Genomic DNA, 576,716 nt, shown 5'->3' on the forward strand with positions numbered 1-576,716 from the left:
TTTTTTGTCTTTTTTTTGTTTTTGTATTTATAAAAGTTTTTTTTTATCTAAAGACGTGATATATTAAAATAGAACCGAGCGAAGCTCGGTCGCCCAGATATTTATATATCATATATGGAGAGCTTTGGGATGGTTAATGATGGGACTGGATGTTCGCGGCTGTAATTCCGTTGTTTTTTTTCATACAATATTTTTTTAATATTTTGCGCCGTCCCATCTCAACCACACAGTACGGAGAGCTGGGGCTGCGGCGGAGAGTGCAGCCAAGTTGAAGCATTCCATGTACTCTGACTTGGAACCGGTGTATAACTGTCCCGGTTGCGGTGGAAACCGGTGGTCCCTGGTGTGCTGAGGCGAAAACTTTTATTAAAAGCCTGATGGGACTGCGGTTAAGAGAGAGAGAGAGAGGCAGCGTGGTAATGCAGCCAGTATTTTTGGGACTTTTGCACCGGGCACATGTTGTCTTGGGGATTAATGGGAGTGTGTAGGTATTGCTAGGGGTTTGGACAAAGCTTGTTGCGGATTTTGTCATGTACGAGTACACTTTGTCAAGCCTGTGGTGGATTATGACTGATGTAGTTTGGACGAAGTTGCGGATGCTATTTTGTACCTACGCGTTTGACGAAGCCTGCGTTGTGGATTTGGATGATGGTTTGTATGTTTTAGATATGAAATATGAACCAAATGTCACGAGAGATGGCGTTGTACCAAGAGATTCCCAATTTATTTCTTATTTTACCAGCATAAATATCTGTTTTCCAGCTATGTTCAAGAAACGCAATCTTGCGCTCTAAATTGAAAAACGGTTCCCAGAATGCATTTCAAGCAACCTATTTGCTAGCAATCTTAAGAACATTCCGAATCCGGAATCCCGCTTAATGGCTGCAGTCAGATCTTACCCGCAGGTGGCTACCGCTGCAAATTTGGCGCGGACGCTATCACTGGCGATTTCCTTAATATATTGTGCTTCTATCTTGGCCAAATTGCCTTACGATAAAGTAGGTTCAGAAAAAAAATCCTAGTCTTAGCACCTTACAGGTGAAATAAAAATTAGAAATCTTGAAGCATCTTTCGATGGGCTCTCTGGTATAGTCTAAAAAAATCGGAATTTACTGTCTTTATTTTTGAAATACACGAAAAGTTCAAATTGAAAAGCAGATTATAATATTAACACGTCCCCGGACAGTACGGCCACAGCTGTAGCGTAGTCATTTGTTTTCTTTGGCCTATGACGGCTATGACACATGATGACAGTTTGTGTCCGTGAATGTGTTAACTACGATCCCGAGGCCGCTCATCTATTTGCCTAACACTCAGTAATATAGGAACACGACTGCACCATAAGATGTTCAACCTGATATTGAATTTTTCGAGAAAATTTGTAGTAATACTTACTAGTAGGTATGTCGTTTTGCCGCAACGTTGCCATTGTTAGAATCGCAATCCGGATAACATAAAACTTGCTTATGGGTCAAAACCGTTCAGGAAAACAGCGTATTTCCTAAGGATAGAACCAACCCTGATGTTAGTGCTCATTAGAATTCTCCCTGTATGTTTTCTTATACGGCATGATTTTGAAATCGATAAAATCTAGATAAAATTCAACGAAATATGAAGTTTGATGTATTTTTTTTTACACAGCCAGATCATCTTATCCGGAAAATAGTTCCGGTTATAAAAATTGTATGACGACTAAAAACGAGTGAAATGCCGGAAATCCTTCAATAATCGAGTCCCAGTATTGTGCTCCGTTGAGATTATTTGACGGAAATCTAATTTGTCTTTATTCAACCTTTTCCTCTCTCATCATATCTGTCCAAATACAATTTCGTATTGTTTTCTTGAACGTTTAACCGAAGCTGAAAGCATCGATTGATGTTCCCTTGTAATCGTAATTAAATCATTCGTTTCATGTTCATATTTCTAAAGCAATATTGTCTTTCCATTATTTAGGTACCTTTGTTTTACCCCAAGCACCTACTATGAATTTTCGACATTTCTGAATAAGTACTCGATAACATGAACGAGACAGAAAATGAGGTCAACCGGGGTTTTTGCGTCTGGTGGGTTAAGACGATACAGGAGGGGTCAATTCTCCATACAAACGCTCTTGACTATTTCCTCCCTAGTTTTTGAAAATAGAGCAATAATTTTTTCAACACAGATTGCTATTATTTTTATCTGTGTCGGACCATTTGTATTTTTTTGATATTCTGCTTTTTAAAGATTCTAGAGCCAATCAAAAATTTCCAAAAATGCCTTTTTTATTGTGACGCAATAAAAGTTGTGATGCTCAAGATTGGTAACAATTAACCAAAAAAGCTAAACGGTCCGACATAGATTATTTCATAGTTATTCAGATTCTCAAATTTCGTTCCGATTGATTAAGTTTTGAAGGAGGAATAAGTCGAGAGCGGAACCTCGATTTTAAAGATTTTTTGAAATATCTTTTGACTGAGTTGTTCTTAATAGACAATTTTTTTTCCATAGATCAAGTTAATAACACTTGTATATTTAACTAAAATTCCCAAGGTGAAAGGGGGCTCTTTTTCATTTTAGCATTTTCGCTACCGTATCCTCTTAATTGCGTTTTTTGAAGATATATTCTAAACGGAAAATGTTAGAACTATTGCAAACCTAGACGTTCGAAAATGGTTACCAAACTTTTAATTTTTATATGGCTATCATATGTAGTTATTATAGAAGACCGGGCGGATGGTCTAGTGGTAAAGACGTTAGCCGCGTAAGCTGAAGACCCGGGTTTGATTCCCGGCTCGGCCACCAGTGGGCCTTGTCGTTTTTTCTTTCGTGTATGAGATCTATTTCAATTTATGGTTCCCAAATTGAAAGGGGGGCTCCTTTCCATTTTAGCATTTTCGCTCCTGTAGCTTCTTAAGGTCAAGTCAGACTAAGGGTCATTGACCTTAATGTATCCTTTGTGTCAGAATTGTCATTTGTTTCACTTGCGTCACATGTAAATGGCGCAGAATATTTGCTAATGACTCGTGTCATTTGCAAGACTATCTACCAAGTGCTTGCCTTGATAGTACGAGTTCTTAACCAGATTTACAGTCCGGTCTGGCAGAAAGCATGAAACTTGGCATGTATTGTATATAGCTTATAGGTTTATAAGAAAATATGGAAGTAGAAACACGCCGAGGTGTCAATGTTTCCCCTTTTCCCCCCACTTTTGTATCCCTGATTTCAGTTTTTTAATATTTCCATGAAAACCGGTAAAGCTACCATCACGATGTCTAGGAGAAATATTTTCTTCATAAAATTCTTTACAATATTGTCTTTGGAAGTATAAAGCTAGAACTTATAATTTTCATATTATGCTGATTTTCCCCTAACGATATTTCTCTTTGGTGACCTGAACGATAAGTAAGACTAGCGACTTTGCTCTTTTACCTGTGGCGATGTTGCTTCACAAAATTATTCCTTGGGTCAAACTGATCCGATTTAGCTCAATAGTCATGAAATCCCACGTCACTACCCCCCACAAAGACAAGGGGAAAGGGCCGGTTTCCTCGGTGAAATCTATGCATTACTTATTTTTGCTCTTAGTGACTAGGGCAAATCGTATATCATTTTCGTGTAATATAAGGACGTAGTCCGTACGTGGTATGCGTTGTGTGGCTCGAAATAAATCGCTGTTAAAAAAAATACCAATTCAAAATGTATACTGGACAACCAAAATTAGTCCCTACTTTGAAATGTGTGTAGGTACCAGCAGCGGCTGGTCCATACAAGCCGATTCCCACCGGCTTGCCTAAAATTAATTACTAGTAACGTACCTAATGTTAAGGTAGTTATCCTTTTCCTCAGTGTTGCCTAGCAGAAATTTTCAGCAGCCGCCACTGGCTAGGTACATAGGTACACTGAGAGAAATTTGCATTGTTAATTTAACAAGTTCGACTTGTTGCGGTTTATCCGTTTGAATCAGCCAAACGTATGTTTAAAACAATACGTGTCAGGTTGTTTTTATAAAATCGACTTGTTGATTCAAATATATTGCCGATTCAAATGACAAGTAGCTTGTTGTTTGAACCAAAGAGCACGTAGGCGCTATTTTAACCAAAAAACTTGTTGAACGAACATAAAAACTGGTTGTATTTTCTCTCAGTGTAGCCTAGCTAAAATAAGGTTAATACGGGTAAGTATGCCATACTGAGATAAATGTGTCTAGCCCAGCCATACTCAAAGTGTTTTCCGCGGATCCATAGGGCTCCGCAAAGCCTCTCTGGGGGCTTCGTGTGAATTTTGGTTGCCTGATATGCAACTTCAACTCTCTTCCATAAAACCAAATATTTACCAATTGTTAAAAAAACAGTTTCATGTAATACCTCACATTAGAATCTAATGATTAGAGTTTACTATTATGATTATTTATTAAAGATTGCAATAAACATTTTTTTTTATTTATTTAATTTAAGTGTGTGTTTTAGGGCTGTGCGAGCGTCACGACCCTCGCTCCTGTTGCAAAGGTTGTCCATCGCGTTTCAACGTGGCAACGCGGCGAGCGTGTTGGGCTCCTTTGCTTCGGGAGGGACTCGGAGTGGATTTAGTAAGTAGTTTTTAGGTTATTCCTAGTTTTTAACCCCCGACGCAAAAACGAAGGGGTGTTATAAGTTTGACATGTCTGTCTGTGTGTATGTCTGTCTGTCTATCTGTCTGTTTGTCTGTTTGTCTGTCTGTCTGTCTGTCTGTCTGTGTGTGTGTCTGTCTGTGGCATCGTAGCTTTCGAACGGATGAACCGATTTTGATTTCGTTTTTTTTTTTTGTCTGAAAGCTGAGTTAATCGGGAGTGTTCTTACCCATGTTTCATGAAAATCGGTCCACTAATAGGTCGCGGTCGGGGGTTTTTTCAAAATTTTAATTTTGTGGTTAGGTTATATTTGTAATTTTTTATTTATTTAGTTGGTAGAATTATGTGTAATTATTTAAGGGTTATATTTGTAATTTTTTATTTATTTAGTTGGTAGAATTATGTGTAATTATTTAAGGGTTCCATCAGATATTTAGCTTTCTAAAAGGGTTCCATGCTGGTCTAGCCTGTTATAATCATTTCGTTGTCACAGGTGTTTTTGCGAGTTGATACTTTTGCTACTTGCTAATCACGATTAGTGTTAAACGTATGAACTCTCAATAAACACTGTCAAAATCAAATCACTGTTTAAAAGGGCCAAATGTGAAGGCTTAGACACACTTCTCCGTGTGACATACCTACCTGTACGTTTATAGAACTTACGTTAACTTACTGTATAGCATAAGTTATTAAATAAGTTAGATTGTTAAGTTCTCTACACTGTACCCAAAGGAGACTTAGTGCTCTCAGTTAAACTGGGACAGAAGACTCTACTAATTGTTTAATTAAGTTACTAAGATTGTCTGTAAGACCTACAATGTCTAGTGCTAGTTGTGCAAGGATTCTGAAGCACTTATATGTACGGTGTAGCTAATCAATTTAAAACAACGACGATTTAATACGGGACTGACAAAGCCAATACAAATTAAAATTTAAAAAAAACCCCCGACCGCGACGTAGTAGACCGATTTACATGAAACATGGCCAAGAACACTCGGTTTCGGCTGTGCGTTGATATGTCAGTCAGTCAGTCAGTCAGTTTCTTCTTTTATTTTATATATTTAGATAGATAGTGACAGTAATAGTGATGATAGTATTAATGATAGAGTTTGTCTCTCACTGCCAAAAGTAAAATGCAAACTCACCATGGACAGACTTTTTAAAATTATGTATCATAAAATTTAAAATCAAATCCCGGTAAGGGCATTTATTTGTGTGATGAGCACAGATATTTGTTCCTGAGTCATGGATGTTTTCTATATATATAAGTATTTATATATATCGTTGTCTGAGTACCCACAACACAAGCCTTCTTGAGCTTACCGTGGGCCTCAGTCAATCTGTGTAAGAATATCCTATAATATTTATTTATTTATTTATTTTATTTATTTAAAAGAAAAATGAAAACTATCTCAATATTAATAAACTCACTGGCACGGGAAACGCTTTACCTATTAATGCAGAAAATATTTGTTCAGTTTTTGCGCAAGAACAAACCCACCAACTTTTTATTACCTTTTAAGAGGTGTTTTGAATGAAACTAATAAAAACTCAAATATGTTATATAGGTAGTATTTTATGCAACTGGTGGTTGAAAGAGGTCAAAAAAGGCGAGTGGCATGGGTAACAATTTGAGACAAAGCCGAAAATAGTTAAGAAAAACGCCACGGATGTTTTTAGAGTTCCGTAGTAAACTAGGAACCCTCATAGTTTCGCCATGTCTGTCCGTCCGTCCGCAGATAATCTCAGTGACCGTTAGCACTACAAAGCTGAAATTTGGCACCAATATGTAATATTGAATCACGCCGACAAAGTGATAAAATAAAAATAAACTTTTTAACAAAAAATAAAACCGCCTTCAAAAATGAGCGCGTTACAAAACACGGAGAAACTAAAAAGCAAAAAATAATAAACCTTTGAATTCAGATTTCTTATCGGATTGCAATAATCTAAACATCCAAATTATAAACAAATCAATTACTTTTGTAGTCGGTACCAGACCTGTTCATCGCCTTGCTATTCCTGTTTGCACCACCCAACCATACGCAGGCTGGTACCGACTCCAAAAATAATTGATTTGTTTATAATTTGGATGTTTAGATTATTGCAATCCGATAAGAAATCTGAATTCAAAGGTTTATTATTTTTTGCTTTTTAGTTTCTCCGTGTTTTGTAACGCGCTCATTTTTGAAGGCGGTTTTATTTTTTGTTAAAAAGTTTATTTATTTGTTGATTTTTAGTGGTTCCTATTGATATTTTATGTATCAGTCCGAATATATGTACGGTAGTGAAAGAATTATCCTTTAACTCCTAACCATTGAGGAGTTGACCTTCCATCATCAGCTCAGCCACATAAAGTTATCACCATCAGGCGTAAATACTGGTGTACCTTTGAAAAATACACTAGAAACATTACATGTGCCTATAACATTTGAGGAGTTCCCTCGATTTCTCCAAGATCCCATCATCAGACCCCGACTTGGTGCCAATGGGACCATCTCGGGGTTATACCTGATCGAATGAAAAAAAAAATTTGAAAATCGGTCCATGATTCTCGGAGATATCGAATAACATACATACAAAAAAAAAAAAAACATTCAGTCGAATTGAGAACCTCCTCCTTTTTTGAAGTCGGTTAAAAAGTGGAAAAAATGTTTTATTACCGCGTTTTATTACCGTTATGAATGTCATCAAAGGCTGCGTTTAATTAACTTTCCAACTGAATTAGAGTGCTGTGCCGATAGGTATTGTCAGGAACAGGGACATAAAAAAGTATTGGACCAGTTATATGAGGATATCGTAAATGCTCTTAAGACTGCGGCAACTGTAGGTCGAGGAGACAGGAAGCCGAGGACTAAGAAACGAATTGTAGGTTGGAACAAACATGTTAGTGCCGCTCACCGGGTGGCTAGACAAAGGTTTCATGATTGGATAGTGGCTGGGAAACCTGACAGTGGTACTCTTTTTGATGAGATGCATGAGAGTCGCAAGGTCTTTAAATCGCGATTAAAATGGTGCCAAAATCATGAAGACCAAATAAAGATGGACATCATTACTTCTCATCACTCAAAAAAGGATTTCCGCTCCTTCTGGAGAGCCACTAACAAATTGAAGCCTTTGGGTGGCCACCCGGCTAGCGTTGGAGGAGTTAATGATCCTAAAAGTATTGCCAACCTTTTTAAGGACCATTTTGTGATAAAGTCGCCACTAGGCCCAGCAAAGTTGGAGGGGCCCGATGGAGAGACCGGGATTGAGAGTGTTGGTCCTAGCCTTACTGCCAAGGACATTGCTAAAATTATAAAATCAATGTCTGGAGGTAAATCCCCAGGACACGATGGTCTATCCATTGAGCACCTTCAGCATGCTGGTCCTCACATATCGAGATTGTTGGCAATGTTTTATACTTTATGTATCAGGCATTCGTACCTGCCAGATAACCTAATGCGGACGATCGTTGTGCCCATTGTGAAAAATAAGACCGGAGATCTGGCAGATATGAATAACTACAGACCCATCTCATTGGCAACAGTCCTGGCAAAGGTATTTGATAGTGTGCTTAATTCACAGCTAAGTAGCCATGTTAAACTCCATGATAACCAACTAGGTTTTCGACCACAGTTATCTACAGAGTCTGCAATTCTGTGCCTTAAGCACACTGTCAAGTACTATGAAAAATGTAAAACCCCGGTGGTAGCCTGTTTCCTTGATCTGTCTAAAGCATTTGACCTGGTTTCCTATGACCTGTTGTGGAAGAAGCTGGAGAATACTAGTTTACCGCAGGAAACCATTCAAATGTTTAAATATTGGTATGGAAACCAGGTCAACAGCGTAAGATGGGCAAATGCGCTGTCTGATGAGTACAGGTTGGAGTGCGGAGTGAGACAGGGAGGATTGACCTCACCTACGCTATTTAACCTGTATATCAACGAATTAATCGAAGCGCTCAGTAGAACTCATGTCGGCTGTCATGTGGATGGAGTTTGTCTCAATAACCTGAGTTATGCAGACGATATGGTGCTGCTGAGCGCGTCGGTATGTGGGCTGCGCAAGCTGTTAAATATTTGCGAAACGTATGTAACAAATCACGGCCTTAAATATAATGTTGCCAAAAGCCAGTTCATGGTGTTTGAGTGCGGTAGCAAGAAGACAGTGGATGTTCCTACCATCTGCCTCAATGGTACCCCTATAGAGAGAGTGGACCATTTTAAGTACTTAGGCCATGTGATTGCATCCAACCTCAAAGACGACATGGACATGGAGCGAGAACGAAGGGCCCTGACTGTCCGGGCGAATATGATCGCCCGCAGATTTGCTAGGTGCTCTAAAGAGGTGAGGGTCACATTGTTTAGAGCGTTTTGCACTTCCCTCTATACCTGCAATTTGTGGGCGTCGTATACGCAACGGGCGTACAGGGCTCTTAAGGTCCAGTACAATAATGCGTTTCGGGTGTTGATGGGGCTGCCTCGTTTCTGTAGCGCATCGGGGATGTTCGCAGCGGCGCGCGTAGACTGTTTCTATACAACCATGCGTGCGCGTGCAGCATCCCTGGTGCGCAGGGTACGCGTCAGCCCCAACAGCATCCTACAAATGATAGCGGGCAGGGTTGACTGTCCCTATTTAGCGCACTGCGAGGATTGCATTCCCCAATGAGTGTTGTGTTGTTTTAAATTTAATATTGTATGCACTAACCCCTTAGTTTGTAAGTCCTACTAATAACATATGTGTCCATGGTTGCACGAAATAAAAATATTCATTCATTCATTCATTCATTAGGGTACCCCCTCCACACGTAAAGTGGGGAGTGATTTTTTTTCTCTTCCAATCCTAACGTGTAATATATTGTTGGATAGGTATTTAAAAATGAATAGGGGTTTCCAAAAAATATTTCTTGATATTGTTAATATTTTCGGAAATAATCGCTCCAAAAGTTTAAAAAAATGTGTCCCCCTCCCTCTAACTTTTGAACCATAAGCTTAAAAAATATGAAAAAAAAATCACAAAAGTAGAAGTTTATAAGAAATATTTAGGAAAATTGTTTTGAACTTGAAAGGTAGGTTGAATAGTTTTTGAGAAAAATCCGGGAAACTACGGAACCCTACACTGAGCGTGGCCCGACACGCTCTTGGCCGGTTTTTGACTTATTTAAACATCATTGGATACGTTTTCTACGACCCTGCACTTTATACATTTTTTAATAGTTTTCTAGTATAACTTTCGTAAAATTCACACTGTTTTCTGGATTGTGACGCAAAAGCCTCCCCTCTTTTCCTTCACTCAACCCCATCGCTTGCACTTTCCCAAGGGTTAAAAGTGATTCTTGACACAGCTTTATCTGATCCGTTTCATATTAAAGGCTAAATAATATTTGACGAATCTTATCTTATACTTTTAAACGAGCAATTCTTATATATTTATTTATTTATATTTACGGGCGATCTCGGAAACCGCTCTAACGACTTCGCTGAAATTGGTTATGTGGGGGTTTCCGGGGGTGAAAAATCGATCTCTTAGTCTTAGGTCCTTGGAAACGAGAATACGATAGAACCATTTTGCGTTTTTGAACCCCGAGCCACAGTATTATACACGGTGCTCGTGAGCATTGCGAGAGATTTCAACCACAAATCCTGAGGCTATAAGAAGTAATAAATGTTATATGAACTTAGGTCGAAACACGAGTTTTTTTTTTATAAATTTTCATATATAATAATTGCTAATGAAATATAAACGTGCCTTTAGGACGAGCTGGCAACGTCTGTTATTGCTATCTCTTTTTTACAAAAGACAATGTCATATGTTTTTTTTTCTTACAGCGTGCGCAGACAGAGAGCTGTCTGCGTTCTGTCAGAGTTCCGCGTTCTGGTGACCGTTGACCGCTCAAGAGCTCCAACGCACACAGGCGGCGTTCAAATTCTCGCGTTCTAGTTTCGTTTGGGTCTTTGTACATGCAACATGTCACAGGAAAGTTCGTTTTCCTATGAAGAATTATTGCTCAAAAATTCCATCCATTAAATTCTCCTTACAGATGAACAGCGATTAGATATTTTAATTCGCATGTCGATGAATAGTTTCATTAATTGAGAAAAATAAAGTCTGGCTGTATTTTTAGAACATTGTAATTATTTATTAAGGATAAAATAAACATAACAGCATTTCGTCGTGTACTATCCGTAGATTTGACCTCAGAAATTCTTCTTTTTCCTAACCAATTCATTATTTTTTCTGTGTTTGCAACCTCGAACATCCCCGCGTTCCGGAGTTCTCTGTCTCGGCGGGAAAAGAACGCTAGAACGCGGCGTTCCGCTTTGACCGCCGCGGGCAGACTGCCCGCTGTGTGCGTTGCTGCTACAGACTCGGTACATTCTAAAGAACGCAGAACGCTGAACGCGGAACGCAGAACTCTAGACCGCTCTCTGTCTGCGCACGCTCTTAGGGCATAGATTATTCAAATTATGATTTAGATTCTTCTTTTTCGAGTTAGCCGTACTACATTTAATGAAAGTAAAAGGTTGGTACACAAAATACAATGTGCACTTGTCAGAATCGACTATTAGACAACAGAGTATTAGGTATCGTTATCGGTACTTTTTAGAGTAGCTACGAAAGCAACAGGCCACTTGTAAATTTTCTACCTGGAGCCCGTTTCTCGAAAGGTACAAGCCTTGTATTACAAGTGCGTGAACTGTCAAATCGTATGGGTTGTCATGGAAATACGTACCACTTGGAAGGGAGTCTTGATAAGAGTTAATCTTTATTAAACTTTCTAACTATTGTAACAGTAACAGAAACATAATTAGTATTACATTTATTAGTCCAATAATTACGTCCACAATAGAATTTACTAGTAGTTTTCCCTACTCCCAGTCATTTTTCACGAGCTTTCTCAATATCCTCTGGAAAGCATGTGCAACAACAAACGTTGGGGAACAGTGCACAATCACTCTTTTTTGTTACTGTGTGTTGGGGCACCCTGGAATCAGTGAAAGCTTTTAATAAACACGTGAAATTTCATTCAAAAAATTCATTTGCAAAACGATCACCATTCTTAGCATCAGATGTATTTTTTTACTAATAATAACACGGCGATATTTCTGTTGATAAACACTCATAGTGACAGAACTGGATTTGACGTTTACAGTAAAATTAGATTGTTAAGTCTCGCAACGTTGCAATCATAAAGGTGTTTCAAACCCGAGCCGAATTTAGCCAAAGTTAATTAACATTTTTAGGGTTCCATAGTCAACTAGGAACCCTTATAGTTTCGCCATGTCTGTCTGTCCGTCCGTCCGTCCATCCGCGGATAATCTCTGTAGCCGTTAGCACTAGAAAGCTGAAATTTGGTACCAATATGTATATCAATCACGCCAACAAAGTGCAAAAATAAAAAAATGGAAAAAAATGTTTTATTAGGGTACCCCCCCTACATGTAAAGTGGGGGCTGATATTTTTTTTCATTCCAACCCCAACGTGTGATATATTGTTGGATAGGTATTTAAAAATGAATAAGGGTTTACTAAGATCGTTTTTTCATAATATTAATATTTTCGGAAATAATCGCTCCTAAAGGAAAAAAAGTGCGTCCCCCCCCCCCCTCTAACTTTTGAACCATATGTTTAAAAAATATGAAAAAAATCACAAAAGTAGAACTTTATAAAGACTTTCTAGGAAAATTATTTTGAACTTGATAGGTTTAATAGTTTTTGAGAAAATTACGGAAAACTACGGAACCCTACACTGAGCGTGGCCCGACACGCTCTTGGCCGGTTTTAACTTACAATATGGTCAGGAACATGGTGTTAAAATCTCTCGCAATGCTCACGAGCACCGTGTATAATAAAGAGTACTATTGTACAGTATGGCCACTCCCACTCTCCGCTGAAAGTGCCCCCCACCCCCTCTCGCGGTTACCTCACGCCGTCAGTTACCGCCTGTCAAAAACGCGACCAGTCGACCTGTCATATCTCACTCATACAAGCATAGCACGCGTTTACCTACACGAGCTGTGTGCTAGGAACGCGCCTCTTTCATATATTTGATCGCCAGTGTCCGAGGTGTGCCCGAGCGAAGCTCGGTCGCACAGGTACTGTATCTTAAAGTTCGATCGCATGGGAAATCATCAAAATGTCATATTAGTTACGTAACGCACCGGTTTTAAATAAATGCGAAGTCATTTTGTAAATCGTCTCCAAAAATAGCTCCTAGTTCTTTGTAGACTTTTTTGTGCTAGACTTTAGGAAGATTAACTGTCGCCAGTTTAAAAGTCTTCGCGGTCCATCGACTCCTAATTTTCATAAAGCTCTTATTACAGACCTGATGATTGATGGCTCGTCTTTAACTTTAGATATTCTTTTTTGGTAAAGAGGCGAACTTAGACAAACAAAAATCTCTAATGAATTTACACAGTATGGTGAAATGTGAAATGATGAAATCAACTTGAAGAAGAGTATTAGTTGGACATTTGCTACACAACCTGCTGTTTCTTATGAACATTGCAAAAGAAATGAGAGGAAGGCCTTAGGAGAAACTATTTTGACTAAATAAAAAAGGTTGATCGTGCCATACCAGAAGGATAAGGTGTTGGCAGTGGACGGGACGAGTTGGAGATTGCTCCACCGACAAGAGACATCTTAAGGTATGAAAAAAAAAAGATCGATCGTGCCATTCCAAAAGGACAAGGTGTTGGCAGAGGATAGGACGAGTAGGAGATTGCTTCGCCAACAAGAGCACAGCTCCTAAGTGTGCAGTTAGAAGAAGAATGCACACCTGTTCTATGCGTTTTAATCAATGATTGGTCACCTGCTCACCTGTCAAAGCGCCCCTTGTTTAACCAAAGTCTGTAATATGTAATTTTATCCGTGGCGAACAAACGGCAACTGGCTCTTTCCTACCAATAAGCAAGAGTGATGGAGAGATAACTAAGATCGATTTGGTCCTTATCTAAGCGCTCTAACAGATATAGGAAGGAAGGAAATCGGACGTGCCGGACGATTTGTAGGTATAGAATGCGCTTGCAAGTTCTTCAACCCACACATGTACTATAGTAGATGGCAAAAGTCCAAAATGAGCATCTAGTGTGCAGGCAGGTGTACAGGCTTGTACCTTTCGAGAAACGGGCCCCTGGGGCCCATTTCTCAAAACTGAAAGTTACAAGTTACAAGCGGAAGTCTCTTTCCAACTTGTCATATTAGACATTGACAACCACCCCATGGGCCCATTTCTTGAAGTTACAAGTTATAATTTACAAGTGGTAATCAATGTCTAATATGACAAGTTGGAAAGTGACTTCCGCTTGTAACTTTCAGTTTTGAGAAATGAGCCCCAGTGGGTCGTGTCATCATGCACGCACACGTCCGCCGGTGGCCTGTCCGCTCTTAAGCATTATAATATACCAGCTTTTGCCCGCAGCTTCGCACGCGTTAGAAAGAGACAAAAAGTAGCCTATGTCCCCATCCATCTCTTCAATTATCTCCACTTAAAAAATCACGTCAATTTGTCGCTCCGTTTTGCCGTGAAAGACTGACAAACAAATAGACACACACACTTTCCCATTTATAATATTAAGTATGGATATGGATGCTCTTAAAGTAACTGGGTATTGGTTTTTTGTAAAATTGTTTTTTTTTTTATGAACATAGTAAGTTAGGCAAATCCGTTCTCCCGTTTTAAGCCAGTTCGTTTAAGTATTTACAACTTTATTAAATGTGAATGAAATCCAAGGGGCATAAATAAAATTCGACCAAGTCCAGTGAGCCGGATTTGTGAGTCGCGAACGTTGAAAAATAAGGAAAATCCCGCTTTATTCCTTGTACCTATTTTAGTCCTGTATAATGATTGTTTTGTTTTTGTTAACTTATTTTTAGGTTAGATAATATCTACCGAATTTGGATAATGTCTTCGTGTTGTTTACGTACTATAATTTGTTTGGGAGGTATACCATATTATAATATCTGTTGTTGACAAGATCGGCCGATCAGAGTCTAATTAAATTTGTTAATTATTATACTGTTGGTAAACAATCATAGGTGAGAAAAATCAAAATAAAATAACGTTAATACAACCAGAATACATACCTATGTCTTTCATATATTGGTATTCACTACTCACACGGTTTCTAAATAACGTATTATAATGAATACCAGGCACTTTGTGGAAAATAAAGTTTACAAACCATGTTTCGTAACAAAAATATTTATACTAGTGAATACGCTGCTTAATATATTTTGTTTGGACAAGCTTCTTTGCCATCGACGTAGAATATTTAGAGAAAAGGTCTCCAAGCCTGCAAGGGATCAAACGGTCACAACACCCCAAACGAAATATGTTAGTATTAATATTTAGGAGATTTATATACTTGTACTCCGTTTAACTTGGTTACACACGCAATAAACACTTGAAAATTTAGGTAAAAGCGTAAAAGCATAGAGGAATCAGTAAGGGAAAAGTTGTAACCATACATAGTAAATGCGGGTTATTTGTATAGGCATAGTTAAGTGACATCTAGCGACAATCACGCGTCAAATAGCGTGAATTATCAGTACCACTACTCGATACTAGGTGGCAGCAGTGTCTCGTCTGCACAAAATTACAATAGTAGAACAGTTTACAACTTATATTACAAGCAGAAGGAATTGAAAACAGAATACTGATTAATACTATTGTAATATTAGCTAAAAATTGGTGAGCATTAGACTCTTCGTTCGTCGCGACATCTATTCACAAGTAGCAGTAACAAAACACGTGTTTCCGAGCTAGTGAGAGGAAATAGTTATTTGTTATACGTGGGGGCAAAGTTGTATTTTAACGCCGAGTGTGAAATTGAAAAACGAGCAAGTGAAAGGATTCTACAGTTGAACCACGAGCGAAGCGAGTGGTTCGAGAATAGAATCCTGAACTTGCGAGTTTTTTAACACACGAGAAGTAAAATACATTTGCGCCCGAGTGTAACACAAAACTTTTCCCCTCACTATAGCGAGGAAACTACAGCGCAAAAATGCGTTTATCACTGCTTTCAGTAGTTCCACAGGTGGTAAATCATCTTTATTACTAGATTCACCTACTTTTATCAATTTTAAGGCAGTTAATTTGACTTTATTCAAGGTCAAATTACTTTACCCACTAGTGGATAAAGTGCGTTTTTACCCGCTGCTATTAAAGGACAAAACTCGTGTTTCCGAGCTAGTGAGGGGAAAACGATATTTATCGGTTTGATAACTTTAGTGAACGTTTATGAATACGGGGGTTAATACCTTTTACTTGTAGATGTTCACTTTTTTTTCTTTCCATAGATAATTGTTGACATGCGTAAGATCTTTTATGTTACGTAGGTACCAGTTTGTTTATTTCTGTATCACGCTCTCAAATTATTGCCACAAGATGACAGAGAGATATATGAATTGTTCGCTACATCACAAACGATAGGCAATTTGGCTAGGCATCTTCGAGGCATGTTTTCCGCCCCTAAAACTGGGGCAATAAATTGATAAGAACACTTTGGCAGCACAAGTTTGACAGTTTCCAAAACCAAAATGTCGGAAGTCCATTCAAGCTTGATAGTCACATAATGCATTTTGGTTTTAAAGAGCATTTCACCGCGAACTGGCTGTTAGGAAAACTATAAACATTTTTCAACCCGTGTGCTCGTAAAGGATCTTGTTATAGCTTGTATTGTTAGCCTGAGGATTAAAGTGATATTCGTCCCGTCTCTTTGCAATGCCTAATATGTTATATCAAGAGCATAAATGCATGCTACCCGTAAAGTGAGGCTTTGAACCCCTTAGGTAGCGTCCCCACTTAGGCGTCGCCTGTCTCGGGGCGCGCAACGGACGACGGAGACGTTTTTTGAATTACATTCAGGCGGCGTGGCGGAGACGTCCGTTGCGCGCCCCGAGACATGCGTCTTATGAGTGTGGATGGTCCCTTATTTGCTAAATGTGGCACTGGAACTGGAGCAGGTTCATATGTTTTGCCTATCTCTTTTGGGAATATAAGATTGAGTTTATGTATTATGTGTTTGTTGTTTATGTGTGTATGTGTGTGAGTGTATGTGGTACCTATAGGTACATCGGCCGTATGTAAGAATTCATAGTGTTATAGCTCAAATAGTCAATACCACATTATACATTTTGAACGGGACTTGATTGCGTAGGCTACCTACTTTACCCTTTTTTAAAGTCTATTTTATATTTTCGCTAGCAAAATATCAAAATCTAGAAGAATAATATTCGCCAATATACTACTAAGCCTTGAGCAATGCGAGAAATTATAACAGCATATATTATATTATACTAAAATGACATATAAACTTTTCCGAAAATTGAAAAAAAAAAGAATTCTTATTGTTACTCGGTCCAAAAGGCTTTTTCGTTAAAAAGTTGCGTACGTTGCGTCGTTCTAAAGTACGTTAATGCCATTATGGAGATTAGTCTCACTATCCTCATTGATAAATGTCAAAAAGTGAGCAGTAAAACCTTTTAAAAAAGAGGTTTTTAGAAAAAAAAACGGTAAAACTCATTGTAAGTGCCAGTTTTATGAATGACATTTACTTTTTATGTGAAAACACATCAAAATATTGAAAAAAAATTAAAAAAAAATGATGCATGCAACTGCGTCGAAATATTGGGAACTTGGGGAAAATAACCGTGATCATTCAAAATACGCATTAAAAAAATATTTTTTGGCAAATTCCTCATTCTGTACTAAAAAAAATTTGGCTTAAGAAATGCGTGGTTAAAGTCTCTCGCAATGCTCACGAGCACCGTGTATAACGTACTGTCAAGCAATCAAGTAATTTATTTGCTTTTGTGTAGTACATTGGGTCTTATAAAATAAAAGTTTCATACACATGAGTCCATATACATTTTCCGTGACGCTGCGAGCAACGCATTCCAAAACGCCAAAACGCATAGGAAGGGTTCCGGTCACTCTAGTGAAAACAGTTTACATTTCCATGGCCCACAACTTCGATTTTCAATAGAAAATAGGAATGATCAGTGTGCGGATTTTAACAGATATTTACGTAGCCATCCGGAAACCGAACGGACCGATGGGAAGGATTAACAAACTAATGCACCAAAGTCTTCCCAAAACATTTGGGAAATGATTCGTGTTTACCTTCACGGATATATGTTTATAACAATAGAATATTTATAAATAGGTTACTTATATTAGGTAGGCTATCTACATGATAGGTGTACTTTCAACGATTATCAATTTATGACATATATATTTTAGCCAGTCTTCTCCGATACAACGGGAGCAACGCTATCCCCGAAACTTTTAAGTAAGTTTCATAATGTAACAATAGGCTACTAGACTCTTATCGAATTTGGCACAAAAAATGATTGTTTCCTGTAGTATTTGACATAAGAAACCAATTTTTATAGATTTTGGGTATTAAAAGTGTATGGTGGCTACGTATTTTCGATTAAAAATGTGTGTAATATTTTTTTAACTTTGGCCACCGAAAACGCTGTCAGACATGGAGTGACGTCATAGAACCTAACTTAACTTCATGTCAAAGACCTTTACAGGGGACAGCTCAATCACATTTTTTGCCATACGAAATTAAACCTTATTACTGAAACAGAAAGTCGATCGTATCAGACTAGCGAAAACGGTCCACATGAGAGGGCATTGTTTGGGCTGGTGTCCCTCTCGCACGTGTTGCCAGTGTTAATGAGGTTCCCATATTAGTAGTATTTTTATCTGTATATTACCTGACTTTATAACTTCTTATTTTATTTTAATGTTATATTCAAACTAGGGTTTCGATATATTTCAAAAAAATTGAAAATAATTATAATGTAATTATTTTGATGCCAGTAAATCAAAGATTTGTATAATTAAAAAATACTTTCAATTGGGTGTTAGTAGATTTAGTAGTAACTTTGAAAATTGACCGGTATCCATCGATCTAAACTACCTAGATGCACCATCACGGCTTAGAATGTGTCCGCAGCAAATTGTGCTTGAAAATGTTCTAAGCACAATTGGGCGGTCAGTAGCGCTTCATCCGCCGTGTCGGTAACATGCCTAAGTGCTCCGTAAAAAAGTGCAAAAATAACACCTTATATACGTTAAAAAAGGATGACGTATCGTATTTAAGGTAAGTAATTGTTAATAATTTTATAATGTTATGCATTTGTGGCCAAAATGGCTTCCTAACTTACTAAAAATATTTATTTTCTAGAATAATTGAAGTAAATTCCTTGATTTGGTCTTACGCAGTTTGTCTCTTTCTCTCGCGCTATACTAGTAATGAGCGGACGGCGACAAAAGATGGTTGAAGTGGAACATAGTTAAAAATGGAATGATGGAGTCGCTAATTTATATTTTTTGTAAAAGAAGCCTATTTCATATTAATAATGTATGTATTTATTTATTATTATTTTATTATGGACCAATAAGTCTGAAATAAATGATTTCAATTCAATAACATTAATACATATCTTATAAATTACTTTAATTATAAAAAGAAACAACCCGGGAATAGAAAATTCGTTTTTAAGTAATAAAAAAGGTTTTTATTCCAGATTCCCAAAACAAGACGTTGAAAGGGAAAAATGGCGCAAGATAATAGCTGAGGAGCGGAGAGAAGATTTACCCACACAAATCTTTGAAAGAAATTACGTAGAATAATAAATTAATGTCATCATTCAATTCTTCTTTGTTTTAATAGCTACTTAATTCATATTCTCCAAGTGCACCATCCCTCACACACACCACATACAATCCCTCAACTGTTTACCTTCACATAATCGCTACACATACACTCACTACACGCACACACACACACACACGTATATATATATATATATATATATATATATATATATATATATATTGTCCTCCTTTCGGCCGTTGTTGATCAGGCTAAAATCCGCATCAATTGTTGATCTGCCTTTACGGGCCTGTTACTAAGGAAGTTTTGATTTTATCGTGCTAATATTAGTATATATTAATTCTCCTCCTTGCGACGCTGTGCCTAAGTGTGCCACAAAGCCTCTAACTCGTCACGCACTGGCACGGCGGTTGTTGATCTTGTAACCGCCTTTTTTTTACACATAATAATACTTTGTTGATCAATGTAAACATTTCTTGATCAACATTTACTGCGGAATCTAGTATTTTTAAAACGGCGCGGCGCAACGGCAACGTCGCAAAAATGAAACGGAAGTATATTGAAGTGCGATGGGGCTACGTACGCAAGTTTACTGCGCTTTCTGACTTGGTCTGTCATTAGTCTATTTTCGTGCAGTGGATATGTTTTGCAGTTGGATTTGGGTTGGTTAGAAAAATGGAAGACACAACAAGTAAGTAAATTTAATTTGAATTAAAGTACTATACATATTTTATTGAATGTTAGCTTTATTTTTAACCGACTTCAAAAAAGGAGGAGGTTCTCAATTCGACTGAATGTTTTTATTTTTTATTTTTTTTGTATGTATGTTATTCGATATCTCCGAGAATCATGGACCGATTTTCAAAATTTATTTTTCATTCGATCAGGTATAACCCCGAGATGGTCCCATTGGCACCAAGTCGAGGTCTGATGATGGGATCTTGGAGAAATCGAGGGAACTCTTCAAATGTTATAGGCACATGTAATGTTTTTAGTGTATTTTTCAAAGGTACACCAGTATCTACGCCTGATGGTGATAACTTTATGTGGCTGAGCTGATGATGGAAGGTCAACTCCTCAATGGTTAGGAGTTAAAGGATAATTCTTTCACTACTGTACATATATTCGGACTGATACATAGAATATCAATAGGAACCACTAAAAATCAACAAATAAATAAACTTTTTAACAAAAAATAAAACCGCCTTCAAAAATAAGCGCGTTACAAAACACGGAGAAACTAAAAAGCAAAAAATAATAAACCTTTGAATTCCGATTTCTTATCGGATTGCAATAATCTAAACATCCAAATTATAAACAAATCAATTATTTTTGGAGTCGGTGCCAGCCTGCGTATGGTTGGGTGGTGCAAACAGGAAATAGCAAGGCGATGAACAGGTCTGGTACCGACTACAAAAATAATTGATTTGTTTATAATTTGGATGTTTAGATTATTGCAATCCGATAAGAAATCTGAATTCAAAGTTTATTATTTTTTGCTTTTTAGTTTCTCCGTGTTTTGTAACGCGCTTATTTTTGAAGGCGGTTTTATTTTTTGTTAAAAAGTTTATTTTCGTAATTTACGAATACAACTAATAAGTAATAACAAACATGCGTTACCGAGCGTGTGTCGGTGTTCGACGCACATCAAACGAGCCAAATAAGTAACTATTAAGTAAACAAATACGCATTAATATTGTATTGTATACCTATTTACTTATACAAGCTTTTTTTTATTTTCTCCTGTTCGTTATATGTCTGTCTGTAAGTAATCAAATCTTGCAATTTAAATTTGATACACTTCGAAATTTGACTGAACTTTGAAATTTTGTATGCATGTATAACTTGGATGACAATGCAATATTATTATGACAAAGAGCTGATCTGATTATGGAGCTGAAAGGTGACCATAGGAACTCTGTGATGAAACAACCAAACACCGTCGTGTTTGGGTTTTTTAGAATTGCCTCAATTATTATAAGTTGACCATGGGAAGGAAAGTACAGTCAGCCAAAAAGCTTGTGTCAAAAATGAAATTTCTGTTAAAAAGCTTACTTGTTGTATGAAATGTCTAATTTTTAACCCCCGACGCAAAAACAACGGTTTGTTATAAGTGTGACGTGTCTGACTGTCTGTCTGTCTGTTTGTCTGTCTGTCTGTCTGTGGCATCGTAGCTCCTGAACGGATGAACCGATTTAGATTTCGTTTTTTTTTTTGTTTGAAAGCTGAGTTAGTCGGGAGTATTCTTAGCCATGTTTCATGAAAATCGGTCCACTATGTCGCGGTCGGGGGTTTTTTCAAATTTTTAATTTTGTGGTTATAATCGCTGTTGCTTTATAATCCTCTTCACAGTCGATTCGAGGTTAAAGATAGGCTTAAATTTTTGCACCTTTATGTAATGGAATAAGATGAAAAAATGTAAACATTTATCTTTGATCAAAAATATGTAGGTAAGGTACCATGTACACTGCCTATTCGCAATTTCCGACTTATTAAACAGACTAAAACCATTCACTTTTTCTAGGTGCCTGTTCAAATACCAGGATTATGTCACCAATATTAGACCCTGATTCACTATCTGAAACATCTTCGATAGTGCCAATTGCGAAGGAAATTAAAATAAGTACCTAATATAGATATACTACGTGATTACGCAATGATTCGGGATTCTGAATCTGAAACTGATGTCGATATGCAGGTGGGTACTACCTATTTATGCTAAGTAACCTCTTAAAAGTAGGCACAATGCTATGTACAGTTAGTTTGAAGACTAACAATTTTAAAGTCAACAAAAATGCACGCGTTACTTATTAGACAACTGGCGATGGCGCCAAAAGTTTTGTATGGTGCCATTTGCCTACTTGGCTTGGACTAACAATTTTAAACCCGACTTAAATGCGCGCTACTTGGTTCGGGAGAATAGATCACAGGCACTGTAAAGCCTGGCAGGCCTATGCAGTTAGGCATCAGGGTCTGTGAAATGCGTAATGTTGGCGCGTGAGCGGCGGCGGTGCTGCGCTGCTTCTGTGATTGACTTCGTTTTTATGTTTTCAGTTACTTGTTGAGCTTATATTATTGTCATTATTGAGTGATTAGATAAATAAGTTAAATAAATGTTACAATTGAAGAATGACGTTTTTATTAACGGGGAAAGGGTACGTCAAAGTTGGTATTTTTACCAAAACCAACGCCTGACTTGACTTCCTGGATATTTCTTATATAATTAAGTCACACAAAATACAGTCTCAAAGATCGATGCACAAAACACATTCGTTGTACTTACAGTCTTCATCAGATATATCAGGCCCCGTAGCCAAATGGCATTTCTCCGACGCCAAACGAAAACGAAACGTAGTCCGGCTCTGTCTCGCCAATATGCAAGAGCGATAGGGATAGATATCTACTAGCGTTTCGTTTCGTGAGCGTTTCGTAAGCATTTGTGCCATTCGGCTACGCAACCAGAGATGCAAAGGCCCCCACAAGACTCTAAGGCAGCGTCCACGCTCATGAGACGCATGTCTTGCGACGCGGAACGGACGTCTCCGCCACGCCGCCCGAATGTAATTCAAAAAACCGGCCAAGAGCGTGTCGGGCCACGCTCAGTGTAGGGTTCCGTAGTTTTCCGTATTTTTCTCAAAAACTACTGAACCTATCAAGTTCAAAATAATTTTCCTAGAAAGTCTTTATAAAGTTCTATATTTGTGATTTTTTTCATATTTTTTAAACATATGGTTCAAAAGTTAGAGGGGGGGGGACGCACTTTTTTTTCCTTTAGGAGCGATTATTTCCGAAAATATTAATAATATCAAAAAACGATCTTAGAAAACCCTTATTCATTTTTAAATACCTATCCAACGATATATCACACGTTGGGGTTAGAATGAAAAAAAAATCAGCCCCCACTTTACATGTAGGGGGGGTACCCTAATAAAACACTTTTTTCCATTTTTTATTTTTGCACTTTGTTGGCGTGAATGATATACATATTGGTACCAAATTTCAGCTTTCTAGTGCTAACGGTTACTGAGATTATCCGCGGACGGACGGACGGACGGACGGACAGACAGACATGGCGAAACTATAAGGGTTCCTAGTTGACTACGGAACCCTAAAAACGTCTCCTCAGTACATTTTGTATAGGAAGGACGTAAGACGCGCCCCAGGCAGCGTGGCGGCGGCCTGGCGTGCGCCGCACCGCCGCAAGACTTGCGTTTCATGAGTGTGAATGGTCCCTAACGCCTTGGTAATAGAGGCGTGTTCAGATATTTGTGAGCGCCTTCACAGCTCTGATATATCTGATGGCGACTGTAGGTTATTCTCATACAATAAATTATATATATTATATACTGTTTTTAGTGTACATACACACACACACACACACACACACACACACAGACACACACACAGTCACACACACACGCACACTCCTTGTAATTTTATTTTTTGCAATTTATGTTTATGTCATGTTACTATAATGCAATCGTTTAGACATAGGCAAACTATTACTATTATTATTATTATTATTTTTTACATTTTTTTTTGTACAACGATCTGTTAGTGACCTGGGTTCTAGCAGAATTACCAGTTGCTTCGCCCGAAAGAGTGGAGCATATAACTGAGCCAGGACCCTTTTGTTTTTGCTGCAACGCACACAGCAAACCCACCCATATTTTAATGTATGCTATTGTTGTTTTTTCTGTAGTGTTAGTACTTTTTATTGTTTATTTTTGTTTTAATTGTTTAATTTTGGTGTGTATTGTAGCAAACAAATAAATGATTATCTTATCTTATCTTATCTTATATTGTTAGTGCTAGGCTTGTATTGTAGGTACATACATATTGTACTTGTAGCATACCTACTGTGTACTTTGTTAAACTAGCCAGTCCACACTAACACCGGTTGGTGCACATTACACATTATGAAGAGAAAAAATTAAGTAATTATAATGAATAACAAAACGATTTTTAGGGTTCTATACCTACCAAAGGGTTAAACGGGAATCTATTACTAACACTACGCAGTCCGTCCGTCTGTCACTAGGCTGTTGTATCTCATGATCCATGATAATTAGTCAGTTGAAATGTTCACAGATGATGTACTTTTATTGCTGCTAAAACAACAAGTACTAAACAGATAATAAAATCAATATTTAAGGGGGTTCCATAAAAAAACCATTTGTTTTTTTCGCTGTACTGAAAACATAAGAAAATTTATAATTAAAGGGTCTTCCATACAATAAACATAATTTTATTGCCGTTTTTGTAGATAATGGCGCGCAACTCTTCGTGCGCGAGTCCGACTCGCACTTGGCCGGTTTTATTTTTATTATTGTGGCTCAGAAATACGAAGCTATATCTTTAGGCTAGCCTTTTTAGGCAACCCTAGGCACGCCACGTAAATATTAACATAATGTTCGATTTCGGTTCGATTCGGATTCGAACTGAGGAGCTTCAGCTTCATAGGCAGCGTCACTACCCACTAAGCTAACCGGTCGTCTAACCCAATTGTTCTTTACTCGTTAATATACCGGACGCTCTCTCTGTCGGTTCATACTTAAAATCCAGCGGGAGAACAACAATTTTAATGTAGTTTCTTTTACAGACAAGTTCGCAAAATGAGAGCAACGTAAATATAATCTCTAATATAAAGATTTCAGGATTATCAATATTTCTAAATTTAGGCGAAGTTTCTGACAATGAAGTAGTCTCCATATCAGATTTAAATTCAATCGACCCTGTGCGCCTTGACCAGGTAAAAAATATTTTATTATTAGGTATTACCTATCCTAGACATAACATGGCATAGCAATAAAAAGTCTAGTAATTTAAAAGTGTACTAATACCTACATAGTAATAAATGGTGATTTTGATTTTCAGGGGACAGAGGATTATTCGGAATTATTAAACAAAGAGAAGAAACCAAGAAAAAAGCGAAGAAGGGCATGTCGCAACTTAACTTTAACCCAAAACCTCGATTCCGAAACTGATACACAAGATTTTTCTCCGTGATGGCTCAGATTTTGCCCCGGATTCAGCCAGTCGATTTAGTGATGACTCAATGCAATTTACTATTACTTAGCAATATGCATTTGTATGAGAACAACTCCTCGAACTGCTGCATGACACTTGCAGTCGAGGGTACCTTTCAAATGCATACTGTTGAGTGACACCGTCTGCCGTTCCCGCCTGCCGCTGCCATTGCTGTCTTATGTGTTTAAACGTGTTATGCTTAAGTCCATGTAACTACCACTATCCACCGCCCTACTCGGCTGTCAATGTTGGTATAATTAAGACCTCAGATTACGACAAAGTTTTTTTCAAGCATGTCACTCGGAATGCGTTAGCAGTGGACTAAAGCAAAACACTTCAACATCTACAATGGTAACGATATGGCGGTTAAAAACACTATTTTTACATTTTTCTGTGAAAAGGGTGTCTTATTCATCTACATAGTGAAATAATAAAAAGCACTTTTAAAATTGTGTCGCTAACTTCAAACTCGGGTAAATCCATTCTGCTTTAAGAGCGTTATAACATTTCGGCGTCGGGCGAAATTAGGTATTTTACCCGCCGCGCGAGCCCAATATGCCGACCCTTTCTAGCACGTCTTATCACTCGCTCGCACTACAATAATGGACAAAACAATCTTGATCCTTTCTATGGAATTTTGATAACAACCACAATCTACTATCTCGATATAAACTTTTGGTTTCTAATAAACATTATTTTGTACGAAAATACGAGAATATAGCGCGAAATAATATCAATTATGTTAAAATTAATTTAAAAAATTAAAGTAATAATTATAAAACTAGATCCCATCCCAAATATTTGCTTTTGTTATATGATAAGTATTAGAGTAAAGTATAATTATATTAATATGATGATAAAATAAGACAAATACAATTCTAATTACTTCAAGGTGGTGCTCAGGGTCTGATGATGGAGCCAGATGGTGGTCACCAATACCAATGAACAATATGACTATACAACTTCGTGGTTTACATGTCATTCTATCATTTTCACTTTCACATTTCAAGTGCATATACCACGAGTATAGGTTTTCGGGTGTGCTGATTTAAAAATTAATGACCGATTTGGAATCTGACATTGCTGACTGTCACTTTGACACAAAAGTCGTCATGGGTGTCGTCAAATAGGTTTTAGGGGGTGCTGATTTCAAAATTAATGGCCAATGTGGAATCTGACATTGCTGACTGTCACTTTGACACAAAAGTCGTCATGGGTGTCGTCAAATAGGTTTGCGGGGGTGCTGATTCCAAAATTAATGAACAATGTGGAATCTGACATTGCTGACTGTCACTTTGACACAAAAGTCGTCATGGGTGTCGTAAAATAGGTTTTAGGTGGTGCTGATTCCAAAATTAATGACCAATGTGGAATCTGACATTGCTGACTGTCACTTTGACACAAAAGTCATCATGGGTGTCGTCAAATAGGTTTGCGGGGGTGCTGATTCCAAAATTAATGAACAATGTGGAATCTGACATTGCTGACTGTCACTTTGACACAAAAGTCGTCATGGGTGTCGTAAAATTGGTTTTAGGGGGTGCTGATTCCAAAATTAATGACCAATGTGGAATCTAACATTGCTGACTGCCACTTTGACACAAAAGTCATCATGGGTGTCGTAAAATAGGTTTTAGGGGGTGCTGATTCCAAAAATAATGACTAATGTGGAATCTAACATTGCTGACTGTCACTTTGACACAAAAGTCGTCATGGGTGTCGTCAAATAGGTTTCCGGAGGTGCTGATTTGAAAATTAATGACCGATTTGGAATCTTGACATTGCTGACTGTCACTTTGACACAAAAGTCGTCATGGGTGTCTTCAAAAAGGTTTCGGGGGTGCTGATTCCAAAATTAACGACTATTTTGGAATCTCACAGTGCTAATTGTAATTTTGACACAAAAGGAATCATGGGTGTAGTCAAATAGTTTTTAGGGGGCACTGATTCCAAAATTAATGAAATGATTTAAAAAGTAATGACCGATTTGGAACCTGACATTGCACAGTACCCCTGGAAAGGAAACCTATTTGACGACACCCATAACGACTTTTATGTCAAAGTGACAGTCAGCAATGTCAGATTCCAAATTGATCATTAATATTGAGATCAGTACCCATGAAAACCTATTTGAAGACACCCATGATCACTTTTGTGTCAAAGTGACAGTCAACAGTGTCAGATTCCAAATTGGTCATTAGTTTTCAAACACCTCCGGATACCTATTTGACGACACCCATGACGACTTTTGTGTCAAAGTGACAGTCAGCAATGTCAGATTCCAAATTGGTCACTAATTTTGGAATCAGCACCCCCTAAAACCGATTTTACGACACCCATGACGACTTTTGTGTCAAAGTGACAGTCAGCAATGTCAGATTGAACATTGGTCATTAATTTTGGAATAAGCACCCCCTAAAACCTATTTTACGACACCCATGACGACTTTTGTGTCAGAGTGACAGTCAGCAATGTCAGATTGAACATTGGTCATTAATTTTGGAATCAGCACCCCCTAAAACCTATTTTACGACACCCATGACGACTTTTGTGTCAGAGTGACAGTCAGCAATGTCAGATTGAACATTGGTCATTAATTTTGGAATCAGCACCCCCTAAAACCTATTTTACGACACCCATGACGACTTTTGTGTCAAAGTGACAGTCAGCAATGTCAGATTCCACATTGGTCATTAATTTTGGAATCAGCACCCCCTAAAACCTATTTTACGACACCCATGACGACTTTTGTGTCAAAGTGACAGTCAGCAATGTCAGATTCCAAATTGGTCATTAATTTTGGAATCAGCACCCCTAAAACCTATTTTACGACACCCATGACGACTTTTGTGTCAGAGTGACAGTCAGCAATGTCAGATTGAACATTAGTCATTAATTTTGGAATCAGCACCTCCTAAAACCTATTTTACGACACCCATGACGACTTTTGTGTCAAAGTGACAGTCAGCAATGTCAGATTCCACATTGGTCATTAATTTTGGAATCAGCACCCCCTAAAACCTATTTTACGACACCCATGACGACTTTTGTGTCAAAGTGACAGTCAGCAATGTCAGATTCCAAATTGGTCATTCATTTTGGAATCAGCACCCCCTAAAACCTATTTTACGACACCCATGACGACTTTTGTGTCAGAGTGACAGTCAGCAATGTCAGATTGAACATTAGTCATTAATTTTGGAATCAGCACCTCCTAAAACCTATTTTAAGACACCCATGACGACTTTTGTGTCAAAGTGACAGTCAGCAATCTGAGGTACTACATATTCGTAATCTGAAAGTAATCAAGTCAATAATTTCAGTTATTTTGAATCGACTATGATTCCGAATTATTGGTAATAGTAATGATTGTATAGATGATTAGTGATTCCTTTACATGTAATGGTAATTTACCGTTTCACTTGATTACATTACAAGTAATCTGACACCCAGTAGTGTCAGATTACAAAGTAAAATCAAGTAATCGTGTAATCCGGAATCGATTACGATTTCCCCATCTCTGGGTTTAGTTATATGGTTCATTGGTACTGGTGACCACCATCTGGCTCCATCATCAGACCCTGAGTACCACCTCTTGTCAAAGGTCTTGTTGAGACGAACCCAACGAGCCTAAACACGAAGTCGTTTACTTACATGGTTCACTGGTACTGGTGACCACCTTCTGGCTCCATCATCAGATCCCGAGTACCATCTTGATGTGTCTTATCATCTTGACCGTATTGTAATTTTCACATTTTTATCATCACAACGTTGTAATACTTTAACATTTAAACATAACAAAGTATTACAAAAGCAAATATTTACGGATCTAGGATCAAATTCGTTGGTCGCTGTTTACACACACACAATGCGAGGATAGCCCGTGTAGAAACAAGGCGTCCGACCCACACAACAATAAATATTCTCGACGTTTGCGATGAAAACTCGGAGACCAAAGTGACATACGTCTTACCTCCTCGAGCTCCGGCGCGGCACTGAAATCGCAGGCGTCCGTCGCCGGTAAAATAGCGACAGGAAGGCTAGTTTTCAAAAAATTGGCAAAAAATCATGATAAAATATTATAACGACAAATGGATAACAGCAGTTTAAGCACATTGTGCAGATTATTTATATACTAAAATAACTTCGATAACATGTAGATTTTCGGAGAAATGATCACTTGTTTCGATGTATTTTCAAGACAAAATTGAGTTCGTTTTACTTTCAATTTCTCAATTTCAAAGGATTAAATGATAAATATTGTTTAATGGGCCTTAAGTACAAGATATTTGGAACTTAAATTTACCTCATTTATGAGAGTGATCTTATCAAATTGTACATAATAAGAGCTCCGAATTCTGTGCTTCACGCGGTTTTTCCTAAACGAGCATCAGAAAAACAATCATTACTAATTGAAAAAGCTTTTTTTTTCATATGTTTTTTATTTAACCGACAGTTAATAAGATGTTCTAACTGAAACAAGTACTTTCACTGTCTTTTAGTATGAGTAAAGTGTACAATTTTGTCGATAAATATTGTGCATTTTACAATATATCGCCTTTTTTTGTCATAGCGCTCTTAAGGTTGATTATGTATAAAAATATTTATATAGGTACCTAATCTGAAAAAGAATCAACCTTATTATAGCAGAATGGATTTACCAAAGTTTGAAGTTAAGCGACACAATTCTCATCCATTCCCTACTAGTAATAAATAAATACATCTCTGAATAAATATTGGGTTATACTTACGTTTGTAATCAATAAAATTGTCTCGGTTGAATTGAAATTCTAATAAATTAGTAAACAATGAGTAACAAAATTTGTTTTATTAACCAAGGGCCCATTTCTCGAAGCTACAAGTTACAATTTACAAACGGTTGTCAATGTCTAACATGACAAGTTGGAAAGAGATCCGACTTCCGCTTGTAAGCTTGTAACGTGTAACTTTCTGTTTTGAGAAATGGGCCCCAGTGGTCTTCATGTCTAGGTATCTTAACTGTAGACGTAGGGCCAGTCACTGATTAATGTTAAATATGGCGGGGTAGCTCTCACTCCTAAGAGAACAGTCAAAACCATCTATACGATGAATAATTACAATTACAGACGGTTTGATGCAACGTACCCTTAGGGTGAGTAGCTGGTGCTACGGGTCGGGTAAGGGGTAAACTTTTCATTCGTGTATGAGAAGTTTTTACAGTTTGGTAACTGTAAAAACTTCTCATACACGAATGAAAAGTTTTGACAGTTCTATACGGGATGTCAGCTGCCGCGGCATATTTGACATTGATCAGTGTGTTAAAGTGTGTTGGTATATACAACTCGCCCTTATTGAGTCATCGTTCGTCATTCCGCCGCCGATTTCGTTGCTCATTGTTGGGCTATCCATCGTTATAGCACAGAATATATAATAGTACAAGTACAGAAGGCCCACTGCTTTGATGTTCACGACATGCCGCCTTTTTAAATGCCTACAAAATTCTAACAAAGAAACGAGCCGCACGTGCGCGACGCCCGGCGATAGGGTTCCCTACGGATTAAAACGATTTAATACTCAGATAAAATGTTATACTATTATATTCAAGTCGTGGGTACTTTCTAGGTATAAATATATAGTATTTATAAATTTTTGTTTAAGTTCCAATATCACAAGCCTTATTGAATCTTTTCGGGGCCTTAATCAATAGTAGATCTGTGTAAACATGTCCCATGGTATTTATTTTATTCATGATATCTATTTAACTAAGCATTATTAGCCATTCCACACGCGGACATCGCATATGAACCTTAAAAAAAACTCGCGACGTAAAGTAACATTAGAAAGTGCGAACGTGCGTTCCGTGAGAACGCGCGCTACCCCTGATTAGGCCGCGAACTCGCGGCCGCCGGCATGTACTTGTAGCGCGGCGATAGAATCGCGGAGTGAGCCGCCCTTGGTTATAGCAGGCTCGGTGCTCGGCGAAGAGATCGGCCTTTTGCTGGGCTAGCTTGGAATGAGAATGCGCATAGTCGGTCGCCCTGTTGCCCGGGCGGGCGCGACGCAGGGCGGCGGTTGCTGAGTTTCCTGGGTGGGCTCGTTGAACAATTCAATGATTTTAGGGTTTCGTAGTGAGAATGGGCAAGAACGGAAACCTTATAGTTTTGTCATGTCCGTCCGTCTGTCCGTATTTCACAGCCGCTTTACTCAGTAACCATAAAGCCTACGTTGATCAATTTTTACACGAAGGTGTGTTTTGAGTGCCGCTACTAGGATTTGTAGATAAATAATGAAAAAAAATTAGGGGAGAGGGGGCACTTCATACATGTAACTAAGTAATTTTTTTTATTTAGCAAATATCCTAGTGTGGTAGGTACCTACTTTATTAAATAATCGCTCTTTTTATGCCAAAACTCAAATTACGATGACAATAATTTAGTTTATTTTTTCGTAATGATCACTCCTTCAACCTATAAAGGTTCAATGACCTCGCCGAGAAATATTAATCCTGTCAACAAATGTTGATCAGATGGGTTGTGACATCAGGTAATGGTTGATCCGTTGGCAACAGTTAATATGAACAGTTTTTGTTGATCTGATGTATGACTGACTCTGCATACAGATGATGCTCGATCAGATCTGATATCTGATCAACAATAGTTGTCCCTTCTGGTTAGGTTACGTTAAGTCCAAATAGGAGGAGGTAGGGCATAGCGAATGATATTCCGCTTTGTGTGGTAGGGCACAGCACAGCGGATATTGTCTCGCTCGAATCTAGAGCAGAGCCCAACTGGGGAAGTACCTCCGCCTTACAGAAGACCGCAGCCATATAGCACTAGACCCTACTCATAGTGTTGTGTTCCTGCCCCGGTGAGTAAGGTTGCCAGAGCTCAACGAGGGTGCGGGGTGCTGACGACGGGAGGACACTTACGGAACTAATTTGTTCCGTCTATTGTCCTTTGAGTCGTCGGCAACCCAAACCCTCCTTTGAACTTGTACACTCCTTTTTGCTGTGCACACACAGCAAAGGGGAGTGTACAAGTTTCTAATGGGGTGCGACACTCTTTGAGTTGCAGGCGTCCATAGGTTACGTTGACCGCTTTTTATCAGGCGGACCGTATGCTTGTTTGCCACCGACGTAGTATAGAAAAAAAAATAAGATTCACCTTTTTAACACGTATCACATGTCTTTTTATTTTAAAAATAGTATTTTTTACAGTTTAAAATCCTAGCTAAAAAGTTTTATTGTAAATATGACAAATAAGCCTGCGGCCTCACGTGCTTGGGAGCCTCTCAGAGACGCTCCAGGCCTTCGGCCCTATGCGGAGCTCGGCTTCCGGCCCTCGCTGGGTTTCGAAGCTCAGCGTTGGGCCTCCGGCCCGCCGCTTCGCTTTTCAGACACTTTTATTATTGTTGCGTGGGAGCACTTGTAGTTGTCCGTCCGGAGCTCGGCCTACGGCCTCGCGTGCTTGGGAGGCTTGATATATTGTTGGATAGGTATTTAAAAAGGAAAAGGGGTTTACCGAAATCATTTTTTGATATTGTTAATATTTTCGGAAATAATTGCTCCAAAAGTAAAAAAATGGGTGTCTGCCCGCTAAGACTTATATGTATTCTGTGGTTCCATTTATAATTTGCGGTTGTGTAGAATCTCTGCTACAACTATTGCTAGGGTTCCGTAAGCCAAGATGGCAAAAACGGAACCTTTATAGTTTCGCCATGTCTGTCTGTCTCTCTATCTGTTTGTCTGTCCGAGGGTAATTTCAGAGACCGTTTGCACTAGAAAGCTGTTATTTGGCATGAATATACAAATGTGAGTGTATTTTAGTAAAACGTCCCACTTTGCCGTTTACCATTAAGGCGAGATTTACTTGTATTTTAATATGAATAAACTGACCAAGCGGCTTTATAGCAATCGACAAAGAGGGACGTTTTGCTGTGCACACTCACAAATAATTATTAGTTATTAGGTATGTGACTAACATAATAAAGGGCATTAAAACTAGGCTTGTGCCGTTTCGTTCGTTGATCGGAGCGCTCCGATCTCTTTCAATCGCTCCCACGAACTAGTTCGCTCTTTTAGGTCTTTTGCTCATTTAGTTCAGCCAGACCAGCGACCATTGCGGTCGGAAAGATCAGAACGAATGGGACCGAATAGTGTCAAAATGATACTAACAGTCCACAGAGAGTAACATTCCGGGCCCAAAGGTTGTAAGTAACCGAACTTTAATATCAAAAATTTGACGTTTTTTTTGTTGCTCTGCTAAGTAGCTCTCGCTCTCAGTCGGCGCAGTCACACATTCGTTCTCGATCCAAACCGCTCGCGCTCGCCGATCCTATACTGAACTAAATGAGCAAAGACCGAATCTTGGAGCCTGGAAAGATTCAGTTCATTTCGGTCATTGATGGGATTTTATTCCTAACAGTTCATAGTTCGTGAACGACACAAGCCTAATTAAAACACGAGTGCGGTTTTATGAAACGAGCTGTATTAGGTGAGTTTCATAATAAGATCACACTATTGTTTTAAAACCTAATTATGTGCAATATACAATTGTATACATAACTTTATCCATATAAATAATATTATAATATCTAAAAATATATAGGCTACATTTATTTGTTTACGGTCTCTCAAAACAAATGACGCGCGCCTGTGCTGAGGCGCGCACGGCCTCCGGGTGATAATTAGGGTTCCGTACTTAAGGGTAAAACGGGACCCTATCACTAAGTCTTCGCTGTCCGTCTGTCTGTCACCAGGCTGTATCTCATGAACCGTGATAGTTAGACAATTGAATTCTTTACGGATAATGTATTTATGTTGTTATAACAACAAATACTAAAAACATAATAAAGTGAATATCAAAACGGATAATGGTACGGAACGCACTTGGCCGGTTTTATTACTGTACGATATCGGCACAGAATAAGTAATAATACTACATAATATGGGCATCGGTTGCTGACAGCGTGATAGTAGAGATTACATACCTAGGCCGTTTAAGTGGGAAATGTCTCGTATACCATGTAATGGTCGGCTGAGGCGAAGCCGAGGTGGACTAGCATGTGATTCGAAGCTTTCCCATTTACCGACCGAGGTTTGTATAGGTACTATTTTTCTGTAAATCCGCCAAACGATGCGGGCTGTAGAGAATACCTATTCGATCAGCTGATCGTAAAAACCGGCTCCATATTGGAGTGACAAGGCCTAGGCCGGGAAAGTTGTACGAAATTCCATTACAAGTCCTCTTCTATTGCCACGCTCTAAATGGGTACTTCCGAGCCTATTTTTAGGCACGTATGACATTTCTCTGCATACTTGAGAATAAGTTATTTTCCCCTCACTAGCTCGGAAACACATGTTTTGTCCTTTAATATCAGCGGGTAAAAACGCATTTTATCCACTAGTGGATAAAGTAATTTGACCTTGAATAGAGGCAAATTTTCTGCTTTAAAATTGATAAAAGTGGGTTAATCTAGTTATGAAGATGTTTTACCACCTGTGGAACTATTGGAAGCAGTGATAAACGCGTTTTTTGCGTTGTACTTTCCTCGCTATAGTGGAAAAAGTTTTTCCCCTGACTACCTTGGAAACACGTGTTTTGTCCTTTAATACCAGCGGGTAAAAACGCATTTTATCCTTTAGTGGGTAAAGTAATTTTGCATTGAATAAAGTCAAATTAACTGCTTTGAAATTGATAAAAGTAGGTGAATCTAGTAATAAAGATGATTTACCACCTGTGGAACTACTGGAAGCAGTGATAAACGCATTTTTTTGCGTTGTAGTTTCCTCGCTATAGTGAGGGGAAAAGTTTTGTGTTACACTCGGGTGCAAATGTATTTTACTTCTCGTGTTTTAAAAAACTCACAAGTTCAGGATTCTATTCAACTATAGAATCCTTTCACTTGCTCGTTTTTCAATTCCACACTCGGCGTTAAAATACAACTTTGCCCCCTTGTATAACAAATAACGTGTTACACACGAGTGCAATGTATTTTACTTCTCGTGTAAAATGTATTTTAATTCCACACTCGGCGTTAAAATACAACTTTGCACTCTTGTATAATAAATAACTATTTCACCACCCCAACTGGTAAAGGCTTTCTTTGCTATTCGAAAACAGATAGCAAAATTTCATTTAATCCACAAGAGTGCAAAGTAATTTCATACAAATTTTAACTTTATGCCTTAAGTGGGCTGGTAGATTTTACTTATAAATGATGATTTTGAATCATAAATATTGAATTATTCAATGGATTTGATTTAGTTTCATGTTTTATACTCAGTACTTTGTTCGTGTTGGTGTGGTGAAAAAGTTTGTGTTTCACTCGGTGGCAAAGTTTGTTTAACCTTCGTACCTTGAAATCCTCGCAACGCTCAAGATTCCACTTTTTGAATCTTTAATCTCTTAATATTGGAATCTTTCGCTTGCTAATATTGGCACGTGCGGTTTTTTTCATATGGTTTATTGTTATTTATCGTAAGTTTTAGTATTTAATTGTTAATAATTTTAAGCCTGTTTGGATGCAGATCAATACATCAGCCACTGGCAGTACGTCTACGTCGTTACAAGCGTTTCCTTGCGATCAGTGCGACAAATCGTTCTCTACAACTCGTGGTCTAAATATTCATATAGGAAAATGCCACAAAATTGTAAATCCGCCTATCATCGCCACATGTCCACTCATAATAGGACACCAACCCAGCCCTCTAACACCTGACATCGATGTAAATAACTTAATTCCTCCTCCACCTCAGCTATCTCAAAAATAATTTTCCTGTAATCAAAAGAATACCGCGTGGAGCAAGGATCACCGTAGCTAGTCGACTAACCGACGTTATCAATACCTGCGTAGAAAGCAACAGCACTGATTCTTGGAAACACTTACTAACCTTTTCCTTTTCCACTCTTCATGCGACTTCTGATAATAGATGACTGTCACTCACACAAAAAATAAAAAACAACTGTGCCCACCCCCTTAATCACAACCCTTCCGTTAATCAGAAAAACAGCTGTTCATCATACCGTTCTAGCAACAATTTAAAAAAGACTGTTGAGGGAAAAGTAAGCAATGGCGACCTTAAAGGAGCCGCACGCTTGCTTTTTTCAACCGACGTGCTGTCTGTGGACTCACCTGAGACTTTATCGGCTTTGCGCGACAAGCACTCGTCGTGCCCAGCAACTCCATACTTTTTAGATCCGAAAAGTAAACCCCCTCTTTGTACCCATTATTTATGGCCCAAATCTTATTACCCTTACGAAAAAAGATGGGGGTATATTAGGCCCATTGCCGTTGGTTCAACTTTTAGTCGTTTAACATCCAAAATTTCTGTTCGACATATACCTACTTACAAAATTACAGAAAGAATTCGAACCTGTACAACTCGGCTTTGGCACTAGGGGTGGGTGTGAAGCGGCAGTACACGCTCTCCGCACCTGCCTTATCAATGACCAGTGTGAGGTAGTGCTTAAACTGGATGTCAAAAATGCATTTAACTCGCTCAATAGGGACGCCCTGCTTGCAGAAGTCAATAACCACACTTCAGAACTCTACAACTATTTATTAAATTGCTACGCAAATCCCTCAAAATTGGTATACAAAACCCATGAACTCTCCTCTGAAGTAGGCTGCCAGCAGGGCGATCCTCTCGGACCAACCGTTTTTAGTCTAGCCATAAATCCTATTATTCAAAATCTAAATTCAAAATTTAACGTATGGTACTTAGATGACGGTACCCTAGGAGGTGATGCTAACACAGTATTAGCTGACCTATTGGAAATAAAAAATAAATTTCAACGAATTGGACTTGAATTAAATTCCGATAAATGCGAATTACCTATATCTCAACAGTTTTAATCCCGACACCATTCAAAAATTTCAAGCAATTACGCCTAACATTAAATTTGTCAACAAGGACTCATTAAACCTCCTAGGGTCACCTATCTTCGAAGAAGCCATTCCTAACGTCATTACAAACGCGACTTCCTAATTCAAAAACTGCGCTGATCGCTTACTCGAGATAAATTCTCATTCCGCTCTGACTATTTTAAAATTCTGCCTTTTTGTACCAAAATTTACTTATTTGCTTCGCTGCTGCCCTTTTTGGAAGCACCAAAATTTATTATCACCTATTGACGACCTCATTAGATCTTCTTTAGAGTCAATTTTAAACATTCAGCTCAGCGAGCGTTCCTGGAACCAGGCGTCCCTTCCCATCAGATTCGGCGGGTTGGGTACGCGCAAAATTTCTAGTGTTGCTTTGCCGTCGTTTCTATCACCTGTCCACGGCACGTCCGCCCTCGTAGGTAAAATATTAAGGGCCTGCCCTTTAAACTTCGAGACGGCGTGCCTGACGGACGCTAGAAACGCCTGGCTGACGGCTTGTCCGAGTCAAATTTTTCCTAAAAAATTACATATCCAACGTTGCTGGGACGACACTATTTGTACCTTCGACGAACTCCTTTCCAGTCCTGGTACCACTGCCACAATGCGGGCGCGGCTGTTAGCAGCCGCAGAAAAGGAATCCGGCCAGTGGCTGCACGCTTACCCTTCGCCTCCCAGTGGTCTAGAGCCTGATACCCTGCGCTCTAGCCGTGAGCCTCAGGCTCGGAGTAAAGGTCTGCACCCCTCATAGGTGCCCCTGCGGCACAACCGTCGACGAGCTTGGACACCATGGCCTTTCTTGTCAACTCAGCCCTATTTAGATTTATTTTAGTTTAGATTAGTTTTTAATTTAATTTTAAGTTGTTTTATTATTTTTTTAGAGTTAGCTTGTTATTTATTTGTTACTTAAGTTTTATTACCTTAATAAATCTCTGTAGTACATATTAGAAGGTTACTTAGTATGTACAATAGAAGGATATTGATTGCAGAGAACAGTGGCAACAGCGCACAATAGCAAACAACCAATCGTGGAGAAGGTGTTCCCTGATTGGTCCATTTGAATCAGATCAACAATTGACGGAGCGGATTTGTATAAAAAATGCTATGAATAGTTCGTAATTTTGCCGGCAGATGGACAGCAGTTGTTGATCCGATCGGAGCCACATTTGTATGCCGAGTCATAATACATTAGATCAACAAAAACTGTTGTGATCAACAATTGCCAACGGATCAACAATTAACTGATGCCAAAACCCGTCTGATCAACATTGACCGAGTGGAGATATCTATATATATATATATATATATATATATACAGGGTGTCCCACGGTGATGCCACATGGAGGGAAAGTACCTTAAATATCGTAGATAGCATATTTTGCTGAAAGGAGACTTTATTTTATTTTCAAAACTTAGTAAAAGTGCATTCAAATTTTTTTAATTTTTACTATGAGGCCTTATACAGGGTGTATTTTGATAGCGGGTCAGTAAAGCCGGTATGAGATCCCGTAGTCCTACATGAAAATAATCTAAGGGGACCATCCATCAATTTCAAATTGATGAAAAATGGCATTTACAGATTTTGGAAAAAATATACAGGGTGCGAGAAAAAAGGCATTTTAACAAACTTTTTTTTTGGTGCATTGTCTTGAGTTGACTCCTAAGCAATTATTAATACTGAATAGGAGTGGAATCGATTGGCATCATAAAAATACCATGTGGAAAAAAAAAATTCATACAAATTGTATGGGAAAAGTTTTTCGTGATTTGTGACTTTTCTAGCCAGACATTTTTTTTTGGTCCCATACAAGCTTTTGATACTGGATAGGAATGGGATCGATTGGCGTCAAAAAAAAAAGTTTGTCAAAAATGCCCTTTTTCTAGCACCCTGTATGTTTTTTCCAAAATCTGTAAATGCCATTTTTCATAAATTTGAAATTGATGGATGGTCCCCTTAGACTATTTTCATACCTTACTGACCCGCTATCAAAATGCACCCTGTATAAGTCCTCATAGTAAAAATTAAAAAAAATTGAATGCACTTTTACTAAGTTTTGAAAATAAAATGAAGTCTTTCAGCAAAATATGCTATCTACGATATTTAAGGTACTTTCCCTCTATGTGGCATCGCCGTGGGACACCCTGTATATACCTCAGTTGACTCTATTTAATAATGCAAACATTGCAAAACGTGGAGATATTGATCAGTTGCAATTTTCCCCCAGTCCAAATTGTCCCGCTGTACCTTATATATTTTTTTGTTTGAGATAATATCAATAAAAATATCATACAGTAAAAACTCATTTTTTTCGCTTAAAATACGCAAAATCTCGAAAAATGTTATACCAAACGTTTTGTTCCTTAAGAAATTTTTCATCTAATAGGATTTTTTATAACAGTTTTTCGCAAAAATACCGCAAATTTCCTCATTCTCGCCTTTCATCTCATAGCGCGACTCCCATGATGCCTCTGTCCATCCTCGTTCCCAATGTAAAAATGGCGTTTAGATTGTTGCAGCGCGAACGAAATTAAACTTATGTTGGTTGCAATAAGACGTAGATTTGTTTAAAAATATGCACACCTGCGATCTGCGGTAATAAAATTTTATGGCTTTCGCGATGATCACATTCATTAATGTCATAACCGCCAATTGCTTGCATTTGAAATTGAACTTTAAGTACTAAGAAATAACGTTGTTTTTGTAAAAAAATGAAAGTAGTTTTTACTACATTGCGAAGTTTTCGTTTGTCAACTAGACGCACACATTTGCAACTTAGCGATCGGACACTTTTGAGTGTCGAATTTGTAGGTGATAGTGTATCTAGGAAAGTTTAAATCGATGCTGGTATCCCCAATTTATGACAGTGATGACGTCACTGAATAATGTTGACATTGTCAGCAAGTGCGAGAGGGACACCAGCCCAAACAATTACCTCTCATGTGGACACACTTTTTGACCTAACTAAACAATCTAGTTTAATAATTCTAAATCTATGCTTCATGTCGAGTCAATCACTGACATGATGAACTTTATGCCTCATAACTTAAATGTCAGAAAATTTTGAGTTCAATTCGATTTACGTCATGCGCAGACAATCAATAGATTAAGATGGCTAATGATGTTTTTGCCTAATTAAGCCTAATTAAGTAAACTTTATAAATGTTTTTCTGTGGTTTTCAAGTCGTAATAAAATATGGTAGTATTTTTTTTCGGTTAATTGAACAGTAATAAATAATATAAAATAGACTTTAAAAAAGGGTAAAGTAGGTAGCCTACGCAATCAAGTCCCGTTCAAAATGTATAATGTGGTATTGACTATTTGAGCTATAACACTATGAATTCTTACATACGGCCGATGTACCTATAGGTACCACATACACTCACACACATACACACATAAACAACAAACACATAATACATAAACTCAATCTTATATTCCCAAAAGAGATAGGCAAAACATATGAACCTGCTCCAGTTCCAGTGCCACATTTAGCAAATAAGCATGTCTCGGGGCGCGCAACGGACGACGGAGACGTTTTTTGAATTACATTCAGGCGGCGTGGCGGAGACGTCCGTTGCGCGCCCCGAGACATGCGTCTTATGAGTGTGGATGGTCCCTTATTTGCTAAATGTGGCACTGGAACTGGAGCAGGTTCATATGTTTTGCCTATCTCTTTTGGGAATATAAGATTGAGTTTATGTATTATGTGTTTGTTGTTTATGTGTGTATGTGTGTGAGTGTATGTGGTACCTATAGGTACATCGGCCGTATGTAAGAATTCATAGTTTTATAGCTCAAATAGTCAATACCACATTATAATTTTGAACGGGACTTGATTGCGTAGGCTACTTTACCCTTTTTTAAAGTCTATTTTATATTATTTATTACTGTTCAATTAACCGAAAAAAAATACTACCATATTTTATTACGACTTGAAAACCACAGAAAAACATTTATAAAGTTTACTTTAACTTAATTAGGCAAAAACATCATTAGCCATCTTAATCTATAGATTGTCTGCGCATGACGTAAATCGAATTGAACTCAAAATTTTCTGACATTTAAGTTATGAGGCATAAAGTTCATCATGTCAGTGATTGACTCGACATGAAGCATAGATTTAGAATTATTAAACTAGATTGTTTAGTTAGGTCAAAAAGTGTGTCCACATGAGAGGTAATTGTTTGGGCTGGTGTCCCTCTCGCACTTGCTGACAATGTCAACATTATTCAGTGACGTCATCACTGTCATAAATTGGGGATACCAGTCAATTTTCAAATTTTTTGAAATATATCGAAACCCTAGTTTGAATATAACATTTAAATAAAATAAGAAGTTATAAAGTCAGGTAATATACAGATAAAAATACTACTAATATGGGAACCTCATTAACACTGGCAACACGTGCGAGAGGGACACCAGCCCAAACAATGCCCTCTCATGTGGACCGTTTTCGCTAGTCTGATACGATCGACTTTCTGTTTCAGTAATAAGGTTTAATTTCGTATGGCAAAAAATGTGATTGAGCTGTCCCCTGTAAAGGTCTTTGACATGAAGTTAAGTTAGGTTCTATGACGTCACTACATGTCTGACAGCGTTTTCGGTGGCCAAAGTTAAAAAAATATTACACACATTTTTAATCGAAAATACGTAGCCACCATACACTTTTAATACGCAAAATCTATAAAAATTTGTTTCTTATGTCAAATACTACAGGAACCAATCATTTCTTGTGCCAAATTCGATAAGAGTCTAGTAGCCTATTGTTACATTTTGAAACTTACTTACGGCCCAGCCACGACATTGGTCTAAGCGCGGCAGCGGCGAGCGGCAGCCATACGTGTGAATGAAAAGTCCCATCACTGTGTCTCGCTTCAATGTATGGCCGCCGCTCGCCGCTGTCGCGCTTAGACCAATGTCGTGGCTGAGCCGTTAAAAGTTTCGGGGATAGCGTTGCTCCCGTTGTATCGGAGAAGACTGGCTAAAATATACATGTCATAAATTGATAATCGTTGAAAGTACACCTATCTACATATACCTACCTAATAAAAGTAACCTATATATTCTATTGTTTTATACATATATCCGTGAAGGGAAACACGGATTTCCCAACTATGTTTTGGGAAGACTTTGGTGCATTAGTTCGTTAATCCTTCCCATCGGTCCGTTCGGTTTCCGGATGGCTACGTAAATATCTGTTAAAATCCGCACACTGATCATTCCTATTTTCTATTGAAAATCGAAGTTGTGGGCCATGGAAATGTAAACTGTTTTCACTAGAGTGACCGAAACCCCTCCTATGCGTTTTGGCGTTTTAGAATGCGTTGCTCGCAGCGTCACGGAAAATGTATATGGACTCATGTGTATGAAACTTTTATTTGGATGCTGATAAGCAACAATGTGTCAACCCACACGCCAACCATTTTGAGAAAATGGCGTCTAAAGATTTTTTCTCATTTTTTTGTGTTTCTCTTAAAAAAAATTGTTTTTATATAGATTGTTGTGTTTTTCAGCTATAATACGTTCAGTAGTAGTGATTATTGTAGCTTAATTTCAAAACAAACTTCAATTTGACGAAATAATGCCCTTTTCTTTTATTGCGAATTGTTCAACGACGTCAAACTTTTTCAAGACTGTGTTATGATACTTAACCCACTTTTGCTAATTGTTTAAAAATATCTATGAGTCTTAAATAAACATGTTAAAGCACATAAATTGTTGTTGTAAAATACTCTACCTATGCATATTTTTAACTTTATAAGTGTTAAGTAACATATCAGTCATGGTCACTTATGTTATTAGGTATGTAGGAATCAATACATTATTTATTAATCAAACCTTTTAATGATTTTTCTACTCCCGTACTGTTATTCGTCATTTACAGGATTGTGCGTATCGAAAAAACTGAAAACGCATTGTTTGGTTCTGTAATCATGGCAACGCATTGCATTAACGATACTGCGTGCGTGCGCGGGAAGGCTTTGGGCAGCTGAGCTGACAGTGCAAACCTTTGCAATAGAGGAAACAGTGTGAATTTCGCGAGAATTATTAAAAAAAAAACTATTAAAAACTAAGTGCATGGTCGTTGTAAAAATATTGTATGCAATGGTGTTTAACTGACTCCAAAATACTCGTGGAAAGTTCGCCACTCATATTTCTTGACCTCCTTTAAACGCCTGTTGAATAAAATACTACAAATTAACTATTAGAGTAGATCATTACTCTATTTCTAGACACATATTTAAATTATCTGTGCTTTTTCAACAAAAAATCGTTACAAAAACCAAATAATCATCTTTAAAAAAAATAAACTACTTATCTAAAATATACAACAAAATATTTTTTTACGCTAAGAAATAGACTAAGTCATTTAAATTATGAATAACTCATGACTTGTACAAGAACAAAACATAAAATATCTTTAACAAAATAATAAACTACCATTCAGTAAGTATTTAAAAATCAAACAATATTTTTATGCATACATTAACACGTCTTAATGTAATTAGTAATTATAAAAAAATAGTAGCTTATATTAGATTTTTATATAAACACGTACTTGTAAAAAATGTTTGCAAATTATAATAACGAATATGTATATTCATGACTTAAAATGTTCAATTTCGTACTGAATTTACCATTCATGTGCAAAATTATACTAATGGACTAAGTCATAACTTATTCAAACATAAATTAATATGAACAGTTATATTTTACAATATAGTGTCATGGTACTTACACCAAAAACGAACAATTTATGACCCGAATATAATTTAACAATAATGACTTATGTTTTATAACACGGGTCGTAGCATAAAACAACGAATAAAATATCATTTTGCAATAATCATTCAAGTCTCATAGTGGGTAACTATGTCATTTTTTGCGTTTTGCAAGAATGAGTCAAGTGTAAAAAAATCGTTGAGTCAACCCTCATAACACATTATTGTAATTTAAATATGTCTTTTGCCAATTACTATAATAAGTTAAGGTTCTTGACACATTAATGCAAAACAGGCAACACACGATAAAGGATTTGTGTTAACCTATTTTTTTACTTTTGGGATAGTGAAAATTTTCAAAATGAAAAGGTCATTTTTGCAAATAGAAGTTTAAAAATCCAGCTATAACATGGCATTAAAATCTCATTTATTTAGTTTTTGTGGGTTGACACATTATTGCTTATCACCATCCATTTTATAAGACCCAATGTACTACACGAAAGCAAATAAATTACTTGATTGCTTGACAGTACGTTATACACGGTGCTCGTGAGCATTGCGAGAGACTTTAACCACGCATTTCTTAAGCCAAAAGAATATTTTTTTTTTAGTACAGATGAGGAATTTGCCAAAAAAAAAATTTTTTAATGCGTATTTTGAATGATTCGCGGTTATTATTCCCAAGCTCCCAATATTTCGACGCAGTTGCATGCATCAATCATGCATTATTTTTTTTTACTATTTTTGATGTGTTTTCACATAAAAAGTAAATTTCATTCATAAAACTGGCACTTACAATGAGTTTTACCGTTTTTTTTTCTAAAAACCTCTTTTTTAAAAGGTTTTACTGCTCACTTTTTGACATTTATCAATGAGGATAGTGAGACTAATCTCCATAATGGCATTAACGTACTTTAGAACGACGCAACGTACGCAACTTTTTAACGAAAAAGCCTTTTGGACCGAGTAACAATAAGAATTCTTTTTTTTTTTTAATTTTCGGAAAAGTTTATATGTCATTTTAGTATAATATAATATATGCTGTTATAATTTCTCGCATTGCTCAAGGCTTAGTAGTATATTGGCGAATATTATTCTTCTAGATTTTGATATTTTTCTAGCGAAAATGTCACTTGCAGACTTGTGGTAAGGCTAAATGTTTCATCTGAATTATGAGCACAGTCGATTTTGCAATACCGTATGCGATATATTGGGACTGGAGATAAAACTATATTCGTCTAGACGGTAAGACGATGCATTGGAAGATATTGGATAGCAAACTTATTTCCTTTATTTAGATATAAAAACAAAAACGACACGAAACTATATACCTACATTTATTTCTGTGATAAGATAAGAAGTCTCGTTTAGTGACGTGACCAAATCTATATAGAAGAAATAGGTTAATCAATTTGTATAGGGACAGAGCGTGTCACAATTTGTAACTGACTTTTAATTAATTAATGATATGAAATATGTCTCTGGGCCTTTTCATAATTTTTGTGTTAACGCAATGAAATATCAGGAAACGGGGTATTTTTTATGGTTTTGTTAACTTCCACCAAAAAAAAAACAATATAGGTATGCATGTAATCTATCAGAGAAAAAGTCTTAAGCCATAGTAAAAATCAATATAATATGCAACCTATCAGGTCATAAGCCTTATGTAGTAAATTTTATTTTCAATATTTTTTTGTCTAGATTGTAGGCAATACCTATGTATAATATTATTATTTCAAATAAGTAATTTGAAATCGGGTACGCGGAATCAGTATTATAATATTTTATGTACTAATAATTTGAATTAATTGACGAACCAACCAAATTAATTATAAAATTGAATTTTAATACACACTACTCAATTTAAAGTTGTATAATCAAAAATATCCGCTCTTATTCAGAGACCGTCGAGAATTTTGTTAGTCGTAGTAGTTCGTAATTTAATAAAGTTCAACAAAGTTTTTCTTATAGTAATAGGAATGTTTTTACATGATAACTATCAACGAGATCATTTTGCTCGGCTCATGGGAGCCTGGGGTTCCCTTTAATAACATAATATCATTTATACACCGTGTTTTTATTGTTTTCCGTTAAATTCGACACGCAGTTAGGTTCATCATCAGGAACCACCCCGTATAACGCCTTTCGTTGAATTCGATTTTTTTTTCCTTTCCATACATAATAAATTAATTAATTAGTGTGAGAGGACCTTAAGAGGGCAGCGAAAATGCTAAAATGGAAAGGAGGCCCCCTTTCAACTTGGGAATTTTAGTTAAATATACAAGTGTTATTAACTAGATTTATCGAAAAAAAATTGTCCATTAAGAACAACTCAGTCAAAAGATATTTAAAAAAAATCTTTAAAATCGAGGTTCCGCTCTCGACTCTTTCCTCCTTCAAAACTTAATCAATCGGAACGAAATTTGAGAATCTGAATAACAATGAAATAATCTATGTCGGACCGTTTAGCTTTTTTGGTTAATTGTTACCAATCTTGAGTATAACACCTTTTTTTGTGCCACAATGAAAAAGATTAAAAGTAAAAAATAAAACCCACTGATTTTTTTTTTCAATATTAACTATCTGTTGATACAAAATCTTTATTAGGTATATAATATCAATAATGTATATAAAGACTGTATCGTTAAGTATGAAGACAACTTTGAGTAGCTGTATTTATTTGCTATTATTTTTTTTTCTTATAACAAGACATGGGCTTAATAAGGCACATAATAAGGTACACATTTTGTCCTAGAAACAGTAGAAACTCGACGTAAAGCATATGGTTTAGACAGTATTGACTTAATCCTCCCGAGTACCAATTACGATTCCGGACAAATGCTACTAGAAAATTCACAAAGTGCGTAAAAGACGATACGATTGTGAAAAAAAATTGTACGGTGCGAACCTCAACGACACATGATCCACAAAGCAGAATATCTGGACATAGTCTAGCCACTGTTATTTTAAAAATATAAAGTTCAGGATCTGTGTATGGCGGTCATTTAGAGAATGTGGCATGGTGCTTACTCTAACTCCGACTTTGATGTCGAATTTGACTATCATACACTGTTTATATCGATCTGGTTTAGGCACTGTTCAAACACCACGAATATCAATTAGACTTTGGCCTATGGCTAATTTTTTTATCTGTTTCTCTTATCCTGCTCTCATCAAAAATTTACGGCAATCCGGAACGTTGCTCAAAAATGCGTTTTTTTTAATTATATAAATTCACCGCATTCATTCTGCTAGTACCCAATTGAAAAACCACGAAGAGGACTCTTAAAGAATATATTTTAGCAGCATATTAACCTTTGTTTGTTGAAATCGTACAAAGAGTCATTGAAATATTCTCAAATTAAGCCAGACAGGGGTTGTCCGAAATTTATTTGCTAGACCTTAATGAAAGTACCATAAAGTCCCTAAAATAAAAAAAATATCAGACCTTCTTATATTAAATAGTGCTTACCAATACCTTCAGATCATACTCTCGGAACATAATAATACAAAATTATGCACATGTCAACATTTAGACGAGGTTTGTTTTGTCCTTATACTTAACGATACAGTCCTTACCTTCCGATATACATTCATGTTTGTATAATGTAATATCAGCTGCAAAAGTAGATGGCGAATTTATCAATGAATTCATTCATAATTTCTCCATGCACTTTTCCAGCTGATAGTACAATATTCGCATGTGATACGACGAGTAGAGGTACAAAGTCTTAATTAATTATTATATTTGCACTTAGGCAAGTAAAATACTACTTTGCTTACTAGGGCAGTAAAGTACCACCATATGGACCTACTTAAATAATACTTTCAAAACTAAAGGAGGAGTGGCCAGTTCCATTCACTTAAAAATAATGACCAACAATCTTGGAAGTTTAAATGAGTTTCTCCTTGTTAAGTTTTCTCTCTTTTGCATTTTTATTTTCATTCAGTAGTTTATGCACTACCTTCGAACTTATTTCCCATATTTTTTTCGATAAAATGTGGAACGCACAATTTTTTTTACAGAAAGCGTACGGTGAGTAAAGAGCTGGTGACTTCCTTGCACGTAGCACTACAGCGTGGAAATGTCGCTAGTATTCTTGGTTCTCGACTGAGGGATATGGGATCAATTGTGAAGTGGACGATGGGTTGGCAACATTTACTACAGTGTCACTATTTTTTTTTTTTTTTCAACCATAAAATTGCTAAATTTGGTAAAGGCACTTGATCAGTTTCCTGCGCTCTGCCTTTGGGAATACGTGAGTTTATGTTTGTGTGTGATGACTTTGTATCGGTGTTTGCGGATGACTCTGATGTATCAAAATCGGACGAAATTGTTAAAATTGAATCCGTGGATCTGAGGCCAGTTCACAATCCGTACGATCGGTACGATCCAGTCAAATGCCAACTCAACTTCGGCACCTGCCGGCCTAGCCAAAATGACAATCGTTGACGCTAGACGCCGATCGAAACGCAGCCTGGCTTTGTCGCGTCAATATGGACGAGCAAAAGAGATAGCTAGCTACGATAACGATATTATCGCCAGCGTCTGTGCATTTGCCTACGTAGCCTGCAGTAGTATGCAGTATTTCACCAGGCTCGGTAATCTAGTTAGCTTAGTTATCGAGTTGAAACCAATCGAGTTAGATTCACACTCTACTCACATTGCTCGTTAGATTGAGAGCCGATCGATAAGGGATATGACTAATTGATTCATTGTTAGCCATTGAATTCTGCGGATCAGAATCCGTCTTACGCCGTGTCTTGCGTGGGCGACGGTCTCGCGACCGTCGCCGTCGCGTCTCATACTTCCATATCGATAAGGTTTGATTTCGTATGCGTCGCATCGCCGTCGCGCGACCATCGCGCGACCGTCGCCCACGCAAGCCACGGCGTTAGATAACTTTGTCTGTTGTAATATATATATGTATGTATATATAGGTAAGGAGGTACTTCACATAGGTACTTTGACATTGCAAAGGGTATGCTACAAAGAGAGTAGACAAAAACTTATCAAAAGAAAAAAAACCGTAGGTATTCAGACAAGGCCCAGCGGTTTCTGGCATCTGCTGTGATTGCAAAGGACGCTGGTTCGCTTCCAATGCAGCTTTAGGTAATGGAAATAATGGAATAAACGCCTTGATCACATTTTCTTTAATATTATACTAGATACACAAGTATAAGTTTCCTTAGAATGGCACAGACATTTACTCGTAATTCGCGTTTTACAGATAATTTACCTAATTAGCGTCCTCTACAAATAAGTGATAATGATGATGATGTATTGCTGTTATCCCTCATTAGGCAGAAAGGGTTCTGAGTATGATCTTCCACTTTTGGTATTGATAATATTAATAGTTTCGGAAATAATCGCTCCTAAAGGAAAAAAAAGTGCGTCCCCCCCCCTCTAACTTTTGAACCATATGTTTAAAAAATATGAAAAAAATCATAAAAGTAGAACTTTATGAATACTTTCTAGGAAAATTGTTTTGAACTTGATAGGTTCAGTAGTTTTTGAGAAAAATACGGAAAACTACGGAACCCTACACTGAGCGTGGCCCGACACGCTCTTGGCCGGTTTTTTACGATCCTGGGTGACTAATTCAAGAATAGAATAGAATAGAATAGAACAGAAACACTTTATTGACAAACTGTGTACAAAAGATAACAGGTAGGTATGTATATGTAGGTATATGATATAGTCCCAACAGTTACCCGACATGGGCGTGCAATGCAAACTTATATTTACTTATTATCTATATTAACTTTTATTATGTAACATGCAAATTCAAGCTCCTTCTAGCCGAGTCCACTTGTGCCAGTCTCCTTCTCCACAGATCACCTCCGGGTGAATTGCAGAAAATATGTACCTTTTGGATTTAGTAACTAAACTGAGAAAAAACGAAACTGATAATTGCTGTAACGAAACTGATAACATAAGGCGTGGAATACATGGGAATAAAAATGTTCCCGGTTCTATATAAAACAGAATTATCAATGAAACATTATAATTCTAATCAACAATATTTATTATAAATTTTTGACATACATAATCGCAGTGAAAATAGTTTCGTTACGTAACGAAAAATAACGAAACTGAGAAAGATATATGAGAAATCATAAGCTCAAAAAATATTTATCGTCAAACATGTCACATATTGCTTTAAAATCTTGTAAATTTGTAGAAAACATTGTAAAAACAATCATTTATGAATAAAACTGTGTACGATAATCAAACTATTTACCTTGGAAACTCACCGTTAATCACCCTGAGATTTTATAGCAATAAACACCACGCGTCCATCCATGAGCCACTACGTTGAAAAACAAAATGGATGCCGCTGTGTTCAACAATTTGACAGTTGTTCCCTATGTGTAATAATAATAATGAGAAGTAATTCTACTAATATTTTTAAACTAATCTTTGGGATATTCCTCCGTAACTAACCCTGAGTAACGAAAGTTCTATAAGTTGGGACAATATGTAATATTACCAAAATAATATATTATTCCTAATTTAAGTAAATATTTTCGTACTGAACATAAAGAAGAACATGTAAAGACTGAATAATTTACAATTAAACTTTTAAGAAACTAATATGAGTCGTAACAACCTTCCTCGAGAGAAGTACGGTCAACATTGGGACATGATTATACTGCTGTGAAGTTACTGCATGCATCACCGAAAAAATAAAATAAAAAAAAGAAAAGCTACAATTGTCTTAAGATTAATTTTTAAATGAATCAAAAGATTCGCTTTTATTAAATTAACGTAACTCCGGTGTGCCTTATTTCTCAAAATATATTTTTAAACCCTCCTTGTTTTCACGGGACACTAAACCTCCACGTATAACTAGGTACTGAATATTATTTCAGTAGATAAGTAACCGTTAATACAATTCGTCTCTCAGCCTACAGCAGATGTGGAGGCACGCAGAGTAATTACGTTGCCTCCGATTGACGCCTCACTAATCCGGATATTTGTCGACGCAACTATACTTAGGAATTGTAATCAGGAGTATGTCAGGCGCGGAGACAGGATTTGATATTCAATTAGTTCTGCTATTTATGGAAATTGGTATTCACATTCCAGGAGTCATGTTTACTCGTCCTTTACCTACAACCTTCTGAAAATATTACCAGTGTCTCATAGCATCTTAATAAATAGGAATTAAAGGCATAAAGCAGTTAAGCGCATTAATAATATAAACCGGCCGAGTGCGAAGTTCCGTACAACTATTTAGGGCCCCACATCTAGACCCAACTGTATGGAAAAAAGACGCCGCGTCGGACAGTTGGCCGTACGCTACGCTCGCGAGACGCCCTGTGTATGGGGAAGCCCTTAAAAAAATGCGAAATAGTTATTTGTTATACAAGGGGGCAAAGTTGTATTTTAACGCCGAGTGTGGAATTGAAATCATCTTAATTACTAGATTCACCTACTTTTGTCAATTTTAAAGCAGTTAATTTGACTTTATTCAAGGTCAAATTACTTTACCCACTAGTGGATAAAATGCGTTTTTACCCCCTGGTATTAAAGTACAAAACACATGTTTCCGAGCTAGTGAGGGAAAAATTGTTTATTGTATGAATCTCTCTTAGGTATTGACTTATTGTGTTTGTTTTGCTGTAGCGACGAATAAATAAATTATCTGTGAAAGTTTCAAATGTCGTAGGCAAAAGCGTAAGGCCCGTTTTACCCTTTGCATGCATGCGTAAATTTAAAAACGTACGTAGCTCCAAACTTTGAGTTTTTATGTAGGTATACATAGTATGTCCAATAGTAAATATCTATCTCCTGTGTGTCGAAAATTCTACGATATTAAATTCTTTCTTGCATATTGAAGACGTATTTCAATTTGATTGGGCGTCATTCAGAATCAAAAGTAATACCGACGGGACTCTAAAATGGAAATAATTTATTGCGTAGTCAGTGCGTTGTAATAACAAGATAGTGTTATTACAGATGAGGACGGGCAGCGTCACGGTATGTAGGTATAACTATTCAAATGATAAACACGATTAGTAGGTAAATCGTGAACGTAATGAACTCCATTTATTGTATAAAGGTATGCCTATATATACATGTTTGGGTTGTCGCTGGCCAAGCAATATGCGTTATGTCGCAGTAAGCCATTGTGTTACTGTTAAACACGGAAAGTGGTTAATATGGGTATATTGCAGCGTTCCGTAAACAAGCCCCCAAATAATAAAGGCGCTCTTGATTTTTCAATTTTGTCTGTCAAATGGTGGCATAATTTGTTTAATCTGTCGCTTGCTCGTCAAGACTCCAATATTGGCCCGTGCGGTTAAACAAGAACTGTGTTCCATTATAAAATGAAAAAATAAAAGATATTTTACTGTAATTTTATATCTCATTTTTTAAAGTTCGATTTCGTTTTATAGTCTTTTCACAAAGGCGTCAGCGTATACGTGGTAATGAAAATATTATATTTTATTTGGTTTTAATCTCTATACACGGTGTAACATGAGGAAACCGAATAATTTAAACAGCGTATTCCTCATCATATTAGAAGGGTAAAATATCATTTAAACTTTTCTGGATTTCGCCTACTTTTAGAGTTATGAGCATTTAAAAACAATAACAATTACTTATTATTTCTCAACCCCTTATTTTCTCTTATTTTCTTATTTGCCAAGAGTGGCACTGAAGCTTTAGTAGTTTCATGTGTTCTGCCTACCCCTTTATGGGATACAGGCGTGATTGTATGTATGTATGTATTATTTCTCAGAACAAAATGCTGTTAGGACGACGATGATGCCATTATCGGACATAATCTAACTATCCTCTTTGATAGATACCAAAAATTACCTAGAGACTCATTGCAAAAAAGCATTTTTTTTTTTAATAAAAATTTTATTTTTTATTTTACGTGCCAGTTTTAGTTTTTATGTGAAAATACATTCAACGAAACAAAAAAAATAGAAAATTTTTTTTTGCCAAAATTTGCTTGACGTCATATAACATTTTATCTTTATTTTGTCCTCAGAAATGCGTAAGTTAAAATCTTTCGGTTTCCTTATGTTACACCGAGTATAAGCCCGAATTTATCTTCTGTAAATATGAATGTAATCAGCTTTACAAGCGGACCAGGATTCCAAAGCAAACTCTGACGGAAATAACTGAAATAAAACGTACGATATCTGCGCAAATTAATTTTAATTCCCACCATATTCAATAAGGGTACGCGCTCACAAGCGAAAAGTCGCTTATCGACTTTTTTGTCGCTCACATCCAGTTTATGGGGCTAGTATGAAAAAGCGTGATAAGGATCAGAAATAGCGTGATAAGAGGGAAGTGTGGAGTGGATGTAGATGTGGTGACAAAGATTGAGATGGGTATATGTTAAGGTGGTTCGGGCATGTAGAGAGGATGGATGAGAGGAGATTAACGAAGAAAGTACTTATATGAAAAAAGAGTGGAAGGGTCAGTTTGAAGTGGAAGACCTAAATAGGCGAACTTTTCTTGATCAAATCGGGGAAATATTGCAAAAAGGCCAGGTCAGAAGTCCTCGAAACTGACGAGCGTGTATGAGAAACGTTATGAAAGTGTGTGAAGCGAAAGTGGTTTGTCAGGATCGTAGTAAATGGAAATCCGTGATCTCTGCCTACCCCTCTGGGAAACAGGCGTGATGTATGTATGTATGAAAAAGCACACACCTACTTGTGTGCTATAAACCGAAGAACATACTAAATGTTATCCTTTTCACATGGAGTTTTTTCATCGATGCACTTTAGAATAATATAACCTAACCACAAAATTATAATTTTGAAAAAACCCCCGACCGCGACACAGTGGACCGATTTTCATGAAATATGGCTAAAACACTCCCGACTAATTCAGCTTTCAAACAAACTAAATCTAAAGAGGTTCATCCGTTCGGGACCTACGACGGCACAGACAGACACACACACAGACAGACAAACAGACAGACACGTCAAACTTATAACACCCCGTCGTTTTTGCGTCGGGAGTTAAAAGTACTCCCACCATATTCTTAAAGCTATACAATATGCACATTGCACATGCTATACCCCAGACACACGGTATCGTTATGCGGTCTGTATCCAACTTTGTTTACGATATCTGAATAACAAACGGGTGTTTATTTGTTTGAAACGGTTGCTGTTGTTACTGCTAGCACCTTTGTGAAATTGCGGTAAGAATAAACAAATTTAATATTAGATCTAGCCTCAAACAACAGCTTGTAATGAGGATACACTGTTGGCTATATTTATTTCTGTTAAAGATGTAGTGAGAAAATATTTTAATTCGTAATTTTCTGGAAACGTTCGTATTTGTCATGCTAGTTCAGAACTTCAGACAGTGACAGTACGTCTTGTACTGGGACTAACTGAAATAGCCATGACATATTCGTATTACGTTTCCGTAAAAAGACGAATGAAAAGCTTTTCGCACTAAATCTGTAAATCTTATGGAGTCAAATTGGTACCAACGGCTGCCGCTAGTATTAATGATGGACATGTCCATAATATTACATATATTTGTGGGCTACCTAATGATTCTCCGAGAAATTTTTAGCCGATTATTGATTCGCCGACAACGATTCGCCGAATTCCATTTCGCAGAATAATCAAACTATCGCTGTCACTTTTGGTCGACTAACGTTACGTAGAATCTTGGTTCGCATACAGTTCAGTTCGCTTCTGTGCAAATTATCCGAACTATTATTGGACAATTTTCATTTGGCCGAGTGATATTTTCGTTTAGGCCACGTTTAGTCGAATAACGTTTTACATTTTATACACCGTTAAAATATTTTCGAATAAAGTGACAGTTTTGTTGACTGTAGAAACATAAATAAATAAATATTTTAAGAATATCTTACACGGTACCACATTTTAAGGTACTTACAGGAAGACAATTGCGACGGCAATTTTCAACCGGTCCAAGTTTTTTCATATTATACACTATTATTTGACCTATAAGCTAGTATGTCCACAGAACAGCCAGTGGAAACTATTTAATAGTGCAAATAATGTAAAACTCGGAAATAAATCGAGTAAATTGTCCCCCAGTCGTAATTGCCCCGCTGAACCTTACCCATATTTAAAGTCACTTACGGATCGGACAGAACGGACATCAAGCATGCAGGCAGGAATTAGTTTTTCAGTGGTTTTTCACCTCACCCATGCGAAAAGGGTGCTGTGTTCACCTAAAAAAAATATCAAACGATCACTCGACCTATTGTGTTTCGGCCAATTTATTGTCGGCCAATTTTTACAATTACTAAATGATTATTCGACGAAAAGTAAATCGGCGTATAAATTTTCTGCTTACTGAATCAGTGTACGAATGAATATTATGCGTAATGAAATTCTTCCAATCGTTATTCGGCCAAAGAAGACGTCGGCGAATCGTTGTCGGCGTACCGAAAATCGGCGTATTTTATTTCGGAATATCAATCGGGCACCATATTTGTGAGAATCAGCGGCACATCAGGCACGATGACAATAAAAATACTTTTCTAGATATATTGGCAACGTGCGTAACAAAAGGGCGCTGATTGTCATAAAGAAATGTCATCTTATGAGCATGTCCAACATTCATTCTAGCGGCGGGGGTTGGGACTTATTTGACACCATAAATAATAGCGAAAGAAGGTTACCTATACTTACCTACTTAAACATAATATACATGACGCACTCGTAAACAAATATCTGTGTTCATCACAAATTTACCGCAAGCAGAATCCAGGACCTAGGATTTTAAATATCATAATAGGTATAATGCATCCGTATTATTTGTTATTGTATAGTCCATGTTATTCAACGTCATAATTTTGTATCTAATAAATGGGTTTAGTGAATCGCTGAAAACTAAATATTACTGAATTAATGATAATTTATTCAATACTAGTTAATGCTTGTAATACCGTGGCTACCCAGGACTATATTCAGAAATAGGATTCGGTGATACTATAAAAGCCAATTAGATTGGTAATAGATTCGATCGGTGAGTAGATCGGTGATACTATAAATGTCAAATCCTGTACTAAACAAGGATTCCGAAGAAACGGCAACTACACCCCAAGAACTAGGTATTATTTAAGCTAGGCTAGGAAGTATACGTTTTTCGAAGGAACTTACCTGATTTTTTTTAAATTATGAATGGGCTTACTCTTGACCACAGACTAGCCAAAGGCAAAGACTTGGCCTACGATGGAGTGAGCTCGCCCAGAAGATGCCTGTTCACAATTGATTTGAAGCTCGCCGATAAATGAGCTCGGAAATATAGCCGCCGGCAAGGAATTCCACTCCTTGGCAGTGCGCATAAGAAAAGAAGAAGCAAAGCGCTTCGTGCGAATTCGCGGAATATCTATATGGAAACCGGCCGTGCGTCTAAGAGTCCGATGGTAGAATGGGGACGGTGGAATAAGCTCGTATAGCTCTTGAAGTGACAGAGGCAACACTTTCGTGATTTTAGTATATTTTATGTTATCATTATCAGCACATATTTACAATAAATGCCAAATAGATTGGAATGAATATTTAATTTTGTAACTTTAGATTGACTGAGATCACTAGTACAACTCGACGTCTTCTTCTTCCATTCTTTATTTTTCGCCATCATCTCAGCACTCGCTTCCTTCTTTCTCAATAGCCTCTTTACACGTTCCATCCATCGTTGTTTGGCCCTCGTTCTTTTGTAATACAATACAATTAATTTATTCGTGATAAACATTAGAAATAATACAATACAAAAACATTTAATTATTACAGCACAATATAAAATTGTCGTTTGCTTATATGAGATTGACTGAGATCACTTAACAATAAAATTTGTGTATAGTTTAGAGACTGTACCGAATAAGGCACTGTAACAGGTATTATTTAGTATTGAATAAATTACCATTATTTTGTTTGCATTACGCAAAAGCTTATTTTGACTTACAATATATTAGCAGTGTGAAATCTATACATTTTAGCATACGTTTTAGCGGTGCTGTCAACGTCTTTGCCTTTGGCTAGTCTATCTGTGGTCAAGAGTAAGCCCATTCATTATAATAAAAAAAAGTTACCTTTATGCCTACGGAGTCCTAAATTATAACTCCAATTTCAGACTACAACAAGTAGCTGTTGTAGGGTGACGATACTGCCGACTGCATTACTGCCGCAAATTTCAAAATCGATGTTTTTGCCCAGAATTTTAACATGCAATTGGAATGAATGTCGCAGTAACAGTAATACTGGTAATGTCCAAATCTTTGGATCCAAATCGTCCGTCATCTTAACGCTGGAGCTGTAGGAATCAATCAGGTGACGATAATATTGACGACCGGTTTGGCCCAGTCGGTAGTGACCCTGCCTGCTACGCCGCGGTCCCGGGTTCAATCCCGGTAAGGGAATTTATTTGTGTGATGAACACAGATATTTGTATCTGAGTCATGGATGTTTTCTATGTATATAAGTATTTATATATATATATATCGTTGTCTGAGTACCTGCAACACAAGCCTTCTTGAGCTTACCGTGGGACTCAGTCAATCTGGGTAAAAATATTTATTTATTTATTTAATTAATATTGTCCACAACAGAGGATTACATAAGATATAGATAATTACATGGAGTCATGGAGAGCCAGGGGAGAGGCCTTTGCCCAGCAGTGGGACACTCAAATAGGCTAACAAAAAAAAAAATAGATAATTACTCATACTTAGTCGTGATGGAGCTCTGTAGAAAATAAACATACTCGTATATATGTAACACAGCAATAAATATCTGTAACAAATTCATGTACAAACCATTCCCAGCATCATAAAGATCGATTTTTGAATCATAGGTTTACTGACGATTCGCCAAAAAACGTTTCCCAAAGTTTCACATCCCAAACTATTATTCCCAAATTATCATTTCCCAAATAAACGTTTGGCAAAACAACTTATCGCAAATGGACATTTAGCAAAACTTTTATTGGCAAGTATTTGTTTCCCAAAATATTTACTTGGTCAAATTTCATTTTACCAAATATTATTTAGTCAAAGGTATTGTTAGGCAAAATTTCCATTTCCCAATATATTGTAATTAAATGGTGCACTGGAAATTTGTTTGTTGATTTTATACTATGTGTCCAAGATTTGTGTGAAATAATGTGTATGTCGTACCTACTTTTTTCCTCCGGCTGCAAATGTCAAGGATGACAATTTCACTTACATGTCCGGATACATTCTATTAATAAGAAACCTTATGTTTTCAAGACCATTATGTTCTATTAATTTTTAATTACTTTAAAACGCCATTTGCTCACTGTCAACCTAACACGCTCCTCCTCGCTTCGCTCGTCGTCGCACCTAAACTGACCCTGTCACACACGAGTTTTCTGTTACAATACTAATAAAATTATTACATTACATTTATGCCTTGTAATATTTATTGTCAAACGTGGTTTTGCATGGTGTAATTTGTAGAAACATTTTTTGACAAAAAAATAGTTGACAAAATAATTTTGTCCAGTAATATTAATTTGACAAAAATAAAGTTGAGCAAACTTTTCGTGTCCAACTGAAGCCTTGGGAATAAAACTGAAATTATCATTTGACAATTTTAAGTTAAAATTGGCAAAAAAATCTTCGGTAAATTAAATTAATCCCGTAGAAATGAAAATGCAAATGCCTAATTATTTTCGAAATTTGCGATGTGAAATTTTGACCAAAGATGTTTTTGGAATATAAGTTTTGCCATTAAAAACGTTTGCGAAATAAAGTTTTGACTAAATAAAATTTGACTAAGTAAAATTGTGCCAAATGATAATTTGACCAAACAAAATCATTGCGAAACATACCTTTGCCAAACAATACTTTGGGAAATGAAACTATTGCGAAATAATTATTGGGAAATGAAATTTGACGAAACGTTTTTTGGCGAAACGGCAGGACACCTGAATCATACCTAGTTTATGGGACAGAAAGACCGTGGCGTATATGATCGGATGCAATATGAATTTTGAGTGAATTCTCTGAATACCAATTGCAATAAAATTTCAATGACGTTGGCACTTTTCCAATATTTTGGAGCTACCTAGTTAATTTTTACTGTCGGTTGGTAAACTCATATAATGTGGCGCCATCTATGTGTGGTGTAGTGTATGCGCGTTCTTTGGCGGTCGAATTTTAATGTATGGGATGTTATGATCTTCTTATATTTAATCGATGCTTGTACCTAATATTAAGACGCTACAGGAGCGAAAATGCTAAAATGGAAAGGAGACCCCCTTTCAATTTGGGAATTCTAGTTTAATATACTAGTGTTATTAACTAGATTTATCGAAACAAAATGAAGAAGAACGACGTAAAAGATATTGCAAAAAAAATCTTTAAAATCGAGGTTCCACTCTCGACTGCTTCCTCCTCCTTCAAAACTTAATCAATCGTAACGAAATTTGAGAATCTGAATAAGAATGAAATAGTCTGTGTCGGACCGTTTAGTTTTTTTTTGGATAATTGTCACCAATTTTGAATATCACACCTTTTTTACGCTATAATCAATAAGGCCGTGTTTGGAAATTTTTGATGGGCTCTAGCGTCTTTAAAAATGAGAATATCAAAACGGTCCGACACAGATAAAAACAATAATAATCTGTGTTGATATAATCGTTTCTCTATCATCAAAAACCAGGGAGGAAATAGTCCAGAGCGTTTGTAATGTAGAATTGACCCCTCCTGTATCGTCTTAATAATGTGCTGTTCTGAATTAAGCCATGCTAGCGATAATTGTCGGGCGTCTTTAAGCTCACAGAGCCACTAGTTTAATCTTAATAATTTAGCGTCACAGCACCGTGATTTAACACAGATAAGGTACAGAACAGGCGCTTATTAAACTTTTTATTCTCGGGTAGATTTTAGTAAATAAGAACAACTAATAGGTCAATATTCTGCCCCTAAAAATAGTTGCCAAGTTACTAACTCTGACTTCAAGTAGACGGAGCAAAACTCTCATGCAAGTTCCGTTACATTGCGGTATTTGACCGAGAAGCTGAACCGTATGTAACCTCAAAACTGCACAATGTACGTAACTAAAATCGCTTGCGAGTTCGCACGTCTGAACAGACGACCCCAATGTCACAGTCAGTGCTCGGTTGCTGTGGTTTTCTGAAATTTCAAGCGAGCAAGAGTATTATAATAATATAAGAGCTTAAACTACATGCAAATGAGAGCAACGAACCTATACAGGCACAGTATAAGGACGACTCAGTAATAATTCTTCTAACAAATTTTGCGTCGCGCGGTCTATCCTTGAGTAGCGCTCTACACATACGGAACCGGATGATGCCAGTCGCGTCAGTACGCGCCGCGCTGCGTGCTGCGACTGCTGCGTGGCGCTGCCAAGGTCGCGCGGGGCGTGTGCGAAGCGACCGCGGGAGATTTTAACACTTTCGCTACCAAGAACCCGACTGTCGGGTACACCGCTCGTAGAAGCGTAGCCGATTACATGGGTTTCCCCGTATGTAGCGAAAATGTCGTAGCGCCGCGTAGAGCCCGGTTTCGAAAGTGTTAACTACTGAGTTGTCCTTATACTGCGATGTAGGCGTTTGGTAGCTGTTTGTTATGAGATGAGAAGGTCATATAGTGCAGAGGGCACTTGAAGGTCACTGTTTCAACATTTTATTTTTTAAAATTACTGGTCAAGTCAATTCAAGTCTATTATTTAAAAAGCTAAGCGCTTATCACACTAGCTGATGTCTTAGCTATCGCTCTTCCGTATCGACAGAGCTAGACCATAGATTAAAATTATAAGAAGATCATCATTCCATACATTAAAATGCGACCGCCTAAGAAGCGCATACACTACACTACACATAGATGGCGCCACAAAAAATGCCTTATTGCTATCGATTACTTATAGATTGGCGTTGTGTCACTTTCGAGCCTTAATCTATGTCAAAAGTGACACTTAACGCCATCTACAAGTATAATCGAAAGCTACAATACATTTTTTTGTGGCGCCATCTATGTGTGGTGTAGTATATGCGCGCTCTTAGGCGGTCGCATTTTAATGTATGGGATGATATGATCTTCTTATATTTAATCTATGGCCAGACTACGTTTCAATCAACTTCTAGCGTCAACGATTGTCATTTAGACTGAGAGGTGACATTTTACCAAATTTTCTAGATGTGGTTTCAAAGCAGACTTTTATAAAGCTGCTGATTCTGTAATGTAGGCCCTAATTAGTCTTATTACGAAAGTTGGGGAACCTAACGAAAATTAACGGGTCACGATCCCTGGCAAAATTTAAGACAAAATTATTTCGTAACTTTCATCAGTTTTATCTTATCAGTTTGTTAAAATCACTTTTGGTGTTGAAAAGTAGATTCAGGAAATTCATGTAACACCTAAGGAGAAAAACCATGGTATGTGTCATTCATAAAATAAATATTGTTTATTTTCTGTGTGTTTACAAATAAAACTAATTCTGTTCTATAATAGTTTAAATTACGACAGTGTTTCGAGTCATAATACATTATCACAATGAGCTCAAAACTTTTTTACGCGTTGTTAAAAACCTTTATTGTGTAGATAGAGTCTGTGATGTTTATTTACGGTTTTATTGTACGTATATCATGCAATCGATTTTTATTGCAATTAAATCCCTAGCCATACCACGATGGATTTCGGTTCTAAGTTGTTACAGCGATAACGTGCCAGGTCGACCCTGTCGTCTTTCTGATATCGCCCGACCAACTGAAACTTACCTTTCATTCGCACGAAGAGGTTTGCCTCTTCTTTCCTAATGCGAACTGCTAAGGAATGGAACATGCTCCCCTCATCTGTATTCCCGGGCGAATACAATCTGGGTGAATTCAAGTCAAGAGTGAATAGGCTATTACTGAACCAGTGAGCTACAACCTCGGCCTTGTCGTCACTTTCCATCAGGTGCGACTAAGGTCAATCACTGGCCAGTTTATAATACATAATAATAAAATAACAAAAAAAAACTACATAATGCTTATTAAATTAAAAGCTTTCCTGGCTTTCTTGTACATACATACATGTGTACGTTTACCGGTCAGTTGGAAGCAATATGGCCGGTGTAAATCCCTCGCGCTCGGATAGCGGGATTTATTCTCTTACTACCCTTTACTAGAACACTACAACCTCAATACAATATCTGTTATTCTCCTCTATTTTGCTGTCCATTGCTGCTTTGCTCTGTAAGAAAAAATCAATAGCACTCAGCTAAAACGCAATATATATGATACATAAAAAGCTTGTCGTTGCCCCGTTTAGCCATGGTTCAGTCACTACTGGGATGGCTGAAGTAAAAATTAATGAAATAACAATATTTTAAAAGTAACATTGATTATAAAATAGTATTACTCCAGTGCAGAATTATTATTTGAAGCGGAAAAATAACGATAGCGAAAAAGAAAGATACAGCAAACGAAAGCAAGCTAAAATGTTTATTAGTTATATTGAATTAATCTGTGATATGCTATGCATATACTTTTGATATAAGAGTTATCTGAGTATTGGAGTTTCTTCCAGAGTTCAGCGTTCTAGCAATCAAAAATGCAGTACATTGTGATTTAATTTCAAAGCACCTAATTAATCTAATCATTCATAGGTACTATAAGCATAACACCTAACTACTTATATGAAAAATTAAAAAAGATATAAACAAAAACAATGTCTTCGTCTGTTAATCCAAACTTTTCACTTGCCAAAGTTTAAAAAGGTTAACATTTAACTTGTCCGTGTGTCCTCTATAAACACCGCACTCAAGAGATTTGTAGCTAATCTTATAATGGCAAAGTCCGGAAGCCGAGCGGAAATAAGAGGACAATCCTAGATATTCGCACACACAATTGGAGGAGAAACTGACTGATTCAAACTTTATAAAGTGTCGAAAATTTGCTCTAGATACGATACGGATAGAATATATTTAGGCTAGACTTATATGGACTAGGATATATTTTATTTATTTTTTTATTTTCTTTATTGGGGAAAAAAAAACAGACATAGGAAGGTCATACAGATAAGAAGATATTGAAATACACAATAATAGGTACAACCTACAATACCTACATCCTGAGACAATTCCCACTAAGATTTATAGTACCAATATCTGAGTGGCATTGTCATAGGGCAATGGTATACAATGATAGATCTTAATAGGCACTAAACTATACTTCGTGATTACCTTTTCGACAAGAAATCAAGAAGGTAATCCTGCTTCCTGATAAAGCATAGGCCGTCCCTATCGCACTATTTGTAAGTGCCATTTTATTGTGAATTTTGATTATTTTCGTGGCGAATGAGTGAAAAAAGTCAAGGGAGTCAGTCCCCTGATTCCATTAACATTGACTGTGGCCAGCGAGACAACGAGATGCCGTCATGGGTGTCAACGAGATCCCATCGTAGAGCTGGGTTCATGGATTTAAGTGACCTAAGCCAAGCGGGCGATGATACTATGTCGGACGTACGACGATATCTGGAAAACTCATTGGCGGATGGCGGCCTTAGTGATGAAAGTTATACTTCAGATGCTAGTTTTATTACCGTCGGGAAGAAGCCGGGGGCCCGTACACGCGTAGCGGCAAGTGTTAAAGTAGATTCCAAGGAAAACTCAATATCTGACCAGATGTTCGAGGTATTCGTCGCTTCAAAAACGGGGCTCCCGAAACAATTTTCGCTAGCCAAAATGCTGCAACGTAATAATATTAAAGGTGTTATAAAGATCAAATATGTGGGTTCCTGTAAAGTACGTATTCAGCTAAATACGAGAGCGGAGGCTGAAAAGCTTATGGCTTTGAAAGACTTTAATAATGAGGACAAACGTACCTATTGGTCGAACGTAGCATGCTTCTCATATGGAGTTGTGAAACACGTGGAATTAGAAATCGAAGAGGAGGAATTCCTTAAATGCATTGAATGTCAGCAAGACATTTTGTCAGTTCATAGGCTGAACCGTCTGGACGACGGAGGTAAGTGGATCAAGTCTGAAGCTATCCGTCTGTGCTTCAAAGGAGCTTACTTACCACCCAGTTTTAAGGTGATGCCATATCATTTTCCAGTTAGTCAGTGTTCCAGATGCTGGAACTACGGCCACCTGAGCAAATCATGTAAATCCGGCAAAATTTTCTGTCCGAAATGTGGAGGAGAACACGCCAATTGCGAAAAAACTGAATATAAGTGCATCAATTGCAAAGGAACCCACATGGCCTTAAACAGATCATGTCCGATCTTTTTAAAGGAGAAGGAAATTCGAAGCATTATGGCTGCCGAAAACTGTATTTATAAAAGGGCATTGTTTCTCTATACACAGAAAAAGAAGAAACCGATCGCTGAAACCTGGATCCAGGAAGTGCCACCCATGCCCGAACCAGCCTGTTTCAAAAAGTCTTACAGAGACGCTGTCATCTCCCCAACAGTAAACAATGAGGGGTTCGTGAGCGAGCCTCAGGAGTCCAGCAACCACAAGAATTCAAACTTTACTCGAGAGAGGACACAGGCAAAGGGCGACAAAGAATATGTACAACCAAGTAGAGCATACATCAGCATTCCTGTTTCTGAAGAACGAACCCCGACCGAAAACAAGAGAAAGAAGGAAGGATCCGAGGGTGGTCTGAACCAATGTGAGCTCCAGGAGTCCAGCATCCACAAGAATTTTAAACAAGATACTCGAAAGAGGACAAAGTCAAAGGACAAGAAAGAATATGAACAACATAGTATTTCTGATTCCGAAGAACGAACCTCGACGGAAGACAAACGGAGCCGATCGGATTTTGTACGAGTTATTGATGAAGTGAAGAACATTGTTGTCTCTAGCGTTAACTGGTCAGATAAGCTAACCTTTATCTTCAAAATTCTAATGGAGGAATGTATCACGGTATTTAAGAGGTTTTTTAAGACAGCAAATTGCTTTAAATTACTTTTTGCTAATGTAAATGGCTAGGCAACTTAAAAAGTCCTCATTGAATATCATACAATGGAACTCGCTTTGCATCAGGCCAAAGCTTACTGAATTTGAGGCTTTTATGAACAGGGAAAAGGTTCATATCGCGTTGGTTAGTGAAACTTGGTTGGACAGTAGTTCTATACTTAAGATAAATTCGTATTCTATTTTTCGTAAAGACAGATCATATTCGTCGTACGGAGGTGTCGCGATCATTATTCATAACTCCATTAAAGCCCAATTTTTTCAGGTTGCATTGAATAATCCTGGTATTGAAATCTTATGTGTTAAAATTTTCAATTGTGCCACCTTAAATTATATTGTATCTTTGTACTGTCCATCATCAGTGCGGACGACTCAACATGACTGGGATTCTATCTTTACACACTTCTCAAGAAAATGTTTAGTAGCAGGTGACTTCAATGCACATCACACCCAGTGGTCATACAAATGTGACTCGAGAGGAAATCAGTTGTTTGATTCATCACTAGAATATGGTTTTGTGGCTCTTAATGATGGAAACGCGACAAGGGTTAAGTTGGTAAATGGGTCGCTCCAAGAAAGTTCTCCCGATATCACATTTTGTTCGTCTGATGTTGCAGTTGATTTTACTTGGCAAGTTACGAACGAAAACTTAGGCAGCGATCATCTCATTGTGAAATGTAGTTTGGAGTATAGAGATAACAGACATTTTGGACAAAGGTTGAATTTCAAGAATGCTGATTGGCCTGGCTATCGTGAGTATCTAATAGAATATTTTTCTTCACAAAACGATGTTCACAACAAAACAATTTCCACACAAAACGATGTTCAATGTATGTATGACGTTTTTGATACTGGTATCAGAAAGTCGTTGGCGCTTAATGTTCCAATAGTTAAAATATGTACTGACCCTACGCGTAATTTCAAACCTAAAAACTACTGGAATCCCTCCCCTATCCCTAGCTGTAGCCCAAAGGCGACTAGCATTAGTTAAATTTAGACGAAACCCGACTCCCGATAATCTATCTATATTGCAAAAAAAAGTTGCAGAGGCCCAGCGCCTAATTCGTAAGGCTAAGTTTTTGTGTTGGCAGGAATTTTGTGGAAGCATAAACGAAACTACTTCCGCATCGGACATGTGGCATCGTATGAGGTGGATGAAAGGCCATAAACGGTCCAGAGTCGTTGCACCTGAAGAGAGAAAGATCGATCTATTGCGCTCTCTTACGCCAGACTTCGTTCGACCCGAGACACCGTCACTTACCTCTGTCTACATCTAGAGGTGGAATTTTCGCTAGAAGAGTTAGAAAGATGTCTAAAAAATAGGAAGTCTGCACCAGGTTTAGATGGAATAACTTATGAGGTGTTACACAATCTGCCGTCTAATGCCGTACTATTCTTATTAAAAATATATAACTTGTAAGGGATGATAATCCGTAGAGGGGTGGGGCGTGCGCGAGAGCGTAGTGAAAGGCGGCGTGTAGCAGACTTAGGCGTTTATTTCCAGTCGGCACTATGCTAAGTACATAAACCAGGTATCAAAGGCCGTACAGCGTCCTTGAGGACAGCAGTCGAGCGCTAAGGGAGCGATGATAGATTTAGTCAAATGGTCCACCAAAGTCCCGATACGGTACATAAGGTGTGCACGAATTGACTCCTAACTATTTCTCAAATAAAACGTGGTTCAGTACATGAGGTCGTTATCCCAGGAAAAATCTTAATAGCGACAACTAACTTTGAAATGCGCCACAGCACAGCGACATCTATTGAGCTTTGTGTGTAACAGACAAGTTGATCTTAGTACCAACATTGGTGTTTGTTTTTTACATGTTTGACTACTTATTTACGATCTTTACATTTACTAGTTACTTCAGTAAAATATGCAAGTTACGGGAACCGTGTCCCATGATTTAAATATTTAAACACCGAAGTTCAATATCACAATATTGATACCCGTGGCGCCATCTGTTGACGTACGGCCAAACTAACAATTTGACGAATTTTATCTAAGAGTTACATATTGACATGGTTACTATAAAATTCTAGGTACCCGTTAACATATGTTGCACTAGGTTTTAGAATTTTAAGTCTACGGGAACACTTAAATATTTGCTAAGTTCACTCGGAAAACCAGTACCGGTGGCGCCATCTAGTAGCGGCCGGTTAAACTAAGCTTGTTTGCACTGAGTTTATACATTTTGGTAAATGTTCGCGTTACAGTCTCCCCCTCTGGAACTGCAGTCGACCCGGCGCAGTGACAGGAAAGTCGACGTTGAGTTGCGAGCGATAATTTTCACCTCAGGTGAGGTGCCCAGCCAGTGGCGAGACATTCAAGTAATACCTATCCCCAAGCAAGGTCACGCCAATGATGAGAATATCTCAAAGCTAAGACCTGTTTCGCTCATATCTTGTGTGTGTAAGATATTTCATTCAATGTTAGCAAGGCGCCTGGAATGGTTTATAGAGAAAAACCAGATTTTATCTCGTAATACCGTGGGCTTTAGGAAGGGCCAATCTTGCATGGACTGCTTGGCTCGTTTGGTGTCTTACATACAAGTCGGATTTGCAAAAAACATCTGCACTATAGCTTGCTTTTTAGATATTGAAGGCGCATATAACAATGTGTTGGTTGCAAAAGTGGTCAAAATCCTAGATAGTCTAGGAGTCGGGGCCAAGATTTGTAGATATTTATGGGCCTTTTTGAGCGAGAGACATCTCATTTTACAAGACCCAGATACCGGCCTTTCTATGGTGCGGTGGACCGACAAGGGCTTGGCACAAGGTGATCCACTATCACCTCTTTTATTTAACATTGCTACTCATCAAATTTGTAGAGACATAGTCAACGTTTCAATATCTCAATATGCAGACGACTTTGTGTTATATGTCAGACAAAAAAATCTAAATGATGGTGTTTGTTTGATGCAAGACAGCTTGAACAACATGCTAAATGTTTTGGACAGTTTAGGTTTAGAAGTCTCAGCTAGCAAGTCAAAACTTTGCATTTTTAGCAAAGGTGATAAAAAGTTTTCAATAAGTCTATCAGTTCGAGGACATGATCTATGCTTTGATAAGACTCTTAAGTATTTAGGTATATGGTTGGACCGGAACCTGTTATGGGGAAAACACATTAATTATATAGTCGAAAAAACTCAACGATTCCTCAGTATTCTGAAAACTTTAGCAGGTGCGGCTTGGGGAATACACCTAAGCACCTACGGAGATTGTACATCGCCTTGATTAGGAGCAGGTTGGATTATGCCAGTGCCCTCTTCCATAATAGCGCCAAGAAACACACATATAAATTAGAAACAGTTCAAAATCAAGCTATGAGGATAGTCGGAGGTTTTATTAGGTCCACACCTATCCACGTCATGGAATGTGAACTTTGCATTGTACCGTTGAATCTCCGCAGATGGTTCCTTGCCAATATATTTTGTCTGAAATCACTGTCATGGTCAAACAACGCCACTGTTGATGTAATTGAAGAGCTGGGAGTCTCGTGTCAACGGGGTTACTGGACCAAGACAAGAAAAAAACCATTGCTTGCTGAAGTGATTGGGGAGATTTCTGAGGAGCGTATCCACTCGTCAGTTATTCTGCCGATGTTTCAACTAGATGTTTGGGTGTCGAAAATTAAGTTAGACGAAGTGTTGTACAGCACTCTAGAATCTGTTGTTGATGCAAAGCGCACATATTTTACAAATGCTCTCTATATTGAAGTGACTCGGGAATTGAATGAAAAATACACTAATTATAATAGAATATTCACCGATGCATCGAAGTGCAATGATAAAATCGGCGCCGCCATTTTCGACCCATTGTGTGCCACAAAAATGCAATTCAAAATCTCGGCTGGAGTTTCTATAATGACCGCGGAACTTAGTGCGATTTATCAAGCCTTATTACATATCGAAAATCTAAATTATCCTAGAGTTGTTGTCCTCACAGACAGCAAAAGTTCCATCCAACATTTATCCCGGTGTGCCTCTGGCGACCATCAGGGTCTCCCGCTAGCTTACAAAATTTTGAAACAAATTATAATATTACAAAGTTCTAGAATATGTTTGAAAATACAGTGGATCCCGTCGCACATCGGGTTGAAGGGGAACGAGGAGGCTGACCGCTTGGCCGCGACGGCGGCTTCTGAGGGGACTAGGTTTGATATTGTCCCTGCCGCCTCAGAGGTAGTCGCCCGGTACAGGGGAAAAATGTATGATTACTGGAAGGAATATTTTAATGTAAAGTCCCAAGAGAAGGGCATCTGGTACAGGACCATACAGCGTGAGCCTCCTCGAATCCCCTGGTGGGAAGTTGGCTCATTGAAGCGACTAGATATTGTTCGGGCACACAGACTTCGGTCCGGACACATTCCAATGAATAAGTTTGCACATCTGATGAGGAAATCCGATTCGCCCAACTGTGAAGTTTGTGGAACTGTTGAGGATGTGCATCACTTCCTTATGGAGTGTGTCCGGACTCGAGCGAAGAGAATGCAGATCTTTGAGCTCCACGGATACACGATGACCGACATAGGGGTGTTCCAATCAATTCTCGCGGAACCCCTGTCAAAGACTGCTGAATTTGTATATAGTTTCTTTTATAGATAAATATACAAATTCGGTTGTTTTTTTTTTTTACCTACTTTTGTTTTGACTTATTTTTTATAATGAGTTTGTATATTTATTGTTGATAATATGAAGTGGCCTAACGGAGCCGACATAGTCCCATGGACCAAGGCTCCTAAATATATCTAAAAAAAAAAACAGATAAAAAAAAAAAAGTGCGATACGGACGGCCCGATATTTTATCGTTTATCGCGCGACCATGACTGCTTACCTGGTCAATAAGTCTAAAGAAACTAACCCAGAATCATTCAAAACGGATGTTCTATAAGGGTGAAGTGACATCTATCACTATCGAGCCTCATTTTAAGTATGAGAAATCGCTCGTTTGTATGAACATGTGTACGCCACGCTCCCTGATGATAAATATAAATATAAAATATAAATATAAATATAAATATTTGGGACACCTTACACAGACCAACTTAGCCCCAAACTAAGCAAAGCTTGTATTATGGGTGCTAAGCGACGATATACATACTTAGATAGATAAATACATACTTATATACATAGAAAACATCCATGACTCAGGAACAAATATCTTTGCTCATCACACAAATAAATGCCCTTACCGGGATTCGAACCCGGGACCGCGGCGCAGCAGGCAGGGTCACTACCGATTGCGCTAGATAAGCGTTTTCATATTAACGAGTGATTTCTCATATGTACATAAAATGGGGCTCAATGCTGATAAATGTCACGTCACCCTAAAAAACCTCACCTTTGACACTAAAGTCCTAGGTACTCATATTTTATTTACATAAATAATAAATAAATATTATAGGACAGTCTTACGCAGATTGACTGAGTCCCACGGTAAGCTCAAGATAGCTTGTGTTGCAGGTACTCAAACAACGATTAAATAATATACAAATACTTACATACATAGAAAACATCCATGACTCAAGACTCAGGAACAAATATCTGTGCTCACCACACAAATAGATGCCCTTACCGGGATTCGAACCCGGGACCGCGGCGTAGCAGGAAGGGTCACTACACGCTAGGCCAGACCGGTCGTCATAGTTGTCAAATAAATAATAGTAATGTTGATGTCGAATAATGTTCGAATAGGACCAAAAGATAAAGAACTTAAATCAACAGGAAAAGAGGATCATTCCACGATGAGTTAAATCTAATCTCTGCCCGTTAAAAGCTAGGTTGCAATTGTTTTTACTGGAAGTAAAATATTAATTTCTTCAATTCTTGCATTAACCACTTAACCCAGGGTTAGTGAGCTGTCATCTGTCAAATTCCATATAAAACGGGACGGGACGACGGCAAGCGCCCTGATGGGATGTCGTTGATTCCCTGGAGGATGGGCCGTGCGCTGGTGTGGGACGCTACCTGCACCGATACGCTGGCAGCGTCCTACATTTCAGCCACCACTAAAAATGCCGGGGCGGCGGCTGACGCCCGAGAGCGTTTTAAAAGAAATAAATATAGCTGTCTCGGCACCAATTACGAATTTGTAGCTTTTGGTGTCGAGACACTCGGTCCGTGGGGTGGCGGTGCGCGCGGGCTCTGCAGAGAACTGGGCAAGCGGTTGAGGGAGTCAACGGGGGACCCTCGCGCGGGCAGTTTTCTCGCGCAAAAGATTGCAATCGCAATACAGCGCGGGAATGCTGCCTGCGTGATGGGTACCTTGCCACGTGGGCAAGGTTTATTATTTTAGGTTTTATTTTTAGGTAGTTTTAGTTTATTATTTTAAGTTTAATTTTTAGGTAGTTTTAGTTTATTTCTTTAAGTTTTATTTTGTAAGTAGGTTATTTTCATAAACGATTGTTGTTTTTTTTTAAGTATTAATTAATTGAATAAAGATAGTTTATCCTTCATCATTTATGGAGATGAAATTTCTTACCGAGATAAATATTAAAATGAGAAATTAAAGACTTTCACAAACGGGTTTGGAGCCGAGGTTTCGGCATTTTGCTCAGAGAACATCAATATCTCAAATCAGTTGACCTCGTAAGTGTACCTTATCACAGTGCCCATAACTGTCATTAAATCAAAATAAATAATTATTTGACTTGACATTATTATTTTTCTAGTTTTTTTTTAGTTTTTGTTACCGTATAAGTGTATTTATTAGGGTGAAATAACAATACACAAAAATTACATTTCCAACATTATTTGACATATTCGATATATATAGCGTAAAGAAATAATGGTTAAAACTCACTTTTCTAAAAAAATCGTCCCAAAACGAATCAGTTAACGTGGAAAGCGACACAATAGATAATTAAAGCCGTCCGCTGTCACTTTGTGGCTGACACGTCCAAAATGCAGGTAAACAAAATTCGCAATCATCTGTCTGTACATTTCCATGCGATATTGTCCAAAATGTCATGCATTTTCGCTGAATATGACTCCATACTTTTGCAAAAGCTTTCAGAACATTGTTGTGTAACACAAAGTAACTTGATACCGACAGGCCAATTAACGGGAACTGATATACAGATGTAGTGCAAAAATGTTTTCTTGTTTGCATAGAAACTCACAAACGTGTCACGCTATAGTTATGTCAAAGTAAATACTTCGTGAACTGAGACTGATTGAAACAAAATAACACGACGTGTTCGTGAGTTTTGATGACAATACGAAGGAAAACCGTTTCGTACTCTGTACCTGATTTCAGAACGATATCTAAATCATGACTTGTTGAAGTATCGTGCGTTCCCCGTCTTTCTTATTGGCGTGAGTTTAACATGATAATAAAATTGTCTAACACAGGGATCTTGTTTGCATAGAAACTCACAAACGTGTCACGCTATAGTTATGTCAAAGTAAATACTTCGTGAACTGAGACTGATTGAAACAAAATAACACGACGTGTTCGTGAGTTTTGATGACAATACGAAGGAAAACCGTTTCGTACTCTGTACCTGATTTCAGAACGATATCTAAATCATGACTTGTTGAAGTATCGTGCGTTCCCCGTCTTTCTTATTGGCGTGAGTTTAACATGATAATAAAATTGTCTAACACAGGGATCTCCAAATAATTTTTGGGCACGCCTCCCTGCTGTCAAAACTGAAATGTCCTGGGCCACTAACTATTTGTTAGGTAATACAGAGTGGGGCCTGTAACAAAGGCGAAGAATTGAACTCTAGGCCATTCTCCTTATACTGATCAACATTTGTTCGGCGACTTTTAAAAATAACTTGTATTTTGATTTTTATCACCCTTGAAAGTTTTTTCTAAGAGGTAATGTATTGCGAATTCTGTTAAGTCTAAAGTGTGACAGACAACGTCAATGACAACAATAATGGCGTACAATCGTACATTGAAGCTAATATTTATTTTGTATGAAAAATTAAAAATTTAAAGACTTCATAATTTTTAAAAGTCACTGAACAAATGTTGATCAGTATAAGGAGAATAGCCTACAGTTCAATTCTTCGCCTTTGTTACAGGCCCCACTCTGTATACACTTGTCTCACGGTCCCGCGCGGCCCTTTTACAATGTTTAATAAAAACGTCTGACATGATTCAAATAGGTACCACTCTGATTTCAGTGTGGGTTTGAATCGCCTCGCAAGTAGCAATAACTGAGTAACTTCATTGTTGTTGCCTCGGAATTCCAAGCACGAAGTTACTTCGCCACAGTTGGAGAAACATCACACGTGCTTGACTTGACATACAGAAAGAATTCGTCCCGAAGAAGGTACTTAATATAAAGTTGAGAGTAACGAAATACTAAATAAATATACATAAACTATGTATGTATAAGGTGCCTAAGGTGGCTCGGTTCTTAAGCTTTCACACTTTCATAATTTTGTAATTATGAATGAGCTTAAATTATATTGTGTTCATGTCCTTTAGTACCATAAAGAAAACTGCATGTTTTTATTACACCCGAAAAATTGAAATAATGATTGCCAACTTTAGGTGCCTTATTAGAAGCATGATTTCTTGGTGACTCCAGAGACATTTTGAGTAACTCGAGAGACACTAAAAACGTTTGGTCATAAAGTTTGATCGGGTTTCAAGTTCACTGTGGTAAAATGGTCAACCAAAATATGTTTGGGAATGTACTAAAAATATAAGAACACGATCAAGGAGCGACGCAAAACGTGCTTCTGTGGGGAACGAAACTCAACTGTCACTGTCTCACAAATATTCAAAGATGATAAGTTGGCACACAGCATATCGCTATCGCAAGTTAGTGTTACATCGAAATGTTACAATCGCTTACGCTTTCGAAGCATTTCGTAGCTAACTTTCTTTTATCGTTCTTCTGAAGAGGCAAGATACAACTAGACTGCATTTTAGATCGCCACGTAGCGGCTAGACGACGACCGAAACGCAGTCTGGCTCAGTCGCGCCAATACGGAGAGCATTTAATTTTCTTTTTTTTGCCACTTTTATGAAGTGTGATATTTTTGAAAAAAAAAATATTTTTCTACTCAGAATTACTAGCTTTTTCAATCCAAGTGGTTAAAAGAATTGTCCCATACGATTTTTTCTTATTTTGTTACCATTTTCCGTACATGTTGTATGGGGTAACAAAAGAGGAAGGTAACAAAAATGTATGAAAATTCTGGGACACTTTTTGTCTCCCAGTGAGATTGAAAGTACTCGTGATTCTTAGTACAATGGACCTAAAATTCCCTAAAACAATTAAAAAAAATTATTGGCAAAAAAAAAGAAATGCTCAAGAGCGATAGAGACTAGCTGTCTCGATATTATCGTAAGCGTTTTTGGATTTGGCTACGTACCCTGATGTGTAATCAAATATTTAACTCGAGCACACGGCGCTGACACAGTAACACATATCTCATACCTGAATTTCCAAATGGCTAAAGTCGTAACTTTTCCCCTGGACGAATACATGAAACGTTGCAGTAGAGGAATTATGCGAGAAACCTTTTACAGTAACAGTTCATAATCAGCTGGTGAATGCAATAGCATAGAGAAGGATTGGAAGTTGGATGTATAAAATATGATGTAGTTACTTTATTTGGTTTGAAAATTGAACAAAATAATTATACTAAATGCAATATGTTCCAATTTATTATTCCTAACCACAAAATTAAAATTTTGAAGAAACCCCCGGCCGCGACATAGTAGACCGATTTTCATGAAACATGGCTAAGAAAAGCTTTCAGACAAAAAAAAACTTAATTTAAATCGGTTCATCCGTTCGGGATCTACGATGCCACAGACAGACACACACACACAGACAGCAAACAGACAGACAGACAGACAGACAGACAGACAGACAGACAGACAGACAGACAGACAGACAGACAGACAGACAGACAGACAGACAGACAGACAGACAGACAGACAGACAGACAGACAGACAGACAGACAGACAGACAGACAGACAGACAGACAGACAGACAGACGGACAGATGGACAGATGACAGATGGACAGACAGACAGACAGACAGACAGACAGAAAGACACGTCAAACTTATAACACCCCGTCGTTTTTGCGTCAGGGGTTAAAAATAAGTTAACTAGGTACTACAGGTAGAACCTAGGACTATAGGAGGATAGACCAAAATAATGTCAACAAACTGTGATACATTTGGATACATTGTCCAAACTTGACACGTCAGTAGCTGCAGTATTACTTACCTTAGACGGACTTTATGACTCTACTTAGTTAAACAATTTACTTGAAATGTACCGTAAAAGTGTTTATGTCAGGGAGTAGTGACAATGTCATTTTATGACGTCTGTCCTGCCACAAACACAAATACAAGGCTTTATTCGACATGCGAAAAGTGGCTTCTTGATTTTATGTTGATGTAGGTTTGATGCTGGGTATGACGTCATCATCGCACCAATTTTCCGTAAAAGATATGACAGCTGGCCATCAAACATCCGTATAATTTTCTTGAAATATTGGGGTGTTGGAGATAGAAAGCGGTAGGTACAGTCACCGGCAAAAATAAGTGATGATTTCTGTACCTTGTCACATTAACATCTTGCTTGAAATGTCATACGAAGTTGTCAATATTATATACATTATATACATATAGAAGCAAGTTCTTAATAGTCTTAGATATGGCGACCTGTACACTCTCATAAATATAAAACATACCTTTACCGTATACTGAAAGAAGCAGGTTAGTTAGTTAGTTTTGTTGGGCATTTTCCGCAAGTCGACAACTATTGTGGCTATTTTGCGTGAATTTGACGAGGTAGCACTACTCTAGCCACCCCAGCTCCTCTACAAATCCTAGCAGTGTTTTCAGGTTGCTAAATACCTCTTTTAGTGTGTTCGGCGTACCTAGGTGCTTGTTCCTATATACTTCTACCTGTTTACACTCCAGAATAAAGTGTTTGGTGGTCTCTTCCGCTTCCATGCACGCCCTGCACATGGGGCTATCGGTTATACCTATGTTATTGAAGTGTTCGTTCAGTGTATTGTGTCCTGTAATTAATCCTACTATTTTGCGCAGTTGTCGTCTGGGTGTTCTGAGTAGGATTTTTGTGAGCTTCGTATTAGGTTCAGCAAGAATTTCTTTGGTTTGTCTACATGTGTCTAATTCAACCCAGTATTTGTTGTGTAATTCTTTGTGGTGTTGAATAAGTTGGTTTTACTTTGAAGAAGCAGGTTATACTTTGATCTGTCAAAATTAGACATTAGCAATTACAGATAAGTGACAACCAAATCTTGATTATACCATGTTACTTAATATAAATAAAATTGTAATAACAAAACACAGTTCATATTTATAAACTGAAATAGATACATTAAAGAATAAATTATAATAAATTGTTAGCTGTAAAAAGCGATCAAGCCCACTGGTGGCGAAGCCAGGAATCAAACCCGGGTCTCCAGCTATCGCGGCTGACGTGCTAAACTGCTACACCACCCCGACCGCCCGATTCCCGACCGTCCGCGCGATTTGTGAATGATTTGATTTGTTCCCTACGTCGACAGTTGATATTTGTATAATTTTTTTTCAATTAATGCGTTTTGGTTCTACACTTGATCGATGGAATTACCCGAATGCTGCCGAATTTGACAGTTCTGCACATCGAATAAAGCCCCATGCAGGTAATAAAGAATTTTAGTTGTTAGAGACACGGAAATAAAAACGTGGACACTATTTTGAAACGACAATGAAAACGTTAGTGAGAAAACGAGGTAATAAAACGAATATATGATAGCATTTTGGCAGCTTAACAACTAAAACACGCTTTTTAAAACGCGACATTTTAAAGTCGGGTTTTAACCATTCGTACAAATATGACCCATTAAAGTGCAGTAGGTTCAGGAAAAGAATTAAAGATCCTAGCACTTTTTAATCACAATAGGTACTTGTGATTTATTTGAGGGGGTGTTTTGATTTGAATTTTGAGTTTTTGATTTTCCTTCCTAAAAAAATACGAACATTTTACTAAAATTTGGTAATTACATGCAGTGTAACAAATTGTGCAATTTGTGCATAAAAACTGAAAAAAAGTGCTTTGCAAACGCCAATCTTAAGAAAAATTGAGAATAGGTCTTTAAAAAGGTACAGTTTTCACGTAGTTGCACGAGATTAAGTGGTTTTCACCATATCATTAATACTTATCGTTACACTAGTCATATCTTTACTATAGTCGCAAACATAATAATTTAACTGTGTTCTAAAAGCCATGGTTTCTTTATCTGCCCCTTAAGCGAAGCGACGGACTGCGATTACTTAACCACCGACGCAAAAACGACGGGATGTTATGAGTTTGACGTGTCTGTCTGTGTGTGTGTCTGTCTGTCTGTCTGTTTGTCTGTTTGTCTGTCTGTCTGAGTGTGTGTCTGTCTGTGGCATCGTAGCTCCCGAACGGATGAACCGATTTCGATTTAGTTTTTTTTTGTTTGAATGCTGAGTTAGTCGGGGTGTTCTTAGCCATGTTTTATGAAAATCGGTCCACTATGTCGCGTTCGGGGGTATTTTCAAAATTTTAATTTTGTGGTAAGGTTATTGTCACTGATATTGCGATATGATTTTATGTTTAACTATTTATGGTACCTTCATCGATATTTTCACAAATAGAGAAACAACATCGACGCAAAAGATTAGATTGATCAGTCTAGAGATTGCTCGATGCGCCCGGTATCTCGCGATTTTCTTGCCATCGTACTCTAATCAATACAGTTAGCAAAGGACGGGTAGTTTATATTTTGCCTTGAGATTAAAGTCAACATGACGCTAAGCCGCCGCGCGTCAACAATAACAAACCAAAGCTTATGGAAGCACTGCCATATTGTATTATTCTCTGATTATTGTCAACAATATCTAAGGCACGAGAGCGTAAAGTGCGTGGCAAAATTGTGAAAAAGAATGGATACGAAGCCAAATTGCACAAACGCCGACAATAATAATATCGTTTTCACCATGCCAACTGATAAAGGCTTACTTTGCTATTAGAAAACAGATAGCAAAATTGCATCCGCAAGAGTGCAAAGTAATTTCATACAAATTTTAACTTGAAATCTTGAGCTGGCTGGTAGAAAATTTCTACAGCGCCCAGCGCGGAAGGGGCCACTTACACCCCAGCAGGGGTGTCGAAGGACATCACAGCAGCACAGCAGGGGGCAAAGTTGTTGTTTAACCGCACGTGCTAATATTGAAGCGCGTGCAAGCGAAAGGTTCCAATTATGAACCGCGAGCGTAGCGAGCGCTTCAAAAAGTGGAATCTTGAGCGATGCGAGGGTTTCAAGGCACGAAGGTTAAACAAACTTTGCCGCCGAGTGAAACACAAAATTTTTCACCACACCAACACGAACAAAATACTGACTATAAAACATCAAACTAGATCCAATCTATCAATTTATTCAATATTTATAATTCAAAATCATCATTTTATAGGTAATTTAATGTTCTATCGCTATTCCGAATTGGTTCCACATATCCAGACTGCGTTTTGATCGGCGTGTAGCGTCAACGATTGTCATTTCGATAAGGCCTGCAGCCGGTGTATCATCGGGGCGCGCCATCCATGTGGGGCGGTCTTTATCACTTATCCACGTGGATAAGACATCTGTCACTCTCGGGGCCGCACTGACATACTTGCTAAAGCGTGACGGATGCTTTATCCATGTGGATAAGTTTTGATAAAATCAACGATTGACATTTCGATAAGGCCGGCAGGATTTCTTCTTAGTTATATCTTTCATTGATATACACACATACAGATGTAGCGCGAAAAGGGTTTCCTTCGTATTTATTCGGAAACATTCGTGTTTGTCATGCTAGTTCAGTCAATGTCAGTACATTTTGTACTGAGACTGACTGAAATAGCATGACACGTTCGTACATTTCCGTAACAATACGAAGGCAAATCTTTTGGCACTACATCTGCACCGAAACTCACGCCTGTGTTGTGTGCGTAGCTGAATGCCCAAACGCTTCACGATTCCCTCACAATCAGTTCACGATTCACTCACGATTAGTTCACGATTCACTCACGATTAGTTCACGATTCGCTCACGATTAGTTCACGATTCACTCACGATTAGTTCACGATTCACTCACGATTAGTTCACGATTCGCTCACGATTAGTTCACGATTCGCTCACGATTAGTTCACGATTCGCTCACGAATCATGAGCGTTTCGTGAAGCGTTTTTGCATTCGGCTATGCACACTGTACTGTATCGTCTAACGTGATAGTAGGTATGTTGTAGGTAGAATTATAATTGTCATTTTAATCTAGATTTACACCAAGGTCACCAAGATACCTCTTATTTAGTTTAGTTTACGTCTACTATACTATGAGTATACAACCACAAAATGAAAAGTCAGATTTTATAAAATACTTTTAGTCCGCCTAAATATTCACTTTGAAACATTCCTGTGTATACTAGGTGCTCTCGAGACGAGACGTATAGGGAGGCATGTGGTGGGGTGGCATATATAACTTTGTGTATGCATATTTTTAGTGTTTACCTGTAGTTTCAACAGTTTTGAACACAAATAGGGATTTTACCTTTTTTATTGGTCTGCCTTTTCGAAAATGATGTCCGTGCTGTGGCCACAGGTTAATTGGTAAAAAATTGTATCAATATCTTGCACCGCGAGTTTTGCGAACTATACGAATTTTGTATAAGTATCTTGACTTGTACGCTAAAAACCAAACTCGACTCGAATTACATATACTTACTTTGACACGTTAAATGCGTGTAAATGTTGCGGAAAAAATACTTACCTATTATTCAATATTTTTTTATATATTTTTTACCAAACTCTTAGATGACTTTCCCTCCAGACAAGACGTTAAAAGGTTTTAATTAACTATTGCTTATTCTGAAGCACGTACTTACACAGAACAGAGTCACAGAGGTTCAAATCATTCATTACAAATGCTAATACTCTGTAGGATCTGTGGTTGTAGGCGCTTGCAAAGAACTTTCTTGTAAAGTCGAAATATATTTGTTTCGAGAAGTTGGTACATCGCGTTGACTTGTATTTTAGGCAGTCGTGCGTGTATGCTTTGAATTTACAACGCTCCAGGGAACAACTTTTACGTATAGGATTTTTTTCTATACGTATGTCTATGTTCCAAAGACTTATATATAACACATTAATAGAGAAATAAAGTCTAAGAAAATCACGAACTTACCTCGGAATTATAAAAAAGTAAAAAGAGACTAGGACAAAATATTTAGGCTTGTGTTGTGGGTTCAGACAACGATATATATAATATATAAATACTTAAAATGAAAACATCCATGACTGAACAAATATCTGTGCTCAACATTTCGGGACCGCGGCGCAGCAGGCAGGGTCACTACCGACTGCGCCAGACCGGTCGTCGAAATGATTGAACATTTCACAGTTGTCAATGACTCCCAGATAAGGCTGAGCCTGTATCGCATCGTGGAAGACAAGTCAGATTACGATATCAATGCGGAAAAGAAGGACACGAAAAATAGGTGCACTGAAGACATTTTTTTTCCCGATAGCCACAAATTTGTTTTATTCTCCGCTAGATGGTGCTAAATTAATTGTCAACATTAACACATGTGAAGTATGAAATTGTCAAAACAGAGGTGCAAATATTTTAATCCTGTGACAAGAAATGGCAGTCTATGCACTATAAACTGTCATTCTCCACATAGGTACTCGGTTCCCTTTGGTCTTAAAAACTTTACCAAATGATACGATGATTATAATTTTGAAGACACGCTCTGGTTTTAGTTTCAAATTTTAAATTAGTTTTGAATAACTTCAATCCCTTCATCCCTCAACTCAATACAGCCGCCATTTCTCAGATTAGTTATATTATACTAGTACTGAAAATATTTACTTAACAAATCAGTTTATGTTTTGATCCGAACCGTTTCGAAAGTTATGAAACATAATATATAATATAATTATATTGTAGACAATTGGAAAAGCGTTTTATAGTTTGACTAGTTTTTGTCCGCGGCTTTGCTCGCGTTAAATTCGAAAATGCGGAATGTTCTATCCAAACTTCCACCCTCCATTTATGTCATCTCCATCCCTTCAACTACCTCCACTTAAAAAATCACGTTAATTTGTCCTTCCGTTTTGCCGTGAAAGACGGACAAACAGACACCCACAGTTTCCCATTTATAATATCAGTATGGATTATACTTATGAGACATACTACATACATACATACATACATACAATCACGCCTGTATCCCATAAAGGGGTAGGCAGAACACATGAAACTACTAAAGCTTCAGTGCCACTCTTGGCAAATAAGGGGTTGAAAGAAAACGAAACTGTGGCATACTCTCTTTTATATTTATGAGAGTGATTTCATATTAATGTTTACCATATCGACAGAATACTCGATTAATGAAGAAGGGTACCTATGGAACTATGAAAGCATTAATTTACTCAACAACTAAGAAAAATTGAGCCATATCTCATACACCTTTCGAATAAACTTGAGCGCATATAAAATATTTGCATTCGGTTCATATTTGGGTTACACAAGTATGACCATGTTTCTCACTTTCGCACACAGCTCCTGGCTCCCTATTCGCTATCGTCGTAACCTTCATATCTTGTCTCTCTTGTGTTGCATTTTATTTCTTCCTACAACTCCCCAGTATCTCAAGGGGCGTTTTAGTTACCTTAATTCTGTAAGGTTGTCCCGCAGTCTACTTCTGTCTGCCTCATCTTCTTCTTCAAAATTTTACAACTCCTCTTTTACCTTCAAAGCTGCTCGACTCTGGAACTCTCTACCTCCGGGCGTTAGACGGGCTTAATCTCTCTCTGTTTTTATTAAAAAAATGCTTAAAGAACATTACTTATCTCTCCCTTAGTGGTCGTATTGCTATTTTTACTCTGTGGTTGGTATGATTGCTGTATATTTTTGGTTTGTTACTATATATCTGGCTTGTAGTATATACTATTGAAGTATGTTTATGTAAGTCTATTTATGTTCTCTTATAAATGTGTAAGTTTATTCAATTTGTGTGTTGAATATTAAAATAATTATGATTTTTTATTTCGAAGCACCTACTCTTTTTGATTCTTCTTCCTCCTACCCTTATCCCACGTTATGTGGGGTCGGTACAACATGTCTTCCTCTTCCATTCTCCCCTATCTTTCGTCATCTCAACACTCACATCTTTCTTTCTCATGTCCTCTTTCACACAATCCATCCATCGTTGTTTGGGTTTACCCCTCCCTCTCCATCCATCAACATTCATCTCCAACATTCTTTTGCCTATATGACACTCATCCCTCCTCATTACATGACCGTACCACGCCAACCTGCCACTAGAGATGGGTAGGGGTGAGTAAATACTGAGTATTTACCCGTAATTTACTCAAAGCACCGAGTAAATACTCGTATTTACTCATTTGGGTGAGTAGAAACTGTTACCTAAAAATAATTTATAAATGAGATTTAAGTAATTAGTCGTGTTTATTTTAACTGTGTGGACATGTTTAAATGATATTTATATTATTAGAAGCTTATGGGAGTCTTAGTTTGTCGAAAAAGAGGTAATCATTGTGAGAAAAAATAGTGATAATGTTTAGTTAGCAGTTTTGTTTTATAAAAGCAGGTATTTACAGTAAAAGTATGAGACTTAAATTAAATTGATGTTCTAGATAACGGCATGACGTTCGGAAGTGATTGTTAATGTGGCACTTACGACCTTTTATTAAGGGTTTTCTAAAGAAAACTCAAACATGGCTCAGCTGATGACGTTTAAAGTAAAAGTTTTGTGTTTTGTATTATATGGACAATAATTTGACGGTTTCTGGATATTTTTCGGACAACGAATTCGAAAGTTATAAAGGTATAAACATTATTTCGGCCTTAATTATCGTTTTATTCCAAAACTGTTCATATTATTAAAAAACTTTTTTAGAAACATTCAATTAATTTTTAAAGACCTATCAGATGATGTATACACACACTGGTAATTTCTGAATTTTATTTTTGTGAAAAATAGTTACATGTATGGAGAGCACGTCTTTAAAATAAAATTCATATAAATTTGATTACTTAACTTAGTAGCCGATAACAAAATACACCACTATTTCTAATTTGTATTTCCATTTCAGCACGCTAAATAGTTTATACCCACCAATTTGAGTAAAAACGAGTAAATACGGGTATTTTGAGTAAAAACTGAGTATTTACTCGATATTTACTCTTGAGTATTTACTCACTACCCATCTCTACCTGCCACTCCTCATCTTTTCCGTTATAGGCGCAACTTTCAAACTTCCCCTAATATACTCATTCCTGATCCGATCCATTCTGGTCACTCCACACATCCATCTCAACATTCTCATTTCCGCTACCTGCACTCTCCTTTCATCCTCCACCTTTGTCGCCCAGCATTCAGATCCATACAATACAACAGGCCTCACAATCGTCTTATAGATTTTCCCCTTAAGTTTAAGGGGCATCCGTCGATCGCATGTTGTCCCTGAGACCTGTCGCCATTTCATACATCCCGCATTTATTCTATTTTTCACGTCACGGTCGATGCTTCCGTCATTTTGGAATAATGACCCAAGGTACCGGAAGTCGGAGCAGACTGGTAGGTATACACCATCTAAGGCAATAGGGAAAAAACTGGATAGACCACCGAAATCGCAGAACATCTGTTCAGTTTTGGTTCTGCTGATTTTCAGTCCCACACTTTCCAGTCTTTCTTGCCATTTTCCCAGTCTGCTCTGGACCTCAAGTGCATTTTCCCCAACAAGAACAATGTCATCGGCAAACAGCATACACCAGGGTGCTTCCTCCTGTATGTCCGATGTCAGAGCATCCATAACCAGGAGGAACAAATACGGACTTAAAGCCGACCCCTGGTGTAGACCTACCGCCACATTGAATTTGTCGGTGACTCCAGCTTCAGACCTGACGTGAGTACTAGCTCTATCATACATCGCCTGAACAAGCCGCACATACTTCTCTGGCACTCCCTTCTCTCTCATACACCACCACAGAACCTTACGCGGAACTCTATCGTATGCCTTTTCCAGATCCACGAACACCATGTGCAAGTTCTTTTTGGCTTTTATTTTTGATTATGTTTTTTTATTTCCGCTACCCAAAGGTTGTCTGGCAGAGATCGCTCTTTAGCGATAAGACCGCCTGTTGTCTGCCTCTATTTAAAATCATTTGTTTTGTCTCCACTGTATATTTTTGTGTACATCTTTTGCTGAGGTGTGCCAATAAAGAGTATTCTATCTATCTATCTATCTACCTTTAAGTGGATATTTAATATCACTTAGGAAAACTTATGACATTATGTTATAAATGGTTTGTACTTCAAATTGTAATCCTCTTTATTGACTTGCAATAGTCCAGTTATTCCTAACATTAGATTATTGATAGGACAGATGAATGTGAACTTTACATGACTCACAATTCTTAATTAGTTGAGTTAGTGCTGTCGCTATGTTTGTTTCCATAGACTTTAATAATATTGATGTGGCTTTGCGTTTCGTATTTGATGATGGAAATAAAATATCTACATAATATTTACTACATACATAGGAATTCACGTCTGTATTCTCGTAAGGAGTAGGCAGAGCACATAAAAGTGCTCCTCTTGGCAATTAAGGGGTTGAGGGGTTATTGCCAGCCTTCGCCGCAATTGAACCAATATCCTACAGTCGACTTCTACGACACCCACAGGAAGAAATGGAATGGTAAAAATCTGGACCCCTCAACAATGTATTATTAGCTATTGGATATCTATTTTTTTTATCTTCATTTAATTTTTGAAAGTGGTTTTGATATAATAATAAAATAATAATGATAAATATTGGGGACACCTTACACAGATCAACTTAGCCCCAAACTAAGCAAAGCTTGTACTATGGGTGCTAAGCGATGATATACATACTTAGATAGATAAATACTATACTTATATATCAATAAACTTGCAGACATTCTCAAACCCGTTGACATTCCACAATGCTTGAAAACTCGCCTCTTTAATCAATGTGTCCTGCCCACCATGACCTACGGTGCCGAGACATGGACGCTCACTAAGAAGGCTGTGCATATGGTACGAGTAGCACAGAGAGCCATGGAGCGCGCTATGCTCGGTATCAAGATGCAAGATCGAGTGAGGAATACCGAGATCCGTCGTCGCACCAAGGTGCAAGACGTGGGTTTCGTTATTACCAAACTACTTAAAGTGGAGTTGGGACATGTTGCTAGGCAGAGTGATAGCAGGTGGACTAAAATGTTAACGGAGTGGTGGCCGCTTACAAATGGAAGGAATGCCCAGCATCCGTTGGCTCGTTGGGTCGATGACATCCGGAAGATAGCGGGTCACAACTGGATGAGACTAGGGAAGGACCGGGAAAAGTGGCGTACTAGAAGAGAGGCCTATGCTCAGCAGTGGGCGATAAAGGGCTGATATGATGATGATGATACTTATATATGTCATAGTAAAATTGTAAAAACCGTTAGTTTATAATTTCACTAGCGAGATTATGAACTAACGAAATATTGTGAACCGTAACTTACAGTTCACAATTTGACGGATCATTTTTACGTTAGATTGTAATCTAACGAAGCGAAACCGTCAAATTTTAAACTGTCATGGCGTCAGAACGAAGCTAGCGCTCTGATTGGTCAGTTTTATAGTAGATCGTTCGGTGGCCATAAGTAGAGTGACTGACACAAATAGACACTGCAATTACAGATGTCAATCAAAAACCTCATTAAACTTTTATCATCAACATTCGACATATTGTTTAAGGAAACGGTCAAAGTTGCCAGAGAAACAAAATTGTTAGTTACTTTGCTTGTTATGTGGCGGCTTAATTGGTATATTTCTTGTTGATTTAATATTCAGTTTTCGAAAAAAAAACCGTTAGTTTATAATCTTTCTAGTGAAATTATGGACTGACGAGTTATGGTAAAACTGTGCTCCTTCATATCCAATATTTGTTTGTCCAAATTTTTCTCTTTTTCGGATCGCCTGTTCTGTTCCTCGACCTATATCATCTATGAGGTTTGTGTGTCCCGTTAATAACTATTTTTCGTCGTTTTTTTTTATTAATTAAGTACTGTCCTTTTCACCACAGTACCCAACTCCATAGCACTTATGTGCTTGATTATTTTAACTCCGTAATATTGTAGCCGTAATGTAGCAATGACCCATCGATCATTTTGAAGCGGGTAAGCTATAAATCCAGGGTTCTATTGACAGAGCGTAGTTCCATCGATAACGTGAAGAAATGTAACGTTTTCTTCACTAATATCCGGGAATATAGGACAAATCTGTTAGCCAGAGGTATGATTTATTGGTTTTGGTGTAAGACGCTTTCGGACCTTGGTAGTTATTAGTTATTAGAGAATTTACACATTATCCAATCCGATACCAGATGTAGGAAGGATGTAAAATGTAAATTACATGTATTGAATAAATCATTTTTAATGTGTTACTAAAAAACGTCATGAACGCAAAAAAGGCGGACTTGATTCCAACGACACTTTTGTGTGTTTAATTTTGATAATAAATAAGCGCCTTCCTTTTTTGCAATTAAATAACCTCGTAAGGCCCAATGTACATTACAATGTACATAGTTGTTGCAATCTAATTTGAATCTTTCATGAACCGAACAAAGTACTTAGCATTTCTTTTGTTTCATTGGTTTTTGAAACAAACGAAATTTTTACCAATTTACTTTTTAACCCCCGACGCAAAAACGAAGGGGTGTTATAAGTTTGACGTATCTGTCTGTGTGTATGTCTGTCTGTCTGTCTGTCTGTTTGTCTGTCTGTCTGTCTGTCTGTGTGTGTGTCTGTCTGTGGCATCGTAGCTCTCGAACGGATGAACCGATTTTGATTTAATTTTTTTGTCTGAAAGCTGAGTTAGTCGGGAGTGTTCTTAGCCATGTTTCATGAAAATCGGTCCACTAGGTCGCGGTCGGGGGTTTTTCAAAATTTTAATTTTGTGGTTAGGTTATTAAACAGAGTTCAAATCAAAAGTAGGAAAACTAACTATGGTGGGCCTTACGAGATTATAATAGTTATGTTATATGCGCCTTTCAATATCCGATCATCCGAGCATACGATATTTTTTAGTGATTTAGGAACCCTTGCCGGCTGTCAGACTATAATAATAATGTATATACTGTGTTACTAAGTACTGCGGACCGCAGGGCGGTATGGGAGAGCAAGCAGCTACACGGGCGGTTCTACAAGGCCCTCACGGGACCCGATGTAGATCTGCTCGCATCGGTGAACTGGTTACGTTTCGGGGACCTCTTCGGAGAAACCGAGGGTTTTGCCTGTGCAATTGCCGACGAAGTTATGATGACAAACAACTACCGGAAATATATCCTGAAGGACGGTACGGTCGACATTTGTCGGGCATGCCGCCGTCCCGGAGAGTCACTCAGGCATATTATCTCCGGTTGTTCTCATCTAGCTAACGGTGAGTACTTGCACAGGCATAATCTCGTAGCCAGGATCATTCACCAGCAGCTTGCTCTTCAATACGGGCTTGTGGACCGCGATGTACCGTACTACAAGTACATATCTGCGCCAGTTCTCGAAAATGGTCGTGCCACGCTCTATTGGGATCGATCTATTATCACTGACAGGACTATTGTAGCCAATAAGCCTGACATTGTCATAATAGATCGATCGCAACGCCGGGCCGTGCTCGTCGACATCATCATCCCCCATGATGAGAATCTCGTGAAAGCCGAGAAGGACAAGTCCAGTAAGTACCTAGACTTGGCTTACGAGATAACCGCCATGTGGGATGTTGATTCGACGATCATTGTCCCGATAGTCGTTTCAGCGAACGGTCTCATAGCGAAAAGTCTCGACCAACATCTCGAGAGACTCTCGCTAGGTGGTTGGATCAAGGGTCAGATGCAGAAGGCGGTGATCTTGGACACGGCGCGGATAGTCCGACGGTTCCTCTCTCTGCAGCCCTAACCACCGGCAGCTTGGGCCCTGCCCCGCTGCTGGCGGCACCCTAGGTTAGGTTTTTTATAATGTGTTTATATGTTTTATATTGTTTTGTAAGTGTTTTATTTTATTTTACTTTTATACTCATATTGTAAAAAACCTAATCTAAGAAAAGAGATAAATAAAGGAGATAATAATGTATGTACAATATATTAGACCCCGAGCCACATACAGGTTTCCATGACTAATCGCCTCCATGCCAATACTTTGTACAGTGGTTAACGGCCATGAATGAACCCTAGTGGAAGTCAGCTGCTGCCGCTTTCTTGGTGGGATGAGGAATGGTGTGGGTGGCTGCTATACGTAAAAAACTTAATTTAGTAGTAAACGTTTCATAGGTACCTACTTTATCAGGTCATAGTTAAGATGCTATTAGTGCGCATGATCGCTGAAACAGTATAATGGGAAAGGGGAGAGGGTGGCGACAAAGATGACCTCCTTAATATTTGGGATATCGGTCCTTCATCCGATGTCGGATCGGATAAATGTGAAAACACTCTTAGAGTATTGGCTGAGTGCGTAAGATAAAATTGATGAGGGTATTGGAGTGATTTAAATGTGAACTCGCGTGGGCTCAAGGCCTCTTAACCCTCTGCCACTGATGTTACGTCTGACAGACACCAAAATACCTATGCGTTGTTGCTACTCCGCCATTTTGCGGCGTATCGTTCTGTCCCTCTCTGTACCTTCCTGCGTGGACGCACCATGGGACGCACGCCCCCCGCCAGTGCAGCGACGGCAGCCGCAGCGTGCGCACGGGTGGAGTTAGAGCAGTTTGGTGTCCACAGGACGTAAGGTCAGTAATAAGTGATCGATCTGTCAGACGTATTGTCAGTAATATCATTTTAATCCCATAGTGTCTTACATACGTAGGGTCAGTAAATTAATTATATTCATAGTGTCTAACAGTCGTCACCTCAGTAAAATATTTTTTCTGAATATAATTTTATGGTGCAGTTCATTATATTATTAGGTATTTATTTCTAGATGGCGAGTGAGGCTCAGGCTAGGACTTCAAGGAAAAGAAAGGCCACTCGAGCAGTAAATATTACCAACGAGCAGCAAATTTTGCAGTGGTTAGGTGAAGAAGAAGAGCACGAATTTAGTGATTTCGACGACGATGTAGCTGACCAAAACTTTGTTATTGAAGAGGAGATTCACGAGGAAAGCGAAATATCGGCAGACGAAGAAGATGCTATGGAAGATGAGCCTCCTCCTCCTGAGCCAAGATCGACGAATGCGACCAGAGGCAGAGGGAGAGGACGTCGGCAAGACCAAAATAGAAATCCCGTTGCAAACATGAGGAGGGGGAGGCAGAACGAACCTCAAACGTCAAACCGCGATAGTTATCGTAGCAAAAGTGGATTTGTTTGGTCTAAAACAGATTTTTCAAGGGCGTCGCGAACACCTGCTCATAACATTCTTTCTTTGCCGAGACAAGATGATCAGATGCGATTTCCCGGTTATGAAAAGCTTTGGGATTCTTTTTTCGACACCGAGATGATCGAAACATTGGTAATCTATACGAATAAGAAGCTTGAAGTCTATCGTTAGCAGTTTTCGAACTACGCAAAACACGAATTGAAAGATACCAATGATTTAGAACTTCGATCTCTGCTGGGATTACTATACTACTCATCAGTATTTAAGTGTAATGACTCTGATTCGAATTACTTATTCGCAACGGATGGAACAGGCCATGAAATATTTCGATGTGTTATGTCTAAATACAGATTCAACACTTTGCTTAATTGTTTGAGACTAGACAACATTGAAGACCGACAGGAACGTTTGAAAACCGACCCACTTGCTGCTGTTTCATCATTTTTCAACAAATTCATAGCGAATTGTCAGTCTCATTACACTCCTGGCCCATACACCTGCATTGATGAAATGCTACTGGCTTTCAAAGGACGCTGCAAGTTTATCGTCTACATGCCTAATATACCTGCGAAATATGGAATCAAGATAATGGTACTAACTGATGCTCGCACATTCTACGTTTATAATGCGTACATTTATCATGGAAAAGGATCTGATGGTACAGGACTGCCAGAAGCAGAGAAAAAGCTAGCTGTACCCACACAGTCGGTTTTGAGATTAGCAAAGCCAATTGAAAACACAAATCGGAATATAACAGCCGACAATTGGTTTAGTTCTATTCCTCTAGCAGAAATTTTATTGAAAAAAGGCCTGACCTATTTGGGGACGCTAAAAAAAAATAAAAGGGAAATACCACCTGAATTCAAACCGAATAAAACGAGACCTGTTGGGAGTTCCCTCTATGGATTCACAAAAGATTTAACTTTAGTATCTTATGTGCCAAAAAAGGATAAAGCGGTTGTCCTTTTGTCCACTTGTCATCATAGTCCTAGTACTGATGAAAACACTGGAAAACCAGTGATGATTATTGATTACAATCAAACCAAAGGTGGAGTGGATGAAGTTGACAAGAAATGTGCCATATATTCCTGTGCTCGCAAAACACGACGGTGGCCACAGGCAATCTTCTATCGTCTCGTTGACATAGCTGGAATAAACACGTTTGTGTTATATGGACAATGTCAAGGTGCAAAATTAAGAAGAGGTGACTTCTTGTTGCATTTGGCTCGGGAATTGGTGCTCCCTGCCTTAAAACAAAGAGTGTATAATGATAAGTTGCCTAGAGAATTGAGGATGACCTTACGCCGTGTTTTAGGTCGTGATTTACCTCATCCGCCACCACCAACTGAGCCTGAATCATCATCAGCAAGGAAGTTGTGCCGTGTTTGTCCAAGCAAATTGAAGCGGCAAACAAGATTCTCCTGTTGTGCGTGTGGAAAACCGATCTATCTGCAGTGTGCGTCGCAAATTTGTGAAGACTGCAAGAGCGAAGTTTGAAGTTGATTTAAAAAAAATCTACTCTAAGGATTTTGTTTTTAATTTTTATTTTATTGATTTTATGCCAGAAGAAGGTAAATTTATGTTAAAATTGTTATAAATACGTTTAAGTTTTTTTATATATTTTTTTAAGATGGCTGTGTCAAAAGTTCCTACATTATGATAATATTAAACAAGATTGAATTATTTAACAGATCCATGAGTTTCATTCCATCCAATTAACCTTTATAAGTTATATATGTTACTATTAAATAATATTAATACACTTATAGCTGTCTAAGTTCATATATTTTTTAATGGCCACCTGACAAGTGCACGTCTGACAGACTACTCCTCAGTGGAATGATAACAAAAATCCCACCTCAGTGGCAGAGGGTTAAGGTTTGACATCAATCAAGAGCCAAATAACTTACTAATACCTATATTTAGAGGGAAGAGGACGATTATCATCTTAGATTTCATTTCTTTGCCTAGATATTAACACTGTATTTTTTAAACCAAAGTAATAAATATCAATAATGCTGTTATGTTTCATTTCTGTCAAATTTTAATTTAATTTAATAGCATTACGATGGAAGATGAGAGCAGGAGCAACATAGAAATAAGTTAAAGTTTTTATTTTTATTTATATCATAAAGAAAATAACAACAACCTTAAAAATTAAAATGCGCCACAGAAACTTGCAAGAAGTTTATGCAATACTCCTTTATAAGGCATAGAGAATATTTTATTTATTTATACTTTATTGCATAACTAAAGAAACATGTACAAGTGGCGGACTTAATGCCAAAAGGCATTCTCTACCAGTCAACCATTGGGTTAAACAGAGACATATAATTATGTTGGCGCAGGAGAAATAATAGCTAACAGAGACCCCATCCCTTTCCCATCAATTTTAAGTCTATTTTACAATGATAAGGATCAGTTTTTTCACAATCCCTGACCTGCTTAACCTAACTTAGGGTTAACCCTAAATAAAAAGAATTTGTAAATCTAGTCGAAAAAGTAAGTACCACGGATTTTTAGGGAACAAATCGTGTGTTTTCCTTAAAATTCATGGCATTTTCGTAGTCTCTGTTGCAAACGTACGCTTGTACCTACCTACAAGTATTTGCCACAAAATCAAACCTAGTACTTAAAAATAAAGGTACCTACTTGACTACGGAACCCTAACAAAGGCCAGATGAATTGAAAACTGCCCTTTGAAGTCGATTGATTCTTTATTGGCAAAATGTATCTTAAGGAAAAGGCGAAATGAAAATAAAGGGTATTTGTTGACTGGGGTTCTGCTGCTGATTTAAACAATTTGGCCTACTTTTTTTGTGAATATTGCTTCCATAAACAACCAAATAAAAGTCTAAACCAAATAGAAAACACCGTGCACAAGTAATACTAACGTGATAGTTCTTTAAGAGATAATAATAGCAGCCCTTATCTACTAAAGTGAACACAAGACTATTCAATGATTAACTCACAAAGAACACTATTTCGATTCCATAAGTCAACATCCCTGAGGAGGAGGACCTTGCGTTATCCCGGCATTGGAATTAGTTCGGTTTCCTCACGATGTTTTCCTTCACCGAAAAGCAACTGGCAAATATCAAATGACATTTCGAACATAAGTTTTGAAAAACTCATTGGTATGAGCCGGGATTCGAACCCGCGACCTCCGGATCGTAAGTCGCACGCTCTTACCGCTAGGCCACCAGCACTTCCATAAGTATCAACAGGTTATTACACTATCTTTGGCTCCGGGCGAATATTAGCTGAGCAAGTTTTACATGACTTTTGACGCTATCAGAGAACCTAGGCGTCAACAACAATCGCCTACGCTTCGTAAGGGCCCATTTAGACGGTACGAGAACTCGTATACGAGTATTACTACATTGCGGTATTTGATGGCTGTGCTGAATGTATTTAACCTCAACAGCCCGCAATGCAACTAAAATCGCACGCGAGTTCGCACGCCGTCTAAATCAGGCCTTAGGGTATCGTAGCTAGCTCTCCCTATCGCTCTTCTGTAGTGACGCGACAGAGCCAGACTCCTCTTCGATCGCCACGTAGCATCAATGATTATCACTTCAGTTAGGCACAGTTGTAAATTGTTGTTTAACTGCTCGTTTTAAATCTAAACAAGCAAACAATTCCAGTATTTAACCACAAGCGTAGCGAGTGGTTAGAAAACTGTAACACGAAAGATTTTTTATGACAAAAAATTGCCACCGATTGAAACACAACATTATTCCCAGCCCAACTTCAATATAATAGTACATTACTACAGAGGCCGGGACAAAGGGGGTTGCCGGCCGAAGACATATAGACGGCCGAGCGAAGAAATTTTTTTTGTATGAAAACGCACCCAAAATCAAATATTGTCTAGGGCCCGTACCAGTTGCAGTTGGCACGTCTATAAAGCCCCTTATAGTTTTTTTTTAATTGGCTAAATACCTGGATGTTATGTCACAATTATATGTGTTTGGAAATTAAAAAAGAAGACTTTGCCGGCCTTGGCCTGCAAGGTTTGTATGAAATTCCATTATCTATCAATCGTCCTAGCCGCACCTGCAACGTCATACTTCGCTGCCAATTATAAGGCACATAACATCAATATTTCATTCCATGTTTGAGAAAATGAAATTTTACACAACTTCAAGCTAAATCCATCCATCGATTTGCTAAACATTTATGCTACAAAATCAACATTTAATAGTCAATTCTACCAGCCAGCTTAGGACATCATGTTTTTAGGGTTCCGTAGTCAACTAGGAACCCTTATAGTTTCGCCATGTCTGTCTGTCCGTCCGTCCGTCCGTCCGTCCGCGGATAATCTCAGTAACCGTTAGCACTAGAAAGCTGAAATTTAGTACCAATATGTATATTAATCACGCCAACAAAGTGCAAAAATAAAAAATGGAAAAAAATGTTTTATTAGGGTACCCCCCCTACATGTAAAGTTGGGGCTGATATATTTTTTCATTTCAACCCCAACGTGTGATATATTGTTGGATAGGTATTTAAAAATGAATAGGGGTTTACTAAGATCATTTTTTGATAATATTTATATTTTCGGAAATAATCGCTCCTAAAAGAAAAAAAAATGCGTCCCCCCCCCTCTAACTTTTGAACCATAAATTTAAATAATATGAAAAAAATCACAAAAGTAGAACTTTATAAAGACTTTCTAGGAAAATTGTTTTGAACTTGATAGGTTCAGTAATTTTTGAGAAAAATACGGAAAACTACGGAACCCTACACTGAGCGTGGCCCGACACGCTCTTGGCCGGTTTTTTTTTATGAAATTTCTTTGCACCCATTGTGGATAATTAAATGCAACTTTCTCATTAGTTTCTGAAGAATCCAGAGAGCCTTTACCAGTGGTGTAGTGAAAAATTTATTGGTTCGCTTGAGTTATTCACTCGGCAAAGTTGCACGAATAACAATCCAGGTTGGAGTAACAGCACTCCAGCTTGAGAGCATTTGAGTTTGTTGGCTGCTGATCCAATGTGTATTGTCTTGTTCAAACGTTAAAGTTGCTATTGGATTTGATTAGGCTATTAGAATTCGGTTACCTCGAATACACTTCAAGTGTACTCAAGTGCTTTTAGAGGTATTACTTGTGAGAGTTGTTACTTCATTGTTCAACTATGTCTTAGTGGTTTAAACTCTTAACGGAATATTGTTTGTGAAATTACTTATTCCTAGGTAAAGATACTAATATTATAAATGGGAAAGTGTGTGTGTCTGTTTGTTTGTCCGTCTTTCACGGAAAAAAAAGCGACGAATTGACGTGATTTTTTAAGTGAAGATAGTTGAAGGGATGGAGAGTGACATAGGCTACTTTTTGTCTCTTTCTAACGCGAGCGAGGCCGCGGGCAAAAGCTAGTAGTATATAAATTCGTATAGACTGAGTCTGAAAAAAACGTACATCGGAACCATGAAGAAAAATAAATGGTCGACTAGATGGTTTCGTTCTCTGAGTACCCACAACACAAGCCTTCTTGGGTTTACCGTGGGACAGTCAATCTGTGTCCTATAATATTTACTTTGGTCTGTGCACAGTATAAAGGAAGTTAGACTTTGTTCAGATTTATTGATTGTGGTAAATATACAAGTTATTAATTATTGTTGCGATTACATAATAAAAATTGATTCAAATTTTTTTTTCAGTACAGATGGTGTTTTTTTTACGCACTAGTGCGAGAAGTGATTCATTATAATTATGTAAATATGTATGCCAGGTCAAAACTTCGTACGATACACGTGCGAAAAGGAAATTCATTAAGGGTCCCCCCACATCTAGCGTCTCGCGAGCGTCGCGCCGCGTCGACGTCGCGTCTATATCCCGGTCAATATAAGTCTAATGAAAATATGTGTTTACTAAAAGCGGATTTCTAAGGTACATATTCTCATTTGACAAATACGAGTACCTACACTATTGAATAAAATACTAACAAAATTCATGAGAATATCATAAACAATCATTACTGTTTTATGCCACCAGTACTTTTGTATACCATTTTTCATTTCTGTCAAATAATTACACGACTTTAATTTTCCAGCAGCTCTGATGAAACACATTGTTCAGCACAAACCAATGGCGCTGCAGCGAACTAGAATTATTACAAGTTTGGATTATAATTTTAGTTTAACTATTACTTAAATGCTTGATGCTTCTTAGGTTAGTAAATTTTAATATTTGAATTAAGCAGTTTAGTCGAACACTTTGTGCAATTGTTGTTGTTTATACAGGTATGTAGGTATCTGAATTCGGTAACGTTTAGCTCACCCTGAGCGACTTTTAATATGGGAATGGAACTTCATCAACCCCGAAATCTCATAAAAAATTTTGATCATGTGAAGCCGAAATGTTCTATACTTAGAAGCTTAATTTTTTTCGCGATTTCAGTCTTGGTCCCATAGCAAAATTTACTCGGTGTGACCTAAATAGAAACGGGTTTTTAAATGTTTGCTCTTCGTTGAGATTCATACTGTATAAGTATTAAGTTGTTTAACGTATGGGTACTTACTTGTCGTTATGTAAGTTTGCTTCAAATGGGACTAAAATTTGAAAACATAAAGTCAGACAAAAGATCCTTTTACTTGAAGTTTTAAACCTAGACATAGAACGCCACATTTAACTTAACGATCACTTGAACATCGCATCTAAAAGCTGTAAGAATTTTATGACAAGCAATATCGTTAGCCATTAATTCTGAAATGAGGTTTTAATCAAAAAGTTCAATCAGTTTTCATCGCTGATACATTTAGAGATTTTATCTTTGCGAACCTTTTTAATTTCCGCCGGCGGGAATTGACAGAGTGGAATCATTCGTGTTTGTGCAAATGAATTGAATTTAGAAAGGGAGAGAGAGCTTTGATTCGTTTTTATTATTTGGTTACATTGATTGTGTGGGTATTTATGAAACAGCTAATTAAATCTTAGGTTTTTTAGGCATCAAGAAATACATAATTATAACAAATTTTGATGAAAAAGTTGTCAGATGTGCGAGGAATCTAATACATACGATTGGACATAATGTTTTAAATCAACTGAACTAGTGAAATCATCAAAGAAATCATAAATGGACTTAAAAAATTTTAATTATGACTTTCCCAACTACACTTGCTAAGCAAATTAACTCTTCTTGCTCGGCCTTTATTAATAGGTAAGCACTTGGGAGGTATTTAATACCTAATAGAGTATCTCAAAAGTAAAGCGTTGGTGGCCTAGCGGTAAGAACGTGCGACTTTCAATCCGGAGGTCGCGGGTTCGAACCCGGCTCGCACCAATGAGTTTTGCGGAACTTATGTGCGAAATGTCATTTTATATTTGCCAGTCGCTTTTCGGTGAAGGAAAACATCGTGAGGAAACAGGAGCCTAGTTACCCTTCGGGTTGGAAGGTCAGATGGCAGTCGCTGTCGTAAAAACTAGTGCCTACGCCAAATCTTATCAATGATTAGTTGTCAAAAGCGGACCCCGGCTCCCATGAGCCGTGGCAAATGCCGGGATAACGCAAGGAGGACAATGAGAGTATCTCAACAGTTTAAATCAAATTACCCGGATTTATCGTATATCACAATCTTAGTAGAAGATTAGAATAAAACAGACACGCCACTAGCCACTATCATTATTGTAAATTACAAAATAAACACGTAAAGTTAATAAAATATCATTTACTACGTATAATTTTGTCTACATAAAGTCTGAACACAGTTTCATGCATTGAAATAATGACCCTAATATAAAAATAATAATACAAACATCAAATGAACTTCAAAATTAAACTATTATCACATATACTGATAAACTTATCCAAAGTAACTGTCGACGAGCACCGATGGGTACAAAAGGCTAATTGCATCACCACATGAGAATCAATACATTAGAAAACACTTATTTTTGCTGCCAGGTGGCCAGCCCTGTCAATAAAAAAATCGGCGGGCATAGCAGACTAGTTCGTTAAACTGTATCGCATCGGTGTCTCCCTAACACATTTACAAAATACATAATGCCAAAAGGACGGCCTGACATTATATCGTTTATCACATGACCATGCTTGCCTGCTTGGTGTATGTATACGTGAATTTTGACGTTTTATAATACGTTATTAGATTGCGCTGCGTTTGTCACGGAATATGTACCTATGTAATTTTTGGTTAGCCATAATTTTTAGATAGCCACAAACTAAAGGTGCGTTTCTAGGCGATTCGCGCTTGGACCTCATGACTAGTTAAATATCTACAATGCAGCAATTTGGTAGCCAAAAAAATATATCGATAGGTTTAGAGGGCGCGCTTGGGCCCAATGGCTAGTTAACTATTTACCACTATTTACAATATTACGTAATCTGTGATACCGAACCTACTTCAATATTCCCGGGAAATCCCTGTAGATTAATCATGCAGGGCTCCCCTGAATACAGTCAAAGTAAAACTTGTAAACAAGTTTGTCATGTCAAAGTACTTCGGTGAGTTCGATGAAACAAAATTGGGTCCGAACTTTTTAAAAGGAGCCCCTTTCAGCTCCCAAAGAAAGTTTAAATTGAATATGAGATAATCATGGTTACTGTGTAAGGAAGTTGGTTACCTGAAGCTTTGAATCGCGTTAAGTTTTTATCTTGTTTGGGTTCTGCGGGTAGCTGTAGAAAGGCGGTAGCGAGAATAAGAAATGTGAGTAGCAAGTTGTTTGTCAGATTTTGTTATTCTATCGTCGCTTTAAACATAATGAATTAGCTAGGATCTTTTTTGGAGGAGCGTGTATTTTACGTTAATATTATGAAGAATAATGTCAAACGTTGTAAATGGCTGTACGAATTTTTGGGCATATTTTTACTTTAATATTCTTCAAATATCAGCTCCAAACACGATATGTATACTTATGTCAGTGTCAAAATGACGTTATACTAATAACATAGTTATAGTTATGTTAATTCGTTCCGTCTAATTGTCATTTGAGTCGTCGGCAACCCAAACCCTCCTTAGAACTTGTGCACTCTTTTTTGCTGTGTACTTAACACAGCAAAAAGGAGTGTACAAGTTTCTAATGGGTTGGCAACGCGCACGTGACACTCCTCGAGCTGCAGGCGTCCATAGGAGACTGCTTTCCGTCAGGCGGACCGCATGCTTGTTTGCCACCGACGTAGTATAAAAAATAAAACTTGAAGTAATGTAACTTTTGAGAGAAAATATTTGACACAGGTATTTTAAAGTTAGCTAAACACATATTCCAAATAAATAACGCTAATATTTTCTCTGCCTAAGTATGTCTACAGTATATGTTACTCAGATATCTGAGTCAGATATTTCAGATATGCTAAAATACTTTTATTTGAAATTGATGTGACCATAAAATTCGAAACGGGCTCAATGTAGTTTTATTAAGAACATTCAGATGCACTTTCACATTATGGAAATCCTTGAAGTACACCGCCCACGTACTAAAGAGGCGTCCTGAATATACAGTGTGTACGTTTTATACGGGCGATCTCTAAACGGCGGTTAGCATAGCTTATAAGAAATGTAATAAGATAACTTTTAATAGGCTAGTTTCCTATACCTACTTAAAATAAAATATTTTACGCAGTTCACGAAATAGAGCACCACGTAATAAGAAGAAAACCATGGAAAGTAATGTTTAAACATTACTTCTATTTAATAAGTCAAAGAGAAAGATATAAAGTAAATAAATCGACCGTGACCTCACTCGTCAGTATTTCATAATAGTAATACCAAGGATTATTTATATACGATTTACAATACTAAGATGTCCAACTTCATGTCAAATGACATAGACGTCATGTCGTAATGACGGTTAAATAGGTACGCTAATTGATGTGGACGTAATACGTTCCGTTCTGAATCATTATGTATGAAAAAAAAACATCTATTCTAAGAAGAAAATAATGATATGAGATGATTCTTTTCTTCTTTTGTCTGGCTTCTTAGGTCAGATACTAATGGTTATTAAAATATTCGCCCGTATGTAATACACACGCTGTATTATTGCTGCGAAAATTTAATAAGGCAGGCAAATATCTATGTTTACATCATAGAAAATCTGAGTAAAAACTCTGTTGAAATAAAACCGTTAGATTTTAATTAAGATTATCTTTTGCCACCGCTTTTAATATGATATTTACAGATCAAGATGTAACTAGCAATTCTTCTTACAAGGTCTTTTAAATTAGACTTTATTCCTGTGTGTTTAGTTGTATATTCAAATAGACGCAAAAGTACCGTAAGTTCTTTGAAAATGTAGTCAGAAAAGTAAGTAGGTAATGAGTAGAACGGCGCATCTTACTTGCAATCTTTGTACGTTTTACTTTTTATGCTGCGCTAAAGATAAAAAAAGGCTTTGCAAAAATTATTTGAAAGAGGTACTTAATAGATTTTATTTAATAAGTACTAGCTTTTGCCCGCGGGTTCGCTCGTGTTAGAAAGAGACAGAAAGCAGCCTATGTTACTCTCCATCCCTTCAACCATCTCCACTTAAAAATCAAGTCAATTCGTCGCTCCGTTTTGTCGTGAAAGACGGACAAACAAATAGACACACACACTTTCCCATTTCAAATATTTAGTATGGATTGTACAGTTTCTGGTTCACTAGTATTATAAATTGCAATGGCTATTTATTGTCTGAAAAGTCTGTTTATGTGTGATCAATGTGATCATACATTTTTTCCACGCCATTATTCTTTACGCTCAAGTAGTACCTACATTACGATACAAGTGCGTAAAAAAGGAAGTAAATCGACACGAGTTATTGAAAATTGTTAAATTGTATATTTTTCATGAACCAATCCAGTGTTCAGGTAATACTGCACTTTGACGGTATAAAATATATGTTGATCGTAAAATGGCAGAGATAAAAACGGAACTGGGATAAGGATTGAAGATATAGTACACGTAAAGTCTGAAATACAGAGAGAAATTTTTAAATTATATCCTTGTTTGTGTAAGCGACACAAACAAGCACAACAGAGCGTTGCGTCACAGAGTATATTTATGGCCGAGTTAGATTTTACTGTGGTTTCCGTTAGCGTTTAGAAAATTGTTTTAATATAATATCTGTCGAGTAAAAGAGTCATCATCCTCCTTGCGTTATCCCGGCATTTTCTGGCTCTATTGCGCCACCACAGAAGAGCGATATTGAAGTCATCTACGAAACGCTTAGGTACATCTTGGCAAAAATAGTAGAAATGGTTTTTTTTTATCACAGCAACTAGGGATTGCAATCCAGCAACATTTTCAATCCAGCTGGATTTTTGCTGGATCGGCGCCAATCCAGCTGGATCCAGCGCGGATCCAGCAGGTAGAAAAAATGTCAAAAAAAAAAATACATTTTGCTATACTATAGGGCTGTTATTACTAAACTTATTTGAAATAGTTAAAGTAAGGATGAAAACGCGCAATTTTTAAGCATAATTTATTAAAAAAAATTTAAAACGGTTCTCTTATTTTTCTCCGAAAATTGTATGACCGAATATCACTTCCCAGCGCACGTTTCGCGGAATTTTATTCCGCCGAATGTTCATTTCCCAAATTATCATATTGTTTTTTTTTTAATTTGCCAACCTTGCATTTACCTACCAACTTAATGTTTGGCCGTTTTTAGGGTTTTTAAAAGGCCTTTTTTTAAAAACCAAACTTTCATGTTATCTAATGTTTTACTTGATGTAATATACAACTAGTTGTTTATTGTTACACCAAATGTTGTATTGAACACCGACAATATCTATGGCGTATTTCCAAAAATATGCAATAATGTCTCCTATGAACTTCTAAATTTATTGACAGGGATGCAATTACGTATTTTACTTACGTATATATTTTTTTAAATAGTTACCTACTTACTTTTTTTACAAGAATATTGTTTAATTTATTGTTATTACATTTTAAAACTTTTTTCCGGTTGTTCACGGTCAACCTAACACGCTCCTCCTGGTTTCGCTCGTCGTCGTCCCTAACTGGACTCTGTCATATATGATTATACTGCCAACATAGTCCGTGAACAGAAAACTGCTACCTTGCTCCCTCCTAACCTAACAGGGAAAAAAACTTGAAATTTATTTGTAAAAAGTTGGCATTAATTTTTGTAACCATTTTTAATCCTTATAGCAATCTACATAAATAAAAAATGGCATTAAAAGTGTAACAACGATGAAGCGAAGGTACTACAATAAGTAGGTACGTTAATAATGCTATCAACATTTTGGCACAACATTTGGGCATTCACTAGTTCACATTGAAAATTACTAACTTACTTACTAGTACTTATTTTTACTTACTTAATATTTATGAAAAAATAAGCCTCTAAGTAGGTATAAATTATACGTAGACAAACATCAATCAATATTCTGATCTAAACATAAGTTGAATCTTAAAATAAAATTTGCGGTAACAGTAAATAATTAAATACTATAAATACATTTCGAGATCTTCAGTAGTTATAATGCAGTGTCAAACTACTTTATTACGTTTTTGAAACAAAAATAACACAATTGTAGCGAAATAGAATTATTTTGTGCTAAGCGGCCACGGGCTACACGCGGGAACGCGGAACCGTTTTAAACATGACGTAAAATAAGTTAATTACGCATTTTATTGCAATTTTTTTTTATTTGCGGATCCGCAGCGCTGGATCCAGCGCTGGCTGCTGGATCCAGCAGACCGAAAAATGCGCTGGATCCAGCTGGATTGCTGGATGCTGGATCCAGCAATTGCAATCCCTAACAGCAACACTTAACTGTTTTAACTATAAAACTCGTGTGAGACTCAAACATATTTAAATAATATTTTAAGCGGGTTACTCACGTGTTAAGTCGATATAACGTTCGACGTGTTTCTATCCATTTCCGAGGATCTTTTTTTTATATACTGAACTGTTTTTATAGAAAAGTGTCAAAAACTGTCAAAATAAGAGTTGCCACATTTGAAACGGTTTGCACAGACGGTGGCGCCCCTATAATTTTCTACCCTTCTTTGGCAGGCTGTGTGACGCATAATTGTGACGCCATTGTGACGTTTTCTGTCGATAAACACGAGCGCTGTGAAGGGGCTGTCTTTTCTAATAGTTTTGCATTAAAACATATATTAAATATAAGAAAATCATACCATCCCATACATTAAAATGCGACCACCTAAGAACGCGCATACACTACACCACACATAGACGGCGCCATAAAAAATGCCTTGTTGCCATCGATTATTTGTAGATTGTCGTTAAGTGTCTCTTTCGAGCCCTAAATCTATCTCAAAAGTGACACTTAACGCCATCTACGAGTACAAGTATAATCGAAAGCTACAAGACATTTTTTATGTGGCGCCATCTATGTGTGGTGTAGTGTATGCGCGTTCTAAGGCGGTCGCATTTTAATGTATGGGATGGTATGATCTTACATTGAATCTATGATTAAACTTACTTATAAAGTAATGTGAATGTGTTAAAACCTGGAAATTTCGAATCCAGCGTTCCAGCGTTAAGGCTATGAAAACAAACTGCCACGAATTGGGCTATTCCCATGCAAAGAACAGTACAGTCAGCCATTGCGGAATACAGAGTGCCTGCTTAATTATGCTGACTGTACCGGCAAGTTTACGCAACGGCTCATTAAAACAAGTACCTGCGGGCGTAGCACTAGTTCGATAAACTTGATCGCATCGTTGCGTCCCTGTCGCACTTACAAATAGTGCGAAAATGACGGCCTGACGTTATAACATCGTTTATCACGCGATCGTTCCTGCTTGGAATAGAATAAAACTTAATGCACTTTTCTTATAGGTATATGTAAAATGGGTGAGATTCGCCGCTGGTATTGCAGCGAATATGACATTTGTTCAGAGATAAACAGAACCTCTACTACAGAATGAATAATAGAGAGAAAACATACTTCATACAAAACCGAAGTTTGAATTCGACTTGTATTCCCTTCTATCGGATATCGGATGGAGGACCTGTATCCTTTATATTTAAGGCGCCATATTTTACATTTTCTTACATCCTACATCGTCTTGTATGGAAGTGAGTGCTGGGCCGTCAAAAAGAAGAATGAGAGAAGTCTGCATGTGAATGAAATAAGAATGTTGCGATGGACGTGTGGTGTGACAAGACGGGATAGGATTCGGAATGAGCATATAGAGAGGAAGCAGATTAGCATGGTATGGGCATGTAATGCGGAGGGATGAAAGCAATGTTATAAAACGAATGGTAAAGATGAAGGTGGATGGCGACAACGGTAGTGGAAGGCCTAAAAAAAATGGATAGAATGTGTGAACAATCATATGAGAGTGAAAGGTGTTAGTATGGAAATGACGGCTGATAGAGAGGAATGGAGGAGGAAAATCTGCTGCGCTGATCCCAAATAATGGGAAGAGGGCAAGATAATGATGATGCTTTTTACATCCTTCATACATCCGATATTATAAGTTCGGGTGTGAAAACGCTCTTTTCTCAAACATGCAATGAAATATTGTCTTTACGTTCCTTAAAATGGGCTGGGAAGTATCGCTTTTTGGGCGCAACAACTCGAGAGGACTGTAAAGGGATTTCATATTATTTTTTAGGCCTAGGCCTGCAAAGTAACTTTTTTTTATAAAATATTGTCCTTTAGAGCATTTTTTTTTTATTTCATTGTATGTTTGAGAAAAGCACTATACATGCCTCGGCGTGAAAACGGATTCCCGGCCTCGTATCCCTATCCGGCCTCGCTCGCACGCTCGCTCGGCCGTATATACCCACTTGGCCGGAAATCCTCATTTTCCCGGCCTCTGATGTAATGTACTATTATGAAACCATAATGCAACCAACATACTAACTACATCTAAAATTACTACTCACAGTCGCCAACAGAGATACTAGAGAGGCTAAATGACTAAAAATATCTGAACATGTATTTATCAAACTAGGGTTCTAATCAAATTATTTTATTGAATATTTTTTTACTTTTTTTTAAACGCGTTAGCCGCGTAAGGTTTTTACCCGGGTTTGATTCCCGGCTCCGCCATTGGTGGACTTGGCAGGCGACGGTCACGTGATACACGATATAACATCAGGCCGTCCTTTTTGCACTATTTGTAAGTGTGATAGGGACGCACCGATGCTATAAAGTTTATTCAACTGGTGTGATACACCCGCAGGTCGCTTTTTCTTTCGTGCGTGTATGGTATCTACAGCAGCGGGAAAAATTCTCTCATATTTTTTTGGACACATTTTCATATAGGTAATTTCATGAGTAAATTAAAAAAAAAATTGCGATGTTGACAATTTTTACAATATAGATACGTATGGAAAAGGCAATAATAATCAATAATAATAATAATAAGCCCCCAGGGCAGCTTGTGGCGAGCTGAATGGGAAGTGGCGTCCCTTGGGTCCCATGCCCCCGAGAGTCGGTCAGGCCCCTCCCTCCGGCTTGCCTTCACTGGCCGGCCGGAGTGAACACTGAGCAGGGGCCGCAGGACTCTCACCTCTGGCTTGCCTTAACCGGCCGTCCAGAGTGGGGTGCCAGAGCTATATGCTTGCAGGGTGGAAGTGAAATATGCATAAGACGCTAGTTGGCACAGTGGCTGTTTCGTACAGACTGGGTAGAAAGCAGCGCACACCTCTCCGCACCCTGAGCCGCTTACGAAATGTTGTCCCCTTGTCGCTCCGTGCGAGCGGCCGTTTTCGGGGACCCATATAGTGAGTTGGCGAGTCACCGCCTGCCTATTTTGTCATGTTTTATAACATATGAGCAAGGCAGGTGCCATAGTATTTCCGATAGTACCGGTTACCAATCCACCAGCAACTTAACCTAATAGCCTGGTTTCTTTTTGTACCATTTTCTTACAATAGTTCTACATTAACCGGGGCTTGTCCTTGGGTGCATTACTATAGTGCAGACAGGGATAATCGCCGGTTAGTGTCACATTACTTTTTAAATTAAACTGTCTTAAAGGGCCTCTGCGCTATTGGCTTCGGCCCCACGCATGCCTCCCAAAAGTCCGGGACCCCATGGTCCCGAGAACTGGAAAGGACATACAAATAATAATAATAATATTCTTTATTGTGCACCATACAGAAAAAGAAAAATACACAAGATGGATCACGCTTAATAACTAGGTAACAACAGGCGGTCTTATCGCTAAGAAGCGATCTCTACCAGACAACCTTTAGGTAGCAGGAAACAATGAATATAGATCATTAAACGGGTAGTGCCGATGCCCGATATATATAAATTACAATGAATAAAGTATTATATATAATATAGTAAATACATACATAAAGATATTATATAATAATAAATACCTGTATAATATATAAATACTATATACCTACTTAAATACGTACATATACATAAATATATTACATTTAATAAGTAAATAAAGGCAGATTAAGGCAGCGACAAGTAATGAGATTTTAAAAGAGATTTAAAAACCGGCCAAGAGCGTGTCGGGCCACGCTCAGTGTAGGGTTCCGTAGTTTTCCGTATTTTTCTCAAAAACTACTGAACCTATCCCGTTCAAAACAATTTTCCTAGAAAGTATTCATAAAGTTCTACTTTTGTGATTTTTTTCATATTTTTTAAACATATGGTTCAAAAGTTAGAGGGGGGGGACGCACTTTTTTTCCTTTAGGAGCGATTATTTCCGAAACTATTAATATTATCAAAAAACGATATTAGTAAACCCTTATTCATTTTTTAATACCTATCCAACGATATATCACACGTTGGGGTTGGAATGAAAAAAAATATCAGCCCCCACTTTACATGTAGGGGGGGTGCCCTAACGAAACATTTTTTTCCACTTTTTATTTTTGCACTTTGTTGGCGTGATTGATATACATATTGGTACCAAATTTCAGCTTTCTAGTGCTAACGGTTACTGAGATTATCCGCGGACGGACGGACGGACGGACGGACGGACGGACGGACGGACGGACGGACGGACGGACGGACGGACGGACGGACGGACGGACGGACAGACAGACATGGCGAAACTATAAGGGTTCCTAGTTGACTACGGAACCCTAAAAACGGGGAGGGATTTAGCAAGTCTGATGTTTAATGGCAAAGCATTCCACAACCGAACAGCACGAAAGGTGAAAGAGTTCACATAATATTTGGAGGAAGAAGTTTGGTTTGGAGGAGGATTTGGAGGAGGCAATTTGGGCAACTTAAGGTTAATAATGATGTGGTGTAATTTTCTTAACCAACAACTTCTGAGATTGATAAATAAATCCATCTATATTATATTATTGTTAGTAAGATTCGCTTTTTAGTGTTTTATAATAAGAAGTTCAATGTTAGCAATATACACGATTGGTGTTTGTAAAGTCTATAATCCGCATCAGGCTCTCGTGGCTTCCCACGGCCACGTGCAGTGGGTCCTGAGACTCGTAAGTATTCAAACACATTATTAAATTTGTAATGATGATAGTAGTTTGTTTAGTTAATATACATACATACATACATACAGTCACGCCTTAATCCCATAAAGGGGTAGGCAGAGCACATGAAACTACTAAAGCTTCAGTGCCACTCTTGGCAAATAAGGGGTTGAAAGAAAACGAAACTGTGGCATTGCAGTGACAGGTTGCCAGCCTCTCGCCTACGCCACAATTTAACCCATATCCCATAGTCGCCTTCTACGACACCCACGGGAAGAAAGGGGGTGATGAAATTCTTAACTCGTCACCAGGCAGGCAGGTTTAGTTGATATAAAAAACTAATTTTAAAATTTTTCGGCCCAGTATGATTTTTTTCCGCTACTATATTTTCAGTTTACACATGTACTATATTGAAAATAAATACATAAAGGCGACTGTACATAGTACAATTTGTCTTGCCCATGGCTGGGTTTAGACGCTAGACCTAATTTATATATTCAATAATTTCAGCTTGCTCCTCTAATTAAAACATTTTGCCATCTACATAATTGTATTTTATTTTACAACCTTTTAAGCCTTTTTAAGATAGGTATCTTCCAAGCTTTAACAACGTAAATAATTCACGTGGCCAGGTAAATGAAATTTTCTGGGCTTAAAGTATTAATTTTTTATCCTCTGTGCCTCGAGGTGGGTTTTCATAATTGAAATAATGCGAAGTGTATAATGCTGTTCCAGTGTAGTTTAAAATAATATACTGTAGAGTTGTGCTTGCTCGTTCACTGAAAACATTGCTCCCCAATAGTACAATCTCCGCAGTGTACTAGTTCGTTCTTTTAGGACATTTAGTACAGTAGTACACCGAGAGAGCGAGAGACAAATTGTGCAAATGGCGTCCAGTAACGCTCGCTAGTACTAGCTGAGAGCTGGCCCCGTAGCCGAATGGCATTTCTATGACGCGAAACGAAAACGAAACGCTGCGAAAGGTAGTCTGGCTTTGTCGCGCCAATACGCAAGAGCGATAGAGATAGATATCTACGAGCGTTTCGTTTCGTGAGCGTTTGTGCATTCGACTACGCACACTGATCGGCCGTTTTTGCGCGCTCTCGGTCCGAGCACAGAATATATAATAGTACAAGTAGGTACAGAAGGCCCACTGCTTTGATGTTCACGAAATGCCGCCTTTTAAAATGCCTACACAATTCTAACAAAGAAACGAGCCGCACGTGCGCCGCGATCGGCTATAGGGTTGCCTATGGATTAAAACTAATTAATACTCAGAAAAAATGTTATACTATTATATTCAAATCTTGGGTACTTTCTAGGCATAAATACAGTATTTATATATTTTTATTTAAGCTCTAACATCACAAGCCTTATTCAACTTTTCCGTGGGACTTAATCAATAGTAGATCTGTGTAAAAATGTCCTATGGTATTTATTTTATTCATGGCGTCTAATTCAACTAAGCATCATTAGACATTCCACACGCGGACATCGCATATGAACCTTAAAAAAATCTCGCGACATAAAGTAACAATAGAAAATTCGAACGTCCGTTCCGTGAGAAAGCGCGCCACCCCTGAGTAGGCCGCGAACTCGCAACAGCCAGCAAGTACTTACAGCGCGGCGATAGAATCGCGGAGTGAGCCGCCCCTGGTCCGAGTCAGTCGGTTCTACATATAGTTCGGTTGCGGTCGGATCACACGGATCGCTTTGCTGTCATTGTCACTACTCGGCTCTTCGCTCCTTTCGTTCCCATTATTCTGTTGCGCGTGTGTGAGTGTACTAAATGTGCAAGTTCGGTCTAGTACAGTGCAGGGAACAGGCCGTGTATTTTGTACTATTAGTACATGTACTACGTGTGTACTACACAAGCCTAATATACTGGGAAATAAAAGCATACAATATTGCTGTGAAAATATGATACTTATTAAAAACATCATCATATTCATGATTATGATATTTACATGGAAATTTGTAATGAATATATTTGCATTATAAATTACGACCGCAGCTTAAATATGAATATATATTTAAAATAGTACAAAAGTGCGCCTCGAGACCATATTATTGGGTTGGTAAGAAAGTAATGAGCGATCGATTGAATTCCACATAAAATTTTTGAGAGAGTTCTAGAATCTTCTATGGTCGAAAGTATATAAAGGGCGAGTCGCACAGTTTCTCGTCAGTCATTCACTAGCTGTCGCCGAGCTAATATAAGGAAGAAAATGGACAAATTAAAAGTGCATGTAATGCATTGCTTACTATATGAATTTCAGTCTGGCCATTCAGCCGCCGAAGCAGTGCGTAATATATGTCAGCGTGTTGCTCCTGAAGTTGTGTCTGAGGCCACGGCGAAACGATGGTTCCAGCGGTTTCGTAGTGGCGACTTTTCATTATCAGATCAACCTAAGTCTGGTCGACCGGTGAAGATTGATGTAGCCAAATTAAAAACCTTAATTGAAGGAGATCCGAGGCTAACGAGTCGTACTCTTGCTACCGAGTTAGGCTGCTCTCGTGTCACCATAGAAACACATTTACACGAGTTGGGAAAAAACTACAAATACAGTGTTTGGATACCGCACGAACTTGATAGAGATCAACTAAACCGCCGTGCCGATATCTGCATACAACTTCTGTCTTTTCGCCGCACATTCAACTGGTTGGACCATTTTATCACTGGAGATGAAAAATGGGTCTTATATATAAATCACACACGCAAACGTCAGTGGCTAGCTCCAAACGAAAAAGGAATAGAGGCACCAAAAACAGAGCCTCACCCGAAAAAAGTTATGCTGTCCGTTTGGTGGGATATTCATGGTATTATTCACTGGGAACTCCTAACAAGTGGAATGACTGTTACGGCATCAATATACTGTAATCAGCTTGAAAATTTAAACCAAAAAATTTGTCAGAATCGTCCACAGCATGCTAAAGTTTTTTTCTTACACGACAATGCTCGCCCACACATTGCAAAAGTGACTCGGCTAAAGCTATTGGAGCTAGGTTGGAAAGTGATACCTCATCCACCGTACTCTCCAGACTTGGCACCTACGGATTACGCATTGTTCAGATCGCTAAGCAATGCCTTGAATGAAAAAAAGTTCGATGATCAAGCCCATCTACGACAGTACATAGCTGAGTTTTTTGAATCTAAACCTAAGAACTTCTTCGCCGATGCTATTCATTCTTTACCAGAACGATGGAGACAAGTAGTAGATAACGAAGGCCATTATATTTTTGATAAATGATTAAAGTAATAAATTAAATAAAAATTACAATATTGGTTATGATTCGCTCATTACTTTCTTACCAACCCAATATATTATGCGGTTGTATAAAAAATACTCGGCATTTGAAATTTCAGAGTCATCTTTTAACAAAAATAAATAATTGTCACTAAGTTTCGTGAACAAAGCCGTGACGAGTGGCGGAAAACAGGGGAGGCATTTGCCCATCAGTGGGTCACAATATAGGCTATAAAAAAAGGTACAGGTTACGTGTAGGAAACGACATTTTGTACAAGTTTCGTGCAAGCTCGTTCGAAACTCGCCGAGATTCGAACCCGCGACCTCCGGATTAAAAATACGCTCTGATTAGACCACCAGCGCTTGCTATCAGATTGAGTTGGTAAAGTCATAACCAGGCCCCGTAGCCGGATGGCATTTCTGCGACGCGAAACGCTGCCAAAACGCCGCAGAAATGTAGTCTGGCTCTGTCGTGTCAATACGCAAGAGCGATAGAGATAGATAGCTACGAAAGAGATATTATCGTGAGCGTTTGAGCACTGATAACTGCGATATCACTTTACCAACTGTGAGACCGTTTCGTCGGACTTCATTATGGTTTTTCAACGGATAGATTAGATTTATTAGATTTATTAGATTTCCCTATCCTCTTGTTTTGTTATATTAGGTGCGTCCACAAGTAAAAGGCTTGTACATTCAAACTTTTTATTACCGGATAGGGGCCATAAGTTATACTTTATCTCGTGTCGTATCGTGAAATATATCCTTACTCGCCAAACCAACTTTGCCGTAATAAATGTTTTGTTAGGGGGATACAATTTTTCGGATGTTAGAAAGTATAGGATGTTATTGGCTATATTATTTGTCACTTTGTTTTGTTTAGTAAGTATTTGGTCATATTATAAGTAGGTACAGATCGATAACTCAGAAAAACATATAATAGCGATAATTCGAAAAGAAGATTCTACCATCGGACTCTTAGACGCACGGCCGGTTTCCATCCCTTCTTGGTAGATATTCCGCGAATTCGCACGAAGCGCTTTGCTCTTCTTTTCTTATGCGCACTGCCAAGGAGTGGAATTCCTTGCCGGCGGCTATATTTCCGAGCTCATATAACCCGGCAACCTTCAAATCAAGGGTGAACGGGCATCTTCTGGGCGAGCTCACTCCATCGTAGGCCACGTCTTTGCCTTCGGCTAGTCTGTGGTCAAGAGTAAGCCCATTCATAATAAAAAAAAAGTTCACGGCAAAATAAGTAACGAATGAGACGAAATAAGAAAGACATAAAACATACGTTCAAAGGCGAGAAAAGTCAGACTACTGAAAAAGTGACGAATGAAGAATGGGTGACGGGTGACAAAAGCAGAATTACGATATGTGACGAACTTGACAAAAAATTAATGAGACTATACTCAAGACAAAACCATTGTGGTAGTCAAAATAGTGACTGTTTTTTTAATTAAACCCATACTACTTATATAGGAAACACATTTAATTACTGTTCGCGCCCATTTCATTAAATACAGTAATATTGTAATATAAAACGCTGACTTAACCCTTTCCGTGCCCGAGCGACTAACGCCGACCTCAGGATTATCCCGTCTTTGTTCTGTGGCCGAAAATGTCCCACATTATTTGGTCATCCTATGTCAGTCTTAACTATAATAATGAGTTAATTAGTTAGATGGACATAATATTGTCTTCGGTTACCGCGATAGTTACTCATGAATTTACAATTCATCCCGACGTGTAATGGGTGACGGGTCACCCGTTGACCACGAATGCTGTAAAGTGTTCGAAACGTCGGGATGAATTGTAAATTCATTATACGCGATTTAATCCGTTTCTATAGTTTTATTTCATTAGTTAGATGGACATTAAATGGAATTACCAATGTACAAGTTGCAAAATATTTTATTTACGAAAATGACTAGAATTTTGACGACCGGTGTGGCTTAGCTTAGTGACCCTGCCTGCTACGCCGCGGTCCCGGGTTCGAATCCCGGTAAGGGCATTTATTTGTGTGATAAGCACAGATATCTGTTCCTGAGTCATGGATGTTATCTATGTATGTAAGTATTTATATATTATATATATATCGTTGTCTGAGTACTTGCAACACAAGCCTTCTTGAGCTTACCGTGGGACTCAGTCAATCTGTGTGAGAATGTCCCACAATATTTATCTATTTAAATAAATATAAATATTGGGGACACCTTACACGGATCAACTTAGCCCCAAACTAAGCAAAGCTTGTACTATGGGTGCTAAGCGACGATATACATACTTAAATAGATAAATACATACTTACATACATACATAGAAAACATCCATGACTCAGGAACAAATATCTGTGCTCATCACACAAATAAATGCCCTTACCAGGATTCGAACCCAGGACCGCGGCTCAGCAGGCAGGGTCTGTTCGCGTTGCAGAAACTACCGACTGAGCCAGACCGGCCGTCAAATTTATTTTATAATATTTATTTTTTATGAGAAAAATCTCATGCAAGTGGCCATTGAGAACATTCTCTTTAAACTAGGATGTATTGCGTAATGTTATCAAAAATTTACGATCGCTTCATCTGACCCTTTAGCACAACTTGCCATGTCGCGCACGAGTCCATACATCAAGCGCGACTTCAAGTATGGACTCGCGCACGACAAGGCAAGTTGTGCTAGAGGGGATGATCTGATGTTTGATCACACTGAAGTTTATTGTGTAAGTACTCATCAAATTCCATAGAACTTGACAGTAAAGTTTGTCAATAAAAATGTGCAAGGAACAATAATGAGAATTTTTTATGAGAACATTTTGCAATTTTGAAAACTTTTTCTTCAGTGCATCGCCGAAGTGGAATTTATTTCGAATTTACCTGATGGGAAAAATAATTAAAAAATTAATGGTGTTACTAGGTATATTCATATACTAATAACTGGGAAAGTGTGCGTGTCTGTTTGTTTGTCCGTCTTTCACGGCAAAACGGGGCGACGAATTGACGTGATTTTTAAAGTAGACAATGTAGACATAGCTGAAGGGATGAAGAGTGACATACGCTACTTTTTGTCTTTTTCTAACCCCCCAATTCCCTGAAATGGGGGGTGAAAGTTTGTATGGAGCATTCAGCAATTTTCGAACTTAACGCGAGCGAAGCCGCGGGAAAAAGCTAGTAAACTATAAAATAATAGATGTAGTATAGGGACGCCCGGCCGGAAGCAGGCGGGCTGTCGATCACTTGTTGTGTTCATTCAGCCCATTTCCCTGGAGTTGGAGCTACAGGTTACTGTTCCGGCAGCATTCCCACACTTCCTTCTTCAAATCTTCTTGTTTTCCTGCAGAAGGAAAGGACATCTTTTAGTTCGACATCCTTGAGTTCTTCTGCTTCTAATCTATCTCTGCCAAATGTATTATATCGCGGTGCCGCATACATAATACATTCCGCTAACAAGTGTAGGCTAGTTTCCTCCATACCACAGTGTGGACAGGATTCGTCATCTCTTATTCCTATTACCTTGAGGTGTCTGTTGAGAGTGTTGTGCCCAGTGATTATACCTGTCAACATTCTCAGACTGCTCTTACCTAGATTCAGCAGATACCTGGTTCTTTTATGATCCATGCCTTTGATCATCATCTTCGACTGTCGGCATCCAGTCTCGTTCTCCCATTCCCTTTGTGCCTTTGCTTCGTTGACCTTGTCTATTACTCCTTTCGTGACTTCCGCTGACATGGGCAATGCCGGTTCAGGCCCTATATATTCCATTCCCGCCCCCGCCCTTGCCAGTTCGTCAGCCTTCTCGTTGCCTACAACTCCCTGATGTCCCGGCACCCATGCTACCGTGACCTCTCTCTGCTCCCCTACCGCATTAAGCTCTTCCCTGCATTCTCTCACCAGCGAGGACGTAACAGATGTTCTGTTTAGAGCTTTTAATGCGGCCTGGCTATCCGTGTATATCACCACATCACCTTCTTGTCGTTTTTCTTTGATCAGCCTCGCACATTGCGTTATTGCAAACTATAAAATAAGCTTTATTTACTATCAAAGCGTAGTTTAGTCACTCGCGAGACACAGTCGCATGAGTACAGAATTAAATATGTAACTCGCTAGGCTTTCTAAAACATGTCACATGTGGACTAAAAACAAATCTCTCAAAATTAGCGTATAATTTACGTGTCAATTTACGAGTAGGTTGGATCCTGTGCCTTTGAGACGGTATAATTTAGCAAATTATGTACGTTGAGTTGAATAAATCTAATTTATGGTATACTAGCTTTTGCCCGCGGCTTCGCTCGCGTTAGAAAGAGACAAAAAGTAGCCTATGTCACTCTCCATCCCTTCAACTATCTTCACTTAAAAAATCACGTCGATTCGTCGCTCCGTTTTGCCGTGAAAGACGAACAAACAGACACACACACTTTCCCATTTATAATATTAGTATGGATTAGTATGGATTAGTAAGTATGAATAAATTAAACCAGACGGGCAAGCACGGTAGCGTGATAAAGGCTAACACGTCAGGACGTCCTTTTCGTACTATTTGTATGTACGATAGGGACCCACCGACGCAATAATGTTTATCACAATAGTGTGCTACGCCCACAGACGGAGTATTTATCGGTCTTATAGTAAATACCACCGATTGATTTTTTGACGACCGGTCTGGCCTAGTCGGTAGTGACCCTCCTGCTACGCCGCGGTCCCGTGTTCGAATCCCGGTAAGGGCATTTATTTGTGTGATGAGGACAGATATTTGTTCCTTAGTCATGGATGTTTTCTATGTATATTATATATATCGTTGTCTGAGTATCCACAACACAAGCCTTCTTGAGCTTAATGTGGGACTCAGTCAATCTGTGTAAGAATTAATGTTCTTATAATTAATAAATATGTCTTATAAAATATAAAGACATACTTAATACAATTTGAAAAAAGCCTTTATTTTATGAAAATCTAACAAGCAAATTTCCTATGAATATTACGAGACAACAATGTCATGTAAACAATATGAGAGACCGTTCGTATAAAATGTCATCATTATCTTGTAACTTATGTGTTATTATTGGTTGCGGGCCGAATTATTTTGTATGGTTTATATTTTCATTGTATTTTCTGAGCAAAAAGTATCCCAGTATTTTCTCAATTCTTAGGTCCTATGCATAGAATATCGTGTACCACAGTAGCAGCCATCACCAACGACGTAGGTAATATAATACGCCGACATCAGAACGATTTCCGAAAAATGTTATTCAGTCATCGTGTGTCTCGCCTGCGCCAATACAGTTATGGACAAGAACGAGTGAAATGCACGATATTCGAATGATACCTTTCAGATGGCCTATTGATATCAGTGTACGTTATAATGGCCTATCGGTGTGTTCAGGCGTTTGCCAATCCAATACGCGTAACTAATGATACCCTTAGTACGTATCTCAACTATCTATTGGAGCAGAGACATCTAATAGGTATAGACCGCTAATAATATGTAGGTGTATTAGTTTACGTACCTATTCCAAGGCCTGCCTACACAACTACGAGTATGTCTAGTGTGGATAGAATGAGTAAAATGTATAGGTATGATAACAGTTTTGAATGATTCACGGTTAGTTTCATAAGACATATTGACCGGGATATAAACCGTGATTACCTTTTCGATTTTTATTGTCCCGATATTTCGACGCAGTTGCATGCATAATGATCACGGGAAACTGAAGACGGCGGGTGGATGTCAAAGTTGCGTAGACAGCGCATGATCTACCCTCATTCGAGCGCGTCGGCTGCGTTCACTCTCAGCAGTCTCAGCGTCACCACTGGGGGTCGATTTTTGAGTCTCACGGCGTTCGAATTCAGAAAATTGTCACTGAAAATAATAGGCAATTCACCGTTTTCAACCGGTATTTTAGTGACAGTGAGACTCAAAAATCGCCCCCCTGGTCGTGGTCAATAAAAATCAAAAAGGTCATCACGGTTAATATACGGTTAATATAAGTCTTATAGGTATGATATCCTCAGAGTATAAAATATTGGAGAGTGGACAAGCTGCCGTCGGACGTGTCGCTGTTGTTAGACTTGTTAGCTCATTACGCGTGTGCAGCTCTGTATAGTTGTCATTGTATGCGTGCATGATGACATGACTCACTGGTCATTCGCATTTACACAGACATGAAAATGATGCGCGTGTATTGCGAAATAACCCGACAGGAGCGCCAGTCTACAAGGGTTCAAGAACTCGCGACAGCTGTATTCAATACAAATCAGTCGGTATGTCCAATCTTCTTATTTCAACTACTTATAAATATTAAGGTGGGTGGACTGTGTGAAAGATGGTATGAAACGGAAACAAGTGAATTATGAGATGACGATGAGGTATGAAAGAGGACATGCTGCGCCGACCCAAAATGACTGAGATAAGGGAAGACCAATCATGATTGATTATATTATAATATTAAAATCATAGTGGAATAAGTAAGGGAAGAGTTGTAACTCCCATACATCAGTTAACGCGGGTTATTTTTATAGATAGGCATAGTTCATTGACATCTAGCAACAATCACGCGTCAAATAGCGTTATCAATACCACTACTCGATACTGACACGAACAGTGTCTCGTCTGCCAAAAATGTAATATTAGAACAGTTTACAACTTATATTACAAGCAGAAGGTATTGAACACAGAATACTAATTAATACTATTGTAATATTAGCTAAAAATTGGTGAGCATTAGACTCTTCGTTCGTCGCGACATCTATTGACAAGTAGCAGTACTGATAATTTACGCTAGTTGACGCATGATTGACACGTGATCGTCGCTAGATGTCACTTAACTATGCCTATACAAATAACTCGAATTTACTGATGTATGGAGTTACGAGTACAACTCTTCCCTTACTAATTCCTCTATGGTTATAATATGATTTTACTTAATGTAGTATCGGTGTGATTCTAATCTCGGTGCAAGTTTAAATTAGCCAGCTTACAGCGACGCGTATAGCCAGTTTATTGTAGCATACATTCTGAAACTAGGTTAATCTACTGTCGGCGATATATAATAGGTCCGCTGAATGCATTAGTATCAAAGACATATATAACTCCGTATAGACAGATAAAGCACAGTATAATAAAGAGTATTATCATACAGTATGGCCACTCCTGCTCCCCGCTGAAAGTACCGCCCACCCCCTCTCGGTTACCTCACAGTTACCATCTGTCAAAAACGCGAACAGTCGACCTGTCATATGTCACTCATACAAGCATAGTACGCGTTCACCTACACGAGCTTAGACTGTGTGCTAGGAACGCGCCTCTTTCATATATTTAATCGCCAGTGTCCGAGGTGTGGATAAAGTATAAGAAAAAAACATACCTCATTTCATTACCATACAGAAAATGGTACGGTGGCCTAGATGGCATTACACCTTTGGGGTACGCTCAGCTAGATGGCGCTAATATTAATATTTGACAGTTTAGCACATATCAAGCTAAGAATATGAGCCAAATTGTCAAAACTGAGGTTCAAAAGTTTTAAGCCAGTGTCAAGAGATGGCAGTCCATGCACTGTGATTACACATTTTACTTCGACACTTTCGACAGTAACTCTCTATAATACTCGATCCTCTTTGATTAGTATTAAGTGTCACGTTTCTACGAGGATCTAGTAATACCATAAATTAAGGCATAACTAGACATAGCAGTTTTAAAAGAGTGATTTTTTGAGGCTGTACAAAGTTTTATAATAAATATTTTACATTATTATTTGTAGTTATCAAGGTAAAGAATCAATATGCTAATTAATTGAGGCGTACCAGGTGATAATTAGTGAGGCCTTTACGCAGCTTTTTCATGACAATTTCTACAAGGTAACTTCTATTCTACAAAATAAAACGAAACTTTTATTTTTAAACCGTTTATTTTCCTACCAACTCCAACTCATAACAAAGAGACGTTCAAAACAAAAGCACTAACCTTTTGCCACGTTGCAGTAATACGCGATGTGCCATGGTATGTGCGCCCAGGGAAATACAGAGACGTCGGCTTGTCATTACCTCACCCGTGTCATTTACTGCCTAGTGACGCCCAGGAATATCATTATTTTGGGAAAGTTTGTCACTTAACATGTGTAATATTGTTAAGATCTATTCTTACGGGTAGATGTTTGCTATAACGCCACCCTAAGGCGGTTGAGAATTGAGGAAAGGCATGGATGAATTCGCACACATCCAGCAGGCCTCCGTGGCGCAGCTGGTAAGCGCGATGGCCCCGGCAAGGCCAAAGGTTGCAGGTTCGAGTCCTGCCGGAGGTGTGAATTTTTCCATTTTTCCTTTAATTTAAAAATATGTGTAATATTACAGGACTGTTCAAAACTATGTTCAACCGTTGACTCTTGGTGTTGAATGATACCTACGTAACTGCCTGCGTAGTTGATGCGTGTGACAATCATTGACGTTACGTCGTGGTGTTCGAATCGCAGTCTGGCTCTGTCGCGCTACTATAGAAGAGCGATAGGCAGAGCTAACTACGAAAGCGCAAGCAATTGTGACGCTGGCATGGGTAACCTGGCTGGAGGAGATACCTATAGAGAGATGAATGCGATACGCGCCCAGGGAAATACACAGATGTCGGCTTGTCATTACCTCACCCGTGTCATTTGCTGCCTAGTGACGCCCAGGAATATCATTATTTTTGGGAAAGTTAGTTAGCAATTAAGGGGTTGAACAAAAAATCGTGATATTCTAGTGAGAAGTTAGTTGATAAGCGCTGGTGGCCTAGCGGTAAGAGCGTGCGACTTTCAATCCTGAGGTCGCGGGTTCGACCCCGGCTCGTACCAATGAGTTTTTGGAACTTACGTGCGAAATGTCATTTGATATTTGCCAGTCGCTTTTCGGTGAAGGAAGACATCGTGAGGAAACCGGACTGACTCCAATAAGGTCTAATAACCCTTCGGATTGGAAGGTCAGATGGCAGTCGCTTTCGTAAAACTAGTCCCTACGCCAAATCTTGGGATTAGTTGTCAAAGCGGACCCCAGGCTCCTATGAGCCAGCCGTGGCAAATGCCGGTAAAAAACGTAAGAAGGAGGATCTCAGAATCAAGATTTTTATATGAATATGTCTATGAATACTGAAATATTTCCACACAGCACATCACTATGAACCCCAGCGTGATTATGCCCGCATCAGTCATTGACGTGGCTCTGTTGGCACGATAATGAAATTGCAACGACAGTCCGTCATCATCTGCAGTGCAGACTATGTGCAATTTGTAGATTTTAGTATTCTATGATTTTAATGATGCATCTTGATGGATGATGCTTTGAAACCGTGCGCGTATTTTAATGATGTTGTTTTTTTAAATCGGAAATGTGATTTGGACATCAGCGTCCTACACTGATTGGTGGGTCGAACACCAGCCATAAAAAATAACTTGTAATAGGTAATCGAGTTTCACTCGCTATTTTGCTTATTCTCCGACAAAAATCCATACTAATATTATAATGGGAAAGTGTGTGTCTGTTTATTTGTCCGTCTTTCACGGCAAAACGGAGCGACGAATTGTCGTGATTTTTTTTAAGTGGAGATAGTTGAAGGGATGGAGAGGGACATAGGCTGCATTTAGTATCTTTTCTAACTCGAGCGAAGCCGCGGGCAAAAGCTAGTACGTACATATTTTAAGCAACTTACAAATTTCAAATAGCAAACACATTCGTACCTATACTCGTAGAACTATTTCATGGCGATTCTCAAAGCATCATGTTGATATAATCACGGTAATTATTGATGATGCAAATAGGTGTCAATCTAGTCTTAGTAGATAAATAGGGAAATGTTCAATATCCTCTTAAATTTGTGGCAACGCAAGGTGCCTTTACGTGACCATATTATAAGTAAACACAAAGAGAATCGAGTATTATAGAGACTGTCGAAGTAAAATGTGTAATCACAGTGCAGAGACTGCCATCTCTTGACAGGATTAAAACTTTTGAACCTCAGTTTTGACAATTTGGCCCATATTCTTAGCTTGATATGTGTTAAAATGTCATATATTAATATTAGCGCCATCTAGCTGAGCGTACCCCAAAGGTGTAACGCCATCTTGGCCACCGTACATTTTCCTGTATGTTACTGAGGTACGTTTTTTTAGACTATCTGTCTGTACGGAGACGAGTAACAGAACAGTATTTACGAAAGACATATATGTCTAATAACAATACATGCCAGTTTTATGATAATATGAATCGTATCTATAAACCCGCAAATCTATGTCGCAACGCACAGATTACAGCGATACAACATATCACAAATATTATGAGAATCTGATGTGCACAATGCTACACCGTGTTTTTGTTCGAGGCTCCGTAGCCGAATGGCATTTCTGCGGCGTTTAGCGTCGCTCTCAGTCTGGCTCTGTTGCGCCAATATGAAAGAACGATAGAGATAGATAGCTACAAAAGAGATATTATCATCGTGAGCGTTTGTGCATTCGGCTACGCACACTGACCACCTAACCAACGTCATAATCGCTTAATGCTTCGTAAGCTTGCTCTCACTATCGCTCTTCTGTAGTGGAGCGACAGAGCCAGACTGCGTTAGATCGCCATTTAGCGTCAACTATTGTCACTTCGGCTATGCCGGCTGAACTAAATAAAAATATGAAAGTCTCTAGCATGGCCCGTCCCGTTTCACGGAAGCATAAAACTGTCCCCCACAAATTGCGGAATCTATGGACCGGGCAAATAAAAGTTGTACGTCGCAAATCAGAAAATATTATAGCATATTGTGTATCTCCGTGTTTGTGTAAAAGTTGCTACACGTGGCGACGAAACGTTAAAGATTATTGTGAAGTATTTTGCGGTACTAACGATAGAAAATTATATAACAACTTTTTATTTAATCTTTTGACGATACAACGCACAAGGTTATATGAAGTAGCTATCATGCAAAAGACAAACAGCAAGGAATCTATGTTCACGGCAATATTAAGGATCGACCACCCAAGTAATATTATTTTAGTCGTGTATGTAATTTAGATTTTCAAAACTAAAAGCTGTTTGATAAAAGCCTCCAGTAATACCACAGATGTCATATAATAGATCGAGCAAACGTAACTACTTAGCGTGTCAAATGAACTCAGTAAAATCCACCTAGTCGTCTGTCTTTATTCGCAGCTTAAAGCTTGCAGCTTTCGGGCGTCAATTTTTGTAAGTTGGAGTCAACAAAAACATAAAAAATGCATCGTTACGTGATATTTAACTGCAATAACACAAAAATTATATTTATATGAACACTCAAGGGCCTGAGACATTGAAAATTACAGGCTAGTAACAAATTCAGTACAGAATCTGACACGCTCGGCCCCTATACAAATAGATGAACTTGTTTCTTCTATACAACTAGCACCATCACCATCACACCACCATGGCAGCACCATCTCTCTCGCTATATCGTAATCCTGCAAAGGATTCATATAGGAGGTGCAAGCACTTATTGCACGCCCTTAGAGTTGGTCAAAAAGGCGCCTAGCCTTATCAAAGAAACATATACAATAGAGAAATTTCGTCGGGTACCACGGTGAGCCGCGTAAGCTAAAGACCCGGGTTTGATTCCCGGCTCGGCCACCAGTGGGCCTTGTCGTTTTTTCTTTCGTGTATGATATCTATTTCAATTTATAATTTGTTTCTCCTATCTAAATCTAGTTTTGTGATTAATACCTATTCGCTTAAAAGGCAGATACTGGACATTTAATATCTCCATCATCGTCCTCCTTGCGTTATCCCGGCATTTGCCACGGCTCATGGGAGCCTGGGGTCCGCTTTGACAACTAATCTCAAGATTTGGCGTAGGCACTAGTTTTACGAAAGCGACCGGCATCTGACCTTCCAACCCGAAGGGTAACTAGGCCTTATTGGAATTAATCCGGTTTCCTCACCGAAAAGCGACTGGCAAATATCAAATGACATTTCGCACATAAGTTCCGAAAAACTCATTGGTACGAGCCGGGGTTCAAATCCGCGACCTCCAAGATCGAAAGTCGCACGCTCTTATCGCTAGACCACCAGCGCTTCCACCGGACTCTTAATATCCTCAATTCTCCATATTGAAGCAATAAGAATCTACTGTTTCCGGTAATGAAAGAGGCGTGCTTTCGCCTTGTAAAACAACCGAGCCTTTAATGGGGTGGATTATGTTCCCTTTTCGGCGTTGAGTAATTACACCATCCCGGAGGAGAATGAGGATAATCGGTTCTCGACACAAACATGCACCTTGATTTCCTCCCGAGTCATTGACTTTATGGAAAATATTTTCACGTAACATTGTCTTTGGTTACCGCGATAGTTACTTATGAAATAAAACTGTGGAAACGGATGCGTGTAATGATGACAGTTACCCGTTGACCACGAACGCTGTAAAGTGTTCGAAACGTCGGGATGAATTGTAAATTCATTTTAGGTATACGATATAATCCATTTGTATAGTTTTATGTATAGATTAACCATTATTTATCTTTCAAATCAAGAGTGAACAGACTTCTTTTAGGTGAGATCGCATATAAACTGTTTTTAACTGTGGGCAAAAACAGTTGTGAAATTCTCCTATCTCTTACAGGTAATTTATTTTATAGTCATTAAAAAATTGACAAAATACCAACGTAGGACATAGTTCCTGTTAATGTAAATTAAACTATAACAACATATTTTATTACAGACATATTTACAGTACAGAATCTGACACGCTCGGCCCCTATACAAATAGATGAACTTGTTTCTTCTATACAACTAGCACCATCACCATCACACCACCATGGCAGCACCATCTCTCTCGCTATATCGTAATCCTGCAAAGGATTCATATAGGAGGTGCAAGCACTTATTGCACGCCCTTAGAGTTGGTCAAAAAGGCGCCTAGCCTTATCAAAGAAACATATACAATAGAGAAATTTCGTCGGGTACCACGGTGAGCCGCGTAAGCTAAAGACCCGGGTTTGATTCCCGGCTCGGCCACCAGTGGGCCTTGTCGTTTTTTCTTTCGTGTATGATATCTATTTCAATTTATAATTTGTTTCTCCTATCTAAATCTAGTTTTGTGATTAATACCTATTCGCTTAAAAGGCAGATACTGGACATTTAATATCTCCATCATCGTCCTCCTTGCGTTATCCCGGCATTTGCTACGGCTCATGGAAGCCTGGGGTCCGCTTTGACAACTAATCTCAAGATTTGGCGTAGGCACTAGTTTTACGAAAGCGACCGGCATCTGACCTTCCAACCCGAAGGGTAACTAGGCCTTATTGGAATTAATCCGGTTTCCTCACCGAAAAGCGACTGGCAAATATCAAATGACATTTCGCACATAAGTTCCGAAAAACTCATTGGTACGAGCCGGGATTCAAACCCGCGACCTCCAAGATCGAAAGTCGCACGCTCTTATCGCTAGACCACCAGCGCTTCCACCGGACTCTTAATATCCTCAATTCTCCATATTGAAGCAATAAGAATCTACTGTTTCCGGTAATGAAAGAGGCGTGCTTTCGCCTTGTAAAACAACCGAGCCTTTAATGGGGTGGATTATGTTCCCTTTTCGGCGTTGAGTAATTACACCATCCCGGAGGAGAATGAGGATAATCGGTTCTCGACACAAACATGCACCTTGATTTCCTCCCGAGTCATTGACTTTATGGAAAATATTTTCACGTAACATTGTCTTTGGTTACCGCGATAGTTACTTATGAAATAAAACTGTGGAAACGGATGCGTGTAATGATGACAGTTACCCGTTGACCACGAACGCTGTAAAGTGTTCGAAACGTCGGGATGAATTGTAAATTCATTTTAGGTATACGATATAATCCATTTTTGTATAGTTTTATGTATAGATTAACCATTATTTATCTTTCAAATCAAGAGTGAACAGACTTCTTTTAATAGGTGAGATCGCATATAAACTGTTTTTAACTGTGGGCAAAAACAGTTGTGAAATTCTCCTATCTCTTACAGGTAATTTATTTTATAGTCATTTCAAAATTGACAAAATACCAACGTAGGACATAGTTCCTGTTAATGTTAATTAAACTATAACAACATATTTTAATTACGATAAGTATACGAGTATGAGGAAAATAAGGTCTAGGTGTATATGACAAGTCGATTTCTCACGGGTCGTCCCCTTACGTCAAGTCGGGTTTCAGCTTTTCTCAGCATTTTTGTTTATTAAAAGCATTAATGGAAGCAACGCTTTACTGCTGAAATTGTGAAAAATCTGGCACAAAATTGTGCATTTATTTCTATAATGTTTTGTACTTTCTCTTACAATTTTCGGTATTTCAGTATTTTTTTTTGCTTATACTGAAAGGGCCTATTTTCGTTATTGTTTCGTTGCATCTCTAGCACAGTAGCATATTCAGCTGTAAACAAAACAATAAGGGTCTCATGATTATCATTTCGGTAGCTCAATATGTCACTATTTCATTTCAAACAGAATCCTATCTCTTTGAGTTGAAATCAATAGAAAATCAAATACAAAGTGCTCATACAAACGTCGCCCACATTCCATTCCTCGACGCTTATTGCACGTGTCGTGTATTGAAGCTCTGCCGGTCTAGCCAACGAGGCAATCATTGACGCTACGTGGCGTCCGAAACGCAGTTTGGCTCTATCGCGTCATTACAGAAGAGCGATAGGGAGATGTAAGAAGCAGAAGCGATCGTGACGTTAACTAGGTACTTTGGGTAGCGAAGTATGCTACGTCGGCATCTTTGTCACTCGTAACAAGCACCCTGAGCGACACGGGTCTACCCTCTTACATAAACCGCTCAACAATTCTTATTAACAATAGTAGAAAGGGTAAACTTGCTAAGGGTGACTGCATATTTCAGTTTGTGCGTCTGACAAATGGAAGTTTTATTGAAAACAAACTGACAGCGATTGTATGCTGACTGACGCCGATGGAGCCTCGTGGCTGTCAGGGGACAAAGCCGCCCTTTTCAATCACAATACAATGCACTTCGTAAATATTCTATTAGTCTGGAAAACTTAGGAAAGTGCGGCTATAACTTTATTATTTGTAAAACTAGACTGTTTTGCGGAATCTGACCATATATATTATAGGTATATTTATATTTATTAACCGTCGCCTCAAATCTCTCAAGAAGGACGGTTCTCAAATCGTCTGTATGTTTTTATTTTTTATTTTTTTATTTTTTATGTTTGTTCCTCGATATCTTCGTCGTTACTAAACCGATTTTGATTTTTTTTTGATTGAATGTATATGCATAGAGATTGGTCCCATTTTTCTCAGAACCCAGTTCTGATGATGGGATCCTGGAGAAATCGAGGGAACTCCTCGAATCTGAAAGGCATACATATGGTGATTTTTGTGTTTTTAAAGGAACAGCATGCATTTAGGTACGGAACAGTGACATTTGGTGCAGTGGAACTGCTGATGATGGCCAGAACGGAACTCTTCAAATCTGAACGGCACGCTTATAGTGACTTTGGTATTTTTATAAGAACAGCATGCACTTTCGTCCAGAACAGTGACATTCGGTGCAGTGGAACTGCTGATGATGGTCAGAACCGAACTTCTCAAATCTGAACGGCACGCTTATAGTGACTTTGGTATTTTTATAAGAACAGCATGCACTTTCGTCCAGAACAGTGACATTTGGTGCAGTGGAACTGCTGATGATGGTCAGAACCGAACTCCTCAAATCTGAACGGCACACTTATAGTGACTTTGGTATTTTTATAAGAACAGCATGCACTTACGTCCAGAACAGTGACATTTGGTGCAGTGGAACTGCTGATGATGGTCAGAACCGAACTCCTCAAATCTGAACGGCACGCTTATAGTGACTTTGGTATTTTTATAAGAACAGCATGCACTTTCGTCCAGAACAGTGACATTTGGTGCAGTGGAACTGCTGGTGATGGTCAGAACCAAACTCCTCAAATCTGAACGGCACACTTATAGTGACTTTGGTATTTTTATAAGAACAGCATGCACTTACGTCCAGAACAGTGACATTTGGTGCAATGGAACTGCTGATGATGGTCAGAACCGTACTCTTCAAATCTTAACGGCACTGTCATAGTGACTTTGGTATTTTTATAAGAACAGCATGCATTTATTTTCAGAACAGTGACATTTATTTAGTTATGTTTGTAAAGCATATTGAGTTTTCAAGTCAAATTTTGTCAAGATTTGATTTCTTATAATCGGATTCATGAGGAAGTGAGGAAACTCCACGTTATACACGTATATTCATTTTTCTACTCCAGCACTTAAATCTGTCAATTAGATTATTGTCAGCGGTATCCAAATTAAGTTCATTTGAGTAACGATGAGAAAGTCTATTTGTCTATAGGTTCATAGGATTACTGCTAGCAGTAATCATATGAATATAGGAGTTCTGTTAATTTTTTTTTAAAAGCACAACTTCCATTTATCAGGTATGTTTTCATTTACAGTAATAAGTAATTTTTAATAAATAATATAATATTTAGGTTCATAATTTAAATCAAGATGAAAAAATAAACTTAAATGCGTTTTACATATTAGATATTGCAAAATAAAGGTAAAAATCATAAGTTTATCCAATAATTTTACATTCGACATTTAAATATTCTTGAACGCAACCACATCTTTCGTAATTGAAAACCGGCTTATTTTCTATTTCTCTTGTCTATGGTATGTTTGACATTTGTAAACTTATCACGAAACTATTTGAACTATTTCGGTGGTATGTAGTTTGTTTTAATTCGACGTTATTGTGCAAAAACATAAGTAATTATGAGTGATTCTGGTGAAAAATGCACTTCCGAAGAAATCAAGGCTATGGGCGCTCAAAGTGACTGACAATTTGTTACATGAAAAGTCAGATAAAGCGTACCAAAAATGTTATGATTGTTTTGACATGGAAATTGCAAAAAAATGTTTCAACTTTTTCTGAAACGGCGTTGTTGGCATATTTTGAAGAATTGTGCAACAAGTTCTCGCCATCAACATTGTGGACAGAATACTCAATGCTACGACGATCCACACAAATATTCCCATTCATTACATGAAGTAAGTAACTAACCCATTTTATTATTCGTATGTATGTGGCTGTCGTAGAAAAAGTATAGTATACAATCGTAACATTATGAAGGCTATAAAAGTCTCGTACCTTACTTAGGCCACTCGGCAAGCCTTCGTGGCCTAACCGCGGTACTCAACTTTTATAGCCTTCATAACGTTACCGTTATATAATATACTATTGTGTTGCCATCAAATAATTAAAGCATTAAAAGCAGTTTTAAAAAATACCTACACATTTCTACATAATCCAACATTCGCAAGTAGCTTTCACCAGAAACCCAAAGGCGGCGGTTTTTTTTCTTAAAAAATATTATATATAAGTATGTAGGTATATTGCGATTGCAATCTTAACCTGTGTTTTCATATTCAATTTTAAAATCGTGCACCAAACTAACTGTTTCTGTTTAGCCCGATGATTGACTGGTAGAGAATGCCTCAAGGCGTTAAGTCCGCCATTTGTACTCTTTTTTTGTAAATTTGTGCAATAAAGTTTAAATAAATAAATAAAATGTGGGTAAAACTGTATCCCAAGTAACAATTTCTGGTCCTATAGTGGTCGAGAGCACCAAATTAAATCACATTAAATGGTCCTATAAATAGTCTATATTGGTACTGTAGAGCCGATTTGGCGCAATTATGCAGCCATTTAGTGATATAATAGGGCTATAGCAGTATCATCCGTGACGTTTAAGGTCTATAATGGTGATGTGATGATGACTATTGTGCTAATTTGTTGACATAGAGGACACAGTAACGCTATTATAGTATCAATTTATGCTATAGTAGCATTTGAGATTCCGTTATACAGGTTTTTTGTTCTGTAATAGCAGTTGCCGTCCCTTTTAATGCGAATGAATGAAATTTCTAAAATAATTTAATGTGTGTAATATTTAACAAAAACTGTTCTAAACGAGGAACTTTATGAAAAGTGGCATGTGAACTTGTGAAGTTTAGTGTCAATCAAAATAATTTGGATTTCGTATAATTCCAACATTACTGCAAAAAGGTATGCGATGGAAATTTTACCGTTAAAAGAATATTAGTTTAATGGAGTATTTTAAGTGCGCCCTCGATTTATACCTGTTTTGAATAAAATAAATAAATATAATTTAATACAATAAAATTATTGGCACCATAGTTTCTACTATGGATCCAAGAAGTCAAACATACGCTTTTATAGTTCGACTATGTCACTTATCATACGCATTCACTGCCATAAGCCCGCCATTGTGGATTCAATTAGGGTTGCATGAGACTTTAACTATGATCCAGTTTAACTTATAAGTTCTTTATATAGAAAACAATACTTGTTTTCAATGTTTTACTATAGAAAGATCTTCTAAACAGTTTTTTTTTATAAAACATAATTATAGTAAACTCAGCTATAACGCTATTGTGTTTTAAAAGAGATACCGAAACCATTATTCCACAGTTCTGTGATATAAAAGAGTAATTGTGACGTATACGGCGATGAGATATAAAAGGCATTAGAAAACAACTATTAACGCTTTTCAAAGCTATATAAACGTATCCTGAAAACTTCATTATACAGCAAAATAGCTCTATAATGGTATTCATATCACTACTACAGTGTTAAATACTGTAGCAGTGTTTTCCAAAGCCACTATATCCCAAAATAGTGGTATAGTTAGGTTTTAATTTCTGTTAATATACGACTACTAAAAATACTATAAGCGGCTTGTTGGGAACCTTAATAGCGCAAATTGATAGCATAACAGTGATTCCTAACACTATTATACAATAATATTGTTCTTTAGTAGGTTATTTGATCCTGTTATAGACCAGGCCTATAGCGGCTCTATAAAATGGTGATATAAACGTTTACATCACTTCCTAATAACACCTTTTAGCTGTATAACGCAACAACTATAGTGGCTTGTCGGGAACCTTAATAGCGCAAATTGATTGCATAACAGTGATTTCTAACACCATTATATAATAATATTGTTCTATAGTAGTCATATTTGATCCTGTTATAGACCAGGCCTATAGCGGCTCTATAAAATGGTGATATAAACGTTTACATCACTTCCTAATAACACCTTTTAGCTGTATAACGCAACAACTATAGCGGCTTGTCGGGAACCTTAATAGCGCAAATTTATTGCATAGCAGTGATTCCTAGCACTATTATACAATAATATAGATCTATAGTAGTCATATTTGATCCTGTTATAGACCAGGCCTATAGCGGCTCTATAAAATGGTGATATAAACGTTTACATCACTTCCTAATAACACCTTTTAGCGGTATAAGCTTATAGAGCTAAAAGGTGTTACTGGAGGCTTTTATACGACAAGCGGTCACGCCGAAAACCTTTATACGACATCTATAGTAGCTTTTGGCGTCGAAAACCAAAATTATAGTACTAAAATGTTACTTGGGTAGGTAGGTACGTACATACCTCATTGTTGAGGTTACAACTCTTAAACCAAATAAACAAACCAAACCAAATAATACCAATATAAATGTTAGGTAATAGTTATTTGTTATACAAGGGGGCAAAGTTGTATTTTAACGCCGGGTGTGGAATTGAAAAACGAGCAAGTGAAAGGATTCTATAGTTGAACCACGAGCAAAGCGAGTGGTTCGAGAATAGAATCCTGAACTTGCGAGTTTTTTAACACACGAGAAGTAAAATACACCGAGTGTAACACAAAACCCCTCACTATAGCGAGGAAACTACAACGCAAAAAAATGTGTTTATCACTGCTTCCAGTAGTTCCACAGGTGGTAAATCATCTTTATTACTAGATTCACCTACTTTTATCAATTTTAAAGCAGTTAATTTGACTTTATTCAAGGTCAAATTACTTTACCCACTAGTGGATAAAATGCGTTTTTACTCGCTGGTATTAAAGGATAAAACACGTGTTTCCGAGCTAGTGAGGGGAAAATGTATATACCTACAGTGAACTAGTAATTGCATGGAGAAATTATGAATGAATTCATTGATAATTGCACTATTGCTCACTGTACTTGTCAAACTTCCTGCTTATTATGATAAATTGCTCATCTTCTTGTCTTGGCAGTGATTTTAGTTTCCACATGCATACCAGCCTCTTAAGAACAAGTGAGTAAACTTTGTAAATGCCGAGCACTTGGCACCGCCGCGGGTAGTTCTTGGCAAATTGTTACTGTTATTATTTCTCAGCGTTTATAAGCCTGACTTGGGGCTTTTAGTTTGTGTTATTGTTCCTTAACACTTTTAGAACCAAGCATCTCGTTTAAGCTAAAATACACAAAATACGCCAGGGTACGTAGCTGAATATGTATATAGAGGTATATATCATCATGTTAATAATATAAAAGTAAAAAATAGATGTATAAAATTAAGAACTTTGCAGAGACAAAACAAATATTGTATACCCAAATATAATAACGTATACGGCACTAGGTTGTATACATTATATTCTACCAAAAATACTTATTGAGATGCTAGAGGACGTAAAACTTAAGTATCTTAATGGAACAAATATTTAAAAATGTATTGAAATGCATTTGTTACAATCTAACGACTTAAGCTATATGTACTAAGAATCCTAACTAGTATTCAATACTTAGGTATAGATATAGTTAATAAATAAATAAATAAAAAAATTAATAAATATTGGGGGACACCTTACACAGATCAACTTAGCCCCGAACTAAGCAAAGCTTGTACTATGGGTGCTAAGCGACGATATACATACTTAAATAGATAAATACATACTTATATACATATAAAACATCCATGACTCAGGAACAAATATCTGTGCTCATCACACAAATAAATGCCCTTACCGGGATTCGAACCCAGGACCGCGGCTTAGCAGGCAGGGTCACTACCGACTGAGCTAGAAAAGTTAAAGTTAGTTAAGTAATACATATACTGAACTCCCCATCGGTACACAAACCTCTTCAAGGTTTTGCCAATGATGGGTCTTGTGTAAAAAAGTGTAAATTTTCTTTTATTATTCAATATGGCCCCCGTCCCCGTATGGTCCCCGTCGCATGGCACTTTCAAGAAAGAACCCTCGAGTCATCGGTCCTACTTACTATGAGCACTTACCTGCCGATCTGAGAAATGAGCCATGTGACGAAGCATTTAAGCGCAAATTGAGAAACCTTTTGTTAGATAACCCCATGTACTCTGTAAATGAGTACATGGATTTGAATTTTTAATGACCGATGATGATATAATTATACCTGTCCTATAGTTTCGTTTTCTTTTCTCTTATTTGTTAGTTTATAATATTTTCGTGATTGTATGTATGTATGTATGTATGTATATAATATTTTCTTGTTTCGTGATAATTTCATGATATTGTAACTTAATTTATTAATTTTATGTAGCTTGGCATGTGTATTTTCTTTCTTTGTAAATGACGATCCTCATTTGGGAGACACAGTTATTTTTATTTGGAATTTATTATGTAATTTTTGACGATCATGATGAGAAGATAAACATAATTTTGACATGTAGCAAATTTATAGTGTAATTTTTATCATGAAATAAAGAAATCTAATCTAATCTAATAAATTAAAAAAAAATATATATATATATATATATATATATATGGCGCGATAGAGCCATACTATTTAATTTCTAGCATTAGATTTCGTTTTATGCCATTCGGCTACATGATAAAAGTAAATATCCTTTATTGCACCATTTACATGTAAAAAACAGATGATTTCTTATATTTAATCTATGCATTATCGATTGATAGTCTTCTATATGCTGTCGACAGAAAGCCTTTGTTGCTCACTCTGAACGCGAGCTTCAGTCAATGGTCAGTCAATTCCGCAGGCATGTGCCCATTTGCCATGACCATCACCATAAACAAGAGGAAAACCGTTGTGCTAGCACAAGGAGCCTCCATAGTTCCAACTATTTCACTACAAGAGTATGGCAAAACAAGCACCTTACATCAAAGACCAAGATGTTGGTCTTTCAGGCTTCTATATTAAGCATACTCTTGTACGGAGCTGAAACCTGGACGACGTATGCAAAAGTAGAACGTCGATTAAACTCCTTTTACATGCGGTGCCTTCGTAAGATCTTGGGAATATCATGGCAAGACCGGGTGACAAACAAGAGGGTTCTAGAAATTGCACAGCTGCCTAGCTTAACCGCCTTTCTTAAACAGAGACGACTACGTTGGTTAGGGCATGTGCACAGGATGGAACCCTCTCGACTACCTCGTCGTGTTCTTCTTGGTGCTGTTGCGAATGCAAAGCGTAGCGTTGGAAGGCCGTTGCTTCGTTTTAAAGACTGCGCAAAGAGAGACATGATTGCCTTTCATATTGACTATCGACTCTGGGAGAAAGTTGCGGAACAACGAACGGAGTGGCGCAAATGCATTGTGGAGGGTCGCAAAATTTGCGATGAGTCATGGTTTGCTGCACTCGCTGATAAGAGACAGAAGCGACGCCAAGGTGTTTCAGCGCCGACTTTCGCAAATTTCTCTTGTCAGTCCTGCGGTAGACTATTTCGGTCTCGCATCGGTCTAATAAGTCATCAGTCATGATTAATTAAATTTAAAAGTGGAAAAATTACTGTCTACTCTCGGTTGCTTAGATGACAAAGCACTGTGCTAGAGATCCAAAGTGCATGAGTTCAAGCTTTACCCACGACAGTAATTTATTATAAGCTCAACAGTATCGTTTGCCGACGTTGCAAGTTTATTTAACTTGTGCTACTTGCACCTTGTTAGTAGTTAGTAATATGAGGTTTTCCAGCAGCATAGTCACTTGAGTCCGGTTACTATTTATCAGACGAGCGCAAGACACGGTTTGCTTTATATTTTTGTTATTATGAAGAGGACTTATTATACCTTTCACCCTGTATGGTAAAGAGATGTATGAGTGTAGATAACCTGACCACAAAATTAAAATTTTGAAAAAACCCCGACCGCGACATAGTAGACTGATTTTCATGAAACATGGCTAGAGTCTGGCTAATGAAAGTTGAACCCAGTATTTTTTTAAAACAACTATGGATGTCATATCATCGATTGTCATATGTCAGTGTGACTGTCACTTTAACGAATTTCGGTAAAAGTTAACAGCGAAATCTATAAATTATAATGAATAACACCAATAAAAATTAGTAAAGTAAGTGCTGTAAATAAATTAGAAATAATAAAAAAGAAACCATGTTATCAATGTGTTTTGAAATTGCTACGTTTTTTCAGGGTCAACTTTCATTAGCCAGACTCTAAGAACACTCCCGACTATCTCAGCTTCATAAAAAAAAAATCTAAATCGGTTCATCCGTTCGGGAGCTACGATGCCATAGACAGACACACACACACAGACAGACAAACAGACATACAGACACGTCAAACCTATAACCCCATCGTGTTTGCGTCGGGGCCGGGGGTTAATAAAGTAGGTGGGAACTGAAATAGCTTAACTCGTGATTTCGAGCAAATCTTTTTTTTAACGTCTAACTTCTTAGTTATTTACATTCTTATGATTATTTATCTTTTCTCTTAGGCTAGGTTTTTTACAAAATGAGTATAAAAGTAAAATAAAAAAAACACTTACAAAACAATATAAAAAATATAAACACATTATAAGAAAACCTAACCTAGGGTGCCGCCAGCAGCGGGGCAGGGCCCAAGCTGCCGGTGGTTAGGGCTGCAGAGAGAGGAGCCGTCGGACTATCCGCGCTGTGTCCAAGATCACCGCCTTCTGCATCTGACCCTTGATCCAACCACCTAGCGAGAGTCTCTTAAGATGTTGATCGAGACTCTTCGCTATGAGACCGTTCGCTGAAACGACTATCGGGACAATGATCGTCGAATCAACATCCCACATGGCGGTTATCTCGTAAACCAAGTCTATACTTACTGGATTTGTCCTTCTCGGCTTTCACGAGATTCTCATTATGATCACAGATCACTTATTATTAATCGGTTGTCAGGTATATACATTGTTGTGTATAGTGATTGACATACCCAATCTCAGCAGTAAATCTGCGACACTGCAGATCAGCACCCCTCCGACAAAATTGTAGTTGATGATAACCGCAGGTGGTCGGGCCTTTAATTCGTCACGCTTCAAATCGAACAAAGCAAAAGGTTGGTGCAAAGTTAGTGATTAGGAATATATTTTTGTTATTACTATTAATAAACAAAACTGGTGGTCTAGCACAACTTGCGCTATCGCCCGCGAGTCTATACTATGTACCAAAGAGGATTGAGTATTATCGAGTCGATCTTGCTATTTTTCTCCGCACTATTTTATCAAACAAGAGCACTAGACACAGCTCGCTTTATATTTCCGCTGTAATGAAGAACTCTTGCGCTCAAAGGGCGTTTGAGGGCGTCGCAATTATCTTGCAACCTGTGATCTATCCTCTATTCGCTAGTGGTGCCCTCTTTTTGTGAACTTTTCTGTTTGATTTTCGTTTTCCTTTCTAGCCCTAATAGGAAAGCGATTGCCAGCTGACTTCACAACCCAGAGGGTAAACTAGACCTTATTGGGATTAGTCCGGTTTTTAGGGTTCCGTAGGGGTCCGTCTGTCTGTTTCTCTGTCTGTCACATTACTAAATATCTCGAGAAATACTTATGCTATCGCTTTGAAAGGAATGTTTATGAACATCGTGAACAAATTGGATCGGGAGGGATTGGGTCAGGATTAGGAGCGTTCTGACGACAATGTTGTAACCTAAACTATTGAAGTAGAATTGTGTTGATTTTCTTTAGATGTTTTTTTATATAATAATAAAATTGTATATTAAATATTACTTGTTATGTGGGAAATTGATATTGAGGGGTTTAGTCAAGTCTAGAGTTATATGAATAACATTTTGATGATTCAACTATTGAAAGTTTGTACGGAACCCTCGGTGGGCGAGTCCGACTCGCACTTGGCCGTTTTTTTTACATTCTCTTTGATCGAAGCACTTGACTGGCAAATATGAAATAAAATTTCGCACGTAAGTTCCTATAAACTCGTGTGAACCTGCGAGTTCCGGATTGAAAGTCACGACTCACGAGTAATTACCGCTGAGCTACCAGCGCTTTTGAATTCTATGTTAATTTTTATGGTGTAATTTTTTCTGTATTTGCAGTGTATTTTGCTGTCGCTAGCATTCATATTTGACATTATATTACGACGTGTATTTTTGACAATCAGCACCACTTCTTTAAGTTGTGTATAATTAAGACGCTACGGGAGCGAAAATGCTAAAATAGAAAGGAGTCCCCCTTTCAATTTGGGAATTTCAGTTAAATATACTAGTGTTATTAACTAGATTTATCGAAAAAAAAATGTCCATTAAGAACAACTCAGTTAAAAGATATTGCGAAAAAATCTTTAAAATCGAGGTTCCGCTCTCGACTGTTTCCTCCTTCAAAACTTATTTAAACGGAACGAAATTTAAGAATCTGAATAACAATGAAATAATCTGTTTCGGACCGTTTAGACTTTTTGGCTAATTGTTACCGATCTTGAGTATCACACCTTTTTTTAAGCCATATTGAAAAAGGCCGCTTTTAGAAACTTTTGATTGGCTCTAGAGTCTTTTAAAATAAAAATAGCAAAAAGAATCAAAACGGTGCGACACAGATAATCTGTGTTGAAAAAAACATTGCTCTATCTTCAAAAACCAGAGAGGAAATAGTCGAGAGCGTTTGTATGGAGAATTGACCTGTATCGTATCGTCTTAAGAAGTTGGACGGAAACATTTTAGCTACTGTCGCTATCTAAACGTCGATGTTTACTTCTATTTAAAGCCGAATCGAATTATTTTACCTGTTTCGTGATCCCAATTTCGCAAATCAAAACAAACAAATACCTAAGGCGGGAGCGATCACAAACACATCAAAAAGCATACCTACTTTCAATCGTGTTCAAACGAAATAACGACCAATTTCAAAGAAATAAATGTTCATGCCATTACATGACATATTCTGCAAGTCATACGCAGCCTATTCGCGTAACAGACAAACTAGACTTGCGGCACTATGTTTATCAATGACTCACTTATCCCCTAGCCTTCCTTGCCCTGCAAACAAGGGGCAGTATGGTAATAGGAACAATTGCGAACCGAATGGAACCCTGTTGTTTTTATAAATCGGGACCCAAACATTATCTTAAAGCCTAGGAAATTGGAGTTTACAAAATTCGTTTGACTTTGACTCTGTTTTGTTTTGGTTTAAAAAAAATCTATTTTAATAATAAGACTTACCTGTACCATGGCCCATGGCGCTGGTAGCCTAGCGCTAAGTACGTGCGACTTTCGTTCCGGATCTCGGAGGTCGCGTGTTCGAACCCCGGCTCGCACCAATGAGTTTTTCGGATTTTATGTGCGAAATGTCATTTGATATTTGCCACTCGCCTGAAGGAAAACATCGTGAAGGAACCGCGGACTAATTCCAATAAGGTCTAACTAGACCTACCCTTCGGGTTGGAAGATCAGATGGCAGTCGCTTTCGTAAAAACTAGTGCCCACGCCAATTCTTGGTATTAGTTGTCAAAGTGGACCCTAGGCTCCCATGAGCCGTGGCAAATGCCGGGATAACGCAAGGAGGACGACCTGTACCATGGCCCATATTAATGGCATGAGACGTGAATATTTAAGGTTTGACATTTACTCGTAGATTGAAACGATATTATTATTTAATTACTGTTGTGATGCGGTAGCAGGTTTCATGCGTATGATTTCTGTCCCAATTTACGTAATTATTCCACTGACATCGTGGCAATGCGCGTTCACGATAGATCTGCAATTAATTATACGAAGGAGATAATAAAATTAATTGTTGTTTTACTACTACATTTATATAAGTACTATTTTAACAATACCATTAGGAGGCTGTCTGTCGCAATTCAGCGTGGAAACGCATCGAGTGTGATGGGCACCTTTGCACCTGAGAGGGCCCAGAAAGAGTTTTGTGGATAGGGTTTAGTTTTATAGTAATGTTAGTTTTAATAGGGTAGTATTATGTTAATAAGTATTTTTAAGTTAGTTTTTTATGTACCGATGTTTCTTGATAATTAAAGTGGTTATCTTTTATATCTTAACATTTGGTAATGTTGCAAGATTGGGTCAGAATACACACATAAACTTTACTTTCATCTGAACAAATTTTCTGACAACATAAGGGGAAGTATATTTCGTCACTACTTTAAAAAAAAACTTGTATCTTCGTCTGTCAATGAAAAGAAAATTGTAGTAAGTATGTATGGAATGCATATAGACTTACTGCGTTTCAACTTTGAGGAACAGCGTGAGATACGAGATTTTTTTAGAGTAGTGACAATTTGTTGATTTTGTATTAAGTACAGAATAATTGAGAACGTTTCCTAAAATCCCGCTAGCCATAATAATTTTCAGCGAGAGAAACACTTATCATGATCGAATAAGCTTAAATAATGAACTTGTATTTTTTTTTTCTTTATTCATTTCTTATATTAATTGCACTTAAAGTCGACATCTGTAATTGAATTAAATTTTCAATAATTATTTGTCATTTTTTTTGCAGTAAAAATACTAAGTGTAATACTTTGTGTGTAATAGTTTATCAATTTGTATAGTTATGAAAATTATGTGATTATTTGGTTTAATAATTTTATAATTATGTTATCAGCACTGTTAACTGGGTGTGATTTATGCTGTATATAAATTGCTACTCTATAGTTAAGCTGCACGCTGCATGCAATCAAAAAGTTTGTATACCTGCACTCGCGGGTAAAACATAGAGAAACAACATGTACTGTTACCACCTAAAAATGTACCTATGTTTTCACAAATAAAGAGATTCTGATTCTGATTCTGATTCTGATAATTAATAAGTATCTGAGTAATAAAACTATGGAAACGGATTAAATCGCGTATAATGAATTTAAAATACATCCCGACGTTTCGAACTCTTTACAGCGTTCGTGGTCAACGGGTGACAGGAAAAATTACAATGTGCAAAAGCTACCCACATACAAGAAATATTAACGAACCGTGACCAAAAATAATATAGATTTCTAAGGCAGGTTCACACACTATTATTAAAGCTAGTTATACAATATTCAAAAAATTTACCATTACTATGTTAATATTATATTTTTTGAATATTGTATAGGAGGACTGTAATTCCTATATAAATTGGACGTATTTATGCAAAATGGAACCAATCCACGGATGAATAATTTTGAAAATCGATCTTTATTGATTAAACAAAGAAGTAAACATTTTAATGAAGATTTCATGTGGGTTCCATTTTGCCAAAAATACGTCCAATTATCCTTGCTATGGAGACATATTTTACCAGTCTCTTTTCTGCCAAGCCACAAGTATAATGTGGCTTTCCGTTATAAAAAGGGCCGAATGCCTCTTTTGTTATAAGGATCGTTTTATCAAAATCTCACATGGAAGATTCTTTTCGAAGATCTTCCTCTGTTGGGATGCCACATATAATATATTATCTCCCCCAAATTATGCTCAAATGTGAGCCCTGACAAGCCTATTGTAATATATCAATGAGAATATTCGGAGCGCTTTTAGAATGCTGATGAGACCGAAACTTTGTCAACAATGTCAATCCGTGAATATCAAGTCAGGCGTCGGGTAAAGTTACTTTTTCAGTGTTGATACGAGGCGAGGGATATTTGCAGTTTTTTTACAAGATTTCATGATAATTTTATTAAACAAAGTTGTACATTATGTTTTCACCACACCAACTGATAAAGACGTTCTGTGCTATTCGAAAACTGATAGCAAATTCGCATTTTATTCACAAGAGTGCAAAGTAATTTCATACAAATTTAAATTTGATGTCTAAAGCTGGGTGTTGGAATTCATGTATAAATGATGATTTTGAATCATAAATGTTTAATAAATTGAAGTATTTTATTTATTTTGATGTTTTACAGTTCATATTTTCATACTCGTAATGTTGGTGTGGTGAAAAATTTTGTGTTTCACTCGGTGGCAACCTTCGTGCCTTGATACCCTCGCAACGCTCAAGATTACACTTTTTGAACCAATATTGGAATTCAATATTGGAATCTTTCGCTTGCTACGGTATTAATATTGGCACTTGCGGTTAAACATCAACTTTGCCCCCTTGTAAAAAAAAAAACTATTGTTTTGTTGTTAATTTATTTATGTGCGATTCAGATCAGAGTCATAAATGTTACAATACTTACAATTAGATACGACTATCACGCTTCATACTATCTCGCAATTCTGAGTATTTTTGCCAATTTGATTAAATGTGATATTTTTTTAATGTAATGTTATTTCTACCCATCACCAGCTTTTTCAATTCTTATACCTAAAAAAATTATCCTATACGATCTTTTCTTATTTTTTTACCATTTCCATACATTTGGTATGGGGTTACAAAAGAGGAAAGTAACAAAACATGTGTGGAAATTCTGGGACACTTTTTGTCTCCTATTGAGATAAAAGTGCTCGTAATTCCTACTTAGAATTAGATTGACCTAAAATTTTATAAATATAAAAAAAGAAATTTCTGGGAATTTTAGGTCAATCCTAACCTAAAATTCCCTAAAAATATATAACAATTGTTATCAAAAAGAAATGCTCATCTGGATAAAAACTTCGACTAACCACATCTATAAAATTACTTCAAACACAAAATTTGACGAGATTATCGCACGAGTTTCAAAAAATATTGTAGACAGTTAAAGTTTTTACTACTACATACAAGTACTATTTTAACAATACCATATTTCATGTCATAATGCGAAAAACCGGCCAGGAATGTAGCCTTAATGTAGAATGCATGTACTATCTAAGCCCCGCGGTGAGACATGAAAAATGCTCAAGCCACGTTCTGTTGAAGGCTCCACAGGAGCTGTTGTATATATTGACACGTCATAAATCTTTACTCTTAGATAAAACCGTAAGAATATAATATTTTGAGATGAGACATTTAATTTATTTGAGACCTTTGTCCAGGAAACTCTGTTTCTGCATTTCTATTTTGTTTCTGTGTTATTGTGTGTATGCGTGCGTGCGAGCGTGTGTATATACGTACCTATTATACATGTTCTTTAGTTTTCTTTTATTTTCAAGTCTGTTTTCTATGTTTTAAGTTCCTAAATTTTAAGCTCAGTTCATACTATTTTATCCATTATGTATATCAATCACGCCGACAAAGTGGTAAAATAAAAAGTGGAAAAAAATGTTTTGTTAATAACCCTACATTTAAAAAGGGGACAGACATTTTTTCATTTGAACCCCAACATGTGATATATTTTTGGATAGCTATTTAAAAATGAATAGGGGTTTACTAAAATCGTTTTTTATTAAAATTAATATTTTCTGAAATAATCGATCCTAAAGTAAAAAAGTGTCCCCCCCCCATCTAACTTTTGAACCATATGTTTAAAAAATATAAAAAAACACAAAAATAGAACTTTATAAAGACTTTCTAGAAAAAATATTTTGATCCTGATACGTTCAACAGTATTTGAAATAATAATTTTTAAGAAAAAAAAACCGTCGCCTTTCGGGTTCTGGTGAAAGCTACTTGCGAATGTTGGATTATGTAGAAATGTGTAGGTATTTTTTAAAACTGCTTTTAATGCTTTAATTATTAGATGGCAACACAAATGAATCTATATACGTATAACGTAAAGGTTTGAGGAGTTTCCTCAATTCCTCATGAATCCGATTATAAGAAATCGAAGCTTGACAAACTTTGACTTAAAAACTCAATATGCTTAACAAACATAACTAAATAAATGTCACTGTTCTGAACTTAAATGCATGCTTTTCTTACAAAAATACCAAAGTAACTACTTATGAGTGTGCCCGTGTGCCGTTCAGATTTGAGGAGTTCGGTTCTGACCATCATCAGCAGTTCCCCTGTACCAAATGTCACTGTTCTAGACGTAAGTGCATGCTGTTCTTATAAAAATGGCAAAGTCACTATAAGCGTACCGTTCAGATTTGAGGAGTTTGGTTCTGACTATCATCAGCAGTTCCACTGCACCAAATGTTACTGTTCTGGACGAAAGTGCATGCTGTTCATATAAAAATACCAAAGTCACTATAAGCGTGCCGTTCAGATTTGAGAAGTTCGGTTCTGACCATCATCAGCAGTTCCACTGCACCAAATGTCACTATTCTGGACGTAAGTGCATGCTGTTCTTATAAAAATACCAAAGTCACTATAAGCGTGCCGTTCAGATTTGAAGAGTTCCGTTCTGGCCATCATCAGCAGTTCCACAGGATTCCATCATCAGAACTGGGTTCTGAGAAAAATGGAACCAATCTGTATGTATCTTAAACATCCAGGTCCAGTAACGACGGAGATATCGAGGAACAAACATAAAAAATAAAAATAAATAAAAACATACAGACGACTTGAGAACCGTCCTTATTGAGAGATTTGAGGCGACGGTTAAAAAATACGGGAAACTACGGAACTCTATAATGAACGTGGCCCGACACGCTCGCTCTTGGCCGGTTTTTAATTGTTCTTGATGATTAATCACTGATTGTGATTGATGTGAAAATTGAAACTTTCTTCTAGTCTGCGCACTTTCTACTCTGTGATACTGTTATCAGTCAGTCATAACATGTATTTATACACACTTCTTTAGAGGTAAACAGATAATCATTTACTTATTCATTAACAAAGACGTATTTAATACTAGATCCTAGCCAGTCTAGCGCTTAACGCCTTGCATATTCATGCCTGTCATGTCGACCAGAGGCCTACAAGACTGTGTCAAAGTGAATAGTAAATAAGTAAGTCATCTGACATTCAAACCCAAAGGGTAAACTAGGCCTTATTAGAAATTAGATCAGTTTCCTTGCGATGTTTACCTTCACCGAAAAGCGACTGGAAATCATCAAATGACGTAATCGCTGATAAGTTTCGAAAAACTGACGAAAAAACCGGCCAAGAGCGTGTCGGGCCACGCTCAGTGTAGGGTTCCGTAGTTTTCCGTATTTTTCTCAAAAACTACTGAACCTATTAAGTTCAAAACAATTTTCCTAGAAAGTTTTTATAAAGTTCTACTTTTGTGATTTTTTTCATATTTTTTAAACGTATGGTTCAAAAGTTAGAGGGGGGGACGCACCTTTTTTTTCCTTTAGGAGCGATTATTTCCGAAAATATCAATATTATCAAAAAACGATCTTAGTAAACCCTTATTCATTTTTAAATACCTATCCAACAATATATATCACACGTTGGGGTTGGAATGAAAAAAAATATCAGCCCCCACTTTACATGTAGGGAGGGTACCCTAATAAAACATTTTTTTCTATTTTTTATTTTTGCACTTTGTTGGCGTGATTGATATACATATTGGTACCAAATTTCAGCTTTCTAGGTGCTTACGGTTACTGAGATTATCCGCGGACGGACGGACGGACGGACGGACGGACGGACGGACGGACGGACAGACAGACATGGCGAAACTATAACTAAAAAAAACAGTGCGTGGAGTCCCTCCGCGCGGAAGAAGTGAAACTTCTTAACATAACCTCAAAAATATTTTGTCAAGTGACCATCACGTTTTTGCGTTTAGTTAGGTACGTCTGTCTTTTTACTGTTTTAAATATTTTACTTTGTTATTTGCTCAAATTATTGAAAAAAACAAACAAACTCATTTTGCACACGATCTAAATAAAAAACACACACATTCCACCATTCAAAACCATTCTGGGCATTCTGTTCTGTCATTGACTGAGTGAATAAGTGAATGAATGGAATGAGTGAGTTACGTTGGGACAGAATGTTATGCGATGAGTGAGAGGCATTCCACGCAAAGTAACAATGACTGAGTGTTACGTACGAGCTGTCAGTTGCAATCGCATTAGAAGTTTCACTTCAATAATGACGGATCTATCAGTGAACAATGGGACAGAACTTGCATTCTTAAAATTTAGTATAGTACGTAATTTTCACACAACTACAGCCAATATAACCTACTTGTTATACTCTGACAGTATGCTTCATTAGGCAAAGGTTGAAGTGTTTACATCGTGTAAACAAACAGCTGTGGGGCAAACAACCTCGTGGCTTACAATGATAATAACGTGTTTAAGATACACTACATAAGATCAAAATGGTAAATATGTTGAATTTCTTGCTCAAACTGTTTACGTAACTTAACTGCAACAAGTAAGTTCGTAGAACAGCAATTCTCAAAAACTCTTTTTCATTTATTGAAAAGCATATACATAATTATATACACTGGGAAAAAAAAAACAACTAGATTTCGTGTTCGTTCAACAACTTTTTTTCTAGGTACGTGCTTTTTGGTTCAATCTACAAGTTTGATTTTGTTAAGTGTAACTAGTGCATTCTACAAGTTTTATTTGAATCAACAAGTCGATTTTATAAAAGCAACATAATCACATTTTTTTTAAACATATGTTTGGCTGATTCAATCAAATATCTTTTAACAAGTTTGACCTTGTTGTTCGTACAAATTCGACTTGTATCATCAATATTGTGATTTATTCCGTACTAGCATTTGCCTGCGGCTTCGCCCGCGTTAGAAAGAGACAAAAAGTAGCCTATGTCACTCCCCATCCCTTCAACTATCTCCACTTAAAAAAATCTGGTCAATTCATCGCTCCGTTTTGCCGTGAAAGACGGACAAACAAACAAAATATTTTTATTTCAAACGGATAAACACGCAGTCGAATTTATTTTGTTAAATTCACAACGCAAATTTCTCTGTGTAGGTAGTAGGTAGGCTTGTAGAGTGTATGATGCTGAGCAATGATATAACCTATTAGCTTTTCCTATTTGACCACGGAAAGTATGAAACATTATATGCTTAGCATCATGGCTATCACGTACTCTGCCATCCTACCAATTTTTATTGCTAAGTGAATATATGTAAGTGTTCAGAGGATATGAACAGTAACATCTATGAGGCATACAAAATACATCCGTTGTGAGACTTGTGAGTTAAAGTATGAATGGTGCGTTTAAAATAGGCTGCAAAACTAACTGACTCAAAAATGTAAGTACTGTTTCGTTTGAAAAGTCTATTACAAGCTTTTTTTGAGTAAGCCCGCACTGGAAAAACGCCAAAGTTAAAAGAAAATGTGGGACAAAATCTGTTTCTTTAAGTGGGGGACTTAATTTGCGAAGCTGAGTGTCGTAATAAAATACAAATGCAATTTAAATAAAACGTCTCATTTCAACTGCAACCACTTTATTCACAATCCAGAGCGGTTCTTACCCCAATAAAGGCATTTAATTCCTTAGCCTAGAAATATATTTGAAGACGGTTTTTCTGTGTAGCTCCAGTATAAGTATAGTATACATTTATACAATATAAGTACATAATGTTAAATTGTTTAAGAACGTGGTAAATACAATTTGGGATACATTAAAGTACAGTTATAGGAAAAGGAGCATCAAAACGAGTGACGATAAATTAAAACACGAAGTTTGTCACTTAAATTTTTGTCACTATTAATTAGTGAATTACGACACAAGTGCGAAAAAGAGGAAATTCGAAACAAGCGGTGATAAATCAAAACACGACCGAAAGAAGTGTTTTAAATCGAGACGAGTTACGAAGTCCTGTAAAGTTTCAGTCACTAGTCTCAATATTAACTGTAATAGTATTTGTTTAACACTTTCGAAACCGGGCTCTACGCGGCGCTACGACATTTTCGCTACATACGGGGAAACCCATGTAATCGGCTACGCTTCTACGAGCGGTGTGCCCGACAGTCGGGTTCTTGGTAGCGAAAGTGTTAAGTTAGGTATGTCATCATTGGTTAGGTATACATATTACTCGTAATTATAAAAAAAGAGTGAAATTTCGCAATAACAGCCGTAACTCTCCTCAAATTCTAAACATTACATTTAAAAAAAGCATTGGTCTGCACTAGCGCCCCTCGTGGCAAATTTAAACGCAGTATTCTTCATTTAACTGGTTTTCTTAAAGTGAATTTTAAGCAACCATAGATATAATGAATTCAGCCAGACCGCGCGGATAAAAAAAGGATTTGGGGCATTTATTTCAAAGTCAGATGATTTGGAAAAGCTCTTTGCAAATGGATTGTGAGATTAAAAATGTTTGGTAATGCTGACGCCTCCTCGGCCACAGATTAAGTAAAAAACAGAACTAAAGTAGATACCTATAGGTATGTTGATTGTTGGTGCAGATATTTATATTAGGTATGTGTGTACATATCCCCGAAATCTTTCCCGAAGAACGCGAAATAAAAGGACTGCGTATACATTTTTTGGAAAACATACTATATACACAAGTTATACCTCTGACTTTCTTTTCAAGTCCGATAAAGGTAATAAACATCAAAGAAAAAATTAAAACAAACAAAATAACGATGTGTTGATTTATGACTATGTTCCAGTTGCACATCATTAAGCACCTAATTTACTTTAATATGATTACAACTTCATTCAAAACTGAAATGGTTCTAATAAACATACCTAGACACCTATACATAGGTAATATTAAATCTTACATAAAATAATATGAAAAGAAGACATGCGTCGTGTCGTGTAGATAAGGGATCTACTCGTATATAAGATTCGTTAGACTGATAGGCCGCGACGAGGGTAACATCCTTTATTTTATAAAAAAAAAACATGACTAAAGACTTACCTTATAAAAAACCGGCCAAGAGCGTGTCGGCCGTCGGGCCACGCTCAGTGTAGGGTTCCGTAGTTTTCCGTATTTTTCTCAAAAACTACTAAACCTATCAAATTGAAAACAATTTTCCTAGAAAGTCCGTATAAAGTTCTACTTTTGTGATTTTTTTCATATTTTTTAAACGTATGGTTCAAAAGTTAGAGGGGGGGGACACACACTTTGTTTTCCTTTAGGAGCGATTATTTCCGAAAATATTAATATTATCAAAAAACGATTTTCGGCTTGACTGGACTCTCATTGTATGTGATCTTCACCCATCGCAGACGTTGTTGCAATCAACTTGATTTTACTAGACACTGCAACTATTATGAAGAAGATGGAGATCGATCTTCGAAAGAAGATAATACAATGGGTCCAGTTTGGCGAAAAAATGTAATAGTCATAAGTTAAAAAAAAAAACTATATGTCGCACTTTTTTGCGTGGCATGTCTGCAAAGGGACTTGTATAATCTGAATCTTTACCTTACGCCGTATCGAATTCTTCAAGTTTCAAATTAATGTCTGGAAGTTTGTCACTCTTTGTTTAACTTCCAGATGATTTGGGATGAATGAGGTTTACTTTTCGAAGGTTATATAATACGCTATAGAAAATACATTTTTTGAATGATTTATTATTTATTATAACTATCGCAACTTGTCGTCTCATAATTAAATAAATAATTATAAACAGCGAAAAAGCTCCGAAACTCCGAAAACTAAAGATCGCAGATTATGGGCATCTTTCTCTGTCTCATTACACCTTAATTTGGAGTAGACGAGAAATATGCTCTTAATTTAGGAAACTAGTATTCACGGTAAACCCTCAGAGAGTTGTTTGGCACACGTACTCATTATGCAGGAGAGATTAACATACAACACCTGGCTTGACATTGAGCTGACAACACACAAGTGCGTTTGCACAAAATTCGTTTTGTGTAATAATAACGAAATATCCTTACTTTCAGGGTATGTTGCAGTCGAGTATTTTCATTCAACTTATTGATTAATTTTGAGTGGAACAATAGAAACTAGTGATGTGGTCCAGCTGTAAACCTTCGCGACATGATTAGAAAACGCAAAAGTGAAAAATACTTAAATAGTTCTTAAAGTTACGATTTTGATAGCGCTGCCTCTTTAAGGGTTGAGTACAGTTACAGTCAATTAGACCCCTCTCTGCGGCTCACTGTATCTCAACGTCATAATTTCAACGTTTGACGTTTAAAGTAACATTTGCACCGGCGGGGCGAATCAACTTTAGACCGACATCGACACTTTTGGTGTGTTGATCTTGGATTGACTTACCCACTTTCAATGATGGCGTTGGTTTTTCGAGGTCCCTAACTATCAAATGGTGTGATAAAACTGTGTCTTATACAGGGACCGGACAACCCCTTCCGCGCTACAAGCCTTTCATTGGGAATCCCTAACGTAAGGACGACCCAATCGAGAGGCTCTCCCTTTCGAACTGCAAGCCCATTCATTTGACTAGCCCTTACAAAAAGCTTAGCAAAACAATAAAGCTAGCCCTGTGCATTGGCTTACCGGTATCCGATACGGCTTGCAATCCTTTAATAAGGGTTACCCTTATTTTAAGCGCTATTTATAAGGCTTTCCCTTTTGTTAAAGCGTAGTCGAGCCTTGCGTGAAAGAGACAGGATTATGAATCTAAGCTATTGTAAGAACAGGAAGGAAAATGCGCTGTTGCCACTCCGCACTTTGCGCCCCATTTTTAATTTTGCAACGAAACATGTTTTCGTTGGATAAAAGTAGAACACGGCTAGAAATTATTTTTAATGAACTGAGAGACAAGGGACTGATGGCTGGTAAATGATCATCGTCGCCCATAGATCAGTATGTATGTTCGTACGTATGAATGTATGTAGGTATGTATGAATGTATGTAGGTATGTATGTATGAATATAATTATGTAAATATGTATGTATGCATGTAAATATACAGTGTTGGCCGACAATCAATACAATTAACCATTAACATTACACATTGAAAACGTTAATTGCCAACATAAAAACAAGCAGTTTTCGTCATCCAACTCGCTTTGATGAGTTAATTGGGTGAGCAGAGCAGTTCCTAAGATAGAGCTGATGCTGAACCCTGGCTTTTCCCAGGGGAACGGAACAGGGGTTTGGTTTAACATAGGCAAGCGCGGTTTTCGTCATCGGACTTGTTTTGATGAGTACTTGAGTGAGCAGTAACCAAGGTAGAGCTGATGCTGAACCCTGGCTATTCCTAAGGGGAACTCGGGTTTCGTGCAACATAGGCAAACGCTGTTTTCGTCATCGGACTTGTATTGATGAGTACTTGAGTGAGCAGTAACCAAGGTAGAGCTGATGCTGAACCCTGGCTTTTCCCAGGGGAACGCGGGTTTGGAGTAACATAGGCAAGCGCTGTTTTCGTCATCGGACTTATTTTGATGAGTACTTGAGTGAGCAGTAACCAAGGTAGAGCTGATGCTGAACCCTGGCTATTCCTAAGGGAACTCGGGTTTCGTGCAACATAGGCAAACGCTGTTTTCATCATCGGACTTGTATTTATGAGTACTTGAGTGAGCAGTAACCAAGGTAGAGCTGATGCTGAACCCTGGCTATTCCTAGGGGAACGCGGGTTTGGAGTAACATAGGCAAGCGCTGTTTTCGTCATCGGACTTGTCTTGATGAGTACTTGAGTGAGCAGTAACCAAGGTAGAGCTGATGCTGAACCCTGGCTATTCCTAGGGGAACTCTGGTTTCGTGCAACATACGCAAACGCTGTTTTCGTCATCGGACTTGTCTTGATGAGTACTTGAGTGAGCAGTAACCAAGGTAGAGCTGATGCTGAACCCTGGCTATTCCTAAGGGAACTCGGGTTTCGTGCAACATAGGCAAACGCTGTTTTCGTCATCGGACTTGTCTTGATGAGTACTTGAGTGAGCAGTAACCAAGGTAGAGCTGATGCTGAACCCTGGCTTTTCCCAGGGAAACGCGGGTTTGGTGTAACATAGGCAAGCGCTGTTTTCGTCATCGGACTTGTTTTGATGAGTACTTGAGTGAGCAGTAACCAGGGTAGAGCTGATGCTGAACCCTGGCTATTCCTAGGGGAACTCGAGTTTCGTGCAACATAGGGAAACGCTGTTTTCGTCATCGGATTTGTCTTGATGAGTACTTGAGTGAGCAGTAACCAAGGTAGAGCTGATATTGAACTCTGGCTGTACCTAGGGGAACTTAGGTTTGGTGCAACATAGACAAACCCGGTTTTCGTTATAGGCCCTGCCTTTATGAGGACTTGGGTGCGCAGTACCCAAGCCAGCGCTATAGCTGAGACCTGGTGGTACCTAGGGGAACTCAGGTTCGGTGCAATATAAATAAACGCTGTTTTCTGTTCATAGTATGTTTTGTGTAAAATATCTTAGACTCGTCTTTATGACTGGTACTTGGTTGAGTTGAGTAGTACCATAGAATCTGTCAAACTATTTCTGTTGATTGTTGTGAATTCTATGAAGATCGTTTGAAACAGAAATACTTTTCTGGTGGCAATCAAGCATACAGCCCGTCTGATAGTAAATAGTTACCGCAGTCTATGGACGCTAGGAACTCCAGTATTCTCTTTATTCCCTGTGTGACTATTAGTGAAATCGACTGTACTTAATTTTGATATTCAAATGGATATACATACGTATTGTTTTAGACATAAAGTGTTTTATATATGGCAAATTAATAAATTTGTTATAACTACTTGATGTTAATATTCACTTCTGGTAGGATTTTTGACAGTTAATATAATGTTTTATGCCTAACTTGACATTGCATGAAATATTTCTATATTTATATTTTTTCACCGAAACTAGAGTTGCCCTAGATACCGCCAGGGCTCAGCTACAGCGCTGTCTTGGCTATTGCGTACCCAAGTCCTCGTCAAGACAAGTCCGATGACGCAAACAGCGTTTGCCTATGTTACACTAAACCCGAGTTCCCCTAGGTACAGCCAGGTTTCAGCATCAGCTCTATCTTGGGTACAGCTCACCCAAATACTCATTAAGACAAGTCCAATGACGAAAACAGCGTTTGCCTGTGTTACACTAAACCCGAGTTCCCCTAGGTGCAAACAGAGTTCAGCATCAGCTACACTTCGGGTACTGCTCACTCGAGTGCTCATCAAGACAAGTCCGATGACGAAAACAGCGTTTGCCTATGTTACACTAAACCCGAGTTCCCCTAGGTGCAGCCAGAGTTCAGCAACAGCTGGACTTTGGGTACTGCTTGCTCGAGTACTCATCAAGACAAGTCCGATGACGAAAACAGCGTTTGCCTGGGTTACACTAAACCCAAGTTCCCCTAGGTGCAGCCAGGGTTCAGCATCAGCTAAATTTCGGGTACTGCTCAGTCGAGTACTCATCAAGACAAGTCCGATGACGAAAACAGCGTTTGCCTGTGTTACACTAAACCCGAGTTCCCCTAGGTGCAGCCAGGGTTCAGCATCAGCTGGACTTTGGGTATTGCTCACTCGAGTACTCATCAAGATAAGTCCGATAACGAAAACAGCGTTTGCCTGTGTTACACTAAACCCGAGTTCCCCTAGATGCAGCCAGGGTTCAGCATCAGCTGGACTTTGAGTACTGCTCATTCGAGTACTCATCAAGACAAGTCCGATGACGAAAACAGCGTTTGCCTGTGCTACACTAAACCCGAGTTCCCATAGGTGCAGCCAGGGTTCTGCATCAGCTGGACTTTGGGTACTGCTCACTCGAGTATTCATCAAGACAAGTCCGATGACGAAAACAGCGTTTACCTGTGTTACACTAATCCCGAGTTCCCCTAGGTACAGCCAGGGTTCAGCATCAGCTGGACTTCGGGTACTGCTTGCTCGAGTACTCAACAAGACAAGTCCGATGACGAAAACAGTGTTTGCCTGGGTTACACTAAACCCAAGTTCCCCTAGGTGCAGCCAGGGTTCAGCATCAGCTGGACTTCGGGTACTGCTCACTCGAGTACTCATCAAGACAAGTCCGATGACGAAAACAGCGTTTGCCTGTGTTACACTAATCCCGAGTTCCCCTAGGTACAGCCAGAGTTCAGCATCAGCTGGACTTCGGGTACTGCTCACTCGAGTACTCATCAAGACAAGTCCGATGACGAAAACAGCGTTTGCCTGTGTTACACTAAACCCGAGTTCCCCTAGATGCAGCCAGGGTTCAGCATCAGCTGGACTTCGGGTACTGCTCACTCGAGTACTCATTAAGACAAGTCCGATGACGAAAACAGCGTTTGCCTAGGGTTCCGAAGTTTTCCATATTTTTCTCAAAAACTACTGAACCTATCAAGTTCAAAACAATTTTCCTAGAAAGTCTTTACAAAGTTCTACTTTTGTGATTTTTTTCATATTTTTTAAACTTATGGTTCAAAAGTTAGAGGGGGGGGGACGCACTTTTTTTTCCTTTAGGAGCGATTATTTCCGAAAATATTAATATTATCAAAAAGCAATCTTAGTAAACCCTTTATTCATTTTTAAATACCTATCCAACAATAATTATATCACACGTTGGGGTTGGAATGAAAAAAAATTATCAGCCCCCACTTTACATGTAGGGGGGGGTACCCTAATAAAACATTTTTTTCCATTTTTTATTTTTGCACTCTGTTGGCGTGATTGATATACATATTGGGGACCAAATTTCAGCTTTCTAGTGCTAACGGTTACTGAGATTATTCGCGGACGGTCGGACGGATTTGGTATTGAAAATTGAACCTTATTTTATCTACAGCCGTTTCCATCAAACAGAAACGCGCAAATATCACACACAGTGCCGCCGTAGGTAACGATCGTATGTTATTTCGTTCGGAGTAATGTGTGCTTTATGAGCGAGGTACAGGATTTAAACTCGCACGATATGCTATAAGGGAGAGCAAATAAAACCCAATATAAGGCTTACCCTTATGGCGTTAGGCTGAGCCGATGATAAGGGTTTTGAAAGGGTATTGGGCTATTTTAGGTAAGCGCTTTCGTTAGGGCTTTAAAAGCAAAATGAAAGGGTATCGCGCCAAAAGGGTAGGGTAAGTTAAGCCTAACGAAATACCCATACAAAACCCCGTATAAGGGATAGCGGGCCGGTCCCTGGCTTATATCAATATACTTACATCACAGAGAACCACCTTAGGGGTTGGTCTGTGACTTACATACTAATTATTAGAGTTTCAAATTTCGACGTTTCTTGTATTTGTGCTAATTTGACATTCCCGTTGACAGTCCCGGGTGTTGGTTAAGTTGTGTGCGAAGGACTTGAATAATTAACTACACACGATATACACCATATTCTCCGCTCCAGCGAAATTCAACACGTAGGTATGCAATATCATGGAAAATTGGATACCGAGCAGGGTACGTTAGGAAATGCACACATCTAATATCGTTATCGTATCTACCGCTCTTCCGGGTTGGTGTAACAGAGCTTAGAGACTGCGTTTAAATCGGCGTGTGTCAACGTTTGTCATTTTAGCTAGGCCGGCTCCGTAACAATATCGCTTACGCTTCTTAAGCGTACGTATCGTAGCTAGCTCACCCTATCGCTCTTCTGTAGTGGCGCGACAGAGCCAGACTCCTTTTCGATCGCCACGAAGCGTCAACGATTGTCACATCAGCTGGGCCAGTAGACCTCTACTGTGAATTTTTGACGCTTTAGAAAACCCAAGTAAGTATACTTTATCGTGAAAACTTATGGTAGAAGCTAGAATTTATAGCGAAAATAACTGCAACGAGAAATGTAGACCAAAATTGCATTAACATAGAAACTAATTAAAGTTTACGGTACACTATCTGCGTTGCGTGGGGACCATTGCGGGACTTCGGGCCCATGAAATATGTGTGTGATTTACTCTTGCACCCAAACTCATTAATTTACATGAACAAATTTAGGTACAGATAGAAACTAAGACTAAAATTAAATGCCCTCCAACCATTGGTGTGTCCAGAAAAATACGACCCGGTTTCTTTATAGCAAGAGTGAATAGGCTATTACTGAATCGGTGAGCTCCATTTTAAACTCTGTCTACTTTCTATCAGGGGACTTCTTTCGAAGCTTCAAGTTACAATTTACAAGTGGTTGTCAATGTCTAATATGACAAGTTGGAAAGAAACTTCCGCTTGTAAGTATAAAAACTTTTAACTAGCTCTTCTATCTAAAATAAGCCCTTGATGCATTAATTACTTTTATGTGATTTACGTGTATGATGAACGTCGTTTTTAACCTTTTAACAGACAGATATTTCATCGACCATGCTCGTGTCGCCAATGGTAGATGTCATACGAAGATTTTGTTAGATTATTGACCGCCTTAACAGGGATATAGACCGTTAAATTTCCCATCAGAGTGCCCATTACCACACGACTTAAAAAAATATGTGTTTAAAAATATTTTAAGCGGGTTACTCACGTATTAAGTCGATATAGCGTTCGACATGTTTCGGCTCAATTTCGAGAGCCTTTCTCAAGAGTAGCGACACCCCGCCTTTACATGTCGAGAGCGCGACGCATACAACCATAACATGCATGTCGAACGCTATATCGACTTAATACGTGAGTAACCCGCTTAAAATATTTTTAAATATGTATGAGTCTCACGGGAGTTTTATAGTTAAAATATGTGTTTAAATTTAAACTTTAATAGTACCCAATAGAGTTCAACATCAAATCGGTCATAAATAGCTTCGTATGCAATAAAGGGTTAATTATTGAGCCTATATACGTCCCACTGCTGGGCACCGGCCTACTCTCGGGCACACCTCGGACACTGGCGATCAAATATATGAAAGAGGCGCGTTCCTGGCACACAGTCTAAGCTCGTGTAGGTGAACACGTACTATGCTTGTATGAGTGAAATGTGACAGGTCGACTGTTTGCGTTTTTGGGGAGGACGGCACTTTCAGCGGGGAGCGGGAGTGGCCATACTATACGATAGTAGGTACTCTTTATTATACTGTGTCTCGGGCGAGGTTCGGCCTTTATTAGTTAATATTATAACAACGCTAGCCCATTTAGGGACTTCATAAATTATAGGTACCTCCGATTTTATTCGCACGGTCACATGTACAGTCAAGGTTAATTTTAATGTACAGTCGCCATCAGACATATCGGAGCCGTTCTCGCTGCCGAAGTTCTCACTGCTGTCAAGACGTTAGAGTGATGCGTGTTCCGTTTTTGCGAGCTTTGGCAGCTCCGATATGTCTGATGCCGATTCTTCAGATACTCAAATCGAATTTATAGAAATAGAAATCATTTATCGATCATTTATCGTGACAAGTGACAACAGAAATTATTTACACAAAACACAAAAGGGCAGGTAGGTACATACATATACATATTTGCCACGAAATGGGCCCGAATCAACATTGTGTTAGCCTGGGAGGGCCAACGCAGATCTTCCGTCGGGACCATTGTGAGTGACACGGAAAGCACACGCACATTACAAACAGAAAATATAAATAAAAAGACGCAAAAAAGTACACAATTTAAAAATAAAAAGATATTTACAAAATTTATTATTAAAATGAACAGAACAAAACAATGAAAATATTTTTTAAGTGTGAACGCGACCACAATCTGACGTTAACAGCTAGCGCCATCTGTAGCTCAGCTTCGAAAGTCATTATTATAACCTCTGAATCAGAGATGAAAGCTTATTTTATACATATCTTCAACCTTGTACATAGTTTGATATTCACATCCGACATAAGGATCTTTATAAAGCCCTAGTGACCTGAATGAATATGTATGTTTGTTGTTATAGGAACATTAATCATCTGGCAATCCGTCTGTGCGCCCCATGGCTTATGGTCTAAGATACGGAATTCCGAATATGTAACCTCATAGGTTATTTACTCGTAATAAGAAATAAATGCGTAGTTAATATTTTCAATTTATATCTTGCATAAAGGTTTCATAGAAAAATCGCGCACTAACAGTAAAGAGTCTAGTCCATAATGGAAAAAAATTACCGGTGTTGAATAGTTGTCTAAAGAGCCGATTTTTATGCAAAAATATAGGCAACTATGGACTTTGATAGTAAGATTAATATAACCCCTTTTTTCATATAAGTGTAGGTACCTACTAAAGTTGACCAGCCGCTAAATAACCGTTGTCTCTTTCCATCATAACATATAATCGGAAAGAGACAAACGATTACTAGCAGCTTATTAAATTTAGTAAATGTTTACGGGGTTAAAATGTAAAATAAGCTTTCCTCTGATGTAACACACGATTAAATAACAAAACAAACAAGTATGTACAAACGCGATTATTGTAGGCAACCTTTTAGCAGAATGTTAAAATGTGAATCTATTATTAAGGGCCACTTGCACCAACGAAAATGGAGGGTTAACCCACCATTTTATATGGAATTTGACAGATGACAGCCCACTAACCCTGATTTAAGTGGTTGGTGCAAGTGGGCCTTATTAAAATTAAATAACGTACGAAACTAGAAGTTCCTTACACCGTATCTCCTACTATTCGTCTCCGCGACGCCGCCTCGTAAGCATATTAATCGTTGGATTTCTTTGACGTCGCGGGTGACATCAGCATAAAACTTCCTTTGTACAGATAGCATAAATAGTAGAGGGTGAAAGAAAGGGGCTAAAGTATCTGCCACCCTGAATGCTCTAAATGAAGGGAAGAAAATGTCTAGTCACGTTTGAGTAATCACGATAAAGCATCAGTACCACACCGCAAGACTTTAAGTTGACAGCAATTTGGGTAGACGCTTGTGCGAGTGCAAAAAGTAAATGTCACAATGTCAATGAAGTTTAACCCTTAAATGCATATTGTTGCCATTTGGCTACAATGCATGTATTATATAATAAACTAGCCAAAATATAAGCTGGACTTTTTTATTTATTTTTCTTAGATCTGTAGGATCATCATCCAGTTTTTTCACACTTTTCCGCCATTTTTTCTTAAATGGTTGGAAATAATGTTTTTATTTAAGAAAAAATGGCGGAAAAGTGTGAAAAAACTGGATGATGGTGATTTTTAGTACATGATTCAGGCAGATTTTTTCAGAGTTAGTAACTATTTTATGGATAATCATTTTATCATAGGGGTTTCTCAAATAGTGTACCTTTTTAATAGTAGTAAAAGTTTTCTTATAAATTTTACTAGTAATTATATATTTATATAAGTAGGATTTATCCTATTTTACTTCTAACACTGATTTAGTATTAAAATCGATGTTAAATATTTTTTTATTATTTTTCCTAGAGTCAGAAAACCATTGTCTATCACATTATTAATTTCTAGTTAAAAGAAAAAAATCATGCATTTAAGGGTTAAAATAATACTTCCAGTGCACCGGTGGAGCTGACAACCTTATTTAAAAGGGGTCCAATGTTCTTTCAGTGTACCCTTCAAAAAGATTTATAACTGAGATAGAATAGGTAACTGGGCCATTTTTTTCAAATTTGTCCACCCCACTTTTTTTTTTGGATTTGGAAATTTCTTGTAGTTCCCACTCAGAATCGCGAGCTCTTTGAATCCTAATAGGAGAAAAAAGTGTCCCAAGGTTTTTTTCCCATTCCGTTACCATTTTTCCATTTTGTATGGCGGTAACGAAATGGAAGGTTTGAAAAATGTATGGAAATCTTGGGACATTTTTTTTCTCATATCAGGATCGAAAGATCCAGCGATTCTGACTATGAATCGCGAAAAAAATACCCATGTTACAAAAAAGTGGGGTGACAACTTTGAAAAAAATGGCCCAACTATAGGTTACGTTTAAAAGTGTTATGTCACAATTTAGTGATCTATTATAGATACAATAATATTAGGTGTAATAATATACAAATCTCAATAGGTTACTTTATTAATGGTACTTATATAATATTCAGAAATATACCAGGTAAGGTCAATAATTGTGTCATAAGGGGAAGTGTGTCCGGTATTCCCATTTGGCCTGTTTAAACAATTAGGTATCAGTGTTTATTGAGAGTTCAATACGTCTACCACTAATCGTGAGTAGTAGCAAGAAGCAAAAGTATTAATTCGCAAACAAACCTAGTAAAAAGGCAAAATGTGAAGTCCAGACACACGTACCCTTATGACACACTAACCTGTATTGACCTTACCTAGATTATTTCTGATGCTGACTGTATCTAATTTATGGACAAATAAAACTGTAAAAACTAATAAAAAGGAGGCGAAAACTTGCCGGGCACATAATGCTATTAGAATAAATTTACGTTTTTCATTATTTTTTTCATAAACACCATATCCAAGTCAAAAATAAGAAATTAAAATAATTTGAGCTTGGTGAATAAATATTCTAAATAATCGGTTTTTCATAAACAAAGGGAAGCGTTTATTTATTCAGTTTAGGCACCAAATAAATCACGCCCCACCCACCTACTTTTGCCCAAACTTGTAAAAAGGCAGCTGGCAAACCCAGAGGCTTAAGAAATATGAGTTTTCTTAAAACATTTTGACCCTCATCTAAATAAAAGTTATAACGTGTAGCTAAATAATAAGATTTTGTGATAATTTACAGTGTCAAAGCAATACCTAATTCATATTTTAAAATTAATTTGCCCGTTGGTGACAGGTTAAGCATTTCACGACCCCCTTCCTTCCCGTGGGAGTCGTAGAAGTCGACTAAGGGATATGGAATAAATTGTGGCGTACGCAAGAGGCTGGCAACCTGTCACTGCAATGTCACGATTTCGTTTTCCTTTAACCCCTTTTTGCCAAGAGTGGCACTGAAAATTGAGTAGTTCTCTACCTGCCTACCTACCCATTTATGGTACACAGGCGTGATTGTATGTATGTATGTATGTGTAAAATTAATTTCTACCAGCCAACATTATTTAAAGAAACAATTCCGAAATTCCATTTGATTACATTGCCATTAATATAGATGAATTGCAACTCTTTAAATCGTTTTTGAACAGTCAAGAAAGCTTTTGCCAGCTGTCGGTGTCTTGAAACAATAAACAATGTATTTATGTTTTAAATTAAAGAAAAATAGCTATAAGTACCCACCTAACATTCGCGGCACTAACAGAGTTGTTTTGCTTTAGGAAAACCAATTATAACAGAATAATACTCTCAACGGAAATATTGGGGTCTTTTAAAAATACTCTCAACGGAAATATTGGGACCGCGACATAGTGAACCGATTTTTATGAAACATGGCTAAGAACACTCCCGACTAACTCAGCTTTCAAACAAAAAAAACCTAAATCGAAATCAGTTCATCCATTCGGGAGCTACGATGCCACAGACAGACACACACACAGACAGGCAGACAGACAGACAGACGGATAGACAAACAGACAGACAGACACGTCCAACTTATAACACCCCGTCGTTTTTGCGTCGGGGGTTAAAAAATTCATTTCTTGACAAAAAATACATAACTAATATATTACTTTTCACCTCACTAGCTCGGAAAGGACTTTTTTATTCTTTAAAAACAGATAGCAAAATCGCATTTTATCCACAAGAGTGCAAAGAATATTTGAAATCCGAACGTGTCATTAGTTACTTTTTTTAATATAATTTCTTGTAAAGGTATGTCCCAGACAGGACAATTTTCTCCCTGTCCTTAAATTGTCTTAACAAATCATGTGATGCGAACGTAAAAATAATTTCATATCGAATTGTGTCCGACTAAAAACATAAAATTCAAACAATTTTATAACATGATTTCACCTTATGACACTTGAAATCGTACAAGAAATTGTATTTTTGACTCTTCCATTGTACTTATTCAGAACGCACCTTAAGTAACATTGCAATCTCAAAACGCGTGAAACGGAACGCACCCAAATAGATTTTTCTTCTTGATTCTTAATTTGAAACTTTTGTGGTGTCGGTCGGTGCTTCGTGGAAATTGTAATAAACGCAAATTGACTTATTTCTGTGCAATTATGTTCCAGTTGCTTTTATTGCGCGTTTCCTCGCTTTAGTGAGGTGAAAAGTTATGTGTTACACACGGGATGCAAAATTATTTTAACTCGTGTGTATTGCAACACTCTCTACGCTCATGATTCTATTTTCCAACCACTCGCTTTGCTCGTGGTTCAACCATAGAATCCATTCGCTCGCTCGTAGTTCAACCCTAGAATCCATTCGCTAGTTCGTGTTGCAATTCCACACTCGGTTAAAATACAACTTTGCTCCCTTGTATAACAAATAACTATAAACTGCACTTGTTTTATCTGGTCGTAAAATTGGAAAACACTAATCGGAAATTCCGATCTTGCTATAACAGAAATTCTAACATAACTAATAATTGATAGTTAGATAATGTTATTTTATGAAACTCAGTATCTACTTAATTATATTAGTTTGATAACATCCAGGTCATGAATATACGCGACGTCAATGTTATGTTCCGGACGTGAGTTTAACTCAGTTATTAAAGCTATTTGGATTTACCTAATACCTAAATAAACACTTTTGGAATAACCATATTGCTAGTATATCCCCTGCTTATTAAAAAACCGGCCAAGAACGTGTCGGGCCACGCTTAGTGTAGGGTTCCGTAGTTTTCCGTATTTTTCTCAAAAACTACTGAACCTATCAAGTTCAAAACAATTTTCCTAGAAAGTCTTTATAAAGTTCTACTTTTGTGATTTTTTTTCATATTTTAAAAACATATGGTTCAAAAGTTAGAGGGGGGGGGGGACGCACTTTTTTTTCCTTTAGGAGCGATTATTTCCCAAAATATTAATATTATCAAAAAACGATCAATATATCACACGTTGGGGTTTCAATGAAAAATAATATCAGCCCCCACTTTACATGTAGGGGGGGGGGTACCCTAATAAAACATTTTTTTTTCATTTTTTATTTTTGCACTTTGTTGGCGTGATTGATATACATATTGGTACCAAATTTCAGCTTTCTAGTGCTAACGGTTACTGAGATTAACCGCGGACGGACGGACGGACGGACGGACGGACAGACAGACGGACAGACGGACAGACGGACAGACAGACATGGCGAAACTATAAGGGTTCCTAGTTGACTACGAAACCCTAAAAAGCCCAGTGTATAAAAAAGTTTACATCCATTTCGACAAATGCCGCTGAATATCTTAAATCTAGTATTTTAAAAATTTAAGTAGAGAACAACCTGTAAGCCATACGATAAATAAATAACCCAATGACCTTTTAGATTCCAGGACGGGTAGCATGGTCGCGCGACAGACGATAAAATATCAGGCCGTCCCTATCGCACTATTAGTAAGTGCGATAGGGACGGCCAGATGTTTTATCATTTATCGCGCGACCATAATTGCCTGCCAGATGCATGTTTTCTGATTATGATCAGAAATTGCAAATTTTTCAAAAATCAAAATATAGAAGATGCTAATCCGGGAATAAATTGACTGAGTCAGTTGCCGCATCTTGCACCGTCAACATCTCCTGAGTATAACGGAAAAAGTGTTAATTTTGTAACAATACTGTTTTCAATGATGTTATAATTATTTTCTCAAACATGGTATGAAATATTGATGTTATCCCAACTAACAAAAATTAGTCTTATAGTGGCTTATAATGCCAAAAATAGTACTCTTATAATAACCTTGTAAACCCTTTACAAGAGGGCATTTGGGCACACCTTATAAGGCCAAAAACCTTATATCCTCCTTGTAGTTGCTATATTATTAGCTTTCTTATCTTGTACGTGCTTTATTATGGCATGCAATAAGAAAGTTAACCTTATAATGGCAAGAAAAGTGCTTTTAAAAGGCTAATGTACTAATAAGAATCATATTTAAAGCTTTAATAAAGGCAATTATACTTGTAAGAATCATATTCAAAGCTTTAATAAGGGCAATAGCTCTTGTACACGTTTTGTGATCATCAGATATAAGGGAGTAAAACTCATAACGGCGAAACAGGATGCTGTTTTAAAAGTTTATTGTGCTTTTCGTAGTGATTTATGTGTACATCATCATCAAGTCATCCATTTTGCAAGTTAGTAAACGGTAAGTTAACTTTTACATATTACAATTATTTGCTTATTTATTATGAAAACTGTGTGGGAATCCAATTTCATGGTGAAATGTGATATAAAATGTGTTGTATTATTAATGCGCCCTTGTATTTCAACGGTTTTGTACTAAAAATGCGGTTAATTAATTTTGACATGTCTTGAGCAAGGCTGTTATAAGAGTAAAAGCAGTAAGCACATCATTTACAAATACTCTATAAGAGTAAAAACTTTATAATAGCCACCGGTGTTACTTATGATTCGCCATTTTATATATCTTTAGGGTTCCTTCTCACAATTAGTGAAATCCCGAACCTTACCATCTAGTTAAATATTTGTAACGGATACCAGTTAAAAATTCATAACGTTATCGTTAGAGAGCAGATTTCAGGTAGCGATTTAAATATTAATATGAATATGACTCGCATACAATATTTATTATTTTTTCTACACACGAAAAAATGTATGGGAACATAAAAGTAAAACCCTTTTTGGATGCTTTTGTGAATATTGGGCAAAAATTATAATGATAATAAATAAAAATAAAAAAAATATTTATTTATACTTATTTCTTTAATATTTCTTCTGCGCATTGCACAGTACAAACTTCTATTATGGCTCAAAGAATATAAAAATGAAAATAATTCGCTTCTTATATATATTTAAATTGAAAGTCCATTATTTAGAATAAAATACTTTTTTTTAAATGTAGTTTGTTGAAAAAATAACATTAATTTAATCTAATTATTCAGTGAAGTTTGTGGTGTGCGATGTAGGTAATAATAATAGATTATAAACCACATGACATGTATTTAAAAAATTGCACTAGTCATATCCATATTAATATTTAAATCGCTACCTGAAATCCGCTGTCTAGTTATCATGTACTTGGCGCAAACCTTTGAAATTGCATTTTTGTTCGAAAGACCGTTCTTTTTAAACCGGTATTTTGGGGAACGCTTTGATAAAGGTTTGGTTCGATTAACCGGCATAGAACAAAATAAAACCGTGTAGTCCGAAACATTTCAGGTAATACTGATATTTTTAATATTTCATTAGGAAGTTATACCTAGAATTTTCCATTTAAAACAAACTTGTGCTTCGGAATATTTAATCTTCTGGTGCCTTATTTTATTACTTCCTATTGATTTATTGTAAATGCTGAGTCAAATGCTCTATTTGATATTTATTATTATGGTTATTGTTACAGAATCTGTGGATGAGATACATAGTCAGCCGTTTTTAGTGACGTGAAGATGACAACTCTTCTCCTCCTCTTAGTAAGTAAGTGCTATTGAAAACCACAGACGATTTCAGTACCGCCATCACAATGGACTTTGTGTCGATAATTATAAACAGCCTAGCCTAAGACTTCAAATAATTTTTTTTTTTTTTTATTACAGATGAACTACAAAACGGCACATATTCTGATGGAGAAAATCAGTCACAATCATTACTTACACCCAAAAATAAGCCCGGAGTGGTGGATCAAAAAACATGCAAAATGGAAGAGGACGCAGGAAATAGTTTAGGTTGTAAGAAAATCACACCAAGCAAAGATGGCGCTGATAATTCAAAACAAGAAAACGAAAATCAATATATCTTTTGTGAATTTGATGAAGACCTCGATAAAAGAAACTACTTATTATTTTGGAAATTTACTGATAGGTTAATTACAATTTCTACCACCGTGTAGGCGCTCTGAAGAATATATTAATATTTTGAAGTATGTAGACTCATTGAAACAGCAACATCGTGAGCAATAGAACTGAAAATATTAATCTTATAAAGTTACTTGTATCGGTTTGGTTTCATTGCACATAAATAAATATCTTAAAAACAGTGAGTTTGTCTTTATTTGTCCTCAATTTTAATCTGACTTAGTCCCAAAAGGACTACATATAAAATCGGTTTCTTCTTAAAATAGCCGAACATTGTATTCACTTATTCAGATCGTCCAACATTCACAATGATAATCCGCAATAAAAGATTTTTTTATTTCAGACCAAAGTCCATAAAGTAAGGAATACACTTTTGGAACTTATTCTAATAAAGTTAATCTTAAAAATTAATATTAGTAGGTACTGATGGATAAAAAAACTGAGTGCCTTGGTAATAGACTCTTATACGCTCAGTTATGTATAATTGGCCACCTCCGAGTGCATGCTAGTCTGGTATAACCGGTGGACACTCTATTTAATAATGTAAACATTGTAAAACATGGAAACACTGGACCAGTTATATTTGCCCTCCAGTCGAGATCTGCCCCGCGGCCCCGCTGTATATACCTTAACATTTTTCACCGCAGAGCTACAGACACCTTAAATAAGAACAAAAAATATAATTATTAAGCTAAATCCAAACTCAATTCATCATTTAACGATATACCTGTATTACTGTCACTGCTGCAGTGCTTGCCTGCATATTCTTATAATTATTCCATAATGGCATCCTCTACGGAACCACTAATCGATAAGTTGGGATCAGATTGTTCACATTCGCTGGATTTTCAAAATGACGAATCAAGTTTTATAAAAACTTTTAATACGACACTTTCAAGAATAATGCCTTTATAATTATTGTATAAGAGAAAATGTATTGCTTTAATTCTTTTAAACACTTTATAAAATGCTATAATTTGTTTGCTGGATAGACGTTTTATAATATGCTCCTATGAGGCATAAAGCATCATAGTTATCTTATGCATTACTTTTATAAGAATAATTGGCCATAACAAAAGCTTTTATAGTGCTTTGAATATTATACAGCGAAAAGGCATTTTAAATGGCTTTTATAAGAATACATATTTTTAAACCCTTATTGCAGTCATATAAATTGGACTTATTAACGTGTACATGGCCAAGTTATAAGAGTAAATGTACTATTGGCCAAATCCTCTTATAATGAGCTACTATAAGAGTAAATATTTTTAAACCCTTATTGCAGTCATATAAATTGGACTTATTAACGTGTACATGGCCAAGTTATAAGAGTAAATGTACTATTGGCCAAATCCTCTTATAATGAGCTACTATAAGAGTAAATATTTTTAAACCCTTATTGCAGTCATATAAATTGGACTTATTAACGTGTACATGGCCAAGTTATAAGAGTAAATGTACTATTGGCCAAATCCTCTTATAATGAGCTACTATAAGAGTAAATATTTTTAAACCCTTATTGCAGTCATGTAAATTTGACTTATTAACGTGTACATGGCCAAATTATAAGAGTAAATGTACTATTAGGCCAAATTCTCTTATAATGAGCCGCTATAAGGAACTCTGGCATAATGAATGCTATTTTAAAACTACTATGAGTGTTTAGCCCTTATAGATTGATTTTATAAGGATATTTTGTTTGTTGGGATGTGCCTTATAATTGGCAGCGAAGTATGACGTTCCAGGTGCGGCTAGGACGATTGATAGATAATGGAATTTCATACAAACCTTGCAGGCCAAGGCCGGCAAAGTCTTCTTTTTTAATTTCCAAACACAGATAATTGTGACATAATATCCAGGTATTTAGCCAATTAAAAAAAAAACTATAAGGGGCTTTATAGACGTGCCGACTGCAACTGGTACGGGCCCTAGACAATATTTGATTTTGGGTGCGTTTTCATACAAAAAAAAAATTTTTCGTTTTTTTTTTTAATTTTTTGTTTTTTTATAGGCGTATACGAGGTATTAAAGGGGAACGAAAATTCGATTATTTTTGCGCTACGACGCACCGTTTAGGAGATACAGCCATCCAAAGTTACTATTTTCAGTAGACTTTATTTATTTCATACCATGTTTGAGAAAAGCACTATACATACCTCGGCGGGAAATGGGGTTGCCGGCCGAAGACATATAGACGGCCGAGCGAAGCGAGGCCGGATAGGTCTTAGGTCATTTGTCCCGGCCTCTGTAGTAATGTAGGTACTATTATTATTCATCCGTGACCTACGCTCTCAGTAAGTCTTATCGTCAGACATTGCAACGTTTATAACAAACGTGAATTAAATATAAATCTTCTATATTATATATATAAACAGCAAAGTCCAGAGTGACTGACTGACTGACATAAATCAACGCACAGCCCAAACCACTGATGCTAGAGATTCCAAATTTGGCACATGAGTTACCTACTTAAATGCGGTCTCGTAAATATATTAACTATCACATGATTAGAGTCAGTTCAAACAGAGATGAGTCGTGAAATGCCCAATACATTCCACGACTCTTTTTTTTCCGAACTTTATACATAATATACAAAACATGTGCTGCCTCGCAAGGTTAGTCTGGTCCATTACTACATTCCCGGACCGATACGACCTTAACAAAAATTAAAATTTTGAAAAAACCCCCGACCGCGACATAGTGGACCGATTTTCATGGAACATGGCTAAGAACACTCCCGACTAACTCAGCTCATCCGTTCAGGAGCTACGACGCCACATAGACAGACAGAGAGACCAACAGACAAACAAACAGACAGACAGACACGTCAAACTTATAACACCCCGTCGTTTTTGCGTCGGGGGTTATAAAAGAGTACCTACCTACCTATACTCCCCCATTAAATTCGCTGTGCACCTACAAACTGTGAGTCCAGTGTTCATGGCAGTCGGTATTTACTTATAATCAGGCGATACGTCTTTCTCTTTGTCTCCTACGTAATAAATAACCACAAAATTAAAATTTTGAAAAAACCCCCGACCGCGACATAGTAGACCGATTTTCATGAAACATGGCTAAGAACACTCCCGACTAACTCAGCTTTCAGACAAAAACCTAAATCTAAATCGGTTCATCCGTTCGGGAGCTACGATGCCACAGACATACACAGACACAGACAGACAGGCAAACAGACTGACAGACAGACATACAGACAGACACTGATTTAAACTTTCACGATTATTACACATCATTATTTTTAAAATCGGGACTTAATCGCGTAAGGTTTTAGGATCTCATCCACATGGAATCCTGTCATTAATAAGTGTAAGCCGAAAATAATATCGACAGTCGTTAAATCAAATATCGTCAGTGTTGTATGTCGACAGAGTAACATCCCTAGTGCGCAAACAGTTCAAGTTGATAATCAAAACCAAGTGCGGGTAGTTCGAAAAACTCGCGCGGCTGTCAGAAGGTGTTGATGTCATTTCAAGCCAGTCTTCTCCGAGACCACGGGGACAACGCCGTCCTTGAAACGTTGGAGGTCAGTTTAATATGTAGTTATACGCGATTAAGTCCCGATTTTAAAAATAATGATATACAGGCAGACAGACACACACACAGACAGACCCCGTCGTTTTTGCGTCGGAGGTTAAAAACGCCTTAACCGGCATCGGAACCCATACATTCAGGCATCATAGGCAGGGCATGACTAAACTTGAAAGCGGATAGTTTTCAATGTCAAGTGAATTGTGGTTTCTGCAACCGGATCTGCGTCATTTTAACCATGATGATAACCCTCATGCACTTGTCATAAATGTTCCTATACCTAAATAAATACACACGTCCTATACTTATTACCAGGCGAGATTTTCTAATCTAGGTAGGTACACGGTGGATTAGGAAATAGGCTGTTACCTGATGACGTACTTCTAACTAATACTTTCACTCTAATCTAATACTTTAAACACGTGCCACCTCGATAATCCGTTTATGATAAAAGAGGAGGACCGGTGAAATACTGCATTAATTACCAAATCATAGTAGGTATATTAATCCCTGGGACGCCGTTGTCAAAAATTTGTTTCTGAATTAATAACCTACAATCTGTTAATTAAAGTTTAAATTTTCTGGGACAGATCTGGAACAAGGCATTTGAGGGGTTAAGTATAATCTGTTTACAGTTTCATAGATGTTTGTGTGTCATGGATTAGGTGACGGATGTAGTTCAAGAGTTAATATTGTTATATTATACAATATACATACCTACATAACTGTGGTCTTGCACCGCATCTATTACAGATCATATTGCATCCTGGTGACGCATGCCAAGTGATAAGATTTTACTATTTAAAGTGATCGATCACTAGCAAGTATATCAGTCAGTAGATATCCGCAGAAATGAACGGGTTCATCTTGTTCTATATTCTATTTTGCGGAGCGAATGGATTCAAAGGAGCGTCATTCGGGAGTGTATCCAACGCTTCACAGTTTGCGTCGGACGCTATACATACTGCCCATGAAATAATCGAGATCCAAAAAGAGAGGGAGAATACGGAGGAGCAAAACATGGCGAAATGCTATCTGGTGGTAAAAGAACGCGCCGAGGCAGTGAAATTACTCTCGAAAGTGTATCCAACGCTTCCAGGTCTGCGTCCGACGCTGTGCATACGGCTCATGAACTAGTCGAAATCAAAAAAGAGTTCGACAACATCAGGGGATCTAAAGGTGACAAAAAACCATCAGGCGGCAAGAGAACACGCCGAGGCAGTGAAATTACTCTCGAAAGTGTATCCAACGCTTCCAGGTCTGCGTCCGACGCTGTGCATACGGCTCATGAACTAGTCGAAATCAAAAAAGAGTTCGACAACATCAGGGGATCAAAAGGTGACAAAAAACCATCAGGCGGCAAGAGGACACGTCGAGGCAGTGAAATTACTCTAGAAAGTGTATCCAACGCTTCTAAGTCTGCGTCCGACGCTGTGCATGCGGCTCATGAAATAGTCGAAATCAAAAAAGAGTTTGACAACATCAGGGGATCAAAAGGAGACAAAAAACCATCAGGCGCCAAGAGAACTCGTCGAGGCAGCGAAATTACACCAGAGAGTTTAGCCGCCGCTTCAAAATCTGCATCCGAGGCTGTGCGAACGGCTCAAGAAATTGTCGATATCAAAAAAGAGTTTGACGAAATAAGAAAAGGTAGCGGTAAAAGGACACGTCGAGGCAGTGAAATCACATTAGAGAGTGTGTCCGACGCTTCCAAATCTGCATCCGAAGCTGTGCATACGGCTCATGAACTTCTCGATATCAAAAAAGAGTTTGACACTATAAGAAAAAGGTGGAAAAGGAACTGGCAGCATAAGGACACGCCGAGGCAGTATAACTGAGTCAGCTACCGCAGACGCGGGACCTATAGTCAACAAGGTAACGGCTGGTTTTGGCGCATTGCTTAAGACCTATGTATATCAACCACTCGCTCATGGAAATTTTCAAGAAAGCACGATACGAGGGTATACCATGTTTGAAAAAAACGAGGGTAAATTTGTTTTTGGAACTTTGGATGGTGAACTAAACCAGTCATTCAGATCGATAATGAAAGATCGTAATCCTCGCACGGGTGATATAATCTCTTGTAGAATTCCCACAAGCAAGTATGCGGAACATTACATGATGGTAGTCAACAAAAAAATTGCCGAAGTCTTCGTTGCAGGAGGCAAAGAAACTAGTAATGGAATTATCGGTTTTGATTCATACCTGAAATCATCATACATCAATTCAACAGAATGTCTACATCATCAAAACCGTTTAATTTCAAGAGCTGAACAAATCGATGAGAAAAACGGAAACTCTGCTGAAAGCGACTTAAGGTATCAGGATATTTACGCGCGTCTCGAATGTACTATAAATAGTAAAACTCCTGGCAAGTTTGTTTACGATATATGGTCTTGCAACTGTCAGGATTTAGTTTTGTATTGGGCTTACGGCTATGCTGAGAATCAGTGTGCAGAAAAAATAGGATGCATTCAAAAGTCAAACACTCTGTATCAGATAGCTGCTTATGTTGATGAGAAAAATGAGCTGAAACAGCCAGAAGATTACTCCGGTTCCATAGTAATTGGAAAATAAAATATGTAATGTATAAGTTTTTCGCCAAGTCCGAGGTGTAGCAAGTTTATAGATAATAAAATGTAGATAAAAAGTATTTCAAGTTTTTTTTTTCTATTATATGTGAATCGTCGTTGATAAAATCTGGTGACCTTGCAGTTAAATTATTCAAAAACACTAATCATTCAATCCTAAAAAAATCACACAGACCACCATCTTCTTATTAGGTACTTATCTGAAAAAAAAGGTAGAAATTCCATTAGTTTAACAGAGCGTTTAGAAATAAATTAAAAAATACGGCCTGGCATAAAAGAGAAAAAATAAAAAGTTGCAACACAGTAGTAGTAACGTCCGGTTTTCTTTTGCCACTTTTGTGCCACTTTTCAATTTCTGTTGAAGAAAACCGGACGTTACTACTATGTTGCCACTTTTTATTTCTTCTCTTTTATGTCAGGCCGTTATTTTTAAACTTATTTCTAAACGCTCTGTTAAGCTAATTTCAGGGAGTCAATAACTTATACGAAGAATAAATTTCAATATTATTTGCTTGTCAAAGTGACCAGTTCAAATTGTTTTTGGGAACAATTTTTATTATTTAATAGTATTAATGAAAAGTAGGTTTGTACACAACAAGGACTTACGTATGTTCGTACAATGTTCCGTTCAATCGGTCTTCATCAACACAGCTACAAAAGGTTATCGTGCGAATCTTTCCATTTCTTTTCCGCCTCAGGGTGGCGCTACACGACATTTTAACCGCCGCACCCAAATCTCAAGGAAGGTGGTTCTCAATTCGTCTGTTTTTTTATGTTTATTCCACGATATCTCCGTCGTTACTGGACCGATTTTGAATTTTTTTTTGATCGAATTTATATGCATACAGATTGGTCCCATTTTTATCAGAACTCAGTTCTGATGATGGAATCCTGGAGAAATCGAGGGAACTCCTCAAATCTGAAAGGCATATTTACGGTGATGTTTGTGTTTTTATAAGAACAGTATATACATTTTATCAAAAATTCATTTGTAACAATGTAAGTATAGTAGTAGGTAGGTACTATTTTAAGGATGCACTTCAAAATCTCGGCGACGCACCGAATTAATGATATAGATGAGGTCACGAAACGAGTCACATCCCTTAACAGGGCCAAGGCTATCTTTCTCGAAAACGCTTGTCAGAGCGTTCGTAAAATACATGATGTCATTCTCATGGCGAATCAGGCTCAAGCAGCGAGTTAGCTTCTGATTGCCAATATCAAAGAAGAATGAGAGAATTTTTGATTTTGATTTGTTTAAACGATATAGAGGATTTTTGCTAACGACATAACAATTTATTTAGAACCTCAGTTTTAAGTTTTAACAATTTTCAATTTGACTCAGCCGGCGTATTATGCTTTCAATTTTATCACTTATCCACGTGGATAAGACATCGTGTCACTCTCAAACTGACATACTTGCCAAAGCGTGACGGATATTTCATCCACATAGATAAATGATAAAATTGGAAGCATAATACGCCAGCTGGATATGCTTTGCCCTATATTAATAATAATAACTTATTGAACATAATTTATTATGTAGGTAGGTTTTTTCTTAAACTTTTTTTGTCTTTTACTGATCTTCCAACCAACCAACATTTGAGCAAACTTCTACTTCCAATATATAACAAAAAATAAAACCGCCTTCAAAAATAAGCGCGTTACAAAACACGGAGAAACTAAAAAGCAAAAAATAATAAACCTTTGAATTCAGATTTCTTATCGTATTGCAATAATCTAAACATCCAAATTATAAACAAATCAATTATTTTTGTGGTCGGTACCAGACCTGTTCGTCGCCTTGCTATTGCCTGTTTGCCCCACCCAACCATACACAGGCTGGTACCGACTCCAAAAATAATTGATTTGTTTATAATTTGGATGTTTAGATTATTGCAATACGATAAGAAATCTGAATTCAAAGGTTTATTATTTTTTGCTTTTTAGTTTCTCCGTGTTTTGTAACGCGCTTATTTTTGAAGGCGGTTTTATTTTTTGTTAAAAAGTTAATTTATTTGTTGATTTTTAGTGATTCCTAGTGATATTATATGTATCAGTCCGAATATATGTACAGTAGTGAAAGAATTATCCTTTAACTCCTAACCATTGAGGAGTTGACCTTCCATCATCAGCTCAGCCACATAAAATTACTACCGTCAGGCGTAAATACTGGTGTACCTTTGAAAAATACACTAAAAACATTACATGTGCCTATAACATTTGAAGAGTTCCCTCGATTTCTCCAAGATCCCATCATCAGATCCTGACTTGGTGCCAATGGGACCATCTAGGGGTTATACCCGTTCGATCAAAAAAAAAATTTTGAAAATCGGTCCACGATTCTCGGAGATATCGAGTAACATACATACAAAAAAAAAATAAAAAAAAAAAAACATTTAGTCGAATTGAGAACCTCCTCCTTTTTTGAAGTCGGTTAAAAACGCTCCCTTAATACAAATTAATGTAACAGATGTGACTGTTTTTTTTTAATACTTGTCTCGCTCGTCGCGTAGCAATGTGAACACTTGGCCAGAAAGCCTTAATGTTATTAGGAGCGATGAGTTCGCCTCGTGGCATGAAATTGGTTGCACTTTAGCGATAAATCTTCGATGAAAGAGGTCGTGCCTTCATTTGACGTGTGGCGTCGTACGGATTTCCTTCGTGTTATGATGATTGCAGCCTTATTGTGATAGGACAGATGATAGCAAACGTAAGTAATGTACCAATATCTTTTCTGTACTATGCCCGGAAAGTGTCAAATTTTGTCAGGATTGCTGCTTCCCGGCTCCGTCGAACAGTAATAGTACATTGTGCAACATGGGCGGTAAGGACTTTAGAGGTGAATAATAGACACAAGTCTTTAATGTCCTTACCTCCTGAGTTACACACAATGTTTTTCATCACATTTGAGAGAGAAATACAGAGGAAACAATTATAAGACAAAACCTTCAACCGGCGGCGTTGCGACCAGTAGTGTATCTTGATCTACAATTCTACATCAGATTATTCATATTAAATCCATTGTTTTTGATAACAAACACGAAAATACTGCATATAAATTAAATGCAATGTTCAAAAAAGCAGATAAATCATATAATTGAACTAAAATTTTACTTATTTTGCATACATTTAAATATTTTGATCTGTTGTACTCTCCGTTGCTAGGCAACGGTGGGTGCCTCGCGTACGCACGCGGTCAAGCGCGAGTAGAGAGCATATTGTCAGATTATAAATTATAAAAAAATATCTGAGTTAAATTTACGAAATAAATGAAAAACACACTGAGATAATTGTAAAACATAAATAAAATGCATTTTTCATACCGTATAGTATCTATAGCTTAATAGTCAAATTTTGGTTGTGCAATAAAAATCCTTGGCAGATTGAAACATCCTTTGCCTGAAGTATTGTACGGATTGTATTCATTTTTAAAACTAAATCCATTATTCCCTTGGGAATAAAATAGTACATTATGCTTCAGTACACGTAGACGCAATGATACCTTTAAACAGCAAATGTGATGAAAAATAGTATACACACCTCGGCCAGTTATTAAGAAAACCTCAGATCACATGCTTGTTGACATCGTCTCGAACTCGGCCGACAAATTATGACATTATATGTGATGTGACGTGAATTAAGGTACAGCAGGGCAAATCTTGACCGGGGGGAAAAATGTAACTAGTCAATTTTTTCCATGTTTTACAATGTTTGCATTATTAAATAGAGTGTCCACCGGTTATATATGGTAGGCGTGTTCAGTGGATACATGTAGAACTTAACATCATAGTGTAATAATGGAAAAAATAGATTAGTTACGATTGCCCTCCAGTCCAGTTTTGCCCCGCTGTACCTTATCACAAAAATTTTAACAGCAAAATGCGGTAAATATTTTGTTTTGAATGAAGAGGTCAGTAACGAATTTTCATGCTTGCCACGCGCTGCGGACTCAAAAGTGACTCAAGGTTGTCAACTTTCCAAATTTAACTTTTAGGATACTTCTGGAAGTAGAATTGCCAATTATCAATGTTTTCAGGACGTGAAGTGAAAGAAGGCTATTTGGATATTTTTGATACAAGGAAAATACCAAGTAAGTTATAATTTTAATATAAGTTATAATAATATTATTATAAGTTATAAAAACCAATTGATCTCCTTTTTTGTATGCGCGAGCTTACAGTCTCTTTCTTCCTTTATTCATGAGAAAAGAAATAAGTTTTTTTGCAAAAAAATCATTTTTGACACAAGCTTTTATCGCCGACTGTACCTTTCTTTCAACAGTCATCTACTCCTCTTCGAGACTTTTCTAAAAACCCCTTACTCGATGAGGATACGACAGCTCATAACAGAGTTCCTATGACCACCTTTCTGCTCCATCATCAGATCAGGTCCATAACACCATAATATTGCATTGTCACGTAATTTACATAATATATGTGTGCAAAATTTCAGCTCAATTGGAAATCGGGAAGTAGCTTCTACGTTTTGACCCAAACTAACATACTAATAAGGCAAGTTAAATAAAAGCCTGCAAAAAGAAGTAAAAATTTCGTGGAATATAATTTAATAATTATATTCTATGACTCATTTCTATGTTAATCCAGCCAGCCAGATTAATGTTTAGGTAAGGCATGTTTAGGGACGATTTTGATGCCACAGACTGCGGTAACAATTATTAACTTCTATGAAATTATGGCATTTTCCACGTGCAAAAACGCTGCAAAGTTCTTGTTCATCTAACAAAGTAAGTATTTTGCATACATGTTTCAAGTTTCGAGAATTTTTAAGAGTCCTTGCATACTGTAGAGTGTAGAATGCACAGACACAATAGTTTAGTGAATATCCTCTTACAATTTTGCAGCAACGGCAACATGTCAAAGGCAAAAGGTTAGAATAGAACGCTTTGTAGTCAAAATGCCAATTTGTAAAATCTTATTGAGAAATAGAAGGTTTGGTAATAGCCATTTTTATCAGTATTGATCAGTAAGTGGGCAATTCCATGTAACTGTAATGTAAGTGACCACTTCATTGCATGTTTTTTTATTTATGATGCAAATTGAAGTCTTAATTTATCTCTAGATAAGCCTACTTTTAATCCTTAGATATATTGATATTTAAATTAGCACCATGAATAAAAAAACATGCAAATAATTGGTCACTTACATTACTCTGTTACATGGAATTACCCAAGTGTGCATTTTTGCAATTGCACACAGGCGTAGATGGCAGTTTATCGTAAATGATTTTTGGTTGACTTTTGTGAGACGTAAGTAATCACTGTTAAAAAAATTCACATCTTTTTGTCAGTGTTAACAGACACATCAAAGTGTATGGACATTCCCATACAAAATACGTATTTAACGAACGCTAAATTTGGTAACAGACGTTTTGGTGCAACCTGCCCTAAGTATCTAGAACGACATAATTATTTGTTTACTATTGCGAATTTCAAAACGTTTCATTCAGAAAGAGCCAACACTGCAAAATCTGCAACTACCAAAACTTTCAAAAGTCAAACTAACGCAACGATTTACATTAAATTAGCTAAACAAATACATTAGTATTGTGGACCAGGGTGTCTCAATGTCACATCGTTTACGCTTTTAAATTATATCGTTAGGGAGTTTCGATTGACCCATGGAACATGGCGGATCGTCCTCCGATATATTTTTTTATTTTTTGCATTCTGCTGTTTAATGTATAAGTTTGATTGATAGGATATTATGCAGTGAATAGCCTGCGCAAAGAGTGCATTTAATGAAGAATTCTTTTGGAGATACGAATAACCAATTCTACGGACATCACTCGGCAGTTCGTGGTCCCGGCCGCCATCATGCTTTGTACTGCTGCTCCAACTATCCTCCAGTGCATTGCGAAGGCCTCGTTCGCAAAAAAACTACTTATACTGTTTTATATATCTCTGTAATTTACTTGACATTGGCAAAGTGCCCTGGTAGCAGAAAGCCATTATTATACGAATAAAAAAAAACATATCGTAGCTAGCACTCTCTATCGCTCTTCTGTAGTAACGCGACAGAGCCAGACTGCGATTCAAGCGCCACGTAGCGTCAACGAATGTCACTTTGGATAGGCCAGCAGGGAAACTGACGACATCCCGCTATCGGAAACGCATTCCCATGCTAATGCTTAGCTAATACGGTAATAGCGAAAACTGCATTCAATTTTGTATCTTATTCCATAGACTGATTGTATCAGATGCCTTAGACTGTTCTAACCATGATGGCACTGATAAAACAACAACGATAAAAGATTTATTATTCATAAATATGGAGGAAAAACGACTGTTCATTTTCTTTAAGGGGTTCCTTGACTTTTCTTTCATGACTTATAAAAAAAGCTAAAATAGCCTTTTAGGTATATTTCGTCATTTATTTCGTCAAAAAGATTACATAAAAGTACAATTACTTTTTGCATTCAACGAGCCTTGGCAGATTGACATTGACGCATATTTGATAATAATAAATAAATAACAATTGAGCCTATATTCGTTCTACTGCTAGGCACAGGCTCGGGCTGTAGTCCCGACCTGTGTTTATTATTGATATCGTAAACAAACAAAAGATAACTATTTTATACCTCCAACTATCACTAGTAAATCGCCATACGCTAACTTACTCAATAGACGTATAGACAGACGAGACGATATACCTATCCTTATACGACAAAACATTTACATATAGCAAATGCAACGCGAAACTCGAAGCAATATAGAGGCTATAAAACCGGGAAACTAGAAGGGGAAATACTATTGTTTACATCTACGAACGCATTGTAGAGCATACAATTTGCGACAAGTTCGTTTCAATTGTTTGATTTTTCAAGCGTTGAGCCGTTTGTGCGACTTTTATGTAGGTAAGTTGTGTTTTGTTTTAGCCAAATTTTGAGAGTTGAATCTGATCTGGTTTCTGAATGTTATGAAATTTTGTTTTTCGATTAAATTTTATGACAATGCCATAGCACATCTCGGACACTGGCGATCAAATGTATGAAAGAGGCGCGTTCCTAGCACACAGTCTAAGCTCGTGTAGGTGAACGCGTACCATACTTGTATGAGTGAGATATGACAGGTCGACTGTTCGCGTATTTGACAGGCGGTAACTGTGAGGTAACCGAGAGGGGGTGGGCGGCATTTTCAGCGGGGAGTGGGAGTGGCCATACTGTACGATAGTACTCCTTATTATACTGTGGCCATAGTAAATAGATACATATTATTAGCACAAAACGATTTGTAACGAAAACAGAATATAGAGGTAATTTCTTATTAACATAATTATGACTTGTGCTAAATGGTCCCCACTCAGCTTTATGTTCCGTAGTGACGGGCCGATTTTTGAGTCTCACGCGTTCGAATTCAGAAAATTGACACTGAAAATAAAAAGCAAGTCACCGTTTTCAATCGGCATTTTAGTGACAAAATCCCATATGCGAGATTCAAAAATCGCCCTCTGTCCTGGGAATCAATACGGAACGCTGCTTTTCAGTGACGCCATGCAGTTAAGATCAAATAAAATATTACTATGATATATATTCTGATATGACGATCGAGACAGTGACTCGGTGAAGTATCAAGAACACTGTTTCTCGTTATTAGTAGTATTGTCTTCATAAGTATTAGTTGCATGTGGCAAAAAATGGCCTTCGTATTTTCATAGAAACGAGCGAACGTGATGCGAATGCTAAAATTCCAGCTAGTTTCAGTATAAATAAAGAATAAATATTATAGCACATTCTTACACATATTGACTGAGCCCCACGGTAAGCTCAAGAAGGCTTGTGTTGTGGGTACCTAGACAACGATATATTATTATATAATATACTTAGAAAACATCCATGAGTCAGGAACAAATATCTGTGCTCATCACACAAATAAATGACCTTACCGGGATTCGAACCCGGGATCGCGGCGTAGCAGGCAGGTTCACTACGTGCTAGGCCTGACCGTCACATGGCAGTATAAGAGCTACTGACTTCAAAAAAAAAAATGATGTAAAACTATCACGCACTTTATGTTTTATTAAGCGTGTTAAGCACAAAATAGCGGTCACAAAAATATTAATAATAGTGTGTACTACCACGTTACTAAATCTACAAAATGACATTAACGGCACATGAAACTATTTTAAAATTTCCTGCTCGCAAGGTTTATTCTGCTTCCAAAAGCTGAATAGCCTGCTGCGGTACACTGGATTCATACGAGCTTCGCCCGACCGTTGTTCCATTCAGGAACGTAGCGTAGCGTGTTCTATATTACCTCTATACATCTTTGTACGACGCAAACTCGGTCACTATCTAGGACATAGTTCCCACCACTAGTAGAAGCGCTTGGCGCGGAAAAATTGAGATTTTGGATAAATATAAATATTAAATATAATTATAATGTTTTATACTCACTCAGCTTTCAGACAAAAAAAAAAAACGAAATCTAAATCGGTTCATCCCTTCGGGAGCTACGATGCCACAGACACACACACACACAGACAGGCAGGCAGACAGACAGACAGACAGACGGACAGACAGACAGACAGACAGACAGACAGACGGACGGACGGACGGACGGACGGACGGACGGACGGACGGACGGACGGACGGACGGACGGACGGACGGACGGACGGACGGACGGACGGACGGACGGACGGACGGACGGACGGACGGACGGACAGACAGACGGACAGAGACAGACGGACAGACGGACAGACAGACACGTCAAACTTATAACACCCCGTCGTTTTTGCGTAGGGGGTTAAAAAATGAAGTCCGCAATAAACGAGCAAATCTTCGTAAATTCGACTGAATGCCCAAATTCAAATTAATTTGAATATTGAATTTGAGTTGAATTTTCGTAACATTGTCATTGAACTCAATAGTTCAATAATGTTGTCGTATGATATGCCAATAATTTCCATTTCCATTGGTATCGGCGACGAAGGCTACACAATAAACAGACTGACAATAACTGTGTTGCTCTTAATGCTGTGAGATATAGTAACGCTAAGATAATTTTGCCCTTAAACTCACGAGTGTTTAGTCTCTTAATGTTAGTGCTTGAATGAAATTGGAGGCTTATTACCTCAATCGAACTGTAAAATTACCTTAACCGTGTCGCCATTAGCACAAGGTACCGGGGGGTCATTTTGACTAAGGATAATTTCAACTCCTTGATTTTTTTCCATGTTTTATACTATTAACTTCAATTCCATTTATATCCACTGAATACTCGTGCCATATGTGACCAATGGGCACTATATTTAATAATGCAAAAATTCTAAGTTATTGAAAATTTATTGGAATTGCACCCCACTTGAAAGGGCCCCTATCTTTGAGAATCAATGGGGCCCTTGTACCTTACACCTGTAATGTTCTTGTATTTTAGCATAAATATCAGATATCGTTTGAATTATACGTTTACGTTTGAATGTGACCGTTAATAACATTAACATTGTCTACTCTTTAAGCCAGTAGGGTAGACCGGGGACAAATGAAACAATTTTTACTTAATCGCTTGTAGCATTTTAATTTGAATAGTTAGGAAGATAAGAAAGTTATTTTTAAGAAGGAAATTTATTTGGCTTTTAAACAAAATTAGTTTTAAAGGTATGTTGCCCATGGTTATCTTATATTATGAAATTAAAGAGGAAGCGGGAGAGTGGTTCAATTGACCCCATATGGTTGTCAATTGAAACACTATGCGAGGTCATTTGAAACACCCCTTATAAATTTGGGAAAAATAAAGAAATGTTTTTATTCATATCTTTATTAATGACTGCTGTGTTACAAAAACAGACCACCAAAAGATCACTTTTGTAGAAGACACTATACAATAAATATCAGCGCCTGAAGATTCTTTCAATATCTTGACATAAGAAACGTATGTAAAAAAATAAATACTTTACTTTTAATCTTCTTTGTTTCTGTAACTTCTTAGATATAAATTTAACATTTTGGTTATTATAAAACAGTAAGATATAATTCTATGGAATAGTCATAAAAAAATATTAATGTGTTTCATACAAAAGTGGGTGTTTCAATTATAACCTTGTTTCAATCATAACCAGTCCGTAGAACAACGGTGTGCAGTGTATGTAGACATTTTTGAAGATCTGTTGGTCACATTCTTCTGTTTTCAGGCCAGAGTGAAACGTAGATATTGCTACTTTCATTCGTGGAATTTCGTGGAATTCGTGAAATACTTACAAAAAACAGAACCCGATTGCATTGATAGTTGGTTACTTGTGGGGACGATTAAAACACAGGGACATTTGAAACGTTTCAATCGTCCACAAGGACGTTGTTTCTATTGTCACCACAACACATGTTTGATTTCAAAGTCAATTATTTACCAATTAATGACACTCCATCACTGTTTCATGGCACTTAAAATATTATAGAATCCACACTCATATCACTTAGCGAATTAAAATTTTCATACTACACGGGTACACAAAATTAGACAAAAATATACGAAAGCACCAATATTTACTTTTTTGGTCGAAAATTTTCATCGGCTCCCTGTCACTGCCACGTCACTCGCGTGCCCAATCGTTATTGGTTCAAATTTGCAAAATGGTCGACCTCGTATCGTGAGTATTGCGTATTCCACGTAGGTATTGTAGTTTTCGAGAAATTTGACTTGTTTCAACCGTAACGTGTTTCTATTGTCCCCGGTCTCCCTACCACAGTATATAAAGAGTACTATCGTACAGTATGGCCACTCCCGCTCCCCGCTGAAAGTGCCGCCCACCCCCTCTCGGTTATCTCACAGTTACCGCCTGTCAAAAACGCGAACAGTCGACCTGTCATATTTTACTCATACAAGCATAGTACGCGTTCACCTACACGAGCTTAGATTGTGTGCTAGGAATGCGCCTCTTTCATATATTTGATCGCCAGTGTCCGAGGTGTGCCAGTACCTAGCTAGCTAAAATGCGTGTGAGATAAGACATACAATTTTGCTTCATGATTTGTATTTCTAGGTTGTCAGTCTTCTCTCTTTACTAGCCTGTGGTAAGAGTATTAAATTATCGGTTATCGTGTCGGTCTTTGAACAACAGACGGAGACGAAAATGTTATCGGTATACTCCATTTGATTGCATTAGGTAATGGAAATACTGTTACCATTTGAAAGTACAGTAGCGAAGAAATATTAGAATTATAGCAGTATATTCTTTTGGTAAGGTACAGCGGGGTAAATCCCGACTGAGGGGTGATTGTAACTGATCCATTTTTTCCATTATTACACTATTAATTTGACACATAGTATACACTAAACACGCGTGTCATATATAACCGGTGGACACTCTTTTTAATATTGCAAACATTGTAAAACATGGAAAAAAATGGATCAGTTTCAATGGTCCGCCAGTCGAGATTGTCCCGCTGTACCTTACTGATAAATATAGTAATACTAGCCTTTGCCCGCGGCTTCGCTCGCGTTAAATTCGAAAATTGCGGAATGCTCCATACAAACTTCCACCCCCCATTTTGGGGAAGTGGGGAGTTAAAAAGAGACAAAAAGTAGCCTATGTCACTCTCCATCCCTTCAACTACTTCCACTTAAAAAAATCACGTCAAGTCGTCGCTCCGTTTTGCCGTGAAAGAGGGACAAACAAACAGACACACACACTTTCCCATTTATAATAATTATTAGTATGGATTAGTATGGATTATTTACTCTTATTTACGAAGGTAATTTATCTAAATCGCTTATTTAACATAAGCAATAATGCGGAGTTTACTAAAAAGGTACTGACAGGCTGACCGAGCGAAATGCATGATTAATGACTATGAAATACCCTGGTTACAGATTACATAATAACACTGAATAAATAAAATACTACCGTGTAGAACAAAACTTCCTACGAAGTTTGACAGCGATTCAGGGACGACACATTTGGTCTCTTCATTATCACAATATCCGATCTGATTATTTAGGATTGTCAAAATTCAAGTAAAGAAATCAGATCTTTGGTTGTGCACTCAAAGAAATAGATAACGAAAATAAACACAATCTACTGAACGCGTCAGGAAAACGGATTTGTGTTTGTATTTTGTCTGATAAAATCGTAAATATTTGCAGCTATACACAGGTTGAAATAAAAAAGACCGTTCAAACTTTGCGTAATGACTTTTATGTTCATAGTGAACAACTTTTATTATGGGACCATGCTGAAATCGCGAAAAAAAAAATGCTGTTCCATAGAAATGAGCGGCATCATGGCAGTCGAAATGTATGAAACAGTTAATTTTTTTTGCAATTTAATAATTTTTTTGCAATTTCAAGCATTGGTCCCATTTGTATGGAAGAAAAATAAATATGACTAATCCTTTCTCCACATGGTTCCCTTTGTTCTATTATAATAAATCTTGTTGCTCATTATGACCTCAGATACATTTAAAAGTCACTATGCAAGGTTAGCACGGTGGCCTTTTTTTATTTCACTCAAAATTGGTGACATGATTTTAATATATAACCGTCACTACATTTTTTTTTTAGTTAAAAACTTGTATCTTCGTCTGTCAATGAAAAAAAAATTGTAGTAAGTATGTATGGAATGCATATAGACTTACTGCGTTTTAACTTTGAGGAACAACGTGAGATACGAGACTTTTTAAAAGTAGTGACGATCTAGGTATTTGATTCAATTTTTCGAAACGCGTAGCTTTATAAAATGAAACACTCGTGTCGTTTTTATATATTAAATGTATCTGTATGCAGTATCTGCTTAATCAATAGTTAATCTGTACACTAGATGAATCAGCTAGAGCTAACTTGAAGTCCACTTTCTATAAAAAGGTACTTACAGGAATGCAAGATCAAGTAAAATCAAACCCTCTTCTCCTTAAAATAAGACTTAAAATAAATAAATAAATTATATTATAAACAGAATCTTATCTCCGGTCACGAGATAACTTTATTATGAGAAGATGAATTTGTTCATAATGTAATTTGAAATTAATTAAGTGAATTAGGTTATGCGAAGAATGAAAAATGGCTGGAATTTTCGTAGACGTTAACACAACAAAAGGTTCATAGCGTCAGCCAACAATAAGGAGTATGGTAAGAGAGATTTGCATTTGTTTTAATTCTCTATTATGTTAGTACAGTCAGCCAATTAGAATGATGACACTCTAGAACCCTGTCGTATTGACACGGTGCTTTATTTGCTTTAGAAGTCAGTTTGACTGTTACTGTGAAAGGGTTCTTCAGTGGCCAAGGATTCAGATTGGTTGACTGTACATTTATTCTAAAATTTGTCAGTAAGCCGCATTTTAATGACATTTAGAACAGCGCGCCAAGCGGAATGTTTTGAAAATAGATCTAAACAAATTCATTCGAAAACAAAACGTTGCCATTTTGAATTTAGTATTTTTATAATGCCCTTTTCATCGCTCATGAAAATAATCACGGAAAGCAAAGGTACGCACGGACAAAAGGCAGGTTGACAGACGGGCATTAACGGATTTTGAGTCTGGACCAGTCAGTGAGCGTTTCATGATTATAAGAGATGACTGAATTCCATAAGTTGCATTTTTCAATCTGAGCTTTCAAATACGTGACTGAAATGAGCAATCGCTTCAAACAATCTCGTTCTTATTTTCTTTTCCCAAGCGACTTTGAAACTTGCGAGATTCTAGAAGCACTTAGCTCCCATTCAGTAAAAAAGGGTTTGAATACACTAAGTGTAACAGATCGGGCCGCGGGTGATGAAAATTATACACACACGTCAGGCACATTACACAATATTATGTACACAGATTTACGAACTAAAACAACTATTTTACAACACGAAAACTAAACAAAATCAATACAACAAAACGCTGCGTGGTGCGTATTTTTATAACTTTTTTTAAAACAAAAGAATAGCGATAGCAGGGGCCATTTTTATTTTGATTTCCTGAACCATCCATACTATCGTCCATACTAATATTATAAATGGGAAAGTGTGTGTGTCTGTTTGTTTGTCCGTCTCTCACGGCAAAATGGAGCGACGGATTGTCGTGATTTTTTAAGTAGAGATAGTTGAAGGGATGGAGAGTGACATAGGCTAGTTTTTGTCTCTTTCTAACGCGAGCAAAGCCGCGGGCAAAAGTAATATTATAAATGGGAAAGAGTGTGAGTCTGTTTGTTTGTCCGTCTTTCACGGAAAACGGAGCGACGAATTGACGTGATTTTTTAAGTGGAGATAGTTGAAGGGATAGAGAGTGACATAGGCTACTTTTTGTCTCTTTCTAACGCGAGTGAAGCCGCGGGCAAAAGCTAGTGTTTCTTTATTTGTAGTGTGTCAGCATTATTTAAAAGTATTGATTGTTTTATAGACATTTTTCCATGAAATAACTTTCTCTTTAGCTTAATCTTTTGTAATGTAAGGTTTTCTTATGTGTTATGAATGAAAGGTAATATAAATGTTTGTAAATATTTTATCAATTAAAATATTCATAATATTGTCTTCGCTTACCGCAATAGTTACTATGAAATAAAACTATGGAAACGGATTAAATCGCGTATAATGAATTTACAATTCATCCCGACGTTTCGAACACTAAATACTTACACTACACTTTAATATTTCTTGTATGTGGGTAGCTTTTGCACATTATAATTTTTCCTCAGTCACCCGTTGACCACGAACGCTGTAAAGTGTTTGAAACGTCGGGATGAGTTGTAAATTCATTATACGCGATTTAATCCGTTTCCATAGTTTTATTTCATAAAATATTCATGTAAAAATCTTAGTGCGCCCGGTCCTTTAGCTAACATCGACTTTTATATTTTTTAATCAACTTAGCGCGCAGCAATCTGTAGCCCGTAATTAATTATCATCAGACGTCTGATTTATATGGGAACTCGCGATAGCGTATTTATGAAAGTCAGATTTTGAAAGGATATTCATTGGGAACCTTTTACATCGCCAAATTAAAAGTATTTAAACAAGAGTAGAGTAGGAGTTTTTAGAAGTTTACTCAACTAACTACTTTACATTCTCTTGTGTTAGCTATAAAAGGACCAAAAAATATGTACGGTCGAGAACACAAACATCTTTACAAACCCACATTCCAAAATAGTTATTTGTTATACAAGGGGGCAAAGTTGTATTTTAACTCCGAGTGTGGAATTAAAATACATTTCATTTCATTCACTAAAATACAACACACGAGAAGTAAAATACATTTGCACCCGAGTGTAACACAAAACTTTTCCCCTCACTATAGCGAGGAAACTACAACGCAAATAATGCGTTTATCACTGCTTCCAGTAGTTCCACAGGTGGTAAATCATCTTTATTACTAGATTCACCTACTTTTATCAATTTTAAAGCAGTTAATTTGACTTTATTCAAGGTCAAATCACTTTACCCACTAGTGGATAAAATGCCTTTTTACTCGTTGGTATTAAAGGACAAAACACGTGTTTCCGAGCTAGTGAGGGGAAAATATATTTACATGTCTCTGTGACAAATGACAAGGTCGTGTAAAGTCGCCGTCAATAGAATTTTGAACAATGTAAACAAACCTTGTAGTCAAAATGTATTTAATTTCCATTCTAACTCATCAGATACTGGCTAAATCCATGTGTTATTTTAATCAATTCATATCACATCATGATCCTCAACCTTTAAAATAATAAAATTGTGCTTAAATACTTATATAATGGTTTGTTTACAGTGTTGACAATTTCTATTGACAGCGATTTTATAGAGATATATTTGAAATATTGGTTTGTAAAGATGTTTGTGAACTGACGACTGCAACACTTGATTGACTTGCAATTTTAATTGAAAGCATTTCGATACCTTGATTTTTTTTTTTTTTAGTATGAATAGGTAGACGTTTGACCACGATCACACCTGATGGTAAGTGATGATGCGGTCTACGACGGTGGATCACGCTTACCTATGAGATACCTATTTACTCTTGCTTTAAATAGTTAGTACAAATTGTCATTGTGCATATTTCATTTCCGAGTGTTTTTCATTTGCGTGTAGAAAACAAACATTTATCTGACTGATTCCAGTGAGAAAAATAATTGTTTTCTACACGCAAGAAGTGAAGGGTAACATTGTTAACGACGACTTGAATTGGACTTTATGACTACAGATTGGAAGAATAGATCCTCGTATTTGTTAGACAATTGAATGTGCTGAGAGCGACTGGGCTTTATTCATTTAACCACCAGTGTACGCTTGAGCTCTGATTATTAATAATTACTATGGATGTATAGGTCAAGTTTCAAGTACGTTGCAGCTTGCAGTACGACTATGAATGAGATAAAACGTTTTGTGCGGGGCACTTAGTCAACGTCACAATTACTTGCGCTTCGTAAGCATATCGTACCTACCTCTCCCTCGCTCTCCTGTAGTGGCACGACAAAGCCAGGCTGCGGTTCGATCGCAATGTAGCGTCGACGATTGTCACTTTGGCTAGACCGGCTGATCTCTCACGGAAATTTGAGAATTTCCGTGAGGAAGCATCCATTTTCTACGGTTTTCCGTTGTTTGTCCTCTCTGACAGTGACACAAGTGGTTTATTTAGGTTGTGAGTTGTCCTCGACGATACACTTTTAGTGAAAGGACATGGAGACAGACTAGACGTAGGCTACAGATGGTGTAGATAAAATGATTGTAATAGAAGCGCTGGTGGCCTAGCGGTAAGAGCGTGCGACTTACGATCCGGAGTTCAAACCCCGGCTCGTACCAATGAGTTTTTCGAAACTTATGTGCGAAATGTCAGTCGCTTTTCGGTGAAGAAAAACATCGTGAGGAAACCGACTAATTTCAATAAGGCCTAGTTACCCTTCGGGTTGGAAGGTCAGATGGCAGTCGCTTTCGTAAAACCAGTGCCTTCGCCAAATCTTGGGGCTGTCAAAGCGGACCCCTGGCTTCCATGAGCCGTGGCAAATGCCGGGATAACGCAAGGAGGATGATGAGTATAATAATAATATATATTATTGTAAATTTTTACCTAAAACACTCTGTATCTGTTTTTTTGTAGGGAGCAATTAAAGCATTTTATTATATTTTATCTCTGTGAAAATATCGCGTTCAGCAACATATTTAGAGTCATTTAGAGACCCGTCATCAGGCATGAGTGTTCGCGGCGGCTAGACTTCGTGCACTGCCCGCGCCCTTCACCTCTCGGCCCGTCGCGCGCGCGCTTTCAGAAAAAAAGTTGCCCAATCTTATTTTACAAGTATCTGGTTACTTATATAAATGAAGTCTTACCTTCAAATCAAAATCATTTTGTGTAGGCAGATACTCTGCCTTTAATTAAGCATGTAAATTCGCTAATTAGGTGGAGCGATGTAAATACATCATTCAAACAGGATGTTGTAAATAGTAATGATACTACAGTTCGTATATATTATGGGTTTACTTTATGAGGATTCCAGGGAAAGCTTTAAAAAGAGAATTTATTGAAAATCCAATAACTTGTTTTTCATGTATGCAAAATTAATAAATATACAGCGTGTGTATTCCATACGGGCGAATATCTTAATAACGATTAGTGTCGGACCTAAGCAGCATATACTGTATATAACTATAATTATGTTTTTGTTGAATAGATGACTTTTTTTTTCATACATAATAATTCAGCACGCAATGTACTATGTCCATATCAATTTAGCGTTCCTACCTAAACGTCATTACGACATGAAGTTTATGTCATGTAAAATTAAGTTGGACGGCGTACATTGCTGCTTGGTCAGATTAAAAAAAAAATACTTACTACTACTCTTAATTAATAACACGTTTTAACAAAATAACTATCCAACTGGGGACCTCTGCCTTACAAAACACCGCAGGCAAATAGCCCTAGACCCTACTCATAGTGTTGTGTTCCTGCCCGTGAGTGAGGCTGCCAGAGCTCAATGAGGGTGCGGTGTGCTGGTGACGGAAGGATCTACGTACGGAACTAATTTGTTCCGTCTATTGTCTTTTAAGTCGTCCGCAACCCGAACCCTCTTTAGAACTTGTAGGTGCCTTCCTTTTTGCCGTGTACTTAACTCAGCAAAAGGGAGTGTACAAGTTTCTAATGGGTTGGCAACGCGCATGTGACACTCCTTGAGTTGCAGGTGTCCATGGGTTACGGTGACCGCTTTCCATCAGGCGGACCATACGCTTGTATGCCACCGACGTAGTATAAAAAAATCCTATACGATTTGTATAATCATAATAGGTACTATAACTGGATACACATTATTCGCCCGTATGGAATCCACACGCTGTATATTCGTGGAAGAAAGAACTAATAGCCGTCTAAAGCCCACGGTTCCTATGGGATGATTTTTGATACAAATATCATCTTAATTTCTTCATCAGTATTCAAAGTTGGTTTTTACCAAATTTGATTTATATTTAATTCAGCGGTTCAAGCGCGAAAATTACAAATGTCATAAATTATTGACCGGTACCCGGTAGTGAACTTTGTAGTTAATTTTAAATAAATTAATTTCTTAAGTGTAGCCAGAGCACTGAATATGTATCGTATAATCATATTATAGTAGACATGTGGATGTGATGTGAGGGACATTGAAAAACTTTAAATAACTCATTCTAGAAACAAAACATCTAAATATGTATATAAAAGAAGGAACTGACCGACTGATTGACTGACTGACTGACTGTCTGACTGACGACTGACTGACATAAACGCACAGCCGAAACCGCTGATCTTAGAGATTCCAAATTTGGCACGTAGGTTCCTTATAAAGTGGTAGAGGAGCACTAAGAAAGGATTTCTCAAATTTCACATCCTAAGGGGGTGTTATTGGGGTCCAAAGTTTAACGTTTGAATAAAATTACTTTTAGTACGCGTGAAAAATCTAGTATACAGAGTGGGGCCTGTAACAAAGGCGAAAAATTGAACTCTAGGCTATTCTCCTTATACTGATCAACATTTGTTCGGAGACTTTTAAAAATAACTTGTATTTTGATTTTTATCACCCTTGAAACTTTTTTCTAAGAGGTAATGTATTGCGAATTCTGTTAAGTCTAAAGTGTGACAGACAACGTCAATGACTACAATAATGGCGTACATTGAAGCTAATATTTATTTTGTATGAAAAATTAAAAATTTAAAGACATCATAATTTTTAAAAGTCACTGAACAAATGTTGATCAGTATAAGGAGAATAGCCTACAGTTCAATTCTTCGCCTTTGTTACAGGCCCCACTCTGTATAATAAAAATAATTCATTATACTTTGGTATTTATTCATATAGTTACTAGGTCGCTAAAAAGCTTCCCAAAGGTAATTGAGTAATGAATAATGGATGTAAACAAACAAAATACAATTATGTCAATGTGACCCAGAAATGTCCGCGTAGGAGACGGCGCCCAATATATTGAATTATGGGCCACTTAGGGCACTGGGCTGATTGCTTATTAGATACCTATACCCGTGGGTAAGTAGATTGTCGATAAAGGCAGAAAATTTACCGATTGTGGAGTAGTAAATTATGCCACAAGGGAGCAAAATAACATATTATGTATAAACGAGGACGATAGGTGGGCCATTTTTTTTCAAAGTTGTCCACCCCACTTTTTTTTTTATTTGGAAATTTTTATGTGGTTTCCACTCAGATTCGCTAGCTCTTTCAATTCTTATAGGAGAAAAAAAGTGTCCCAAGGTTTTTTTCCTATTCCGTTACCATTTTTTCATACATTTTGTATGGCGTTAACGGAATGGAAGGATCGAAAAAATGTATGGAATTCGTGGGACATTTTTTTTCTCCTATCAGGATCGAAAGAGCTCGCGATTATGAGTATTAATCGCGTAAAAAATACCCATGTTACAAAAAAAGTGGGGTGGACAACTTTTTGTCATCTGGGCATTTCAGAAATTGAGACCCAAAATTAGTGACAGTTGTTAACAAAAATTAACTCGATGTCAGTTTTGTGACGAAAATAAGGAATAAAAATTGTCTAAAAACCTACTTTTTTCATGTTCTAAATGTAGATTATTGCTTACAGTTTATGTAATTAACACAAAAGCAATATTTTTATTGAAGTTTCATGCTTATTTTGTCGTCACAAAACTGACATCGAGTTAATTTGGGCCTTGGTCCTTTTTTCTTTGTATATGATATTTATTTCAGTTTAGAGTTAATTTTTGTCAACAACTTTCACTAATTTTAGGTCCCATTTTTTGAAAATGCCCATCTACAGGTAAAAGGGCTATCTTGTCTATTTTTTGACAATATTAGGCTCAGTGGTTTCGGAGGTAAAAGGTGTGAGAATGGTAATTTTTTCCCCGTTTTCTTTAATTGTTCCTAAACTATTTGATTTAAACTTATGAAAAAATATTTTTGGACGGTTTACATATGTACATTTGTAAAAGTTAGTTACTTAGCTGTGAGAGACGGACGGACAGACGCTTGAGTGACCATATAAAGGTTTTGTTTTTCCATTTTGAGGTACGGAATAAATCCTAAAATTATTATAATTTTAATAACATAAAACTCTAGAAATATTTACCGGCAATACCGGGATATATGTAGACTTTAACAATCTAATATATATAAACCTATGCCCGATCAATATAAATCTAGTGAAAATAACCGCAAGTCTTATTTAATAAGACTTTGTTGATATTAATATCAACTCTATTTTATGCACATCCATTTCCTGTCTAAAATGTCTTTGATTATTTAATAACAGAAAGAAATGCGCCTATTATTGTCACCCATGCTTATGACTGTCACACTTAGCAATGATTTAAGGGAGGCTCCGACCCCCTAAATCATTACAAGGGTTTGCCTACACGCCTTCATTTCCGTAGCCCCGGGGCGATTGTCGACTTACGACACGCAAAAATAGATAATGCATACAGGGTGCTTTTATGACACACTTCGTAGGAGTGTTATCGTGAAATTTTGCATAAATAAATATTATGGGCCACCTGCACAGATTTACTAAGCCACTGTTAGCTTAATAAGGCTTGTGTTATTTGTACTCAGACAACAATATATAATACTGTACAAATACTTAAAAACATCCATAACTTAATAATGAGTCACAGATTAATTAAGGGCCGAGATAAGCCAATAAAATTACTCATGCTAATTATTATTACTTAAGTGAGATTGCTCTGAATGGCAAAACTAAAGGCTTTGGTATTTTTTTAAATATTGTTTAGCCTTATATTCCACATTATTTATTTTTTGTTTGTAAAGTTATTTCTGTGAATGTTTTAGTGTGATTTACTTTTTTATCGAGTAAAATAATAACACTCTGAACATGTACACTCTTTAAAACAGCATTTGGAATCTGGGCTTCTATTTAATATGCAGGAAGACTTAACTTTGGTCCGTGCCTCATTGGGTATGCAAATTATATTAAGATTTACCTATTGCGAAAAGACGACAAAGTACAGTCTGACCAAAAAGACTAGAAATTAAAAAAAAAAACGGCCAAGAGCGTGTCGAGCCACGCTCCGTGTATGGTTCCGTAGTTTTCCGTATTTTTCTCAAAAACTACTGAACCCATCAAGTTCAAAACAAATTTTCTAAAAAGTTTTTATAAAGTTCTACTTATTGTGATTTTTTTCATATTTCTTAAACACATGGTCCAAAAGTTAGAGGGGGGGACACTTTTTAGGGTTCCGTAGTCAACTAGGAACCCTTACAGTTTCGCCATGTCTGTCTGTCCGTCCGTCCGTCCGTCCGTCCGCGGATAATCTCAGTAACCGTAAGCACTAGAAAGCTGAAATTTGGTACCAATATGTATATCAATCACGCCAACAAAGTGCAAAAATAAAAAATGGAAAAAAATGTTTTATTAGGGTACCCCCCCTACATGTAAAGTGGGGGCGGATATTTTTTTTCATTCCAACCCCAACGTGTGATATATTGTTGGATAGGTTTTAAAAAATGAAGAAGGGTTTACTAAGATCGTTTTTTGATAATATTAATATTTTCGGAAATAATCACTTCTAAAAGAAAAAAAAGTGCGTCCCCCCCCCTCTAACTTTTGAACCCTATGTTCAAAAAATATGAAAAAAATCACAATAGTAGATCTTTATAAAAACTTTCTAGGAAAATTGTTTTGAACTTGATAGGTTCAGTAGTTTTTGAGAAAAATACGGAAAACTACGGAACCCTACACTGAGCGTGGCCCGACACGCTCTTGGCCGGTTTTTTTTTTCCTTTAGGAGCGATTATTTCCGAAAATATTAATATTATCAAAAAACGATTTTAGTAAACCCTTATTCATTTTAAATACCTATCCAACAATATATCACACGTTGGGTCATCAAATCAGTCCCCACTTCACATGTAGGGGGAGTACCCTAACAAAACATTTTTTACCACTTTGTCGGCGTGATTGATTTACCTACATATTGGTACTAAATTTCAGCTTTCTAGTGCTAACGGTTACTGAGATTATCCGCGGACGGACGGACGGACGGACGGACAGACAGACAGACAGACAGACATGGCGAAACTATAAGGGTTCCTAGTTGACTACGGAACCCTGAAAATGGCAACATTGTAGTGTAATTCCTTTCAAATCAATACGTCATTGTGTAAGAAAACGGGACGACACAACGATGTAGCCACTTTTTATTTTTTAGTCATTTTGGTCAGACTGTATCTCATGTCATATAATAATCTAACTATCCTCGTTGATAGATGTCAAAAAGTAAATAGTTAAATTGCAAAAAAGTATTTTTTTCGAAAAAAAATTTAAATTTTCAGTAGTGCCAGTGTTAGGGGTAAAATTTACTTTTCAGTACAGATGGTGTTTTTTTACGCGTACGAGAAGTGGTTCATTATATATGCCAGGTCGAAACTTCGAAAGGCTCACCTGTACTGAAAAACGTCGTACGATACACGTGCGAAAAGGAAATTCGTAACTCGTGTCGATTTAAAACACTCCCTTCGGTCGTGTTTTTAATTTATCGCCACTCGTTTCGAACTTCCTTTTTTACGCACTTGTATCGTAATGTTACTATTTTATGTGACATCCATTAAAACAAAAAAAAATCACACAATTTTTTTTTGGATCAAAATTAAATTTGCTTGACGTCATATAACATTTTATATTTACTTTGCCCTCAGAAATGCGTAGTTAAAAACTTTCGATTTCCTCATGTTGCACCGTGTAGCCCGTGTAGGTATCAGTGGCGGCTGGTGAAAATTTTTGATAGGCAACACTGAACAAAAAGACACCTACCTTAACATTAGGTACGTTACTAGTAAGTAATCAATTTTAGGCAAGCCAATGGGAATCGGCTTGTATGGACCAGCCGCTGCTGGTAGGTATAGTCTATTATAACTAAAACATGTCGAAGATAAAATAATGAAGTAAATGCATCCTCAATACAGCGCGTAAAGGCAGCTCTATAAATACCTCTTTCTAGATTCTACTTTCATTTTCTTCGTTAAAATATCTCTGAGTGCCTATGACCTTTACTGAGCAAAATAACATTTCGTAAGATTCCGAACTTGAGATAACATAGGTATTTTCTAACAAATGATAAGATCCTGTTGAAATGTCGTGCACAGGTTATCGTTTAACCTTTCTCCAGTATTTGACAGGGACGGAAATCATTGTCGGTTCTCGTTATTTTTCCAATAATAACTTTGTACAAAATTCGAAGAATGCTTTGCAGATTCAGATTCAATAATTTATTCAATGGTAAACACGGTTAATATACATAAGTAAGTATTATATAAAATTCTAATAAGTGATGAGATTAAAACAAAAATGTAACTCTGGTTTACCACGAAATGGTCCCGCCTCAGCATAAATGCTGACCCAGGGATCAGCGCTGATCTTCCGCATAATATAGAAACACATTTATACATATATAGAAAGAAGAAATATGTACAAATATGAAAAAAAATTGATCATGCCATTAGAAATTTCATAGCTCCTTAGGGACAATGTTTTTTCTATAACTTTCGCTTGCAATTGCACACTTACTGAGATAATGCGATCAAAATAATCTTTTTAATACAGTTGCTCAAAAAGTGCCCGTTTTTTGGCTGTTTAGCGTGCGAGAAGTTGTATTTTACGAACTAGTGCGTAAAAAGTATATACGTTCCATTTTACGACTACTTACCGAGCTGTTTTCATATTAGTCTAGTTTACTAAGACAGAATAAAACTATAAACATACTATTGAGTGATTAATATTTAAAACGTTAATATTTCATATGTAATTGTTTACTTTTAGTCATACTAAACATAATTTATATAAAATGGTTTATACTTTGAAAAATCGGTCATAATGAGTCGTGTAAACAGAACATGATTGGAACGAAACGCGTCTTCTACTGTCAAAGTAGAAGCGTCTACCATGTTTTAACTTAATGCACGTTCAAAAAACCTCATTATGTTACGCGATTTGTCATAATTATTTTACGTTATTTGCAATACGTCGGGGCATAAATGGATCGATTAAATTAAAATGTAGTTGTACATTAAACAATCGTCCCAAATCGTAAATGTTTATGTTTTTATGGCACCCAATGAAATAAATTATGTTAGATGAATAGGAAACTCGAAATTATGCACGCAAGTTTAAAAGCTTAAAAAATACGCCTTTGAATTGTCAAATAATCCGTCAATGTCCATGGGAAAATTGATAGTTCGGATTATTTTATTTCGTTGTAAGTAGTAGTGTTTTTTCGCAACTGTATTAAAAAACGTCGTTCGTCACACGTGCGAGAATGTCATTCTTCACTCGTCCCGAGATTTGCCACTCGCGTGCCGCTCGTGGCAAAATGTACGGTTGGCGGAATAACAATAAAATACGGAGCTCGATTACATGTGTTTATTGTTCAAACTCAACTTACAGACTACTCAATACATGGATGATACATGACATATATATCTATAGATACACATACACCACACGCCCCCTCTTCATTTAAAAAAAATACATAATAGAGAGTGTGTTTTTTTTTTTTTTTAGGAAACATATGGCTTAGTCCTATTTTTGTGCAATATATTTTGCTTATTTTTATTATCTAAAATGATTACATTTGGTTGTATATCCTTAACTACCTTATATGGGCCTAAATATAAAGGGTCCAATTTATTGGCGCGAGCTTCATTTTTTACCAAAATTAAATCGCCTTCTGCATATTTTACAGTGTTTACATCAGTGTCGTATCTGTATTTTCTTACCTCTTTACTTTTACAAAGATTTGTCTTAGCATCTAATTGCGACTTTTGAATCCTATATTTTAATTCGCATGGGTAATCGTTATGGTTATATAATGGGTCTAAAGTATCTGTTAGATGTGTCGGTATACTACATAATTTGCCAAAAACAAGTTCAAATGGGCTATATTTAGTTTCACTGTGTACAGTGGTATTGAAAGCAAAAGACCAATAAGGTAACCATGTACTCCAATTATAGGGCGCGTTGTTTGTTTGAATACGTAAAAAGGAAATTAGATTTTTATGACTATTTTCTAACGCACCTATAGTTTGATGATGATAAGCGGTTGAGGTTAAGTGTGTAATTTTTAAGAGTTTGCACACTTCTTGCATGGTAGCTGAAATAAATTCCGTCCCTCGATCGGTAACGATCTCACTAGGTATGCCGTAGCGTAGAATGAAGTTGTTTACAAATGCAGTAGCAACCGCCACTGTTTCTTTAGTTGTTAGGGGATAGGCTTCGATAATGTCGTCTGCCAACATTTCTTTAATTTTTTTATCTATTTCATCCCTATGAATTTGTGGCAACCGATAGGGTTTCACATAAACAGGAACGGAGTCTGGTTTCAGTGTAATATTAGGTTGATAAATGTTTGTGGTCGACAACTTATCTCCTGGTAAATGGAATACGTCAGAGTATTTTGCGCAAATATTTTGTATTGAGCGTCTTTCCTCTGTATTTAAATGAGACAAATTTAAAAACGACAGCATTTTTCGAACACGTTCACTGTCTATATTGTCGCATTTTTCAAAGTTACAAATATTGTAGTTGTTTAAAGTAGTCAATTCCGGATTTAAGTTCGTTAAGGTCACGCCATCTTCCCGGGTGTTAAGTATTTGTATGGGAATTTTTCCATTAATAGGCGGACTAATACTTCCTGCAATGAAAATCCCTTTACCTATTTGTTTCGGAGTTACTATGCAATCTTCTTCGAAATTTGTCCTTATAAATATTATTTTTTCGCATCGCGGCGGTATGAATAAGTTATCATTGTCATCCGGTTGTCTTGTACATATTGGTAACGTAATAATCTTATTTAAGTCATGGTTAAATAATGAGAACATATCGTCGTAATAATCTATGAAGCAATAATATTTTTTAAAAAAATCTCTACCTATCAATGCATTCGTCCAACACGGCCAATCTTTTATGACGTGAAACTTGTGTTCAAATTCCGCACCATTTATAATGAAGCTAATGTAAACATATCCTTCGGTATCGAGACGTCCCCCGAGGCCATTTACGGGAATGCTACTTTTAGTAATCGGAATGCTAAGCTCAATTACAGTTTCAAGGCTTATAGCGCATAATGATGAGCCCGTATCTAATAGCCAAGAACATGTTACGTCATTGACGGGTAATTCTATGTAGTCACTACTATCACATGAAAATATGTTATGCACGAAAAAACTCTGATTCATTTTCCTGTGTTGCCGGATTATTTGTAGTCTCGCTTGAATTGGGTAAATTTTGGTTTTCAATGTAATTTACACTCGGGCGGTTGTAGTTGTAATTACCTCGATACATGCTACACGAGTAACGATTACCCCGGTGCATGTGTCCTCGATAGAGCGGGCGGCCGCGGCTGCCCGTACTATAAGTCGCAGTCGAATCATTTCGAGTTGCGTGTGAGTAGGCGTGTTGACCCCTACTACTTTGGTTGTACCATGTGTTCCTGCCTCGGCCTGTAAATGGACGGGTGTTATACTCACCTGAGGGTCTTCCTCGGGATCCCGTAAACATCTCCTCTTGCGACTGCTGCTCCCTTGAAGAAAGTTCTTCGTCTTTAGCAGCTCTTATGACGTCCTTTAAGGATTTGTAGTCACGCGCTGTTAATATAATGCTTAAGTTACGTGATCTCAGGCCGTCAGTGAAATTTCTAATTGCTAATTTTTCATTAATCGGTTTTAACACGTCGAATGCTTTTTTGTCACCGTCGGCCTGCGATATCGTTAAGTCTACGAAAAGTTTTTCTAATCTTTTACCATACTCATCGATAGTGCTAGTGCCTTGTTTTTCTTGAATTAGTTGAGCGTGAAGCGCGGTAGGGGATTTTTTTGTTAATAAATGCAATTTTAGGTTGTCTATCAGGTTTTTACAGGACGTATAAGAAGATGATAGGCGTAATTTTGCGCTTTCTGTCAACCTAGTTTTTAAAATAAATTTTATTAAATTCGGTTGACTATCCGAGTCAATCATGTCACTGTACAATTCTATGGCGTCAATCAACTTCTTGACGCTGTCTTCATCGCTCGTTATTTCAGGCAATAAAGACACCGCCGTTTTAAGGTTAAACTTTTCCATGGTGTTTTTGCTTTCAATGCCCTGTGCCGTACAAAATTCTTGTAACTGTACGTACAAGTTTTCTATTCGAATACAAATTTCTTTAATAGGAATTATGTCACTACCCTTAATAAGATTTTTTGATATATCTGCATCTAATGTCTCTGAACACTTTAGGTATTGTGTATACAATTGAGTAGCTTTTAACAAGGTTTTTTGCAACACATTAGGAGTTCTTTTAATTTTTGCTAATTTTTGTGTATTGTCTTTAAGTTTTTTTAAACTGTCGAAGACACTAGAAAGTTCTTCCACCATTACATACTATAACTAGGACACATTGCACTATGTAGCACACTGTTTTTTTTTTCTTACGTGAATTTAACACTCACTATTACGACACCGTTGTTTAACACTGCTCCTGCATTTCCTCCTGCACTAGACGTCGTCGTCTGCTGGCCGCTTATCCCTTCTAAACGATCTTCTGTACATGACGTGATGGTTGATTTCTCGTTGAATCCACTTCTTGTGGCACATATGGTATATTTTATATATTCCGTAAAGTAACGTCAGCAAAACAATGAATAATTAATGGCTAGGATGATGTTGGTGGTGGAGGCATGAAATTTCAATTGCTGTCCCCTGCTGCAGTTTGAGCGATTATCACTTCTTCTTTTTCTCAGTGGAAGTTGAAGAACCCATTTGGAATTTTCGTTGCACTGGTGTTATTAGACACTAAAACTTTTCCTGCTAACGGTTGGACTGCGATTATGCAAATTATCGGCTGGAATACTGTCTGTTCTAGTAAGGCCGCAAACAGTCTCGGTTTCGAATCACTCGCGACGCACATATTTGGTCTGATCACTGACTTATTAGGCAAACACGCGCGGCGCGTGGCGACTGGCCAAGGGTCGCCATGTACGGTTGGCGGAATAACAATAAAATACGGAGCTCGATTACATGTGTTTATTGTTCAAACTCAACTTACAGACTACTCAATACATGGATGATACATGACATATATATCTATAGATACACATACACCACAAAAATGTCTCGGGACTCGTGAAGTAATGACATACTTCTCGCACTTATAACGAAATGTACTATTTCAGTACAGATGGTGTTTTTTTTACGCACTGGTGCGAGAAGTGGTTCATTATATGCCAGGTCGAAACTTTGAAGGCTCACCTGTACTGAAAAAGGTCGTACAATACACGTGCAAAAAGGAAATTCGTAACTCGTGTCGATTTAAAACACTCCCTGTTCACACAACACAATATATATATGTTTACCCAAGTACTCGTACGAAGACCGGTTGACGACACATGACGTCACACACATACGTCACGGCTCCCCGCGCCGCGTACCTACATTAGACTGCACCTTACAGCCGAAGCGGCTACACATATATCTGTATAGATTTATCGAAATTACCTAAACTACTTGTATCTAGTTATTAAGTTAATAAAAAGAAGATAGTACTATCCTGGAGTTCTTCATTCTTCACAAGAAGACCTTATATTGAGGAGTACACCGAACACTCCCTTCGGTCGTGTTTTAATTTATCGCCACTCGTTTCGAGCTTCCTTTTTTCGCACCTGTATCGTAATGTACTTACTATTTTATCTTCCACTTCTAATGGAACTGAATATTTACTTGAAGCATTCACAAACTTTTATATGCTGAAATATGTAGAACATGTATTTAATTGCATAGTAGTTAAGTACATAATAATAATTATACCTATAGTCAGAATACCTATTTACTTTATTAGTCATTTCTCACTTGTTGTTTTTAGTTTAATTGTAAGGTAAAGCCATTATTTTGTAGCTACATTAGTCAATTCAAAGCCTTCGTACTGTTAGATCACGTTACACGGGTTAAACACTGAATTTCTACCTTTGTTTTACTTTGGCTCCATCAATTAGTTCATTAGATTTATACCCACGGAAGCACACAGAAAGATAAAATCAAATATAGAAATAAAAACTTAGTTTGAGAAAGTTTAATGCAAAACTATTCTACATAGTCTCCGGATGGTCTTTAAAGCGTCATAAAAAGTAAAGTTTTATCAGCGCCTAAGCAGCGGAACGAACAGAATCGCCCGGGGATATTTCAGATAAAAACTGAAGAGCTTTAAGTTGCAGTTTCCGTGTACGATAACATGTTTCAAGAGATTTTATTTTAGAAAATATTATGATGACTTTTATCCAAACGTTTTATACATATCAGTACTAGCTTTTGCCCGCGGCTTCGCTTGCGTTAAATTCGAGAATTGTGGAATGCTCTTTACAAACTTCCACCCCCCCCCCCCCATTTTAGAGAAGTGGGTGGTTAGAAAGAGACAAAAAGTAGCCTATGTACCTCTTAATCCCATCAACTATCTTCAATTAGTAAGTAAGGATACTCGTCTGCGGTTGGGTTTGTTGGCATACAATTCATGGATAAGGCTTATATTGACCGGGATATAGACCGTGATTACCTTTTTGATTTTTGTCGAGCTCCCGATATTTTGAAGCAGTTGCATGCATACAACTTTGACATCCGCCCGCCTTCGTCAGTTTTCCGTGATCATGATGCATGCAACTGCGTCGAAATATCGGGAGCTCGACAAAAATCAAAAAGGTAATCACGGTATATATCCCGGTCAATATAAGTCTAATGGAAATAACCGTAAATCATTCAAAACTCTTAATTCATGGATAAAACTAATGGCAGCGCATCACAGCCTAGAAATGGCAACAATTATGTTTTCATTAATTTTTTTACAATTTCTGAGTAAACATTAAATGCCTCATCACTGTGGTTATGACCATTTTAAATCCTTTACACATGTAACATAATTTACAACAGGTTAATAGCACTTACGGCACGACACGCATCATCAAAGTACCTACTGGACAAAGCCTCCCTAACCCACTTTGCGCTGCCATAATGGCTCATAGACGGGAACGCTGTAATGATACACCGCACTTTGGGGATGTCGTTACTCCTTTGATGGCTTCTATGCGAACTGATCGCTCGTTAGTTTCGATTTGCTCTGTAGTTTTCTCTCATTTAGGTGCCCAATAAGGCGTACGCGTGTTTCGAGAATGTTCTGACCATTAGGTAACTCGGCCCGAACGGTCCTATTATATGATATTATTGAAAATCATAATATTTTATCTTCCCTAGTTGAAAAAAAGATGAAATTTTCTCTCCTCACTCCTGCTCCCCGCTGAAAGTGCCGCCCACCCCCTCTCGGATACCTCACAGGTACCGCCTGTCAAAAACACGAACAGTCGACCATATCATATCTCACTCATACAACCATATACGCGTTCATCTACACGAACTTAGACTGTGTGCGCCTCTTTCATATTATTTGATCGCCAGTGTCCGAGGTGTGACATGATCTAAGCCGACCGGTCGTACTTTCCCTCAAAGCCCCTTTCTTATCACTACACGATCGCCCATTTGCTCTTTTGTGTTACGGATTAAATGAGTTCTTCCTATACAACGTGCCAGAAAACAAGTTCGTCTGTAGAAATAACCTCTTTTAGCAACCAAATGCTGCTAAGGGAGCTGAAACAAATGACGGCGTTTTGTCTCTCCTTACGTAAAAAGAAAACGAGTATTTTATGGTATGGAGGATGGGAATGGTTTATTTACGTCGCATTTCCTTGAATACGTTATGAGACTATCTACAAGATGTATATTGTAATAAACACGATGTATAGTCTTGAAATAAGGGGAGTCTTTCGCCGTTAACAAAATATCTTGTATATACTGAGAGTAAATGTAACTGAATCAATCAGAGCCTTAGAAACGATGAACATATTGTAAAGGAAACAAAAACCTGTTCTCTCAATTTTTAACATGACGAGGACAAGTACAACTTAAATAAAATACAACATAAAATCTAGGACTTCCGGTTTGAGCGCCATCTTAGCGGTCTTGTCGTGAATAAATTCTTTTTGTTTTGCTCATTAATGTTATTTAAAGTGTAATATCGATAGCTTATTATGCAGTAAACTAATCGCTGAATCGAAGCGCTGGTGGCCTAGCGGTAAGAGCGTGCGACTTTCGATCTGGAGGTCGCGGGTTCGAACCCCGGCTCGTACCAATGAGTTTTTCGGAACTTATGTGCGAAATGTCATTTGATATTTGTCAGTCGCTTTTCGGTGAAGGAAAACATCGTGAGGAAACCGGACTAATTCCAATAAGGCCTAGTTACCCTCCGGGTTGGAAGGTCAGATGGTAGTCGCTTTCGTAAAACTAGTGCCTACGCCAAATCTTGGAATTAGTTGTCAGAGCGGACCCCAGGCTCCCATGAGCCGTGGCAAATGCCGGGATAACGCAAGGAGGATGATGATTATGCAGTAAACTAATGTCGTAGTGAGCAGCTGATGAAGAATTAATCTCGAAACGCGTTCAGCCTCTTTTTTGTCGTTTACGGCCGGTAGTCCACGTGCTCTTGTAAAATCTAGCTATCAATTTACAAGTGCTAACTCACCATACACTGTCGTACTTACCGTACCAAAATCACTAATTAGTATTAGCCCATATCACCTTGACACTGGCGAAATAGTCCCAATAACGGACTGAGGCCATTTAATTAAAAAAAAACTACCTAACTAACATAAAATCTAAAAATCAATCAAAATCATAACAATTCTCAATAAAAAAAAAATTAATTGTTATTGCATTTTGAACGAAAAAGGTAATATGCATTTTTTGTAGCACTTACTATATTTTTGTGAATGAAGTTCGATGTAACTTATGAATGGTACTTAATGAAATAGTAATATTTTAAAAAAAATCTCATAACTGTTTGTTGACGAGTACGACAGAATAGCAAATACTTAAACGAAATGGAGCATAATAAAATTAGAACACTACATCAACCGGATACAAATTTTTTTATTCCTTTCTGTGTAGAAACTGCTCAATAAATCCACTTCGTCAACTTTCTTTCAAGTATGGATAGGTAACTAGATACGATTGTCAATGCATTATTTACACTATTTACTTTACTAGTAGTATGATTACCTGCGTCCCTCTCTTATATAGGACCGGCACGTGAGTAAGGGTAAACAGCCGTAGCAAAACAGTCGTTAGGTGAATTTAGATAGTTCACCTACTACGGGCCATTCTGAGTCTTTAACAGGGCTGATTTTTATTTTGCATATTTCAGTGTTTTTTAGAAACTTTTATTATAAATCATAATCTTAATCTTGACTAATACTTGTTAGTACTATTATTGTGTCTTGACTCAGAAACAAATATATCTGCTCATCAAATCTTCTTATCGGGATTCGAACCCGGGACCGCGACTTAGCAGAAATAGGGTCACTACCCGCTAGGCCAGACCGGTCGTATGTAAGTAACGTTAGTGTAAAATAAATCGATACTGACAATAACGTGGTCGTAGTTAGCCTTTTGCTCACGTTTTTGGCAGCATCTTGCTCGATCCAATATAAGTTTTATGGTATTTTTTTTAACACGTCCTGAGTTGAATGAAACGCAATAGGCGAGACGACTAAAAAAAACTAATTAGTCCGTCAGTTAGATTATCAAATAATTTTAGACACGTATTTTTTCTTTTTTCTCGTAATCGAAAAATGACGACGGTACAGTGCGTTGAAGTTTCGCGTGACGTCACGCGTAGCTAACATTTTTACATACAAGTGACGTCAAAAGCCCCCACTCCGGAACTTTGATATCTTTGTATTATTTCATTAATTATAAAAAGTGAAAAATATATGTTCAGTATTATTGGACGATCTAACTGACGGACTAAACAGAATGCCATTTTTTTATGTAGTCGTCATTCCTATTAGCCTATATTTATGTATGTTATTCTTCGTTAATGGAAGCTTTTTTTACATAGGGCCAAGTTGTTTCTTAACCGCAGAACCAACATTGATACCAAAGCAAGCGAAAGATTCAAAAATAGAACCGTGAGCCGCGTGAGCATATCAAGTGGTTTAAAAAGTCCAATATTGAGCAAGTGTTTCAGAGCACGAAAGTTAAACTTTTACAAAACACAACATTTTCAGCACACGAACACAAGAAAAATACTGACTTTGAAATATTAAACTAAATTCAACCATTTTATGAAACATTTATGTTTCTGTGCTTAGGTCGAACGTCAAGTAAAATTTTATAAGAAAATAATTTGTGGATAGAATGCAACTTTCTTGATGTTTTTGGAGAAACAGTTGCCAGTTTGTGTGGTAAACTAATAATTAAAATATATTTTTGGTTACAGGTTAGTTTTCAGAGAATGGCCCCTTTCTGTTTTGCCAGCTAATTGAGCAAGTTTGTTGAGCATCCTTAAGTATACCCTCACAAACTTTTTATTTCGTTACTCGCTCTTGTCCTGTTGAAATGAGTTGTTCTTATTCAGAGTACTAACTAAGAAGTTGGGCTGTAAATGTTGCTGTGAACTTTTTGAGTAATATAATGTATATGTATGTAAGGTACAGTCAACCAATGGGCGCCACGAGCCTTCGGGAATGTCATATACTTGGAAATTTCGACCCTTGCTTTCGTGCACCGATGGCCGAGTGGTTATTAGCGGAGTACGCTGGTTCGATTCCAGCTCGGAACACTGGAGGCCTTGGTCACTTTTGTTTGTACCTATATGACATTTATTTAATGTTTTTAACCAATGGGAACCCTAGGCCACTCTACAACCATGTCAAAATGACAAGCGCTAAGAGATTGCTTACAATCTGATTAACAACGTCACTATGACATTTGGTGAATTTTGGTGAAAAAGTCAAAAGGTGAAAAAGTTAAAAAGTTAAAAGGTGTAACGGTTAAAAGGTTCAATGGTTAAAAGGTGCAATGGTTACACCGTGTCTTGCGTGGGCGACGGTCGCGCGACCGTCGCGCGACCGTCGCCGTCGCGTCTCATACTTCCATATCGATAAGGTTTGATTTCGTATGCGTAGCATCGCCGATTCGCCGTCGCGCGACCACCGCGCGACCGTCGCCCACGCAAGCCACGGCGTTAATAAGTTAAAAGGTTAAATGGTTTTAGTTATGGTTTAAAATAAAAAATGAAAAGGTTAAAGTCAAAAGGTGAAAAAGTTGAAAGGTTAAAAAGTTAAAAGGTTCAATGATTAAACGGTTAAGGGTGCAACGGTTAAAAGGTTTAAATGTTTAAAGGTTAAAGGGCTAAAAAGGTTATAAGGTTAATAATTTAAAATGTTATGTGGTTAAGATTTAAAACAAAATAAAAAGTGAAAAGGTAAAAGGTTAACAATAAAAGGTTAAAGGGTTAAAAGCCAAAAGGTAAAAAGGTTAAAGTCAAAAGGTGAAAAGGTTAGGTTATAGTTAACAATTACAAGGTTAAAGGTGAAACGGTTAAAGGGTCAAAAGGGTTCACTAATGTCTTGCAGAAACTTTTTTCGCATAATTTTGATTCGTATAATAATTCTTGGCAGAAGTCACGTTTGGCAGAAACACCTTACGCAGAATATGCTTTAGCATAAAATCGTTTCGCAGATTTTTATAATGCCGAATCTTATGTTATCATAATGTTATGTTAACATTAGTTGATGAGCATTAATAGTCTTCCATACGAAAAGTACTTTTGCAGATAATTTGTATGCATAATATTTAGGCGGCATACAGTTATCCTTCTTCTTTCTATTTCCTTTTTGAAAGGGAGTCGTTTGTGTTAGTGGGTGGAAAATACCTAACACTCCTCCTCGCTTCGCTCGTCGTCGTACCTAACGGTGACCCTGGGACTGTATTTCCTTTTTCACAGCGAGTCGGGTGTGTTGGGGACGCAAATTACCTAGCAATCCAATATGGTAGGACTTACATCTTTCTAAAGAAAATGTACCTAACGCTATTTTCTGCCTGTAGAAAATAATTCTGTTTTTGTAATAATATGCTATTACGATTATTATGGTAGATAAAATTATGCTAAACCAAAGTCAAAAAATGTAGTAATACTAATAATGCTAACTAATTTTTATGCAAAATTACCATTCGGCCGAAAGTGTTTCTGCGAAACATGTTATGCGAAGTGTATTTCTGACCAAAATTGTTCTGCCAGATGAGGGTAACCGGGTGAAAAGATAAAAAAGTTAAAAGGATAAAAAGTTTAAAGGCAAAAGGAAAGAAAGGTTAAAGGGTTAAATGATGGTTTAAAATAAAAGTGAAAAGGTTAAAGTCAAAAGGTGAAAAAGTTAATAAGTTAAAAAGTAAGATAAAAGGTTCAATGGTAAAACGGTTCAATGGTGAAAAGGTTAAAAATTAAAAGGTTAAATGTTTAAAGGTTGAAAGGTTAAAAAGTAGCAAGATTAAAAAATAAAAAGGTTAAAAAGTAAAAAAACAAAAAGGTCAAAAAGTGAAAAGGTTATAAAGTCAAAAGCCCAACCTTTTATATCTTGTAACATTTTTTAACCTTTAAAACGGTATCCTTAACCTTTTCATTTTTTAAGATGAGATGAGATGAGATGAGGTGAGGTGAGGCAAGACGAGGCGAGGCGAGGCGAGGTAAGGCGAGACGAGACAAGATGAGATGAGATGAGATGAAAGCGCTGCGAAAGTGGGTAAGAGTGAAAGGGATAGACACTAGGTCGCGCGGATCACGCCACCTGCGCCAGAGTTCCGCTAAGTCTCCATTTCAAATCAACCCACGTAATCGTTTAGTATTCACCGTATTTGTTTAAAGGGGATCCAAGAATAGCAACATTCAAATAGAGTGCAAGTGACTGCTCGGTTGATACTTTTCCATTGTCGTTGTCTTTATTTTCTCAGTTTGAAAAAGACTCGAGAATATGTATATCGTCACTACTTTAAAAAAAACTTGTATCTTCGTCTCTGTCAATGAAAAGAAAATTGTAGTAAGTATGTATGGAATGCATATAGACTTACTGCGTTTAACTTTGAGGAACAGCGTAAGATACGAGATTTTTTAAAAGTAGTGACGATATGTTGTAGTTCTAAAGCACAAGGTGCAAAGGGCCTTCATCAGCTCGCGCCACGCCTTCCTATCTTCAGCGACTCTCGTGGCCTCGCTCCAGTTCAAACCAGCCGCTCTCGTAGCTCATTTTCGACGGACCGCTTCCATGAGTGAACCGGGCGCCCGGAGCCACTGCTTGCATATTATTATATTTATATCGCTAGCGGAAATTCTATTCACTCTTCTTCGACCTAGCGTTTTCCCGACCTAGCGCCAGGGTTCACTTTCCTGCTGTCTTCTCCACTTTGCCTGGTCTTCGGCATCCTTAGGCGTGCGATTGTTCTCTTGCATGTCCGCTCCCACAACGTCCAGCTAGCGCTTCTTAGGCCTACTGGGTCCGCGTGACTTAGGGCTTTGGACAGTGAGATAAGGGCATCTGTTTCTGACGTAGTCTACCGGTCTGCGGCGGCGTATATGGCCATACCATCGGCACACCTCGGACACTGGCGATCAAATATACGAAAGAGGCGCGTTCCTAGCACAGTCTAAGCTCGTGTAGGTGAATGCGTACTATGCTGGTATGAGTGAAATATGACATGTCCTGTGAGGTAACCGAGAGGGGTGGGCGGCACTTTCAGCGGGGAGCAGGAGTGGCCCCGTACGATAGTACTCTTTATTATACTGTGCCATCGGAGGCGGCTTTCTGCAGCTTAAAATTCTATTCACTAATAATTTGAAATCTGAAATTAAGTAGTTAATAAACAGTGAGCTGGCAAATGTACCTATATATTGCGTGTTTAAGAAATGAATACATAAACTGAGTATAAACTGGAACGTTAGGCAGTTGTACACCATGAATAACATTTTATGAGGTAGGAGACAAACAAGCAGACAAGTCGCCTGATAGTAAGCTACACGTTGAAGCATTCTTCAGTCCTCAATCGTTCTCCAATCTTCAATAGGGAACTTGACTGAAGTAAAAATAAAATATTTTATACCATGCACGAAATAATGCATCAGATAATTATAAGAAAAACATGGACAGAAGTTATTTTTAATTTAATAATTTCTAGAAATTATAAGTAACTGAATTCAGTGTGACGTCACTCAATTCGATCTCATATAAATTCCATATTAACAAGTCGTTCAAATTCGTTTTGACAGTTCTTAAAAAGAAGCTGATTTGACTAGAAAGCAAGTAGCCTGTTTCTGGGGTCGCAGCGGACCCCAGGCGGTAGCAAAATGCCGTCCTAACGGTACGAAGAAGATAGCAAGTTTTATTGCATCTCATGTGAGAGAAGCTGTTTAAAAAATAGTTCTTTAATTTCCTTCTAGATTCTTTAGAATAAGTATACGCTTCTCGCAACATTTTAAAATACCACAAACTCAATGCCACTATACAATCTCGACTGCTACATTAAAGAAACTAAGAGTAGTTAATCCCTAACGCCGTGGCTTGCGTGGGCGACGGTCGCGCGATGGTCGCGCAACGGCGATGCGACGCATACAAAATCAAACCTTATCGATATGGAAGTATGAGACGCGACGGCGACGGTCGCGCGACGGTCGTCGCCCACGCAAGACACGGCGTAACCAACCAAACTAGCCAACGACACAATCGCTTGGGCTTAAGAGGATACGGTAAAAATGCTAAAATGGAAAAGAGCCCCCTCAGTGCTACTAATGAAAAAAAATTGTCCATTAAAAAGCCTCAAAATTAACCCTAATATTATGAAAAGAAGGTCTCAATTCGTAGAAGTCTATGTGACCAGTTATTGTACAACGTTAGCACTCAAAGGTATCTAGCCAACCACACAATCGCTTGGGCTTAAGCGTATACTAGCTAGCCCTCCCCTATCGCTCTTCTGTAGTAGCGCGACAGAGCCAGACTGCGTTTCGTTTTTTTTTTATCTAGATGCGGAGAAAGTGCCAAAAATATGTATCCACAACCTTAACGTGTAAGAAATAAAGTTGTGTATATATATTTCTGGTACCTACTTTGTCCGCATCCATATTTATATACCTTGACTGCACAAGGCACTCCAGACATTCGACATTCTTCGTTTAAATGGAAATCTCTATCTGTGTCGAGGGCTCATTGTTAAACGCAAACGGCGTAAAAATAAACAGAAATAAAGTGTAATCGTTCGCGAAATAAGTTCTTCGCTTTAAAAGAGCGTTTATGCTCCGTTTAACGCATATTTGGTATCAGGTGAAATAAGTTTTTTTTATTCGGAGAGTGCAATGAGGTACAGTGTGCGTAGCCGAATGCACAGACGCTCACTATAATATCTCTTTCGTGGCTATCTATCTCTACCGCTCTTGCGTATTGGCGCAGAGCTCAGAGCTAGACTACATTTCTGCGGCGCGCGGCGTTGGAGTTTCGCATCGCAGAAATTATTTTAGATAAGATGGAGCGCATCGCCAACAAACTGTTTCACAGTGTGGCGAAACTTTAATAATACGCTTGTACATTGTCTTTTTTGTTAAATAAATAAAAATCGGCTACGGGGTCTGATCATCTCAGTCGTTTTTTTGTCAAGTTACAATCTGTTCTCCAATTTGGCGGGCAAGCAAGGTAGCGTGCTATACATAGCTTATCGCGTCGGTGCGTTCCTTTTACACTTGCGTTCTAACGACGCGCTGACGCGGTAGGCCATATCACGCAACCGTGCTTGCCCGCCGGGTTGTCCGTCCCAATCTGCTTTCGTCACTCATTCCTCATTCGTCTTTATTATCGTCCTTGTCGTCTTTGCTGACATAATGTGTTTGACTTTTTCTTATTTTCCTACTTATTGCATCATAGACGTTTAGTCTGTCTGATATAAAGTACTTTTCCCCTCACTAGCTCGGAAACACGTGTTTTGTCTTTTAATACCAACGGATAAAAACGCATTTTATCCAGTAGTGGGTAAAGTAATTTGACCTTGAATTAAGTCAAATTAACTGCTTTAAATTTTCCCCTTATCAATTTCATAGAAATATTTTGTAAGTTTTTAAAACATTTTCGCTTCATTTTTGTTGTATTTAGTTCCACGAAATATGCAGTATGTTTTACTTACCTTCTTCGGGTTTCAGGGACAATAGCAAAATATCGTTATGTAGTGAGCTGAAAAAAATCTACAATAATACTGATAATATGGAATTGCTACGGAGAAATAAGTGAATCCCAAAAAATCATTACTCCTGAATCAGTTCACAATAACATTTTGACATATGAAATGAAACAAATGAGTTGATCGATTACTTAATTACATCATCGTGATGTGATTCTTTCTTTGTAACAGAATGATCGAAATATAATTAGAGTATCGGTTGCCGATAGTATCGTAAAGTAATAACCTAACTACAAAATAAAATTTTTGAAAAAACCCCGACATAGTGGACCGATTTTCACCAAACATGGCTAAGAACACTCCCGACTAAATCAGCTTTCAAACAAAAAAAACGAAATCTAAATCGGTTCATCCGTTCGGGAGCTATGATGCCACAGGCAGACAGACACGTCAAACTAAATAACACCCCATCGTTTTTGCGTCGGGGGTTAAAAATTACGATTCACAATAACGAATACACATTTTTTTATATACTAGTAGGCCATTTGCTTATCGCTCCTTAGTCTATTACTAATATTAGCGTACTTTTCATGCCGATGACATCAATTTGGCGTCACGCTCCATATAGGGTGATCGATCACAAATTGTTTTATTGTAAATTATTAATCATTAGTCATCAATCATTTTAAGTTATGAATTTCTTTGCATGGTAATGAATGCAAGAAGGGTGGTGTGCTTTACGAATTCTCTTTTCTACGTATTTATTGTAATGTGTTGTTAATAAATACTATTTAATTAAATTTATTTACAAAAACAAATCAAATAATTTTATTCACGTTTCACAGTTTCAAGTAGGTATTTTTATGCCACATGTAAATGTATACTGTATTTGAAGTAATTTTACACGATTAAAATGATTGACGACTAATGATTAATAATTTACAATAAAACTATTTGGATCACCCTATAATGACGTCAATTAATGTCATCGGCATGAAAAGTACGCTCCCTGTCTATTAGGTATAGAGAACTTACGATATGGGACTAGAAGTAGATAAAATATTATTTAGAAATGTTCTTGCGAATATTCTGCGATATAAAGAGTTTTCATTTACAATGAAAATGAAAATCACGCCAGGCACGAAATAAATGGCCTGTGTACAGCTGAGCATAACATAATTATTACGTTGTTCTGTGTCCACAGTAATAAATTTATTGCAACAGCTTTTAGTAGTTTCCTGCTTTATCCCCGGAATTTAGCTGAAAATATAATGTATTGCACTAATATTGCTAATATTATTGGGAAAAATCACGGCCAAACGGAGCAACGAATTGGCGTGCTTTTTTAAATGGAGATAGTTGAAGGGATGGAGAGCGCCATAGGCTTTTTGTCTCTTTCTAACGCGTGCGAAACCGCAGGCAAAAGCTAGTAATATACAATAAACATACGCCTATGTTACCAAACGCAAAGCGAAGAAACCCAAACGAAGGCAGAGCACATGCAACAGTTAGCTGGGCGAAACTACGTACAAGTAACGCGAGTCATGACTTCCTTGAGTGTTTATTTGAACCACAGCAGCTTCAAATGAAAGGATCTATACATCGAGAAAGTAACATTTTTTTAGAGATGTATCACTTGAACTTGTATCGTGAATAAATGGAACATACCATAAAATCGTCTCATCAATCAATCTTGCCGCGGATTGACCCAGCTCGTTTCAGTGCCACTTTTAGCAATTAAAGGGTTGAAAGAAAACGAAATTATGATATTGCAGTAACTGGTTGCAAGTCATCGTCCACACCACAATTGAGCCGCTTAACTTCAAACTTGGGTAAATCCATTCTACTATAAGGTTTATTATCTTTCAAATCATATTGTACTTTTTTATATAATCAACCTTAAAGCAAAGTGGATTTACCCATTTACCCAAGTTTGAAGTTAAGCGACACAGTTGAACTGATATCCTACAGTAGACTTCTACGACACCCACGGGAGTAAAGAGGGGTGGTATACTTAGGTAACCCATCACCTAACGGGTTACATTAATGTACAACTGGGGAAGTACCTCCGACCCTACTCATAATGTTGTGTTCCTGCCGGTGAGTAAAGCTGCCAGAGCTCAACGGGGGCGCGGTGAGCTGGCGACGGAAGGACCTACGGAACTAATTTGTTCCGTCTAATTGTCCTTTGAGTCGTCGGCAACCCGTTTCTAATGGGTTGGCAACGCGCATGTGACACTCCTTAAAGTGCAGGCGTCTACAGGTTACGGTGACCGGTTTCCATCAGGCGGACCGTATGCTTGTTTGCCACCGACGTAGTATTAAAAAAATATAATATGGATTCGGAACCTATTGTAATGTTCCTAGAATTACAATGAACTTCAGACATCTAGACAGAATTCAGTGTCAAGCCAAATTGGCAATCGCTTCAACTACAAAGAAACGCTTTGTGTCTTTTTGTCACTCTTAGGCGGCAGCCGCGTTTTAAATGATTGAAATGTTTGTAGCGCATCTAAGGTATGTACTTTGCCGACTTCAAAATCGCTTATGCTTCATAAGCGTTCCGTAGCTCTTCGTCGACAGAGTCACATTGCGTTTCAATCGCCGCATAGTGCCGAACAATATTGAGAATTAAGTACGTTTATTAAACGCAAACGCAAATGCAAACATACAATACATACAATCACGCCTGTGTCCCATGAAGGGGTAGGCAGAGCACATGAAACTACTCAGGTTTCAGTGCCACTCTTGGCACAGGTTGCCAGCCTCTCGCCTACGCCAATATTTAACCCGTATCCCACATTTGCCTTCTACGACACCCACGGGAAGAAAGGGGGTGGTGAAATTCTTAACCCGTCACCACACGGGTCAAGTGAGAGTGGGTATTGGTGAGAGATTTTGTACATATTATACTAGTTACTCCAGAACATCTAGTTTTTAAGCAGGAAAAGGTACGAATCCGAGATGGTGCTTAATGCGACTCGACTACAAAATGTTATATGACGATAATCCTCTATATTTAATTTTATTCTCTTTACTAAATAAGTACTCTCTTTAGTATTTTCAAAGAGGATCGAGTATTATAGAGAGTTACTGTCAAAGTAAAATGAGTAATCACAGTGCATAGACTGCCATCTCTTGACACAGGCTTAAAACTTTTGAACCTTTTTGTTTTTGATAATTTGTCCCATATTCTTAGCTTGATATGTGTTAAAATGTCAAATGTTAATATTAGCGCCATCTAGCTGAGCGTACCCCAAAGGTGTAATGCCATCTAGGTTACCGTACCTTTTTCTGTATTAGATCGAGTGCAAAATGAGTTTAATAATATGTTTGTTTTTTTAATAATTTGAGCAAATAGCAATGTAAAATATTTAAAACAGCAAAAAGATAGACGTAACTGAACGCAAAAACGTGATGGTCACTTGACAGTAAATATGTTTTTGAGGTTATGTTAGGAAGTTTCACTTTTTCCGCGCGGAGGGACTCCACGCACTGTTTTTTCCTGAAATGCATGTTTTGCTGCTTTAATTCGTCTTTAAAATTTTAATTAAGTAGATAACGGGTTACGCCCTAGCCGTAACATCCAGATGATCTTACTTTGTCAAGCAAATCGCTGAATAATTCAGGAGCAGTAACCTCCATTCATCCTGCAATAATTTTATTTCCTTTTTACTATTCGCGGTACCATAAAGCGCTAATACTATTCTGCAACATCACCAGCAAACATTTATCTTGTATCTACGTCACGATTGCAACAAGTAGTCCTGTCTTCATTGCGCGCTTTATATCGTGACGTCTTGTAAGATTCTTTGTTAGGCTGCAGTGGAAAGCTTACTTTTTAAATAAATATGTGGTTAGTAAGCACAAGAGTTCTCACGTGGTTTGATTATGGTCCATAAAAGTTCTTTTAGCATTGCCAAGATAATGCTGTATGTACTTGAGTATCTTTTTATGTTTCTGTAGGTGTAAAGAAAAGTAATTTACTTTCAATACGTGAAAAAAATTACTGCATTATTGGAATATACCGGCAAATTCGATATGAGTCTAGTAGCCTATTGTATGTATGGTCGAGTTAACAAGTATGCTTAGAAGCCAGCGTCCCATATATTTATTTTAATTACATAATTATAACCTTTTTGTACGATGTACAATCACTGCAATAATAACCGAACCGAAGGTCGGAAAATACGTGACAGGCTCTTATGACTTTAAAATATCGATAGATATTTTTGCAGCCTTCGTTGTGTAATATTTTGCATGTGACTGTACGAATGGTCGACAATGGTACCTACAGACGACGTCAATGATACAAATGTTGATGTTTACAACTTTACACTTTACACCATGTAGATACATTGTCTGTGTATACTGGCGGCTACACTGGGAGAAATTTGCATTGTGAATTTAACAAGTTCGACTTGAGTGGGTTTATCCGTTTGAATCAGCCAAAATATGTTTAAAACAATATGTGTCAGGTTGTTTTTATAAAATCGACTTTTTGATTCAGAATAATATTGAAATCCGCACTATTTCAAATGACAAGTAGCTTGTTTTTGAATCATTCCCCCGCGCCGTCGTAGCGCGCTATATTTTAACCAAAAGGGCGCCGTGCGGGGGCGGGCAATCTTGTTGAACGAACATGAAAACTGGTTGTATTTTCTCTCAGTGTACGCACGGGGATTATCATAAAGATGATAATAGTATGTTATCCGTAAAAGATTATGCCATCGCGGACTTTTTTGTAGACCTACGACAGACACAATTTCGCCATACCTTGCTTTAACATCACTGAAATCGGTTTAGGCAGCATTTTCGGTTAAAGCTCATAGCCAGCCTGATTTTGTCCGACTCGATTAGCAAATATCATCATATTTCAACTAATTCAAACAGAATCTCAACAAATTATATATCTAAACCTTCCTCAAGATCATCATCTCATCATCATCATCATCATCTCATCATAGAGTCATCTCTATTCATAGGTGCAACCGCATAAAAATCTGATCAGTAGTTTTTGAGTTTATCGCGAACACACACACACAGACAGATGCGGCGGGCTACTTTGTTTTATACGGTGTAGAGATTAATAACTTGACTAGTACTTACAAAATCACCCTGTATATTTTACAAAAGGGGTTCTCTGTATTTTGTTTATTCTTGACTTTCTTGAGCTAAAAAAATAGTCGATAGCTTATTGATTACTTACCCTTACTGACCCTGCCTGTCTGCCTGCCTGAGGGGCTACTGGTCACGCACGTCGTATCCAATATACCGGGGCCAATTTTTTTTTTCAAAATTTTCCTTCCCACTTTTTTGCATTTGGAATTTTTAAGTGGAAAAAAATGGCCCATTAGGGTTGGCGGACCAAGTGAAATGAGTATCACTGAAACTGGAAACGGACCCTGATTTATACCGAAACTTTCCGCTAAATTTTAAGCCACATGTATGGAGTTAACCTTAATTTTGTGGCAGGTTCCAATGAGCACATGCATAATGTATCAGCTAGAACAGCCTGCGCCTCGGTCAAGTGCTGCCTCCCGTAGACGCTGCATTGCAAAAGGGCACTAAGTAGGTAGGTATATCTGACACACATCAGAAAAGTATTGGGCTTTTGCTGAAGTTCTGAGATACAAAAAACCTCTTCGGTAAAGAAGAAGCCGATACATTACGATTATCTGATTCTCTAAGATCTCTTTCGCTATATTTATTTATTTATTTAATCTTTATTGCACAAAGAAATGTAACGTACAATAGGCGAACTTAATGCCATAAGGCAATCTACCAATCAACCATCAGGCAAAGCAGAAAAGTTGTAGACGGTTCTTATATATATATGCTTTGTTGTTTAATTTATAATTTTCTTAAGCAATTTTTTTGTACCGCAACTAATAAGTTCTTTGACTTGCACCTTCTAATGTTAAAGATCTGTGGGCTAACCCTATGAATAAATCCGGTGATTGGAGCCCTCTGGAATAACCAATATTTTTCTGAAGATTGGAATTTACGGTTGGTACTAGGTTTACTAAGGAGTTATTGAAGAGGTGAATAAGTGAAGGTTGTCTGAAGTTATTTATGTCTTAATTGCTTATGAATATAAAATATTACAAAAACAAAATTATAGTAATATTGAATTGAGTGTTCAAAGCGTATCGTGAACGTTTGTGCCATTCGGCTACGTCACCTGACCAGAAATATATGACTATTGTCAGGAGGGCGCTGTTATGGTGATGTATGGAGTGACAGTTCTGTATAGTATGAAGAAAATAGTTCTTATGCAATTCCGCAACATGGCGCGTAGTCATATATTTCTGGCCAGGCTTTATATTTCAATTTTCAAATCTAATCTTTTGCAGTGTATACCATTCTGTTCTAGTCTCCGAGTAGGGATGTTACGAATATTTGCATTCGCATTCGCATATGCGAAAGATTCGCATTCTTTTAAACATTTGCATTCGCTTCAAACGATGCGAATGTTTTGCGAATGCGAATATGTGCAAGCCGCAGCCTGTTCCTCGCCCGCGCCGGCCGCTCCAATTGAGTACTTGTCGACTGTCGACTCGCACATGCGCAGAATATAGCTCAAATTCGTACGGCGTGAAGTTCGTACTCGGCATCTTGACCAATAGTAAGCATTTCCACCCAGCGGGTTGTTGGTGATTGCTTGGTTTTTTATGGAATTCAGCGATATTCGCATTCGCATTCGCATTCTGAATATTCGCATTCGCGAATGTGACACATGCGACATTCGTGACATCCCTATCTCCGAGCCAGGGCTTAGCCAGGGCAGATAGTTAGCGTTGTTTATTACAAGCTGGAGTTTGTAATGTTTCCGTTATCAATAAAACGGGTTTCCCAGTAACAATGAAACGCTGGAAACAACCGCAAAGGAGCTTAATTAAATAGATAGGCATTCACTTAAAATATTATACCTATTGTGGGATACTGCAGGGAACTATTGTAGGAACTTTCCGGTACCGGGATTAGTTTAATGTCCAAATGTATCAGTATTAAAGTGAGAATTGTTTTTTTTTACATCATGGAAGTACTGTAGACATCCTGCCGCGCTATAGGTTGTTTTTTACTGAAATTAATATGCATCTACAGAGTATAAATTTAAACAAAAAAAAATGCTGTCTTTATTTACCCCTAAACAAGATCGGTTCTTTAAAATGTTGAATTTACGCATACCAAAGACATATGTAACTCTGTATAGACAGCTACAGTCTAAAAAACACACCTAAACATACCTCAGAACCATATAGAAAAAGGTACGGTGGCCTAGAGCGTTACACCTTTGGGAGACGCTCGGCTAGATGGCGCTAATATTAATTTAATATATGACATTTTAACACATATCAAGCTAAGAATATGGTCCAAATTGTCAAAACTGAGGTTCAAAAGTTTTAAGCCTGTGTTGAGAGATGGCAGTCTATGCACTGTGATTACACATTTTACTTTGACAGTAACTTTCTATAATACTCGATCCTCTTTGCGCATACTTAGGTATTAGGTATTGTCAATCTACGCCACAAGGCTCATCTTGTGATGAAGCGAATAGAAGCTAAGAGTATTGTTATTCCTTTAAACTTTCAAAAACCTATCAGTTGATATGAATGTGCAAATACCAAGACGTTTCATAATCTGTGTACGTAGCCGAATGCACAAACGATCACGATAATATCTCTTTCGTAGCTATATATCTCTTTCGCTCTTGCGTATTGGCGCGACAGAGCCAGACTACATTTTCTGATGGCGCGTTTCGAAATGCCATTCGTACGGGAGTGGCCCCGTTCGTTTCGCCAAACACGAAATGCCATTCGCCTACTAGCGGGCCGTGAGCGTTTTGCCATTTACCCTGGTTGCTTTAAGCTCAGGACGGATACGACAGTATTTGAACCTAGAGATATACTACCAGATTAATTTTTATAGCTGTTTGCGTAGCCGAATGCACAAGCGCTCACGAAACGCTCACTATAATATCTCTTTCGTAGCCATCTATCTCTATCGCTCTTGCGTATTGGCGCGACAGAGCCAGACCACATTTCTGCGGCGTTTCGATGGCGTTTCGTTTCGCAGAAATGCCATTCGGCTACGGGGCCTGTAGTACGAAATAACAATCTTTCACGAGGGTAACATCCTTATCAAAATAAGATCAAAAATAGAAGCTATTATTAAGAAATGCACAGTTTATTAAAATATGTTACAAAATATATCAATACAGTTAAAAAGGTCTCTTCCCAGTAAAGCTCAATTTTCCTCTGTGCTCGTTCAAAGTGTTCGCAAGAACCACGATCTACAAACGAATGAATGTTGTTAAATATCCATACTAATATTATAAATGGGAAAGTGTATGTGTGTCGATTTGTTTTTTTTCCGTCATTCAACGGCTAAAAAAAGAAAAAACGACGAATTGACGATTTTCATGAAACATGGTAAGAAGCGACTAACTTTTAGACAAAAAGCAACTTCTAAATGCAATCCGCTCGGGAGCTACGATGCCACAGACAGACACACACACAGACAGGCAGACAAACAGACAGACAGACAGACAGAGAGACAGAGAGACAGACAGACAGACAGACAGACAGACAGACAGACAGACAGACAGACAGACAGACAGACAGACAGACAGACAGACAGACAGACAGACAGACAGACAGACAGACAGACAGACAGACAGACAGACAGACGTCGGGGGTTAAAAATGCGACATTGAATTAGTTTTTAGAGCATAAAAGAAAACAAGATTCATTTAGATAGAATAAACAAGTTCTCTATTTGTATAAGGGGCCGAGCGTGTCAGATTTTGTACTAAAGTTGTTACTTGCCTGTGATTTTAAATATATCTCAGGCCCTTCTGTGTTGATAATTTTTGTGCTGTTGTTGTTGCAATTAAATACCACGTAACTAGGTAGTTTTAATGTTATTGTTGACTTTAACTTATAAAAATTGACGCCTGAAAGCTGCAAGCTGCGATTAAAGACGGACAACTCAGTGGATTTTACTGAGTTCATTTGACACTAAGTAGATACGGTTGGTCTATGGTATATATGACATCTGTGATTTAACGCGAGTAAAGCCGCGGGCAGAAGCTAGTTGACAATATTTAAATGTTTCTTTATCAAGTGTACCTACAATTTAAAATTAAAGTTATATTCAATTGCAACGATACTGTGCAAAGGAAACTGCAAATGAACGCAGAATATTCCAATTTGCTCCTTATTTGGTCTCGGAATATTCAAAACAGCTTGGTTTGTATTCTTTTTGTAGCTGTGGCTGTATTAAGAACGGATATCGTCACTACTTTTAAAAAAACGTGTATCTTCGTCTGTCAATGAAAAGAAAATTGTAGTAAGTATGTATGGAATGCATATAGACTTACTGCGTTTTAACTTTGAGGAACAGCGTGAGATACGAGATTTTTTAAAATTAGTGACGATATTCCGTACTAATGTAATTTGTTGTAATGAAGAGCTAAGTAATAAATCGCCCACAAGAATTCAAATACATAGATTGCGACTGCTACAGACACATGCATCACTGTTAAAAATCATTTGTTAGTCATACTAGATAATTTTCTACAAACTGGGGGCCGATTTTTGAGTCTCACTGTCACTAAAATACCGGTTGAAAATGGTGAATTGCCTATTATATTCAGTGACAATTTTCTGAATTCGAACGCCGTGAGACTCAAAAATCGGCCCCCTGGTTAGAAATTTCATGATTCGGAGAATACCATGGTGACACCGAAATGCCAGGAACATAGGAGGTAAATTTATAGATTTAATTATACAACAAAAATTTTATCCCTGAAGTTGTGCAACTCCTGACTAAATTATCTCCAACACAGGCCTCTACTTGACCCCTAGGGGAAAATGAAAAGGCAGTACTAACCTCACAGCTGAGGCATTGACGGCGGCAACAAGTCCACTGATCCGGATGGTCGTGTACCTCCTGTGACTAAACTTGGCATCGCGAGCTGGCTGAGTATTCACTTGAATTCTAGCAACATATAGTACCTACAATTGTCTAACAATACAGCCGAGGCAGCGACGGGGACTACACGTTCCACTGATTCGTGAAGTTGTGTAACCTGACTAAATTATCTCCAACATAAGTATTTACTTGAGCCCTAGGGAAAAACGAAGAGGCAGTACTTACCTCAAAGCTGAGGCAGTGACGGCGGCCACAAGGTCCACTAATCCGTGTGATCGTGGACCTCCTAATTAAACTTGGCGTCACGAGCTGACTGAGCGTTTATTTGTACCGGTCGAAGCAGTTATGGGAGCTACAAGTTCAACTGATCCGTGTGAAGTTGTGCAACTCCTGACTAAATTATCTCCAACACAGGCCTTTTGACCCCTAGGGAAACATAAAAAGGCAGTAATTACCTCACAGCTGAGGCAATGAAGGAGGCCACAGGTTCCACTGATCCGTGTGATCGTGTACGTCCTGACTAAACTTGGCGTCTCGAGCGGGCTGAGCGCGCACGTACAGCGCGGCGCGACACCAATCGCCTGCGCCGGCGGCGGCCGCTATATGGACGCAGCCTTCTACGGGTACTGCCGTGCCAGTCCATCTGACGAGGAAGAATAATACAGAACTAAGTTTAACTACACTATATTTGCACTTGTGTATTGTCACTTTGAGCCCGGCCACCTTCAAATCAAGAGTGAACAGGCATCTTCTGGGCGAGCTCACTCCATTGTAGGCGACGTCTTTGCCTTTTTGGCTATTCTGCGGCCAAGCCCATTTATAATTTAAAAAAAATATTGGAAATCTATGGTAAATGGCTCAAAGCCACTTTGTTCACAATTCTGTTTCGTCCATTTCAGATACAACATAACTACATAGTTACTTTCCTATCTTGTTCACATTCATATCAATACCTCCCACAAGACTGTAACAATGTAGATGTATTTTACAGACCAAACCAATATTTATCGAAAGGAATGGAAGAAAAGCGAAGAAGCTTTCATCCAGGACTGAATACCCAACAGGCCGATATAATATCGATACCTTTGGGTTCAATTGGCGTAAAGGACAAAATGCAGGTTTTCAGGAGAAGCAAAAAACAACTTTTTTTTTAGAAAAATGTTTATATCTTTTTTGTTTTTTGACCTATATTTGTGACGAATATAGAAAAATATGTAGATTTTTAGTATCCTTAACCTAGTGTAGCACCTGTAGTGATAAACTAAACGGTTTAGAAGTTAGATGGTTGTAAAGGACATGTCAAAATGCTATGAACGTCCTTTACACCCATGATTTTTTTGAACAATTAGAGTTGATAGGGTCGTAAATGACGGTCTTAAATGATTTTTATACAAATTCGGGGCGTAAATGTAATCGGAATGGTACAAATGGCAACTGTTTTTAGCTTAATTTACAATTGAAAAACTTGAAATATGTATCAAAACGTAGTTAATATGCCATAGAATAGCCACAGTAGTGTTACAGTGTATATTTATCTAAATATTTAGCAAAGACAAAGAATAAGACTATTTTATACCCAGTTTTGCAATAAAGAAACAACATTTGCTTAAAAACTATCTAGTATTTTGGAAAGTTATTATTTTAGTACTCGCCGCTGTCTCAACTCTCAATAAGTTACGCATTCAGTATTTAATTCTAGCAGGGAAACGCTTTCGTAGTTTAAGTAAATATAAAAACACTAATGGTAATCACGTAAACTTTAATCAGAAACTGTGAACAGTAGACTATATTAATACGACAGTAATTTTAAGTCTAAAGTAGAAAGAAGTTCTAAGAATAACTAAGAGTTAAGTACCAATTTATAAACGCAAGTTAGGACGCGTATACAAACTGTGACCAACTAATAAATAATAGTAACTGTAGTCAAGACTACCTACTATGTTGATTCATATTTTTGATAATTTTAAAATAGAAGATTGTTATTTAGTCTTTAACCTGTTAAATAAGAATAATCTTAATTATGAGTTCAATCCTAGAAATATTATAGTCAATGCTTTAAGTACCTGTGGGTACATAGCCAAGTCACCAAACGCTAACTCTCATTCGCTAGCGAAACGCACCTGTTATTGTCGCACTAAATGTTAGTATAGTCTACTGTTAAAGTTTACTGGCGGCGTAGCTGAATGGCAATCGTCGACGCCAGACGCCGACAAAAATGCAGTCTGGTGCAATACGCAAGAGTGATAAAGATATATAGCTACGAAATACTTAGATATTATCGTGAGCGTTTGTGCATACGTTGTGGGTACGTACCCTGATTACCATAGTGTTTTTTTTTTTAATTACTTGGCCGGTTTTTTTTTTTTATTACCTACATCTCGTCGCAGTATAATAATACTACGAAAGCGTTTCCCTGCTAGAATTAAAGGCTGAATGCGTAACCTACTGACTATATTACAACAGCGGCGAATACTAAAAAAATAACTTTGAGCTTGTTGCCAAAGTATTAGTAGATCGTTTTTAAGCAAATATTGTTTCTTTATTACAAAACTGGATATAAAATAGTCTTGTTCTTTTTTGTTTCTAAGATAGCTTAGATAAATAATACACTGCATTAAACTAATGTCTATTCTATGCCATAATATTAAGTACGTTTTGACACATTTTTCCAGTTTTTAATTGTAAACTTAGCACAACATTTGTACCATTCCGGTTACAATTACGCCCCGGTTTTGTATAAAAATCATCTAAGACCGTCATTTACGACCCTATCAAATCATGGAAGTAAAGGACGTTAATAGCTTTTGACGTGTCCTTTACAACCATCTATCTTCTAAATCGTTTAGTTTATCACTACGGTTGTTACACTAGGTTAAAGATACTCGTAATCTGCATATTTTTCTTATACACGTCACAAATATAGGTCAAAGAAACAAAAAAGTGGGTTTATCTTTCTCTTGGAAACCTGCATTATATGTCCTTTACGACCATTGAACCCAATGATATCGATTACAGTTGCGGATAAAATATTTTTAGTGCTGGTCGTAAAGGACGAAGAACAAAAAAACTTGTCCTTTACGCCCAACTTTACCACGCTACTATAGAAAGTGATCCTTAAAAAGTAAGGGCTTAAAGGGCAACAATATATATCAAGGTGACTTACGACTATATTTTTATTTGTAGATTTCCTTTACGACATAAATAATAATTTATAATTAATGACTTGATATTTACGCCCCTTCAGAAAAGCTATTTTTGCAAGTCCATAGTAGAAAATCTTGGTCGTAAAGGCAACTTTTTAAGAGATATCGAAATTTTAACTACACAGATCGATAGCGCTTGAAATTCTGAACAAAACTGTATATATAACTCATTTTCGCCGAAATGTCCTTTACGCCAATTGAACCCAGAGGTATCGATATGTATAGACGGTAAATGAAATCATGGCTCTAAAAATAAATTAATATTGGGGGACACCTTACACAGATCAACCTATCTCCAAACTAAGCAAAGCTTGTACTATATATGGGTGTTAGGCGACGATATACTTACTTATATAGATAAATACATACCTATATACATAGAAAACATCGATAATTCAGGAACAAATATATCGGGTTACCGTCATCTGACAGAATAATTTTGGTCAGAAACACACTTTGCATAACATGTTTCGCAGAAAAACTTGAATTTGTGCTCATCACAAATAAATGCTCTTACCGGGATTCGAACCCAGAACCGCGGATTAGTTGGCAGGGTCACCACGCGCTAGGCCCGACCGGTCGTCAAATGGCGACAAATTTGAAAAATGTAGGGCTCACCAGCCAATTGTCTTCATAAAGCGCGTGCCTTTCTAAACCTTGACATTGGTGGAGCCATAACACTTAAAAATTTATTGAAAACTAGCTTTTTACTGCGATTGAATTATGCGGTCTTTTTTGTGCCAAAATTTGGTTGACCGTCTATAACGATGACGGTGTTTTGATACTCACGCTGCAGTGTATTGCAGGTAGATACGCTCGCGTTGCCCCGGTGCGACTAGTAAGTGTCGCGGATAGACCCGCAACCTCGCGCTTCCCTGCCATATCACACCCAGTGTAATGGTCGCGCTCACTGTAACAACATAACCACACTTTTTTATAGTTTTTAATCCCGTAACGTCATCAATATTGGCCACTGCATCCCTGACGGATAATTTATGCAACATCGTATTAGGAGCGATTGAGCCGACCAACGCATTTCCTCCTATGACTGTACAAGCCTATCGCTGCTCGACACTTCTTGCCGCACGTCGCATACGTGATCATGTTGAGTCTCTGAAGAAGAAAAGGTTTTCGGCTCGATAACGCTTATTTCTCCTATGTTTTAGGTTTTCAAAGCACCGTTTTGTCATGCTTCTTCACTCACAGACATAGGTCTCTACGCCACTCGGGCCTCAGCTCAGCACGCTTCTCCCAGTCACCATTACCGAAGCCAAAACATTCCATGTCGCGCTTACCGTACAAAGTGAATAATATGTATGTTCATTATTCATCACTTAAATTAGTCTGAATCCATACCCTGCCACCCATAAACGTGATGTAGAAAACATAAACGTGGCCACTTGGAACGTAAGAGGTGCGGCGACACAAATTAAAAAACGTGACATTGACTCACTACTGGAAGAAAAGTCAATCCACATCGCATGCTTACAAGAAACACATCTCAAATCTGGCACACTCGACTCAAAACACTACACGTGGAATCTTAGCGGAAACAACAACAGAAGAGGCGTAGCCATACTAATCCACACTATTTATTATCACAACCCACTGGTCTAATGCAGCGTCTGCCGCCGCCAATGACCTAACACGCCTTCTACAACTGTTAGATAAGAAACCAAAGAATGCAACACCTATCATCCTAGGAGACTTGAACGCTCACATTGGCCTCAAAGACACAACTGCACTTCGGGATCAAAAACTAATAGGCAGGAACCTCTTTCATGAAAAGACTAACGACAACGGGGAAATCTTATTAGACCTGATTCGCAGGGAGAAATTCCGATTAGAAACTTCTTTTGGACGGACAAGCTGTAAACTGACTTGGAGGTCAGGAGAGAAAAGGTCTCAAATCGACCATATAATGACAGACGCAAGAAGTCGACCCATATTTAACTTTATCAAAGGGGAGTACACACACTTATCTGATCACAAAATGATATGGGGTAATCTGAAACAAAGACACGGTTTAACCCGTAAGAAAGTTTCTTATCAGACAACCAACGAGACGATAACCGACGAATTCAACTACAGGACCCTTAATTACGAACTGCTCCAAAACAGCTCAACAGTTAAAGAATACCAAGGTTGCCTTATGGATCTAACTGAGAAAAGCAGAGCGGAGAGAACAATGCCACTACCGTGGGACAACATCATGAACATCATGAAAACTGCCGCTAATAAGACCCTAAAATATCAACCTAACTACTCCACAGAACGCAAAGAGGCACTAACAAATCTACAAAAGGCAAAATTTCAAAGTAAACAACACCCACAGGACCCATCAGTTAGAAACAATCTCAGAGAGTGCAGGCGTCGTTTAGAAACGATCGAAGCAGCAGACGACGAAAAAGAATGCAGAGCGTTCTTCAGGGGCTAGCCAAAACACACCCATCGATGAGAATGAAGATCACTTACGACTTCTACAGAAGACATAAACAAAAAGAAAGACGGCAAATCAAAAACACTTTTATCCCAATGTCAAAATGGGAAAACGAACTAGACAACATGGAGGGGCCTTTCATTGACGGACTCATCGAGGAGGACCCATCAGAACTAGGAGAGGACCCCACAATGGAGGACATTGATAAGATCATCAGCCAAATGAGAAACGGTACCTCCCCGGCATCGATCAAGTGGTCACGGAATTATACAAAGCAAACACCTGGGAGCTAAAATCCGAGATTCTAGGACATATAAAAACGGCTTGGACAAAAAACGTTTTGCCGGCCACCTGGACACAGTCAGTCCAAGTACCCCTCCCAAAAAATCTAATCCGAGAACGATTGACGACTACCGACGCACCTCTATCTGTACTACCGGCTACAGAATATACGCCAACTTTCTTTTAGCAAAGTTAGAAGAATCAACCAAGGAACTTGGTAATTACCAGGCAGCATTCCTGAAAAACAGATCCACAGACGACCACATGTTCACCCTACGGAGAGTTTTGGACGAAGAGTGGAAAGCAGGCAACAAAACGTACGTTCTATCAATCGACCTGGAAAAAGCCTTCGACACCGTGGACCTAAACGCCCTCAGGGACATACTACTGAGTAGAACAAACAGAGCTATGACCAACAGAATAGTCAAAGCGGCCATGAACGAATTAACCTGTATAAAATGGTTCGGGCAACAAACAAGGTGGATTAAAAAAGGCAAAGGCGTCAAACAGGGGTGCCCTCTTTCTCCCAGGTTATTTACGATACTAATGGATGACGTATTCATAACCCTTGAAGAAGAGCTTCCCTTTGTGAAGCTCAACCAGGACCAAGAAATACAATTACCTATCATTTTGGCATTTGCGGACGACGTAATCATTATTTCTAATTGCCAGCAACAGCTTCATACCATTTACGATAAAGCCAAATCCTTATTCGAAACGGTAGGCCTCAGAGTGAATGAGACTAAAACTAAATTACTAGTGAGAGACCCAGTAAATACAAACCAAAATCAGGGAACCTTCGTCACCCTCGGTAGCTCACTAATCTCCCCAGTGAACGAAATTAGATACCTAGGAACATACATCACGTCTACGCTATCTAGAAATAACACAGTTCACACACGTTGCAAACAGGCTCTACGAAACGCTAAAATTCTTACTAAATTCGTCAAAGAATCTAGAATGCAATGGCAGATCACACTTCTACTATATAAAATGGTCATCGAACCTACCATCACATACGGGCTCAAGTGTGCAGCCCTTACTAAAGCCAATAGATCCAAACTCAGACGCTATGAGCGAATAATATTAACCTCTCGTATGCTTAGGAGCAGATCTGCTCCATATTGTTTCAACTTTAACATGTAGTTATTATGACTAATATATTAATGACAATTTTTTGACAGACGCATACGAAAGGTTAAGAGACATGATAAACAAGTCAGGAACAGCACCGAAACCAGCTAAGATTCGAGATATCCTCAACGGTAAAACAATCACAAAGAGGATAAAATGCCTCCGAATGTGCTACCTAGGACACATCCTAAGACGCCCTAAACCCCACCTCTTAGAGGCCGCCTATAGTTGTTTAGTATGTAAGGACGCTTGTTTAGTATGTAAGGACGGGAGCGTGAATCAAAGACGAGCACTGCTTTAAGACTGATTTATTATTTTTTATGCACCACCCTCCACATGCAAATATATGATATTACAATTCCCTTTTTAAACAAAAAATAATAATTACTTACAATTGTTTTTCAATAAAAAAAATCACATTACATATTTTAGTTTAGCGTATATCTTAACAACAATTTTTATTCCTTATTGACTATATACATTCATTTCTGAACATGCAATTTGTTGTAGGTATTGATATTTTATTTAACTTAATTGATATAATCATAATTATACAAAATTCAAAATTGGCAAATAGGATTAATTAGGTTTCAATTAACAATTGTTACAATACCTAAAAGTATAAATGTATGTCTACTAATTGAAATGCATGTTGGTAAAAGCAAGTAACGTGGTAAATACATTTATATAAATTGACTGTAAGGTGAATTAAAAATAAATCTGGTAGGTAAGTAACAAAAAAAATTATAGTTAACTTAATTATTACATTTACACTTTAATAATTACAAAGACATGCAATTTATTTGGCTGGCCTATTATAAAGTTACTTAATCTAAACATTACGAGTAATTTATTGTTCACAATTTTCGCCGGGTTTAATTTCACTGGACGTTGTTGACCCTTCATGATGTGGCTGGGAATCCCCACCGATCAGGAGGTCGTACTTCCCTGCCGGAACGAGTAGTTCGGTAAGTATTGTTTACGGGAACGTTAGAGTTAGAACCGGTGCTGGGCGAATGCGGCGGGGCCTGCGCGGGCGCGGGCGCGCGGGAACACGTGGGCACACCGATCAGCTGAGCGTTATCTTGACCTACATTTATGTCATCATAATTTGCGCGCGGCAATTCATTATCAACCCTAAATTGCGAATCGATAATTATATGTTTTCTGTTTCGTCTTAACTCTGACCCCGACAGTAATTTAACAATGTAAGACCTAAAACTCAGCTTCTTTAGTATTGTACCAGCTATCCATGAATCATTATGTCTAACTTTTACTTTTTGACCAATGAATAACTCCGGTAATTGTCGAGCTCCTCTATCATAATAAAGTTTCTGATTGTACTGGCGGGCCTTCAAGTTTTTAACAACATCTTTCTGTATTTTTGGCATCAACAATTTGGGTGAACATGGAATTATACTTCTTAATTTTCTGCTGTAAAATAACTCCGCCGGGGATGGGAGACTAGATGATATGGGAGTGTTTGCATATTCTAATAAAGCTAGGTTTAAATCAGTGTTATCAAATGTAGTTTTACGCATCATGTTTTTTAAGACCTGTACAAAACGCTCAACTTGGCCGTTCGATTGAGAAAATCCTGGAGATGACGTCACATGCTGGAACGACCACTCTTTGGAAAACTGTTTAAAACTATTCGAGCTAAATTCGGGACCATTATCACTCATAACTATTTCGGGAATACCGTGCCTTTTAAAAATGTTTTTTATTTTAGTGATAACATATTCGGTTTTTAAGCATTTTAGTTTTACTACCTCTGCAAATTTACTATAATAATCTATTAGTAACAGAAACGATTTTCCGCCATAGTGAAAAACATCTATACCTACTTTACTCCACGCTCGTTCGGGTACCTCATGTGGTATGAGGGGTTCCTTGCTATTTTTCTTTCTGTAAGTAAGGCACGCTTGACAACGCGATAAATAATCTAATAATTGGGAATTTAAATTTGGCCAATACATGATCTCACGAGCCCTTAATCGACATTTTTCTATACCTAAATGTCCTATATGGACTTTTTGGAGCATCTCTCTCCGCATACATTTAGGAATTACAACGCGATTTTCTTTCCAAACTATTCCAAAAGCAATCGTGAGTTCGTGCCTCACATCCCAGTAGGGATTTAATAATGTATTTAATTTATTTTTATGCGTCGGCCACCCGGACTTAATTACTTTAATTAGCTGCTGTAATTCGTCATCCTGCTTGGTACACTTTTGTATTTCCAAAAAATGTGAATCAGTTAATGGATTAGAAGCAGTAATCGCACACACCTGCGCCTGCGCCTCGAGATAGTCGCGCGGGAGGGAGCTCTCGCTTGCACCCGGTGCCACTGCACGGGATAATGCGTCGGCTATGTATAAGTACCTACCCGGCTTGTAAACCAGTTTAAAAGTATATGGTTGAAGTCTCAATAACATACGCTGTAAACGCGCTGGTGCATTTGCTAACGGTTTATTTACTATGCTTATCAACGGTTTGTGATCTGTTTCTATTGTTACGTCAGTTCGCCCGTATATGTAGCTATAAAATCTTTCACACGCATAGACACACGCATATAACTCCTTCTCTATCTGAGCATACGATTGTTCGGCTTTTGACAGAGACTTTGAAGCATACGATACTGGTAGGTCATTTTGAAGTAAACAACAACCTAACCCGTGTTTACTCGCATCTACCGAGATTACCACCGGTTTATCGAGACTATAATATTGTAAGACTGGTGGATTCGTCAAACATTCCTTTATTTTTTCGAAACATTCTTGATGTTGATGACTCCAGTGCCATTCTACTGATTTTTTTAATAAATCCCGTAAAAGAAATGTTTTTTCTGATAAGTTTGGTACAAATCTGCCTACATATGTAACCAATCCTAAAAACCGTTCGACGTCTTTTGTATTTTGTGGCCTCGGGAGATTTTTTATTGCTAATATATGACTATCATCTGGCTTTATCCCGGCATAGGTGATTTTATGGCCTAGATACTTTAACTCTTTCAATCCTATTTTGCACTTCTGGCGATTTAATTTAATATTTATTTCCCTGCACCTCTCGAGTACTGCCCTAAGTCTCTGATCATGAACTTCTTTTGTGTCTGCGTATACTAATAAATCATCAACAAAAAGAATTACCCCCTCGATGTCCTCAAAGTGCTCATATAGTTTTCTATGGAATACTTCTGATGCAGACGAGATTCCATAAGGCATTCTAAGGAATTTGAATCTACCGAAAGCCGTATTAAATGTGCATAGATCCGTGCTTGACTCATGTAATGCCACTTGCCAAAATCCATGCTTTGCGTCTAAAGTACTAAAGTACTTAGCTCCAGATAAACTAGAAGTGATTTCTTCTATGGTTGGCAACTTGAAGTGCTCGCGCCGAATCGCCTTGTTTAGGTCCTGGGGATCTAAGCATATTCGTAGGTCACCATTAGGCTTTTTGACCACCGTCATGCTATTCACCCAGTCCGTGGGGCGCTCGACCTTGGCAATAATGCCTTGTTCCTGCATTTCTTGCAACTTATTTTTAATTTTGTCTTTTAATGCTACTGGTAATTTCCTAGGGGAATGGACAACTGGTCTCACATCCTCTTTTAGCCTTATTTTTATAATTCCCTGGCAAACAACCTACACCATTAAAAACGTCCGGATATTGATCTAAAATTTCACTTTTCTTTTCTACAGTATATAATCTCTTAACCAGGTTAAGCTCTCGACATGAGTACCTACCTAATATCGGCATTGAATCTGTGTCCACGACGACAAATCGTAAAACATAAACATTCGTTCTATATGTGACTTTTAAATAACATTTACCTACCACCTTTATTTTACCCTTTGAATAGGCTTCTAATTTCAGAGAGGTTTTTGTTAAATTTGACTCACAAATATTTAAATCTTTTAACCTACAGAAAGGAAGGATATTCACGTCAGCACCGGTATCTAACTTGAAAGTTATATTTGTATCACCTATCTGTAAACTCTCTAGAAACTCATTTTTATTTACCTGATCGGAAGAGTCCTCGCGCACCTCATAGACTCCACACATTCTGGAGTAGTGATTGAATCTCTTACAATTTAAACACTGTTGTCCATATGCCGGGCACTTAAACTTTGCATGCACACCACCACACTGTGAACAACCACGATACCTCGGCGTATTGTGCCACTGTCTCTCCTCGTGGTACCGTGAAGATGTTTGACGTCCTCTAGCACCTCGTGAGTCCTGATACTGCTCCTGCTGTCGCGACGGGCCTGGGCGCGACCATTGTCCGCCCGGCCGCGCGCGCGATGACCTTGACCGCTGTGCTCGAGAAAATCGACGATTCTTTAGTATGGCATCAATCTCGTTCACTTGAGCGTTAGTATTTTGACTTTCATTCGTTATTCCATGAACATGGTGATGCTCAGTACTCTCTGATTTCAAGGTCACAGCTTGTGCGCGAGATAATTCTGCTAAATTACCGATCTCCACAGCCTTCGTTAACGTCAAATCTGGTTCCCTTAACAGACGTTCTCGTAAGGATCCATCTCTTATTCCACATATTAATCTATCTCGCACTAAATCTTGGCACAAGTCTTTGAATTCACACTTTACGGCCATCTTGTTTAATTCGAACACATACTGTTCAACGGACTCGAACTCGCTCTGATCGCGTGTAAAAAATCTGTGACGTTCAATTGTTAAATTTTTCTTTGGAAAGAAAAAACAGTCAAATTTCTCCAACACTTTGTTAACCGTGTCACATTTCGTCTTATCTGTAAATTGATCGTATACATCCCGACATCGTTCACCAATGACATGAAGTAAAATATTTATCTGCACTGTCACGTCTTTTTTGTCGATTTCACACGCTGCATAATAAATCATAAAACTCTTCTTCCATTTATCCCACTCTTTGCTCAAATTACCAGATGTCACATTTACAAGATTATTTTCAAATACGAACGGCGGCGGTGGTTGCAAAACTGATTCCATTGTACTTTGCAATTAATTACTTTTAGTTTTACGTCTTTATATCTGTAGGTATAACCCTTTATTTTTAACACTCAGTTCAAATACCACTATTAACTATAAATCAATCCATTTTAAAAACCGGCTGCGCCATGTTTAGTATGTAAGGACGCAGGGAGCGTGAATCAAAGACGAGCACTGCTTTAAGACTGATTTATTATTTTTTATGCCACCACCCTCCACATGCAAATATATGATATGACACAGCTAACTCGAAACAAGTTAGTTAGCTAATCGAAACTAAAACGAGGAACAGACATATTAATTTTCTAACGCTCTCCTTTAATGACTTAACCTACCCCTCCTACCTTCCAATATTGGCTCAAGGCTGCATAGCCGGCTGATTGCCTATCCTCCCCCTATCCCTGAGCATGTCACTCCCCACAAAACTACGCCCCCTGGTACGCCGGCTAGTCCGGAGCAGGCATGTCCTGGCTGGGTACGGCGTCTCTTGTCTTGTCTTGTCTTGTCTTGTTCATTATTCATCACTTAAATTAGTCTGAATCAGTCACATCAAGCTTACTTATCAGTGTTTATTTGCTCATCTAAAATCGTTTAAAGTCCTACAGTAAAGATTTCTTAGTATAATATGTATGAAAAAATTCTTAGCATATCCCCGTAAATTACATGTTTCAGTAAGCCATAACCTACCCTACATGTTTGCCAAGATGAAACAGTTTACAACTCTAGTAAACAAACGTACAAAAAAGTACAAGTAAGACTTTATTACACCTCTCAGTACTCATTCATCCCTAAAGCCATTGCATCGTATATTATTCAACTACCTTTGTTCGAAGCTGTTATTCGAAATGCTTGCCAAGTTAATTTTTCAGCAAAAAATTGAAAACTAAAATAAAAGTAAAAACACTATTAGATAAAATAACCCAATTTTGAGTAACTATCCAATTGTGTTTCTCGTGTGGTGTCGGGTTAAGAATTTCAACACCACTTTCTCTCGTGGGTATCATAGAAGTTGACTGTGGGCTGTGGGTTCAACCGTATTGTGGGCGATAGGCCAGTAAATTGTCACTACCATATCACAAATTCGCTTTCAACCCTTTCATTGCTAAGAGTGGCACTAAAACAATTTAATGTGATCCGCCTACACGATCACGATTATACGATTTTGGGAATACACACGTGTATGCTCATCTTCGCGAAAAAAGATTACAAAACTTTTTTTTTCTAAAATAGGTAAATTTAATGTTTTTCTTTCGATCCTACTAGGTAAAAAATTGCGTCCCAAAATTATTTTTTTCACTTTTTACCATTTTTCAAACACTTTGTACAGCGGTTACAAAGTGGAAAGTATGGGTACAAAACAAAGACATATATAACTCCGTAAAGACAGATAAAGTCTAAGAAAAAAACGTACCTCGTAAACGTACGTAAACTTGAACGCATTCAAAATGTCTGTATTCGGTTCATATTTGGGCTGCGCAAATATGACCATGTTTCCAGTTTTCGATCTCAACTCAAATGGCTCCCCATCCGTCGTCGTCGGAATTCTTACATAATTTCTCTGCTTTATTCTATACTTTTTAATCCAGCAACTCCCCGCTATCTCAAGGAGCGTTTCTCTTATCTAAATTCAATTACATCCTCTCAACATTTCCTTCTACCTGTGCCATCTTCATCTTCCAAATTTTAGAATCGTTCATTACTTTCCAAGCTATTCGACTGTGGAACTCTCTCCCTGTTGAGTTAAGACGTTCTCAATCTATTGCCTCTTTTAAATCAAATCCTAAAGAATACTATCTTTCCCTTCCTTAGATTTTATGAATGACACTGTTGTTTGTTTCTTTATTAATATTAAACCTTTTTATGTATGTATTTATGTGTGTATGTTTATGTATGTTTATGGTTATACTTATTTATGTATGTCTATTTGTATGAGTGTTTTATGTTGTTTGGTTGTATTTAAATTTTGCTTCTCATATTTCTTAGAGCCACCTACCATTTATTCTGATTATATTAACTCCAGTACCCAAAGGTTGTCTGGAAGAGATCGCTCTTAAGCAATAAGACCGCCTGTTGTTACCTCTGTTTAATTTGTTTTTGTTTCTTGTGCATTACTTGTAAACTATGTGAGGTGTGCAATAAAGAGTATTGTATTGTATTGTATTGTTCTTCTTCCTCGTTCCCTCAATGCTGAGGATCGCGACCACAAGTTGCGTGTCTCCATTGAACGCGGTCATAAGCCATGTGGACTGCACGATATAGGCTGCCGCCAGTCGACTTCTTCACACAGTCAGACCATCTCTTACGAGCCCCACCCCAAACGCGTTTACCATTCATTCGCCCCAAGATGATACACTTATTATTATTATTATTCTCTTTATTTCTTTCAAATCTTAGGCTAGGTTATTTATAATACGAATATAAAAGTAAAATACAAAACCACTTACAAAACAATAAAAAAATATAAACATATTATAAAAAACCTAACCTAGGGTGCCGCCAGCAGCGGGGCAGGGCCCAAGCTGCCGGTGGTTAGGGCTGCAGAGAGAGGAACCGTCGGACTATCCGCGCTGTGTCCAAAATCACCGCCTTCTGCATCTGACCCTTGATCCAACCACCGAGCGAGAGTCTCTTAAGATGTTGGTCGAGACTCTTCGCTATGAGACCGTTCGCTGAAACGACTATCGGGACAATGATCGTTGAATCAACATCCCACATGGTGGTTATCTCGTGAGCCAAGTCTAGGTACTTACTGGACTTGTCCTTCTCGGCTTTCACGAGATTCTCATCATGGGGGATGGTGATGTCAACGAGCACGGCCCGGCGTTGCGGTCGATCTATTATCACAATGTCAGGCTTATTGGCTACAATAGTCCTGTCAGTGATAATAGATCGATCCCAATAGAGCGTGGCACGGCCATTTTCAAGAACTGGCGCAGGTAAGTACTTGTAGTACGGTACTTCGCGGTCCACAAGGCCGTATTGAAGAGCAAGCTGCTGGTGAATGATCCGGGCTACGAGATTATGCCTGTGCAAGTACTCACCATTAGCAAGATGAGAACAACCGGAAATGATATGCCTGAGTGATTCTCCGGGACGGCGGCATGCCCGACAAATGTCGACCGTGCCGTCCTTCAGGATATATTTCCGGTAGTTGTTCGTCATCATAACTTCGTCCGCAATTGCACAGGCAAAACCCTCAGTTTCTCCGAAGAGGTCCCCGAATCGTAACCAGTTCACCGATGCGAGCAGGTCTACATCGGGTCCCGTGAGGGCCTTGTAGAACCGCCCGTGTAGCTGCTTGCTCTCCCATACCGCCTTGCGGTCCGCAGTATTTAGTACCACAGGTTTGCGCCAGTTCTCTTTCGCCAAGGAGAGCGGCGTGAGGTTTCCGTCCACTGCCACCACATCACGATGCATCCCGCACTCGTTGTTAAGGAAGTAATTCCTAAGATTGTACACCTCACGGTTGTGGAGATCTTTGGCGTTTAGGAAGCCTCGACCTCCGCACTTCCGTGGGATGTACAATCTCATAACAGACGAGCGCGGGTGTAACATACGGTGTGTGGTAAGCAGTGAGCGGACCCTCCGATCCAGGGCGTCCAGCTCAGTCTGGGTCCACCGTAGTATGCCAAAGGAGTATGTGAGTAGAGGCATTACCCAGGCGTTAAAGGCGCGCACTTTGTTGCCTCCTGACAAAAGACTGTTAAGGACTTTTGTCAGCCGACTGAAAAAGCGCTCCTTCACCGACCGTCTAATGCCAACATCCTCAATACCCAACGACTGTGACATACCAAGGTACTTATAGGTTTCTGATTCAGAGATAGATCTGAACGACATCGTCTCAGAAAGTTGTAAATTTTCTGAATTTACAACCTCCCCCGCTGTACATGCATGACCGCACACTTATCGACACCAAACTCCATTCTGATGGCGGTACTGAAAACTTCTGTGGTTTTTAATAGCACCATCAGGTCTTGGGTGTTCGGTGCAAATAGTTTGAGATCGTCCATGTACAGAAGGTGAGAGATGACTTCACCCTCTCTCCGAAGCCGGCAACCTAGCCCAGAATCCTTCAGCAGCGTGCTGAGGGGATTCAGAGCTAGGCAGAACCATAATGGACTCAAACTGTCACCCTGGAATATTCCTCGCTCAATCCTTATGAAGTCCTGCGGGCCAGGGGGCCATCCCTGCCTCCTGGTTGACGAAGGACTGTGGTCCACTGCCTCATACATGCAGCCAGGAAGGATATTAAAGCTGCATCAAGTTTATACAGCTCCAATACCCTTCTCAGCCATGAATGAGGCACCGAATCATAGGCCTTCTTATAGTCAATCCAAGCGGCCGAAATGGCCCCCTTGTTCCGCCGAACTTGTTGGCAGATGGTCATGTCTATGAGGAGGAGCTCTTTAGTACCACGGGACCCAACCCTACATCCATTTTGAGCGGGAGCCAGAATGTTGTTAGCGACAATATGCGCGTTAATTTTTGCTCTCAAAATGGATGTAAGGAGCTTGTAAAGTGTAGGTAAGCACGTGATGGGTCTGTAGTTTTTTGCTTCCGTGGTACTACCGGACTTATAGAGCAGGAAAGTAACACCAGTTGTTAGGGAAGGTGGGAGAGAACCAAGATCGAGGGCTTGTTGAAATTGCGTTGCCAAACGCGAGTGCGAGCATCGAAACCATTTTAGCCAGAAGTTGTGCAATCCGTCCGGTCCAGGACTTTTCCAGTTCTGGGCCGTACGGGTAGCACAACTTACGTCGTCGGGGCTGATGGTGATAGCCCCCATAGGCTCGATGCTCGCGCACTCGCGTTCGACAACGGTCATCCACTCACCCTCCGTGTGTTCGACGGGCACCGACCAGATGCTACGCCAGAAATCAGACATGGCAGTAGCATCCGGCAGCCGCACGTCAGACACACGAGGGTCGGTTTCCTCCCACCTTCGGTATACTTTCCTTTGGTCGCTTTGAAAAAGACGATTCTGCTGGAATCGGTCCACACGCTTTCTGTAGCGGCGAATACGGCTTGCCCATGCATAGACTTTCTGCTTCAGGAAGTCGATGCGCTCTGTGACATTGGCCAAATAGTCGCGGGGCCTGATTATTATTATTATTATTATTTCGTTTTAGACAGGCAGCTGATGCTGGTACGTCTAAATCATAGTCCACTAGTAGTAGTACTTCTCCATATTATGCATTGGTGATCTCATGATGTGACCGAAAAATCTAAGGGTTCGCTCCTGTCATATTTTGGAGAGGCGTGTGGTGATATTAAGTTCTTCCAAAATAGAGATGTTAGTTCTTCTAGCTGTCCAAGGTATACGTAGCAGTCTTCGCCAGCACCACATCTCAAAAGCGTCAATCTTAGCCACGTCACAGCTTTTTAGGGTCCAAGTCTCGGCACCATACATAAATATCGAGAAGACAAGTGCTCGAACCAATCGCACTTTAGTTTGACGTCGGATTCCTCTGCTCTTCCAAATTTTATCGAGGTTAGCCATAGCACTCTTCGCCATACCGGCTCTACGGCGTATTTCGTCAGTGCTGCCACCGTTGCAGGTTATTAACGACCCAAGATACATAAACTCGCTAACTTTTTCGTACTGGCGAAGTGCGTCGGTAACTGGAAGTATATTTGCCCTGTCAACTACCATTATTTTAGTTTTGGAATGGTTTATCTTAAGTCCGAGCTTAGCGCTTTCATCTTCAATTCTCTTCAGAAGATATTGTATTGTACCTCAGTACCATACAGAAAAAGGTACGGTGGCCTAGATGGCATTACACCTTTGGGGTACGCTCAGCTAGATGGCGCTAAAATTAATATTTTGACATTTTAACACATATCAAGCTAAGAGTACGGGCCAAATTGTCAAAACTGAGGTTCAAAAGTTTTAAGCCTGTGTCAAGAGATGACATCTAAGCACTGTGATTACACATTTTACTTCGACAGTAACTCTCTATAATACTCGATCCTCTTTGGTACAAAATAATACAATTTTGGGACCATTTTTTTTCACTTGTTTTTTGTCCTAGATCGAAAGGACTCGTTTCTGAGTAGGAAAAATATAAATATTACCTACCTTAGAAATAATGTTTTTGGTGATTATTCTCGCGAAAATGCCCGTATGTCATACATATTCTGCCGCCGAGTGAAATATTGATACAGTCCTTTGAGTCCTTGTATCACTTTACACTGGGGTCACCCTAAAATGGAACTCTCGTCCAACAAATGAGAATGTAGGCTATTTTGTCGAGAAAAACATGTCAAGGTAAGGGTTTAAAAATTTAGGACTCCCGTAAATAACCACCGTGGCCCCGCAATAATCGCAAGGGAGACATGGGACACAAGAAATTAAGAACGTCAAAGGTTTTGGGTGGTAAGTATACGAGTCCTTTAAAATATAGGTACAGTTACTGTAGGTATAGGTATGATATATAGGAAATATGCACTGCACTGCACTGTCAAAAATTACTGTTAGTTTGAAAAAAAAAAGATTAAATAGAGCTTCCCGCATTTTTGCTTCCCGGGTGACACCATCCATAAAATTTTATGAACTCATTTTTGTTATAAAATTCCGTCCGTGGTGGTTCCAAAAGAATTGCACGTAAGACACGGGACACAAGGAATTTAGGATGTAAAATGATTTGGATATAATATTAATGAATTCTTGACATAAAAAAATAAATTTATTGAATGTATAATATTGACCGATTGTTTATTTAAAACATATACCTACCTAACTGAAATTATGATTATCATGTAATTGTAATAATATCTATCGCATAATTTAAGCTTAGTCTTAAATGCATGTTATTGTTTTTAATACGACTTGTAAAAATCTATTTTTATACCAATAAAGATCTGAACTCTGAACTTTGATACAAGGCTACTGTATGGATAGGTATATAGGTAAATTAGGTAACTATGATAGGGAACAAGGCACCGCAGTGCCAAAATTACGTATCCTCGTTGATATAGGTATTTGTCTAGTATATGGTTCCGCGACACACCATCCATCAACATTACTTAGGTATAATTTTTTATATTAAATAAATAATTCCAAATTTATGTCATAAATTAAGTATACAGTATGCCTTGTAATATCAGAATTAAACTAAACAGAACCTGTGATGAGGCGATAGCTTCGCTCCTACCGCCCAATTTATGAAATGTGGAAGATTAACTTAACTTAACTTACTAACTATCTCCCTTAACTTACTAACTATAACCTCTAAATAATAGCTGCAGAATGCATAGCATCAAACCTAACAAAACGAACCCTACCTGCTTAATAGCTCAAACGAACCATAAGTAACTCTGAATGCGGTTCATTCAGGATTCCTTGGGGATATTAAGGTTCAGTGAATTTTCACGTGGCTCGAGTAAAATTAGAAACTTCATTTAACGTTAACAAAGGAATAATTTGCGTGGTGACTTTGGCTTTGTGACTAAAGTCAACTTCTGAATCTCGTTACCTTGGCTCACAGATGTATGAAATGTCGTTAACTTTATTTATTAATTATAATATTAACAAATGGGTTAAATTGTGGCGTGGGCGAGAGGCTGGCAACCTGTCACTGCAATGTCACAGTTTCGTTTTCAACCCCTTATTTGCCAAGAGTGGCACTGAAGCTTTAGCAGTTTCATGTGTTCTGCCTACCCCTTTATGGGATACAGGCGTGATTGTATGTATGTATGTATGTAATATTAACAAGTAGGTACATTATATAAGTAATAGGCTCTAAAATAACTGAGAATAAACCGTTTAGTTGGTTATGACATTGGGCTTATATACATACGTACGTAATGCGCGTACATGATATATTATGTATGTATCTTGGCATTTCAATAGTATGGTTTGTCCAGTACACCCAGGGACGGCAAAAAATTGGAATACCACTGAAAAATAGGCGGATTAGTTATCAGTAAAGTTTGAAGCAAAATGGAATTTAACCGCGGTTATGTATTGAAAAAACTTATAAATTGTGTGTAGTGTTCACACACGATTGAGCATAGTCGTATTTTCTAGAGCAAGCATCGTTGAACAGATTCTTGGCGGCGGCGGCGGTGCCATTTTATATTTTATTAGCACTTCTGCACACGTATTTGTTTTGTTGTTTTTCTGCTTTTAAAGATTCAATGAATTAATAAAATAAATAAATAAATATTATAGGACAGATTGACTGAGGCCAACGGTAAGCTCAAGAAGGCTTGTGTTATGGGTACTCAGACAACGATGTATATAATATGTAAATACTTATATACATAGAAAACATCCATAACTCAGGAACAAATATCTGTGCTCATCACACAAATAAATTCCCTTACCGGGATTCGAACCCGGGGCCGCGGCGCAGCAGGCAGGGTCACTACCGACTGCGCCAGACCGGTCGTCAAATTAAAACAAAAGTCTGTGAATAAAATAAATATCGTTCTCTTTATGATTGGTAGACATTGTAGAAAATACGTGTCTCAGTTCAAAATGATAAATGTGACGATGTAACAGATGTAACAATTTAAAAATTGTATTTACAATGATATTGACAAAGTTATCAAATTTATAAAACATAATTAAATATACTGCACAGATAGAAAAGATATTTTAATTTAAGACGGAAAACTCTCTCAAACACTGTTATTTAAAAGGAATAATATAATTCTTCATCTAATAACATGGTCTTAACCTAAAGGGATATTCCTTTTTCAAAGAAGAATCAAAATTGTTCAGTCGTAACTTTATATACATTTGGTACAAATAGGACAGATTTGAATCAAAGAAGTATTTATTTGCAACAAAATATTACACCGTTTTAGTATGAATATGCTAGTTCTTAAAAAACGTCTTTGGTTCAAGTAACCTTTATCAAAGCAAAAATAAAAACCTGTTAAAAGAAGATTCACCACAATTTGACTACAAGAATTCTGCGTTTTTAATAGGAAATCATAATTTCTTAATTTAACTTTTACGTTCTACAGTCAAGACATAAAAGTTTAAATAAAAAAAATACACGGTTTTACGTCAAGATTTAGTTCAATCTTGGCTTGATTTTAATAGTTCTTGATTTGATGCTTTGCAACTCCATTCAAAGTTCCAGAATAACTTAAAACAAAAATAAACACAGATTTATGTCAAGATTTATTAAGTTCTTGGCTTTGTGTCACAAATTCTTGATTTAATGTCTACAAGCTCCATTTGAGAATCAACAAGTTCAAATCAAAAAATATCAAGGTTTTACTTCAAGATTTAGAACAATCTTGGCTTGATTATAATAATTCTTAGTTTGATGCTTATAGACTTCATTCATAATTCGAGCAGGTTTTAAATAAAAAATCAACACGGACTTAGGTCAAGATTTATTACATTCTTGGCTTCATATCACAAATTCTTGATTTAATGCCTACAAGTTCCATTTGAAAATCAACACGTTTAGATCGAAAAATAATAAAGTTTTGCTTCAAGATTTAGTTCGCGCGCCGAGCGGCGACACCGGTTTAGTTACCAAAAAACCCGCTAGATGGCGCTGACCCCAGCCCATAGAATTCGTACATCGCGGTGTTAAGATTTTTCCCGATTTGGTTAGGCTCGCCGGTTGGAACTTGATATGTATCGAATCATAGGAATACAAATTCCGACATAATAGCCCCCTGCTTCCCTCTGGGAACTACGCGCTATTATTGAGGACTATCCTAAACGTGCTTCCGCTCCAGTTCTCTCTCTCTCTCTAACTGACTGGGGAACTCGTCTTCGTTCTGAGTTATAAGCTTGTAACGTACGGGTTATTGAACATAATACACACCTCTCACGTCATTTCGGCTTTCCCTTCTCTCCCCGCGCGCACCCCCGCTACAAACATTATTTACTCAATCTAAGAAATATAAAATTTCATTTCAAGAAATTATATATTTTAAATGAAATAAGATAAATTACATCCAAGAAGTAAGTATATTTGGTTTAAGATACTTACTGTTTCACCCCAAGAAACATTAAATCTAACTTCAAACATGTAAATCTTCATCTAATACCGTCAGAACTTTTAAAATGAAAAATGTATATATTTGGTGTAAGTAACTAACCGAAAACCGTCATAACTCTTAATACAACAATTTTATTACTTAGAACCAAGAAATATTATACTTGTTTTTAAGAACTTGCTGATTTGCTTCTGAGTAATAATTATCACTGAACAAAACGTTTACGCTCTTGGAATAAATGATTAAGTTTTTAAAAAAAGATTGTTTTGCTAATCATGTTAAGATATAAAATGGTTAGTGCAAGTAATAAACATCGAGACATTTTATGTTTTATATCAAGTAATTAAAATCTTCCTGATATGGGAAACTGGATATCTCTTGGTTCAAATAGGTTTCTTTGGTTGAAGAGATATTTTCTATCTGTGTGCGAACTACTCCATTATGTTATGACATTGATCATTGATATTTCATACTCATCACCGATTTGGTTCCTAGTAGAAGATAAATAGAGAGAACGTTCCCGTTTCATGTGAAAACATTCAATATGATTTCGCTGTGTATGTTAGGCTTGTGCCGTTTCGTTCGTTGATCGGAGAGCTCCGATCTCGTTCAGTCGCTCCCACGAACTAGTTCGCTCTTTTAGGTCTTTTGCTCATTTAGTTCAGCCAGACCAGCGACCGTTGCGGTAGGAAAGATCAGAACGAATGGGACCGAGTAGTGTCAAAATGATACGAATAGTCTACAGATAGTAACATTCCGGGCCGAAAGGTTGTAAGTAACCGAAGTTTAATATGAAAACTTGACTTTTTTTGTTGCTCTGCTCTCACTCTCGGTCGGCGCAGTCACACATTTGTTCTCGATCCAAACCGCTCGTGTTCGCCGATCCTGTACTGAACTAAATGAGCAAAGACCGATTCTCAGAGCACGGAAAGATTCAGTTCATTTCGGTCATTGATGGGATTTTATTCCTAACAGTTCATAGTTCGTGAACGACACAAGCCTAGTGTATGTAGACCCAGGTTATTTATTCGCACATGAAAGTGTTCCAGTATACGTCAATACCTTATATCAATATTAATCAGAATCTTTTATACGTATTTTCAATGCGAAAAACAAAATATTCAGCGAATTTCTCAATTGGAATATTTGAAGCGAAGTAGAACGAAGCAGTTATCGTTAATCGTACATATAATCTGCTCTCTGATGGGCTTTTTCCGTTACGCTAAATCGATTCCCAGCAAATTTGTAAAATTTTATTTTATATCTCACATGCAATATGCATTGGGGTTTCAAATATTTATCTCCATTTATGAGCATTTCTTTTTTTTTGCCACTTTTATGAAGTGTGATATTTTTGAAAAAAAATATGCTATTTCTACTCAGAATTACTAGCTTTTTCAATCCTAGTAGTTAAAAAAATTGTCCCACACGATTTTTTCTTATTTTGTTACCACTTTCCGTACATGTTGTATGGGGTAACAAAAGAGGAAAGTAACAAAAATGTATGGATATTCTGGGACACTTTTTGTCTCCCAGTGAGATTGAAAGTACTCGTGATTCTGAGTACAATTGACCTAAAATTCCCTAAAACAATCAAATTTTTTTAAGTCAACGCTGGCACTCGTTTTAAATATTTTATGGTGGCACTTAAAAATATTGGCTCTGGTTGATCCGAATCCAATGCGATTTGTAACCAATAAATTTTCGGGTATTCTGACAACAGGTATATACAAAATAAATAAATAAATATTGGGGACACTTTACACGGATCAACTTAGCCCCAAACTAAGCAAAGCTTGTACTATGGGTGCTTAGCGATGATATACTTATATATTAGATAAATGCATACGTATATATATATAGAAAACATCCATAACTCAGGAACAAATATTTATTTGTGCTCATCACACAAATTAAATGCCCTTACCGGGATTCGAACCCAGGACCGCGGCTCAGCAGGCAGGGTCACTACCGACTGAGCCAGACCGGTCGTCAAAATAATATATGTATGGATTCCCATATATTACACGACACTTATTTTTTCGACTTTCGTCATCATAATTTAGCGTGCTACATGAAAAGGATTTAATTAAAAACATCACAAGTAATCTACAGAATAGGTACGGTATGAAAGAAAAAAAAAACAGGTGAATGATGAGATAACAAACGACAGATAAAAATGAACAACCAACCCATAGATTGCCGTTTGATTAAATAGGGCAAGAGATGACTTACCACTTGAATGCCAAACTGAAAAGTATGTCTTCCGTGTGTCTCCGTGAGTAACGAATCCAAAATCAATGGCACTTGGCTCGAGAGACAGGCGGGGGAAATCCACATCTAATACCAGTGGTAACATCTGAAATCATTAATTAAATTACTTACTATTCAGTTTATAATAAAATTGTGGAATGACTACTATAGACGGTAAACCAAATCCTAAAAAAATTTTCTATGGTAACGGAACTTTCGCCACTAAATTTTCAATCAATTTTTAAGTGTCATGGCTTGTCGATGATTCCGCCTTAGAGATGGGCGCTGACGGGTAAATACCGGGAAAATACCCATATCTACCCAATCTACCCGGTATTTACCCGTATCTACCCAAATGAGCGGGTATAAAAAATAATCTATGAAATTAAAGATTATTCTTAATTACATGACTGAAATATGTTTTTCTACTAAAATGAATATATATATTTGACTAACTAATATTAAAATGTTAACAGAAATTCTAAATATTCCAATATATCATGTGTAATTTACCACATTCAATTAAAAAGTTGTATTCCCCAGATGTTTTAGGCCCACTAAGTATTCAAATAACTTACTTAACTTAAACACGGTGGACAGACAAATGCAAATTCATTAGCCAATGAGGTCACAGCTTTGCAAAACGCCAGGTAGGTGCATCCGTATTGAAAGGGTGCAATTAGTCACTTGACCGGTCAGTTACTTTTTTTTATTTTTATTTATGGGATACTTATACTTTAGTTTGTACTTAGCTAAACAAGCGCCACGTCCACGTGTGATTTTAATTAATAACACTTGCTTTGAATTCGGACTGTAATAATGCCTTCTATGTGACTTCGGCTAGATACTGGACTTCGGCTAGATTACTGTAGGCTTTACCAAACAAACAGCTATATATCCCAACTAACATTTTAGTGCTATTATTTTGGTTTTCGACGCTAAAAGCTACTATAGATGTCGTATAAAGGTTTTCGGCGTGACCGCCAGTCGTATAAAAGCCTCCAGTACACGCTTATACCGCTAAAAGGTGTTATTAGGAAGTGATATAAACGTTTATATCACCATTTTATAGAGCCGCTATAGGCCTGGTCTATAACAGGATCAAATATGACTACTATAGGTCTATATTATTGTATAATAGTGTCCAATCACTGCTATGCAATCAATTTGCGCTATTAAGGTTCCCGACAAGCCGCTATAGTTGTTGCGTTATACAGCTAAAAGGTGTTATTAGGAAGTGATGTAAACGTTTATATCACCATTTTATAGAGCCGCTATAGGCCTGGTCTATAACAGGATCAAATATGACTATTATAGAACAATATTATTGTATAATGGTGTTAGAAATCACTGTTATGCAATCAATTTGCGCTATTAAGGTTCCCGATAAGCCGCTATAGTTGTTGTGTTATACAGCTAAAAGGTGTTATTAGGAAGTGATGTAAACGTTTATATCACCATTTTATAGAGCCGCTATAGGCCTGGTCTATAACAGGATCAAATAACCTACTAAAGAACAATATTATTGTATAATAGTGTTAGGAATCACTGTTATGCTATCAATTTGCGCTATTAAGGTTCCCAACAAGCCGCTTATAGTATTTTTAGTAGTTGTGTTTTAACAGATTTAAAACCTAACTATACCACTATTTTGGGATATAGTGGCTTTGGAAAACACTGCTATAGTATTTAACACTGTAGTAGTGATATGAATATCATTATAGAGCTATTTTGCTGTATAATGAAGTTTTCAGGATACGTTTATATAGCTTTGAAAAGCGTTAATAGTCGTTTTCTAATGCCTTTTATATCTCATCGCCGTATACGCCACAATGACTCTTTTATATCACAGAACTGTTGAATAATGGTTTCGGTATCTCTTTTAAAACACAATAGCATTAATTATAGCTGAGTTTACTATATGTTTTATAAACCAAATCAGATATATAAGAGTAGAAAACGATTACTTTTAAATGATAATTTTGACGTTAAAAGGCTGCTTTATGGTGTTTATACATCGTAATTATGAAATCAGGCCAAAGATGCGGTATCTGGTTCCGTACAGTGTTTTTAAAGAAATTAATTTTAAAAATACACATAGCGACCAATTGTAGTTTAGATTTGTCATACTAAAAAGAAAACAACATTTATTAATACTGTTTACAAGATCTTTCTATAGTAAAACATTGAAAACAAGTATTTTTTGCTATATAAAGAACTTATAAGTTAAACTGGATCATAGTTAAATTCTCATGCAACCCTAATTGAATCCACGATGGCGGGCTTATGGCAATGAATGCGTATGATAAGTGATATAGTCGAATTATAAAAGCGTATGTTTTACTTCTTGGATCCATAGTAGAAACTATGGTGCCAATAATTTTATTGTATTAAATTATATTTATTTATTTTATTCAAAACATGTATAAATCGAGGGCGCATTTAAAATACTCCATTAAACTAATATTCTTTTAACGGTAAAATTTCCATCGCATACCTTTTTGCAGTAATGATGGAAGTATACGAAATCCAAATTATGTTAATTGACACTAAACTTCACAAGTTCACACGCCACTTTTCATTAAGTTCCTCGTTTAGAACAGTTTTTACACACATTAAATTATTTTAGAAATTTCGCATTAAAAGGGACGGCAACTGCTATTATAGAACAAAATAACCTGTATAACGGAATCTCAAATGCTACTATAGCATAAATTGATACTATAATAGCGTTACTGTGTCCTCTATGTCAACAAATTAGCACAATAATAGTCATCATTACATCACCATTATAGACCTTAAACGTCACGGATGATACTGCTATTATATAGGCCTATTATATCACTAAATGGCTGCATAATTGCGCCAAATCGGCTCTACAGTACCAATATAGACTATTTATAGGACCATTTAGTGTGATTTAATTTGGTGTTCTCGACCACTATAGGACCAGTAATTGTTACTTGAGAGGAACTATAATAAGCACACAAAATTTCATCCCCATCGGTTCAGCCGTTTAGGAGGAGGAGGTAACAAACACACAAGCATGTCAATTGATGATATTTAACAAATTCCTTATTCAATACAAATACTTCGATATATGTTTATAGAACTATATTAATAAAATATAATAAATTATACAATACCAAGAAAACATTTTTTCACGATTAAATTCAATTTATGTCCCATTTTATTACAATATTTATTTATACCCACCCATTAGGGTAGAAAAGGTAAATATCAGGTAGATTGGGTAAATACCCGGTAAATACCCGATATCTACCCCGGGTATTTTCCCGCCGCCCATCTCTATTCCGCCTACGTCAATGTTTAGAAAAGCACGAGTTTTATAAAGACAATTGGCGGGTGAGTCCTACATTTTTCAAATTTGCCCCCTTTTTAACCGACTTCAAAAAAAGGAGAAGGTTCTCAATTCGACTGAATGTTAATTTTTTTTAGTATCAAGGTTTGGTTTACCTTCATTTGTTAGTATTTCGTCAATTGATCCACCAATCCAATTATTACCCGATAACCTTTATTCCAGCACAGGTCACTCTTTTTATGAGCGCAGGTCGTCTGGGTAACTCGTCTAGTTACTTCTCTTCGAAGGCTTCTTATTTTATTATGAATGGACTTACTCTTGACCACAGACTAACCAAACTTTATTCCGATACCCGCTCAATGTCATAATTAGTAGTAAGAATTTTGTATATTTTTAGAGAGCCAGCTGGTAAAACTTATAATTACTTGGTGACATTAACTGACCTCCAAAAGTCCTTCTTCGCATGAAAACACCATGTGTCCGATGACTTCCCGTTTGGAAGGATAACTCGAGAGCACGCACTTCTTGTCGACGTCATTCACCTCTTCGACAATGGGCCACATTTCTGCAGTATCCACCGCCACTTCTACGCACATCTAAAGCAATCAAGGGAATCAAATAATAATAATAATAATATCGTCTAAAAAAACGCCTCTTACAGATACACTGTAAGAGAATTGACTAGGAGTAGTTGTTAGACAAGAATAGTTATTTTATTTCCTTTTTCTCTAACAATATTTTTTGTCCTAACAAAAAATCTATGAAAAGTAAGTAATACAAAAATTTTAAGGAATTCACGGTAACCTTATATAAAAAATATATCAGCAAAAAATTTAAAATACAGAAAAACAATTCAAAATGTTAAAACAGCGCCTGGATGCCAAGACAAGTTGGTACCGGCAACCATACGAAGTGTAAAAAGTACCTTCAGTGAACTAGGCGTCGTTGACTGGACAGAAAAATATAAAGGTTTCACCAAACCTATCGACGCAGGACGATTTTAAGTCCCTAAAAACGATTCCGCGTCGATATGTCTTGGTGAGACCTGAGCAGTTTTTAATGTTGAAGGCCAAGTTCCACTTTGGGTCACAGCAGTAAGTATTGTAAAAGTAGCAATTTTTACACAGAGTGGAGTGGGGGGTACTTTTTATCATCAGTTTCTTCTATTCTAAACCGAGAATTAAGACACCAGCCCAGCGCGCTAACCAACCTTTGTCACTGGACACGGCCATATTCTCCTACCAGCTTGGTTTGCGATAACGACTGCGGCTCTCGCATAGGCTCACTAGCCATTTGCGGAAGTGCCGCAATTCTAATAGATGCTCCTTAAATAGGGAGGAGCGAAAAAACACTTTTCTGGAATTTTATCAATCAATGTTCTGCAGATAAACTATTTTTTTTTAATAATGTGTGTACAAATTTTCAGCTTTTTAAAACAACATCTTCAGCCTCAGCCACCCAAAGGTTTGAAATTTAGAAAATCTCTTACAAACCTAAAAATTCAACTTTCAGAAAATAAATTCGGTAGTATTATGTTTAGTATAATTATGTTATTGGTACATATCGTTATAAGAAACTACCAAAAGTTGCGAAAATATACGTAGCGTCAAAAATTACCAGAGTTTGCCTATCTTCCGTACATTGGCCAAAATAAGTAGCCAATAAAATACTGAAAATTGCCGATTTTAACGCTATTTTCTCAACTTTTGGTAGTTTCTTATAATGTTAATCCATACTAATATTATAAATGGGAAAGTGTGTGTGTCTGTTTGTTTGTCCGTCCTTCACGGCAAAACGGAGCGACCAATTGTCGTGATTTTTTAAGTGGAGATAGTTGAAAGGTGGATTGGGAAGGGAATGGAGAGTGACATAGGCTACTTTTTGTCTCTTTCTAAAGCGAGCGAAGCCGCGGGTAAAAGCTAGTATAATATGTATCAATAATCTATACAAAACATAATACTGCCGAAAAACCTTTTTTTTCTCAAAGATGATTTTCAGGTTTGTATGAGATTTTCAAAATTTCAAACCTAACGGAGGCTGAAGATGTTGATTTAAACGGCTGAAATTTTGCACAAAGGTTTCATACACTAAGTGTCATTGATTGATAACTATTAGGATTGCTATTTCCAGAAAAGTGTTTTTTCGCTCCACCTACTGCTTAACCCATCATGTTATTGATGTTAGAGGCCATTGATGAAACCCACGTAAGTGGTATGACGATCGCACTCACCGAATGCGAGCTCCAAGGTTCCACCATCACTTCCACCTCGTTGTGCCGTTCGCCCAGTTCATGTTCGCAGCCACACTCACAGTCGTTCCGCTGCTTGTTCATAACGATCTGCCATGGGGCCTCTGTTACACAGTGGACGAGTAGAGGAGCAGTGCCGACGTTACGCATTCGGAAACGCTTGCGAACCCTAAATTTTTTGTTGATTATTTATAATATACGAATAAGAAATCCAATATAAATTTGTTACTTAAATATGAACCTTTAATTTTGGTGGTCCATATGTCAAGAGTGAGAGGTGAATTTGTTTTGTTAGAAAAAGAAACGAAATTAAAAAATGCAATTTATGTCCAATTGAATTTGCTTTGAATTTTATTAATCTGCAGAACGTTGAATTATGGTGGCGATCATAAATTACAAAGAAAATAATCAATCTGAATCATAACCATGTCGGCATAAGCACATGCTATTGATGCTATATTTAGATGCTGATAATATTAAGCAACAATAAATAATGTCAACAAATGTCATTTATTTGGAGAAATATGTCACCCGAAAAAAAATCGCATGAAGACGACTTGTAAAACAGCGTCTAGCATTTATAATCGTTAATATCTATAGTATAATGAAATAAATGAGTTCCTAGCTTGGTCACTTGCCATAAAAAATTTTTATACCGAGTTACCTATTAGTTTTAAATATACAAGCACCAGAGTTTGACTACATTTTGAAAAAAAAAATCTATCGGCTCCAAGCTTGAATCAATCATACATTTTATCCCTTGCGTAAATCTATATAACTAAGGTTTATTTTGCGACTTGCATTTGCATTCGACGTGCAATGCAATAGCGACAAATCCTGTCATCTTCTAAAGTTGCACTTCAGGTCGTCTCATATACACTACAGCAGGGGAGGCACTGATAGGCGGGACGATATCTCGCCCGCAAGGTAGGTTACCTATCCCGTTCTAATCAAGACGGTTAGAAAAGAATGGCGAGATACTGTCGCGGTTATTATCATGTGTTGGCCCTGCTGCTAAGAGCATTGGTGTCGAACTGTGGGTACGTGTCACGACCCAAAGGCAGACTTGGCTTTTCACGACGTTGCCGTAGCTGTTAATAAATGCGGAGTGCTCTATTCACTCCATTCGTAGGATTCGATTTCAATATCTTTTAGTGCATATTGGATTACTCTTCGGTGCTATATTATATTTGCGGTTGTCTCGGACCGCTATTGAAACCTAATTGTGCTTTATTTCAAAAGTAGTATTTTTTATTTGAATAAAGGCTTAACCCATACCCATAACGTCTCTTTCTTTTTTAATTCTGTCCTATTTTTTGACGAAAATCATACACGCACAGCATTCTCATTTCTCACTTTTATCTCAGCAGTCTCACTTTATGCAAGTTTCAAGAACCTGGGGTGGATTTACTGGTGCTGTAGCAGGGAGCAAGTTAGCAAAACAAGAGTAGCAGTAATGCTTGCCAGAAATTTTACCTACAATAGCACTAATGAAGTTGGTTCCACCCACCCCAACTTTCGTACGTTCTTGCGAAAGGCAAAATTTAGAAGATTACCTAGAAATTTCGTTGTAATGTAGGTCTAGCGCGCACATATGCGCACGCACTTCTTTGCACGACAGGCGTAGAACAGCTGCGCGAGGCGCCTGTCGGATGCCAACCCGAGCTGGTGCTGGCTCAAAACGGAACCAGTGGTTTCTGTCACAAGAGAGTAAAACTATTCAAGGCTATTATTTCAAGAGTAGGGATAAGTTCGCCTTTGTACTCTGTCTATCCTGTGTCATATTTGTGTTTTGTGTTTTGTACAATAAAGAGTTTATACATACATACATACATACTATTATTGCAGAATTGAGTCGGGTAACTTCAAACTGTCAAGAGTTCTTCAGACGACCGACTGGTGGCAGTCGGGTCCAGGTCGGCCCAGGTTTCGCTGGGAAAACTGTGGCCTGCTTTAGCTTCACGTCAATATGTTGCAGAATTACGGTGTGTAGAAGTTGCAGGATCAAGACATATAGATAGGCACTGTCTAGTGGAGGCCAAGAATCATTTTGAATCACCTAGCTAATTAGTGAACTCCAGACTAGTATCTATTTGAAGTAGAAAAATTGTCAGTGTCAGGTCAGTATCAAGTTTGCGATCAGGCCACTAGGAAAATTTATATGAAGGCAACCCCACAGTCAATAGAACAGGTTATAGAGTGCCTCTGGGCAAGCCTTTAGTTTAGTAACACCTTTACCTGATGTTACTCATACTTCAAGGAAACATATATAAACTGGTACCTTACCCTCGGTCGTCAACCGGAATAGTTCTCAGCAGCACTAGTCCAGGCGGCGCAATCTCACCCCCTATCAAGGGTTTCAAACTCACGCGCCAGTCCTTCCATTCTCCGGGCGTCATTGAACAAACCTGTGGTTCCACCTGTAAAGCAGACAAAATTGATAAAATTGCTAAACATACAATATTTTAGGTACTCAAAAGTGCTTAGAACCTACTAATTATGTTTTTCTTCTTAAGTATTATTTTATTCGTTCTTTTTTTTGTAATGGCTATTGTGTGTGTTTTTTATATTTGATTGATTTTGTATGTATATTTTATTTCTTCTTTTTTCTTTATTTGTTTTTATGTGTCATTGGCGTACATGCCACCACTAAACTTAGATGTAGTCAGGTCCTCACAGAAAACCCGCGCTGCGGGTTGCCGCGGCATCATGCTGAGTGTGGTCCTATTTAGCGTTCATTGTATGTTTTGTTTGCATGCCTTCTTTTTGTGTTTACTACTCGTATGTTGTGACGTTAAATAAATGAATTCTATTCTATTCTACTAAAAATGTGACATCGATATAAGTTGCATCAGACCACCAAGTTAGTGACTTGTATTTTGTTAGCATTAGCCTAAATTGAATATTCGTGGATACATATACTGCAAATCCCATTTTTTACTTTGTCGAGCTCGACAAAAAAAAGTTAATCACGGTCTGTATTTCAATCCATATAAGTCTAATGGAAATAAGTGTGAATCATTTAAAACTCTCATATATTCTACACCGTGTTTCACTTAACACTAAAAACCTGAAAACCGTTTGTTCCGAATCGAGAGTAGAATCGATTGAGCTATATCTTGGTGGGGGTAATATGTTTATTTAAATTAGTATGATTAGTTATTTTTTACGTGCCTATTCTATTGTATTCGTAATATACGTACAACATTGTGTATATCGCATTGCTCGAGGTTGTTTACCTTTTTCAGTATTTAGGGGTATTAATACTGGCTGGTTACTTGGGCGATTATTTTTTCCGCTACGAGTTTGACGTTGTTTGTCAGTTTAATCCACGTTTAATCTTAATGTTTATCACGTCATAACAAATTGAACTCGTACCTAATTACAACATTGTCATTCTGAATATTGGGTTTAAATTTGCTTACTGCGATAACCTGTCCAGTTTGAAGTTTACTGTGACAAAGCTTTAAAGTGTTTTACAATGACCTCTTAGCTGTCTATTGGTAAACCTTATGTCGTTGCAGTAACGTACACAAATAAATAGTTTTATGGTTTATGATGGAAGTTAGCAATTATTTTATTGAGTGTAGAGCTAAAATTCAAGTGGAGCTGGGTGGCTAGCCGAATGGCACAATCGCTCACGAAACGCTCACGAAACGAAGCGCTAGTAGATATCTATCTCTATCGCGCTTGCGTATTGGCGCGACAGAGGCGGGCCAGGCCCCGTAGCCGAATGGCATTTCTCCGACGCCAAACGAAAGCGATACGCCGCTGGCTCTGTCGCGCCAATACGCAAGCGCGATAGAGATAGATATCTACTAGCGCTTCGTTTCGTGAGCGTTTCGTGAGCGATTGTGCCATTCGGCTAGCCACCCTGGCCCCGTAGCCGAATGGCATTTCTCCGACGCCAAACGAAAGCGATATGCCGCTGGCTCTGTCGCGCCAATACGCAAGCGCGATAGAGATAGATATCTACTAGCGCTTCGTTTCGTGAGCGTTTCGTGAGCGATTGTGCCATTCGGCTAGCCACCCTGTACAGAAATCTAAAAATTCAATTTAAAAAAAGTAACCATCAGATTAAAAGATGAATACTCTAGATGAGTTTAAAAAAATAAAAATCTGTTGGGGTGTCTGTGGTTTTGAGTGATACCGGAAACACGTTGTATATTGCTTAAGTATACATGTGATGTCATCTCCATCAGTCAGATTCTATTGATGTCAAAACATTAAGACTAGTAAAATTACAGAGATGTGCGAAACAAAGTAAATATTTTTTAACCAACTTTATATCTAATACTTTTAAACGAGCAATTCTTGTATATTTATTTATTTATTTATATATTTATTTACAATGACGATCTCGGAAACCGCTCTAACGATTTCGCTGAAATTTGTTATGTGGGGGTTTTTGGGGGTGAAAAATCGGTCTAACTAACTTATCCTTAGGTCCCGGAAAACGCGAATTTCCGAGTTTTCATGCGTTTTTCTTCGCGCGCCATCTCGTGTGCAGTAGTTGTACTGTTAAGACAGAATTCTTTCGGTCGATGTAAGTACCATTTATTGCAAACACTAGATGGCGACACAGGTCAAGGCTAAAACGAATAGAAAATACACTATTTGAGTTTTTGTGGCGAAATGCGCGCCATCTCGTGTGGAGTAGTTGTGTTGTTAAGGCTGAGAATTCTTTCGCTCGATGTAGGTACTATTCATTTTTGAACTAGATGGCGACACATGTCAAGGATACGAAACAGAACCGAGCGAAGCTCGGTTGCCCAGATATTAGGTATTAAAATGTGATTATACCTTGTAATAGTCCTCGTCTTGTAGTCCGTGATCGTCTGCTAAATATAGCTCAATACCAGAGTACATCTTGTCAGAAAACGTGGAGGCTTGGTCGCTAATGGCCAAAGAATCGTCTGGAGATCAAACAATTCTAAGTTTAAAATATTTATTTTCCCCTCACTAGCTCGGAAACACGTGTTTTGTCCTTTAATACCAGCGGGTAAAAACGCATTTTATCCACTAGTGGGTAAAGTAATTTGACCTTGAATAAAATCAAATTAACTGCTTTAAAATTGATAAAAGTAGGTGAATCTAGTAATAAAGATGATTTACCACCCGTGGAACTACTGGAAGCAGTGATAAACGCATTTTTTTTGCGTTGTAGTTTCCTCGCTATAGTGAGGGGAAAAGTTTTGTGTTACACTCGGGTGCAAATGTATTTTACTTCTCGTGTGTTAAAAAACTCGCAAGTTCAGGATTCTATTCTCGAACCACTCGCTTCGCTCGTGTTTCAACTACAGAATCCTTTCACTTGCTCGTTTTTCAATTCCACACTCGGCGTTAAAATACAACTTTGCCCCCTTGTATAACAAATAACTATTGTTTTACAAGGGGGCAAAGTAGTTGTTTAACCGCACGTGCTAATAATATTGATACCCGAGCTAGTGAAAGATTCCAATATTGAAACGCGAGCGTAGCGAGTGGTCCAAAAAGTGGAATCTTGAGCTTTGCGAGTGTTTCAAGGCACGAATGTTAAACAATCTTTGCCACCGGTTGAAACACAAAATCACCACACCAACACGAACATAATTTACTGACTATTAAACATCAAAATAAATCAAATCTATCAATTTATTCAATATTTATGATTCAAAATCCTCAATTAAAGGTAAATTCTACCAGCCAGATTAGGACATCAAGTAAAAATTTGTATGAAATTACTTTGCTCTCTTGTGGATAAAATGCAATTTTGCTATTTGTTTTCGAATAGCAAAGAGAGCCTTTATCAGTTGGTGTGGTGAAAAGAAATTTAATAATATTTCAACTATTTGAAGCTATATACTTTTTTATACGTACGCATGACTCTGTATGCGATGTTCTTAATTAAAAGGTACCTAAGGCCATAAAAATGAAATTTTTAGTACCTATGTGTATACAAGTAATGTACATGAAAACGCAACTCTTTAAGACATTGTTGTATCTTTTCCTCGAGGTTTTTTCTTGGTATCAAGTAATAGGCTTTAGTTAGTACTTACTTGATGGATTCTTAGAACAAGGACAGATTGGCTTAAGATTATCTGTGAACCGCATGTACACTCTAAATGGTAAGGTAGCTTGGAAGTGTTCTGAAAAAAATAGGTATAAAATTAAAGTTTTGCATATAAAAGTTTATGTTGGGGACATTTTGTCATTCGGTAGGTATTTGTCATTGTGTATCTTTCATATTATTTAGGGCTTTTTCAACGCAACGCAAATAATCACCGAATGCCGAATTGCGGCCAAGCTGAATACTTGGCCGCAAACAAATATTTAATCACGTTTAATAAAATAAAATGAAAGCATAATATTACATAAAACCTAGTGTTCTTAACTTAGGGTTCACTCACTTCTATCAAAATAGAAGCTTAAGTTTAATTTAAAAAAAAAGCAGTATTATCACTTTGACAACTTAATTGGAATTATTTCAATGAATTCGTATACTTGCAAACTTTACTGTTTTTTCAAGAATGCTAAGATTTGAAAAAAGGGGAAAATATTTGTTACGCCTACTAGTTCATTTCAATTGATCTATCGTTAAAACTTTGTCTATTGAACTTTTTGATTTCATGCCTAACCAATAATTAAAGTTAATTTCCACGTTAAAAGTAATCACTAATCAATTAAATAATAAATTGTTACGAAAATACGAGGAATGGAAAAATCTGAAATTCAATGAGACGCATTGCTATGAAAATAGATATTACTTAATGAAAATATAAAGTAGATAGGTATATATTAAAACTGCCCGAAACAAATGTAAGTATATGTGACTTTTTTTATTTTTATAAGTGAGGGATACGTCCTAAACTGAAATTTTAAATAATTAACTAAAACTTTAACAGCATAAAATCTTAGCTTAATTGACGTCTATCGAGAAAAATCTACGCTTAAATTAAATCGCTTCCCAAATAACTTTTTAACAAAAAATAAAACCGCCTTCAAAAATAAGCGCATTACAAAACACGGAGAAACTAAAAAGCAAAAAATAATAAACCTTTGAATTCAGATTTCTTATCGTATTGCAATAATCTAAACATCCAAATTATAAACAAATCAATTATTTTTGTGGTCGGTACCAGACCTGTTCGTCGCCTTGCTATTGCCTGTTTGCCCCACCCAACCATACACAGGCTGGTACCGACTCCAAAAATAATTGATTTGTTTATAATTTGGATGTTTAGATTATTGCAATACGATAAGAAATCTGAATTCAAAGGTTTATTATTTTTTGCTTTTTAGTTTCTCCGTGTTTTGTAACGCGCTTATTTTTGAAGGCGGTTTTATTTTTTGTTAAAAAGTTAATTTATTTGTTGATTTTTAGTGATTCCTAGTGATATTATATGTATCAGTCCGAATATATGTACAGTAGTGAAAGAATTATCCTTTAACTCCTAACCATTGAGAAAAAAAAAAAAAACATTTAGTCGAATTGAGAACCTCCTCCTTTTTTGAAGTCGGTTAAAAAGTACAAAAAAAACTTTTGACAAAAAAAACGCTTTATATCTTTAACATTTTTCTATAGTGTGATAAATATGACATAAATTATGAAAAACCTTGGTTGTTGTGACCCAGCGTATGTATGGTTGTGTTCATATGTAGATGTTTATAGCGATTGTTCTCGCCCGACGACGTTTTTATACCGCGCGTCCCGCAGGTGAGAACGAACACATCCAAACATTTTCAAATATTGCATACAGACGTCGCAGGCGACGGACCATCGTTACGTCACCCGTGGCAAGTCAGACCAACCAAAGCTCAAGCGATAAGCATGTCAGCTTCGAAGTTTGCTTGATTATAGCATAGAGGAATACGAGAAAGTACACTGAGAGAAAATACAACCAGTTTTCATGTTCGTTCAACAAGTTTTTTGGTTAATATAGCGCCTACGTGCTCTTTGGTTCAAACAACAAGCTACTTGTCATTTGAATCGGCAATATATTTGAATCAACAAGTCGATTTTATAAAAACAACCTGACACATATTGTTTTAAACATACGTTTGGCTGATTCAAACGGATAAACCGCAACAAGTCGAACTTGTTAAATTCACAATGCAAATTTCTCTCAGTGTAAGGGAAGAGTTGTAACTCCATACATCAGTATATGCGGGTTATTTGTATAGGCATAGTTAAGTGACATCTAGCGACAATCACGCGTCAATCACGCGTCAACTAGCGTAAATTATCAGTACTGCTACTTGTCAATAGATGTCGTGACGAACGAAAAGTTGATCGAGTAGTGGTACTGATAATTCACGCTATTTGACTCGTGATTGACGCGTGATTGTCGCTAGATGTCACCAAAGAGGATCGAGTATTACTTTTCGTTCGTCACGACATCTATTGACAAGTAGCAGAACTGATAATTTAGGTACGCTAGTTGACACGTGATTGTCGCTGGATGTCACCAAAGAGGATCGAGTATTATAGAGAGTTACTGTCGAAGTAAAATGTGTAATCAGAGTGCATAGACTGTCATCTCTTGACACAGGTTTAAAACTTTTGAACCTCAGTTTTGACAATTTGGGCCATATTCTTAGATTGCTGTGTTAAAGTCGTCAAATATTAATATTAGCGCCATCTAGCTGAGCGTACCCCAAAGGTGTAATGCCATCTAGGCCACCGTACCTTTTTCTGTATGGTAGTGAGGTACGATTTTTTTAGACTTTATCTGTCTATACGGAGTTATATATGTCTGTGATGTTACTTAACTATGCCTATACAAATACACACCCACAACACACACAATTCACAATTCACAATTTCAGGATTCAAGTCACAATTTGGATTTCTTTCAACCCCTTTTTGCTAAGAGTGGCACTGAAATTTAGTATTCATGTGCTCTGCCTACCCCTTTATGGGATACAGGCGTGATTATATGTATGTGTGTATGTATGTATGTATACAAATAAGCCGCATTTACTGATGTATGGTGTTACAACTCTTTCCTTGCTTAGTCCTCTATGATTATAGTAAAAAACATTACTTTTCCCCTCACTAGCTCGGAGAAACGTGTTTTGTCCTTTAATACCAGCGGGTAAAAACGCATTTTATCCACTAGTGGATAAAGTAATTTGACCTTGAATATAGCCAAATTTTCTGCTTTAAAATTGATAAAAGTGGGTTAATCTAGTGATGAAGATGTTTCACCACCTGTGGAACTACTGGAAGCAGTGATAAGAGCGTTTTTTGCGTTATACTTTCCTCGCTATAGTAAGGGGAAAAGTTTTGTGTTACACTCGGGTGCAAACGTATTTTACTTCTCGTGTGTTAAAAAACTCGCAAGTTCAGGATTCTATTCTCGAACCACTCGCTTCGCTCGTGGTTCAACTATAAAATCTTTTCACTTGCTCATTTTTCAATTCCACACTCGGCGTTAAAATACAACTTTGCACCCTTGTATAACAAATAACTATTAAATGAATTTTAACTGTTTAAAGCAGATTCTTGTTTAGCTTCTATACGTCCCTGGTGTGTCATTTTCAACAAGCTTAAACTACGCAGCGTCTAAAGTTGCCAGACTCCAGAGACAACTCCACCTTTTGTAATACCCGGGGTCATGTCAGAAAATGTACTTTGGCACTTCGTGTTTGCAAAATTTAACACTAAAACTACGTTAACGCTGGAGACGCTAGTGCACGTCGTAGTTTGCAAAGTGTTGTTCAAAGTTTTATTGTAAGGACATCCGAGTACAAAGTCAGGATTGACAAATCCATACAGAAATAAATCAAAAACAGTTAACTTTTTTGTAAAAAATGGCGGCATGGGCATTGTACTTTCATAAGGAAATTAATACGCATCAATAAATTTAAACCGCGAATGTAATATTTTTTATAATTTTATTTGTTCTCTATTAGAAAGTAAAAGTAAGGTTGAAAAAATATAAGATTTTGAGTTTTCCAACAAGTTTGAACAAAATTTATAAATCATATTGACATAAATAAAATAAAATAAATAAGTTTTACTGACTTTATATTTTGTCAACAAAAATACAATAGGCAGGTTGTGTGTAAACCTACCTATTGTATTTTTTGAATTTGATCTTAACAATTGTGAATAGTGATGTGCAAGTTGCGGAAACTTTCCAAAAAAATCCTAAATTTCTTGAAAAATTCACAAAACTTTTACGAAAAATAAAGGGAATTTAAATTTATGAAATGGAAAGTTTCCATCCATACAATTGTCCATACAAAGTAGGTATGGAAAGTTTCCGAAGTTTTCCTATGTGAAAATTTCAGAATTTTGGAAACTTTCCGTCGGCACATCAGGTAGGCGTGAAACATGTTAGTGTTTAATAAATAATTGAATTTTGACCACCCTAAATGACCATACAAAGAGATTACACGATTAAAGTCCGAACTGCAAAAAACTTCGCGTCAAACTTTGGTTTTGTGGAATTTTCTTTTCCACCAGACTAGCCATAATAGTGAAAATTGTTGAGGCTTCAACGCAATCGAAGCGCAGTCCGGTTCTCTCGCGCCACAACAGAAGCGTAAGCCATTGTGACGTTATAGTGTATCCTATACAGATGTAGTGCAAAAAGATTTTTCATCGTATTGTTACGGTAACGTACGAACGTGTCACGCTATTTCAGTCAGTCTCAGTACACGATGGACTGACATTGACTGAACTAGCATGACAAATACGAATGTTTCCGGAAAAATACAAAGGAAGCCCTTTGTATTTTATCACACTACAGCTGTATGGTAGTACTATTAATTTATTTTCTGTGTCATCCTCAAACCTCTTTTGACAAACAGACTGACCCACGCAGACACTTTGACAAATACTGCTTCCAAGAGCGAAAGACCTGGTCCCCTTAAGGGGTCAGGCAAACCCCCCTCTCTTTTCTCCGGCGTCAAGATCATGTTGTGGATACAATAGAGGCTTTTCTCTAAACTCCCAAAGCCGTAATTTAAAAAAAAAACTCTTACCGTGTTCGAGAAGTACGTAAGCATGAACGGTGAGCTGAGAGCGAGACGTGTTCTTTACTCGCAGTGTGCGCTGCGAATCTGATGTCGACAACCTGTGAACAAGGTAAATATGATTGGTCAAAAACATATATAACTCCATCTATATAGATAAAGTCTAAGAAAAAAAGGTATCTCAGTACCATACAGAAAAAGGTACGGTGGCCAAGATGGCATTACACCTTTGGGGGATGCTCAGCTAGATGGCGCTAATATTAATATTTGACATTTAACACATTTATATTATCAAGCTATGAGCCAAATCGTCAAAACTGAGGTTCAAAAGTTTTAAACCTGTGTCAAGAGATGGCAGTCTATGCACTGTGATTACACATTTTACTTCAACAGTAACTCTCTATAATACTCGATCCTTTTTGGCTAAGATGCTTACATACAGTGTGAAATAAAAAGGACCGTTCAAACTTTGCATAGTGATTTTTGATCTGATAATGAACAATTTTGATTATGGGAACATGGAATCGCGAAAAAAAATTTGTCTGTTCCATAGGAATGAGCGTCATCATGACAGTCGAAATGTACGAAACAGCCAAAATTTTTTCGCGATTTCAGCATTGGTCCCATAATGAATGCTGTTCATTATGACCCCAAAAGTCAAGAAATATTAACGAACCATGTTCTTGTATGTGGGTAGTTTTTGCACATTGTAATTTTTCCTCAGTCACCCGTTGACCACGAACGCTGTAAAGTGTTCGAAACGTCGGGATGAATTGTAAATTCATTATACGCGATTTAATCCGTTTCCATAGTTTTATTTCATGAGTAACTATCGCGGTAACCGAAGACAATATTATGTTCACCTTGTATATCTCAATACACAGGCATTATAAAACACGACCATTGGCCACATATTTCAAATGACGCGGGAAAACGCCGTACGTCCAACCACGCGACTGTCACGCCACTCGCCGGTTGATTGTCTCCGTGGCAAAAGACGGAAACTAGTCGCGTCTAAAAACAAATGGCAACCGGCGCGTTTCTCGTTCGCTTCTCGCATAAAAATATGGATTAACACACACTTCTATTGTCAAAGTGCTAGATTGCGTGTTCACATATTTTGAGCACGTAATCCGCTGTGATATATCTGATGGCGACTTTCCACTCTTCAATTGATTATAAAAGTTGATGACTACCATACCCCATAAAGCCTGTACGTTCAAATCCACATGAAATTGACATTCAGTTTTAAATTTTGTATCAAAAACCGTTAATTTCAAGAATTTTATGTGGATTGGAACGTTTTTGCGTAACTACGTCCATTTATAGGTACTATAACCTAAAATATTTTTAACATCTCTCGAGTATCGCACCGTTTGGTCAGTAGACCCAATGACTCTTATGACCAACCCTTTTGGTCATGTCATAAGGGTCATTATTTAGGTCTGACCTTTGACCTTGACCTTTATTGGTCTATTGGCCTTTGACCTTTATGACCAATAAGCAAGATCACTCTCCTTAGCTTCACAAGAATCTAAAGACAGTGTCTCATGCAAAATTTTACCAGTACATTACTTAACTTATAGTGGATACTTACATGTACAGTTAAACTTCCGTAAAAGCGTAACAATTAGTAACAAATGAGTCGCGGCTGGCGAAAATTCGGTATAAATTGCACTCAACAACTCACTCTTGCTAAAATATTAGGAATAATCAGACTAAATTTAAGTTTAAACTTTGAACAGGAAAGCAAAAGCACTATTCATTATAATAAACTCCGGGGAAATTTTCGAGCAATAAGTTTTAAACTGCATCACCCCCGGGGTTATTCTGAATCCGGGGTCATGAATTTGAATTAAAATATCGAAAACTCAATTAATTGAATGTTCTTTCTTCTCTCTCTAGAGCTCATATTTACAAATAAGATCAAATTCAATGGATAAACTTTACTGGTTTGGGGCGATTATAGACTTTGACGACCGGTCTGGCTCAGTCGGTAGTGACCCTGCTAAGCCGCGATCCTGGGTTCGAATCCCGGTAGGGGCATTTGTGTGATGAGCACAGATATTTGTTCCTGAGTCATGAATGATTTCTATGTATATAAGTATGTATTTATCTATTTAAGTACGTATATCGTCGCAAAGCACCCAAAGTACAAGCTTTGCTTAATTTGGGGCTATGTTGATCTGTGTAAGGTGTCCCCAATATTTATTTATTTATTTATTCGTAGCGTATGAGTTTTTAACTTAATACGTTCCTTGATATAGCGTAAACGTTATGAAAAATGTATGGATTCTTATGCTATAGAAGACAATCGAGCAGACAGGTAGCCTGATGGTTAGCGATCACTGCCGCCTATGGTGACCCGAAACACCAGAAAGGGTTGGTGATTGCCGGAATTTGAAATGGGTGTACGCGTTTTTCTTTAAAGTTTGATAGTCATATCAAAGGATTCTTATCGGTCATCGGTAATTTTTAGTTCCTAGCGTTGTTCACTTTCTGCGTTTTTACATTATTCGATCCGATATCATATATAGGACCGATATCCCATACATTTAAGCCGCCATCTTTGATCTTTGCATTTGAAATCCTTCCAAAATCCGATATCGATCGGATAATGTGAAAACGCACTTAGTTACTCGTTTTCCACGGGGACGCTAACGCTGAAACTTTGATTGTCTTTCAGTTTATCGGCACGAGTGAAATTCCAATTAAATTGAAATGACACATCGTATCGAACTCGGTCACCTAATAGTTGACCTAGTAGGCAACGTCACAATCGCTTAGTAAGTGTATCCCAGCTATCTCTCCCTATCGCTCTTCTGCAATAGTGCTACAGAGGAGACTTAGTTTTGATCGCCAGGTAGCGTCAACGATTGACATTTCGGCTAGGCCGGCTATGGTTGAATGGAATTCGGTGGGCATGTTGCTAGACAGAGTCATGGCAAGTGGCACTGTTGACAGAATGGTGGCCTGGCCGCTCTCGGATGACATAAAGACTGGCATCCGTTGGGTGGACTACATTTCGAAAACCGCGGAGCACCGCTGGAGGAGACTTAGCCTAGGGATAAGTTGCTTAAAAACAAAGAGGGGTCTATTGTCAGAAGTGGTCGATAATAGGGCTAAAGTGATGATGTTATTGTCCCCACGAATAACAATGATGTACGACAGATCACGGACAGTACACACGGATGACATATGGCGATTTATAAATAACGGAGGCCGTTAGTAGCAGACTTTCCTACCTACTATTTTTATTACCATTCACTAAAATAGCCGTTATTAATTTTCTTTATCATTCCCTTAATTTTCCCTGAATAGTGGGCGTGTAATTGTAATTTCATTCAATTTCTTATTTAGCTTACTTGCCCTCTGAAAATAAATATAAATATAGGACATTCTTACACAGATTGACTGAGGCCCACGGTAAGCTCAAGAAGGCTTGTGCTGTGGGTCTCAGACAAGAAAACATCCATGACTCAGGAACAAATATCTGTGCTCATCACACTAATAAATGCCCTTACCGGGATTCGAACCGAATGTCAGTTCTCAAGACAACTATTATTCTTCCCTGACCTCCTTACTCGTAGCATAATTAAAAGCAAAATCAACGTCACTTAGTGACTACTAAAATTATTGAAAACGTCGTTTGAAAATCATTCTGTGAAAAGGCGTAATGAATGAAGAAAACAGTAACATCGTCGAGCACTTAGAAGTATTTATAAAGTTTATAAGATTGTAAGGTCAAGAGGTTTTGAAAGGGTCTTGGACTTTGTTAATTCAATTATCTTTGAGTTAGGAAAGGTATGTTTTTACTTAGGACGTCTTCTGTTTCTTTACCTATTAGAGGCGTTCTAACTTCCATTGATACAGACCTGAAAGGACACTAATTGTCTTGTACCCTTTAATTGGAGAAAACGTACCTTATTGATTTAGTCTATTGATTTCTGATGGATCGCTTTGCACACAAAACGGGTATATTTACTTAAGTAGATCAAGTGATTGTCGAAAAAGGATTCTACATTTTAGGGAATCATTTTACGCATTTGTTTTTTTTAAAGACTGCCACATTTTCCGCAATTTATATTTTAGCTCTAGACTACATTACACTTTAAACTTTCACGTGAACATAATACTAAAATCAATCATAATTATAGATAAAAAGAAAATCCACTAATAATCTTACTTCAATATATTATTTCGCACCAAACGCGCCGTGTTCCTAAAAAACTCAACAAAGTATGGATTGTAACTTTGTTGAGTATAAGAACCAGCGAACAAAGCAAAGCTACTAACTAACAAGAAATATAATATCCGGGGAAAGGAAAAAGACGGGCGTTTTTCTAGCTTCGCATAACACACATTGAACTTAAGCACATGCTTGCAGCTTAAAAAATGTTTTTCAAGTAAAATAGTGTTAAATTAATTTTCCTGAACTAAACTACCGGGAATTTCTTCGCAAACTGCAAAGTTTAACAAGTCTCTTGAGCCCACAGCAGCTTTAAGTTTCTTTGGGGCTCATACATGTGGGTAAATTTAATAGACGAGAAGCTGTGACGATTCAAAGTTTTAAGTCGGCTGTGCAAAAGTACAACGCAGAAAATTGTAACCTGAAACTTTACCTGTAGTGCGTTTTCACATTATCCGATCCGATATCGGATCTCGGAAGGATTTCAAAGGCAAAAATCAAAGATGGCGGCTTTGATGTATGGGATATTGGTCCTATATCCGATATCGGATCGGATAATGTGAAAACGCACTTAAACCCCAATTACTGGAATCAAAGATAAATTTCCAATATTGCGTTGCTTAAAAACTAGAAAAAAAAACCTTACAGTAGATACGACATACGGTTGGCTATTCTTTATATTTGTTCGAAATCATTAGTGAAAGAAAAGAACACGCACACGTCGCACTCGTCGCACACATAATAACATTGGCGCCCAACGTGGGACTACTCCATGCAGCTTTTACATATTACAAGATATAGGAATGTATAAAATTTTCTATTAATATTTTTGATTGTGTCAGACTTTTGGGACCGAGTTCTGTGCCGTAAAATGTTAGCAGCACATCTGGATTAGCAATTAGCAGGAGAAAAAAAGCTTTTGTAACGACTATTACCTCCATTAGCGTGGTGCACAAGGCCGTTGTTTACAGTGCCCGCCTAGTTCACTTGAAACTCGTTCTGTAGCGAACTAAACTGGCTCTGCCGTATCAATACGTGTCAATACTGAAGACAGCATACCCAGAGACATAACCAGCTACGGTATGCTAAGGCACAATTTGCAGGAACAATTTGCAACTATTTTATTCAGTCAGTATAGTCTAGGCAAAGAGCAACCAAATAAATGAGCTTTGAGTATTCAACTCAAGTTGTACGTAGTTAAAACCCATCACAGTTATTGGGTTTAAAATATCGAAATGTCGGAGCGGGCGTGCCCTCTTGCAAGCAGTGCTACACTTGCTCGTTCGATTAGATGCGAGTAACGTATTTGAAATGATCCGTTTAATTCGGATATCTGATGGGGCATTTTGGTAATTTCAGTAAATTATATCCGCAAATAATTATTTTCTTTAGAGCAAGAGTAGAAAATTTATATCGTCTTGCATTGTCCCATAACTTATTTTAAAGACCTTAAGTAACGAACGACCCCAAAGCAGCATAAGGCTATCAACTCATATGATCAAACAAGACAAAAACTACTAATTAAAAGACGAATGACAAATGTTATAGGTCGAATCAAGTAGTAAAAAAACCAAAACTCAAATGAGGAGTTCCAAGACTATACAAAAAAAATGTAGTGAAGGAAAGACACGAGAATGCAAATTATGTTTTATATTTTCCAGACTTTATTCCAGTGAAATAATCAGCAGAGCGATTTCAAAGGAGCATAATGTGTCAAAGGACGAAATTTCCCAGCAGAATCAGCAGCTTGAAAAATAAAATAAAACCTAGGCCACTGTAGAACTATGTCATAGTGACGTTATACATCAGATTGTAATAAATCTCTTACTTTTTGTCATTTTGACATGGTTATAGAGTGGCCTAGGGTTCCAATTGGTTGACTGTACATTAATGTATATGGTACAGTCAACAACACAGCAGTGAATACAGACAAAGTGCCAAAAAGATGTATACACACCTTAAAGTACAGGCAATAAAGTTCTGTATACATATCTTTGGCACTTTGTCTGTATTCATAGCTGAGTTGTTAACTGTACCGCAGATTTAAACTTTTGTGAACCTCATTCAGTTCAAATTCAAGTTCAAAAATGTTTTTTTTTTTTTTTGTAAAACATAGAGGTACAGTAATACAGTATATAGTGGTGGATAAAATTATAAATATGGTATCACTATGCTTTGCCTTCTGGCATACAAAAACATGTTCTTAATAATAATTCTTACAATAACTTAACTATAAAATAAAACATTAAAATATGTACAGTCTTAAATATTTTATTAAAACATTCATTCATTAGATAAAATAAGTAATGGTCCGATTTCATTTTTTTTTAAACGAAAGCTCTTTTCGTGTACTCAAGTACTTTAGTTAGTAATTAACGAAAGATGTAAAAAAATCTCTTTTTTTCTAAGACGGCGAACGTGTTGTGCAACTTTTAGCCTCTTCATTTCGTACAACCACCGGCATAAATAAGTGATGATTTCACCTTGTCGCTTTAAATCGTTTGACAATTTCGTATGAAATTTCAAACAAGACGTTAATGTGATAAGGTATAGAAATCATCACATATTTATGCCGGTGACTGTACATTGTTAGTGTCCACGACGTGTCGCAAGCTTATGTCACGGTGGGCAGTACCCAGTTACACACTGATTAAACATGTTGGTCTTCACTAACTGCTATTCTGATCCATAACACGTCCTTTAGCCCACAAAAGGCATCCAAGTCCTCCGTGTGATCTCCGCCGGCAGTGAAGCCGACCCAAGTCTCTGTATTGTGTTATAGTTCGCCACAACTCGACGTTTTGTGCCTATTTTGCGTGATGTGGGGGATTTAGCTAGTCCTGCCAGCTCATCTCTTCGAGAAATCAAATCAACGGACAAGTCACACAATATTAAATAAACGAATCGCAGTAAGGTACCTTAGACTTGGCACGACTATGTCGACATTTCATTACTATTTAGAGATAAACAAGCAGCTCCATCGAGACTTGGCTAGTTTTTTTACAATGTTTTTGGTAGGATGACGATTACAGAACATAAAAGCGTAAGAAATATTTATACCTAGGGGTACTGATTACCAATTTAAAAAGCGTTTATCATTCACCAAATGCTACAAAGAAACTGACTGAAGTTGAAGTAACTACGAGTAAAATTTTACTTTCCAAAGCAATTTCCATGATTTTGGAGTCTGTAAAATGTTTTTACACGTAATAATGTAGCAATGGTTACAATCATTACAGCGAAACAATACCAATCTATCAGTGTCAAACTGTCATTTTTTGAAGAAAAAAAAATACATGTCAACAGCACCAATAATTGTGGAGTCATCATCATCCTCCTTGCCTTATCCCGGTATTTGCCACGGCTCAGGGAGCCTGGGGTCCGCTTTGACAACTAATCCGAAGATTTGGCGCAGGCACTAGTTTTTACGAAAGCGACTGCCATCTGACCTTCCAACCAGAAGGGTAAACTACATAGACCTTATTGGAATTAGTCCGGTTTCCTCGCGATGTTTTCCATCACCGAAAAGCGACTGGCAAATATTATATCAAATGACATTTCGTACATAAATTAAAAAAAAACTCATTGGCGCGAGCCGGGGTTCGAACCCGCAACCTCCGGAACGAAAGTCGCACGTACATACGCTTTTAGCTACCAATAACTGTGGAGTAACATTCAAAAATAAATTCCAATACCTAGTTGAACCTCTCATGTGCCGCGATTATTTTTTTCATAAATTATTTTTTCGCACGCGGATCCCATGAGTTATTAGGAATAAAGTTGTGGGAATAAACAAATATCGTTTTGTTACATGTAAGTGTACATACCACATAGTGGATTCAAACTCCTGCAGCGCACACGTTGCAGCAAATTGTAGCACCGGCCCAACCACTTCGATCCACACGTCCACGACTATGGGTTCTACGTGGTCCACCTGTGAACAAAGTTCCGTCACATCTCGGACACTGGCGATCAAATATATGAAAGAGGCGCGTTCCTAACACACATTCTAAGCTCGTGTATGAACGCGTACAGACAGAACTTTATTGCCTGTACATTTAGGTGTGTATACATATTTTCGGTACGTTGTCTATATTCACAGCTGTGTTGTTGACTGTACCATGCTTTGTATGAGTGAAATTAGACAGGTCAACTGTTCGCGTTTTTGACAGGTGGTAACTGTGAGGTAACCGAGAGGGGGTGGGCGGAACTTTCAGCGGGGAGCGGGAGTAGCCATACTGTACGATAGTACTCTTTATTATACTGTGGTTCCGTTATTACTTTTGAACCAAGGACACACTAGGCTATAATAGTTATTTGTTTTACAAGGGGGAAAAGTTGTTGTTTAAATGCACGTGCCAATATTGATACCCGAGCAAGCGAATTCAAATAATGAATCTTAAAAAAAAAAATGTAAAAAATGGAATCTTGAGCGTTGCGAGGGTTTCGAGGATAGTTACGTTCCTTCCGGGTTAAACAAACTTTGCCACCGAGTGAAAAATAACATTTTTAATCACACCAATAAAACATGAAACGAAATCAAATCCAGCAGTCTATTCTACCAGCCAGCTCAAGGCATCAATATTTGTATGAAATTACTTTGCACTCTTGTAGATACAATACAATTTTGCTACCCGTTTTCGAATAGCAAAATTGATCTTTACCATATCAAAGTTGGTGTGGTGAAAATGTCTATACGTATCGCCAGCGATATTCCGTAAGATGCAGCATGGCGCGAAACGTCGTGTGTGTCGGCGCGTAGGGCTTGCATACAAGTTATGCGTTATTATCTTGAACGCGAGAAAGGCCTAATGTCGTTTAAAAGTGCAGTTGCAAAAAGGCGGGTGATACCTATCAACATACCTATTTCCTACGGGAGAGATACTGTCGTGCATTTGCTTCACTTGTCTCCAATACTAGTCAAAACAAATTTGTCCCGTATTGTATTCCTGGCTTTATGGTTATGATCCGAATTTACGCTTAGAAAGTGGATAACTATAGACGCGTAAGCTAAAACTAGTTGCAGTGTCTATCTTTTGACATTAGTATTTTTATTCCTTAGTATGAGATTCCATTAAAAGTATATGTTAGTATGCAATATATACTATTTATGCAAATATACTAGTTATGCAAATGCAAAATAAAAACTGTGGACCGACGCAGTCTCTCAACTCAATTCAAACGAACATGTATTCCAAAGAAATTTATTTCAACCCTATCTTGTTACCAAAGACGGCATCCAATATTTATAAAACTATGCATACCTACTTATTCCCGGAAATGTGGCGACATAAAGAAATTGCAACATTTTAATGTAATATTCAAACTTCTATGAAAGAGGTCGGACGAAACACTGGCGTCTCTTCTCGCAACGGTGCCTCGTTCACATTAGCATTACGGAAAATTGTAACGGAGGGGAAGCTTTCTCGCAACAGATAAATACAACGGTTGAATAGGTAGTAATCCTGTTGGCTAAGCCGATTACATAGTCTTGGTCAAAGTACAGTCCCCAACAGTCAACATACACTTGCACATGTATATCAACATTCTGACCGAGCATACAGCCCTTTATCCAGGGTACAATCATTCACAACACCCGCAAATCTTTAGCCGCCCGTTATTAAGAATTAAACAAGTTTTACCACAATATTGTTAACTAGATTTGCTTACCATCAACATGATCTGGTCAAAGTACAGTCCCCAGCAGTCAGCGTACACTTGCACAAGTATTTCCACAGTCTGGCCGACCATGCAAAGTCCTTTATCAGGGGTACACTGAATCGCAACGCCCGGTGGACGCACTTCACTCTCCCAGCGATCACCTCCTGCCGTTCAGAAACGAAACAAGATCATACAATTGATATAATCATGAATTTATATTTATGTACCACCTTTTATAGTTAAAATATTTTTTATTTGTAATGTAACGAGATTTTTAGTGTCTCGATAGGTAAGAAGACCACGTATCAATCTTCTTCCTTTCGTTATTTCGACATATTTGCCATGGTTCATGAGAGCCTGGGGTTTGGCGGGAGTGAGCTATATGAATGTTATAATTTATTAAAAATAATGGATGGTTAATATGTATGTGGGAAGCCTTCAGTGGTCAATTTTGTTTTAATAATGTATAATAAAATACTATAAATATAATATTTTTCCAGTCAGTCCAATAAAAAAATTCTTTGACATGAAATTATATTAAGAACAAAAGAACAAGATGTTTTTACACAAAGAAACTTAAAATGTAAATAATGAACACTGAGATAAGTATTCACTTTTTCATTGTTCAATAAACGCCTACTTGTTCAAAGTCTGTAAAGTTTTGTCAAAGTTACATAAAAACTTAATATTTTGTTCCCAAATAATAACAAAACTCCGACCAATCTCAATATTATAAGCCATTCAGTTCGAAAAATATATTTTTTTAATTGACTAGAACGACAGCGTAGATTTTTTGATTTTTACTGATTTTCTTTTTTTCTTCTTTTCTTTTTTTACTTTCTTGTGTACAATAGTTTATATATAATTTGTAGGAATTTTATTTTATTACAAATAATAAATCCTTTGAAACAGATTAAAGTTGAGAAATGGATAATGCACTGCCCGTATGTTTTCATTTACTATTAGTCGCATTTCTTAACCGATTCTCATGAATATAATAAAGAATCAGTGTTAATCCAGTTTGAGAAGTTAGCGCGAGAGTTAACGGATTACGAGCTAAAATTAACTTTTTAAGTTTAATCCAACCAAGCTTGATTCAAAGAACGAAGTATTACGTTATTTAAAAGTTAAAACAAAAAACCTTGTAACAAATTTTGAAATACAAAACAAGCACGAATACGTAAATTTATTTCCGGGTATCGGAAAAATTAAACAATCTTTTAACTATACCAGGGGCCCGTTTTTTCGAAAGGTACAAGCCTTAATTGTATTACAAGTGCGCGAACTGTCAAATCGTATGGATTGTCATGGAAACACACTTGTAATACAAGGCTTGTACCTTTCGAGAAACGGGCCACAGACCCTTTAGCACAACTTGCCTTGTCATACATCAAGCGCGACTTCTAGTATGGACTCGCGCGCGACAAGGCAAGTTGTCTAGAGGGTCTGGCATTATAAATATAATTCTAAATGAACTATTACTTTAATTATTTTTTAATATTCTGAATACTTAGTACTAAATAGGTAAATATTGTTTTAAGCTAAAACAAACAATTTTTATAATTCAACATAGTATTTCGTCATTTACTGTAATCTGTCTCGAGAGAAATAAGAAAAGTTGCGAAATTTTCATGAGATACTTACGACATTTTTCACTGACTTTCCTAGCACACAAACTAACGTGGATTCCCTATAGTCTATAGAATAATAACGTTATTTAGAAATGTTGGTCGTCTTTCGAAAACGAGGCCGGGTGGTCAATGGTAAGGATGTTAGAAGCGTAAGATGAAAGGGGACCAGGGTTCGAATCCGGGCTCGACCATCGTTGGACATAGTCGCTTTTTCTTTAATTTCAGATTACACTAAAAGTTTTTTTAGCTACCGGCGCCTGACCGGATTGAACACCAAATCGGTTAGCAATTTTAATGAAATCCGACTACCTCCATTTGTAACAATATAAAGAAAAAAATCCCACTTGCAACGTACTTTGTACTTTTAATTAAATTGGAACATTCCGTGGTTTTTGCCTTTCGCTGTGCACTGTGTTGTAAGCAATGTTAATGGAGTTTCTCTGTAGCTAACTTAATTTCAGTCTGGAAATAACTTATAAAATGAAACAATTAGATGAGTTATTTTGTAAATACGAGGGTCATGCCAAAAGAAATTAGATACTCAAGATTTACATACTTTATTCTTTATTACAGCTATCTATTTTTTCGAAGTATTCACCGTGAACACGTATACACTTTTCCATCCGTCTAAACCACTTAGAAAATACCGATGACCACTTTTCTTTAGACACCTCAGAAATTTCGTAATTATACGCAGCCAGGGCATCTTCTTTGTTCTCAAATCGCTTTCCTTTTAATTTTTCTTTAATTTTAGGAAAAAGGTAAAAATCACAGGGGGCTAGGTCAGAGGAATATGGGGGTGGGGCAGAATAGTCACGTTTTTTGAGCTGAAATAGTCAAGTGTTCTAGCGGAAGTGTGCGGGGCAGCGTTGTCGTGGTGCCAGAGCAGGTGCCGGGTTCCTGACTTCGGCCGCTTGTCACACCAAGCTGACAGTACTCTTGGGGCACAAACTGTCACATACCATTCTGAATTAACTGTCTTTTGATCTTCTAGCACTATTGTAGCAATATGTCCCGTCTTGCAGAAAAATGAGGCAACCATTTGTTTTTGTGTGCTTCGGGTTCGGCGACATTTTGTTGGCGTCGGGTCATCTTCAAAACACCATACTGTGGACTGTCGCTTTGTTTCGGGATCGTAGTTATATAGCCATGTTTGGTCACCTGTAAGTATATCATATACGTTTTTTTTCTCGCCTGCGTGGAATTTATCTATCATAAATTTGCACCAATTCACGCGACGGCCTTTCTGTAAATCGGTGAGCTTGTGCGGCACCCATCTTGAAAAACGCTTATGAAGAGACAGATTACTATGAATTATAGTTTGCAATGCTGCTGATCCAATGCCCAGTTCACGCTCGAGCTCTACATATGTAATTCGTCGGTTCGCACGAATATTTTTTTCCACAGCCTGTACATTTTCTTCAGTGACTGCGGTTGGCGGCCATCTGGTCTTCGCCTCATCTTCAAAGCTCTCCCATCCTCTTTTAAATTTAGAAAACCAATTAAAAACAGTTGCACGTGAACACGCAAACTCTCCAAAAGTCGAAACTAAAAGTTAAAAACACTCATGAGGTTTTAAACCTTTTTTAAAGTCATAATATATCATAACACGAAAATCACGTCGAGTAAGCTCCATTGTTGCTTAAAATGGTGTATAACCGGCCAGTATCGATCAAATGACCATGGAGTATACTTCTTTTGCGTGAATCATCATTTACTGTTTAACCCCCGACGCAAAAACGACGGGGTTTTATAAGTTTGACGTGTCTGTCTGTGGCATCGTAGCTCCCGAACGGATGAACCGATTTAGATTTAGTTTGTTTTTTGTTTGAAATCTAAGCTAGTCGGGAGTGTTGTTAGCCATGTTTCATGAAAATCGGTCCACAAAATATGTCGGGGTTCCTTTTCGAAATTTAAATTTTGTGGTTAGGTTATACGCAGATATGAGGAAATTATAATATGAATGTGTGGTTTCACATTCCTTTGAGCGTGTTTGCTCATTGTTGTACTAAACCATAAAGCCTCTGCATAAATTTTCAATAAACTATTTTGCATAAAACTCCGTGGACGCCGCGAGTGTAGGATTCAACAGCCGTTTTCCGTGTTCTTTTTCGATTCTCTGCGTCTCCATCGGAAGACCAGGCTCCGTAGCCAAATGACATTTCTGCGACGCCAAACGTCAGTCGCGCCAATACGCAAGAGCGATAGAGATATACTGCATTTCTGCGGCGTTCGGCGTCGCATAAAAATGCCATTGGCTACGGGGCCTGCTCTGGAAGTCGCCAGCAATATGCTGAAGTGATACCATTTCGCGGCACTTTATTCTTCTATGTCAGTTTAAAATATTGTTTAAGGTCTTACGAATAAACCTTATTCTATCTATGTATACTAGAGATCGCTCCCTAGGGATAAGACCGCCTGTTGTAATCTGCTATTTTAGTCTTGGCTTTGTAAATTGCATCTTTTTTTGTAGTGCACAGTAAAGTATTTTATTATTATTATTATTTCCTTTATTTATTTTAACTCTTTTATTTTAGCTTTTTCCCGCGGCTTCCTCGCGTTAGAGAGAAAATAAAGTAGCCTATGTCACTCTCCATCCTTTCAATTATTTCCACTTAAAAAAAACACGACAATTCATCGCTCCGTTTTGCCTTGAAGGACGGACAAACAAACAGACACACACACTTTCCCATTTATAATATTAGTATGGATTATAAAAGTAAAATACCAAACAATACAAAATATATAAACACATTATAAAAACCTAACCTAGGGTGCCGCCAGCAGCGGGGCAGGGCCCAAGCTGCTGGTGGTTAGGGCTGCAGAGAGAGGAACCGTCGGACTATCCGCGCCGTGTCCAAGATCACCGCCTTTTGCATCTGGCCCTTGATCCAGCCACCTAGCGAGAGTCTCTTAAGATGTTGGTCGAGACTTCGCTATGAGACCGTTCGCTGAAACGACTATCGGAACAATGATCGTTGAATCAACATCCCACATGGCGGTTATCTCGTGAGCCAAGTCTAGGTACTTACTGGACTTGTCCTTCTCGGCTTTCACGAGATTCTCATCATGGGGGATGGTGATGTCAACGAGCACGGCCCGGCGTTGCGGTCGATCTGTCTCTGTCAGGCTTATTGGCTACAATAGTCCTGTTAGTGATAATATATCGATCCCAAATAGAGCGTGGCATGACCATTTTCGAGAACTGGCGCAGGTAAGTACTTGTAGTCCACAAGGCCGTATTGAAGAGCAAGCTGCTGGTGAATAATCCTGGCTACGAGATTATGTCTGTGCAAGTACTCACCGTTAGCAAGAAGAGAACAACCGGAGATGATATGCTTGAGTGACTCACCGGGACGGCTGCATGCCCGACAAATGTCGACCGTACCGTCCTTCAGGATATATTTCCGGTAGTTGTTCGTCATCATAACTTCGTCCGCAATTGCACAGGCAAAACCCTCGGTTTCTTCGAAGAGATCCCCGAATCGTAACAAGTTCACCGATGCGGGCAGGTCTACATCTGGTCCCGTGAGGGCCTTGTAGAACCGCCCGTGTAGCTGCTTGCTCTCCCATACCGCCTTGCGGTCCGCAGTACTTAGTACCACAGGTTTGCGCCAGTTCTCTTTCGCCAAGGAGAGCGGCGTGAGGTTTCCGTCCACTACCACCACATCACGATGCATCCCACACTCGTTGTTAAGGAAATAATTCCTGAGATTGTACACGTGGAGATTTTTGGCATTTAGAAAGCCTCGACCTCCGTACTTCCGTGGGATGTACAATCTCATAACAGACGAGCGCGGGTGTAACATACGGTGTGTGGTAAGCAGTAAGCGGACCCTCCGATCCAGGGCGTCCAGCTCGGTCTGTGTCCACCTTAGTATGCCAAGGGAGTATGTGAGTAGAGGCATTACCCAGGCGTTAAAGGCGCGCACTTTGTTGCCTCCTGACAAAAGACTGTTACAAAGGACTTTTTTCTACTCCAGCACTTAAATCTGTCAATTAGATTATTGTCAGCGGTATCCAAATTAAGTTCATTTGAGTAACGATGAGAAAGTCTATTTGTCTATAGGTTCATAGGATTACTGCTAGCAGTAATCATATGAATATAGGAGTTCTGTTAATTTTTTTTTAAAAGCACAACTTCCATTTAATAGGTATGTTTTCATTTACAGTAATAAGTAACTTTTAATAATTAATATAATATTTAGGTTCATAATTTAAATCAAGATGAAAAAATAAACTTAAATGCGTTTTACATATTAAATATTGCAAAACAAAGGTAAAAATCATAAGTTTATCCAATAATTTTACATTCGACATTTAAATATTCTTGAACGCAACCACATTTTTCGTAATTGAAAACCGGCTTATTTTCTATTTCTCTTGTCTATGGTATGTTTGACATTTGTAAACTTATCACGAAACTATTTGAATTATTTCGGTGGTGTGTAGTTTGTTTTAATTCGACGTTATTGTGCAAAAACATAAGTAATTATGAGTGATTCTGGTGAAAAATGCACTTCCGAAGAAATCAAGGCTATGGGCGCTCAAAGTGACTGACAATTTGTTACATGAAAAGTCAGATAAAGCGTACCAAAAATGTAATGATTGTTTTGACATGGAAATTGCAAAAAAAAGTTTCAACTTTCTCTGAAACGGCGTTGTTGGCATATTTTGAAGAATTGTGCAACAAGTTCTCGCCATCAACATTGTGGACAGAATACTCAATGCTACGACGATCCACACAAATATTCCCATTCATTACATGAAGTGAGTAGCTAACCCATTTTATTATTCTCGAATAGGTATGTATGTGGCTGTCGTAGAAAAAGTATAGTATACAATCGTAACATTATGAAGGCTATAAAAGTCTCGTACCTTACTTAGGCCACTCGGCAAGCCTTCGTGGCCTAACCGCGGTACTCAACTTTTATAGCCTTCATAACGTTACCGTTATATAATATACTATTGTGAGCCGACTAAAAAAGCGCTCCTTCACCGACCGTCTAATGCCACATCCTCAATACCCAACGACTGTGACATACCAAGCTACTTATTATTATACTATTATATTCTTGTTTCCTAAATATTTACATAAAAGCTATCGCATTTGATAATTCCAAAATGTTATTTGTCAAGTTCTTAAATTCCACTAATAAAATTAGACTGTTTAAAAACCTTTTTGAAGGAAAATCCGCAGGCAAAAGATAGCTGATAATAAACTACTTTTTTATAGCCCATTTTATTCCCATTATAACTGCTATATATAAATAGATGGCGTAATAAAAGGATAAATCGTGCCATTTCTTCCTATAAGCCTTTGTAGCGGCATCATTCAAACTTTTCCTATTATGCTGAGGCAATTTTTCATAACAAACATGACAATAGGTTACATAACTACGCTATAATTCAAATAGATTATTATGATACATAAAGGTTCTGTATTAGTCTCCCAGGATCATGAAAAGTGGAAGATTCTTCTCAGAGCCCTATGTCCCTATTGAGGGATAAATGCACTGAGTGAAAAAACAACCAGTTTCCATGTTTGTTAACCAAGTTTTTTGGTCAAAATAGCGCCTATGTGTTCTTTGGTTCAAATAAGTTAGATTTGGTTAAGTGTAACTAGTACATTCTACAAGGTACTTGTCATTTGAATCAACAATATATTTGAATCAACAAGACGATTTTATAAAAGCAACATGACACATATTTTTAAAACATTATGTTTGGCTGATTCAATCAAATATCTTTTAACAAGTTTGATCTTGTTGTTCGTACAAATTCGACATGTATCATCAATATTGCGATTTATTCCGTTTATTAAAATAATTTTGTTTCAAACGGGTAAATCCGCAACAAGTCGAACTTGTTAAATTCACAACTCTCAGTGTGGACAGGGTCACATCATCATCATCATGTTATGAAAATCAATATCTTTACGAGAATCCGCGCTGGAAGTCACTTAGCAACATGCTGAGATGAGACTATTTTGTTCCACTTCATTCATTTTATAAATGTTGTCTGTTATGAGTAATTTGTCTTCTCTGTGTTGACGAATAAAATAGTACAACAATACGATACAAGTATGGAAAACAGAAAATTCTAAACGAGTTGCGATAAATTAAAACACGACCAAAAGTTACGAATTCCCTCTTCACAGTATGTGCAGCCCTTTCAAGTTTCGTCACTAGTGCGAGAAACAAATGCCTGTCGCTGCAATTCCGTCTTTCAAACCCTTAATTACTAGGAGCGACTAAGCCTTCAGCAGTTTCATGTTCTCTGTCCACCCTTTACGGGAATCCAGGAGTGAGTCTGTATGTATAATTTTTTAATTTGTTCACACTCGTACATCATATTTATGAATCGCTGCATTTCACAAATATTTCCCCAAAAGTGTTTTATATCGGTACCGTTCAAAATATCGACACGAAGAATTGGATTTGGGATGTGGCGTCTATAAATCCCTCACGATATTGCCTGTTACGACTGCCCATGCCGTTGGCAGCCCAGGGTTGCCACTTCACAATTTGTGACAAAAATAACCTAACAAGATTAAACAATCAATTGAGCAAGTAAACATGACTATTCTTAGCTTAGGCAATGTGACAACCGTTGACACGGTCTGGCTCTGCCGCGCCACTGGGTAAATAACTGCGAATAAGCGAGAGATGACAATCGTTGAATCTAGACATCGATCGAAACGCAGTTTGGCTCTGTCGCGCCAATACCGAAGAGCGACAGAGATAGCGTGCTACGATAACGATAATTATTATTCTTAACGTTTGTGAATTTGGTTACCTGGCTACAAAACACTTACGAAGCTTAAGTGATTGTGATTTTGGCTGGGTAGTCTAAGTCCAGTAGATTCATTAGGGACTGTTCTAGAGTTAACAGTCCATAAATGGAATTGAAATAAATGTGGCAACCCTATTGCTTACAGTACGACCCATCGCGTTTAATTATGCGGAACGATTGAACGGATTTCTTTCAGATCATTCGATCGTTCGTTCATTTGAGGTTTTTTTACGACCAGTTTTTATATTTTAATGAGTCGTTTGATGCTTCAATTTATGTAAGATTTAATAAAACAAAATCAGACTGGATCAAAAAGAAATAAAATAAGATTTACTTTTATATTATAAAATGTTTTTATTTTTACAATATTTTTAACTTCAGGTAACTTAAGACCTGAAACAACGTCCGTGTTTTTGACATTATACATTTTTATTTGAATATTTAGTTTACAAGGCCTAAAATTCTTGCAGTGTATAACCATGTGATGCAAACACTGATCGGACAATCAATCTCCGTGTTTTTGACTATAACTATACATTTTTATTTGAATCTATAGTTCACAATGCCTAACATTCTCGCATTGAACCATGTGATGTAAACACTAATCGGACAATATTACCAATATGGGGCGAGACAAACAAATGGCAAAAATAGTACATAACGATATACCGTAGGTAAAAAAAATACCATATGTAATGAAATAATGAAACATTTTTTCGCATTTTCGCAGTTAAAAGTTAAGGCTTGATTAAACCACCAAAGAAAAACAATGTCTCTTAATTTGAGAATCTTTCCTTCTTTATCTCTATGAATAATTCATAAAAAGCAATCAAAACGACAATAACACGCCGCAAAAACTTTTAATCTGTACCCGTTTAAAGTTTTCCTAAATTAAAATATTTCCCAAGCAAATAACTCGACATCGAGTCCGTTGTTCGTAATAACTTTAATGCTCTTAATATTTCCAGTTGTTTAAGTCATAATTGGCAATTTATTTGCATACAATCTAAATTATGAATATTTGGAGAGGCATTCTGAAAATAATATTTGCCTATAAGTCTACCTTTCAGTCTATATAGACGGTTTGCATATTGAATGAGGGTTTAAATACTTCAGTTTCTTTCGGTCATGACACATGCAAAAATGTTGTAACATAATATAAGGCTATCTAGACCAATAAAGTAAGAAATGACTCAGATACGATCCAATTAACCGAAATGAAATATTACAGTATTTTATTATGACTTACAAACAGCAAAAAATATTTTGAAAGTATAATTTTAATTAATCAGGCGAAAACCACATAGTTATATTAATCTATAGATTTTCTGCGTATCATTCTACTCGAAAACAACATTTTCTGACATTTTAAATATGAAGGCATAAATTTCAATATGTCAGTGATTGTTTTGACATGCAGTAAAGTTCGAATTCGATGACGTTACTACATCGCTGACAGCGTTTTCGGTGGCCAAAATAAATAAAAAATTAGACACATTTTTAATCGAAAATACGTAGTCATAATACACTTTTAATACTCAAAATCTATAAATATTGTTTTTTAATGTCAAATACAACAGAAGACAATAATTTATTGTGCCAAATACGATATGAGTCTAGTAGCTCTAGCTTATTGTCGGTCGAGGCAAATCTAACGTCATCAAACATGTGAATCTGAGGCTTTCGGCCATGTAACTACTACTATTTTTCTGTTTGATGTAGCCGGGAAAACTGTGTTTCCAAAACGTCTCGCTTGACGCGCTGTTAAAATCGCATAAAGAAAATGATTAAGCTTACTGCTACATTATGGTTTCTCTTGTTGAATATTTCACCCGCCTTTTAACCCTTAAATTGTTTTTGTCCGTTTTAAATGACGTCCTATAAAGTCTAGGCTAACTCAGATTCCTAATAGGCACTCTGGCGCAGGTGGCGTGATCCACACGGTAGGGAATTTATCCACAAGGGATCCTCAAAGGATGATCCCCCCTCCCCCCGGCCCCCAAATATAGTCTGTATTTTTAGATACCTAGTTAAAGAAATGTAAATAAATGCTATCTTCAAAAAAGGTTCCATAACTTAAGTCACTTGTGGGTGAATGAAAACATTACCAAAAATGGATATAGTGTATGTTCTCGCCGATACGATCAAATAAGAAGGTTAAGGAAGGGAATGACAGATCGCTCAGTGACATTTTCACGTTGATTTGTATTTAAGTGTCTAACCAAAAAATGTTATGTAACTACCAAGTACAAATTCATTATTTACGTTATACTTTAAGTACCTAAAAGTACAGAGTATAATAATAGTCAAAAGATCTCTATCAAATTATTACTTCAGCAGTTCAGGAAATTTAAGAGTTTTAAATGATTCACGGTTAGTTTAATTAGACTAGGATATATACCGTGATTACCTCTGTTGACGCCTTGCGTATGTGTGCCATGCATGAGACACACACACACACACACACACACACACGAGAGCACACAACGGCGAGCGCGGAGCGCGCCCCACTCTTCATGCATCCAGAAATGTCAGATTCCAAATTGGTCATTAATTTTGGAATCAGCACCCCCTAAAACCTATTTTACGACACCCATGACGACTTTTGTGTCAAAGTGATAGTCAGCAATGTCAGATTCCAAATCGGTCATCAATTTTCAAATCAGCACCCCCGAAAACCATATAGTTAAGGTTGTGGATACATCTTTTGGGCACGTTGACCGCATCTATATTTAATAATTGACTGAGGTACTACATATTTGTAATCTGGAAGTAATCAAGTTAATAATTTCAGTTATTTTGAATCGACTATGATTCCGAATTATTGGTAATAGTAATTATTGTATAGATGATTAGTGATTCCTTTCTATGTAATGGTAATTTACCGTTTCACTTGATTACATTACAAGTAATTTGACACCCAGTAGTGGATTACAAAGTAAAATCAAGTAATCGTGTAATCCAAATCGATTACGATTTGCCCATCTCTGTGACGCAGTTGCATGCTTCATCAACCCGTCATGTTTCCCGTGATCATCTAAAGGGACCCCAATAAAAATTAAAAAGCTAATCAAGGTCTATATCCCGGTCAGTGACATGACATGAATGAGACTCAGGGAATTTAAGTTCACTATAGGTTTAAATAAACAATCCTGTTGAGTAACGATCCAAGCGCTAATTAATTGGCGGGCTGCGCACCGTCGATCGTAAATTATTACACCGTGATTTCGCGAGGGGGAGGGAGTGAATAATCGCTTCAATACCTACAATCACAGTCATTCATATCTGCTGTTCAAATTGCTTCGCAAATCTTGGATATCACGTCAACTAACCCAGAATAAATGTGATCTTCAGTAACTAAACGTTTTTACAAGTTGCATACCCTGCGTTCGAGTCTCACCCAACACAGTATTAATTCATTAAAATGAATTTACCTATTGTCCTAGGTCACGCGGCCGCGGTAGGACTAAGAAGCGCTGGCTGGACGTTAGACAGCGGACATGCAAGAGAACAATGTCAGACCCAAGGATGCTGAAATCCGGGAAAAGTGGAGAAGACTGAGCAGGAAAGCGGACCCTGGTGTTAGGCCAGGAAACCTCTAGATTGAAGAAGAAGGAAATAAAATTACATACTCTAATTTATCGACCGGTCTGGCTCAGTCGGTAGTGACCCTGCCTGCTAAGCTGCGGTTCTGCAGGGCTATCATGGTTCCAATTTTATCACTTATCCACGTGGATAAGACATCTGGCACTCTCACACTGACATACTTGCTAGAACGTGACGGATGCTTTATCCACATAGATAAATGATAAAATTGCAAGCGTAATTATTGACAGGCTGGGTGCGAATCCCGGTAAGGGCATTTATTTGTGTGATGAGCACAGGTATTTGTTCCTGAGTCATGGATGTTTTTTTATGTATATAAGTATGTATTTATCTATTTAAGTATGTATATCGTCGCTTAGCACCCATAGTACAAGCTATGTTTAGTTTGGGGCTAAGTTGATCTGTGTAAGGTGTCCCCAATATTAAAAAAAAATCGACCCTGCCCGCCTAGCCGAAATGACAATCGTTGACAATCGTTGACGCTAGACGCCGATAGAAACGTACACTGAGAGAAATTTGCATTGTGAATTTAACAAGTTCGACTTGTTGCGGTTTATCCGTTTGAATCAGCCAAACGTATGTTTAAAACAGTATGTGTCAGGTTGTTTTTATAAAATCGACTTGTTGATTCAAATATATTGCCGATTTGAATGACAAGTAGCTTGTTGTTTGAACCAAAGAGCACGTAGGCGCTATTTTAACCAAAAAACTTGTTTAACGAACATGAAAACTGGTTGTATTTTCTCTCAGTGTAGTCTGGCACTGTCGCGCCAATTTACGATAACGATACTTTAGTAAGCGTCGTCAGCGTCATCCTTATTTTAACATCCAACAAGGTCCTCATTTAGATACCTAGGAACCCTGCGGTTTATAAATTCCAGGGGCCTATTCTTCAGGGAACCAATTCCAATTGTACAGGGCTCCCTTATTTATGTCAAAACGATCGTCAGGCTTTCGAAGCCCGGGCGTTGTTAATCTAGCAGGAACTCCGACCCGGCATCCAATGGGAGTTACTTGGTAACATTAACGCGTGACCTGTTATGAAACTCCGCGTTGCCGCAATATATTATTACATTTATCACACACATGAGAAGAGGCACAAATTAACTCTTAGTTAATTTTGTCTTATTCCAGGATAGTAGTTGAGTTAGCAAGAGAAAAGGTTCTAAATCCATACTTCCATGCTAATATTATAAATGGGAAAGTTTGTTTGTCCGTTTTTCACGGCAAAACAGAGCGACAAATTGACGTGATTTTTAAGTGGAGATAGTTGAAGGGATAGAGAGTAACATAGGCTACTTTTTGTCTCTTTCTAACCCCCACTTCCCTAAAATAGAAGGTGCAAGTTTGTAAATATCGAGCAGTGCTCAATTTTCGAATTTAACGCGAGCGAACCCACGGGCAAAAGCTAGTGACACTATAAATATTTGATTGAGATGATTGTTGTATAAAAGTAATATCTAAAAGTGTAAAAATCCCACTATAAAACTATAGAAATGCGTATGTTTTCTATCTTATTATGTGGGAAGCGTTCATTTAAATTAGTCGTGTTATTTCAATCAACTTTAATACATCTGGTACTGAGACATGCTGAAATAGTATCACAAATTAATGAGTTTCCGTGAAAATAAGACGTTTCTTTTACACTACATCTGTATACATAAACCTACAGGGAAATCAAGTGAAATGAAAGTAATTTGAGTTGTTTCTAAACTAGCGCTGTTACAAATTTACCTAAATAGTCAATTTATTGAAGCGGTTTTATATTGAAGAAGATCTATTTTATGACAAGTAACATTTAACATGTCTGTCTTTTAGAGTTACTGGTGATGTGAAAGAAATACATAATACATATAAGTAGATAGTTTTATTTCCCGCCTCCTCAAGTTTTACTGGATCCAATATATTTTACTATTTGCAAAATTCTTTGCGACTTCTCTAAAAAGGGTTTTCGAGTCTTCCAGAAAAGCCTAGGTCGTTTTCTAACAGTACTTTAGTGGTGTGCCGTGCAAAAAGAAACCTAGTATCCAAATAAACACCAAATGCTATGAGAATACCCCGTAAACTAAAAAGTACGAGCAGAGATAAATTCAATAAGTTTCTATCCGCGCAACGGACCTTCAGTAAATGAAATAAACAGAAAATCTTTTTATATTACTGCGAGGGACTTTTAGCCAATAACAATTTGGGGCTTCTGATAGACCTCGAGTCACGACCAAGATTCCATCAATCACCTCCCAGGCGATACCTTGTATAGTGGTTAACGGCAAACGAAGGTCAGCTGGCACTTTGTTGGTGGGTTGAGGAATAAGTCTAAAAAAAACATGTATACTGAGTCATCGTGTCCCGTTTCATACTTTGCCAGATGATAGTTTAGAGGATATCATAACTAACTAACTAATATGGCTCTGCGATCCAAAGATAATCTTGGCCTCCAAAACGAGAACACCACCTTTCCCGATCCTGCGCAGCTTCCTGCCAATCATCGGTTTGTAGCTGACACAGATCCGCAATCACACTGTCTTCCCAGCGGTATCTAGGCCGAGAGGATATCATGAACAAAACAAATCGTCACCTGGTTGCTTCGCGGTGGAAAGGGCATCAGCTGGTCGCATGAACATGTAAAAATATGCGCTAGGAGTTACCTGACCTTCATAAGGGAAAATTTTATTATCCATGGCCGTTAACCACTCTAAGGGCCACTTGCGCCACCCGCTTAAATCAAGGTTAGTGGGCTGTCAACTGTCAACTTCCATACAAAATGGTGGGTTAACCTTTCGAGACCCATACGTCAAAAATGAACACTCAATTTTTAATTATAACAAAATTGATTACGGTGTCATTTAAATTTTTAAGCTAGCTCCCTGGAGAGCCGTCGGGTCTTGAAAGGTTAGCCTCGGGTTAACCCTCCATCTTCGGTGGTGCAAGTGATCCTAAGAAGTATCGCACGGAATGCGATGATCACCCAAAATTTCGTCTGGCCCGCGGTCTACAATGTCACTAGGGGTAGGGGTTGTTACGCCTAACCTTCATTAGAGTCAACTTTCAGCTTCAAATGGCAGCAAAGAGGTTCAACGTTATTTGTAACATTGAAAGGTATTTTTATACAAATAATATTCGCGTATTAGATGGGTTTGGTGTTGCTGTAATTTAAACCGTTTTTGTGCAATAGTTAGTTAAATTAAGTTCAAGAAACATTTTAATATTTTATTTTCTAGTTTTTGCCCGCGGCTTCGCACGCGTTAAATTCGAAAATTGAGGACTGCTCCATACGAACTTGCACCTCCTATTTTAGGGAAGTGGGGGGTTAGAAAGAGACAAAAAGTAGCCTATGTCACTCTCCATCCCTTCAATTATCTCCACTTAAAAAATCACGTCAATTAGTCGCTCCGTTTTGCCGTGAAAGACGGACAAACAAACAGACACACACACTTTCCCATTTATAATATTAAAATTTCGTCTGGCCCGCGGTCTACAATGTCACTAGGGGTAGGGGGTTGTTATTGTTACGCCTAACCTTCATTAGAGTCGACTTTCTGTTTCAAATGGCAGCAAAGAAGTTCAACGTTATTGGTAACATTGAAAGGTATTTTTATACAAATAATATTCGCGCATTAGATGGGTTTGGTGTTGCTGTAATTTAAACCGTTTTTGTGCTATAGTCAAAAAATAAATTATTAAAAAATTTATTGAACTTAATTTAACTAAGTTCAATAAATTTTTTAATAATTTATTTTTTGACTGTGTCAAAATTTTCTTGATTTTTTTTTATTATGGATTGATCGGCGATTGACCCTAGTCACACCTGTGGGAAGTGAAGACAGAGTCTAAGATGGAGCTCACCGATTCAGTAATAGCCTATTCACTCTACGTTTAAAGAGACCGAGGTCATATTTCTCTGGGAACACCGATGCTGGGATACTCTAAATATTAATGATATTTTTATACAGATTTACACCTCGGACAATGGCGATTAAATATATGAAAGGAGGCGCGTTTCTACGCACAGTCTACGCTCATGTAGGTAAACGCGTAACATGTTTGTATGAGTGAGATATAACAAATCGACTGGTCGCGTTTTTCACAGGCGGTAACTGTGAGGTAACCGAGAGCGGGTGGGCGGCACTTTCCGCGGGAAAGCGGTAGTTGCCATACTATACGATAGTAAATACTCTTTATTAAATTGTGATAGAGTATTTACAGACCGACTTGATGGTAAAAAAATAGTCTTACAACCGCAATAATTTTGATCAGTATCTGCCTGCTCTAGGCTATTTAAGTGTATTCCCAGACGGATACACAGCTTGTGAGTAACCATTATCTTATGTCGGTCACGTAATTTCGTTCAACTGAAACTTCGCAGCTTTGACTGTTATAACATCACTTACCTATACTAGGTTTCGGAAACCATTTTAGGAAAGGTCTGCAATTCTGTACACTTTTAGTGGATCTTTAGGTCACTTAAAGGGGTAAGGAGCTTGAAATAGACGATGCTAAGATAATAATGGGCCAGTCGTAAGAATAACGCAAACACAATAAAATGAAAGATAATCGCAGTTATGGGTCGTTATTAGGCACGTAATTTGATAATGTATTCCTGTCTTAAATCCTTTAAATGTAGATTTTCTATATTATTCCAACTAGCTGAAACATTTTTTCTGCATTTTGTAATAGTTTATTCTGTGTACTTAACTATAAACATTGGTTTCATGGAAATATCAGATTCGCAACGTTATTATAGTATAATTACGCTGGTCATGTTTTATGTACACATAATATTATTAACCATGTAAAATATTACAGACGATTAATTTCCTTTAAATGTCTTTAATAATATTCCAACACTGGCTGAAATATTTCACCTGCATTTTGATTTAGTTTATTCTGTGTCAATTACCTGTGTATTATTGGTTTCATAGAATCATCAGCTAAGCCAAGCAACGGTATACGCGGGTCATGTTTTACATACACTGAGAGAAAAAACAACCAGTTTTCATGTTCATTCAACAAGTTTTTTGGATAAAATTTTGTTAAGTGTAACTAGAACATTCTACAAGTTACTCGTCATTGAATCAACAATATATTTGAATCAACAAGTCGATTTTATAAAAGCAACATGAACCTGATACATATTGTTTTAAACAAGTTTGACCTTGTTGTTCGAACAAATTCGACTTGTATGACTTCATCAATATTCAATATTGTGATTTATTGCGTTTACTAAAATACTTTTGTTTCAAACGCTAAGATAAACCCGCAACAAGTCGAACTTGTTAAATTCACAATTCCAGTGTACTATCTGCTGCAAAAGTGCATAGCGAATTTATCAATGAATTCATTCATAATTTCTCCATGCACTTTTGCTGCTGATAGTACATATAGATTAAAGTAAAGTAAACACTCAATATGTTTTATTGGAAAATTTATCACAAGAAACGAAAATGGGAGAAGCTAACGGAGTGGCGTAAGTGTGCTGGAGATGATCTCAAATTTGACGCTAAGACCTGGAAAAATATACGCAGGCAAGCAAGGACGCATGACAAACGATGATGACGTCGGGCCGTCCTTTTCGCTCTAAATATTTGTAAGTGCAATAGGGACGCACCGATGCGAGTTTATCTAACTAGTGTGCTTCGCGCGCTGACTGGTTTGCGGCACTTGCAGACAAAAAGGAAAGAAACGAAATGTCGCAATCGGTCGCAAGCTACCCTCGACAGCTGTGTGGTAAAATATGTCGTTCTCATATAGATTCCTTTAGCCACCAAACGCGATGCTTCTTACACATTGCACCATAAATCGTCTAAAATAAACACTAAAAGCCAATATATAATGTAACAAGAAACATAAACTAAGTCATTATCCTGGCACGCCCTTTAATCACTTTCTGACAAGGAAATTACTGCTCAAGTCTAATAATAACTTCCTTTGATCCATCCTGTTCGCAAACTGCAAACTTTCTTCGGAAGTAAGTATGTCAGTCGAAAACATAATTTTGTTTCCCATAACAGTACAAAGTTTTTCCATAATGTAGCACAAATATATGACTGTCGTCGCGCCCTACACCGTCAGCAATAAAAATAAAACTTTGTAAAAATAAATAAGGTAGATAATACAGTATGCTTTTTAGTTATCAGAAATAATGTAACGGGGTGCATAATTTATAGGTTATACTGAGGACTATAAGATTAACCCCGAAAACCCGATTATCCATACTAATACTATAAATGGGAAAGTGTGTATGTCTGTTTGTTTGTCCGTCTTTCACGGCAAAACGGAACGACGAATTGACGTGATTTTTTAAGTGGAGATAGTTAAAGGGATGGAAAATGACATAGGCTACTTTTTGTCTCTTTCTAACGTGAGCGAAGCTGTGGGCAAAAGCTAGTTGTTTGTAATTCATAATAAGCATGAAAAAGTTTATAACTTAGTCCAGCACCGGTCCTTTTGATTTTTACGTTTTGGGTATAAAATACCACAAATAGACAACTAAGTTTATTCCTGGAGGTAAAACCTACATGAACCTCCAACCTTCAACTTCATGAAGCACAGTTTTAATACTATATGTTTTAGCTCTATAACAGTACAAGTACATACTACACATTATAGACTGATTCTAATCCTTTGCGAAACTAAGTTTAATTTTAATTGGATTGTTTTATATAAAACATACAAGTGAAAGAGCGGATTAGAAATTATGAACTATGAAGATTTAGAAACTATGAACCTGTTAGTATTTTATGAAGTTGTAAAGGCTCAATAAAGGATTGAAACTCAAAACACCTGAGGCGCTTTGGTGTTGGAAATGTGAAACATCAGGAATCCTTATTATCCGTACTTTCATAATGTATATACCGCTATTTATTCGTTAACAACGTTTTCTGCAAAATAAGGCGCTGGAGAAATCTGTGTAAATGTGTCTAAAAAATTTTTACATAAAATAAAAATTAAAAATGATCTGCAAAAAATAATCAGCCATTTAATAATTGGGACAGCATACAAATATTAAGCTGGCAATAAATTAAAATTGAGCTACAACTTCTGTTCAGCAAACAATTTACAAACGGTCAGCAAACAAAATAGATCTGCTTTTTTACAATTTATTGTACTTCAATAATATTTAATAAATATTTTTAAAAGATTTTACACAACAAATTGAAGCTAATTTATAAAAGCAAATATTTGAGAAAACCCCAAAGGGTTTAATTCGTTCCAGTGGCTACTATCAAATTAATCAGTTTGGTTAAGGTTTTGAATATTATTATGAAAATGGGAAAGCTTTTTGTGAAAGCTCGTGGAAATGGAGTTAATTAAAATGTGTTATGAGGTGAACCGAAAATTTGTGGAAACCAACGTAAATTAAGCTCTTTTATAACAGTCAGCAGTTAGTGTCAGATTAATTTTAACGAACTTTTAAAATGTTTGTTTTAGGTGTTTAAATTTTTGATTGATATACATACTCGTACTATATGGCGTAGGGCGTACTCAAGCAAAAGGTGGGTTTTGACAGGTATTTTTTTACGAGTAAATTTCATACTTAGTACGTTTTCACATTATCCGATCCGATATCGGATGTCGGAAGGATTTCAAAGAAAAAAGTCAAAGATGGCGGCGTAAATATATGGGATATCGGTCCAACATCGGATATCGGATCGGATAATGTGAAAACGCGCTTAGGGTGAGTGACAATTGATACCATTTACTTAAGTTTGAACAAGATTGATGTCATTAATATTACAATTAGAAGAAAAGACATGTGATCTATGTCAAGCTCAATCACGCTAATTTTCAAATACGCGCAGCCATTTTGGTCATCCAGTCGTCAATATTTGTAACCACAATCGGAATTGAACTTGAATGCGAGATTATAATGATAAACGATGATAATTGGAATATAACCCCAAATGTTACACCACAAAACGCAACTCGAAAATGCAATGACCAAAAGCTAACCTATTTGTGCTATTAATCCAAAATAGCAAAACGTGGTTTAGCATCTAAATGATCATTGAACCGAATGTGATTAAAGACTTTGATTTATGTGACTGAATGTGAATAAAATCATTTGAAAATATACAGTTCGTTAGTTTTTTTACCAATTAAAGGCATTTCCATCCCCACAAGTTATTTGACAAGCAGAAACTTCTGCAATGCTGTATTGGCTTACATAGCCATGAAAAACGCTGTCGCCCCACTTGACACTACTTGTATAGTCTGTTATAGACTTTGAGGCCCAGATTTTACTTAAAAATCTGTTTAGTATGTGTTTTGCCTACCCCATTGGAGAATACGGGCGTGAGTTTATTTCTGTATGTTCCAGACCTACGAACACTTACCTGCCGATCTTAGGAATGAACCATATGACGAAGCATTTAAGCGCAAATTGTAAAAATCGGTTTATTTAAGCTTAATATGAAACCAGAGCTGGTAAATTCTCTTTGTGCATTTGCATTGCACAAGCAGAGCTATGTAACAAACGCCCTTAAAAATATATTAAATTGACAAGAACTTACCAAAAGTCAGCGAGTCTATAGTCGCAGCTCGGATTATTCTGACGCGGCCAGCGTCGAACCACCATCCGCCAGCGTGCTGTCACCTTGCCATCGTTGCGAAGCGTCAGCCTTCGAGATTTCACTATTCATACAGAAAGGCTTATGAATTATCAGAGGTGTCCTTACGGGTAAATAAAAACTTAAAGCTCCGGCTGTACAAAATTAAGGACACAAGTAATAATAATAGAAGAAATATACTGAAACTGAAAATACATAAAAACGGTGTCGACATGTGCTTGCTAAGGGAAGCAAATGTATTGTGGAGATAAATAATTTGAGATTGAATATATTTTATAATATTTATTTAATAAGAAAATCTTGCCTAAAAGTTGATGTTAGTTTGGTTTTCAAGATAATTAGGACTGCGCTACCTGTGTGAAAACAAGTTATAAATAAGATTTTGCAATATTATTCCTATTACTTTTTAGCGATCGTTATTTCCTCAAACTATATAGAAGATATACTTGAGGACCAATATCTGGGTCGGCCGTCGGGTGAAAGGCTACATCGCTTGCCCTATGAAACATATGGGACAATTGTCTGGTCACGCATGTCGATAAAGGTCTGACAGGGTCACGCCACTTCACCTGAAGTCGATGTATGATAGGTACTCTTAAATACCAAATACCTAGTCTTCAGCAAAGAGGATCGAGTATTATAGAGAATTTTCTGTCGAAGTAAAATGTACAATGTAATGTAATCACAGATCTCTTGACACAGGCTTAAAACTTTTGAACCTCAGTTTTGACAATTTGGCCCATATTCTTAGCTTGATAATGATATGTTTTAAAATGTCAAATATTAATATTAGCGCCATCTAGCTGAGCGTACCCCAAAGGTGTAATGCCATCTAGGCCACCATACCTTTTTCTGTATGGTACTGAGGTACGTTTTTTTCTTAGACTTTACCTGTCTATACCGAGTTATTTATATGTCTTTGGTCTTCGGTTAGCAGATAGTTAGTCATAGACAGTTTCCATAGCTTTATTTCGCCAATTGAATCATTTTCAAAAATCAAGTATGTATGGTATAATCATTACCTGTTTTTATAGGAGTGCTTCTGAACTGTAAGCAGCACGGTTCTTTGTGAGTCGGGACTGTAGGTTTCGTTTTTCCGAAGCACTCGCAAATTCTCGTTAACGATGGAGGTGTAGTCACTGTTGTAATGTAATTTTGCGATAAGTATAATAAAATAAATTTATTTATTCAGACACTACTTAAATGAATTTTGGGATAAGTACTATATTATAAATATTTTTAAATTAAAGGAAAAGATGTTAAGACGTGTTCGTACGCTATTTAAAGAATTGAGGGAATGCATGGATAAATTCACACACATCTAGCCAGGCCTCCGTGGCGCAGTTGGGAGCGAGATGACCTTTGCATTACAAGCTCTTATGAATAGTGCATTGCATATATTATATATTATGATCTTAATCTAACCTAATTATCACAGCAATTTATTGTTGTAATTATTGTTCATAATAATATTGCGTCTATAATAAACAGCGCACTGTAAAACGTCGTAGAATATTGTAATTTGTGTCACGTGTCGAATTTTCTCTTTTCTGTACTTAGATCGTAATGTACTATTTTATTTCTGTTTACATTGATTCCCTACTTATTATAATATATCTTATGTAAAATAAAATTTCTTACATATTTCTGTAGACGAGGGAACAGACGACGGCGGGTGGAGAGGTTTTACCGGCGGAATGTACTTCAACTCGAATTTGCAATGGCATATGTTTTCTGTAACAAAAAGTTTTAGTAATATCAAATGGGTTAATAGGTAAGAGTGTGTACAGCTAATCAATTGGAACCTTAGGCCACTGTAGAACTATGTCATAGTGACGTTATAACATAAATCAGATTGTAAGAAATCTCTTACTGCTTGTCATTTTGACAATGGTTGTAGCGTGGCCTAGGGTTCCAATTGGTCGACTGTACACCCAGGAATAGATCAGTAAATAAGGAACAGCCTGATTCAAACGAGAGAAAAAGAAATCTCGTCTTCACGGAATGGATGGGATATTACGTAAATTAATGTCAATAATGATTCTTTTATATATTATATCCGATTACTATGTGTCGTACATACATACTTACTTACATACATACGTACATATAATCACACCTGTATCCCATAAAGGGGTAGGCAGAGCACGTGAACTATGAAGTTTCAGTGCCACTCTTGGCAAAAAGGGGTTGAAAGAAATCCAAATTGTGACAAAGTGTCGTATCTAAAGCTAATTGAAGTACGTTCGAATCCGCATCCGAAGTAGTGATGTCCCGACGGGAAAGTTTTCGTTTTTCTGTGAATTCCTCTCTTAGAAATTTCAAGGTACATACATACATACATACAATCACGCCTGTATCCCATAAAGGGGTAGGCAGAGCACATGAAACTACTCAAGTTTCAGTGCCACTCTTGGCAAATAAGGGGTTGAAAGAAAACGAAACTGTGACATTGCAGTGACAGGTTGCCAGCCTCTCGCCTACGCCACAATTTAACCCATATCCCACAGTCGCTTTCTACGACACCCACGGGAAGAAAGGGGGTGGTGAAATTCTTAACCCGTCACCACCCGGGCAAATTCAAGGGAAACACGCGGAGGGATTCACGGGGAAATTTCAAGGTTTCCAACAAATAGACTAATATCTAATTTTTTATGGAAATTTACATAGTTTCTTTTCTTTAGTTTAAGTATACTTTGTTTCAAATTACGTTTTGGGGAATTTCGTGAGGTTTTACTGCGAATTTTGTCCACACACACAGACACTTGTTCGAATTTTATTTCAAAGACAACGTTTCAAATAATTTCATTTCATCGACAGTTCATATCGTAGTATAATCGATACAATTAAAATCAAACCGTAGAATTTTATTTCGTAGATAGTTATTACAAGTATACTTTATATCGTGGTATTTCGGTTCGTGTTTTTTCATTTCATTTTGTTTTACATTAAATACAATTCATTACTCATAATATTATTTCAAATTTCAATTACAATTTTTTCTAAAATTTTACAATTCGTAAACCGTTTGTTTGATCACCGTTCGTTGATGTTTAGGGTCGCAGTTCTAACCTAACCTAAACCTACTCTGCAATACGTTTGCTTCTGTGTATAAATGAGAAAGTTTTGTAATAATACGTCGAATAAACGAATTGCGATGTTTTGTAATTCTGCCATTTGAATTACTTTGAAACGAATCAGCGATGAAGAAATATTAGTTGAATAGTATTTATAACATCTAAGAAAATTTCAAATAAATAGTACGTGAAACAAAATTACTTGAAACAATTTTACTCGAACTAAACTTTCGATGATTTGTTGTCGATGAAATGATATTCGATGAAAAGTTTGTCGGCGAAACAAGGGTACACCCTTTCGATGATTTGTTGTCGATGAAAAATTGATATTCGATGAAAAGTTTGTCGGCGAAACAAGGGTACACCGTCCAAGGTAAATAGTTTCGGACTAGCCATATGCCGTTCCCAAAAATTTCCCGAGATGAAAAAAATCGTTCGGAAATGTTCTCTAAGGGCTAAAGCCTTTTAGTTATCTATTTTTTAACCCCCGACGCGAAAACGTTGGGGTGTTATAAGTTTGACGTGTCTGTCTGTCTGTGGCATCGTAGCTCCCGAACGGATCAACCGATTTAGATTTAGTTTTTTTTTCTGAAAGCTGAGTTAGTTGGGAGTGTTCTCAGCCATGTTTCATGAAAATCGGCCTACTATGTCGCGGTCGGGGGTTTTTTTAAAAATTTTAATTTTGTTGTTAGGTTAGTTTAGAGTTGCAATGTAACTTATAAATTGTAAATTTTAGTTTACGTTGATTTACATCATACTAAAAAATAAATTGGTACAAATGAAACTAAAAGCTTTTATTTGAATTCGGTACGACAGAAAGGATAATTTAATTTACTAAAATAAATGAACGGGACGTTTTTACGAAATCTTTTCCATTACGAGATAAAAGGTTAATTGGTAATTGGTAAATATTGATGTTATGTCATTCGTTATATGTACTTTAAATACTCTGATAAATAGAAAATATTTTTCCCACACTGTGCGTGGCAGACAGACACCAAGAAGTTTATTATGGAACTGCCGGTCAGTCTGTTGGAGCCATTACGCACTGTCGACTGTGACTCTCAATAGTTTATGTAGATGAGTGATTACGCACTTGGTCGCCGGTTATCGCCTACGTTTTAATTGCCGAGAGACCAAATCGCCGGCGACTAGTCGACAGTGCGCAATGACTCTTAGGCGTCTAGGATCTATTTAAAGGTAAGCGCATTACATCAGCATCATCGGTGACCGCTTTACGCCCTCTTATACTTATTGTAGTTATTCACGTAGATTTGACTGTTGTTTGTATGTAATATTCTTCGTTTTAAGGTTCGGAAAACGTGAACTGCGGCCATGTCTTGTTATTAATTACTGCTCCATCAGCTAAAAGCGTCAAATGTAATTCCCGCTATATTGTATAGATGGCGCTAATCGCTGACGTCAGATTTGGTTGCGTTCACGACTAAAAATTTTGTCAACGTTCCGTTTTTCCGATTTTATTATAGATTTTAATGTTGAAAAATGTTTATTTATTTATACTGTTGCATTTTGTTAACGTATTCTAAATTTTATTTTCCTTTGTAATGTGTATACTTTCCGTGGTATCATTCGTTATGGCCCTGACGGAAGATCAGCGTTGGCCACCCAGGCTAACACCATGCTGAGTCGGGACCATATTCATGGCAACTATGTGTACTTACTTACCTTTTGTGATGTTATGTGTGTAAATAATTCTCTGTTGTTGATCTGTATTTGTGTGTGTCTTTTATGTATTATTTTGCCATGAATAAAAATATTTCTATTCTATTCTATTCTATTCTTTACATCAGGCGGGCCGTATGCTTGTTTGCCACCGACGTAGTATAAAAAAAAATATTTGCCCAAGTGATAAATCTGGCGGTGCAGAGAGGAAACGCTGTGTCATGGAAACTAAAGTGTCCTGGCGACCATGCCAGAAGGAGGCAAGTTATTATTTTATTTAAAAGTTAATTTACTGAGTTAGGATTATGTCTTCATCGTACATATATTGAATATCTATTTTTATTAATACTCACTTGTTATTTATGCAAAAAAAGTCGTTATTTAAAATGTAAGTAGCGGACTTGATTGCTGTAATTATTGGCCCACATGATAGGGTCGAGTGGAGACAACGAGGCGAAGCCTTTGCCCAGCAGTGGGCACCAAAGTAGGCTAATTTAAAAATGTTAGAATGATTGAAAGATTTGATATTTGCCAGTCGCTTTTCGGTGAAGGAAAACATCGTGAGGAAACCGGAGTATAATTCCAATAAGGTCTAGTTTACCCGTCGGGTTGGAAGGTCAGATGGCAGTAGCTTTCGTAAAAACTAGTGCCTACGTCTTGGGATTAGTTGTCAAAGCGAACCCCAGGCTACCATGAGCCGTGGCAATGCCGGGATAACGCAAGGAGGATGATGAGAATGATTGAAAGACAAATAGGCTAGGCGCCCATCATAAAACATGCCAACTAATTATTTATTACAAACTATCCAAGTATCCAGCCTCAGAGCTGTGGCTTCAGCAGATAATAAATTATAAACTTAGCGCTATTAGTCTTAAGCTGATTGAAATTTTAGCAGAGGGAACTGGACCTTTGATAGCCATAACTAATCGGAATTCGTTGTAAATTAATCTCTTTTGTATTTGTAATAGGGTAAGTTTAATTGTAGTTTTACTACTGAGTATAAATTATATCTAGTTTAATTTATTTATTTATTTATTCTTTATTGCACATAAAAAAATAAGTACAAATGGTGGACATAATGCCTTAAGGCATTCTCTACCAGTCAACCACTGGGTTAAGGCATTCTCTACCAGTCAACCAAAAGAAACATTTGGTACGTGCAGGCATCGTGACAGAAAACAATAATCAGATATCACTTTCTATTCTACTATTTACAAATTAAAACTATTATCATTAAATACTATAATGAGGGGATGAACTTACACATATACTCTATAAGATATACTTACATAAACAGCTACTTATATACATAATACCTACATGTACCTACAACGAAACGTTAATCACGAGCCAGTGAAGTGCTTACGAACCATGCGTTTGAAAATAAATTTACTTGGAGCTTTTCTAATATTTAGTGGAAGGCCGTTCCACAGGCGTATTGCCTGGACTGTAAAAGAGTTGGTCATGAAACCGGTGCGATGAGGCGGAATGGAAAGCTTGAGGCTGCGGGAGGTACGGAGAACACACCCGGGGCGAGCAGAAACAAACTTGAACTTGGACTTGAGATATTCCGGTGTATTCGGTTCAAAAAGGACAGAGTAAAGGGAAGTTAACAATCTCAATGACCTACGCTCTAATATGCTTTAATTTACTAAGCGTAGACAGTTATTGGATATTCCACTATATTTTGATAGATGTTCGATAAGCATCCTTTTCCTGAAATTACCAATATTTATTATGTCTGTATTATTTCAAGAAGTATATTTTAACTTTGATAATGTCTTTTAGTTTTGGCTTAGTATTACCTACATGAATGTACTAAGCCGGATTGATTGCAATGTTTGGTACAGTCAACCAATTGGAACCCTGGGCCACTAGTACCATGTCAAATTGACAAGCAGTAAGAGATTTCTTTACAATCTGATTTATAACGTTACTATGACATAGTTCTATAGTGGCCTAGGGTTTTAATTGGTTGACTAACGGAACCCTTACAGGATCACTCGTGTGCTGTCTCCTGTCCTGTCTGTGTGTTGTGTGAATGTGTCGTGTGTCGTGCGTATGTCATCCGTCCTTCAGTCGCAGCTGATTTTCTCCAACACTACTTAACTAATGCAATCAAGTTGAAATTTGGTACACATACTATGTACGTCTGCGTACCAAAGTCCGACAAAAACAATTTTAATTGTAAGGGGCATCTGTTTAAACGTGGTAGTTAAAAATAATAGTTATTTGTTATACAAGGGGGCAAAGTTGTATTTTAACGCAGAGTGTGGAATTGAAAAACGAGCAAGTAAAAGGATTCTATAGTTGAACCACGAGCGAAGCGAGTAGTTCGAGAATAGAATCCTGAACTTGCGAGTTTTTTTAACACACGAGAAGTAAAATACATTTGCACCCAAGTGTAACACAAAACTTTTCCCCTCACTATAGCGAGGAAACTACAACGCAAAAATCCACAGGTGGTAAATCCTCTTTATTTTTAGATTCACCTACTTTTATCAATGTTTAAGCAGTTAATTTGACTTTATTCAAGGTCAAATTACTTTACCCACTAGTGGATAGAATGCGTTTTTACCCGCTGGTATTAAAGGACAAAACACGTGTTTCCGAGCTAGTGAGGGGAAAAAGTTTTTAAGTTTTAGCCGTATTGTGGTATAGTGTTATTAGGTTTAAAGATAACTTTATTTTTCATAAAGAATTACATAATTCACTAACATGAGAAAATTTACATTTCATAAAACTAAGACTAAGCATACAGTGTAGGTACACAATTACACATTAAACAATTTTTTTTTAATTTTATTTTAAATAAATCTAGTGGGTAGAAACTCATTACAAAATTAGTTATTACATGAATTTCTTAAGTACTTTCGGTTAGTTTCAGTAAATATTTCGTACTCGCGAAACCAGTTTGTTCTAATAATAAATAAATAAACTATGATGTAATAATGTTAGACCAATTCCAATCCGCTATTTACGGCATCAGAGGCGCCTTTAGTACAACTGTAATATTCAACTCCGTACAAAGTCTACATTCAGGAACTGAATTTCAACAACAATGTCATATCAATTCATTATGAACATCAATGCGTCACACTCTCACTCAAAGGAAATTAGTATTTTAGAGCAAGAGAGTTGCTTGGCCAATGAAATTACCCAAATATTGATGTCAAACGCTTTAAGAATAAGGCTTTATGCTATACGGGTTCAACGGAAAATGTAACATGTTTTTATGTCTAACATCTCAATGATAGTAAAAGCTTCTAGAAATGTCATATGGAACGAGCGTATATTATATATTATTGATGTGCGTATGTTATTGTCGATAAAAAGGTCATTATACCTATAACAAACAGTATCTAAATGGATGTTATAGAAATGTATTGAGGTCGACTGTATGGTTAAATTAAAGTTTTTGCCAGCGCCTTTGCTCGCTTCAAATTCGAAAATTGTGGAATTTTCCATACTAATTTCCACCCCCCATTCAGGGAAAGTGGGGGGGGGGGGGTAGAAAGAGACAAAAAGTAGCCCAGTTCACTTTCCATCCCTTCAACTATCTTCACTTAAAAAATCTCGTCAATTCGTCGCTCCGTTTTGCTGTGAAAGACGGACAAACAAACAGACACACACACACTTTCCTATTTATAATATTAATGTTTTATTATGGGGACAAAATATTATAAAAATGTACAACGGTACAAATAAATTTAACAATTTACTTGCTACAGTAGTCCTGGCGGCTTTCCTGGGTATGGAAATCTCGGTATGGGCATTTTATTTGTGTGATAAGCACAGATATTAAATTTGTTCCTGAGTCATTGGCGTTTTCTATGTGTATTAAATTATCGTTGTCTAAGTAACCGCAACACAAGCCTTGTTGAGCGTACCGTAGGGGCTAAGTCATGCTGCGGAACAATGTCCTATAATTTTTATATGGATGTGCCATGATGCTGGTGGAACGTTTACTGCTATGGAACGCAGCATGTCTGGCCGTGGTCTCCTATTTTACGCCGTACGCGGCGTCTCGTCACGTCGTACTGTGCGTCTGAAATGTCTGAATGCTCACTACAGAGATGTATTGTTGTGGTCTCTTTCACACGTCGACGTTGGCGTCTTGACATCGCACGCGGCATTCAAAAGCTGTGCGCCGCGTCTCTAGTCTTTTCGAACCATTGCAGCGTGAACGTCGTCTCGCGTCAAACAAAATGTCGACGTTTAATAAAGAAAAAGACGAGTTATTAAAAGAATCGATTATAGTATTTTATGCAACAGGCGTTTAAAGGAGGTCAAAAAAGACGAGTGGCGTGGGTAACAATTTGAGGCAGGGCAGTATACAGGGAGTACAGTAGCATACAGGGAACAGTGCGAATTTCACGAAAGTTATTCTAGAAAACTATTAAAAAGTAAGTGCATGGTCGTAGAAAAAGTATTGTATGCAAAGGTGTTTAACTGACTCAGAAAATACTCGTGGCGTCTTAATAACAATTTTCGGCTTCGCCTCAAATTGTTACCCACGCCACTCGTCTTTTTTGACCTCCTTTAAACGCCTGTTGCATAAAATACTATTAATGCACTGTATGATAAAAGTGGCGGCGAGCATATGTACGTTTTAAGCTAATTTCGAATATTTACAGCTGATATAATTTCTGCACCCCCCGCTCGTCTGAGGGCTCTAAAATTATCAGTCGGTGATGTTATTTCGTCGTTTAGGTCGGATGTGAATTGATGTTTTTTTTTTTCATTAATTAACCTACCGCTCATGACCGCTCGCGAGCAGTGTGCTCTGCGGCGGACGTATTGACCGCTGACGCTGTGCGTTGCATTCAGACGTCGATAGGAGCGGAATTGAACGTTGACGCTAACGTCAGACGCCGCGTATAGTATAAAATAGGAGACCACGGCCTAAGTACGCATAGCGTCAATCAAGAGAGTTTTGAGTCAAAACCCTTGATAAAACGTCAAAACTTTTGACGCAAATGATTCATTCGTAGGCTCGTTCTATGGGTTTAGACAAGCATTAAAGGCTAATGGCTGGGAACTTACAGAATTTACATACCTATACAGCAAATGTACCAAGTTCTGGTAAAGTCTGCGAATTTCTAGACCTACAAAAATTCCTATAAATGTCGTACGTAGAAACCAGAATCTACAAGCAGAAATTTAGTGTGCCTGAGTTCTAAGAAAGCAACTTACAAAGCTGAAGTTGCTGAGATTCTGTATGATGTAAACATGCCTGAAGTAGTTACTTGTCTTATTATAAAGTGAATTATCTTTTTTTTTAAATCTTGCTCTTAAAAACAAAGTGTAAACACAACACCTCATTAACTCGGAAGTAATCCAATTTTTCGAGGAGCTCCTATTTTATGAGGACAGGGGTGAGCGACCTCAAGGGATTTGCGAGCAAGTAATAAATCAAATTAAAAGTTGGCGCTGCTTTATACCGATCAAGCGTTTATACATTTTGAGAAAATTCTAAATTCGATCGATGGATTTCAGGTGTTTCGTTCAATACTATCTTCATATAAAATATTATATCAGGCCTGTCCCTCTCGCGCGTGTAGGTATCGAATCGTAAGCACCCCTTGCAGGTGGCAAATAAGTAGGGCCTCACGGGCGAGCGGTGACGCACGCGCGAGAAGTATTCGTCGCATACCTACTATACGTAGGATTCGACCGCTGTCACAGAATTGATACGACTATTAATAATCTGATAACAATGAACAACAAAATTAAAATTTTGAAAAACCCCCAACCGCGACCTAGTGGACCGATTTTCATGAAACATGGCTAAGAACACTCCCGACTAACACAGCTTTCAAATAAAAAAAAACTAAATCGAAATCGGTTCATCCGTTCGGGAGCTACGATGCCACAGACAGACACACACACAGACAGACAAACAGAAACAGACAGACAGACAGACAGACAGACAGATACGTCAAACTTATAACACCCCGTCGTTTTTGCGTCGGGGGTTAAAAAAACCGGCCAAGAGCGTGTCGGGCCACGCTCAGTGTAGGGTTCCGTAGTTTTCCGTATTTTTCTCAAAAACTACTGTACCTATCAAGTTCAAAACAATTTTCCTAGAAAGTCTTTATAAAGTTCCACTATTGTGATTTTTTCCATATTTTTTAAACATATGGTTCAAAGGTTAGAGGGGGGGGGACGCACTTTTTTTTCCTTTAGGAGCGATTATTTCCGAAAATATTAATATTATCAAAAAACGATCTTAGTAAACCCTTATTCATTTTTAAATACCTATCCAACAATATATCACACGTTGGGGTTGGAATGAAAAAAAATATCAGCCCCCACTTTACATGTAGGGGGGGTACCCTAATAAAACATTTTTTTCCATTTTTTATTTTTGCACTTTGTTGGCGTGATTGATATATACATATTGGTACCAAATATCAGCATTCTAGTGCTTACGGTTACTGAGATTATCCGCGGACGGACGGACGGACGGACGGACAGACAGACAGACATGGCGAAACTATAAGGGTTCCTAGTTGACTACGGAACCCTAAAAAAGGCCAAAGAAATATTGTGCAGTGTTTAGCTGTCTTAACACGGATTGCGAACCAAATGTATGAAAATTTTGGCATAATTAATGGAAGATTTTTTTTAAGTTGGGATATGTAGATTATATAATAGGCCGAAGTTATTTTTCATCAACCCTCCCCACCCCTCCCCCTCTGCGTCACCCCTCTACCCCCCTTAAAGAGCCGAAAATGCGATTTTCTCGATTTCTGACAAAACCGATGAAGATACAGAAAAAGCGTGTAGGAACGAAGTAATCCTTAATGAATTTACTACAAATCTCTCATAAACACATTAGTGCTAGCACTTATAGTTTTCGCGCAATCCGTCACGAAAGTTGCTCCTTTCTGCAATTTTCTTTAATGAATGATAAGTTTTCTCCTTAAATGCTTACGAAATCGTCGGTTTGATAGTACTAAAATATTATAAACTCAGAATGAATTTCAGGGGAAAAAAATCACTACCATGGGCGGGACTTGAACTCACGGCCTCTAGATTGATACATATGATAGATAAATGACGCTAGGGGTACCACTGATTCACATAGTAGAAAGCTGAAAGATTCGCTAGAAACTATAGGGATGAGCTTTTGGTGGCTCAGTTGGTAGAGCCCTCGAGTTTCTATCCGGAAGCCGTGAGTTCAAGTCCCATCCATGGTAGTGATTTATCCCCTTAATTTTATTATAGTAATGAGTTTACAATATTTTAGTCGTATCAAACAAATTTCGTAAGCATTTTGGGAGAACACTTATCATTCATTAAAGAAAATTGCAGAAAGGAGCAACTTTCGTGACGGATTGCGCGAAAACTATAAGTGCTAGCACTAAAGTGTTTATGAGAGATTTGTAGTAAATTCATTAAGGATTACTTCGTTCCTACACGGTTTTTCTGTATCTTCATCGGTTTTGTCAGAAATCGAGAAAAATCGCATTTTCGGCTCTTTAAGGGGGGGTAGAGGGGTGACGCAGAGGGGGAGGGGTGGGGAGGGTTGATGAAAAATAACTTCGGCCTATAATCTACATATCCCAACTTAAAAAAAATCTTCCATTAATTATGCCAAAATTTTCATACATCACTTTCCAGGAGCAACGTACTAAAGGGTAATACTAGTAATATATAAATAACTTATTTTGACATTGTTGATCCAAACTAATATTTTTGATAAAAATATATGTAATAGAGTATAAAATGGCGATTATTATATGAAAATATAGTAGGTGTCGCTAACTCGTATGTGGTAAAAAAAAAAAATTAAAACATAAATTTAAAAAAAAATTTACTTAACAAAAAGTCAGGAAGTTAATTTTTTTTTAATTGATGTATCCCTAATATATCTATAAAATATCCAAAGAACAAGTCAATCGGATACGCGGTTTTAAAGAAAAAAATAAAAAACAAAATTTTTTATTTTTTATTTTTTTCGTAAACGGAAATAGTTTGAGGCATAATATCCAGTAGTAGTACATGTAGTAACAATACGAATAATCCTGCATATCAATATTTCATATTTAGCCAGGGGCGATTTTACCATGGCAGTCCGGCCAGGCCCTTTAACTTTATTTAAGCTCCCTAAGGACGATGAAAGGTAAGAACTGTTAAATTGATATGTCTTTCCCATCACGGAACAATAGTATTCCGGACCTTTGGGAGGCGTGCGCGGGGCCGAAGCCAACGCGTAGAGGCCCTTTCAACACTTTATGAAATGGAGGAAAGGGAGGAAAGCGAAGTGGAGCTCCAGAAAGTAATCAACAAAAACTCAGAATTGAAAAGGGAGCTGGCGGACAATGATGTGCAGCTGACTGATGCCCGCGGAGAAGTGGACCGTTTGCAAGGCACAATAGACACCTTCAACCAGTGCGCTTCGACACATGAAGTGGCCTTGGCCCGCATCACACAGTTAGAAGAAGAACTGGGTGCGGCTAATGAGGAACTTAATTTGTTTAGGAAAGAGCGGGAGCACTATGATGCTTCGCAGTTACAGAATGTGTACCAAGAGTTGGTAAGCGGTGAAACACAATTGAGTAGGGACTCCAAACACATAGTATTCTTTAATAGTAGTAATAAGTTAAAAAAGTACATTAAGATTAATAGGTATATTAGGAGAACCCAAAAGCTGATCAAAGGCCAGGCATGTATTAAAAAATATAGTAAATTAAAACATACATTAACAGTTATGAAAAATAGGGTTCAAGACTGTCATTCAGAGCTGGAAGTCAAGGAATCAAATTTTCTGAAATTAAATGCCGACATTAACAGGCTGAAAGATGAGCTTTTGGCAGTATCCACCATGTATGAGACTACTAAAAAACAAGTTGAGGAGCACATACAGGCTTTTAATAAATTGCTGCTAGAAAATAGAGATTTGGAGGAGCGGTGTAAGGCATTATTAAATGGAAAACATTGTAATTGTGGCCAAATGCCACCAGCAAAGATTATTCAAGCCGATGTGGCCCACGACACAACTAGGCATGCGGCAGTGGTTAAACAGCCCCCTAGAGCAGTCAGTAAGACTGTTGTTTTTTCAGATCAGATTGGGTTAGGAATGGGCCCATTATTAAGCTACCAGTTAGAGCAACAAGTGACAAATTACTGTTATCAAAACATTACTTTGTCTCATTTATGTGACCTTATTTCAAAGGGATGTTATGATAGCAGTACTACATTAGTAATTTTATTAGGAAATAGTCTTAATGTAGATAAGCTTAGCATAGATAAATTGATGTCCACACTAAATGTTATTGAAAAATCTGGTGTGGGGAAAATTATATTATGTGCACTACCTTATGCAGAAAATGTATCATATGACTATAATTGTAAGATAGCTTACTATAATTCTTTAATGTACCATGCCATAGCTGTTAATAAAAAGTACCATTTCTTTGACTTAAATAAATTCATTGAGCGCTTCATGCTAGCTCCACGGAAGGTATTTTTGCCAAAGAAATTATTTGTATATTTAGTGGAGTTATTGGCCTTCAATATTGAGCCAAATAGATGTAATAGTGTTATATATAAGTCTCAGTCAGCTGACAAAGCCAAGGACCCCATGCCTCATTTAAACTAGATTGTAAGACAGCGGAAAAACACCTGAATATGAACGTTGTTCACCAGAATATTCAGGGTTTTTCCAGCAAAGAATTAGAAGTAGGATTATTTTTAGATAGTAATAATGTTGAAGTTATGTGTATTACTGAACATTGGTTGAAACAAGAACAGTTGATATTTGATTATGTTAATTTTAAATTAGCTAGTTTTTTTGCCAGAAAATCTGCTGCTCATGGTGGCTCCCTTATTATTGTTAAAAATTGTATGAAGTGTAAAGAGCGCAAAGATGTTGTAAAATATTCCATAGAAAGAACTATAGAAATTTCATGTGTTGAATTAGACAGATATATTATTGTATGTGTTTATAGACCACCATCAGCTGACTTCAGCATATTTGAATCTACAATGGAAAATGTTCTGAATTTAGTATGCAAGGGCCAAAAACATGTTATTGTATGTGGAGATTTTAATGTTAACTTGCTCGAGTCATCTAGTAATACTGTTAAAATGTTCTGTTTGTTTAAATCATTTAATTTATTTAATTTATTTCTTGAACCTACCCGGGTAGGTGTGACTAGTGCAACATGCCTAGATAATATTATTTGTAACTGTGAATGTATAGATAAGAAATTATTTAACTGTTTTCATTCCGATCACAGCGGCCAAAGGGCAGCTTTCTTAAACGTTATTCATGATACTCCACAAACAATAACATAATATAGACCCATTACTGGATCTCGCTTGGAATCATTCAAAAATGAAATTCAACATAGTTTGTCTATAATACCATTTTCGCATTATGACTGTAATCATTTGTATCAAGATGTTTTCAATGTAATTCTTAATCAATTTAATAACAATTTCAAAGTGAAATCTATTAGTGGGTCAAAAGTTAAAACAAAGTTTAGTGAATGGGCTACTGTAGGTATTCACAAAAGTAGAAAAAGACTTTATGAACTTTATGGTGAGAGAGAGCTGAACAAGAATTCAGAATTCCTGGACTATGTAAGAAACTACTCAAGAATCTTCAAGAAAGTGTGTTTAACTGCCAAGAAAAACTTTATTAGTTCTAAATTGAAAGTGTCGGACAACAAAGTGAAAACAACTTGGAGTATTATAAATAAAGAAGCTGGTAAATGTAAATCACGCGATTGTCAAGTCAACATTGTATCAGATAATCAACAAATAGTGTCGAACAGCGATGTTGCCTCGGCATTCGAAGATTATTTCTCAAATATAGCCGTTAACACCACAAAATGTTTACATTCTTCTGCGGCTCAAGCCCATTCATTACTTTGTGCTAATGTTAAGAAATGTAATAATTCATTTGAATTTAGTCAAGTAGACTCTGTAAATATTGTTAAAACATTCAAGTCACTCAATTTAAAGAAAACGGAAGACTTATGGGGAACATCAGTTAAAGTAATTAGTCATGTCATAGATATAATAGCACCTTACTTGGCCGTAATATATAATATTTCAATTTCACAAGGCACCTTTCCAGATCTTATGAAATGTAGCAAAGTCATACCGCTTTTTAAATCGGGTGATTCGAGTGATATAACCAATTTCCGTCCCATATCAATACTTCCTGTACTAAGTAAAGTCTTTGAGAAGCTAATGTTAAATGATCTACTGGGACACTTCAACAGACATAGATTACTTACAAGCAAACAGTTCGGTTTCACAAGGCCGTTCCACGACCGATGCTGCTTCGGTACTCATTAAACATATATATAATTTTTGGGAAAATTCTTGTGATGCAATTGGCATATTTTGTGATCTTTCAAAAGCCTTTGATTGTGTGGATCATGGAACGCTCATTTTGAAATTAGAACACTATGGTTTGTCTATAAATGCCCTAAACTTTATGTCTTCTTACCTTAGCAATAGAACACAAACAGTAGTTGTTAACAAAACTCGCTCTAGCGGGACTGTAGTCCAATTAGGAGTGCCACAAGGCTCAATTTTAGGTCCATTCCTGTTTTTGGTTTATATAAATGATTTGCCATGTATAGTGAAAAACTTTTGTGAAATAGTACTTTTTGCTGATGATACATCACTGCTTTTTAATGTTGACCGAAAATCTACGGATTACAATGTAATTAATAGCACGTTAGCTGATGTACTGCAGTGGTTTACTGTCAACAATTTACTTCTTAATTCTAAGAAAACCAAATGTATTCGATTTTCTCTGCCGAATGTTAAACCAATCGATACAAAAATACTTTTGAATGATGAATGCTTAGAGATGGTAGATACAACACTGTTTCTTGGTTTAACATTGGACAAAAATCTACAATGGAGTCCTCATATAAAGAAACTAGCAAGCAAATTAAGTTCAGCCGCATACGCCGTTAGGAGAATCAGGCAACTGACTAATGTTGAGACAGCTCGCCTAGTGTATCATAGTTATTTTCACAGTGTAATGTCATACGGTATTCTGGTTTGGGGCAAAGCAGCTGACATACAGACTATCTTTGTATTACAAAAGAGAGCCATTCGTTCTATTTACAACTTAGGAACACGTGAATCAGTAAGAGAACTCTTCAAAGAAATTAATATCTTAACTGTAGCTTCCCAATACATTTATGATAGTATAATTTATGTTGTTAAGAATTTAGACTGTTTCACTAAGAATTCTGATATCCATAATTATAACACTAGAAACAAAAATAAGCTTGCCATAAAGAAGTTTCGTGTCCGTAAAGTACAGAAGTCATTTGTTGGGCAATGCATTCATTTTTATAATAAGTTACCTGACACTGCTTTGAGATTACCCTCCCAGCTCTTAAGAACTACTTAAAAAAATCATTGATGTTAAAGGCTTATTACAGAGTCGAGGACTATTTGACAGACAAACATGCATGGCCCGAACCAGAAACTACAAAAAACGAATAGCAATTAAAATAATTGTATTATGTATAGAGGACACAGTTCAGATAAGAAAGCACATCAAATATTTTATATTTTATGTTGTGTAGGTAAATTACATATTTAATGATATTGAGATTCATATTATCTTTTTCTTCTATGACAATTTGATATGTTTTCTCTGAAGAAGAACGACGTATTATTAAGCAATAATATAATTTATTGAAATTGATTTCCATAGAGTACCTAGTCTGTTCATATTCTTTGATGAATACTTTTGCATGTTAAATTGTATGTTGTTATTTAATGCATGTTAATTATAAGATGTAATGTTTTGAAAAGAAGTTGCCCGCCGAGTTTCTTGCCGGTCCCATAGTGGATACCCCTCCCAACTGAGGGGGACTGAAATCTTCTCGAGGCTGAGGCGTAGGGTTAGAGCCGGCGTAGCTTTATTTGACGTTCATATGCGCATTGTAATATGCCTACTTGAAAAATAAATATTTCATTTTCATTTTCATTTTCATTTTCAGTGGCTGTTAAGCCACTGTACCAACTCGCGTCTTATTCAAATTTTCACTTCCACCCCTGGGGCATGTTGTAGCCCTAACGACTCCACTCTGGACGGCCAGCCAAGGCAAGCCAGAGGTAGAGAGTCCTGTCCCACCCACCCGCCTTACGGGTAACAGAACTCCCCAGGAGCACTCGGGTACGTGGGGTCGCTGTTCCCCAACAGCTCGCCACAAGCTGCCCTGCGTTGACTGATTGCACTGGTAAAACCCGTAAATTTATATTATTATTATAAGTTTACATCCAATTGCCATTAGGTACTTATCATTATATGATTATACTAAATAGGTTTAATACTTCTAGGTAAGTATAATAGATACTAGTTGGGTTACCAAAATAAGTAGGTAGGTAATAACTACTGGGTTGATGAAATAAAACTATGGAAACGGATTAAATCGCGTATAATGAATTTAAAATACATCCCGACGTTTCGAACTCTTTACCGGAAACGTCGGGATGTATTTTAAATTCATTATACGCGATTTAATCCGTTTCCATAGTTTTATTTCAACAAAGACATGGTTTATCAAAGTAAATTATAGCTTAATAGAGATAAAAAGTTTAGCAAATTATAAAGTAAATTTATCTTTGACATAAAATTAAGGTGAAGGTCATTCGTGGGGAAGCTTTAGTTTATGACTTTTGCATCAGGAATTTCTGAGCATTTAGCATAGCGGATTCAGTGTTTTTTTTTTCTTAACCTTAACTAACCTTTGATATGCCTAGGAGCAGGTTCTGCTCCATATGGTTAACATAATCATTTATTTATTTGTTTCCGAATGAGTACAACCCAGGTGTCTTTAAAGCAAGAGTAAATAGTCATCTCATAGGTAAGCGTGCTCCAGACCACCTTAGAGTGCATCATCACTTGGTAGGTGTGATCGTGGTCAAACGTCTACCTATTCAAACTTTAAAAAAAAATTACAATTGTTAACAGTTTAACTGGTAAACAGTTAAAGCCCCATGGCCTATACTTCTTTGGGCCATTCGTTAAGAAACGTATCAAAATCGTCCCTTCGTTTTCGCCTGGCTGTCTCTACCACGCTTCACTGTTTTTACATGGTCACTACGTTAGTCCGCCTAGCTGGTTACATTTTGGTTGCGTGAAATATTCAAAGCTTTTCTAGTCCCTTTAAGCTGTTTTTGAGTAGTTTTAGTGTTGATGTTCAGTAAGTTTTATATCTCAGGCTAACCTTTACTTTAGTGTTCTGATTCTATGTGAGTGACCAAGTTTGAGCAACGAAAGTAAAGACGGGTGGTTAATATGAAATTTAAAAAAATAAGTAGTATCATATTTATTTATTTATTTATTTATTTAAACTTTATTGCACAGTAAAAATATACAGTTACAAAAGGCGAACTTAATGCTACATGGCATTCTCTACCAGTCAACCTTAAACACAAAAAAAAAACACTGAATCCAGTGTTTTTTTTTTTTCTTAACCTTAACTAACCTTTGATATGCCTAGACGAAAAACGCATCATACGGGAAAGAGTGCAATTAAAATCAGTACAAGTACTTTTTACCTTGGACTATGGCTCGTTTTCGGTCTTCGGCCTCAAAACACTCTGCTGGTGTAGTTGGTTTACTAGTGTTGTCCCAAGGGTATATCTCCATCTACGGACAAAAAATACTATTCATAACTATTAACATAACGCGGGATTACAAAGAAGGTGCAAACAATTCAAAATAATACAAATGGTAAAAGTGACGGCTGTAACTTCATGAAATATTTTGAGGAACGAAATTAAAGTTTCTAATTTAAGGTTATTTACAACACCGGAACCTTTCTAGCGAAACATATTAACCAAGATTTATTATGTTTGTGTGTGACAGTTGCCTCTCTACGGTAAAAACAGTTTCAACACATTCAGTTTATTTTTGTGAGTAGTTTTTACAAAACGTGAGAAAAAGACTGAATATATCGCTACAAAAACGTTGGCAGTGAATTTAAGTAATTAAAAAATTACATAGGCTATTTTACTTCGGTGTACCCAGCCTAACGTATCGTAGCGTAGCTCTTCCTATCGCTCTACTGTGGTGCAAGGACAGAACCAGACTGCATTTCCTTCATTGCCACGCATCATCAACGATTGTTACCTCGGATAGGCCGAGTGTTTTCATTTCACAAGGGATAAACAAGGAATGTGTAAATTAGAAGGTGAAATGGGTAGGCGAGCAGTTGAATACCTTCACTTCAGTCGATGATTTATTTTATATAGTTAGCACATTGGATACAGTAATCAATATTATCAAAGATTAGTCGGGCAGAGTAAGTGCTAACTTTTCAGTGTTGGATACTTTATGGCAGTTCCGACTCAATTATAATAAGCTCATTATAGTTAACTTTAGTTAACTGTAATAATTAAAAAAAAATAGAACTTCATACAATTTCTATACTAATTTGCGTTACCTGGCAAATTTTCCCGCATCTGAAACACATTTTTTTTTATCTGTCGCGTTATCGGCCCATCAGAGACGGTTATTACAAACAATTGGTTGCTAGGTAATTCGATGTTGATACAACGGTGAACGACTCTATTAACATTAATTTTAACTTGCATGAATGATGATATTTCCGTCCATTGATGATGAAGATGATGACTCGTAGAAAAAGCATTGTATACAATAGTGATATAATTAAGCTTTTCACTCTCGTACCGTACTATTAGGCCATTCAGCAAGCTTCGTGGCCTAAACATGGTACTCGACTGAAAAGCTTTGTATTATATCACGATTGTATAAAATACTATTTTGTTTTTGTTATTAAGGGATCGTAACAAAAATATTGTGTAGGGTACAGATTTTTCTTTAAAATGACCTCGTATATTTTATACTACGTTAGCTAGCAAAAACATGCAATTTACCAGGTTGGTTATAAAAAGACGTGTTACCTACACATTACAGATAAGAATAAACGTTTGACAAGGAAAAGTTCTTGTTCTTTTTAGAGCTCCCAACGTCAATATAAAAACAAAACTTGCAAGTATGTTTGTCTGTAGGTCAAGGCCCTGATTTCCAAAATCGAACTCAAAACTACTTATTGTAAGGGCAAAAGTCGATATTCGGATCGAACCATAATACGACCGTTAGATAGGTAATAACCCAGGTAGAATGAAAGAGACAACATATGTATAAAGTATGAATGTGCGAGTGAGACGTAGACAATAAAGAACACTTCCGACATGTCGTTGTTTCATTGAACATCACCTTACATTATTACCTACGTACAGAAACAACTTTTTTTTATACTACGTCGGTGGCAAACAAGCATACGGTCTGCTTAATGGAAAGCGGTCACCGTAACCTATGGACGCCTGTAACTCAAGGAGTGTTACATGCGCGTTGCCAAGCGATTACAAACTTGTAGACTCCCTTTTCTGTGTTAAGTACACAGCAAAAAGGAGTGTACATGTACAAGTTCCAAGGAGGGTTCGGGTTGCCGACGACTCAAAGGACAATTAATAGACGGAACAAATTAGTTTCGTAATTCCTTCCGTCCCCAGCACACCGCACCCTCGTTGAGCTCTGGCAGCCTTACTGACCGGCAGTAACACAACACTACAAGTAGGGTCTAGTGCTATTTGGCTGCGGTCTTCTGTAAGGCTGAGGTACTTCCCCGATTGGGCTCTGCTCTAGGTTCGAGCGAGATGATATCCGCTGTGCTATGCCCTGCCACACAAAGCGGAATATCATTCGCTATGCCCTACCTCCTTAAACATCATAAATATATTCAACAAAATTAATAATCGCTTATAATCCTGTTTATGAAAAGCTTGGAAGTCTTAAAAAGGTACTTATCCTTCATTCGTAGTCAGCGCTAAGCTAAGGCCCAAATCACTTTTAACAAGAATTTGGATAATACTTAAAATCTGGTTTGAGAACTGCTTAGTGCATTTCAACAATAGAAAAGTCTAAGACTTGAATAATACAGTTAGCTATGGATTTTGCTGACGAGAGACTAACGGCCACTTGTACCAACGAAAATGGAGGGTTTAGGGACCATTTCCCCCACTAACCCCCGAGTTAAATGTTTGGTGCAAGTGGGACTAATAAGCTTAATAGTATTTTATGCAACAGGCGTTTAAAGGAAGTCAGAAAAGACAAGTGGCGTGGGTAAGACGCCACGAGTATTTTTTGATTCAGCTAAACACCGTTGCATACAATACTTTTTCTACGACCATGCACTTAGTTTTTAATAGTTTTCTTGGATAACTTTCGTGAAATTCACACTATTTCCTGTATTTTGACGCAAAGGTTTGCACTGTCAGCTCAGCTGCCAAAAGCCTTCCCGCGCACGCGCGCAGTTCGTTATAACAATGCGTTGCCATGGTTACAAAACCAAACAATGCGTTTTCAGTTTTTTCGATACTGTGCGCATGCGCAGAAAGCCGGCGGACGCTGGCTTTGGGGAATAGACTTTTATGTAGGGTTTTAAAGATCTATGCACGACCCTGTAAATTTAATGACGAATATCAGTTCGGGAGTAGAAAAAAATACAAATCAATTGTTTTGTTGGAAATAATGTCTACTGTCTGAAGAAATGTATAGTTCGTCACAATATTGGGATATGAAGGAATCTTCATACCCATATTAAATTATTCGGTTTTAATACAATTAAAATATGTTGTAATATGTTGACTTTAGTAATATTGTGTGCCCATAATGTCTTTCTTGGAAATGTGTTTAAGAGAAAATTAAAAATGTATTTATTAAATAGCCTGCCATAGTGACTTGTTCAGTCCTAACTTTAAATTTATTTAGATATTACTTCCTGTAACTATTTTTGATAAGATACTCTTATCCTGCAGTCAAACTGTTAAACAGTTTTGCAGGGCCTGTGATAAATTGTAATATTTGTCGACTGTATAATAATTCAATAAATAAAAATAATAAAAAAATGTTGCCACAGAGTACAACGCGGAAAAGCTCTTTGTTTTATACAGCCATAAATATTTAGCACCACAGTCGCTTGTGGCGTTATCTGGGTAAAGGGACCTTATTGTCTATGGCGCTTACGTCCCGCGGCGTCGTATTTGTACGCGAACATCGCTCATAACGCAGTAAGCGCCATCGACAATAAGGTCCCTTTATCCGGATAATGGCACATTTTACGAGTCCTGCATACAAGGTGCTCGTTAAAGATGGCACGCGCTACATCAAAGCGATTTCAGAGCCTCTGCATGCATTGTGTGTGTGTCTGTCCTGTCCTGTCTGTAGCATCATAGCTCCTGAACGGATGAACCGATTTAGATTTAGTTTTTTAACCCCTGACGCAAAAACGACGGGGTGTTATATTAAGTTTGACGTGTCTGTCTGTGTGTATGTCTGTCTGTCTGTCTGTCTGTCTGTTTGTCTGTTTGTCTGTTTGTCTGTTTGTCTGTCTGTCTGTCTGTCTGTCTGTCTGTCTGTGTGTGTGTCTGTCAGTGGCATCGTAGCTCTCGAACGAATGAACCGATTTTGATTTAGTGTTGTGTTGTATGTTTCATGAAAATCGGTCCACTAATGTCGCGGTCGTGGGTTTTTTTTAAATTTAATTTTGTGGTTATAATAGTTGTTAGCCATGTATAAGGGAATCAGTCCACTGTGTTAGTTTTTTTTTATTTTATTTAAATTTAATGGTTAGGTTAGTTTTGTAGACAGTTTATTGACGCTTCAAATATTACTAGGTAGCGTAAATGATACGGTAAATGACATTTATTTTATGGAGAAAGTGAATATAGCGCCCACAAACGTTATTATAACCAAACCACAAAATCAAAATAAAAAAAAAACCCGACCGCGACATAAAGGACCGATTTGAAACATGAAACATGGCTAAGAACACTCCCGACTAATTCAGTTTTCAAACAAAAAAAAAACTAAAATCTGTTAATCCGTTCGGGAGCTACGATGCCACAGACAAACACACACAGACAGACCGACAAACCGACAGACAGACAGTTATTTTTGCGTCGAGGGTTAAAAACCAAAACTGACTTACATTATTTTGTGACGACTTATTTCCTATATCAAGAGCGATATTTTAAAACTTATTGTGCTTATTTTCCACGCCCTACTAATCTTTCTGTATCATTGTATACCGACAAAAAGTTATTTAAGTCTGCAAGAAGCTCAGACCGGAGCTAAGATTTATATGTAGGTAATAATATAAATGGAGCTTGTCCTTTCAAGCTGCGTCGACAAATTATAGATAAACTTAATATCTTCGTTAAATTTGTAGACTACCTTCAATGGACTACGCATTTTGAATAGGGTGAAATTATCTATGACCAGAAAAACATTGAAACATATTGAATTCGTGTATAACAATTATTTATTTATAATTTATCCCGATTTATGGTCATGGTTCGTTAATATTTCTTGTATGTGGGTAGCTTTTGCACGTTGTAATTTTTCCTCAGTCACCCGTTGACCACGAATGCTGTAAAGTGTTCGAAATGTCGGGATAAATTGTAAATTAATTATACGCGATTTAATCCGTTTCCATAGTTTTCTTTCATGAATAACTACCGCGGTAACCGAAGACAATATTAATTATTATTATTTTAACTTTCTTGCACAAATTTACAAAAAAAAGGAGTACAGATGGCGGACTTAACGCCTTGAGGCATTATATTTTATGTCTATACACGAATTATATGCCTATCGAAGACCGCAATCGATTATCTGAAGTATTATTTTAGGCATTTTAAAAGTGGAGAAACGATTTGCCGTACGATATAGTATTTTTTCTACTCCCGTGTTGTTATTCGTTATTCAAATTTCTTTAAATTATCAATTTTTAAGTGTTTGATCTGTAGATATAATACGAGTACATCAAATCTATGTTGTTGCTTTGCTTTACTTCGATGCTCATGTTTTTGTTTCTTCATTCTTTTCCCCACACTAATTGTTAATATACTTAGTAATAGTAATGATTAAAATTAAGTACCCTTTGAGCAATTCTGCTTTATTCCATTAGTGGAAACTGTTTTGGCTCATGTGTTAGTCATGTAACCTATATTATGTAAAATTGTAAGCTGTTTGTTTCCCAATAAAGATAAAAAAAAAAAAAAAAAAAAAAAAATTTTTTTTAATCATAATTCATTACTATGCAAGATGATGATTGATGAAGCAGTCAAAGTTAGATGGGCTACTGTGATTCAAAATATATTTTTCACCACACCAACTGGTAAAGGCCTACTTCGCAACTCGAAAACAGATAGCAAAATTGCATTTTATCCACAAGAGTGCAAAGTAAATAATTTACGTGTAAATGATGATTTTGAATCATAAATATTTATTAGATTGATATATTTGATTTAGTTTGATGTTTTATAGTCAGTATTTTGTTCTTGTTGGTGTGGTGAAAAATTTTGTGTTTCACTCGGTGGCAAACTTTGTTTAACCTTCGTGCCTTGAAACCCTCGCAACCCTCAAGATTCCACTTTTGAACCATTCGCTACGCTCGCGGTTCAATATTGGAATCTTTCGCTTGCTCGGGTATCAATATTGGCAGGTGCGGTTAAACAACAACTTTCCCCCCTTGTTAAACAAATAACTAATTTACAATAGAACTTTTTGAAACAAAACTATTGCATTGGTACTCCTAAATAGCCTTTCTTCTACAATATAGGTAAAACATAAAAGGAAAGCAATGGCCATGTATTCAATTTTTTTGTTCTTAAATATGTACTATATAAGTACTTCCACTCAACCCTGTTGTTTGTGTACTGCCATCCTGGGTAGAATGAGTCTAAGAAGCGAGGTGAGGCCTTTTTTGCCCAGCGTTAGGACACCATATATCGTCCCCTTACTGCAAATACCGACTATGTGCAAAAAAGTGATTTTGAGATAATGCGATTTTAATGTTTGAAGGTACGATTTCATATGAAAACATGAAAAAAATTACTATTTGTATACAGCATTCTACAGCCCGTATTGTGTTGTTTAATACTTAATCGTAAACAATATCCAGGCTTGATTTGATTGCCGATAAAACTACGATTTAAAAAAAATAGTAGCAAACTTAGTTGGTTTTTCCTGTAGAAATAAAAATTTGTATATTTCTCTTATTAATACATATAAAGCAGTGTTTCCCTTTGATTAAGCTTTGCTTTTAATACACTTTACTTATGATTTGCAAAAAAAGAAAAAATATACAAAAGTTTTGAACTTATTTCAAAATATATTAAATATTCTCAATGACATAGGCGGTTTTAGTTGCAGGAAATATAGCTGCTCTAATTTTATGTTACAAAACTTCACTTATCATTGTCAATTTAACTGGTACATTTGTAATAAAAAGTTTTTTAACATTACTAACCATTAATAATACTTTATTTATGGTTTTGAAGAGTTATTCTCAAAAAAAAAATTTTGAAAAAATCCTCTTCAACCGGTTTTAGGAGATTTTTCACAAAATACTTTAACCGATTTCAGTAAAATTTAACAAGAAGTAACGCAATAGCATTCCCTTGAAATCACAAAAAGAATTTTACAAATCTGTTAATGCGTTTTTGGGTAATAGCATAATATGCATAGGTACTTACTACATACTAGTTCACTGTCTCAGCAATCCGAAGTCCGCCATAATTTATGTTCGAAATTTCACTATCTACACTGTTACATTTAGTATAGGTAAATAGTTTTTGTACGCTCAATAACCTGAAGTAATAGTTTATTTAAAGTTTTGTAGTATTTACGCCAAAGTCACTAAAATGTAGGCGTAGATGAGGTAATAAGTAAGAAAAAGTAATGTGTAACGGTAATTACATAGCTTTCTGGGGCGATTTAAAGCAATCATGTTTGCAATATTCTTACGCCCCCAGTTACATGCAGTGTTTTTCATCACACTTGCAATAAAAAGATAAAAAAGTATTTATGGTAGTCCAAAATACAAATTTAAACACTCTTTTTGGAAAAAGTTTTTTCTTTTACTCCTGATACGCCTTCGTGCGATTGCACACTTACTGCGCAAGAGTGATAAAAAGTTATTAAACAACATCTTCATCGCTGGTGGAATTCGATACAAACACGTCCGTAACACGGCTGACAATGCTAGACTAACTAGGTATTAAGTGATTGGAAGCACTCATGGTACTATTTAGTTACGATACCTTTGTCAAAAAGTCTGCGTAAGTCCATCTTCTTGAACGCAGAGATAGCTAGTTGTTTATCGAGCTTTAGACCGAGATAGAAATATGATATGATACATTAAGAGGTTTGAGGTGGTTCTACTGAACTGGAGTTTAATTTGTGGCGTTGATTTTCTTGCCTTGTGCTACGTCCAGATCTCGATATGAACTTAAGCCTAGTGACCACTAAGCTCGCCGAGTCGAATCTCATTAATTCGCCTTCTGCATTTCTTATGAAACTACGTCCATTAGCGACGCGTCGAATCGGATTCATCGTTCATTGTAAATGTATGCAGGGCTCGATTCGACGTGCCTCGACTCCACCTAAGTGTCCTCAAGACTTTATTCAGCCTTTGTGACAGAGATTTAATACCTAAAGGGTACCATGAGTGGTTTCAACCACTTAATACTGCAGTTGGTGAAGTGGTACACAGTTGTGACATCTGAAGTCTACTCGTACCGTAGGTATGCTAGTAAGTAAAGTAAAGTTTATTCATTGTTAACTGTGTACATAAGATGGTATGATATACAGGAAATACAGTATCAACAGTGCCCATTTCGAGCGTACAATATTCTTAAAAACTACTGACTATATTAGCTTACTGGCTAACTTATAATTATTACCCGGTATATTTCAGAAAAAACTCATTTAGGTTGTAGAACATCGTATGAAAAACGAAGCTTTATTTAAGACAAACAATGGGTTATAATTATGTATAAAGAAGAGAAATATGCAAACATTTATTTCTACAGGAAAAACCAACTAAGTAGGTATTCGACTGTTTCATTAAATCGTATTTGATCGTCAACTAAATACATTCTGAATATATATACGACAAAGTAGTAAACAAAAAAATATAGGGTTTAAAATGCCATACACATAACGTAAATTTTTTCATGTTTTCATATAAAACGTGCCTTCAAACTTTCAAACCGCATTATCTCAAAATCGCCTATTTACACATAGTCGGTATTTGCAGTAATAGACCGTTATCCTTTCCTTCGTCACATCACATGCAAAACCAATTATAGTCCCTATACAACTTTTTGGTAGAATGAAATTGCTGATGTTTGTAAACAAACATCTTCTGGAAAAACATCTTAAAGACATTTGGTGTATTTAGCCTGGCTTAAAATAAAGAATTTTGTTGATAGTTTTATTTGCAAAAATCAAATATGTACACATTAAACTTTTTTGTAGAACATAAGATGGCTACTTTAACAAAATGTTTAAATGCAAAAAAACACTATACACCATTAAAAGGTTCTACTTGGCGGATAAAGCATAAAAGTTTATATTAAATATTCATATTACATTCTGGCAGTTTATAATGCAACAAATTGACCATTAAGTAACTTTATGCGGAAGCTATCTTTTGAATGCAGCGTCGTATCAATACATGGGTTTTAACATATTGTAGCCCTTGAAAATCTTATTCTATAGGTGCTAAAAACTCGATTTCGTCAAAAAGTCACTTAGTCGGTATTTGCATTAATGGGACGATGGGCATTTTCAGAAATTGGGTCCCCCAATTAGCAAAAGTTGTTAATAAAAATTAACTAGCTGTCAGTTTTGTGACGACAATTGAGCATAAAATCTGCCTAATTTTTTTTAGATTCTGAATGTAGATTATCGCTTAAAGTTGATGCAATTAACACAAAAACAATATTTTTACTGAAATTTCATGCTTAATTATAGTCACGGAAATGACAGCGAGTTAATTTTTGTTAACAACTTTCGCTAATTGGGCCAAATTCTGAAAATTCCCATATACTCGTACCAAGCAAGGAAAACAAATGAATTATACAAAACTCACTTTATAAATAAAATACAGTGCGCAAGTCTAGTACATTAAAGACTGTATCGTTAAGTATGAAGACAACTTTGAGTAGCCGTATTTATTTGCTATTATATTTTTTTCTTATAACAAGCCATGGGCTTAATAAGGCACATAATAAGGTACACATTTTGTCCTAGAAACTCGACGTAAAGCATATGGTTTAGACAGTATTGACTTAATCCTCCCGAGTACCAATTACGATTCCGGACAAATGCTACTAGAAAATTCACAAAGTGCGTAAAAGACGATACGATTGCGAAAAAAATTGTATGGTGCGAACCTCAACGACACATGATCCACAAAGCAGAATATCTGGACATAGTCTAGCCCCTGTTATTTAAAAAAAATATAGTTCAGGATCTGTGTATGGCGGCCATTTAGAGAATGTGGCATGGTGCCTACTCTAACTCCGACTGTGATGTCGAATTTGACTATCATACATTGTTTATATCGATCTGGTTTAAGCACTGTTCAAACACCATGAATGTCAATTAGACTTTGGCCTATGGCTAATTTTTTATCTGTTTCTCTCATCCTGCTAGCATCAAAAATTTACGGCAATCCGGAACGTTGCTCAAAATTGCGTTTTTTTAAATTATATAAATTCGCCGCATTTATTCTACAAGTACCCAATTGGAAAAACCATGAAGAGGACTCTTATAGAATATATTTTGGCAGCATATTAACCTTTGTTGAAATCGTACAAAGAGTCATTGAAATATTCTCAAATTAAGCCAGCTAGGGGTTGTCCGAAATTTATTTGCTAGACCTTAATGAAAGTACCATAAAGTCCCTAAAATAAAAAAAATATCAGACCTTCTTATATCAAATAGTACTTACCAATACCTTAAGATCATACTCTCGGAACATAATAATACAAAATTATGCACATGTCAACATTTAGACGAGGTTTGTTTTGTCCTTATACTTAACGATACAGTCCTTACTATATATATATTATGTACAAGTAATCTTTTTTGCTATTCTATTACAGTTTTTCGAAGTACAGCTGTCGTTTTCTGCATACATCGGAAGTCTAAATAGTGTATAATCTATCAGTAAACTCACATTAAAGTACGTACCTATCCAATAACCAATAATAAAAAAAAAAATCATTTTCTCCTCACTAGCTCGGAAACACGTCTTTTGTCCTTTAATACCAGCGGGTAAAAACGCATTTTATCCACTAGTGGGTAAAGTAATTTGACCTTGAATAAAGTCCAATTAACTGCTTTAAAATTGATAAAAGTAGGTGAAATAAAGTTTTGTGTTACACTCGGGTGCAAATGTATTTTACTTCTCGTGTGTTAAAAAACTTGCAAGTTCAGGATTCTTTCTCGAACCACTCGCATCCTTTCACTTGCTCGTTTTTCAATTCCACACTCGGCGTTAAAATACAGCTTTGCCCTCTTGTATAACAAATAACTATTTCATGCTTCATCTAGTTTGTGGTATAAAAGAGAACTTTATTACTTGCTGAAACCAAGTAGTTGAGCCTTGGCTTGAGTCCAAACCATACAGCCAGTTTCAGCAAATTTCCCAATGCAATAAGAAACAAAATCCTATATTGTTAATATGGTGGGCAATTCAAAGTAACATTTTCAATTCGTTTTTAGGGTTCCGTAGTCAAATAGGAACCCTTATAGTTTCGCCATGTCTGTCTGTCCGTCCATCCGTCCGTCCATACACGGATAATCTCAGTAACCGTTAGCACTAGAAAGCTGACGGTAGGTACCAAATACCAATATGTGTATCAATCACGCCGATGAAGTGCAAAAAAATGTTTTATTAAGGTAAACGCCACCGAAACGCCGCAGAAATGTAGTCTGGCTCTGTCGCGCTAATACGCAAGAGCGATATAGATATATAGCTACGAAAAAATATTATCGCGAGCGTTTCGTGAGCGTTTGTACATTTGGCTACGCACACAGGTTGAACGCAACCGGATCGTTCCCATAGTATTACTACGGGAGAACTTATGCGTGTTGACTTTGACTGAACTTGAATACACCGTCTAGTAGTTAAGGTGGTCTATGTATAGATACCAATAGGTACAGTCAACCAATTGGAACCCTAGGCCATGACAAAATGACAAGCAGTAAGAGATGTCTTACCTAGTCTGGCCATAAGTTCTGTTACAAATGAAAATAAACATATTTTTAAAATAATGTAATTTATTTACCACAAGTAAATGTTTATTTGTAGGTAAGTTAATAAGGTTTCTAAACAATATATTTTTTATTCTGAAGAAGCGCTGGTAGCCTAGCGGTAAGTGCGCGCGACTTTCGTTCTGGAGGTCGCGGGTTCGAACCCCGGCTCGCACCAATGAGTTTTTCACTTATGTGCGAAATGACATTTGATATCTGCCAGTCGCTTTTCGGTGAAGGAAAACATCGTGAGGAAACCGGACTAATTCCAATAAGGTCTAGTTACCCTTCGGGTTGGAAGGTCAGATGGCAGTCGCTTTCGTAAAACTAGTGCCTATGCCAAATCTTGGGATTAGTTGTCAAAGCGGACCCCAGGCTCCCATGAGCCGTGGCAAAATGCCGGGATAACGCAAGGAGGATGATGATGATGATATTTTTTATTCAAAATGCCCGCCTTTAGCTATAATACATGCCCTCAAACGATCCGGCCACTCGTCTATAGATTTACGCACTGTCTCCATTGGAAAATTTGCCACTGCTACCTTCAAAGATTTTTTTAGAGAATCGATATTGGTATGGCGTTTAGAGCAGACCATGTCCTCTAACACTGACCACAATTTATAGTCCAGGGGATTTAAGTCGGGACTAGAAGAGGACCAATCATCTGCCTTGATGAAGTCCGGAACATTCCTTTGCAGCCAACTCTGGGTGGTGCGAGCTTTATGACCCGGGGCTGAGTCCTGTTGAAAGGTCCAGTGCACATTTTTAAACATTGTATCGTTGAGTGGTTTAACTACTGTTTCTAAAACCGTATCCTGATACACTTTAGATGAAATTTTTACTCCTTTTTCGCAAAAATGGATCTCAGAGACGCCTTGATACGACACACCCCACCAAACCATGACGTAAGCTGGATGACGACCTCGCTGAACCCTTCCAACTATCTCTTTAGCTTCTCGAGAGTTGTGTGCGTATACTTGAGACTATACGCCATACCAATATCGATTCTCTAAAAAAATCTTTGAAGGTAGCAGTGGCAAATTTTCCAATGGAGACAGTGCGTAAATCTATAGACGAGTGGCCGGATCGTTTGAGAGCATGTATTAAAGCCACAGACCAATACAACAAGACGGCCCTTACAGGGCGACTCGCGGTCACCAAGCATACGACAAATCAGGTTTATAAAAGTTTGAACGCGTGCGACACCGATCAGTAGCGCCCAAGTATACGACCCGCTAACAGTGTTCGTGTCCGCTCGGGAAAAAATCTTAAATAATCAAATTTGGTTGCAAACAATGGTCTCTTGCAGCATTAAAGTGGTGTGGCAAGTCTTCTAACACTTCTACATATAAAAAAGATGGAATAACATTCCACAGTTAAGTCAAATTAATTATTTTGTTGAATATTGTTTATTATCCGCGGAGTTCATTTATACTGGTCAATATGGTTGTACTGAGCGGCGCCGAGGCGTGTCCATCCCTTTTTGCCTAGTTAACAATGCGATATGCTATCCCTTTCACGTAAACGACTAGGGATGGGGCCATGTTAGTTTATGTCTGTTGCGGGAACTTCGTACTACCGTTCGTACCATGTGCTACCATTTTATGAAATATAAAAGAAAGCAGATTTGTAATTGTGAATAATTATCTAGAATCTGTAGAGTCTGTAGTGTTATTTAGTTGATTGATTAGTTTAGAATATTTAGTTGGTAATTTAACTTAGTAAACGTAAGTAAAAATGCACAGTTTGGTTATTAGTTACTAGAATGATTTTTATTGAGGTGCTATCACAATCATCATCCTCCTTGCGTTATCCCGGCATCGGCATTCGCCACGGCTCACGGGAGCCTGGGGTCCGCTTTGGAAACTAATCCCAAGATTTGGCGTAGGCACTAGTTTTATGAAAGCGACTGCCATCTGACCTTCCAACCCGAAGGGTAACTAGGCCTTATTATAATTTAATTATAATATTATAATTTGTTGCAAAACAAATTCACCACAGTACTGGTACCGGTACCATTGTCTATAATAGACATGTCCCATTCCCATCCCTGCTGCTAATCGTAAAGGCGCGCCATTATTTGAAACGACCAATGGCAGCACCGTCCGCGCCCGCCTCACCCCGCAAGGATTGGTGATTTGCGTCTCGAACAATATGGCTTGCATTAGGCTTCTAGTGGGGTGTTCTGTGATTAAAGCTAAAGGCGGGCATTTTGAATAAAACATATATTGTTTAGAAACCTTATTAACTTACCTACAAATAAACATTTACTTGTGGTAAATAAATTACATTATTTTAAAAATATGTTTATTTTCATTTGTAACAGAACTTATGGCTAGACTAGGTACAATCTGATGTATAACCTCACTATGACATATTTCTACTGTGGCCTAGGCACAGTATAATAAAGAGTACTATAGTACAGTATGGCCACTCCCGTTCACTATAACCCGGATTGCACAATGACACACCCGGAAACAACGTGTATACCGATACCGCCGAGTTTCCGTAAACATTACACTGAACAGGGTGGAGGGCTTTAATCCGTAGGTGGCTGGAGCAAGCCCAGCTGAGTCAAAAAAAAAATCAAAAAAATTTATTCAGCAAATAGGCCACAGGGGCACTTTTACACGTCACATGTACATAGGTATTTAAAAAATATTTAAAATTGAGTTGAAATTACAATTGATACTATTATAATTATACTAATTCTAAGTTCTAACTAAAGTTAACTCTATACAATTAATTAGAGATGTAGAAGGTCTCTAAGTCGGGCATACATGCCAGGATACCGGGTTGGCAGTATCCAATGAGGATTACCTCGCTGAAATTGCCGCCCACCCCCTCTCGGTTACCTCACAGTTACTGCCTGTCAAAAACGCGAACAGTCGACCTGTCACATTTCACTTATACAAGCATAGTACGCGTTCACCTACACGAGGTTAGACTGTGTGCTAGGAACGCGCCTCTTTCACATATTTGATCGCCAGTGTCCGAGGTGTGGCCTAGGGTTCCAATTAGTTGATTGTACTCGTTTGGGATGACCTCGGATAGTATTGAAACAGTATTGGCACTGGTTTTGTTTTGAGGTACCAATTCATGTTTTGTTGCAAAAGTTATCAGTGACTGTGTGGACTGACTTTCCAGTTTTGTTGAAACTGGTAACTTCTGGATAAAGTGGGAACAATGTGATATAGATTAATAATGTTGCTGAATATACGGCGATAAAAATAATTTAAAACGGAACATACGAGTATGGCTTGTTTCAATCGGTAGAAAATGTTGTTTGACTCTAGGTAGTCTGAAGCAAAGTATTGCTACACTCATCAATCTCAGCATTCAACTTTTAATATTTACAATTTAAAGTTTTGAATGATTCACGGTTTTTCCATTAGATTTATATACGCGCGCGAAGGAGGATAGCATCGCGCGCTGTCTACGCAACTTTTACATCCACCCGCCTTCTTCAGTTTTCCGTGATCGTGAACTTGTCAAAATATCGGGAGCTCGTCAAAAATCAAAAAGGTAATCACGGTCTACGGTCAATATAAATGTAATTAAAAGTTGAAACAAATCAAATAACGTAACTAAACAAATCAAAAATAAACCCTATCTAATATATAACATTTAAAATATAGTCCTAGAGGAATTATCCTGCTAATTTTCGCTTTGCTTCGCTTGGTTCGTCTTGGCGGGACCAACATCGGGCCCTCAGATTTTACCTATTTATGCTTGTATCGTTGACTAGTACCCATTATTACAAGCTGTTGGTCTTTAAAAGTTATCTTTAAATAACTATTATTTATTTCACGAGGTTTTTCACTACGTCCAAGACTCGTGCTGCCCTCATTTTGTCGGCTTTTCCATGTTAAATTTTATAATGTCAAATTAGTTCCAACGCACTCCGCAAGCATTAATGTTGGAAATATCCATATTTAATATAACGTGTATTTATTGCAATCAGCCACTCTGTCATACACGGTGCCAATAAGTTGATTTACGTGTTCTTTTTTAGATCGATGTTTTTTTTTTAACTTCCTTCCTGTTACATATTTTGATTTTCGCGTTGCGAATAATATTTAACGCTGTCTTTTAGCATTAGATACATGGATTTTTACTTAAGATCGTATTTGTGTGACATATACGTACCATTACCACGAGCCAAGACATATGTAACTCCATATAGACCAAAGACATAATATATATAACTCGTATAGACAGATAAAGTCTAAAAAAAAAAGTACTCTAGTACCATAAAAAAAAGGTACGGTGGCCTAGATGGCATTACACCTTTGGGGTACGCACAGCTAGATGGCGCTAATATTAATATTTGACATTTTAACACATATCAAGCTAACAATATGGGCCAAATTGTCAAAACTGAGGTTCAAAAGTTTTAAGCTTATGTCGAGAGATGGCAGTCTATGCACTGTGATTACACATTTTATTTTGACAGTAACTCTCTATAATACTAGATCCTCTTTGCCACGAGTTAATATGCTAAGGTGGATTTTTTTTCTTTTTGACATGTTTTGCTTGACAATAAAGAGATTGAGTTTTGTGGGTAATTTGCTTTCTCGAGACAATAGTCGTAGAAACACAATCCTACCAACAATGCAACTTCAATCATTAATCCTTGCAAATTACTTTTGTTTCAGTGTCACTTTTATATAAAATTTGTATTTCACAACTTGTAAAAAAAAAACAATATTAGCTATGTGCCCGACTGGTGCTGCCTTCATTTTGTCGGCTTTCCCATGTTTAATTGTATGATGTCAAATTAGTTCCAACGGCCGCCGCCATCATTAATGTTGGACTTGCCATAAGATGACGTGCATTTATAACAATCAGCGCCACTATATCACGCACGTTGGCATTATTATTTTTAGCCCCTTTTTCAAATAACACCCACTTGTCTTTCAAGCACATAATGTGTGTGTGTTTAGCAACGAGAACAGAGTTGTTGGTCAAGAAAATTGGAATGTGTGAGTGTGAGTGAGGCCACATACATGTTTTATGTCTTTCATAAATAATTCATAGGGGAACCACAGATAAGGAAAAGAAAGAAAATGAAATGTTAACAAAGGCTACATTTCATCTTATTTATTTTGTTTATTTGATCGCCGCATTGATGTACGCTGTATTAGGTTGCAATGAAATTGTGAATGATATTCATGTTACTATCAACTGCAAAAGTGCATGGAAAAATTATGGATGAATTCAATGATAAATTCGCCATACTTTTTTGCAGCTGACAGTACATCTTTTTATATTTTTCTTTCCATATATTCAAGTCTGTTACATGCAATTCCAATTAATACATTCAATTGTAGTTCGTAATAAGTATTAAACTGTAACATAATTCAATACATCGTCACTACTTTTAAAAATACTTGTATGTTCGTCTGTCAATGAAAAGAAAATTGTAGTAAGTATGTATGGAATGCATATAAATAGACTTACTACGTATTAACTTTGAGAAGCAGCGTGAGATACGAGATTTTTAGGGTTCCGTAGTCAACTAGGAACCCTTATAGTTTCGCCATGTCTGTCTGTCTGTCCGTCCGTCCGTCCGTCCGTCCGTCCGTCCGTCCGTCCGTCCGTCCGTCCGTCCGTCCGTCCGTCCGTCCGTCCGTCCGTCCGTCCGTCCGTCCGCGGATAATCTCAGTAACCGTTAGCACTAGAAAGCTGAAATTTGGTACCAATATGTATATCAATCACGCCAACAAAGTTCAAAAATAAAAAATGGAAAAAAATGTTTTATTAGCGTACCCCCCCCCTACATGTAAAGTGGGGGCTGATATTTTTTTTAATTTCAACCCCAACGTGTGATATATTGTTGGATAGGTATTTAAAAATGAATAAGGGTTTACTAAGATCGTTTTTTGATAATATTAATGTTTTCGGAAATATTCGCTCCTAAAGGAAAAAAAAGTGCGTCCCCCCCCCTCTAACTTTTGAACCATATGTTTAAAAAATATGAAAAAAATCACAAAAGTAGAACTTTATAAAGACTTTCTAGGAAAATTGTTTTGAACTTGATGGGTTTAGTAGTTTTTGAGAAAAATACGAAAAACTACGGAACCCTACACTGAGCGTGGCCCGACACGCTCTTGGCCGGTTTTTTTCAAAGTAGTGACGATATGTTGATCGCAGATAGTCTTATGTATCTTAAGGTTTTCAGTAAGAATAATATTAATCGATAACAACGGTTTAATATCATGGCATCTTAGTTGACTAAACGGATTCTGTAAAGTTATATTTATATGTACATGTACAAGTAGTACCTAAAATAATCCGTATACCTCAAAAGTCCTGTATACGAAATAAAAAAACTATAAATACTGCCTCGCTAGAGTCAAAAAACTGTTCTGAAGTATCTTGTGACCAAATTTACGTAAAAGGGTTTAGGCGTTCCGTCCTGCCCAGCCGGCCTAGCCGAAGTTACAATAGTTGACGCTACGTGGCGATCGGAACGCAATCTAGCTCTGTCACGCTACTACAGAAGAGTGACAGGGAGAGATAGCTACGATACGCTTACGAAGAGATTGTTGCTTTGACTAGGTGCCCTGATTTGCAATGGTAATGAAAGACTGAGCACGTCATTCAATCACGAAACCACGTGGCACCCTCATTTTACTCTCAAAACACCGAGAAAACTGATGGTTGGTTAAGTAATTAGATGGCTAATGGACTTGAGGTAGCTAAAGTTTGCGTTCAGTTGGTAAACAAGATGACTCGTAATAAATGATCGTTACTTATCTCCTTTTTAGAATTCTGTAGCAATTTTAATAATTGCGTATTTTAATTCTTACGGGCGCACTTATAGGTACGATATGTTAATAAGTCTACGGATGTTTCCGATTAATATCTTATTCAAGCTGAGAAAGAGCTATATTTTAGAAAAAAAACTTTTTTTTTTATACCACGTCGGTGGCAAACAGGTATATGGTCCGCCTGATGGAAAGCGGTCACCGTAACCTATGGAGACGTCCAACGTGCGCGTTGCCGACCCATTAGGAACTTGTACCCTCCTTTTTTGAAGAACCCCATACTGTAGTTCATCGGGAATACCTCGGCAGGGAGCTCATTCCACAGCCGGAGCGTCCGCGGGAGGAAATTCCTCTGAAACCGCACGGTACGCGATCATTTAGGTTGCAAGGTGTGAGGATGAGCGCCCTGTCGGCATCCATTGACGATAGCATAATGTCAAACAGTTCCTCAGAACACAACCCGTTGTACAGGCGATAGAACACACATAAGGAGGCGAAGTTTCTCCTTAGACTTAAGGGTTCAAGGAGAAGTAAGGGGGGGGGGCTAATATTTTTTCGCAAAACGCCCATTTTACCTCTTGTGCTAGTATTGATACCCGAACAAGTCAAATATTTTGAATAGCAATCAGATGTTGTCCTAGTACCTACAATTGACCCTTAAATAACTGAATACTGATATCAGGGCCTGTTTCTCGAAAGGTACAAGCCTTGTATTACAAGTGTGTTTCCATGACAACCCATACGATTTGACAGTTCGCGCACTTGTAATACAAGGCTTGTACCTTTCGAGAAACGGGCCCCTAATATCTGAATCTGAATCTGAATCTTTTGGAAATCATTACAAAAAACTCGACTTTGGAATCATTCTGTAAATTTATCACTTATATATACTTAACAAACTCAAAAAATTCAACGGTACATAACTCATTATCATTCATTTATTCATCATTTTCATCATTACATTATTCCACAAATTTCATTAATATAAATAGATTATCTATGCATACAGAAAAAAAAAAAAAAAAACTGATTTAATGAATTCAGCCGCCCGTATCATTCGCGGGGACTGGACTCGGAAGGCACAGATTATAAAAAAAAAAAACTCAGTAGCTCAGGTAGTACATGGTTGAGACTTCTATTTGTATTATAACGTTATTAAACCCCTAGAACAGTTCTTTTCATTTGTCTTTTGAAATTAAATTCGGAACAATGTTTTCATTTTATCACTCGTCTTTTGAAATTAAAATCAGCCTCGAAAAAGAACGGCACTAAAACAATGCTTCACCTTATTTTAGATTTGCGAATTTCGGACTAAAAATAAAGGAATACATTTCGAAGTAGAAATCCTTACCAGTACCAAATACATATATTATAACTCCGTATAGACAAAGTTTAAGAAAAAAACGTACCTCAGTACCATACACAAAAAGGTACGGTGGCCTAGATGGCATTACACCTTTGGGGTACGCTCAGCTAGATGGCGCTAATATTAATATTGAAAATTTATAACACATATCGAGCTAAGAATATGGACCAAATTGTCAAAACTGAGGTTCAAAAGTTTTAATCCTGTGTCAAGATATGGCAGTCTATGCACTGTGATTACACATTTCACTTTGACAGTAACTCTCTATAATACTCGATCCTCTTTGCCAGTACTAATCGAAAATGCCAGTTTGTTGCTTTTAAAGCAGCTGAGGTAAGAAAATAAAAGAATATAAGAAAACACCAAATGGTAAACAAAACTTCCCTAAAAACCTGAACAGGAAAACAAAACGTTGGTTAAGCTTTTCGGCGCATTTGCATACAATTATGCAATATTCAGGCGAGTGAAGTTCCCGCCACAAACTGTGGTGCACAATGGAACAACCATTATAACTCGAGTTGTAAATTCACTTGAGTGTTTATGTTGGCAACAACCGTAGAGAATTGCAGTGACTTGTTGTAAGTGAAGAGAATGTAAAGGATAAAGGCAACCCTTTTTTAACCCCCGACGCAAAAACGTCCGGGGTGTTATAAGTTTGACGTGTCTGTCTGTGGCATCGTAGCTCCCGAATGGATAAACCGATTTGGATTTAGTTTTTTTTTGTCTGAAAGCTGAGTAAGTCGGGAGTGTTCTTAGCCATGTTTCATGAAAATATATCGCGGTCGGGGGTTTTTTCAAAATTTTAATTTTGTGGTTATTTCTTATGCGCATTTAACGATCACTCTGGCTGGCTTAGTAGTTTGTGGCCCTGCCTGCTATGCGGCGGTCCTGGGTTCGAATCATGGTAAGGGCATTTGTGATGAACACATAAATTTGTCCCTGAGTCATGAATGTGTCCTATGTTTTTTTTTATGGGATAGGACACAAACGAGCAGACAGGTCGCCTGATGGTAAACGATCAATGCCACCCATGGACACCCAAAACACCAGGTGTTGGAGGTGCGTTGCCGGTCTTAAAATGGGTGTACGCTCTTTATTTATAATAGGATAGGTATTGTATAGTCTTCTTTAGCTTACCATGGGGCTTAGTCAATCTGTGTAAGAATCTATTTTTAATATTTATTATTCTTTTTACTTATTAGGTCTGAAACTTTCTGGCGAAAGTATACACCTCCAGTCGCACACCAGTCCAGTCCTCACATTAAATTACTCTCGTACTGAGGGGTACGGTCACGGACTTTAATTGTTGATCCACTTCTAGCTTATTTTATACTGGACATCTCACAGTTAAGCGTAGTCAAGCTATAACGTTCCAGTATAAAATGAGCTAGAAGTGGATCAACAATTAAAGTCCGTGACTGTACCTCAGAAACAGTGACAAAATTTGTGGCTATCTCCATGTTATCATTTTTTCTCTTTATTTAGTAAAAGTTAGAAGTCCCACTATATCGTGTGGGATTGAGTTACTAATGTACGGATGGAACTATTTGTATATATTTTTACGGCCTTATTCATAAAATTTTTTTTGCGATCTAGGTATCAATTCCATACTAATATTTTATTATAAATGGGAAAGTATTTGTGTCTTTTTGTTTGTCCGTCTTTCACGGCAAAATGGAGCGACGAATTGACGTGATTTTTTAAGTGGAGTTGAAGGGTTGGAGAGTGACATAGGGTACTTTTTGTCTCTTTCTAACGCGAGCGGAGCCGCGGGCAAAAGCTAGTTGGTTATATTTAAGTGATAATCATAACCTAAGAACTAGGGAACAAATCAAATTATTTTATTGAATATTGGTAAGGACGTTAGCCGCGTAAGCTGAAGACCCGGGTTCGATTCCCGGCTCGGCCACCAGTTGGGCCTTGCCGTTTTTTCTTTCGTGTAATGATATCTATTTCAATTCATAACCTAAGAATTTATTTTCCTCATAACCTCGAAAATATTTGTTTTCCTTAAAGGGAGAAGAACGGCGACAGCAATTTAATCCGATTTAAAACGATTGTGATTTCTGTGAACAAACAGAAATTTCAGAAGCCATTCGGGTCAAGAGCTCATTTTATTTTCTCGGTCTCTGAAAACTTTTTAAATTGTTTTCAAAATTAATTAAAAGGATCATAATTTCAAATAACCCTTGTATTTTTCTCTTGAGCACCATTTTCAATTTAAAGCTGAGCTGGTTTAGGTACCCAATAATGTATTGGTGTATTTATGAGCCCATGAATAAAGTTGCTAGGTTATTTTTAACCACTGTCCTCAAGCCGATATTGACTTATTGAAAAATAAAACAGTTACGAAGCTAAAACCATTGATGATACATTAAACCGCTTATCAAAAGGACGTCAAAACAATACCTCATACTCGTATAACACAAAAGCCTTACTACGCATAATAGACGGCTATATTATATTAATTTTCAATAATATATGTACCTACTACATTAGTGAATTCTAAATCAAAGGACCAATGATACGAGTAGGTGGAGGGGAATGACATGAATAGGATTGGGGGTTCTATTCGAGACATCAACAGCTGTCTTAGAGGACAAATTATACACCCTGTTTTTATTGAATTCCGTTAACTTTAAGGGAGGATTCATTACATTAAATACAATTAATTTCTTTAAGAAACTAGCGTCTTAACTCTTGCGGTTATCGAGTTATTAAAAAAATAAAGATAATTGCTGAACACGTGTGTCACAGCCTTTACCAATTCCTAATGTTATTTGTTTTGACATGACATGTGCCGTCAATCACTTGACACTAACTTGAATGTTATTCTTAAGGGTCTCTCACACTAATAAATTCATTTATTATGTATGAAAATTATGAAAAAAAATTTTTTTGCGAATTTAACTAAAATTGATATACAGGGTGGTTTCTGATAATGAACCAAAGAGGATCGAGTATTAAAGAGAGTTACTGTCAAAGTAAAATGTCTAATCACAGTGCATAGACTGCCATCTCTCGACACAGGCTTAAAACTTTTGAACCTCAGTTTTGACAATTTGGCCCATATTCTTAGCTTGATATGTTTTAAAAGGGTTCCCTCTATGTGGCATAACTTTATTTGTCCGAAACGCTTTTGTCATAACAGATTTGGCATAATCGATTTTTGCCGAATGTTAATGTAGCATAAACATTGTTTGGTATAATTCACGACATTTCGAATATTATTTTGTCCGAAAATATATTGGCCTACTATTATTGAGGCCGAGTGTCATTAGGAAGAAATTGGATGAGCATAAATATTTTTGGCATACATCCCATTATCCGAAACTTATTTCGCATACATTTTTCCTTAAGTAGAAATGCGCTTTTAGGGAAAAATGGTTACACTAGGTTAGAATTGCGAACTCTACAGATACTCACTGCTCCAGTAAAGTGGGTTAGGTTAGGTTAGAGCTGCGACTATTACAGAAAAGCACCGCGAGGGAAAAGTAGGTTAGGTTAGAACTGCGACCACAACGAACACGCACCGCTAGGGAAAAATGGGTTAGGTTAGGTTAGAACTGCGACCTCAACAGAAAAGCACCGCTAGGGAAAAATGGGTTAGGTTAGGTTAGAACTGCGACCACAACAGAAAAGCACCACTAGGGAAAATTGGGTTAGGTTAGGTTAGAACTGCGACCACAACAGAAAATTACCGCTAGGAAAAAGTGGGTTAGGTTAGGTTACAACTGCGACTACAACAAAAACGCACTGCTAGGTAAAAGTGAAACCCACCCACCAAAATAAATTCGGTAAAAGATTAAATCGTAACACTAAGTTTATGCACATAAAATTTATGCGTAAAAATAAATAAATAAATAAATAAATAAATAAATAAATAAATAAATAAATAAATATTATAGGACATTCTTACACAGATTGACTGAGGCCCACGGTAAGCTCAAGAAGGCTTGTGTTGTGGGTACTCAGACAACGGTATATATAATGTAGAAATACTTATATACATAGATGCCTCCTCCGGAAGCAAAAACATCCATGACTCAGGAACAAATATCTTACACAGTGCTCATCTCACAACAAATAAATACTTATATACCTTACTCGGGATTCGAATGCCCTTACCGGGATTCGAACCCGGGACCGCGGCGTAGCAGGCAGGGTCACTACCGACTGCGCCAGACCGGTCGATGATTCGGAGCACCAAATTTATGTACAAAGAATATTCGGTCAAATCACAATCTGCCTAAACAGATTATGCTAAACTTGACTATGCCATAGCAGTTTATGCACAAAGCCAATTATGACTAAATCGATTATGCACAATAGAATTATTCATAATAAATTATGCCACAACAGGGTGAACCGTTTTAAAATGTCAAATATTAACATTAGCGCCATCTAGCCGAGCGTACCCCAAATGTGTATCGCTATCTAGCTCACCGTACCTTTTTCTGTATGGTTTTCGGGTACGTTTTTTTCTTAGACTTTATCTGTCTATACGAAGTTATATAGGTCTTTGTAATGAACCTAACGACGTGTCGAATTAACGGAAAACAAAAAAACACGGTGTATTCATAAATTGAACATTTGCGACAGGCTGGCGAAATCACTGCCAACGTTACTTTTAATTTCTTCTAAAGGATTCGAGAGATTATCAGTTTCCCGAGTCTGTTAGTGTAGCGCAAAAAGTAATTCTCTTCCTAATTCTACCGGGCTGCTATAGTTACATACCTATAATATCGCAAAATCATCGCTGCTTAGAGCAAAATTGCATTAGAGAACGTAGTCTTCGAGACAAATCTCACCGTAATACCAGTTACCATTAAAACGTCTTGAATAGAATCTAGGTCCTTTCAAGTTAAGGTTTTTGTCTTCGAATGAATGGAGCGTTGAAGACAACACGTAAGCGGGTGGTGGTAAGAGCGAAGACATGATGTGTTATTAGAGATGGAAGTTTTGGATGTACTGCAATACCTATATATATCTGTTAAGATTTAATTCTTTTCACTCAAAAGTTGCCTTCAAAACGTGTTTAATTTATAGGCAAAGACTTGTATTTTGGGCACTCAAACAGTGATACTAAATAGTATATAAACACTTATATGGGCCATTTTTTTTTAAGTTGTCCGCCCCACTTTTTTTGTAACATGGGTATTTTTTACGCGATTCATACTCAAAATCGCGAGGTCTTTCGATCCTGATAGGAGAAAAAAATGTCCTAAGATTGCCATACATTTTTTAGACCTTCCATTCCGTTACCGCCATACAAAATGTATGAAAAAATGGTAACGGAATGGGGAAAAAATCTTGGGATACTTTTTTTCTCCTATTATAAATGAAAGAGCTTGCGATTCTGAGTGGAAAGCACATAAAAATTTCCAAATCCAAAAAAAAAGTGGGGTGGAACACTTTAAAAAAATGCCCCAAATATCGTACATTAAAAGCCTTCAACTCAGCCCAATTTGTGGCCCTACCGGGATTCGAACCTAATCAGCGTCGTAAGCAGTCACTACCAATTAGGTCAGACCGTTCGGAAAATAAACAAACAGACTCATTAATCTACTATATCAAGTTGCCAAAAATGTCAATATTATGAAATTATAATCTATGGAGATCTTCAAAATCCGATACTAAGTAACGTTTAATTAGCGAGTAACCGATACCCACGCTAACAGGAATAAATTTACAGTAAAACAGGTACATCAAAATCGTTATCTGCGTAGTAACAATAACGCGGGCAGCCTAGCAACAGTACCACACAAGATAGCAAAAAGCGGACGGTCAGCCTATGTACTCGGCCCACGTATTTATAACCACCTACCTAAAAGTATCAGGATGCACCTTCCTTCCATAGCTTTAAGAGTAGATTAAAACAGTGGCTACTAAAATCAACATTTTATGATATTGACGACTATTTATCCAATGAAATTGTTGACATACCTATTGTACCTAAATACATAAATTAAGTATGTAATAACTCAATATTAATGTATGAATGTATAATTAATACAAATAAATGAATATGAATATGAATATGAATATGAAATTTCTATAATATCAGTGTCAATTAAAGAAGAACATGTATGTACCTGCTAGTAAGAATCACATTAAGTTAAAATCGTGTTATTTACGGGGTATATAGCGTGTTATTTTAGATGCCTAATTGATGTTTTAAATAAGTTAAATTTTACTTAACGATTGACATGTAACCTAATGTTATCAATAAATTTTCATTTTCATTTTTTCATTTTCATTCATTTTCATTTTACGAGTAGACCTAATACTCGTATCTCTCTGAAAGTAAAGCGTTTAGTAATACAAGGTGAAATCAAATTGGTATTGTTATATGCAGCGCCAGCATTAGAATGTAGGTAACACGCGTGAACTACTTACGCCGCATCGTTTACGTCATTGCATTATTTTATAAAAGCATGTATCTAAGAAAATTAGGCTAGTCTAGTGAGTAACGTCTAGCTGTTTAATTAGCTCTTAAAATCCTTGTAATATTTAGTGGTGTTGAACGGTATAATAAATAAGTGGTGTAAATTGAATTTTGAGTTTTGTCTGGAAGAGACTCCCCCGGAAGCTGCCCTATAACAAATTGGTGGCAGCGGTGGGATAACGCAAAGAGACAACTCGTAGAGTCGCGTCGCGTTATTCCGAATCCAAGGCCAGCTTCCAGATCGACGGTTAGTCTCAGCCTCTCGCTGAGCCCGCATCATAACGAGATCGACGGCCAGCCTTAGCATCTCCGCCAAGCCCGCATCTCAGCCCCGGATCGACGGTCAGCCTCAGCATCCTTGCTGAGCCCGCATTCGGAACACCCCCGTTCAGCCCACACCAGGTCGACGATCAGCCTCGTACACAGACGAGCCCGCACCACACCTAACGCAACGCTTCACGGCAAAACCTCAAAGCATCCAGTTACTGACATCGCCAAGGATGTTCCTGCGCCTAATCATCTTCCTGTGAGTCAATTTCATTATTATCAGTGAAAGTACTTAAGTTTCAAAAGAAAACCAAGTTCAAGTGAATAAGTGCTCAACGTATACTCGCCGTTAAACTTAATTTTACATAATTTAATTAGTACTTATACCTATATCTATAATTTAAGACTTACACCTGTTGTCCTGTACATGCATAACTAACTTTAATGTCATTAGTGAAAGAAGAACAATCTGAGGACAAATTCAAGTCTGAAAAATCGAGTTCGTTTTCCACAGATAGTTCATCTGACACCGAAAACGAAATTAAACAAGTCCCAGAAATTTCCAAAATCAAAATGAGTGACAAAGTAACTCTATCTGTTTTGACCAAATTCATCAAACCCTATAACGGGGATCGCGAATCACTTCCGGCGTTTTTAACAAATTGTGAAAACGCCATAAGCCTAGCCAGTACAGAACAACAGAATGTATTATGTAAATATATTGTGTCACAATTAGAAGGCAAAGCTCAACTAGCGTGTTGCCTAAAAACCTTCACATCATGGGCCGAAATAAAATCCTTTCTTAAAACTACATTTGGTGAAAAGAAACATTCCATACATTTACTTTTAGAACTTCAAAAATGTAAGCAACTTATTACTGAATCAGTCACAGATTATTCGCTGCGTGTCGAGTCATGTTTAACTAGAATTTTAGCCGATATTCAATACTCTTGTCAAGATGCAAAACAACTGCCGGGTCGCATAGCCGCCATGGAAGATCTTGCCCTTAATACCTTCCTTCTCGGTCTAAACCCCGATTTCTCACACATTGTCCGAAGTCAAAACCCTTCTACCCTTAATGAAGGAATCAGTTACGCGATTGAGGAAGAAAAGATATTTAATCTTAACCGTAGCACTCTTAAAACACCTAAAACATGCAACGTCTGTCGCAAACCGGGCCATACCTCATCTGAATGTTTCCATTCTAAAAAGGAACGTTATTCCTACTACATAAAACCTCGTCAGCATCCCGATTCTTTCAACAGGCCCCCTACAAACTCAGATTATCCTCCAAATCAATTCCCAAATAAACCAAAGGTCTGTGCCTATTGTAAAAATGTAGGACATACAATAAATGAGTGTCGCAAGAGACAATACATTAATAATATGCGCCTTAACGGCGGCGGCGCTTCAAATTTCGCGTCAGCAGCTAATGCCGGTGCTCAAAGTTCAAACACACCGGGTAACCAGGTCAATACGCATTATTGCGAAGTGCAATTAGAAACTAATTATGATGATCATTTAAACTAAATAAGATCCCGGTCGCGTGTCTGCCGAGATCACCTTCATTAAAGGACACGACCACTGTCTCTCGCTGTTTCCCAAATTTGTATACCAATCTCACATCTCCTGAAAATCGGAGTCTTACTATTCCTTATTCATCTCAACCACATAGAATGCAGTTGAGTCTTACTAAATCCAATACCAAGCCTACATCTCCACAAATTCGGAGTCCTACTATTCCTTATTCATCTCAACCACATAGAATGCAGTTGAGTCGTACTAAATCCAATACCAAGCCTACATCTCCACAAATTCGGAGTCCTACTATTCCTTATTCATCTCAACCACATAGAATGCAGTTGAGTCTTACTAAATCCAATGCTAAGCTTACATCTCCACAAATTCGGAGTCCTACTATTCCTTGTTCATCTCAACCACACAGACTGCAGTTGAGTCGTTCTAAATCTCATGACAATCTCACACCTCCTTCCAAAGGGAGTCCTACTTCCCAGTCTCTATTGAACCTTAACGTAAACAAACTAAGCCTTTCCTCATCTTTAGAATCAATACCTAAACTATCTCTCACTAAATCAAGCACAAAAATGCCCACCAAGTCTAAGAAAGAACCTGCCCCTGCTCTTCACAATACCGTATCTGAAATACCATGTTACGAAATTCATTCATTGAAAAAGGGGATATCTTTGCCTTACACATACTTGACGATGCCTGACTCTGAACAACCTCTCTGTTTCCTTATCGACACAGGCGCTAGTGTCAGTATTATCAAATACTCCAGTTTCAAAGAAAAACCATGCCTTTCCCCTGAGATTATTAAACTTAAAGGAATAAACGACACAGACTCTTATTGTGAAACACTAGGGTCCTCACAATTACAATTCCCTCTCCTAGATGATACTATTTCATACAAGTTTCACGTCATTAAAGACGAAGTCAATCTTAAATATGACGGCATTATAGGTAACGATTTCCTAAAATTCTTCACATGCAACATAGATTATAGAACTAACACTCTGTCCCTACAGGGCCACACTTTACAAATCCATTTTAATCAACAATCTTACATAATCCCAGCTCGATCCGAAGGCGTAATAGAATGTGTTATTTCTAATCCAGATTCTGAACTCGCGGGTATCAAAGAGGGCCTCATTTTAGATCACAAGCTCAAGGACGGTGTTTACTTAGCCAATTGTATAGTTACTATAAAATGCAACAAACGCGCCAACGTATCTATTTTAAATACTACCGACTCCTCCATCGAAATTAAAGAATGTAATGTCACTATTACTCCAATAGATTACTCCGCTCTTATGAGTGACTCATCAGAACACATTACTTGTGTAAACAATGTAACCTCAGGTCAGTCCAATCGTATTCAGCGCGTGTTAGACCTCATACGTCACGAACATTTGAACCCAGAAGAGAGAAAGTCACTACTACAATGTTGCAGTAAATACGCAGATATATTTTACCTTGAAGGAGATTCCTTGACCCATACCCCAGCTCTGAAACATTCCATTAACACAGGCAACGCTGCGCCTATCAATGCTAAGTCCTACAGGTTCCCAGAATGTCATCGACAAGAAGTTGATAAGCAAATTAAGAAAATGCTAGACCAAAACATTATCAAACCCTCTGTATCTCACTGGAGTGCACCAGTCTGGATCGTCCCTAAAAAAATCGACGCCTCAGGTCAAAGAAAATGGCGCATCGTAATAGATTACAGGCGCCTGAATGACGTCACGGTAACCGAAGTTTATCCAATTCCACTTATAACTGATATCCTTGATCAATTAGGAAAATCTAAATACTTCTCGACATTAGACCTCGTTTCCGGTTTTCACCAAATTCCAATGGACCCTGCTGACTCAGCGAAAACAGGCTTTACGATTCTCAACCCCAGTGGAATATCGGGCCATTTCCAATTTAATAGAATGCCCTTTGGTCTCAAAAACGCACCTTCTACCTTCCAACGACTTATGAACCTCGTCCTTTCAGGCCTACAAGGCCTACACTGCTACATATACTTAGATGATTGTATCATACACTCACATGACCTCGAGAGTCATATCCAAAAACTTCATCTCGTCTTCGACAGATTCCGAGAATATAATCTAAAATTGCAACCCGATAAGTGTGAATTTCTCAGACGCGAAGTGACGTACTTAGGTCATATAATCACCGACAAAGGCGTGCAACCTAACCCCGATAAAGTTAGGGCTGTCACTCAATTCCCTGTTCCGCGAAACGCTAAAGAAGTAAAATCCTTTCTTGGATTAGTTGGATACTACCGCAGATTTATAGACAACTTTTCTCAAATAACTAAACCACTTACCTCCCTTCTAAAGAAAGATGTTACATTTAATTGGACTTCAGAACAAGATCTTTCATTTAATCATCTCAAAGAAAAACTAACTACAGCACCTCTACTCCAATACCCTGACTTTTCACAACCTTTTGTAGTTACGACTGACGCAAGTAACAGTTCAGTCGGTGCCGTGCTTTCACAAGGTCCTATAGGAAAGGACCTTCCCATCGCGTATGCGTCCCGTACGATGAACAAGGCGGAATGTAATTACTCTACTACCGAAAAGGAACTCTTAGCTATAATCTTTGCAGTAAAATGTTTCCGTCCGTATTTATACGGAAACAAATTCAAAATTGTCACCGATCACCGACCACTCACATGGCTTTTTAATGTGAAAGATCCGGGAAGCAGACTTATACGCTGGAGGCTAAAATTAGAAGAATATCATTATGAAGTTATTTACAAGCAAGGCAAACTTAATTCCAACGCTGACGCCCTATCTCGAATCCCGGTACATGCTATAACCCGAAACCAAATTGCAAACACACCTAACCAAGATACTTATGAACAATATTCTAAAAAGCAATTTATTAACGCCACTGGGCAAAATAACACTAAAATTGAAGAGCACTCTGAAAACTTATTGCGGTCTAAAATTAATTCAATCGCATGTCCTACCTCACTGGACTTTGACCCCTCTATGCCGAACCTCGAAGAAATATTAAACAGTTTACCAAACCAAAGCGAATTACGTAACTCCGAACGCGAACCCTATACTGTACTGCCATTTCCTAATAACGGAAAGACTTACTATTTCTTATTCACAAAAATAAATCACTACGAGGAAACAAATTATAAATCTATTTTTAACCTGCTCGTGTCCTTACGAGATATTATTTTACAAAACAATCCCACACTCACCGACTTAGCGATATCAGATTTCACAGAGCCATTCACAAAAATCTCTTACAGCAAAATATATAACATGATTTCCTTTATCTTCCATAATACAAACATAAAAATACACATATATAAGAACAAAACGATATACCCTACCCCAGCCGAAGTCCCTCAAATTCTTAAAGAAAATCACGATTCCACCATCGCCGGACACCCCGGGATGAACCGTATGCTCAATCGAATAAAAGCCTCGTACTATTGGAAAACAATGCGCATGGACATCGAAAATTACGTTAAATCCTGTAAACTATGTCAAATCAATAAGCCACTAAGAAAATGCAATAAGGCTCCTATGGTGATAACTTCATCCAGTACACAACCATTTGAACGTTTAGCACTCGACATAGTAGGTCCCCTTCCGGAAGCAGGACCTCAGAAATTCAAATTTATCTTAACCATCCAAGATGATCTCACCAAATTCTCATGCGCATACCCACAAGTCACAGCTACAAGTGAAGAAGTAGCTCGTAGCCTTGTACATTTCATGGCCCTATTCGGTATCCCAAAAATGGTTTTAACCGATCTCGGCACCTGTTTCACTTCTGACCTTTTTAAACAGATTAACAATATCTTTAAGATAAAATCACTTTTTTCTACACCCTATCACCCACAGACAAACGGTGCCCTTGAACGAAATAACGGGACCTTGAAAGAATATTTGAAATCGTTTGTGAATGAAAATCAGAATGATTGGCACTGCTATATATTTACAGCTATTCTTTGCTACAACACCACTCCTCATAGTGTAACTCAATACACACCTTACGAACTTCTCTACGGACACAAACCTCATATTCCTAATTCTCTGTATGAAACAAGTGATAATCTGACTTACAATGAGTATGTACGAGCCCTTCAATATCGTATGCGCTTTAGCCGTGAAAAAGCCTTAGAGCATATTCTTAAAAGCAAAGAAACTTCTAAACAATATTACGACTCTCCATCTCGTGAAATATCGTATAAAACTGGTGACCTTGTCTATTTAAAACAACATCATAGACTTCGCAAGGCTCTATCCCCAGTGTGGAAAGGCCCTTACAAAATAATCAAAATCAATAACAAACATAACGTCACTCTTTGTATTAACCGCCGTCATACCAAGTATCATGTAAATGAAATAAAACCCGCTCATCCCTAATTAAACGATCACTTCTACTCAGCATAAATACATTCAACTCTAAATGCAAACGAATTTAAAATAAACATTAAACTCGAGCACATGAACCGAGCCTTACCGGCTCAGGTTACAGAGATAAACGAACAGCTGATCGTTGCCGCGCGTCAACAACCTAGTAAGTAAGTAAATGTAATAAAGAGTTCATTGATTGCGGCATCCAATTACCTAGATTCTGTCTTGAATGCAATTTTACTTTCCAAAATGAATATTTTACACCCCTCAGTCCTCTCACTCACTAACTTATATAAAGAATTATTAAAAAATAATATCAATTTTAATCATAACTTAGATTTTCCTGTTCCAATAACTTTAGAAAAATACCCACTATAATTAACATTTCTAAATTAACTACTTACTATTTTAACCGAAAGCTAGTTTCTGTTTTAAGTATCCCATTGATTTATCCCGAAAAATACACCGTTTATAAAGCTCTCCCTTTGCCTATACCTCACGAAGTAGAAAATCCTAACAATTTCTCTCTCATACACCCTTCTAGCTCTTTCATGGCGATAACCGATGATAAGTTACATTACGCACTATTTGAAAATCTAGATACATGTACCACAGTCAGTAGCGAATATTCCATTTGCCCGTTAATAACTATTTACTCTAGCATAAACAACCCATGTTGTGAAATACTGAAGTATCGAAATCTTTACCCAAAGAATGTGATTCTAAATTGATTGAATTGTTATTAAATTGATTTGGCATGTCCTAAATAACAATAAATGTATTTATATAACCAAAACCTCACCTTAATGTAAAATGTAATGATAAATGATAATATAAAAAAAAATGCTATATTTGGCACTGGTATTTTAAAATTAAGATACGATTTGTATTGGATACTCCAAAGCTATCAGTACCTCTAAAAATGTATTGATCCCAATAATATGCGATCAAATTTCAATATCATAGAAGATGACTGCTGTAAGGTAAGAAAGGAAAGTTCAATAATACAGTACCTGTACTAACACCCATCTCCCTCAGTAATAATTATAAATCTCGACTATTTAAAATCCGCATCTCATAAACTAGACAGTTTAGAAAACGACATAGATAACTTACAGCAGCAATCTCACCTTATGAAATATGGTTAGATACATACTATTCTAGTGTTACCTTATCTTTAGTTGGTTTTATGATGCTAAGCTTTATATTTAAGGGTTTCAAGTGTTATTATATTAATGGTAATTATAAGCGTTCATCAGCATCTAACTATTGTATTCAAATATTTAACCAGCGTAATAATGAAAGCAAAAGTAAACCTCATAATAATGTTAACTCCATCGAAACGACAGAAGTTTCCTTTGTACTCAGCTTCATCTATTTGAGATAAAGCTTCGTCTTATCGGGGGGGCTGTTATATGCAGCGCCAGCATTAGAATGTAGGTAACACGCGTGAACTACTTACGCCGCATCGTTTACGTCATTGCATTATTTTATAAAAGCATGTATCTAAGAAAATTAGGCTAGTCTAGTGAGTAACGTCTAGCTGTTTAATTAGCTCTTAAAATCCTTGTAATATTTAGTGGTGTTGAACGGTATAATAAATAAGTGGTGTAAATTGAATTTTGAGTTTTGTTTGGAAGAGACTCCCCCGGAAGCTGCCCTATAACAGTATGGTAATACAAAATCATATTTTCTGGATACTCATACAGCCAACTTTTACTATGGGACCTTCTTCGAAAACGTCATTTCAAAATCTACATCTCCATGCAAATTATGAAATCAATGATTTTGCTTTGTATCCAGTTCTCCATACTGTTCTTTTGCAAATTTGCATGCATTTTAATGAACTCGATACCAGAATTTACACATTTTTTCTGCCGAATTCGATATAAGTCCCATAGTTAAAGTTGATCGTAATCATGAATAAATCCAGACAATATTATTTTGTATTCCCAATTTTATTTCACCTAGTAGTTAGTGCATAGACTGCTTTCTCTCGACACAGGATTACAACTTTTGAACCTTAGTTTTGACAGTTGATATCGATTAAAATGGACAAATGTTAAATTAGAGCCACCCTAGACGACCATTAATTTTTCTTGATGGTTTCGAGGTCAGTTTTTTTCTTACAGTTTATCTGTCTATACGGGGTAATAATGTCTTTGGTTGTAGTACTAGCTCAGAATGACCTCATACTACGGCAAAATATGTGTTTTAAATATAAAGAATGACCAATGAATTCGCACGAAGCGCTTTGCTTCTTACGCGCACTGCCAAGGAGTGGAATTCCTTTTCCGGCGGCTATATTTCCGAGCTCATATAACCCGGCAACCTTCAAATCAAGAGTGAACAGGCATCTTCTGGGCGAGCTCACTCCATCTTAGGTTAGGCCACGTCTTTGCCTTTGGCTAGTCTGTGGCCAAGAGTAAGCCCATTTACAATAAAAAAAAATGCAAAATGAATTAAAATCCTGCTGAATAAACATTTACAATTTAATTCACCTACCAGCATGTGTATTGTATCTTGTACGCTTTTGTTAAACTATCTCGTACCCAGTTTCATGAATGTATTGTTAATTTTAATGATACCCGCACTTCATTATTTTTAAAAAGCTTTTGCATTTTAATTAAAACTTACTTTATAGTCCAAGAGCCCAAGGCCGCCCAACGTTACTTATTTTTACATAAATCGAAATGCACCTATTTCGACGGGAGCAATTTGAACGATTGATTAGAATATATAACTAGAGTAAATAGCGAAATTGTTCGGGTGCACCTTACCTAAAAAGTACATCGATAAAAAACGAGTCGCTAGTTTGGTCAGGTGCCCATTTTTCCGGCACCGGTTGGTTTTAGTATAATAATTTTATCCTACTTTCAGCACCTGGTACCTACCGGATAAATTTAATGGCAGCCTGGCCCAGGTAGAGAACAGGCATAAATTTAAAGTTTATACTAATAATGCTTAATCACATACATACACGTACTGGAAGAGAAGCTTATTATGCTACAGTATAAGACCAGAGGACTATTTCACAATAGTGACTATTGACAACATTTCATATTTTCGACTATTACTTTTTATTGTTTGGTTTGAAAGAACTCAATATTTAAAGATACATGTATTTTTAAATTTTTCCCAAAAACTGCTATTTTAATGCGAAAATCCCTTTTTATTACTACTTCGAACAGAAAGAGCGTAAAAGTTACAAACGTCAAGACACAGCTTTATGACGTCACATGTGTTGTTTCATACACCTAAGAAAACGACAAAATCATTCCTAAAAAACAAAGTTTTAACAGTCAGCTTAAACAGTCCGAGATGTCTGACTGTCAAGTGTCACTGTCAACAAATATTGAATAACTACTTCGTCGTTCATTGCTGTTCAACAAGGAAACATTTACGTTGAGTAACAATGTTACCTACTTATAAACCCAAAAATAGACACAAAATTCTTAGTGTCAATGTCACTGTGGTGAAGTAGCCCACACTAGTAACTTTTATAACAAACGCACGTCGCACATTATGTATGTATGCACGCCGTGTATGTACGTACGCAACACATGTAAGCGAATGAGAAAGATTCATTTTAGTTCCTTCTTATCCGCTTAAATGTGTTGCGAACGAAGTACTACGAACTCGGCGCGTACCTATACATTCATATCGTGCGGTGTACGTTTGTTAGAAGAGTTACTACTGTGCTTATGCTAAGCAGTGTGCGATAGAAGTTTTAAAATGTTGATGATGATTATGAATTAATAAGTAAGCCTTGGGATCTTGTTCTATCAAAGGGCAAATAAAATGACTGTTACTGACAGGACAATTAATTGTTTCACTGAACTAAATCGCTATGAATATTTAGTAGTTAACAACGAAAACTGGTCAATATACACGGTGCTCGTGAGCATTACGAGAGATTTTAACCAGGAATTTCTGAGGCTAAAGGAAAGATTTTTTTAATACACATGAGAAACTTTTGCCAAAAAAAAATTTTTTACTGTTTTCGAATGTATTTTCCCATAAAAAGTAAATGTCATTCAGAAAACTAGCACTTCAAATGAATTTTGACGGTTTTTTTTTCTAAAAACCTCATTTTGAAAGCTTTTATTTCGTACTTTTGGACATCTATCAATGAGGATAGTGAGACTAATTCTCCGTAATGGCATCAACATCGTTAAAAAAGCCTTTTGCCTGAGTAACAATAAGATTTTTTTTTTAATTGGTCATAACTCTGAAACTAGGCGAAATCAAGAAAAGTGTATATGACATTTTAGTCTTAAAATGGGATCAGGAATATGCTCTTAAAGTCTCTCGCAATGCTCACGAGCACCATGTATTTAGCTTCTCGTACATTGTGACCCTTCTGCTCTTGAATATTGATTAAGTGAATAATTATACGGCACATCAATCTCAGAGGCAATGATGGTACAAAAATACATCTTTCTTTTTTCCAAGAAAAAGAAATAAGCTCGCTCTTTGAAAACAAAGACAGTAATGGAAATAAGGTCCCTTAGTATTTCCATTGAAGAGCAGGCCGTTTCGTCTGTCTGCACTGTTTTGTTCTGACCCTTAAAGGCTGCTGTATTATCTATTATTTCCAATTTTATACAGCCCAATAAGGCACGTCAAAATCTTACTCGTGTTTCTGTATTGGAATTTACTGTGAAAAATTACATTTAAGTTCAAAGTGACGTTCATTTATTTTTAACCCCCGACGCAAAAACGACGGGGTAAGTTTGACGTGTCTGTCTGTTTGTCTGTGTGTATGTGTCTGTCTGTGGCATCGTAGCTCCCGAACGGATGAACCGATTTAGATTTTTTTTTTGTTTGAAAGCTGAGTTGGTCGGGAGTGTTCTTAGTCATGTTTCATGAAAATCGGTCTACTATGTCGCGGTCGGGGTTTTTTTCACCTATTTCTTACCTATACATCAGTACTATAATCGTATCTCGTGATAAATTGTGACTGTGTGAACTGTGTAATTTTTTTTATTTCTACTAAAAGTAAGATTTACGTAACTATAATATAAAATAAATAAATATGGGTACCTACGAGCTATACTTATGGGTATCTCTTAACTTAACTATAAATATGGGTATCTCGTACATGCAAAATATTAGCCAGTTTTTAAATTGTGATTGTCTAAACTAACTTACTATGTAGATCGTATTCCTGTTAGCGGTTGTATTATTCCTATTCTTAGTTCCAGTTGCATCAACCACATTTGACAGACACATCATCGTCACGCAGCATATGTCTATGGAATTTCCAAATCAATAAAATTTAACGAACGCTTTAACGGTGACAGACGGTTTGACGCAACCGGCCCTTAGTGATTTTTAAAAACTTAACCTTTTTTATACTACGTCGGTGGCAAACAAGCATACAGTCTGCCTGATGGAAAGCGGTCGCCGTAACCTATGGACGCCTGCAACTCAAAGAGTGTCACATGCGCGTTGCCACCCCATTAGAAATTTGTACACTCCCTTTTGCTGTGTTAAGTATAAGTACACAGCAAAAAGGAGTGTACAAGTTCCAAGGAGGGTTCGGGTTGCCGACGACTCAAAGGACAATAGACGGAACAAATTAGTTCCGTAAGTCCTCCCGTCGTCAGCACACCGCACGCTCGTTGAGCTCTGGCAGCCTTACTCGCCGGCAGGAACACAACACTATGAGGGTCTAATGCTATTTGGCTGCGGTCTTCTGTGAGGCGGAGGTACCCTTTTAACCTTTTTAAAAATCACTAAAAATGTGAATAAATAACATTTGTGGTTTACCTGTATCCCGCGTACACTGATAACGGAATCGTGCTTCTCTCTTCCACCCACGGGCACATCGCAAATTATTCGAACACCCTGTTGACAAACAGTTTTAGATTAATTTTAAATATCGGATATAAAGTTAGGAAAAAATCATTGGTACGAGGCAGGATTTATCACGCGAGTGGAAAGACGCACGCTGCTTAAATTTTTAACCCCCGACGCAAAAATAAGTTTGACGTGTCTATCTGTGTGTATGTCTGTCTGTCTGTTTGTCTGTCTGTCTGTCTGTCTGTGTGTGTGTCTGTCTGTGGCATCGTAGCTCTCGAACGGATGAACCGATTTTGATTTAGTTTTTTTTTGTCTGAAAGCTGAGTTAGTCGGGAGTGTTCTTAGCCATGTTTCATGAAAATCGGTTCACTAGGTCGCGGTCGGGGGTTTTTCAAAATTTTAATTACTAAAGCAGTTAATAATATATGGGATGAAATGGTAACGCATTTTCACAAAATGTTGTCCAAAACCTAATTCGCAAATCCTGATGTTTAGACTCGTTCTAATTAGAAATTTCAGAATGCTCTCTTCATCTCACCATCCAAAAAAGATTATTTTTCCGTTCTACTAACGTTCTGGAAATCACAATTTCCATACAATATTTTGAGACAATTTTTATAGTCAGGTTGAAATCTGCTATTGATTCTGACAATCAGATGACAATCAAGTTTTGGTCACCATCATTATGCTTAATGGCTTTGGTATAAAGTACAAATTAATAAAATTTGAGTGTCATTTAAATAAGCGCCGTGAACACAGCCATTTGTCAAATCCAACCGTGTGGCAACCAGACTAATGGCAGCGAGGTTTTAATCCCGTTTGATGCAAATCCGTTTGTTCAATGTCCATAAATCTGTTAGCTACTGAAAACTGTTTTCATGTTAAATGTAAAATGGGGATATGTTGGGTTGTTTTTCGGACTTTTAAGTGATTGGCCTAACTGAATATTTAGGCGTGAATGGACGATTAGTTTTGTCACTGTCTTTTTAATCGTTCAGCTGAATGCATAGGTACAAAATAAATTATTTGATCTCCTCCTCACAGTAGACCTGCCGACAGTAGATTTCCCGGAGGAAGAAGAGGTCTGCCAACAGCGGTTACAATAATACATGGTTAGGTATACATGCATTAGATTTGCACAACTAATTATAGGCAAACACCACTTGTGTAATCTTAAATTAAATTAACATTGAGTAGTTTAAAAAAGGAAACTGAAACATGCTGTAGTTTTACAATTTGGAAACATAAACTGTGCTGAAGATGCATAGAGACAAGAGAAATATTTACTACACGTAGAAAATGAATCAGATGCTGAAAAAAATCTATACACCCGCATTACAATGATAAAAACTTTTAACAAACAAATACAACCGAATTCAAAAAGAATAATCATCATCATGAGGTTCACTTTATGAAAGTGCCAGTTTTCGAGAGAAACTACTCGAGTTACTTAAGAAAACACCGAACACTCTAAAAAATGAAGACCAACTAAGAGCAGTTTTCTCTTAGTTGACGTTAAGTTAATTACTACAATTACGATCTTATATAATTCAAATAAAGCTGATTACTAAAAACAACAAGGGAATGTATGATTGAACTAATAACTTAGGTGTTTTGTTATTCCTAACCATTGTACACCTTGAATCAATTATGAACTTGTTAGGCATAACTATGTAACATAGGTTGATTCAATCCTTAGTTGAACTTACTAAGGTAATTTAGTTAACATAATTATTTTTCATGGAATTATTGAACAAGATCTTAATCGATTCAGTTACGTTGCAAAAGTAAGAGCAATCAAAATTACCTTATTCGATTTGTCTAAGATCTTATCAGGCTCGTATGGAATCAAGATGCTTGACTACGACTATCAAAATATTGATAGGAACAACCAAATTTTTTTTAGAGTGAAATCACCATACATGTGCCTTTAAAAATTGAGGAGTTCCCTCAACTCTTCATGGATCCCATCATCAGAACAGCTCCAGATTAATATGGGACCACCTTGGAGGTAGCTCCTCACAAATAAAAAAAGAATTATTGAACTCAGACTACGGGTCTCGGAGTAATCAGGTAACATACATAAAATAATGATCCCGAATATACAACGTGTTACACCATGCACTGAAAACCAGAAAACAGTTTGTTCAGAATCAAGAGTAGAATCGATTACGCTATATTTTAATGCAGGTTATTTTTTGTATTTAGTTTTCATTTTTTGCGTGCCCGATCTAAAAGTTACAAAAGCAAAAGTTACTACTGTACCTATCTCTAATAGAGGATTGCATACTTGGTAATGTTTTAATACTTTTAATACTGGCTGTTCTTTTTATTAAAGATTGAATTTTGAAAAGTTCGCTCTTCTGGCTCAGTGATAAGATTCAATTTACCATGGCAAAAATACGACAGGTCAGTCCCTGTTACTACAAAGCGAATGTCAGTTGCCAATGTCACTACCGTATTTCAGGCAATAAAGGCTGTTTTTCTTACAATTTGTAACAAACTATCGCCTTATCGACTTTTGTTCTAAACCCAGTTTGTATGACTGACAATTGATAAGATACCTAAAGCCTTATGCCTTTGCAATAAGGATAACGAATTGCCAGTAATCTGTTTGGACCACGATGATACACTAACACGGCACGCATACGTCGTAATCAACGAACGTAGAGTTACTAATCAACTAGGCTTACGAAAATAAAAGAAACAGCAATATCTTTGGAAATAATAGGCCGATTTAAGAATAAATTCGCTAGACTAACTCTAAATAATAAAAATCTGTTGGGGTGTCTGAGGTTTTCAGTGGTTGGTGTAACATGTTGTATAACCTCTTTACCTAAGAAGTCGGTTAAAAATAAATAACTATACTCACAATCAAGAAACGCTTTACAATATGAAATTAATCTTATTATTGAACAAACTCAGAGGGGTCTGTCACACAGTAGAATACTAAAAGTCAAAGTGAATAGCAAACGCTCATCAGAGCCATTGATCTCTAGTGGTGTACGACAGGGATCAATTTTGGGGCCGTTTTGTTACAATGCATAGCAAAACTTATAAAAATTTTGAATCATTTTATAAAATGATATTATCTTTCACCAAACGAAGTTACAACACGGGTTGGAACCGAACCCATCGCTCACACGTCGTCAGGATGGATGAGATGGCCGCTAATCAATAACGGAGTGATCTCTGGAGGAAATGGCGTGGTTGAACAGACGCATTATACCTTGATTTTTACCTGACTAACAAGAAAAAACCTCTAGCGGCCCACCATACAAAAAATTGCTAATCAAATTTGAATCAATAATGGCACTAGAAAACAGGCCTGAATTTCTTCAGACCAGATCAGGTAACATACATAAAATAATGATCCCGAATATATAACCTCTTTACCTAAGAAGTCGGTTAAAAATAAATAACTATACTCACAAGCAAGAAACACTTTACAATATGAAATTAATCTTATTATTGAACAAACTCAGAGGGGTCTGTCACACAGTAGAATACTAAAAGTCAATGTGAATAGTAAACGCTCATCAGAGTCATTGGTCTCTAGTGGTGTACGACAGGGATCAATTTTGGGGCCGTTTTGTTACAATGCATAGCAAAACTTATAAAAATTTTGAATCATTTTATAAAATGATATTATCTTTCACCAAACGAAGTTACAACACGGGTTGGAACCGAACCCATCGCTCACACGTCGCCAGGATGGATGAGATGGCCGCTAATCAATAACGGAGTGATCCCTGGAGGAAATGGCGTGGTTGAACAGACGCATTAGTCCTTGATTTTTACCTGACTAACAAGAAAAAACCTCTAGCGGCCCACCATATAAAAAACTGCTAATCAAATTTGAATCAATAATGGTACTAGAAAACAGGCCTGAATTTAATTTAGTATGAGGACATTGAACCCCTGGTGGATAAAAATTTCTTTTGCAGAAAAAAAATAAAAACAAAAAATAAATGTCGTCTGGTAAATATTATAAAATATGCAATGAATTTTTTAAAGAATTTATTTTGCATTCTTTGAAATGCATTCGCTGGTGATATTGCAAATTGAATTAATTTTTAACAAGCGGAAACATCTGCAAACGATGCTCTTCTGGGAATAAATTGAAAAGTTTGAAATTATTGCCCTGGGTGAGACTTGCAATATGACACATACTGGTTTAAACTTTAAAGATGTTTACTTAACGGAGCTTCCGTTGCAATATAATTATCAGGGTTCAGATATATCGTAGCATGGTAAGACGTTAGAGAACCATGTTACCGTCATGTGTGCATACAGCGACTAACAAAGTGAAGTAAGAAACCGTTCTGACAGTGTGATACTTTTGAGAGCACATTTTGTAGTAGTCGGGTTTTAGTTTTTGAACTTATTTTTTTTCTGTATGTTTTTTTTTTCTTAGACCTTATCTGTCTATACGGAGTTACATATGTCTTTGGTAAAAACATATAATTTGGCGCAAAATTGTTACAGGATCCTTTTGTTCCGAACCTTTTGCTAACATCAGCATGTAACATTATCATCAATCTCATTTCCTCGTTCGTAAATAGAATCGGTTTCCTTAATTAGAGAGCGTAATTAACATACGCACAATATAATGAAAAATAAAATATCCATAAATTTCGTCTTGTTAAGAAATAGAATACACGTGTTTGGGTGTTATTATATTGTTAGAAATGTAATACACAATGTGCTTAGTCATATTGTTAATTAACGTTTTTGTTTTTGTATTTGTACTTTTTATATTTAGTGTAGTTCTTGGTTGTAATTCGACATTTAGAGACCTTCTACATCTCTAATAAATTGTATAGAGTTAACTTTAGTTAGAACTTAGAATTAGTATATAATAATATCAATTGTAATTTCAATTCAATCCATACTAGTATAATATTATAAATGCGAAAGTAACTCTGTCTGTCTGTCTGTCTGTCTGTCTGTCTGTCTGTCTGTCTGTTACGCTTTCCCGCTTAAACCACGCAGCCGATTTTGATGAAATTTAGAACAGACAATCTTTAGACCCTGAGACAAAACATAGGCTACTTTTTATTTCGAAAAAAAGGGATGAAGGGGTTGAAAAAGAGGTTGAAAGTTTGTATGGGATTTCTTAATTTTAAAAGATAAAACCATGAAACTTTATATTTTAGCACTTGATAAGAAATCATTAAACATATATTTAAAGTCACATACAGGTCGAACGCGATTAATTAACATTATTTTTACCTTTAAAATAAACATGGTGGGAAATAAACATTAACTAAAAGCGGGTAGATTATATTTATTTGTCTACCCCGAACATTTATACAAATTAATATCGGGTAGTTTTGTGTTGTTTACATCTCCGGTGACATTTTGCTGGGACGTCAGTCTTCTGCGACCACGGCCAGTGCAACCTGGCCAAAACGTTGGGAAAAAAGGTAAAAATAATGTTAATTAATCGCGTTCGACCTGTATGTGACTTTAAATATGTGTACAAAGCGCGAGAACTTAAAGTGTTATATCATTAAACATCTTGATAAGGGATAGGGATAGCGATAGGGATAGCGATAGCGATAGCGATAGCGATAGCGATAGCGATAGCGATAGGGATAGGGATACGGATACGGATAATATGGGTATCGTTAGAGGGATACGGATAATCGGTCGGCGGTCTCTTACAATCAATGTGCTCTAAGACGATCGTTGTTTGCTTGGTTTGCGATAAGTATAAGCAAAATGTAAAAAATTGTAAGGGATAATAGAAAAAAGTACTTTTTACCCACCGATCATAGTGTCGAAATACGGGCTATGTGGGATGTTTATAAAGGTTTCCCCAGCGTATATAGAATTACCTACGCTGTGGTCGATGTGTAATATTTCTACAATCATTGCAAGCAAAAGTATTATGTGCAATCGAAATAATCGCAGATAAATATACTTACAGAGAAACCTAAGGATCCAAATGAAAATCTTAATGAATACTTTTATTACGCGGGCGAAGCCGCGGGTAAAAGCTAGTTTTAAATATTTTCTAAATACCTATGTACATGTGACGTGTAAAAGTGCCCCTGTGGCCTATTTGCTGAATAAATTATTTTGATTTTTGATTTTTTGATTTTTGAACATACATGACTTACGAGTCTGTAAGGTACAGTACCTACTTAACGAGGCCTACATTTAAAATGTTAGGATTATTTCACTTTTCGAACTAGTGCGGAAAAAAACACCATAATTATGTATTGAAAAACTAATAACGATGGCTATTCTCACATCTATAGCAGTGTCGATGAGAAGATACAGCGGTTTGTACGCATGCGCTACCTTCGCTCTGAACACGAACAATTTGCGCCTGCACACGCGTCGTGGCTCCAAAATTATCTGAAACAATAGACCGGTGCACTTAGACTGTGAAAATGAAAAAAAGTAAATTATATATTAAATTAATAATTGCAGAAAGCACGACCCTGTGGCATGTCGTTTTCTTTCAACCCCTTAATTACCAAGAGTGGCACTAAAAATTGAGTAGTTTCATTATGCTCTGTACATCCCTTTATGGTACAGGCGTGATTGTATTCTATGTATGTATGTACTACCGCACAATACGCGTTTGCCTTAAAATTAAGTAGTAGTAGTACAGTAGTAGTAGTAACTCTTTATTGTAGGCACAAAAACACATTAAAAAATAGCATACATTTAGATGGGAAGTACAAAGGCGAACCCTTTGAGGGATCTCTTCCAGTTAACCTTGGAGTAAATGTGAGAAAAAATTTGAAGAGGGTAACAAATTCCGCAATTTGTACAACAATGTACCATAAAGACAATGGGTAAATAATATATAAGTAATTAATAAATAAATAAAATAGTTACACATATAGTTATAGGATAAACCTAACTATTGATCACACAAAAGGAATGTGAAAGATACACTAAAGAGCTGACAAGGAACACAAAATATATATACAAAGCAACAAGGCAAATTAGTCAGTCAGATAACCATAGCTTCTTTAATTTTATTAACCGTGGTTTTCATAAATATAAAATAATGTTTTTTTTCCTTTCTACAACAACAATGCAGGTCATTGCGAGCCAGAGCTCATACATTTTAAACAAGCTCTTGTCTTGGGCACTGTTGTTTAGGGATGTTCCGGATAGTTTTGGCCGAATACCAAATACTGAATGTCCCCTGCTCACGGCCTGCTGATTCGGCGTAAGTTAGGGCCCATTTAAACGGTGCGAGAACTCGCATACGAGTTTTATTACATTGCGGTATTTGATGGCTGTGCAAAATTATATGTATCTCAACAGCCCGCAATGTAACTAAAATCGCATGCGAGTTCGCACGCCGTCTAAATCAGGCCTTATTTTTTATGAGTAAAAAATCGACATGACATTCATACATTTTGAGTCACATTATTAAACTAAGTAAAACTGTTTGCCATCAATGCACAGTGTTTGATAAAATATTGTTGCAAAAACAAGTGAATAAAGTTAGGGTCAATCACGAATCCATGATAAAGATGATTCGAAATCAACTAGGTAATGCTATAAAAAAACAAGGTTAAATAGGTTTTAATTCGTTTTTAATGGTTGGTAATGGTTTTTAATGGTTGCCCGTGTGGTGGCGGGTTAAGAATTTCACCACCCCCTTTCTTCCCGTGGGTGTCGTAGAAGTCGACTGTGGGATATGGGTTAAATTGTTGTGGTACAATTTCGCGCAGTGGGCGAGAGGCTGGAACATGAATTTCATTTTTCATTTTCAACTGTTTGCCATCCCAGTGTTTGATAAAATATTTTGCAAAAACAAGTGGCACTGAAACTTGAGTAGTTCATGTGCTCTTGGTGCATGTGCTTTATGGGATACAGGCGTGATTGTATGTATGTATGTATGTATGTTTAATGGTTAGCAAAAATTATTAGTAAGTAAGTAGTATTTTATACTTTTACTCGCGTGCAATAGATATTAGCGGAAAATAAAGCAATATTCGACCGAATACCGAATATTCGCTAAAATAGCCGAATAGTTTGAATACCAAATACTTGCTGGATATTCGTGGCTACTCTACTGTCGACTGTACATTACAATCAGTTCAGTACCTGAATCGATAAAAAAACAGTTAGAAGCTCAACAATGGATTCCATTACAATTATTTTCTAAAGATTGTAAAGAGTTTCCTTCGAAGCAATGTGAAATGTAAATGCGCGTTAATAGAAGCTTAAAGCCAGAGATACACTAAAGTGACTTCAGTATAATTGAGGAGTGTCTTTTCAAAAGGGCTTATTTCAAATAATTCTTTTTTTTTAACTATGAATGCAGTTTTTCTTAGTACTTATAGAAAATTAAACGTTGACTTGAGATAAAAGTTCAAAAAGTCTCGCCTTGATCTTTAAAAAAAAGATTAACATCAATGTTCAGAACACATTTTGAAAAATGTGTTATGATTATTTATGTGGATAAACCAATGTATGTAGTACAACAACATTAACCCCTCGTATGCTTAGACACGGATCCGTGCGTGGGAATTTAAATCTATTGCTTTAAATGTCAAGGTCACTTTTTCAATGACCAAAATTGACAAGCCGCATACGAGGGGTTAATATCAACTAACGTTAATACAAAATCCAAAAATAAAATAAAACTATTTTAAAATAATAACAAACGCTACAAGGCCACAACAAAAGGGTTTAATTCCCAAAAGATCGCATCAAAAGTGCTTAATTCTCAAAAACATAATTATGGTAATTTAATATTTATTTATGTACAACATTTGTTACGTTTGATGTAATCATAGCATTAACGTAAACTTACAATATTATAATTTTGCAAATTAAATATTAATTTCAATTTCAATACCGTGGAAATATGTTTTTCTCGATTTCCCAAAAAAAGTTCAAAGTGGAAATAAGCCCTTTTGAAAAGACACTCGTGGGCGTATCATACCCGAACCTTAAAACGAAAAAAATGAATAGAGAATAAAATCGTCTTGAGTAGGACAATTTGGCCCATATTCTTAAAGCCGGACCAGAAGTATATGACTACGCGCCATGTTGCGGATTTTCATTAATAGTATTTTATACAATCGTGATATAATACAAAGCTTTTCAGTCGAGTACCATGTTTAGGCCACGAAGCTTGCTGAGTGGCCTAATAGTACGGTACGAGAGTGAAAAGCTTAATTATATCACTATTGTATACAATACTTTTTCTACGAGTCATCATCTTCATCATCAATGGACGGAAATATCATCATTCATGCAAGTTAAAATGAATGTTAATAGAGTCGTTCACCGTTGTATCAACATCGAATTACCTAGCAACCAATTGTTTGTAATAACCGTCTCTGATTGGCCGATAACGCGACAGATAAAAAAAAATGTGTTTCAGATGCAGGAAAATTTGCCAGGTATCGCAAATTAGTATAGAAATTGTATGAAGTTCTATTTTTGAAATTATTACAGTTAACTAAAGTCAACTATAATGAGCTTATTATAATTGAGTCGGAACTGCCATAGAGTATCCAACACTGAAAAGTTAGCACTTATAGTTTAGTCTGTGCTGTCCTAATTGACAGATTACAGTCGACAAGTAGAAAAATCTATTTTCTTCATACTAAACTGAACAGTTACGTCCTTATATCATACACAACAGCACTCTCCTGACTATCCATACTAATATTATAAATGGGAAAGTGTGTGTGTCTGTCTGTTTGTTTGTCCGTCTTTCACGGCAAAACGGAGCGACAAATTGACGTGATTTTTTAGGTGGAGATAGTTGAAAGGTTGGAAAATGTCTTGTGTGACTATATAGACTACTTTTTGTCTCTTTCTAACGCGGGCGAAGCCGCGGGCAAAAGCTAGTAATCATATATTTCTGGTCAGGCTTTAACTTGATTGTGTTTAAAAATAGACAAATATTAATATTAGTGCCATCTATATGAGAATCAGCCAGAGGTTTAGCGCTATCTAGACAACAGTACTTTTTAGGGTTCCGTAGTCAACTAGGAACCCTTATAGTTTCGCCATGTCTGTCTGTCCGTCCGTCCGTCCGTCCGCGGATAATCTCAGTAACCGTTAGCACTAGACAGCTGAAATTTGGTACCAATATGTATATCAATCACGCCAACAAAGTGCAAAAATAAAAAATGGAAAAAAATGTTTTATTGGGGTACCTACATGTAAAGTGGGGGCTGAATTTTTTTTAAATTCAAACCCCAACGTGTGATATATTGTTGGATAGGTATTTAAAAATGAATAAGGGTTTACTAAGATCGTTTTTTGATAATATTAATATTTTCGGAAATAATCGCTCCTAAAGGAAAAAAAAGTGCGTCCCCCCCCCTCTAACTTTTGAACCATATTTTTAAAAAATATGAAAAAAATCACAAAAGTAGAACTTTGTAAAGACTTTCTAGGAAAATTGTTTTGAACTTGATAGGTTCAGTAGTTTTTGAGAAAAATACGGAAAACTACGGAACCCTACACTGAGCGTGGCCCGACACGCTCTTGGCCGGTTTTTTTATTGATGGTTCTGAGGTACGTTTTTTTCGTCAGACTTGATCTGTCTACACGGAGTTACTTAATTGGGTGAATCAACTTTTTCTTGCCTGTTATTGCCATGGTTACGGTCCCCTGAGTCACGCTGGTTTTATGCAAAATTATGCTTCTGAAATTGTGCAAGCAAGCATGTAGTCCATGTTTGTAGGTAGAAAATTAAGGAAAGGGCTAAAAAAATGCATTTTTGCATAGTTTAAGTAGCATAATTTTGCATAAAACCAGCGTGACTTAGGAGACCGTAACCATGGCAATAACAGGCAAGAAAAGTTGATTCATCCAATTATGTCCTTGGTTAAGCTAAGAAATCAGAGTGTTGGGCCCTAAAGGTGACGGATGAAAAGAGATTGCACGTGGCAGAGATGAGAATGTTAAGATGGATGTGTGGCGTGACAAGAATGGATAAGATAAAGAATGAGTATATCAGAGGAAGCCTGAAAGTAGCACCGATTGTTGAAAAAGTAAGAGCGAATCGACTATCATGGTATGGACATGTAATGCGGAGGGATGAAAGGCATGTGACGAGAAAGGTATTACGAATGAATGTGGAAGGTGGTGGAAGTAACGGGAGGGGAAAACCGAAGAAGAGGTGGATGGACTGTGTGAGACATGATATGGAACTAAAACAAGTTAATGATGAGATGACGAGTGACAGAGATGTATGGAAGAGAAAGACATGCTGCGCCGACCCCAAGTGACTGGGATAAGGGCAAGAGAATGATGTTAAGCTAAGAAACATACCAATCTCACGGAAAATTGATTTTATTACAATCTATCTAGACATTTATGCATAAAGTTGATCGAACGAGGACTTAGAGTCCTAGTGTATCGCTTACCTAAACATTTTCATTAACTGTTACAATTTGCTTCTTGCTAACGAATGCACGAGGAAAAAGAAAATGGTCTAACAAGGTAATACAATACCCTTTTAAGCAATTAAAATTCAGAATCAAAGTTTCAAAATGGTTGATTTGAGTGAGTTTTAGATCCCCGGTTCCCAATGAACTTTTAAAATAATAAGATTACGTTGTTGGATACCCTTTCTTATTTTAGTGGATACCTATTGTACTAAAAAGAAATTGAGAGCGGCGGAAAGTACCTAAATAGTGTCAATTTTACAGGAAAAAACCCAGCCAACATCACAAATCGTCACTACTTTAAAAAAAACTTGTATCTTCGTCTGTCAATGAAAAGAAAATTGTAGTAAGTATGTATGGAATGCATATAGACTTAGTGCGTTTTAACTTTGAGAAGCAGCGTATCTCACGAGATTTTTTCAAAGTAGTGACGAAATGCTACTAGCTCTCGCTATCGCTTTTCTGATGTAGTGTCTCAACAGCGCTAGACTGTATTTCGTAGCGTAGCGTCGCGTCAACGTCAGCGTCAACAATATAATACAACGATTGTCACTTCGGTTATGTTGGGCGAAATGTTACTGATCCGTGTTTCCAGATCCTTACTTATGTTCCTTAATATCAAAGACATATATAACTCCGCATAGAGAGATAAAGTCTAAGAAAAAAACGTACCTCAGTACCATACAGAAAAAGGTACGGTGGCCTAGATGGCATTACCTACATTTTAATGTATGCTATTGTTCTCTTTTCTGTAGTGTTAGTACTTATTATTGTTTATTTTTGTTTTAATTGTGTAATTTTGGTGTGTATTGTAGCAAACAAATAAATGATTATCTTATCTTATCTTATTACACCTTTGGGGTACGCTCAGCTAGATGGCCCTAATATTAATATTTGACATTTTAACACATATCAAGCCATGTCATATCATGGGCCAAATTGTCAAAACTGAGGTTCAAAACTTTTAAGCCTGTGTCTAGAGATGGCAGTCTGCACTGTGATTACGCATTTTACTTCGACAATAAATCTCTATAATACTCGATCCTCTTTGTTAATATTCAACAGCATGTCGTGGTATACTAGTTGATAGCTCGTAGTAGTAGTAGGTAAGCATGCGCAATATTAGAGCCAAATTGGTATTATCGAAAATGTCTTGTGTGTTTTTTTTTTACCAATAAAGATCTGTATTCTGTACTACTGATTACTTATTTAACTACTACTGCATGAGTAGCAGTAAACAAAACTCTCTGGCATGGTGCCGAATGAATGGGCTTTTAGTAAAGCTTTCCGTAATTCTATTTGGCCTTTTTCCGAGCAATTATGCTTTGTTTTACTCGACCACTAATGAAAGATTGTTTAGTTTCTCTAGCTTATTTTATCGTCATTGCGGCTAAAATGAACTTTTCACAACACAAACATATTCTTCTTTGCGTAATAATAGGTATATAGTAGGGCTCTGGATACACGTGATTCACGCCGAACCGTAGCTACGTGATCTTAACACCAGCGGTACGATCACGAATTTCACAAACACGGCAAGGTACGTACCTCGTACGCACGTACGTACGTACTTGCCTTAGCGCCCGGATTCACGTGACACGCCGCGGGCCGTGACACGCCGCCGCCCGAACTAAGTTCGTGTGCAGAGTACTTATCGTACGTTTTGTAGATTTAACTCGCCCGGGAGAAAACCAAATCATGACTATTATTGAATTATCACTTAATACCTATACTTAATACTGGACGAAATTTTTTTTACATATGAATTAAACTTATATTTATGTTTTGCTTCGATTTTTATACAATACATATAACTAGCGGCCCTCCCCGGCTACGCACGGGGATTATGATAAAAATTGTTATAATAAGTTATCCGTAAAAGATAGACATATGCCATCGCGGACTTTTTTGTAGACCTATTAGAGAGACACAATTTTCCAATACATTATTTTGATATAGCTCAAACGGTTTCGGCAGCGTTTTCGATTAAAGCTCTCAGCCAGCGGGATTTTGTCCAACTCGATTAGAAAATATCGTCATATTTCAACCAATTCAAACAAAACTTTAACAAATTATATACCTGAACTTTCCTCAAGAATTACTCTATTCATAAGTGAAAACCATATGAAAACCCGTTCAGTTTTTGAGTTTATCACGAACACACAGACAGACGCGGCTCCCCGGGAGTTTATTTTATAAGAGAAGATTAAGTGATTTACGGCGTTATTCTGTTTCCGATTTTATTGAAATTAAAACTAGCAAACTGTCCGATGCCTTACACTAGCTATATACCTGTATGGTAAATGTCAACCTGTGTTACGTTACGTCTTAATATTGTTTATTTTTTGACATGTGCCGTCAGAATCCTCAAATACTTGACACTAACTTAAAACTGTATGTGGTGACAGTTTAGTATAGTATGGAGTAACTATTGTCCCAGAGCTGTAAGAAGTGTAAGAACCTCTTTTTCACACATGACAGCGTCCACAAAACGTAAAATCCTGTAATAATGGTTAAAAAAATCAAGTACTTAAAATAGTATTTTATACAATCGCGATATAATACAAAGCTTTTCAGTCGAGTACCATGTTTAGGCCACGAAGCTTTGCTGAGTGGCCTAACAGTACGGTACGAGAGTAAAAAACTTAATTATATCACTATTGTATACAATACTTTTTCTACGAGTCATCATCTTCATCATCAATGGACGGAAATATCATCATTCATGCAAGTTTAAATTAATGTTAATAGCGTCGTTCACCGTTGTATCAATATCGAATTACCTAGTAACCAATTGTTTGTAACAACCGTCTCTGATTGGCCGATAACGCCACAAATAAAAAAAATGTATTTCAGATGCAGAAAAATTTGCCAGGTATCGCAAATTAGTATATAAATTGTATGATGTTCTATTTTTGAAATTATTACAGTTAACTTAAAGTCAACTATAATGAGATTAAGTACATATATTATTATAGTTGAGTCGGAACTGCCATAGAGTATCCAACACTGAAAAGTTAGCACTTATAGTTTAGTCTGTGGTGTCCTAATTGACAGATTACAATCGACGAGTAGAAAAATAATATTTCCCTTACTTTAAACATAATCTAAAACATGTTACATTTTTGCGGATCTTCGTTAGTAAGTATTTTACGATATTAATTTATAACGCAAGATTTACTTATTAAACCATTTATCATTAATTTTTATTTTTAAACTAGTGCTGTGGCAGAGTGTAATTTCGATTCAAATGACATTTCAGTAAGTTGATAGAAATCGTATATTTGTTTAAGCGCCTCCTTGTCCATAGGGCCTAATCGATTCAACCAATTCGAAATTAATCGTTAGATTTGGCAAACGATACGCCTTAGCCACATCGCAACATATGTACTTCAAAACAAATGTGTCAAAAATGTGAACTTACGGATCCGGGACAATAGTTCTGATGAAATTCAGCAACACGACGCTTAGCCATATATTTCTGGTCAAGCATTATTATGTTATTCTTAAGGTTTTCACATTTATTCTTTCATTTATTATGTATGAAAATGAAAACCTACCAAGTGGCTTTAATTAATTAATATTTAAGCTTGCTCTTATGTAAGCATATAACGTAATCTTAAATGTAAACAAGACAAACAGGAGTGTAGGTGAACAAAAGAGCAAGTTTATGATGACTATTATACTCCAGGCAAAAAATATGCACACATGTGCGCGGGGCCACGGCTAAGACAAAAAAAATGACAGCTGCAGTTCTTATCAGTTTCGGTACATTAAATAATACTTTTAGATAGTATATTCCTTTATAGCACTGTATTGTTTGACGAACGAGCTCAGCTATCTTACTGTGGTGGTATTTTGCAAATAATAAGCGCAGTTCCACCACGTGGTAATAAAGACAGTAAAATTTACGAGCAGCCTTTTGTACGTGAAGCTGAGTGAAGTGAGCGATGTGTTATTTTTACATTTTAGGATTTTTTATTTAATCTGGATGGGGCAGTTTAGAATTTTAGTTTATTTCAATTAGTCACTTGTAAGATCCCAGTTGATCAACACTTGAAGGCCTTGACATTTTACTTTAGCGGTGAATTTAAAAGTTATTGTCTTGTTGTTTTGTTAATTTTTTGTATTGTTACTGTTAATATTTGAAACTCTTAACAACGAAGAAAAGTTTGGTGTGGAGATATGCCACCAGAGTCGGAGATTCAACTTTATGTAGTCTCTGCAAGGATCGGACAAACAATGAGTTTCCGTGTCGTCATGGTACTACAGGATCTATCGCGAGGCATTTGACGTCAGTTCATTTGAAATCTCCTGTTACTGTTACGACATCAAACGAGTAAGTCAATTTTTTAAATAGGTGTAATCCATAATAAGTAAATGAAAGCAGCAAAGGTCTAAGTTTAAATACCATGAAAAAATAATTTTAAAGTTATTGCATGTAAATAGTATAACGAAGCTCACTTTATTAAGCAGTTATTTATTCATTATTTTTGAAACAATATATCAGTCATAAAACAGTGTTTACATCTTAATAAAATGATAATCCTGCGCCTTGAACCCTCTTAAAGTAGACTTTTTTTTACTACCATCAATCTTATTACTATATAACGTAATTACACTAATTACCTAATTAAATAGTGGCTATAACAGTTAAGTAAGTTCGCGTAAAATGTATAACATAATTATTAACTAGGTATGTGTTAAAATTACGTTTCCGTGGATGTCATCCTATCGTCACATTCTTAATTTTTATACTAAATTGACAAATTTCTTACTCCTTGCATCAATAATTGAATGGTACCGTGGATACTTATCTTCCTATTAAATCTTATTAATCAGAGGGTAACTAGAGAGTTTTTGTCAACGAACATTGCAGACACATAATAAGCAGATTCAAGGGTATCACGGTGCACGGTTAAGCCCATATTACCACGTTAACGCATGGTATTTTTCAACCACAACCACTCAACAGATAAGCTTAACAAAGGATAAGGTATAGTCATGGTATAGTGCCATTTTAATAAACATAAAAGTAATATTTTAGTGAAAGTATAAGCATTTTTTGAATTTGTACTCGAAGCGTCGGTTGTAGCGTAGAGACAATGCTAACAGTGGTTATTTAATAATAAGTCGAATTTAGAATTATAACTGTTGAAAACCTTTAGATAGAGTAAAAAACTCAAATGACTGGAAGGAAACTTTATCTGAAACGGTTACCAAATCTAGCAGTTACCCTTACAAAAGGTTACCTACCCATATCGTTGGTATTTTTATAACCACTTCTAAATTAAGCCTATCGGAAACCCCGGATCGTTTATTTAGTTATATTTATTTATTACTTACATATTAATATTTGAAAAACCGCAGTATTGAATATAAATTTTAATTCAAAAGTAATTAAGATATAACCTCACGATACCTACATTTTTATTCATAACTTATAGAGACTGCATCCGATCTTATCTTCTCTCATGAAACGCCGCTGGCGGACCGAACGGGCGTGTCACGTGAATTCGTACGTACGTACGGACGGATCTACGAACGTACGTACCCTAATTTCACGTGATTTATTTTCACGTGACGAACGAACCAGAAATCCGTTGCCGTGTATCACGGCAACGTGCGTACGGCTACGTGTTCACGATACACGGTCACGACCGGGAGCCCTAGTATATAGTGAAATATAACAGATTTGAAACAGACGTACCGATATAACTTTGTCGTTATAACTTCCAATCTCAAAATCGTTCGGTAAAAACTTGACTTTGAGAAATTCTTCTCCACCTGAAAGAAAAATTAGATAAAAAAGTTAGTACAACCAAAAATTGCACCCATTTTCTTCGACTATCAAAATATGTATTTTAAAATGTCAATTCCTCATGAAAGAGGACCCGACACGACAAAATCGTAACACGTAATAGAAAATACTCATATCAATATAACGAACGTAAGAGCAAAAGTGTTGTCTCCTTAGAGATTAAGCCGGTTGACTTCGCGCCATTGATACCATCCCTTCTTAGTAACGAGCAAAATTTCTTTGTAGTCTTTCGAACTCTAATGAACCTCCGGTTTTGGGACTCGTTAAGATTCGACTTGATTCTACCTTAGATCCCTTCTTTCCTTCAAAGTTTCTAAGTACTATAGTACACATAGTCACAATTTATTTCGGGTTAAAGATATTTATACTTCTAATCTCAATAGAAATACATATCTTTAAAAGAGACTTAAAAACGAACCTACTTATTCATAAACGTTCACTAAAGTTATTAAGCCGATGTAAATCGTTTGTCCCTTTCCGACGTATTGGTATGTTGGAAAGGGACAAACGATTTATATCGGCAAACGTTTATGAATAAGGGGGTAAGTATTTACATACATACCATGCAGTTGCGCCCATGAGCGATGATTTTATAGGTTTATACTTATATTTTTATTGAAATTTAAAATATTTTGAATGCTACGAAAAAATATATTTTTTAAATTGTCTCATCGAAATATTTTGGTCTATATCCAACCAGTATTAAATATCTACGTCAACTGCAGAAAAAACTAGAAAGGAAAAGTTTACTTTATGCTCCAAAAACTACAGCAAGGGCAGTCTCTCACTTGTATTTGAGACGGAAAATTCTTTCTTCAACAGGAATAAGTTGAACAAATAGCAAAAATTGGCACATTTTCTACTATTCTTTGTGTTTTTAGTTGGCAGACATTTGTTGACTTGGATGTTGTGACGGACTACTGACTACTATTAATTGGAGTTGACAAGGAATTGGTTTGAGTTTTAATCAAATATTTATGGCCCAAGTAGAGACAGTAAAGTAGTAAAGACATAGGCTGCCCTATAGGTGTCTAGTGTAGAGTCAATTTTTTATGCGTTTGATGCCAGCAGAGCCTTAAGCCATATCTTAAAGAATAAACTTGGCAACAGGAGACAGGAGCAACTAATGATGACGTCATAATTATATTAAAGCCTTTGAAGTTGTCAGTCCTGCCCGGCAAGCTTCCAATTTTATCACTTGGATAAAGCATCCGTCACATTTTGGTAAGTATGCCAGTGTGAGAGTGACAGATGTCTAAATAAAATTGCAAGCATGATAGCAACGCTGTTTTAAAATTTCAGGTAGTATAAAAATAGCTAAGAAAGTTTGCTAACCTCATCTGCAATCTACACTAATTTGTACGTTTAAGGACATACCCAGAGGTGCTTCCCAACGCACAGTAGTGGCTATAGGCGTAGTATTAGTTATCCTCAGCTTATAGCAGGAGCAGCAGCAAGGAGTCAATGCTCGGCTGGGTCGCAATAAGGCGCAGCCTCCAGTCTTATTGGTCATGTCCAGGTCGCAGGCTCGACCTATTGAGGAATTTAGGGGATTAGCTGAAATATCAGCTTGATTGGCTCCACATGAGAGAGGCTATAGTACTAATTAGAACCCAGAAATTGTGAGGCACATTATAGGTGAGCCTTCACTGAGAGAAATTTGCATTGAAATTTAACAAGTTCGACTTGTTAAGTATTTTAGTAAACGGAATAAATTAAAATATTGATGATACAAGTCGAATTTGTACGAATAACAAGGTCAAACTTATTAAAAATATGTGACATGTTGCTTTTATAAAATCGACTTGTAAATTGAAATAACACATTGATTCAAATAAAATAAAGTTTGTAAAATGTACTAGTTACACTTAACCAAATCAAACTTGCTGTTTGAACCAAAGAGCACGTAGGCGCTATTTTAACCAACATGAAATCTGAACAAAATTTTTGAACGAACATGAAATCTAGTTGTTTATTCTCTCAGTCGAGGAGAGATGAGATATCAAACTGAGATTTCAGAACGACGGTTGTATTAAATTGTTTGCCGAAATGAAACTAACTAAACGTGAAAAAACGTATGCTTTTGTATTCAGATAGGAAGGTAGTTGACTAGAAGCGCGTTGTGTCTTTATTGTGTTTTTGTAGAATTCTGAGTATTCCGATCGCCAAATTTTTGATCAAATTGAATATAGAAAATGGATTATGTTTCTTTCTTACAATCTCCTTTCTTATCTCCACCACAAGGGAATACTTCTAGCACCAAGCGAGGCGCAACGACTCTGTAAGCCAACAATGTAGCCCTGGCATCACAAGCCGGAGCATTTGGTATTCTTGCCGTGTCGGGAGCTGTACGGTTCAGTTTCACGAGTGTGGCCACGATGCAGTCCGTCTAAAACAGAAAATAAAACTCTTGGTTGTTTTCAAAGTTGAACACAAGTGATCATCATTAAAGAAAATAAATTTTTCTTGCCATTTTTCATACATTGCGTGATCGAATTGCGTTCAATAATGCTTCTGTAGCATAAAACCACTTCGCGTTTAAATAAAAACCATAAAAATGGGAGTTGTATCAAGACAGTCGACCATGGTCATAGGTGGCCATGGTTATAAAATAAATAAGGAGTTTTGTCTCAGATTTCATTATTACATGCAATATTATACCGTCGAGAGTACTTTATTCTAACAGAAAACTATACTTATTAATATTCGTCAGAACAATTGTATCACACTTTAACAGAATTAGATGGATGGCTGAGCCAGCTCAGGGAAGTTACTTAGAAGTGCTAAAGCCGTCCAGTTTAGGTTAAGAGAGAAGGACGTAGCTATATAACATATATAGCTCTGTTCCTTTCTCTCAACCTAAACTGAACGGCTCCCATTTAACATTGCAAGTAAAAAACTTACAAAAACAACTAACCATAGGCGCATAAACGTTATATTCTATCCTGCAGCGCTTGTCTTGATCCAAACTCCCCCTGCTAGGTCTGAGGAGGGAGCATGTGCAAGCGCGTTCGAGACACACATCGCATGTGCGCTCTTCCAGTGCACATGCTTTGTTTGGCGGATTTTCGCCTGTCCAGCGGTAAGGAGTTGCCCACCAGCAGATCTGAGAAAATAAGTATAATATAATTAATAACAATAACATTTGACGACCGGTCTGGCTCAGTCTGTAGTGACCCTGCCTGCTGAGCCGCGGTCCTGGGTTCGAATCCCGGTAAGGGCATTTATTTGTGTGATGAGCACAGATATTTGTTCCTGAGTCATGGACGTTTTCTATGTATATAAGTATTTATATATTATATATATATCGTTGTCCGAGTAACCACAATACAAGCCTTCTTGAGGCTCAGTCAATCTGTGCAGTAATGATTTGGATATTCATAAAAGGCCCTCTGAGTTTCTGCGTCATAAAATTAATAAACCATTACTAATACTCCGCTATGTAACTACAGCTGCTGCAAGTAACTTAGACCCACTTGCACCAACTACTTAACTCAGGGTTAGTGGGCTGTCATCTGTCAGATTCCATATAAAGGGTTAACCCTCCATTTTCGTTGGTGCAAGTGGCCCTTAGAGGTGCGAAAGCTCGTCGCTTAAGCTACTGCAGTACCGCAGTAAGTGGCTGGAGTACCGCTGGAGAGACGGGGTAGAAAAAAATCTAAGGGATCGCGGTGTGATCGACTGGATGGAAAAGGCAGTCTTTGGGATCAGAGGCCTCGCATTTGGTTTGGGATCTACTTGGTGTCTTCGCATCAGCAGTAAGATTTTAAAATAAGAAACCTAAAACATACTGTTCTCTACCGTGTTCGCCAGAAGGCATTACCTGCACTTAAAACCCAAAGAAAAATTAAACCTATTCTACAGTGACCCACGGGCCGAGCGATTTCAGGCATCTGCTGCAATTGCAGAGGATGCTGGTTTAATGGAATGAATGAAATGAACCTTGGGAAACAGACATCTTGGTCAGGTTTAAACAATACTTTGTGAGGCATCGGTAATACTATAAACTGTCTTCTGACCTAATGATTCTAATTAAATACACTCCAAATGGCAAATAGAATAAATACTTTGGTTGAGATTGTGACTGAATCTTGAACTTCTCCCTCTTGTCCCACATCTCGGACACTGGAGATCAGATATATAAAAGAGGCGCGTCCATAGCACACAGTCTAAGCTCGTGTAGGTGAACGCGTACCATGCTTGTATGAGTGAGATATGACAGGTCGACTGGTAGCGTTTTTGACAGACTGTAACTGACTGAGCTAACCGAGAGCGGGTGGGCGGCACTTTCAGCGGGGAGCGGGAGTGACCATACTGTACGATAGTACTCTTTCTGAATCTACAGACTATGAATATTTGGAGTCCCCGATATTATATTTCAACTAGATAACGATAACATTTTGTGTTTACGTTTGTTCTAGGGAAACATAATATGTTTTTCCCAATTCCATGATGATATTGTATCAATGGGAAAACTGAAATGAATCGTCTATTGGCAGGGAAACAGGTGCGGCTAGGAATATGATTTTTCTACAAACGTTGGCTCTTCCATGATGATGTGAAATAGAATATAGGTCAATGGACAGTAAATACTCATGTTTGAGAAAAGCACTATACATACCTCGGCGGGAAATGGGGTTGCCCGCCTCAGACCTTTTACCTTAGATTGATACGCGACTGGTGCAACCCTCCCTTTTTAGGGTTTTCTATGTTAAATACGAATACGGGTTAGTGTGTCTGGCTTTTACATTTGGCCTGTTTAAACTAATGACCAGGGTTTATTGAGAGTTCATACGTTCACCACTAACTGTTAGTATCAAGTAGCAAAATTATGAACTCGCAAAAACACCTGTGACAATGAGTAAAAAGGTCAAATGTGAAGGCCAGACACACTTCACCTTACGACACACTTACCCGTATTGACTTTAATTCCAACGTCAACCACTAGCTTTCTTTGACATTCCATAAGATTCACGCCCGTTGCCAATAACTTAACCCTAACCGCATGAGTTAAAAAAATAATTGTTGAAATTTTAACTTTAATAAGTAGTAGTTCCCAAATTTTTCAATACAGTAGAAGGATAATGTTGAACATAATATCGGCCATAAAATGGCTTCGTTCCTATACACTAACGGATTAATGTCGCAAATAATTATTAAAAGAGCTATAAACAAACTCAAAAATCATGATATATTAAATGCTTTAATGGAAGACGAAAGGAGTCGGCTTTGCATCCTAACTTACTTTATATCTGTTCCTACAAAATAGTCGTGTGTAAATCCTTCCATCATATACGCCTGTGAACACTTTAATCTTCAACCACTCACTCACTCACTCACCATTCATCACATTCAGTCAACCAATCAGTCAATCACTTTGTACAAAAATTAAGGGAAAAGTTAAATTTGTTTTTATTAATTCCTATTTTGTTCGCGTGAATTGAGATTTTATTAAGTTTTATTTCGTCATTGGCAGTCCGTTATCTTGCGAATTATATTACTAAATGTTGGCCGATTCCATTTGCGTTACGAGATGCAAGCGATGTGTTCCCTCTTTATCCTTTAGTTATATTGTATAACTAATATTATAAATGGGAAAGTGTGTGTGTGTCTGTTTGTTTGTCCGTCTTTCACGGCAATACGGAACGACGAATTGACGTGATTTTTTAACTGGAGATAGTTGAAGGGATCAAAAGTGACATAGGTTACTTTTTGTCTCTTTTAACGCCCCACTGGAATGGAAGGTAAAAGTTTATATGGAGCACTTCGCAATTTTCTAAATCGCGAGCGAAGCCGCGAGCAAAAGCTAGTATTGTATAATTTGGACATGAACGCAACATCAAAAATGTTTCCGTGCAGGCAAGTTGCAAAAACTATGCACACTGAGTAATTTATTTTTAGGGTTCCGTAGTCAACTAGGAACCCTTATAGTTTCGCCATGTCTGTCTGTCCGTCCGTCCGTCCGTCCGTCCGTCCGTCCGTCCGCGGATAATCTCAGTAACTGTAAGCACTAGAAAGCTGAAATTTGGTACCAATATGTATATCAATCACACCAACAAAGTGCAAAAATAAAAAATGGAAAAAAATGTTTTATTAGGGTACCCCCCCTACATGTAAAGTGGGGGCGGATTATTTTTTTCATTTCAACCCCAACGTGTGATATATTGTTGGATAGGTATTTAAAAATGAAGACGGGTTTACTAAGATCGTTTTTTAATAATATCAATATTTTCGGAAATAATCGCTTTTAAAGGAAAAAAAAGTGCGTCCCCCCCCTCTAACTTTTGAACCCTATGTTCAAAAAATATGAAAAAAATCACAATAGTAGATCTTTATAAAAACTTTCTAGGAAAATTATTTTGAAACTAGATAGGTTCAGTAGTTTTTGAGAAAAATGCGGAAAACTACGGAACCCTACACTGAGCGTGGCCCGACACGCTCTTGGCCGGTTTTTTTTTACTTCATGTCAACAATGTGAAGATAAAGCTATTCAAATCTATATTTCCACATATTTGAAGCATTATAGTATAGTTTTACAAGTGAACTTACAAAATGTTAATTTAAAGATAAAAGGGACAGTTTCACCATTTCGGGCCCGATTCAAACTCGTAAACATTCAGAAAAACTTCAACTGGACACGATTCGAACAGAACTTTCGGAACAAACTTGCCAGACTCTTGCACATGTGATTACACAGTTAGGACAATACATAAAATGAAATGAAATTACACGTCTTTAGGGTGACACAGATATATCTACTGTAACCATGCTGGAAGCTTTTTTGAAATATGTATCATAAAGTGACACTTCAAAACTCAAGGTAAGCAGAGCGTGGTACAAGTAAAGCATCCTTCGGGTGCTATCATATTTGGCGAGTTACGAGCGAGGCGAGCAAGAAGTGATTGCACAGCGACTTCGCTGCGAGTACGCAACGAATGTGCCTTGTCGAGGGAATTTATCGCGCACTTGCAGCGAAGACGACTTGACGCGGCAGTCACTGCGCTCGCGGCGAATTTGCTGCGCGCTCGCCTTGCTGGCAACTCGCCAAATGCTCTAAGTCTTATAAAAATTAAAATTTGAAAAAACCCCCGACCGCGACATAGTGGACGGTTTTACATAAAATATGGCTAAGAACACTCCCGACTAACTCAGCTTTCAAGCAAAAACAAACGAAATCTAAATCGGTTCATCCGTTCGGGAGCTACGATGCCACAGACAGACACACACACAGACAGACAGACAACACAGAGAGACACATTCAGACAGACAGACATACACGTCAAACTTATATAATAACACCCCGTCGTTTTTGCGTCGGGGGTTAAAAAGAGAGGAGATACAACTATACTAAACCATTTTATGTGCGTAATTTTACTCCGGCGTGCAAATTGCGTAATGTGAGTAGCTATTAATTTTTAACAGCCACTTAAAACGTTGTAAGCTCATCAACTGAATTATTTCCCTAGAGTGTCTGCTGTTATTTGGATCGCTAGTCTAAACAAAGTCATTTGAATGGTTTGATTTCCAACTCGAATAAATCTCTTCTACGTCTTTGGAAAGTAAGCATACGGCTCATACATGTAAATCAGTTTGAAACGTACACGTGACAGCACGAGTCATTGAGGAAGGTTATTGAGAAGTTCAGATACATTTTGGTACATACTTCTAAAGAAGACTGTTTTTTTATTTCCATTAGCAAATACTCGTAAAGAAAACTCTAAAAATTTGCAACACAATCCTCCAGTTATGTTGTTGTATCACAAAATTAGACCATCTCCATACCATCTTAATTATGGGCTAGTACATGATTTTGGCGCAAGATAGACTGCCCGACCATATTTCAGTAATACAATTAGAAATCATCCTCCTTTGCGTTATCCCGGCATTTGCCACGGCTCATGAGAGCCTGGAGTCCGCTTTGAGAACTAATCCCAAGATTTGGCGTAGGTACTAGTTTTTAAGAAAGCGACTGCCATTGACCTTCCAACCCGAAGGGTAAACTAAACCTTATTGGAATTAGTCCGGTTTCCTCACGATGTTTTCCTTCACCGAAAAGTGACTGGCAAATGTCAAATGACATTTCGCACATAAATTCCGAAAAACTCATTGGTGCGAGCCGGGGTTCGAACCCGCGACCTCCGGAACGAAAGTCGCACGTACTTACCGCTAGGCTACGAGCGCTTCAGTAAATACAATTTAGAAAGACGTGTGATTTATACTCGTATTGCGGCGAGATACTGTTGAGCCAATCATGTGCTAATCAGCCCTGCAGGTTTCACTTGCACGGTTTGTCCCGTACAGACATACTTAACTTCATTTTTAATTATTTACATACAATATACGGCGAGTAAAAAAGCTATAAAAATACTCACGGAGAAGATAAAAGTGTAGACAATAGTTATTTGTTATACAAGGGAGCAAAGTTGTATTTTAAACGAGCGTGGAATTGTAACACGAACTAGCGAATGGATTCTAGGGTTGAACTACGAGCGAGCGAATGGATTCTATGGTTGAACCACGAGCGAAGCGAGTGGTTCGAAAATAGAATCATGAGCGAAGCGACAACACTCTCGTTGCAATACACACGAGTTAAAATAACTTTGCATCCCGTGTGTAACACATAACTTTTCACCTCACTAAAGCGAGGAAACACGCAATATAAACAACTGGAACATAATTGCACAGAAATATGTCAATTTGCGTTTATTACAATTTCCACGAAGCACCGACCGACACTATAAAAGTTTCAAATTAAGAATCAAAAAACCGCCTTCAAAAATAAGCGCGTTACAAAACACGGAGAAACTAAAAAGCAAAAAATAATAAACCTTTGAATTCAGATTTCTTATCGGATTTCAATAATCTAAACATCCAAATTATAAACAAATCAATTATTTTTGTAGTCGGTACCAGACCTGTTCGTCGCCTTGCTATGTCCTGTTTGCTCCACCCAACCATACGCAGGCTGGCCCCGACTCCAAAAATAATTGATTTTTTTATAATTTGGATATTTAGATTATTGCAATCCGATAATAAATCTGAATTCAAAGGTTTATTATTTTTTGCTTTTTAGTTTCTCCGTGTTTTGTAACGCGCTTATTTTTGAAGGCGGTTTTATTTTTTGTTAAAATGTTTATTTATTTGTTGATGTTTAGTGGTTCCTATTGATATTATATGTATCAGTCCGAATAAATGTACAGTAGTGAAAGAATTATCCTTTAACTCCTAACCATTGAGGAGTTGACCTTCCATCGTCAGCTCAACCACATAAAGTTATTACCATCATTCAGGCGTAAATACTGGTTTACCTTTGAAAAATACACTAAAAACATTACATGTGCCTATAACATTTTAAGAGTTCCCTCGATTTCTCCAAGATCCCATCATTAGACCTCGACTTGGTGCCAATGGGACCATCACGGGGTTATACCTGATCGATTGAAAAAAAAAATTTTTGAAAATCGGTCCATGATTCTCGGAGATATCGAGTAACATACATAAAAAAAAAACATTCAGTCGAATTGAGAACCTCCTCCTTTTTTGAAGTCGGTTAAAAAGAAAAATCTATTTGGGTGCGTTCCATTTCACGCGTTTTGAGATTGCAATGTTACTTAAGGTGCGTTCTGAATATGTACAATGGAAGAGTCAAAAATACAATTTCTTGTACGATTTCAAGTGTCTTATGGTAAAATCGTGTTATAAAATTGTTTGAATTTTATGTTTTTAGTCGGATACAATTCGATATGAAATTATTTTTACGTTCGCATCACATGATCTGTTAAGACAATTTAAGCACAGGGACAAAATTGTCCTGTCTGGGAGATGCCTTTTACAAGAAATTATATTTAAAAAAGTAACTCTCGTAACAATGACACGTTCGGATTTCAAATATTCTTTGCACTCTTGTGGATAAAATGCGATTTTGCTATCTGATTTTGAATAAAAAAGTCCTTTCCGAGCTAGTGAGGTGAAAAAAACTTTCTCCAAATCTACCAAAGCTACAATAAATCTTAGAAAATGTAACATTAAATGTAAACAAAAATCTATTCCGCTATGAGACGGTACGTAATCTCCGTAAAGCCTTTTCAGAGCGCCCTGTTTGCGCTATTTGTTTAGGGTTGTTTTCTTATCGTTTGCGAACAATCTTTGTCTTTACATAAGGATTTACTGATGTGATATCTCTATATCTACACCTTATAAAACAAAGTCCCCGCCGCGTCTGTCTGTGTGTCCGTCTTTGTATTCGCGATAAATTCAAAAACTACTTAACAGATTGTCATGCGGTTTTCACCTTTGAATAGTGATTCTCGAGGAAGGTATAGGTATATATATAATTTGTTAAGATTTTGTTTGAATTGGTAGACGATATTTACTAATCAAGTTGGACAAAAACTTTAATCAAAACCGCTGCCCAAACCGTTTGAGCTACCTATATTAAAACTATGTATGGCGAAATTGTCTCTTTAATAGGTCTACAAAAAAGTCCGCGACGACATATAATTATGTCTATCTTTTACAGAAAACTTACTATAACCATTTTTATGATAATCCCCGTGAGAAACCGGGGCGGGCCGCTAGTATTTTATTACGTTTATCTAGTAAATAATGTTAATGCGACAAAGTGACATTTCCGAACCATTTCGTAAATAGACCTAATAATTTCTTAAGAAATTCAAATTTGAATGAGGCTAAGACGTCGGATGTTGTCGACATTTTGTAAGTTCACCATTATTATCATGAGAGCTTTAGAGGTCTAATAATACGTGTACACGTGCAATACGTGTACTGTGTGTACACGTATTACACGTGTACACGTATTGAATATCCTTAACCATTTCACTTACATCCTGGTGCGTGTTGTTGTAGATCTCCATTTTGGTGTGCATCTTTGCTCCCGGCACGACAACGCCGAGCCAATGGCGCGCCGGAGCCAAAGCTGGGTGTCGCGTCGTGCATGCTCGCGTCACGTGACAGTTGACATACCACTCGTCTGTTGCTGTCTTCAATCTGAAAGATTTGAATAAATCAATCAATCAATCAAAATATTTATTCGTAACAAACTTAAAACTACACAATATGCAAAAAAAGTATTACTAAAACTACAAACGTACAATGGATTGATAAGTTTATCACGAAAGAGTCCCGCCTCAGCATAATGCTGACCCAGAGGTCAGCGCTGATCTTCCGACGAGACCATTTGTGAGACCCCGAACGCAGCCGCGCGACACAGCCCTATTGTAATTCGAACGCATCCTTATTGTCTACTATCTATGGCAGGGCATCATTGCGTCATTGTTGACTGAAATAGATACCATACACTGGCGGCGAAGCCGGGAATCGAGCCCGGGTCTCCAGCTATCACGGCTGACGTGCTAAACCTAAACCACTACACCACTCCGATCGCGTGCGCGTTAAATATATAATCTGAAAGATAATCAACCTTATAGCAGAATGTATTTACCCAAATTTGAAGTTAAGCGACATACTTGACGTACCTATATTAAAAATCGAACCAATCCGAAAGCTTATTTCACTCTTTGCACGCGGAATCATAAATACTGAGAACAATACGCGATATTTCGTTCATATTTCGCGCTCAACGGCATCTACGAGTCATTAATTATTCAGAGGAAATAGTGCAACTGACAACTCCCTTGTTCCCATAAATAGTTTATTAAAAATACTGCTAACTAGTTAAGTGATAGTTTTTATTGAATAATCGGGCCAATACTAGCGATCACGAAACGATATGACAAATTTTTACGTTTATTTCGATTCAGCAGCTCTTGTCATCCATATTATACATATCCAAAGGGAGGTGTTACATATCTTTCACGCTCATTATTGTGGCTCCATACAAATTTCAACCTCCCTTTTCATTTTGATGTTTTCGATATAAGAACAATATTACGAACTTCCTGGAGACTTATCCCCTTATTCATAAAACGTTCACTAAAGTTGTAGGAGTGGAATTCCTTGCCGGCGGCTCATATAACCCGGCAACCTTCAAATCAAGAGTGAACAGGCATCTTCTGGCGAGCTCACTCCATCGTAGGCCATGTCTTTGCCTTTGGCTAGTCTGTGGCCAAGAGTAAGCCCATTTATAATAAATAAATAAAACGTTCACTAAAGTTATCAAGCCAATAAAGTTCGTTTATTCCTTTCTATCATACCAATACGGAAGAAAGGGACAAACGAATTTTATCGGCTTCATAACTTTAGTGAACCTTTATGAATAAGGGAGATAAGGTATGTATAATAATAAATTTCGACTCAATTAGGCAGCGGCGGTGAAGAGGAATTGAAGTCTCGTCAATATTTACGTACATCAAATTATGTTTAATCTAAAGACATATATAATTCCGTATAGACAGATAAAGTCAAAGAAAAAAACGTACCTCAGTACCATACACAAAAGGTACGGTGGCCTAAATGGCATTACACCTTTGGGGTACGCTCAGCTAGATGGCGCTAATATTAACATTTGACATTTTAAAACATATCAAGCTAAGAATATGGGCCAAATTGTCAAAACTGGAGTTCTGAATCTCTTGATAAGGTTTTAAGCCTGTATCAAGAGATTCAGCCTGTATCATGTGAGATTCACTCGACAGTAACTCTCTATAATACTCGATCCTCTTTGGTTTAATCCCATTGATGAATATTAATTTCTCCAATAATTCATGATGCGTCATATCAATCAGCACGCGCCATTTGTGGTTGCACCAAACGTTCAGTATTCCATTGGTTTACGTCGGCCATTTTAATTTGTTGGTTTATTTTGGGCCAAGTCGCTTTTATATGTCGGACTTGGTATTTAAATATTAAAAATACATTGTCCTCGTGAGAAACCCGAATGATTTTAACTATGTAATCATATTTAAATACGATTTGAAAATGACACAAACTTGACTTAGAGCCTAAGCTTAAGAGAGAGAGAGAGAGAGAGAGAGAGAGAGAGAAAGAGAGAGTATTTAAATACTTAATAAATTGCGGTCTTTAGGGCATTGCCACGGACATTACCTTAGATCGAGACAATTACATTACCTACATTAAAAACCGGCCAAGAGCGTGTCGGGCCACGCTCAGTGTAGGGTTCCGTAGTTTTCGTATTTTTCTCAAAAACTACTGAACCTATCAAGTTCAAAACAATTTTCCTAGAAAGTCTTTATAAGTTCTACTTTTGTGATTTTTTTCATATTTTTCAAATATATGGTTCAAAAGTTAGAGGGGGGGGACGCACTTTTTTTCCTTTAGGAGCGATTATTTCCGAAAATATTAATATTATCAAAAAACGATCTTAGTAAACCCGTATTCATTTTTAAATACCTATCCAACAATATATCACACGTTGGGGTTGGAATGAAAAAAAATATCAGCCCCCACTTTACATGTAGGGGGGTACCCTAATAAAACATTTTTTCCATTTTTTATTTTTGCACTTTGTTGGCGTGATTGATATACATATTGGTACCAAATTTCAGCTTTCTAGTGCTTACGGTTACTGAGATTATCCGCGGACGGACGGACGGACGGACGGACGGACGGACGGACGGACGGACGGACGGACGGACGGACGGACGGACGGACAGACAGACATGGCGAAACTATAAGGGTTCCTAGTTGACTACGGAACCCTAAAAGGTAGGGATCAGGAATACATGGCTAAGTTCTTTAGGGTTCCTCAAGAAAACGCTGTATAAAAAAAATTAGTAAATAATGTTAACAACTCACGTAATAATATCTTTTTCAGGATACTCATTGGGCAGCATCGGTAATGGCAATAGCATTTGAGCTCTAATGCTACGTAAGGGAGACAGTTCCAAGCCAGATGGCAGCACCATGGGGGGCGTTGAGTACCAAAGTGTGGAAATGTCGTCAACTCCGTATATTTGCGTTGCGCAGAACGATACTGGGACAGCCTTAACCCTTTAATAAATAAAATACGTACGTTATTTTTTGCTTTGTCGTATGATGAACGGTATACAAAATATTTGTCACGTTATTTTGACAATTCAGAGATTTCAGAGTAAGCGAGCAAAAACAAACTGATTTTATGTACATAGAATGATAATGAGATAGTTTTAGATAAAATATTGTTTATTTTTAAACACTAAACATTATGACGGATGAGATACTAATAAAGTAAGGAAATCGAAGGTAAAAGTAACAGTGCGCAAAAAGACCCAGTACCTAAATCCCACTTTCAAATTTTAAATCATTGTCAATACATTGATATGTAAGATACAGCGGGGCAAATGTCGACTAGGGGACAATTTTAACACTTTCGAAACCGGGCTCTACGCGGCGCTACGACATTTTCGCTACATACGGGGAAACCCATGTAATCGGCTACGCTTCTACGAGCGGTGTGCCCGACAGTCGGGTTCTTGGTAGCGAAAGTGTTAACTGATCCATCTTTTCCATTATTATAATATTAAGTTGAGTTCCACGTGTATCCACTAAACACGCTTGCCATTTATAACCAGTGGACCCTCTTTTTTTAAAATGCAAACGTTGTAAAACATGAAAATAAATTGATCAGTTGTAATCCCCCCCCCCCCCCACGGTCGAATTTGACCCACTGCATCTTATTGTATGAATATGACTGAAGGGCGTCATTTATTGGGCATTAGGGTGTTGGGCGCTGGTACTTTTACTTTACAGAGTTTTCATCATTTCTTCACAAAATTAGGTTCAACTGCTGCATAAAATAGTAATTTAGACTTACAAGAACTTACTTTACTGCAATATTCTGCCACAGAGTGCAGCATTAGCATAAACCGTAGACCATAGACAAACTTTGCTAATATAATTTCAGCATTCGCTACGTGCACGGCTCGTGCTGCCCTCATTTCGTAGGCTTTTCTATATTAAACTTTATACATACATACAATCACGCCTGTATCTCATAAAAGGTAGGCAGAGCACGTGAAATACTCAAGTTTCAGTGCCACTCTGGGCAAAAAGGGATCGAACGAATACGAAATTGTGACATTGCAGTGACAGAATTTTACCCATATCCCACAGTCGACTTCTACTACACCCACGGGAAGAAGAGGGTGGTGAAAATTCTTAACCCGTCACCACACGGGAAACGTAAAATTGTATAATATCAAATTATTTTCAATTTTCAAGGATTCATGTTGGACATTTATATTTGTGACTTTGTCACTTACGGTGCGTGGTGACAATTAAACAATCTGGGTGAATTCAAGTCAAGAGTTACTGAACCAGTGAGCTACAACCTCGGCCTTGTCGTCACTTTCCATCAGGTGCGACTAAGGTCAATCACTGGCCAGTTTATAATAATAAAAAAAAAAATACAGACAGATTACTACGACGTAAACAATTTTTACAAAATATTTGTTACAAATAAAATGACATTGATGAAATTTGTTGGTGTATTTACTGTTGTGCTAGTGACGCCTCCTACGCAGAATTTTACTTAGTTTTGTATTACTCAGTGAAATTGAAGAAAAGCAAATGTCGCGTTTTACAAAGACCTAATAACGCCGATGACCTTGAAGATTACGGTTCGTTACAACCAAATTTTATAATATCATCTTCTTGAATGTCGCAATGTTAAAACGGATTAGGAGGGCGATTTTTGAATCTCGCAAACGGGATTTTGTCACTAAAATACCGATTGAAAACGGTGACTAGCCTATTATTTTCAGTAACAATTTTCTGAATTCGAACGCGTGAGACTCAAAAATCGGCCCGCAGTAGTGATATATCCAAAATCACAAAAATACCAATTTTCAGTACATCAAAATGCCAAAATGACATTGACCGAAATGTATTAATTTCATAATAATAATTCTAAACATCTCGAGAGATTCTCGCTAGGTGGTTGGATCAAGGGTCAGATTCAGAAGGCGGTGATCTTGGACACGGCGCGGATAGTCCGACGGTTCCTCTCTCTGCAGCCCTAACCACCGGCAGCTTGGGCCCTGCCCCGCTGCTGGCGGCACCCTAGGTTAGGTTTTTTATGTGTTTATATATTTTGTATTGTTTTGTATGTGGTTTTGTATTTTACTTTTATAATCATATTATAACAAACCTAGCCTAAGAATTAAAATAAATAAAGAGAATTCTAAATGACACTTTTCTCAGAATAATTAAAATTTTATTTACAGTGTGCGTTATGTTCCTTGCACTGTGTTTTATTATTAACGTTAGTATTCCTTTAGCTAATTAACCCAGATAACCCTAAATGCAAAAAATCTTACCCTCGGATTTTTCGGGATATTTTGGTATATTGTCACTTACCCACTAGAAAAAGCCAAAAAAAAAGAATCGGTGTTATAACACCTGGTAGGGTAAGTTAGGCATTATGAGAAAGTGAAGTTTTGGTTTTAAGTTAATTTGACTTTTAGACATTTTGGGAATACGGCAATTTGAGAAGTAGGTTTAAGTCATTTCAAGTTTTAGACATTATGAGACTAATCTGTTTTGGCATTGCGACATTTTAGGCATAAATGGTATTATATGATTTGGTTGTAACCAAATGTAACATATATATATATGTAACTCCGTATAGACGGATCAAGTCTAAGAAAAAAACGTACCTCAAAGCCCTAGAGAAAAAGGTACGTTCGCCTAGATGGCGTTACACCTTTGGGGAACGCTCGGCTAGATGGCGCTAATATTAATATTTGACATTTGAATACATATCAAGCTAACAATATGGTCCGAATTGTCAAAACTGAGGTTCAAAAGTTTTAAGCGTATGTCGAGAGATCTGATGGCAGTCTATGCACTGTGATTACACATGTTACTTTGACAATAACTCTGTATAATATTCGATCCTCTTTGGTTGTAACGAACCGTAATCACCTTGAAAACTAGCATCAACTCCACCAACAAGAGTCACGCTCGACGCTCTTAATAATACATTATTCGTTCCCGATAACTACTTACGTAGCCGCAACCATATCGCCTTCTTGCGGAGAACGTGGCCCGAACTGTGACGCACCAACACTCTCCTTTATTTTATTCACGGGCTCTTTTAAATCAATTTTTAAACGTTGCACCAGAATGCGATTTGTTTAATGATAGATTTAGACAACCTCGTTCCTATTTTATACGCTTCTGTGAGCTATTTTTTTAATAATGCTTGTTTTATTTGTGTGTGTGCTTATACTTTTTGCTTATTTTAACATAATATTTCAATTTTACAGCGCATTGGCCTATAAGTATAAGCTGTAATGCTGTGAATTTTTTCTTGGAATAAATAAATAAATAAATTATCAGATGCTGATGATGATGATGCTTTATTACCTTCTTGAATGGATGATAGGCAGCACGGGCGGGTCGATCACGAAACGAACAGGTACTACGTGCCACCAGACTTCTATATCAGCTTGCACGATATCGCAAACTACGCGCGACCAAACCTGAAATTAGTAACACAGGGTTGATTGTGTACAGTACAATACGCGAATAGTCGTAGCACTCTCAATACAAATAAACATCCGTTTTGATGGAGACACGGTCCATACCATTATATACATCTAGCCTCCTCACGCCCCGCGTTCTACATATAGTATACAGGTATGTATAACTTGACACAACTTGTACCTACTCAGTAATCAATCAAGAGCAAACATAACTGCCAACAAACTGTTTTGCAGTTTGGCGGTATTTTGTAAACTGTAATATCAATGTAACTATTGTGTCTGAAGAAAATAAATAAAATAAATAGTGTGTGTGTGGATTGAGTGAGCACCTTCCGAAAATAAAAAAAAATATGCTGATCATTTAGTAAAAGTTCTAAAACAATTGTAAAACGAATCTCTGAATTTGTAAAAAGATAAATCAAAAGATACAGCCATTATCATGTGCTCACTCAGTTCTCACAAACTACCAACGAAAACAGTGAATATATTCATTTAACATATAATATTTATATACTAACATTTAGTAAAAAATAGGCCAACCTACCTCTATAAATATTAGATCACCTAGTGACGTATTAAATTTTTTACAAATAGTTTCTTATGCTCACTCAATCCTCACACTTTTGAAAAGCCGAATTTTGATGAAAAACATAAGATTTAGACCGCTATTATATGTGTATAGTTTAGTAAAAGTGAAATGGGAATTTGTAAAATACAAAACGAACCACTAACGTGTCAGGTTTTTTTATAATAAATTTTTGTAAGTGCTCACTCAGTCCACACGTTTTGAGAAAGTTAAAAATGTAAATATCTTACGATTTTTAGCACCTAAGACACTCGAAAGTACTTCAACATTTAGTAAAAATTTTTACTAAATATCCACCATCTAATATTTTATATTCGTTGTCTGGTTTTAAAGATATTCAGACATAACTTTTCTCATACAAATGTATCAAGTAGGGTGACCACACTATGTCGGCTCCTGATTTTCCCCACCTTCCCATTGTCATATTGAAATTGGGGAGTTTCGTTCAATTTTGAAAGTTTATATTAAACTAATACCATATTAATTCTCCATCTGCAAACTGTTTTTAGGTTATGTTCTTGGCCTAGTGATGATGTGTACACAAATTACACAATACACATCACAATTTTTATCGACGTCAGGATAATAACCATATCGACATTCATGCATTAAAAAGGACATGAATGATAATTGGTAAGAAACAAAGAATATAATACTTCACTAGTAAGAAACCAGAACCTGGTAATCTAATCGTGCTAACAGATGAGCGTACCGGATTTGTAAATACTTAATGTCCTGTGTCCCCTAGATGGGGCAGAGGGCATCCACAGTGCGTCGCCATCCCGAGCGGTTTTGAGCTTCGCGCTTTACTTCGCTCCAGGTCATCCCTATCGCCTTCGCTTCTGCAGTGATCGTCCTCCGCCAGGACTGCTTAGGGCGGGCACGTCTTCGCTTTCCTTGGGGATTCCAGTCTAGGGCTTGCCTCGGTATGTGGTCGGGGTCCCTTCGGAGCGTATGGCCAATCCAGTTCCATTTGCGGCGTTTGATCTGCTGGTTGATCGGCGTCTCACCGCAGCGTTCCCACAGAGCTGTGTTGGAGATTTTCTCGGGCCAGTATATTTCGAGAATGCGGCGAAGACAGCGGTTGACAAAGACCTGGATCCGTTGCGAGATGTCCTTAGTGACCTTCCACGTCTCACATCCGTACAGCAACACGGGTTTCACGTTGGACCGGAATATCTTGAGCTTAACTCTCCGAGTCAGTTTCCGCGATTGCCATATAGGACGGAGTCGTGCGAAGGTTGCTCTCGCCTTGGCGATCCTCGAAGCGATGTCCTCTTCGGTCCCTCCAGTTTCCGACACTACACTACCAAGGTACGTAAATTTGTGGACTGTCTCCACACCCTCTGTGCCGATGAGCAACGGTACCGAACTGGTTGCTCTGCACCTCATGTCTTGGGTCTTCCTGGTGTTGATTTTGAGTCCCGTCTCCAAAGCCTCTCGCCGTAGGTCGTCCAATTTGGCTTGCATGTCGGCGCGTGTGTGGCTCAATAGGCATAGATCATCGGCATAGTCTAAATCTTCCAGCACGTTGGACAGCCCCACTCTATGCCGCGGCGCTTTCTATTGGTCTTGACCATGATGCCATCGAGGACGACAAGGAAGAGGAGAGGAGAAAGAAGACACCCCTGTCGTACACCGGCCTGAACCGGTATGTCCTCCGAGATGAGACCGTCGTGAGTTACTCTACAGGAATAGTTCCTGTAGATGGCCTTAATCAAGTTTGTTATTTTCTCGGGGACTCCAATTTCTTGTAGCCGGTCCCAGATACAGTTCCATCTCAAGGTGTCGAAGGCTTTTTCGAAGTCCACAAAGGTCAGGTACATTTCCCTCTGAAATTCTGATGCCTGTTCGAGAATTATGCGTAAGGTGTTGATCTGGTCCGTACACGATCGGTTGGGCCGGAAGCCAGCTTGCTCTTTGCGCAGAAGAGGTTCTACGGCCCTCGAGAGTCTGTCCAAGATGATCCTGCAGAGCACCTTGGAAGGAATCGAGAGCAAAGTGATGCCTCTCCAATTGCCACAGTCACTGAGGTCTCCCTTCTTGGGTACGGTGATCAGAAGGCCCTTGCTCCAGTCACAAGGTAACTCTTCGGCTGACCAGATGTTCCTCAGGAGAGGCGTCAGCGCGTTTGCAGCGGTAGGGATGTCGGCTTTCAGCATTTCCGCTGTGATGAGGTCCTCTCCTGGGGCTTTCCCATTCTTTTCAGGATTTGTAAATGGGAGCGAGAAAATAATTTAATATAAATAATAATAATTATCAAAATTGAACGAAACTCCCCAATCTCAATATGACAATGGGAAGGTGGGGAAAATCAGGAGCCGACATAGTGTGGTCACCCTACTTGATACATTTGTATGAGAAAAGTTATGTCTGAATATCTTTAAAACCAGACAACGAATATAAAATATTAGATGGTGGATATTTAGTAAAAATTTTTACTAAATGTTGAAGTACTTTCGAGTGTCTTAGGTGCTACAAATCGTAAGATATTTACATTTTTAACTTTCTCAAAACGTGTGGACTGAGTGAGCACTTACAAAAATTTATTATAAAAAAACCTGACACGTTAGTCGTTCGTTTTGTATTTTACAAATTCCCATTTCACTTTTACTAAACTATACACATATAATAGCGGTCTAAATCTTATGTTTTTCATCAAAATTCGGCTTTTCAAAAGTGTGAGGATTGAGTGAGCATAAGAAACTATTTGTAAAAAATTTAATACGTCACTAGGTGATCTAATATTTATAGAGGTAGGTTGGCCTATTTTTACTAAATGTTAGTATATAAATATTATATGTTAAATGAATATATTCACTGTTTTCGTTGGTAGTTTGTGAGAACTGAGTGAGCACATGATAATGGCTGTATCTTTTGATTTATCTTTTTACAAATTCAGAGATTCGTTTTACAATTGTTTTAGAACTTTTACTAAATGATCAGCATATTTTTTTTTATTTTCGGAAGGTGCTCACTCAATCCACACACACACAATAAATAAGGCATAATAAGTTATGACTCTTTGTGAACTTTACAGGGTTCAAATTAAGTCTAGCCAATTTTTAATGCTATACTCAAAAACGATTTAATACTGGAGTAGCAAAGATCATACAAAAAGCGTACCCCTGAAATATATGAGCCTTTTAGGCTTAAAACTAGATGGCGATGTTTCGCAGCCTGAAAGTGGCCAAAATCATATTTTCTCCAAATATTTTTGAGTGTTTTTATTTTTTATAAGAACAAATGACATATTTCTTTATTTTAAAATTATGATAGGTATCACGTCAATACACATTTAAAAAAAATTGAAGTCGTCATCAGTGTAGTTATATAGTATTTTAAAAAATCGAGGTACTTGAAGTATGTAAATCCTATATAAAAACGCCTCTTCAAACGTACTGAGGCTCCAAGAATGCTCTACCTACCTACGTTTCTAAATTAATTTCTATAAATCTCGCCACATCAATATGTAAGTACAAGAAAACATTATGACAATATATGGCTGATATCCATCTGAAGTTGCTACTCAATGTTGAAACGCAGTAACTCCGTATACATCCCCTACATAATTACTACATTTGTCTTTTCTCTGACAGAAGAGGTACAGTCAACCAATTGGAACCTAGGCCACTCTACAACCATGTCAAAATGACAAGCAGTAAGAGATTTCCTACAATCTGATTTGTAACGTCACTATGAAAGTTACTAGTTCTACAGTGGCCTAAGGTTCCAATTGGTTGACCGTACGAGTTTTTTTTTCAAAGTAGTGACGATATGTGCTTTTCAGTATACGGCATGCTTCATGAGAGTGTGCATGATGACATATCCTGTCTTAATAATTAAGGTTATTTAGATAGTGCTTAAAATCTTCCGTCGTATTTGTTTTTTTTATGAGCAGACAGGTTATTTCTATATCTATGAGCGTTCTTGAAGATGAAGTATCGGTCCGGAAATTTCATCGTACAGTTTAGCTCTGCGGGGCAGGAAATTTCTGGAGAAACGAAACAGTTGACGATGGAAATGTTGTGTAGGGCATGCTAGTTCATTCAATGTCAGTACATATTGTACTGAGACTGACTGAAATAGCATGACACGTTCGTAAGTTTCCGTAACAATACGAAGGCAAATTTTTCGCATTACATCTGTACAAGTAAATTACTATTTACTTTTCCATCGGGTCCAACGTCATCCGCTACTCTCGTGCATAAGACATTCGGCTGGTATTCCTGCTTGAAGCTTTCTATTGGTATGCTTTCCAAAATTAATCTGCAAAATAAAAAAAAAACTGATAAGTAGATATTCTTCGATTCTTGGCGTTTGCGCTCGCGGGCGACAAAGTTGCTCGGTGACTTTTTCTTTGTCTATGGACTAGTATGAAAGTGTGCAGACCTGCTTGTGCACAGCAACTTTGTCGCCCGGCATGTTATCCCCGGATTTCTGGCAAGCCTAATTGAAATAAAATCATCCTTGTTATATTTAATAAATTGTTATCTGGAGAATGTAGAGTAAACATTCGTAAATAATTTTCCGTCTCATGTCCCGCGATCTACATACAGCTCACAGAGGGTTACCCTCATCTGCTGGCAGAACAATTTTGATCAGAAATACACTTCGCATAAAATATTTCGCAGAAACATTTTCGGTCGAATGGTAATTTTGCATAAAAATTAGTTTGCATTATTACTAAAACGCATACGACACATTTGGCAGCATAATGAATTGCAGAACATTACTTTGGTCGATTTTGGTTTAGCATAATTTTATGTACCTTAATAATTTTATAGCATACTATTACAAGAGCAAAATTATTTTCTACTGGCAGAAAATAGCGTTAGGTAAAATTTCTTTAGAAGGATAGACGAGTAAGTCCTATCATATTTGCTAATAGAATAATCGGATTGCTAGGTAATTTGGGTTCACAACACGCCCGACTCGCTATGATAAAGGAAATACAGTCCCAGAGTCACCGTTAGGTACGACGCCGAGCGAAGCGAGGAGTGTTAGGCATCTTGCATCCCCAACACAACCGACCCTTTCAAAAAGGAAATAGGAAGAAGAAGGACAACTGTATGCCGCCTAAATATTATGCATAAAAAATATCTGCGAAAGTATTGTTCGTATGGAAGACTATTATGCTCATCATCATCAACATTATGCCAACATAAGATTCGGCATTATAAAAATCTGCGAAATTATTTATGCCAAAGCATATTCTGCGTAAGGTGTTTCTGCCAAACGTGACTTCTGCCAAATTATTATACGAATCAAAAATATGCGAAAAAAGTTTTGGCAAGACATTATTGAACCCAGAGATTTTATAGTAATTTCATTTCATCCTCAGGCAACCGGTTGCAGCCAAAACATTTTAAAAACAATCTCTGCTATTTCCTCCAAACATTTGTATGCAGATTTTAACACGAACGAACAGATTGACAATTTAAATTTCTGTTACCGGGATTCATTTGCAATTTATTTAACTTTAAACCCTTAGGCTTTTTTTTTACAAACCAGTGGGTTTCAATATTTTGTTTTTGTGTCAGAATAAGGCAAATTGAGTACGATCTCTCTTTTTTAGGGTTCCGTAGTCAACTAGGAACCCTTATAGTTTCGCCATGTCTGACTGTCCGTCCGTCCGTCCGTCCGCGGATAATCTCAGTAACTGTTCGTACTAGAAAGCTGAAATTTGGTACCAATATGTATATCAATCACGCCAACAAAGTTCAAAAATAAAAAATGGAAAAAAATGTTTTATTAGGGTACCCCCCCTACATGTAAAGTGGGGGCTGATTTTTTTTTTCATTTCAACCCCAACGTGTGATATATTGTTGGATAGGTATTAAAAAATGAATAAGGGTTTACTAAGATTGTTTTTTGATAATATTAATATTTTCGGAAATAATCGCTCCTAAAGGAAAAAAAAGTGCGTCCCCCCCCTCTAACTTTTGAACCATATGTTTAAAAAATATAAAAAAATCACAAACGTAGAACTTTATAAATACTTTCTAGGAAAATTGTTTTGAACTTGATAGGTTCAGTAGTTTTCGAGAAAAATACGGAAAACTACGGAACCCTACACTGAACGTGGCCCGACACGCTCTTGGCCGGTTTTATTTTATTTATGTTTATGTATCAGTTCTTTTTTGCAATAAATTACTCTGTTGATTGAATCATAATTTAGTCATGACATCGGAACGGACAATTAAATAATTATATGGTAGGCATATGTTATGCAAAAAACAGATAAAATGTAGGTATATAAAAGTATGTTTCTGAACGAAGAGTCAACATTTAAACCCGTTTATGTTTTCACACTGAGTAAATTTTGCTATTTGACTAAAACTGAAATCGCGAAAAAAATGTTGAAGGTCCCATAGAAAAACTCAGCTTCAAAAACCGATATTTTTTTTAGGGTTCCGTACCTTAAAAGGAAAAACAGAACCCTTTTAGGATCACTCGTGCGTCTGTCTATCCATCTGTCACAGCCAATTTTCTCCAAAACTATTAAACCGATTATAGGGGCCACTTTTGGGGAATAATAAAGTGAAAATTAAAAATCAAAGTTTGAACTGTAGGTATTGTGTTACATGTCAAACAAAAGATCTTTTTAACCGACTTAAAAAAAGGAGGAGGTTCTCAATTCGACTGATTTTTTTTTTTTTTTTTTTATTAGTTATTTCAAAAATATTTTTTAATTTTTAGTCAAGTAATTTAAAAAAATAGGCAAAATATAACCCCCCCCGGCATCACCGAAATTGATAATTTTAAAATCGTAAAACTGCTAATCGTAAAATTTCAGCGGGGACTGGACTTGACGTAAGCGGAGCCTTAATCTGAGGCTCGCCATGTTATGCGTCGCTTTCACCCAGTTGTTGACCTAAAGGCTAAAATATACTGCCATGTCATATACCTGGCATAGTTATAGAAACGTAGTGGCACCACATGTCTCGTCATCATAGCAGCCACAACACTGCCCAACATATTTCCTTCGCTGCTACTCATACCACTTTTGAGTGTGTGGCCCAGATTTAAAGCAGTACAATATACAGCTATGAACTAAGGGTCATCACAGGGCCATATCTAGCGTCTCGCGAGCATCGACGTCGCGTCGCGTTGACGCGGCGTCAAGCTTTGCCCATACGTTGGCCCGACGCGACGCTCGCGAGACGCTAGATGTAGGGGGACCCTAAAAGAATGCGGTGCGCTGTAAAGTGTAATATACTAAAGTGTGTACTAAGTTACTAACTGCAGCACAGTGCGGTGTGTCCCTAGCTCCGCGCCGACGTCGGGCACATGAACTCGCACAGTGCATGCGCTGCGCTCGAGCACACTGGCCCTGTCCGGCTCCAGCCTTACCCGACGAGTGTTTTCTTCTGGCTCTTCTAGCTGCATATAAACATGAATTTTTAAAAATATATTTTAAGCGGGTTACTCACGTATTAAGTCAATATAGCGTTCGACATGTTTCGGTTCAATTTCGAGAACCTTTCTCAAGAGTAGCGACCCCGCCTTTACATGTCGAGAGCGCGACGCATACCTACTGCGGGCGCTTGCTACCCGCTTAAAATATTTTTAAATATGTATGAGTCTCACGGGAGTTTTATAGTATGAATTTTTAAGTTTTAATGGAGTTTTATTTTTATTTTTAAATACCACGTCGGTGGCAAAGAGGTATACAGCACGCCTGAAACTCAACGGGTGTCACATGCACGTTGCCGACCCATTAGAAACGTGTAAACTTTTTTTTTAAGAACCCCATACTGTAGTTCACCCGGGAATACCTCGGCAGGGAGCTCATTCCACAGCTGGAGCGTTCGCGGGAGGAAATTCCTATGAAACCGCACGGTGCGCGACAATTTAGGTTGCAAAAGACCTGAGCGTACAACGGGGCGGGCGAGCGTGCGTCCACCCCTACGCAACGTTGACTTGTTTGAGCTTCAATTGCTTGACATGCACGCCGCACGTTTTAATTAGTATTTTGCGTTTAGATACACGTATTTCATACTGAAATCATGGTTCTCATGGATGTACTAAGTGAATGTACAAATTGTTAGGCTGTTACACACATTTTTAACAAACTTTTAAGCTTAAAGAGTTAAGCAAGATTATGACCGCGCTGCGACTGCAACATACACTTTTGCTTTTCAAAACCAAACCCAAATTAATATTTCTCTATTTACAGATATTTCTGGCTTCTCTCCAAGACGTTCAGAAAGTAATTCAAACGGAACGAAGAACGAAACCACGCGGATGTCATGTACATGCATGCGATGCGGCTAGTGTGCCTAGCAAGCGTCACAATCGCTTACGGCCCGGCCACGATAGTGGTCTAACTAAGCGCGACAGCGGTGAGCGGCGGCCATACATTGGAACGAGACACAGCGATGGGACTTTTCATTCGCACGTATGGCTGCCGCTCACCGCTGTTGCGCTTAGACTATTGTGGTGGCCGGCTGTAGTGGCGCGACACTCGTGATAGAGCCAGACTGCGTTTCGATCGCCACATAGATTTGCGTTCTAGACCATTCGAGATTCGACCCTTTAACGCTGCGTCAACAGATTGATCTCGAATGCTCTAGAACGCAAAATTACTAGTATATTACTTTACTTTTATCGCTATTAGTCTACATCGCAAACAGTCTAGAATAGTGATGTGCAAGTTGCGGAAACTTTCCAAAAAATCTTAAATTTCTTGAAATGTTCACGAAACTTTCACTAAAAATATAGGGAATTTAAATTTATGAAATGGAAAGTTTCCATCCATACAATTGTCCATACAAAGTATAGAAAGTTTCCGAAGTTTTCCTATGTGAAAATTTCAGAATTTGGGAAACTTTCCTTTGGCACATCAGTAAGCTAGAACGCAAAAAGTCCACTTTTTATATTAAATTTATTTAGGTTAGGTTCATTAGGCCTTTTATCTTCAAATGGCCGAAGGCCAAATTATTACATAGAACAGGAGCCCCGCGGAAGCGGGGCTCCGTCGATACCGCTTTAAAGTTAAGACAAAACGGAAAAAATATTGTAGGCATTTTGCGTTCTAGACCGTTCGTAATGTATACTATTAGCGATATAGGTAAAGTTAGTACGCTATAAATTTTGCATTCTAAACAATCCGACTTCAACCCACGTCAACGATTGTCACTCTGGCTAGTCCCGCAGTTGTGCAGTAAAGATTTATATCTTGCGACATCGTGCACATTAGAAATGTATTTGGAAACCAAGTATCAGGAAAAGAGAATAATTTACTATTTTTATCGTCAGCAACACACCATCTGGCTTTTCAGGAGTTCTTGGTCAAATGGCGTTGATCGTTTGCTTATTCTTGTCAAAAAAAACTTGAATCATTGCTGATTATAAATATATATCGATCGATTTCGATGTGTACCTTTTATCACTTTTTGCCAGAATTTCTGCCAAGAGTTTCAGAAGAAAAAAATAAGGATCCTTTAGTATAGAAAGACATGTGTAACCAGTTGACCTTCTGATTCGCTCCCTTAGCAGCTTGTGCTCCAGGGCACAACTGGATGCTTGCTTCTTCTTGCTCCTCCAATACAGATCTTGAAGCCAGGTGCTCCTGCCAGCATGTGCAAATACCCCAAGGTCTGAATTTCCAGGTAAATGAGTATGACAGGGGACTGAAAATATACAAGGTCATTTAAAATCCATACATGCTAAGTAAGGAGAGAGATTAAGTATGGATTCGTTCTGAAAGTTATAGAAAGGTATTGTCTCTGAGTATTTCATCTGCTTGGTCTTCGGTCCAAACATTTTAAATATGAATCCCATAAGAGTAACTAACATAATATTCCTACACCTAGTCAGACGACGCAACGGAGCCACGTTGTTACGTCGTCGCCCAAATCCAATGTTTAATTTGTATTTTTTTTAATTATTTATCGTTTGCGTCTTGTTTGTAGTCTCACAGTGCCTTGGTGTAAACTGTAATGCTGTGTTACTTTTTGAATAAATAAATAATAATAAATAAATTTTGACTATATGAGTTGACCCGTTGACCACACATTTTGTAAAGAGTTCGAAACGTCGAGATATATAAGCGATATAATCCGTTTTCATAGTTTTATTCCATATATGAGTAAATATCAAGGATTTCTACCAGCAACGAAGAAAATCCATGCTACTGTTATAGGAGTCGGGTAATAATGATGTCACCGAAGTCAAAGCGAAATGCTCGGAGAAATGCGCAAAAGAATCTCTAAATTAAGCGATGTAATTCTTTGTTAGTGTGAATTCCGACTGAACGTCTAGCTACATTCAACAAAGTGAAGGGTTGGTCGTTGGGTACCAGGTGTTACTAAGTTCCGAAGTCTTTGCGGTCGGCCTCCTGATTACTCCTGAACTGCGTGGTAAGGTAACGCAATGTATGGTATTCGTAAGTGAAATAAATAAATATTATAGGACATTCTTATACAGATTGACTGAGGCCCACGGTAAGCTCAAGAAGGCTTGTGTTGTGGGTACTCAGACGATATATATAATACTAGCTTTTGCCCGCGGCTTCGCTCGCGTTAGAAAGAGACAAAAAGTAGTCTATGTCACTCTCCGTCCCATCAACTATCTCCACTTAAAAAATCACGACAATTCGTCGCTCCGTTTTGCTGTGAAGAACATCAGACAAACAAACAGACACACACACTTTCCCATTTATAATATTAGTATGGATAAATACTCATATACGTAGAAAACATCCATGACTCAGGAACAAATATCTGTGCTCATCACACAAATAAATGCCCTTACCGGGATTCGAACCCGGGACCGCGGCGCAGCAGACAGGGTTACTACCGACTGCGCCAGACCGGTCGTGAAATGATTTGTATTTTTAGAAAAAAGTGTTTATTTTTTATTTATAAAATATGGAAAAAATACCTATGGTTAACTATTTGTATTGTAGTGGATAAAGAACGATTCGGGAAAGCGGTCCCCAAGTTCACATAGTACTCGCAGTCAGGATCGTCTTCGCTATTTATATCGTAATCCTTTTCATGGGCCTGAGGAAACATAAATAAATTTATACAACACGCGTCTATTTGATATAGGTATTATTATTATGTGTATGTCTTTCGTTTATCTCGGGACCATGGGATCCCGGACATTTGGAAGGCGTGCGTGGGGCCGAAGCCAACAGCGCAGAGGCCCTTTAAGACAATTTAAGTAATCTAAAAGGTGATGTGACACCAACCGACGCTTATCCCTGTATGCACTATAGTAATGCACCCAAGGACAAGCCCCGGTTAGTGTAGAACTATTGCAATGAAAAGAGACAAAATAAACTGGGCTACTGGGTTGAGATGTTAATGTACTAGTGACAACTATTATGTATGAATGAATTACTTTAAATACTATTTTTATGAGTTTTATGACATTTAATATTTCACTATACATATTTTTCATTTGTTTGGATAAGCAAAAATCTCACAAAAAACGGGCATCACCAAAATATGTAAGAAATAACGTACACAAATGGTTCCGTCACGTTTTCAAATAAAAACAAGAGGAAAAGAGGTGTCAGTGACAAAACTGAACTATTAAATTACAGTCTAATTAAAGGACTGGTAATTACCACACTCCATTTTACAACTGAGTCGCTATAGCGGAGTTAGTAAAATAAACTACCTTGTTTAATCTTTTTTGGTGCTATTTCACATAAGTAGGTACAGCAGGGTAAAGTCCGTTTGAATCCCACAGGAAGTATCAGGTTTATTTTTAATAACGCAATAAAACTAAAGGCTTAAAGTCAAAACTAGGTATGAATGAGATTTTTTTTAATACAGGCGTTATTTTTCTTTGCTTATGCAAAAAACTATTTTGATGAAGTTTTTAGCCGTAAAGATTATTATAACATTTTTCTTCAATCGTGGCTCATTGCCGGATGGATCAGTTGTACCTACCTTAGAAACAACAGTGAATAACCAAAAATGATAATTATAGCAAGTCTGAAATGTTACAGTATTCAAAAACAATTTCGCACAAAATTTATTTTTACCTTTGCAAACTTGATAATGATAAAAAACATTGTGTTTATGGGGTAAGAATATTGTAAAATCGTGTATTTTCAATTAATTAACCAACGTCTGCGGCCGTCCGTGGGACTAAATTTGTAGACTCTGCTTTGCAATTTTAACTAACCCCCCTCATTGTACAATGTGCAGTCAGAGAGTTTAATTTCCGATTCACTTTGTAACTCGTCACAGTGACTAAATGGGTCTAAAGTTAAATTATTGACCTATACATTTGAGTTCATAAATATGTGTACATTATAACACTTTAAGTTCTCGCGTTTTGTACACATTTTTTAAAGACACACACGGGTCGAATGCGATAAAATAACATTATTACCTTTTACCCAACGTTTCGGCCAGGTTGCACTAGCCGTGGTCGCGGAAGACTCATGACGACCCAGCGAAATGTCAATGGAGACTGTTACATCTTATTGCAACGAGTTAAGATGAATAAATGTACACATATTTATTATCAACTCGAGTATATAGTTTGAGTTATATAGTTTGAGTTGCAAATCGTCACTACTTTAAAAAAAAACTTGTATCTTCGCCTGTCAATGAAAAGAAAATTGTAGTAAGTGTGTAAGGAATGCATATAGAATTACTGCGTTTTAACTTTGAGGAGCACCGTGAGATACGAGATTTTTTCAAAGTAGTGACGAAATGAAACTTACTTGTATCGTAATATGCGCAGGATCATAAAGCACTGCGTCAGCAACAACATGGAACGGTCTAGTCACAGCCGTAGACGACACTATTCTTAGTTCAGTGCATTGAAACCCCGGTTCTGCGGCGTGACACCGGACGATACCGCGGACTATGCCCGCCGGACCACCAAGATGGGTGGATGGTGAAGGGACCGGTTTTTAAGTTTCCTTTGGTGGTTAGCTCCTGTGGAATAATTACACTAGATATTTTTAGGCCATTTTATTCAAACTTGTCCACCCACTTTTTTTGGGATTTGCTGATTTTTATGAGGTTTCCACTCAGAATCGCGAGCTCTTTCAATCCTAATAGGAGAAAAAAAGTGTCCCAAGGTTTTTTCCCATTCCGCTACCATTTCTTCATACATTTTGTATGGCGGTAACGGAAAATGGAAATGGTGGAATGGAAATCATGAGAAATTTTATGTCTCCTATCAAGTTCGAAAGACCTCGCGATTCTGAGTATGATAAACATAATGTTACAAAAGAAGTGAGGTGGACAACTTTGAAAAAAATGGCCCTTTTAACCCTTTCGCTTTCGCTGACAATGCTCCGCCTGTCGACGTACTGTCACTGAAAATACATATAAGGGTATATCTTTTCTGCGACAGTAGTTCTGCTGTCGAAGTAGTATCAACGAGTGGAGTAGAATAACGAAATAGAGATTTTTGATAGCTATACCTAGCTAAAAGAAAACAACAAATCGGGCGATGAATAGTCAAATAAAGGTAGAGAAAGGAATAAGGTAGAGGTGCTTCTCATTTTACCGAATTTAAAATTTTCTCTGTGGCATCCCCTAAAAATGTTATCTGCCACTAAAAAATGATTGTAATTTTTTTCAGAATTTTCTGTACATTTTAGGGTTCGCTACCACACATTGAAAATTCTGATCTGACATTTTAAATTCGATAAATAAGAATGATTGGAACACAATTATTGACATCATAAGTTTTCTTTGATTAGTTATGTGTTGAATATAGCCGAAGACCTTGAACTGGAGTCCCCATTTTCGATTTTTCGCTTATGTCTCAGAAGCCATGCCTCAGACTAACAAAATAAGAAATAAAAGCTGATTAGATTTTCGATAAGGTTTACTCCGTCAAGTTTTCAAGTCATAATAATTGTAAGTACAATCCAAATAAAAAAAATCACATCTTACCTGAATATCGTGATCAATCCACGCGTCTTCAGTAAGAAGAAAAAATGACGCATGTGCTGCGTTACATTGGAGTACTAATGATGCATAATGTTGGTCTCCTAATAACTTGGCACCCAAATCTACAATATTCCCTTTATTTTCTGACATTTTGAAGGCCATGAGATCAGTACTTGTGAAAGCTGGTGTATTCATTTTTTGTACGAACACTGTAAAGAAAACATAGTGTGGCATGAAATATATCAGCAGCGTATTTATTATTACTTGTGCGTTCTGGAAAATTAGTACGATCGAAATGTGAAAGCAAGTAACGGAGTTATAAGCGAGTAAGGCAGTGTTGAAATCATGATCATCATATTCAGGCAGGTACTTTGGATTCAACATTATAAAGTTATTCGAATCACCACTTTCTGTCAATTATATTTATACATTAAATAATGTACACTAACTATCATGCTACAAACAAGCTGTGCACAGAATTACGAGTAGTTAATATTGAAAAATAAAAATGATAACTGCGATCATATTGTACCTACAGATAATTCTAAGGCAAGGATTTGTTTGGTTCAGTTCAAACGTGGAAGTAAGTATTGAACCAAATTTTAAAGGCCGGCATGCACTGTTCTTCCAGCTTCTCGGGTGTTGCTTCGCTTACCATCGGGCAATTCGTCTCTCCTTTAACTTCTTATATCATGAATAAATATATTATAAATACTTACTGTGCAGCTCAGGCGGCTCCATATAACAAGCGATAGGTACAAGCAATCCTTTGCCCAAAGAGGTGCGTATGCGCAACTGATCATGAAAAGCGCGTACGTCGTTCGGGTGGAAATGTATCTGGATACGGGACAGGGACAAAATTATAAATTCTGTGACTTGAACATTTTCCTAAGAATCCATTTTTTGTGCGAAAATATTTCATAATAATTATTATACTTCGTAACGAGAAGGCAGACTCCACCTGTCGTTTAAGCTGATGTGTGATAATTAAACTGATGGGCAAAGGCCTCCCCTCTCTTCCTCTACTCGACACTCATTTTAAACATAATTATATTTTGTTTAAATATTATTATAACTCTGGTAACTATGTAATAGGAATTACGGTAACTGATCTGATACTTAGAGTTGAGCGATTCGAGCGTCGCCCGACGTACGAGGTGCAAAGCCGGGAGAATTAACAGAACAAAACTAATAGCCTTGGTGTACATTGGTTTTCTACATTAGCCATGATGTTGTATTGATAATAAAATCATTTAAAAGTTCATAATACAAGTAAAGTAAGTTATACCAATAGTTCCGTTTCTGAGCCGGCAGTGAGCCGTAGACCCCGAGGCCCGGAAAGTTCCACTTTGAGCTCGCTACGCTTCGGCAGCGACACGGACAGACGAACCTCGAACTTTGAGACGTTGATCAATCTGAGATGTTGCTGGAAAAAATAATAGTGACATAGATTAAATATAAGACGATCAGTACCATCCCATACATTAAAATGCGGTAAAAAAATGTCTTGTAGCTTTCGATTATACTTGTAGATGGCGTTAAGTGTCACTTTTGACATAGATTTATGGCTCGAAAGTGACACCTAACGCCAATCTATAAATAATCGATGGCAATAAGGCATTTTTTTGTGGCGCCATCTATGTGTGGTGTAGTGTATGCGCGTTCTTAGGCGGTCGCATTTTAATGTATGGGATTGTATGATCTTCTTATATTTAATCTATGGTGATAATGAAAGATTGTCGATCTTTGACGAGTACTCTTAATAATTTGTCGCTATTCTTCATATTATCGCTCAGAGCCAGGCTAGAGTACATTTCTGCGGCGTTTCGCGTCGCAGAAATGCCATTCGGCTACGGAGCCAGATCAATCGGAGATGTTGCTGACTGCAACATTTGTCGAAGTTTTGCACATTGATACTCGTAATAATTTGTCGCTTTTCTTCGTCTTGGCTACAATCTGTGAAAGTTGTGCGGAAGTGGAAAATTTTGGCCGTTTTCCAATTCTTACGGAAGCCTCAACTATTTCGTTCCAGGAAATCACACTCTTTGGTAACTATACCATTTAATTAATTCTTTTAAAAATATATATCGTGCCATTCTGAGATGGTATAATTTTTATGACATGGCAGGCAAACGAACTGGCGCTTTAGGTATTGTATTGTCTCTAATTTAAGTGTTTTTGTTTTCTGTATGCCAATGTCTATGTCATATAAGCATACGCCCGGTCTAATAGTAATAAGCAGTCATGCCACCTACCAATGTCTTTGAACTCATGCAATTCTAGAAGATTATATGCACATAGCCGACTATTTATAAACTTGTACCTACACTATTTTTAAAAAGTAGTTACTGTAGATTATTACTAAAAATCTCGTTCAGGGAGCAGATACTACAACCGCAGTAACCGAGGGAGAAAATCCATACTAATATTATAAATGGGAAAGTTGTCTGTTTTGTCCGTCTTTCACGGCAAAGCGGAGCGACGAATTGACGTGATTTTTTAAGTGGAGATAGTTGAAGGGATGGAGAGTAACGTAGGCTACTTTTTGTCTCTTTCTAACACCCCACTTCCCTAAAATGGGTGGTGGAATTTTGTATGGAGCACGCCGAATTTTTGGATTTAACGCGAGCGAAGCCGCGGGCAGAAGCTAGTTCCTTATAAAACTTACACGCGCGAGTTGTCTTATTTCATACCCTCAAAAATCCATAAAATCTAATGATTCATCACCATAAGGCCTCGTACATCTTGACAGATGATTTAAACAGCGCAGCGTCTGAATGTGAGAGACAACTCCTCTCGTGACTATAAAGACCCATCCGGGAGAGACATGAACGTCCGCGTTTCTTACATTAGATTAGATTAGATATATTTATTTCACAACATGATTACATAGTCTAGAGCCAATTTGGCCACAAGTCGTCTCCTTACAGTACAAATTACATTTATGTCAATTTATAAGAATCTATATTGTGATCGTCAAAAAAGTAAAAGAAAATGGTATCAATATAATTAAAATAAGTTAAATTTGCAGAATATGAAATGATCACCAAAAAAAGGATCATTTACTTTGAGATCCAATCACCGAGGAGACAGTATCGCGGTTGTGTCTTTTTGCACGCTTTACGGCTAAGATTAAAGTAATCGATATAAAAATGCCAAATTACTAAAAATATAAAAACACGTATATTTTATCCTGGAAAGATTTTAAATTTTTTTAAAAATTTAAGTGCTTTTTATGCCTTTGCGAGAGCTCTTTAATGAGCACTTGTAACGGAAAACCGGCCATGAAATACAATATCTGAAATACAGTATCATTTGTATGACCATGTTGTATTTTCCTGCCTTCATTATTGATTTGAGGACAGAAAGGATTTGAAGAAGTGATCAAACAAAGTCTGTACAAGAAATATTATATATTTTTCACGCAGCTAATAAGAACGTGACAAATGCTTGTCCTTGAAGAAAACTAACTGGAATGGCACTTTTGCGCTCACAATAGAATGAAATGGCGTTTTCTTATCACTTTATTGAGACTAAGGGCCTGGCCACATGGGCGCGTTGCGGCGACGCACCGCAAAAATTCTGCGTTGCGTTGCCGCGCCGCCAGTTTTTGCGGCAGGAAATCTGCGGCGCGGCACCGCGACGCAAGAACTCGCGGTGCGTCGACGCACCGCAAAAACTCGCGGCGCGGCACCGCAACGCAGAATTTTTGCGGCGCGTCGCCGCGCCGCCAAAACTGGCGGTGCGTCGCCTCTGCTCGCAATTGTGAACTGTTGTGTTCGAATTAAACTTCGTGTCGTTTATATATATTTAACCCTTCTTTACTTGGTGATATTTTTTTCCAAGCATCACAAACATTGAATCAATAGTGGATTTAGTACAGTTTTTCACGATAAAATACTAAGCAATATTGGAATTTTTCAATATGCTATTAAAAATCATCTTTTTTTAGTTACGTTGTTTCATATTAAAAAAATGGTGATAGATTTTTAGGGTTCCGTAGTCAACTAGGAACCCTTATAGTTTCGCCATGTCTGTCTGTCCGTCCGCGGATAATCTCAGTAACCGTTAGCACTAGAAAGCTGAAATTTGGCACCAAGATGTATATCAATCACGCCAACAAAATGCAAAAACAAAAAATGGAAAAAAAAAATTATTAGGGTACCCCCCCTACATGTAAAGTGGGGGCTGATATTTTTTTTCATTCCAACCTCAACGTTTAATATAGTGTTGAATAGGTATTTAAAAATGAATAAGGGTTTACTAAGATCGTTTTTTGATAATATTAATATATTCGGAAATAATCGCTCCTAAAGGAAAAAAAAGTGCGTCCCCCCCCTCTAACTTTTGAACCATATGTTTAAAAAATATGAAAAAATCACAAAAGTAGAACTTTATAAAGACTTTCTAGGAAAATTGTTTTGAACTTGATAGGTTCAGCAGTTTTTGAGAAAAATACGGAAAACTACGGAACCCTACACTGTACTCGTATCATGCTTCCAATTTTATCACTTATCCACGTGGATAAGACAACAGTCACTCTCACACCGACATACTTGCCAAAGCGTGACGGATGCTTTATCCACGCGGATAAGTGATAAAATTAGAAGCATGATACGCCGGCTGAGCGTGGCCCGACACGCTCTTGGCCGGTTTTTTTCATTATTTTTCCAGTGCTCAGCATATATACCACCATGGTGTCATATATCTGTAAATTGTTAAAAAAAGTAAAATCATGCAATTAAGGGTTTATTGACATTTATGGAGTGCCTCTCTAATTTATATTTCCGCAATGGGTACATCGATGGGTAGATTTAAATAATAACATTTTTAACCCCCGACGCAAAAACGAAGGGGGGTTATAAGTTTGACGTGTTTGTCTGTCTGTCTGTCTGTCTGTTTGTCTGTTTGTCTGTCTGTCTGTCTGTGTGTGTGTCTGTCTGTGGCATCGTAGCTCCCAAACGGATGAACCGATTTAGATTGATTTTTTTGTCTGAAAGCTGAGTTAGTCGGGAGTGTTCTTAGCCATGTTTCATGAAAATCGGTCCACTATGTCGGGGTCGGGGGTTTTTTTCAAAATTTAATTAAATAAATAATTTTATGACTTTTATGTAATTCCCAAAATATTTGACAATTTGTAAATACATAGGTAAAGAAAATATTCGTTCTATCTGAATATGACGATAGGTACCTACGTTAAAAATAGAGCGCTTTCGAACTACGTCCGAACCGAATCCGATAAATTCGTGAAAATAAAATTACGCACTATTATGGACTATGGACGGAAATCTGGCAGGATTTTGGAGTAGGCCCTTGAGGCAACCTGCTAAGATGCTTCTCTTATCATAGTCAACCTCCTGGCCGCAAGCTGGCAGCTGGGGAGCGGGGCTAAATCGACAATCGATTATATTTTTAAGACGATACAGGACGGTTCAATTTCCATACCAACGCTCTCGACTATTTGCTCCCTGGTTTTTGAAGGTAGACTGATTTTTTCAACACAGATTATTCTATAAATTGAAATAGACATCATACACGAAAGAAAAAACGACAAGGCCCAAGGCAACAATTAGTGCTTGCACCTCCTATATGAATCCATTTGCAGCATTACGATATAGCGAAAGACTATTTTTAACCCCCGACGCAAAAACGAAGGGGTGTTATAAGTTTGACGTGTCTGTCTGTCTATTTGTCTGTTTGTCTCTCTGTGTGCATGTGTGTCTGTGGCATCGTAGTTCCCGAACGGATGAACCGATTTAAATTTAGTTTTTTTGTCTGAAAGCTGAGTTAGTCGGGAATGTTCTTAGCCATGTTTCATGAAAATCGGTCCACTATGTCGCGGTCGGGAGTTATTTCAAAATTTTAATTTTATTGTTAGGTTATTAAATAACAAATCAAAAAAATATTCAATAAAATAATTTGATTTGTTCCCAGTCAGATTGTTATTAATTATTAATCTTATCTGTGTTGGAACGTTTTGATATTTTATTTTTAAAGACGCTCGAGTCAATCAAAAATTTCCAAAAACTGCCTTTTTCATTATGGCGCAAAAAAAGTGATACTCAAGATTGGTAACAATTAGCCAAAAAACCAAAACGGTACGATATAAATTTGATGAAAAACGTGTGACCAGGGTGCGTAGCCGAATGGCACAAACGCTCACGAAACGCTCACGAAACGAAACGCTAGTAGATATCTATCCCTATCGCTCTTGCGTATTGGCGCGACAGAGCCGGACTTCGTTTCGTTTTCGTTTGGCGTCGGAGAAATGCCATTCGGCTACGGGGCCTGTGCCTTTAAAAAAGTAAAACAGAAAAACGTACGTCGTTTTCGTACGTGTTTTCACTACGATCAATATGCAAATGGATAATTTAGTAGGCAAGTTTTATTTAAATCGATTAAATCGTAAATAGTGGCTTGCAGCTAAAAATAATGTTCAACTGGAAAAACCTAGGTACGTTTTTTGCGCTAGAATCTACATTTTAGTAGGAAATTTTCTTAAAAATAGATTAAAATTAAACTGGTACAGATTTTTTTAATGGCACGTATTTAACCGGGAAACTAAATAACCATAGAAATGGGTATCAAAAATAATACTTTGGCGACTAAAATGTGGCCTCAAATTATTTAAATATGAGGTATCATTTTAATGTCATTACGGCTACGGTTTATTCAGACGCGAGTACCAACTATTTATTTGGCAACTGAATTATTATATTTGAAACAATTTAAGAGATACAGTTTAATAGGAAAACGGCTCTCTATTAATATAAAATATACAGTTCTTTTAAAATATTTATATAGCAAATTAACATAAAAAGTACATTTAAAATTTATACATCGGCACTCTTCACCTGAGCTTTCATTTTAATAAAAAAAAGGATTCTTATAAAATATAATGGTCGACAAAATATTATACTTATGGGTAAGAAATTAGGTGTTTGGGAGTGCTGGCAACTTCGTCTCTATACAATGAATTTAACTTTTCATTACGTTTACTCTATCGAATCTAAGGCCGGCCTTACGCAGTCTTAACATCACTCTGAAAGATTAATTTTTTTGGCAGGAAAACCTTACTCAGAATATGCTTTGGCATAAATCGTTCCGCAGATTTTAAAATATCGAATCTTATGCTGGCATGATGTTCATCAGCAAAATAATCTTCTAAATTAAGAGTACTTCCGTAGATTTTTGTTTGCATAATATTTAGGCGGTAAAAAGTAGTCCATCTTTTTCCTATTTCTGTTTTGATAGCGAGTCATGTGTGTTGGGGATGCAAGATACCTAACACTCCTCGTACCTAACGGTGCCTCTGGGCCTGTATTTCATTTCCTTTTTGCTATCGTTGTTTTGTTTATACAAAGTATCTAAGAATCATGCCATAGCAAAATTTGGTAGGACTTATATTCTACTAAAAAAATAACCTAACCCTAACCCACTTTTCTGCTAGCAGTAAATAATTCTGTTCTTGTAATATTATACTATACGATTATCATGGTAATGTTTTTAAATACCAAACTGGCAAACAAGCATACGATCGGCCTGATGGAAAGTGGTCACCGTAATCTATGGACGCCTGCAATTCAAGGGGTATCATATGCGCGTTGCCGACCCATTAGAAGCTTATACACTCCTTTTTGCTGTGTACTTATTATAAAATGATTTGGTACGCGTTCCCTTATAGAGATATTTAAATACTACTTGTGGTTTACGGGTCGCAAATACGATGTTTGAATAAAATAGAATAAACATTTTTCACGAATAAATACAGGCAAGACAAAATACACATAATAACAACAAGACAGAAAGGAATGAAGTGCCACGAAATGGCCTCACCTCAGCGTGTTGCTGGTGACTTCCAGCGCTGATCTTCCGATGAGACTATCGGTACGTAGCTACCTTTCAATCCGTTTTCATAAAAAAACGATTTTATATGTGTTTTAAAAAACCTACTTCCCAATTAATTGTTTTAGTTGCCTCCGCAATTTAAATACTACTTTAAACGATGAGCTAAGTATAATTATTTAGGCGCTAACATCTATATGACTACAAATATTAAAAATCTTACGCTTTAAAATACTAGGTGCCAATTATTATTTTAGTCGCCAAAGTATTGTTTAATGTTCCTCGGAAATATTTTTGTCGCTTGAAATTTGCTGCCGTTTTTTCAATAATAATGATGCTTAATATTTGAGGCTCATATATTTTTTTTGTCGCCACAATATTAAAACACAGCCAAATTATATTATTGTATGCCCGACTTAACTTCCCGTTTAATATTTTAGTTGCCCGGTTAATTATATGCCTTTTTTAATTAGCCCGTTATAGTGCCCTACTGCTGGGCAAAGGCCTCCTCTCCCCTTGATTTCCTCAACTCCCTCTGGTGTTATTTTTCCGGCCATGCAGTCACTCATAAAGGCGTCCAAGTCGTCTCACCATGCATGCGACAGACCAGACGTGGCATGCACAAATACACTTCAGCAGGTAACCTATCGATGTTTCGAAAATCCTTTGTCCGATTATCACTTGTCCGAAAACGGTTGACAGAATTTTTATAATCCAAATACATTGTTTACCATACTTTCAATATGCCGCTAGTTTGCTATCCCACATTATCGTTTTCCCGAAATTCAATATCCAGAAGAACGGTTGCCAACTTTATCATTTGACAACCGATTTGTTAACCACCTTTTTATAAATCCCATGCTACGTAACATCGAAATGTCATTTTCCCTAATACCATTTTATAGAAACTCAATAACCAGAAGAACGGTTGCCAATCTTATCATTTGACAACCGTTTCGTTAACCACCTTTTCATAAATCCGATGCTAACGCGACATCGAAATGTCATGTTCCCTAATATCATTGTAAAAAAAATACAAAAAAATTGGTTAAGTTACGTCACGGAAACAAACATTTGCTAGAAAAGTGGGTTAGGTTAGGTTAGAACTGCGACCATACAGAAACAAACTTGTGCTAGAAAAGTGGGTTAGGTTAGGTTAGAACTGCGACCATACAGAAACAAACTTGTGCTAGAAAAGTGGGTTAGGTTAGGTTAGAACTGCGACCATACAGAAACAAACTTGTGCTAGAAAAGTGGGTTAGGTTAGGTTAGAACTGCGACCATACAGAAACAAACTTGTGTTAGAAAAGTGGGTTAGGTTAGGTTATAACTGCGACCATACAGAAACAAACTTGTGCTAGAAAAGTGGGTTAGGTTAGGTTAGAACTGTGACCATACAGAAACAAACCTTTGCCATAAACCCTTATGGCAAGGATTCTTAAGTCAAGTAAGAACTGCGACCGTGAGGGTCGGCAACAAACTTTTGTTAGAAAATTAAGGATTTACTGAACTTTTGATATAGCGGCTTAATAATATTTCGAATTATAAAACTATACGCCATACAAAATAGCTGTCAAATGATACTTAGGAATTTTAACAAGTGTTAATTCGAATTTCGAAGTTTTGATATAGCGGCTAAATAATATTTCGGATTAAAAACTTTACGCGACAAAAAGTAGTTGTCAAATGATTCTTAGGCATTTTAATAAGTGTTGATTCGAATCATAAGCGAAACAAAATTACAGCGAAATAAGAATGGGGAAAATAATAATAGGGGAAAAGTACTTTCGGGCAAACAAAACTTAGGGCAATTAATAAAATGGGAAGCGTTTTCGGGCTACTAATATTCGACATTACAATTTTCGACTTTTTCATAGGTAACCACTTCAGCATGGCGGTTTTCTTCCCTACTTACTTTAATATGTACAGATCATTTCTGTCGTAGATCAATTTTAGCTGTAGACCACCGTTAACGACAAACTTACGAAAAACTAAAAAATGTTTACAACATGTCGGTGTGTACCTTAAACAAACCATGAAAAAAAACCGGCCAAGAGCGTGTCGGGCCACGCTCAGTGTAGGGTTCCGTAGTTTTCCGTATTTTTCTCAAAAACTACTGAACCTATCAAGTTCAAAACAATTTTCCTAGAAAGTCTTTATAAAGTTCTACTTTTGTGATTTTTTTCATATTTTTTAAACATATGGTTCAAAAGTTAGGGGGGGGGCGCACTTTTTTTTCCTTTAGGAGCGATTATTTCCGAAAATATTAATATTATCAAAAAATGATCTTAGCAAACCCTTATTCATTTTTTAATACCTATCTAACAATATATCACACGTTGGGGTTGGAATGAAAAAAAATATCAGCCCCCACTTTACATGTAGGGGGGGTACCCTAATAAAACATTTTTTAACATTTTTTATTTTTGCACTTTGTTGGCGTGATTGATATACATATTGGTACCAAATTTCAGCTTTCTAGTGCTAACGGTTACTGAGATTAACCGCGGACGGACGGACGGACGGACGGACGGACAGACAGACATGGCGAAACAATAAGAGTTCCTAGTTGACTACGAAACCCTAAAAACCGCTTCCTAAAAATAAGCGCGTTAGAAAACACGGAGAAAAAAGAAAAAAATAATTTTACATTGCAATAATATTGATGATTAGATTTCCTACCTAAACCTTTGAAATCAGATTTCTTAAGACGATACGATACAGGTCAGTTCTCCATACAAACGCTCTCGACTATTTCCTCCTTGGTTTTTGAAGATAGAGCAATGATTTTTTCGACACAGATTATTATTATTTTTTCTGAGTCGGACCGTTTAGATATTTTTTGCTATTCTTATTTTATAAGATGCTAGATCCAATCAAAAATTTCTAAAAACGGCATTTTTCAATATGGCTCGAAAAAGGGATACTCAAGATCGGTAACAATTGTCCAAAAAATCTAAACGGTCCGACACAGATTATTTCATTTTAAATTATTCAGATTCTCAAATTTCGTTCCGTTTAAATAAGTTTTGAAGGAGGAAAAGAGAGCGGAACCTCGATTTCAAAGATTTTTTCGCAATATCTTTTAACTGAGTTGTTCTTAATGGAATTTTTTTTTTCGATAAATCTAGTTAATAAAACTAGTATATTTAACTAAAATTCCCAAATTGAAAGGGGGACTCCTTTCCATTTTAGCATTTTCGCTCCCGTAGCGTCTTAATGTATTGCAATAATCTAAACATCAAAATTATAGACTAATCAATTATTTTTGTTAGTAATTAAATTCCGTTAGGCCGGTTTCACATTATCCGATCCGATATCGGATGTCATAAGGATTTCAATGGAAAAAATACAAGATGGCGCCTGTAATGTATGGGATATCGGTCCTACATCCGATATCGGATCGGATAATGTGAAAACGCACTTACGATTCATTAAGTTTTGAAGGAGGAAACAGTCGAGAGCGGAACCTCGATTTTAAAGAATTTTTTCGCAATATCTTTTAACTGAGTTGTTCTGAATGGACAATTTTTTTCGATAAATCTAGTTAATAACACTAGTATATTTAACTAAAATTCCCAAATTGAAAGGGCTCCCTTTCCTTTCCATTTTCGCTCCTGTAGCGTCTTAAATACCTAAAAGTACTTAAACACCTAAAAGTACTTAAATACCTAAAAGAACAACCAGCGAATCGTGTCATCACGCACGCACACAAGGGTAGCTTAGCTAACAACTGCGACACGGCCGGCCGCCGCGGCACGTTGCTGTATCGTGCAAATGCCACATTGAGCGGTGTAGGCCGTTTTCACATTATCCGATCCGATATCGGGTGTCGGACCGACATCCTACATCCGATAAACGCTTCCGATAGTGTCGGATGTCGGTCCGATAAAACGCATTGTTCCAAATCAATGAAGTATGATTTTGTATCAAAAAATATTTTTAAAAAGTTTTATATTTAATAATTATAAGCACTATATTTCAAATATTTTATTGTAAAATTAAAATAACGAGCATAAAAATACTCAAGAGCGGCAAGTAAAATAAATACTTATAATTTTACATTTAACTATATCTACTAAAAGATGAAAAAATTAGTATCCGCAATTCGGACCGATGAATTACAATCTTTTTGTTTTCAACAGAAATTCATCATTAACAGCAGCTGTTTAATAGACGCCATTTTTGTCACGCACACTACACTACAAACGTATACCTACATTATATACGCACACACACAAATATTATCGGCCGACAGCTGGCGGGGGGTCCGGCATGCCAAAAATGTCGGAAGCGTCCTGCCGATATCGGCAGTTCGGTGGTGCCTCGGACAAAAACTGTTCTAGGAGAGTGCCATCTGCATTAAATCCGCAATTTTTGCGTTTTATATCGTTTTTTAGTAATAATGATCTATTAAATACATAAATAAAAACCTGGAAGCGCATAAATCTTACATTTTACATCCTTCCTATATCCGATATCGGATCGGATAATGTGAAAACGGCCGTAGGGTTGCCAACCGTAGGTAGTATACACAAAGACAGGAAAAATGCTCTGAGGAAAATGATATGATATATAGTATTGTAAGTAATATATTATTTTGGTTCAGCGTACTGTAATTATTTTTAATTTCTGTACCATTTTTTTTGTAGGTACTGTACTGCACACAATTACACCGTCATATTTAAAATAGATACCTAACTTGGATAAGTACTCGACACCGATAGCAATAAGAAGTTGCAGGGCAATCATGGTCGCGCGATAAATGATAAAACATCGGGCCGTCCCTAGTCCCTATCGCACTTACAAATAGTGCGATAGGGACGGCCTGATATTTTTATCATTTATCGCGCGACCATAATTGCCTGCCTGCTGTCTATAAGGCTGTCCTTTCGTCCTTTGTCCACATTAGAGATGGGCCGAATATTCGGTAAATATTCGGTATTCGGCATATTTAGTTAATCTCAGCATCTCCAGAGGTCCGACAGGTTTTCTAAATATATATTGTTTTTTTATTCGAGGTGAGATTTTAAAGACCAGTTCTTCGAAACTTGCTATTGTCATTCTGAAATATTCTTTGAACTTCACTTCACTTGTCTTTAATGCCGCATATTTCCTTTCAAAATGAGTTCCGTCATTATTCATTTTATATATATATGGGTTGACCCAGCATCTTCTTTTCGTCTCCTTTTTTTAAGCGCCTCCGTAATACGAGCAAGAGCAGAATGCGCGTAATGGGATCCATGTCTGGATAAAGACTGATCGTGAAGTTCTGCACTGTGTATAGTTATCGAGGCGCGGCGACGCACCGCCAGTTTTGGCGGCGCGGCGACGCGCCGCAAAAATTCTGCGTTGCGGTGCCGCGCCGCGAGTTTTTGCGGTGCGTCGACGCACCGCGAGTTCTTGCGTCGCGGTGCCGCGCCGCAGATTTCCTGCCGCAAAAACTGGCGGCGCGGCAACGCAACGCAGAATTTTTGCGGTGCGTCGCCGCAACGCGCCCATGTGGCCAGGCCCTAAGAGACACATTCGAAATTGAAAATTATATCTAGATATGATCGTTATTTAATATGTAATTATTACCAGTTAAACACATACATTTATCTCGGTTTACACAGTCTTTAAGCAACGAGGTCGGAGTGTTGCGGCTCAGCCACGACATTGGTCTAAGCGCGACAGCGAGGAGCGGCGGTCATACATTAGAGCGATACACAGCGATGGGACTTTTCATTCGCACGTATGGCTGCCGCTCACCGCGTCGCGCTTAGACCAAAGTTGTGGCTGAACCGTTAGGTCTCACCAAAGATATCAACTCCGAATCGGCTCCAGTTGAATAAAAATCGCTCGTTAGTACGAATACGCTTACGCGTCTGAAAGCTGAATGAATGCGCAAGGATGTATTCTTACTTAGAAGCGAATTTTGGCCGGCAAATGCTGATTCCCCGTCGCTAGGAAACTCCTTTGGTCCAATGAGTACATAGATATGGATAGTCGCTTACCCTCTGTCTGCTCAGTTGCGTCCTAAAGTCGCCGTCAATAGAAATTGTCAACAATGTAAACAAACCATTCGTTCATCAAACCAAACGTTCAATTAAAATGAACTAGGTAACGTTGTGACAGTATGTATAAATATTTATATTTAATATGACATCATAATGTTGGACTTTGACGTTGACTTCGAAAATTTTTCATATGTCGACTCCACGGATTTTAGAACCACGGTATGCCATAAAAAGTCCTAAGCCTAATAATTATTAAAGGTCGGGGATCATAATGTGATATGAATTGATTAAAATAACACATGAATTTAGTCAGTATCTGATGAGTTACAATGGAAATTAAATACATTTTGACTACAAGGTTTGTTTACATTGTTCACAGACTTTTGGTGATAAGAAAGTGGAAAATAGTAAAAACTAAACATCATATCAATTTGCGACCTTTACAGTCATAGTAGTCTTATCTTTACTATTTCTGGTTGCGTAGTCAACGTGACAATTGTATGCACTCCATAGCGTACAAAACTTAACACATTCGTGGACACGCTAAGTCATTTGTTTCCTTTGGCCTATGACAGATGACGTCACTAGCCGTCCGTGTACCTGTTGTCACTATCACAGGAAGAGTGATAGAATAGCACAAAGCATTTCGCTATCGTAGCGCAAGCGTCTCCTTGGCTACGCAACCTGGGCCGCTGCCAATGTTCTACTCACAGTATAAGTATGTCCCAAAGTGAAGTTAATGAATCTAATTTGTTCTGGCAAACAGAACACGTATTCGGGAACTGGTTTTATTATCTCAACTAGTGGTGCTGGTGTTTTTCGTACTGTAAGCTCGCCAACGCTAAAGAAATTAAAATATGAATAGGTGAGACGACTAAAAAAAAACTAATTAGTCCGTCAGTTAGACTATCAAAGAAAAATGACGACGGTGCAGTGCGTTGAAGTTTCGCGTGACGTCACGCCTAGGTACAATTTTTACTTAGAAGTGACGTCACAAGCCCCCACTCCGGAACTATGATGCTCTATAATTATCTTTGTATTTTTTCATTAATTAGAAAAAGCGAAAAATATGTGTTCAGTATTTAATTATTGGACGATCTAACTGACGGACTAAATAGAATGCCATTTTTAGGGTTCCGTACCTCAAAAGGAAAAAACGGAACCCTTATAGGATCACTTTGTTGTCCGTCTGTCCGTCCGTCCGTCCGTCTGTCAAGACCCTTTTTCTCAGGAACGCGTGGAGGTATGAAGCTGAAATTTATATCAATTACTCAGGTCTACTGTCCCTTGAAGCTGTGAAAAAATCAAACTTCTAAGCCAACGCAATCAAAAGATACAGCCGTTTATGCCGCAAATTTTCGACACTTGCAAGGGAATCAAAACCTACAGGGTGCTTCCCGTGAACTCAGAATCTTGAAATTTGGTACGAAGCAACGTCTTATAGCATAGATAAAGGAAAAATTACGAAAACCATAAATTTTTAGTTACATCACATAATATATTTTTTTTAAATAATTTTAACCTTACTACCCATTTCCTCATAAACGCGTAGAGGTATTAAATTGAAATTCATACCAAATACTCAGGTCTATAATACCTTTAAGCTGTAATAAAATCAAACTTCTATGTCAACGCAATCAAAAGAAACAGCAATTTAAGCTGCATATTTTGAAACTCGCAAGTACTCGCAAGGGAATCAAAACCTAAAGGGTACTTCCAGTCGACCTAGAATCTTGAAATTTGGCATGAAGCAACGTTTTGTAGCACACATAAAGGAAAAATTCCGAAAACCTTAAATTTTTAGTTACATTACAAAATATATATTTTTTAATAAATATAAACTTATTACTTTTTTCCTCATGAACGCGTAGAGCTATCAAGTTGAAATTCATATCAAATGCAGGTTTGTACGGAACCCTCGGTGCGCGAGTCCGACTCGCACTTGGCCGGTTTTTTTATGTAGTCGTCATCCCTATTAAATGGTACACAGTCAACCAATTGAAACACTAGGCAACTCTACAACCATGTGTCAAAATGACAAGCAGTAAGAGATTTCTTACAATCTGATTTATAACGTCGCTGTGACATAGTTCTAGAGTGGCCTAGGGTTCCAATTGGTCGACTGTACATTATGATACAATGTGCAGAAAAGAGGAAGTTCGAGACGAGTCATCGTCATCCTTCTAGCGTTACCGAGACCTGGGGTCCGCTTTGACAGCTACCTAATCTCAAGATTTGGAGCAGGTACTAAGTACGAAATTTCATTTTCACACGTGTATCGTACGACTTTTTCAGTACAGATGGCCCTCTGAAGTTTCGACACTTATTTATGCCGGTGACTGAACCTATGAATTTCAATTCATAGGTTTATTTGATGTATGATATCTTTTTCAGACCGCACTAGGGTGCAAAGTGGTTAATTGTCACCGGCATAAATAAGTGATGATTTCTATACCTTGTCATATTAACATCCTGTTTGAAATGTCATACGAAGTTGTCAAATGATTAAAAGCGACGAGGTACAAAAATCATCACTTACTTATTACTGCCGGTGACTGTTCCACGGTTCCATCCCCTTTCCTGTCGTGGTTGTCGTAGAAATCGAATGTACCTACCATTTCTGTGATGAGTATCGAGTTTCATACTCTGAAATCTTATAATCCTCATGCCAGAGGCTGTATTCTTGTGTAGGCAGTATTACCATTTTCCATATATGAATTCACAGACAACGATTGTACTAATTACGTTAATTGATCAAAGGTATCAAGTTTATTTATCAATAAGCAATTAGACTCAAATATAACAAGTCTTTGAGATCAGATATCAAAGGAAATAGTTGTTATCACCATTATTTTAAACAAAGAAGAAACTACGTTTGAACAACGCGAAACTTTAAAATTTAATAAACAATAACACTTTCTGTATTAGATTTTAAATTCAAAGCTGATCGTTTCGCATTTACGAATCACGAAATGTTAAAGTAAATAGCCAGTTGTTAATACAGTTTTTTCTATACCTACCTATGGGCCAAACGATTCAAATAGCGACAAAAATTAGTCGATCAACCCTTTGATGACCGGTCTTTCCTAGCGGGTAGTGACCCTGCCTGCTAAGCCACGATTCTGGGTTCGAATCCCAGTAAGAGCATTTAATTTTGTGATGGGAACAGATTGGTAAGGGTGGGAACATATTGGTGGGCGAGGTGTGAGGGTCTCTCACACTAATAAATTCATTTATTATGTATGAAAACGATGAAATTTTTTTTTTCTGCGAATTTAATTAAAAGTGATACTCGTATATCTACGTACAAGATGGTTCCTGATAATGAACCTAACGACGTGTCGAATTTAACGGAAAACAAAAAAACACGGTGTATAAATTAGGGGGTCATACATGTCAATTTGCGCACGATTTGCGCGTCGCAGCATCGCACCGCACACATGTGGCTAGTCCTTTTAAGGGACTAACCACCCCTTATGCCCTTAGTTTGACCACACCTCGGACACTGGGGATCAAATATACGAAAGAGGCGCGTTCCTAGCACACATTCTAAGCTCGTGTAGGTGTATTAGTACTATGCTTTTATGAGTGAAATATGACAGGTCGACTGTTCGCGTTTTTGACAGGCGGTAACAGTGAGGTATCCGGGAGGTATCGAGAAAGAGAAAGTGGGGTGGGCAGCACTTTCAGCGGGGAGCGGGAGTGGTCATACTGTACGATAGTACTCTTATTATACATAAAACATTTTTTTTTTCACTTTTTAATTTATCACTTTGTAGGCGTGATTAATATACATATTGGTACCAAATTTCAGCTTTCTAGTGCTAACAGTCACTGAGATTATCCGCGGACGGGCGGACGGACAGAAATGGCGAAACTATAAGGGTGACTAGTTGAGGAACCCTAAAAATGGGCCAAATTGTCAAAACTGAGGTTTACAAGTTAATTAACTTTTTAACCTCAGTTTTGACAATTTAAGCTTAAAAGCTTATGTCGAGAGATGGCAGTCTATGCACTGTGATTACATATTTTACTTTAACCGTAACTCTCTATAATACTTGATCCTCTTTGATTATACTGTGAATTGACCCAGCAATACCACTAAGGAACAAAATCACATAATTTTATTGAATATTTTTTTTACTTGTTCTTTTTTTTTTTCAAGTAGTGACACTACTATATATAACCCCCGCCGCGTAAGCTGAAGACCCGGGTTCGATTCCCGGCTCGGCCACCAGTGGGTCTTGTCGTTTATTCTTTCGTGTATGATATCTTTTTCAATTTATGACCCAGCAATATTTAAAATGTTTATTGTAAACCTGTATGTCTGTCTGGAGTGCTCGTCAAGGCCAATAGTCTTCAGTGGCTTATGCAGTCTTGTGTCCGCCGGTTTATCCTTGTGTATGACGTCAGTGGAACTTCTGTTTAGCACATTTTGGACCCAGAGGCTCTTGTTACCTGTCAAAACAATTTATACAAGTTATTTTATAAAGTTCGCTAAATTATGCCACTCAAAATCGTGGTAAAGTTACAAATAGGTCTTCAAAGCTAGATAAAACTTGGTGTTACCAAAGACATACACCGTGTTTCACTTAACACTAAAAACCTGAAAACAGTTTGTTCAGAATCGAGAGTAGAATCGATTGAGCTATATCTTGATGGGGGTAATATTTTTATTTAAATTAGTATTATTAATTATTTTTTACGTGCCCCTTCTATTGTACTCGTAATACAACATTGTGTATATCGCATTGCTAAGAGGTTGTTTACCTTTTTTCAGTATTTAGGGGTATTAATACTGGCCGGTTACTTGGACTATTATTTTTTCCGCTACTAGTTTGACGTTGTTTGTCAGTTTAATTTTAATGTTTATCATAAGTCATAACAAATTGAACTCGTACCTAATTACAACCTTGTCATTTTGAATATTGAGTTTATTTGCTTACTGCGATTACCTGTCCAATTTGAAGTTTACTGTGACAAAGCTTTAAAGTGTTTTACAGTGACATCTTAGCTGTCTATTGGTAAACCTTATGTCGTTGCAGTAACGTATACAAATAAATAGTGTTATGGTTTATGATGGTAGTTAGCAATTACTTTATTGAGTGTAGAGCTAAAAGTCAAGTAGAGCTGAACAGAAAATTAAAAATTCAATTAAAAAAAAAGTAATGATCAGATTAAAAGATGAATACTCTAGATGAGTTTAAAAAAATAAAAATCAGTTGGGGTGTCTGAGGTTTTGAGTGATACCGGAAACACCGTGTATATAACTCCGTATAGACAGAAAGTCTAAGAAAAAAACGTACCTCAGTACCATACAGAAAAAGGTACGGTGGCCTAGATGGCATTACACCTTTGGGGTACGCTCAGCTAGATGGCGCTAATATTAATATTTGACATTTTAACACACATCAAGCTAAGAATATGGGCCAAAACTGAGGTTTAAAAGTTTTAAGCCTGTGTCAAGAGATGGCAGTCTATGCACTGTGATTAGTAATCACTGATTACCTACACATTTTACTTCGACAGTAACTCTTTATAATACTTACTTGATCCTCTTAGGTGTTACACAACATAATTATGTAATAATACATAAAATTATAGCACAAGAAACAAAACTGTGTGTCTAGTGAAAAAGGGTATAACTCAAATTGTCTTGGTGAAAAAGGTCACAAGTCCGAGGTGGGACTTGTGCCCTTTTTCACCGAGTCAATTTGAGTTATACCCTTTTTCACTAGACCCACAGTTTATTTAAATATCCGTTACTAATATTATACAAATAAAATGCTTTTACTGAGATTTGAACCTAGAATCTACCTAACTGTTACGTATTCAAAACTGTTAATAATAATAATTAAATACCTACTATTATAGCGTATAGTCGGTTCAATTTACCAAAGAAGAGAGGTATTAGGTATTACTGCATATAAAATAGCTAAGTAATCACTATTGAAAATGTTTGCCTCAATTTTGCCAGAAGCTTCTAAAGTTATTAAACTTTTGATAAGTTTCCGGGTACTAAATCATCTCATTTCGAAACACAGTCGAGGAGACCGCTGCACAATATATGGGCTGGTCAGATATTAAAAATATATTTTTTTTATTTTATTTACAACCAACTTGTCAAAAATATGGTGGATAACAATAATAGGCTACTCTACTTTCCTTAAAGTCAAATCAGGTTCTTTTTAAGAACTGTCATGACTAAGCTAACAAAATTACACTAATACATCTCAATGTAATTTGGGCGCCAAGAGGATAATGTTCAAAGTGTGAAAAGCAACGTATTAACAATTGTGTCGCTTAACTTCAAACTTAGGTAAATCCATTCCGCTATAAGGTTGATTATCTTTCAGATCATAAATTTATATTTTTTTTATAATAAGTTAAGCTACACAATTACGATGAATTAAATTGAAACTATTTTTATATTTGTATGACTGAAAGGAATGTTTAAGTTCGTAATTATTTAAAAACGTTTTTACTTAAAGTGCCATTATGTGAAGGGTATATACAATTATGTTACAATACGCTCGATATAAGGACAGTGCGGGCAAGACCGGCATACTTTATTTGAAATAAAGTTTGAGTGAATAAAACAAGACTATTAAAGTAGTCTGGAGTGATCCGCATGGTCCTATGGGCTAGCAAATTTTATATTCTACACAGCTTTTATAATACTTTGGTGAATTAAAGTGACTGAAGTAAACTTATGTGTTAAAAATCAAAATCACTTTTTTTTAAGGCTCGGCGGGTTGACCGTCCCCACACCCACACGCTGAGTAAGGCAAGACCGTCTAGTGCTCGTTGTCGCGTAATTTCATATGGAAAGAAGTATCAAAATCATGTTCATTATACAGTAATTACAGGGAGTAATGTGATATATATTAAAACAAATAACATTGATATTTTCAACATATCAGCATTTTTCTATTTATAAGGCAAGACCGTCATTATGTCCCGTAAATAAGGTTGATAACCTCCTCCTTTCAGGTCCAAACAAAAGAAAAGCCGAAACATATATTTAAAATTAACCTACAAAACCCGTTTAAACTCGACTTATTTCTCATACAGCCTAAAAAAGGTGCCTTACTCTTTCTTATATGCTGGTCTTTACCGTGGGCCTCAGTCAACCTGTGTAAGAATGTCCTTACAATGTTTATTTATTTCCGACTAGGCACAATTTCGAAGTTACATATTTCAGAACACAAAACAATAAATTGAACGCGTTTTAAGAGCATTAATTGTACTAGACAGGAAGAAAGATTATTAAATTACTACCTTACATACATAATGCACAAATATTCCAACTGCTTCTATTTAATTTTAATTTTTTGCGTAATCATGTTGAACTCGATGGTCGAGTTCGAAACACGAATCAAGTTTTTTGCTAGGGATATCTATTGAAGATCAATGGATTAAGAATGAAAAACTGGTATACCTTGGAGGTGTAAGAAGTGATAGATATATAAATACAAAAGTTATGTATATTCAGTAGACGGTCTTTCTGGGTAGACGGTCTTCCCCACACTGGCCTTAAGGCGGCGGGTTCTCTGTCTAACATTAAGGGGAACTCGATATCAAATAAATTACTCTTCTTTATTAATATCAAAAACGTGCTTCGGCAAGATAAATTCAGTTACTTGTCATGTCTATTTATGAATTTGGCCTCGCTATCCAAAAAACTGATGGATTGGCTGATATTTGGATCCATCAAAAATGATGTTTCAGTAACCTACAGTCAATGATACAGATTATTAAATACAGATGCGGGCTAAGTGCCAAATATATGTATCCACAAACATAACGTGAGCAATAAAGTCACGTATATACTTACATATTTTTGGCACATTGTTTGTATCTATCGATCAACCACTTACTATTATGATCTTTATTCAGCAGTTTCTCTTCAATAAGGTAGTTTTTATGATGTTTCAGAATAATATTTTAATCAATAACTCATTAGCGATATTAGGTAATCTTTGCGGAAAATGTATTTAATTTTTGGTGCTAGTAAATAACCCGGTTTGGATTAGTATAATAAAATGATCATTGCACCATTTGTTGCAGACCTATAGGAACATTTTATAATGTCTTCCAAAACGTCAAATTGTTACAGTTTTAAGAAGTGTTATTTGTTACCTGTTGCACTCTGAAGAATACTTGGCATAAGATCTTTTCTCCCAATCAATCCGTCTCCCCTTTCATGTTGCTTGTATTCAGGCCCATGAAGTTTGTACAAGTTTGGAGCAGGTTTTTTTGATATTCTCTTTGCGAATTTGTGTTTTATTTCACCTTCGTGGTGCCAGATCTTTTCGCATTCTGAATTGTATTTCTCCAACTAAAAGGATGTAAACATATAAATTAATGAAATATTTGTTCAAGCTTCATATGAAATTAAATACATACATACATATAACCACGCCTGTATCCCATAAAGGGGTAGGCAGAGCACATGAACTACTTAAGTTTCAGTGCCACTCTTGGCAAAAAGGGGTTGAAAGAAATCGAAATTGTGATATTGCAGTGACAGGTTGCCAGCCTCTCGCCTACGCCACAATTTAACCCATATCACAGTCGACTTCTACGACACCCACGGGAAGAAAGGGGGTGGTGAAATTCTTAACCCGTCACCACACGGGGCCATGAAATTAAATATTGTCTATTATTATGGACTCTCCATAATAATAGCAAATATGGAAGACATTAGAGCCAATCCAAGATAAGTTTGCAACGTTGTTGAGAGTCTCGCCGGTGCAAATGTTATTTCGATGGTTTTGATGATATTTTGACGTTTTCTAAATCCTTGCTTTTATTTTAAAAAATCATACTTAACTATCTGACTACGTGATATATTTACTATTTTTCTGTATGTTTAATCCGTATCAATAAATATGTGTTTGTTATTATATTAACTTATTGTTACCACATTGCGTTTGGTGTGGTTTACATCGCTGTTAGCAGATTTAGAGATTGAATAACTAGACATAGATTAAAAGAGTAGACACCGCAAAACATTTAATTTAACCAAGTACAAAATTTTAGTGTTGTCATCAGTGCCTTACAAAAAACATCATAACATACATAAACTAAGAGTTAAAAACTAATCAAATAACAGTAGGTATACAAAAAAGGAATACTACAGAGTTTTTTTTAAATATGTATAAACGCTTAAGGATGTATCATGATTATTCATGTTTATTATGAAATTAACTGTATAAACTGAATAAAAACTAAACTAAAGAATCTAAATAGCTCAAATAAAAGTTTCACATCGGGGTTTTGTCTATAAAAATTAAAATTTTGAAAAAACCCCCGACCGCGACCTAGTGGACCGATTTTCATGAAACATGGCTAAGAACACTCCCGACTAACACAGCTTTCAAATAAAAAAAACTAAATCGAAATCGGTTCATCCGTTCGGGAGCTACGATGCCACAGACAGACACACACACAGACAGACAAACAGACAGACAGACAGACAGACAGACAGACAGACAGACAGACAGACAGACAGACAGACACGTCAAACTTATAACACCCCGTCGTTTTTGCGTCGGGGGTTAAAAACTATGTAAAATTAAATTTAAACGAAGTCGAAAATGAAATGAAATTGAAAGTTGACATCTTGCTTAAAGTTGTGGTATCTATTAAATACAGTCATTTACGAAACAAAGCGTTTTACGACGTTAAAACCACATGGCCACTTGATAATTAGCTCCAACGATACTTTTATCATTCCGACCGACAACACGCTGTGTTCATTTAAAATAGCGTAAGTTCAGACTATCAATGACTCACTTCATTTTTTTAGTAACAATAACAACGTTTATCGACACTTTAGTTGATTTGACAACTCAGGCGTGTCCAGTTTGTACATTTGTGAATAAACATTTTAATAAAGCAATGTAAAAATTTACGATAAGTGGTTTTACATCTCGATGAAAGTCATAAAGAACAGTTCGTTTTAAAAATTCAATTCAGTTAAGCCGTTTCAGCGATGTGTGTTTGAATTACTACGGAGTTATTTTTGCTCGTTACGGCCAGTCACTATCTAGAGTTATACACAAACAGTGCCGTCATAATGGCCAATCAGACTGCGGCAAGTATGAATTTGACCCAATTGGAAACAATTGAAGTTTTCAAGATGCCTTGGATGTTCGGAATTGCAGTGTCGTCAGCTTCTTTAATATTGCAGTTGCTCGTGTTGATTCTCATTCCCAATGCAAGGAAATACGACGAAAAAGTGTTAGTGCAACTGACGATCGCGCGAATTGTGAATACAGTGTGTGAATTTCTGATTTCATTTGAGTATGTGGAACAAGGATTGTTAAACGAGGTAGTGTACGCCGTTTATTTTCAGTCGGACTTCGCTTTGGTTACCTGGATGTTTGTTTTCACGAAGAATTTGTATGACAAAGTGGTTCTAGTGTTTGTTTATGAAAAAGTAAGATTGCGTATCGTTTCCTGCATAGTTTGGTTCCTGACGTTGCCTGTTGGAGCTTTGTGTCCTATCTTGTTGTCATATTACAATGAATATTGGAATATTTTCTACAAAATCTATTCTCAAGTTAAATTTTTCATGTTGCTTTTGAACGCATTGATTTTTGTAGAGATTTTTCATGTTGCGTGTAAAATAGGTTCTGATAGAACGAAAAATATTAAGCATTTGGTTAAAACTTCGGTGATAGCTTTTATTTTAGTTTGTATTACAAGTGCACAAGTTTTAGTCACGGATTTGCTTTCATATTTTATAGTTGGCCATGAAGATATAATTTTCACGTTTTGTGTTATAAATTCATTTCAAGCAGTTGCTATAACCATCATATTTATAATTTTAGCCGGAAAGAAACTAAGAACGAATTCGTTAGTAGTAGCAGTAATATTTGAATTAAAAAATCTTTTCATAACTAGCTAGTACGTATGAAATTGTAACTGGATTCTTATTAAGTAATATCAAACAAATAGTTGTTACTTTTTTCTATTTCAGTTAAATTAGAAAATTATGAAAACTTAAGCATTTACCGCTATATTTTGTTATAACCGCCTATTATATCCAACAATAAAATCTGTAAATATAGTAAGTACATATCTACTGTAAAACCACTCTGCTAGTCTAAGGTTCATGACATAACTATGGTCCATAACTCTCTAAAACTAACTCTTATGTCTTCGTTCAGGATGCCGAGAAAAGGTTACAAATCGTTTAAGACGAACTCACACTAGTACAGTCAATTACTTTTTCCCCTCACTAGCTTGGAAACACGTGTTTTATCCTTTAATAACAGCGGGTAAAAACGCATTTTATCCACTAGTGGGTAAAGTAATTTGACCTTGAATAAAGTCAAATTAACTGCTTTAAAATTGATAAAAGTAGGTGAATCTAGTAATAAAGATGATTTACCAGCTGTGGAACTACTGGAAGCAGTGATAATTGATTTTTAGGGTTCCGTAGTCAACTAGGAACCCTTATAGTTTCGCCATGTCTGTCTGTCCGTCCGTCCGTCCGTCCGTCCGTCCGTCCGCGGATAATCTCAGTAACCGTTAGCACTAGAAAACTGAAATTTGGTACCAATATGTATATCAATCACGCCAACAAAGTGCAAAAATAAAAACCGGCCAAGTGCGAGTCGGACTCGCCCACCGAGGGTTCCGTACCTACAAAACTTTTACGTTACTCACATAATTCTAAAGACTGGGCTAGGCTAGAAGTATAGGTTCTCTAATGAGCATAATTGTGTTTAGCGCCACCTCTCGACGAATTCGCGAACTAATTAGCACAGCTTGCGTGAGGTCTTTTATAATGTTAACAAAATTCAACATTTTTTATTTTATTTTGAAGTAGGTGTTTTATGTAAAATTTCGTAGCTATAAATTTCAACACCCTTATTCATAAACGTACACTAAAGTATCCAGCCGATAAAGTTCGTTTGTCCCTTTCTATCACACCAATACGTCGGAAAGGGACAAACGAAATTTATCGGCTTGATAACTTTAGTGTACGTTTATGAATAACGGGGTAAGTAAGTATGGTAAACATCAGAAAGGGTGAGTAAAACAATCTGCAAGGTTCTAAGTTTTACTTAAAGGTTTTTTTAATCTAATCCAAATTTGGTTATGGTAGCTGAAAAAGTATACCTACAGAATAGTATAACGCAAGTTTCTAGCGGGAAATTACTAAATAAATATTATTTAGTAAATACATTATCTATTGTTGTATTTAGGATTTACCGAACCAACGTCGGTGTAAGTCCAAAGAGAACAATATTTATTAACATTTCGCTATTACCAATTGGCAGCTGGGATTTTTGAAGAGATTTTGGCGAACTTCGGTCTTTTACAGTAACATAATAAACTTACCCAAAAAATTAATAGTTGATAACTGATGCTACAGTAAAATTATTTTTTATCATGATTAACGGATTATCGATTATAAAGTTAACTATTTGATTAACGGTGCCCAGCTATGAGTATAATTAATACACTTAATTGTAAAAATGTAATGTATACGGATTAATGAATTTAATATAGATAAGTAATTATTGATATATGGCAAAACGAAGGAAATTGTTTACACCTCCGCAAATAAGTATCTAATGATAATTTTTAATTTACCATGTTACTTCACGTACCTAGGTACTTATTTTAAAAACCCTAAAAATGTCTATTGAGTTTCTGCCACAGACCACCATGTGGTTTCTGCATTATATTGCAGAAACATTGCAGAGAGCGCACGCGGACACCGGCGCGGCGCCAGTGGACGCGTCTGTGTGCGTGAGCTAGGTATGCATACAACTACAACTGCTGTAGGCACCGCCCCCCTCAGTAGATCGATGCGATAACATCGATTTTAACTTCCCTAGCATCGTGGCGCCCACCATACAAAATTTTTGCTAGGGAATTTTGATTCTTATTGTACTTGAGATTGAATTCAATTTCAGTTATTCGAAAAATTTTAGAAACAAAAGAAATTATATTTTATTTGTTTACATGAGAGTTAAAATTCCATTGAAACCATTATGTACTTTAGAAAGTACATTCGGCGCCATGAGGCTAGATACACTGTCACCTACAGTCCGATCGCTTAGTTGCAAATGTGTGCGTCTAGTTGACAAACGAAAACTTCGCAATGTAGTAAAAACTACTTTCATTTTTTTACAAAAACAACGTTATTTCTTAGTAATTAAAGTTCAATTTCAAATGCAAGCAATTGGCGTGCACACTTACGCCGTGTCTTGCGTGGGCGACGGTCGCGCGACCTTCGCCGTCACGTCTCATCGCATCGTCTACTTTCATATCGATAAGGTTTGATTTCGTATGCGTCGCATCGCCGTCGCGCGACCGTCGCCCACGCAAGCCATCGGCTTATCAGTCGCGGTCGTCAGACGTGTCCCATAATTTGTTTCAAGCTTTATACACAAGTTTTCCTTTCAATAGCAATAGCTAACGTAACGCTTGGCTTGAGTAATAAAAACTGTATAGTTAAATTAATAAAATATGTATAAGTAGGATATTGAAATCTTCTTTCTTCGTTGAGCCATCACAGCTAACTTTAACTTACAAACGGTCTTAAGCACCTGCACTTCTGAAGGCGCTTAAGTCATTTTTGCTAATAAAAAAAAAACCACAACGTTCTATGAACATTGGTCAAGTGCGAGTCGGTTTTCGACTTTTCCATACAAAGAACTCATGAGCGCCTGAACGACTATAATGGCAAAGTTAACGTTTCGCACTTTCAAGACTTTACGTATATATCTCGGAAACGATAAGAGATAGAGCAAAATGGACTTCAGATTTGGGCTTTCGGTGGCACAAATTCTATGTTTTCGTCAACAGACACCTTTTTTTGGACCGATTTGAATAAAATTTTGCTCAGTCAATTTATAAACGGTCTTAAGCGCCTCCTTTTTAGTTGGAACTTAAGTCATTTTGTACAAATGAAAAAAAATTGAACAAGTTCTAAAAAGAAAAAGACAGAAATGAATTTCTTTATACCTGTCCAACTCGCTTACACAATTTTAAGACGTTTAGTAACTACTTGCAGCGGCAGTGAGTGAAATTCGTAATCTGAGTTTTTTTCTCTTAAGTCCGACTTACGATTGACTGTAGATTTCTAATAGGTTTTCCTGTAATCTACAGGGAGAGGGCTATCTCGTGTATTTTTTTGAAAATTTTACGCTAAGTAGTTTCGGAGATAAGGGGGGGGAATGGTAATTTTTTGCTTATTTTCTTAAATTACTTCTAAATTACCAAAACAAAAAATTAAAAAAAAATATATTTCAGATGCTGATAAAATGCTCTTTCATTTGATATGTAACACAATATAGTTTTAATAACTTTGATTTTTAATTTTCAATTTTACCCCCCAAAAGTGACCCCTGTGATTAAATTTCATTTAATTAAGTTACATGTCCGTCTTTGGGCCACAGGTTTACGTACGTGTGCCAAATTTCAAGTAAATCGGTGCAGTAGTTTCGGAGAAATCGGCTGTGACAGAGGGACAGACAGACACGCGAGTGATCCTATAAGGGTTCCGTTTTTCCTCTTTGAGGTACGGAACCCTAAAAATGGAAAAAAATGTTTTATTAGGGTACCCCCCCTACATGTAAAGTGGGGGCTGATATTTTTTTTCATTCCAACCCCAACGTGTGATATATTGTTGGATAGGTATTTAAAAATGAATAAAGGTTTACTAAGATCGTTTTTTGATAATATTAATATTTTCGGAAATAATCGCTCCTAAAGGAAAAAAAAGTGTTTCCCCCCCCTCTAACTTTTGAACCATAAGTTTAAAAAATATGAAAAAAATCACAAAAGTAGAACTTTATAAAGACTTTCTAGGAAAATTGTTTTGAACTTGACAGGTTCAGTAGTTTTTGAGAAAAATACGGAAAACTACGGAACACTACACTGAGCGTGGCCCGACACGCTCTTGGCCGGTTTTTATTGCTTTGTAGTTTCCTCGCTATAGTGAGGGGAAAAGTTTTTTGTTACACTCGGGTGCAAATGTATTTTACTTCTCGTGTGTTAAAAAACTCGCAAGTTTAGAATTCTATTCTCGAACCACTCGCTTCGCTCGTGGTTCAACTATAGAATCCTTTCACTTGCTCGTTTTTCAATTCCACACTCGGCGTTAAAATACAACTTTGCCCCCTTGTATAACAAATAACTAGGTATTTTAAACTATTGAGCCATTTAGGTGTTAGGGACACTAATTTTGTTATTTTAATAAACTGTGGCGTAGTCCAATATAAAATAACAGTAATTATATCTAAAATTATATTTATTTTTATTACATAGAAATAATATTGTATCTCAATAGTTAGCTTAGGCTTATATTTAAGCCTTTTCTTATAAAACCCAAATTAAATTAAAACGAACAAAGAAGTATTAAGCATAATCAGTATTGTTCCTTACGTTATAAATATAATAAATATCTGTTTACACTCAACTAATTTGAATCCCAGGCCAATGTAGAACTTTTACACAGTAAACGTCCAAGTAACTTTTAAGGCAAATACAGTACGGGATTAATGAGATAGGGTTCCAGAGTGGCCTAGGATTCACCGTACAAGTAGTCCTATAATAATTATGTTAAAAGAAGTCGATTGCAGCTATTGTGCCATATATTTTAATGTTGTCATATTTTCTATTGTTAAGGACAAAATGTTACGACTAATAAATATTAAGTACGAGTATTGTTATGTCTTTATTTTTCCATCTACACATTGTCTATAATCAATTTCAATTGTCTGTAGTAAAATTTAATACACAATATAAATTAGTTGCACATATCTTACAAGTCGAATGAGAGAGCCAAATTGAATTCTTAGTTGGAACATTAAGTCGCCAAGGGTGTCGATATTTCACAGTCTGTAGAAAGTTATTATTTCTTTTTTTTAAATTTATTAATTTAAAATTATCCTTCATAAGATTCGAAGGTTGTATGACTCAAGTTCGTATAACTTTTGTATCGCAGATCTAACCAAATAAAACGATTATTCCATTGATAATACATCAAAAAAAAACCTGACGTTATTTGCATATTGTTCCAACTAGGGAATGTGTGGCGGTATTAGCGGTGCAGCGGTCTAGTGGTAAAGACGTTAGCAGCGATAGCCGAAGACCAAGGTTCAATAGGCTACTTGACCCTCTAAATATTGTTAATGAGTTTCATTGTTTAGATTCTATTAATATGTTTATCTTACTTTTAGTAGCAAGTGTAACTGGTATTACTGTTACCGTTCTTGTGAATTAAAATTAAATAAATAAAATTAGATGATTAAGTACTGACCAGTTAACCATATTAATATTTTTTAAATATACTTTTACGTAATCAGGCGAAAACAATACAGTCATGTTAATCAATAGATTATCTGTGCATCAGGTCATTCTATTCGAAAACAATATTTTCTGACTTTTGAGTATGAGCATTAAGTAAGTTCGAATTCGATGACGTCACTACATCGCTCACAGCGTTTTCGGCCAAAATAAAAAATAATACAAAATTTTAATCAAAAATACGTAGTCATCATGCACTTTTAATACCCAAAATTTATAAATATTGGTTTTTTATGTCAAATACTACAGAAAACAATCATTTATTGTGCCAAATTCGATATGAGTCTAGTAGCCTATTATCCACTGGCGGACTAATCTTGGTCACATTTTATTTAGTGTATGACAAAGACATAATATATAACTCCGTATAGACAAATAAAGTCTAAGAAAAAAACGTACCTCAGTACCATACAGAAAAAGGTACGGTGGCCTAGATGGCATTACACCTTTTGGGTACGCTCAGCTAGATGGCGCTAAATAATACGAATATTTGACATTTTAACACATATCAAGCTAAGAATATGGGCCAAATTGTCAAAACTGAGGTTCAAAAGTTTTAAGCCTGTGTCAAGAGATGGCAGTCTATGCACTGTGATTACACATTTTACTTTGACAGTAACTCTCTATAATACTCGATCCTCTTTGGTGTATGATAATTATTATCTACTTCAGTTTATAATTACCCATTGTTTCTCATCATCAGTAGCGCTGGTCTTCTCCGGGATCGGTGGAAGCTGATCTTTCTCTCGAAATACTTCCCGTAAAACTGGTTTGACGTCTGCACATACTGCCCTGAACATGATATAAAAAAAAATTAATATTGCCTGACTTTGAAAGACATTGCCAGAAGGAAGCCGTGTATTTGGCCATCTTTTAAAGTAAGAGCGCCTAAAAAATATATTTTTTTTTTAAATCAAAAAAGCAAATCTTTGACACACCTATTTTATTGATAATAAAGGTTACAAAGCATAAAAAAATAAAATTAGGACCCAATTTTTATATACGTACGCTAATTTAGCGTTCTCTTAATCTTCATCATTTATAGTGTCGCTAAAAATTATAAAAATTAAAAGAAATCACGACTTGCGAGTTGCGTAACTGAACGCTAACCTTAGCGATACTTGATATTCTTACATTTTAACCCCGGTATACTTAGTACACTTATACGTAGTATACTTAGTTACCCTTCGAAGAGGAGCCATCAACAGCGCCAGTATCGCGTTTGAGTGGCGGCCTCAAGGAGGGAAGCGAGCCCGCAAATGCCCCGTACATACCTGGTGGCGGAGCGTTGAGAACGAGCTGAGGGAATATGGACTGAGCTGGAACGAGGCCAAGGCGGTGGCTCAAGATAGAAAGGCGTGGAAGGATCTTCTGGAGGCCCTATGCACCTATGGGGTGCCTTAGGACATTCAACAACAACAACAACAACAACATACTTAGTTACTCCAAATTATGTAAGCTGATAAGCATCTTTCATTATAAAGCCAATAATTATAGTAATTAATTACTCACTCTTTACCCGGGATCAAAGGTAAGTTATCAGCCATGATCAATAAACCACAGTCACTAAACTTATATTAAAACACATAAGACATATTTGAAAAGAAAAATACTAGAAATTATTATATTTTACAAGTTTTGGCCGATTTGACATGAAATCGCAAATTATTTATGACATTAGAAGCCTGTCAAAATTGATATTAAATTAACCGGTATCAATGAAGGCTAAGGTTCAATATATTTACATATTATGAAGTTTAGTTATTCAGTTAGACCATCATTTAATTCTTAAACAGTAATATAATTTGCCAAGTTTTCAGTATAAACGATAGTACCCACCAAACACTGTTACTAATAGTTACGAGTGTCTCATAGCGCCATCTAGCTCTATATTTCCTTAAACTCGCTCTCAAGGCGTTGCAGTATAACTCCTACAGGTGGCGCAGTGGTCGTAACTTTCTTGATAGCATAAAATACGACGTCCTGAAAATATAAGCGTCGTAAATAGAGAGCGGCCTATGTTCATGATGTTAGGAAACGGTGATAGATGTCGCTGAAAACACTGAAAGTTTAAACGTTGCGTTAGTAATAAAACGGATTGGAAAGTACATTGTAATCGAAATGATATTTAAATGGTGCTATTTCTCGACCACACTAGTTTATGTTAATAGAGTGGGCCATATTTATTATTTAAGTATAAAAGTATAATATGTATGTAAGTATGTATGACTTACCTATTTTGTTACATTACATTGTATTAAATACAAAACACGAGAACGAAACAAGATAAGCACTACACAGTGAAATGTGAGTGTGCACGGAAAAACGACCCACTTTTTTATTGCTATAAAGCCGTTTTGTCAGTTTATTCATATAAAGAGACAAGGAAATCTGGCCTTAATGGCAACCGACCAAGTGGGACGTTTTACTACACACACTCACATATGATCTCTGTTAGGCCCACTTGCGCCAACCACTTAACTCTGGATTAGTGGGCTGTTAACTGTCGAATTCCATACAAAATGGTGGGTTAACCCTCCACTTTCGTCGGTGCAAGTGGCCCTTAGTTGTCTTCTAAACAAATATAAAATTGGTATGCCTATGAAGATAAAAAGCTGATGATTCTAAAAATAAGAAATCTAAAAGAAAGTGTAGTGACCAAGTATAAAATTAAATAGGTAATAATATGTAAACCAAACCCAGACGCACTATAAACAAAATAAATTATGTCAGTAATACCTGCAGTTATATGAACTGTACATCGACTGCTTATCAGGTAGGGCGTGTCAAGTACACGCCCTTGCTAACCTTTGAGTATAAAATGTGGCGTTATCTATAGCAAAGACCTATATAACTTCGTAAAGACCGATAAAGTCTAAGAAAAAACCGTACCCCAAAACCATACAGAAAAAGGTACGGTGAGCTAGATGGCGATACACCTTTGGGGTACGCTCGGCTAGATGGCGCTAATATTAATATTTGACATTTTAAAACATATCAAGCTAAGAATATGGGCCAAATTGTCAAAACTGAGGTTCAAAAGTTTTAAGCTTGTGTCGAGAGATGGCAGTCTATGCACTGTGATTACACATTTTACTTTGACAATAACTCTCTATAATACTCGATCCTCTTTGTCTATAGGTAGGTTAGTTATTGTCGATGGCGCTTACGTCCCGCGGCGTTGTATTTATACACGAACATCGCATAACGCCGTAAGCGCCATCGACAATAAGGTCCCTTTACTCAGATAATCAATCAGTCAATCAATCAATCAATCAAAATATTCATTGTTGGGCATGAGTTTCAGAGATGTTACTATAATTATGTATGTACAAGAGTCTGCATGCCTCAGAGAGGCGTACAATATAGAAATCATTAGTATTATACGCGATATAACCTGATTCCATAAATTTATTTCGTGAGTAACTATCGCACTGACGGAAGACAATATTATATACACAATATCAATGATTAAGGTTTAGGTATGTACTGTAGTCTTAGCCGTCTTACTTTTTTACCTAATTTTGTTCTTATTTTCATTATTTACTTTACATGTCCATCCTTGAATCACAGGATGAAACATAACTTGTAACACAATTGTTTCGTAACTTTCGTAGCAAGAAAGATGGGAAGTAAGTACATAGACTGTCAGACACACTGCCCGAATGACCATATATATAAGGACATAACTAATGACGGCTCGTTTTTAGAGGTACGGAACCCAAAATCAACAATATTTGGGCCATTTTTTTCAAAGTTGTCCACCCCACGCTTTTTTGGATTTGGAAATTTTTATGTGGTTCCCACTCAGAATCGCGAGCTCTTTCAATCCTAATAGGAGAAAAAAAGTGTCCCAAGATTTTTTTCCCATTCCGTTACCATTTTTTCATACATTTTGTATGGCGGTAACGGAATGGAAGGTTTGAAAAATGTATGGAAATCTTGGGACATTTTTTTTCTCCTATTAGGATCGAAAGACCTCGCGATTCTGAGTATGAATCGCGTAAAAAATATGCATGTTACAAAAAAAGTGGGGTGAACAACTTTGAAAAAAAAAATGGCCTATTTCCACAATTTAATGAACATCGGTATCAGGGTTTGCCAACTCTGGGACGCGGAAGCGGGAAAGTAATTATCACGATATTTCAGGTACACTCGGGGACAAATAAGGCGCTCAAAGCTTTTGCAGAAAACTTTTAATTGATGGCGTTGACTTTGCAGGTCACTCAAGACACTGTTTGAGCGTTGGCGTTAAAATTGAAGATTGTTTTTCACTAATTGTATACCTATCAGTGGCGTTGCGTCGATACAACTCGATTCCCAACGGGTTCCCTAAAATTCTGCAGTGTCTGTAGAAGTCCATACAAAACAGATCCCAAAAACCCCTCCGGCTTTACTAATGAAAATCTTCACGCCTCGCTCCTGACACCTATTTACAGCTAGTAATACCAAAAACAATATAACAGGTACCGTAAAAGACAGTCCTTTAATACCAGCGGGTAAAAACGCATTTTATCCACTAGTCGGTAAAGTAATTTGACCTTGAATAAAGTCAAATTAACTGCTTTAAAATTGATAAAAGTAGGTGAATCTACTAATAAAGATGATTTACCACCTGTGAAACTACTGGAAGCAGTGATAAACGCATTTTTTGCGTTGTAGTTTCCTCGCTATTTATAGTGAGGGGAAAAGTTTTGTGTTACACTCGGGTGCAAATGTATATTACTTCTTGTGTGTTAAAATACTCGCAAGTTCAGGATTCTATTCTCGAACCACTCGCTTTGCTCGTGGTTCAACTATAGAATCCTTTCACTTACTCGTTTTTCAATTCCACACTCGGCGTTAAAATACAACTTTGCCCCCTTGTATAACAAATAACTATTAACATAATAACAATTTTAACATATAAATTGTCGAAACTGAGGTTCTAAATGTGATGAACTTTCAACATCGCTAGAGAATTAAATCTCTGGTAAGGAAGGGACGGTTTACGGTACCTATCAAAAAAGAGTCGAAATTAAAAAGTAGCAACATCGTCGAGGCCCTTTCACGTCAATATGTGCGAGAAAATGCGAAGGCACTACCATGTTGCCACTTTTTAGTTTCGACTATTTTTTTGCTAAGCTGAATATTACCTACAGGGTGTAACAAAAATGGTGGTGATCCGTTTAAGGGCGTATTCAGTATCGTATTCTCATCAGGAAAAAGTAGGATAAAAATTTTTTTTCGCAAAAAAGTTTTTTATCTTTGTATGGAGATTCGACCGATTCGCGCGGCCCGGCTCATACAAAAGTGAAAATTTTTTTAGCGAAAAAAAAATTTTCTTCTACTTTTTCCTGATAACAATACCTACGATACTGAGTAGGCCCTTAAACGGATCACCACCATTTTTGTTACACTCTGTATTTTATTCGGAAAAACTGTTGTCATCCCTTTGCTCTGAAGTCTAGCACCGCACATAGTTTAATTAAAAGTTCTTCTAGTTCTTGTTTTGCAACAGAGACGAGTAAATTATGGAAACTGTTCATATTATGAAGTTGTGGAAATGGCGATTCACATTATTGTTAACTAGCTTTTTCCCGCGGCTTCGCTCGCGTTAGATAAAGACAAAAAGTAGCCTTATGTCACTCTCCATCTCTGCAACTATCTCCACTTCACGTTAATTCGTCGCTCCGTTTTGCCGTGAAAGACGGACAAACAAACACTTTCCCATTTATAATATTAGTATAGTATGGATTAAAGATATAAAATCCATGAACGATTTTATAATCATCTAAAAAATTACATTCATCTTCAGCCATTAACGTCAAATACGATTCGGACATCCAGGTCCCAGTCGGCCAAGAAAGTGGTCTACCACTTTTGACAAAAGTTTCTGCGAGCTCTAACGATCGCTAAGGTTGACTTGACACATGGCATGACGCAAGTATCATATATAGAGAGAGCAATTTCCATTGACATAATATTATTGCAAGGGAAAATCGATCTTGTTGTCTCATGACTCAATACGTTCAAAGTGTTCAAACGAACCTCAACCGTAGGGTGGTAACCACAATTTTGGTCGAATGTACAAAGAAAATGAACCCAAAGTAACATCTCAATTTCAAATAGAAGTATTATAATAAGCAACGCTATTATCTGTTACGTTTTCGATCATTGTTTACTACTATTAAAATGAGAAATTGCACTTTAAATATCAAATATATGGATCAAGCGATTCTGTAAAGGAAATTAAATAAAAAGTAGCAAAAAGTCTTCAGAAGCTTAGAAAATGGGGTAAGACTTGAACTCACTTTTGATGACCTGTGTTCATCTCACAAACTAAAATTTTCACATTTAATGTCCTTACTGGGATTCGGACCTACACTGAGAGAAATTTGCATTGAGAATTTAACAAGTTCGACTTGTTGCGGTTTATCCGTTTGAATCAGCCAAACGTATGTTTAAAACAATATGTGTCAGGTTGTTTTTATAAAATCGACTTGTTGATTCAAATATATTGCCGATTCAAATGACAAGTAGCTTGTTGTTTGAACCAAAGAGCACGTAGGCGCTATTTTAACCAAAAAACTTGTTGAACGAACATGAAAACTGGTTGTATTTTCTCTCAGTGTACCGACTACGCCAGACTCGACGTAAAAATAATCAATATAATTAAATGTCTTCATTATTTACCTGTCTGTGTTTGTAACAGAATTTTTCAAGCCATTTCAGTAATTTCCGTTTCAATTAAGTCCATTTGGCCCATTTACTATCACACAAGATTAAGTTAATACTGACGTGGAGTTTATGATACGTGAATATTGTAACTTACAGCAGCGTAGCCAGATTCTTAGGCACAATATATTATTATTATTTATTAAGATCCCGACAAACCACTTGGGCTTCACAGACTTTCATAACGTTTCTCATTTCATTTTTTTTATTTAGTTATTAATACAATGTCACTTACAGTATACACCAATACAATACACATAGGAACATAATAATAAAAATAATTGTGGCGAGGGCAGCTTCTGGCGAGCTGAATGGGAAGTGGCGTCCCTTGGGTCCCATGCCCCCGAGAGTCGGTCAGGCCCCTCCCTCCGGCTTGCCTTCACTGGCTGGCCGGAGTGAACACTGGGCCTCAGGACTGTCACCTCTAGCTTGCCTTAACCGGCCGTCCAGAGTGGGGTGCCAGAGCTATATGCGTGCAGGGTGGAAGTGAAATATGCATAAGACGCGAGTTGGCACAGTGGCTGTTTCGTACAGACTGGGTAGAAAGCGGCGCACACCTCTCCAAACCCTGAGCCGCTCACACTATGTTGTCCCCTTGTCGCTCCGTGCGAGCGGCCGTTTTCGGGGACCCATGTAGTGAGTTGGCGAGTCACCGTCTGCCTATTTTTTCGTGTTTTTAAAACATATGATCAAGGCAGGTGCCATAGACCTTTCCATAGACCGGTCACTAGCACATTAACATCTCAACCCAATAGCCCAGTATATTTTGTTTCATTTCATTGCAATAGTTTTACACTAACCGGGGCTTGTCCTTGGGTGCATTACTATAGTGCATACAGGGATAATCGTCGGTTGGTGTCACATCACCTTTTAGATTAAATTGTCTTAAAGGGCCTCTGCGCTGTTGGCTTCGGCCCCACGCACGCCTTCCAAATGTCCGGGACCCCATGGTCCCGAGATAAACGAAAGACATAAAAATAATTAATTAACAAAACAGTCATAATTTAAATAAAACATTTAAAATAATAAGCGTTCGTGGTCAACGGGTGACTTGGACTGGAAACGCTGTAAAGAGTTCGAAACGTCGGGATGTATTTTAAAATTATACGCGATTTAATAGTTTTATATTCGCTAACCGAAGCAGTACCTACTAATAGTGCTCGCGGCGACTATAGCCTCGAGGTAACGCCCGTCTGTGGCTAAAAATTTCGGTTCAGGAGTTGTAAATAAGTCCAATGAGTCATCTGTAGGCCTAGCACATGATGGCCGCGGGAGTATGTCGCCGCGAGATAGATGCCACGTCTTCTTCTAACTGTATTAATGACATAAGGACGGGTAGTCTATCTCGCAGCGACATACTCCCGCGGCCAACATGTGCTAGGCCTACTGGTCCAATAGATCTCATAGACGTTCGTCGGTTTCGAGTACTTCTGACCTGGCCTTTTTGCAATATTTCCCCGATTTGGTTGATAAAAGTTGCCATTTAAAATCATTCTAAAAATCAGCGAGACTGACAAAAATATCAAAACTAATCAAAATCGCTGCAAACAAGCCTAGCATGACTACTACTTGTTTCGCAGGTGTCAAAAATAGTTATTACTTTATAAATAATAAAGAACACGCTGTTTTACTCTGTGGTTTGAACATAATTCACGCTGTCTGGTGTTGTGCAGCCACCGAGCGTCTCATTTAATTGACAATTATTTTTATTGCAATGTCAGGGAGTCTCTAGAATAATAGGGGTATCTATATTAAAATGTCCGTAGGTGGGGATGATACCTGGTAGGTATATACATGTATGTACTTCTATGTATGTACTTAGCAGTATAGGAATATGGCAAAATTACGTTTTTACGGTTAGGGCGAACACAGAATCCTGAATGAAACAAAACAGTGACAACCGTTTGCTCAATGAGCTGACAAATACGTCCGCCGGCGGCTTGTCCGCTCTAATATTATATGCTTTGATACTCCGAAGCTCGAAAGCCGCGAGTGGGATGCCCCTTATGAATTGAGAAACAATTGCGAAACCACGTAAAGTTTTAATGACAACAAGATAGGAAACTTTGGTACTAAATGCAAAATACAACTAATATTGCGTTGGTGTTTCGAATTTCATTATTTTGCACGTTTGTTTGTAGCATTTCGACTTTGTCCATTCCATACCCTACTACTTTATTGGATAGGGACCGCATACACTTTTTTTTTAAATATTATCTGTAACTTTTGAGTCCAGTCGCCGCGAATGATACGGGCTGCTGAATTCAATTAATCAGTTCTTTTTTTTTCGTACTAGTATGCATGCAGATGATTTCGTGGTCGAGACGTGGGTTCATAAAAGGGTAATATCTGAGGAGATGGTCTATGGATTGTGGAGTGGTTTGGTCGCATTGGAATAGGTCATTGGGGGTGATTTTAAAACGATGGGGGTACGTTTTGTGATAGCTATGGCCGGTGAGAATATGGGTGAGTTGGAATGATAGCGTGATCTTATTTCACCGTATACACTGGTACGGTTAAAGATCATTATTTGTCTCGTTGAATTATGCCAAAATATGCTCTCAAACAAAATAGTACCTAAATTACGATACAAGTGCGGAAAAGAGTGAAGACCGAAGGGAGCGTTTTAAATCGACACTAGTTACGAATTTCCTTTTCGCACGCGTATCGTACCTACGACGTTTTTCAGTACCTCTGGCCCTCTGAAGTTTCGACCTGAAGAAATGAACCACTGCGCACTAGTGCGGTGCGGACATAAAGCACCATATGTAGTTATGTACTGAAATAGTACATTACGACACAAGTGCGTAAAAAAGGAAGTTCGAAACGAGTGGCGATAAATTAAAACACGACCGGAGTGTTTTAAATCGACACTATCATTTCACTATATTTTGCACGTGTATCGTACGACGTTTTAGTACAGAATATGGCCCTCCGGTTTCGACCTGACATATATGTCGCAGTAAGATAGATAAAACCGTTATATAGTTATTACGCTAGGAATATAATTATACGTCGTAACATAGTTAAACGAAAGCGATTAATTGCTATCTTACTAGGAATATAACTATAATACGTTACTAGTTTAGTCAAATAGTTATATGACTGGATTCAGTCTAGTGAAATGATTGTAGGCAGGACTGTGGCGGTGCGGCAGAGGTATAGTTATAACCCTAGAGATATAATTATATGCCGTAACATAGCTAAACAAAAGCGATTCATAACCATCTTACTAGGAATATAATTATAATACGGTAATAGTTTAGTTCTATAATTATATCACTGGATTAAACTTAGTCTAGGGATATAATTATAATACGTCTCTAAGTGGGACTGGAACCGGGTGTCCCGGTTCTTTATAGTTCTATGCCAAAAAAAAATCAAAAGGAACCCTTATGTCGCGACTCTGTCCATCCGTCTGTGTGCTTAGAGAGAATAAGCACATTGAATTGGAAATAATTAACAAATTCTTGCCCTAAACAATTCTTCACTGTGGTTTGTTTGTTTAACGCATATAATTATATCCCTAGGGTTATAACTATACCTCCGCCGCACCGCCGCACTCCTGTCTACAATCATTTCACTAAACTGAATCCAGTCATATAACTATTTGACTAAACTAGTAACGTATTATAGTTATATTCCTAGTAAGATAGCAATAAATCGCTTTCGTTTAACTATGTTACGACATATAATTATATCCCTAGGGTTATGACTATATAACGGCTTTATCTATCTTACTGCGACATATACAATGAACCACTTCTTGCACTAAGGTGACGGACCCAATCATGGACAGTTTAAGAAAAAAATTCGCCTGTTTATGATATTTCACTGATAAATGTAAAAATTGTACGGCTGAGCGTGTTAAATCTTGAATGTCCTATCCTTCTTTTACATTTCAAGCGTATTGCAGAATAGATACTCCTATTGGTTTCTTCATAGTTAACAAATTAAAACTAGGTGTTTTTTCTCCAATTATGGACGGCAGTTCTCCAGTAATGGATCCCCCATTATGGACAGTGAAATAAGTTTAAATTTTACTTTTAAAGCCAACTGATACGCAATGAGTCAATTTTATACACCATAAATATAATTAGTTTGGGTTATTTTAACATAGGATTGTTTCTTGTAAATTTTGGTTTTGTAAATTGTTCCTTGTCCATAATAGGAGGTACGCAGTTTTTCGGGTCCAGTAATGGACACTCGCAAAATAACGTCATTTCTTTATATCTTTGGAGCAACAAACTAGTATGTTTTATACCTTATCTCATGCTTAACCCATTAACGGCTAGCGGTGCCATACGGCATCGCTTTTCCTGTGCTTAGTATTTCGCTGTCTAAGGTTACAATTATTGAAAAACTAAACAGATTTTTGATGAATTAGATACCTAAGGGTACCAGTTATCACTATAACCACATATGTTGTAGCAATTTGGATTATATCTACTAATTTCGAGTACCCAAAAATATAGTATCTAAAAATGGGCAAATTTTTCATGTTCGGTCTAAGGAAAATGGTCAAAAATGGTTTTATTTCTAGTAAAGTATAAATTAAATGCATTTTATTCTATTTTGGTATATATTATTGATCCGATGGTACTCAAAAACTATTAAATTTTAATTTCACTTTCCGTGTATAGCACGGCAAAATTTGCCGATGCCGTACGGCATCAGTAGCCGAGTATGTTGTCTTTTCAAATGATATAATATTACGTGTATTATGTTTTAATTCCTCTTATGTTTTATCGTTTTGATTAGTTTTAGACTATTATTGTCCTATTTCAACATATCTAGTGAAATTGCTTCAAGAAAAGTAAGGTTTTGAGTTATAACATCTATGTTGGTCCTCTTTCCCATACAGTATATCAAGGTTTAACCCACTTGGTTATAAATTAATTTCTAACAACACTGGTTGAGATTAAGATAGGATGATGGCGTGGTAGGATGATGCTTTTTACAGCTAAGAAATCTCAATACCGGTATCAATTTAATTAAAAGCTTCATATAGTATAACCTTACACCGGAGCTTCATATACCTCGTTTTTAGCCATTATAGAACAATTAGGATGTCAATTCTACATTGTGATGAAGATTTTGGTCACTTAGTGGTTACTAATAATATACAGATATATTCAGACTGTTTCACAAACGGTTTAGAACAAAATTAGTGAGATCAATATAAAGCAGTTGGCTATGTCTGGAATCTACCTAAATAATCAGTCATTTTCTGGTACCATGCGCTGAGGGTGTACCTCCTAGATGGGTCTTATAATAGTGTAAAAAACAATCCAGATAACGTAGTTGCCAGTACGATTTAGGCCTTTATCCTTAATGTACGTAAAACTTACAAGTTACATAAATATTTAAAAAATAACAACTTGTAATTGTTGACACGGTACAAGGCTAGAGGTGCCATATGGCATCAGTATTTTTCTCCAAAACTATTGGTCCGATTTAAATTTTAACTTTCGGTCTCTGATCCTGGAGAGAAATATAGTAATATATTTAAAAATTATCAAAATCGGCGACATGAAAAAAAATCAGCCGTTAATGGGTTAATGCAGTAAGTAAAACGTATTCAAGATTACACCGTGCGTTATTTTATTATTATTTTATACATGAACTCAACTCTCTTAGCAACGTTACTAAGAATTCGTCTTGATATTTTTTTCAGTAAACTGGTGAATTTTATCATGTCGCCAAATCCTTCAAAAATAACCGAATGAATTATAACTTCAAAATGAAACAGCTCTATAACTCTAGTTTATGGTACATAGCCGTCAGTTTTTAGAAACTTATTTTAGATACTTATTTTTAAGGATTTGTGTTTTTTTGTCCATAATGGCATCACCGTCCATTATGGGGTATTTTACCTTAGTGTGTAAAAACACATTATCTGTACTTATTGAAAATTTACTTTACATTTATCTACGTGATAATATATGAAAGCTTCGTAGGTAATTGTTAACTTATAAGTATTATACTTATAATAAATATTAATAAAATTCAATAATAGTAATAGTACTACTAATGTGAAAGCACTTGATATGTGTAGGTATTCAGTAACCATAAAAATTTAATAGTACTACTATGAAGGCACTTGATACTTATTATAATATACATTTTATAATGATGTAGGTATTCCATAACCATGATGTACAGTCAAGTGCAAAAATACGTATCGATTTTATCCGCTCAAAAATATGTACCGAGACCTTATTCCGCCGACATAAAGTGCTATGGGACATATTTTTGATAAGTTGTACGCACCCATATTTTTACACTTGACTGTAAAACGGTTACGAGCTCTTATTAAATTGATGCCAGTCACAAATGACGCCTGACAAGTGATGAAATATTAAGAAATAATAACGCCAGAGCCACCCTTAGGCCTGATTTAAGTAGACGGCGTGCGAACTCGCATGCGATTTTAGTTACATTGCGGGCTGTTGAGGTTGCATACAATTTTGCACAGCCATCAAATACCGCAATGTAATAAAACTCGTATGCGAGTTCTCGTACCGTCTAAATGGGCCCTTATTGTATGTACAATCCGGATGGTTATTAATAATAATGAGTCACGATCGCAGATATTTATAAAAAAATGTTTTGGATAATACAAATATATATATTATATAGGTGCGAGATATAGGTTCATATAGGTACGAAATAATAATAACTCAATAACATAGTTAAGACAGTTTCTTAAAGAAATAAATTGTGTTTGACCTAAAGAATTTTCCCTGAAATATTTTATCGGAAATGAAACAAAACACGGTGCTGAATGTATTTCATATTGATTCCTTCCCAATTGCCACTGCGGCAAGGTAAACATAGGTAAAGAAGAAGGGATAAACCCCGAAACAGGCATTTTTAGGGTTCCGTACCTCAAAAAGGAAAAATGAACCCTTATTTAGGGTTCCGTACCTCAAAAAGGAAAAATGAACCCTTATTTAGGGTTCCGTACCTCAAAAAGGAAAAACGGAACCCTTATTTAGGATTCCGTACCTCAAAAAGGAAAAACGGAACCCTTATAGGATCACTCGTGCGTCTGTCTGTCCGCTGTCACAGTCAATTTTCTCCGAAACTACTGAACCGATTAACTTGATATTTAGCACGCATAATGTAAACCTGTGACCCTAAAGACGGACATGTAATTTAAATTAAGAAAATTTAATTATAGGGGCCACTTTTGGGGGGTTAAAGAAAATTAAAAATCAAAGTTTCTAGAACTATATTGGTGTTACATATTAAATGAAAGAGGTTTTTATAAGTATTTCAAAAATATTTTTTTAATAATTTTTAGTAAGGTAATTTTCAAGTTATTTAAGAAAATAGGCAAAAAAATGACCATCCCCCCCTTATCTCCGAAACTACTAAGTGTAAAATTTTCAAAAAATTAACACGACATATAGTTTTCAATCCATAGATTACAGGAAGACCTATTAGAAATCTACAGTAAAGCGCAAGTCGGAATTAAAAAAAAAAACTCAAATTACGAATTTCATTTACTGCCGTTGCTAGGAGTTACCAAATCTGTTGAAATTGTGTGAGCGCTTTTGAATATTACATATAAACTCATTTCTGTCTCGTTTTGTTCAAAATATTGATTATTCGCAAAAATGACTTAAGTTCCTACTAAAAGGAGGCGCTTAAGCCCTTCTTGTAGTGTACGGAACCCTTACAACGCGAGTATAACTCGCACTTGGCCGGTTTTTTAAATATAATTGAATGCTTTTTATGTTGGATTCAATCAATTTACGTAATATTAATGACTTCTTAGATTATCTAATTAAAAACAAAATAATGAACCAAAGGATCAGAACGAATAAAATATATACCTACCGATAAGTATATTTGTATGGAAGCGCTGGTAGCCTAGCGGTAAGTACGTGCGACTTTCGTTCCGGAGGTCGCGGGTTCGAACCCCGGCTCACACCAATGAGATTTTCGGAATTTATGTGCAAAATTTCATTTGATATTTGCCATTCGTTTTTTGGTGAAGGAAAACATCGTGAGGAAACCGGACTGTAAGGACATCACTAGTCGCTGGTCCCCATCCCTAGGCATCGCTGTCAACTGGGCGTCAGACGGACTCAGAGCGTCACTTGAAGATAGCTTGTCATTGAACTTGTATTTTGAGATTCCGTTTAATAAACTGTATAATTAATAGTGGTATCCTGGTGCTTTTACTCTAACAGTTTCAGAAGCGCGATATTAAGTTACCCATATACGCCCGTACTATGAAATTTGTCCGAAATTGACAATGTCATTCTCGCGCCGCGCTCGTAATCTTTTATTGTTGTGCAACAGTATTTAATTAACACCAGTCGATCTGATTCGACGAGTAAAGACACTAGCACCATATACTACAGTTAAAAGTATCCATTGCAGTTTACGAGATATTCACACTTTGGAGTAATATTTGATCATAATGAGTGTGAAATCGGAAGTAAAAGTGATCCAAACACAGTGCTCTGGGGCTGAAATTATCAACATCCACTATAGTAGCCTGTGTTGTGTTTCTTTCTTTCAGATCAACTTAGTTATGTACATGTTGAAGATACTGATACTTTTATATACTCACAAAATGTATCACAATAAATACCACAGTAAGTCATGGACGGTGAGATGCTAACCACATCCAAGTTGTCATTCACAATTGCTCCGGGCAAAGAGTATTACCAGTATATATAGAGGGGCTGCAGTAGTGAATAATCATTAGCTCACTTGTGTGTTGTGTTTTTGTGCTTCCAGATATGTTTCAGAATACTTAATACATATTGAACCTACTTGTGATATATTGACAATTGTCACGGTGTCACAGTGAAACAGAATATAAGATAAGTTTCAATCTAAATGGCACCTAAATGATTCCTTATAACATGTGACTTTATGGGTTTTATGATCTACAAAGAGAGATGATCATTATCTTGCCCTATTTGTCATATTAAAAATAAGTTTGTCCGGAATGACATGGAATAAGGTATTTATCCTACTCAATAATATTGTGCCATTGCATCTGGCTTATGTAAGTATGCTGACAGTAAATACATTTTAAATTCACTACAGGTTAGTATAATGGATGAGTAAATAAGCATAAGAAAACTTTGACAACTCTTTTGTTACTATAAGTTTTGTCACTTTACCGGGGACTGTATTTTGAAATCTGTCTTAGTGACATTCTTATGCATATAAACTCTGTATGATCTTGCATTTTTATAAATGAGGAAACATGTTGCTATATTACATGGCACAAATTCATCAAAAATGTTGATAAAATAATAATAATATTAACATAATAATATTTTGATGAGGTTAATTATGCATCTTTGTAAAACCATAATGTGTGTTAAAATTAAGGGCATAGCACTGAAGTATAGTGTATTGTTGATGCTGTTTTGTTTATAATAATGCTGGTTTAGCATTGCAAACATTTTTGACAAGAAATGTAATCAATGTAATCATGTTCTAAATTGAACCAAAGACAAATATATTACCTAGACAGACACTTGGAACATTTATTATCATGACATAGTCCAGTGTCCATTTAATGCATTGACAGTGATATAATTTGTTCTTTAAATTACATTCCTTTCCAGATTAATTTATTGATTACAGTAGTTGCCTGCCGGTAATCCGGAGACTATTGACCATAAGTTGAAAATACTTGCATTGATAAGGCATGATTCCAGAAGTTCCTGAGGTTAAATCTTGCTAAAAGCTGGAAACACCAAACTGGATATCTATTGAACTATTTATGACACTGGTAAAATTTGTCATAGCTAATGGTAAGAGATTTTGATATTTATAGACCCGATGGACTTTAACGGTCTACATGCTATACTTGTCTGTTACAACAAATCAGTTTGATTTGGAATTGGGCTTGAAACATGCCAATCAGTTAAGTTTTTAAAAGATGTGCAATAATCTGAGGTAAATAACTTAATTGGAGCTTCTAATAATTTTAACCACTTCACTGCGAAGGAATGTTTCCGAACCGAAGCATGACAAACAGGTTACCGTTTGAAGTTGACAAGTATTGTCTTCTTTTAATATGTTCTGTTCCTTGAAATATAAAAATAACTATACACTTCTATTGCTTCTTGATTTCACAAGAATATATATATTTTACATGTTTTGTGACTTTTGCAAGAATCAAAAATAATGATATTTTGTTATAAAAACTCAATCACCTGTACTAAGTATTCTTGCATATGCATAGTATTAACACAACTAACAAAATTATGTAGTTGTGCAGGTGGCAGCTATATGGATAATGTTGTGCTTTAAATTGCACATATACCTACAGCTGGAGCACCTCTCTAGTGTGTCTGGCAAGCTTGATGGTTTAATTATTAAGCTTATGCACCATGCCTGATGATGATATATAAATACCTTTGTCAAGAACCATTTGGTAAGTGAACAATGATAGATAAAATATTACATTATTTGAATGTAGTGAAACCTCGATAAGTCAAGCCAAGTGCCATATGATTATTCTTGCTTGACTGGAATGTGTTTCAATAATGGTATATATAGTAAGCGTGTTACCTTAGGGGCACGGGAAAAATAAGACAAGTTGCACGCCGGGTTGAGAACCGAGTTGTGTTTTGTCTTATTAGTCTCAGATTAAGAACTGAGTTGTCATTACATATATGCACACCGGATTGAGAACCGAGTTGTGTTTTGTCTTATTAGTCTCAGATTAAGAACTGAGTTGTCATTACATATATGCACGCCGGATTGAGAACCGAGTTGTGTTTTGTCTTATTACTTTCAGATTAAGAACTGAGTTTCCATTGCATATATACACGCCGGATTAAGAACCGAGTTGTGTTGCCTTTACATGATGTTAATAATATATTCTGTTCACAGGGTTTCCTGATAAGCACATTGTACCTGAATCTTGTGGTATCCATGGTAGTGTAATTAATGTGATATCCACAAATGAAGTGATTTCCGTCACTTAAAGTGTGAGTCATAATTATAATGATTACTTTAATGTCTGCTATACATTTAGCACTTTGATTATTGTTTCTTAAGTAGTTCTGTTTGCCATGGAAAGAAGCATGATTGGAGTCAAACTAAAAGACAGGATAAGAAATAAGCTTATCAGATCAAAAACACGCGTGGAAGATGTGACCATTAAAGTTAAAACATTAAAATGGAGGTGGACTGGACATATGATCAGGAGCAAAGAAAAGTGGAGCAAAAGAATCATATGGTGGTTCCTAAAAGGCCGAAAAAGAAAGCAAGGACCACCAAAAATGAGATGGGAAGATGAAATAGTAAAGTTCGCGGGGAGACTCTGGACCAGATTGGCGAGAGATAGGGAAAAATGGAAAGGGATGGAAGAGGCCTTTGCCAAACGGCAAACAGACCAAACCGATGTTGTCTGAAACCAAAGTATGAATATTAAATGTAAAACTAAAATTTTATAAACTGTAAAAGAAATGTAAGTAATTTGTACAAAACAATTTGTCTGAATAAAAGGCTTATATTATATTATTATTATTATTATAAGTAGTTCTGTTTATGCAATGCAGGCCTAAGGAGGCGGACCATGTGCATAAGACCTATTATTGTGATGTAGGTCTTTACAGACGCCATCATGTGTTATATAGACTATCCTTAAGAGGATTGGTCTGTTTTTGTTATTTGTGGTGTAGGTCTTTACAGACGCCATCATGTGTTATATAGACTATCCTTAAGAGGATTGGTCTGTTTTTGTTATTTGTGATGTAGGTCTTTACAGACGCCATCATGTGTTATATAGACTATCCTTAAGAGGATTGGTCTGTTTTTGTTATTTGTGGTGTAGGTCTTTACAGACGCCATCATGTGTTATATAGACTATCCTTAAGAGGATTGGTCTGTTTTTGTTATTTGTGATGTAGGTCTTTACAGACGCCATCATGTGTTATATAGACTATCCTTAAGAGGATTGGTCTGTTTTTGTTATTTGTGATGTAGGTCTTTACAGACGCCATCATGTGTTATATAGACTATCCTTAAGAGGATTGGTCTGTTTTTGTTATTTGTGGTGTAGGTCTTTACAGACGCCATCATGTGTTATATAGACTATCCTTAAGAGGATTGGTCTGTTTTTGTTATTTGTGATGTAGGTCTTTACAGACGCCATCATGTGTTATATAGACTATCCTTAAGAGGATTGGTCTGTTTCTGTTATTTGTGATGTAGGTCTTTAGAGACGCCATCATGTGTTATATAGACTATCCTTAAGAGGATTGGTCTGTTTCTGTTATTTGTGATGTAGGTCTTTACAGACGCCATCATGTGTTATATAGACTATCCTTAAGAGGATTGGTCTGTTTTTGTTATTTGTGATGTAGGTCTTTACAGACGCCATCATGTGTTACATAGACTTTCCTTAAGAGGATTGTTCTGTTTCTGTTATTTGTGATGAAGGTCTTCAGAGACGCCATCATGTGTTATATAGGCTTTCCTTAAGAGGATTGTTCTGTTTCTGTTATTTGTGATGTAGGTCTTCATAGACGCCATCATGTGTTACATAGACTTTCCTTAAGAGGATTGTTCTGTTTCTGTTATTGTGATGTAGGTCTTCACAGACGCCATCATATGTTATATAGACTACCCTTACGAGGCTAGTTCTGTTCTGTTATCTGTGATGTAGGTCTTACAGACGCCATCATGTGTTATATAGACTATCCTTAAGAGGATTGGTCTGCTTCTGTTATTTGTGATGTAGGTCTTACAGACGCCATCATGTGCTATATAGTCTATCCTTAAGAGGATTGTTCTGCTTCTGTTATTTGTGATGAAGGTCTTCAGAGATGCCATCATGTGTTATATAGTCCTTAAGAGGTATATCCTTAAGAGGTTAGCTTGAGACCTTGTTTGTCAAAAGCATGTTTTATGACCTTAAAGAGTAATGATCTCAAGGTTACCTTGAAAGGGTCACTTACATGCATACATTCGCTGGTGAAATTACGGTTTCCAATAGAGCGGAGAGAGCAACTGTTCGGAATGCCTAGCTGAACGAATGCATGCTACAGGCTGCGCGACAACCTTGTCATGAAGGGCCAACTTCTGCGGTCGTTGCGCTGACAGCCACGAAAGAAGCCGTATCACCGTGGCTTTCGTATGAAGATTTGATATGGTAATGTGTGTTGTCTTATAGCAAAATTGGTGGCTAGTACACATTGATTATTACCATTTATTAATTTTATCATGTTGATAGAAAAAAATAATCAGCGGTTGTTAAAGGTCCTGCCAAGGAACAGCCATGTATTCTGCTTAATATATATTCATGAAAAAAAAAAAAAAAAAAATACATGACAATATTTTGTAATGTCTTGATTGTCATTGTTTATTACTAAATTATTTAACGGCTATGTAAGCCGGATCTGTAATTGAGAGCACCTACTATGCCAATTGTAAATTAATTTCTCGTAACCTTATCATGTTACTTGAACGACAGTTGTGTTGTACTGATTCTATCACCTACTGGCTTAGTTCCAAGGAAAAATTATCACGTTCTCGTTACATTAAGGAACTTAGTATTTCCCATGTATGTTACAGAGCTTCTTAACAAGAGCTTGTGCTGTGTTGGAAGGTGGCTATGATCACGCATAGGGTGTGTCATGTTAACCTCTCACGAGTTGTACGCCTTCTTGCGCATGTGGGGAGCTTCACAGCCTACAGTGACGAAGCCAACTGTGAGTTTGTTCCATGTATTTGCTATTTAAACGACGCCAATCATCATTATTATATTGAGCGGTTGGTTAGTTTGGAATGCACCGCTCACGTAAGTCTTAACTTAAGGCATAAATGGCATAATACTTGCCTGAAAATAAATGAAATGTATTGATGGGTGAAGTTATTTACAAGCAAATATTAGATGGTGTTTTGTACACCAGTAATTACCTGCCCGCCGCTAGATGTCATCTATTTTACATAATTAATTTGACTAATATATAGTATCGATCATGGCGGTAAAACATGCACTTTTCGTACCATCGCACCTTAATAGTTTTAAAGCCTTACTGGCTGTGGATTTGTTAAATAATGACCTGACTTACTTGTACTAGGCTAGTCTGGTCATGCAAAACCGGACTAATTCCAATAAAGAACAAATGAACAGATGAAGTTACCCTTCGGGTTGGAAGGTCAGATTGCAGTCACTTCAGAATCGTAAGGAAAACTAGGCATCGTGCCTACACCAAATCTTGGGATTAGATTGTCTGTATAATTAAAGCGGACCCCAGCCTAGTTACCCTTCGGGTTGGAAGGTCAGATTGCCATGAGCCGTGGCGAATGCCGGGATAACGCAAGGAGGATGATGAAGTATATTTGTATGGAGTAAATACCGGTTCCCGAGCCTTGAGTGAATTTTATTGACTGCTGCAATGAATAAAAGTAAAAGTAAAAGTAACCAATGAATAAAAGTAACTAGAGTAATTGCTTAAAAAAGGAAGTTATTAAATAAGAAATAATTAAATGTTACGCAGTTTCAACAAGTTAATCACATTGTTCTTAAAACTCAAAAGGAATTTTCCTTTCCTTTGAAGTTCCTAACAATGGGACTTCTATTTTAAGCATCGACTTACAAATTAGTTAACTTGTATTCACGGCGAAATACATTAATTAGATCAGGGTGCCGTAGCCGAATGGCATTTCTGCGACGCGAAACGAAAACGAAACGCCGCGAAAGGTAGTCTAGCTCGTCGCGCTAATACGCAAGAACGATAGAGATAGATATCTACGAGCGTTTCGTGAGCGTTTGTGCCATTCGGCTACGCACCCCGATTGTTCACCGTCTAGTAGTTTCATTCTAGTATTAATATAAAATATTTACTTACACCAAACCTTTGTTTACATCGTCTTTACGTCGACAACTATTTATGTCATTTGATAAGAGTATGAACTCTTACACGCGTCGATCTTGGTATTTTTAGTAAAGTAAGAACTTTTTAAAAACTTTTGCGCCCACCTTTTTAGGGTTCCGTAGTCAACTAGGAACCCTTATAGTTTTGCCATGTCTGTCTGTCTGTCCGTCCGTCCGTCCGTCCGTCCGTCCGTCCGTCCGCGGATAATCTCAGTAACCGTTAGCACTAGAAAGCTGAAATTTGGTACCAATATGTATATCAATCACGCCAACAAAGTGCAAAAATAAAAAATCGCTCCTAAAGGAAAAAAAGTGTGTCCCCCTCCCTCTAACTTTTGAACCATATGTTTTAAAAATATGACAAAAATTACAAAAGTAGAACTTTATAAATACTTTCTAGGAAAATTGTTTTGAACTTGATAGGTTCAGTAGTTTTTGAGAAAAATACGGAAAACTACGGAACCCTACACTAAGCGGGGCCCGACACGCTCTTGGCCGGTTTTTTTTTTGCGCCCACCTGCCGCGAGTGTAACAAACGTGGGATTCGCCCTCGCGTTGGGCTATACAGCCATCATCATCGTCCTTGCGTTATCCCGGCATTTGCCACGGCTCATGGGAGCCTGGGGTCCGCTTTGACAACTAATCCCAAGATTTGGCGTAGGCACTAGTTTTTACGAAAGCGACTGCCACCTGACCTTCCAAACCCGAAGGGCAAACTATCCTTAGTGGAATTAGTCCGGTTTCCTCACGATGTTTTCCTTCATCAAAAAGCGACTGGCAAATATCAAATGACATTTCGCACGTAAGTTCCGAAAAACTCATTGGTGCGAGCCGGGGTTCGAACCCGCGACCTCCGGAACGAAAGTCGTACGTACTTATCTCTAGGCTACCAGCGCTGTTTTTTGGGCTATCCAGTCATAAAGGTAGTGAAATTATTAACCCGTCACAACACAAGCTTAATAAAAATTTTCGGGTTGATTAGCGCCATTTGATATTTTGGCAGTCGCTTTTCGGTGAAGGAAAACATCGTGAGGAAACCGGACTAATTCCAATAAGGCATATTTACCCTTCGGGTTGGAAGGTCAGATGGCAGTCGCTTTCGTAAAACTAGTGACTACGCCAAATCTTGGGATTAGTTGTCAAAACGGACCCCAGGCTCCCATGAGCCGTGGAAAATGCCGGGATAACGCAAGGAGGATGATGATGGGTTATTAGCGCCCACGGTGTTAATTACTTACGTTTTTGTTCATTTGTTTTATAATATCTGGTTTAACGATAATAGAAGCTTGGCTTACGGGATAACCGCCATGTGGGATGTTGATTCGACGATCATTGTCCCTATAGTCGTTTCAGCGAACGGTTTCATAGCGAAGAGTCTCGACCAACATCTCGAGAGACTCTCGCTAGGTGGTTGGATCAAGGGTCAGATGCAGAAGGCGGTGATCTTGGACACGGCGCGGATAGTCCGACGGTTCCTCTCTCTGTAGCCCTAACCACCGGCAGCTTGGGCCCTGCCCCGCTGCTGGCGGCACCCTAGGTTAGGTTTTTTTATAATGTGTTTATATATTTTGTATTGCTTTGTATGTGGTTTTGTATTTTACTTTTATAATCATATTGTAAAAAAGCCTAGCCTAAGAATTAAAATGAATAAAGAGAATAATAATAGAAGTAGGTATAATAGCCAATGATGATCCATAACTACGTAAAAGAAATACCCAAGTACCAAAATACTCACATGATATTATTATCGTAATACTAAATTCACACAAAACAATGCGACATTGCACTGTCATATTATTTGAACTAGTTCACATCGGTATTCTCGCGTCACCGTCATCGTTTATCTTTGAGTATTGGTTTGTTTTATTATAAGATACAGTTCAGAATTAGTTTAGCGAATTTATCAAACGGCAGAAAATTATTATTAAAGTTTGAACGGAACCTAAAGATTTCTTAGATACCTTAATATAAGCAACAACATCGTGAATACCTGCGTCATTCAAATACGTATATAAAAAAAAAACCATACTAATATTATAAACGGAAAAGTGTGTGTGTCTGTTTGTTTGTCCGTCTTTCACGACAAAACTGAGCGACGAATTGACGTGATTTTTAAAGTGGAGATAGTTGAAGGGATGGAGAGTGACATAGGCTACTCGTCTCTTTCTAACGCGATCGAAGCCGCGGGCAAAAGCTAGTAATTAAATAAAAAACAATTTTTTCCCTTGTCAACGGAAGATCAACACCATACGGCAGTTTTCGCGTGTCGAATAAAGGTTCAATGATATCCTAGCTTAGTAAATGTACACATTTTCATAAGAGGTAGGCGCGTACTTATTTTGTTTGCTATATTTTTTACACGAGGCTTTGTATATAGCACCTTATCATAACCAATCACATAAATACGTAGGTAAATACACATGACATGCCACATAAATCAAAAACATTTTTAGACTCCTATCTGCTTACTCGTTTTAATACTTTAAGCATTTTTGTAGATATTATGACGATTATGTAATTAGAGAAGGTACTACATACGGGTTGTTATTGTTATAACAGGTAGTATATTCTGGATATGACGTTTTGTCTTACTAAAAAGTCTCCAACGCGTGCATACACGCCGCCAGACAGCGGTGATGTTTTCCGCGGAGCGAGTTCATCGGGAGATTTTATACTCTATTTCACTTGAGGTTTTTTTATCACTTAGGACTCAGTTATCAGCTATAAATATGAACATACAACAACAACAACAGTTGAGGTGATTACTGAACAGTAATCAACTCAACTGAGGAGTGTCTTTTCAAAAGGGCTTATTTCCATTTTTTATTTTTTTAAACTATAAATGCAGTTTTAAGTTTTTAATTACGTGTTATTTTGAGATTAAAGCTCAAAAAGTCTCGCCTTGATCTTTAAAAAAAAGAGTAACATCAAAGTTTAGAACACATTTTGAAAAATGTGTAATGATTATTTATGTGGATAAACCAATGTATGTAGTACAATAACATTGATAATTATCAACTAACTTAATACAAAATCCAAAAATAAAATAAAACTATTTTAAAATAATAACATTTAGGCTACAAGGCCACAACAAAAGGGCTTAATTCCCAAAAGTTCGCATAAAAAGTGCTTAATTCTCAAAAACATATGGTAATTAAATATTTATTTAGGTACACATTTTACGTTTGATGTCATCATAGCATTAACGTCAACTTACAATATTATAATTTTGCAAATTAAATATTAATTTCAAAATCAATACCGTAGAATTATTTTTTTCTCGATTTCCCAAAAAAAGTTCAAAGTGGAAATAAGCCCTTTTGAAAAGACACTCCTCAACTGTTGTCAGTTATAAAAATTACATGCTGTATTTAACTGTTGGTGGTCAAGCCTCCCATAAGTTAATGAAAATATTTCCCGAAGCTTGAGTATACGAAGTATACGAAGCTCCGCGCGTTGACATTCATAGTTCATTTCAATAATGAATTGCATAACAACCATGTGGTGCAAAATAGCCCTGTTTGTTACAGTAGTTTTTAATTTTTAAGATTGTACTTAGTATGTTGAGATGTGCTGATGCTAAACATTATTTTTCTTTGACTATCTCTATATTCTTTGCACACCAATTCAATGAAAACCCTTACTAACAGCAAGAACGATACTGGACTGACAAAGCCCATATAAAAAACCGTACCCCTGAAATGTATGGGCCTTTTAACTAGATGGCGCTGTTGGCAGCCTGGAAGTGGCCAAAATCATATATTGTCCCCAAATATTTTGCATGTTTTTTTGTTTTATAAGAACAAATGACATATTTTTAAAATTATGATATCACGTCAATACACATTTTGAAAAAAATAAATGTGTAGGCATCATCAGTGTAGTTTAATAATAATAATAATAATAATAATAGTTCTTTATTTACAGGTAAATACCCATTTCAAATAATCCAGTACAATGTCAAAAAAACAAAAGTAAATAAAAATAAAAATAATTAAAACTTAAAATACAATAATGCCTAAAAAATTAGGCAGTCACAGCCTAGGAGTCACTTCCTATTCCTGTCGTGGTGGACGGCTACCCAGTACTTATATATTGGGTTGTCCAAGTGCTCGGCCAGCTCACGGAGAATACTGTTGTCAGACGTTCTTAAGCGGCTCCAGAACGAAGCGACGCGGGAACGAATGATCGCAAAAAAATCAGGGACTTCGGCCTGTGCAAACATGGTTGACGCGCTACAGCATCTTGGAAGTTTCATTAGAATACGGTATGCGTCATTATACTGGACTCTAATTTTACTCATCGCACGTCGTGTGAATCTGCTCCAGAGTTGACATGTGTAGAAGCATAAACAATATGCCCTAAACAATGTCACCTTCACTTCATCACTACAGCGCGCGAATCTTCGCGCAAGCATGTTGCATCGCACAGCCAAAGCCCTGCGCTCCCGCTCAATGTCGTCGTCATCAAGTAAACCCTCCGTGAGCATATGTCCGAGATACTTGAACCCTTTCACTCTTTCGGTAGTATTTAAAAGATGACGCTAAAAAATTAAGGTACAATTCTTAGTCATCCTCCTTGCGTTATCCCGGCATTTGCCACGGCTCATGGGAGCCTGGGGTCCGCTTTTTGACAACTAATCCCAAGATTTGGCGTAAACACTAGTTTTTACGAAAGCGACTGCCATCTGACGTTGCAACCCGAAGGGTAACTAGGCCTTATTGGAATTAGTCCGGTTTCCTCACGATGTTTTCCATCACCGAAAAGCGACTGGCAAATATCAAATGACATTTCGCACATAAGTTCCGAAAAACTCATTGGTACGAGCCGGGCCGAAAGTCGCACCCTTTACCGCTAGGCCACCAGCGCTTTTTTTAAGGTACAATTTTTAGTATCAAGTATGTAAATCCTTCAAATAATCCTTACTTAAGCCTTCCCACAGCCATGCCTGGATATACCTCAGTTACAATTCACAGTTGATTCCCCGGACTCTGTAATTTTTCTGTTTAACGGACCGGTCATTAAAAACTGGCTGCTTTCCACAAAATTGCGCGCGCTAAATTTATTTTTTCTACTCCCGAACTGTTATTCGTCATTTACAGGGTCGTGCATAGATCTTTAAAACCCTACATAAAGGCTATTCCCCAAAGCCAGCGTCCGCTGGCTTTCCGCGCATGCGCGCAGTATCGAAAAAACTGAAAACGCATTGTTTGGCTCTGTAACCATGGCAACGCCTTATAACGACACTGCGCGAGTGCGCGGAAAGGCTTTGGGCAGCCGAGCTGACAGTGCACCTTTGCGTCAAAATACAGGAATCAGTGTGAATTTCACGAAAGTTATTCAAGAAAACTATTAAAAACTAAGTGCATGGTCGTAGAAAAAGTATTGTATGCAACGGTGTTTAACTGAGTCAAAAAATACTCGTGGCGTCTCAATAACAATTTTCGGCTTCGCCTCAAATTGTTACCCACGCCACTCGTCTTTTTTGACCTCCTTTAAACGCCTGTTGCATAAAATACTATAACCAACTTTTTCAATAAATTTCTACTAAAAGGTGTGTTAATGCAGAGGTATCTACTCGCGCACTAACTTAAACTGAAATAGTTTAAAACTATTACATTAAACTAGCACCTTGAAAGTCCCGCTATTATAGCTTAAACAGGATCAACAACCATGTCGTAAATTTTCTAAAATATTTTCAGAAAATTATTATGTTAGGTTTTTTATAAGATACTAGAAGCTTTTGCTATTAGTTTTTAAAGTTTTAGAACACTTTACAGCGTCAACTTTATGGAAAATTACATTTGTGCTGAGAGTTGAGATTTTTAGTGAACAGTGCTATAACACTAAAGTACTTAAAAAAATCGTTTATTCCTCTGGTTTCTAGTTAAGTATCTTTTTTATGATATAGGCAGCAAACGAGCAGACGAGCTGTCTGATGGGGAGCAGTCATCGCCAACCATGGACATAAGCAACATTAGGGGAGCCACTTATACATTGCCAACCTTTGAAAACCCTAAATATCTGCTTCTTGAAGAACCCCATGTCACAGCGCAAGAGGTAGCTCATTCCACAACTTGCGTGTTCTGGGCAAAAACAAGCGAGAGGCCCGTTCGTTCTTGATTTGCCTCGTGTCGAGAAAGTGAGGATGGACCTACTGGAAATAAAAATTACAGTAATTTTCCGCGACCGTGTTGATACTATATTATACTATCGTTAAAGATATGAAAAATCATAGATTACCTACATAATTATTTGTTTAAATGCGTCACATTATTTTCAGAATAGTTTTTCCGGAAAGTTATGTTTAGTGTATTTGTATTTCTTATACAGGGTGTAAACCTAATACGGGCGAACCTCTGAACGGTGGTGAGTATAGGTCATAAAAAATGGAATTAGATAACTTTTACTTAAAATAGAAAAAAATTTTTTATCCATACAAATTAATTCGGCCCGCAACGTAATGCAAACACACTCGCGTTAAACGCTCGTTGACAGTTGTCATTGATTGTCATCGCAACCACATTTACAGTACATTGCTGCTGGAAAATTTTTCAAAAATTTATTATGGCCTGAAAATTAAGAGTAACTCAAAAACACCTTTTATTAATTAATGATAACAATATTGAATTGTATGCCTGGTTTCATTTATCGCCCTTATTAAGTTTACGTACTGTATAATATTTCTACATGATAGTTGGCTCATTTGATGCAGGACATTAAATTTAAAGACTGCCGATTACTTCTGGACGAGATTAGGTCAGGATGTGTAATTTGTTCCACTGGGCTTTTGGGAGAGGGCAGCCGCGCAGTGGGCAGAGGGCAGTGGTCAATGAGCAGTGGGTCGTGTGACCCTCCCCAGTTATATATGTCTTTGGCTCAAGATGACTTGTGTTTCAGGTACTTAGACAACGATATATACAGGGTGATTCATGAGTCGTGAGCAGGAGTGAACTGGGGTACTCATAACTGGGGTACACACTGAGCAACTTTCATAATGGGGCAACACTGAATTGTGATTTTTTTTTCTTAACTATGACTTAATTGATAGGTACTTAATTGATAGCTAATTATCAATAACGTTCTAATTATGACTTAATTGATAGTTAATCATCAACAGTATATCATCAACAGAATACTTAAATACATAGAAAACATCCATGACTCAAGAACAAATATCGGTCCTCATCACACAAATAAATGCCCTTACCCGGATTCGATCCCAGGACCGCGGCGTAGCAGGCAGGGTCACTACGCGCTAGGCCAGGCCGGTGTTCATAATAATAATGAAATAAGAAAGCAAGTTCCATGAGCAGTGGACTGTTTCGCCACGTTAAGAGGATACGGTAGCGAAAATGCTAAAATGGAAAGGAGCCCCCCTTTCAACTTGGGAATTTTAGTTAAATATACAAGTGTTATTAACTAGATTTATCGAAAAAAAATTGTCCATTAAGAACTCAGTCAAAACATATTTCAAAAAAATCTTTAAAATCGAGGTTCCGCTCTCGACTCTTTCCTCCTTCAAAACTTAATCAATCGGAACGAAATTTGAGAATCTGAATAACAATGAAAAATAATCTATGTCGGACCGTTTAGCTTTTTTGGTTAATTGTTACCAATCTTGAGTATCACACCTTTTTTTGCGCCACAATGAAGAAGGCCGTTTTTGGAAATTTTCGATTCTTTAAAAAGCAGAATATCAAAAAAATCAAAACGGTCCGACACAGATAAAAACAATCTGTGTTGAAAAAATCATTGCTCTATCTTCAAAAACCAGGGAGGAAATAGTCGAGTGCGTTTGTATGGAGAATACCCCTACCGTATCGTCTTAAAACAAGTGCCGCCCGATCGTGATATTTCAGCGTTGTCCAACAAGTACATTTTGACAGCGATGTTAGGTACTTTCGTACTCAGAAATGGGCATAAAATTGTCAGAGTCAAGTTTGGTTAAACAACTTTACTCGCGTTCCTTTACAAATGCATGATATCTGTTTGCACTTTGCAGTGTTAGTTGCCTTAACTGATAACAGAGGATTTGGAAACCATGCCTATAGTAAATTATCATTATATTGCAATATGTACAATAACATAGACTTATAACATTAGACCGTCAAATTATTTTATAAAGTCTTGACCAAAACGCGGCGCTGTTTATTTTCGTAGACATTTATTTTAGCGACAAGTGTGAAGTAACGGACATAAAGGTACTGCTTCAGCCATTTGCTGCACATGTTGCAAGCAGAAAAATCTTTAATATTATGGTTACGTAATAATTTTCAGCTAATATTATAACCGAATGTCCTGCAATTATTTACAACTCAATTCGCTTGTTAGTTATAAATTGTTGAGTTTAACGTTTCGTCTGTCGCGCCATTAGTGACACCTATTAACACGTATCAGTATAGGTGCCGGAGCCAAATGGCATTTCTACGACGTGGAACGAAAATGAAACGCCGCGAAAGGTAGTCTGGCTCTGTCGCGCTAATACGCAAGAGATAGATATCTACGAGCGTTTCGTTTCGTGAGCGTTTATGTCATTCGGCTACGTACCCTGATCAGATACGATCCTGAAATGCGCTACTTGACGCTATAATATGTCACCTTCTAAGGTAACCCGCGTTTTAGTTACTCGCTTGCCAAGGGTCTAGTGCTTTTAGTCTTTGACATGATATTGGAAACGGTTGTACAATATGCCTATTTTCAGCAACGTCGACAGGGTCAATTAGGGCACATAATGATAATTCTCTGTAAACATTTTAAATATAGTAGCTCAGAGAAAGACAGATAGGACTTATACTTATTTACTTATGTCAATCAAAGTTTCACGCAACATATTAGGTGGCTAAAGGATATTAAACTGACATACTCCGTATGTAAAGTTTATTTTTATGTATAAGTGGCTTGAGTATAAATGTGTTTAATAGGATGGGTTAAAGTGTTGATGGTGTCATTTTGGAGTGTGCTGTGAAGGAAAATGGTGGACAAGAAGGGAGCTAGAAAAAACTCAATGGCTGTGGCTATAGAACGTACAGTATTTATTGTTTTTACTTAAAAAAAATATAGCATAAAGAATATGTTTACAAATATAGTAGGAATCTGTGTCATTAGTCTTGTGTATATGTATATGTAAAAGGAATTTAAGCTGTTTACTAAGGTACCTCAAATTAGCCTAAAATCGCCCGACATGTTACAAGTAACTTGGGATTGTTCGTTACTCTTGAAAAATAACCTCGAAAATGGATCGAAACATGTCGAGTGGTTTTTTATTCCTTTAAAATATTTTAGTATGTTTCATGGGAGTTTTATGGTTTTGTGTACTTATTAATTCAGTAGAGGCGAGAAATTGGAAAGATGGCCGACAATGATAATGCCTTGCTTTATTTTGTTTATGACTCAAAATAGAACACGATACTGGATTTGCCTTTAGCGGTGGTAGCCTAGCGGTAAGTGCGTGCGACTTTCGTTCCGGAGGTCGCGGGTTCGAACCCCGGCTTGCACCAATGAGTTTTTAGGAACTTATGTGCGAAATGTCATTTGATATTTGCCAGTCGCTTTTCGGTGAAGGAAAACATCGTGAGGAAACCGGACTAATTCCAATAAGGTCTAGTTTACCCTTCGGGTTGGAAGGTCAGATGGCAGTCGCTTTCGTAAAACTAGTGCCAACGCCAAATCTTGGGATTAGTTGTCAAAGCGGACCCCAGGCTCCCATGAGCCGTGGCAAATGCCGGGATAACGCAAGGAGGATGATGACTGGATTTGCCTTTATACACTTTATACTTTTTGTAACATCTGGAACACGGTAAAACTTAGTTATTGAAGACATAAGTTGTGTCTTTAGTCAATATTCTCTGAGATCACGGACCATCGCCTTAATACAGTTAAATGCGATTTTTATAATCATATCGATATTTCAAGTATATTTTACAAAGTTGGTGTTGATGCGGCTGCATCCTAGGCTGAAGACCTCAAACGTCGCATGCCACGCATTAGCTACATATTTGCGACGTTTGGGGTTGAAACCCGTGGGGGCCTAGTGTGTGACACCTCTATGAGGAGCTGCTGACCAAGCGCCTCATAGAGGCATCGGGTGACCAGAGGGCTGGCCAATATTTCGCTCAGCTGATCAACATAGCTATCAGCGGGGCAAATGCAGCCAGCCTTCTGGGCACCTTACCAATTTTTATTTTTATTTATTTGGCTCATAAAATAAGTTACAGACATTAATAGAAAAATAAATTACAATTTTACTTAAAGTACTGAGCTGGCCTATAACTATAAACATATTGTGTGCACAGATAGTATTTAATTTAAGTGAATTAGTGACGACTTAGGTCAAATTTTTTACTTGTGTGTTTTTATTTATAAGTTTTTAGTATAAAGTGTTTATTTGTAAGTTTTTGCTATGTTTTTACAAATTATCTTCTGAGCTTTAGGTGTATATAACGTATTTTGTTATTGGAGTCATAAAAGCAAGAGCTTCTGGCATTCACTATACCCAAACTTCGATTGAAACGATTAAATTAGATTCCATTACTATCCACAGTTCAAACGACGCTATAAAGGTGCCTGTGGTAGGAAATGAAACCGTCTGATTTTCGACGATAACTTTTTATGGTGACCAAGAATACAAAAGTTGAGAGGATATTAAATAGATTCCTAAAACGAAACAACTATTTTAACGACGACAAACGTAAACAATCCTATTACCATTGCGATTTCAAAAGAGTTTTTTTTTTAAATTTATAATAACTACTAATTTATAATAATGATTTTCTCTCATCCTGGTGCGACACGCTGGCTGGCGTACCGCAGGGCGGCGTGTTGTCCCCTTTACTTTTCTCTATATTTATAAACTCCATTACCAATAACCTTTCTTCTCATTATCATCTGTATGCCGACGACCTTCAAATTTACTCACAAGGTAAAGCTGAGGATCTTCCATCAGTCATTAGCTGCATAAACAACGACTTGGCGATAATCTTAAACTGGAGTCTAAGCTTTGGCCTTAAAGTGAACCCATCAAAAACCCAAAGTATCGTCTTTGGAGGTCCCAAACTATTATCGAGAATCGACCTTAATGCTCTGCCTCCAATCTACTTTGATGGCGTTATAATAACCTACTCCCCGTTGGTGAAAAATCTGGGACTTCTAATGGACAGTACTCTATCTTGGGCACCTCAAGTTGGCGAAGTAAGCAGGAGGATGATTGTTTCAGCATGTTCCCTCAGGAGACTGCGAAATTTTCTACCTATTCCGACCAAAATTGCGCTTGCCCAAACTCTCCTTCTCCCAATCTTAGACTATGCTGACGTTTCATATCTTGACCTAACGGAGGACCAACTAAATAAACTTGAGCGCATCCAAAATATTTGCATTCGGTTCATATTTGGGTTACGCAAGTATGACCATGTTTCTCACTTTCGCTCACAGCTCAAGTGGCTTCCTATTCGCTATCGTCGTAACCTTCATATCTTGTCCCTCTTGTATTGCATTTTATTTCTTCCTACAACTCCCCAGTATCTCAAGGCGCGTTTTAGTTACCTTAATTCTGTAAGGTTGTCCCGCAGTCTACTTTTGTCTGTCCCATCTTCTTCTTCAAAATTTTACAACTCCTCTTTTACTTTCAAAGCTGTTCGACTCTGGAACTCTCTACCTCCGGGCATTAGACGGGCTCAATCTATTTCTGTTTTTAAAAAAATGCTTAAAGAACATTATTTATCTCTCCCTTAGTGATCGTATTGCTATTTTTACTCTGTGGTTGGTATGATTGCTGTATATTGTTGGTTTGTTACTATATATCTGTCTTGCTGTATATTACTATTTAAGTATGTTTATGTAAGTCTATTTATATTCTCTTATACGTGTATGTTTATTCAATTTGTGTGTTGGAAATTAGAATAAGTATGATTTTTCATTTCGAAGCACCTACTCTTTCTGATTATGTTTTTTTATTTCCGCTACCCAAAGGTTGTCTGGTAGAGATCGCTCTTTAGCGATAAGACCGCCTGTTGTCTGCCTCTATTTATAATCATTTGTTTTGTCTCCGCTGTATCTTTTTTCTGTATCTCTTGCTGAGGTGTGCCAATAAAGAGTATTCTATCTATCTATCTATCTATCTACCTACTTTACCTGACAATCCTGACATCCTAAGCGTCACGGAAAATGTAATTCATTCTATAGAGAAAGAGAATAATAGCGATAGCGGCCCTAACAGTTACTCACTCAAGAATTGTATACAATTTCCGTATCAAGTAACGTATTCTAAAAAAAAAAAAAAGAATTGATAGAACATTTAGGGCCTGTTGCATCGAATCGTCTGTCATCGTTAAAGCATTCCTTAAATTTAATTGTATGGATGATCCGTTAGACGTCTGCTGCGTGACGATGATGTGTCGTTTAAATGTGGTTGATGCATCTGGCCCTTAATGTTAGTAACTCGCGCATGCAGCATGAAGGCTTTGATTTTTTTATTTCTCTCTCAGGAGTTTGTGAATGTACTGATTTCTTAGAATATAAGTACTCTGAAACTCTTTCTGTTGATATATATGTATCCCACATGGTGATGAGATGAGGCCAGCTTTCCCATAATCTTCACCACTTTGCTTTGTTTACGACATCGTCCTCGGATTACTTGGACTCACTCAGAATATCCTTTAGCACTTCATCCGTCCCTGGCTCTCAAAGTTATTGCTGTTGGTCCTAAGGCACCATTTGAGCAAAGGGCCTCCACAAGATCCTTCCACACTTTTATCTTGAGCCAACACCTTAGCTCGTTCCAGCTCAAGTGCTGTAGCCGAAAGACATTTCTGCGACGCGAAACGAAAACGAAACGCCGCGAAAGTTAGTCGCGCCAATACTCAAGAGCGATAGAGATATATATCTACAAGCGTTGCCTGTGTGGTGACGGGTTAAGAATTTCACCACCCCTTTTCTTCCCGTGGGTGTCGCAGAAGGCGACTATGGGATATGGGTTAAATTGTGGCGTAGGCGAGAGGCTGGCAACCTGTCACTGCAATGTCAGTTTCGTTTCCTTTCGACCCTTTATTTGCCAAGAGTGGCACTGAAGCTTTAGTGGTTTCATGTGCTCTGCCTACCCCTTTATGGGATACAGGCGTGATTGTATGTATGTATGTATGTAAGCGTTTCGTTTCGTGAGCGTTTATGCCATTCGGCTACGTACCCAGTCCAGCCTCGTAGCTCGTTTTCACATTCCGCCACCAAGTGTGAACTGAGCATTTTACAGCCGTGCTTTTTGCCGTTAGTTCGTTTTCACATTATCCGATTCGATATCGGATGTCGGACCGATATCCCATACATTACAGGCGCCAGCTTGGATTTTTTCTATTCAAATCCTTCCGATATCTGATATCGGATCGGATAATGTGAAAACGGTCTCAGACTGTCACTCAAAAGCGATTCAGCAATTGTTCATAGCTACTTTCCGATGTGAAAAGTAGTAGTGCTAAATTCCTTATGTAGTCAGAAGGGTTTATTTTTTCATAGTCTTTAATCAAATAGGCCTACAATAAGCACTTTCAAATTGTCAACATATCACCTTATTCTAAATATCAGAGCAATTTATTGGTGCATTGAATTTTTCGTGATCATCCATCCTGCTCTTCTGAATTTTGTCGGCGATGTGGATTATAAAACTATAAAAGCCTTTTTATCTTTCAGGCCATGGTATCGGCGTTCGCCACATCCAGATGAGCGTGATGTGCATTTGCATGACGGCTCTCTTTATCGCACGGAGCAGTATGGGAGTGGCTATTCTAGCGATGACTGACAAAAGTCGCAGGAACGACACTAGCGTTAAGGTATTGCTTAGTTTCCAGTTTGTAGAATTTAAAAAGGTGTAACGCGCCAAATAGCAGCCAGCCAATAAATAAAAAAATCTACACAATAATATACAAATTTCGTTAGAACTATTTCCTTCATACTATAATAATATAACTTCATACTGTATTATAATTGCATACATCAGAATAACACCGCCCTCTTGACAATTAGAACTAGCTTTTGCCTTCAGCTTCTCTCGCGTTAATGTCGAAAATTATGCAATGCTCCATACAAACTTCCACCCTCCATTTTAGGAGTGGTGGGTTAGAAAAAGACAAAAAGTAGCCAAAGTGACATACACTTTCCATTCAACTATCTCCACTTAAAAAAACACGTCAATTTGTCGCTCCGTTTTGCTGTGAAAGACGGACAAACAAACAGACACACACACTTTCCCATTTATAATATGGATGTACCTACATAATTATAATAAATATTCTACGTTAAACACATGAAAAATTAAAGTTTCATATCGTGTCTAAAACAAACTAGAAAATATAAATCTTTATTTACATGAACATATTTACACAATTATATAAGAAACTAAGACGAAAGTTAAAAGCTAGCTAATGTCTAAAATAGGCCCTTGAGGCATTGTACCAAGGACACTGGCGACATTTCCTCGCTGAAAAGAAAAAGAAAGAAAGAAGAAAATATTAGTTATTATAAATATCAGTAGGCATGCCAGTGTCATGAAACCAATCACAAATGAAACCAATCGACGTCGCTGTCAGCTCGGGAAATGCCCCGCGGGATCGTCGCCGAGTATTTTCGTAATGAAAATGTCTACCAATCTGCGGTACCGCGAACCGATTCCATATATTGGCAGGAAATTCAATTTACTATTTATACCATTTAGCTTTTGCCTGCGATTTCAGCTGTATGGAATCAGTAATTTGGGTAGCGCCTGATAAACGTTACAGGCAATAACATATTTTGAGGTAATTGCTTAAATCAAGGAACCCACCTTTGGCGAGGAAATTCAATATTTTTTTCAATTTTAAACAGTGATTTCCGAGATAAAAACTTTCAAATGTCAGAACTCCGTCTATAACAAGACATTTAGGTATTTTTATGTTGTGTAAGTATTTTAATTTATGTTTAATTTTTTTTCATGTATGTATTTGTAAATTTTATTATGTGTTTCTATTTACCTATGTATCTATCACAAATACTTAGACTTTTGTTTTATATTATTTTTACTTATAGTATGCAATCGCTTTCAGTCATATGATAGCAAATGGTGCAAAATAACAGTTCTCGTGTAAACGGCGCTGGTTTCATTTGGAGTTTACACCCATTCTTGATTAAGCTGTCACTATGAACATTTCAATTACGTACTTGTTACATGTATGGAAATCCCAAGTTGAACTGCAATATTTATTGTTGGCATAGTTGAAATGTAAACACGGTGTGTGAAATTAGATTTTTATCTCTAGGAGAACAAATATTATATGTAGATAAGGCAAAGATACTAGACAAGATGAACATTTGCTTATGGGTGAGGCCATAACCTTCATTATGAACTCTAAGTTATTTCTTTAGGTATGGCACACCGATGTCGTTCTTAGGACAGTTAAATTATTAAATACGGGCACGAAAAAATAAATAAAAATATCAAACTTCGATACTTCGTATATTATATATTCGAACTTATAACCATAATGGCCACTATTCATTATTGACATTTTCTACATTTAATGCTTGCAATTGGCAATTCTACTCATCGATTTTTTACTTATCAGACCATCTGAAGGTCGTAGGGTCTGTTAGACACTGCATTGCTGAATTATTCAAAAATAAATGTTCTCTCTTCATCTAGTGAACCAAGTAGCGAAAAATAACTACGTGACTTACATAATTATATACTAGTCTTTTACTACGTTCTGAGTTCCCATAGTGAGTTTTTGACGATTAGATTGCATTATTTTTGTTTGTTAGCGTAAATGTGGCAGAAATTAACATTGACTGTATGAAAAACGAGTAGTGTGTTTGTAGTGAACGGCGCCCCCGCACGGTTAATATCATATAAATATTATAAGTTTTCGTTGAACTTTTCGTCGTGGAACGTTCTAAAATATCAAAATCTCATGGTAAAGGATATCAGACCCAACATACATTTTAACACTCATTGATGTGTATAATGTTTACAGATATACGACTGGGATAAGGAGACCCAGGGCCTTATCCTCTCTTCTTTCTTTTGGGGATACATCATAATGCAAATCCCTGGCGGTCTTCTATCCAAACGCTTTGGAGGCAAACCTATACTACTGACAGCTATGGTTGCGAACGCCGTCATCAACTTGATGATACCAAAACTTGCGGAGTTGGTAAGTTAATGCTAGTGGTTTATTTAATTATCGAAATTTTTGATATTATCAGAAACATCTGAGAATAATAATGATAATACATACATAGTCATAGAATAAATTTAAAAGTGAAAAATTGTTGCCCTGGGCGCGACTTAGACTCTGGATCGATACTGTTGCGCTTTGCTATCTGAACCACCAAGACCTCATCCCTAATAAGCAAAACTTTCCGACACATATAATATTGTCTTCGGTTACCGCGATAGTTACTCATGAAATAAAACTATGTATTTTAAATTCATTATACGCGATTTAATCCGTTTCCATAGTTTTATTTCCGACACATACTTAAGCTAGGTCAAAAGAACCTGTAACGAAATCTACTATGAGCGTTACAGTTCTCAAATGGCTACGAGAGTTCCAAGTCATGTTGGAAATAAGTACACCAGTTACGATGCGCTAACCATGCTAAATTATTCTTTAACAACCAGAAACATCTGCAATCCATGCTTAGAAGGCTTGAAACTAAAAGTGGAAAATTATTGCCTTAGGTTTTACATGAGCTCATGGCTTCTGGATCGATACTCTAGCACTCTGCCATTTAAGCCACCAGGCCTTTACCTAAAATAACTATAATTAAAACTATTCCAATATAATATAAAATAATGGTGGAACAGGACTTACGGATGAGGAAAAATGAGGTGTTTTCAATACCTGTCTATTTACTTTCAGGGTGGCTGGCGTCTAATGTGTGCGTCTAGGGTCTTGATGGGTCTATCTCAAGCCTGTTTGTTTCCCGCATCGCACACACTGATAGGCCGATGGCTTCCAGCTCACGAACGAACATCGTACACCGCAGTCGTTTATGGAGGTACTTGTCCACGTTAAAAGAAAAACTTTCATCTGGCGTTTAATTTAAATTCAATTAATCGAGAAGAAAATAAAAATATCGTTGGGCGGATAGAGTGGAGGTAGACCTCCGTGAGCTCGGCGTCGGCGAAAACTGGCGCGATACCGCTCAAGACCGAGTCAAATGGCGTGCTCTTGTGTTGGAGGTCAGAACTCATTTTGGGTTATCGCGCCAGCCAAGCAAGCAAGTAAGTAAGTAATCGAGAAGACGCGTGCTATACACCAGTGGACGCATTGACACTCCCAGTCAATAATATAAAACGTGAAATATTTAAATTAGTGAAATTACTAGCCAATTGAAATTGCCAACCTGATTCAAAGTTTTCAACTGCTTTGGTTAATTTTATTTGAGCCATTTTCATACTACTTCCGTTCACAATTTGCACAATTATTGCGACACTAGAATAAATAAAATTAGCATTTCGTTTCGAGCCGTCTCATTTTAAATTGGATTTCTTAGCAATTTGCTAGTAAACCGCCACTTTATTTAAGGAATGAAAGTAAATTTTCTCCGAGAAAGTGTTTTAAATGAAGATTCCTACTGCTCAATTCAAACAATACTTCTAACATACGACACAATATTAATACTGATAATGTCAGTATCAAATAATGGTCATTTTAACCAAAAACGTCACTAGACACTGACTTATCGGTATCATATCGCTGTGTCATTATTTTTTTTTTAAAGAGACCGATAATGGATTTTTACGATATAGTGTAATTATTTTTTTTTAACATTTCAGGATCAATGATTGGTACGATAGTGGCCATGCCTGTGTCAGGCATTCTGGCAGAAACGGCAATCGGTTGGAAGCTCATATTTTATTCCATATCGGGGCTAGTATTTGTATCGGCCGCCATCTTTTACCTCCTAGCGGCAAATTCACCAGGAGATCACAAGCTGATGAGAGATGAAGAAAGAAAATATATAGAGAAAGGATTGAATGCAAGAGGATCTAAGGTAACGGAAATTCGAAGAAATAAGAAAAATATACCGCAGCTTTCGTATAGGAGGGTGCTAGCACACATTGCTTGCCCTTAGAGTTGGTCAGCTTCAGAGATAAAATACACTAGCGGGTGAGGTGTAGCGGTCAAACACGTCAGCCGCGATAGCTGGAGACCCGGGTTCGATTCCCGGCTTCGCCACCAGTGGGCTTGATCACTTTTTATTTTTTCTTTAGTATCTATTTCAGTTTATAATGAAATATGCTTTAAGTTTTATAAAGTGCTTTCCTTGTTTTCAATTGCACTTATGAGTCTATTTTTATATTTTTAAGTGACTTCTATACCTAGAAGGAAGTGGAATATTATTTTGTCTGATACTTTGTTTATTGCATTCCCAGGAAATGCGTACCCCATGGAGAGCAATATTCCGAACAAAAGTATTCTGGGTGCTAGTCGTCACACATATAGGCAGTGCTGTCAATTTTGTGCTGTTTTTCGTGGACTTACCTACATATCTGGAGCGGGGACTTCAAATTTCTTTAAAAACTGTAAGTAGGATCCGACTTTGTATGGAGAAAGAGAAATAACTATAATCAATTTTATCAATGCACGGCTCGCAATAGGTATTCTATTTTGAAATAGTAATCTAAACGTAAACTTTACCATACGTCAAAATTCTAGATCTAGATAGGACATCAATCGTACTTGTATTTCATTGAAAAAAAACGACTTTTCAATTACAAGACAAGTCACTATAGACATACATATCTGTATCATATCTTGCAAGCAAACTGCTTGTGAAGGTGGTTCCGGCTTCGAACCCTATAATGGCATTTATTTGTAAGATGATCAGGACAGTTTTTCTTAAGTTAATGTTTTTAATCGTTGTGTTTTATATTTCAGAGTGCATCTTTATCTGCTCTTCCATACATTGGAATGTGGATCGGCTCAGTGGCGTCATCTGCCGTTTGTGAAGAAATATACAATAGAAAAATTCTCTCCGTAGGAGTTTGTAGGAAGATATTTAATTCTATATGTAAGTACCTACATATAATAACATTCTATGGCCAATATACAAAAACTTGATGATCTCGTATGTCGTAAGCCATAAAATTAACTAGTTTCCTATACTTAAAATAAAATATTTTATTACTGTTTAGTGTTTACTCTTTATTTATTGCACGAAATAAAGCACCACATAATTAGAAGAAAAACATGGATAGTAGTTATGTTTAAACATAACTTCTATTTAATAAGTCAAAGAGAAAGATATAAAGTAAATGAATTGACCGTGACGTCACTCCTCAGTATTTCATAGTAATTCCATATTAACAAATCGTTTTGACAGTTCTTAAAAAGAAGCTAATTTGACTAGTAGGAAACTAGCCTATTGCAGTGCCGGTGAGTCGACTGGATGGAGTCAGGCATTACTTTGCGGAAATCCATTTAAGTAATCCATAAATTAAAAATGTTGCTTTGCTAATCCGCAGAAAGATAACAATGCTAGTTAGTATTTTTATAGTCACTCACTCACTCACTCTCACGCATGAATCAATTATCGGGTATCGGGATGACTAGACGAGACCAGCCATCATAATTTAAAATTTTTTTTTAATAAATATGCTAATTTGATAACAGCATCATCATCCTCCTTGAGTTATCCCGGCTTTTGCCAAGACTCATGGGAGCCTGGGGTCCGCTTTGACAACTAATGCCAAGATTTTGCGTAGGCAGTAGTTTTACGATAGCGACTGCAATCTGACCTTCTATCAGGCCTTATTGGTATTAGTCCGGTTTCCTTACGATGTTTTCCTTCACCGAAAAACGGCGACTGGCAAATATCAAATGACATTTCGCACATAAGTTCCGAAGTCACACGCTCTTACTGCTAGGCCACCAGCGCTTCAGCAGCATCGTTATCATGAAATTAATTAGTCTTAATCAGCTCTTTGACTATTCAACTCCCGCTTCCCAAGTGCCAACAAATCATGGACATAATAATTTTTCACAATAGCTTCAACCGGTCTGACCCTTCCGCCTCGAGCGTTTAAGCTTATCAACTCTTGTCGTAAATCTTAGAATCACAATAGGACGATCTTTAGACTAAAAATCGGGTAAAGTAAGAATAGACTTGAATTATAACGTAAGAAAGAATTGAATAAATTATAAATTGTGAATTGAATAATGTGGTGTATGTACAGAAATGCTTGGGTAATTTCGAAAGGGAAATCTTGATAGTCTTGATATGATAGATATAATGGTGATTTTTATGTGACTTTCGAAATTAGACGGCTTTCGAAATTACCCTAATGCACCCTACAACGTTCATAGCATAGAACATAAACGTGAAAACAAACGGCGGCATTTTTTCTTAGGGACCCGGGATGAGTAAAGTTACTTGTCTTTTAAAATTAAAAATAAACATTTTGTATATTGTGTATTTCATTTTGCAGTCTGCTAAACAAATGGCTTATACAGATAGGTAGCTACCTAAAAAAGGACGGTTAGTCCATTTCGCCAATGAGATACTTCGCGCTCCTCCTGTTTTTGTATGATGAAAGATTTTGTATGAAAATATCATACGACTAGTCTCTTACCACTGTATGTCCCTAACGTGGAAGGTATTAGTAAGGCTAAGCCAGACTATTTACAAAAACTACTACTCCTGACGCAGCTCAATGGCTGAGAACCTTGGACATCAATTTGTGACATACTTTTTATGATATAAAATACTGTATACCTGTGAACCTATTTATGCCATACGATTAAATAAATGTCCCTAACGCCTAAGATAACATTGTAGGTACTTATAATAAAATTAACGATATTTTCATTTTTCTTTAAGCATTTTTCGGCATGTCAGCGTCACTCGTCGTGCTATCTTTTCTTGGTCCAGAGAACAAGATATCGGCCATTGTTGTTCTCGTCATCGCTTTAACATTATCCGGTTTCAACGCTGCTGGCTTTATGGTAAGACAAAAACTTCATTATTTTACGTCAATCTCGTTTAATTAGCTTCAAGAGTAAAAAAACGTTTGGATGTCAACTCATCATCATCATGAGCATACAAAGGCCTATTTTCTAAGTGCTACTCGAATTGTACATAATTAATATAATTATGAATGTTAATAATCCATATATGTTTAAATATAAACATATAGATTTGCCTTTTTTATTGTGGAACGTACCACTTTATAAATCGCAAATTATAAACACACAGTCGCAATGATTAAATTCGCAGTCATGGACGGATGGTCGGCTGGCGCAATTGGTAACGCTTTGGACCGGCAATCCAGGGAAGTGGGTTCGAGTCAAACGTTGGCCAGAGTCGATCACTGTTGGTTTTTTTTTTCATTGCGATTGATGTCTGCATTTATAATTTGCGATAATTATTAATACTATAAGAATACTTTATTAAATACTAAAGAGCGCGGGCACGCCGCGCGCGTACGTACCGCAGTTGTTAGGCTCATTCAGCATACAGTTGTCGTTGTGTGCGTGCGTGATGATGAGATGACACGACTCGCTGGTCCTTCGCATGTACACAGACATAGAAATGAGCGTCCACCTACAAGTATATGGGCATGGAGAACAGAGATAAGGAGGAAAATCTGTTGAAGTAGAACAGTCGCACAAATAACCGGCTGAGACCTTTCAATTATCAAATAATCGCTTCTAAAGGAAAAAAAAAGTATGTCCCACCCCCCTCTAACTTTTGAACCATATTTAAAAAATATGAATATGAAGAAAATTACTAAAGTAGAACTTTATAAAAACTTTCTAGGAAATTGTTTTAGGCTTGATAGGTTCAGTAGTTTTTGAGAAAAATACGGAAAACTACGGAACCCTACACTGAGCGTGGCCCGACACGCTCTTGGCCGGTTTTGTTATATTTTAATTTTCTATTTGTGTCTTTTTATTGTGTTTAGTTATTATTTTATTTATACAAATGTATTTCCATGATCACTTAAGCCCTTTTACATTGTTTGCCCCATCTTAGGTAATGTTGTAAAAATGAAAATTTGTGACAAAATGTTTTTGGATATTAAAAAAATAAAATAAATCTGGTAAAACATCTGTCGAAATAAATAAAAAAGCTCTGATCAGGATTTAAACTCGGGACCTCTTGCTCCGTAGGCAGGGTTACTACCAAGAAAGGAAGACATTGTCAAACCCTTATTTACCTGTGATTGCAGCGCCACTTATCTTTTCTTTTATATGTGCACTTCTGATACATAAAGAGGTTGCTCCTTTATCTCTATTCTTTTTGTATATGGGCTCAAGAACAAGCGACAGACGCATTACAATACAAATGAGCATGTCTGATCTCCTTCCTTATGTGGTGCTACACGACCCGGATCCTGAACTAATCTCTTCCAGTAGACATGCAATAAACATTCGAAGAAGTAATATTACTCACTCGAGACTTTTTTCTTAACATTAACTTTGTGCCACATCTCGTTCTGATCCATAAAATCCAATAATATTCCGCTTCACATAATTTTACGAGCTGGCATTTTACGACTACGTCGAGAAGCCTACGGCACTTAAAAAATCGATATCATTATTTTTCCTAAGTAATGATTACGGATAGGGTTTTGCCGTAGAGCAACCAACTTCCAACACGTCAGAAAGAAAAGAGCCCAAGTGATAGTTATCTGTAGAAATGTAGCGAGCGAGAGAAAAAGAAATAGAGGAAAAAGAGTGAACAGGCATCTTCTGGGCGAGCTCACTCCATCGTAGGCCACATCTTTACTTTTGGCTAGTCCGTGGCCAAGAGCAAGCCCATTAATAATAAATAAAAAAAATATTTTTGAAATACTTATAAAAAGCTCTTTCATTTGACATGTAGCACAATATAATTCTAGAAACTTTGATTTTTAATTTTCACTTTTACCCCCCAAAAGTGGCCCCCATTATAGAATTTTCTTAATTTAAATTACATGTCCGTCTTTGGGTCACAGGTTTACATTTATGTGTACCAAATTTCAAGTAAATCGGTCCAGTAGTTTCGGAGAAATCGGCTGTGAGTGTGTCAGACGGACAGACAGACACACGAGTGATCCTACCTAGGGTATAAGGGTTCCGTTTTTCCTTTTAGGTTCCGTACCCTAAAAAGATAAATAACTCACGTTAAACACAAATCTTGCGCACTACACAACACTCATGGTTCATTCTTCGACACAGTGCAGAGGAGAGATTTTACGAATGCAGCCATTTTAACCGTTTCAAATAGATATTTCATATTTTTATATTTGTTTTATTTAAACAGTGTGCATTGAGATTTCTTCATAATTATCAAAGACATATATAACTCCGTACAGACAGATAAAGTCTAAGAAAAAAACGTACCTCAGTACCATACAGAAAAAGGTACGGTAGCCTAGATGGCATTACAACTTTGGGGTACGCTCAGCTAGATGGCGCTAATATTAATATTTGACATTTTAACACATATCAAGCTAAGAATATGGGTCAAATTGTCAAAACTGAGGTTCAAAAGTTTTAAGCCTGTATCAAGAGATGGCAGTCTATGCACTGTGATTACACATATTTTACTTCGACAGTAACTCTCTATTTGTAATACTCGATCCTCTTTGATAATTATACATTTTAAAAATTGATACAAATATGATTTTAAAAAATTATAACTGTTCGAAGTTTTTAACACTTGGAATTTGATTATGGATATAACCATTAACTATAAGTACTAGTGTCAAGAGTAAAGTCAAGTGCTACCACCATTTTGATTGATCACATACAGAAAAGGCATAAGACATGGGATGTAATACAATATCCGACACTCCATCAAATTGACGTAACAAGATAGACGAGTTCCTGTGAAACAAAGAAATGCCCGTAGACGTTTCATCCAAGAAGTTAAAGACATGTTATGACGTGTCATTTTATTTGTATTTATTATTTAAAAAATAACACAGAATAACAGAAGAACCAAAGCTCTTTAAACTAAAAATAAGTTGTACATAATTATGTGAAAAAAGTTTATACAACCTGTAAATTTAGAGCCTCGCAATTATTCATTATTTTTTTTTACTTCATTTCTTGAAGCCGAACCATAATTACTAATAGAAAGACAAATCAATAAAAAAAATACAAGCCAAAAGTCGCTGGGGTCGGATTCACTTAGCTTATCCTGGCATGGCCTTTATATTGAAACCAATTTAGTACCCGTAGGGCTAACTCTTGATTAGTGCGACAGTATCTCGCTACGATATACATTCATACAGGACAGGTAGTCTACCTCACAGTGACAAATTCTCACCAATCATGTCCTACTCCTGCAGGATCGGTATATTGTCAAAATGTGTTGATTGGACAGGCATTGAACGACAAAGTATCAGGACGGGTTCGTCGACTGTCAATTGTCACCGCAGTGAATCAGGCCACAGGACCAATTCAAATACAGAATTCCTATTTCAGATGTCTCATCTGGACATATCTCCGAACTTCGCCGGCGTGTTATTGTCATTGACTAACTTCTCAGCGAACGCTGGCAGCATCCTGACACCAATATTTACTGCTTTAATACTGAACAATGATCCGGTTTGTATATTCGTCAATATGTTTTACCAACTGTGTATCAATAAACTATGTTATAATATATTATACATAGACAGAATACTCGTTATTGGCATATTGGCACACCTCAGCAAGAGATACAGAACAAACGATACAGTGGAGACAAAACAAATGATTATAAATAGAGATAGACAACAGGTAGTCTTATCGCTAAAGAGCGATCTTTACCTGACAACCTTTAGGATATAATTTTTATAACATACAATGTTTATTTACCTAGCTGATACATAAACCAACACTCAAATTCTAAACTATGAACACCAAGCGCGCAGCGGTGGCGCGATTGTAGTAAAAATCGCATTCATTACGTCTCAAAGATTGTGTCTTTGAGACTGAATGAAATAGGATCTTCCTATGTAAAAATGTACAAAATAGGTATGATATTTTATTATTCACTATTACTACACACTACTCACAATATCCATAAAATATTGCCTGTGTAAAAAATTACACCCCGTATCAAAAATATCAACTTTTCATCCACAGACGGACGTGAGTCGATGGCGTATAGTGTTTCTCACGACAGCTGCGTTGAGTGTCATCACCAACACTGTCTACGTTCTATTTGGAAGCAGTAAACGGCAACCTTGGGATAGTCCGGATTTCAATAAATGTGCGGATCCAGGTAAGGAATTCATCTTCTGTTATCCTCTTTGTCAAATGCCTAGTCTTCTTGTTGTATCATATAACTATGTAATAACCAGAGATCGGATTTTTGTGCGTCATCTCATACTAAAAGTCATTAAAATTACGTAAGTCACTAAGAATGTCGCAAATCCGTCCGATCTCTGACTGTAACATTCCAACGATTTAATTGGTAGCAAACATATAATATTTACTGTGACGTTCTCGTTATCGAGTATCATATTAAACACACCTAGGGTTGCAAAAAAACGGTTTTTTTTCGCTTCAAAAAAAAAAAAAAAAAAAACGTGAAAAAAAACCGCCGCGGCTGCCTGTGTTTATGTGTGTTCGCCATAACTTCAAATGCTACTGAACGTATTTTCATGAGATTTTCACCTATGAATGATTCTTGGAGAAAATTCGGGTATATATCATTCGTTAAGATTTCATGCGAACTGGTAGAAATATGATGATAGAAAACTGCAGATATTTTAAGGAAATTCTATAATAGGTACTTTACTCCCTGTGTAAAGCCGGGGAGCGTAGCTAGTGATTAATAATAACGTGATTCAAATTGTTTTTACAGAAGAAATGACACCAGCTTTGGCGCAAAATGACACAGAAGAAAAGAAATGAATTATATTGACAAGAAATGTACAGAGACATAGCAAAATACTCGTCCATATCCTTTAGTATGTACTGCTACAAATCGCATGCGAAATATCAAATCAAGCATTTATCAAGATTTTGACCAAGATGCTTTGCTATGACGCAAAATGCACTTTCTAAACTTCTATTCGTCATTATCATCCTCTCAGTATCGCCCACTGCTGAGCATAGGCTTCTCTTATACTACACTACTTCTCCCAGTCGTGAGCTAGTCTCATCCAGTTGTGACCCACGATCTTCCGGATGTCCTCGAGCCAACTGATGCAAGGCACTTCTTACAAGCGGCCACCATTCCGTTAAACTTTTACCCTTTTATTCATAAACATTCTCTAAAGTTATCAAGCCGATAATAGTTATTTGTTATACAAGGGGGCAAAGTTGTATTTTAACGCCGAGTGTGGAATTGAAAAACGAGCAAGTGAAAGGATTCTATAGTTGAACCACGAGCGAAGCGAGTGGTTCGAGAATAGAATCCTGAACTTGCGAGTTTTTTAACACACGAGAAGTAAAATACATTTGCACCCGAGTGTAACACAAAACTTTTCCCCTCACTATAGCGAGGAAACTACAACGCAAAAAATGCGTTTATCACTGCTTCCAGTAGTTCCATAGGTGGTAAATCATCTTTATTACTAGATTCACCTACTTTTATAAATTTTAAAGTAGTTAATTTGACTTTATTCAAGGTCAAATTACTTTACCCACTAGTGGATAAAATGCGTTTTTACCCGCTGGTATTAAAGGACAAAACACGTGTTTCCGAGCTAGAGAGGGGAAAAGTTCGTTTGTCCCTTTCCGACGTATTGGTGTGATAGAAAGGGACAAACGAACTTTATCGGCTTGATAACTTTAGTGAACGTTTATGAATAAAGGGGTTAGTCCATTTGCCGTCACTCTGCCTAGCTCACGTCCCGCCTCTGCCTAGCAAATTCCATTTTAGTTTAGGGGCATTTTCAGAATTTGGGTCCCCCCAAAATTAGCGTAAGTTGTTAACAAAAATTAACTTGATGTCAGTTTTGTGACGACAATTTTAAACATAAAAACTTTATAAAAAATTACTTGTTTCACATTCTGAACGTAGATTATCGTTTAAAATTAATATAATTAACACAAAAACAATATTGTTATTGACATGCTTTATTATCGTCACAAAACTGACAGTGACTAAATTTTTGTTAACAACTTACGGTAATTGATGGGTCCCAAATTCTGAAAATGCCCTTATGTGACGGATCTCGACATGCCTCACTAGATCTTGCATCTGAATACCGAGCATGGCACGTTCCATGGATAACATACCTATTATTGCTGGTAACTGTAAATAGTTAGTATTGTAGAATTTGTATATATGTATATACTAATTTGTGCTAGAGTGTACATTGATTTTTATTGTAATGATTTGTAGTAGTTTAGTTAATATTTTATTGTATTCTAATTGATTCTATGTACTTATGACTAGTTTAGAAACTAACCACAACATTCAGAATTATTTTTACTATCATCCGTATTTAAATCTAGTCTTTATTATTTCGTGAATGTCATTGAGACTAAATTTATTTTAAAATAATAAAATGTAATGCCAGTACTTTTCATTTTAATCCCAGTTTATTTTATGACATAGCCATGTCATATCTACCCGAAAACTATTTTTTTTAATTCGTAAATTATATAGTAGGGTACATTGGGGTAATTTCGAAGTACAGAAATGCCAGGGTAATTTCGAAAGAGGAATCTCGATATGATGGAAATAATGGTAATGACTTTCAAATTTAGACAACTTTCGAAATTACCTCATTGCACTCTAATCATGTTGTAATATTTGTATACGCCGTGTCTTGCGTGGGCGACGGTATTCGCGTCTCATACTTCCATATCGATAAGGTTTGATTTCGTATGCCTCGCATCGCCGTCGTGCGACCATCGCGCGACCGTCGCCCACGCAAGACACGGCGTAAGGCTTTTCTACAACGCGTTTGGGACGACGTCGGCATCAAACGTCGCTTTGCCAGCCTTCTAAATGCCGTTTCTGGGGCGGATAGAGCTAGGTTGGTCGCCGCTTTGGCGCCGGAATATGGTGCCTGGTTGCACACCCGCCCTCCCCTCCCCAAACTTTGGTACTCTCCTCGACAATAAATCGTTGCGGGTGGCCGTTGCTCTTTGTCTCGGCTGCGATGTTTGTGAACCACCCAGTAGTCCGCAAAATGACGACGTCAGACCGCCCCACGAGGATGGGGCGCGCCCCGACACAGCCCCCACAGCGCCCACCGCGGAAGAGGCCACTCACACCCCAGCAGGGGTGTCGAATGAAGACACACCACCATTGTGAACCACATCCATGCATTTGCTGCTCGATGGCGCCACGCTCTGAGTTGTCACAGGAGCGCAGGGAGGTTTCCAAGGCACCACGCGAATGACATAATTCGTAGAGCACTGGAGTCAGCCAATGTCCCCTGTGTGCTGGAGCCTCCTGGACTTAGCCGGTCGGATGGTAAGAGGCCTGCCTTTTATGTCACCTGCGTTGGCACGTTTGCCGCCTCGCACCTCGGTCGCACCATGCGGGCGGCAGGAGGAGCTGCTGAGCAGGTGACAGCTCTAAAAAGGGACAAGTACTCAGCCTTGTCAAATTATTTATTCATACCTCTAGCAGTGGAGACAAGTGGGTGTTGGTGTATGGAGGCAAGAACTTTCCTCTGGGAGCTGGGGAATCGCCTGTAGGAGAAGGGTCTCAACCCCCGCTCGTGTCGTTCTTGACGCAGAGGCTGGCCATCGCGGTTCAGCGTGGAAACGCGGCCAGTGTGATGGGCATCTTTGCATCAGGAATGATGCGGGGTGGGTTATTTGATTAATGTATGTATGTAATTTGTTTGGTTAAGTTTTTTTTTTATATATATAAATAATAATAAATAAATAAATATTGGGGACACCTTACACAGATCAACTTAGCCCCAAACTAAGCAAAGCTTGTACTATTGGGTGCTAAGCGACGATATACATACTTAAATAGATAAATACATATGAAGGCATGTTTACAAAAACAACATAACTAACATTTTTTGCGGATTTGAGTTTTTGGTATCATAGCATTCGTCTAAGCAGGATCTATACGTAGAGCAAAAGATAGTGTCCAAAAATGACCCCAATTGTCCACACTCAGTCCCCAAAAATATACCCATTTTGCAAAAACTACATATCTACATTGTTTTTTACAAAAAGAACATAACTGTGAACTCTTTTTAGCTTACGTAACGTTTTAGGTTATGTAACTGGCAAATAAGTGTACGATTGTAAAAAAATGGAAACAAAACTATCGCGTTTGATGTACGTAACCTATCCAGAAGTTTCTTTCACATCTTAAAAATAAGTGGAAATAACATTTCATCCCAGAATCGTTGAATAGTCTTACCCTAAAGAATATTGCTAAAATTTTTAAAAATTAAGAAAATGCCCAAGAACATCAATTTAAAACGTGCTTATGAGTTTTCACTTCCTCTTAATCTTCACAAAGTAGGCGACTTGAGAAAATTGATGCAGTTTTTGGTCAAACCATCGAGCCATCAATACTACTAATCAATTTTGTATAATACGTGTCAAGAATCGTCGTCTCTGGAGGTAGATAACGATGACAACAGCAGCGGATGTGAAGATTAAAGTAGATCCACTAGTTTAGTAAGATTAATGATAGAATACAAAACATAATTTCTATAGAAACTTGTTTTATTTTCTAACAAAAAGAACATAACTAACAAAATTTTACAAAAACAGCATAACTGACGAACTTATTTTTCATATTTTTTCCAAAAATAATTGTCTTTGAGATGTGTAATCGTGTGTTTCGGAACTAATGGCCACTTACTTAAATAACGTATACAACGTTTATGTCCAATAGTTAATATATAAGAAGACATTTAGTTTTTTTCGTTTCCTGTAAATTCATGTCTAGTGTAGTTATGTTGTTTTTGTAAACATGCCTTCATATTTAAAAATATTTTAAGCGGGTTACTCACGTATTAAGTCGATATAGCGTTCGACATGTTTCGGTTCAATTTCGAGAACCGAAGAGAGAGAGAGAGAGAGATAGATACATACTTATATACATAGAAAACATCCATGACTCAGGAACAAATATCTGTGCTCATCACACAAATAAATGCCCTTACCGGGATTCAAACCCAGGACCGCGGCTCAGCAGGCAGGGTCACTACCGACTGAGCCAGACCGGTCGTATCCCTAGATTATTCATTATGTTTTGTCTAAACCTGAAGGATTATATTTTTGTAATTTTCTTGTCTTCCAAACCTTAAAAATATGTATCCCTATCTTTCAACATACAAAATAAAAGGGACACCAGTGGCAGCATTAAGCGACAATAATTTTCTATATTTGTGCATAAGGTCAGGTCCCTCGATACATAACTCGGAGTTACTAACTCCTGCTAACATATCATCATCCTCCTTGCGTTATCCCGGCATTTTCCACGGTTCATGGGAGCTTGGGGTCCGCTATGACAACTAATCCCAAGATTTCGCGTAGCCACTAGTTTTTACGAAAGCGACTGCCATCAGGCCCCGTAGCCGAATGGCATTTCTCCGACGCCAAACGAAAGCGATACGCCGCTGGCTCTGTCGCGCCAATACGCAAGCGCGATAGAGATAGATATCTACTAGCGCTTCGTTTCGTGAGCGTTTCGTGAGCGATTGTGCCATTCGGCTAGCCACCCTGACCTTCCAACCGGAAGGGTAACTAGGCCTTATTGGAATTAGTCCGGTTTCCTCACGATGTTTTCTTTCTCCGAAAAGCGACTGGCAAATCGTCACTACTTTGAAAAAATCTCGTATCTCACGATGCTCCTCAAAGTTAAAACGCAATAAGTCTATATGCATTCCATACAAACTTACTACAATTCATTGACAGACGAAGATACAAGTTTTTTAAAAAATAGTGACGAAATATCAAATGACGTTTCGCACATAAGTTCAGAAAAACTCATTGGTACGAGCCGGGTTCGAACCCGCGACCTCCGGATCGAAAGTCGCACGCTCTTACCGCTAGGCCACCACGCCTTTAACTCCTGCTAACATAATAGGAATAAAATGTCAGCAGCAGCAAACATTGAGATGAAAAGCGACAGTATACATATTTTCTTTGAAAATTAAGATCTGTATTTGCTACCAATATACGATGAATTTCTGAATGTAAAAATTGAGAAACACAATATCCTGCGCTTAAGGTTTATCGATACATTATGATGTAGCAATTTGTAAATATTTAATAATGTGGAGTGAGTGGATACCAATATTGATGGATATGGATGCTGTTGAAATATGAGGAATCGCTTTTAACGCGTTTTCTTTTATCGAAGTATCGTGTAACATGAATGCTTTAATAAAACATTTAAAATAAACATGATTTTATTTTAAATAAAGCTACGGGAATTTAATACATGGTTGCTACAGACAGTTAAAGTAGCGGATCAAATAACGCTTCAGAAGTGGCTACTAATCTGTAATAACCGACAAATAAAAACAGATGATTGTTTGTAATAATTATATATATTACTAGCTTTTGCCCGTGGCTTCGCCCGCTTTAGAAAGAGACAAAGTACAAACAGTAGCCTATTGTCACTCTTCATCCCTTCAACTATCTCCACTTAAAAAATCACGTCATTTCGTCGCTCCGTTTTGCCGTGAAAGACGGACAAACAAACAGATACACACACACTTTCCCATTTATAATATTAGTATGGATTACGGAAAATGAAATTATTAAACTGACATTATGTGACCACGAACTGTACAAATTTATCTATATTTTGAAAAGTAGTTCACTCTTAATCAGTTAAATACTTTTGGTGCGTTGTTTCATCCGCTACTATTGATGCTGACATTGCTGACTGGGCAAATCATATCACATAATGTTTATCATTTAGTTTTTATATGATCGGCCGATCGTTGAACCGCTAGATCGTAAAGTTCCCGTATAATGTTTGGACTAAAATCGTAATATATTAAAACAATAGATACCTATACAGGTCAGGTTCTATAGAATTCTTAAGATGCCCAAAGGGAAAAACAACCCCCTCGTTGCGGGGCTTCGTCGATTAAAGAAACGAGAAAATGATTGTCACATATGATATGCCTAGGAATTTCACGTTTGCCTGCACAATTAAGACTTACGACTGATAGTACTGATACACAAAGTCACTTTTTTTTAATTAGCCTCTTTTGTGTCCCACTGCTGGGCAAATGCCTCCCCTCGTTTTCTCCACTCGACTCTGTCGTCGGCGTTTTCCCACCATTTTGGGTAAAATGCGTCCAGGTCGTCCCGCCATCTCCTTTTTGACACAGTCACTACATAATAAAAAAATAGTTGTAAGAAACTTATGAAAGCAGAAACCGTAACCATAAGTACTGAAAAATGGAACAATACACTGCATGAAAAATACACAGGTGCTGCATTTACGAGTACATGACATAATGTATGCAAATACTTATAGTTCATGAGGAAAACTATAGAAATCCCATTTCATGATGTAGCTCAACTTTTCTCCTAAGTATGTAAGTTCCAACTCTTTTCCATCACGAACCAATGGTTATTGTTACTATTACTAGAACGAGACACCTGTGGCTTGTTTCACCAAAGGAGACGTAGTACTACGCGGCCCGGCTCATACAAAAGTAAAAATTTTTTTAGCGAAAAAAAAATTTTCTTCTACTTTTTCCTGATAAGAATACGATACGAATACTCTAAATTGTAACAACATAGATTGTAACAATTTAACAATTTAGAGTCCATTTTTTGACCGATAAGTAATATTGGAACAGTTTCAATATTTACTTGTTGAACAAGCAATGAACGCATAAAAAATGTCCTCGTGTTCACCATGGACGGGTGGTATTTTGAAGGGCTAACACATGATAGACGCGACAATAATATGTTTTTTTCTGATTGAATTAGTGATATACTTGTCATTTTACGCTATACATAAGTACGTCATTTTACTCCCTTGTGACAAAATCTTCGATTTATTTTGATTGATATTAAAAGCGCTGATAGCCTAGCGGTATGTACGTACGACTTTCGTTCCGGAGGTCGCGGGTTCGGACCCCGGCTCATACCAATGAGTTTTTCGGAATTTATGTGCGAAATGTCATTTGATATTTGCCAGTCGCTTTTCGGTAAAGGAAAAAATCGTGAGGAAACCGGACTAATTCCAATAAGGTCTAGTTTTTACCCTTCGAGTTGGAAGGTCAGATGGCAGTCGCTTTCGTAAAAACTAGTGCCTACGCCAAATCTTGGGATTAGTTATCAAAGCGGACCCCAGGCTCCCATGAGCCGTGGCAAATGCCGGGATAACGCAAAGAGGATGATGATGATTAATATATCAGATTTAGGCATTTTTTTTTTTTTACTTTTTTTTTTAATTTATTTATTTACTTAAATTACATTTACAAAAGTGCCACTATTGTAAACCTCTGGGGTTTATGTAATAGTTGGTGTTAGCGACGCGTCGAAATATATGTAAAATAGCATAAGAATTCGATTAAGACTGTATTCGCAATAAAGATTATTTCGTAGGTAGGAAACGGGTAGAACTGCGTTAGTTAAGTTAATTTTGTCAATTCCGATTATTAAGTATGATAATAAGACTCATATGTGCAAAGTTCAATCTAAACTCAGACTGTCCATTGGACTACGATTAATAGCCAATAAGCACTAACGTGAGAGGCTTAGAGCGAGAAAACCGAACTCTCCTCTGACTGGCTAAAAATATTTCCTTAAAGTTCCGAAATCATTTTCCTTTCACCCGAAAATTGCCTTAGGATTACTCGAATCCAAGCCAATAACTCGATAACTATAAGACATATGAAGATGTAAATAGTTTTAAAACGTAGCTGGGAACTTACGTAACACGATAACCTACATTTCCATAGTAATATGCCGTTATCGATAACAATGGAGCTCAAGGCAAGCTGAGAAACCAGTCTATTGTATGGCCCGGACGGCTAATCACCTCTTCTATTGTGTAAAAACGTAAACAAACGCAGGTGCATTCCACTCGAGGTGAATGACCCTAGTGTCAGGTGCATTGTTACGTAATTTCGAAGCGATAGCCTAATTAGTTTATAAGTAATTAGGATTTAAACGAAAAATGATAGCGTTAAATTCACGTAATCGAGCGCCGTAACGCGTTCGACCAATCACGACGCGCCATCCATCGCCTATCGGGCGCAATTATTTACCTCTCTATCGCACGGAGCCTCGCGCTCAGCCGAGTCGTGATTGGGCGAATAAATTGAAATGTTTCTTTCCGTGAAGCGTAGGCGCATTCTGAAAAGGGGTATAAAAGAAACGATCGCTCGGTATGGGACATTCGAATTCGACCGGAACAAGAAGAACCAGCAGCCTCCAAGGAAAACCAGCAGCCAGCAGCCTACTACAAGCAGCCTACAGCCAGTAGCCAGCAGCCTACAGCCAGCAGCTAGCAGCCTACAGCCAGCGGCCAGCCACCCTCCACGACGGGTAGCGGCAGCAGCAGAAAACGACAGCATCGCGACGTATCGTCCGTACCGAGCGTTTCGTTAGGATATTAGCTTAGGAGTATTTTTATAACCGCGTTAAAATTAGAGTCGTTGATTTTTGTAAATATAAACCATTTGATTTGATTCGTTTTTTAGTTAGTGTATTCCAAAATCATAATCGGTACGGTTGATTGCTGAGGACGACATCGAAGCTCAAGGTACAGGCCCGGGACGAAAGAGTGAGTCGCACGAGCTCCAGCACATTCTCTCCACTTCGAGCCGTCGATAGGAAGCTTTGCGGACGCGGTCTGCAACAGTTTCTGGTCCTTCGAGCCGGATCTTCGTGCGGACTACGGGTCTACAGCGACGTACCTGTCATGAGCGACGACAGGATGGTAAGGACGAGGTCCAGGTCCAACCGAGCTGCGTCAGTGACGAGCGAAGAGGAGAGGCAGCAACTACTCGACGAAGGCGCGTCGGCGGCCCGCGAACGAGAGGCCGCACGCGCAAGCGCTGAGAGGGCGATGGGCGCCGACGCGGCGCGCCCTCCCTCACCTCCCTCCGGACCCGCTGGCGTAACGGAAGGGCTTAGCGTCGCCGGCGCGCAACCGATGGGCGCGGCGACAGCTAACAGCACGCTCAGGTATGGATTAACCGTAGAGACACCGAGGTCACCGTCCTACGACACGACATTGCTATGGCGAAGGGATTTAGCCAAGCGGTTACGGCGTCGTTCCAGACCCACGCCGATCCCAGCTAGACATCCCAAGGCTGCCGTCATAGACAGAACTACCGAGAACCGAAAGTCGCTGCAGGAAACTACCAAGGAGGTAAATAAACCAATTATTAAAGCTCAGTCCGTCAGATCACATGCGAGCAGTCGCACTGTGATAGAAGCGCAGCTGTCTCAGGCGGAGCTCGAGGCCAGCGAACGGCTAGCGGAGATATCCCGGAGGGAGTTGCAGCTAGAAGCGGACATGGTACGTAAACGGCTAGACGCCAGAAAACTGCAGATCCGCGCTAATGCGGATAGCGCAGACGAGCACGAATCTGCTGGTAGCGTGCGGAATTCGAATCAAGATCGATTAGACGAATGGCTAGAGAACTCGCGAGACGCGACGTCAAAACCCATTTGTAAGAGGTTAACCGACGAACCTCTACCCAAGTACGAGACTCCGAGACGACCTGCGCAGGCGGAGCGGCATATTCGAGGCCTCTCACCGGACCGCCAGGTATATCGGCGATCGATATCGCCACCGTCGGAGTCGCGTAGGCGATCGATATCGCCACCGGAGCGACGCAGGCGATCGACGACGCCGCCGGCGCGTCGCGAGCGATCGACGTCGCCACAGCTGGACGCGCGTACTCCGCACACGGCGCACACGCGCGCCACCGAAGGTACTGTAGCAGAGTCCATGCTGCACCTGTTCGAGAGGATGCAGATGGCGGCCCGTCCAGCCCCGAAGGATATATTCGAGCTGCCGCATTTCTACGGAGACGTCAGCGAGTGGAGAAGTTTCTACAATACCTACGCAGAGACATCGAAGCGGTATAAGTTTACTGACTACGAGAACGTGGCGCGGCTCAGGATGGCTTTACGCGGGGACGCAAAGACGTGTGTGTCTCACGTGTTATCGACAGCCACCAGACCCGATATGATCGTGAGAATACTGAAAAAGCAGTTTGGACGCAGCGAGGTATTGTTAGACAAGGCGATTGACGACCTGCGAAAGTTGCCGCAGTTGGGGCCTACCGCGAACGACCTCAACACTTTCGCGATAAAAATAATGAACGTGGTATCTACAGTTATGGATATCGATCGAAGGCACTATGCCGATAACCCCATGCTCATCAGAGAGGTTACGGACAGGTTGTCGCCGCATCTTCGAAGCAGATGGTGCGACTACGCGAAGAAACATCGAGACAGCAAGGACCCGGAGATTCTGCAGTTGGCGGATTTCCTCATGGAGGAGAGCGAACAGGAGATGTCCTTCTGTCACGCCCGCGCCGCCCCGAGGCGAGCGCAGGCGCCGTTATCAGTGCCGCACGCGCGCGCAGCCGGCGCTCGCGTGAAAATATCCGCAACGCACAACCCGCCGAGAGCTCCCACAGGACGTCAACACGAGGTGCAGAAAGTGACGTACGCGACACGTCAAGCCACAACATCCCGTTCGACGACGTGCCTGTTCTGCGGTGGCGGTCACCCGACGCCGGACTGCCGCAAGTTAGCCGCCCAATCCGTGGGCGCTAGATGGGAGTGGGCGAAATTAAATCGTATATGCTATCGCTGTATCGACGCGAAGCATATGAAAACACAATGCAAGGCCAAAGCGTGCGGCGTTGCAGGCTGTCCTCACGTACACCATCGACTGCTTCATGCGGACTCGCCGCAGGAAGTGCGTGAGGATACGGCTATGGTGCTAACACAAGAAATCAGGTCAGTACCTACATCGTCAGCAGTGACGTCATCGGCCGAGCCAGCGGACACGACGGAGCCGCGAGCTGCGGACGACGAGAACGACGCCCGCGTGTACGTGTCGTCAACACCGGACTACAGCGTGCTGCTAAAGGTACTACCCGTAACCGTATCAGGTCCAAAGGGAACGGCGCATATCTTCGCTTTCCTTGACGATGGATCCACCTTGTCAATGATCGACCAGGACGTCGCGGACGAGATCGGCGCGGTCGGTCAAGACGAGCCGCTATGCATAAGAGGTATTCAGCGGTTGAAACTTAGCTCAGTGACACAGACGGTCAAGGCTAAAGTAAGCCCCGCTCGTGGCGGCTTGACATACGATATATCCCTAAAAACGGTAGACGGACTAGGGATACGCTCGCAGTCATTAAATAAGAAGCGTCTATTGGAATACGAACATCTGGCGGACTTGGGCGACGAGTGCTACACGGGCATGGGCGTGCCGCAGATGTTAATAGGCGGAGACTTCAGTCATCTTATAAACCCGACGGAGGTGAGGCAGGGCGGCGAGGACGAGCCGTGCGCAGTTAAAACCTCGTTAGGATGGGTTTTCTTCGGGCGAATGCCGAGGTATGTACCAAATAACGAGCAGGTCGTGATGCACTGCCACAGTGACGACAGTGATCTCGTGGAGCAGGTCAAGAAACACTGGGCAGTCGAGGCGCTTGGCATAACGGCAAAGGACAACATTCGACCCGACGACCAGCGAGCGATCGATACATTCGAACGAACAGTAAAAAAGGTAGGACAGAGATACGAAGTCGGCCAACTATGGGCTGCCGACGACATAAAGCTGCCACCGAGTTTCAACATGGCGAAGGCGAGATTACGCAATCTAGAAGCCCGCATGTCGAGAGATCCTGACTTCGCCAACGAGTATCAAGCACAGATACACAAGCTTCTGGAAAAGGGGTACGCAGAGCGCATCATGGAACCACCGCAGTCAGATCGGATGTGGTTTCTGCCCCATTTCAGCGTCTACAATTTAAATAAAGGAAAGTATCGCGCTGTATTCGATTGCGCCGCGAAAAGTCAGGGATGTGCATTGAACGATTTCATCCTCGCGGGACCGGATTTACTACAGAGCCTGCTGGGGATACTACTTCGATTCCGTGAGTGGGAATTCGCCGTCACCGCGGACATACAGGAAATGTTCCTTCAAATACAGCTGCGAAGAGAGGATCGGCATAGTCAGCTCTTCATCTGGAGGGGATCGCGGCGTGACGTGACACCGTGGACGTACCAGCTAAACCGGGTATGTTTCGGTAACATCTCTTCTCCTTTTCTCGCACACTCGGTGCGGAATAGGAATGCGACGGACAACAAGGATCGCTATCCGGACGCGGTCTACGATATCCATAATAATCACTACATGGACGATTATGTGGCATCATATGAGACAGAACGGGAACTCATATCAACAGCGACACAGGTGAGACTAGCACACGCGGAGGCTAGCTTTCGGCTGCGCAGCTACGCTAGCAACAGCGAGTTGTTAATGCGAAACATCGATCCGGAGGAGCGAGCGACGGGACCTTCTCATCTCGGAGAAAAGCAACAGACCGTCCTCGGAATGACGTGGGACCCAGAGACGGATACGCTGGGGTACAACACGAAAATGCTACGAGTGCCAGACGACGTGAAAAGGTACGAGCGATCGCCCACTAAAAGGGAACTTTTGAGTGCCGTAATGTCAGTTTACGACCCATTAGGCCTCATAGCGCAGTATATGATAAGCGCTAAGATCATATTCCAACGTGTGTGGACAAAGGGCACGGACTGGGACGAGCGGCTGCCGGCGGAGGAAGCGGAGGACTTTTTCCGGTGGCTGAGGGCACTGAGCGACGTGTCCGCGCTGCGAATACCCCGACGATACGCCACGCCCACCGGTGCAGTTAGAAGAGAACTGCATATTTTCAGTGATGCATCGACCGAGGCCTACAGCGCGGCGGCCTATTGGCGAGTATCGAACGACGAGGAGGAAACGCAAGTGAGCTTAGCTATAGCGAAAAGCCGAGTTTGCCCGCTAAAGGTAATGACAGTTCCCAGGCTCGAATTAACCGCAGCAGTCGTCGGCGTGCGGCTGGCGGAGACAATTTTACGCGAGCAGCGTTATCCTGTGACAAAGGTGACGTATTGGACAGATTCCATGGTTGTTCTCGGATGGGTTCGCGATGACGCGCGAAACTATCGTCCGTACGTGTCACACCGACTTGCGGAGATCGCCGAGAAAACAGATAGAGACGCGTGGAGGTATGTACCAACCGCTCAGAACCCCGCAGATCGAGCGACGAGGTGTCAACCAGCGCAGAGCGTGCGCATCGAGGACGAGTGGTACGAAGGACCGCGCTTTCTCTATGGACCCGAGACATCATGGCCTAGTCACACATCGAATCGAACAGACGACCTGCCTGAGAGGAAGGCGAGGCCGTCAACCGAGACGTCACTGGCGATCATCTCAGCGAAGCCAGACCCTTCGAGCGTACTGCCAGACGTGAGACGGTTTAGCAGTTACGACAGACTGTTGAACGCGACAGCGAACGTCTTGCTATTCATCGAGAAAATGAGAACGAAGAATAAAGCCTTGCAGCTACAAGTCAGACATTTGAGAAAGGCAGAACACATGTGGTTGCAATACAGTCAACGACGAAGCTTTCCCGAAGAGCTTCGAGCCTTAAGCCAGAATAGGCTCATCGATCGCAAATCGCGATTATACGACCTGGCACCCGAGCTAGGCGATGACGGCGTGTTACGCATGAAGACGAGGCTGGGCAGCGCTCCAGTATTGTACACCGCGCTACAACCGATAATACTGGATGGCCGCGAGCCGTTCACCCGTCTACTCATCCTGCGAGCTCACCGACGATCAGCGCACATTCACAACGAAGCAGTAATCAACGAACTGCGACAAGAATATTGGATACTACATCTGCGGCCGACCGTGAAGTCTGTAGCTCGAAACTGCGCGCTATGCACACTACGACGAGCAACACCGAGAGCGCAGCCCTTAGGCGATCTCCCGCCCGAGCGACTACAGGCGTATCAACGTCCCTTCACTCACACCGCACAAGACTACATGGGACCGATGTTCGTCACGATCGGACGGCGCAGAGAAAAACGCTGGGTATGTCTATACACGTGCCTAGTGACGCGCGCTATTCACCTTGAAAGCGTGCACAGTCTTTCAACCGACAGCGCGCTACTATCACTACGAAGATTCGCCGCGAGAAGAGGATGGCCCAGGACGATGTACAGCGATAACGCGACGTGCTTCAGGGCGGCGGCGACGGAACTACGTGAGGCGTACCGGCAATGGCTGCCTGTACTGCAAACTTACGCCACTCAGAACCGAATGGAGTGGAAATTCATCCCACCTGGCAATCCTTCGGCCGGGGGCGCGTGGGAGCGAATGATAAGGACAGTTAAGATAGCGATGTCCTACACTTTCAACGAACGAGCACCGAAACCCGAAGTTTTCGAGACTCTACTCGCCGAGATAGAGAATATCGTCAACCGACGACCACTTACACATGTCAACGTCGATCCAGACTCCGAAGAAAGTTTGACTCCAGCACACTTTCTACTTCTTCATAACGCTAACCTACCGATGATTGGCGTTTACGACGAGAACGAAAAGAAGCAATGGAAGATGGCCCAAGCGCTTGCCGACCACTTTTGGCGGCGCTGGACCAAAGAGTACTTTCCTCTACTGGCACCGAGGAAGTCGTCCCACGACGGAGGGCGGCAACTTCAACCAGGCGATGTGGTCATCGTCGCTGAACCCAATGGTCCACGCAGCGTGTGGCCCCGAGGCGTCGTCGAGACTACCTACCCGGGACCCGATGGACGGGTCCGCTCCGCTGACATCAGAACGAGACACGGGACGCTACGCAGGCCCAGCTGCAGGCTGGCGGTCATCGCGTCGCAACCCATGCACCAGGAGTCTTCGACTGCGGGGACAAAATGTTAGCGACGCGTCGAAATATATGTAAAATAGCATAAGAATTCGATTAAGACTGTATTCGCAATAAAGATTATTTCGTAGGTAGGAAACGGGTAGAACTGCGTTAGTTAAGTTAATTTTGTCAATTCCGATTATTAAGTATGATAATAAGACTCATATGTGATGTATTCGATAGCAGGCAATTCCCATATTCCTTCCTTCCCAAGTCGCGGAAACCGAGTCCAAAGTTCAATCTAAACTCAGACTGTCCATTGGACTACGATTAATAGCCAATAAGCACTAACGTGAGAGGCTTAGAGCGAGAAAACCGAACTCTCCTCTGACTGGCTAAAAATATTTCCTTAAAGTTCCGAAATCATTTTCCTTTCACCCGAAAATTGCCTTAGGATTACTCGAATCCAAGCCAATAACTCGATAACTATAAGACATATGAAGATGTAAATAGTTTTAAAACGTAGCTGGGAACTTACGTAACACGATAACCTACATTTCCATAGTAATATGCCGTTATCGATAACAATGGAGCTCAAGGCAAGCTGAGAAACCAGTCTATTGTATGGCCCGGACGGCTAATCACCTCTTCTATTGTGTAAAAACGTAAACAAACGCAGGTGCATTCCACTCGAGGTGAATGACCCTAGTGTCAGGTGCATTGTTACGTAATTTCGAAGCGATAGCCTAATTAGTTTATAAGTAATTAGGATTTAAACGAAAAATGATAGCGTTAAATTCACGTAATCGAGCGCCGTAACGCGTTCGACCAATCACGACGCGCCATCCATCGCCTATCGGGCGCAATTATTTACCTCTCTATCGCACGGAGCCTCGCGCTCAGCCGAGTCGTGATTGGGCGAATAAATTGAAATGTTTCTTTCCGTGAAGCGTAGGCGCATTCTGAAAAGGGGTATAAAAGAAACGATCGCTCGGTATGGGACATTCGAATTCGACCGGAACAAGAAGAACCAGCAGCCTCCAAGGAAAACCAGCAGCCAGCAGCCTACTACAAGCAGCCTACAGCCAGTAGCCAGCAGCCTACAGCCAGCAGCTAGCAGCCTACAGCCAGCGGCCAGCCACCCTCCACGACGGGTAGCGGCAGCAGCAGAAAACGACAGCATCGCGACGTATCGTCCGTACCGAGCGTTTCGTTAGGATATTAGCTTAGGAGTATTTTTATAACCGCGTTAAAATTAGAGTCGTTATTCCAAAATCATAATCGGTACGGTTGATTGCTGAGGACGACATCGAAGCTCAAGGTACAGGCCCGGGACGAAAGAGTGAGTCGCACGAGCTCCAGCACATTCTCTCCACTTCGAGCCGTCGATAGGAAGCTTTGCGGACGCGGTCTGCAACAGTTGGCGAGATCGCGCGGTCCGATCGTATCATGTATATATTATACAAGATACGACAATTTAAATTTATTTCTCTTTTATTAGCGCTTTAAAGTGGCGGACACTATCGTAAAATTTCATTGTCTTACTGATGGCAAAACCTTGATTGGTAGGCTTTCATCGAAGCTCCGAAATTTCAGCTAAAAGCCTAATTTACCGTTTAGTGATTTGCAAAACATTTTTAAACATATAAAAGTAAAGGTATTTTATTATTTTATCTGACATTTAGACTTTATATTTGCTCATTAAAATATGAAGATTTTACTTTTTTTTTATACCACGTCGGTGGCAAACAGTAATGCGATCCGCCTGATGGACAGCGGTCACCGTAACGTATGGACGCTTGCAACTCAAATGATGACATAGTCATGCGCGTTGTCAACCCATTAGAAACTTGTATACTCCTTTTTTGAAGAACCCCATACAGTTCATCGGAAATACCTCGGCAGGGAGCTCATCCGACAGCCGGAGCATCCGCGAGAGGAAATTCCTTTGAAACCGCACGGTGCGCGACCATTTAGGTTGCAAGGTGTGTGACTTCAACTTCAGGTGCTGTAGCCGAATGGCATTTCTGCGACGCGAAACGAAAACGAAAGGTAGTCTGGCTCTACCTACGCAAGAGCGATAGAGATAGATTTCTACGAGCGTTTTGTTTCGTGAGCGTTTGTGCCATTCGGCTACGCACGCAGATCCGGAGATCGGTTAATATCATCTACTTGTAAGTACCTAAACACTTTATTGCACAAGAAAAGAATACAAGACATTATAAAATAAAAAGTTTCAGTACAAAGGCGAACTTATCCCTTTAAGGGATCTCTTCCAGTTAACCTCACGATGAATTTTTTATTTATGTATCGTAAGGTTTCCTAGTTAAAACACGCTACAACATTACGGTTTACGGCAGAAGCCACTCATAATAACTGATATTACAACACTGCATGTACAGTCAGCATAAAAAAGCGGAACTAATAATGATTCAGATCTGTAATTTTGTAAACGCTTAACCCTTTACCGCATACTTAAAATTATTTTTCCACATATGGCCATTATACTCTACTTCGCTGTTCAAGTTCAAATTTGAATATTTTACATATAGGTATTATCATATGCGGCGCAGACGCTAATAGTGAAAAAGGATTATGATTAAATATGAACAATTTGTCTGCAAAATAGATAGTCTATCCTCTTAGCAAAAAATAAAAATTAAATTTATTAGGGTCAAATAAGAATACAGATACAAAAATTACAATTCCAACATTAAAATTATACAGTAAGTACTTAACGCCGTGGCTTGCGTGGGCGACGGTCGCGCGATGGTCGCGCGACGGCCATGCGACGCATACGAAATCAAACCTTATCGATATGGAAGTAGACGATGCGATGAGACGCGACGGCGACGGTCGCCCGACCGTCGCCCACGCAAGACACGGCGTAACACTACTCCCATGTGAAAATTCATCCGCAACGCAGGCTTTGTCAGGTGGCCACAAATCCAAATCAACAACATGCTTCGTCTTAACGAAAAATTATGTGCCTGTATACAGAATCATTTTTGACGACCGGTCTGGCGCAGTCGATAGTGACCCTGCCTGCTGCGCCGCGGTCCCGGGTTCGAATCCCGGTAAGGGCATTTATTTGTGTGATGAGCACAGATATTTGTTCCTGAGTCATGGATGTTTTCTATGTATATAAGTATTTATATATTATATATATCGTTGTCTGAGTACCCACAACACAAGCCTTCTTGAGCTTACCGTGGGCCTCAGTCAATCTGTGTAAGAGTGTCCTATAATATTTATTTATTTATTTTACTATAAACTACCCATATTACTTCTTCTTCATTGTCCTTAATCTTTAAAATGTTTTTTTCAAGTCTATAAAGTACATTGGGCTCGTCATTCCACCTCCAACCACTTCTATTTGTTGCTGACTGTACCCAGTGTACCCACGGTACACCTGACGATGCCAATATGGTTGCAAATCAGCTTACGATGTCAATTTTGAATCTCATTAACTGGAACAGGATCCTATTACGCAGTGAAGGCTTATTTTAAACTTTCCCGATGTTCCGCAAGTGTTTTTGTTTTTTTATGGGTGTTTTGAAAGCGTTAACTCCATTTCGTACACATACTTTACTTCAATTTTTTATTGGTTTAAATGGTTTTTAGACTTCTGATTGTTGTTACATGCCTACTTAGCGTATTAGGCCTATACATGCTGTTAGAAACGTGATGGTTGAATACCTTGAATGATTGGATACCTTCAAAGAATTACAAAATTCTGCTGGAAAGTTCAGATATCAAAATTTGTATCTATTCCTCTTTGTCATTAAATTTTCAAAACCGGCCAAGAGTGTGTCGGACCACGCTCAGCTAGCTCACTGTTCAACCTATCAAGTTCAAAATAATTTCCCTAGAAAGTCTTTATAAACTTCTACCTTTTTATTTTTTTTTTCATATTTTTTAAAGTTATGGTTCAATAGTTAGAGGGGGGGGGGGGGGGGGGCAATTTTTTTAACTTTCGGAGCGATTATTTTTGCACTTTGTCGGCGTGATTGATATACATATTGGCACCAAATCTCAGCTTTCTAGTGCTAACGGTCACTGAGATTATCCGCGGACGGACGGAACTATAAGGGTTCCTAATCATAATCATAATCACTTTACTAATACGGAATGAATATGTAATCATGAGGAGTGACGTCACTCATACTTTTTACATATGTCACTCAGAATACTTTTTACATATGTTTCTCTTTGATTTATTAAATAAAAATTACTTATGTTTATAAATAAATACTGTCCATATTTTTCTCCTAAATATTTGGTGCTTTATTTCGTGTACTGCATAAAATATTTTATTTAAAGTATAGGAAACTACCGTATTAAACAATGAGCGATTTGTAATAAAAATAGGTAGGTACGTTATTATTTTGAAGTCGTCTACACACTCGTAGCTTGTCTGATATCAAATCCATCAAAAACCACAATAAAATTAAATATAATGATATATTAAATAAAATATACAATTACTTCCCGAATCAATTCCGTTTCAATTATTTTTTTTCTTACTTTATTAATTTTTACTGGCCGGAGATTGCTCAAGACCGTGATGGATCCATGGGGGAGGCCTTTGCCCAGCAGTGGGACACCATGAAGGCTATCATACAATTACTTAGATATACATTATGAAATGTTGAATCGCGAACGTTGAAACAAAAAGTTATAAAAAAAATTACATCATTCATTTCATAAGAAAGTATTAGAGTCATATTTTATCACCTATTAAGCCGGCTTTTTAGTATATTTTTACGACGTTTCCCTTATAAAATATAATATTTCTTGAGACCTAAATGCTCCTACTAAATTAATGGTTTAAAGTTGAAACCGTTCGAATATTGGATTTTATGTCCGGGCTGCTCCAACGTACCAATGAAATTGTGACGCTTTGTAGCGAACGAAAGTGCGAACTACGAATACTAACCTTATAGAAGAAGAGTGATTGAGAGACTTTAAACATTACCTATCGCAAATGTTCATTGTCTTAGCTAGGCAGAAGTTCAACAATAAAATTATTGTTGGCTGAAATCAGCATTTGGCAAATTACTTTTATTCCGAACTCCAAAGAAATGATGGAAATCAAAAATCCGTACATTGACTTTTGTGTCTTCGAAGTCGACTGAGGATTTGGGTTCAATTGGGGTATGAGCAATGGCTAGCAACCTGTCACTGCCATGTCCCAATTTAGATTCCGAAGTTAATCTAATAATTAACTCAAGGTTAGTGGGCTGTCAACTGTCAAAGTCCATATAAAATGATGGGTTAACCTCGGGTTAACCCTTCAGTTTCGGTGATGCAAGTGACCCTAAGAATGGCACTGAAACTTGAGCATATTAATTATGTGCTGTTCTTACCTTTTGGGACTACAGGTGTGAGTTTATATGATGTAGGTATGTATTAAAAAGTTTCACCAAAAACTGTAACTGTATTCATATTTCAAACGAATAAAAAACTGTTTTCTATTCATTAACACTGAAAGAAGAAAGTCAGCTCCTGGTAGCGGAGAGAAAGGTTTTTCGCAAGATCCAGGGACCTATTCAGAGAGACGAAGGCTGGAGGATACGGAAAAATGCCGAGATCGAGGAGTTAGTGGTCGAACCTAATATCATCGGCGAAACGAAAGCCCACAGACTTCGCTGGTTCGGTCACTTACTTAGAATGGGAAACGATCGGGCTGTCAAGAGAGCGTTCTTGAGTCGTCCGGTTGGTGGCCGTCCAGCGGATCTGCGTCGGCTTCAAGTCACTGACTGGCAAGAGGCTGCGCAGAATCGGGACAGGTGGCGATTTCTCGTTTCAGAAGCCAAGATTCACTTTGGATCACTGAGCCAAAATAGATAGTTAGTTAGTTTATATTGACTTTTTTTTCAAGCAGTGCATCTCGGTAATACCATCAATAACTTAGCGATTTAAATATTAATATGGATATGACTGCACAATTTATTATTTTTGTAACAAAAAAATTAAAATAGATGCTTTTGTAACACATTTGGTGTTTCCAACTTTTCAGACAAACTCATTTATTTAGAATAAAATACTTTTCTTTAAATGTATTTTTTTTGTAAAATAACATTATTTAATTAAGCGACGATGTAATAATAATAGTAATTACGTCTCATATCCTATTTTACTAGTTTTGGTTCATGAACCATTTGGTGTTCTTTCAGCTTATATTTGAAACACAGTAATTACGTCTCCCTATTTTACTAGTTTTGGTTCTGAACCAGTTCTTTCGAATTCCTACCTTATTTCGCGCGATACGAGGTTGAATTTAAAAAGCTGCTCCACGTATGTTACGAAAAACCTCCAATTAGTCTTTCATTCGTGAAACATCGAATTTCAGTTTTCAGTTGCAATCAGTAAAAAGACACGTGGAAATTGAACCAATGCTTCATTAAAGCTATATCGATACCTTTGGGTTCAATTGGCGTAAAGGACAAAATGCAGGTTTTCAGGAGAAGCAAAAAACAACTTTTTTTTTAGAAAAATGTTTATATCTTTTTTGTTTTTTGACCTATATTTGTGACGTATATAGAAAAATATGTAGATTTTTAGTATCCTTAACCTAGTGTAGCACCTGTAGTGATAAACTAAACGGTTTAGAAGTTAGATGGTTGTAAAGGACATGTCAAAATGCTATGAACGTCCTTTACACCCACGATTTTTTTGAACAATTAGAGTTGATAGGGTCGTAAATGACGGTCTTAGATGATTTTTATACAAATTCGGGGCGTAAATGTAACCGGAATGGTACAAATGGCAACTGTTTTTAGCTTAGTTTACAATTGAAAAACTTGAAAAATGTATCAAAACGTAGTTAATATGCCATAGAATAGCCACAATAGTGTTACAGTGTATATTTATCTAAATATTTAGCAAAGACAAAGAACAAGACTATTTTATACCCAGTTTTGCAATAAAGAAACAACATTTGCTTAAAAACTATCTAGTATTTTGGAAAGTTATTATTTTAGTACTCGCCGCTGTCTCAACTCTCAATAAGTTACGCATTCAGTATTTAATTCTAGCAGGGAAACGCTTTCGTAGTTTAAGTAAATATAAAAACACTAATGGTAATCACGTAAACTTTAATCAGCAACTGTGAACAGTAGACTATATTAATACGACAGTAATTTTAAGTCTAAAGTAGAAAGAAGTTCTAAGAATAACTAAGAGTTAAGTACCAATTTATAAACGCAAGTTAGGACGCGTATACAAACTGTGACCAACTAATAAATAATAGTAACTGTAGTCAAGACTACCTACTATGTTGATTCATATTTTTGATAATTTTAAAACAGAAGATTGTTATTTAGTCTTTAACCTGTTAAATAAGAATAATCTTAATTATGAGTTCAATCCTAGAAATATTATAGTCAATGCTTTAAGTACCTGTGGGTACATAGCCAAGTCACCAAACGCTAACGCTCATTCGCTAGCGAAACGCACCTGTTATTGTCGCACTAAATGTTAGTATAGTCTACTGTTAAAGTTTACTGGCGGCGTAGCTGAATGGCAATCGTCGACGCCAGACGCCGACAAAAATGCAGTCTGGTGCAATACGCAAGAGCGATAAAGATATATAGCTACGAAATAGATATTATCGTGAGCGTTTGTGCATACGTTGTGGGTACGTACCCTGATTACCATAGTGTTTTTTTTTTTAAATTACCTACATCTCGTCGCAGTATAATAATACTACGAAAGCGTTTCCCCGCTAGAATTAAAGGCTGAATGCGTAACCTACTGACTATTCAACAGCGGCGAATACTAAAAAAATAACTTTGAGCTTGTTGCCAAAGTATTAGTAGATCGTTTTTAAGCAAATATTGTTTCTTTATTACAAAACTGGATATAAAATAGTCTTGTTCTTTTTTGTTTCTAAGATAGCTTAGATAAATAATACACTGCATTAAACTAATGTCTATTCTATGCCATATTAAGTACGTTTTGACACATTTTTCCAGTTTTTAATTGTAAACTTAGCACAACATTTGTACCATTTCGGTTACAATTACGCCCCGGTTTTGTATAAAAATCATCTAAGACCGTCATTTACGACCCTATCAAATCATGGGTGTAAAGGACGTTAATAGCTTTTGACGTGTCCTTTACAACCATCTATCTTCTAAATCGTTTAGTTTATCACTACGGTTGTTACACTAGGTTAAAGATACTCGTAATCTGCATATTTTTCTTATACACGTCACAAATATAGGTCAAAAAAACAAAAAAGTGGGTTTATCTTTCTCTTGGAAACCTGCATTATATGTCCTTTACGACAATTGAACCCAATGATATCGATTACAGTTGCGGATAAAATATTTTTAGTGCTGGTCGTAAAGGACGAAGAACAAAAAAACTTGTCCTTTACGCCCAACTTTACCACACTACTATAGAAAGTGATCCTTAAAAAGTAAGGGCTTAAAGGGCAACAATATATATCAAGGTGACTTACGACTATATTTTTATTTGTAGATTTCCTTTACGACACAAATAATAATTTATAATTAATGACTTGATATTTACGCCCCTTCAGAAAAGCTATTTTTAGTCCATAGTAGAAAATCTTGGTCGTAAAGGCAACTTTTTAAGAGATATCGAAATTTTAACTACACAGATCGATAGCGCTTGAAATTCTGAACAAAACTGTATATATAACTCATTTTCGCCAAAATGTCCTTTACGCCAATTGAACCCAGAGGTATCGATATTATTTTAATGCGTAGTAATTAAATTAATTTGAGTTTATTATATTTCCACAATTGTGTGAGTGAATTCGGGTAGATGTTCACAAAAGTGTCTGCGTATGCCTCTATTTCAGTCAATAAGACATTATAATTTTATGGTGATGTACATTAAAACCTGACCAGAAATATATGACTACGCGCCATGTTGCGGAATTTTATTAGAACTATTTTCTTCATAGTAAATTGAACTGTCATCCCATACATCAGAATAACAGCGCCCTCCTGACAATTGTCATATATTGGTCAGGCTTTAAATGTGTATTAATATCTATTACGTACCAAAATTCCTAAATACTGAAGGATCTTAAGATTTCATCATGTGTACCAGCAAATTATTTATTTATTTGAAAACATATTTCAATGACATTACAGAAATCCAATGCGTCATGAAATTAAATAAAAAAAAAAAACAGTAAATAAGAACATTAAAAAAATATTAAACAATTGATTTGGGCGATGACGTCACAGTGTGGCTCCGTTGCGTCGTTTGCCCCGGTGAGAAGTCTGCGCTCGCGATGGTGTCCTGCAGCGGCCGCGGCACGCGCACAACGAACGAGCTGAAGTGCACGTAGTGACGCGACTGCAGCATGCTGTTCAGTTGCACCCTCGTCGGCTCGTCGAAAAATTATATTTCGTTTTCAAAGTTGTGTAAGGTATAGGGGGTCAATCCCGATTGAATTTCAACTAGGTAACCGATATATTTTCGACCAACTTAACACAAATATGGTACGTGTGTACAGATGACACATATGAACACCCTCAGTAGAAAATGTTGAAATGAACCCCCAGTCAAGATAGTCTCCCTGCAGTTAAATTCGACACTCTATATCACTTTTATTTCAATTCGTAAAAAAAATTTTTTCGTCGTTTTCATACATAATAAATGAATTTATTAGTGTGAGAATTACATTCAAGTTATTGTCCCAGATTTGTAAGTTCACATTTTTGACACATTTGTTTTGAAGTATGTTGCGATGTGGCTAAGACGTATCGGTTTCCAAATCTAACGATTAATTTCGAATTGGTTGAATCGATTAGGCCCTATGTACAAGGAGGTGCTTAAACAAATATACGATTTCTATCAACTTACTGAAATGTCATTTGAATCGAAATGACAGACTCTGCCACAGCACTAGTTTAAAAATAAAACATACATACATACACATACATACAATCACGCCTGTATCCCGTAAAGGGGTAGGCAGAGCACATGAAACTACTAAAGCTTCAGTGCCACTCTTGGCAAAATAAGGGGGGGGGGGGTTAATAATAATTAAAAATAAAAATGAATGATAAATGACATAATAAGTAAATCCTGGGTGATATATTAATATCGTAAAATACTCACTAAGGAAGATCCGCAAAAATTTAACATGTGTTAGATTTATGTTTAAAGTAAGCGAAATATTGTTTTTAAGTACTTGATTTTTTTAAATATTATTACAGGATTTTATTTAAAGTTTCATTAGGTTGCACGAGTTTACGTTTTGTGGTCGCTGTCATGTGTCAAAAAGAGGTTCTTACAAATCTGGGACAATGTCTCAAGTGATTGACGGCACTTGTCAAAACAAATAACATTAGGAATTGGTAAAGGCACACGTATTCAGTAATTATCTTAATTTTTTGAATAACTCGATAACCGTAAAAGTTAAGACGCTTGTTTCTTACAGAAATTAATTGTATTTGATCTAAAGAACCTTCCCTTAAAGTTAACGGAATTCAATAATAACAGGGTGTATAATTGGTGTGACATTATTTCGTCGCGACATAGACCACACGTCTTTTTCTAATGTATTATTGACATAAGAGCAAGTAATATTTGTATATAGCGGTCACGGCGGTAAAATTGCCTTACGAATAAGACAATTTTGTCATTGTTATAAATATCACCAAATAAACAAATCAATTGGAGGCTGGCGGCGTGACAAGAAGGTTGACAAACATTATCTATTACTGTACTTTGTTTATACTCTATTATGTTACTAAACATAGTCTTGGGTACATAGTAACTTTATTTTATTTATTACATGAAATGTACATTGATATACATATCAATGTAAATTTCATGTAATAAATATGTTTGATTGAACATCAGCAATCGGGGACTTACTTCAGTCCGGATTACTCTGGATCTCACCAAAATAAATGTATTAAATATGATACAAACAAAGTAATTATTACTTACTTTCATAATTGCGAGCACTGGCAACTCTTTCCTTTGCCTTTAAATCTATTACAGACTATTAAAACATTGTCTTATCAAGTAGTACAGCGGCAGCGTTTTTCATGGCTGTGTAACGCCGTGGCTTGCGTGGGCGACGGTCGCGCGATGGTCGCGCGATGGCGATGCGACGCATACGAAATCAAACCTTATCGATATGGAAGTATGAGACGCGACGGCGACGGTCGCGCGACCGTCGCCCACGCAAGACACGGCGTAAGCCAATACGGGAGCGGCAAACGCGACCACAAGCCATGCAAGTGTTAATGTGCCCGTGGCGAACAGGTGTCGGGCTCAGATACTTTATTTTGATAAAAGGCTGTTATTTTACAAGTCGATATTTAAACTTACGCAATCTTAAGTCATTTTCAATAAATGTGACAGAAGGGTGTCGTTTGTTACCTACCCAGATTGATAGTACGAGCAGACGAGCACCTTATTATTTTGGCCCTGCTATACATCCAATTCATAGAAAGATATTCTCAAGTGTGTAATATTTGCAATTAGATCACGTAGACTTTATGAGTCTCTACGCGGTTTTAAAACAAATTAAGTGTGCTTATTTAGTACGCTTAAGTAATCTCCATATCATAATTGTATATTTTAAGTACTGAATTATATAAGCCGTCGGATGAAACTTGATTAAATATACTAAAATATCCTAAAATGGACTATAATATGCCTACTAAAATTTTACATGAATACGATAATTTTAAGAGTCGCTTGTCTTGACCTCCTTTTTGAAGTGTTTTTGAAGAACTCCATATTGTAGTTCATCGGGAATACCTCGGCAGGGAGCTCATTCCACAGCCAGAGCGTTCGCGGGAGGAAATTCCTCTTAAGCCGCACGGTGCGCGACCATTTAGGTTGCTAGGTGTGTGGATGAGCGGGCGCCCTGTCGATGGCGAGCGGTGCGATGATGAAAAGTGGCCGTTGGCATTATGTCACACAGTTCTTCAAAACATAACCCATTGTACAGGCGATTAGAACACACATAAGGAGGCCAAGTCTCTCCTTAGACTTAAGGGTTCAATACCGCCTGTATGTTTGGGATCGTCGTACGTACCCTCAATAGCCCGCAATGTAACTAAAAGCGTATATCGCACGCCGTCTAAATCAGGCCTTAAGCTGTTTAATATGTTCTGCCCAAGGATGATACAGTCTCCATACTAAAAATCGTACATCGTTTTTTTAGCGCCACCTATTAAATACTATAACTACACTGATGATGCCTACATTTTTTTTTAATGTGTATTGACGTGATCTCATGATATTAAAATCAAGAGCATGTTATTTTTTCTTATAAAAAAAAACACGCAAAATCATTAGGGGAACATATGGCCACTTTCAGGCTGCGAAACAGCTCCATTTAGTTTTAAGCCTAAAAGGCCCATACATTTCAGGGGTACGCTTTTTTGTATGGGTTTTATCTGTCTCGTGTTTTATGGTCCTTGGTTCTGCCTATTGCCTTTGGGAGAACAGGCGTGAATTGTATGTACCGTACCACAAAGTTGAAGGCAAGAGACCTCAGGCACCTCCTCCTACTAGATGGTGTGCTCATATCTGTACTCATCACACAAATAAATGCTCTTACCGAGATTCGAACCCGGGACCGCGGCGTAGCAGGCAGGGTCACTACGCGCTATGCCAGACCGGTCGTCAAACATATTTTTTTTTAATACTAAGTCGGTGGCAAACAAGCATACGGTCCGCCTGATGGAAAGCGGTCACCGCAACCTATGGTTGCCTGCAGCTCAAGGATTGTCACTTCTTAATTGAAAGCATTAACATCTTTACAGAGTTCAAGATAGGCGTGCGACACCTTCAAGCCATCTACATGTTCGCGGTTTCCGTCGTGCTAGGTCTACTCCGTGGCAGCACTGGTGTAGCCATGTTAGCCATCAACGACCCAGTGCGGCTTAACGACACTTACATAGAAGTAAGTTATGCCAAGCAGGGTAAGTTATAGTTATAGCAAAGCAGGCAGGAAAATACCCGGAAAACTTAATCCACTTGGCGTCGTTCTGTTGATCAACAGCTTAGGTCCACTTGCACCAACGAAGATGGAGGCTTAGCCCACCATTTTATATGGAATTTGTCAGTTGACAGCCCATTAACTCTGAGTTGAGTGGTTGATGCAATAGGGCCTTAGGGTGTTAGGAATGGAGTGGCAGCAGGTTACCAAAGCTGCAAAGGACCGGAACCAATGGAGGAATATGATTCGAGCCCTACATCCTAATAAAAGGAAACATGATTTATATAAGAAGAAGCAACCGAAGCTATAAATTCAACTGTAGGCCGTACTTCTCCACTGATCGTCTTTTGTTTAGCTCCTTTTAAAAATAACGTGTATTTTGATTGTCATCACTCACCAACTAGCTATGAACTATAAAACATCATCTTTTATTTACTCAGCGACTTTCTTTTGTGCGTCTCTATCGCCGATAGCTCATCACTTACTCTTTCTGATAATGGGACTAGTCACCAGTACATCTCTGTAAAGAGCGCCCGTTTTCAGCAACCATGCAAATTCTTGATTGATGTAGTCGATTCCATGGCCATTAACCTTTTATTCTTCCTACTTTCAGATCCATGATTGGGACAGAAGGACTCAATCCACCACATTCTCATCTTTTCTGTTTGGCTACGCACTTATGTTGCTACCAGCAGAACTCTGCGTCAGCCAGTTTGGAAGCAAAATGTTGGTCACAGCCATTCTTGCCATGAATGGTGGATTTAGTGCCGCTATGCCTAATATTGTAAACAAGGTATGTTATTTGAAACTATTTTTTAAAAAGAATAATTTTGGTTTGTGCACTGGATCGCTTTCACCTGAGATAGGCTCAGTGCCATCTAAGCTAGGCCGTGCCCATCAGGCCCAATGCGCTTCCATCTGAGCTGTCAAAACGCCAAACAACACAGAGACTATTTTCTGACATAAGTATAGGTGCCTATATTGGGGTACCTAGCGACATCTACCCTAAGAGTTTTAAACTTCTGAAACGGCGACTGAGGAGCAACCTTGGAAATTTATCGTTCTGAGCTATAAGGACTCTTTAGTTAGACGTCTGCAATTGATGCTATTAAATCAGTGGTACATAGGTACAGTGCCTCAGATATGGGTCACCTCGCGCAGATCTATCATCACAAGTCCATGCCCAAGGGTCACTGTGGAAGTCATTTGCTTGGACAGGTCTTAGAGATGTAAGAGCTATGGGGCAATAAGAAGACCTATCAAGAGTAAACAGGTATCTTCTGGGCGAGCTCACTCCATCGTAGGCCATGTCTTCGCCTTTGGCTAGTCTGTGGACAAAAGTAAGCTCATTTATAATAAAAAAAAACCTATACAGAGACACAGACATCTACTACCGTATCAAGAGTTTACCTATATTTTTTATTATCTATTTTTTCCAGGGAGGATGGATAGCTGTGTCCAACACCCAGTTGCTCTTAGGCATGTCTCAAGCTTGTATGGCTCCTGCGAATAGAGTTATGCTCGAAAACTGGATGCCACCTAATGAGAAAACTTTCTTCAGTAGCATAGTTTACGGAGGTAAGGTGGTAGATAATTTACCTCTTGATGTCAAACAAAAGCGTCATTTAAGGTACCCACTGTATGTCAGTTAACTAAGCAATCTGTCAAAGCAGTGTCTGTTTGTTATTCCGTCTTTCACGGCAAAACGGAGCGACGAATTGACGTGATTTTTTAAGTGGAGATAGTTGAAGGAATGGAGAGTGACAAGGGCTACTTTATGTCTCTTTCTAATCACCCACTTCCCTAAAATCGGGGGTGGAAGTTCGGAGCAAAAATTTTAGAATTTAACGCGAGTGAAGCCGCGTGCAAAATAATTTCTGGCCCTACCTAATCTTATAAGTAACAGCGGTGTTTCTTATGCAAAAATGCAATGTGACAAATAGTCTGCAGAAGTTTCATACATCGTATTGAATTACTTCTTTCACTCAAGGGAAATTCTAAAGTAAATTGTCTTACTCGCTAACAATACTGAATAATTTCCAAGCTTGGGGACGATATTTGCTAGCATGTCGTCTGTAGCTTACTTTTTAAATCTCTCGCTGGTATTGCGAGTAAGATGTATAATATATGTAGGTAAGTAGGCAAACGTTAGCAGATTAGCTAGTGTCAAAGTCTGGTAGTTATTTTACAACCAAATTAGTAGAAAGAAGTATTTTTTTTATTTTGTAATTCGGCCCTGCCTATAATTTTTCAGGAACGTACTTAGGCATGATCCTGTCATTGCCGTGCGCAGGCGCGCTTTCCACGCACCGTCTTGGCTGGGAACTGATATTCTACGCGCAGGCCATGGCCGCTTTATCGTCATGTGCTGTATGGGGCACCCTCACGGCAGCAGCACCGCAAAAACACCAAGCTATCGGGGATAAGGAGAAGGAATATATAGAAGAAACTAAAGGATTTTATAAAAAGGTGGGTGTTCCATTTCACTTAGTTATGAATGACCATTCACCAAAAAAAAAAGATCTAGATCACTTGTGGAGAAGCCGGGAATCAGACCCTTTTCGTTTTTGTCTTCAGATAACACCGCTAAAGGATTAACTTTACGTCACCCCGACCGCTTCGCATGTTAATTTTACTCGTTCAATTAAAATACTCTCTTATTTCACATACTGTCATTAAGGCCTGAGTGGACTCTCAGAGCGGAGCATTCGGCGGGCCGTGTCTCTCGTCGTCTCAGTTGACTTGTATGATCATCAGGACAATTGTTTGACACGCACGCCCAAATGTGCACTCAGACCTTACACTAGCACGTATTAAATATTTCAGAAACAACTACCAGTTCCCTGGCGCGACATTCTTCGCTCGCCGCCATTTTGGGCTTTAGCCGCCGCCCACGCAGCTTTCAACGCCGTGTTCATTTTCTTCCTGTTCGATGTCCCTTACTTTTTTACTGTATTTGGGAGGTCATTAAAAGAAGTAAGTGCCTCAACCTCAGTTTGAAACATAAAATTAATATTATCATGCAATCAACTTGTTTGAAAATTAAACAAATAACATAATAATCTACGCACGTGTCAGGCAATAACTAATATGATATATGTGCCTTGAAAACCAGCGCCACCATGTCAAGGTTATACTAGTTTAAGATAAATTTTAGGTTGACTAGCAATATTAAAACCAAATAATGTCTTTATGCATACTATCTTGGTTATTATTTCAAAACGAGGGGAAAAGAGTGCAATTCCAAACATAAGACTGTTACTAATGTTATTTGACTTAAAAATCTTAAGATAATATGTACTACATCTTATTATTAACACATTAATTTAATCGTTTTCAGGCATCAGTATTGGCAATGCTACCTTTCCTAGTGATGTGGCTGGTTTACCTCACTACATCGCCCACCATCGAATGGGTTTACAACTCAGGGTTCCTGAGTTATGTACTCAATACTACCTACTACAGGAAGCTGATCAATGGCTTAGGTGAGTAATAGAACGAGGGAACATAAGTTCTTACATTCAAATTCACACGGCTGTTGGGTAACGCCATCCGGAATTTCGATGTTTTAATCTGAATCGTAAAAGAAAGTCTGGTTTCATAATAACTTAACTAAAGACTACGAGTTTGCGGCGCTTGCAGTGGAGACAATGGGACCTTGGTCGGCCGACATGAAGGGTGAATCCACGTAAAAGTAACGTGAGTCACGACTTCATGGAGTGTTTATTTAAACTACAGCGGCAAATGAAAGTAACACTTATTTAGAGATAGATTATCACTAGAACTTGCATCGTGAATAAATGGAACATGCCATAAAATCATGAACCATGTTGCTCTTGCCGCGGATTGACCCTGAAGACTTTCATGGATGGTCGACACGGCTGATCGACGCATCCGGCGACCTAAGGGCTGGCACTTACCTCTCCCATCGTAGGTATATCGCTGACAATTCAAAGAGGTAATATGGCCAGCGTCCTAGGGTCAATGCCTCACGGAGACTCGCTGGACGGGGTTTTCTTTTTATAACCTTTTTTCCCCCGTTTAGTATTTCTTATTTTACGTGTTAGTATTATTTTTATTTATTACAAGTTTATTTTTATAATTTAGTTTTTGTATAGATGCGTAAATAAATGTGTTCAAAGTTATGTATATTTCACCAATGTAACGTGAACGCTTGATCAATGAATTGTAGAAATACATAAGCAAAATTTGTGAGGGGTTGCTATACTGACCAATTCCTTTGCAAGAAAGAAATAGAAGTTTGCGCATAATATTGTCAATTGTGTGAAAATCTAAATTATAAACCATCGTCATCTCTTTATTTTCTAATACCTACATTTGAATGTTGAAATTATTTCATTACAGGGTCTTTTGGTGCAATAATTGGGCTGACTGTACTCTCAAATGTAAACCCCGAATCTGGTCTCATTGTTGTCATATTGACAATAGCGCTAGGGGTAACCGGATTTCAATATTCTGGATTCCTGGTACGTACATGATAAAAGCTCTGAAAGCTCTGTCTATTGTTTTTGTTCCCTTTGGGATGTAAATATATATGAATATGTGAGATACGTAATTGAGTAATTGGCATTTTCTAGAAAAACAGAATATTATTTTGGCTATTAAATTCTGGGAGAGATGGAAATACGACACTTTGTTCTGCGTACAGGGAGCCGATTTTTGAATGGCGACTATTCGATTTCGTGAATTTAGTTCAATAATATCTCCACTACTAGCGATTTAAATTCTACTAATAGGATCAAAAACGAGTGGTCTTTACCACTAGATTTAAAATTACTAGCCGTCCTTTTTCAAAAATAGCATTACGTCGTTTTCCACAGACTTTCGAACGGCGAATTCATGCATTCGAGATTCAAAAATCGGTCCCCAGTTATGTTAATAAATCACATCACGTGCAAACTATCAAAATGAGAAATGTGCGTACTTTTTGAGTAGGTATTTTCTTTTTTGCCTGTTTTACATTAAGACCATTACCTTGTTACTTTTTCACCTCCCCACAAAATTTGACAGACCATTTTATATGCAAAGATAATACCTAAATAGGAATAATCCAGTTAAGTACGTTTCAAGCATGTATTTCTCGATATACTATGCCAGGTGTCCCTAAAACTAACGCCAGAACGAAAATGAGTAATAGGACATCTCATTAGCTATTAAATTAAGCGAATTTGACCTTAATGAATCATGGTTTTCGAGATATTGGCACTGATTTACTTTGTTTTATTTACGTTTTATAAATTAAATGGCCATTATCTCAAAAACCATGACATTTTCATTAAGAGCGCTTTCAAAAAATCTGCTTGCTCGAATTTCGACGCCGGCGGCGCTGGCGTGCGCCTGTGTGCAGACGCACACTATAACCAGAAGCATAACGATTGTAGCCTGCGGTACAGACATAGCGTGCGATCCTCTTCGAACCAACCTTACGTGCGGCTAGAGCGAAAGGGATAGCATTCATGGTCGGTACCGCCACGCCGTCAGTAGCGTTGCGGACTAACCATTATTGATACTTGCGTAAAAACACCACCATATATATTACATATTTGCATACATGATTTCGTGCATAAATACTTGACCTTTTAGTTTAATTATTAAACTTATCACAGTTTTTTTATTAAAACGTGTGTAGCCTTGGAAGAAATAAATTAAAAAACTTTTATAATATAATAAATTGTGTATAATATAATATTGTCTTCTGTCACCGCGATAGTTACTCATGAAATAAATTTATGGAATCAGATTATATCGCGTATAATGAATATAATCCGTTTTCTTAGTTTTATTTCATTTTGTATATGATATGTTTTCTAGGTTCTTTTCAGTGAAGGAAAACATCGCGAGGAAACCGGACTTATTCCAATAAGGTCTAGTTTACCCTTTGGGTTGAAAGGTCAGATGGCAGTCGCTTTCGTAAAAACTAGTGCCTACGCCAAATCTTGGGATTAGTAGTCAAAGTGGACCGCAGGCTCCCATGAGCCGTGGCAAATGCCGGGATAACGCAAGGAAGATGATGATGTTTTCTAGGTACATATATATAATGGAACTAAGATCGGTTTTCTTTAATTTTAAGTAGTTTTTTTTTATATTTAAAATGTGTTTTTAGGGTTTCGTAGTCAACTACCCTACCCTTATAGTTTCGCCATGTCTGTCTGTCTGTCCCTCCGTCCGTCCGTCCGCGGATAATCTCAGTGACCGTTAGAACTAGAGAGCTGAAATTTGGTACCAATATGTATATCAGTCACGCCGACAAAGTGCAAAAATAAAAAGTGGAAAAAATGTTTTATTAGGGTACCCCCCCTACACGTAAAGTAGGGAGTGATTTTTTTTTTTCATTTCAACCCTAACGTATGATTTATTGTTGGATAGGTATTTAAAAATTAATTACTGAAATCGTTTTTTGATAATCTTAATATTTTCGGGAATAATCGCTCCTAAAGGAAAAAAAGTGTGCCCCCCCCCCCTAACATTTTAACCATAATATTTAAAAAATATTTAAAAATCACACAAGTAGAACTTTATAAACTTTCTAGGAAAACTGTTTTGAACTTGATAGGTTCTGTAGTTTTTGAAAAATATGGAAAACTACGGAAGAGCCGAGCGGCTATTTACCAACGCGGCTTTAAAAACCGGCCCAGAGCGTGTCGGGCCACGCTCAGTGTAGGCACTGAGCGTGACCCGACACGCTCTCGGCCGGTTTTTAAATATTATGTTGTTTTAATTGCATGGAGCACAGGAAGGTCCACATCTATGTATTAGTTTTTTGTAAGGAAATACAACTCTACGCTACGCCTACCTGCTTTAGTTGACTGTTGACACACTGAGACAGTGGATGCGCCAGAGTATAAAAGAGTGATTACCATCTCTTGTCAAAGATCTTGTTGAGACGAATCAAACGAACCCAAACACGTAGTGTTTTCAAGACCTGGTCGTGGAATACTCTTGACTACCTTCCAGCTTCATCATCATATCCTGGGTACCATCTCTTGTCAAAGATCTTGTTGAGACGAATCAAACGAGCCCAAACACGAAATGGTTCAAGACCTAGTTGATGAGAACTCATGACTACCTTCCGGCTTCATCATCAGATCCTGGGTACCATCACCTCTTGTCAAAGATCTTGTTGAAACGAACCAAACGAGCCCAAACACGGAGTGGTTTCAAGACCTGGTTGATGAATTCTCTTGACTACCTTCCAGCTTCATCATCAGATCCTGGGTACCATCTCTTGTCAAAAATCTTGTTGAGACGAACCAAACGAGCCCAAACACGAAATGGTTTCAAGACCTGGTTGATGAGAACTCATGACTACCTTCCGGCTTCATCATCAGATCCTGGGTACCATCACCTCTTGTCAAAGATCTTGTTGAGGCAAATCAAACGAGCCCAAACACGAAATGGTTTCAAGACCTGGTTGATGAGAACTCATGACTACCTTCCGGCTTCATCATCAGATCCTGGGTACCATCACCTCTTGTCAAAGATCTTGTTGAGGTGAATCAAACGAGCCCAAACACGAAATGGTTTCAAGACCTGGTTGATGAGAACTCATGACTACCATCTGACTTCATCATCAGATCCTGAGTACCATCTATTGTCAAAGATTTTGTTGAGACGAGTCAGTAACCTAAAATGATATTCAATAATAAATAATACTTACTAAAAATATTAGTCAAGTTAATTATTTAAAAATATTTTAAGCGGGTTACTCACGTATTAAGTCGATATAGCGTGAGTAACCCGCTTAAAATATTTTTAAATATGTATGAGTCTCACGGGAGTTTTATAGTCAAGTTAATTAGTTAGTTACCAAAGTCGTCAACCCAAGGATCAAAGTTTTCGGTCGCAGTATACATGCAACAGTACAGCCAAACACGCACACAAGTGCGGTTTTGGACACGGCGGGTGCCGCACACAATGACAAAATAACTTCGCGATCGTCGAGCCGCGTGCGGAGCGGACTAACATACGTCCTGCCTCTACAAGCTCTGCCGCGGTACTGACATCGCAAGCGCGCGTAACCGGTAATAAGGAGGCATTTTTAAAAAATCGTCAAAAATATTAAATTGCAATTAATAGAAAACTTTTGCATAAAATCTGTTTGAGTAAGCGTTTCAGATTAATTTTATATTAAAACTACTTCAAAAACACGTAAGTTTTCGAAGAAATTGACACTTATTCTGAGGTGATTTCTGAAACAAATTGGATTCATCATATCCTCATTTACTCTATTCTAAAGCCTTATAACAAAGAAGTAGTCTCAGAAGATTGTAGTACAGGATATACATAATACAAATTTACTACTTGAAGCATTCAAAACTATCCAAATTTTACAAATTAGACGGACTAAGTCAGCACTTTTCGCGGGTTTTCCTAAACATGCACCAGAAAAAAAATCATAATTAATTAAGTGAGTTAGTTTTTAAAAATCCAGTCTCACAACATGTAAGTTAAGAAGATGTCCTAATCGAATCCTGAACTTAATAAGTCTTTTAGATGACGGAAAGTGTAGCATTTTGCCGACTAAAACTATCAATTTTACATTATTGCGACGTTTTCGTTGAATGCCCTCTTAAGGTCAAATTAGCTTAGCTAGTGAGATGTCCTTTTCGTTTTGGCGTTAGTTTTAGGGACACCCGGTGTAATTTTAACCATAACGTTTTGTTAGGACAACCATCGCAACCTGTCGCAGAACTTCAGCGGCACCTTGGTTATCCTGACCAGCGCAGCCGCAAGTATCGTGGGCGCGGGAGTGCCTCTCATAACGGGCTCTATTTTGAGTCCTGACCCTGTAAGTACAGTCGAGCCAAGAAAGTATTTTACCACTTTTCGACTCTATTTCAAACACGTGAGGTCGAAGAGTGGTAAACCAATTTTTTGGCTGACATACCTCGACTGTTCTATCGAAATGTCAATCTTTGACGCTAGACGCCGATCGAAATGCAGTCTCGCTCTGTCGTGCCAATGTGGCGCCAATGCGGAAGCCGATAACGTACTATCGTAGCGTTTACGTACCTTTGGCTATGCACCCTGGCATCAAGTTTCATCTCGCGGTAATAGCGAATGAATGAAGGTTGTTGTCCCTCCGCGCCTAACGATTTTTATAAGGGTATAGGACAGACAAGACCGAAGGATTGGATCCTGGTTCGATTTTAGAAGACCTTGATAATTTTGGTGTCCCTGAGAGTGCACGAGTGGTGTGGTATGTAAGTTTTTACAAAGTGGTAAAATAGAAAATCATCATGGTCAGCCAAAAGCCATAGACAAACTACCTTTTGATGTTAACGCTATGTAATGCAAAAAATAGGCTTTCGGATATTTGCTAGGTAGTCGTTATACGTTTGCAAAATGTTGGCGGATTCTTACTAATAAGGTAGAAAAATCCGTTCTCAGAAAATGTCACTATCAATTTTAATAAATGTAAGAAAAGGCCGTCAACAGCTTTTGAGCATTAGCGTGTCGAGTGCTAGTACTTTTACTTTATTTGACTTCTACATGATACATTTCGATAGCGGCATTTAAAACTAAGCGGAAATATTTACCTTATGCTTCCTCCTACCCTTATCCCACGTTATGTGGGCACAATCCATCCATCGTTGTTTGGGTTTACCCCTCGCTCTCCATCCATCAACATTCATCTCCAACATTCTTTTGCCTATATGACACTCATCCCTCCTCATTACATGACCGTACCACGCCAACCTGCCACTCCTCATCTTTTCCGTTATAGGCGCAACTTTCAAACTTCCCCTAATATACTCATTTCTGATCCATTCTTGTCACTCCACACATCCATCTCAACATTCTCATTTCCGCTACGTGCACTCTCCTTTCATCCTCCACCTTTGTCGCCAAGCATTCAGATCCATACAATACAACAGGCCTCACAATCGTCTTATAGGAAATATTTACCTTATTGTAAAATAAAAATAATAATCCTTATTTCAGACGGACTTTCATCGCTGGCGCGCTGTATTCCTCTCCCTCGCCAGTTTCTCAGTATTGGGAAACGTACTGTATACAGTGTTAGGTCGAGGGGAGCGTGCCGAGTGGGATCAAGAACGGACCAAATTCGGGTACGACAATGGTGAGAACTAACGATGTTCATTTGTATTGATTAGGCATCTCATAAGATGACGTGCCAGTCAAACGTTTTGTGCAAGTTTGGAGACCACTGAGCGAGCTTTAATGCAAGGTATTTTAACGCCAACGAATCGGCACAGATGCCCTTAGTGAATATAAAGTGTCTTATTATACCTAAAGACTTTTTTGTATAATACGTCGGTAGCAAACCACCAGGCAAGCAGACACAAAAGTCTATTTGTTGCATGCGCGTGTTGCGGATTAAAATAAATAAGAAAATTAGTGCCTTGTAACACTTTACGTTCTCGCGCTTTGTACACATATTTAAAGTCACATACCTACAGGTCGAACGCGATTAATTAACATTATTTTACCTTCCGCGACCACGGCCAGTGCAACCTGGCCGAAACATTGGGAAAAAAAGGGTAAAATAATGTTAATTAATGGCGTTCGACCTGTATGTGACTTTAATTACTGCCTTGCCACTCACAGTTTCTGGATCGATATTCCGATCCTTTTACAGATTCCATTAACCTCATAGTATATATGGTGGAAAGTTTCTCTGCCTTTTGATTAGGTCTTGGTGGCGGAGATGACAGAGCGCTATAGTATATAGAAGCCGTGAATTCATGTCTCACTAAACACAGTAATTTTCAGTTTAAATTTATTCTCCGTCTTTGTATTTAATACTTTGAAATCCAGTCTTAATACAGCCCAATTTCAAATCTCACCTGGATTTCAGCAATATACATCACAGGTTGAATAAAGTTAGCTGAAAGCTTATTTAACATACAATGAGCGCCAAGATTTATTCTCAACCATCTAAAAGGCCTTCACGGTTGTTTATTCCTTTTCAGATGCAAATCAGTTGGAGTTGGAGGAACTCAGGCTGCCGAAGAACTCGCAAAAGGACGACCGACCCTTACAATAAACGAATATCATTTTTTTAGTCTTATTTTTCTACCTTGAACTTGAAAGGTTAAAATATTTTTTGACGACAGATAAATGTGGAAGATTATTACAGTGCAAATTAAAAGTAGTAGAAATTATCTGAATATTCGGTAAATAATCGGTACCGTTCAATTTATTTTGCCGAATTTTCAAAATAGAGTGAAAAGAGTGTACCTGTACCTATTACAAGTTTATAATGGGTCGGCGACACGCATGTGACACACCTTGTGTCGGAGGCATCCACCATAGGTTATGGTGACCGGTTTCCATCAGGTGGACAGTATGCCTGTTTGTCACCGATGTGGTATTAAAAACAAATCGCTATGTTTTACTGAATGCTAAGCAATTCCCGAAAAGTGTGTACATTTGGATCACGTCTTTGATTTTGTACAAATGAACAAACTTTTCGGGAATTGCTGGCTACCGAATATCTGTAATGTAATACGTAACTAAAAAGCTAAAATTAAAGCAAAAAACAATATTGAACATTTTAAAAGCATTCTTAGAAAGTAAAATTTAAGAGAAGTCAACAACCGCAAGGTCAAAAAACATTTTATATTTATCGTGGGTTCGATTTGATTTACTCTATAAAAAACAATATTGACTACTTCTGCGCATAGCAAAGCATATAAGAGTACCATATTTCAAGAACCTGAGGTTCTGACAAAACATATTTCAAGAAGGCAAAGACTGGCCTAATAATCACAGGTTCTGACAAAATCTACAATCAACTTGCGGTATGACTACGGTTAGCCGTCTAAGATAACAGACATAGTTCGGATAGTTTTCGATGCATTCGTTAATCCATAGATTAAATATAAGATCATAACATCCCATCCATTAAAATACGACCGCCTAAGAACGCGCATACACTACACCACACACAGATGGCGCCACAAAAAAATGTCTTGTAGTTTTCGATTATACTTGTAGATGGCGTTAAGTGTCACTTTTGACTTAGATTTATGGCTCGAAAGTGACACTTAACGCCAATCTACAAATAATCGATGGCCACAAGTCATTTTTTGTGGCGCCATCTATGTGTAGTGTAGTGTATGCGCGTTCTTAGGCGGTAGCATTTTAATGTATGGGATGGTATGATCTTCTTATATTTAATCTATGGTTAATCGCATTTTGATGGCAAGTATAGACATTATTTAAATCGCTCCTTTGTTCCAATCTGCTTTCGTAAGCATTTTCATAGTGGTGGGTGTAAATTTTATCTTATCTCGTAAGTGTTGAAAATTTAGAAGCGCTCTTTAATTCATAGATATAATATATATTATGTATTATGATAGTTTATGTAAATGGCGCTATTTTTATCGAACATTGGAGCTGTCAAAAAGTCAGATTTTTTAAATAAAACTTTGCACATCTCTTACATTAAATAAAATGTTTTTACGGCAAAATCAGGGCTTGAAAATTGCACTTAACTTGATATTTACTTAGACCTAAATAAACGTTGCTTCAAGAATAACTTGTGAATCCATGTATACACAAACTTGAACCCTAAGAAAGTTTAGGGTATCCTAAAAATACAAAACCTTTTAAATGCTGCGTAAAATGTTCTAAAGCTGTTAAGATTTTTAAGTATTCTGTTTTCGTTCGGGTTAGAAAAAAGGTACCTATTTGAGTAAGTATAATTCATTTGTAATCATGTTAGAACCGTCTTGGGTAAGGTGTTAGGTACCAACCAGGGTTTTCGACACATTGTTTTCTGTGATGGAGAATCGTTGTTCACGGTCGTGATACTTAATTTCTATTCTGTGCACGACTAGAACTTTTTTTATATTTGTATACTACGTCTGTGGCAAACAAGCATACGGTCCGCCTGATGGAAAGCGGTCACCGTCACTTATGGACACCTGTAACTCAAGGAGAGTCACATGCGCGTTGCCAACCCATTAGAAACTAGTACACTCTTTTTTGCTGTGTACTTAACAATGGCCGCCACCAGCATGCATGTAGGTATTATAATTATGTCCATAGCCACTTCTTCACCCACGTGGCCAATAGAACGAGAACTGACGGACGTTCCTCCCCTGTCTTAAATCACGTTGGAAAAAAATAGTATTTTAGATGAAACAGTAATAATATTATGTGTTCAATAGATACATTACCTTCTTATCTGTTATCTTGTACGTATGACGAGCATTAAGCAACAAAAAAAGGTAAGGTACAGCGGGCCAAAACTCAACTGGGGGGCAAAAGTAACTGGTCCATTTTTTCCATGTTTTACAATGTTTGCATTATTAAATAGATTGTCCACCAGTTATATTATGTTAGACGTGTTCATTCAGTGGATACATATGTAGTCAACATCATAGTGTAATAATGAAGAAAATTTGTAATTATGAATTTATTTAGTTCGTCGAATTACATACAGAGTGGGGCCTGTAACAAAGGCGAAAAATTGAACTGTATGCTATTCTCCTTATACTGATCAACATTAGTTCAGTGACTTTTAAAAATTATGAAGTCTTTAAATTTTTAATTTTTTATACAAAATAAATATATTTATTGTTAAATAAAATAAACATTTTACAGTAATAATAAAAAAATAAATGTAAAAAAATGGATTAGTTACAATGGCCCCCCAATCGAAATTGTCCCGCTGTACCTTAAATAAATTATCAACTTACAAGTTATTTAATACCATGTTAATACCTTGTAAATTGATAATTTACTTACCTTTTTACTCCTGGCGATCTAAGATCGATTATAATGTCTAGTAGCACTTAAAAGTTGTTCGAAGCGGTCAGGTACCAACTTTAGAGCTTATGCAGTGAGTTTGGTGTGTTTCCAGCAGAAAAGGCACTAATAATCTTTGTGTAGCTTTAGCAACTTCAACAGTAGCTGATAAAAAAGGTGCCAAAAATATTTGCTATCTTATATCAGGTTATTTTTACCCACGAGGATACAGAGAAGGTTAGTTATATGAGTTTAGGGTGAGGGATTATGTGTTTGTTTGAATAGAGAAGAGGAATTCAGTTGGAAACCAACACATTGTGAGTATTCTATTTCAATCATAGAATTCGAATGTGGATATTGGTTCAATTTTGTTAGTGGTGACGTTGGCTAGCAGCCTAGCGCTGCAATATAACTTTTCGTTTTCATTCAACCTTTTAAATATAGTTGATAAGAGTGACATTGAAACTTGAACAGTTTCATATAATATACTTTGACTACTTATTTTGGGATGGGATGGAATATATACACCCTGTTTTTATTGAATTCCGTTAACTTTAGGGATGGTTCTTTAGACCAAATACAATTAATTTCTCTAAGAAACTAGCGCCTTAACTCGTTTATCGAGTTATTAAAAAATAAAATTAATTACTGAACGCGTGTGAGCCTTTTCGTGAGGATATGTGAGCTCTACGCGGAGAGACATGGGCTCAGGTATAACACCACTAAAAGTGAGTTACTAGTCTTCAGGGCAGGCAACATGAAACTAGAGGAAGTACCTCCTGTAGAGTTGAATGGCACCATCCTGGGCAGGGTACAGCGGTTTAAATACCTGGGCCACTGGCTCACCGAGAACCTCAGTGATGTCATACATGTGGAACGGGAAGGGCGTTGGCTGTTCGATGCAACATGCTGGTGCGCAGGTTTGCAAAGTGTAGTAATGAAGTCAAGATCACATTATTTAAATCTTATTGTCAATCTTTCTATAATTGCAGCCTGTGGGCCAGCTTTACGCAACGAGCATACAACGCCCTGCGTGTTCAATATAATAATGCGTTTAGGATACTGATGGGCCTCCCTCGGTACTGCAGCGCTTCTGTGATGTTCGCGGATGCCCATACGGACGACTTTTACGCCATCATGCGTAAAAGAGCGGCTTCTCAGTAGTATCGATTACAGGGTGGTACCAACGGTCTCCTGAACGCATTAGACGATGGAACCACAATATAATGTGCCTCGGGGACAACGCCGTCCCTGAAACGTTGGAGGTCAGTTTAATATGTAGTCACGCGCGATTATGTCACAGTATAAAGCAGTAATAACTCTTCTTACAAACTTCACGCCGCGCGGTGTGTCGAAAAACTACCCTCGCAAGCAGCGAAAACATGCGAAACTGGTAAATATTGGGCTGGACAGTCGGGGCCGCGTTTGCGCGCTGTGTTGATGTGTGTGTGAAAATGACGTCAGTGCCGAGGACATTTCGTTACTGTAGTGTTTATGGATGTATGGAGAACAGTTCTAAAAATCCGGAAATAACATTCTTCACAATAAAACCGCCTTCAAAAATAAGCGCGTTACAAACCACGGAGAAACTAAAAAGCAAAAAAAAATAAACTTTGAATTCAGATTTCTTATCGGATTGCAATAATCTAAACATCCAAATTATAAACAAATCAATTATTTTTGGAGTCGGGGCCAGCCTGCGTATGGTTGGGTGAGGCAAACAGGAAATAGCAAGGCGACGAAGAGGTCTGGTACCGATTACAAAAAGAATTGATTTTTTTATAATTAGGATGTTTAGATTATTGCAATCCGATAAGAAATCTGAATTCAAAGTTTATTATTTTTTGCTTTTTAGTTTCTCCGTGTTTTGTAACGCGCTTATTTTTTTTGTGTATTCAATATTGACTGATGTGGTATTGTTATACTAATACTTACAGTTAATAGTACCTACTAGATAACAACAACTTACTTTGTACGACGTTGATTAACTTTATAGTAATTTTGTTCAACCCTGCGTGACCTTGCGCAGTATAGACCGCCCGCATCGACCTGCCGTAGATTAACTACTGAGTCTTCCTTATGCTGTGATTATGTCCCGATTTTTAACCCCCGACGCAAAAACGATGGGGTGTTATAAGTTTGACGTGTCTGTCTGTCTGTCTGTCTTTCTGTTTATCTGTCTGTCTGTGTGTGTGTGTCTGCCTGTGGCATCGTAGCTCCCGAACGGATGAACCGATTTAAATTTAGTTTTTTTTGTCTGAAAGCTGAGTTAGTCGGGAGTATTCTTAGCCATGTTTCATGAAAATCGGTCTACTATGTCGCGGTCGGGGTTATTTTCAAAATTTTAATTTTGTTGTTAGGTTATTTGTATTCAATGATGAACCTGTGTTTTGATCATTATAAACAATTTGCCGTTGTGCTACTATCTCGTAACTTCATTTACGTAGGCACGTTGTAACAGAACAAGCGTCTATAACGAGGAAATGGACTCGTTATTACATATAAAACTTACGGCGAATCAACTTTTCCTTGACCAACTTTTTGGTACATATTTCCTTCGGGATTTCATTGAATATTTTAACAAATAATATCTTTGATGGTTAATCACATGTTTAGTTACGTCATCACTGATAAAATTCACTATTATTTAATGTAAAACAGGTTGGAAAAAACGTATTTATCAACAAATTACGTTCACATGAACGAAATACTGACACTGACAGTTGTCAACTGCATAGCGTTCCGATATTATGTCTTGGTTCCAATTACAAGTCAAAGAGGTAATAATCACTGATATTGATTATTATACTTCCTGAATATATCATTCAATGTAACAATTAGGAACAAATGTGATCTTTCATTGCGAAGTTACTTACTAAATTGATTTAAACAATCATTCACAAAATAATATTTTCATAAAAATATTTACGAAACACTCCACTATTGGACTACATAGGTATCAATAGCAATAGCTCTGTCTCTCTCTAAAACACGTGCAGTCATGCAGGTGTTACTATTGAGAAGCAAAAACGTACGCGCTGATCTGTCTTGGACAATAATGCCTAAGGTATACGGCTTAGTAAACAAAAAGTTATGATCTTTTTCTTATGTGCGCAAGTTAATGGCTTTCTGTCTGCATTGTGTCTGCGGTATGTCTGCAGTCCGCGTTATTTTATTTTTATTTATTTATTATCGACATGTTATTTAGGCTCACAGGTTATGTCTGTAAAACGTCTGTATTGTGTCTGCAAAACGTCTGCAGTCCGCGTTATGTCTGCAAAACGTCTGTATTGTGTCTGCAAAACGTCTGCAGTCCGCGCTATGTCTGTAAAACGTCTGCATTATGTCTGCAAAACGTCTGCAGTCTGCGGTATGTCTGCAAAACGTCTGCAGTCCGTATTATGTCTGGATGAAAGGCTATAAAAGGGTCGGAGCGAGCCGACGCGCGTCATTCTTAAAATATCTATAAGACTAACAGTGTCTCTGGCTTTCGTGTGTTATACTGGTGAGTGAAGTTGTTCTGCTATTATTTCTCTGTTTGTTTTTACTTGGAAGTTATTCTGGGTGATTGTAAACTTTGAAATTGTGTCTCTGTTTGATTTTGCGGGGACAATATCGTCGTACAGTTGAATTTAGACCTGTGGTGGAATTGCTTTACTGTCAGTTGGGGGTTATTTTAGTGTTCTATTTATAGTGTAGTGTTACATTTAAATTGATGTGTATAGTGAAGTTTTCTGTGCTTTGTTTCATGAGTGCCGTCAAGCAATACAAAGACTGGGTCGATGTATGGCTGGTGCTTGGAGATAGGTCTGTGTTTGGTTTTGTAGGGAGTAATTCTTGCAAAACTAAGCTTAGATTATAGCTTGTAAAGAAAACTTCACTCGTTTGTTTAGTTGGTCAGTAAAATTGAATTTAGTAAAATTGAATTTAGTAATTTTCTATGGGGTTATTTTGTGGCTTGGGCGTCTTTTTGTTCCAAGTGGAGGCTTGGGCGTCTTTATTTACTTACAAAAAGGCATACTTTCTCACCGGTCTCAAAGAGTCCAACTGTTAGATGGAAGTGAGGACTTTCACGATTGACGAAAGACATTAGGAGTAATCCTTGCTCACTGAAGTCGGCAGTATTTGAGGCTGGGGTCCTATATATATATATATTTATCCCGGTAAGGGCATTTATTTGTGTGATGAGCACAGATATTTGTTCCTGAGTCATGGATGTTTTCTATGTATATAAGTATGTATTTATGTATTTCAGTATGTATATCGTCACTTAGCACCCATAGTACAAGCTTTGCTTAGTTTTCAATATTTATATTTATATTTATTTATATTTTATTTATTTACTCGGTGCTCTGGTTCATGCTGGCGTTGGTCGCTAGGGATTTTGGTTGTGATTGATCCATATCTAAGTAAAGTTTGATCGCAGCTGGGTCTCCCATGTGGCTGGTACTGGTGTGTCCTAGAATACTGGATATATACACGGATAGGGCGATCTACTCTCTGCTACCCTAGCCCGCGGGCAAGAGCAGAGGGGGGGATCAGAACTCAAGCCTATAGGTTGCCTATCTCAGCTTCGCTGGCTGAACTGTACAGTTCTAGTAGGGATACACTTGTACATATAGTTCATAGTTATTTATTCATTAACAAAATGATTGTGTATGAAACAAATATACAAAAGAAAATAACATATTCTGAACACAAGATCTATGGTAAGTGAGGGTCTGTGTTTCAGATATGTTAGAGTAGGAAAAACAATAGGAGTAGGGTAGAGTCACACACTATTTCTATGAAAGTAGAGTTCTATTATGATTGGTCTTAAATTATAATTGGTCAACGTGTATTGTGGAGAAATAATGTAACTACTACTATTTATATGGTTTAAATGGACTTTAAATGTGGTATTTACTATCTTAAAATATGTGGTAAAACTGGTAATTTATAAAAACTCTTATTACTTAATTTATTTGAGTGAAATTAATAATTGTGGTAGCAATTTCTGATTTTTCGGTGTGGCTGCGGGACACTTAGTGTTGCTAACTGGTTTTTCAAGGTAAATTCTATCAAGTTGGTTAGGGAAACAAACTATTCTTTGGAATAAAAAGCATAGGTTTGTTATAGGGCCCAGTGGCATGCGAGCGCCGTCCACTGATGGAAAGTCAAAAGCTTAGAAAAGTTTGACTTACTTAGTTCTTATAAAAGTTAGCGACTGCTCGGTGTTTCGTTAAAACATTAGAAAGATCGAGAAGTTATGGTCTATTAGCAGTATTGGGGAAAAGGGGGGTTTAGCTAGGGAAAAAGAAAACAAAAATAAAAAAGGGGTTAGTTTGTAGATAGATAGCCCTTCAGGCTTACTTGCTTAGGATGCCCGATAATGTGGTTTGATTGGGCCTAAGGATTCCAGACGGTATCGCAAGTTCTCACCCCAAACCGGAATCGAAAATAGAGCGTAGCCGATGATTACCAAAATATTTTTTAATATTTATTTCATGTATATTTCACTCACTAACTTCTATACTAAAAATTTCCCCATTACGTCATTAATTTTCTTACTCATAACTTTCTAGGCCTAAATCTGATAAAATACTCTTCTATAACACTATATTTTTAGGCTACAATAATCTTTATTCTTCTTTAAAATATAAATAAATAAAATTTTAAATATTAGTCAAAAATACAGCTGATACTCATTAAAGGATCTAGGTTATCGCCGTTCACATCGAAGAGTACTACTTATTCACGCTAGACGATCACAAGGCCAAATTTACGGGGTATATTTAAAGGGGGGTTAACTATACTGTTGATTAGTCAAGTAAGTAAGTAAATAAGTAAGGTGAGCGGAAGTTTAGTACAACGTCGACAAGATAAGAATAATTTATGGAATGTTGTGTTTCTTACTAGGCAATATTTTAGCGTGAAAGATAATACAATTTAATAATTCGAACAAAAATATTTTATATAATAAAATAAGTACGACATTTCATTGGGTTTCTTATGCAGCAAAAAAAATATAAAGGATGTTAGAAAAAATTTGTACACACATAATTGAATTTTTGGTAAGTGGGATAGTGATAAAAGTATTATTAATATGTAGGAAAAAATTGAATAAATTACGGGGTTAGTACATACACATAGAAACTTGTCTGAAACGCAATATATCTACATTTTTTTTTCCTTTTTATCTTAACTTTAAACATATCGACGGAGGCTCGCTTATGCGGGGCTCCTATTCTGTACAGTTTGGCCTTCGGCCATTTTAAGATACCTAACACACCTTACCTACCTATACCTGGACATTTAGCGTTTTAAACCAGTTACGACTATTATACCAAAATAAAGGTATAGATAATTAAAAAAAAAACACATTGCATTAACAGCTTGCCAAAACGCTTTGCATATGGCAACTATTTTGATACTTATGTATTTTTTTTTGATAAAAAAAAACTCTTTATTTACATGAACATATTTACATAATTGTATGAGAAACTAAGACTAAACTAAAAGCTACCTAATGTCTAAAATAGGGCCTTGAGACATTGTACCAAGGATACTGGCGACATTTCCTCGATGTATCGCAATGCTGATACGTTGTGCGTTTAAGTCTCCAGCTCTTTAGTCACCAGTTACCTCAACCAGACGCTTCGCGATAGTTCGCGCTGGGACCCCATCCTAGAGTTTCTACGCTAAATTATGCATTAGAAAAGTAAGTTGCTATGATAAAAATAAACAGTTCCATTTCTATTTTTAATCCCTAATTTAATAGTAAAGGCAATACGATCGATGTCTAGAACTCCTCTAATCGGTTTCTAGAACCAAAATACGATTCCCGTGATATTTACGCAATCAAGTAACGTGCTCGGTATTTTAAATGGTCAAACACTAATGGGATAGTATTTGATAAGTGGTGTTTAATAATTATGATAATTAGTTAATTCGTACATTACTAAAATCCCATAGATACAGCGGGGCAAATCCCGACTAGGAGGCCATTGTAACTGATCAATTTTTTCCATTATTACACTATTAAGTTGAGTTCCACATGTATCCACTGAACACGCGTGCCATGTATGAAAAACCAGTGGACACTCTATTTCATAATGCAAATATTGTAAAACATGAAAAAAATGGATCCGTTGTAATTGTCCCCCAGTCGAAATTGACCCGCTGTACCTTACAATCTTCGCTCATTCTGTATATAATGTTTGTTTATATAATAATAATATAAATAGTAGCCCTACAATGTTTTTCCTTATCTAATTATAATTGTATTCTGTTAGTTAAGAGTGGAAGTACATTTTGTGTAGTGTGGATCGAGATAATGGAGAAGTTACAATTAGAAATGGAAGAGAAAAAAAGGGGCAAGTATTTAAGACGATACACGAGGGGTCAATTCTCCATACAAACGCTCTCGACTATTTCCTCCTTCCGGTTTTTGAAGATAGTGCAATGTTTTTTTCAACACAGATTATTATTATTTTATCTGTGTCGGACCGTTTTGATTTTTTTGATATTTTTATTTTTAAAGACGCTAGAGCCAATCAAAATTTTCCATAAACGACCTTTGTGATTATGGCGTAAAAAAAGGTGTGATACTCAAGATTGGTACCATTTAGTCAAAAAAAACTAAACGGTCCGACACAGATTATTTCATTATTATTCAGATTCTCAAATTTCGTTCCGATTGATAAGTTTTGAAGGAGGAAACAGTCGAGAGCAGAACCTCGATTTTAAAGATTTTTTTCGCGTGACTGACATTTTTTTTCGATAAATCTAGTTTAATAACTCTGTTATATTTAACTAAAATTCCCAAATTGAAAGGGGGGCTCCATTTTAGCATTTCCGCTCCTGTAGCGTCTTAATAAATATACACACATAGATAGATAGATAGATAGATAGAATACTCTTTATTGGCACACCTCAGCAAGAGATACAGAAAAAAGATACAGCGGAGACAAAACAAATGATTATAAATAGAGGCAGACAACAGGCGGTCTTATCGCTAAAGAGCGATCTCTACCAGACAACCTTTGGGTAGCGGAAATAAAAAACATAATCAGAAAGAGTAGGTGCTTCGAAATGAAAAATCATACTTATTCTAATTTCCAACACACAAATTGAATAAACATACACATATAAGAGAATATAAATAGACTTACATAAACATACTTAAATAGTAATATACAGCAAGACAGATATATTATTATAGTAACAAACCAACAATATACAGCAATCATACCAACCACAGAGTAAAAATAGCAATACGATCACTAAGGGAGAGATAAATACTCGTAATGACACATACATACATAATATACATACTTACATCAATTAGGGTAAAACAAAGTCAATTCCCGCCGTCTATTTGTCGCACCCTCTCTGTCAGTCTGTCTATATGCTTAGATCTTCAAAACTGCGCAACGGATCTTGATGCGATTTTAGTAAGAGTATAGAATGGTTACTTTCATTAGACTTACATAATACTGTCGTGATATAGACCGTGATAACATTTTTGGTCAACATTTTTGGTTTGCAATGTCACAATTTCGTTTTCTTTTAAGCCCTTTTTGCCAAGAGTGGCACTGAAACTTGAGTAGTTAAAGTGCTCTGCCTATCCCTTTATGGGATACAGGCGTGATTGTATGTATGTGTAAAATTTTTGGTTTTTGTCGAGCACCCGATATTTTGACGCAATCACATGCATCAACAATGTTCTTAGTAGTGTTAATAGATAGAGTGCTTAAAGAGAAACATTTATATAATACTAGCTTTTTCCCGCGGCTTCGCTTGCGTTAGAAAGAGATAAAAAGTAGCCTGTGTCACTCTCCATCTCTTCAACTATCTCCACTTAAAAAAATCACGTCAATTCGTCGCTCCGTTTTACCGTGAAAGACGGACAAATAAACAGACACACACACTTTCCCATTTATAATAGGCTACTTGACCCTTTTTTAAAGTCTATTATATATTATTTATTACTGTCCAATTAACCGAAAAAAAATATTACCATATTTTATTACGACTTGAAAACCACAAAAAAACATTTATAATGTTTACTTTAACTTAATTAGGCAAAAACATCATTAGCCATGTTAATCTATAGATTGTCTGCGCATGACGTAATCGAATTAAACTCAAAATTTTCTGACATTTAAGTTATGAGGCATAAAGTTCATCATGTTAGTGATTGACTGGACATTAAGTTAAGTTAGGTTCTATGACGTCACACTACACGTCTGACAGCGTTTTCGGTGGCCAAAGTTAAATAAAATAAATAATTAAAAAATTAAAAAACACGACTGCGGTTTTAAAGCGAACTGACTTTAAAGGGGACAATGGACAAAAACCTGACATGAAGGTCCCCCGACTGCAATTGAAATATAATATTCAGGTACGGTCACGATATCCTCCATGAGCATTAACTTTTGCTTTAGCTATTTATGAACCTGACTAAACACTCATTATTCTAATTTATATTAATCAAGTTGACTGACCAGCATATCTAAAGATTATTTTCATCTTTTCAGTTCGCTTTAAAACCGCAGTCGTTTTTTTTAATTTTTTAATTATTTATTTTATTTCTTACATTTTAGTGACCACACAAACGAACCATAATTATTTTATTTAGGTCATGGTGTTGGCTCTTGATATTTTACCATGAAACGTGTAGGTAACTTTATTTAATGGCATTCGCTTTTCGATACTTGTACTTTTGTTCTGTGCTTTGACATCGCGCTTTGACTGACAACATACCTATTGCATAGCCATAACTCGAGTACGGAGGTCAGAGAGAATGGCACACCGTAACAACAACACTCTGTCTCTGCATCCGCACACAAACAGATCCTTCACTTGCCCGCAAAACCAAAACTACAAATACTTACGATTATTTAACTAATACTAATGAGTTATCACGTAAAACAGCAGAATAGCAGTGACGCAGCCCTGGCCCGGCGTTGGACCGCGTACATGGCCTCACTCGACTCTAACTATGAGGGCCTTCAACCACGTGCGTCGGGCTTCGCCAAACTCTATATATTATGAGGGTGCCTTGGGCGCCCGGCCTTCAACCGAGTGCGGCACCTTGGGCGCCCGGCCTTCAATCGAGTGTGACGGGCTTCGCCCGACTCTATGTATGAGAGCGCCTTGGGCGCCCGGCCTTCAAGCGAGTGCGTCGGGCTTCACCCGACTCTATGTATGAGAGCGCCTTGGGCGCCTGGCCTTCAACCAAGTGCGTCGGGCTTCGCCCGACTCTATGTATGAGGGCGCCTTGGGCGCCCGGTCCTCAACCGAGTGCGTCGGGCTTCGCCCAACTCTATGTATGTGGGCGCCTTGGGCGCCCAGCCTTCAACCGAGTGCGTCGTGCTTCGCCCGACTCTATGTATGAGGGCGCCTTGGGCGCCTGGCCTTCGACCAAGTGCGTCGGGCTTCGCCCGACTCTATGTATGAGGGCGCCTTGGGCGCCCTGCCTTCAACCGAGTGCGTCAGGCTTCGCCTGACTCCATGTATGAGGGTGCCTTCGGCGCCCAGCCATGGACCGCGTGCGTCGGGCGTCACCTGATTCTAAGTATGACGCCCGGTCTTGAACCGCGTACGTCGGGCGTCGCCTGATTCTAAGTATAAAGGCGCCTTAGACACCCGGCCATGGACTGCGTGCGTCGGGCGTCGCCTGATTCTAGGTATGAGGGTGCCTTCGGCGCCCGGTCTTGGACCACGTGCGTCGGGCGTTGCCTTATTATAAGTATGAGGGTGCCTTCGGCGCCCGGTCTTGGACTGCGTGCGTCGGGCGTCGCCTGATTCTAAGTATGAGGGTGCCTTCGGCGCCCGGCTATAGACCACGTGCGTCGGGCGTTGCCTGATTATAAGTATGAGGGTGCCTTCGGCGCCCGGTCTTGGACCACGTGCGTCGGGCGTCGCCTGATTCTAAGTATGAGGGTGCCTTCGGAGCCCGGCCATAGACCACGTGCGTCGGGCGTTGCCTGATTATAAGTATGAGGGCGCCTTCGGCGCCCGGTCTTGGACTGCGTGCGTCGGGCTTCGCACAACTTTAAGTATGAGGGCGCCTTCCGGCCTTCGGCCGCATGAGATTGGTCAATATGCTATCTCAGGCTCGAAACAAATAGCTGTGAATAGGTATAGAACTCTCAGAAATTTACCTACTTTTTACCGCTGTTGGCGTGCCGTGCCGAAAATGATTGTATTTTTTCTCGGAAAATCAGTCGGGCACCTGCTTTGATCTTTAAGTCGACGCAGATTTCTTTTGTATCTTTATGGTCGTATTGCCTAATAAACAGACGTAGATGTACCTAGATTAAGTTTTAACGTTTTCAACCCTATTCGGGCGATTCATAATAGTCTATTAACTATTAGGTCCCCGAATAAACACCTACTGTTATTCCGGATACCTATATTGTCTATTATCCTCTATCTAAAATCTTCATTTTAATGTCTCATGCATTAATATTTGTTTTTATTAGGTTTCTTTAAGTTACATATTTTGAAAACTCTTAATCTCTCAAAACAAGACATAAATGCATATAATGTGTTTATATTATTAATCGCATTTAAAAGCTCTTCATTTTGATATCCCACTCGATAGGTTTGCAAAAAATTTTTTTCTAAAGTTTGCGCATTATGACGTAATACGCTCGCCGTATTGAATTTTAAGTGACGTCACATATCCTATGTTCATTGGGGTGACGTAAGGATTCCAATGATACATCATTCATTTAAATCGGTTAAGGCATTCTGAAATTATGGTGGAACAAAGAAACTCACATACATACACTCTGAAAACAATACACTCTTTTTTTGGGGCAGTCGTGTAAAAAATATTTTTAATCGAAAATACGTAGCCACCATACACTTTTAATACCCAAAATCTATAAAAATTGGTTTCTTATGTCAAATACTACAGGAAACAATCATTTCTTGTGCCAAATTCGATAAGAGTCTAGTAGCCTATATTAGTATGGGTAAATACCTGTGCGAAGCTACAGCAGCTAAGGCGCGGACGGGTCGTTAGTTCTAAATAATCCTCATACTGTTACTCGTAATATAATGTTTATCACCAAATCAGCTGACTTTGTTGTTTTCTTTTTCAGGGAGTGGTCTTGGCATCCGCCACTTGCAGATGCTGCTCACAGCAGTCTGTGCCACGGTCATCTATGTAATGAGGAGCAGCATGAGTGTAGCAGTACTAGCCATGACTGACACGACCAAAAACAGTACCACCGTTGAGGTAGAGTGTTCTATTGTTTTCTTTACTTTAAAGTAATAGTATTTTATGAAACTGGTGGTTAAAAGAGGTCAAAAAAGGTGAGTGGCGTGGGTAACAATTTGAGGCGAGGCCGAAAATTGTTAATAAAGACGCCATGATCATTTTTTGACTCAGTTAAACACGTTGCATAAAATACTTTTTCTACGACCAAGCACTTTGAAAGAAAATTATAAATTCAACAAATACCTACTTTCAGTCATCTTAGTTATCTAGTGGACCACCTACCATTCTGCCGTCCTATCACTAGAACCCCTCTAAGCTGCATATTACCAGTTTTCATTTGGATAAATATTCTTAAATAGGAAAGAATTCCCCATCGACTGGTCTTGGAATCATATTTTTATCATTTTTAGTTACCGAGATACAGAGTCGACATACCTCGCTAAGTGCACTATTTTATAACCCTTTTCAATAGTATAAAACCGCAAACCCACATTTGTCTTCTATAACTTATATTAAAGCGCTTAGCAGTTGTTTATCTTCATAGTTTTATCACACGATACATAACTATAACAACGTTACTTGACATAAGCTTCATAAATTCCCATTAAAGCCGTTTAATTGCGTTATTACATTTTATAACATTCACTTTTTTAAATAAAATACTACGCTTAAACACGACTAAAGTCCTTTAACCGTGTATTTAAAGACTTTCATTGTAATTTCGGTTACAAATACATCACTAAAACCTAGTTACTGCGCTTTACGGTGAATTTATTACTAAAAAATATTCATAATGCCACACTGAAACAGGACAAACCAGCAAAGCTACGCTAAAACCCCGCTAGTTGTAAAAGTATACCTTCCAAAGTTATTGCGCCAGTCCGACAGTCGGCCGAGCGGCTCGCGCGCAGAAGGTTGTGCGAAGGCTGTAGTGACCGGTGAATGAACATTTTCTCCTTAAAATGTTAAGAAACCGAAGACCAGGTAAGTGTTAAATATCTTTTTTTTAAGGTTTTTTTCAAGCACAACTTGCGTTTTGCTAACGTATTATCACACGTTTGCCGCGACAAGTAAATACCTAACTCATAAGTTATTCGATCAAGAGCCCAGTTAAAACTATTGTGTACAAATAAAGCGTAAACAAAAAAGTCAAGAAATTACATTGTACCATCCTATTGCTAATATTGCTATGTAGGCATTGCCATAGCCACATACATTTTGTAAGCATTTATTTACCTTACAATGTTTTAGTACCTATGTAGGTATGGATTACTTGCGCAACATTATATTACCGTCAAGCTGATTTAATAATGGAGTCAAAAATCAAATTAATTAATGTTATTTCTTTTAGGTTTGTTACGAACTTCAGGATACAAACGATAACAGAGATCTGCGAATAAAACGAATACCGAAAAACCGACCACAAGTCATCACACCAGCAGTAAGTTTAATAAATGTAGAACAGAAGGGGATTGCTCAACTCGATCTTTACCAAGGAACATTCTATCGTTGTGTATTGTTTCAAGAATTTTTGAGATTGATACCTCAGAATTCTTTGCCTAACTTAGCCACGTCGAACGTTTCTGCTTTAATTTTCAATGCTGACGAAAATACATCAATTTTAAAACTCCCTTTTACTGGTCCAAGCTAAAACCGTTGCTGACGATCATCGAATTTGGGTTTATCCTTCGTTGTAACAAAATCGAACAACGTTTACTTCTTTAATCATTCGTAAAATGCTTCTCATCTTGATATAAGGAAAGAAGGTTTTTGACTACTCTGTCGCAGACGCATTGAAATTACAAGTGATGACTCGAAAGAAGAAGAACTCTATACCTAGCATGTAAAAATTGTAAAATGACAACATATGTATCATCCAAAATGAAGCTTTATCTTGATTTATCCGCTCCAATTCATACAAACAACAGAGAAACAGACTTAAATTTAACCTAGTTAATACAATTTTAAGCAATGATGCACCTGATTTTACCAGAAATTGTTAACAAAGATCTCTATATTGATTCTAGTTTAAAGAAAAAAAAAAGATGTATGATATATAAGTACCTGTTCATTCAGACCCTTCAAATCCAGAAGTTTTACATACAGAAAAGGAGGACTGACCTACACATAAGTACATATAACCATTTATCGATGCAGAACCACCTTCGATATAGAGCACTACATTCGTAATACAACTGTCGAAAACCAAACGCACAAAAAAAGAAAAATAAATTTTAAGAAGAACGGAATCAAGCGGAAAGAGAGAAAATTATTATGTCAAACAATCCTAAATGTATTTTGAATTTTTGAAGTATAAAATAAATAAAGATTGCTATTTTCACTTGCTTGGCGAATAATAAATGAAATCCGTGTTTCTTTTTGTAAGAACTGCCAATGTCAACCGTTTTTAACCTTATATAACTCGGTAATAAAAACATTATTTTAATAGTGTATTATAGTAATAATACGAATAACTTTGGATATCCAAGAGCGACACCTTTCGCCGTGTCGGTATAGCAAATTGATTTGTTGCAATGTAAAAAGCGAATTTTATTGTTTCATATTAATGTTATGTTAGTTTTCACTAATGTTAGAATATTATATTAAGTTTAAATATGTTAATTTGTAACATAACGTATAACGAGGTTTTTTATGCATGCAAATAAATGGTTAGAATATCATACAGTTGTCTTTTATTCATTTAACAAATTGAATTGCTCTTGAAACTTAGTGCAGGTACTGCAGGTAAACGGGACATTGCTAAAATGATAAACTCCTTTTAAAAAAAATAACAATGCTAAAACCTAGTAATCGTCGCTGGTTTGTCATATAGCGGGCTTTTAGATTAGGAATGCATACAAATTATTTCGATGTTAGTAGTCATTGCATAGCTTAAAAACGGTTACAGCATTTTTTTAGAGCATATACGATAGTATAAAATTGTTTAGTGTCTTTGCGGTTATTAAGCTATGTTTTTAGATTATTATGCAATGCTCAGTTACGATTACTATAAACACGTAAATTTACTTTGCCGTTATTAAGCCATGTTTTATGTATTATTCAATCCTAAAAAACGGCTAAAGTATACTTAACCGTGTTTTAACAGTAAAATCATATATATTTTAGGAATTATTTGCATAACTTAAACACAAAATGGCGAATTTCTAATAAATTAAACAATATTTAATTAAATTGATTTTAAATAATGTTAGCGTGAATTTAGTTTTAATTTAAGAATAAAAGAAATCTGGACTAAATCGACACATTTCCTAGAGATATGGGTTTTTATGTTTTTTGCCCATATCTCAAAACTATCATTTGTGGGTTAGATGGGTTTTAGTGATAGGACGGCAGCATTTTGAATATGCAGTTTGAGTGCAACCATGAAAATAAAACTGTCTATGGTATGGTTCTCTGAAACCTGGCCACTAAGACGAATCGAGCCGCGTCGAATCGAGTTCTCATACATTTGAATGCGATTCGACGCGTCGCCAATGAACGCAGCAGAAAACGAACGAGACTCGACTCTGCGAATGCCAGGCTTTATCTGACATTCTAAGGTTGGCAACAATGTATTTCATACAATATTTTAATTTTCTATGATGAAGTGACCGGTTTGTTAAGTTGGTAGCAATGTATTACAGAACTTTAACAGCTATATAAACGTGCTACTGCTACAATATGTTTGCAGGGTATAGACTAGATAGACTTGTTCTGACATCTTTTATGTAGGGTTTTAAAGTTGTAACACGAATAACAGTACGGGAGTAGAAAATAGTTATTTGTTATACAAGGGTGCAAAGTTGTATTTTAACGCCGAGTGTGGAATTGAAAAACGAGCAAGTGAAAGGATTCTGAACTTGCGAGTTTTTTTAACACACGAGAAGTAAAATACATTTGCACCCGAGTGTAACACAAAACTTTTCCCCTCACTATAACGAGGAAAGTACAACGCAAAAAACGCGAATATCACTGCTTCCAGTAGTTCCACAGGTGGTAAATCATCGTCATCACTAGATTCACTTCTTTAAGTTAAGTACTTCACTTTTATCAATTTTAAAGCAGAAAAAATGACTATATTCAAGGTCAAATTAAAAATCAAACGAACTTACCAAGTGAAGTTCGATGATAATTATGTGAGCAGCTTCATTCGACGCGATTTATTAATGTTTACATGTTGTAGTAGCATTACCAAGCATCAGCCTTGCACGGTCTGTTAAAAGATTTTTTTTTTTTTTTTTTTTTGTTGGCAACTCGTTTTTTCCCCACCAGTTCCACCACCAATCCAACATGGCGCCGGGCCTGGTGCAGTCCGCCATTGCTCATTCCGTTTAAAGCAATTTGTTTCATATTTATTGGGTTGGGATATTTATTATGGGAGGGTATGCGTAAATCGCGTCGAATGAAGCTGCTCACATAATTATCATCGAACTTCACTTGGTAAGTTCGTTTGATTTTTAATTATGTTTCACAGCTTCATTCTTTGCGATTTATTAATGTTTACATGTTGTAGGATGTTCAGAGCCAGAAAATAAATAAATATGAAACAAAAGGGTTAAAAAATCATAATCGGTAAGATATGCATTTTTTATTTCATTTATTGACATTTCATATATTGAACACTTATCCAAGTTCTTATGATAATATAATCATGCAATATACATTTTTATTCATGTTACAGGTTATTCGACAGAACAGACATCGCAAATTGATTAGGATCAACAATAATCTGCCTGTTGTAATATTTTGCAAATACTGAGGAGGAATCAGTCCAGCCTGCAGTTCTTCTAATTAAATCTAAGGAAACTCCAAGTTTATTAGCCGAAGTAGTAGCAGCGTGCCTGGTGCTATGTGCGCTAAATATGGAGGTGTCTATTCCAGATAAACTAAGAGTGTTTTTTATCCAACGACTGAGTGTTTGTGATGATAAATTATTATGTGGCCGTCTATGACTAATAAATAAATAATCGTGTTCAATCCTAAGTGTTGTTGTTTTATTAATGTATGATTCAAGACATCTTGCTGGACAAATTTCTGGACGTGTGTCAAAATACGGTAAGCGTAAAATAGGCTGGTAGGAGTTAGGCTTTGTTGTTTTAATAGAATCTGGTATGTGTATAGTTATATCGACAGGAGCATTGACCTTGATGTTGCTCAGTTTTATTAATGAGAGTGTTTGCACACGATGTGCCGTTACTAAGGCTAATAAAGTTAAAGACTTTTTACCTAAAACTTCTAAACTTAAGGTTTCATTAGGCCATTTCTGTGACAAATAATTTAAGACTATGTTTGGGTCCCACGTTACATTGTATCGGGGTTTAGAAGGTCTGAGCTTAAAAACACCTTTCATAAAACGTTTTATTATTTCGTGATTAACAATTTCACCTAATATTAACGATAAAGCAGATTTGTAGCTATTAATTGTGCCATATTGTGCCCCGTTATCAAACACCTCTGTTAAGAAATCAACGATTTGAGGAACAGATGGATTTGTATAATCAACACTTTTATTATTACAATAGGTTATCCACTTTCTAATACATCCATCATATTGTTTGTATGTTGAATCTGATAGGGAAGCTACCATTATTTTTATGCATCTAATAGGCAGGGACTTCTTCAGCAACGCCTGCCTGAAAGCTTCGCGGCAACCAATTTGAGGGTCTTGTATAGGTTGTGACTCGTCCTGAAAGGAGATATTAATAATTTAGCATTTGGTTCGAAAGTAATACATTCGGAAACAGTTAGTTTTTTGAATAACGGGAACCATGGTTGCATTGGCCAATATGGTACAACTACTATGCCCTCAGCCTTATCAGTTATTATTTTTTGCATTGTTTTAGCAAGTAACGCGAATGGTGGAAATGCGTAAAAATATTTATTTTTCCAAGAGATCGTAAAAGCATCTATGGCCCAGGCATCGGGATCATTTTTCCACGTTACATAAATAGGACATTTAGCATTGTGACGGCTGGCAAACAAATCAACCTCCGGGTACCCGAAATTTGACGTTATTTCGTTGAATGCGTAATCATTTAATTCCCATTCAGTATCATTAAACTTTTTACGTGATAGTGAATCGGCTTCAAAATTCTCTTTTGACTTGATGTACGATGCAAAAATAAATATTTTTCGACATATGCACCATTCCCAAATTTCTCTGGCAATCTTATTTAAATGTGTAAACTGTATGCTGCCCATTCTATTAATGCAGGAAATTGCAGTAACGTTATCTATGCGCAAAAGAATTCTACAGTCGTATAGATCCCTTGCAAAACTTTTAAGTGCGAAGAAAGCGGCCTTCATTTCTAACTCGTTAATGTGTAAATTAATTTCATCGTCCCTCCAATGGCCGAACGTTTCATTATGATCACAATAGGCACCCCAACCTGTTGTAGACGCATCTGAAAATATTTCTAATTTATAGTTGTCTACGCACAGAGGAGTATAACCCTGGTCTATGTTATTGAGCCACCAAAACATGTCATTTTTTAATGCTGTGGGTATTCTTATATTTTGTTCATAACTAGGATTATTTAGTAAACATGAATACTTGAAATGCTCAAATTCCTTGGTGTAAAGCCACGAATATTGAATTGCTGGACATGCCGACACCAAAAGACCCAAAAATCGTGCAAAATCACGTAGTGTACACTTATAGCTATTTAATAATGCCTGTAATTTTTCTTTAATCTTTATTCTTTTGGTGTCAGGAAGTTTCATAATCATATTTTCGGAGTCAAATACGAAACCAAGGAATTTGCATTCCATTTTTGGGGCCAAACAACTTTTATCGAAGTTTAGTAAGAAACCTAACCTTTCTAATGTATTTTTAGTGATGTAAACATTAGTTTTACATTCAGAGTATGAAGTGCCAATCAGAAATATGTCATCTAAGTATATGACTGATAGTAAACCTTGTGATCTTAAATATTCCATTACAGGTTTCATTAATTTAGTAAACACATACGGACTGGAACTTAATCCGAATGGTAATGCATTAAAATTATATAAAATGTCGTTATACATAAAACGCAAATACTTTCGATGAGATTCATGAACAGGTAGTAAAAAGTATGCATCCTTTAAATCTATACATGCCATGTAACAGTAATTTGTAATGAATTTAGAAGCGGTACGGTAATCCTCCATTTTAAAATGTTTTGTATCTACGAATTTATTTAAACATTTTAAGTTTAATATGAAACGTTTGTCGCCATTCGGTTTAGGCACCAGGAAAACTGTGGATAAAAATTCGCCATCAACGTGATCACACTTTGAAATCGCGTTAATTTCTAGTAAGGATTTTATTGACTTATTAAAATCCTGATGCTCTTGGTCAGTTTTGGGGTAAACTCGGGGGGTATCGGGGCGATGAGGCGTGGAGGTGAAGGGTATTAAATAACCCTTAAGCCAAGATAAAATGACTGGATCATCCGTTATTTTAGTCCATTCATCATAATAGCACCGAAGTCTACCAGCGTACTGTACCTCGTAGTCTATCTCCGATAAGTCCGATAGCGGGGGGTGCGTCGAGGCGACGGCGTGCGGGCGCGATGCGGCGGCGGCGCCCGGCGATGGTACGGGTGGCTGCTCGCGCTGGGCTGGTAGCGCTGAGGCGTCCGAGGAGCGCGAGCTGTGCGCGCCGTGTTGGCGCCCGGCTTGTTGTCGGTCCTGCGATGGGGCTTGAAGTTTAAATGGCCCTTATTTGCGATAAAATTATTTTTGTTGAAAACTGACTTTTGTTGTTGTTTTAATGACTCCCCGGTTTTTTGGATGCTTTTGGCTACCTTTAATTTTTCGCTCACGTTTTCGCCAAACAAAAATGTATCTCTCTCTGCTTCGACCAATGTTTCTTTAAGAGAAGCATCTGTTGACGCTAAGACGAAGTGGCGTCTCGTCATGGTATCGCTGTGATGGTTATCGCACAGGATTCGACATGCGTCACTCAGGGGCTTTAGAAGTTTTTGTTTATTATTCTCTCCTGAAATTATTGCTTCTGTAACAGAGGCCAGGGCAGCAAGGGCCACGCCCACTTGATTTTGTTTTTGCATAATACAAAAGTCGCGTTTTACAGAGCCATCTGACAAGGCAGCCTTTGCTTCAGGGTTTAGTTTGGGGGCTAAAAGCATGTCGCAGTTTCTAGGGATCATATACTGCTTTAACAGTTTTTCTTTCGTCTCCTTGTCTAAACCCTTTACAAGTATTTCTTGCCATCGGTTGGCAATGTCCTTGTGCACAGGTGGTCCAAATTGCTGGTCACTTTTTGGGGCGTCACCCAGTAAGGACAAAATCTCGTCGTCGAGTTGCTGCTCTTCCTGAGCAGGCAGATCAGTCTCAGTATCAATTTGAGGTGGCGTCGTCTGTTCCGGTGGCGTCGGCTGTTCCGAAGGCGACGGCATGTCCTGCGGCGAGCGCGGCGGCGGCGGCGGCGGCGGCAGCGGCGAGACGGCACGTGGCGAAGTAACCCGTGGCGAGTCTGGCGAACAGTGGACCATGGCCACAGTAGTTTCCTTGTGTACCGCGACTTGACTTGTGTCGTCTGGAACAATTAAATGGTTTGTTATATTTTTGTGACAGCACCTGCCCTAGTAGCAGAAACGTATCACTTAAATTGTGACGAAGACAACCCGGTTTGGTTGCTCGCATCACTGTTCCATTTTGGATATATTTTTATATTTGTTGTGACAGTACCTGCCCTACTAGCAGTAACGTATCACTTAAATTGTGACGAAGCCAACCCGGTTTGGTTGCTCGCATCACTGTTCTTATAATATCTGCCCATTTGGCAATACGCATCCACAGAAGTTAATACTAACCGTCTGAAAGTGCAGAAGAATCGGACGATGAGGATATAATTCGACGTCTAGCTGGTTTTTTCGCCAACTTATTTTCCAATTTTTGTATTTTTCGTCGTATCTCGTCGTCTCGGAGCTCTTCTTTCCTCTTGCCCATGTCGAAAGATTCTCGTTGCGGCGGACTCAAGACACGTGCGAAGGCTTGAGCACGGAAATACAGAATGAGCAATGGCGGACTGCACCAGGCCCGGCGCCATGTTGGATTGGTGGTGGAACTGGTGGGGAAAAAACGAGTTGCCAAAAAAAAAAAAAAAAAAATCTTTTAACAGACCGTGCAAGGCTGATGCTTGGTAATGCTACTACAACATGTAAACATTAATAAATCGCAAAGAATGAAGCTGTGAAACATAATTACAACTAAAATAATATATTTTTTCCATTAATTTTTATGAATGGAGGTTATTTCAGTTACAAAGTTGCTCAATGTGTTATTATGTAAACATTTATGTATTGAATAAGATTTCATTATGCATTTTTTAACTTGAAAAAACCGGATAATGCTAGTCTGGCTCGAACACCGAAGGTTACGTGTATATTTTACTATTTTTTTTTCTCACAACTATATTAATAATCATGTATGGTGTAAGACGATTTATTTTCCAAATTTCATAGTTTATTTATTATCTATTAATTTTGACTTCCTCGAGAGTGTAGATTTTTTTTCAACTCAATTAACCTATGTTGTATTTACTTAGAAATAAGGTTTTTTTTACAGCTTCAAGGAACGGTACAGTACACTTGAGTATAGGGTTTTTCCGAAATAAATAATATTGACGAATTGATAAACGGATTGACAAGAAAGTACATAATTGTATAAGGGTTCCATTTTTCTTTTTTTATCCGAAAACGATAAAAATCTTCGTCACTCAAAACTTTGTGTGATTTCTCAAGTCAGCTTTTTTTCATTTATTAAACATTTTATTTTCATTTATTTATTTTAAAATGTTTCCAGAAAGGATAGATACCTAGATCTTATCACACAAAATTTCATACAAAACGACGTGCAATGCAATGTTAAATCACTTGCTATTTTTTTAAGTTACTTAGAATAACTATCGTATTTCGATAGTTTGTAATATACGTTTACACGCACTGAACCCTACACGAAATTTGTCATTATACTAAACACTAATAAATTTCTGACAGTTAATCTTAAAAATCAATTTAAAATGATTTATTTTTAACAAATATTAAAAAATAACTATTCGGTCAGAGTGAGTACTTTCAGACATAGTCTCAATAAAAAGGGAAACTACACTTTCTGTCTCATTCATAGAGATTATACTTGACTACAAACCCACCTACCATACACCATTTAAACAAGTTTTAAGAGAGTAGGCTAGATTTTTATAAGAAAAGCCTGCTATATAAATATAAATATTATAGGACATTCTTACACAGATTGACTGAGCCCCACGGTAAGCTCAAGAAGGCTTGTGTTGTGGGTACTCAGACAACGATATATATAATATATAAATACTTATATACATAGAAAACATCCATGACTCAGGAACAAATATCTGTGCTCATCACACAAATAAATGCCCTTACCGGGATTCGAACCCGGAACCGCGGCGTAGCAGGCAGGGTCACTACCGACTGCGCCAGACCGGTCGTCAAATGTTATGTGACGCAAAACACACGATCTGGAAACATTCACGATTTCTACAAATAGTACAAAATTATCGCTGTGTATGAGATTGTACAAATCGGGCACAAACATCTAACACATCTTTTTATACAATATTTACGAAAATATAGCTATGTGTCATAATTCACATAGCAGGCGCAATTCCAAAACTGCTGTTATAAGAAGATAATGTAGTTATGTGATTTATTGCAGTTAGCGATTATAGGAGGAACATTCAATGTATGGGCATCACATACCTACTTTTGATAAAACCTGTAATACTGAAATGAGCTCGACGCTGTTTTTGGAGCATATGTATTTAGAAATAAGGTTTAAAAAGGCATTGAAAACGAAAAATCGTTAAAAATCACATAGCGAATTTTGCACGCGCAACGACGAATATTGTCCTATTTTATTAACAATTTTTGTTTTAATCTGTCTATTCGGAACTCAATATGATGTTTATTATATTGTAAACCTACAGTTAGTTAGGCTATAAGAATTTTTCGTCGTGGAGAATTTTCCCTACCTGGGTTTTTTCTCAGGAAGAGGACATCACCATCATAATAAAATTATAATACAGTATGATATTTTCAATAGAATATAATTTGACTTGTGTTAATTAGAATTGGAAGGTATTTTCTATTCACGTTCCGTATTTAAGCAAAGCTTGAAAAAAATATTAAAAAGCAGCGGACATTGTCAAGGAAAGGAAAAATACACTAAACTTAATAAAAAGAATATAAAAACAAAACCCTTTTAAGATCACTCTCGTCCATTCTGATACAAAGTGAAAAAAATATTAGCCTTGGATACTATTTTTTAAAAGGATTTGAGTTAAATCTATAGAAAAGTCAGAAATAGATTTATGTAATTTTCCAAAAGAATAAGTAAGAAAGAATTATTTTTATGAAGAACAAAGTTGAAGATTGATCTTTAGTTGAAGTAAAAATATTTTATGGTTTATAAAATAACTGAAATTTCTATTAATCGTTTGACTCAAGAGGTAGCTTTACAAATTCGAATTAGAAAGAATAACTTTTATTCAAAACTTAAAAGTCAACTTTTTCTCAATTTCCACGGTGAAATAATCACCTAATTACCTTGTAAGCAGGATTAACAGGATATATACGCCCTAATCTATAAAATTTCTGTAGGGTGTAATTTATATAACGGGTATATTTAACGGACATAGTGGGCTGGCTATGTAAAATCACCCTGTCTATTTTGTCCCGAAAACTCTCTAACAAGCAAACATGACGAGTTGATCAGCCGATTCGAGTATTTTTTGGTGTCCATAATCTATGTAACGTTAGGAAATTTCTGGGTAAAATGAAGTTAAAATTTTTTGTGTTTTGAATTTTGTATCAGCTCTCTACTCGCCACCTTATGCTAATGGGCTCCTATATCCGCACTTCCTCATAAAGTGAGGCCATACTTGCCACCTTAAATATTGTCTGTTATAAAAATGACTTCCTGAATCTGCTTTCAAATATTGTTCCTAGATATACGAATGGGACGACAAGATCCGAGGAGCCGTGTTGTCCTCATTCTTCTGGGGATACACCATCATGCAGATCCCAGCTGGTATCCTGGCGAAGAAGTTTGGTGGCAAACCGATGCTACTGTCTGCTTTATTGACCAATGGAGTCCTGTGCTTAGCTACTCCTAGTGTGGCTAAATTTGTAAGTATTTTAGAGAAATTGAGACCTTATTTAATCTGCTCACTAAATTTTAAACTAAAGGAAATTTTGAAAAGTTCACACCACTGGCAATACTCTAACCTGCGACCTTTTGAAACACCACCGGACCTGCCGTCCAGCTAAGGTTGCCAGATATTCGGGATTTGACGGGATTTTTACAATTTTTTGCATGTCCTCCCGACTCCCGACAAAATGGACGGTCCAGTCGCCCTGGTGCCGTAGCCGAATGGCATTTCTGCGACGCGAAACGAAAACGAAACGCCGCGAAAGGTAGTCTGACTCTGTCGCGCCAACACGCACGAGCGATAGAGATAGATATCTACGAGCGTTTCGTTTCGTGAGCGTTTGTGCCATTCGGCTACGCACCCTGACCATGGACCAACTGAGCCATGGAGGCCTCAAACTTTAGTTTGAAAATTATTTGTATCAAAGGGCCCATTTAGACGGTATGAGAACTCGCATACGAGTTTTATTATATTGCAGTATTTGATGGCTGTGCAAAATTGTATGTAACTTCAACAGCCCGCAATGTAATAACTAATAAAATCGCATGCGAGTTCGCACGCCGTCTAAATCAGGCATAACGCTCGCAGATGTTTCTGCATGATACACTATCTAGTTAGTACATACTGACGCTAGTACTACTCATTCTATCCAGTTTTATTCTATAGGCCTTGGTCGTTAGCCGAACCTAATTATTACATACAGCCATTTATGCACAATGTAATTGGATATTTAAAACAAAGTTTACTTCAGTGATAAGTGTAATAGATCAAGAGCCCAGGCCCGCCAGACCTTCCTCAAATTCTCAAGGATGAAACTTTGGGACAATGTAGAGTTCACATCGGCGTTTAATGTGTGCATATTTTCTAGTTCGGCCCATCGGCCAATTTTTTGCTATCAAGTGATGAAGGTGAAAAAAAAAAGTGCTTACTTTCCTTAAATTCTCAAGGCTGATTTTTATATATGTGTTAGAGCACGTTGTTAGAAATTGGTTATCATCAATGCCAGACCGTTTCCGCCGGCCATAACTTTTGCCAGACGCGACAAAGTTGGCAAAAAACGACTCTAACTTACCTCATTTTCTCAAGCCTGATTTTGATATATGATACGCAGGGACCTGTAACTAGACCGTTTGTAAGCAGCCAGACCAATCGGATGGACCCAACCATCCGCCAGACCGACTTAAAGTTTCGATATGAGCATTAGTAGAATTGAAATATTCTGGGTCTATCAAAAGCTAAAAACTTGAATTTTCTACATTAAGCTACGTGTATATTGTATACTTGACGTAATAAGCGACTTTCAAAAATTTTACTTCTAAGGAAATAAAAAAATGAAAGTTTATATGTGGTGCAAGATTAATTTTAAGCTATGAATTTTATTTACACTGCGTAAGTACATGTGTATTTTATTATAAATATAACTTTTACCAGACGCGACAAAGTTGGCAAAAAACGATTCTAACTTACCTCATTTTCTCAAGCCTGATTTTGATATATGATACGCAGGGACCTGTAACTAGACCATTTGTAAGCAGCCAGACCAATCGGATGGACCCAACCATCCGCCAGACCGACTTAAAGTTTCGATATGAGCATTAGTAGAATTGAAATATTCCGGGTCTATAAAAGCTAAAAACTTGAATAACGAATTGAATTTTATATTATAAATAACGTAAACAAGGAAAAAACAAATTGGTAGAATGCATTATAAATTAAATATTCAATTCAAAGAAGTAAACAATCAATGTTACAACGGTATATAACTAAACGAATTTCCTTTCTCCTACAAAACATGGTAACATACCTAAGTGACGAACTTTAGAATTACAAGTTTAGGAAGTTTAAACATTTGTACTCAATACGAACATCATCAACCCCGTTATAACCCATGTCGGAGATGCTGAATTTTTAGACACGAATAAATTTTTGGCATTCTTCAAATACATGTATGCCGTTATAAAAAGTTTAGAATACTTTACGTGTGTACACAACATATACACTTATACTTTCCACCTCATTTTAACTGAACTTATGTAAATGCTTAAATAACTTTTGTAGTATGCGAGGGATTTGACATTATATGCAACATACACATAGTGCCTTTATACATAGTGTGAGGTCCCTCGCCCACAAATTAAAAAGGATCGATCTTAAAACTAATTTTAAACCACCTTGTTCGACGACCGAAAAAAAAGTTTAATTTACTTTTCTTCTTTAAATTTATAATAAAATACACATGTACTTACGCAGTGTAAATAAAATTCATAGCTTAAAATTAATCTTGCACCACATATAAACTTTCATTTTTTTATTTCCTTAGAAGTAAAATTTTTGAAAGTCGCTTATTACGTCAAGTATACAATATACACGTAGCTTAATGTAGAAAATTCAAGTTTTTAGCTTTTATAGACCCGGAATATTTCAATTCTACTAATGCTCATATCGAAACTTTAAGTCTTGAGAAAATGAGGTAAGTTAGAGTCGTTTTTTGCCAACTTTGTCGCGTCTGGTAAAAGTTATATTTATAATAAAATACACATGTACTTACGCAGTGTAAATAAAATTCATAGCTTAAAATTAATCTTGCACCACATATAAACTTTAATTTTTTTATTTCCTTAGAAGTAAAATTTTTGAAAGTCGCTTATTACGTCAAGTATACAATATACACGTAGCTTAATGTAGAAAATTCAAGTTTTTAGCTTTTATAGACCCAGAATATTTCAATTCTACTAATGCTCATATCGAAACTTTAAGTCGGTCTGGCGGATGGTTGGGTCCATCCGATTGGTCTGGCTGCTTACAAACGGTCTGGTTACAGGTCCCTGCGTATCATATACCAAAATCAGGCTTGAGAAAATGAGGTAAGCTAGAGTCGTTTTTTGCCAACTTTGTCGCGTCTGGTAAAAGTTATATTTATAATAAAATACACATGTACTTACGCAGTGTAAATAAAATTCATAGCTTAAAATTAATCTTGCACCACATATAAACTTTAATTTTTTTATTTCCTTAGAAGTAAAATTTTTGAAAGTCGCTTATTACGTCAAGTATACAATATACACGTAGCTTAATGTAGAAAATTCAAGTTTTTAGCTTTTATAGACCCAGAATATTTCAATTCTACTAATGCTCATATCGAAACTTTAAGTCGGTCTGGCGGATGGTTGGGTCCATCCGATTGGTCTGGCTGCTTACAAACGGTCTGGTTACAGGTCCCTGCGTATCATATACCAAAATCAGGCTTGAGAAAATGAGGTAAGCTAGAGTCGTTTTTTGCCAACTTTGTCGCGTCTGGTAAAAGTTATATTTATAATAAAATACACATGTACTTACGCAGTGTAAATAAAATTCATAGCTTAAAATTAATCTTGCACCACATATAAACTTTCATTTTTTTATTTCCTTAGAAGTAAAATTTTTGAAAGTCGCTTATAACGTCAAGTATACAATATACACGTAGCTTAATGTAGAAAATTCAAGTTTTTAGCTTTTATAGACCCGGAATATTTCAATTCTACTAATGCTCATATCGAAACTTTAAGTCGGTCTGGCGGATGGTTGGGTCCATCCGATTGGTCTGGCTGCTTACAAACGGTCTAGTTATAGGTCCCTGCGTATCATATATCAAAATCAGGCTTGAGAAAATGAGGTAAGTTAGAGTCGTTTTTTGCCAACTTTGTCGCGTCTGGCAAAAGTTATGGCCGGCGGAAATGGTCTGGCATTGATGATAACCAATTTCTAACAACGTGCTCTAACACATATATAAAAATCAGCCTTGAAAATTTAAGGAAAGTAAGCACTTTTTTTTTTCACCTTCATCACTTGATAGCAAAAAATTGGCCGATGGGCCGAACTAGAAAATATGCACACATTAACCGCCGATATGAACTCTACATTGTCCCAAAGTTTCATCCTTGAGAATTTGAGGAAGGTCTGGCGGGCCTGGGCTCTGGGTCTATAAATTTACAATTATTTTCTAAACGTCGGTTAGCCTAGTGGTCTATATCAAGTTTTGCAATGTCATTTAAATTGTGCGTAGTTAACAAGAAAACAGGAAGAACCGTGTAAATACAAGTCAAAAATAATCAACTATGTAGTTATTATCTTGTAAGCGTTGGCTAGTATTTACTTCTACTCGCATTACGTAGGTATGCAATGCAAATATTTAAAAAGTCTTGGAAAAATCACATAATTATATGGGTTCTAGTACGAGTAGTACTAATCCTTTAATTAAACATTGGTTACATGCGATTTTTTTAAACGACTGCCCAAAACAGATTGTACTGTTTTCTGCTTTCATGTGTGTATAGTATAGGAGATTCTTTGTTCCACCATAATTTCTAAACGCCTTAAGCGATTTAGCATTATTTAGCACAAAATAATTCGTAATTATGATGTCATAAAATAAACTTGACCAGACCTTTAAATATTTCAGGGATGGCTAGCCATATGCCTTGTCCGCATGGCTATGGGCCTGACGCAGGCTTGCTTCATGCCTAGCACACACACGCTCATAGGCCAGTGGGCCCCACCCCAGGAAAGGACGAGACTTAGCATGATCGCTTATGCAGGTAATTATTTCAAGGTTGTTTGACAACTGCTTGTCTACTTCAATGGGATATTTTTTATGGGATAGGAGGCAAACGAGCAGACAGGTCGCCTGGTGGTAAGCGATCACTGCTGCCCATGGACACCCGAAATACCAGAAGTGTTGGAGGTTCGTTGCCGGCCACAGATCAATACAACAAGATGGCCCTTACAGGGCGACTCGCGGTCACCAAGCATACGACAAATCAGGTTTATAAAAGTTTGAACGCGTGCGACACCGATCAGTAGCGCCCAAGTATACGACCCGCTAACAGTGTCCGTGTCCGCTCGGGAAAAAATCTTAAATAATCAATTTTGGTTGCAAACAATGGTCTCTTACAGCATAAAGTGGTGTGGCAAGTCTTCTAACACTTCTACATGTAAAAAAGATGGAACAACATTCCACAGTTAAGTCAAATTAATTATTTTGTTGAATATTGTTTATTGTCCGCGGAGTTCATTTATACTGGTCAATATGGTTGTGCTGAGCGGCGCCGAGGCGCGTCCATCCCTCTTTACTGAGTTAACAATGTGATATGCTATCCCTTTCACGTAAACGACTAGGCATGGGGCCATGTTAGTTTATGTCTGTTGCGGGAACTTCGTACTGCCGTTCGTACCATGTGCTACCATTTTATGAAATATAAAAGAAAGCAGATTTGTAATAGTGAATAATTATCTAGAATCTGTAGAGTCTGTAGTGGTATTTAGTTCATTGATTAGTTTAGAATATTTAGTTGGTTATTTAACTTAGTAAACGTAAGTAAAAATGCACAGTTTAGTTATTAGTTACTAGAATGATTTTTATTGAGATGCTATCACAATTATCATCCTCCTTGCGTTATCCCGGCATCGGCATTCGCCACGGCTCATGGGAACCTGGGGTCCGCTTTGGAAACTACTACCAAGATTTGGCGTAGGCACTAGTTTTATGAAAGCGACTGCCATCTGACCTTCCAACCCGAAGGGTAACTAGGCCTTATTATAATTTAATTATAATATTATAATTTGTTGCAAAACAAATTCACCACAGTACTGGTACCGGTACCATTGTCTATAATAGACATGTCCCATTCCCATCCCTACTGCTAATCATAAAGGCGCGCCATTATTTGAAACGACCAATGGCAGCACCGTGCGCGCCCGCCTCACCCCGCAAGGATTGGTGATTTGCGTCTCGAACAATATCGCTTGCATTTGGCTTCTAGTGGGGTGTTCTGTGTTGCCGGCCCTTATAGATGGGTGTACGCTCTTTTCTTGAAGGTTTGAAGGTCGTATCGGTCCGGAAATACCGCTGGCGACAATCCATTCCACAGTTTAGCTGTGCGAGGCAGGAAGTTTCTGGAGAAACGCACACTTGAGGACTGCCAACCATCTAAATGATGGAGATGGGAATGTTGTCGCGTAGGACGATGGCGGAAAAAAGCGGTAGGGATTAATCCGAACAATTCCTCGGGGCACTTTAATCATAATTGATAAATAAAATCCAAAATATCTAAAACTGAGGCCAATTTTCTTTGAATCCGAAGACAACGATGGTAAAAATTTTGAATTAATATATTGTATTTCAGTACCATTTTATGAGGCAAACGCCTTGTTTTGTATCGCCTTCGCTTCCGCGTAAATGATCCAGTTCATTTTAGAATTCATCGAAATCTTTACTGTGCAGTGCTGCATCTGCGCAAGAATAGCCCATGACAAGGGCAATGGCAGAATCCTGTCGATGTACCCCTTAGATTTAAAGTCCTAGAACTGTCAAAAGGGCTTCTCCTCGTTGATTTCAGCTTCGTACATGCCCGTATGTTCTGAGTTGTGACGTCATGCCATTCATATTCATACTAATATTATAAATGGCAAAGTGTGTGTGTTTGTTTGTTTGTCCGTCTTTCACGGCAAAACGGAGCGACGAATTGACGTGATTTTTTAAGGGGAGATAGTTGGAGGGATGCAGAGTGACATAGGCTACTTTTTGTCTCTTTCTAACGCGAGCGAAGCCGCAGGCAAAAGCTAGTTAAATTATATATTAGCTACTTTTTCTTCCAGGCATACAAATAGGCACGATTCTGACCATGCCAGTTTGCGGCGTCCTATCTTCGACATCACTTGGATGGACGCTCATATTCTACACAATGGGTGTGCTCGCGTGTGCCACTGCTATTATATGGTGGGGCTTAGCGGGAAGTAGTCCGAGGGAACATCCTTGGGTGAAGCAGAAGGAGCGAGAGTATATTGAAGGCTCGCTTAATTCTAGTGGGAAGGTATTTTTTTTTTTTCATTTATTTTAGAAGCCTCTTAAGAACAGACAAACGCCTTATTGGAAAAAAAACAGTTGTTGTCGCTCCGTGACGACTAATGAGGAATAAAGTGAGGCAACGGAACCCTTAAAGTACATCGACATGACGTAAAGTACAAAAACGGAATGTTAACCCGATCATGGAAACTATAGGTAGACGTAATATCATGAATAATAAATTAACCATCCGTTCAAGGAAACTCACGATTTTAATGATATTTTCAGGCCTGCCCTCCCATCCCTTGGCGCAGCATTCTCACTTCGCGGCCTCTCTACGCAACGGCCATTGTCCACATCGGTTTCAACTGGAGCTTCGTCATGTTTCTGGTCCAAATGCCTACTTACTTAAAACAAGCTCTGGGAATAGACTTGCAAAATGTAAGCATAAAAGATAAGTACTATACCAATCAAGTGATTGGTACGAGTAAAGTACTTATAATAAAATTATAGTCATGAGTATCTAAAGTAACTACCAATTTATCCATCAGGACGCTAAATGGTCTCAAAAATTGCGGACGATGATGCTGATGGTATAAGAAACGTCACAAGAGAACGGGGTTCACAAGAACGTGTTAGAAGTTCAAAAGAAAACGTCCGAATTTCAATTTCGACCGCGCGATTTTATAAAAGTGGCTGGCTTATTCCAGTACTGGATTATTCATAAAGTGTTAACTATTCATAAAGACACAGACAGACGACCGGTCTGGCTCAGTCGGTAGTGACCCTGTCTGCTAAGCCGCGGTCGTGGGTTCGAATCCCGGTAAGGGCATTTATTTGTGTGATGAGCACACATATTTGTTCCTGAGTCATGAATGTTATCTATGTACCTATATAAGTTTGTATTTATATATTTAAGTATCGTCGCTTAGCACCCATAGTACAAGCTTTGCTTAGTTTGGGGCTAAGTTGATCTGTGTAAGGTGTCCCCAATATTTATTTATTTATTTATATTTAGCACCTTAATTTAAAAAAAATGAATGTCCTACGATGAATACTCTTCAATACGACACTTTCAGAGTTCTTCACTCTCGGCTCTCCCGTTCATCGGACAATGGATAATCCTTGTGATTTCTGGCGTGTTAAGCGACTACCTAATCAATAGGAACATCCTAAGTCTGGACGCTACTCGGAAACTTTTCAACTCAATAGGTACTTATGCAAAAACAATCATGAATTTTTAGACTAAAGGAAACAATTACATCTCCGGCAGGACTCGAGCCTGCTAGTTTATGAAATACTGGTCCAGCCATTCTGACCAAATGAGCCGCGGATGCCCGCTGGTTGGTTTAAGCTTGGTTTCTTTGTTATAAAATGCAAAAATGATGTACACTCAATACCACACAATAACGCGTTTGCATAACTACTAACTTCAATACAGTGGAGGACGCTTTTTACTGCAGCTAACTGTTCATACATACTGCAATAATGATAAAGTTATACTTTAATAACATTCAATGACCATCGTAAGCAAGTAGCAATTACTTACATACAAGGCTTTTACCAGTTTCCCATATACTTCTTGGTAATGAATGTACCTATAAGTCTTCTTGGGCTTCCTGGTAAACTCTTAACTTATATTTATTTATTTTATTTTTACGGTGTCAGATATTTATTTCTCTTAAGATTTACAATAAATCTCTAACAGAAAAAACAATGTTTTGTATAAATCTAGGTAAGAGAGGGTAGCATGTAATAACAGTAAGAATAATATATATAATAACTCGCCGTGGCAACAAAACCGATGCGGCCATGATGGGGATGAGATGAGTCCATCTGTGTACTCCAAGTACATTCTTACTTAATTTAAATTTATTTATTTTATTTTTAATTCCTTACAGGCTGCATAGGTGGCGGTATTGGTCTAATCGTGATGTCGTTCCTCACAAGTGAGCACCAGAATATCGCTGTAGCAGTTATGACAATCACTGGCGGAATTTTGAGCAGCAGCGGGTGTGGTTATGTTGTAAGTTTTCTTTACCTTTGAATGTAATAGTTACAATATATAAAGGGTGTATTTTTATATTTGACATTATTTAAGGAATAATCGATGGAATCAGGCGTTACTTTGAGGAAATCCATATGAATCAAAAACTAGAACATTCCTTTGCTAATCCGCGAATAGATAACGTAACAGTCCGAAGTTCCGCAACTGACCCCTGGGTCAGCTCCTGAGGATGCCTCGTAGAGAGGCGAAACACGTGTCTAGTTTTAATTTGTATTTTTAGTGGTGGGTTGTTATATTTATTTGCGTATTTATTTTTGCGGTGGGAGGGTGGGAAAATTAATTGCATGTAAAAAATACGCAAGTAAGTATAGGGTTGCAAAAAAACGGTTTTTTTTTCTAAAACATGAAAAAAAAACCGTTTTTTTTCTAAAGTACGAAATCTCAAAATTTGCAAAGTAGTTAATACTTTCATACGGTTTTTTAGACTTAATGTTAACTATTAAACGAATTTAATCAAATAACTTTAATTTCTGGTCTTATAAAAGTAACATTTACGAAATCTGTAGTTGGTAGTTATCACTATTTACTGTTGGAAACACCACCGCCTCTCCACGCTACACGCAGCATCGGGGATTCCCCAATAAACGTTTGTATACTGAATGTTAATTGAATTAAAATGTACGTTATTGTTATTGAAACACGTAACAACTCACGAAAAACCGTTATTGTCGTATTATTTGTTCATCTGAAAAAAAACCATATTTAGAAAAAAACCCATGGTGCTCGGTTTTTTTTTCATGTTTTTTTTTCACAATTCTGAAAAAAAAACATTTGGTTTTTTTTCTATTTACAACCCTAAGTAAGTATAACAGGTTGGCACTGTTAGACTTGCACGTTATCTATTCGCGGATTAGCAAAGGAATGTTCTAGTTTTTTTTATTATTTAAGATGAAAATATTGTCGGTTATAAATATATTAACATTCTGCACGTTACGATGGTAAGACTGCCTCTTCAGTTCCCTTCGATTATTGGATGGATTGTGTTTTCTAATAAAGCAATCAATTTATGTATTAAACCACTACCATTCATTTATTTATTTTTCCACTTTCCGACTAACCTTTTGTTTTCAGTTAAACCACATCGATCTCTCTCCTAATTTCGGTGGCATTATGTACGGTATGACCAACTGCGTTGCAAATCTGGTTGCTATCTTGGCACCTCTCAGTACTGGCTTCATCCTTGGTGATCATCCAGTGAGTATCATCATTCGTTTTTGCAGCACAATTTGCTTTTTAGGGTTCCGTACCTCAAAGAGTACTCGTGTGTCTGTCTGTCCCTCTGTCACAGCCGATTTCTCCGAAACTACTGGATCGATTTACTTGAAATTTGGCACACGTATGTAAACCTGTGGCCCAAAGACGGACATGTAATTTAATTAAATGAAATTTAATCACAGGGGTCACTTTTGGGGGGTAAAATTGAAAATTAAAAATCAAAGTTATTAAAACTATATTGTGTTACATATCAAATGAAAGAGCATTTTACCAGCATCTGAAATATATATTTTTTATATTTTTTGTTTCGGTAATTTAGAAGTAATTTAAGAAAATAAGCAAAAAATGACCATTCCCCCCCTTATCTCCGAAACTACTTAGCGTAAAATTTTCAAAAAAATACACGAGATAGCCCTCTACCTGTAGATTACAGGAAAACCTATTAGAAATCTTCAGTCAAGCGTAAGTCGAACTTAAGACAAAAAAACTTAGATTACGAATTTCACTCACTGCCGCTGCAAGTAGTTACTAAACGTCTTAAAATTGTGTAGGCGCGTTGGACAGGTACAAAAGCAATTAATTTCTGTTTCGTTTTGTTTCAGAAATTGAAAAAAAAAAATTCATTTTCCAAAATGACTTAAGTTCCTATTAAAAAGGGAGCGCTTAAGACCGTTTAGAACTTCACTGACCATAATATTGCCCACATAGGTCCAAAAAAAGGTGTATATATACGAAAACAAAAAAATTGTGCCACCGACAACCAAAATCTGAAGTCCATTTTGCTCTATCTCTTATCGTTTCCGAAATATACGAAATTGAAAATACGAAATTTAGTGTACGTTGCCATTACATCTCGTCAGGCGCTCATGTATGGAAATGTCGAAATCCGACTCGCACTTGACCAATTTTCATAGAAACTTGTGTTTTATTTAGTTTTGAAGGAGGTTTCTTGTTTTTAACCACTAACGCAAAAACGACGGAGTGTTATAATAATAATAGGTTTGACGCTTGACATGTCTGTCTGTCTGTCTGTGGCATCCAGGTGGCATCATAGCTCCCGAACGAATCAATCGATTTTGATTTAGTTTTTAATGTTTAAGGTGAATTCATCGAGAGTTTTTTTTGTACCACGTAGGTGGCAAACAGGCATACGGTCCGCCTGATGGAAAGCGGTCACTGTAACCTATGGACGCCTGCCACTCAAGGAGTGGCACATGTGCGTTGCCGACTCATTAGAAACTTGTACAAATCTGTAGTTAGAAGGGGCCTGGGTGCCGTGCCGACGACTCAAAGGACAATCTATTGTCTCGTTGAGCTCTGGCTGCCTTACTTACCGGCAGGAACACAACATTGAGTAAGGTCTTGTGCTACTTGACTGCGGTCTTTTGTAAAGCGGAGGTACTTCCCCAGTTAGACTCTGCTCTACCTTAGAGTATATTCAATTTAGTATTAGAGTTATCAGTCAAGAAATTCAAATGCAGCGCCATCTATTATTAGTTTCGACAACTTTTCATGTGACTTTCCATGCCTAAAGGTTCGCACAAGTTCAAGTCGCGTAAATTACTTAGTAAATTTTGCCGAGAGACGGCGCTAAATACAATAATGCTCATTAGAGTACCTATACTTCTAGCCGAAGACATACATAACTCCGTATAGACAGATAAAGTCTAAGAAAAAAACGTACTTACCTCAGTACCACACAGAAGAAGGGCTCAGCTAGATGGCGCTAATATTAATATTTGATATTTTAAAACATATCAAGCTAAGAATATGGGTCAAATTGTCAAAACGGAGGTTCAAAAGTCTTAAGCCTACGTCGAGAGATGGCAGTCTATGCACTGTGATTACACATTTTACTCTTACTTTGAGTCTATAATACGCGATCTTCTTTGCTTCTTAGCACACCTCGGACACTGGTGATCAAATATATTGAAAGAGGCGCATTCCTAGCACACACTCACACAGTCTTAGCTCGTGTAGGTGAACGTACTATGCTTGTATGAGTGAAATATGATAGGTCGAATGTTCGTGTTATTGACAGGCGGTAACTGTGAGGTAACCGAGAGGGGGTTGGCGGCACTTTCAGCGGGGAGCGGGGATGGCCATACTGTACGATAGTACTCTTTATTATTAGATCAGTCAATGAATGCTCAAAAGGGGGGTCTAGGTGGATTGACCGAAAGCAGAAAGTTTCACTATGGGATGTTGTTAGGGGTAGTCAGGAGACATACCTACATACTGAAAGTTCTCGGACTTTGGACGTGAGCTCGAAGAGGGGTGATGAAAAAGGTCCCATTTTTTGGTTTTTTGCTCATATTTCAAAAACTATGCGTCATACGAAATTTTGGTTTACTACACTTCGAAAGCTTATAAAATTCTCTATAACTTTTATCTGGAAACTTTTTTTCTATTCCTAACCATTATCTAGGTATGAGCTCCTAAAAACTGTTAATTTTTTATTAAAAATAGTTTTCCCCCAACTTTTTGCTTCATACATTGCTCCATATCTTGAAAAATATTTATCTTAGACAAATGTTTTCTTAAAAAATCTTGTAGATCATTCAAATACCTTTCATAATATGTAGACATATGCTTCTGTGTCATGTACTGTTGAACAATTATACGACTTTAAAACGAAATTAAACAACAAATGTATGTGATAAACGTGTAAAATATGTATTTCATGAACATGATTGTATTACGATGCTGTATAAATGCATTCACACAACAGGTAACAATACAATTAGCTGTACACACAGACCAACCCCTATAGACATCCATTACAAGACGACTCGCGGTCGCCAGCCTTCCTAGTATTTGCACTGATATAAGCGCGGGCGCTTGCCGTGCCCGATCATTATCGACCAAGTAACAGACCCGAAAGCAGCGCGTGTTTTTCGCACTAAAAAATTGGAAAAGGGTATTTTGATGCCTTAAAGATGTCCACCTGTAGTGTGAAATGGTGTGGAAAGGTAACAAGAAGCTCAAATTTAAAAACAGACGGCATTACATTCCACAAATAAGTCATATTTATAATTTATTCAGAGCCGGCATAGGTCAACTTACATTGGCCACTTACGCGTCAGTAGAGGGACAGTCATACTTCTGTCCCTTTTCATCTGGCGCGACTGCCCGCCGTCCTTGAAACGGCCAATCACAGCGCGCTTAACACATTCCCCGCCCGCTCCTCGCACCCCAAACACTGGTGACTCGTATCGCGAACAAAATATACAAGATTGCCACTCTATAGGAGGTTCTCTGTGGCTATACATAAAGGCCTTCTCACACACACATCTACCACTACTACAATCTGTAGTGCACCGGCAAAATATTAACTTCAGTATTTCTTCCGAAGCAGCTGGTACCTACTTTGGTTTGCACAGGAATCAGTAAGTTGCTTTCGTTCCGTGCCCATCCCCATTCATCATCCTCCTTGCGTTATCCCGGCATTTGCCACGGCTCATGGGAGCCTGGGGTCCACTTTGACAACTAATCCCAAGATTTGGCGTAGGCACTAGTTTTACGAAAGCGACTGCCTTCTGACTTTCCAACCCGAAACTAGGACTTATTGGAATTAGTCCGGTTTCCTCTCGATGTTTTCCTTCACCGAACAGTGACTGGCAAATATCAAATGACATTTCGCACATAAGTTCAGAAAGTCATTGGTAAGAGCCGGGTTTGAACCCGCTACCTCCGGACCGAAAGTCAACGACACCCCCAGGATAAAGGAAGACACTGATGATAACGGCGGGGAGGATATTGTCTAAGATACAGTTGTCACATCTGATCCAGATGACATGGAAGAAACAGTTTCAATTTGTTTAATTTATTTGGGACAACAAACACAGTAACACACAAGGTTATAAATGTTATAATAGAGAATTGCAGAGTTGACAGTAGTAAGGTTTGAGACCAATTTCGCTTTCAGAAACGAGCTGTCAGAAACGACCTGTAGGTACACACTCCGGCCAAAGAACTCTTTAAAAAATAAGAATCCTTACACTGCCTGCAATAGTTATAATGCAGGTAGCCATTTATGTAAGACAGAACTTGGCAGCATACAAAACTGTACTATTATATATTCTGTGACAAAACTAACAACATGTATTCCAAGTACAACACTCGAAATGCCGGAAAGTTAGTAGGTATCGACCGTAAATTGGCGAAATCCAACAAATTAACACATGTGATGGTCTGATGGACCGTGCCGTCTATAATAAATTGCCGCAATATGTGGTTGAAGCGCCTAGTGTGTCGAACTTTAAGTATCGCTTAAAAAATTGGCTGGTCGAGCACCCGTTCTACACTTAAATATGACAATTTTTTTATTACCTAATTAGAAAAATATTTTTGTTCATTTTTTATGTGAATATTGCCTAACTTTTTGTAATTTCAATCTTCTGTCTATTTATTCTCTAAGTATTATTTTTGTATGAATATTATTTTTTTAAATCAAATCTTGACGTGTAAAATGGCGTTACAAATAAATGAATATGAGTATGAAAGAAATTTGTACGGAACCCTCGGTGGGCGAGTCCGACTCGCACTTGGCCGATTTTTCTTGTTTAATTGTTGACCCTAAAGTACCTAGTACCTACCTAACATAATAAAAAAAACCCTGTGTCTGTCCTAATTTGTAAATAATCATTGTAAGTATGTAATTGACGTGTAAATGTAAATATTTTCCTGGGTTCGAATCCCGGTAAGGGCATTTATTTGTGTGATGAGCACAGATATTTGTTCCTGTCATGGATGTGTTTCTATGTATATAAGTATTTGTATATTATATATGTCGTTGTTTGAGTACCCACAATACAAGCCTTCTTGAGCTTACCGTGGGGCTTAGTCAATCTGTGTAATAATGTCCTATAATATTTATTTTATGATTTATTTATATATTTTTTATTTATTTATTTATGTATTTATATTTTTTCATAATTTCAGACGGACCCAGCTAGATGGCGAATTGTATTCTTCTTAGCAGCTGGCCTGATAATAACCGGGGACCTGGTATTTCGTTTCTTCGGTACCACTAAGCTTCAACCGTGGAATGATGCGCCAAGTGACTATGAACCAGGTAGATTTTTTTGTGTGTGTGTCAATTTCTTCCAATATCAGCGGTGAAATGAAAGCCCACAGACTTCGCTGGTTCGGTCACTTACTTAGAATGGGAAACGATCGGGCTGTTAAGAGAGCGCTCTTGGGTCGACCGGCTGGTGGCCGTCCGACGGGTCGACCCAGGTATCGCTGGGAGGACAGTGTGGTGGCGGAACTGCGTCGTCTTCAAGTCAGTGACTGGCAAGAGGCTGCGCAGGATCGGGATAGGTGGCGATCTTTCGTTTCGGAGGCCAAGATTCACTTTGGATCACTGAACCAAAATAGTTATTTAGTGTCAATTTCTATAGAAAATGTCATGAGATCTAACATCCAGTAGACCCTTCAAAAGATACATATATATTATTGGTCTAGTTTTAGAGCGTCATTAGTAATAGCGAAAGCTTTAACCGCCGTAAGGTAGGTATGTACAGTCAACCAATTGGAACCTAGGCCACTCTACAACCATGTCAAAATGATAAACAGTAAGAGATTTCATACAATCTGATTTATAACATCACTATGACATAGTTCTATAGTGGCCTAGGGTTCCAATTGGTTGACTGTACCTTAACCCTGCCTGGGACGTCACAATTATAGTGTCAAGTTATGTACAAGGAGTTGTATGAGCAATACTATTTACTTACTTTAGTTGGCGATTACCCAAGATAAATCTTGACTCCTACAAAAGAGCACGCCACTTCGTCGGTTCAAAGCAATACCATGCAAAATTAGCAATAGTGTTCTGGAACTTTTTTCATTTATTTTTTGTTTGTGACCATAATACTGTAAAACTTCTTGACTGTAATCTTGCGTGGTTATCATAATTTACTTTAGTAACAATTTTTTGTTAACTTAATGTCAGATTTTTTTTTTGTTGCAGGCAAAGAAAATCAGTTGAAAAATAATACGGACTCAGAGAAAGCGAATCAAGAAATAGTGTATAGTTTTCAGAACCAGCTCAAAGACAATTAATATTAAAATATATTGAGTTAGCTAAATTAAAATTGTTTATAAATCCTCAGTGGTTTCTATGATAATCCAGTTATAAAATGATCTAGAAAAACTTTTGGTCCTAGAGCTTAATTACATAATAATTGAAAAATTATTGAAAAATAACAGATAAAAAAAAATGTAATTCATTATAAAGTAAAAGGTATTTTGTGTTTGGGCTTGGAAAGACGATATATCTTGGTATCTTATCACTTATAATATGGAAGGGTATATAAAAAAAAAAAGTAGAACAATAGTCATTAAAACCGAAACCGAATAGTCATTTCTTATAAGAGCTTAATCTGCGTAATATAGTGATCCTTGGGTATAAGCGTGAGTATAAGAATTATTTATAATCGCTAAATTCAAGTACCTATAAATATTATCATAGATTAAATAAAATATTATTAAGGTAGGGTAAAATATTATAATAATAATAATAATAACCCCCCAAAGAGATCACCTTGTCGTGGTGGGCGGGCTTACGGGTTGGTGATACTGATGCGAGGTCAGAACGTCATGACCACACCCCAAACTATGGGAGATACAAACATATGTGCCAATATCAACTAGGCTTACCCTTCCCAAACTAAGGTCTCAGCTATCCTATCTTTTCTTCTCCTTCCTTCCTTTTCTTCCTCCTTCTTACTCGTATGTTAAAGATGCAGTTACGTTCAAGAGCTTTACGTCCGGGGCCGCTACCCGAGGGCAATCGTCGGGGCGCATCTGGAGCCGTTGCTGGATGCCACAGCATGCGATCCAACGGCGATGTGGAGTTGAGCAGGCGGGCTCCCATCGAACAATCTATTACAGCCGGTCATCGGAAGCTGAGCAGGCGGGCCACCGATGTCGAAGCTACAGCCGATTCAGGTGATGGTATGGAATCTATGCAGGGTCCTTTTTCAGTATCTCGCTGTAATAACAGGACAACATCTACTCGAGCGAACCCTGCTGCAGACGCCAAGGTCATACCAGAAACCATCATCTCATCACCGACTTCATCCACCCATAGTTTATTAAACACGGCGAAACCAGGTAAATACAACCTCCGACCACGCATCGGAGACGAAGCCGTAACTTACAGTTCAGACGACGATAAATCCCTGTTTTCTTCAATCCCATCAACCCGGCCTTCGTACATGTCAAAGAAAACAAGCACTTTATCTTCTGTTAGCACGCACGATGGTGTTGTACAAGATGTCATTCCTGACATTGAGCTTGTACCCACCTCGGAAGCTTCCAAAACGCGCAAACGGTGGACGAGAGAAATGAATGAGTTCATAATGCGCACTTATCTTTACCTTACGGCATTGGATACCGACCTACGAACGTACTTAGAACCACTTCACTTGAAATTTATAGAAAAATTCCCTAATATGACAGTAACACGTCAAAGAGTAGGTGACCAGAGACGAGCTATTATTCGAAATAAGTTATTACCGCAAGAAACCTTAAACCAAATCTATGATGAAGTAAAACTCGAATTGACTAATCTAGAGGTACAATCTACTATACCCAGTACCAACACATCCGTCGCGTCTAATACTCAAGTGACCCGTAACATACAGACTCAAACACGATTACGATGGACTAACGAACAAAACGAAGCTATTATGCTTTCTTATTATAGAATAACAGAACTAGAAACCAATAGAACTTCATACCGGAAACCGCTACACGAGGCTTTTATAAACGAGTTTCCGACTCTTGCACATTTAAGCGAACAAAGGATAGCTGACCAGCGGAGGGTAATAATAAATAGTAAATTCATTAGCGACAGCAGACTGACTGAACTAAAGAAACAAGTAGCTGATGAACTATCTCTCAATATACACACTATCAATAATCAGGTAAACGAAGATGAATTAACTTGTAGTAGGCAAACACCCGATCTTGAAACCCAGTTTTTACTAAACATAGATATTACCGAAGATTCTTCTCCTAACAGTCATCCTTCTGAAAAAAATTCGAAGATAGAAGAAACATTTAGACAGACATTTGACCACTTTAAAGACACTGACCCGACCGCTAGAATGTACATTCCAAAACAAAAAACCTCCAAGAAACTAGCTAATATAATACAGTATATTAACAACGTAACACTTCCACAGTATATTAACACAGACTCAGAATTTAACACTCTTCAAACAGCAATTTATTGTGCAGCATGGACAGCTGCAAAACTAAACGGGGCAAAATTATCGTTAGAATCCTCAGATAACTCTCGATCTCGATCTGTGAAAAAAGATAAAAGACCACAGTGGCAGAGACGATTAGAGAGACGACTAGAAGACATACGAGCTAAAATAAGCAGAATAACGCATTACAGTAACGGGGCTAGAGGTAGGAACCTAGAAAAACAAGTAAGTGACATAGTAGAACAATATAAAATTCATTCTGTACATGAGGAACCAAACACACAACTCACACACACACTAGACACACTGAAACAAAAACTGGCACTGATATCAGGGCGTTTACACAGATATAAGGTTTGCACACTTAGAAAGCAGCAAAATAACCAATTCAATAATAATGAAAAACAATTCTACAGAAATATAAGACAAGCTACTTCAAATTCAACAGAGAATCATACTAGGAATACAGTTAGTGACACTGACACGCCAGACCCAAACAACTTACGGAACTTTTGGTCAGGGATATGGGAAAACCCAGTTTTACACAACATAGAAGCAGAATGGATCAAGACAGAAACTAACAGAAATAGCACAACTATAGCAGAAATGTCATTTCAATATATCCCAATAGACACGTTTAAAAAGGTACTGAGTAACTTACATAATTGGAAATCACCTGGATCAGATCACATTCACAGCTACTGGTACAAGAAATTTACGACAGCCCATCCCTATCTACACAACCACCTAAATAAGTTTGTTGAGGACCCTGAAACAATACCAGCCTACCTGACATCCGGAACTACATTCATGATACCGAAAGACCAAGATGACCTTACCAACCCAGCGAAATACAGACCCATTACATGTTTGCAAACTTTCTATAAGATTTTGACAGCCTGTATCTCTGAATTAATATATAAACACGTTGACGAAAATAACATCCTGGCCGAACAACAGAAAGGATGCCGCAAATTTAGCCAGGGGTGTAAGGAACAGCTGACGATAGATGCAGTAATTATGAGACATGCTAGTAAAACCAAATCAGACCTGTACTCCATGTATATAGACTACAAAAAAGCTTATGATTCCGTTCCCCACTCGTGGTTGGTACAAGTTTTAGAGATATATAAAATACATCCCAAAATTATTACCTTTTTACAAAATGCCATGAGTACTTGGACTACCCGCCTCAGACTCACTACTTCCACCGCCGTTATAGAAACTGAACCAATTAGAATACAAAGAGGTATATTTCAGGGAGATTCCTTAAGCCCTCTGTGGTTCTGTTTAGCTTTAAATCCACTTTCTAATACTTTGAATTCAACTACAGCAGGATATCATCTACATTATACAGACATTGACAGACAAACAGAGAATATAAACCATCTACTCTACATGGACGACATAAAACTGTATGCTGACAATGAAACTGACCTTTACCAACTGACTGACATGACTGAAAGATTTAGTAATGACATTAGAATGGAATTTGGAATAGACAAATGCAAAATCAACTCAGCTAAAGATGGACAAACATACCAACACAACTACACATTAGAAACCGGTGAATTAATTGAACCACTTGACGAACAAGAGACTTATAAATATTTAGGATATAACCAATTGCGCCAAATACAACATAAAGAGTCCAAACAAAAACTAATGCAACAGTTTCGACACAGATTAAACGCAATTCTCAAATCACAGCTTTATTCCCGTAATACTGTCAAAGCCATTAATACATTCGCCATACCCGTTCTCACGTACTCTTTTGGTATAATAAACTGGACCAAATCTGACCTTAAAACACTGCAACGCACAATAAACACGACGATGACCAAACTCCGTAAACATCACCCCAGAGCTTGTATACAGAGACAAACGCTACCTAGAAAAGAAGGAGGGAGGGGCATTATCGACATAACAAATCTACATAATAAACAAATCACTACTCTAAGACACTATTTCTTTACCAAAGCCGAATATTCTACTCTGCACAGAGCAACAACACACAACGACCGCAAACTGACACCGCTTAATCTACAAGATAGAGTAACACAGAAGAATGAACACCTAACAGACGACAAAACTAAACACGCCGAATGGGCTAGAAAGTCTCTCCACGGCAGACATCATCACGACTTATGCCAATCTAATGTCGACAAGGAGGCGTCGAACGCGTGGCTGAGCCGTGGCGAGCTGTTCCCGGAGACTGAAGGCTTTATGATGGCGATACAAGACCAGGTAATAGAGACAAGAAACTACCAACGACACATAACAAAGACTATAACCAATGACAGATGTAGAAAATGCAATAGCTGCCCGGAAACTATACAACACATCACAAGTGCATGTAAAACAATAGCCCAGACCGACTATAAGCATAGACATGACCAAGTTGCAAATATAATTCATCAAAGACTTTCCTATCAACAAAATTTTATTACAGATATAGAACCTTATTACAAATATAAGCCTGAGAGTGTGTTAGACAACTCGACAGCCAAAATGTATTATGACCGATCCATCCTCACTGACCGAACTACCCATCATAACAGACCCGACATCACACTCATAGACAAAACCTGCAAAACTGGATACCTCATAGATATAGCTGTTCCCAATACTCATAACTTACAAAGCACCATAGCCGAAAAACTTAGCAAATACATTGAACTGAAAGACGAAATAACCCGAATATGGCATCTACAGAAAGTTATAATAGTACCCATTGTTTTATCCGCTACAGGTGTAATACCTAAACAGTTGCATCAATCTTTAAAGACCTTAAAATTACCACCCAAAACATTCCACCTTCTTCAGAAAGCTGTTATCCTCAACACATGCCGCATTGTAAGAAAATTCTTACAAACAGATCAAGAACCTCCTGTTGCTGCAGCCAGACCAATATCGCTATTACCGACTCAAGCAGACTTAAACCATTCTACACCACCTACTACTGAACCACTTACCGTAAATTTAGATACTCTGACGATTCGTAGGAATACGACTGCTCAACCTGATGTACCTTAAGGAGAGGTATAATGTCTACCTGATATGCACTTGGCCTAGGCCCGTGCATAACAGTCCTCCGGTGAAAGCCGAGAAAATAAAATAAATACATAATAATAAAAAAAAAAAAAAAAAAAACCGCTGACACTGACGGACGTGTCTTTGGATAAATTTTCACAATTTTATTTATTTTTATAGTATTTTTATCGCCGTTCTTGGTTTTTGTGGTTCAGTTTTTGTGTATTTCTGACGCTATATTAAATCATGTACAATAACAAACATGCAACGATACAATTAACTAAATACACGGATATCAGCATGAACTGTCAAACGGCGATAAGTGCATTGTGAAAATGTTAACAAGGTCACGCACCAGAGCGGCACAAAGAAACGCACGCCCACCATCCCCGCCCGCCTCGTCCAGCTCCCCGTCCGCATCGTCGTCGGGCGACGAGTTCGCCACGGCGCCCGACACCGACGGGTCCAGCGACGAGAGCGGGCCGCCGCCGCCGCCGCCACGACCACCTGCGCGACGAGGACGGCCACCGCTGCCGGCACGCTTGGGGCCTGCGGGACATCCTGCCCCGCCCACGGCTCCCGCTGCCGATGGTGTAGTGCGTCGCATGACGTGGACTCGACAAATAAACGAGAACGTCATGCGCGCCTATTACGGGGCTACAGAGGGGGGAACCCGGCTATCCGCGTACCGTTCCAAGATGCTACCTCTGTTCCAGGCACTCGAGCCATCCATCACCGTATCGGAGCAGCGACTATCGGATCAGGTGCGCGTCATTCAGCGGTCAAAGCGGTTGGATGATGCCACACTTGATCGGCTTCGCCAGGAGGCTCTCGCTGCTCGCGCGGACCCCGCCTCGGGGCGGAATTTGCCCGCCATGTCGCCGGACCCGGTGCCCGAACCCGACCTGGCACCGGATGCGCCGCGGGTTGATTCCGGTAACGACGGCGGGGACTTCGCGAGTCAGAGCGAGAGTGAGCCTGCCAATGAGCAACTGAGGAGGTCTTTGGAAGAGGCGATTACGCAGTATCGCTCCACAAACAACCCTAGGCCACGATTACCACGTCTGCCCATGAATAGACGCAATCTAGCGCTAATAGGAGCCTTAAATGCTTTACTAGATCCATATATGCGGACTAGTAAAGATCTAGATGATACACACTCGATCATGTACTGCGGGGCCATCGCGGCGTGCCGTGTTGCTCGAGTCAAGTTTCCGGACGCTGACCGTGCAACTAGGACCGCCGGAGGTGTCCCTGCATGGCAAGTACGGATCGAGCGTCGTATCAACTCGTTTAGGACTCTCATTGCAAAGCTGATCTGCTTCAGAGGGGGTAATAATCGCCCCCGAGTAATGCGCTTTGTGAACCAGGCGTTCGCGGGGACGGGCATCAGGCCCCGCGACTATTTGGCCAATGTCACAGAGCGCATCGACTTCCTGAAGCAGAAAGTCTATGCATGGGCAAGCCGTATTCGCCGCTACAGAAAGCGTGTGGACCGATTCCAGCAGAGTCGTCTTTTTCAAAGCGACCAAAGGAAAGTATACCGAAGGTGGGAGGAAACCGACCCTCGTGTGTCCGACGTGCGGCTACCGGATGCTACTGCCATGTCTGATTTCTGGCGTAGCATCTGGTCGGTGCCCGTTGAGCACACGGAGGGCGAGTGGATGACCGTTGTCGAACGTGAGTGCGAGAACATCGAGCCTATGGGGGCTATCACCATCAGCCCCGACGACGTAAGTTGTGCTACCCGTACGGCCCAGAACTGGAAAAGTCCTGGACCGGACGGATTGCACAACTTCTGGCTAAAATGGTTTCGATGCTCGCACTCGCGTTTGGCAACGCAATTTCAACAAGCCCTCGATCTTGGTTCTCTCCCACCATCCCTAACAACTGGTGTTACTTTCCTGCTCTATAAGTCCGGTAGTACCACGGAAGCAAAAAACTACAGACCCATTACGTGCTTGCCTACACTTTACAAGCTCCTTACATCCATTTTGAGAGCAAAAATTAACGCGCATATTGTCGCTAACAACATTCTGGCTCCCGCTCAAAATGGATGTAGGGTTGGGTCCCGTGGTACTAAAGAGCTCCTCCTCATAGACATGACCATCTGCCAACAAGTTCGGCGGAACAGGGAAGCCATCTCGGCCGCTTGGATTGACTATAAGAAGGCCTATGATTCGGTGCCTCATTCATGGCTGAGAAGGGTATTGGAGCTGTATAAACTTGATGCAGCTTTAATATCCTTCCTGGCTGCATGTATGAGGCAGTGGACCACAGTCCTTCGTCAACCAGGAGGCAGGGATGACCCCCTGGCCCGCAGGACTTCATAAGGATTGAGCGAGGAATATTCCAGGGTGACAGTTTGAGTCCATTATGGTTCTGCCTAGCTCTGAATCCCCTCAGCACGCTGCTGAAGGATTCTGGGCTAGGTTGCCGGCTTCGGAGAGAGGGTGAAGTCATCTCTCACCTTCTGTACATGGACGATCTCAAACTATTTGCACCGAACACCCAAGACCTGATGGTGCTATTGAAAACCACAGAAGTTTTCAGTACCGCCATCAGAATGGAGTTTGGTGTCGATAAGTGTGCGGTCATGCATGTACAGCGGGGGAGGTTGTAAATTCAGAACATTTTCAACTTTCTGAGACGATGTCGTTCAGATCTATCTCTGAATCAGAAACCTATAAGTACCTTGGTATGTCACAGTCGTTGGGTATTGAGGATGTTGGCATTAGACGGTCGGTGAAGGAGTGCTTTTTCAGTCGGCTCACAAAAGTCCTTAACAGTCTTTTGTCAGGAGGCAACAAAGTGCGCGCCTTTAACGCCTGGGTAATGCCTCTACTCACATACTCCTTTGGCATACTACGGTGGACCCAGACTGAGCTGGACGCCCTGGATCGGAGGGTCCGTTCACTGCTTACCACACATCGTATGTTACATCCGCGCTCGTCTGTTATGAGATTGTACATCCCACGGAAGTGCGGAGGTCGAGGCTTCCTAAACGCCAAAGATCTCCACAACCGTGAGGTGTACAATCTCAGGAATTACTTCCTTAACAACGAGTGTGGGATGCATCGTGATGTGGTGGCAGTTGACGGAAACCTCACGCCGCTCTCCTTGGCGAAAGAGAACTGGCGCAAACCTGTGGTACTAAGTACTGCGGACCGCAAGGCGGTATGGGAGAGCAAGCAGCTACACGGGCGGTTCTACAAGGCCCTCACGGGACCCGATGTAGACCTGCTCGCATCGGTGAACTGGTTACGATTCGGGGACCTCTTCGGAGAAACCGAGGGTTTTGCCTGTGCAATTGCGGACGAAGTTATGATGACGAACAACTACCGGAAATATATCCTGAAGGACGGTACGGTCGACATTTGTCGGGCATGCCGCCGTCCCGGAGAGTCACTCAGGCATATCATTTCCGGTTGTTCTCATCTTGCTAACGGCGAGTACCTGCACAGACATAATCTCGTAGCCAGGATTATTCACCAGCAACTTGCTCTTCAATACGGCCTTGTGGACCGCGAAGTACCGTACTACAAGTACTTGCCTGCGCCAGTTCTTGAAAATGGTCGTGCCACGCTCTATTGGGATCGATCTATTATCACTGACAGGACTATTGTAGCCAATAAGCCTGACATTGTGATAATAGATCGACCGCAACGCCGGGCCGTGCTCGTTGACATCACCATCCCCCATGATGAGAATCTCGTGAAAGCCGAGAAGGACAAGTCCAGTAAGTACCTAGACTTGGCTCACGAGATAACCGCCATGTGGGATGTTGATTCAACGATCATTGTTCCGATAGTCGTTTCAGCGAACGGTCTCATAGCGAAGAGTCTCGACCAACATCTTAAGAGACTCTCGCTAGGTGGCTGGATCAAGGGCCAGATGCAGAAGGCGGTGATCTTGGACACGGCGCGGATAGTCCGACGGTTCCTCTCTCTGCAGCCCTAACCACCGGCAGCTTGGGCCCTGCCCCGCTGCTGGCGGCACCCTAGGTTAGGTTTTTTATAATGTGTTTATATGTTTTTTATATTGTTTTGTATGTGTTTTTGTATTTTACTTTTATATTCATATTATAAAAAGCTTAACCTAAGAAGCAAAATAAATAAAGGAATAATAATAACTACAAGCAAAAAACTACAGACCCATCACGTGCTTGCCTACACTCTACAAGCTCCTTACATCCATTTTGAGAGCAAAAATTAACGCGCATATTGTCGCTAACAACATCTTGGCCCCCGCTCAAAATGGATGTAGGGTTGGGTCCCGTGGTACTAAAGAGCTCCTCCTCATAGACATGACCATTTGCCAACAAGTTCGGCGGAACAAGGGGGCCATCTCGGCCGCTTGGATTGACTATAAGAAGGCCTATGATTCGGTGCCTCATTCATGGCTGGGAAGGGTATTGGAGCTGTATAAACTTGATGCAGCTTTAATATCCTTCCTGGCTGCATGTATGGGGCAGTGGACCACAGTCCTTCGTCAACCAGGAGGCAGAGATGACCCCACTGGCCCGCAGGACTTCATAAGGATTGAGCGAGGAATATTCCAGGGTGACAGTCTGAGTCCATTATGGTTCTGCCTAGCTCTGAATCCCCTCAGCACCCTGCTGAAGGATTCAGGGCTAGGTTGCCGGCTTCGGAGAGAGGGTGAAGTCATCTCTCACCTTCTGTACATGGACGATCTCAAACTATTTGCACCGAACACCCAAGACCTGATGGTGCTATTGAAAACCACAGAAGTTTTCAGTACCGCCATCAGAATGGAGTTTGGTGTCGATAAGTGTGCGGTTACGCATGTACAGCGGGGGGAGGTTGTAAATTCGGAAAATTTACAACTTTCTGAGACGATGTCGTTCAGATCTATCTCTGAATCAGAAACCTATAAGTACCTTGGTATGTCACAGTCGTTGGGTATTGAGGATGTTGGCATTAGACGGTCGGTGAAGGAGCGCTTTTTCAGTCGGCTGACAAAAGTCCTTAACAGTCTTTTGTCAGGAGGCAACAAAGTGCGCGCCTTTAACGCCTGGGTAATGCCTCTACTCACATACTCCTTTGGCATACTAAGGTGGACACAGACCGAGCTGGACGCCCTGGATCGGAGGGTCCGGTCACTGCTTACCACACACCGTATGTTACACCCGCGCTCGTCTGTTATGAGATTGTACATCCCACGGAAGTGCGGAGGTCGAGGCTTCCTAAACGCCAAAAATCTCCACAACCGTGAGGTGTACAATCTCAGGAATTACTTCCTTAACAACGAGTGTGGGATGCATCGTGATGTGGTGGCAGTGGACGGAAACCTCACGCCGCTCTCCTTGGCGAAAGAGAACTGGCGCAAACCTGTGGTACTAAGTGCTGCGGACCGCAAGGCGGTATGGGAGAGCAAGCAGCTACACGGGCGGTTCTACAAGGCCCTCACGGGACCCGATGTAGACCTGCTCGCATCGGTGAACTGGTTACGATTCGGGGACCTCTTCGGAGAAACTGAGGGTTTTGCCTGTGCAATTGCGGACGAAGTTATGATGACGAACAACTACCGGAAATATATCCTGAAGGACGGCACGGTCGACATTTGTCGGGCATGCCGCCGTCCCGGAGAATCACTCAGGCATATCATTTCCGGTTGTTCTCATCTTGCTAATGGTGAGTACTTGCACAGGCATAATCTCGTAGCCCGGATCATTCACCAGCAGCTTGCTCTTCAATACGGCCTTGTGGACCGCGAAGTACCGTACTACAAGTACTTACCTGCGCCAGTTCTTGAAAATGGCCGTGCCACGCTCTATTGGGATCGATCTATTATCACTGACAGGACTATTGTAGCCAATAAGCCTGACATTGTGATAATAGATCGACCGCAACGCCGGGCCGTGCTCGTTGACATCACCATCCCCCATGATGAGAATCTCGTGAAAGCCGAGAAGGACAAGTCCAGTAAGTACCTAGACTTGGCTCACGAGATAACCACCATGTGGGATGTTGATTCAACGATCATTGTCCCGATAGTCGTTTCAGCGAACGGTCTCATAGCGAAGAGTCTCGACCAACATCTTAAGAGACTCTCGCTCGGTGGTTGGATCAAGGGTCAGATGCAGAAGGCGGTGATTTTGGACACAGCGCGGATAGTCCGACGGTTCCTCTCTCTGCAGCCCTAACCACCGGCAGCTTGGGCCCTGCCCCGCTGCTGGCGGCACCCTAGGTTAGGTTTTTTATAATATGTTTATTTTTTTTTATTGTTTTGTAAGTGGTTTTGTATTTTACTTTTATATTCGTATTATAAATAACCTAGCCTAAGATTTGAAAGAAATAAAGAGGAATAATAATAATAATAATAACCCACGCTCGTCTGTTATGAGATTGTACATCCCACGGAAGTGCGGAGGTCGAGGCTTCCTAAACGCCAAAGATCTCCACAACCGTGAGGTGTACAATCTCAGGAATTACTTCCTTAACAACGAGTACGGGATGCATCGTGATGTGGTGGCAGTGGACGGAAACCTCACGCCGCTCTCCTTGGCGAAACAGAATTGGCGCAAACCTGTGGTACTAAGTACTGCGGACCGCAAGGCGGTATGGGAGAGCAAGCAGCTACACGGGCGGTTCTACAAGGCCCTCACGGGACCCGATGTAGATCTGCTCGCATCGGTGAACTGGTTACGATTCGGGGACCTCTTCGGAGAAACCGAGGGTTTTGCCTGTGCAATTGCGGACGAAGTTATGATGACGAACAACTACCGGAAATATATCCTGAAGGACGGTACGGTCGACATTTGTCGGGCATGCCGCCGTCCCGGAGAGTCACTCAGGCATATCATTTCCGGTTGTTCTCATCTTGCTAACGGCGAGTACTTGCACAGACATAATCTCGTAGCCAGGATTATTCACCAGCAACTTGCTCTTCAATATGGCCTTGTGGACCGCGAAGTACCGTACTACAAGTACTTACCTGCGCCGGTTCTCGAAAATGGTCGTGCCACGCTCTATTGGGATCGATCTATTATCACTGACAGGACTATTGTAGCCAATAAGCCTGACATTGTGATAATAGATCGACTGCAACGCCGGGCAGTGCTCGTTGACATCACCATCCCCCATGATGAGAATCTCGTGAAAGCCGAGAAGGACAAGTCCAGTAAGTACCTAGACTTGGCTCACGAGATAACCGCCATGTGGGATGTTGAATCAACGATCATTGTTCCGATAGTCGTTTCAGCGAACGGTCTCATAGCGAAGAGTCTCGACCAACATCTTAAGAGACTCTCGCTAGGTGGCTGGATCAAGGGCCAGATGCAGAAGGCGGTGATCTTGGACACAGCGCGGATAGTCCGACGGTTCCTCTCTCTGCAGCCCTAACCACCGGCAGCTTGGGCCCTGCCCCGCTGCTGGCGGCACCCTAGGTTAGGTTTTTTATAATGTGTTTATATTTTTGTATTGTTTTGTATGTGGTTTTGTATTTTACTTTTATAATCATATTATAAAACCTAGCCTAAGAATTAAAATGAATAAAGAGTCATAATAATATGTAACACAATTATTTTTTTTTAGTAACATATTGTGTATAATACTTTTCACTCAACGGATAACTGTTATTGGCCTAAGATTATGTAAAAATACCTATGTAAGTTATATATTTACGGCTGTTGTTGTCCTAAATACCAATAAATAAATAAAAATAAATTAACTATTTTATCGACGATCATTTTCATTCAAAATTTATGAATCAGAATTGATAAATCTTATTGTCTGTCATGCCAAGACTTCTTATTAGTTAATTATTGCTTCATTTTGCCGTGAAAGACGGACAAACAAACAGACACTTTCCCATTTATAATATTAGAATGGATAGGTGTTGTAGAAGTCGAATCTAAGATTTAGATTCAATAAAATTGTGATGTCGTGATGGGCAAACAAGTTATCACTGCAACATCCAAGTTTCGGCTTCTTTAGAGTGACACTGAAACTTGAGCAGTTTTTGTGCTCTGCCTACTTGTTTTGAGAATACAAAGCGTTTTTAGGGTTCCGTAGTCAACTAGGAACCATTATAGTTTCGCCATGTCTGTCTGTCCGTCCGTCCGTCCGTCCGTCCGTCCGTCCGTCCGTCCGTCCGTCCGTCCGTCCGTCCGTCCGTCCGTCCGCCCGCGGATAATCTCAGTGACCGTTAGTACTAGAAAGCTGAAATTTGGTACCAATATGTTTATCAATCACGCCGACAAAGTGCAAAAATAAAAAATGGAAAAAAATGTTTTATTAGAGTACCCCCTCTAAACGTAAAGTGGGGAGTGATTTTTTTTCATTGCAATCCTAACGTGTGATATATTGTTGGATAGGTATTTAAAAATGAATAAGGGTTTACTAAAATCATTTTTTGATAATATTCATATTTTCGTAAATAATCGCTGCTAAAGGAAAAAAAAATGCGTCCCCCCCCTCTAACTTTTGAACCATATGTTTAAAAAATATGAAAAAAATCACAAAGGTAGAGCTTTATAAAGACTTTCTAGGAAAATTGTTTTGAACTTGATAGGTTCAGTAGTTTTTGAGAAAAATACGAAAAACTACGGAACCCTACACTGAGCGTGGCCCGACACGCTCTTGGCCGGTTTTTTTATGTGTGCATGAATGACGCGAAAACAAATAATCAGTGTTCTACACGTGAATGAACAAACAACATACATTTATTTGGCTCTGACACATTTTCTGGTCATTACACAGAGTTCGACAATGTTTCCGCTTAATTTCGCAATACTGTGAGTCAAATGAAACATTTAATTGCTTTTATTTAACAGAATAAAGTGGAAATATATCCGCTCTGTATTGACGTTGGAAAGTATTTAAAATTGTGGGTCTCTATTGGTTCCCATAAAGTCAGTGATAATGTATCGTTTGTCCGCATTTTCGTTAGTCATAATTTTTAAACTTTATTGCACAAATTATCAATAAAAAGTACAAACGACGGACTTAACGCCTTAAGGCATTCAATACCAGTCAACCATTGGGCAAAACAGAGATAGATATCAAGACACGAGTGATGTTTTGTAAAACAAGCCAAGAGGCCAGTATCATAAAGCAACACTCGAGTTTTAATACTTAATTATGAATTTAATTATGAATTTAATTATGAATTTAATTATGAATTTAATTATGAATTTAATTATGAATTTAATTATGAATTTAATTATGAATTTAATTATGAATTTAAATATGAATTTAATTATGAATTTAATTATGAATTTAATTATGAATTTAATTATGAATTTAATTATGAATTTAATTATGAATGTAATTATGAATTTAATTATGAATTTAATTATGAATTTAATTATGAATTTAATTATGACCCCATCGGCTTTCGAGGTGGAAAACTTGGATTTGACATCACTATTTCATCTCTAATAATATATAATACAAATCAGAACTACCTCATTTGATGCAAGGCGACACCCCTTAATTGATACGATTTCAATGGATCACCAGTCATATAAATAATAAAAATCACTCGTATTTCTCTCGTTCTCGAAATTTCAATATTAAATTACTTGTGTACCATCCTTGACCCACCGCACTCTGTAGGTAAATACCAGTCAACTTAATATTTTACGATCCGTTTATGACACTGGAATTTGATACAGAGTGCCTAGCCAACGTCACAATCGTTTACGATCGCTTTCGCAGCTCTTACACTTTTCTATACTGGGCACGTAGTCAAATGTATGTACAAACGTTTACGATAATAACGGTATCGTAACTATTCGTCTCTGCCACCCTTTCATATTGGTGTAACAGAAGCTAATAGCCATATATGTACGGAGTTGTCTGTTGGATCTGCCTGACAGATGTGTCTGGCGGACACATCCGTCTATGTGTGACGAGAAATAGACACAGATTTTGTGACCGGGCCATAGATTAAATATAAGAAGATCATACCATCCCATACATTAAAATGCGACCGCCTATGAACGCGCGTACACTACACCATGCACAAATGGCGTCACAAAAAATGTCTTGTAGCCACAGAACACCCCACTAGAAGCCTAATGCAAGCAATATTGTTCGAGACGCAAATCATCAATCCTTGCGGGGTGAGGCGGGAGCGCACGGTGCTGCCATTGGTCGTTTCAAATAATGGCGCGTCTTTACGCTTAGCCGTAGGGATGGGAATGGGACATGTCTGTTATAGACAATGGTGTGAATTTGTTTTGCAAGAAATTATAATATTATAGCAGTTTTTCTAACTTATTTATATTTCTTTAGTTATAAAGTATTATTTCTACAAGTAATGGTAAGAAATGCGCAAGTTAGGCGTTTTTGCAAGCTTTTATTTAACTTGCAATTGCGAATATAGTAAATTCGGGTGAAATCATGCGACTTTTAAAGCAGATATTTTTAACCGATTGAGCTGAAATTTTGCACACATAATTGTGTAAATCACGTGACGATGCAATATTATGGTATCATGGAGCTGATCTGCTGATGGACCAGAAACGTGGCCATAGATTAAATTTCATATCTGATTATGATGTTGATCTCAATTCCAATAAGGCCTAGTTAACCTTCGGGTTGGAAGGTCAGATGGCAGTCGCTTTCGTAAAAATAGTGCCTACGCCAAATCTTGGGATTAGTTGCCAAAGCGGACCCCAGGCTCCCATGAGCCGTGGCGAATGCCGATGCCGGGATAACGCAAGGAGGATGATGATTGTGATAGCACCTCAATAAAAATCATTCTACTAAATAACTAATAACTAAACTGTGCATTTTTACTTGTTTACTAAGTTAAATTACCAACTAAATATCGCACACCTAGATCAAAAGAGTATTAACTCAAAATTTATGTATTTTGAGTTACTAGTATATTCGTAATCTACGGAAAATGCCGCGTAAGTCAATAAAACCGAACCAAAAATGTTGCAGAAACTCGCCGAGAGATGGCTCTGTAGGGCCCTTTAACTGACGCGGCGGCGCCTCACCCCCTCCCGCAAGACCGTCGCATCGTCAGTTGCCGACTGACCACAACGCTGACTACATGCTACTGGTTTTATTTAAAAGTGTAGTATTTCGAGTTGAAACGCTTTATCTGAATTGATAGTGTGCTTATTTAAGTATTTTTTCGAGTTGCTGCTGTTTTGGTGATTTGACGCGGTGCAACCAATGAGTTTAAATTAAAGTTAACACTGTTTAGATGACCCAGGTAAGTTATTTATTTTTAATTATTTCGAGTTGCGCCTTTTTTCATGCTTTGAGTTTTTGATTTTGAATTGCATCAGTTTTGCAAAATCATAATTTAAAGTTTATTTTCTTTTCAATTAATAGCGCTAGATGCCCCCTTTAAGTTACCTAAAATCGTGTTATGACTATAGAACATAATTAAATTTATGGCATATTTTTTAAATTGCTATTTTTCTTTAAAATGAATAATTTATGAGTTAATACGCTTTTCATGGTTAAGGTGTCAACATTAATTATTATAAATGCTTGTTTTAGGAAAATGAAAGGCCGTGGACGTTTATTTGTGAAAATGGTCACGGAAACTGGAAAAGAAAATATTACCCGTAATATTCCTTCTCATGACACAGAATCACAACAGATGAAAGACACATTAGAAGACGATTTACCTGTGTTCACTGCTCAATCGGAACCAAAACTATCAGCCGACTGTCACGTTCCCGATCATTCCGATAACTCCTAAAACTCGTCAATCGGCCAGGAGTGCTTTTAATCACTCGCAGATAATTTCCAGGGAATTGCAGCGAGCATACACAGAAAACAATCCTTTTTCTACTCCCGAACTGTTATTCGTCATTTAAAGGGTCGTGCACAGATCTTTCAAACCCTACATAAAAGTCTATTTTATTCCCCAAAGCCAGCGTCCGTCGGCTTTCCGCGCATGCGCGCAGTATCGAAAAAACTGAAAACGAATTGTTTGGCTCTGTAACTATGGCAACGCATTGTTAAAAAGATATTGCGCGCATGCGCGGGAAGGGTTTGGGCAGCTGAGCTGACAGTGCAAACCTTTGCGTCAAAATACAGGAAACAGTGTGAATTTCATGAAAGTTATTCAAGATAATTACTTAAAAACTAAGTGCCTGGTCGTAGAAAAAGTATTGTATGCAACGGTGTTTAACTGAGTCAAAAATACTCGTGGCGTCTTAATAACAATTTTCGGCTTCGCCTCAAATTGTTACCCACGCCACTCGTCTGTTTTGACCTCCTTTAAACGCCTGTTGCATAAAATACTACTAACGGCTGCGAAAAAGAAAGACATACAATATTTAATTGATAAATATGCTATTCCTGGCCAATATTACGAATCCTATTATAAAAATGTTTTAGAGTACGATATACTTATCTAATAATAATAACCTATTCTTGATTTAACTATTTTATAAAGTTTTTAATTTTGTTACTAGTAGGTACTGTTGATTTTGATTACTTTTTGATCTCGTTTATGCCATAGGTATTATAAGACTGCATTGATTGTAAGAGTACTTTATGTTCTAATACAGTAAGTGCGTTTTAAATGCATACATTACAGGCGCCATCTTGGATTTTTTCTATTGAAATACTTCCGACATCCGATATCGGATCGGATAATGTGAAAACGGTCTAAGGGTTTTTATTGTTAATAAATCTACAAGGTTTAGATTAGATGATTGATCTCTAACGCCGTGTCTTGCGTGGGCGACGGTCGCGCGACCGTCGCCGTCGCGTCTCATACTTCCATATCGATAAGGTTTCATTTCGTATGCGTCGCATCGCCGTCGCGCGTCCATCGCGCGACCGTCGCCCACGCAAGCCACGGCTTAAGTATAAAGTAAATGCTTGTAATCATTTTATTTTTGTTCCGAAAAGTCTACAGTAGGGTAGTTATTGTGATATATTTCATAGTATATTTTCTTTTAGATAATTAGTATTTAAAGCATTTTAGTTTATCTATAACTCAAAAAGAAGAGAGAGTACATTAAGTATTTTTTCTATAATTAAGGTAAGAAAATTGTTACGGTTATCGTAGAGGTAACATAAGTTGATAAAGAGAAATAATAAATATATTGTGTAACAAAATATATAGTTTTTTTTTATAATTTTCCTTATAAACCATTCAAGTCCTAACTTGTACTCCTATTTTGATGAATGATGAATGCAATTTAATATGTCAGTGCACAACTGACATATTAAATTGCACCAAAATAAATTAACTCTAAAAGTAAGGTGCAAAACAGTTTTAACTAAAAATAATTAAGACAATGAAACGTCATTAATTCGTAAAAACTGTAACAACTAGGAAAATGCATTTGTAGACTTACTTACTTAATTTTAAACTATTTACTAGAAAACGACTAACCTATGAACTAGACCTGTGAAATAAAATTTAACTAAAGAGCTTGTATCTTAATTAGTTTTTCCAAAACAACATTTTTATCTTTTTTGAAAAAAGTGTTTTTTTGAGTTAATACTCTTTTGATCTAGGTGTGCGATATTCTAAACTAATCAATCAACTAAACAACACTACAGACTCTACAGATTCTAGATAATTATTCACACACACACAATTACAAATCTGTTTTCTTTTATATTTCATAAAATGGTACCACATGATACGAACTGTAGTACGAAGTTCCCGCAACAGACATAAACTAACATGGCCCCATCCCTAGTCGTTTACGTGAAAGGGATAGCATATCGCATTGTTAACTAGGCAAAAAGGGATGGACGCGCCTCGGCGCCGCTCAGTACAACCATATTGACCAGTATGAATGAACTCCGCGGATAATAAACAATATTCAACAAAATAATTAATTTGACTTAACCGTGGAATGTTATTCCATCTTTTTAGGGTTCCGTAGTCAACTAGGAACCCTTATAGTTTCGCCATGTCTGTCTGTCCGTCCGTCCGTCCGTCCGCGGATAATCTCAGTAACCGTTAGCACTAGAAAGCTGAAATTTGGTACCAATATGTATATCAATCATGCCAACAAAGTGCAAAAATAAAAAATGGAAAAAAATGTTTTATTAGGGTACCCCCCCTACATGTAAAGTGGGGACTGATATTTTTTTTCATTCCAACCCCAACATGTGATATATTGTTGGATAGGTATTTAAAATACAGTAAGGGTTTACTAAGATCGTTTTTTGATAATATTAATATTTTCGGAAATAATCGCTCCTAAAGGAAAAAAAAGTGCGTCGTCCTCCCCCCCTCTAACTTTTGAACCATATGTTTAAAAAATATGAAAAAAATCACAAAAGTAGAACTTTATAAAGACTTTCTAGGAAAATTGTTTTGAACTTGATAGGTTCAGTAGTTTTTGAGAAAAATATGGAAAACTACGGAACCCTACACTGAGCGTGGCCCGACACCGACACGCTCTTGGCCGGTTTTTTATATATGGAAGTGTTAGAAGACTTGCCACACCACTTTATGCTGCAAGAGACCATTGTTTGCAACCAAATTTAATTATTTAAGATTTTTTCCCGAGCGGACGCGAACACTGTTAACGGGTCGTATACTTGGGCGCTACTGATCGGTGTCGCGCGCGTTCAAACTTTTATACACCTGATTTTTCGTATGCTTGGTGACCGCGAGTCGCCCTGTAAGGGCCGTCTTGTTGGGTTGGTCTGTGCTTGTAGCTTTTGATTATACTTGTAAATGGCGTTAAGTGTCACTTTTGACATAGATTTATGGCTCGAAAGTGACACTTAACGCCAATCTATAACTGGCTATAATGGCAACAAGGTATTTTTTGTGGCTCCATCTATGTGGTGTAGTGTATGCACGTTAGGCGGTCGCATTTTAATGTACCTATGGGAATCTATGCCGAGGCACACACGCGGCACATCTGTCAGAAACATCAGACGGACAAATCCGTACGTGAATGGCTAAATTGTTAGAGTCAGACCGGGTTCAGTTAAGTTTTTAAAATTAAATGGCTTCAGTCCATTGGGACTATTTCGCCAGTGTCAAGGTGATATATGAAAAAATCAAAAAATACAAAATCATTTATTCAGCAAATAGGCCACGGGGGCACTTTTACATGTCAACATTACAGAGTATTCATGAAAGTTAAACAATTGAAATTAATAGAAATATTAACTAAAAATATTAATCATAAGCAAAGTAGCTATACACTGATATAGAATTAGAGATGTATAAAGTCTCTAAATGTCGTATTATTACTAACTATAATCAATACATAAAGAAAGTGCAAACAGATACAAAGATAAAAGAAATCTATAATACTTCAATAGTTGTAAAAGACTGAATATTACAAGTAAAAATATTATACTTAATCAAATAATCCATGGAGATGTATAGCGTCTCCAAGAGTCAAATTTTATAAAATTAAAATATTTAAAAGTAAAAACCTTTGTCAAATAATACAAAAAAAATAAAAAATACAGAAAATGAACAGCTAAATTACACATTTCAAGAGATGTACAAGTCTCTAGTTGTCAATCATTAAAGAACAAATCAAGTTTACAAATAAGGGCCAATCAAGGTTACAAATTAAGTTTAAAAATATAATCAAAATCTCAGAGATGTATAAGGTCTCTAAGTGTCCAAAAAACTAACATTAACTTAATCAAACGACAACAAGGTCATTAAAGTAAGGAGTCTATTTTAAAATAAAATATAATCAAAATCTCAGAGATGTATAAAGTCTCTAAGTGTCCAAAAGCTAAAATTAACTAAATTAAACGACAACGTGATGGTCTCTAGTGTCATCCTTAAGACATTACTTACTTAAGTTTAATTCTTACAAGAACCGAATGTAGTGTCTCGCAATCCGCTCAAAAGTAAAGTTAAATAATCTAACAAAACATGTGGCCCAGGTAAGCTTGAACAGACCAGTCTCCACAAACAGCACCCGTTCACGAGTATGACGCGTATCTCAGCCATCGCCTCCCTCAACCTCCATTCGGGAAGGTGGCGACCCGATCAACACGCCACCGTAAGCAAAGACTTTTAAGCGAGCATGACATGTTCAAGCTAACAGCAAATTGACAAAAGAAAAATCGACACAGTGAAACACGACATTAAGCTTGTAGGTGACATTAAAGAGGGCAACAATGCCTAGTATAGCTATACATAACTAATTACATGCTCAACGTGACTTAGAGATGTAAAGGTCTCTAAGGGTCAGTGTACTATCATACTTTAAATAAATTTTGTATAACTACGCTATATAATGAAAACAAAAATCTTAGAGGTGTATAAGGTCTCTAAG

The 576,716-nt window shown here is 37.7% G+C and overlaps 9 protein-coding genes across 10 annotated transcripts; 5 read left to right on the forward strand and 4 right to left on the reverse strand.

The window, feature by feature from the left end:
* The first annotated feature begins 20,252 nt into the window (after nucleotides 1-20,252).
* LOC125230404 lies at nucleotides 20,253-25,214 on the forward strand. The gene is made up of 4 exons (XM_048135542.1): nucleotides 20,253-20,288; nucleotides 21,730-21,903; nucleotides 24,808-24,957; nucleotides 25,083-25,214. The coding sequence occupies exons 2-4, from the start codon at nucleotides 21,862-21,864 to the stop codon at nucleotides 25,212-25,214; spliced, it is 324 nt and encodes a 107-aa protein (XP_047991499.1). The 5' UTR covers nucleotides 20,253-20,288; nucleotides 21,730-21,861.
* Nucleotides 25,215-88,485: 63,271 nt separating this feature from the next.
* LOC125230319 (piggyBac transposable element-derived protein 4-like) lies at nucleotides 88,486-90,979 on the forward strand. Its single transcript, XM_048135449.1, has 2 exons — nucleotides 88,486-88,563; nucleotides 88,755-90,979. The coding sequence occupies exon 2, from the start codon at nucleotides 89,487-89,489 to the stop codon at nucleotides 90,645-90,647; it is 1,161 nt and encodes a 386-aa protein (XP_047991406.1). The 5' UTR covers nucleotides 88,486-88,563; nucleotides 88,755-89,486; the 3' UTR covers nucleotides 90,648-90,979.
* A 124,859-nt stretch (nucleotides 90,980-215,838) lies between these two features.
* Nucleotides 215,839-268,304, reverse strand: LOC125230191. Its single transcript, XM_048135261.1, has 12 exons — nucleotides 268,284-268,304; nucleotides 258,434-258,525; nucleotides 253,498-253,587; nucleotides 252,263-252,375; nucleotides 249,746-249,879; nucleotides 249,016-249,156; nucleotides 247,442-247,628; nucleotides 245,655-245,807; nucleotides 241,872-241,995; nucleotides 221,603-221,723; nucleotides 218,066-218,253; nucleotides 215,839-215,967 (listed from the first exon to the last, which is right to left on the reverse strand). Exons 3-11 carry the CDS (start codon nucleotides 253,550-253,552, stop codon nucleotides 218,067-218,069), a joined length of 1,215 nt encoding a protein of 404 aa, XP_047991218.1. The 5' UTR covers nucleotides 253,553-253,587; nucleotides 258,434-258,525; nucleotides 268,284-268,304; the 3' UTR covers nucleotides 215,839-215,967; nucleotide 218,066.
* Nucleotides 225,330-229,853, reverse strand: LOC125230193. The gene is made up of 2 exons (XM_048135262.1): nucleotides 228,693-229,853; nucleotides 225,330-225,617 (listed from the first exon to the last, which is right to left on the reverse strand). Exons 1-2 carry the CDS (start codon nucleotides 229,662-229,664, stop codon nucleotides 225,600-225,602), a joined length of 990 nt encoding a protein of 329 aa, XP_047991219.1. The 5' UTR covers nucleotides 229,665-229,853; the 3' UTR covers nucleotides 225,330-225,599.
* A 31-nt stretch (nucleotides 268,305-268,335) lies between the features above and the next one.
* Nucleotides 268,336-426,391, reverse strand: LOC125230405. Its single transcript, XM_048135543.1, has 24 exons — nucleotides 426,313-426,391; nucleotides 413,608-413,746; nucleotides 410,000-410,129; nucleotides 396,733-396,870; nucleotides 396,164-396,281; nucleotides 395,448-395,653; nucleotides 392,452-392,573; nucleotides 391,043-391,199; nucleotides 388,808-388,947; nucleotides 385,731-385,830; nucleotides 380,857-380,972; nucleotides 377,305-377,499; nucleotides 374,415-374,577; nucleotides 366,488-366,676; nucleotides 365,788-365,959; nucleotides 364,948-365,103; nucleotides 363,460-363,536; nucleotides 352,615-352,722; nucleotides 346,321-346,398; nucleotides 308,193-308,283; nucleotides 290,515-290,607; nucleotides 289,896-290,012; nucleotides 288,817-288,937; nucleotides 268,336-268,438 (listed from the first exon to the last, which is right to left on the reverse strand). The coding sequence occupies exons 1-24, from the start codon at nucleotides 426,314-426,316 to the stop codon at nucleotides 268,432-268,434; spliced, it is 2,937 nt and encodes a 978-aa protein (XP_047991500.1). The 5' UTR covers nucleotides 426,317-426,391; the 3' UTR covers nucleotides 268,336-268,431.
* LOC125230718 (putative inorganic phosphate cotransporter) lies at nucleotides 419,282-473,118 on the forward strand. Of its 2 annotated transcripts, none has more exons than XM_048135977.1 (11): nucleotides 419,282-419,627; nucleotides 460,899-461,038; nucleotides 463,214-463,393; nucleotides 464,105-464,243; nucleotides 465,025-465,242; nucleotides 465,625-465,774; nucleotides 466,130-466,262; nucleotides 468,072-468,196; nucleotides 471,668-471,790; nucleotides 472,313-472,451; nucleotides 473,037-473,118. In XM_048135977.1, exons 2-11 carry the CDS (start codon nucleotides 460,928-460,930, stop codon nucleotides 473,084-473,086), a joined length of 1,368 nt encoding a protein of 455 aa, XP_047991934.1. In that variant the 5' UTR covers nucleotides 419,282-419,627; nucleotides 460,899-460,927; the 3' UTR covers nucleotides 473,087-473,118. The 2 variants fall into 2 exon arrangements, with proteins under 2 accessions (XP_047991934.1, XP_047991933.1); XM_048135976.1 differs by lacking the exon at nucleotides 419,282-419,627 and adding an exon at nucleotides 456,122-456,247.
* Nucleotides 473,119-515,468: 42,350 nt separating this feature from the next.
* On the forward strand, nucleotides 515,469-515,875 carry LOC125230406. Its single transcript, XM_048135544.1, has 2 exons — nucleotides 515,469-515,623; nucleotides 515,704-515,875. Exons 1-2 carry the CDS (start codon nucleotides 515,469-515,471, stop codon nucleotides 515,873-515,875), a joined length of 327 nt encoding a protein of 108 aa, XP_047991501.1.
* A 10,938-nt stretch (nucleotides 515,876-526,813) lies between these two features.
* LOC125230719 (putative inorganic phosphate cotransporter) lies at nucleotides 526,814-555,712 on the forward strand. The gene is made up of 10 exons (XM_048135979.1): nucleotides 526,814-526,946; nucleotides 538,922-539,101; nucleotides 543,563-543,698; nucleotides 545,758-545,972; nucleotides 546,233-546,385; nucleotides 547,024-547,156; nucleotides 547,846-547,970; nucleotides 549,084-549,206; nucleotides 554,172-554,304; nucleotides 555,205-555,712. Exons 1-10 carry the CDS (start codon nucleotides 526,839-526,841, stop codon nucleotides 555,294-555,296), a joined length of 1,398 nt encoding a protein of 465 aa, XP_047991936.1. The 5' UTR covers nucleotides 526,814-526,838; the 3' UTR covers nucleotides 555,297-555,712.
* On the reverse strand, nucleotides 532,479-535,955 carry LOC125230720. Its single transcript, XM_048135980.1, has 3 exons — nucleotides 535,748-535,955; nucleotides 534,420-535,470; nucleotides 532,479-532,614 (listed from the first exon to the last, which is right to left on the reverse strand). The coding sequence occupies exons 1-2, from the start codon at nucleotides 535,881-535,883 to the stop codon at nucleotides 534,428-534,430; spliced, it is 1,179 nt and encodes a 392-aa protein (XP_047991937.1). The 5' UTR covers nucleotides 535,884-535,955; the 3' UTR covers nucleotides 532,479-532,614; nucleotides 534,420-534,427.
* Nucleotides 555,713-576,716: the final 21,004 nt, after the last annotated feature.

The sequence above is a fragment of the Leguminivora glycinivorella genome, chromosome 10, assembly GCF_023078275.1.
Source record: "Leguminivora glycinivorella isolate SPB_JAAS2020 chromosome 10, LegGlyc_1.1, whole genome shotgun sequence".
NCBI classification, from domain to species: domain Eukaryota; kingdom Metazoa; phylum Arthropoda; class Insecta; order Lepidoptera; family Tortricidae; genus Leguminivora; species Leguminivora glycinivorella.

Bases quoted from the DNA above. Each gene is read 5' to 3' on its own strand.
- LOC125230406 (XM_048135544.1), top strand. From the start codon at position 515,469: ATGAAACTAGAGGAAGTACCTCCTGTAGAGTTGAATGGCACCATCCTG. The intron at 515,624-515,703 runs GTGCGCAGGTTT...CTATAATTGCAG, and splicing joins CTGTTCGATGCAACATGCTG to CCTGTGGGCCAGCTTTACGC.
- LOC125230719 (XM_048135979.1), top strand. From the start codon at position 526,839: ATGCTGCTCACAGCAGTCTGTGCCACGGTCATCTATGTAATGAGGAGC. The intron at 545,973-546,232 runs GTATTTTTTTTT...TGATATTTTCAG, and splicing joins CGCTTAATTCTAGTGGGAAG to GCCTGCCCTCCCATCCCTTG. The intron at 549,207-554,171 runs GTGAGTATCATC...TCATAATTTCAG, and splicing joins TCATCCTTGGTGATCATCCA to ACGGACCCAGCTAGATGGCG.
- LOC125230720 (XM_048135980.1), bottom strand. From the start codon at position 535,883: ATGGGCAAGAGGAAAGAAGAGCTCCGAGACGACGAGATACGACGAAAA. The intron at 535,471-535,747 runs GTTAGTATTAAC...TAATTGTTCCAG, and splicing joins TTCTTCTGCACTTTCAGACG to ACGACACAAGTCAAGTCGCG.
- LOC125230718 (XM_048135976.1), top strand. From the start codon at position 456,196: ATGGTGGACAAGAAGGGAGCTAGAAAAAACTCAATGGCTGTGGCTATA. The intron at 464,244-465,024 runs GTACTTGTCCAC...TTAACATTTCAG, and splicing joins CACCGCAGTCGTTTATGGAG to GATCAATGATTGGTACGATA. The intron at 472,452-473,036 runs GTAAGGAATTCA...TTGTTTTTACAG, and splicing joins CAATAAATGTGCGGATCCAG to AAGAAATGACACCAGCTTTG.
- LOC125230404 (XM_048135542.1), top strand. From the start codon at position 21,862: ATGATTCGGGATTCTGAATCTGAAACTGATGTCGATATGCAG. The intron at 21,904-24,807 runs GTGGGTACTACC...TTTCTTTTACAG, and splicing joins AAACTGATGTCGATATGCAG to ACAAGTTCGCAAAATGAGAG. The intron at 24,958-25,082 runs GTAAAAAATATT...TTTGATTTTCAG, and splicing joins ACCCTGTGCGCCTTGACCAG to GGGACAGAGGATTATTCGGA.
- LOC125230319 (XM_048135449.1), top strand. From the start codon at position 89,487: ATGTCTAAATACAGATTCAACACTTTGCTTAATTGTTTGAGACTAGAC.
- LOC125230193 (XM_048135262.1), bottom strand. From the start codon at position 229,664: ATGGAATCAGTTTTGCAACCACCGCCGCCGTTCGTATTTGAAAATAAT.
- LOC125230405 (XM_048135543.1), bottom strand. The intron at 391,200-392,451 runs GTATTTTTTCCA...GTATATTTTCAG, and splicing joins ATACAAATAGTTAACCATAG to TCCCCTGTCATACTCATTTA. The intron at 366,677-374,414 runs GTAAGTGAAATG...TTATTTTCTCAG, and splicing joins ACAACAACACGCACCAGGAT to ATCTGCTGGTGGGCAACTCC.
- LOC125230191 (XM_048135261.1), bottom strand. From the start codon at position 253,552: ATGCGGTTCACAGATAATCTTAAGCCAATCTGTCCTTGTTCTAAGAAT. The intron at 249,157-249,745 runs GTAAGGTACCAG...CTCTTGTGACAG, and splicing joins ATTCCGGTTGACGACCGAGG to AAACCACTGGTTCCGTTTTG. The intron at 247,629-249,015 runs GTAATCTTCTAA...CAAAAAATTTAG, and splicing joins CATTACAACGAAATTTCTAG to GGTTCGCAAGCGTTTCCGAA.